This window comes from Arvicanthis niloticus, chromosome 30 (assembly GCF_011762505.2).
Source record: "Arvicanthis niloticus isolate mArvNil1 chromosome 30, mArvNil1.pat.X, whole genome shotgun sequence".
Classification (NCBI taxonomy): Eukaryota; Metazoa; Chordata; class Mammalia; order Rodentia; family Muridae; genus Arvicanthis; species Arvicanthis niloticus.
Genome location: NC_133438.1, coordinates 3,674,788 through 4,251,503, shown reverse-complemented (window position 1 = coordinate 4,251,503; position 576,716 = coordinate 3,674,788). Strand labels below are relative to the sequence as shown.

At 42.9% G+C, this 576,716-nt stretch overlaps 14 protein-coding genes and 2 pseudogenes across 22 annotated transcripts in view; 9 read left to right on the top strand and 7 right to left on the bottom strand.

Moving 5' to 3' along the window:
• Positions 1 to 2,450, top strand: part of Smim17 (small integral membrane protein 17) — a 15,818-nt gene extending 13,368 nt beyond the window's left edge. For both annotated transcript variants that reach the window (XM_076927605.1, XM_076927604.1), the window contains exon 4: positions 1 to 2,450. This exon is cut by the window's left edge and continues 451 nt beyond it. The gene's annotated coding sequence lies outside the window, so the exon portion shown is untranslated.
• Positions 2,451 to 17,706: 15,256 nt separating this feature from the next.
• On the top strand, positions 17,707 to 24,131 carry LOC143440795 (olfactory receptor 2A1/2A42-like). Of its 3 annotated transcripts, XM_076927595.1 has the most exons (3): positions 17,707 to 17,985; positions 19,224 to 19,437; positions 21,457 to 24,131. In XM_076927595.1, the coding sequence occupies exon 3, from the start codon at positions 21,458 to 21,460 to the stop codon at positions 22,421 to 22,423; it is 966 nt and encodes a 321-aa protein (XP_076783710.1). In that variant the 5' UTR covers positions 17,707 to 17,985; positions 19,224 to 19,437; position 21,457; the 3' UTR covers positions 22,424 to 24,131. The 3 variants fall into 3 exon arrangements, with proteins under 3 accessions (XP_076783710.1, XP_076783709.1, XP_076783711.1); XM_076927594.1 differs by lacking the exon at positions 19,224 to 19,437 and having other exon boundaries at positions 17,709 to 17,985; XM_076927596.1 differs by lacking the exons at positions 17,707 to 17,985; positions 19,224 to 19,437 and adding an exon at positions 18,067 to 18,200.
• A 3,418-nt stretch (positions 24,132 to 27,549) lies between these two features.
• On the bottom strand, positions 27,550 to 40,739 carry LOC143440786 (vomeronasal type-2 receptor 116-like). The gene is made up of 6 exons (XM_076927566.1): positions 40,503 to 40,739; positions 38,958 to 39,246; positions 37,784 to 38,596; positions 36,230 to 36,457; positions 30,038 to 30,161; positions 27,550 to 28,466 (listed from the first exon to the last, which is right to left on the bottom strand). Exons 1-6 carry the CDS (start codon positions 40,697 to 40,699, stop codon positions 27,550 to 27,552), a joined length of 2,568 nt encoding a protein of 855 aa, XP_076783681.1. The 5' UTR covers positions 40,700 to 40,739.
• Positions 40,740 to 53,658: 12,919 nt separating this feature from the next.
• On the top strand, positions 53,659 to 59,343 carry LOC143440798 (olfactory receptor 6Z7-like). 2 transcript variants are annotated; one of them, XM_076927601.1, is made up of 2 exons: positions 53,659 to 54,040; positions 56,115 to 59,343. In XM_076927601.1, exon 2 carries the CDS (start codon positions 56,132 to 56,134, stop codon positions 57,074 to 57,076), a length of 945 nt encoding a protein of 314 aa, XP_076783716.1. In that variant the 5' UTR covers positions 53,659 to 54,040; positions 56,115 to 56,131; the 3' UTR covers positions 57,077 to 59,343. The 2 variants fall into 2 exon arrangements, with proteins under 2 accessions (XP_076783716.1, XP_076783715.1); XM_076927600.1 differs by having other exon boundaries at positions 53,678 to 54,040; positions 56,132 to 59,343.
• A 282-nt stretch (positions 59,344 to 59,625) lies between these two features.
• Positions 59,626 to 68,967, top strand: LOC143440793 (olfactory receptor 6Z7-like). Its single transcript, XM_076927591.1, has 3 exons — positions 59,626 to 60,029; positions 65,414 to 65,484; positions 66,592 to 68,967. Exons 2-3 carry the CDS (start codon positions 65,443 to 65,445, stop codon positions 67,531 to 67,533), a joined length of 984 nt encoding a protein of 327 aa, XP_076783706.1. The 5' UTR covers positions 59,626 to 60,029; positions 65,414 to 65,442; the 3' UTR covers positions 67,534 to 68,967.
• A 1,699-nt stretch (positions 68,968 to 70,666) lies between these two features.
• LOC143440794 (olfactory receptor 6Z7) lies at positions 70,667 to 77,347 on the bottom strand. 2 transcript variants are annotated; one of them, XM_076927592.1, is made up of 3 exons: positions 77,073 to 77,347; positions 72,153 to 72,185; positions 70,667 to 72,068 (listed from the first exon to the last, which is right to left on the bottom strand). In XM_076927592.1, exons 2-3 carry the CDS (start codon positions 72,183 to 72,185, stop codon positions 71,130 to 71,132), a joined length of 972 nt encoding a protein of 323 aa, XP_076783707.1. In that variant the 5' UTR covers positions 77,073 to 77,347; the 3' UTR covers positions 70,667 to 71,129. The 2 variants fall into 2 exon arrangements, with proteins under 2 accessions (XP_076783707.1, XP_076783708.1); XM_076927593.1 differs by lacking the exon at positions 72,153 to 72,185 and having other exon boundaries at positions 77,073 to 77,346.
• Positions 77,348 to 77,832: 485 nt separating this feature from the next.
• On the bottom strand, positions 77,833 to 87,582 carry LOC143440796 (olfactory receptor 6Z7-like). Its single transcript, XM_076927597.1, has 2 exons — positions 87,304 to 87,582; positions 77,833 to 79,245 (listed from the first exon to the last, which is right to left on the bottom strand). The coding sequence occupies exon 2, from the start codon at positions 79,243 to 79,245 to the stop codon at positions 78,307 to 78,309; it is 939 nt and encodes a 312-aa protein (XP_076783712.1). The 5' UTR covers positions 87,304 to 87,582; the 3' UTR covers positions 77,833 to 78,306.
• A 678-nt stretch (positions 87,583 to 88,260) lies between these two features.
• On the bottom strand, positions 88,261 to 96,020 carry LOC143440799 (olfactory receptor 6Z7-like). The gene is made up of 2 exons (XM_076927602.1): positions 95,716 to 96,020; positions 88,261 to 90,092 (listed from the first exon to the last, which is right to left on the bottom strand). Exon 2 carries the CDS (start codon positions 90,090 to 90,092, stop codon positions 89,154 to 89,156), a length of 939 nt encoding a protein of 312 aa, XP_076783717.1. The 5' UTR covers positions 95,716 to 96,020; the 3' UTR covers positions 88,261 to 89,153.
• Positions 96,021 to 99,430: 3,410 nt separating this feature from the next.
• Positions 99,431 to 109,577, bottom strand: LOC143440797 (olfactory receptor 10A7-like). 2 transcript variants are annotated; one of them, XM_076927599.1, is made up of 3 exons: positions 107,836 to 109,577; positions 106,226 to 106,576; positions 99,431 to 101,458 (listed from the first exon to the last, which is right to left on the bottom strand). In XM_076927599.1, exon 3 carries the CDS (start codon positions 101,401 to 101,403, stop codon positions 100,450 to 100,452), a length of 954 nt encoding a protein of 317 aa, XP_076783714.1. In that variant the 5' UTR covers positions 101,404 to 101,458; positions 106,226 to 106,576; positions 107,836 to 109,577; the 3' UTR covers positions 99,431 to 100,449. The 2 variants fall into 2 exon arrangements, with proteins under 2 accessions (XP_076783714.1, XP_076783713.1); XM_076927598.1 differs by having other exon boundaries at positions 106,226 to 109,577.
• Positions 109,578 to 154,446: 44,869 nt separating this feature from the next.
• LOC143440800 (olfactory receptor 5V1-like) lies at positions 154,447 to 160,826 on the top strand. Its single transcript, XM_076927603.1, has 2 exons — positions 154,447 to 154,634; positions 159,339 to 160,826. The coding sequence occupies exon 2, from the start codon at positions 159,404 to 159,406 to the stop codon at positions 160,328 to 160,330; it is 927 nt and encodes a 308-aa protein (XP_076783718.1). The 5' UTR covers positions 154,447 to 154,634; positions 159,339 to 159,403; the 3' UTR covers positions 160,331 to 160,826.
• Positions 160,827 to 274,620: 113,794 nt separating this feature from the next.
• LOC143440803 (uncharacterized) lies at positions 274,621 to 298,999 on the bottom strand. The gene is made up of 7 exons (XM_076927607.1): positions 298,882 to 298,999; positions 293,002 to 293,078; positions 291,464 to 291,657; positions 289,848 to 289,939; positions 284,944 to 285,070; positions 284,261 to 284,392; positions 274,621 to 280,542 (listed from the first exon to the last, which is right to left on the bottom strand). Exons 3-7 carry the CDS (start codon positions 291,513 to 291,515, stop codon positions 279,209 to 279,211), a joined length of 1,737 nt encoding a protein of 578 aa, XP_076783722.1. The 5' UTR covers positions 291,516 to 291,657; positions 293,002 to 293,078; positions 298,882 to 298,999; the 3' UTR covers positions 274,621 to 279,208.
• A 7,037-nt stretch (positions 299,000 to 306,036) lies between these two features.
• Peg3 (paternally expressed 3) lies at positions 306,037 to 332,324 on the bottom strand. The gene is made up of 9 exons (XM_076927562.1): positions 332,148 to 332,324; positions 328,459 to 328,547; positions 320,592 to 320,722; positions 319,969 to 320,058; positions 319,294 to 319,377; positions 318,254 to 318,357; positions 314,850 to 314,952; positions 313,995 to 314,087; positions 306,037 to 313,873 (listed from the first exon to the last, which is right to left on the bottom strand). The coding sequence occupies exons 3-9, from the start codon at positions 320,605 to 320,607 to the stop codon at positions 309,654 to 309,656; spliced, it is 4,710 nt and encodes a 1,569-aa protein (XP_076783677.1). The 5' UTR covers positions 320,608 to 320,722; positions 328,459 to 328,547; positions 332,148 to 332,324; the 3' UTR covers positions 306,037 to 309,653.
• A 119-nt stretch (positions 332,325 to 332,443) lies between these two features.
• Positions 332,444 to 552,206, top strand: LOC143440783 (ubiquitin carboxyl-terminal hydrolase 29). 2 transcript variants are annotated; one of them, XM_076927560.1, is made up of 6 exons: positions 332,444 to 333,177; positions 341,365 to 341,503; positions 523,491 to 523,555; positions 525,921 to 526,070; positions 545,818 to 546,039; positions 546,945 to 552,206. In XM_076927560.1, the coding sequence occupies exon 6, from the start codon at positions 546,974 to 546,976 to the stop codon at positions 549,584 to 549,586; it is 2,613 nt and encodes an 870-aa protein (XP_076783675.1). In that variant the 5' UTR covers positions 332,444 to 333,177; positions 341,365 to 341,503; positions 523,491 to 523,555; positions 525,921 to 526,070; positions 545,818 to 546,039; positions 546,945 to 546,973; the 3' UTR covers positions 549,587 to 552,206. The 2 variants fall into 2 exon arrangements, with proteins under 2 accessions (XP_076783675.1, XP_076783676.1); XM_076927561.1 differs by having other exon boundaries at positions 332,625 to 333,177; positions 341,414 to 341,503.
• LOC143441069 (small nucleolar RNA SNORA40) lies at positions 374,960 to 375,122 on the top strand (annotated as a pseudogene).
• LOC143441060 (5S ribosomal RNA) lies at positions 455,066 to 455,183 on the top strand (annotated as a pseudogene).
• Positions 552,207 to 565,091: 12,885 nt separating the features above from the next.
• Aurkc (aurora kinase C) lies at positions 565,092 to 575,506 on the top strand. Of its 2 annotated transcripts, XM_076927558.1 has the most exons (8): positions 565,092 to 565,431; positions 566,372 to 566,470; positions 568,698 to 568,731; positions 568,957 to 569,148; positions 569,902 to 570,040; positions 572,058 to 572,206; positions 574,339 to 574,513; positions 574,728 to 575,506. In XM_076927558.1, exons 3-8 carry the CDS (start codon positions 568,709 to 568,711, stop codon positions 574,896 to 574,898), a joined length of 849 nt encoding a protein of 282 aa, XP_076783673.1. In that variant the 5' UTR covers positions 565,092 to 565,431; positions 566,372 to 566,470; positions 568,698 to 568,708; the 3' UTR covers positions 574,899 to 575,506. The 2 variants fall into 2 exon arrangements, with proteins under 2 accessions (XP_076783673.1, XP_076783674.1); XM_076927559.1 differs by lacking the exon at positions 568,957 to 569,148.
• The last annotated feature ends 1,210 nt before the right edge of the window (positions 575,507 to 576,716 follow it).

Sequence of the window (576,716 nt, the reverse complement as noted above, 5' to 3'; positions counted from 1 at the left end):
AACTGCTGAGCTGTGTCTATAGCTTCATGAGTTTATTTTTTTTCCCATAAAACTTTTTATTAGGAGGTTTCTGTATTACAAAAATTTATTTAAATGAATACATCATTGATTATAAAAGCACATTATTTTGCACACTATTGAGAAGTTTTATATACTGCTGAGAAAGAAAAAAATGAGAATTGATTATAAGACATTATGAATTGGAAGACATCTCTTTAGAGAAGCTAAAAAATGAGCAACTTAGGATCAATGTTGAACCATCTCTGTCTTTTATAAAACTATCATTATACAATTTATCATTTTGTCTGCATGTGTGTCAATGTACCATACATGTGCCTGGTTCCTGTGGGGGCCAGAAGAGGGTATTGGATCTCATAAAATGGGAGTTACAGATGGTTTGAGGCATCATGTGGGTTCTAGGAACTGAACCTGGATCCTTGGAAAGAGCAGCCAGTACTCTTAACTGTGGAGCTATCTTTCCAGCCATTATCATAGCATCTTCAGTGTGTGCAATCTTTCCATATAGACCCCCTTTTCTTGCTATTTTATATGAGGACACTTGCCTCTATCTTGGTGTCTTAAGTTGGTGCTATTTTTGTGAAGTTTTGGTCTCATGGTTTAACCTTACATCATTGAGAGATCTGAGTAATTTCTTATGCTTTTGAATAATTTATGTAGCTTGAGAAATATCAGGTCTTTGACAGCTGAAAAGAATTTACTGTGGCTAGAGAGACGGCTTCACGTTTTAGAGTGTGTATCACCCTTGCAATTTGCTTCCTGGCACCCATATCAGGCAGTGCACCTGTCATGCCAGCTCCAGGGCTCAGACTCCCCCTGCTGGCCTCTGGGGGCATGGCACTTATATGCACATACACACCCATATTCCCCACACATATACATATAATTAAAAAATAAATCTTAAACTTTTAAAAAAAAAGAATTCACCAGTGATCAATTCCGAGATTTGTGAGAGGGAAATCTCAGATGATGTTTGGAAAGCAGTTTGAATTATCATAAGCCATTACTATGATAATTCTATCTTGGTAGCTTATGAGTACTGTTTTACTTCTTGGATTCATTTTGATAATTTATAATAGTCTTTTATCCTTTAGAGAATTCTTCATTCTGTAGGCCTTTTGAGATTATAAGCTTAATTATGAACACTATTTTTATAATTAAACAAAAGATCCCCTGCATTTTTTCTCTATCACTGTTTTTCTTTTAACTTGCCATTGTGGCGTCCTTGTTATTTGTTTGCTTTTACTAAACACTTATCTGGCTTTTGTTACTTTTTATTCCAAGGATCTAGTGTTTGGCTTTATTTATATTTATTTATAAATTATAAAATTATAAATATTTATATTTATTATTTATTTTGTTATTTTTTAATATGTTAAATTGTAGAATATACATACTGTGCTTAGTTCTGACTACTTTTATTTCTTGTTTGCCTTTTAAGTGGCATACTTAATCTAGATTCTCTCCATATTTGCAATAGAATATTTAATAATAGAAAGCTCCTTCTGGATATAACCTTGGCCACATCTTGGCATTATATAATCTACATCCTTGCTTGTCTTGACATTTTTTTGTAGCAGTCTTAGTAAAAGCTTCAAAGTCCAGTAGTTTAGATTTTTTTTTCTAAAAATACTTTTGCATGGTGGGGGTGCTAGGGAGATGGCTCAGTGGGTAAGGGCGCTTTCTCTGCAAACATGGAGACCTGAGTGAACCCTGGGATCCACATAATGCACTGTTGGCTGTGCTGTAATCTCAGCACAGGAGGCGGGGTTGGGTGGAGGCAGGGTTGGGTGGAGGCGGTGGCCGGGGCTCACTGGTCAGCTAGTCTCAACAAAAAGGCAAGATTCTTGTTGAGTGAGAGACCCTGTCTCTAGGCAACAGGATGGGAAGCAGTGGAGGAAGACATCCCACGTCTTGCAGTGATTTCCACGAGCACATGCATGGGTGAACACATGCATACTCACATGCGTGCAACCAACCCGCCTGCACCCATGCACCCGGCCCCTACACGCAAAAGGAAACACATTTGTCTAATTTTTCTGTTCTGAGAATGTAACCTGTAATATGTTTGCTTCCAAAACGTTTTGTGAAGTTTCAACTATGGCCAAGAACGTGTCCAGACTTTATAACTGTTTGATGGATGTTTAAGATGAATATCTGTTCTTTGTGGACTAGGGAACCATGTCTGTCTGTCAGCTTGGCCTCGTCAACCATGAAGCGCAGCTTCACCTGCTACTTGGCTTTGTACTGCTGCATCTGGTCATTTAACTCATCAGTGTATTTTATAATATTTATTTTATGTATGCACTAGTTGTACAATGCAATATTAACAAATCCAGAACTATTATAACTTGCTGATTAAATGACATATGTAAAACACCAAGCACACCAGTCATATAATAGTCACTCAATAAATGCCAGTTTAAACCAGATTCTGACTTTTATTACATGAAAAATGATTGCCTTTAGCCAGTTCGATAATTTGAAATTCTCCTTGTCAAATATAAATTGGTATGAGTGTTCTTTTCTCTTTTTAAAAGTCCCTGTGGGCATGCACGGAATATATCTATTGTACCATTTTGCTTCATGGATTTTCTTTTTCATTTATTTTTAGGCATATTTATTTTGTGTGTTTGAGTGTTTTACCTGAATGTATGTATGTGTACCACATGGGTGCCTGGTGCCCACAGAGGTCAGAAAAGGGTGTTAGGTCTTTTGGAAGTGAAGATTTGGATGGTTGGGAGCCACTCTGGGTGCTGGGAACCAAACCCAGGTTCTCTACAAGAGCAGCCAGATTGCTGAGCTATCTCACCAGCATCTAGAGTTTTCTTTCTAAAAGACACACACACACACACACACACACACACACACACACACACACACACGAAAACAAAAAAACAAAAAACAAAACCAAAAAAACCCAAAAAATAAAAAACAAAAACAAAACAAAAAACCCAAAACCCCCAACACCTTTATTTATTTATTTATTTGGTTATTTATTTATTTTGTGTGTGTTTGTGTGTGTATCAGTGGGGATTTAGCTGGTGTCCCAGCTCATGAAGGAAGCTCATCAGGGGTCTTCAGGTCCAGGTCAGCCTAGTGGGCTTCCAAAATGGGTAATGGCAGCCACCATATAGTCCCAGTAGCCACCATGCAGTCCCAGCAGCCACCATGCAGTCCCAGCAGCCACCATGCAGTCCCATCAGTATTACTTTGTAGCGTGGTAACTCAAGCTGTGTGGCCCTTCTCTGTGGCTGTGTGACTCAGTGCCCCCCCTAGATGGTACTCAAGATGGAGTTGGCTGGAGGAGGTCATAAAGCACAGGAGCCTGAGAGGGGCGCAGACAGGCTCAGAGACAGGGAGAAGCAAATTCCCTCTGCTGCTAATACATTTGACAGTTTGTTTGTTTGTTTGTTTGTTTGAAAAGCGGTAAGCATTCTTAACTGATTTATCTCTTCAGCTCTTAGTTATTTTTTATTTTTGAGAGTGTCATGCATGTATACAATGTATCTTGGTTATACCCATTCCCACCCTTTCTTCCAGCTTTCTCCACCCCCACAACATATTTTCGTCATATCCCCTACTTCCTGTCTTAAAAAAAAAAAAAAACCTCACTAAATCCGATTAGCACTGCCATGTTTGTGTGTGTGTGTGGGGCGGGGGGGGGGGGGGGGGCTTCATCCCCTGAGGCATAGAAAACTTACCAGTGGCCACCCCTGCCACTAACTACCTTTAGCTCCTCAGATAGGGGCGGGACTTCAGAAGCCCCTCTCCATCTGCGTTTTTTGTTTGTTTGTTTGTGACAGGGTTTCATTACATAGCCCTACTTGGCCTAGAACCCTATGTAGATCAGGCGGACCTCAAACCCACAGAGATCCTGCCTCCTACTCCAGAGTGCTGGTATTAAAGGCACATGCCACGACATCTAGGTATTCATAGATTTTTTTTTTTTGGACAGGGTTTCTTTGTGTAGCCCTGGCTGTCCTGGAACTCACTCTGTAGACCAGACTGGCCTCGAACTCAGAAATCCGCCTGCCTCTGCCTCCCAAGTGCTGGGATTAAAGGCGTGCGCCACCACCGCCCGGCTTTCTTTTTTCTTTTCTTTTCTTTCTTTCTTTCTTCCTTCCTTCCTTCCTTCCTTCCTTCCTTCCTTCCTTCCTTCCTTCCTTCCTTCCTTCCTTCCTTCCTTTCTTTCTTTCTTTCTTTCTTTCTTTCTTTCTTTCTTTCTTTCTTTCTTTCTTTCTTTCTTTCTTTCTTTCTTTCTTTCTTTCTTTCTTTCTAAGACAGGGTTTCTTTGTGTAGCCTTGGCTGTCCTGGGACTAGCTCTGTGGATCAGGTTAGCCTTGAACTTCCAGAGATCTGCCTGCGTCTGCCTCCGGGGTGCGTGCGCCACTACTTTCCAGCAGATGCTGGAATTTTTAGCTGACTTGATTCTGTACAGGTTTTACACCGGCAACCGCAGCTGGTGAGCTCACGAGTTCAATAACCATTTCTATGTAAAAGACAACATTTGGCTTCGTCGAAGCCTCCAATCCGTGATCCTTGAGCCTTTGTGAGGGGGTTAATACAGACGTCCCAGCTGTGGCTGAGCAGTCGTGGTTGCGTATTTTCAGGCCTGGGGCAAGAAAACAGCCTCGGCATCAACCACTACCCAACCGCAAACGGAAGCTTATTTGCCCAAGGTCTAAATGTATCTTGTTTTCTCTTCCAGTATGAGATTACGAAGTGCCTTTGTCGCCACTAGATGGCAGTGTTTAATAAGGAAGCAAGCACACGATTTAAAATTAAATTTAAAGTGGTATCTGGTGACGGGTTTTAAACATTTTAAGATGAAACTCTTGAGCATAGTGGCTAAATTTTATTTTTGAAGTGCTAAAACCCCCCAGGAGCTAATATTTATTATTCTAATAGTTTGAAATATTTTAGAATATTTTTGAAGGGACTCATACGGTTCCCACAGTGAAAGAATGTCATGTCTCTCAAGGTTTGGATTCACTGCCTCACTTTCTCCTGCACGCCAGCTATCAAGTAGCTTCTGCGTTAAACAGTCTAGATTCCTCCGCAGAGGACAGGAGAGAGGGTGCAGTATTCACTGTAGAGGAGAGAATGGAAGAACTGGTCTGGTTGCCTAGCAACGCTTGCCCAGTATCCTGGAGATGAATCATCAAGAATGAGAATGAGCCCGGGAGGTGGGGGAAGGGTGTTCGCCTCAGCTCCTTGCAACTGCACAGACTAAGGACAGTGGTGCACAGGTCCCCCCTGGCTTAATCAAAAACTTGTATATTCAGTTGGTGTGTGTTTACAATTTCATGCTTGTTATTTGCACAAGTTAGGCCAGTAATTCACAAGATGCAGCTCATGGATCCCTGAGAGAAATCAAGGTGGTTTTTCTTTTTTTTTTTTTTTGGGGGGGGGTGAGGGTGCCATTTTCTACTTTGTTTTCCACATGATGCAATAATGCATGTATTTGATTTAGGAAGTGGATGTGAGACAGGATGTTGGAATGGCTGGAAGTTGTGGGGTGCGTAATTATAACCAAGCCTGAGGGACTGTGGGTCTGAGTTTGATTCTTGGGACCCACATGATGGGAGAAAGCAGACTTGCAAGCTGTCCTCTAACCTCCATGTGCATGCAAGGACACATACAACATCCATGGCAAATCAATAAATTCAAAACAGTAGATATGAGAATTCAACTGTTCTTTACTGGGGATGAAATCAGTGAGATTTGCAAGAGTATGAAATAAAGCCACATTTATTACCAAGTATTGTTTTTGAGAAGTTAGTTGAATATTCAAAGTATATGTATAATAATGATATATAATTAATAATGTATTAATACAGTATAATAAAAAATATAAATTTATTACCTTTAAGTATAACCATTTATCCATTTCAGCTTAAATATGGGACACAAACATAGATATAAATCAAATAAGGAACAGACTATTGAACATTCACAGTAACTTTTGAGACAAACCAATATGTTTAAGAATTACCATCCTAGATATAATTGTTAGAAGTTTTCCTGTGTCAAAGAATCAAGATGTTAAAAAAAGTATTACTCTTATTTGCTCTGTGTGTGTGTGTGTGTGCCTGTGTGTGTACGAGGGAGCCACTGAACTGTGTGTTCAGGGTTAATGACCTCAAAGCTTCAGGTAGACTGAGAAGCTCTGGGTACGAATGTTGTGTTGACTTCAACTGTGGGGCTGTCAGGTTCCAGAAGTTTCTAATTAAGAGGATCGTGGCATCTACCATTCTGAGACTGCAGGGAAACTTCAAGTATCCCATGCCACACATGGAGTCTCCACTTCACCGAGAGACTGCAGTCCTTCAGTTGTCCTGACTAAAAGGATAATTCTGCTTCTGGAGATGCCTGTCTTCTTTCTTTTATTTCTGCATCTCCTACACCAATCCTGACCTAACAGTGTGGATTCGTTTCTATCGTATGGGGCCACACTGAAGTCAGCAGACTTGGTGGCGAGCTCCTTAACCACGGACTCATGCTGGTGGTCCAGGATGCAGATGTTTAACACTCGTGGTAATGATGTTAGGCTGTTGTGAAGTTATGTGATTGTTTGGATGATTCTAAATGCTTTCAGAAAATGTAGTCTGGGTCTGACTCTTTTCTTTTCTTCTTTTCCCCTTTTATTGAAAATAGACTCCCCACCCCTCACATAATAAATCCTGAATGATTTCTCTTCCCTCTACTATTCCTAGTTCTTCCTCTCTTCCCTTCCCATCTGCATCTGTCTCCCTTTCAGTCTCTCATTAGAAAACAAACAGGCTTCTAAGAGGTAATAAAATAAAATAGGATAAAACAAAACCCAACACATCAGAATAGGAGAAAACAAACAGAAGGAAAAGAGTCCAAGAGAAGGCGTAAGAATCAGAGACCCATTCATTTACACACTCAGGAATCTCATTTAAAAAGTTAAACTAGAAACCATAACATTAACATCAAGTACCTGTAGGATAAACTGAGAGAAGAAATTATATATGTGTGTGTGTGTATATAAAAATTTTATTTATATATACTAATTATATGTAAACATTGTATATATATGTATATATATGAATATATGAAAAGCCCTGAAACATTATTAGACAAGGAACCTTCTTCAAAGATGTCCTTGAGTTTATTTTTTGTTAGCCCTAGGACACAGCTACACAGCTAACATGGAGAGGTCAAGCTGGTGACTACATAGAACATTTAACCCTACATTCCAACATCTTTGGTACAGGAAGGTATTCTGCACATTAACATAGGAGAAACATTAATAACCCAGCCAGAAAACTTTCCATCTCCAATGATGTCCAGCCTTCAAAATATGGTAGTATAATGGTGACACAAAGCTTGTGGGAATAACCGTCCAATATCTGATTTGAATTAAGTCTACTCCATGGGCCTTGGTGCCTGAAAGTTTGGATTCCCTAGTGTTGGTGAATTTGAGAGCAGGGAGGTAGGAATGGGAGGATGGTGGGAGCACACCCTCATAGCAACTCCCAAAATTATATGGATTAGACGTGACAGAGGAAGGCCGCCAGAGGACTAGATTCCAGAATTCAAACAAAAAATTATCTTGATACTAAAATTTGTTTTGAGAATTGTATATTGCAGAATATACAGCCTTGGTGTATCTACTCATCAAGCAAGCTGAGCAGACCTGCTCAAACTTGTGATGTCCTGGAATTCTAGCTGGATGCAGTGAAGACACGGCATCAGAGGCTTATCAATTTACTCTTTCCCCTGCCCCTCTTCTAATATCTCAGCTTGTAATCAGCTTGAAGAAATTAATGAAGAGTCAGTGCCCCTATTCCCTGGGCTTGGGGACTGAGGTGGTTAATATTGGGCTGTCTTTCTAGGGAAAAGTAGTGGTTCTGTTGGAACAGGGAGGATTAGCTAGGATTTATTGCATAGCCATAACCTATTGGTAGAAATTAGTGTAATCGTTATTAAGATGAAGTTATAATTTCTTAAATGGTACAAAATTTACTTTGATTTCAAATTTAAGGTTTTCATTGGTATGAGATTCTTATTAATATAAAAGTGAAATTAATATTGATACTCTCATGGGCATTGTGCCTGTATAACACATTTAGGAATACAAGGCCTAGACCCAGTCCTTCTTTAACATTTTTAACTTGAGATGGTTAGCCTGTGAGTTAAGGGCCTATAGCAAATTCATGACTTTGAGTTTATTGTTAGGGTGTTTTCTATATTTTCTTTAGAAATAGCTGAGAGGAGTTAACAAACAACAGTACAGATTGCCTTACATGGATAGTTGGTTTTTAAAATGTCAGAAGTTCACAGAATTGACGTTACAAACATTTTTGTAGTAATGTTCATTTTGATTAGAGACCTGTCTGCTCCTGAAAGCTTTCTGTCTTGGATTCTAAGAAGAAATTGAGCATCTTTGGAGTCACTCCAGTTGTGGTGAGACAGCCACTAGGCAAGAATTGCCTCTTTTAATCTACAGACAAATCACTGTCCAGAAAAGGACACACTTGCAGAATAGTTGACTGATTATATCTGCCAAGACAGAGTAATCAGCCCTTAATAATTTTGTATCACTAGGTCTGTCAGATGATCCTGGGCCAGAAGGCTGAAGATCAGATGCTACAACGTTTTGTAGTATAGGGACTGTCCAGGTGTTCAGCGGTCTCTATAAATTGGCTAAGTTTTAGGAGCTATGCTTAGTGCTTCCCATAATTTCAGTTAACTCAGTCATTCTGGATTTCTGATGGGGTTAAAAACTTATAGTCTCATAGCCAATCCTTGCTATTTACTTTGAGAGAAAAGATTTGAGAAGATGGTTTTCAGCTGACATTCATGTTAAAGCAAAGAAAAAAGCCAGGTTCAGAACTAAGTCTTTTATTTAGGAGAGAACACAGAGGTTCTGCTTAGTCAACAAAATGATGGACTGGGTATTAGGTCTATCTTGCACCTTACTGACATAAATTAGTATAGTTATGCTCTAACTGTATTTTGAGAGAAAAGTTTTATTTTAACAGGAAGGGTGATATGTAGGAGGAGCTAAGGTGGGAGGAGTGGAGAGAGGAGGAGTAAGGAGAGGAGGAGGAGGAGAGGAGGAAGAGCTAGATGACTCTAGCTAGCTAGAGAGAAAGAGAGAGAGAGAGAGAGAGAGAGAGAGAGAGAGAGAGAGAGAAACATGAAGGCGGATGTTCATGTGTCTCCGCCAGTCAAAGATAGTTGATACGTCTAGTTGGGTATTGGGTTACACTTCTGATTGATATTGAGCATTACCAAACTTATAAAGCCTTTGATTAACATTAAAAAATGTATAAAAGCAAAAAGGAGAAGGGGGAATGGGATAGGGGTTTTCTAGGGAGGGGAAATGGGGAAAGGGGATGGCATCTAAAATGTAAATAAAATATCCGATAAAAAAAAAAAAACACTACTCCATAAGATGGACCTATAACTGACACTGCTTGGGTGACCAAGAACCTGATATTAGATACCCTAGGAACCTAGGGTAAAACCAAATACTACAGTTCTTAAAAAAAATAATTAGTGTTAAAATGACTCCTAATGGCTTTCTGCTACACTGGTAGATCAGTGCCTTGCTCAGCCATCATCAGAAAATTTCCTCTTGCAGTGGATGGGAACAGATACAGAGACCCACAGGCAGACAATATACACAGAGACACCTCGAAACAGCCAGTTCTAAGTAGGATGTATTTATCCAATCCCTCCCCACAGGGCTCAGGAAACCCTGTGGAAGAGGAGGTAGAAAGAGGGTAAGAGCCAGAGGGAATAGAGAACAGCAAGAAAGCAACGCCCTCTAAAGGAGCAAGACCAGCACACATATGAACTCACAGTAACTGTGGCAGCACACACAGGGCCTGCTGAGGTGGGTCTGTACCAGGTGGGGGCCTAGAAAGAAGTGGACATGTGTTCTGACCCTAATTCCGAAGGTGATCTCCAATTGATAACCATTTGCAAATGAAGATCTAATTTCCTCTATGGGTCTCAGTGGGGAAACAAAGTACTCTAAGGGTAGGCTATATGCAGGTCTGACTTTTATTAACCTCCCCGTCAGACCGTTATGTTAAACACGGCGAAGGAGCTCCTGTGCTTGTCGTGTGAGGGGTCCTGTTCTGTCCGAGTGTCTCCCCTGTACCCCTAAGTTGAGAGTTGTCCAAAGAGAAAGTTGAATGTAGATTCTTGCATCTGTCTACCACAACTCTCCAGCAGTTCTTATCTGGATTTCATAATCAAGACATAGGATCCTCCCAAACTACTTTCCTCAGACTGGGGCATGGCTAAAAATAAAAACTTGAGGTTTTGTTTTATCTTACTATTAATTCATTATTAATTAATTAATTAATTAATTTTATTTTTGTTTTTGAGACACAGGTTTGTCTGTGTAGCCACTGCTTTCCTGGAATTTGCTCTGTAGACTAAGCTGGCCTTGGATTCAGAGATCTACCTGCCGCTGTCTCCTGAATGCTGGGATTAAAGGTGTGTGCACCACTGTCTAGCATATTTTTTTTTCTTTTCACTTTAACGATAAATGGAAAATGCACTTTTAATTTGATGCTGTGATTCAGTGAAGAACTAAAAAGGCAAGTTGACATGCTCTTTGTTATTATCTTTAACTACCATGTCCACAGTGTACAAATAATTCTCCCCTCTACCTTATCCAAGCCCTGAGCCAGAACTCTCATGATTATAACAGCTAATCTTTCCCCCCATTAGACCATTAATTATTTAGGACTTGTCTGCTAATTTGAGATAATGCGTGGCTTAGTCACTGTTCTATTGCTGTGAAGAGACACCATGACCAAGGCAACTCTTATATAGAAAGCATTAACTGGGGGCTTGCTTAGAGTTTCAGAGGGTTAGACAGTGGTCATCATAGCAGGAAGCATATAGGCATGGTGCTGGAGTATAGGCAGTATCTGAGAGCTTTACATCCTGATCTGCAGGCAACAAGCAGAGAGGAAAGGAGAAGGAGGAGGAGGAGGAAAAAGAGGAGGAAGAGGAGGGAGGGTGGGAGAGAGAGAGAGAGAGAGAGAGAGAGAGAGAGAGAGAGAGAGAGAGAGAGAGAGAGAGCGCGCTTGGTATGGGCTTTTTCAAAGTCTACCTCCAAGGCCACACCTCTTCCAATAAGGCCACACCTCCTAATCCTCCCCAAACAGTTCTACTCCCTGGTAACTAAGCATTCAAATGTATGAGCCTGTGAGAGCCATTCTCATTCATGTAACCCATATTGGCTTCAAACTCACCATGTAGCCAAGGATGACCTTGATCTCCTTATCCTCCTGCTTCTGTCTCCCCAAGGCTGAGATCACTGTCTGGCTCTCTGCGATGTTTTGTTTTGTCATTATTACTAGTATCACGACCAGACCTTTTGCTTTCTGTGCTACTGGGATTAGAACCCACAGCCTTGAATGCTTTTTGAGCCTTCGACCACTGAGCTTCACCCCCGGCCTCTAGCACCCCTTTCACAAAGCAGTAAGATGTTACTCTGGACAATCCTTTGCTTTAAGAATCAGGACACCACATCATAGCTGAAGACCATCCACTGACACCAAAGAAATGTTCGAAGGGAATATTAAGGCTGTGGCTGTGTTGACAAGTGGTGAGGGAGGTTGCTGGTTCTCACTGATTATATGTAAGAGGCCGGCAAGATGGCGCAGTATGTTTAAGTGCCTCTGGCCAAGTGTGGGGATCCGAGGTGGATTCCTGGCTTGGTTTAAAGAGAGAACTGATTTCCTCAAGTTGTCCTCTGACTTCCACATGTGCACTGTGTCACTCATACATACCATTGTTCAACATTCATGTTAACGACAGTGTGGGAGGCAGAAGGGAAAAGACCAAAATGTGTATATGCGTGCTATATTAAAAAAAAGTGTATGTTGAGCCAATGACTTGTTCAAACATGTTAGGGCTATTAAGAGGATGACATAAGCTGGGCAGTGGTGGCGCACACCTTTAATCCCAGCACTTGGGAGGCAGAGGCAGGTGGATTTCTGAGTTCGAGGCCAGCCTCATCTACAGAGTGAGTTCCAGGATAGCCAGGGCTACACAGAGAAACCTTGTCTGGAAAAATCAACCCCCCCCCTCCCAAAAGAGGATGACATAAACTCCATTTTAGGACCATGCTTGCCTTCAAAAGGTAAGTCATTCATTCCAGAAACTGATCATAAACACCCCTAAGTCATCAGTTCTAGGACCAGGGCTATAAAATTCCCCATCCAAAGAACAGCCTGGAGATAACCACAAGGATGGGGAAATATCTTATCTAGGATGGGCTTTTGTTCTGGGAAGCCTCATATGGTTCGGACATCTCATCCTGTTGTTAAACACTCATGACACAAGAATGCAGTCCACTGACCGCCTGAACACAAGACAGTCCAAAATTGACCCATATAACATTCTGGACACCCACCAATGAAGTTTTAGATTGACTAACCCTAGCTAAAATTCTCCTAGTTCCCTATAGAAAGGCCTGCTTACCTTTGTCTGGGGTCTTTGTCATTTTGTAAGTGGAGGATACCTGCTGCATACAGGCTTCTTGCTTTCCCAAAATCAAAACACTCTTGCCAATTGCATATGTGAGTGATACATTGTATCACTGTTTCCCCAAAGTTAGCAGTGTCTGCAAACACATCTGTTGACGGTTTAAAAAAAAAAAAAGTCCGGTGACATGGAACTGTGGAGAGCTTTCTGGTGATTTTGAAAAGGACAGTGAAAGATGGAGGACAAAAGAGGAAATAGAGAGATCTAGTGGTCTTTTGTTGTTACTTTTTAATATGTACGGTTGTTTGTATGTTGTGAAATACACATATGCTGTCAGTGATCAAGGAGGCCAGAAGAGGGCAGCAGATCCCCTGGGACAGGAATTACATTGTGCGTTGTAATGAGTGCCTTGGGAATTGAACCCAGGTCCTCTGGAAGAACACAGTGCTCTTAAATACTGAGCTAGCTCTCTAGCCTCAAGAGATCATGTTGAAACTAAGCTGCCAGATCTAATAGTCATGTGACATCAGACGTGAGCACTGTTGTGCTTGCTTTTGCTTCTAAATATCCAGATCTGGGGCCAGTGGTATGGATCCGTGGGTAAAGGTGCTTGCCCTCAATCCCTGAGTTTAATCCCCAGGAACATTGAGGAGGAAGGAGCAGCTGGGATCCCAGAAGTTGTCCTCTGACAGCACACACCCACGCTTACATGCATGCACAAACAGTAAATAATAAGATATAATTAAAAAAAAAAAAACCCTAATGTTCAGGTCCCCTTCAGGCAGCTGTGGCTGTGAGGTTGGAACACTGGAAGATGTAGTACTCTCTTCAGGACAGAGAAAGGGGGAGTTGGTCTGGTTGCTAAGCAACACTTAATAGCCCAGCTCTGGAGATGAGTCACCAGGAATAAGACAGAGCAGAGGTAGTGGGGGAGAGGCCACTCCCTACTCTCCCAGGGTGACTCTCTGGACTAGGGGAAGCTTGTAGATGCTTCATTTCATTTTGTAATGGTCACTATTTGTCATTTCACATTTGTTTGCATAAATTTATTCTTAGTTGTTGGAATGGGATTTGTTGTTTTGTTTTTCTTTTGAGACAGGGTTTCTTTGTGTAGCTCCGGATTTTCTGGAACTTGCTCTGAAAACCAGGCTGGCCTCGAACTCAGAGATCCACCTGCCTTTACCTCCTGAGTTCAGGGATTAAAGGAGTGTACCACTATCACCTGGCCAGATCATGAATTTCTCAGGGGATCCCCATATTCACAGTTATTTTCCTGAAATGTTTAGATTTCATGGCTTCTTCTCTCCTTTTTTCCTTCCTTTATTCCTCTTTTTGATTCAAGGTAGACACACTACTGTTCAAAAAGCGCCCTTGAGGAGGTCATCAGTAGTCTTTGGGAATGTAAAGAGGTTCTATAACCGAGTCCTCAGCGTGCCAGCATAGATGGGGGGAGAACTTTGACAGCTGATGGGTGCTGCAAGAAGGAGAATCAGTTTTCCTCAAGGATGTGGCCCCTGGTAGGCTGCCTGTGCCGGTGTGGATGTGGGCAGCACTCACCAGACTCAAGAGAGACGTAAAGTTGGCAAGTGGGTGCAGTGGAGGGTGTCCTGGAAAGAGTTGGCTGGGACAGAAAGGACGAATACAATTGAAGTACATAGAATAAAAAAAGTATATTTTAAAGTAGTTTCTTACATTAAATTCCTAAAGATGCCTTTTCCCCCTGAGTAGAAGATTCATTTGTGTTCCGCGGGCCTCCCGTGTCCCCTCCTCCCTCAAAAAAGGACACGGAGGCAGTGATCGGGTAGTTACTACAAACGAGGCTTTACTTGTATCAGCAAATGTGAAAGACCGTGGAAGGGCCAAAGACAGGAAGAGGCACAGCTTAAATACACCCTAGAGTGACGTGTTCACTTCTGATTGGCTGTTCACCCCATATTACGCCCCGGGATGGGCAGTGACTTTTGGCGCTCTTTTGCCTTTTTGCACCTGCGCAGTTAATTGTTTACTAGTGGAGAGGACACGATGTCTGCACCATCTTGGAATGGTGAATATATCACCGCTGACCACGGCTTCCTACACATTTGCACACCTATAAGGTTTCTAGTATTTGATTCTAAGTTGATATTACAGTTTGTGATTATTTCCCTGAGCCTAAAGTTGCATGGGAAATGCAATGAATGTCCTGGACATTCATTGTAACTGGACAGACAGAAATGAAAATATTCTAAGAGACAACTCTCTTTGAGCCATTTCTTTTCCTGAAAGTAATCCCCTCCATTCCCAAATAAAACTCAGTGGTTTGACAACTTGGTCTGTCATTAGTTCCCTACCCCGAGATGTGTAAATGTTTGTTAATGTCTCCCCAGGAGTAGTGGCAGACAATAGATGGTTAGCTTTAATTGTCAACTTGATGCAGGATAGAGTCACCTGCAGCCAGAGTTTCAATGAGGCACTGTCTACAATTGGGTTGGCCTTGGACATGCCTATAGGGAATTGTCTTGATTGAATCAAAGTTATGTAGGTAAACTACCTGATTCCACTTTTACAAGCTGTGTGTCCACCTTTCTTTCACACACACAGAAAGAAGCTGGGATGGGTTGCTAAAAGCCCACTGTGAGGGGCATCATTCCCTAGGCAGGAAGTCCGGAACTGTATAAGAATGGAGAAACTGAGCTTAAGCAAACGGCAAGTAAGTGAGCATTTCTTTCTGCTCCTGATGTTGGATGTGATGTGACCAGCTGTTTGAAATTCAAGTCTTGGCTTCTCCACAATGATGGACTATAATATGGAATTGTAAGCTGAAAATCACTGCTTTGCCCTGCTGGGAGCCTTCCAGCCTGGAGAGGTTAGTGGAAGGGTACAGAGTAGGATTCAGGTGTGACTTTACAGTCTTAGGGCCTTTGACATTCTAGCTCTCTAACTATACTGAAATGCTGATGATCACTCCTAAAAAGTCCTAAAAACTTTCTTGCTCTTTCTGAGGGTAAAATGCTGCTGGCTTAGGTGATTAACACCTGTAGCCTAACAGTGGTGTGGGGGTTGGGTGGGATTGGGGTGGGGATCTGGGGTAGGGATTAAATAGTGTGGCCTTTGTTCTATCTCAGGGACTGAGTACTGGCTCTAACTTTCAACCTGCTAGTAGAATTCACAGGAAGAAAAAGAGACACTTGGAAAAGTGATTATAGCATTTTTTTCTAAGTTGTAAAAAGTTTCCTTTGAAAGCTATCTAAGAAAAGGGGTGTGGGGGGGGGAGAGACAGAATGAATGGAAAAAAAAGGGCTAAGAGAAAATTGTACTCTACTTTCTCTTTGTCCTCAGCTCTCATACATTTTTCAGAATATATGATCACATGGTAAAAATTTCATCACATAAAAGCAAATCAAAAATTGAAATAGAAGTTTACAACAGAGAATGTTTGCATGCATAGTCATTAGGAGTAATTTATTATTACATTTATTATTTATTATTACATTATTATTTATTATCTATTATATTTTATTATTACATCCATCACCTGTCAGAGCTCCACAGGCTCATTGAAAGTTGAGAACCAGACTTTCTCCTACTCAGAGCACATTCTAAGAGGTTGTAAAACAATTAACCAAAGGGCATGAAAAAGGAACTAACGATTTCTTATAGGTGCTAGGACATAGATAAAATGTTGCCTGGGTTTATCTATACAGAACTTCACTCTGGCACTCTCTCTGGCTTTTGAAGTCAGTGCATTCATGTGCATGTACTCCCCCACCCCTGCAACATACTTAAATAAAAATAAAACAATATGTGAACCTTAGAACTAGGAGAAGGGAGACAGAGATGGAGAAACAAAGCAGGTTAGCCATATATTCAGACAGTGTAAGATTCTAGAACAGAAGAGGAAAACAAAGAACAAAAATGGAAAGTTGAACAGACAGTGTAGCTTTTTATAATATGGTTGCTTTCTAATTCTTTGTCTTTATAATAGTTTATCTACTTTGGTTGTGGGTTCTACTTGGGTTCCTCCTTTATCTACCTCTTAACGGTATCTTCTCTGGCTCAGCTCAGCTTCTCCTGGCTCAACTCTCACCAACTTTCTTCCAAGTCTGCTAGCCCAATTCACTTTCAACTGTCTCTTATCTTCACTTTTCAAAATCTCCCCTCCCCTCCCCTCTCCTCCCCTCCCCTCCCCTCCCCTCCTCTCTTCTCAACCCCTACTCAATCTTCTTTCTTCCCACATCAACCACCTCTTCTGACCCTATTCTTCTGTCTCCTGGACCCTACTTTTGCCTCCTCTTCTTCCTCCTCCTCTCTCCAATCCCTTTCTCTATCCCTAACTCTCTGCTCCTGCTGGCTTTTATATCCACTCCTGTTTCCATAAGTTCAAGAGTCAACTGTCACCAAAGAGCATAGAGTCATTTAAATGGCTAGTCACATAAAATATTCATATTACAAACTCAGGGAGACACAAAGACTGAAGTCAGAGGTGAAGAGAGAAGATGCCAAGGAAGGGATGGGAATATGTTGGCCAAGGAGAGTGTTGGACGTTGTGATAGAAAGAACAACAGAGAAATACTAGGGGAGATAAGTAGAGACCCAGAGATAAGATAGGAGATAAATTAGAGTTGAGAGACTTAAACTCTGAGGAGATGGAGAAGAAAGGAAGCAGGGATAGCACGGTGCATCTGATGGCCAGAGTTTGAGTCTCAGGACCCATATGGCGGAGGGAAAAAATTGACTTTTTGTTTTTTTAAATATATGAATTCTCTGCCTGCATGTACACCTGCATATCAGAAAAGGGCATCAGATTCCTTTATAGAAGGTCACGAGTCACCATACAGTTGCTGGGAATTGGACCCAGGACCTCTGGAAGAGCAGCAGTGCTCTTAACCACTGATCCATCTCACCAGCCCCTAGAAAGAACTGATTCTTACAAGTTGTCCTCTGGCCCCCAATACTCCTCAAAGACAAGTAAACAAAGAAATAAATAATGTGAAATCAAAAGAGAGGAAGCAAAAGAGAGATGGAGAAAATGATAGAACAGAGAGAAATTTTCCTAGGTTTTCTCTCAGGGTGATCTTCAATCTCACATCTAGAAAAGGTAGGTGGGGTCCATGGGGACTCAGGGCCAAGATCAACCCACTGAAGCCTCATTACTGATGGCCAATAATGGGTTCTTGTGGGAGTCAAGTGTGGTGACAATGTCCTGACCCAGGGAGAGAGCAAAGTGGAAAGTTGTAATTGCTTCTCTGGTCCCTCTGTGTCAGAGCTCTCTATGGATCTGGGTAGAGGGCTTTAACTCACCTTATGCTGATCACAGTCTGGATAATTTGCTATTTTTTTTTGCTTCTGAGACCAGGAGCCTCATGCATACCATGTGTCCTTGGAGGTGGGAAGGATCTATCTATCCATGATGAGAATATGTAGCCATGGAGCAAGTCTGAGTGAGGAACTGGGCACAGAATGCATGTGGTAAAGGAGGAGGTGAGGAGTTTCTGTGAGGTGAGTCTGTTGAGGTTTCACATTCTTGAGGGAGACCCACAGGGAGTCAATAAGATGTTCTGAGATTCAGAGAACCCATTGTTCAAAGCAATTGTGTGCACAGAGGGCAGAAATGTTTCTGAGTGATTTATCCTCCCTCCATCTTTCTTCTATCACAGTCTTGACCCAGTGTTTGCTAGATATGTCTGCAGGCATCTCTCATGATTGACTTCCAGGTACCTATGACTTCAGTGGGTTTATAGCCACTGGAAGACTTAGATATTTGTGTATCTCAGGTTCAGCCATGTCTGTCTTCTAAGTCCTGTGCTCATCTATCTAGGATGTGCTCATCTATCTATCTAGGATGGCTTATTAGACCATCCTAGTTTAGGGATCCCACAAAGGCCTAAGAAATGTAACACGTAAGAAGAGTCCTGCATGCCTCTCTTCCTTATACTTGGCAGGCTAATGCAGGACATCAAGTTTGAGTCTAGCCTGGGATACATAGTGAGTTTCAGGATGACCTCAGCCACACAGCAAGCTCCAGTCTCCAAAAGTCAAAGAGGAGAAAAAGGAGTAGGTCCTCGAAAGAAAACTCCCTTCTGTAAGAGGAGCATGAGTTTTCTGCCAAAGGCTTAGGAGAATTTGAAAGTTGCTTATATAACTGTGCATATGGTACTTTGCTAGAGCCAAAGTCCACATTCCCACTGAGAATAGAATCCAGAAGTCTTCTTAGATGTCCCAGTCAATCAGAGTATGTCACCCTGTGATTGACATGTATAACGGCAGTTCCATGATGCTTGGCAGGACCTTGGCTAGAACCACAAGCTCATCTTTTCCTTCCCTCAGCACACCCCAGCCATTGACCCCCTTAGCCACGTCATGCAAACCCACACTGGACTCTTACTTCTTTTTTGTGCCTATGGGCTCTTGCCTTCAATGCCATTTCCCAAGTCATGATAGACGCAATTCTGACGGCTCTGTTTGAATTAACACACTCTTCAAATAAGCTTATAAGTGATGTGCAGAGACTGTCTGCATCTTACAAATTAAGAAACGGAGATTTGGAGTCATTTTCTTTTCAGACATAGAATCAGTATAGAGCAAACTGGTTGAAGAGATTGCCCATTGCCCTGGCCTGAGGGGAATTCAGCCAGTGACCTGGGGACGAGGGAGGGTGAAAGAATGAAAGTACAAGAGACACAAAGAAGAAGCGCAAGTCTAAAAGTCCTGATCAAGCGCTTAAATTTTAATTCCAGGCGAACAGGTTATAAAGACACAGCAAAATGGGATGTTTAGGCAAGGATTATTGCTTAAGGCTATCCCACCACCATATTCTCATTGCCTAAGACCATCCCACTGATGTAACCGACTCCCAGGAAATGCCAGACGTTCTTTAAGTTCCTGGGACCTGAGACCTGCGAACGAACGTCCTTTCTTAACCTTGTCTGACTAGGCTTTCCAGAACAGCAGGTAATTTCATGAGGTTCTCTTAGAACAGCAGGTAATTTCCTGAGTTTGGCTCCTGGCAGCCCATTTCTGCCATGCTGTTCTTGTCCTTTCAACTAACGACCTTTGGATACTTCATCAGAAGACCTTGAAGTCCAGCCTGGGATGTTTCTGCGAAGGAGCCTTGGGGGGTGGGAAATTGTTGTGGTCTCCCTAAGGTAGGCCCTCCCTGGAGAGAAACAGGCCAGATTTTCCCATGAGCACTTTGCTTTCTTATTGTTTGTCTAATCTGGACCCTGCAACAGAGAGTTAGAGCTGACCCCAGAGGTTTTTTGTGCTGCTGTCTCTTACAATGTCTCTTACCTTAGCCACTGGTACTGGAGAGAGATAGTGAGGAATAAGAAAAGGGGAGAGAGGGAATGGAGGATGGTGAGAGATGAAGGGGAGGGGGAACAGGAAGCAGAGGGAGAGGATTGGGGAACAGATGAGGGAGACAGATAAGGGACCATTAGAGGCAGAGGTGGGGACAGAGACACTGAGAATTCTAAAAAAGCATAAGTAAGTGGAAGAGGGAAGGACGGGGAGGAAGGGAGAGGGGAGCAAAGGGCACAGGAGGCAGCTGGATAGAAAGGTGAGGAAAAGGCAGAGAGACAGAGAAAGTTAAAAAGAGAAAAGGGAGGGAGGTTGAAGGAAGGAAGGGGAAAAAGAAGAAAAGAAGGGTAGAAAAGAGAGGAAGGGAAATGAAAGAAAGGAAGTGGGGGTAAGCAATGTTTGTGACAGGGGTTGGCATGCATTGTGAGAAGCCAGGGGTAAATGTTGGTGGGGGGAGGGAAAGGCAACTCTAGGAGGGGAGGGAAGAGAAGAACAGGAAGGAGAGAGGGGAGGGGAGGATAGGGGAGGGGGAGAGAAGGGGAGGAGGTGTGCCTCTGACTTGTCTGTGTCATGGAACCTTTGTAGAGAAGTTTCTTTCCAGCAAAATTGAGATGGGCCTCATATGATTGGACATCTTGTGACTTAATCTTGGACACAAGCACAACCTTGGACCTTAGAAATGATGGGTACTGAGTGGAAGGATGGCTGGTGAAACAGGGAAGAGGAGAAAGGAGAGGGGCAGCAGAAGGTGGTGTCAGCAAGCTTGGTGTGTAGAGCACCCTGGGCTTATGTTGACTGTGTGTGGGGGTTACTGGTCTCCAGAGTGGGCTGGATCTTACAACCCCACACCTGCCAAGTGGCATGTCCCACCGTGTAAGTTTGGTATATTTTTGAGCTGAAGGACTGAATGAGAAATGATGATGAGTTAGGGTTAGGGTTGTGTTAGGGTTAGAGGGGCGGCTTAGAGTTGGGGGTCTTAGGGTCTTCTGAGGATTTAGACAAAAGCAGCCCAAGTGAACCTGAATGTGAATTATTGTGTCAGATGCTGACGTGGTGCTAGGGAGACACGGAGAGAAAACAGAAGGGGATGGATAAGGAAAAAGTAAGGGAGGCAGTGGGGAGAGAAGAAGAGAGAGAGGATGGAGCACAGGAAAAAAAGAGAGGAAGAGGGGATAAAGAAGGAGAAACAGAGGAGAGAGATTGGAAGGAGTGAGAGGGGGAGGGAGAGGGATGAGGATGACAAGAAGGAAGAGAGGTGGACAGAGAAGAGGGAGGGGGGATGAGAAGAAGCAGAAGAGAGACAGAGGAGGGAGGGGAGAGGAGAGGCGAGAAGGCTGGGGAGGAGAAAGAAGGGAAAATGAGAAGAGAGGGGCAGAGAGAGATTTTTTACAAAACGATACGGGAAAATGTATTTTAATCAATTAATGTATTCTCTCTCTGTTTGTCTCTCTGTCTCTGTCATTCTCTCTCTCTCTTTGTGTGTGTGTGTGTGTGTGTGTGTGACCAGAGAGGGGGATGTCAGGAGGGGAGGGGGATGAGGACATCAAAAGAAAAGTGAGGAAGGAGTGTGCTGGGAAGGGAGACAGAGGGAGAAGAAGCTGGGTCCTGCCATCCCTTATATTCCCAGTCCAGACTGGCTGCAGTGACCCTCCTATTTGTCTCTGTCTCCAGGATGAGCCCGGGAACTCTCAATGATTCAGGAACCTCGGAGTTCCTGCTGCTGGGACTGTGGGCCCCACCTTCCCTGCGCCCCCTGCTTTGGGCCTCACTACTTCTGGCTTACCTCACCACTGTGTTGGGTAATGGTGCCCTAGTGGGATTGATAGCCCTGGACAGACGACTACACAGACCCATGTATCGCCTGCTGACCCACCTGGCCCTGCTGGACACGGCCTATGTGAGCACCACGCTGCCGCAGGCGCTGGCACACATGGCTATGCACCGTGCCCGCCTCTCCCTGGTGGGTTGTGGCGCACAGCTATACGTGGGCATCTCCCTGGGCAGCTGTGAGGCCATCCTCTTGGCTGCGATGGCCCTGGACCGCTGCCTGGCAGTGTGCAGACCCCTGCATTATGCGACCCTGGTGACCGCGCCCCGCTGTGCAGCGCTGGCTGGAGCATCCTGGACACTGGGCTTTGCACTCTCTGTGCCCAATGCGGTGGCCGCACTGCGCCTGCCCTTCTGTCCTGGGAAGCCAGCGGTGGACCACTTCTTCTGCGAGCTGCCTGCAGTCCTGAGGACAGCGTGTGCGGACACCACAGCCAACTACAGGCTGGTCTACGGCCTGGGCGTGCCAATCCTCCTGGTACCCTTGGTTCTCATCCTTGCGTCCTACGCCTGGATTCTGGCTGCTGTGCGCAAGTTGCCTTCTGCTGGGAGTCGGCGCAAAGCTCTGTCCACCTGCAGCTCACACTTGGCGGTGGTGGGACTATTCTATGGCACCGTGAGTGCTATGTACCTGCGGCCCAAAGCCTCTAGTGATCTTCCCGCTAGACACCATAAACTGGTGGCAGTTTTCTACCTGGTGGTCACGCCTGTCCTCAATCCACTCATCTATAGCCTTCGAAACAATGATGTCCACATGGCAGCCCGTTATGCCCTGGCCCGGCTGCGGGGGACGCGCACTGTGTTGCACTAAGCCACTTCTGCAGGACACAGAATTTTCTCTCAGTCTGGTCTGTTCAAATTCCATGGAGGTATCTTTCTTTTTATTTTATCCTTAAGTTTTTGAGAGAAAATCTCAGTATAGCCCTAGCTAGCCTGGAACTCGTTGGATAGACCATGCTGGATTCGAACTCACAGAGATCCACTTGCCTCTGCCTCCTGAACTGGAATTAAATGGACATATCACTACATAAAGATTTCTTTGAAAAAAAATCTTAATATTATATCTTTGTTGATATAATTTCTCAGAGTGTATTTTGATCATATCTATTGGCCATACCTTCCTCCAACTCCTCCCAGATCCACCCCCACCCACTCCCCAACTTAATAAAAACACCCCTTGGATTCAGTTGTGCTCCATAGATATTCATGGGTGTGGGGCTCTTCAACTAATCATGCTTGACCAGACAAACATTCTACCTAGATGTGAGTCACATCCCCAGGCCTGTTAGAACTTTCAAATAAAGAATTAGATGATAAATACTTTTAGAGTTGCTATGGCTACTTCACTTCTGTATCTGTGGAGGGAGGGAGGGGGAAGTGGGGAGGAGAGAGGGAGAGGGAACAGATAAAGCAAGCCAGAAACTTGGGGCTGCATCCAGAAAACTGTTAGTGGACATTGGTGTCTGGATATCACAGAATATCTGTGCATCACAAAATCTTTAGTGAAGATCCTTTGGAGGGACTGGAGGAAGGGAAGGAAATGGGAAAAGCAATGTAATTATATTTTAAGTAAAAATGTTTAGGAAATTGAAAAAAATAAAAGTATTTATTTTATACATATGTGTGTGTGCCTGAGTGCATGCATGTGCAGCAGGTGCACGCAGTGTCCAAGGAGGCCAGAAGATGCTGTATCCCCTGGAACCAAGGTTACAGATGATTGTGAGTACCATGTGGGTGTTGGGACTCGAACCCAGGTCCTCGGCAAGAGTAGCCTTAAGTGCTGAACCATCTCTTCAGCCCTAACTCTTTTACTTTCTAAATTTCTTGAAAATGTAAAAATAATTTGAAGATAGCAAGGCCATGTCTTAGCAGCCCTGACATCAGGCAAAAAGCAAACTCATCTCAGAAACCCAAAGGTGGTGGGCCAGGCCTGTTATCTCAGCACTAGGGAGGCTGAGGCAGGAGGATTGAAAATTCATTGTTTACTATGGTGACTTTTTTTTCTTTTTTTATTGGATATTTTATTTACATTTCAGATGCCATCCCCTTTCCCCATTTCCCCTCCATAGAAAATCCCTATCCCATACCCCCTTCTCGTTTTTGCTTTTATACAATTTTTTTTTAAATGTCAACCAAAGGCTTTATAAGTTTGGTAATGCTCAATATCAATCAGAAGTGTAACCCAATACCCAATCTAGATATATCAACTATCTGTGACTGGTGAAGACATGTGAACATCTGCCTCCATGTCTGGCCCCCCTCTCTCTTTCTCTCTCATCACCTAGCTCCTCCTCTCCTCCTCCTCTCCTTACTCCTCCTCTCTCTACTCCTCCCACCTTAGCTCCTCCTACATATCACACTTCCTGTTAAAATAAAACTTTTCTCTCAAAATACAGTTAGAGCATAACTATACTAATTTATGTCAGTAAGGTGCAAGAGAGACCTAATACCCAGTCCATCATTTTGTTGACTAAGCAGAACCTTTGTGTTCTCTCCTAAATAAAAGACTTAGTTCTGAACCTGGCTTTTTTTTCCTTGGCTTTAGAATGAATGTCAGCTGAAAACCATCCTCTCAAATCTCTGTCATTATATACATTTTTTTAATGATAAAATTTACATAAGAAACATGAGCATGACTAGAGGGGCAGGACATATTTTCTACTAAAGTTCACTTTAGTGGTCCCACAGTTTCAGAACAGTCATACAAACATTCATGCACACAGAGGATAAAACCTGAGAGTCAAGTATCTGTTAACCAGGGGCACTTAAAATGTCTGACTATTCTTTGAGAGGACCTGAGTTCACTTGCCAGCTCCCCATGGAAGACAACAATCACTCACTTCTAGTTCTTAATATTCAAAACCTTAATCCTGTTTCTGCAGTTCCTACATGCATATTATTAAACAATCTTATACAGGAAAGTTAACAAAAATATTTGTTTAGAAAAGAATTTTGTAACCTAAATCTACCATTTATAACCTAGCTCCAGAGGAATTTATACTATAAATTCACCATCATTCACAAATCCTATATAATACAGTAGTGTTGAAAATGATGTTTTATTTCAAGATTAATGTGATAAATGCAGAGTTTTGAGGGCTAAATTTGGACAGGGCCATGCAGGAGTGACAAATGGCTTAGAATTTATGGAATATGGCCCACCAGTTAGCAAACAACTATGGGTACACCCTAGTTAAGGCAAAATTCAAAGAACTGTGTCCTGAAGGTTTCATGTTGTTATGGAGTTCTGTTCTGCTTGCTGTCATGATTTTCCTCTTAATCTAAGAATTATATGAAAACTCAAAAGGGGCTTCAAGCACCTCATTGAGTAGTATCACTGGCACTCAAAATAATAATGCTTGATCTTTTCCAGGCTGGAGTAAAGTAATGATTCAATCACCACCCTTGGGAAGAACAAAGAGGTGTAGATTGTCAGCGATAACCACCACCCTTAGAAAGCATTTGGAAAAATAGAAGTTAGTGAAGCATTATTAAGGTGTTTTTGCTACTGGCTTTGATGTAGAACATCTTAGGGAACAATATTAAGTTCAGAAAGACATAATTTGATTAGTTAAGCCAGAGTATTTTTTTACCTTTAAACTTTTTTAACAGCCCAGTAGTTATCCTACTGTTCTGCTCTCTGACAGTTCCGCATCCCATTTTTGCTCCCCATTTTAATAGTATGTCACACCCCTCCATATCCCTCCCCTGACAGGCCTTCCAAACTTCTGGTGCCTCAAGTCTCTCAAGGTTTAGGTGCCTTTTCTCTCACTGTGGACACACCAGAAAGTCCTCTGCTGTTTATATATTGGGGTGTTTTTAAGGGCACAGAACAAGGAAAATGGCAGTATTGGCTGATGTGATTTTATCTGAGGCTAACCAGTGATGATCATTTTCTTATACCCATCTTGCTCTCAGCTTTGTGATATGATTTAATAGGAATTGCTGATCAGTACACTCATATTCAGATGATTCAAAGTAAATATGACTGATCTTTAAATAAAAGTGTATGTATGTGATTCTTTTAAGATTCTTATTGAGGTTACTATTAAAGATAAATAATAAAATAATTGTTCCTTTCTTTGTAGTTGTAGACTGCTGCCTGCTAGTCAGAGAAACTGACTGAGAAAAATACCTTGCTTGTCTACACTTTGTCAAGCTATAACAAGTTGCTTACGTGTACTATGTATTTTTTGTAAAAATGTTGGGAACATAGTTTTGCTTTTTTTTCATAGTCATTTAGTAGAAGAAAACTAAAACATAATCTTATACTTCCTGAAAGAATTTTCTGGGCTATGAAAGCCATGGGAGAAAGAATAAAGTATTCAGAACATTGTTCTTTCCACCCATCAACTATATGTATGTATGTACATGTGTAAAGTTTGTCTGAGGGTATGTTGGAAATTCATTCTTTCCACCTTCCAAGTACACACACATACACACACACACACACACACAAGTGTGTATGTATGTATGTGTATGCATCTATGTATCTTAGTATTTAATCTATGTATTTATGTATCTGTATATCTATATATTTGTGCATTTATTTAAATTTGTATATATGTATATGTATGTATACATATGTATATGTATGTATACATTTATATGTATATATGTTTATGTGAAAAGTTCATATGAGTATGTGTTGGAACTTTGTTTCATTCATTGTATGTATATGTATGTACATATGCAAAGTTTGGGTGTGTGTTGGAGCTTGCTTCTTTTATCAATTGTGTGCATAAATGTATGTATACTTTGTATGAAATTATTGGAGCCTGCTTGTTGGAACTTAGTTCCATCTGTCCACCAGTACTTGTGCATACTTGTGTAAGTGCATAAGTGTATAGATGCATATATGTGCATATGTGAAATCCTTTTTGTTGGAGCATTTCTCCAGTCTTATGTGTGAAAATACATGTGTTCGTCAGTCTGTCTACCTGTATGTTTGTCTGTATGTCTGTTATGGATCTTGTCATTATTCAAACATTCTGTGTGTGTGTGTGTGTGTTTGATTTCCCCCACTTTATCTTTGCTAACTGCTGGCTGCCAGAACAATCAGGCCCAGTTGATTTCATACACTAACACCCATTAGCTGCTCTCAACACCAACTCCCTAGTGACTGCCTTCCTCATTTTATGTCAAAGCTTATCTTTGTCACAGAGTCATATAAATTTTATATATTGAAGAGATTGTTTCAACACTCTAGGCTGTCTTTGTCACTTTCTTTACTGTGTCTTTTATGGTACACTTAAAAGTTGAGGATTCTTGTGTAAAATGCATGAAGGTAAACCCAGTCATCTCTACTCATATTGCATTCTTTCTGTGTAGGTTCCTGTAATTGTGACTTCTTAGTAGAACATTAAAAAGCAGAATGCCAATGGAAAATCTTAACCATATTTTACATTTTAAAAAAGTAATGTAATTTTAGGTGTGCATGTGTGTGTGTGCGTGTGTGCGTGTGTGTGTGTGATTATGTGAATAAATAAGTTCAGGTAAATTTGGAGCCCAGAAGAGACCATCTGATCCTTTGTAGCTACTGTTACAGGAGGTTGTTAGTAGCAATTGGTGGCTTTTGATATTGAATTGGTTCATCTACAAGAGCAGAACATGATTTTAATTGTGGAGACATCAGTCCATCTCTTGTAATATTCTATCAACTTGATGATAATAATATTTTTTTACTGTTACATTCCTAGAATAATTCATCTAACTCTTAGAATGGATCAGGATTATTTTACCTCTTTATTGAAAAGAGGAAGATTGCTGTAGGACATTGTGGAAGATTATAGGAGAAAATGTAGACCTCAGTAGACACGATATTGCTAGGCAATATCATTAGAGAAAAAAATGACAGTCATTCCAAAATGGATAGTTATGATAATGTAATCTAATATTTGGTGATTATGAACCAACTATACATGTGTCAGTTATATTTTATGAACAGTGAGTAGGGGAAGATGATTTCTTCCTGATCTTTTGAAGACAATTTCTGTCTGGTCTAAACAGTATTGTGTAACATTTGGGAACAAAGATGCAGCCCAGCATCCCTGCACTAGAAGCCAATGTGGAGAAGATCTCCACAGCCACCATGATCTTGCCTTTGGTGCTGTGGTAGACAGGGAGGAAAGTGACCCAGACACTGCAGAACACCATCATGCTGAATGTTATGGACTTGGCTTCATTGAAGGCACCAGGTAGGTTTCTGGAAAAGAAAGCGAGAATGAAACTTGCAAAGGCCAGGCAGGCCAGGTATGCCAGGACACAGTAAAAGGCAGTGTTTGAACCCTTGTTGCAAACAACGATGATGTGGCCATGCTCATATTGTGCATCAGTATCAACAGAAGGAGGAGAAGCTCCTAGCCAGACTGCACATATCACAACTTGGATGAGAGTACAAATGGGAACGATGTAGTTAGATGTCCTTGAAACAAGAAAGTACTTCATTCTCGGAGAGGCTGTGACTTTGAATGCGAGTACCACAGTAATTGTTTTGGCCAATACAGTGGAAATAGCTACTGTGAATACAACTCCAAATGTGATTTGCTGTAGGATGCAGGTGGTCGAGTTCGGGTGGCCAATATAAAGCAAGGGGCAGAGGAAACAAAAGATGAGTGAGATGAGCAAGATATAGGTGAGAGAGCAATTATTGGCTTTAACTATGGGAGTAGCATGGTGCTTCACAAAGATGCCAAGAACCACAGCAGTGAAAGCAGAGAAGCACAAGGCAATTAAAGAAAGTGCCATCCCCAAGGGGTCTTCATAAGTGAGAAAAGTAAGAGCTTTGTGAATGCAGTGATTCTGCTCCGTGTTAGCATATTGGTTCTCTGGACACTGTACACACAAATCCACATCTAATGGAGAAATGAAAGTATTATTAGTGCAGCTTCAGCAATTTTACTGTCAGGATATTTTATTTAAGTATAGAAAAATTGTTGAAATATTCTGAATCTGGTTGCTGAGAATACTTTGAAGGTTGTTGCTACATAAAATAATTGATTCCATTAGTAAATGGTTTTCATTGTTATGGGGAATGAAAGAAAGAATATTTTCTATTTTGTCTATTTAATTGTTGTGATCATTTATCATGGGTGTTTAAATTTATAAGTGTGTTTACATGTAAAAATAAATTTTAATCATGAACATGAGAGTAATTGGTTTTGTATGGGTGAAGTATGAGATTGAGAATAAAAATTCAAGCTTATATGAAAATATTTTCAATGTTTGTAACTGCAAATATAAAAAAAAATCATATCTAATTTTGTCCTCTTTTGGCTGTAGTAACACCATATACTTGAGGCTCTGTCATACAAAGCAATAACCCTATCCCTGAATATCTTCTGTAATGTCCACTATTATATGTGTAAAAAATCCGATTGCCATTGCTCTGAATTACTGGATAATTGCAATAAGGGATAATATGCTGCCAAGATTTGAAGTCTTTTATATGGAAAATTGCTTTTGTTGACAGCTTGTATCAGTTAATTTGTTGGAGGGAATAGGATTTTAGGTTGGTTGTGAATAGAATGTGTTGCTCATAGAGAGTACTTGAGTTTGGTTCCCAGCAGAAATGTCAGGTGAACCCAAACAGTCCTGTTGAATTGCTTAGCTGTATATTTTATGTAGAACTGCAGGCATATCAGAACAACAACATGTAGGAGTTTGTGACCTCCTTTTTAATGGGTTCTGGAGACAAACTAACACAATCATAATTAGTGGAAATTGTTTTAACTGCATTCTAGTATTGAGAAGAATACTACTTTTTACACATCATGTGTCAACAGTGATTCTCAGTTTTCTACATTTCAAATGTCATTGAACATTTTTTAAAAACATTCTTTACTCTTATAAAGATAAAAGTTTCTGTCAAATTTTCTTAAAATAAATGGATTTGTTTTATCAAAAACTTTCTATATCATACATAATCTTCTGATTCATGCTTAACAATTTCTGATAATTTTAACAAATTATTATTTACCCTCTTCATTAGTCTTACAAAGGACTTGGATCTAGTTCCCACTAACCACCTGCCTTATTCTGTCTTTCATGTACTTCTGTACTTGATAGAGATGCACAAACTTATGTAAGGGTACATACCTCAAGACAATATTAATAAATATTTTAAAGATTCTAATCTTTTGAGAGAATTAATCACTAAAAAGATCTTCTCTAGAACATGCTAACACTGAAGTTTTCTTATCAATACTTTTGAGAATATGTTATCTAGTATAAATTTTCAAGGAGTCAATGCTGTATTTCTATTTTTTCTTAAAGAGGACATTTTAAATTATTTTATTCTTATAATAACTAAAATTAAAAAACCAATATACATTTTTAATGTTCCATTTTAGACCACTTCAGTGGTCCTATATGGGTGCAAGATGATAATCAGTTTGAAAAATTTAACCCTGAAGGAAATACTCACTTGTCTCATTAGAAATTTCATTTTCTGGGCAGGGACTACAATCAAAACAGCAAGCTGACATTCTATTCTTCCTGAATTTTCTAAATCCAGGACCACAATCAGCACTGCACACAGAGGTTGGCAACTGAAGAAAAATAGATGTATCATGCTATCAGGAGTTTTAATTACCCCCTCAAAATTATATTAGAATGTGATATTTATGAGCTTATCATATATATATATATTTATGAAATATATATATATATATATATATTTCAACAAAGCTCTCAAATTTACCTTAGTGCATTGTATGATGACAGACATTAATATATGGAAATAATTGTGGAAAAGTTGAATTTTTTCCCATCTTGAAATTCAGGAAGAAGAGGGGATATTGTTTTGTATGCAAACAGTGCAGGAATTGCAAGCTGGTTATTCTTTTTAATTCTTGTCTCCTTAATACAAAGTATAGTAAAAATTCACAGAGACTCCTAATAGAGAAATTATCTCTGTCAGTCTAGCTTGTCATCATACATGTGAAGTATATTTTAAATTGGTAATTCATGTAGGAGTGCCCAAATACTGGGAGCAGTATTGCCTGTAGGCAGTGGGACATTAGAAATCATGCAGAGTAAGCCAGTAAGCAATTTCCTGAGGTGACTACATTTCAGTTGCATTTTCCAGATCCTTGCCTTGTCTTACCATGAGTGTAACTCCTAAGGCACATTGAACTTTTCCTCAACAGTTTGCTTATAGTTCGTGTTTAATAAGAGCAACTTAACCAATTGTGTATGAAGGACATAAAAACATGGGAAACAAGACCTCAAATATTAGATAATCACAATAACCTCAAAAACATTAGAATAACAGACCTTAACAAACTAAGCAGAAACAGAAAAACAGGTGCATATGGGCACTTCTATTGCATTTGTGGTGAGGAGGTGCTGAGTTTCTGTATAGTGAGCTGGAAGGTGGAGTGTTTCCTTTAGTGAAGAGCCTGAAAATATGGTAAAAATATTGATTGCTTAAAATCAATTGGGGTATTTTTTAAATTAAAAAATCTTGGTATTAAAATGAGTCTGATGATGTGTGTCTATATGGTGTATTGGAATCTTGTGGATTTCTGCATTCTGCATTTGCATCCTTTGTTTCATGTTAGGTTTGATGTTGCCATCATAGACTGTATTATTCCCAGGCTCATGTCATTTTCTCCAGAAATATGATTAAATGTGACTCTTCTTTTTTGGTTTTTGTTTATGTTGAAACAAGGTCTCACTGTCCTATTGTCATCCCAAATGCATACTTGCCTCAGAATCCAAGAAACAAGCAGGTTAAACTGGAAACTATACAAATAAATCTTAAAATATGTAGTAAGGAATCTGAAGTTAGCTTTCCAAACTTGACTGTTTCTTGAGGGAGTTTTGGAGGGAAGAACTAAGTTCTATTTATGGGACAGAAATTGAGAGTATGACCACACTCCAGTGCCTTAGTTTGGGTTTTACTTCTGTGAACAGACACCAGTACCAAAGCAACTCTTATAAGGAGAGCATTTAATTGGGGCTGGCTTACAGCTTAACAGGTTCAATCCATTATCATCATGGAAGCTGGCAGCAGCTAGGCAGGCATGGTACAGGAGGAGCTGAGATGTCTCCATATTCATCTGAAAGCTGCTAGCAGAATACTGACTTCGGAACAGTTTAGATGGGGGTTTTAAAACCCACACCCACAGAGACATACCTACTCCCACAAGGACACACCTACTCCAACAAGAACACTCCTCCAGATAGTGCCAATTCCTGTGCTAAGCTTATACAAACCATCACATCTAGTGTTTATATATAAAAAAAGGCAAAAGAAAACTTTTAAAATTTAATTTATCCTATTTTTTTGTGGCTTGTACTCCTAGAGAGAGAAAAAATGAAAGGACTAGGAATGGGGTATGAACATGATGTATGATTTCAATTTCCAAAACAGTCAATAAAATATTATCAATAACATTATCAATAAAAATAAACTAAACTCATTTTCTGTGATATTTTTAGAGAAGATGAGCACAAACACTCAATTATTACTAAAAATTATGCATAAATTATGACAGGCTTCATTTCAATATTTGATATTTTTCTAATACCTGTTTATTCTGTCAGGCATTTGAGTGGTGTTTATACTTTATTTTGACCTCTTGTGTTCTTCTTACTTTTAAATATGATGGAGTTCTTTGAATGTCATTCAGAGTCCTCATTTATTAGTTATGACTTCTTATAATTGTGTTCATCCTGAAAATTTTTTCTTTCTCCTTTTACTACCCTTGAACTTTTACTATACCCAGTGAATACATTCACTGGATATAGTAAATGGAATGGCAGTTATGACTTTAAATATTTTAAGCACATAATTGTTATCCTCCTATAAGGAAGATAAGAATATCCATGGTGTGTCACACTACACATAACTAAAGAAGCTATGTAATAATGATGGCACGATTTAGGAAATATGTATCTCACTGAGAATTAAATAGAATAGACACCATGGGGGAAAGGGTTTGGGGACTGAATGGGAATGGAGTGGGATGAGAATAGAAGAGGAGGACAGAGGAACAGATTCTTTGCAAAGACCACTGAAGTGGGGGTGGCACCTCTGAGTCAAGCTAGAATCCTACGATATTAGAAACTCCCAGAAATTTATGGGATTACCATGGCTAAGTCTCCTAGAAAAGTGGGATACAGAGTCCATATTATCCATATCCAATAACCAGACAGGATTTCTAGTGTTGTGACTAAAACAACATTCCATCCACAAACCCTTTAACCTACAGTTAACCCTGCCTAATGATCTGTGGGAATAAAGATGTAGCAAAGAATGGAGAAAGCTAACTAATAACTGAGCTAGCTTGAAAACCTTGGATGAGAGAAACCCTACCCCTGATGCTGGTAATAATATTCTGTATATCTGCAGGCAAGTCTAGCATAACCATCGTCGGAGAGAACTCACTAAACAATTGATGGAGACAGATTCAGAGATCAATACCCAAACAATATGCAAAGTTTGGGGAATCCTGGATAAGATGGGGAATGTCAGGCCCTGGAAGGATGTCTTGGTTCTTGGGTGGGCATGGCCCTGGAACTCCAGGAGAAATGGCATTCGTTTGGCCATGCCCCCAGAATACAGGCTCCTACATGTGGTCCACATCTCTCATTAACCTGCACCTTCAGTCACATAGGACACAGGTAGTGGGCATGACTAAGAGGCCTCTGCCTCGAGATTTCCATATTCGTGAGTTATCTAAAGGCCAGGAAGTGAAGCTCAATTAAGTTCCTCCTCTTTCCCCCTCTCTATTTAGGCCAGCTCCTCCTGGCTTTTAGGGGTGGCACCATCCATACCCATCCACATTTGCCATGAACAATAAAGCTTTGAACTTTTGGACTCCACGTGTCTTCTGGGGCCTGCCGCCAGGTTTCCAGCCTTTGGAACCAAACATTCTCAAGTCTATTGGTACCCACAGTTGCTGCCCATGTGGAGGATTTCCCTGCAACTCAGCCGCCGGTCTGCCTCTGTGGCTGCATGTATGTGGGAGCTGGTGACATGGAAAGCCAGCCCAGGACCCTGCCACTGATTCCCACTCGAGTTTCTTCCCACATGGGAAAAATGAATGTCAGAGCCAGAGAGATCAATTACTTGTGATTTCTAAACAGGCCTTACGTGACTAATAGACTGTAGGTAGATCAATGACTTAACATGAAATCCTACCCATTAACTTACCTGGGACCCTAACGGCACACAGTGACTGAACCACTTACTGCAAATAATGCAGTGGACGAAACTAAATCCTCTATACACAGATAACCTTTGTGAGGCTTGGTCCTTATGTGGGGAACCTAAAAGCAGTAACAGGTTTGTGTCTGACTTTGTTGCCTGCATTTGGGAATCATTACCTCTACTGGGCTACCTCCACTACACCATAGGAAAATGTGAAACTGTGCCTAGTTGTTGTGCAACATTGTATGCCAAAGCATGTTTCTGAGGGAAGCTCTTTTCTGAAGAAGGAAGGAGTATTAGACGGGAAGGAAAGGAAGGAAGAAGAACTAGGAGTAGGAGTAGAATAGGGATTTTAAACTGGTGTCTGAATATAAAGTTAATGAATGCATAAATGCATTAACTACATTCATTTAAATATGAGCAATGTGGGTGGATCCTGCTGCTATCCACAGAGGGACTTTCTATGACACAAGGTTCTCTCCTGCAGGTTTCACATTCTTGCTTTGTCCACAACAAATTTTAAGGCAAATATGTCAAGAATTATTTCATTTCACAAGCTGATTATTTGATATTTAAATGCCTGTATTAGACAGATGTTCACATTTGCCACATTATTTTGGAAATGTACAGCTGTAACGTAATGAAATTACTGTTGATACCTAGAGTGTGTCCTTCCTTGTCTTGTTACCACAGGTTTTAATAAGATCTATTAATCGTACTACCCTGTCACTGATTTTCATTTTTCCTTGTGTTATCTTTGTCATCGTTTGAAGTTTCCGATACTTGTGCCTTGTTTTCAAGTCTTTCCATTCTCTCCTCAACTTGGAGCATTCATTTTGTGAGTCTTTTCACTGAGATAAGTATTTGTTTTATTTCCTTTTTGCAGTTTGTATTTTAGTTTGAAATCCATCTATTATTTTGTACCCTCATGGAATCTCTTTGTCATATACTTACTCTGGGTTTTACTGTAATAAAGTATTAATATTTTCACTGTATTCTCCCAGAGGTGGCTACTTTTCCCTTTGATTTTTTTTTAACAATCTTATAATCATTCTCTCATTCTTTGTTTAGAGTAACATTGAATATACGCTCACTTTAGTCTGTGACTCTAAGGTTTCGAAACATATTGCCTTCATATCTTCATGTTTTTATTTATTGGTTTCCACATTGGAATTAAGATATATGTGAATAGAACACTGGTTACATTAAAAAAAACTACATTCTATTAGTGGACATGTTTGTAAGGCTCACGTAAGGCCTGTTTAGAAATCACAAGTGATTTCAATGCTCTCCTTTTTATGGGTATGTAGCACTGTAACTAAACTTACAGCTTTTATGTTTTTTTCACTAAGAATGGCTTTCTGTATTGCATTGTGTAAAAATATCTGCTATAAATTTTGTACTGTCTGAGCAAACTGAGAGTCACTTCGTATCAATCCTGAAGACATTTAAACAACTTTTTGGGGGAGTAGTTTGAATATGACATATTAAACCAAGCACCTCCAAATTCATACCTATAATATACCTGGCATGCATCAGAGATATTTCATTTCAAATTCCCTCAAAGGCATATTTTTATTACTACCAATTCCTCCCCATATTGAGAAGGAAATTATGCACATCCTTGTTTGTTTGAATATTTTATGCAGGAAGTAGTGGGGGCTGAAACGTTTCTCTTAGTCAATACTATCTTTTACAAGGTATGAATCAGGGATCATGGCTCAGCTCTTAAGAAAAATTGCTACCAGTAAAGGGGACACAGATTTGATTTGCAGCATCTACTGAGTGGCATGGAGCTCTTGCAAATGCTTTGAGATTTGAAAAACTCTCCAGCCATTCACAAATGCCATATGTGCAGGTGTTGCACAAATATACATGCAGAAAAAACCAGCAATACCCATAATAAGAAAAATAGTAAAAACAATATATAGTCCATAACATATCTAAAATTGTCATAAAATGATATTATGCAGTTAGTTAGAGGTGTTGGGAATTTATGACTAGTTGGTAAACAGCCTTTAGAATTACATAATAAAATCAGTTATTTGATTATATTGAATTTACAATGAGCAGGAGTTTTTTTTTTGTGATTCTTTGAAGAGGTTCAACATAAGACTGGAAATCCCTTTGTGGTAGTTAGAACAGAACTAATAGAAAATTGCTCACTTTACGGAAATAATATCATTTTTTTTTCTAAAACCATTTTATGTTAGTGTTAAAGGCAAGAAACAGATTCTGACATGATATAAATCCATTGTATACATGTTAGAAATCCTCAGTGAATTACTAAAAACTCATCTAAAAAATTAAAAAGAAGAACATAGATTGGGAGGCTAGAAACTGGTCTCTCACATGACAATCAATTTCATTTCACTAGTTTAGAGGAAGGTTGGATACACACACTTGACATGATTTACTGTTGTGTAATTTAAATTAGTACAGTTAAGCCAAACACACCTGTGTGCTTCCTGTTGCCCACTCTATCATATCTTCAGATAAATGTAGCTGTTGACCATTTGGAAAATAGGGACTAAACATTCCTATTTTCACTTTAAGTCCAAGTCCCTGTGGAAAATTCCAAATGTAGAAAATGTCATAGTTTCCTTGCAGTTTGTCTCTTTGGTTCATATTCACTCTGTCCCCAACAGGATTAGTGAAGTAGGTGTTTCTCAGAGAGGAACACAGCTGAAAGACAGGCAGCATAGTATAGACGACACATTCTTCCTTATAATAACAAAATGCATTCTTATTTCATCTTAAAGGCAATTTTATTTACAGTATGCAGACGAAAAATCCCAGTGAAAGTAATAGGACAAACAAAATTATAATATTCCTGATATTTTAAATCTCTAAGAGGAGATTCCCAAATAAGCACAAATATGCATACAGACACCAAACATATATTTGCAATATAAAATATTCAAACACAACTAACTGAGAGAGAATTACATCCTTGTAGAGATATACACATAGCAGAAGTACACATAAATGTACACGTGCATGCCCATACTCATATTAGAAATTACAAATATACACAGAGACATAATTTTCATCAAAAAGTCAAAGACACAGAAACACACAAAGCAATTACCCAGCCACACACACACAAAAGCACATGCAAGAACCTTCACAAAGAAGTACGCACACACACACACACACACACACACACACACACACACACACACACAGAGTAACATTAGCACACAGACAAATTTATGCTCTCATACATAAGCACAGAGGCAAAGCAAAACAGAAATACGTAAATGAAAGAACATACACAAAACACAGGCACATGTAGTCACATGCATTGATAAATGTACACAGGAATATACACTTAGACAAAAGCAACCATCCAGATAGTAATTGGAACACAGAAAAATTAATGTTATCTGCAACAGGCAGATATGTAGACAGAAACACACACACCTTTACATATACATGTCATCTACTGCTATCTTGATGTCTCTCTCTAGATATGGGTATAAACAAAGATATACATAGACACAGAAACATACAAATATACAGCAAGAAATATACATTTATACCCATAAGCACACAAGATTGTAGAAAACTGAATTATCACGCTATTCCTGTATATAAAAGTCTCTCAGACCACTAAGTCATATCCCTAACCTACAGTGGGAAGAGCATAAGTTTAGATCTCTAGTTAAAACATTCCCCTACAGTAATTATAACATATTTGACAATTAATAAACAAGGATTCACCATTGAGTGGGTTCATGGGGGAAGGACTGAATATATTTTCAGTATTAGAACATGAGATATTTAATCTGTAAGAAAGTCACAGTGCTACATCAACAAATTTTGCCTTTGGTTTCATTCCCTCTATATTAGAGTTTTATACAAACATATAGATTTACATGAACACCAGGAAAAATGTTCATAAACCATTCTATTTTGGAATATATTTTCTAGTACGCTTGGTTTGAGCATCTAGGTGACTCAAAGGCATTGATAACATGAAATATCATATAATGCAAGAAGCACTACCTTTTTGCAGTCATAATTTTGTTCTTTCCCATTGCCAGTAGGAATATTATCAACCTTTTGAAAAGTCACTTGATGGAGGGCAAGGGCAAAAGCATACACAGCATTGTATATGTCATAACTCCCTTCAATAAAGGCCATGTCAAAAGAATGTTCAATAAACCATTCCAATGAGTGATGGGATGAATAGTTCTTCAGTGTCTTACATATAGATGCTGAGACATTACAATTAAAGTACATCCATTCCATCTTCATCAGATATTCATCTGAGTATTTGAAAGGTTTCAATGTCTGGACAAAATTTTTAAAACCAGAAATTTCACCATGGTTTTGTCCAAAAGCAAGAGTCCCCCATATGTTATCAAATGTCAAGTCTTTCTTACTAGGAGTGACATCCCACTGTGAGGTGGTGATCCATAGTCTCTGTATACCTAGAGATTCCCACATTCTAAAGGTCACAGCTAAAGTACTGTCTGTGTCACCATAAATGATGACAACATTTGTGGATGATGTCATGATTTGATTGTAATGCACTTCAGCTCTTGTCATGTCTAAATGCATATTGACTGGTATCATGCTGACAAAAGCAAAGCAGACTGTATTTTTTTCCATTTCTCTGCTCAAATAGGAAAGAAATTGGATACCTTTATCATTGTCTGAGATGGCCAACCCTACCCAGTTCCACCTGAAATAAGTTATGAAAGAGACCAGGGCAACGGCTAGAGATGTATCCTCTGACGCCATCTGATATAAATAAGAAAAATTTTCATGATCACTCAGAACAGGATGAAAGGATCCATAAGTAAAATGAAGGAACTAAAACACAGAAAGCAGGATGATGTACAATGCATTTCTAAGAATTTATAAACACATTTTCTGCAGATTATAGAAATCTCAGCTAGCTATTATTTTTCCCACATCCCTGTATCATACAAGAACAAGTAGAAGTCCCATCAAGACTTGGACTAGGGCCCATTAAAATACACACACACACACACACACACACACACACACACACACACACACTGGCTCAGGCCTAGTAAGGACATGGTGACACCAACAAGTATTTGATTTCAAAAATTTCCACCATTTACCCAATATAGTCACATACACACACACACACACACACACACACACACACACACACACACAAACACAAATATATACACACACTTACCTGCTGAAATAAGAACTTCTTTGAAATTATATGAAATGTAACTGTTGCTGACCAATTTAGTCCTGTAAGTGCCACTCCACAATTTATGTCTTTTATACAGTTATAATTAGGGAGAACTTCATGATTTTGTAATGACAAATGTATAGCTTTGAATAGGGATTTCCAATTACAATTGTATTCTGAGAATTTAAATACTAGAGACATATTTGGCAAAAGATCAGGGTTGCTGTTGATATCATTCATGGAAAAAGCCAAGGCCAGAGTATATTTTTCGTTTTCAGTATGTGGTCTGTAAAAGATTACATGGTTTATAAGGACAAGAATTTACACGTGTCATTTGCATTCAATACAAGGACAATCCTGCACTGGATTGTATTGCCCCCACTTCTTAAGGATTGAAATGACCTGTGTACCTTGGTTGGGATGATTAAAAGAAACTGGAAGCTCAAACAACCTTTAAATGTTCATGATATGTACAATTTTCATGTTCTCACAGAGAGGGTTTCTTCCCATTTTTTTTAATGTTTGCTAAGAAGTTAAATGAATCATCAAATGTCTGACGTAATGGTAAAAAATATTCACATATTTATTTGAAATTAGTGAGAAATATGTAAAATACCTGGTATGTCGGCGCCATTAAGTTTATGGTATTTTTATGAACTTGACTCTATTGGCTAAGACAGAGAAAGAATAACTGCTGAGTTCACAGCAGTCTTCTATAATAATACTTGGCTCATGAAGTTAAAATTAATTTTCATTAGGGACCACTATATATATCACATCAACACATAGTTATCCTTACCTTAAATGCTCTTTCTTTCTAAAATTCTGTTGAAATGTACTAATACTGTTTTTGTTTACCTTTTTGAAAAGAATTATAACTGTTATCTATTCAGAATTATTTCTAATCATCCGAGTGATAAAGATCAAATATGTTATCTTATTACTAATTTTTTACTAAGAGTTGAATATCTGTATTCCAGTTAGAAACTGTACATTTGTGGTGTCTTTTTATATAAATACATTTTAGAATATTCTTTATGAATACACAGAAAAAGCTGCCTTTAAAATTTCAATAGCAGAGTACAGAAATTTGTGTCTAGTACTTGTAAAAATCAAACACAAAAAAATCACACTGCACTCTGATGGACGGACCACCAGTAGATTATATGGCCATTTGCCTAAACATAGGAAGTATAAACTCATAGAAAATTTATGCAGATTCTTTCAAAAAAAAAAAAGATACCATTGGATACTCTGCTATGGAAACTGTCAAGTGGAGGGATATATGTGGTAGATAAAGGACAAGAGTTGTTTTATTGTTCAGTTTGTATCCTTCTAATTTTGAGGCTGATGGAAATAATATATCCTGGGTAAATTTTAAGTGCTAATACATTAAGCATTTAATAGAATTTGGAGGTTTTTCTTGTTTTGTGGGTTGACAAAATAGAACAAAAGACTCATAGCACTGCCTTGGTTTTCATCCTCAGTAGTCCCAGGAAACATCCATGATGTCATTTACATGGAAAATACAAAAGCACTTACTGTATGTCCAGAATATGACTGAAATATTCTTTCTCCACAGGCCATTTTACTACTTTAATAAAGAAGATACAACCTCTTTCCAGGTTTCTACTCTCATATTCATTCTGCTTCATACTCCAAAAGCACCTGGGATAAATAAAATCAGCCACAAGAAATGGAATGTCCAGGAACAATAAGGGTAAAATCAAGGTGAACATATTTTTTGTTCTCTGAGCGTGGGCAGTATGGATTGTGAAGAGCCACACAGATCAACAAATCAAACAGGTACCAATATATCTCGATGTACTATTATAATTGTGGCCAAGGGAGATTCCACATCTGTATTCATGTTTCCTTTTTTACAGGTGATTTTTCACCCCTAGGGGAATCTTATACACTCTCTCCTGAGGAGCTTCATTTGATGTCTCCTCTGCATGTGATAATCTTGGTTGATAAATATAGATCACTGTGGTGAAGCCTGATGAATGACATCACACATATTTGTTGAAATTAAGGTCCCTGGAAAGATTCCACTTTGTGAAAATTTGGTCCCAGTACTGACTTAAAATCAGTTTATGTGAATAACTTATATAATATCAATATATTATATTAGTTGATCTACCATGAGACATGCATTAATGTTTTAGAAAGGACTCAGAAAGTCTGATGCAATAGTTACACACTGGCCCTCATGACACAAAGAGTGTGCCAGGCATAAGCAGCCTCATGGTTTGAGCATTTGCTATCATGTAGAATGCAGTATTGACAATCCTACAGCAGTGATAGGTACAGAATATCTAGACAAAAAAACTGCTTACATTGTCTTGGGAATCATAAATGACAAATCCAGAAATATTTATGGGTATCTCATTCTTTAGATTAGGGAAGTTTTCTTGTATAATTTTGTTGAAGATATTTATTGACCCTTTAAGTTGGGAATTTTCACTCTCATCTATACCTATTATCCTTAGGTTTGTCCTTCTCATTGTGTCCTGAATTTCCTGGATGTTTTGTGTTAAGAACTTTTTGCATTTTGCATTTTCTTTGACAGTTGTGTCAATATTTTCTATTTTATCTTCTGCACCTGAGATTCTCTCTTCTATCTCTTGTATTCTGTTGGTGATGCTTGTGTCAATGACACCTGATTTCTTTCTTAGGTTTTCTATCTCCAGGGTAGTCTCCCTTTGTGATTTCTTGATTGTTTCTACTTCCATTTTTATGTCCTGGATGGTTTTGTTCAATTCCTTCACCTGTTTGGTTGTGTTCTCTTGTAAGTCTTTAAGGGATTTTTGTGTTTCCACTTTAAGGGTTTCTACCTGTTTACCTGTGTTCTCCTCAAATTCTTTGAGAGTGTTATTTATGTCCTTCTTGAAGTCCTCTATCATCATCATGAGAAGTGATTTTAAATCTGAATCTTGCTTTCCTAGTGATATGGGAAATTCAGGACTTCTTTGTATGGGAGAACTAGGTTCTAATGATGCCAAGTACCCTGGGTTACTGATGCTTATGTTCTTGCACTTGCCTTTTGCCATCTGTATCTCCTTGGTGCTACCTGCCCTGTCCCTGACTGGAGCCTGTCTTTCATATTTTCTTGATTTTATCAGAATTTGTGGGGTGGGTGTAACTACTGGGGTAAGCGCTGGGGGCCAAAATCTGCTCAGTGCTGAAGCTCAGACAGGATACTGCCCGAGTTAGAGCACCTGGGATCCCCGATTCCTCTGGGTTCTTGGAGATTGGGGGCAGAGCTGCCACCCAAGATCTGCTCAGTGCTCTGGCTATGGTGACTTTTATACATATGTTCACTAACTCAGGTACGTATGTACTTTGACCATATTTACCCCAGTACCTCTTCTTTCTACCCCTCCCAGACTTCTAGTCCTCTGTTTCTCTGTTCTTAAAACAAGACTAGAACTGCTTTGAGGTTTTTTTTTTCATTTAATAATATGTTGTCTATTATAATAGTCAGAAGCTGGAAAGAACCCGGATATCCTTCAACAGAGGAATGGATACTGAAAATGTGGTACATTTACACAATGGAGTACTACTCAGCTATTAAAAACAATGAATTCATGAAATTCTTAGGCAAATGAATGGAACTAGAAAATACCATCCTGAGTGAAGTACACAAAGAAATGAACATGGTATTCACTCATTGATAAAGTGGATATTAGCCCAAAATCTCACAATACCCAAGACATAACTCACAGACCACATGAAGCCCAAGAAGAAAGACCAAAGTGTGGGTGCTTTGGTCCTTCTTAGAAGGAGTAACAAAATACTCACAGGAGCAAATATGAGACAATGTGTGGAGCACAGACTGGAGGTGGGACTGTCTAGAGACTGCCCCACCTGGGGATTCATTCCAGGTACAATCACTATATGCAAACACTGTTATGGATGTCCAGAAGTGCATGCTGACAGGAGCCTGAGAGGCACTGCCAGAGCCTGACATATACAGAGGCTGATGCTCACAACCAATCATCAAACTGATCACAAAGTCCCCAGTGGAGGAGTTAGAGAGAAGACTGAAGGAGTTGAAGAGGCTTGTGGCCCCATGGGGAGAGCAACAATACCAACCAACCAGAGCTCCAAGGGTCTAAACAGCTAGCCTGGGAACACACATGGAGGGACCCAATGTCTCCAGCTATACGTATATATAGTGGAGGATGGATTTGTGAGGCATCACTGGGAGAGGAGGGTCTTGGTTTCTTGAAGGCTGGATGCCCCAGTGAGGGGGAATTTGAGGACAGGGAGGTGGGAGTGGGTGGATGGGTGGGGACACACCCTCATAGGAGGAGCGAGGATGGGATAAGGGGTTTCTGGAGTGGGGAATGGGGAAAGGGTATAACATCTGAAGTGCAGATAAAGTACCAATAATAAAAAAACCAAAACAAAAAAGAAAAACAAACAAACCAACAAACAAAAACAGATAATGAAACTGGTTATCCCAGTCGAACATTTGAGGCTTTCTGGCAGCAATTTAACATTACCCGTATTACTGGGATTCCTTATAATTGTCAAGGACAAGGGACTGTGGAAGTGGCCCATGGAACTTTAAAACAATATCTTCATAAAATAAAAAAGGGGTAGATATATCCCTGTACACCACAAATTTATTTAAATCATGGTCTTTTTATTTTAAAATTAAAAAAAATTAGATGCCAAGGAACTCTCTGCTGAGTGTCTATGACATTCTACAACTAGGCATACTTACGCCTAGGTGAAAGGGAAGGATCCACTTAATGGTATAAGGCACAATCCTGATCAGGTATTTGATATGGGAAGAGGACATGTTTGTGTTTTTTTCTGCAGGATGCTGAAGGAGTATGGTAGCTGCCAGAGTGACGGGTGAGACATGCTGATGCCAGGACAGAGAATGATGCTGACCTGTGAGCTTGCTGAGTGCCCTGACAATGGTGACTGGGAAGCTGTAATGGACATAAGTTCCTGACCCACCATTGCTTACCTATACCCCTGATGGGACAAGCTGCCTTGCCTCAAGTTCTTAGACCTTGTGGAACAGAGAATCAAAAAGAGACATTATAATGTCTCTTGTATTGTTCTTAAATGTGACCAGTTATTCGGACTCAATCATGGACTGGTCTAGAAATCAATCCAATACTGGAAATAACAGTCTTCATTTGGACGGCTGGTTCTGGACATTTTCAGAGACATATTTGGAAGTTAGCTGCAGTTAAGAAAAGGTCAGGGATCATTCTTTGATGATGTGTAGAGAACAAGAGATGTGATCATCACTTATAAGCATGTTTTATTTTGGGCATCACACACAGGGCACAGAAGTGGAGAATACTTTTGTGCTCAGTTTAGAGAGGAAAAATGTGTTGTGTAGTTTGGAGGGTAGTTCACAGAGAATTGTGTGTATGTGTGTGTCTGTAAGTGTATGAACCTGTGCAAGCAGGTAACTGAGGAGGCTGAACGAGATCATTGGATCTCCTGGAGCTGGAGTTAGTGGAAACCGAACCAGGTCTTCTGCAAAAATAGTACTCTCTCTTAACTACTGAGCCATCTCTCCAGACCCCTTATACTCTTAAAAGTACTGTTACGTATTTATTTACAATTAGTTAATTAGTTAATTACTTAATTTGTATGTGTGGTTTATATATGTGGAATTCAGGGGACAAGCTTTGAAAGCTGTTTCTTTCCTTATACCACACAAGTCCTGAAGACCATACTGTGTCTTCGGGCCACAGAGCCACGTCACTGGTCCCTTACATTCGTAATACAAACAGAAATCTGTGGATGTTTAAAAAGGACTTCAGTTTAGAATTTTAATTTGAATGCTAGATTCAAAAAATGGTATGGACAGTGTGTGTGTGTATGTGTGTGTGTGTGATTTTGGGGTTTTGGGAAAGTCTGTAAACACACTAACCTGTTTTTTGGCTTCTATAGAGAGGTGTGCCATGACTTGGTAAGATACAAGGACAGAAGGGTGGGCAGGAGAATTCTTTAGGGCATTACAGGCCAGTGAGGCTCATGTAGATTTCTTGTGTGTAGATAGAAGCAGACACAATCAGGTAGGTCAGAAGAGAAAGTTTTATAGTCTCTGGGGCAAGCAGGGGCTCCAGACTCTCTGCCTCTCTCTACAGAGACACATAAAGAGCACAGTTCTCCAAAAGGGGAGTCTTCAGGGCTCTCATTGTCCATCTAGAGCCAAAGACTAAAATCTTTGGTTTCTGAAATCCCAGTGAGCCCCAGGAGCAAGGAAATAGCATTGTTAGAACTCAGTCCAGACAGAGAATCAGAAGGTGAGGGGCAAGGGGCTATGCTGAAGGGGAGGGGAGCATGGGGCTCAGCTTGACGGTGTAGTGATCACTGGGAGCAGAATATTATTGTTTTTTCATTCTTTGATGGTGATGCCGATTGAGGCGGTAATCACAACAATGAAGATTTAGATGGTAGGAGTATGGTGCTGCAGCTGTTGCTGCTGATGCTGGTGATGAAGATGGTGATGATGATGGTGATGAGATGATGGTGATAAATATGGTACTGATGACCATGTTGATGATGGCAGTGATTATGACGATCATACTGAGGAATCCAATAAAAACACAGAACTGGAAGTCGTAATATATACACACGGGACCTGGAAGGTAAAAAATAAGTAAATAAATAAACCTGACAAAACATTATGAGGCAAAGAACTTCCAAAGATGTCACTGAGTTTGTTTTGTGTTGACCTGCTTTTAAGAGGGGTTTGCAGTAATTCTTTTAATGAAACATAGATTTTAAGTTTACATTTATCTACATGTTTGTTTGAGGGGTGTGAGTATGTGTGTGTATTGTACGTGTTTGTGTGTGTGCATGGTATGTGTATGTGTGGTGTGTGTGTGTATGATATGTGTATGTGTGGTGTGTGTATATGGTATGTGTATGTGTGGTGTGTGTGTATGGTATGTGTATGTGTGGTGTGTGTGTATGGTATGTGTATGTGTGGTGTGTGTGTATGGTATGTGTATGTGTGGTGTGTGTGTATGGTATGTGTATGTGTGGTGTGTGTGTATGGTATGTGTATGTGTGGTGTGTGTGTGAATGGTATGTGTGTGCTGTGTGTTTGTGTGTGTGTGGCTGTATGTGTGTGTTTGTGTGTCTGTGATATGTGTCTGTATGATTGTGTGGGTGGGTGTATGTGTGTGATGTGTCTGTGTGTTTGTGTGTGCATGGTATGTGTGTGTGGCATATGTGTATGTGTGTGGTGTGTGTTTGTGTGTAGCAGCATGTGTGTGTTTGTGTATATATGGTGTGTATGTATATGGTATGTGTGTGAAGTGTTTGTGTGTGAGTCTATGTGTGTGTATACAGGCAGTCAGAGAACAACTGACAGATTCCTTCCTTTTGTCATGTGGATTCCAGAGATCAAACTCAAATTATCATGCTTGTGTAGCAAGCAGAGTTACCTCCCCAGACTTCTGACGCCCTTTAAAGATTACTGTGTATGTGTTTGATTTTTGAACACGGAGCTACCCAAATAAGTAGCACTGATTTATGCAGTCCTCCAAGTGAGGGGAATCCTGTTATCACAACTTCACAGGTAAGCAAGGAGGCTTAGAGGGAGCCGTCTTGGTCTTGCTCGAATGTGGCAGGGTTTCCCATCTTTCCAAGGCACCCATTATTAATCAGATTCTCTCCTCCTTACAGCACTACTTTCTTGTGTTTTTAATTTACTAGGCGAGCCTTTCCCACCTGCTGATGTTTTTCTTTTCAAGCTGCAGTTCATGGCCTATTAGCAAATTCTACACAGCTTCCATTCAACCTCCAGCTCAACCGAGTCAGCCTGCATTGGTGAAAGGTGGCGTCAGTCTGTGCCCTTTTGTCTTTTTTTCACTGGGCATATTTTTATTTCTTATTTTTGGCCTGGGGCTGTCTTGGAAATCTTAACTCTTTAAGAGAAGAAATTCTGGGGGGCTAGAGAGATGGCTCAGAGGTCGTGAGCTCAATTCCCAGCACCCACATGGTGGCTCACTGTTAGGCGCCATAAGAACCTCGCCCTAATATGGCGATGGCCACCCGAGGGCCGAGTGATAAACAAGTCCTTATTAGGTGTGAAGGCTGTGTTTCAAGGTGGCCTGATCTTATGCAAGCATCACGAGCCTATGGAGAGATGACATGTGGCATGAGTTCATGGGCTCCTGGCAGGGTTTATAAGCTGCGCCCGGGAAGGGATCGAGGGCTCGACATCTTGACTACCAACTGCTAAGCATCCTGAGTAAACTGCTGTGAGAAGGAACCGGTTGTTCCGTGTCTTAATTCCTGCTGGTCAGGGTTGGCGCGGCACAACTCACAACCATCTGTAATGAGTTCTGGTGCTCTCTCCTGACACGAAGGTCTACATGCAGGTAGAGCACTCATATACATAAAATAAATAAATAAATAAATAAATAAATAAATCTTTTAAACAAAAGAAAAGGAATTCCTTTCTTTTTCAATGAATCCTTTCTTTCAGATTTAACTTGTTCTTTGGCAACTTCACACACGCACACGCACACGCACACATGTGCACAAGGACAAAGACAGGCTAGGTCAGTAATTCACCCACACCCACTGGTAATTTTAAGCAGGCTCTGCCCAGGGTGAGGGACTGGACTTGATTTACCTTTGGTTGAGCTCCCTCTTGGAAATGTGATGGGTGGGATTCACAAGCTACAGTTCTCACTTCATCTTCTCCTTCTGAAAGAGTTAAAAAATTTTAAACCTTCCACAGATGGAGTCAAGAGTGCAGATCAGCTTGTTCTGCGCTCTGGGTCCGAGGAAACAAGCTATCCACAAGACAAAATAAGTAAGATAAGAGTTCAGAGCTGGTGACATTCATTCTAAAGCCAAGGAAAAAGTCAGGTTCAGAAATAAGTGTTTTAGTTAGGATAGATGACAGAGGTTCTGGTTAGTCAACGGGATGATGGACTGGGTATTAGGACTATCTTGTACCTCACTAGTACAAATAGGCATAATTTATGCTCTAGGTGTATTTTGAGAGAAAAGTTTTATTTTAACAGGAAGGGTGCTATGTAGGAGGAACTAAGGTGGGAGGAGTAAAGAGAGGAAGAGAAGGAGTGAGGAGAGGAGGAGAAGGAGAGGAGAAGCTAGGTGATGAGAGAGAGAAAGAGGGGGGAGACAGGGAGGCAGATGTTCATGTATCTCCACTAGTCAAAGATAGTTGATATATCTAGGTTGGGTAGTGGGTTACACCTCTGATTGAGCATTACCACACTTATAAAGCCTTTGATTAACATTTTAAAAAAAGTGTATAAATGCAAAAAGGAAAAGGGGGCATGGGATGGGGGTTTTCTAAGGGGGGGGAATGGGGAAAGGGAATGGCATCTGAAGTGTACATAAAATATCCAATAAAAAAATGAAAAAAAAAGTTCAGAGCTGGGAGTTCAGGACAGCATGACCAAGCGCTATGGGTACCAGGAACTAAAAACTGACCATAAGATAGATTGAATAGGGTTTGAGCTGGGAGTTCAAGTTAGTGTGCCTGTGCACCCTGGACACCAGGAACTTGGTTGACCACAAGATAGATGGCTGATTACGTATAGGCTCTTAGAGAATAGCCTGTTCCTTGTACCCTGTCACAAACTGAATAATGGGCTGGGACTTTCCACAGGTGCTCTCCAATAACCCCCCTTCACTCCCCTTGGGATGTGTTTCCCCTGAGTTGTGGTTTTTGGCTTTAAATTCTCTCTGTCTCCAAAGCTCAGGGGTCAGACCCCACTGCCCCTGTGTGGGTCATGGGTCTTGACCTCAATATACTGATTAAAATATGCCTCTTGCTGATTACATCAAGTTTGGTGTCTTGCAATTAATGGGTGGCCATGAATTCCCGAGGCTTGGGTGAGGTCCTCCATTTGTGGGGGCCTTACACTTCCTCTGGTACTTCTCAGGGTTACTCCCTGGTCCTGAGGGCTGCCCAGGCGCACCCTGAGCCCATGGCCACCTTCCTGGGCAGGGCTGCCCAGGGCCAATTAGAGCCACTCACACGAGCTGGAGTTCATGCTTCTTGGTTTAGCACAAGTGCCTCAGTTGTGCCAAACCACTCAGCGCTCTTTCTAGTGATCTTCTTGATCACGTTGCTGGGCAACGTGCTCATCCTCTAGTTCACCAAGCTGGACCCAATTCTGCGCATGTCCGTGTTGGCTCTGGCGAACGTCTGCTTCCCATGTGGAGGGTGTGGAGCTCTCTGCCTGCTGTTGACCCTGCTGTGACTTGGATGTGGGATGTCTTGAAGAGAGGGGGGCGGAGCGAGGGAGGGAGAGAATTATTGCCCCAACCCGTGTGTGTGTGTGTTTTGCCCCAACCTGTGTGTGTGTGTGTGTGTGTGTGTGTGTGCGCGCACATAGTCCACATGTGGGAGTCAGATGATATTTTGAGGGAGTCAGTTTTCTCTATCCACTATATGGGTTCCTGTGTTTCAAACTGACATCACTAGGCTTGGCAGCAATCAATCACTTTTCTCCACTGAGCTACCTCATTTTCCTTAAATTTATTTTAAATTAGTGTATATTAATAAAAAGATAACAGATTTCATGATCTCACATACACACAATTGTATCCACACTTGTGAATGTATCCTCTCTTGCACCCCCTTCCTCTGCTGTTGGTTCCATTTCTCCTTCCCAAGTAGTTCCCCTTCCATTTCAACAACTTAAAAAAATTCCATGGTATTTGTTTTTCTAATTCTGATGTATTTATCTTAATCTTCAGTTCTACCCGTGTTCCTGAAAAAAAAAAAAAAAAACCAACAACATAATTTTGTTATTTTTGAAAAAATATTTATTATTACTTATTTGTTATTATTTTTACTATTTTTAGTTAGATGTAGGTGTGTCTGCATGTGAGTATGTGCAACTTGAAAAAGAAAATGGCTTATTTGGCAGGCCAAATCTATCACTGGAGGTAGATAGGGCAAGAGCTCAATGCAGGAACCTAGAGGTAGAACTGTGTACTGGCTTGTGGTAGTTTGAATATGTTTGGCCAAGGGAGTGACACTATTTGGAGGTGTGGTCTTATTGGAGGAAGTGTGTCACTGTGGGTGTGGGCTTTAAGACCCTTCTAACCATGTGGGAGCTAGTCTTCTCCTAGCAGCCTTCAGATGAAGATGTAGAATTCTCAGCTCCTTCTGTACCATGCCTGCCTGGACGCTGTCATGCTTCTGCTTTGATGGTAATGGACTGAACCTCTGAACTTGTAAACCAGCTCCAATTAAATGTTGTCCTTTATAAGAGTTGCCTTGGTCATGGTGTCTCTTCATAGAAGTAAAAACATAACTAAGACATGGCTCCTGCTCCTATCTTTCTTATACAGATCAAGCATACCTGCCTAGGGATGGTGCCACCCACAGTGGGCTGCACAGCCCTCAACCATCAGTCAAAACCATTTTACACACTCATAATCATAGACCAGCCTGATCTAGACAATTCCTTAATATACTCTCTTTTCCCAGGTGACTCTGGGTTGTGTCAAGTGACAATTAAAAGTAACCCGCATATTGGCTGCCCACATTTAATTATCAGAACCTTTATGGTAGTTCTGAGGAATCCTTTCAGATTGACAAGAAGATAATCAGCATTGGTGCAGTGATCTAGGATAGTTAGGGGTTGAAGATACCAGGAATTTTCACAGAATCAACCCATTTGTGTTATTCGGAATCACTGACATCATCTATCTTCTTTAATGCTTTTCATTCTGTAAAATGGAAACTCTGCCCATGTAACAGTTCTTATTCTACCTCCTCCCTTCTGGAAGCAACCATAATTCTATTTTGTGTGCCTAGAAACTTTATTCTTTTGGGTAACCCATACAAAAGGAATCACACAGTGTTTATCTTTTGTGACTGCTCGTTTTGCTCATGATGAGACCACAGCCCATCCTTGTAATAACATATATCAGAATTTCTTTCCTTTGATTGGTCAAATAATAATCCATTACATGAATTTACTACATCTCCTCCATCCAACTTCTGTCAATAGATTCAATGTCAAAATGGCATGGTTGAACAATTTTCTTTTTGGTCCCCTGATTTGAATTCTTTTGTGATTTAGCACTTTCTTTGATCAATGCTGTATGGCACACATTGTCTTAAGATGTACTTAAGTTATAAGTCTGTAGGGCTGGACCTAAATCTAGTAGAAGCCTACAGATAAGAGACCATCTCCCAGTACCTAATGGTCTCTGGTGACAGGAATTATGGTGGCTGTTTCTATCCAAAAAGACTCAGCTTACCAAGTGTGATTCTTACTCTCTCTTCCCAGGTGACTGTAGGTTGTGTGGGCATGAGGAATATGTCATTTTAAGACAAACTTCAGAAAAATGAACCAACCACAGAATGAGGGGTTGAGGAAGACTTGGGCTAGAATATTGGCTACAAGGCTAATATTATGGTGGTACATGCTTCTAATTCTAGCACTTGGGAGATGAACTCAGGAGGATTGGAAGTTCAAGGTCATTCTGAACAACATGTAAAGTTCAAAGCCAACTTGGGTTACATGAGTCTCTGTCTCAAGATAATCAGTTATCCTGCTTACATCAATATTAGTTTGTGAAAATATTTCTCCTGTGTGTCCTTTGTATTAAAATTAATTGAAATCTTTCTGCTTTAGTATTTGTCTTGGTCACTGTTCTATTGTTGTGAGGAGACACTATGACCACAGCAACTCTTCTAAAAGAAGACAGTTAATTGGAGCCTTGCTTACTTTTTCAAAGGTTTAGTTAATTGTCATTATGGTGGTAAGCACAGTGGTAGCAAGATGCCACTCATAGTATTGGGGAAGTAGCTGAGGCTACATCAAGAGAGAGAGAAAGAGAGAGAGATGAAGAGAGACACAGAGAGACAGAGACACACAAAGAAAGAGACAGAGAATCAGGGAGACATAGAGACATAGATAGACACACACAGAGAGACATAAAGAGACAAAGACATAGAGAATCAATGACAGACCAAAGTAAGGAAGCTATCAAAGTCCAACTTGTTGAACCAATGAATTTTACCGGGGTTACTTAGAGGTATAGAACTCACTCAAAGGCAGCTGCATCACCAAAAACCCACCCAGCATGGGTGATTGTCCATAAAATCTGGAATTCTGGAACTCACACCACAATGTGCAATTTGGCAGATGAGAGTGTCTCTTAGGCATTTTAGCTGGTGTGAGCTCCTTCTAGGTAGACTGACTTGTCAGAGAGCATCTCTAAGCAGTTTTTTTTACCATTTCATATGCTCAGACAGGGAGAAGCCTAGTATATTTGGTCAGGTTCAAGAACTTCCTGAAGCATTTGAGTTGTTTCCTTCCCAGGCTTAAGGAGCTTTCCCTGCAGGATGGACCACTTCACCTCCTGGAGAACAGTGGTTCTCAACCTTCCTAATGCTGTGACCATTAAGTGCAGTTCCTCATGTTGTGGTGATCCCAACTATAAAATTATTTTCATTGCTATTTCATAACTGTAATTTGGCCATTTTCATAAAATGTAATGTGAAGATCTGTGTTTTCTGATGCTCTTAGGTAATCCCTGTGAAAAGGCCATTTGAAACCCAAAGGGGTCACATCCCACATGTTGAGAACTACTGCCTAAGATCATCTTGTGTTTTAAGGAGCTTTCCTCAAAATTGAAAGGTTTTATTTCCAAGAAAATTGTTACACAACATTCTCCCCCCTCCCTTTCTCTTTCCCTCTCTTCTTACCCCCTCTTTTGTGTGTATTCACACATATGTGCACTCACATGCAGGTACCTGCAGTGGCCAGATGGTAGCATTCACTCTCCTGGAGCTACAGACAATTATGGGTTGCCTGCTGTGGGTGCTTGGAGCTGTACTTTGACCCTCTTCAAGAAGAGCAAACATTCTTAACATCTGAGTCATCTGTCTAGCTCCCGAGAACATCTATTTTAAATGTATAATTCAAACGGTGTCTGTACAAAGAGTGTTTTCCAACCTATGCAGGATGAAGGCAGCCATAAAGAGTTTCCCGGAAATGCCAGTTCTCTCCAAGATAACGTGGACATATTGCAATGGAGATCTACTTGGAAACTAATTGAGCAGACTAGTATAGGGGTAGGTAGGTCTGTAGTGATAGTAAAAGAACTGTTGACATTCCATAGTGGAATTGGAGTGTGTGTGGGGTGTGTCACAAAACCCATAAGTGGAGTTCCTTCTTGCCCTACCCCTCCACATTGTGGTTCAACTTGGGAGATGCCAGAGCACAGCAGAAGTGGAAGGAAAATGGATGCTGAGACTCCATGGTGCAGCTTCTATGAGATCATTATCTATGATGGGGGTGGGAGACTTTGTGGTGCTGTAGATATTTGGGGGTTACCCACACTCCTGTAAGTAGAGCCTCACTCAGTTCTTTAAGCAAACTGAATGAAATCATTAGTTTTCCAGATTGGCCTTGAGTGGTGTCATTATATTGGTTTGCTATTGGTGTTCTATCTAGGGTGAATTGGCATTTGTTCATGTCTTCCTAGAAAAAGTTAATGCAGCCTGTCTTCCTCTCTGCCACACCCAGTCTCTGCCTCTATTTTCCTATCAACCTTTACCAGGGACTTTGGGAGCTGGAACAATGTCAGATTTATTCTCAGGTTCCTGGAATGCATAGAGCCTTCTATCACACAGAAGGCAATGGATGTTTGTTTATCAACATGGTAGAAAAATCACTCCAGACTGGGCACACATCTGCCTTCTTTCTCAAGCCTAATAGCAATTTAGAAAAAAAAAACTCTTCCATCTGTTAATCCCACAGAGGTTTAGGGGCAGTCTCAGAGATCCTCAGCTATGGCTTAAGCTAGCCTCTTTGCCTGTTTCCTGTCTGTGAATACATAAGCAACTTGGCATTGTTCAGACAAGAAGCTCAGATTGTGGGTGAAGGGATGAGTGTTTAGAAGGGTTGGTTCAGAGCCAAGGACAGTTCCCACAGGCTCACAAGGCTATGCCCTGGCCACTGAGTGCTGAATCCTTTGGCTTCATTGCTGAGAAATCCACTCTGAGTGGACACACGGGTCATCTCATCACTGAGCAGAGACCCCAAGTAGAGGAGCACTTCACTTAAGCTTTTCAGGTAAGCAAAGTGGAAGCCATGATACAGGAACTGGAGGAGAAAATTGAGGATGAGAAAAGTGATACCTTAGAGTCTAGTACTCTGTGTCAGGTGCCTTGTCGAAGCTTCTTGTTTTGATCTCCATGAATTCTCCTCTCTGCCCTATGATGTAGCTATACACACAGCCCTTATTTTATGGATGGGAAAAACTGAACACCGGTAAGCCGTGTGGAAAAAAATTGCTGACTCTCATACAAATGACTAGTTTAGGACCTTGAATTTGAGCCCTGGTTCACATGTTTCTGAACCCCAGATTCTTTCTGCCAAAACAAGATTTCTCTGGAGGATAAATGCAATAAAATATGTGATTGAGAGATAGAAAATGGGGCTTGCATTTTCAACTGCCCGAGGGGCTCTGGTTAAAGCGAGAGCACATCTTCTCTTCTTGGACATGCACTTTCTTTGTAATTTGCCCACAGATTTACTGAGTCTTTTTACTGTTCTTTTCTTCCTACTTACTTACTGATTAATGTATTGATTTGTGTGTGTGTGTGTGTGTGTGTGTGTGTGTGTGTGTGTGTAACATATACCACAGCACATGTGTGAAAGTCAGAGGACAACTACTGGGAGGCCAGATCTGTCCTTACATCATGTGGGCCGCAGGGATCAAACTCATGTTGTCAAGTTTCTTGAAAAGTGCCTTTATCTGCTGAGTTTATTTTTCCATGGTTGCCTTCTAGACAGCCCCAGAATCCAGTTCAGAGGCCAGGAGAAAGAGGGATTTGCAGCATCACTTCAAACATGTGTAGAGTAAAGCATTGGTCATTAGCTTCAGACCCAGGTGAATCCTGTCTTGCTTGCTGGATTTGCTGCTTACTATCTGAGTGTCCTCAGTCAAGATCCATCCTATTCCTGGGCTTTATTTCTTCTGCAAAGTGAATGCATAACATCCCACCCACAAAATGCTTTGCAACCTGGGTTCACAAAACGTTATACCTTCCATAAATATGATATTTTATATTTAAATACATATGTCTTAATCATAGTAGGTACTGTTTATTGTTTACCATTTTTCAGAAAGTTGGCGAATGGGAGTGTTATCAGACCTCCAGTACAAGAACTCATAATTTGTCTTGGAAAAATGGAGGCTCTAGGAGGGCATGCCAGTTCTGTGATCACTGCTGTTAATATCTAGATTATATATAATCTAATATATTATAACACAGAAGCCCAGGTCTATTTGATCCTTATTATTTCATTTACAATGAAGATAATAACATCTGTTTTCCAAAGGCTATTAACTGTCATGAATTAGAGTGATTTATTCAGATTTAGCCAACAGTGAAGAGGAAACCAGGAAGCCCTTGTCTGGGGCCAAGTATTGCTTATTTCTGTATTCCCACTGTGCCTTCTTGGGGGAACCATGAGGCCTCAGTGGATGTGCAAAAAGGACTTTGCACCTGAATCAGTTGAAAATCAGAGCATTGGGGGGCAAGAATACTGCAGTATAATAAATTGGGTGTGGTTCATATGCCTGTAATTTTAGCACTCAGGAGATGGAGGTAGGATAATCAGGAATTCAAGGCTATTGTTTGGTACATAATGAGTTCAAGGCCAGCGTGAGCTACCTGTGACATTGTCTCAGAAAAGGGAGGATGTATTATAGAGATTATTTATCAAAAATATTAATAGGATGTATGAGTTATTTTAAAGAGAGAGAGGGGTGATCTTATATCAGGTATGTTTCTGAAATATTCCCCATCAGATGATTCATAAAGACTTTTATAGGTCAGATTTATAAGTGGAAGATTTAATCAGAAGTGATTTCAGGGCTGATAAAATGGTTTAGTGGGAAAAGATGCCCATAGCCAAGATTGATGAACTGAGTTTGATCCCTGGAACCTACATGGTGGAATGAGAGAACTGACTCCAGTGACAAAGGGCCTAATGATGCCACATTTGCACACAATACCCTCTGCAAAATATATAAATGTCACATTTTTTTAAAAAAGAAGCTATTTATGTAGTTGTGATCATAGTTTTTGTTTAGGGTGGGAATAGATATGAGGAGAGAGATTTCTAGAATATTTTGTAGATGTATTTTGGTTTTAGATGGAGACATCACTTGAGTTGGACAATGTGACCAGAGTCCAAGAGTTTGTCCTATTGGGCTTGTCCACAAGGCTGGGAATAAGAGATGCCCTGTTTGTCATCTTCCTGACTCTTTACCTGCTGACCCTTCTGGAGAACACACTCATTATCTACCTCATCTGCAGTCACAGCGAGCTCCACAAACCCATGTACTTCTTCCTGGGCAACCTCAGCTGCCTGGAGATGTGCTATGTGTCAGTCACCATGCCCACCCTACTCGTGGGGCTGTGGACAGGGCCCTGCCATGTTCCATTCACAGGCTGCATGACCCAGCTTTTCTTCTTCATCTCTCTCATCTGCACAGAATGCACCCTCCTGGCCTCTATGGCTTATGACCGCTATGTGGCCATCTGCCGCCCACTGCACTACCCACTGCTCATGAGACCACAGGTCTGCCTGGGCTTAGCCTTGTCTTCATGGCTGGGTGGGCTGCTGGTCTCAGTGATCAAAACAGCATGCATTGCAAGCCTGTTCTACTGTGGCCCCAATGTCCTCAACCACTTCTTCTGTGATGTCTCTCCCCTTCTTAACTTGTCCTGCACCCATGTGGCCCTCACAGAGCTGGTAGACTTCATCTCAGCCATTGTCATCCTCTGGGGTTCACTCCTTGTGGCCATGGCCTCCTATGTGGCCATTGGTAGGACAGTTCTAGGCATGCCATCAGCTGCTGCCCGCCACAAAGCCTTCTCCACCTGTGCCTCCCACTTGGTCGTAGTGGGCATCTTCTATTCAGCCACTATCTTCATCTATGCTCGACCCAGCCGCATAGAAGCCATGGACCTCAACAAGGTGTTGTCTGTCATCTACACAGTGGTCACCCCCATGTGCAACCCCATCATCTACTGTCTCAGGAACAGAGAGGTGCAATCAGCTTTCCACAGAACCATGCACTGGTCCTCAGTTTGACCAGGTACTCAAGACCAAGAGGTGAGACGTAATTTATCAACATTCTATTTTGTGTTAATATATAATTCATGATGTAAACACATGCAACTCGGTGTTTGAATATTTTCACAAAGTTGCACAACCATCGTCACTGTGTAATTCCATCACTCCCAGAGAAATACCTGTACAAATTGGAAGCCATTTTCTGTGGTATCTCTATTCCTTCTAAAAAGATTCACTAATCTACTTTCTATCTGCATAGATTTTTCCCTGTTTTTGACATTTTGTAGATATGAAATTATGTAATGTCACCTTTTAAAGCCATATATTTTCCCAGTTCATAATGCATTAAGCTTATGAATAAAGTAGCAGGTGCCAGTGATTCATGTGTTTCCGTAACCTGATCACACTGAATTGCACGAACAGACTATGTTTATGTGTCCATTCACTGACTGATAGTTCACGTTCTTTATTGTAGGTCTGTTGTCGATTGATTGTCTGTGAACACTTACTCATAACTTGAAAATGTTTTGCATTTATTTTTGTGTGTGTGTCTATATATGTGCAAGAGTATATGTACATGCACACAGGTCCCTGTAGAGGCCAGAAGCAGGCATTGGATCTCCTGGAGCTACAATTACAGGTGATTATGAACCATCTAATATGGGTGCTAGACATTGAACTCCAGTTCTCTGAGAGATCAGCAAGTGCTCATAACCACGGTGAGACCTTTCCCACCTCATAATTCATAACCTTTGAGCAGAAGCATGTTTTTTGTTTTCTTGAGGTTATACTTAGGTGTAGAATTGCTGAGCTAGCCAGATGTTAACTGAATAACTGGCTTTTTAAATAGCTGTCAAACTATTTGGCAAAATGTTCCGTACCTTACTTTTAGAACATACTTCTAATTTACTTAAGATACACATCTTTTATATAAACATTTAAAGCCATACAAACATATAACTTCTGCATATGTATGCAGAAAGTGGGCTTATATGGGGAGAAAAGACTTCAGTGAGAAGAGATGGGGACAAAAGATGGGAGTGGTGGTGGAGGTCAAACAGTGTATATAAAAATGAGGTAATAAAATCATTACTTCATTCTAATTTTTAAAAACTAACAGTCAGAAAAATCTCAAAATAAATGTTAGGACAAGTGGTGATAGTTATAAACATAGAATTAGTAGCTGAAACAACACAAATATTCAATGAATCTAAAGATGTCACTGGCCCTTGCAGAAAATGTTAAGTAGGAAATTACACCACCACTATACCATATTGGGGAACATTCAGGTGATTTCCACATCTTACCTTAAGGAGGTTTTGTTTTGTTTATTGTTTTTTTGACTAACATATGCTCATGTATTCACGATGATGTACCAAATTGTTTAAACTTGCTTGGACAATAACCTATTAGCCTGAATAAAACATTTAAAATTGATTGTAAACTTTGACCCAATATCTAATAAGACAATTAAAACAAATAGACCACAGCAGATGAAAAAAAATTATTAACCAAAGGTGGTAAAATTTTCAAAGCAAATTGGCACTATTCGTTACATGTGTGAGTGTGTATGAGTGTTGACTCAGAAGACAGCTGAAAGAATTTCTGCAAGGAAAATAATTTAGAATATCTTTTCTACCTGCAAGCATATTTATGACATTTTTGTGGTTTTAAAAAGATGTATGTATGTATGTATATATGTATGTACCTGTGTGTGTGTGTGTATGTGTGTGTGTGTATGTGTGTGTGTGTATGTGTGTGTGTTTATGTGTGTGTATGTGTGTGTGTATGTGTGTGTGTGTATGTGTGTGTGTATGTGTGTGTATGTGTATGTATGTGTGTGTTTATGTGTGTGTGTGTGTGTGTGTGTATACAGGTGCCCTCAGAAGCTGGAAGGTGGTGTCACAGCATCAGATTTCCCTGGCGCTGGAGTTACAGGTGGTTGTGAGATATCTAACATGGGTGCTGGGAACTGAAGTCAGGTACTCTGTAAGAATAGTACCATGCTATGCTCTTAACTGCTGAGTTCAAGGTTATCTTCAACTACACAATGAGTTCAAGGGTAGTCTAGGTTACACATGACTGTTTCAAAACTAATTTAAAAATGTAATTTGTGTATAAGAACATAGAATAGGTTTTAGAAATTGGTGCTTTAAATTTTTAATAGTAATTATCTCAGTGTGAAATAAGGTGTCATCTTTAATGTCTGTGTCTGCTTTCAACTTTCTGTGCTAAGCATGATTTCTTTTTTTAATAAAATAATTTCTCATATCTCACAATACTGAGCTAGTGGTGAAACATGGTTTCTTTTAATTCCTGCCTCTTTTTCTTGACTTGTACCAAGCACAAGTGTTTTTGTGATACCCTTTAGAGGCCAAGTTCATATATGTATCTTACAAAAATTTCCAAATCTCCAGATTCTCACCCTCTTCACCTGGCATGTCACTTTCAATTTATTACAAGATTTTATAAATGGCTTTTGTACATTCAGCGCCTTGCTGTGTGTTAGGAGCAACCAGAGAGTGGTGACTGGATTGCACATACCTGTTTGATGCCAGTGTCTGACATAAGTCCTTGGCTCTATTAGGAATTGCCCAAGAACTGATTTGTAACAAATTCTGCCTTTGGGTCCCCCTCACAAGCTTTAGTACTACATTATGAAAAGTTTCACTTGAGTCTTTGTGCCAAACCCACAGAGATTAACACAGCCCTCTAAGGCCCAGATCTTGGACTTAAGTTGGCCCTTCTGCTTGGAGATGGCCAGAAGAACAGAATTTTCCTGAAAGCACAGAAGTAGAGAAATGTGAGTAGCTGAGAATTCATTGCTCAAGAACTAAAGATAATTTTTCCAAACACTTGACTTTGAATTAATTGTCCAGCTACTTAAGTCTCTGACACCTTCACTTATTTCTATATGAGAAAGTGGATATTCTTAAAGAAGAAGAGAGTCCTGCTTTGCCTTAGCAGAGAGGTAAGAAAAGCCTGATCCAATGATTTCAGAGAGGGCAAAAAGATTTTCCCCCTATAGGATGTTTATAGATGCTAGAAGTGGCCTGGATGACACACAGACTTCATTGGAATGAATCTCCATAGCAACCGTAAGAATTCAAGGCTATCTGTGAAACCATGGGAGAATAGATCATCTGGATGGGGGATGGGAGAATAATGGGACAAAATGAAAGAGATGAACATGTTCAAGCTTCATAATATAATCAAAAGCAATTGCCTATATTTATCTCAATAATATACAATAACTATATACCAATAAGATATTTTAAAAAAGAAAAACAAATGGGTAACAACTTCATACTGGAGATGAATGTGTGAGCTTTGTAACTCCAGAATCTATGCAGACAGTAATGGATTAGATCCAGCTTAGTGTCAAATCTGCACTGTGCTTTTAAGTTGGCAGTATATCTCAAGCTGAGATCCATAAAATTAATGGGTCAATAATAGTATTAAAAGGACACGGAACAAAACATCTTTGCTTATATTTCTCATAAGCAAAGACACCATAAAACCTAGCTGTGTGATGTAAAGGTGAATATTATCTTGTTAAACTTTAAAAATGTCCTTGGTGTTTATATATGCATGCCATTGTAATGTATTCAGGATGGAAAACACTTTCTTATTCTTATCATAGTAAAAGTACTTACAGAGCATGCTATAGCTTGCTATTTCCAAATCACCCAATACCTGTAACACAGGCAACAGGGGAAAGTGATGACATAGTGTCTTTATGTAATATATGTCATAAGAAGTTACCATTAGAGATGGGCATGGTGGTGCATGCCTGTTATTTCATTATGTAGGAAGCAGAGGCAGAGCTCAAGATTATATTTTGATATATAATGAGTTTGAAGCCAGGAAGGACTACATTAGCTGCTGTTTCATTTTCCACCCATGCTTTAAAACATCTTTGACACTTCCCAAACTGTCCAGTACCTTTTACATTACTGTCATCATTCTTAAGAAAATCAGTCAGGGTCATAGGGCACCTTATGTTATCAGAGAGATTAGGTAATACAAAGAAGCCTTCAGAAGTTACATCAGCTGCAGGGAGTATATAAGGGAAAGGATGAGAGATAAATAACCAAGGGATAAGTGGACTAGACAAGGAAATCAATCCAACTGAGGAGGAAAAGTACTAATGGAAGAGTAACAGGAGATAGTTTCAGAACCACGGTCAGCCCCGGGAGCAGCGAGGGGCCACGGGCACAGTCCCGCTTCAGCACCAGAGACAGCTCCATGGGTTCTTGAACTCCTGTTTCAGGTATAACACATCTCTGCTGGTGACACTGGTTAGGTTTCTGGGGATTCATCCTGATTGGTGCAAAGCATGGTGACCTGAAAACACTTTTAGCACCGTCTTTGAGTCTCACTAGGCTTGTCTGGAAGAAAAAGTATTGCTTTTGTATTTATAAACAATATTTTTAAATTAAAAATGATGTGTGTGTGTGTGTGTGTGTGTGTGTGTGTGAAGGGCATAGGACAATTTGTGAGTTGGTTCTCTCTCTCTTTTTTTTTTTTTTTTTTTTTTTTTTACCAAGCGGAGGTTAGAGACCAAACTTGGGTCATTAGGCTGGGTGGCCTCTTTATTCACTCACTGGACCATCTTGCTGGCTTAACAATATTTTTCACAATTTATGGTCATCATCATCATCATGTGTTTGTATAAGCGGGAGGGCTGAAGACACACACATGTCCCAGCATACATGTGGACATTAAAAGACAACCTTCGTGAATCAGTTCTTTCCTTGCCCAAGGGCTCTAGGAATGGAACTAGGACTGCCAGGCTTTGCACACCAAGCTCCTTTACCCACTGTGCCATCTTTCCAGCCTCTAAACCGTAAGCCTTTAAGACATTTTCCCCCAATTTTTTATATAAATGATTAATATCGGTTGCATGGTTATGCATCTTTCTTTTTGCTCAGGCTTATGTTTCTGAGATTGGCCACCAAGGATTCTAGCTAGACTCATTTACTTACAAAGTAGCATTCCATTATATAAATGTGGCTTGGTTTATGTATCAGTTCTACCACTGAACATTTGCAGAATTTAGATACCTTATTCTTGGCACCAGAAAGTGTTGCTGTTAATATGACTTCTAATGCAGCAAGCACATGCTACAATTTGCAGATGATGGCTACTTCATTTCTCAATACCTATCTAGGCTCCCACCAGTCTGTAAAACTCAAATGGTAAAGTTTAATGTGTTCAAATGTTCAAATACAGCACAACTCTATGACTGTAAAAGCCAGTATCTCATTTCAACTTCAATTTCCATCTCCTTGTTTTCTAATAAGATGAGAAATTTTCCTAGCTTTAAGTTAGTTTTGGTTAAAATAGGTTAAAATAGCCATTATAGGACACTGGCTCTCAACCCATGGGTTGAGACCACTCTGGGGTTTGCATATCAGATATCTATTTATATTTTATACTACTATTCATAACAGTAGCAAAATTACAGTTATGAAGTAGCAACAACATCATTTTTATAGTTGAGGGTCATCACAACGTGAGGAACTGTATTAAAGGGTCTCAGCATTTCTCTCTCTCTCTCTCTCTCTCTCTCTCTCTCTCTCTGTCTCTCTCTCTGAATCTTCCTGTACCAATGTACCAATCAACCAATATCTTTATATATTTTATGGAGAAACCCTTTGTCAATAACACACACTGGGGGTATTTTCCCAACTTGTAATCTTTTGGTGATCATAATTTCCTTAAATCATGCAAATTTTTAAATTTTACAAGTCAGGAGTTTTATTTATTTTTAATGCTTCTCCCTTTTATTGAAAATAGACTCTTTTCTCAGAAAATGTATTTTGACTATGGCTTCCCTTCCCTTTACTACTCCAGTTCCTCCGCACCTCCTCTTCCACCTCGATTCATTCCCTTTCTGTCTCTCATAGAAAACAACAGGCTTTTAGAAGATAAAATATAACAAAATAACATATAATAGGATAAAACACAACCATTGGCCAGAATAATCCAACAAAAAGAAAACAGCCTAAGAGAGGGCTCAAGAATCTGAGATTTGTTCATTCACACACTCAGGAATCTGGTGAAACCACTAAACTGGAAGTCATATATGTGTGTGTGTGTGTGTGTGTGTGTGTGTGTGTGTGTGTGTGTGTGCAGAGGATCTGGTGTAGACCCATGCAGGCCCTATGCTTGCTGCTTCAGTCTCTGTGAGTCACAAGATCATTGACAAGACAGATGTTTTAATGTTTTATGTACACCAAAGGCCATAGAGACATGCTTCTCTACTGTTATCTAAAATTTTAGGGATGTTTGTTTTGTATAAAAGTTAAAATTTGGCAATTTCATGCATGGATACAATGCTATGAACAGGTTCACTCCAGTTGTCCTCTTTTATCTCCCTCCCACTCCTTACTTCTTCATTTTCCACAACTATTTTGTGATCACACTTTCTGTGCAGTTCTATCTTGCATAGGTAACCACAGCTGTGTTGTGTCTTGAATTGCATTATCCAGATGCGGACAGCAATTTACAGGACTCCTCTTCATCCCCCAGCCCTGACAGTCTTTCTATGTTTTGCAAATGTTATGAGTGACTTTTTTGGCCAGGGAAGCTTATCTTCTGCAATAAGTGGCAGTTAATACAGAAACTCTTAACTCCTCAAATGCTGGGGATAAATGACTATCAACTGTTCAGCCATGAACAGGAAATCCACATCACATTTATATTTTTATTTGATCAGTGATTGAGTTTTAGGTTGTGTGTGTGTGTGTGTGTGTGTGTGTGTGTGTTTTGTAGGCCTTTTCTTGTTTTTATTGTCTGGTGTGGATAACTAATTATCCAGGCACAGACTTTTCTGACCCATGTGGAGTGGTTTTCCACAATTTCAACACTCATCTGGGTTTATTTTCTTTCTTGCCATTCAAAAATAAATGAAAAGATTACATTCCTGCCCAGTGAAGTGTTCTCTGAGTCTTAAAATAGCCTCCTCCATGCCTGGACAAATATATGCATCTTTGGTCTGCATTCTTTTATATGCATTCTTTAGAATCCATTCTCTGAAGGTCTCTCAATGTGTGTGTGTGTGTCCATAAGTGTGTGCATGTGTGTATGAATGAATGTGTGGATGTGTGTGTGTGTACAAATGTATGTGCATTTGTGCATGCATGTGGAATTGATACCGAGTGACTTCCTAAGTCTCTCTCTAACGTAGTTTTGGAGACAGGACCTTTCATTGACCTGTGGGATACCAGTTTGGCTAGCTCCCTAGCCAGCAAACTACAAGGATCCACCCATTTTCTCCCCAGTGCCAGTGCTGGAGTTACAGCTGCGTGCTGGGGATCTAAACTCAGGACCTCATGCCTGTGAGACAAACACTTTAATGACAGATATTCCCCTAATGCCCACTGTCTCATTTTTACATTTGACCTTCTATTTGAGCATCTTAACCTCTCATTACCTAGAATATTAAATATCATAAGGTTGCAAACACTCACTTTCCACCACCATTTTATTACAGGCACCTGGTACAGGTAATATACTAGTCATTTGCTAGTGAATAGGCACAAACACTGTACTCTCCACAGTTGATACTAAATCCCATGGTACCAGTAGCACAGAACAGGACCTGCCATCACTTCTTTGAATATGGTATTTACTGTTCATGGACTCCAGCATCGTCCTATGTGTGCATGGTTTAATCAATGCTTATACATTTAAAATAGTAAGACACACCTCATGTTTATGTTTCAAATATTTTGTTATTTGTTATTTGTATAACTCTAAGTTATGCTCAATATCCCTAGTTTCTTTCCTTTACAAAGACTGCTGGGTGTGGAAGAGATAGCATCCTGGGTAAGATTGCTTGCTAAGTGAACATGAGGACTCAAGTTTGTATATGCAGAACTCACATTAAAAAGCCTGGTATGGCATCAGGTGCCTGTAATTCCAGCATGGAAAGGCAGAGACAGGTGGATCTTCAGAGCCCACTGGCTAGCCTAACCAGAGCTGTGAGCTTATAGTTCAGTGAGAACTGTCTGAAGGCAAAAAGTTGGAGAGTGGTAGAGAAAGGTCTCTGCATATGCACACTCATGTGCAAGCAAAACACACATGCACAGGCACACACACATGCATGCACAGACACAGAGACATACACACCTATGCATGTACACACATATGCATATATGAACACACAGAAATATAAACACACACACACACACACACACACACACACACACACACACACACATGCGCTCTATTCTGGAAGAATTTTCTTTACCTAAGCTTTATGTGTCTCAGTTACTATATTGTTCTAATAAAAGTGGGGGACTGGAGAGATGGAATAGTGCTTAAGAACTCTTGTTGCTTTTGCAGAGGACCCAGGCTTGATTTTCAACACCTACATGGCAACTCACAACCATTCCAAGCTCAAGCTCCAGCTCCAGGTAATCCAATGCATCATATTGACCTTTGTGGGCACCAGGCATGCGCACGATGCACATATGAATGTGTAAGCCAAATACTCATATACATAAAATAAATAAATCCAAATGGTTCTCCTCTGTCCAATCTGTCCCATATTCACGTGGCCCTGGCATTCTCATTTTCTGTGGCCATATAGTCATGGAGGAAATTGTCACAGAAATATTATATTATACTGGTATCTATCTATCTATCTATCTATCTATCTATCTATCTATCTGTCTATCTATCATCTTTCTTTCTTTCTTTCCTTTATAAATGATGACAGCTAAGAGAGATATACCCAGGGAAGATCATTTTAAGTCTTATCTGAAATAGAGCATACAACTTCTAAGATCTTGGGAGGGTTTTGAAGAAAGAACTCTGACCAAGAAATAATCACTTAAGGTCATTAAAAGCAAGAAAATATTCCTTATTTTATAAAATACAATCTCATCTGCTGCTATATTTAAGTATCACGAAGGGTCTGGGATGTGGATCAGTAGTACAGTTCTTCTGGAAGATGAGCAGAGCCTTGGGCTCAATTCTCAGCAACCAAACCAAACCAAACCTAAACTTTCACAAGAGCTAAGGGCTTTGTGAGGACGGATTTGACTCCGCTTAATTTCTTTTAGATTTATTTATTTTATATTATGTGTTTGATGGTTTTGCCTGCATGTGCATGCTTGCTTCTCTCAGAGGTCAGAAGAAGGTAATCAGTCACCTAGAACTGGAGTTACAGATGGATGTGAACGATGTGGGTTTCAGGAATCAAACCTAGGTCTTCTGCAAGAGCAGCCAGTGCTGTTAACTACCGAGTCATATTCTAGCTCCTTGGCTCTGTTCTTATCAATACAGTAGCTGGGGCTCACAAATATTGGATACCTTTCTTAGAATTGAAGTCTCAGTAAGTTCCTGTGCGTGTCAATTTTTCATTTCTGGTTCTGCAGTTTTCCAGTTTCTCCTTACTGCTCTGCCTGCCACAGGTCAAGCCCTTGCTAAGTCAGTTTAACTCTAAGGTTTAACCATAGATACCTTTATACTTTGGAGTGGACCAGTGTCTTTATAAACCTATTTCTCTCTTCACTTAGATGGAGAGATCTCTACAACTGGCCAATTGGTCTGTTGACCAGGATTTTATCCTGCTGGGTTTGTCTGCCACTAAAGAAGTCAGGGATGGCCTGTTTGCCATCTTCCTGACAGTCTACCTGTTGGTCCTCTTAGAGAATATGTTAGTCATCTACCTCATCTGCAGTCACCGTGAGTTGCTCCACAAACCCATGTACTTCTTCCTGGGCAACCTCAGCTGTCTGGAGATGTGCTATGTGTCAGTCACCATGCCCACCCTATTCCTAGGCCTGAGGTCCAGCCCTTACCATGTGCCTTTCTCATTCTGTATGGCTCAACTGTTTTTCTTCATCTCTCTCATTGGTACCAAGTGCACCCTGCTGGCCTCCATGGCCTATGACCGCTATGTGGCCATTTGCCGTCCGCTGCACTACTCACTGATCATGAGGCCCCAGGTCTGTTGGGGATTGGCCTTGTCTTCCTGGGTGGGTGGACTGTTGGTTTCTGTGATCAAGACCACATGCATTGCCAGTCTGTCCTATTGTGGCCCCCATGTTCTGAACCACTTCTTCTGTGATATCTCCCCACTGCTTAACTTGTCCTGCACCCATGTAGCTCTCACAGAGCTGATCGACTTTATCTCAGCCATCGTCATCTTCTGTGGGTCATTGCTCATTGCTCTGGCCTCTTATTTGGCCATCAGCAGGGTGCTGATCCAAATGCCTTCAGCAGCTGCAAGCCACAAAGCCCTTTCCACATGTGTTTCCCACCTCCTTGTAATGGGTCTTTTTTACTCTGTGGTCCTCTTTATGTATTCCAGGCCCAGTCATGTCAAATCCACAGACCTCAACAAGATGCTGTCAGTCATCTACACAGTGGCCACGCCCATGTGTAGCCCAATCATCTACTGCTTGAGAAATAGGGAGGTCCATGAAGTATTGAAGAGAACTCCCTGTCTGTGCTGAGATTCTTGAGAGAGATGATGTCCTTTCTTTCCTGATTTGAAAAACAATTCATGGCCAAATACACATAAAGTAATTCCAAATGCAGAGAGAAACATGGTAGACATTTCTAAAACATTGTATAAAGGGACTTCTTAAAGACAACATGAAAAATAGGAATATTATGGGGGCTGACAGGATGGCTCAGTGGGTAAAGACAATTGCTCTTAAGCTTGTTGAACTGAGTCTCCAGGACTCATATTATAAAAAGAGTGGACTGTTAGCCACAGGTTGACCTCTGATCTTCACATTGCACGGTGGCATATATATCTATATATCTCTATCTCTATCTCCCAATATACAGATAGACAGAAAAAATATCTTAGGGTTACCATTGTTGTGATGAAACACCATGACCAAAGCAACTTGGGGGCAGAAAGGGTTTCTTTGACTTTCACTTTCACATTATTGTTCATCATTGAAGGAAGGCAGTGTAGGAACTCAAATGGAACAGGAATCTGGAGGGAGGAGCAGATACAAAGGCCATGAGGAGTGCTGCTTGCTCATCATGGCTTATCCAACTCAGGATCACCAGCATAGGGGATGATACCACCTACAATGGGCTGGGCCCTCCCATATTGATCACTAATTAAGCTCCACACAATTGCCTGTAGCCAGATCTTATGGAAGCATAAGATTAAGGTTCACTCCTCTCAGATGACTATAGCTTGTGTCAAGGTGATATAAAACTAGCCAGCACAGAAGAAAAGAAAGAAAGAAGAATGGAAGGGAGGAAAGAAGAAAGAGAGAAAGGAAACATTCCTCAATAAAAACAAAATAAAAATAGTTGTGAACAGGTATATCAACAAAGGAATATATTTGTCCAGTAAATGCCAGAAAGATCAACATCTTGTCTATTAAATATAAACTTGAGAGAAGATTACATTTATTCTTTACACCCTAACACACATATGCTACATATATCTGTAAGTACAAATAGTTAACAAAATATACAGGTTACTGAAAAACTGTGATATTCGGAAAGGTACTATACAAATAATTATTTGAAATGATTGGAAATAAAGATTTACTTAAAGATTATTTACAATTATAATATACATATTGTGAAAGGATTAAACTGGATCTGTGGTAACCGACATGGGGGAGACTCTGAATTGAAAGTAAAAGAGAGAATTACATGAATGTGTCATTATTATAATACAACAATGGCAATGATAGCGACTGGAGTAACTATTTACACTAATATGTATCTAGAAAGGATTCTGAAAGAATATGTTACGTATTATAGTTAACTGCTGCTAGAAATATTTTTTTAATGAACAGGAGTGTGGGAAACTAGAATTTTCTATTTAATATGATTACTATTTTGCGTTAAGTTTGTATTAGCTTCATAATTGAATGAATGAATGAATTAATTAAAAGAAGAAATAAGCCATATGTGGTGTCTCATGTCTTAAATATCGGCTCTCTGGAAGCAGTTTTCTGTGAGCTCAAGACCAGGTTGGTCTACAAAGCAAGTGCCAGACTAAAGAAAAAAAAGAGGAAATAGAAATACAAGAATGACCTTGACTTAATGCCTAGTTCATCATACTGGAAGATTTTGGAAATTTTATTTTAAACAGTAGTTTGCATTGACAGTCACTCAAGAAAAATGGGTATGTTCTATGTTTATGATACTGTTAAATGGTGTTAAGAGGGAAAATGAAATATACCCCTTAGCCTTGCTGTCTCTTAAGTTGACTTAAAAGTTGCCAATTCTTAAGTCTCACATCTGAGCAATACACTGTTACCATCCCACTGTATTTCCCATAGATAACTAAATTCAGGTTCTAGTCCTCATAGGCAAGTACTTTATCAACCCCAGCTCTGTGACTGACATTTTTTTCATGAGACATAAATAACCTTTCTAATGACATCATAGTATTACATTGAGTTCTGTTCTGTACACAGACAACCTGCTGTTTGTTTCTTGGTAATTTTAGACAGGACCTCATGTATCTCAGGCTGGCCTCAAACTCACTATGTAGCTAAGGATGACCTTGAAGTATTTCTCCTGCCTCCACCTCTGAGCCCTGATATTTTGAATAGAGATGTTTTCAAATACTTTTCATTAAAAGCATAAATCCTTATGAACCTTTTTTCATAGCTGAGTGGATGCCTATATTCCATGTTATATTCTGGCTAAAGTTACTTACAATGATGTCATCCCAGAATCCATAAAGTTTGTAGTTTTTCATACATATGATCAAATATTCCCCAGAAAGTATCCAGACAATTTGATTGATATCTTTCATTGCTACTAACATTTGTTTTGAAAACGTTCTCCTTCGGTTTTAGAATTTGAATACGTACACCCTCAAAATGGTCTCTGCCATTTTGAAACTTCATTTGAAATCCTGCTGTAGGGGCTGGAGTGATGCCCCATAGTTAAGAGCAGATACTGCTCTTGCTTCAGTTTCAGTTCCTGGTCACCCACATCAGGTGACTCACCTCCATCTGTAACTCCAGCTCTACAGATCCAGCTCCCACTTCTGATCCTTGTAGGCATGCACTCATGCAACACACACGCACACACACATGCACACACGCTGTAGAGAGCTGTTGCCAGCTGATGCCTGTTATAGGAGAGTACGCCATCTTTTGTTAGGGATGCGGACTCTGCCAGCTTTCTCATGCTCCTTCAGGCAGCATTAGTTGAGCTCAGAGGAGGAAGGAAGAGCACATGATGGTGGAAGGATGGAGTGTGTTTGAGACGTAACAATGAGTAGGAATGTGGGGTTGACATAACCAAGATACACTGTATCCATGAATGTAGTTTTAGAAGAATAAATAGAAGTCGTCTTAGATTTTTAAAGTGGTATTCACAGAGGCTGGAGGGATGTATCAGTTGTTTAGAGCACTGACTGCCCCTCCAGAGGACCCATATTTTATTTCCAGAACACACATGTTGGCTCACAACTGTCTGTAACTCCAGTTCCAGAGGATTCAGTGCTACCTTCTGGCCTCTGTTGGTATCAGTCAGTTACACCTGTATACATATACATGTAGGAAAATATTCATGGACAAATAATAGCAATAATTTAAAAATTAAAAAAAGATGTTTTCAGCTGTATTAGACCAAAGATTTTCCCCAAAGCAGAATCAATCCACATGTTTATTAACTGGTAAAGGGGGGACATCACACAACATAATGTTATTTGGATACAAAAAGAGAAATACATTTATGCAGCAATGTATACAGCTTTTAAAATGTATCAGTCACAACAGCCACATATGACATAAACCCATTGTTATGAAATTTCTAGAACTGATGTTTCTATCTACAGAAGCAGAATATAGGCTCTTGGTTTCCTGGGGCTTGGAGTGGTGGCTGGTGGATATTTGGGATGATATGTAATAGTCCGAGTTTGTGTTGGGGACAAAGAAAATGTTTTGGGCTTAACAGTGGTGATGGCTGCATAATTACAAGGAAACAAAGAAGAAAACACTACATTGTGTTTAAAAGATGAAACTTATGATGTCTGAATTGTATTTTAATATAAAAAATAGATATTGGTAATTTAAGGTCCCTCCTCAAGGACTCAGTCATTGGGTCAACCTCAGGACCAGTGCATGGTTCTGTGGAGAGCTACTTGGACTTCCTTGTTCCGTAGACAGTAGATGACTGGGTTGCACATGGGGGTGACCACTGTATAGATGACAGAGAGCACTTTGTTGAGATCCATGGCTTCTATGCGTTTGGGGCGGGCATAGATGAAGATAGTGACTGAATAGAAGATGCCCACCACGACCAGGTGGGAGGCACATGTAGAGAAGGCCTTGTAGCGGGCAGTGGTAGAAGGCATGAGCAGAACTGCCCTGCCAATAGCCACATAGGAGGCCATAGTCGTGAGGAAGCAACCCCAAAGGATGACAATAGCTGAGATGAAGTCTACCAGTTCTGTGAGGGTGACATGGGTACATGACAGGTTGAGTAATGGGGAGACATCACAGAAGAAATGGTTGATGACATTGGGGCCACAGTAGGATAGGGTGGCAATGCATGTGGTCTTGACCATAGAGACTAGTAACCCACCTAGCCATGAAGTCATAGCCAAGCCCAGGCAGACCTGGGGCCTCATGAGTACTGGGTAGTGTAGTGGGCGGCAGATGGCCACATAGCGATCATAAGCCATGGATGCCAGAAGGATGCACTCTGTGCCCACAAGGACAATAAAGAAGAAGAGTTGGGTCATACAAGCTATGAAGGGAATATAGTAGAGTCCATTCCACAGCCCCATGAGCAGGCTTGGCATGGTGACTGACACATAGCACATCTCCAGGCAGCTGAGGTTGCCCAGGAAGAAGTACATGGGTTTGTGGAGCTCACTGTGACTGCAGATGAGGTAGATGATGAGTGTGTTCTCCAGAAGGGTCAGCAGGTAGAGAGTCAGGAAGACGACAAACAGGGCATTCCTCATGTCCAACCTAGTTGACAATCCCAGCAAGATGAACTGTTGAACTCTGGTCATGTTGGCCAACTCTGGGGACCTCTCCATCTGTAGAGACAAGCCAATTGTTATCATTCATTCTTCAGAAGCATTATAGTAAAAGGAATTAGAAGGATGTTCACAGTGTTTTACATGTCTAGTGGTCATCTCCAGGGATCTCTCCATCTGTAGAAAGACAAAGAAAATTGTTGACGCTCTATCCCTGGTGATACATGGTGATAAACAATTTTTTTTTGAAAGATGTTCAGAGTATGAGAGATCTTCAACACGCTTGTTAAGTCTAATATCTGTTGGAGTTCCTACAGCAGATTTTTAGGACACTATGTGAGTATGATATCTCACTCTTATTGAATCCATGACTTCATACGGAGTACTTTAGAGGTGAGAGAATCACGTGTGGTGTCCCTGAGTATATATCACAACCAAGCAAGTGAATTAATGGATGGTAGATTCCTCTTTCAAATAAAAATTAAATAATGGGCCAGATGTGGTGCTTGTTTAATTCCAGCCCTTGAGAGCCAGGGCCAAGCAGATCACTGTGAGCTGGAGGCTTGCCTGATTGGTGCAGTGAATCTCAGGCAAGCCAGTGAGACTGTGTCAATATCTATTATATATAATAGATATGCTAAATTTTAATATACACATAGATGTATATAATTGTATATGTATATTATCTATTATATACATTATACATACATATATTCATACACACATATATGTATACATCTCTATCTATCTATGTATCTATCTACCATCTATCTATCTATCTATTTATCTACGCCTGGAAGAGGACTCAGTGAATAAAGTGATTGCTGATTAAGTATAAAAACATGATTTTAAGTCTTCAGAAACCCCATGAAGCTGGATATCATGGCATATTGGTGTAGTTCCATATTTCTATAGCCAGCTGGGAGGCAGAAAAAAGAATTCCCAGAAGTCTAAGGGCCAGGGAGTCTGGCTTATACACTGATGAAAGAGAAACGCTGATTTAAACAAGGTTGACAATGAGGACTGACACTCGAGGTTGTCTTCTGACCTCCACATCCATGCCTGCACATATGTGTGTACAGAAACACACACACCAAATATATACATATATACACATGTACATATATATTATGAAGATAAAAAAATTATATCATAGTTTTACAGTTCTATGTAGTTTTTTTGGCCACGTTTTGATTTCTTTCAATAAGTGACACATGCATTAATTAAGACTACTTTAAGCCAGGTGGTTGTGGTGCACACCTTTTATCCCAGTATTTTAGAGGCAAAAGTGGGCAGATCTCTGTGAGTTCAAGGTCAGTTTGGTCTACAGAGCAAATTTCAGGACAGCCAAAGCTACCCAAAACCCCTCTGTCTTGAAATACAAAAAAATAAAAACCCAAAACCCCAAACCCCAAACCCAAAATAAAATGAAGGAAAACAAAATAAAACAATACAGTACTCTATAAACCCTAGAGCAATAACCTCTCCTTATTCCTTTGTCCTCCGCATCTTTCTCTCTCTTCTCCTTTCTCCTCTCCTCCTCCTTTTTGATTTTTTGTAGAACACTGTAAAAAAATGCCATCTTTACCCTTATTTTACAAGAAAGACACTGTAGATCATAGCACTAATATGGGGCCAGAGAGGCCACTCAGTGGTTTAAGCAGCTTGTACCAAGTCTGACAACCCTGGTTTGATCCCTGGCTCTTTTTCATGGGGGAAAGTGAGAACAGATTTCTGAAAGCTCTCTGTTGACTTCCACACACATATCATGACACAAGCACGCACGTGATACACACACACACACACACACACACACTACACATCACACACACATTCTTACACACACTCTATACTTTTTCATTAGAGATTAAAGCTCAATTAATATGACTTGCTCTAAATCATACAACCAAGATGAGAAATGGGATCAAATCTCTGGGTGATTAAGGCCCCTGTCCAGTAAGTCTCTAATTGTTATTCCCTGGTCAGTACCATTCTAAATGGCAGCTGCAGAAGCATCACATGATTAAACACCACGGCACTAGTAATAATCACAAAAATAATCTTTCTTGGGCCAAAGTCATTGTCTTCACTTCTCAAATTTTAGCCCTTTAGAGCTTCCTGAAGTTTGATAAAGATGTTTTATCACTGCATCATCACAGTGGACCTTGGGATTGAGAAGAAACATACTCAAGACACCAAGAGGGAGTGAGTGAGTGGAGCTGGGTTACAAACTGGGCTCTCACCAAAATTCTGTGTCTTGACATCTTTGGTACCTGACAGTGGGTGGGTGAAAACAGGAAATATGGTTTATGTGCACAGTGGAGTTTTATTTAGTTGTAAAAGAGAATAAAATAATGTTTCCAGAAAAAAAGGTTGTAACTGGAGATCATTCTGTTAAGTAAAATAAGTATTGAATTTCATTTCCTCTGAAACACGAAATTGATGGATAAAATATAAAGATGGATACATTAGGAGAAGTGGGGAGGAGAATCACAGTGAAGCATTTTTTTTTTTTGTTTAAAAAAAAATCACAGTGAAGGTTTTTTGAGACAGGGTTTTTCTTGTAGCCCCGGCTGTCCTGGAACTCACTCTGTAGACCAGGCTGGTCTCAAACTCTAGAAATAAAGTTTTAATAGGGTCACTCTGCATGGGTAGATAGTTCTCTTTGAAGCTCAAGATTATAATAAAATAAAATAAATTAAAATTAAATAAAATAGAAATATTATGGATATGGGATAAATAGAAGCTGTGGAGGGCAGAAGATGGGAGTAGTGAGGAGGAATATTATCAAAGGATATTATAAGCACATATGGAAACAAAATGCCAAATCCAGTGCTATCCATGTTAACTTTTAATAAGTTAATCAAACTTTAAATTTTTATATTCTTTCTTTCATTCCATAATACATTTCAGAATTTTGGTTTGGTCAAATTTCTACTTTATAGGTTTAAATATTGACTTGGCCAAAACTAGTACGAGCTCAATGATTTTTTGGCCAAATTTTCATAAGAATGATAATATTTTTATACCTTCATAGTAGAAGCTCTCTCTCTCTCTCTCTCTCTCTCTCTCTCTCTCTCTCTCTCTCTCCCTCCCTCTTTCTCTCTGTGTGTGTGTCTGTGTGTGTCTGTCTCTCTGTGTGTGTCTGTGTGTGTGTGCATACCAGTAAGCAATATCTCCAGCTTTTGAAGAATATCAGAAAAGTTCACACCACACCAGTCTTATTACCAGAGGGATAAGCCTATCTTTGTCTTAAACAGTAATCTACATCTGAACAGCAGCATGGGCTGATTCTGTCTGCATTGCTGCACACGAGCTTCCCATTAGATTGGAATTTTGGGTAGAGGTCTTTCCACAGATTTACACAGGTGCTATCAAGAGTTAGGTTCGGACTCTCTGCAGTTTGAGTTCTGTTTGTGGTTGAAAATGAACTCTTCATCTCAGGGCTGATGCCAAAATTCTGAAGAGTCTGGTAGTGACTTCACTGCAAAACACTCCCTTTCTTGTAATCCCGGTATATCGTTTCCCCCTCTTTCCTGGTTCTGCTTTCGAGTTTTATTCTCTTACCCTTCACAACGGTCCCGCTCACTTCTCATCTCTTCTACGAATGTTTTTATAGGTAACATTTCCTGACTAACAGACTGAAATGTAGCAAAGCTCCCCATAAAAATCCTACAGATATCTACCAGTCACCCAAAGTGTCTCAGCACTCCAGAGAACAAGAAGACACACCCAGTTCTATCTCAGTTTTGTAATATACAAACCACTCAGCAGCATCTGTATTGGATTAAAAATGATGTATAGCTTGATTCTGACTGCTGGCCAGAGGGAATATATATATCTATATATCTATATCTATATCTATATCTATATCTATATCTATATCTATATATATATATATATATATATATATATATATCCCTATATCCCGTGATGATTCCCCAAATCTGTGTCCTGGGCAGGCTACTAACTCTCTTCAATTACCAATTGTATGTTTTTCAAGATGAAAAAAATCATCTTTTACTCTGGTGAATATCATTTTTCTGCCCCACAAAGGAAGGAGAAACACCATGTTAAATACAAGACTTTACTATAAGGCTTGAACTCATAAATTAAACAGAGACAGGTTGAAAATCTCTTGTCTTAAATAAAATCCAGAGTTTTTCCTCAACAAGACTATTGGCTAGAAGAAGTCTTCAATAGTCATTAACTCTATTCCATTTCACATGTGCTTATGAAGAAAGACTTTGAACAAAGAGAGCAGCACACAAGAGCTGTTGAGTTATCAACACCAAAATGTTTGAAAACCTTGAGGTTGCATGTCTCCAGGAATCGCTTTAGTAACTTCAACCTATTTTCTCCTCAACTATTTCTCTTGTAATGAATAGATTCCATAAACTTTATAGCCTGCCCAAGTTCTCATCACTGGAATTCTAACTGAACCTCTGTGGAAACAAGAGGCTGAAGTCACCCAGGCATATTATCTCTCCCTTATAAGTACCTGGTCTCTAAGAAACCACCTGATACTACCATGCTATCAATCTCACTATCTCTACCCGTTGTTACATATATTTTATATGAGGTTATCAAGAGCATTAAGTGAATGCCTTTTAAGTATTTGGATCTGATATCTAATAAACTACTGTGTGTTCTATACAAGTTTATTTTTCTATGTGTAAGCAGGCACACCTGTTTTTGCATATTTGTAACTCCAGCACTCCAAGGCTGACTGAGGTGGGAAGACCACAAGTTTAAGACCATCATGATCTTGACTAAAGAAATAGTATATTTTTTTTCTGTTGATTCTTATTTTTAGGTAAGATGTCATACAGCCCAGAACTTGTTATCTGGTAGACGATAACCAGATAACCAGAGCTTTTGCTCCCCTTTCTATTTCCTGAACACTGCGATTACAAATATGTGACATCATTCCTTTATTTATGTGGCAGGGTTGAAACCAAACACTTCTTTCATGTTAGCCAAATACTTGAGCAATTAAAATATATCCTCATCCCTGTTGTTCCTTGTTTCACTCCTTTAAAGAACTTGTCTGGGTGTTCTCACCTGCTGGTTGAAGGTAGATAAATACAAATCCTTTCTTGCTGATGGTGAATGAGGAGTAGGCTCTGGTGATGGCTGGGTGGAACCAGCTGGCTCTAAGGAGGAGTTGCCAAGAAATAGAACCTTTCAGACAGAAACTGTCTTTGGTCTTGAACCAAACACACACACACACACACACACACACACACACACACACACACACACACACACACACTTGTGTTACTGTCCTGGAATATCCCCAGTTACTGAGTTGACTATATTGTGAGAGAAGGCAAAGACACAAGCTTAAACCAGCTCTCTAGACCTGAGAGGATTCCCTGGTCTCTGTGGATTAGAAAAAAAATAGGAAGAGGAAAGTTTCAGAGAAGAAGGAAAGTGAGAGCCACTGCCTAACATTGTCCTGTGACCTGCACCCACGTGGTAACACATGTGCATGCACACGAAAGACTTCCATACCACATTTTACTTGTTTTTAAAAAGCTAAATATACATATGAGTTAGCCATATTTTTATACTAAAACATGAAAAAACATATAGGCTAGAGAAATGGCTCAATGGTTAAAAGCATTCACTGTTCTTGCAGAGGACTTGAGTTCACATCTCAGCATCCATGCTGAATGGCTCATAACTGCTGGTAACTCCGGGAGGATTCTGACTCCTCTGAGTTCTGTGGGTGTCTGCACTCACACCTACCTATACAACACATAAACATCCAAGTGTATACATAGCTAAAATAATAAAAAATTATACTTAAAACACAAACTGTTTTTTACTCTTATATTTTATTTTGTAATTAAACTCTTTATTATGTATAAATATTATCGATAGGCATTTAAATGAATTCTTCCATTTTTGCTGCAAACAATGCCTCAGTAAGCTTGTCATCTTTTGCATAGTATCTGTCTATCTTGGTAGACTTCTACTGGCCCACTTGATAAATATGTATCAGTCAATTAGCAATAAAATTACTGGACTATCAAATTTGCACACATGAGTGAAATTAAGCATATATACATGCAGGCTAGCAGATGTGTATAATTCATGAACTGTCATGAATTATTCATAAACTTGATCATTTTTTTCTTTTAATCATTTTTTTTTTCTTAATGATTTTCCTGAGCTGAACTCCTAGGAAAATATTTTCTACAGGTTTTAGTTTGATTTTAACTTAAAGTAGTGGCTGGGCCATGAAAGATTTGAACCAGGGTGTGAGAGGTTCATGTATGAAAGACGGTGATCAGGGCCAATGCAGAGTCTTCCTCAGCACAGCGTGGACCTCCTTGTTCCTCAGACAGTAGATGATGGGGTTACAGAGAGGCGTGACCACCGTGTAGATGACAGACAGCACCTTATTGAGGTCCATGGATTTGATGCGGCTGGGGCGGCAATAGATGAAGAGAGCTGCTGAGTAGAAGATTCCCACCACTACCAGATGGGAGGCACAGGTGGAGAAGGCCTTGCGCCGGGCAGCGGCTGATGGCATGCGGAGTACAGCCATCCCAATGGCTGAATAGGAGGCCAGGGCTACCAGAAGTGTTCCACAGAAGATGACAATGGCTGAGATGAAGTCTACCAGCTCTGTGAGGGCCACATGGGTACAGGACAAGTTGAGCAGAGGGGAGACATCACAGAAGAACTGGTTGAGGATATTGGGGCCACAGTAGGTCAGGCTTGCAATGCATTTGGTCTTTATTGCAGAGACCAGCAGCCCACCCAGCCAAGAAGACAAGGCTAAGCCCAGGCAGATCTGTGGCCTCATGAGCAGTGGGTAATGCAGTGGGCGGCAGATGGCCACATAGCGGTCATAAGCCATGGATGCCAGGAGGGTGCATTCTGTGCAGATGAGAGAGACAAAGAAGAAGAGTTGAGTCATGCAAGTTACAAAAGAAATGTGGTAGGGCCCTGTCCACAGCCCCACGAGTAGGGTGGGCATGGTGACTGACACATAGCACATCTCCAGGCAGCTGAGGTTGCCCAGGAAGAAGTACATGGGTTTGTGGAGCTCGCTGTGACTGCAGATGAGGTAGATGATGAGTGTGTTCTCCAGAAGGGTCAGCAGGTAGAGAGTCAGGAAGATGACAAACAGGGCATCTCTTATCTCCAGCCTTGTAGGAAAACCTAACAGCACAAATTGATGGACTCTGGTCATGTTGGTCAACTCATGTGATGTCTCCATCTGTGGAGAGCAAAGTAGCATTGTTCAAAAACAAATGTGCATGCTTAAGAGAATGTTCAAACTTCCTGTAGAAATTAGTGGTGCTGACAACTGTCCAGAGAGCTAATGTATCAGCCAATCTTTGAAAGAAACTCTAAACATGGTTCCTGATTATACTGGTTACTTTTCTTGTTGCTATGATGAAGCATTACCGCCAAGGCAAATCAGGGAAGAGCAAGCTTACTTTAGCTCATGGCTTATGTCCTGTCTGCCCTACCCTGAAGCCACAGGGTAGGGCAGACAGGACATCAATGACATTCAAGGTACCTGGAGTGGGAAGCAGATAGCACCCATTCCAACGGCAAGCTTGAAACAGCTAGCAAACTGGAAGTGACCTATGGTTACGAATCCTCAAAGCCAATCCCAGTGATGGGCTTTCTCCAGCAAGGCCGCTCCACCCAAGTCTTTAGGAGTTTGAAGTGGTCAAATACCTGAGTCTGTGGGAGGTGTTTTTCATTCAAATCACTATACAGGTCCCCGAAATTTGTGAAAACACACACACACACACACACACACACACACACACACACACAAAATAAAATGCATTTTTTTAAAAAGGTGTCTGCTATACGATCATTGGATAAGGTGGTTTCCACCAAGTCTGATGAACTCAGTTCACTCTCTGAGATACATATGATCAGACGGAGCATGGATATTTTGACCTTGTAGGAATGACATCTCCAAATTAAAAAAATAGTCACATCTACCTGTTGTGATACATGAAAGAAGCAATGAATGACAAGATCTGTACTAAATAAGGAAATAGATCCAGTTTTGTGTATGCTTTACATTAGAAGTAGTCTGTCTACTGGTTTTTAAATTTCAGTCTCCATACAGAAACATATTCATATCTACAGATCCAGAATGAAACAAGACTGTGTTTTCTTCCAGAAATTCTCTTTTCTCAGTGTGATCTCAATTTCTATTGTTATATTCTATTATAGGTCATCAACACAATGATCAACATTTCTTGCATGTATGTGATATATGTGGGGGCACATGTATGTGTGGAGGTCAGAGGTCAACCTTATATTGTTCAAAAGGTGCTTACTCTTTGCATTTAAAAAAAAACTTTATTTTATGCATGTAAAGGTTTTACCTTCTCATATGAAGGTTAGTCATGTGGCATGCTAGTACCCATGGAGTCAGAAGGCAGAGTTAGATCTTCAGAACTGGAGTTACAGATGCTTATGAGCTACTGTGGGTATTGTAAATCAATCCTAGATGCTCAGGTAGAGGAGTGAGTGTTCTTAACCACTGAGCTGTCTCATACACATCCAGCCTGGAGCTGGCCACGTAGGCTGGTGTACCTGGCCAAAGAGCCTGAAGGACCTGCCTGTACTATCTTTTAAGAACAGAGAATCCCAACATTCACTGTCATGTTCAGGCTCTAGGGACTGACCTCAGATCCTAATACTTGCAGAGCAAACATTTTATTGTACAAGCCAAATCCCAAGCTCCAAAGATCAATGCTGATTCTTTTTATTTCCACTGCCTTTTTTCTGCTTCATTGCAAGCAACTAACATCCTTGTGTATAATATATTAGAGAATCAGAGCGAGTGAGAGAGAGAGAGAAAGAGAGAGCTATAACATAAAAATGTAAAATGTATATCAGAAAGTTTGAAAATCATGGAATGCAATCAATCTTTGTGATTACGATGTATAGACACATATTATTTCCTCCCTGCACCACCCACAAATATTATAGTTCATACAGAATATTATTGATGCAAACCAGGGTATAAAACATAATAATAGAAAGTCCATAATCCAAAAGTTCATAAAAGCCTAGTTACTTTCTGTAACTTCATTTCATTAGAAACACACAAGGCTTAGAGTCATTATTTTTGTTCCAAGTCACATTGCCTGGGAATGAAACCATCTGGAAGCTAACCTAACATGGCCTTGCTTCAGCACTGGGTGAATTGCATCGTCTCCCATCAACATGCCTAAGACAGGGAACCCAAGCACTCTTCCACTTCAGAAGCTTGAAGATTATAGTTAAGAAGTTCTCCTTGGTATATAGAATCCTTCAGAAAACATAAAATGGTGTCATCAGTGGGGAAATAGTATTCATGGTTCCCTCGGACCCTTCCCTCCTGGACCAACTTCAGACTGAAGACGTAAAAACCTTTCAGCCTCTAGATTTGAGCCAGAGACTTCTATGTGCTGCTTGGGGGTCACTTGGATCAATTTTCATAATGATGAAGTCTCTCTCTCTCTCTCTCTCTCTCTCTCTCTCTCTCTCTCTCTCTCAAATGGGACAAAGCTTAGATTAATTCTAGGCTAACTTGGAATGTGTTACTCAGTAAAGTGATGACAGGTTCAAGGACTGATTTAAACTTGAAAAATCCACATTAAAAAACCAACCTTGTTTTATACATAGACAGACAGACAGACAGACAGACAGACACACACAGAGTCACACTTGCACCACACAAATGCACCAAAAATTAAAGAAAAAAAGAGGCTGCCAATTCAAAAGAGAGGAGGGGTAGTGTGTGGGAGAGTTTGGAGTGTTGAAAGGTAAAGAGAAATTATGCAGTTATATTATGATCTCAAAAATAAAAAATTAATTAAAATTTTACTCATTTATTTATGGACACAAAATCGTTCCTCTTTTCTAGCCTTAATGAATAGTGTTGCAATAACCATTAAACCAACAAACCAGGCTTGGTGGTTCCTGGCTGAAACCACAGCATTGGGGAGAAGAAACAGGCAGATCCCTTGGGTTTGCTGGCTGGCTGACCTAGTTTATTTGTCAAGATATAGACCAGTGAGAGACCCTGTCTCCAAAAGCTAGACAGCTCCTGATGAATGACATCTGAGATTGTCCTCTGACCTCTGTATGCACATGCACACATATCTATAGGCACTCTCATATACATGCACACACACCTGCAACAATGAGCATTTGCACATATATGTATATACACACATATTCAGACAAAAAACACTTAGATTAATTCTAATCCCTATGCCCAGTCACTTGTCTCAATATTCTAACTGACTCTGCCTGCTCATAGGACCTATTCCTCCTACTTGCTTGCCTCGCCCAACCTTGATATAAAGGTATATTCCTAGACTTATGACATCTTGTTATACTGAATTCAGTTGATATCACTGGGTGGCCTGCTCTTTTCTGAAGGGCAACTGGGGAGGATATGATCTGGGGGACAGGGGAGGGAGAGAAGGCTGTGTTTGGGATGTATTGTATGAGAGAAACATAAAGAAGAGAAAAATAAATGATAAATGTTAACCACCAAGAACATTGCATGCTCAGTTCTTTTTGTGAGAGCTGATTGTTGTTCCATGCAGACCTCTCTGCATTTCTACAAACTCTTTACAGAGATGCAGCTCCCACCCTGTCTTTGCTGGTAAGGAATCAGCTTCAGAGGAATGAACAACTTCCTTAAAACAATGAACCATGCTGTTGGAGCCGGGAACCACACTGCACCTAAAGGCAAACCTCCCATCCCCACACCCTGGTGTCCTTTTCTCTCTTTATTTGAAGACTTTCCAGGTCTTATACTCAAACATTGATTCAGATAAACTAGTGCAAACAAAGATTTTTCTAAATTAACATTTTCTTAAATTTGATACAGACTGTGTATTTGAATATTGGAGATGAAAAGAATTTTGTAGTATTGTTTTGTAACTCACTCTTTTATTTTTAAAGGCTTATTCTTCTTTTTAATTATGTGCATATGTGAGTGTTTATGGGAGGGTATATTGTCTTGTGAGTTCAGGTGCCTAATGAGGCCAGAGACATTGGATCCCCTGGAACTGGAATTACAGGTGATTGTAAGCCACCCAGTATGGATGCTGGGACCCAAACCTGTGTCCTCTGCAAGAGCAGTGCATGCTCTTAACCCCTGAGCCATCTTTGCAGCCCATACTATCTTTTAAAATTACTGCATTTTGCTTTTTTGAGGTAGGTGCATGTGTGGATGTCAGAAGACAGCTTTTAGGAATCTGTCCTTTTTTCCATCATGTGGCTTCTAGACGTTAAACTTAGGTCATCATTCTTGGCGGCAAATGATGTTACCCATAGAGCTATCTTGCCAGCCCCTATTTGTATTTATTATTTGAGAATTTTATATATTTATACAATGTATTTTAGAAAACTAAGGGGCCAGAGGCAGTGGATGAATCTAAAGAAAGGCTATTTTCTGGACACATTTGAACTTACAGTAGCTGTAACAACATGCACGAAACCTAAGCAAACTTGAGCCAGGAAGTTCCCAACAAGAAGAGGAGAGTTTGGTGTGAAGTCTCACCCCTGGTGGAGGAGCTATTGGCAACTGAGAGCTGAGAGGATGGGGGAATCAGTTTGTATTAAGATTATAGGCCCTTGTAAGTTAACCATGCTCCAATAGAAGACCACACAGAGAAAAATGCATGGGAAAAACAAATTAGATTTTATTACTGTAACAACAACAACAACAACAACAACAACAACAACAACAAGAAGAGACCAAAAGTAACACAAAATTGGATGGGTAGGGAAGTGGGGTAAATCTGGGAGAAGTTGGGGATGGGGTGAATATGATCAAAACACATTGGATGAAATTCTCAAAGAACTTATTTTTTTTAAAATGGACTTTAGTTAGGAACAGAGAATTCTCTCAAGAACAAATACAAACAGACAAGAAATATTTTTTAAAAACGTTCAACGTCCTTAGTGATCAAGGAAATGCAAACTAGACTACTTTCAGATTTCACCATACCCCAATCAGAATGGTTAAGGCTTTTAAATATATATATATACAGCAGATGATGTCATGGCTATGAGGAAATGGAAAGTTATTCCCTATTGGTAGATGTGCAAACTTGTGCAGCTACTATGGAAATCAATATGAAGATTCTTCAAGAGCAGAAATAAGAGCTATCATACGACGCGGCCATGCTACGTGGCTCACTCACAAAGGCTCTACATCCCCTTACAGCAGTGCTTGCTCATCCAAGTTCACTGTTCCTGAATTCACAATAGCCCAGAAAAGGCTTTTAAACAGATCCTCTTGAGTCTGGGGAGCAGGAATCGTGAGGCGTACTGGGCATGCAGGGCTTGTTACTGCCCTCTTTTTCTAGTTACAGGGAACCCGTTTCTCAAGGATCCAGACTTGGAAACACTGGGGAACATTTGATCTTAAGGTTCTGGGACAAGCATAAGTGTCATAAGGTACTGAGTTCTAGAGACAGAAATGCTGAACACAGAACTTCACACAGAGTAAGAAGCGGGGGGTTCTGATATGAATCCAGCACTGGTTTCCAGGCACTAGAACTCCTATTCCAAGTAGTATTCCCTAGATATTATACAATTATCGTTTCTTTCTCTGTGAACCAAGTGGTCCAAAGTCCATCTACGTCCCATCCCAAATGATATAATTTTGAATTTTTCAAAGTCTTTCAACTGTTTTCAAATCAGTACAATGGGTACATAGTCACCTTTCCTCATGAAGTTTTTGATGAGGTTAAATTACAAAGCAAACCATATGGATGGTATCTCTCATTCATATTTTTATAAAGGTTCATGCTTGTGTCTATTATGGTTGAATGGACCTATCTGTTGCTCTAATTGTGGTTTCTTCTCCAACTGAGTACCAGCCAGGTCTGGAGTAGCTAGCTTTCTTTTCTTTCTTTCTTTCTTTCTTTCTTTCTTTCTTTCTTTCTTTCTTTCTTTCTTTCTTTCTTTCTTTCTTTCTTAACAAAAGTGAGCATCTCAAGAAATTGAGTTTAGCTTTTAGTGGTAATTTTAAACAAGGACCCTGATCTACTGAGCTTTTGGTTCCTTGAGTAGATAGTCTTCGATATTTAAAACATCACTGCTAATGTTGCAGATAGACCTTAAAGTCTATAAAGTGCCTGCTATACACGTACAAGAACCTGAATTTAGATTCCACTACCTGTGCAAAAGCTGGGCGTGGTGGCACGCACCTGTAGCCCACCCCCAGCCAATTTAACCAATTAGGTTTGGCTAGAGATCTCAAAAATCAAGGTGGAGAGGAATAGAAGACACCCAACATGGATTTAGATTTACACAAAATGTACTCGGCACACACACACACACACACACACACACACACACACACACAAACACACACAAACACACACCTTCCCAAGTTAAGTACTGGGTAAGAAAAATTGTCTATATTCTCAAGAACATGTAACATGGTCTCCTTCTCCTCCCCTCCTCATGGTCCTTCCCCTCCACTGAAAGTCTTCATACCCTACTTCTGCCAGAATCTGCCTCTGATATTTTAGCAATGACTCCACACTCTCCACTTGCATGGATCCTTTTTGTAACTACATAATCTGATTGATGATCCAGGAGTACTTACATTGCCCTATATAACTATGAGAACTACTTAAGTGTACCCCCAGAGACTTACCACAGTACCCTCAATTCAAGAGCTAGACTATGTCACAAATGGTTCAACTGATAATACAGGTGTGAGCCCTGTGCTGTCTTCCAACAGTGTTCCTGTGTAGCAAGGAGGTTCAGTGATGAATAAGAAGTGAGTCTACTCTCTAGAATTTTGATTCTCAACTTGTAGGTCACAACTCTTTTGGGGGTCACATATTAGATATCTTGCATATCAGATATTTGCATGATTCCTAACAGTCACACAATTACAGTTATGAATTAGTAATGAAGATAATTTTATGGTTGGGGGGTCACTACAACATGAAGAACTATATTAAAGGGGCACAACATTAGCAAGATTGAAAACCACTGCTATAGAGAGGTTGGGGCTACAGTGCTTTCCATTTACTTCCTTGAGCACTTTGCCTCGATTGTTGTATTTTTTTTTAAAATGAAGACATTGGAGGTTAAAGAGATGCCTCAGAGACTAAGAGCACTTACTGCTCTTGCAGATGACCTGAGTTCAGTTCCCAGCACCCATGTTGAGCAGCTCTTAAGCATCTGTAACTCTAGCTCCAAATGACCTGACACCCTCTTCTGACAGCTGCAAGTACTGCACATGCAAATATACCCAAGCATAGCCGCAGACAGACAGACGGACAGATGGAAGGACACACACACACGCACACACACACACACACACACACACACACACACACACACACACTAAATCTTTCATAGTTAAAATGGTATTGATTTGTATCCTGACTTATTTTTTCCCCATTGTTGAAGAGGGACTGTAATATGGAGATCAACACTTGGGCTCTGAGTTTCAGAGAATCTATCTATTCTAAACAAAATTTAGGCTTTCATTCATGAGAAAGCAGAAGTCTTTAACAACATATAGCTCCATCCCATTCCACTCCACTGGCATACAAGCAGTAGGAACATCAGCCAGATGGATTCTGGAGAAAGAGCAATCACTGTCTTTAGTTTTGTACCTACTAAGATGCCCAACAGGTTTGAAAACATGAATGTTTGAAAGGGAATTAAAAGGAGTAGAAGGATAATAAAGATGAGAGGGTCATTAGAGGGGACAGGGATATTACACAAATTAGAATCCATTTTATATTTGTATAAGATTGTCAAAGAAAAAATTCAAATTACAGAAGGATATGCACTGGGATACAATGCATCCAGAGCTGCATGTGTAATGACACACAGCTGTATTTAATTCTAAGTATTTGATGAGCTTTGACTCTGAGAGAGTTGGTTAATATATTGAATCTTGCCTTGTCTATTCTGGGATGTAGGAGTACTTAATCTTTCCCTAGAATGAGCCAAATTCATACAACAATAACCATTGTGTGCCAGCCCTCTTTGGGATGGTATAACATCATGGTTAACAACATTTTTGAAATCAAGACAGGATGTCTCTCTTACCCTAACTTGTCCTTAAGAGGCCACTTAGATGGGGTATGCATCATTACTAATTTAACTTCTAGATGTGATTACTGCAACTATCTCTCCATCAGTTGATCTGATGCTTAAATTTGTTTATTTTTGAAAAGCCAGTTGATACTTGTGTGTTAGAGGTGTTCACTGAGGTGCCTTGCCTCCACTCCCAGAGAACAACACTGGAGCATCTCACCTGGTGGTTGAAGGGAGCAGGCACGGATCCTTCTTCAATGATGTGATCAGGAGGGGGTTCTGATTCTCAGCTGCTGCAGAACACATGCCAAGAAACAGCAGAGTAGCAGCTCAGGAGGGACTGCTCCTGGTCCTGAAGCAGATCCTCCAACCATACCTCCAATCCTTTCTGTGGCTCTGGAGTCTCTGGAGTGCTGAGGGTGCTTCCTGCACTAATAGGAGGATGCAGGGACTTTAAAATGAAGCCCTGGACCTCAGAGACTCCCTTGACACCAGAGGAGTTGGAAAAGTGGTAGGAAGGAGGGAATTTTACTGATACTTTTTAAGAGATTTAGGTAGAAAGGCATGAAGAACATTTTCAACTATAGTCATGTACTGATTGATTTATTTAAATAAAAATTATGTATATTTGTGGCATTTGTGTAGGAGTGTGTGAATGTGAGAGCAAGTGCCTGCAGTGTCCAGAAAGGGTACCAGATGCACTGGAACTGCAGTTACAGGAAGTGGTGAGTCATCTGAAATAGGTACTGGCAACTGAACTTGGGTCCTATGCACAAGCAGTATGTGCCCTTAGTTTCTGGGGTAACTCTCCATCTCCACATTAGCTGATTTCTCCTCCAATGTGAAGAAGACAATGCATGAAGTGCAGAGAGTATTTAAGGGTGCAAAAATCTGGTCCAGCCTTCAACTGACAGATACTTGGTATAAATGAGCATGCCAACACGGAACTGTGATTACATAACATGCTTAAAAAAACCTCAGTGCTGAAGACACAAGAAGGAATGCAATGGTTCAGACAAGGGAATAAGTCTTAAGTAGCCCTGCCACAGAAGTAACCATGTGCACCATAAATACAGGCCAACAGATATAGAAGATATGAAATTGGAAGGAGACTGTTGGAAAGAAGAAAGAGACCAGCATGGGTTAGGAGGAAGACATGAAGGTCGTGAGATCTGAACATGATTAAATACTTTATACACATCAATAAAATGTCATAATGAAGTCATTTGTGTAAAAGTAATATATTTATACAGTTTTAAGACTTTATTATTACTTATTCATGTATTTCTGTGTGTTTGTGCACATGAGTGCAGTTATCTATGGAGGCCAGAAGAGGACATCAGATTTCTCTCAAGCAATGTTTACAGGATGTCGTGACTGGGTGATGGGAACTGAACTCAGGTTCTCTGCAAAAGCACCAAGTACTAATCACTAGTCTCTATCACTATCACTAAACTCACCTAATCACCGAGCCGTCATAGCTCCAGCACCCCTTTTTTGATTTTGTAAATTTAATATTGATACCCATTATAACAACACATAAAATCTGTTTCTCCTCATTTAAAAGCACATTACTTATTTCTCAATTAACTTGTTTAATCCATCCATTCTAAATATTTAGGTTGTATCTACAATGCAAATGTTAAATCGACAAAGATTCTGTACACCTACTTACATTTAAAAAAAAATTCAGTAAAAATGTCTCAGTCTTCTAGGAGTAAGAATAATGGGATGCTTAAGCCACAAACCTTGGGTTATGACTTAAGAAGGGGGTCACTGGTCACTAAGACAATCTTTGTCTTCTTTTCTTTTGGGCATTTCAGACTTAGTTATTTCTTGGTGTGCTACTATCACATATTAAATGGAAAACATTCTTTTCTATTTTGTTTTTGGTTAGAGTTTAAGGTTTATGGAGTTTTGGAGTCAAGAAATATTTGTAGTTCTTTTTTAAAATGGTGTAGGGGATCAAAGACAGGGCCTGTTCATGTTATGATAGAGGTGTTTCAAACTGAACTACATCCCTAGACCTTTGGTGTTTGGTGCAGGGACAGAGGTGGTCCAGGACCATGATCAAGGCCAGTGGAAGGTCTTCTGTAGCACAGCATGGACCTCCTTGTTCCTCAGACAGTAGATGATGGGGTTACAGAGAGGCGTGACCACCGTGTAGATGACAGACAGCACCTTGTTGAGGTCCATGGATTTGATGCGGCTGGGGCGGCAATAGATGAAGAGAGCTGCTGAGTAGAAGATTCCCACCACTACCAGATGGGAGGCACAAGTGGAGAAGGCCTTGCGCCGGGCAGCGGCTGATGGCATGCGGAGTACAGCCATCCCAATGGCTGAATAGGAGGCCAGGGCTACCAGAAGTGTTCCACAGAAGATGACAATGGCTGAGATGAAGTCTACCAGCTCTGTGAGGGCCACATGGGTACAGGACAAGTTGAGCAGAGGGGAGACATCACAGAAGAATTGGTTGAGAACATTGGGACCACAGTAAGACAGACTGGCAATGCATGTGGTTTTGGCCACTGAAACAATCAGCCCACCCAGCCATGAAGACAAGGCTAAGCCCAAGCATACTTGGGGCCTCATGAGCAGTGGGTAATGCAGTGGGCGGCAGATGGCCACATAGCGGTCATAAGCCATGGATGCCAAGAGGGTGCACTCTGTGCAGATGAGGACTATGAAGAAGAAGAGTTGTGTCATACAGAGTGTGAAGGAAATATGGTAGGGTCCCGTCCATAGACCCACGAGTAGGGTGGGCATGGTGACTGACACATAGCACATCTCCAGGCAGCTGAGGTTGCCCAGGAAGAAGTACATGGGTTTGTGGAGCTCGCTGTGACTGCAGATGAGGTAGATGATGAGTGTGTTCTCCAGAAGGGTCAGCAGGTAGAGAGTCAGGAAGACAGCAAACAGGGCATCCCTTATGTCCAACCTAGTTGACAATCCCAGCAAGATGAACTGCCGAACCCTGGTCATGTTGGCCAACTCCAAGGACCTCTCCATCTGTAGAGACACAAGCCTATTGTTAACATCTGTCTGTCAGTAGCATCATAGTGAAACAATTAGAAGGATGTTGCTGGTGCAGTTAATAATCTTAACATCTGTTGGAGGTTGACTTAGAAGGAGAGTCTTCATATTCTTGAGCTGAGTGATGCAGATGGTGATTCCAGTGTATAGGAGGGATGTGACTATCTGAATGATCAGAGGCTAAAATTTGCTCCCCGTGATATTAAGTGAAGGAAAAGATTGACATTTGCTATATAAGAGACTATAATTATCTTCATTTTGATTTTTTTTAAAAAAAGGTATTATTACCAGACGGTTTTCCCTACACATCAGTTTAGCAATATTCTTGAAATCTAGGTAAAATAGGACTGCCATCTCTGATCTTCTACAACCACACTACCCTGAATGGGCCTCGTCTCTAAAACAGAGTCCTTTTTCCTTTAAAGTGATTTTATTGTGCAGAGTTGCATTATGTTATAGCTGTCAAATGATTATGCCCATAGATAAAAAAGTTTTATTCTGAATAGTATTGTTGGGATTCTAAAAAAGTTGCTACCTCATTTAGCAGAAGTATAGAGATTCCATTGTTTGGACCCAATCTGTTTGATTACATAGACAATATTTACTTAAAATCTGTAGAATTTTGTGTTGGGTTGAAGGTTGGAGATTCTATTGGTTGTACCCCAAAATGGATGATCATACGTATACTTCATTATCATTCACTTACTGCTATTTAGGGGAAAGCTTGGAGATACAGATTTGGGGGATATTCTGATCCCCCAAATCTCCAAGATTCATGGGATATTCTGATCCCCCAAATCTCCAAGATTCATTGAGCTTTTACGTTATGTCAAAAATGTGTCATGAAGACTTTGTTGGTCTGTTCAGTGCTATCGAGTTCTCGTATGACAGTTATTTTGTAATTTTTTGAAGACTTACTTTTATGTTATTTGTGTAGATATTTACCTTCATGAATGCCTATACATAAAGTCCCCATGAAATTGACGGGATGAAATCCCCTGACTTGAAGTTATAGATGGTTGTGAGCCACCATGTGGGTACTGTCCCATGTGGACCTGTGTCCCCTAGAACAACCAGTGCTTTTAACTGCTGAGCCATCTTTCTAGCCCCCTTAGCTTAAGTATTCGTAAATGACATTAATAGTCTCCATCCCACAGAGTGAGTGTGGGGACAGCACAGCCTACGATGACACAACCAGTAAGCTGCTGTAGCTCATCCCAATTCCATTTCTGTGTTAATTGCACTGGATGAGATCAGCCCTGTAAAATCCAGGGCCAGAATATACTTCAACATCCAAGACTAAAGAGGTAGAAAATTATACAATTTGAGAGTTCTTTTTGCTTTAGACTGTCATGCATAGGTTCCACTTGGTGGAGTTAAGATCATGTGATGACTTAGGCACTTTCCCCGTGCCCCTTCCTTCTTCTCTCATCTCCCCTTATCTCCCCTTTATTTCTCTTAAACATAGGCATTTTATTGTATATCTTGTTATTATAAGCTAATACATTTACTGAACAATTCAACATAACATCTCTCTCATCAATTAGGGGCTGAATTCTTACAAGACATAGAGCCAATGAACATATATAAAGACAGAACAATTTCAGGAGAATTTAGCACGCTAATACAGAGCTCATGGACCGCATTATCTCAATATTGATGAATACTTATTGATAAATAATGAAGAGTCTAATGCAGGAGGTGAGAGGCTTCTTACTTACCATGGGAAAAGTTTGGGAAGAGCATTTTGACAAAGGATGAGCATTGGGAATGTTTGGAGAGTGTAGGGAACTGCCTTATAGAAAACCTGCTTCATCTTCCAGATTCCCTCCACTTAAGAGTTTTAGCTGGTGTCTTCTTCAAAGAAACACTCAAAAATTCTCTCAGATATTTCATCTGTTTAAAATTGCATTTGTGTGTGTTCCTGCACTACGGCTTATGAGTCGAGGCCAGAGGACGACTTGCAAGACTCAGTTATCTCTTATCATGTGGACCCTGGGAATCTAGCTCAGGTTGTCCTATTTGGAGGAAAGTGCCTTTGCTTCCAGAACCATCTCACCAGCCAAATTCAAGAATTTCTCATGGACAAAGCACCCATGTTCCTTCCGGAAGGATCTCTGCTTTGTACACCATCATGTGGCTCCACCACGAGAGAGATAAAACAAATTAAACTTGCCATTCGCTCTCAGACCAGCTGAAGTCAATGTTGTAAACATCTAGTCTCTAGATTTGGTCCTCAGTGTCCTAGATGATAGATGATTGACAACTCTTGGTCCAATTTTTCTACCTGTGAAGATAAACTATTTCATCCTCTCTTCTCTCCACTCCTCTTCCTTACCTTCCCATCCCCTTCCCTCTATCCCTCCCCTCCCTCTCCACCTCTGTCTGTAGATTTCTAGGTCTGGGCTCTTCATCTTTATTTTTTTCCCCTCTCCTCTTTCACTTTATTTCTCTTTCATATATAATTGTTCCATTTTTTGCCTTGTTATGTTAAGAAAATATACCACCCAAATACTCAAGTCAGTATTTTCCTTGTCTTTTATGCTCAGTTGAGCACTTACTTAACCAGGTTCTTAGAACTATGGTAACTATGGCTCCTGTCAACATCCTTACAAATGGGCATATGTGTCTTGGTTAACATCAGACACACTCATTACCTCACCATTTTTACCAATGATTTAGCCTCAGTCAAATCCTGTATCTTAATTGAACTGATCCTTTCTTAATAGAATCAAGATGGCCTTTTCAATGTGTCCCAGAGTCCTAGTTCCTTACTAGAAATTGTTCCACTTTCCCAACTCATCACAGAGATCACAGAGCAAGCCCAACTTGCCTCCTAAGCTCTGGATTCCAGCACAGTGGCTGGTACAACAACTGTATTGTACAAGACCAAGAGAGTTTAAAATTTTAGCAAGGAGTGGGGAGATGCTCCAAATATTTCACCCCTAGCTGAGGAGCTAACAGTAACTGATGGATGCAGAGAGAGCAAAATTCACTTTTTTTTGCACAGGTATTGGAGTGTTCATTGTTAGGTTTTCCATGCCCCAATGGATGATTCCACACAGAACATATGGGCAGCACCAATTGCAGTTAGTGGGCTACAAAATAAAGATAGGATGCTGGTTGGGAGAGATGGAGAAGATATGTTATGCAGAGACATGATGAGCTGGAGGGAGAGAGTAAGGTTGGATATGAACCCGATATATTAGTTCTTTAAAGTCTTCATAGAAGGACAGTTGCTGGGATGGCATTATGGCCCAATGGTGGCGTGCTTGCCTGGCATGTGTAAGTTCCTAAGTTCAATCCTCAGCATCACACACACACAAAAAGACAATGTGATTTCTTATTGGAAGCTGAGATATTAATCTCTGATATTATTAACTTGCCAAGAGCTAGGGTGTACAGAGAACTCTCAGTAAGTGAATGTCAAATCTCCTCTACCTTACGTTTGGCATCTCTTTTTTTTCTGTTTAGTTTCTAGTGTTTTTTTTCAAATATTTAATCTTTTGATATGAACAGATGTTTGTTATAGACACCATGAAGCAGAGATTTATAGTGTCATTAGGTCTCAATTTCAGAGATAATATATAGAACCTGTGCTTTGGTAGACAAATGGAAGTTAAGTCCAGTCCCAGATCCTTTACTAGGCTGCAGAGTCAGCAGCCAAACCAAATATAGCTATGTCCCACATACATTTTTCTAAACAATAGGGATATCATCACTTATCCTCATGAATTCATGAGGATAATGAATTCATGAGTTCAGCCATGTGAATGACAGCTATGAAGGACAGATCAATGTGAATCCTGGAAAACTATGCCTATTATTGGTTCCTGTCAGGGATGCCTCAGTGCTAAGCTTTAACTCTAGGCCACGGAGCTGTCTGTGAGCTTCCTAAGCTTGGGTCTGGGGTGTTTATTACAAGCTGAAACAGAACCCTTGCTGATTTGTCGTCTACACGGTGTGTTTCTAAAGTCAAAGGTGGAGCTTCCATCAACCCTGTGGAACCTTTTGTTCTTCTCTGAGAAGTCTTGTGCCCTCCTGAAACTCTTCTTCCATTCCTGGCCTTCTACTGATCTCTTTGTCCACCCACATTATCTTCTTCATGAATCCATTTCTGTTCTACCATCCATACCTGATTGCTTCAAATGCAGTGGTATACCATTAGAAATGCATTTGAAAAACAAAAGCCCTCATATGCATACACACAAATGGCTGTATGAGAGCTCTGAAGCACAAAGATCGAATATTCAGACAATACCCTGCCTCAAAAATGTTTACTAGCCATTGAGTTAAGTCAATAGTTGCTGGGTCCAAGAGTCACAAAGAACTCAAGAGTCACAAAGAAAGATGATGTAAGTGGGAAACATCAACCAGTAAGACCATTCTTTGTACAATGTAGTCTATTTAGAGATGAAAGGGTTTTGCCATAGGTCCTCTAGAGTTCTAGGATCAGGGACCATGAAGAACACTGCTAAGGCAAGATTTAAAACCACTACTTTTTTTCTAGTTGTGTGGTGAATCAGAAAATTTTTAGAAATTAGAATTGGAGACACAGAGAGATATTTTATCTTAAGGATATACACAAAGTATTAAGAATCAGGACCTAATTTTGACCCTGGGTATGAACAGGTGTTGTTTACATCCCTCTACTTATTATAGACGAAACTGAGGATGGCTCTCAAGAGCAGGTAGGATATCTCAAGTGATACATGTTGGTCTTTAATTCTACAAACACTTGTCAAAGAAGGACTTGGTGTATAGAAAGCCGATCCTGAGGGGCCGGGCAGATAGAAGCATGAAAGAACCTGAATTTTAGCTACAAGTGTTTGAAGAATTTGAAACAGCATGTCTCTGGGAAAGCTTCTTAGTCTGTTTACTACTTTATGCATGTTCTTGGGGGTCATCCATGTTATATAACATGAGTGGATTCTTTGGGATGGTAGACCATTTATGGAAGAGGCAGACATGCACAAACAGGGTATTTCTCCACGAATAATTTTAGTGTGCAAAAGCCACTCAATCCATCTATGTCAGATCTATTTAACCATCTGTCTGTCTTTCCATCCATCCATCCTATCTATGTATGTTTCTATGTATGTATGTATGTATGTATGTACATACATATGTATCTTCCTCATCACCTATCATCTATAAATCTTATCTATCAATCTCTACCTTTCATCCATCTGTCTATACTTCATATATCATCTATGTATTCCATAATTTATCTATTTATCTAATACATCTATCTATCTACCTATTTTTGTATCATATATTGATCATCTATCTATCTCAAAGGTATCCACACACCTATCTTCTATTACCTATATATCTATGTAGCTCATATCTATTCTCTATACTTCTATCATATGTTAAATATATATCAATACATCTATCATTTATTGTTCATATATGCATATGTCAATATCTATCTATATACTGAGATGAAACTACTATTTCTGAGGATTAAGCTGTTTGGCATCTCTAAAGTGTTTAGAATATGTAATATGGACATGATATCTTAGTTAAACTAAAAAAGATTTATTTTTGCTGTTCTTTGATTTCACCCACAGAGAATAGCACCGGGTCTTCATACCTGATAGTGGATGGTAGACAGGTATTGATCCTTTCTGAATGATTCTGACTGTGCAGGAGACTCTGATACTTACATAAATTCAGTCTTTGCTTAGAGAGGAAGATGCCAAAGAATGAAACTGTTAGATCTACTTTGAAAGGAGGTATATACACACACACACACACACACACACACACACACACACACACACACACACACACACAGAGAGAGAGAGAGAGAGAGAGAGAGAGAGAGAGAGAGAGAGAGAGAGAGAGAGAGAGCCTTTGCCTCTTCTCTTCTCCGCTTTGAGCTCTTGACGTTGCTGAATGGACTGCCCACACTGAGAGAAGGCATAGCCATGTAAACTTAAGCCAGAGCTTTGGACCTTAGAGACTTCTATGGTCTCTGTGGATTGAGAAAACAGTCGAGAAGAAAGCCTCTCACTGATGCTCTGTAGAGACTGAAGAGAATGGACAAAGGAAAGAAAGCTTCTTTGCCACTCTCAGTTCACATCAGTGGACATTGATGGTCTTTTCCTAAATTTCAAGCCCTGCTCTTGGTACTGATGTTTCTGATGACCACCAGAGAGAAAAATCTAATTGACACGAGGCTGAAAATGCTGTTTATTGGAAGCATATCTGTTACATACATCCGTAGCATCACTGTTTATAGTAGTCGGAGGTGGAAGAAATCAGACTTCCTTTGAGAGCAACACATTGGAATATTGTTTAACCTTAAAGAAGGGAAGGATTCTGATAAACCCTACCACATGGATGTACCTTGAAGGCATCGTATCAAAGACCATCAGCCTCTGGAGAGATGACTCACAGATTAAGATTCAGACGGCTGGGTCCAGTTTCCAGTACCCACATGGTGGCTCACAACCATTTGTAACTCCAGTTCTGGTGAATTTAATGCTATCTTTTGGCCTGTAAGGCACTGCATATATATGATGCAAATACATAGAGGCAAGAAAACATACACATACATTAAACAAACTTTAAGAAATCAATGCCCTAGAAATATCATCAAACTCTAAGTGAAAACATCTTTCTTTCTCTCCTTTTCTTTTCTTGATTTTTTTTAAGACAGGGTTTCTCTGTATAGTTCTTGCTATCCTGGAACTCATTTTGTAAACCAGGCTGGCCTTGAACTCACAGAGATCTACCTACTTCTGCCTCCTGAGTGCCAGGATTAAAGAGGTGCACTACCACCACCTGGCATTTTTTTTCTTTTAAAAATATGTTTTTATGTATTCTATGAAATTCTATATATGTATTCTATGCATTCTGATCACATTCACCCCATTCCCCCTCCAGCTCCTCCTGCTCTCCCCACCAACATTTTCACATACTGAGAGTCTGAAAATTATTTACATTTAACTGCATTCTCCCAAAGAGAAAAACCACAGTTTACAGCCACCAAGAAAAAAAAATCCACAAGTATATTTGTAGAATTTTTGTAACGCACTATTTACTCATCCTGTTTTCCACTACTTTTATTTCATTTTAGAATATCTTTTGTTTATTCTTTGACAATTCAGTAAGTGTATATAATATGTATACATTGCATACATCCGCCTCAGCTTTTCCCTTCCACTTCCTCCAGACATGTTCTCCTCCTACCCTTGTTTCCTCTCCCTTTTTCAAAAAAAAAAATACGTGGAGTCTAATTCATGCTGCCTGCTGAAATGTGAACTAATCATGCCACCTTGAGCTTCTGCAGCTGACTGCAGCTGCACTGAGTTCATGTGTGCAACAACCATGTCACATCACGTCACGTCATGTCACGTCACGTTCCTCCCCATCCTTCAGCTTTTACATTCTACTATGTTTCTATGAATTTCTTCTATGAAATTCACTAATTGTGAAGCCAGACCATCTTTCATCTTTTCATGTAACCTAGAATGCTTGCACAAAGCCTTCTAATCTTATTAATAGTTAATTGTTAATTAATTCTTCTTAATCATACACGTACTAGTGACAAAATGTGTGTGGACTCCTCATCTCCACAAACAGAGTCACGCTACAACAGATTATTTTTCTTGTGATAGAATATGGTCTACCCTTTAAAAGTTAAACAGAACATCATAATATTTTAAAAAATATCTATTACCTCTTTTTGTCTCTACCCAAATGGGGCTGACTTACTTCTTTGACCAATCCACATGGTGGGTGCATAACATAGTTAGTCATTTTCTGAATGAGAATGAAAGGATATTACAGAGGATTCATCTCAATAGCTTTAAAAGTCAGCTTTGACCTATATTTCAGAAGCTGTACACTTTGACTGATCAAGCTGATTTTAAACCACTAAAATAAACTCCTCTGGCCTTGTCTTTCTCTCAGGATCATTGAGAAGACAAAAAAATAGTGTATGTAGATGTCACTCAGCTCAGTGTAAGTTAAATTGTCTTTCAATGGGGTCATTTTTATTATTACACGTATGTGAATACTAAGCATAGACTTTTGAAAACTAAATTAGACAAGACATTTAGCATGTTGGCATGAAAATTAATGCTGTGTAGATTCTCAAAAATATTAGCAGATTTCCACCATGTTAGAAATATGGAGTCTATGGCCATACTACCCTGATCATGTCTGATGTTGTCTGATCTTGGGAGTTAAGCAGGGTCGAACTTGGTTAGTACTTGGATGGAAGAAATACTGGCTTCGTGTAGTACCCACTCTCAGAGATCCTCTGATGTAGTCATTATGTTTTGCACAGAGGGGCAAAAGATTAAACAATTGTTTAAATATTGTAGTACTCTTATGGTTTGAATGATAAATGTCTCTCATAGTCTTAGACATTTGCATATTCTGTCCCCTGTTGGTGATCCTGTTTGAGAAAGTTTAGGAGGTGTGGCCTTGCTGAAAGGGGTGTGACACTGGGGTTGGGCTTTGAGGTGACCTTCCCAGCTCACATTCTCCCTGCTTCCTGCTTGTGTAAGCTGCTCCCTTCCAGCCCCACTCTGCCATCATGGACGCCTAGTCCTCTGGACTCATTAGCATGAACACTGTTTCTTTGGTAAGTTGCATTGAGCATGGTGCTTTATCACAGCAACAGAAAAGTAACTATTGCAAGTGCCCATTGTGGACCACAATCTTCCCCTTACTTCTTCAGAGTTAATTTTATGCTCTGTAAACAGGAAGGACTGGAGCTCAATGGCCTCTGTGATGCCCAACGACCAAGGTCACTGTAGAGAGATAAAGAGGCAATCACTCTAAAATAGCATACTAGATGCTGGTGTTCAAAGCCAGTTCACGCTGGGTTACTGTAATGGTGCTTTGATACTAGTGCCATGTGCATGTACATTTTCATTTTAATTCAACTGAGAGATGTTTAACCCAGAGGGTTATACAATCTCCCAGAACAATAAAACATTTCAATTTGCTATGTAGTGACAGCAACGTTGCTACAATTACCACAGTCATCATTGTCATGAGTATCACTGCCACTTCCACCATCATCACCACCATCACCACCACCATCATCACCACCACCATCATCACCACCACCACCACCACCATCATCATCACCACCATCATCACCATCATCATCTCCACCATCATCACCATCATCTCCACCGTCATCACCATCATTACCATCATCACCATCATCACCACCACCACCATCATCACCATCATCACCATTGTTACCTCTCAAGTACAAGGCTAGTTGTTAGTGCTAAAATTGAGAGTCATGCCAATGGATAGGAAACTCAACCCAGACAGGCTTTAGTAGAACAGAATTTATTTGTTCCCAGAAGGGGAATAGACCATGGGTAGACCAAACTTCATGTAGGATCAGATCCAGGAATTCATCCGTCAATAGGACTTCATTGCTATCTAGCTACTACTTTTGGTTTCTTTTGTTGACTCTATTATCAACAATAACAACAAAAAAACCTCCTGTTTTTTTTGTTAAGATTTATTTTCATTTTTGTTTATGTATGTGTGTATATATTTATTTAAGGGAATGTGCGTGTAATAAAACCCAAATTAAGACAACAGAAAATAAAGAAAAAGAATCTGAAAAAGAAATATTGAGATATGGCTTTCTGATGTTGATTTATTAATGCCTCTGTTTCCTCAGTTGTCCCTCCCGGAAAGTTATAAAGTTCGATGGAACTCCAGTCTCCTTCACATTAAGGCTGAGAGTGTCAACTGCCTCTTGATTTTACCTCTCCCCACAGGGTTTGGATTGTCTTGACAATCTCTCATGCGGTTGGGTCTCCCCTCTTACACTCCAGCTGCTGTCATGAAAAGTACGCTCCTGAACCAACTCTTCAGTCTCAAAAGAAGTATGTGGACCAAAGATGCTTCAGCTGAATCATACGAACTTTGATCATCATCCATTTTCTTGAGCAAAATTAGCCCATGTCAAAAATATTGCCCAGGTGGGTCCAGCCTCCACTGCCCAACACTCAGCTTATTGAAAGTGCATGAGAATAAGTTACAGGCTTTAAGACACTGAATTTTAAGATGGCGTGTTACATGGCATTCTTGCAGAAGACGCTAGGTAAGGCACTGTAGTTGGCTGAGTGGGTTAGTTTGTCTACCTTTATTTAAAATAATCTTTGTCAGAAATGAAAAGTTGAATGTTCTGCCTTCACTTAGGTAGAGAAATGGAAGCAGTCATGGGTCTCCTAGAAGAAAGTCAAGGTGTTTAAGCTGCACTGGGAGAGTGGGCCTCAATAATTCCTTGACCCGGAAAGCTGGCAAAGGAGAGAGTTCACTCATGGAGTCTAGACCTTTAGTGTCCACAGCATACACGCCCAAAGGCAGCCTTGACCTCCTTGTTCCGCAGGCTGTAGATGAGGGGGTTGAGCATAGGGGTCACCATGGTATACGACAGGGACACCACTTGCTTGCTCTCAGGAGAGTAGCTGGCCTTGGGGCGCAAGTGAATGACTCCTGTTGTGCCATAAAACAGAATTACCACTATGAGGTGGGAGGCACAGGTGGACAGGGCCTTGTGGCGCCCAGAGGCGGATGGCATCCTAAGGACAGCAGCCAGAATCATCACATAGGATGTGGCTATGAGACAGAAGGGGACCATGATGACGAGGACGGTGGCCACGAACACATTGGCCTCGAAGACTCTGGTGTCTGCACACACCAGGCTCAGTAGAGGTGCTATGTCACAGAAGAAGTGTCGGATGCCACGTGGCCCACAGAAGGGGAAGTTAAAGAGCCAGATGGTGAAGACGAGTGCAACAGGGATTCCCGCCAACCAGCAGGTGGTGGCTAGCAGGTGGCACAGCTGTGGGCTCATGATGGCACCATAGCGCAGTGGCCTGCATATGGCCAGGAAGCGGTCCCAAGCCATGACCGTGAGGAGGAAACACTCAGATGTGACACAGGACAGCACAAGGAGAAGCTGCAGGGCACAGCTTGTTGGGGACATCCCGCGTCCAGGTTGCAGCAGGGTCACCAGCAGACGGGGTGCCACATCCAGTGAGAAGCAGATCTCCACCAGTGCCAGCTGGCGCAGGAAGAAGTACATGGGTGTGCGGAGGCCTAAGTCCAGGCTGGTGAGTAAGACGATGAGCGTGTTGCCTAACATCGTGAGCAGGAAGGCTGCCAGGAAGAGCGCTGCAAGCATTGGGCGTAGCGAGGGTACGTGTGCGAAACCCAGCAGCACGAACTCCAGTTCACGTGCGTGGCTCTGATTGGCCCAGGGTGGCGCTGCCCAGGAGGGTGGCATGGGCCCAGGATTCGAAGGCACTGTTTTAAGGACCAGGGAGGAACCCTATGCAGGGCTGAGGGAGGAGAAGATGAAGTGAGAATTGAAGCTTGTAGGTACCATCTACTATAGTCACAGGAAAGTCTATCCAAATGCAAATCAAAGCCCCTTACAGCCGAGGTCTTTTTTTTTTTTTTTAAAAAAACACCTCAGTTAAAGTGTGGGATAAATGAAGTGACCTCATGCGCTGACCTAACTCCTCTTCATTTCCCCAGTTTCTGTTCTACAGATCTCGTACAGCATATGTGCACCACCTAGGAGTCTCTGCACAGTTCCATTCTCTGTCCTCGAACCACTCTTTCCACGTCAATTTATAAGGATGGATATGTGTGCTGATTCTTGGCTACATCTCCACACACATTTCCTAGTCTCTAACAGGAAATGATACTCAACACCCACCATTTTACCCCCAACCCCCAGCATGACATCCCCAGGATTTTCGCATTTACACAGTCTTGTTCCCTCCGTGTGTTGATGTTGTTAGACTGTTCTCAATCTTCAGGTGTATATTAAAATATCCTCTTCAAGGTTGCCAAGATGGCTCAGAGAGTAAAGGAGCTTGCCACGAAGCTTGAAGACCCGAGTTCACTCCTCTATACCTACACAGTGGGAGTGAACCCTATCAGATGTTCTCTGACGTCTATGTGGCACATGCATTCACTCAGTGCCACACCCCTTCACACGTCAATAGATAACACCGTCTGAGGGGCTATAACTTGATGGCCAGAATAAAACAAGCAACCCACTTTCTACTATTTACACTTTCTGACTGCAGTTGTAATTGAACAAATACGTAGAAGGGACTCACCTCCTATTCAACAAAGTCTATTCATTCCGTAACCTGTGAGCCCCATGGGTCATCATCTTCAGCCCACGAGATTATTCTTTACTGAATACTGCCAAAATTTGTCTCTTGTGTGGGTTTTGTGAAAAATCAATTTTGAGTAAAATATATAGGATTCCCGAGGCTGGGGAGACGGCTCAGTGTGTGCAGTGCTTGCTACACATGCAGGAAGATCAATGTTTAGATTCTCATCATGTAAAAGCAGGGTGCTGCCTCTGTAAACCCCAGTGTGAGTCATGGGGGATGTGGTACAGAGGCAGGAGGATCCTAGAGCCTGTTTAACAGCCAGAGTCTGGCTGAAACTGGGGGCTGTACATTCAGTGACAGACACTGTCTGAGAAACTAAGGCACAGGCACTGGAGCGATGGTGCAGTGGATAAGAGAGCTTACTATGAGAGCCTGGGGAGCTGTGTTCAAATCTCCAGCACTCATATAAAAGTCAGCTATGGCTTTTTATAGCCCATAACTACAGTGTTGGGGGAACAGAGACAGGTACACCATGAGAGCTCTCTAGCCAACCAGTGTAGTTGAAATGGCAAGCTTCTGCCTCACTGTGTCTTTAAAGAACACAAAAGCGCTCACACATGTGCTTACTACACGTATGTACACTAAAACATTTTAAAAATTAAAATAAAAAAAAGAAAAGAGTGATCACACCAGCACTGACCTCTGGCCTCTATATTCAAACACACAGGAAACTATACCTCCATATACACATTCTACAGTAGTCTGCATGTGCATGTGCATGCATGCGTGTGTGTGTATCTCTCTCACACATGCACATGCACACATTGGAGGGGCTTGTGAACTATGTATTCAGATGCTGATTTTTGTGCCCTGAGATGTAGTTATAGTTCAGACATGGTCACTGTCATGAATATTGAAGAATCTCCTGTTGTAAAGAATGCTTCCCAATTATCTCTGATTGGTTAATGAAAAGGCTGAACAGCAAATATCTGGGCAGAGAAGAGAGAAAGGCTGGACTTCGGATCCCAGGTAGGGGTCAAAGGAAGGAGAGCTAGGAAAAAAGTTCACCGTTAGGTAGTGAGGGTCCATGAGCAAAAGGACAACACAACAGGTGGAAGAAGGAAGAGGTAGACGATGCAGATGAGGATGAAGAGGACACCATAAGGTCAGGCATAAGGAAGAATCACCAAGGGAGTTCTCCACGAGGACAGACAGCTACAGCAGAGTGAGTCAAGGTGAGACTAAATGTAAGTAACTCGGGGTGTGGCTGGGAAGTAGCTAGGTAGCACAGAGGGTTAGGGATATCTGCTCAGTTATTGTGCCTAAAGTTTGTTGAATAGAATAGTAGGTCTCAATCTCAATTATTTGGGAGCTAGCCAGGCTAGAAAACCTGCCACCTTTAACCTTCATCTTACACACACACACACACACACACACACACACACACACACACACACATACACACACACCAGAGACTGGGTCATGTTAAAATATATCCGATGACATCAGTGACTTCAAAACCCTCCTTTTTATACTCATTGCATAAAAGATGAAGCTCACTTGTTTCATCATGACATCCGCATTTTCTTTGGGAACACCTCCAAAATTCATCCAGCCATCATTCTTCCATCCATTCATTCTTTTATCCATCCATCCATCCATCCATCCATCCATCCATCCATCCATCCAATTCAGACGGCGATTCTGAGCTGATACTATAACCAGATACTGTAGCAAAAACTGATCTTGGATCCAAGTTTTAAATGGAAAAGTGAGACCATTTCCTCAGCTTCTGATGCTTGGGCAGGCAGAGGGGCACCCTCCTTCAGAAGGTGGGGAGAGCGTGCAGAAGGGTGTAGTAGAGTGACATCCTAACACATGGTTCCACACACAGGCTCGACATGTAGAACATCAGACACTCTCACAGCGGTATTTGTTGCACGTGTGTCTCTTTTCTTTACTTATACACATATCCCTAGAGCTTAATCCTTGGTTCATTGTAAGTGAAGAATCAACATCTACCAGATGGCTGAACAATTTTGCCTGGTTCATAATTCCATCTCTAGTTTTTATTTCTGTGCCTGGCACAAATACCAGTACGTTTTTGAGCATCAGAAGACAGCCAGTGTTCTCATGCTCCTTTTCCTTAGAACATATTTATAATTTCCCACACATTCCCTCTTCAGTCTTGCTGTGTACGGGTTTCTCATACTTATCTTGGAGGTAAATGCTGTTCCTATCTTCTTCACATAGGCCTGAAATTAAACCAGTCCCAGACCATGTGGTCCCTGGCTGTGCAGCTCTGTATCTAGAAGTGACATCTACCATGAATGAAACTGTGAGGTGGCCTGCTGGGTTTGAGGGCTTGGTTTGCATGTACAAAGACATGCAATTCCCAAGTTCAATTCCCAGTAGCCAGGCATGACCACCTATGCCTGGGATCCTGGGAATGGGTTGGCGACATAGACAGGCAGATTCCCAGGGCTTGCTGCCATTTGTCCTAGAAAAATGGACTGGCTCAGTGAGTTACCCTGTTTCTAGGTAATAAGGTGGGGAGAAAAAAGATACTCTATTCCAGTGGTTCTTATCCTGTGGGGCTCAATTCCTTTAGAGAAGAACAACCCTTTCACAGGGGGGATGTGTAAGACTATCTGCATATCAGATGTATACATTACAGTTCATAATAGCAGCAAAATTATAGTTATGAAGTAGCAACAAAATGATTTTATGGTCGGGGGTCACTACAACATAAGAAACTGTATTAAAGGGACATAGCGCTAGAAGGTTGAGAACCACTGGTCTACATACCACTCTGGGCTCTGCATGCTTGCACACACACACACACACACACACACACACACACACACACACTATCTCACTCATATGCATGCATGCACATTACCCCCATGGAGGAGCAGATCTGTCATAAGAATATGGCAGAAGAAAGTTAAACACACACTGATGTCTTTTCCAACTCTAAGAGGAAAACAATGTTCTAAACAGTCTCTCCAATGATATGGTTGGTTGACTGTAGATCAGAGCTCCACATTCAAGCTTCTCTATCTAACAGACTTGGTACCCAGGTCTAAAAAAAAATAAAATGAAATTTTATATTAAAAAATGTATTCTGTGCACTATTAGTGGATGCCATCTCCATGGCAACCTCCTCAGCATAGGTTACAATCACCTTTCACACAATGAACATTGTGGGCTGGTAACTGACCTTTCTTCCTGTCCCCTTGACATCTGCGATCCATTTTTAAGAATCACATTCACCTAAATAATGAGTGAATATTTTGTGTGTGTGTGTGTGAGAGAAAGAGAGAGAGAGAGAGAGAGAGAGAGAGAGAGAGAGAGAGAGAACTATCTCAATAAGAGAGTACATTCTAGGGGTTACATCCATCACTGGCTACTGCTGATGAACTGGATGGGAGGGAAGAGGATTGAGGAGATTGAGACAGCACTGCTAGGAGCCTGGCCGTAGGCACGGGATGAGCACATTGGCTCAGATTGAAAGATTCAAGGTGGTAGGAAGGGAGAAGACAGTCTGAGATTTCCCTTGCTGGGTTGTGGAGAAGGCAGTTATGTTTATAGACCAGAGCTCAGATGCAGGGCTCGGTGTGAGGGTGAATATTTGCACCTCTGAAGTATGGGAGTGTCCAGCCAGAAATGTGTCACCTAATCCGCAACAGTGAGAGAGAATTAGCTTCTCTGTGAGACTATGAATAGCTATGACAATCCCAAGGTTTGTGGCCACCATTTGGGTTGAAAAAAAAGTTCAACAAGTTTGCTGGAGCAAAAGTGTAGATATGAGCTCAGTATGTCCAGGTACAGACAAGCACTATCATGTGCTACCTGAATAAGACATTCAGTAAGCCATTCAATGTCAGCTCTGTCTATTCCCCTGTGTACTTTCTCCCAACCACATGGAATGCTTGAATCGGTACATGGGATGCCCAAATCCCCACTTACCTGGTGGAAGTGGTGTCAGTGGCAGAGCTCAGACGTGCCTGGTTCAGATATGGGATCCCTCCTTTCTCAGCCATGCGATGGATAAGTAAACAAGGACCTTTGCATCTCTCAATGTTCATTCCAGCACAAAGAAACCACGACATCATTCTTTTTGAAGACAGACAGACCTCATTTTGGCAGCGTGATGTCTGCAGTTAATGGAGGGTAGGTTGTATCTCGATAAGAAGTTGACTCTTAAGCCCGTGTTTCAGAAATGGAGGCAAGTATGTCAGCTGAAGGCTGTGTTATCTTGGTTATAACAGTCATCACACAAAGTAGTCATATGTGAAACGTTGCCCTAATGAAAATTCCCTGGAGAGCAGGGAGGGGGAGGAATGATGAAAGGGAGAAAAGAAGGAAGGAGAGGAGAGAGGAAGAGTGGGAAGGAAGGAAGGAAAGAAGGAAGGCAGGGAGAGAGGAAGGAAGAGAGGGAGGAGGGAACATAAAGGAAACTAGTTAGGAAGAGAAAGGGAATCGAATGGGAACAGAAGCGTGCAATGGGGTCTATATACATTATATACATGTATGAAGACGTCATAATGAGACATTATTTTGTATCATTTCATCAGAGATGAATGAAAGTCTTCCAAGATCTCAGAGCAATTTCCATGAATAGAAATGACAGTCTCATGTAGTTCAAGTTGACTCCAAATTCATTGTTTAGCAAAGGATGGTCTAGAACTTCTGGTCTTCCTGCCCGATTTTTTAAAATATCAAGTTGCACACCTTAAATATATGCAACTTAAAATGTCCACCCACACAGTTACATTTTGAGGGACAGAACACAGGCCTGCCTCACATGGTGGGGAGACCCTAACGAGACTGCCGTCAGCCTCTCTTGTACCTGCTGGAAGATTTGAAGATCGCACTGCAAGGCAAGTGGCAGGCAGCTTGAAAGTGATTACACAGTTTTATTCTTTTACTAAAGGAAAATGTGTTTTAGTGACTATGAGATACTGTTCAGTACTGTTAATCTAGGATGGAGAGAGCAATGGTGCTTTCTCAGGATGGTGGGGGAGTCAACTCAGGCTGATCAATGGAATGGTGCTCACTTTATAGCAATGCAGGCTAGGATGTAGGTGAGCTGGGGGAGTGCCTATCTAGCAGGCATAAGCCCTGGGTTCAGTCCCTAGTACCTGGGCATGGTTGTACACACCTGTAATCCCAGCACTTACAAGGTGGAGACAGGAAGACCAGAAGTTCTAGACTCTGCCATTTCTGTTCACGGAAATTACTCTGAGATCTTGGGAGACTTTCATTCATCTCTGAGCCATGGTTTCCACATAGATAAAGTGGGATTGATGAGACCTAAACTGCCATATTGAGAGGATAAAGTTCAATGCGAGATGCCTGGGTACCTCACAGGCATCACTCCTGCCGCTTGCTCCCATGACTGGGAATTCTATATAACAAACAAGAATAGGAAAAAAGACGGGCAAACTTGCTGTTCTTTCAGAGGAGCCAAGTGCAGTTCCCAGCACCCAAGTCAGGTGGCTCAAGGTGAACCCTCTTCTGTAGGCACACCTCCACACACATGTAAATAAAATGAATCTTAAAAATACGAAGCTCACCTGGAATCCCATCACCGCAGATCGTCCCTGTGAGTGTTTGTTACATCTTCTCACTGTGTGTGTGTGTGTGTGTGTGTGCGTGTGCGCATGTACACAGGAGTATAGGTATGTACACACAGTTATGTGACAACCAGAGGTTAACATCAGATGTCTTTTGCTGTCACACTCCATTTTACTTTTTTAAGGCAGGGTCTCTCACTGAACCTGGAGCTTGTACTTTCAGCTAGGCCGGCTGGCCAGTGAGCTCCCAGGCTCTGCCTGACCCTCCCTTTCCTTGCCTCCTACCTCTATGAGGCTTTCATTCATCTCTGAGCCTTGATTTCAACACACATAAAGGGGGAACTAAGAAGACCCCCATCTTCCATATTGAGAGGATAAAGTTCAGTGTCAGGGTGCTTGGGTACCTCCCACGCATGGTTCCTGCCTTTTGCTCAACTGAGCCATCTGCTCTGCCCTGTTGACCACTTTAAAAAATAAAATTGTAGTGGGCTTCAAAGCAGATTTTGTGTGTTTTGTGTTTTCATCCATGGGGTTATTTTCTCCTGTTACTAAAACTGGCTGGGTAATTGTCTGTCTTAGGAGTCTGGCAGACAGTATCTAGTTAATTCTAAATTACTCAGGTCATATGGGCAATCCTTCATTTTGTTGTCAATCCAGTGAAGTGAGCAAAAACCTCCACTTATTTCATGGAGCTACAGTGAGGATGAATTAAACCAATGCATTTAATCCTCTGCAGTGTGAAAAGGATTTGCTGCCAAGCTAAATGACCTGGATTGACTTCCAGGATCTACCTGATGCAAGAAACGAGACCTCAAGCTATTTCTTCGACCTTCACACATGTGCTATAGCATAGGGCACCCCACACACAAATAAATAAGTTCTTTAAAAAAGAATTCTTTGCGGTCCTAGCACACAGCCATCACTTATATAGGTGCTGTTTTATTACACAGTGAAGTTGTCTTGAGTTATATATTTTTTATATTATAAAGAGTGGGGTATGATGGTGCACACCTGTAATCCAGTCTTAAGGAGATTGAAACAGAAGGTTTATGAGTTCTAGAACTACCTTGGACTACTTGAGACCCTACTTCAAGCCCTGCTTCCCCCAAAATAATGCAAAGGACATTCGTAGACAAACTTCAGTCTTGTCTTGGTTGATTGTAGAAGTTGATTGTGCTTTAGGACAATTAAGAGAAGGAAAAGGCATAGAGGAGGTAAGAAAGACAGTGGAGGGACATGAGAAAGACAAGAAGGGAGGCTAGAATGGAGAAAGGGATGGGGAAGTTGAGGAGAGAGGAAGATGGAAAGGAAGAAACGAGGTGGAGAATGGGGGAGGAGGAATGGGAAGAATGGAAGAGGGAAGGAAGAAAGCAGAGAGGAGGGAAGAAGGGAGAGGGGGAATGCTTTATAATTGTTGAGTATCCTGTTTTCCTTGAGGTCACCATAGTTCTTGATTTTCAGATTGGAAAGTGAGAAGCTCAGTTTGGTGTGTCCTTCCCAAACACTCTGGGGATTCCCCCTCCCTGCCACTGTTCATCTGTCATAGTTCTGTTTGGGAAAATTAATTATTAGGTGATGACTGAGGCAAGAGACCGAGGCACAGGGACCTTCCAAACTTGCCAAGCAAATCGGAGACACCCCACCTCCTATCTTTTCAGTAATGTTCTTAAAAAGACTGTCCCCATCCTTGAGTAACCACACAGTCCCAAAGAGATGGAAGGCTAAGACTCACCTCCTTGCCCAACCGCAGGCAAGGCTGGCTGACAGCGAGTCCCAGGGATATCAACCTCTGACCAGGGATCTGGAGCTGTTTGTTTTCCCCAAGGAGTGTAGACTCCATGCTCATTATCCATCCTGTCTGTGCCCAGTGGAGACCAGGGGAGACAGAGTCTTTCTATTCATCCTTCCAACCATGGCTCTGGTGGGTTGAGTCATTTCTGTAAATTGGGAAAGCCAATGGAAAGAGAATTCTTGCTGTTGGCAGGAGTCTGGAAAGACAAATCCCCTCTTCCTGCCAAGTCAGGAATGTCAGCTGCACAACCTGCCTGGGTGGGGGGATTGATAGAATCCAATCAGTATTAGAATGAGTGTTTCTAACACCTGGTCCATAATTACTTGCAGTGATACGCTCACATGAGGGATGGAGTGGGCTCATGGAAGGTTGTAACAATACTGACATTGCAAATATACCTTGACAAGGGCTAGGTGGGCAGTAATAATTCATTCACTCTGCAGGAAGTAATGTAGAGACCTTTCTATATTAAAAATGAGGATTTCCCCCCAAATGTTCAATTAAGTAAAATTAGCTTTTTGCAGAGTGATATAATGGAGCAGCTCTCAGGAAAAGTGAGGAATATGAAGGGGGAAAAGAGAAGAGGCAGGAGAAAGAGGAAGAGGAAAATAGGCAGAGAGTGAGGAGGAAGTGGAGAAAGAGAAAGAGGATAGAGGAGGCATATGTGTGGAGATCAGAGGACAATGGGCAGGAGTCAGCTTTCTTCCACGTGTTGGTTCTGGGGACCAATCTAAGGTCATCAGACTTGGTGGCAAGCACCTTTACCCACGGAGCCACCTTTCTGGCCCCCAATTGGACGTTTTAGACAACTGAGATCAGAGTTCTTGGATAGACCCGTAGTTAAGTGGAGTTTAAGTGCTCTCCTTGCAACAGTAATATTGCACCCACAGGACGTTATGTACGTGAGACCTGCCAGTCACTGGAACACAAGGACCACATCACCACACTGTGGAAAACTGAAAAAGATCGAGTTCCTAGAAGCAGAAAGTGAATGTGGGCTTCCCTGGGCCCACAGTGCTGGGAAGATGACGAGCTGTGAGGAGTCACTCACACTTCAAAAATGGAAGATGTGTTCTGAGGGTTTATTGCACAGTACTACAGTTAACTGACGCTAAATGAAGTATTGCATACTTGAAATGTACTTGAAAGGTTCATGTGGGACACACACACACATATATGCATGTGGTGATATATATGTTAATTAATGCAATCGTGACAACCATTTCATAATGTGTATGTACATCAGGTTCTCAAGTTATACTCCTTAGATCAGCCAGAATCCCAGCAGGTGGCACTAATTGAACTCTGAGTTTAAAATGGAAAAAAAGGAGATTAAATAAAGAAGGCAGACTCTGCATGACTGGAGGGAGTGAGGGGGTGGAGTCGGGTGGATATGACCCTGTGACCCTGATCTACTGAGTATATGTGAGAAACTGTCAAAGAATTAATAAAAATTATTTTTTACAGGTTATGAAAATGTTTACAGGTTTTACAAGGTTTTTACTCAAGGAGTAAAAAAAGAAACTTTTATTATCTTCTGATACCTCAATAGAACTTGAAAAATAAACTCTGTGTCAGGCTCAAATATTGTACCCAGTTAAATCTAAAATTAAAGTTGCCTTTAGAACAACCTTAATAGGTTTTTGCTGTTTAAAGACTCAGAAAGGTATTTACTTTGTGATTGAATTTAATAATTGCCGTAAAAAATATGGTGGTATACACATGAAATACTGGGGTATAAAGGTAGAAAGATGAGTTATTCAAGGCCAACCTTGGCCACATAGGAAGTTTAGGGCTAGCCTGAGCTATATGAGACCTTCTCTTTAATAAAAACAAAACCAAAAATTTATTAAAAATATATTTCTTTAACAGATTTATTTATTTGTATATTTTAGTTTTGCAAGACAGGCTTTCTCTGTGTATCCCTTGCTATCCTGGAACTAGCTCTATAGACCAGGCTGGCCTCAAACTCAGAGGTCTACCTGCCTTTGCTGCCCAGTGTTGGGATAAAAGCCTGCACTATTACCACTAGATTCATTTATTCTTACAGCATGTGTATGAGAGCTCTGCCTGCATGTAGGTATGTGAACCATGCATGTGCAATGCCTGCAGAGGCCAGAAGAGGGTGCTCAAGCCCCAGGAACTGGAGTCAAAGACAGTTATGAGCTGGAAAGTGAACTCAGGTCCTCTGTAAGAGCAGCCGGTGTTCTTTACTGCCCCAGAACTTTCAATAAAGAATGAAATGATACATACTTTGGGATTTTCTGTAGCTACTCCAATTTTGCCAGTGTGGAAAGGTGCCTCCAGATTAAAAACAGAAAGGAATGAGGGCCTTCATTCAGAAGACTATTTGTGAATATTAGCAGTTGAATATTATATAATGCCTGTGCATCACAAAATAATTTTACTTTAATTTTTAAAAATATACCCATTTTTATGTGATTGTTTGTATGCCTGAGTGTACGTCTATGCATCACACATATGCAGTACACAGGAGGCTAAGAGAGGACATTGGATTCCCTGAAGCTGGAGTTATAAATGTCTGTGAGCTGCCTTGTGGGTGCTGGGAATTGAACCTGTGTCCTCTGGAAGCCAGAGCTTTTAACTACCGAGCCCTCTCTCCATCTGATAAAAGGGATGTATTATCTTGCATGAATTTCTCAATTCTCATTTTAAAGAAGAATTGGTTTTTTGTTTTGTTTTTTTTTAAAAAAACAATATTTTGTGCAACCAGGGTTTTGTGTAATGTGCCTTTAATATGCTGGCACGGCCATTTGAAAACAGTCCACATGCAACAGGTATTCAGTAAATGTATGAATGGAATCAAGAATTGTTAAGTATTTGTTTTTTGTCTGCAGTGTGGTGTGAGTTAGGAATGCAACAATAGATCAGATAGCACCGTTAAGTCTATCCAGAGACGTGAAATGCCTTTACTATGTAGTTGCCAGGTATGTCCAACCTGTGGCCCACGGGCCACATGCAGTTAAGGACAGCTACAAATGAAGGCCCCCACAAAACTATAAACCTACTTAAAACACTATGAGAGTCATGGTGCTGGCAGCTTGCTCGGTGGGTAAAGGACCAATGATGTAGGTACCTCAGTTCCAACCACTCTCCAGCACCCAGGAAAAGCCAGGCAGAAAGAAGAGGTCAATTTCCAGCACCCACAAAGAGCCAGTCAGAAAGAAGAGGTCCATTATTGGATGGCAGGAGTTTGGCTCTGCTTCTGGGTCCTGGTTCTTTTCCTTTAGCTTCAGCCCTCTCCACAGCCCCTCCCACAGAGAGGTCTCTGGCCACCAGTCACAAAGAACAGGCCTCAGGCCCTAAAGAGATTTACATACTAATGAGGTACCTGAAGGCCAGAGGGTGGAACCAATTAAGCATTCTTCCCCCGCCCCTCCCTCCTCTCTCCCTCCCCATTTAACTCAGGTCTGCCCTGGGTTTATGGGGGGAGGGGATGCGCATCCAGACTCAACCATCATCCATCATGCCAATAAACCTGTTTTGGAAACCCAAGGACCCCTCTCCCAGATCTGAGGCCTGGACCAGACCTCTCCCGGGTCTGCTGTTGTGTGGACCCCAGATTCCACCTGAGACATACTGGAAGGTCCTCTCAACCCAGAGCCACAGAGGAACAACTGAACTCAGAGCGTCAGACAACATATCCTGAGATATCCTAGAGGAGACACTGCACCCAGAACAGCAGACACCTAGCTGGACTGTTACCTTGGAGGCACCAAATCCTGAGGCATCCTAGAGGTAGCACTGTAATCAGTGCAGCTGGAAAAGATCACAGAGATATCTGGATCTAGGAAAGCGAGATAACTGGAAAGGCAGGCTTCAGTCAGAGATAGCAAGTACAGGCAGCACTAGAGTTAACCAGATGGCAAAAGGCAAGTGTAAGAACATAAGCAACAGAAACCAAAGTTACATGGCATCATCAGAACCCAGTTCCCCCATCATAGCAAGCCCTGAACACCCATTCACACCAGAAAAGCAGGATTCAGAATTAAAATCACTTCTCATGATGATGATAGAGGGCTTTAAGAAAGACATAAATAACACTTTCAAAGAACTTAAGGAGCACAATGGTAGACAGATAAAAACCCTTAAAGAGAAAACACAAAAATCCCTTAAGGAATTGCAAGAAAATGCAACCAAACAGAAAAAGGAATTAAACAAAACCATGCAGGATCTAAAAATGGAAGTAGAAACAATAAAGAAATCACAAAGGGAGAATACCCTGGAGATAGAAAACCTAAAAAAAAAAAAGATCAGGAGTCATAGACACAAGTATCACCAACAGAATACAAGAGATAAAAGAGAGAATCTCATGTGCAGAAGATACCATGGAAAACATTGACACAACTGTCAAAGAAAATGCAAAATAAAAAAAGCTACTAACCCAAAATATACAACAAATCCAAGACACAATGAGAAGGCCAAACCTAAGGTAATAGGTATAGATGAGGGGGAAGACTCCCAACTTAAAGGATCAGTAAATATCCTCAACAAAATTATAGAGGAAAACTTCCCTAACCTAAAGAAAGAAATGTCTATAAATATACAAGAAGCCTACAGAACTCCAAATAGTTTAGACCAGAAAAGAAATACTTCCCGCCACATAATAGTCAAAACATCAAATGTACAAAATAAAGAAAAAATACTAAAAGCAGTAAGGGAAAAAGGCAAAGTAACATATAAAGGCAGACCTATAAGAATTATACCAGACTTCTCACCAGAGACCATAAAAGCCAGAAGACCCTGGACTGACATCATACAGACCCTAAGAGAACACAAATATCAGCCCAGACTACTTTACCCAGCAAAACTGTCAATCATTATTGATGGAGAAACCAAAATATTCCATGACAAATCCAAATTTACACAGTATCTCAACACAAATCCAGCACTTCAAAGGATAATTGATGGAACACTCCAACACAAGGAGGGAAACTACAACCTAGAAAAAGCAAGAAAGTAATCTTACAAAAAACATAAAAGAAGGCAACTATACAAACATATCTCCACTGCCAATAACAAAAATAACAGGAAACAACACTCATTTCTCCTTAATATCTCTTAATATCAATGGACGCAATTCTCCAATAAAAAGACATAGACTATCAGACTGGATATGTAAACAGGACCCAACATTTTGCTGCATTCAGGAAAAGCACCTCTGTGAAAAAGACAGACACTACCTCAGAGTAAAAGGTTGGAAAACAATCTTCCAAGCAAATGGTCCCAAGAAACAAGCTGGAGAACAATTCTAATATCAAATAAAATCATTTTTTTCAACCAGAAGTAATCAAAAAAGATAAAGAAGGACACTTCATATTCATCAAAGGAAAAATGTACCAAGAGGAACTCGCAATTCTCAACATCTATGCCCCAAATGCAAGGGCACCCACATACATAAAAGAAACTTTACTAAAGCTTAAAGCATACATTGCACCCTACACAATAATAGTGGGAGATTTCAACACCCCACTCTTAGCTATGGACAGATCATGGAAACAGAAACTAAACCGAGACAAAATGAAACTAACAGAAGTTATGAACCAATTGGACTTAAGTGACATCTATAGAATATTTCATCCTAAAACAAAAGAATATACCTTCTTCTCAGCACCTCATGATACCTTCTCCAAAATAGACCATATAATTGGTCACAAAATAACAGAAAGATTGAAATAATCCCTAGTACCTTATCAGACCACCATGGACTAAAACTTGTCTTTGACATGGACAAAAACAACAGAAAGCCCACATACACTTGGAAACTGAACAATGCTCTATTCAATGATAACTTGGTCAACGAAGAAATAAAGAAAGAAATTAAAGACTTTTTAGATTTAAATGAAAATGAGGACACATCATATCAAAACATGTGGGACTCCATGAAAGCAGTACTAAGAGGAAAAATCATAGCTCTAAGTGCTCACAAAAAGAAAATGGAAAGAGCATACATTAACAACTTGACAGCAAACCTGAAAGCATTAGAACAAAAAGAAGCTAGTATACCCAAGAGGAGTAGACGGCAGGAAATAATCAAACTCAGGGCTGAAATCAACCAAGCTGAAACAAAAAGAACTGTATAAAATATCAACAAAACCAGGAGCTGGTTCTTTGAGAAAATCAACAAGATAGACAAACCCTTAGCCAGACTAACCAAAGGGCGCAGAGACAGTATTCAAATTAATAAAATCAGAACTGAAAAGGGAGACATAACAACAGAAACAGAGGAAATTAAAAATATCATCAGATCCTACTACAAAGGCCTATACTCAACAAAATTGGAAAATCTGGATGAGATGGACAATTTTCTAGACAGATACCAGGTACCAAAGTTAAACGAGGAGCAGATAAACCATCTAAACAGTCACATAACTCCTAAAGAAATAGAAACAGTCATTAAAAATCTTCCCACCAAAAAATGTCCGGGGCCATATGGTTTCAGTGCAGAATTCTTACAGACCTTCAAGGAAGACCTAATACCAATCCTCTTCAAGTTATTCCATCGAAGAGAAACAGAAGGAACACTACCAAATTCGTTCTATGAAGCTACCATTACACTCATACCTAAACCACAGAAAGACCCAACAAAGAAAGAGAACTTCAGACCAATCACTCTTATGAATATTGATGCAAAAATATTCAATAAAATTCTCGCAAACTGAATCCAACAACACATCAAAACAATCATCCATCATGATCAAGTAGGCTTTATCCCAGGAATGCAGGGATGGTTCAATATTCGGAAATCCATCAATGTAATGCACTACATAAATAAACTCAAAGAGAAAAACCACATGGTCATCTCACTAGATGCTGAGAAAGCATTTGACAAAATTCAACATCCCTTCATGTTAAAAGTCTTGGAAAGATCAGGAATTCAAGGCCCATACCTAAACATAGTAAAAGCAATATACAGCAAGCCAGTAGCCAACATCAAACTAAATGGAGAGAAAGTTGAAGCAATCCCACTAAGATCAGGGACTAGGCAAGGCTGCCCACTCTCACCCTACCTATTCAATATAGTAGTGGAAGTCCTAGCTAGAGTAATTAGACAACAAAAGGAAGTCAAAGGGATACAGATAGGAAAGGAAGAAGTAAAAATTTCACTATTTGCAGATGATATGATAGTATACTTAAGTGACCCTAAAACTTCCACCAGAGAACTCCTAAACCTGATAAACAACTTTAGCAAAGTGGCTGAATATAAAATCAACTCAAACAAATCAGTAGCCTTCCTCTATTCAAAGGATAAACAGGCTGAGAAAGAAATTAGGGAAATGACACCCTTCACAATAGCCACAAATAAAATAAAATAAAATAAAATAAAATAAAATAAAATAAATTATCTTGGAGTGAATCTAACAAAGCAAGTGAAAGATCTGTATGACAAGAACTTCAAGTCTCTGAAGAAAGAAATTGAAGAAGATCTCAGAAGATGGAAAGATCTCCCATGCTCCTGGATTGGCAGGATTAACTTAGTAAAAATGGCCATCTTGCCAAAAGCAATCTACAGATTCAATGCAATACCCATTAAAATTCCAAATCAATTCTTCACAGAGATAGAAACAGCAATCTACAAATTCATTTGGAATAACAAAAAACCTAGGATAGCGAGAACTATTCTCAACAATAAAAGAACTTCTGGAGGAATCACCATTCCGGACCTCAAACTGTACTACAGAGCAGTAGTGATAAAAACTGCATGGTATTGGTACAGAGACAGACAGGAAGATCAATGGAATAGAATTGAAGACCCAGAAATGAACCCGCACACCTATGGTCACTTGATCTTTGACAAGGGAGCTAAAACCATCCAGTGGAAAAAGGACAGCATTTTCAACAAGTGGTGCTGGCTCAACCGGAGGTCGACATGTAGAAGGATGCAAATTAATCCATTCTTATCCCCTTGTACAAAGCTCAACTCCAAGTGGATAAAAGACCTTCACATAAAGCCAGATACACTGAAACTAATAGAAGAGAAGTTGGGGAAGACCCTCGAATACCTAGGCACAGGGGAAAAGTTCCTGAACAGAACACCAATGGCTTATGCTCTAAAATCAAGAATTGACACATGCGAACTTGTAAAATTGCAAAGCTTCTGTAAGGCAAAGAACACCATCAACAAGACAAAATGGCAACCAACAAATTTGGAAAATATCATTACCAATCCTACATCCAACAGAGGGGTAATATCGAATATATACAAAGAACTCAAGAAATTAGATGCCAAACAACAAAATAACCCCATTAAAAATGGGGTACAGAGCTAAACAAAGAATTCTCAACTGAGGAAACACGAATGGCCGAGAAGCACCTTAAGAAATGCTCAACATCCTTAGTCATCAGGGAAATGCAAATCAAAACAACACTGAGATTCCACCTCACACTAGTCAGAATGGCTAAGATCAAAAACTCAGGTGACAGTAGATGCTGGTGAGGATGTGAAGAAAGAGGAACACTCCTGCATTGTTGGTGGGGTTGTAAGCTGGTACAACCACTTTGGAAGTCAGTGTGGCGGTTCCTCAGAAAATTGGACATAGCATTACCTGGGGATCCAGCTATACCACTCCTGGGCATATACCCAGAAAATGCCCCAACAAATAACAAAGACACATGCTCCACTATGGTCATAGCAGCCTTATTTATAATAGCCAAAAGCTGGAAAGATCCCAGATGCCCTTCAACAGAGGAATGGATACAAAAAATGTGGTACATTTACACAATGGAATATTATGCAGCTATTAAAAACAATGAATTTGAGAAATTCTTAGGTAAATGGATGGAACTAGAAAATATCATCCTGAGTGAGGTAACCCAATCACAAAAGAACACACATGGTATTTACTCACTGATAAGTGGAGATTAGCCCAAAAGTTTGAAACAGCAAAGATTCAACTACCAGACAACATGAAGCTCATGAAAAAGAAAGAACAAGTGAGGATGCCTAGGTCTTTCTTAGAAGGAGCAACTAAATACTCAAGGGAGCAAATATGGAGACAAAGTGTGGGACAGAATCTGAAGGAGAAGTTATATGGAGTCCATTCCACCTGGGTATTCATTCCATGTGCAGTCACCAAAAATAGACGCTGATATGGATGTCAGGAAGGGAAAGCTGACAGCAGCCTGATAAGGCTGTCTCCTTAGAGGTCCCCCAGAGTCTGACATACCCAGAGGCAGATACTCACAGGTAATCATTAATCTGATCAAAGGTTCCCAATGGAGAAGTTAGAGAGTAAACTGAAGGAGCCTAAAGGGTTGGGGGCCTCATGAGGAGAGTAACAATACCAAGCAGCCAGAGCTCCCCAGGGTCTAAACCACCAGCCTAGGAGCACATCTGGAGAGACACATGACTCCAGCTGTACATGTAGGGGAGGATAGCCTTGTTGGGCATAGGTGGGAGATGAGGTCAATGGCACCTTGAAGGCTGAGCACTGAGGGGGGGGAATCTGAGGGTGGGGAGGGGGATTGGAGGTGGGTAAACACCCTCATAGAAGCAGGAGGAGGGGGGATGGGATAAGGGGATCCTGGGTGGTGGTGGGAATGCGGTAAGGGGATAAAATTTGAAATATAAATATAATATCCAATAAAAGAGGGGGAAAAAAAAGAAAAGTGGTTAGAATCAACATCCTTAATAAAATGTCAGCCCTCTTTAAAAAAGAAAACTATCCTGATACTAAAATTTGTTTTGAGAATTGTATATTGCAGAATGATCAGCCTTGGTGTATCTACTCATCAAGCAAGCTGGGCAGACCTGCTCAAACCTCTGAGGTCCAGGAATTCCATCTGGATGCAGTGAAGACACAGCATCAGAGGCTTATCAATTTGCTCTTCCCCCCACTCCTCTTCTAATATCTCAACGCCCATAATCAGCTTGAAGAAGCTAATGAAGAGTCAATGCCCCTATTCCCTGGGCTTGGGGACTAAGGTGGTAAATGTTGGGCTGTCTTTCTAGGGAAAAGTAGTGGTTTTGTGGGAATAGAGAGGATTAGCTAGGGGTTAATTGCATAGCCATAACCTATTAGTAGAAATCTGTATAATTAGTATCAAGATGAAGATATAAATTCTTAAATGGCACCAATTTATTTTGATTACAAATTTTAAGGTTTTCATTGGTACGAGCTTCTTATTGATATAAGAGTGAGATGAATATTGTTACACTGATAGGCATTGTACCAGTATAACACACTTAGGAATACAAGGCTTAGGCCCAGTCCTTCTTTAACTTTTTTTTTAACTGATTTGAGATGGTCAGCCTGTGAGTTAAGGGACTACAGCAAATTCATGGGTTGGAGTTTATTGTTAGGGTGTTTTCTATGTTTTATTTAGAAATAGCTGAGTGGAGTTATCAAGCAACAGTCCAGATTTACCTTACATGGATAGTTGGTTTTCAAAACATCAGAAATCCACAGAATTGACATGACAAACATTTCTGTATTAATGTTCCTTTTGATTAGAGACCTGTCTGCTCCTGACAGCTTCCTATATTGAATTTTAAGAAGAAATTGAGCATCCTTGGAGTTACTCCAGTTGTGGTGAGACAGCCACTAGACAAGAATGGCCTTTCCTTCTACAGACAAATTACTGTCCAGAAAAGGACACACTTGCAGAATAGTTGACTGATTATATCTGCCCAGATGGAGTAATCAGCCCTTAATAATTCTGCAGCACTAGGGTCTGTCAGATGATCCTGGGCCAGAAGGCGGAAGAACAGATGCTCCAACGTTATGTAGTAGAGGGAGTGTCCAGGTGTTCAGAGGTCTCTATAAATTGGCTAAGTTTTAGAAGCTATGCTTTGTGCTTCCCACAATTATAGTTAACTCAGTCATTCTGGATTTCTGAAGGGGTTGAAAACTTATAGCGTCATAGTCAATCCTGGCTATTTACCTTGAGAGAAAAGATTTGAGTGGATGGTCTTCAGCTGACATTCATCCTAAATCCAGGTTCAGAACTAAATGTTTTAGTTAGGATAGATGACAGAGGAGCTGGTTAGTCAACAAAATGATGGACTGGGTATTAGGACTATCTTGTACCTCGTGGGTACAAATTGGCATAATTATGCTCTAATTGTATTTTGAGAGAAAAGTTTCATTTTAACAGGAAGGGTGATGTGTAGGAGGAGCTAAGGTGGGAGGAGTACTGAGAGGAAGAAAAGGAGTAAGAAGAGGAGGAGAAGGAGAGGAGAAGCTAGGTGATGAAAGAGAGAAAGAGGGGGGAGACAGGGAGGCAGATGTTCATGTATCTCCACCAGTCAAAGATAGTTGATATATCTAGGTTGGGTAGTGGGTTACACCTCTGATTGAACAATACCAAACTTATAAAGCCTATGATTAACATTTTTAAAAAACTGTATAAATGCAAAAGGGAAAAGGGGGCATGGGATAGGGGTTTTCTAAGGGGGAGAATGGGGAAAGGGGATGGCATCTGAAGTGTCAATAAAATATCTAATAAAAGTTTTTAAAAAAAGGAAACCCAAGTACTTTCTCGTGTCATTGGGGCTGTGCCGTGAGGATCCGTGGAGACACAGCAGCCATGCCTAACTTCCCCCTGGAGGAGCCCCCAGCATTCCCAGCCACATTACCTACAGTGAGAAAGGATGTTGGACTTTGGCTTCTACACACATGTATACAACACAATGCACAGACACACCAGCATGCGCATACATACAGTACATGCATGTACACATGCATACAGCATTTTAAAAACTATAATGTTAGGGCTAGAGGATGGCTCAGTGGTTAAAAGCTTTCCTCCAACTGCTTAGCAGCTCAGAGCTGTCTGTCTAGTTCCATGGGGATCTGACGCCCTCTTCTGGCCTCCATGGGCACTACATGCACATGGTACACACACATATGCATGCAAAACCACCTACTCATATGAAATAAAGTTTTACAAAAAGAAGAAAACTTCTGAGGATTTTTATGATTTTTTTTGAAACTCAAATCCCTCAAAAAGTTTCCTCCAGAAATAATTTTTTTGGGGGGAGACTCAAGGGACAAAGTCACAAGAAAATAAATACAAAGGATGAGTTTGAGCATAATGATTTTTATTCCATATTTTATGTGGTCTAAGTGTAGGTTTTATAAAGAATGACATTCTCTTACAATGTCCAACAGCATTCTGATCTCAGCTATACATATACTTTATGTATGTACTTATGAAATTTTAATAAGATTAACAAAAATAAGTCAAAATAAATCTAAATCAGACCGTATCCCTTCCTGACTTACAAATCTGCCACAGCACCCTGTCCTGTCCAGCAGGACATTAAACAGGGTTCCGGGGAGATCACCTGAAAGAGAGAGGGGCATAGCAGGCAAAGATGCAAAGAATGGCGACCTGCCTATAGGCTGATCAGATTGCAATTTTTACTTTTTCACACACAGGTTATATACACAAAAAGGCAGGATGTGGGGAAGGGGATGACACAGGAGCATAGGTGTTCAGGGGGAATACAGATATCTTCCAGAACAGTGTGTCAGCTGGGTGAAGGTTCAGGGGACAGGCCACTCTGCCTATGATTCACTTGTCCTAATCTAAGTTGGTACTATCTACCCAAGGTCACCTATCTACAAGGTCTATGACTAGAGCTTGACAACTATCTACCAAAGCTGTTGGTTTACAATAGCTTCTAGCCATCTGTTCTAGTGTTTTTCCACAGAGACCAAGACTTTGTGCTAGCAGGCATGCATGTTAGGCCTACCGCTGTCTTCAGGCCTATGGCTGATTCCAGGCCTTTAGTGAATAGACAGCGATACCCCTGACAACACCCCAAAGTGATACAAGTCAAAACATCTTTCCATGACTCCAAGGTTTTTTTCCATCTGACTAGTATTCCTTTGTTTATGGGAATTCCCCTAAATGAAATGTGCACACATGCGGAGAGGTTGATGTGTGTCTTCCTCAGTTTCCCTCTATGTCATTTATAGAGGCAGAGTCTCTCACCGAACCTGGAGTTCACTAGTTTGCCTACTCTAGCTTGATAGCTTGCTCTGAGGATGTGCTGCCGTCACTTCCCAAATGCTGGGAGTGCAAGTGGCCTGTCACATTTAGCTTTGACATGGGCTCTGTGGGAGGCCCATCTTTTCTCTCTTCTTTTAAACCATAGGTAGACAGGATGGCTGGCATATAGTAAAAAATACAAAGCTTTTATTATTTTATATGGCTTATCAGGATCAAATCTAAATAAATCAGATTCAAACTGTAAGTTTTTGAAATTGCTTTGTGTCCTGAAACTTTGCTGAAATTGTTGATTGTTTCTAGAAGTTTCCCAGTGGAGGTTCTGGGGACATCTTATGTATAATTCCGTGTCATTTGCAAATAGGATTATTTGGCTTCTTATCCCATTTGTATCTCTTTAATTTCCTTCTCTTATCTTATTGCTCTGGCCAGTGTTTCAGGGACTACATTGAAAAGAGGCTGAGAGAATGGGCAGTTCTGTTTCATTCCTGATTTTAATGGAATTGCTTGGAGTTTTCTCCACTTCAGTTGATACTGGCCATTAAGGGACTGGATCTCTCTGCTTAAATGAAATGAAAAGTAAAGTGTTAGTGAGATACTGTTGGAATCTAAGGATCCAAACCCATGGGAAGTGCTCTTTCAGAAATACCCACGGAAGAAAATTGCTGCAATCGCATGAGGTTTATTAGATGAATAGGTGGAATAACATTAGCCAGTGCACCGGGGCCCTCCACTCTCAAGCGAGAAAGAGGCACCACGAGTGACCAAAAAGGATGGTATATATACAAAGTTCACAAAGACAGTCAATTGCTTCTTAGACAATAAAAGAGATTTCAAACATCTGTTCCCAAGCCTGGTTTTCATCCAGCCTCCATCCCAATTTACAACCAGGCTCTATCCTAATTTACATATGTATCTTGCTCTTGGGAGAATTCCTTTTAAGTGACTTCTGTTTACCCAGGTATTTTATTGTCTCTATCTTGGGTCTTTTGTGCTTTTGAAATGTTTATTCAAGCCCTTGGAATGCACCCCAGGGGCAGCTAACACTTGAGTGTAAATTGAAACTCTGAACCTAAGAATCTTTCATGTTGAGACCTAAAATTTCGTTTTTACAATTTATTCTCACATTTCCTCCTTTTCTCTTATGGTCACATTCCAATCTTGGAATTATGAATCATCATCTGGGTGTACAGAGTGATATTGTTGTCTAAGCATCTAACTATATCTTTGTCATTGAATCTTTAACTATCTTTTTCTCACCCCCTGGATGGTCTCTAGTATGTACTTAGGTAAAGTAGCTGTCTCTTTATATAGATACCCTGATGGGCCTGTTGGCTTTTCTCATCTCAGTGAAGTACATATGCATCTTAAGTCCCACTCTTTAAGGCTATGTCTGGGACACAGTTTAGATTCAAATGTCTCTTATCTCTGACAATTGGGCAGTCTCTATCCCTGTGTCTCCAGGATGGGCATATCTTAGGAGTCAAGACCTGCTGCTCCTTGGCTTTGTAGAACAGCAGGTGATCTTGAGCCTGAGGGGGTTGTTCAGGTGTCTGGCTGTTCTCTCCAGTTGGCATCAGATGCAGGTGTTGGCCCGAATTATGTGAAGTCAGGCAGCATCTACTTTATCGGAGGTCAGGATGGTGGACAACACCAGGAATAGTTTCTTAGTAGCCTGAAAAATCAACTTTCGCACAAGAGGGACATTCTGGGTTTGGAATAGGGACAAGGAAAGGGACACTCTAGCCAGCGCCAGTTCCCAGGGGGTAATTTAGTTTTTTAGGGTTCTGTTTATTCTTTCTACCTGTCCTGAGCTCTGGAGACAGTATAAACAGTGGAGCTTCTAATTTGTCTCTAATTTCTCTGACACATTTTGACTTATCTTAGAAACAAAAGTAAGGCTGGTTTCTGATCTAATTATCTCAGATACTCTAAAATCTCTATTCTAGGCTGTTTTCTCTTAGGCATTTTCTTATTTACTCTAAGTCTCATAAAAGCCCTTGTTTGTTGGCATATCTTACACTGTCTTATTATTTCTCTGGCCCAAAAACCTGAGGTCTATTATACGTTTTAAATCTCTTGGCTGCTTGGTTGCACTCATATCTTAAGAGTCCATCTGTGCATTTAGCCTGGTAAGTCTTTTGTTTTCTGGGGAGTATAGTTCTCCCTTCTTGTGTGCACTATTGGCTCTTTTCCTCTAGATAGTAGCTGGCAGGATGGCTAGCAATCTGAGTTCTTTCTCTTACTCTTGTGTTTTAAGTGAGGCCATCTCTTAGGCCCACAACCAGAACAGGCTCCTGGATCAAGCCACTTGAGCTGTCCGGTTATTGTCTCAGGCCACTGAGTCTCCTCCCTTTTGGTGTCCTGGGCAATGAGTACTCACAGTTGCTGGCTTCATCAGGGTTTCCTCTCTTGGCATATAGCCCTGCAGACATGGACTGTGGCAAAAGCATACCTGCTGTCCATGCAGATGTTGGTTTTCTTGTCAGCCCCAAGTTCCAAGGTTGTTCTCTGCACCAACGAGCCCAGGGGTGGTGAGTCAGCCTAGATGACATTTGTGTCCACCACAGTAACATTGGCTTGTCTCTGACCAGCATGGAGAAAACTGCTCCCATCTGTAAAGCAGGTTACCTCGGCTCCCGGCTGGAGTCAGTAGAAGAAGCCTTTCCTCTACCCATGAGTTCTTGTCAGTTAGTTGCAGCCTGTCTGGGCCCCCATCCTGGGGAGTAAGTCTCAACCCGACAGAGGGTAGGAACAGTCTAGGATGACCATAAATGAATGGGCTACCCAACCCATCTCTTAGTCCACCATTTTTCGGGTAGTCCATAAATATATTTTGGCCCATTGGCCTGGAGGAGGACCCTGTCTATCTTAATCGCTGTCTTCACACAGAGCTAATATCTTCACCATTTGGGGTGTTTTTCAAGGCCTGGGATTTCTTGGCCCTGGCTTCTATTTGTTAGGGCCCTCTTCGACCCCGAAGCTGGCTCCTTTACTTGCAATGTGCACATTGGTCTTTTTAAAAGGTGTTTCTTATCTCTCTTTGATTGAAGTCCCTCTTTTCTGCTTTCTGTAAATTCTTTTCCTGTCACCTTTCTTTTTCTTCTTCTTTCTCTAGACTTTCTGTCTTTTCTACTCTTTTCCTCTAGACTTTCACAGCAACTTACAGTAAACCTTTTATCTTCTAGTCTTAGCAACTTACGCTAAATCTTTTATCTTCTCTATTCCTTTTTTCTAGACTTTCTCAGCAACTTATCTCTACTCCTCTCCTCTACTCCTTTCCTCCAGACTTACACTAAATCTTCTCTCACTTTCTATTACGGCCAATAATTTTAATCCTGTCTATGATCTCATCTATCTTATCTTTCTTTTTTTCTCTACTCTCTTTTCTCCCTGATATCATTTCTCTCTAGCCTCTAAAGCCTTGTCTATACTGACAGAATGTCTCTTTGAGCTAGTCTAGAAAGGCTGTGGGTAACTTATCTGATCCCTGCTTTAGCTCATGTGCCTTGGTGAAAATTAGTGGGGGTCTCAGGTAGCTCTCTCAAAATCTGTCAATGGGATCTGGTGTGGGCTTTTAGGTGTCCCTTACCTTACATGAAGATTTAAGTCACATCTGGTCAGAAGCAACCCGACGTTGACCACGGCCTGATCAGTTGATGGTGTCCCCATGCCTGAGGGAACACTTCCAGTATCTTTTTCCACACTTCAAGTCCTGAAAAGCACTTCTGAAAACCAGAACCTAAGAAAGGCTTCTATCTTATTTATTGTTTTGATCACCTGTAAAAGCAGTAAATAGTCTTCTAGAACTCTGTACAGACTTTTGTGAGGCTGTATGGCTGCTGTTCATATTACACTAGAGACCACAGCCTAGTTTAGTCGGTAAACAGTATCATGTCTACAGGTGTAATGTGAGCTCACTTTTAAAGCTTTAAGAAAGAAACCAAATCAGAATAAATAAGTCTTATCTACAGCATTTCACAAAATGTAACTTGAGTTGCATTTGGCACTTATTTGAATTTATCTATTAGGGACACACTTATGGACAATTTATTTGTATTTAACTTTTGGCAAAATAGAAACTTCGGTCATAGTTCTATAAAAAATTTTTAAAGGGTTATTTCTGATTAAAATATTATTTTAGAAGTGATACACAACAAGAACAAGAAAGTGAACATTTTTATATCTAACATAAGAGCACAAGCTCTTCATTATTTCCTCAATTTCATCTTATCTGAACTCCCATCTTTGAACCAAACCTTGATGAAAGTCTCATATAAACAACAGCTAGAAAGTCTATCAAAACAGAGGTATATATATTTTTTTGTTCTCTGACTCAGGACAGCCTGTAACTTTTCATAGCAGTCAGCCTGTCTGCAAACAGTCTTAGAGCTCTCAAGCTGGTCTCCAGCCATCAGAGCAACCTGCAATTTCTCACAGCAGGTGGCCTTGGGGTCCACAGCCTAGACACACCATAGCTCTGGGTTGTTTTATGCATGCTGGGCTAAGCAGTTGTCCCATGCTGTCCTGTTGCTATCTCCACCACTGCCTGTTAGGGGCAAGGGCCCAGCCTGCACTCAGTTTGGCAATTTTTAAGCAATATAAATTTTTTTTTTTGACCTAAAACTAGCAGGCATAAATTAGGGCCCAGCAGCTCCTGCTGAGATAGTACAAAGGCTATTGTTTAATCTTCTGCTGATTTGGGCTGAGGTGTTAATGTGGCCAGAAACTGCAGTTTTTCCTCTCAAAGAATCAAATAGATAGCGGCCCAGCATAGTGAGTAAACTTTTTAAGGTAGGCAAGTAAGATTTTATTAAACAGCAACTCTAATTATCTCTTATGACCAAGTCTTACCTCCCCAGTGCTCTTTTATCTCTCTCGGTTGTCTCAAGAAGTACCGATGAGAAGAAAAATCTCTCTCTCTCTCTCTCTCTCTCTCTCTCTCTCTCTCTCTCTCTCTCTCTCTCTCTCTCTTTTAACTTTTTAAGAGTTAACCAGGATCTTTAACACAGTCTATTCAGTCTAAAATAATGTCAGAGTCTAAAATCACAAAAAGACAACTAATATATAGACAGTTTGTCATGAAAACAGACACAATCCAGACATAGAAAAACTGTCAGTGGGAGACTAATAACCAGAAGACATGGCCAGCCTACACTGGACCTAACTTAACAGATTCAGACGACTTAGTCAGCCTATGTTGAACCAAATCTAACAGATTTCTAATATCACCAGCAAAGAATAATGCAAGCAGAATTAGACACAGACACACTGCCACGAGAGTGCAACAAATATCACCCCAGGCAGTGGTGGCCAAAGACCACCTTCAGTGCCGACACGTCTGTCCCACTGCTTCCATTACCCCTGAATTCTCTCTCGAAATTTGTAACCTGACCCTATCCCAGGGTCCTGCTCTCTGTGGCTTACTCAGTTTTTGCTCCTGCCATGAGTATAAAAACCAAGTTACACAGACAGTCTCCCCTGCCACAGGTGCACAGACATAGTACACAGTTGCCCATGCCACAGGCACAAATTCTTCACAGAAATAAAAACAAAGAACAGAAAGACAGTATCACAGACAAATGTGCTCAAGCAAATAAACCTCCGATCCCTGGAGCTGTGGGGGTCTGAGAGAGCAAGAGTGGGTCTCGGTGGGACCTCCATAAATGTTGGAATCTAAGGATCCAAAACCCATGGGAAGCGCTCTTTCAGAAATACCCACAGAAGAAAATCGCTGCAATCGCATGAGGTTTATTAGATGAATAGGTGGAATAACATTAGCCAGTGCACCGGGGCCCTCCACTCTCAAGCGAGAAAGAGGCACCGCGAGTGACCAAAAAGGATGGTATATATACAAAGTTCACAAAGACAGTCAATTGCTTCTTAGACAATAAAAGAGATTTCAAACATCTGTTCCCAAGCCTGGTTTTCATCCAGCCTCCATCCCAATTTACAACCAGGCTCTATCCTAATTTACATATGTATCTTGCTCTTGGGAGAATTCCTTTTAAGTGACTTCTGTTTACCCAGGTATTTTATTGTCTCTATCTTGGGACTTTTGTGTTTTTGAAGTGTTTATTCAAGCCCTTGGAATGCACCCCAGGGGCAGCTAACACTTGAGTGTAAATTGGGACTCTGAACCTAAGAATCTTTCATGTTGAGACCTAAAATTTCGTTTTTACAATTTATTCTCACAATACCAGAGGTAAAGTCTTTCAGCAGGAGCAATGTCATTGTTGCAGTACTGTCTTGGTTACTGTTTTATTGCTGTGAAGAAATGTTGCTATGCTAATTAAGATCAAAGTCTGACTTTACTGAAAAGCCCTGAGCTTGGTACAAAATGGCAGACCCCTTTTACCAGCAGGGCTTCTCCTTCTCTGACCTTGTCTGGGAAGCTTGAAATCCCCACACACCTTTACCTGTGGAATGCCACATAGCCTTGGTTAGATTACAGGTTTAGTTTCCTTTCTATAAGAACCTGTTCACCTAGCACCTGAGATTCTTGAAATGCCTCCACATGCTAATGAGGCATCTCAGTACCTTAGCTTCCAGCCAATGAACTTTGTCCACTCTGGATACTCCTATCTCACTTCCCCCAAACTATATAACCCTTGATTTACTAGAGAAAAGTTGACCTGTCTCCCCAAAGCTGGACCCAGAATGTCATTATTACCTTTTGTAAAAGAGATTTATTTGGTAGAACAAATCGAGGGTTGGCTGCCTGTGTTGGTGTTAATAGCCAAGACGTGTATGAATCAGGACATGATGTAAAGTAAAAATACTAATCAAGAAAAGACAATTGTTGAAGTGTCATTTACAAAATGGGGCTGCACGGGCTGACCATCTAAGCCGCCATGCTCCGTGGCCTGAACCCAAGCACTCCACAGCTGGAAGTGGCCAGAAACACGGGCCCTGGCACCCACGAGATGCCAATGTGGGAGATGGCTCTGCCAATCTTCCACACTGTCTCCACAAGGCTGGGCTGAGCCCAGACCATCCCGCCATCCACGTGGTACCCGGTAGGAATGAGACTCCAATGCTTAAAAATTGATCAAAGGCTTTATATGTTTTGTAATGCTCAATAACAAGATGCCCACACAATCAGGGGTGTAACCCAATACCCAGCCTAGATATACCAACTACCTTTGACTGCTAGAGACATGAGCACATTTTCTTCCATGTTCCCCTCTCTCTTCCTTCTCCTCTTCCTCTCCTTACTCCTCCTCTTCCACTCCTTACTCCTCCCACCTTAGCTCCCTGAGCTTGCAGGGAAAATATGGTGCTCCAGACAATGCTGTGATATCTCATTTATATGTAGAATCTAAATAACAGAAACTACAGAAGCACAGGATGGAGTAGTGTTTACAGCATACTGCCATATTGAGATTTAGTTCAAAGGATAGAAAATTTCATGTAGGCAAGGAGAATTTCTAAGACAGTGCCAGTGGATCAGTGAGTAAAGTCACTTGATGCCAAGACTGAAGTCCTGAGTTTATTCCTGGGGATACACATGGTTGAAGGAATGAACTGACTATAGTGGGCTGTCCTCTGACCTCCATGTAAGCCCTATGATACATGAATGTACCACACACACTAAACACATAAATGTAAAAAGCATTACTGAAATATATCTTAATTGTCATCATTCTAAATATGATAAATATATGTTGAATAGTTCTACTGTTCCACAGTGCCATAAATATCAAACCATCACATTGTATATCAATATATGCAATTCTTATCAACCTTATATATTTCTTTAATGAAGCAAAATGAATGATAGAATGAATAAACAAATTGGAAAGATAATTTACTGAGTTTGGCCAATGGTAAAGGACACTCTATCCCTGAATCAACTTCTCTGATCCTGAAGAGCCAAGGCTGTGTTTACATACTGACCCCTTAATCAACATTTTTGCTGCTGATTGGCTGAAGATGATCCCGTGAGCTAACATCTTTGAGCCTACTTGACTGAACCTGAACAGTAACACTCCATTGTTGAGCTATTTTTTTATCCTTATTGGCTGAGGTCACAATCTTCATCCCTAGAATTTTCATGCTTGAGAACTTGAGCTTTCTACTCAAACCACACAGACCAAGTGTAGAAGAGAAAAATATGACTTCAATAGTGGAAAATAGATTCCCAAAAGGGAACTGGTAAATGTTCCCCTAGAAAGTACATGTGTTACATTGGCAGGATGACTCAGTGGGTAAAGGCACTTGCCACCAACTTGACAACCTGAGTCAGATCTTTAGGATCTATACAGTAGAAGACAAATTGAATTTCTGACTTCCATGTGTACACTATGGCACAGTTCTCCAAATTAAAAAGAATATAACAACAAATGAATGAAAAATTATTGTACATAGAGAGTGGGGAGACTATTGATACAAAATCTATGAGCAGAAAGGAACTGGAGCTGCACTGTTCAGGAGGGGACACCAGTCGTTACCGTTGTAACATGAGGAAGAGCTCAGAGATAGGAACATGGAGATTTCTGGTTGAGTTTAGACACCTGAAAACTGTTCCCCCGAACTCACAGTTGTATTAAGTTCTGAGAAATGAAGAAAATGTCTTTCTGGTAGTTTGTAGCTGAATTCCTATTTGGGAAGAAAAGACAGTGTTCTGGTTCTATTTCTGTTGCAGTGAAAAATATTTTTAACAAACAGTAATTGAAAGGAGAAATGGCTTATTTTAGGTCACCATTTTAGGTTATGGTCCATTGTTGTTGAGAAGTCATGATATCAGGAACTTGCAACATCTGGTCACATCCACAAATGAGAAGACAGAATAAATGCATGCAATGCTTGTTTATGCACAGCTTGATTTCTCTATGTTTGCACAGTTCAGGGCTGTGGGCCTAGGAAATGTTGCTACCCATATTGAACTGGGTCTTCCCACATCAATTAACTTGAACCCCCCACAGTCATGTACACAGGCTTACCCAATGTTGACAATCCTTTATTGAGTCTTCCCAGGTGATTCTAGGTTGTGTCAAATGACAATTTGGCCATCAAACACATTTGGAAGGGAAACAAATGATGCATATTGAAATAGGATCTATGAGAATAAGAGAGATATAGTAACTTTATTAGTGTTCCTGGGGAGGGTAAACCAATGTGTGTAACATGTCAAAAGGCTTCAGTGATCATAGGAACATGGAGGATTAGCAACTGAATCCAAGCTCATATGTAAAAGATCATTACCACAATCGAGTCTAGAGACTCAGGGATGACTCAACATAAGTAGGTCAATAAATGTTATCCATCATCATAAATGTTATCCATGACATCAGAAGACTCAAAGACAGAAATCAAACCCAACAGATCTTCATATAAAAACCATGGAGAGGCTAGTGATGGAGGGAACACACTCCAACCTGATGAAGGGTACACATAGATATATAGCTGGCACATACCAATTATAGAAAATCTCAAATCATTTCCACCAAGATCAAGAACAAGGTAAGGGTGTCCTCTCTTAATTCCTAGTCAATATAGTGCTTGAAGTCTTACCACTAAGAGAAGGAGAGAAAATAAAAGGGGTGCAAATAGGAAAAGAAGTTGGTGCATCCCTATTTGCAGAGAGCAGGAAATAGGAAAGGGCCAAGGGCAGAATATTATGAAGAGTCTATCTCCAGTGACCTACTTTTTTCAGGAAAGCACCACCTTACAAAGGAGTTTCCAGAACTTCCTCAAATAGTGCCACCATCTTATGAATTTACTCCTAAGACAACTTCTGAATTTACTCATGAGCCTGTAGAGGATGGTTCATAGTCACAGCACAACACTAAACTTCAATTTCTATCCCTGACCTTTGGAAGTTCTAGGAGAACCCGTCTCCAGATGTTCTTTTGAGAATCAAGGGAACTAGTTGGTACCCTTGTAAATGTAAATGCTCAATAAATGGGATTAGTAACCAATATTGTTTGTATTCACTCACCTGTAACCTTGCGTGGTGATTTGAATGAGAATGGCCCCCAAGCTTATAAGTCTGAATACTTGGTCCCGTTGGTGGAACTTTGGGAAATTAGGTGTGACCTTGTTGAGGGAGGTGTGTCACTGAGGATGGGCTTTCAGCCTTGCCAGGCATTTTCTATACCTCTTGCTTGTGCTTTTTGAGAGATCTAGGCTGGGCTCCCTGATATGCCTTCATTCCATCATCATGGACTCTAACTTTCTGAAATCATAAGTCCAATTATGTGCTTCTTTTTAATGCTGTCTTGGTTTGGGTGTCTTATGACAGCAAGAGAAAAGTAACCTAATCACCTGAAGAGGTCATCTCAGAGCCTTTGGAAAATTTCACCAGGCCCCCTCCCTTCCTGTGTGTTTGTGGGGAGAGGCTGACCACATTCCTCAGAGAAATCTCAGGGTGGACTGACCTTTGGCCATCTGCATATATGGAAAGCCCTTTCTACCTCATTCCCTAAGTACCAATCAGTTTAAAGGTCACACTGTTTTGTCAATCATATTGTGCCTAGTTGCTGTTGCTCTATTCTGCCCTTGGAAGATGTATAAAAACATGACGAATGAGCTGCCTGGGGTCACCTCTCCTTTGGATGCAGGACGATCCCAGCATGTTGGAACAATAAACTCCTCTTGCTTTTATAATTATTTCTGGCTCTATGTGGTTCACTCAGGGGAGGAGGGGTCCCTGATAGCTAAGGCTCCTCAGAGTCTTATACACTGTCTATGTGGATATGTTTATTAGCTTCCAGTCTGGCATCTCTCATCAGATGATAATATCAATGTGGGAAGAGACTCCATCTTTCTCATGAAGTATGCCCAGTTTCTTTTTTTTAATTGGATATTTTCTTTATTTAAACTTCAAATGTTATCTACTTTCCTGGTTGCCCACCCTCCAACTCTCTATCCAATCTCCCCTCCCCCTGCTTCTATGAGGGTATACCCCTACTGACCCACCCACTCCTGTCTACTGGAGCTGGCCTTCCCCCACACTGGGGTATCAAGCCTTCACAGGACCAAGGGCCTCTCTTCCCATTGATGTCCCACAAGGCCATCCTCTGTTACATATGCGGCTGCAGCCATGGGTCCCTCCATGTGTACTCTTTGGTTGGTAGTTTAGTCCCTGGGAGCTCTGGGGGTCTGGTTGGTTGATATTGTTGTTCTTCCTATGGGGTTGCAAACCCCTTCAGCTCCTTCAGTCCTTTCTCTAAATATCTCCAGCCCACCTAGTTTCAAGTGAGAGGTCTTCATTGCTCTTGGATATAGTTATGGAAGGAATCTTGAAGGCTGGGCTACTTGGAGGCATTGAGGTAACACATGGAAGCAAAAAACTATTATTGTTCTTTTTACATATTTTTTCCTATTCATTCGCTCTCCTCTCTCTTTCTCCATCCCTCCTTCTTTCCCTCTCCCTCTCTCTCTCCCTTTCTCTCTCTCTTTCTCTCTCTGCATGTGTGTGTATTTGTTCATGTGTGTGTCATATGTGTGGAGTTACAGGTGCCCATGTGTGTGAACCTGTGTATATCCTAGTTTGCTATTGGGAATCATCTTCAACTCGTCTCCCAACTTATTCATAGAGGCAGAATATCCTACTTAGGTTGTTATTACTGTGATAAACAGCACGAGCAAAAGCAACTTGGGCGGGGAAGAGATTATTTCATTTTATTCCCCTTAATCACAGTCCATCACAGAGGGAAATCAGGGCAAGAACTCAAAGCCAGAACCTGGAGCCAGGAAGGAGTGTTACTTGCTGAGTTTCTCTTCATAGTTTGCTTAGCCTACTTTCTCACAGCACCCAGGACCACTTGTCCAGGTGTGACACTGCCCACTATGGGCTGGTCCAATAGTTAAAGAAGAAAATTCCCCAAGGCTTGCCTACAGGCTAATCTGATGGAGACATTGTCTCTTCTATATTTCAAGACAACCCTAGCTTATACCAAGTTGACAAAAATAATATCCAGTACACAGGGTCTCTCAGTCAAATCCAGTGCTCACTGACATGCTTAGTTCCCTAGCTAGATTGCTTTATGTGCTCTCCTGTTTCCCAAAAATAGAACTACAGGTAGGTCACCATGCCCACACAGCATTTATTTGGGTTCTGGGCATCAGAACTCAATTGTCATGTTTTTGGGGTATGGTACTTTGAATAGAAATGGCCCCCACAGACTCATGTATTTGAATAAGTGGCTTAGAGGGAGTGGCATTAATATAAAATGTGGCCTTGTTGGAGAAGGTGTGGCACTGTGGGGGGCAAGCTTTGAGGTCTCAGATGGTCAATCTGGGTCTAGTGTGGCACACAGTCTTCTTCTGCTGTCTGTAGATCAAGATGTAGAACTTTCATCTCTTTTTCAGCACCATGTCTGCCTTGATGTTGTCAGCCTTCCCATCATGATGATAATGGATTAAACCTCTGAAACTGCAAGCCACCCTCAATTAAATATTTTTGTATATAATAATTGTCATGGAGAGGAGGCTGGACTCTCAGGAGCTCTAACATGCATGGGACCACAGGTATTTAATATGGGGAAGCCAGCATGTTTGTGTTTTATCTGCAGCATGCTGAAGGAACATGGTGGCTGCCAGAGTGACAAGTGAGACATGCTGATGCCAGGACAAAGAATGATGCTGACCCGTGAGCTTTCTGAATGCACTGACAAAGGTGGCTGGGAAGCTATATTGGACATATGTTCCTGACCCACCTTTGCCTACCTATACCCCTGATGGGACAAGCTTTGCCTTGCCTCAAGGTTTTAGACCTTGTGGAACATATTATCAAAAAGAGAAGTTATAATGCGTCTTGTATTGTTCTTAAATGTGACCAGTTATTCGGACTCAATCATGGACTGGTCTAGAAATCAATCCAATATTGGAAATAACAGTCTTCATTTCGAAGGCTGGTTCTGGACATTTTCAGAGATATATTTGGAAGTTAGCTGCAGTTCTCTATGATGTTATGTTAGCAAGAGATAAAGTTTGCACAGGATCTGGATTTAAAACAAGTGTTAGCATATGTATTAAGGCTCTTTTAATTGTCAAGTTAAAATTACTTTTGTTTCTTCTACAGTATTTAATGTAAGTTGCATTGATTGTACACCTTCTAATTGTGTTACTGTTTGAAATCTGGCATGTCAGTTACAAAGGTCTATCAACCAGCTTTTGTTTTATTGCCCTGAGTATCACAGAACCTTGGTACTCTAAAAATAGCTTGCCAGTACTGAAAGAAATGAGTCAGGCTTCAAGCAGAATCAAGAGGGTAGTGGGCTTGATTATTGCTGGCATAACAGCTTTAATTACATTAATTGCTAGCACCACTGCTTCTGCAATTGCTTTGACACAAGAAGTTAAGACACCTACTTTTGGTAATCATTTAGCAAAAAAAAATGTTACTAATGTGTTGAATATACAAGAGAATTTAGATAGGAATTTGGAAGAACAGATTGATGCTCTTTATCCTATTCAAATTATTGGAAGGAGGTTCAGAATTTAAGAGTAAGGAGCCATCTCCAGTGTCATGCCATATAGTATTGGATTCATGTTTAGTTCTAAAATTTACAGTGGTAGTCATTATAATTAGGAATAAGTTTAAGGACATTTGCAGTGTATTTGGCATAATTCTAGCACCTCTCTGGATGTTTAAACTTTACATAGTGAGCTTATGAATTTCAAGAATGGTGTTCTGCTGAGCATTGAGGCAGTAGATAGTGCTGATAAAATTATCCATGGCCTGAGGTCAGTATTTCTATTTTGGTCAAGTTTCAAATATGGCATATATAATTTGATTATGCTAGCCCTTTTTGTCCTGGAAATATTTTTATTCCTGCCCATTCTGTTAAAGCTTGTCTTTAACAACATCAACATGTTGACAGCCAAAGTACATGCTTGAACCTTAAAATGGATCCCCAGACAGAGTTATTAAATTAACAGGCTGGCAAGCCAAGGATAGGTGAGATTCTGCACAGAGCCTTACCAACCTAAGACATAAGTGCATTCCTTTTGAGAATGTATATTCCATGATGGGCAAGAAAGGCATTCTTGTCAAAATGACCTAAGACAGGCTCAGTCTTGTTTATGAAATAAAAAATGAGGAGAGGTAAAGATCTTTTGGGGCTGCTTGGCAAGAATATGACATTGGCCAAGGACAAGGAAGTGGGCTTCAGGCAGGAATCTGACATTAGGGTAGAACAAAGAAGTAATTTCAGGCAGAAATTTAAATCTTAGGCTAGAACAAGGAAGTAGGCTTCAGATATGAAAATGACTTTGGGCTAGGACAAGGAAATTGGCTCAGATATTTTGGTCATCCTGATAAGTCCTTAGAAACAGTGATTATGGGAGTGTTTGCAGAATTTTGTTTATTGCCTTGCATGTTCTTTGACTATTTGTGTTTATTGTCTTGTTTGTTCCTTGACTATTTGCATCTATTGTATTGCTAGTTCTTCAACCAAGAATTGACGTTAATACTTCCATGTAATTAAAATGGTATAAAAGCAAAAAGGAAGAGGGGGATGGGGGTTCTAGAGAAGTAAAATGGGGAAATGGGATGGCATCTGAAATGTAAATAAATAAAATATCCAATAAAAAAGAGGCAAAAAAGAAGGAAAAAATATTTGATATAATATGTGGTGAGAATTTAAAATAAAATTGCTTCAATGTTTAGCAGATATTAAAAAAAAAGAAATTGCCCTTGATGAGGCTGGGTGGGGAAAATGTCTGGAAAGATGTATGAATATAATCAGAACACATTGTACAATAATTTCAAAAACCCAATAAAATTAAAATTAAAAATAAAAAGAGTTGCCATGGTCAGATCTCTGTGAGTTCAAGGCCAGCCTGGTCTACAGAGTGAGTTCTGGAACAGTCAAGGCTACAGAATGAATCTCTGCCTGAAAAACTCCCCAAAATTAACAATAATAAATAATAATAGTTGTCATGGTCATGGTGTTTCTTCACAGCAGTGAAATCCTAACTATGATATGGGCCAAGCTCTTTAACCACCAAGATACCTCTCCAGTCTGTAGCTCCAATTATCTATGGGACAAGCCCATCATAGATCCCTCAATTCATGGCTTACTTATTGCAATAGATGCATAACACTGACTTCACCAAACTCTGGTTAGTGCCAAACAGCAATGGCTGTTTTTCTGCTCATTTATTGTGTGACCCACCAAACTTTGGCTCTTGTTATCCATCATGTAAATAGATTCAAAGACAAAAATTAAATGATCATCTCATTAGAATCAACAACAACAACAACAAAAGGCCTTTGACAAAGTTTGGCATTCTCTACAATTTGTTTTTATGGAAGATCTTTTATTATTTTTTTTCTGAATCTCCACTGCCTATTCCTATGCTTATCTCCAATATTCTTTCTCTAAAGTTCATATATTGTCTTTTACTTGAGCTGTTCTTTCTACTTAGAATTCCTTTTTTTAGTTACATTTTTTATTTCTATTCAAACTCTTTTTTTTCTTTTTTTTTAATTATCAACTCATAATTTTTACTTTTTAACACAGGAATTATAAACATAAAATGTGAACTCATAATTTTTACTTCTTAACACAGGAATTATAAACACAAAATGCAGGATGTGGGGAAGGGGATGACACAGGAGCATAGGTGTTCACAGGGAGTACAGATATCTTTCAGAACAGGGTATCAGTTGGGGAAAGGTTCAGGGGACAGGTCACTATGACTCTGCCTATGATTCACTTGTCCTTATCTAAGTTGGTACTATCTGCCAAGGCTGCCTATTTACAAGGTCTATGACTACTCAGGCTGGTAAATTTCCACAAAAGCTGCCTGTTTACAATAGCTTATAGCCATCTTTCAGTGTTTTTCCACAGAGACCCAAGACTTTGTGTTAGCAGGCATGTATGCCAGGCCTATTGCTGATTTTAGGCCGTCAGTGTATAAGCAGGGTTGCCCCTGACATCTCCTCCCTTCTCCAAGTATAGAAGTGCCATGGTTATTCTAATCTTGCCAAGGCGGGGATAGAGGCCTGACCTCCAGTAATTAAAGGGGACCTTGTAGTGGCTCCAGTCCTCCTGTCATTTTCCAGTGAGGCATGAGGGCCATACCCATCCTGATGTCTTTTTTCCTGGAGAGGGGATACTTTTGACATCACCCCCTATGCAGTCAGGCTTGTCCCTCAGGGAACCCAGAAACGTATTCTTAACTTTTATTTATATTTCCTTGCAGTGCTTAGCCTCACAGCCTAAGCAAGAATTTAGATCGCCAGTTTGAGGGGGTTCTGGGTAGCCCCTCTCTGCTTGGTCTAGGGGTGGAAGTCCCCTCTTTTAGATGGGGTGGAGATGGGATTTGGGAATACCCATCCTGATGTCTTTTTTCCTGGAGAGGGGATACTTTTGTGAAACAACAGATAGATAATCTGATAGCAAAATCTATTCAGATACATTATCATAGGTTAGCTATGGAGGACCATGAGACTCAAGATGAGGGTGTTACTCTATCCAGGGTAGGGTTGACAATCATGGAGAGGTTGAAAACCAATTCTTGTACCAGCTCTCATCTTTCTCTTTCTCTCTCTGTCTTTTCTCAAGACCTTCTCTGGCCTTTTTCATGCTCTCTTTAATCATCCCTGTTTTGTCTATGTAAAAGCAGCATTCTTCTTTAAGGGCTGTACAGTCTAGAGCTGTACACAGTCTTTTCTATTGTAAAAGAGAAAATCAAGTCCAATAAAGTCCTTTGTAATTTTTGGAGATCACTTTAGACAGCAAAATGAAAGATTTCTTCACATTAGTGATGTCAATCTCTAACTGTTTGATGTTTTTGTCAAAGGCCCATGGAAGGTCTGAGTAGTATAAGTCCGGAGGCCAGCATCGGGATTAGAACTCCTAACAGCGGACATCACGGGTGATTTATTTTTATCTGGAAAGGAAAAAGAAGGGAATTCTCAGGGAAATTTCTCTTTCCTGGATGTCAATTGTTATTCATCTTATTTATAATTGGGCCTGGCTTTGTGGGAGTATCTATTTATTTCATTAATCTTTTTGGCGGCCATTTAGCTGTGCCTTCTGTGGTATCAAACAGGCCTATCAATTCTCGGCCCCATATGAGAACTGGGTCCTGGTCATTCCATTTAAGGGTAAGAGGGTCCTTCCACATAGCTGTGGTTTTTTTTTTTTAATCTGTTCACATGTCACCTTTTCCAGGAAGCCTCTCTCAATCATTCTTTATTGCTGTTGATGATGTGTTTTATTTTTCCTCTTCCCCCCTTCACAGTTCCTGTATCCCACTACCCCTCTTTCTAGAGTTCAAAACTTGCTTTAAGAGAAATGTCAAGTTAACAGAGGGTGGTGAAGACAGTATAGACTGTTCCCATAAACCCCTGAGCATATGACATCCGACCTATACACCTCACATTAAATATAATCAGTTACACAGTATTGATATCATACAAATTTTCTTTGATCTCACCTCAGATGCTTCTGCTCCAACATGTCATGAGATCTGTCACTTAGGTATCACATCTCAGGCTTTTGTAGGCTGTGAGAGTTCCAGAATATTTTTGGTTTGAGAGACCTTGACTAGTCTGAAGAACACTGTTCAGATATATTATGAGATGTTTCTCTAATGCAATTTACTTGGCTTGGTTCCATTATCAAAATGAGGTTGTGTTAAGTGTGCTTGGGATCTATGTTCTGGGCGAACATCAAATACAGACCACAATATTATGAACTATAGCTGCTATGCTGTGCATTAGAACCCCAGAACTTTTAAAATCTTATAACTGAAATTTTGTATCTCTTGACAGACATCACTCCAGTCACAATATCAGTATCAGAGACTTTGTTACTGTAATCTCATATTAAAAAAATTACACACATAAATAATATTGCATCAAATTTGACTTTTAGTGCCTTTCTTATTTCACTTAACATGATGTTCTCAAGGCTTGTTGGAAAGATTTTCTTCCCATTTATTTTTTTCTGTCTGTATACATTTCATGTGTGTGGGTGAGTGCATGTGAACGTGTTCATGAAAGACAGAAGTGACATTTAGTATCTTTTAAAAAAGATTTTATTTATTTATTTATTTAATTTGTGTGTATGTGTGTAGGCAGAGGTTGACATTTGTATGTCTTCCTTTATCTCTTTCCACATCAATTTTTGAGATGGTGTCTCTCACTGAACCTGTTTCAATTAGACTGACTAGCCACAAGCCCTGGAGAGCCAACTGTCAGTGTTGGAGTTCTGGATACAAGCCACTATATGTAGCGTTTACCTGAGTGTTCCTTATGCTTGTGCAACGGGCACTTCACTCATTGAGTCACCTTCCCTAGTCCCTTATTTCTCCTTGGGTCTTGTGAGCTCCAGGAGATGGAAGTGGGTTATTGTTCTAGTTTTAACTGTCAGCTTGACATAGCCTCGAGTCACCTGAGAAAGGAGTCTTGGTTGAGATGTTATACAGATCAAGTGGTGCATGGGCATGCCTGTGAGGAGAATGATTTGATTATTAATTCGTGTATCTGGGTCCAGCCTACTGTGGGTGGCACCGATCCCTGAACAGTTAGTCCTAGGCTGCACTAGAAAGCTAGTGAAGCATGAGTCTACAGTAAGACAGCAAGTGGCATTCCTCCATGGCTTCTGCTGTATTTCTCTGGCAATGAGCAGTTTCCCTGGTCAGAAGCAGTGCCTCATGGGATAACAACAAGTCCTGTCTTTCAGTTCCTACCTCGAGTCCCTGTTCACTTCCTCCGATGATGGCCTGTGACTTGGATGTGTAAGTGAAATAAATCCTTTCTTTCCCTAAGTTGGTTTTGGCTGGGGTGGTTTATCAGAAAAAAAATAAATAACAGGAGACTATAACAGTTAGAAATCAGTAAGCCAATGATTCAGAATCAAGGCATTTGGGGATCCAATTGTTCACTGCAGTGAGGGGCTACCCTGTGCATTGAAGGATGCTAAGCAGAATCTCTTCTACACATTGAATTTCACTATCCTCCATCTAATGTGGGAACCAAAAATATGTCCTCTGGCATTGCCAAGGGCAGACAGAGTCACCTCAGATTGGGAAGTATTGCTGCCAAGAAGATATCCAAGTGAGATCCTTTCAATCATGCAGCCAAGGTTTGGTTGAGTGTGTGCTGCATGAAAGGCACTGTTTAAGGCACTGAGAGGCAGAGCTGAAGGCCCCACTGGCACTATCATTTGACAGAAGGCAAGCTATGTTTTCACGGAGCCAAGACACACAAAGCTAAGCAGTGGCTGTAGTAGGCTGTGCCAAAAGTCTTTTCCTCTCTGGCAACTCCAGGATGCATTACCTCAGCACGGAGACAGACTTGCCACCCCTGAGAGAGGTCTCAGCCATCATCAGCTTCTTTGCTAATGAGTTTATCCAGTCAAAAAGTTTCTCTTTGCAATTCCCAGGCCAGCCTGGGCTTGCCTACTCTTAACAAGCATGGAGCCCTTATCTCTAGAGGCGACCTCAGATAAAATGGAAAGCCAATTACTCCAGCCCCGTGAGGAGGAGACCTCGCTGGGCATTCAGTGAGTTAGCAGAGTTCTCACCCCAGGGAAGCCACCAGAAGTTGCAACTTAATGAGACATTTCTAAGCCTTAGGAAAGTGGCTTGTTGTGTTGATCTAAACTGACTTGAGGCTCTTGGAATTTCCAACTTATCAGAGCAGGTGAGAAGCATCTCACTGGGCATTCTGGGCTTCAGAGAGCAGTTTGAAGTTTGCTGCAGTCAGCCCTGGGGAGGTTGTGCTGTGTTCTTCCAGTTATTTCACCTCTCTATAGATATTGAATAGGATAGTCATCCCAGACAGCAATGCTGACAGCATTACACTGGAGTTAGAATGATAACTTGGGGTGAGGAGAAACCAACTTTACTCAGTCCTGTGACTTTAGTTACCACTGATGTACTACTCATGACTTCTCCAAATATCTGTCTGTCTGTTTTTCTGTCTTCTCACCTATCTCTCTTCTCCAATGATCACTTCCTTCTGGCTCCTAAACCTGCTTAAAGTTAAATGGAAGTCTAGCAGACATCCCAAAGCTAATGTACCGAGGCAGAAACAGACCTTTATGTCTCCAAATGTGTTGCCTCTTCCTTCAGTTTTTTTTCTGTGTAAATAAATATCATTATCCACTCATGTACTTAGGATGAAAGCCCAGAGCTCACTTCAACCAAACCTACAGCATGATGGCTACAGGTAGAGTCATATGAGTGAGTTCAAATCCTGCATTTCCCAAATGATGACTCAGGCTTTGGACAAAAAAAAAAGTCTGTATCTCAGTATCCTCATCTAAAAAGGGGACTATGGTAAGACATACCTCACTGAATTCTTGTTAAGATGAAAGGAGATGTGTAATCATAGATGGCTAGTAAGTCATGGATAGATAGATAGATAGATAGATAGATAGATAGATAGATAGATAGATGACAGATCATATAGACAGATGTCTTAGTTAGGATTTTACTGCTGACACCATGACCAAGGTTCAGTCCAGTATCATCAAGGTGGGAACATGGCAACATCCAGGCAGGCATGGTACAGGAGGAGCTGAGAGTTCTACATCTTCATCTGAAGGCTGCTGGTAGAAGACTTACTTCCAGGCAGCTAGGGTGAAGGTCTTAAGCCTATGCCCACAGTGACACACCTACTCCAACAAGGCCACACCTTCTAATAGTGCCACTCCCCGGGCCAAGCATATGCAAACCATCACAATAGATATGGGTCACAGATAAACATTGTGTGGTCACTATTGCCATTGTGTGTTATTTCTCCCACATCAATGGGAAGACTTTCCAAATTCACTCCATATACCATATGTGGTTTTGTCCCTACATTATAATTCAAGTATGTTTTTGAAACTACCATTATAAGCAGGCTACATCCTGCTTAGAAAAGCCTTTCAAGGGCAAGTTACCATGCTGAACTTCATATCCAGCCTGCACAATTGAAGTCTTCTTTGAGGGTTCTTAGTCTCACAAACAAAAGAATTTAAGAATAAACTAAAATGGACGTTCAAATTCCATTTTATTAGAGTTTTAAAGAAAAAACCCAGGGAGGCAAGATGTAACTCTCAGCAGCTTCCTGAAGGAGAATTGTAGAAAGAAGGAAACAAAACCAAGCAAGCAAGCAACCAACCAACCAACCAAACAAACAAGACATATGGTGGACAAGCAGTTAGGAAGGAGAATTTAGAGACAAAGAAAGCCTAAAATGTTGGGAGAATCCAGAGTGCTAAGGAAAGCTAGCTTAGAAAATATACAAAAGAAAGGTTATGCTTTTCAAAGCAGGCAAACTTGTGAAACAACATGGCTTCAATCTTGTAAGCTGCTGTGCTCATGGTGGAGATTCTGGGAAAGAAAAGCACAGCATCTCATTAAAGGACTGATTATTCTGTCAATTTATTTAGCACTGTCCAAGGTGAGTTCATCTTCCTGGTAGTGTCACATGGTTTTCTAAGCATTTTTATAAGAATTCTGTAGATTCATAGTAAGTTTAAGGCATTAGTTCATGTCATAGATTGACAAAACTTAAGTAGTTACAGAATTGTTTACATGTTTTTCCATTAAAAGTAGTGTTGCTACTAGCTCCACAAGTTCATTATTAGTTTAAAGCAATAATCTTTCTCTAGTTCTTTTACTTCTGTCTATTTATGTTGCTCTGTTCATTTATGTTCAAAATGCTATGAACTTATCTGGAGACCCACAACTGCACACACAAACATATACACACAAGTGTGTCACACACACACACACCACACACACGCACACACAAAGGTGTCATACTTTCCCTCTCTCTCTTTCTCTCTCTCTCTGAGGAATGTTAGTGAGATAGACTGGCTGTCCAGCAAATTCCAGGAATCCTCCTGACTTTGCATTCTGCTGGTGTTACAGGCACACGGCTTTTATGCAGGTGCCCAAGGGTCAAACTCAGGTCTTCGGGTTCTCTTGCTTGCATGGCAAACAACCAACTGAACATTACCTGGCATTATCGGAGCACCAAAACTTTGTGATTCCATTCTTGGGATTTCCAGCTGGATCTGTGAATTCACTTGACACAAAGGGTTAACAGGAGCAAAACTGAAGAAGTAAACCGCTTTCTGTGGTGGATTGAACAGAGTTGCGGTTCTGGGAAAATTACTGAATGTGGAGAGGCTGAAGGAGGTCTGTTTGTACAGATTTTCTATTCCTTAACTGTCCACCTCTAGTGACAAGGATGGTTCTTCTGGGCTGGAGAGACGGCTTGGAGGTTAAGAGCACTTACTACTCTTGCAGAAGACCTGAATTTGGTTCTCTGCACCTACATGGCAGCTCACAACTGCTTGTAGTTCTAATTTGCAGTGATTCAGCAATAATAACATTCAACAATAATCTTTATATCATAAGTTAGCATTGTTTTCTCAGAGACAAATCATCTGTCTTGTGCCTTATTATTTTGAAGGCTTATTTTCTGACCTAGCACCTACAATAAACTTCCTACTCCCAGTTTATGATCTTTAGTAACCAGATAATGGCCTCATTCCTACCATAGAAGGAATGTTTTCCTTGATCGTAATTTGTTCCAAGCCTGCTTTCTTTTTTCTAGTGCAATTAGCCCATGACACATGAAGGATTACAGAGCTCTCTTTGCAGATTTTATTCTATAGGTGGCTTGAGATTTACATACACACATACATGAAGCTCATTCCTATTGAGTTGAATAGTAATTTCCCAGGAAAAAAGAATTGCATACCCATCAATTCAATGATTTCAATTTATTGGGAAGAATGTGTCTTTATATAAAGAGGGTGTGTTTGATCTTCTAAATAGATGAGGAGATGGCTCGGTGGTTAAATTCCTTGCCATGCAAGCATGAGTTCAGATACCAAGAAGCAGGTAAATGAGGGTGGATGTGGTGGCCTCCGAAGGTAGAGACAGGGGATTCCCCACAGCAAACTTACTAATGAGACTGGCAATTTGAACATCTATGCCTCAAATGCAAGGGTACCCACATTTGTAAAAGAAATAAAACTAAAGCTCAAGACACACACATAATAATAGTGGAAGACTTGAACACCCCACTCTCACCAATGAAAAGGTCATTGAAACAAAAACTAAACAGAGACACAGTGAAACTAATAGAAGTTTAAAAAAATTAATTTAACATATCAGAACATTTTACCTTAAAACAAAAGACTATACTTTCTTCTCAGCACCTCATGGTACCTTTTCCAAAACTGACCATATAGTCAGTCACAAAACAAGCCTCAACAGATACAAGAAGATTGAAATAATTCCATGAATCCTATTGGATCACCATGGACTAAGGCTGGTCTTCGATAACAACAAAAACAACAGAAAACACACATACCCATGGAAACTGAGCAACTCTCTACTCAATGATAACTTCATCAGGGATGAAATAAAGAAATAAATTAAAGACATTCAGAACTCAATGAAAATGAAAGCACAACATACCCAAAGTTATGAGACACAATGGAAGCAGTGTTAAGAGGAAAATTCATATCAAAAAGTGCCCTCGTGGTCTGAAGTTCTCTTTCTTTGTTGGGTCTCTGTGTGGTTTAGGTATGAGTGTAATTGTGGCGTCATAGAACTAACTGGGTAGTGTTCCTTCTGTTTCTATTTTGTGGAATAGTTTGAAGAGACTTGGTATTAGGTCTTCTTTGAAGGTCTGATATGAATACTGCACTAAAACCATCTGGTCCTGGGCTCTTTTTGGTAGGAAGATTTTTAATGACTGCTTCTATTTCTTTAGGGGTTATGGGACTGTTTAGATGGTTTATCTACTCCTGATTTAACACTGGTACCTGGTATCTGTCTAGAAAATTGTCCATTTCATCCATATTTTCCAGTTTTGTTGCATATAGGTGTTTGCAGTAGGATCTGATAATTTCTTTGAATTTCCTCGATTTCTGTTGTATATTTCCCTTTTAATTTCTGATTTTGTTAATTTGGATACTGTCACTGTGCCCTCTGGTTAGCCTATCTAAGAGTTTATCTATCTTGTTGATTTTCACAAAAAACTAGCTCTAAGTGGATCAAGGACCTCCACATAAAACCAGATACACTGAAATTAATAGAAGAGAAAATGGGAAAGAGCCTCTAACACATGGGCCCAGGGGAAAAGTTCCTGAACAGAACACCAATGGCTTATGCTCTAAGATCAACAATCAACAAATGGGACCTCATAAAATTGGAAAGCTTCTGTAAGGCAAAGGACACTGTCAATAAAACAAAATGTCAACTCATAGATTGAGAAAAGATCTTTACCAATCCTACATCCAATAGAGGGCTAATTTCCAATATATACAAAGAACTCAAGAAATTAGACTCCAGACAACCAAATAACCCTATTTTAAAAATGGGGTACAGTGTTAAACAAAGAATTCTCAACTGAGAAAACTCCGAATGGCCGAGAAGCACCCAAAGAAGTGCTCAAAATCTTTAGTCATCAGGGAAATGCAAATCAAAACAACCCTGAGACTCTACCTCACACCAGTCAGAATGGCTAAGATCAAAAACTCAGGTGGCAGCCTGTGCTGGTGAGGATGTGGAGAAAGAAGAACACTCCTCCATTGTTGGTGGGAATGCAAGACGGTGCAACTACTCTGGAAGTCAGTCTGGCAGTTCCACAGAAAACTGGACATAGCATTACCTGAGGACCCAGCTATACCAATCCTGGGCATATACCCAAAAGATGCTCCAACATATAACAAAGACACATGCTCCACTATGTTCATAGCAGCCTTATTTATAATAGCCAGAAGCTGGAAAAAAACTCAGATGCCCTTCAACAGAGGAATGGATACAGAAAATGTGGTAATTTTCACAATGGAATATTAATGAGCTATTTAAAACAATGACTTCATAAAATTTGCAGGCAAATAGATAAAACTAGAAAACATCATCCTGAGTGAGGTAACCCATTCACAAATGAACATACATGGTATGCACTCACTGATAAGTGGATATTAGTCCAAAAGCTCGAAATAACTAAGATACAATTCATAGATCACATGAAGCTCAATAAGAAGGAAGACTAAAGTGTGGATGCTTTCATCCTTCTTAAAGGGGGAACAAAATACTTTTGTGAGGAAATATGGAAACAAAGTGTGTGGCTGAGACTGAAGGAAAGGCCGTGCTGAGACTGCCCCACTGGGGATCCATCCCATATACAGACACCAAACCCAGACACTATTGCAGATACAAAGAAGTGCTTGCTGACAGGAGCCTGATATGACTGACTCCTGAGAGGGTCTGCCAGAGCCTGACAAATACAGAGGCAGATGCTTGCAGCCAACCATTGGACTGAGCATGGAGTCCCCAATGGAGGAGTTAGAGACAGGACTGAAGGAACTGAAGGGGGTTGCAACCCCATAGGAAGAATAACAATATCAACCAAACAGACCCTCCCAGAGCTCCCAGTGACTAAACCACCAACCAAAGGGTACACATGGAGTGACCCATGGCTCCAGCCACATATGTAGCAGAGGATGGCCCTGTTGGGCATCAATGGGAGGAGAAGCCCTTGGTGCTGTGAAGGCTCGATGCCCAGTGTAGGGGTATTTCAGGATGGGGAGGAAGGAGTCGGTGGGTGAATGGGGGAGCACCTTCATAGAAGCAGGGGAGAGGGATGCAATAGGGCATCTCTGGAGGGGAAACCTGGAGAGAGGATAATGCTTGAAATGTAAATAAATAAAATATCCAATAAAAAATGTGCCCTAGTAAAATAATTGGAGAGATCCTACATTACAAACTTAATAGCATTCCTGAAAACACTAGAACAGAAAGCATCAAACACACCTAAGAGGAGTAGAAATTCAGGGCAGAAACTAACCAAATAGAAACAAAGGGAACAATACAAAAAGAATCAACAAAACCAAATGCTGGTTCTCTGAGAAAATCAACAAGATAGATAAAACCCTAGCCAAACTAACTAAAGGGCATAAAGACAGTATCCAAATTAACAAAATCAGAAATGAAAAGGGAGACAAAACAGCAGAAACTGAGAAAATTCAAACAATCATCAGATCTTACTACAGAAGCCTAAAATTAACAAAACTGGAAAATCTAGATGAAATGGATGATTTTCTATACAGATACAATGTACCAAATTTAAATCAAGAGAAGGTAAACTATCTAAACAGGCCCATATTCCCTAAGAAAATAGAAGTCATTACACACCCCCTCCCTCCCCCCACCAAAAGAAAGCCCAGGGCCAGACAGCTTTAGAGAAGAATTCTTCCAGATGTTCAAAGACGAGATAATACCAACACTCCTCAAACTATTCAATAAAATAGAAACAGAAGGAACACTACCTAATTTGTTCTATGAAGCCACAATTACTCTGACGCCTAAACCACACAGAGACACAATAAGGAAAGAGAACTTCAGACCAATTTTGCTCATGAATATCGATGCAAATGTACTCAATAAAATTATAGCAAACTGAATCCAAGACTACAAAAAAAAAAAAAAAAAACCAAAACGATCAATCACCATGATCAAGTAGGCTTCATCTCAGAGATGCAGGGTTGGTTCAATACACGAAAAACCATTAACATAATCTACTATATAAACAAACTCAAAGAAAAAAAATACATGATCATTTCATTAGATTCTGAAAAAGCATTTGACAAAATACAACACCCCTTCATGTTAAAAGTATCGGAGAGATCAGGAATTCAAGGCCCATACTTAAACAAAATAAGAGCAATATACAGCAAACCAACAGCCAATATCAAGTTAATACAGAGATACTTGAAGCAATCACACTAAAATAAGAGATAAGACAAGGATGCCCACTCTTCCTGTATCTATTCAATATAGTACTCAAAGTCAGAGGAGTAAGGCAACAAAAGGATATCAAGTGGATACAAATTGGCAAAGAAGTCAAGGTATCACTATTTGCAGATGATATGATAGTATAAATAATCAACTCCAATAATTCTACTAGAGAACTTCTACAGCTGATAAACAACTTCAACGAAGTGGCCAGATATAAAATTAACTCAAACAAATCAGTAGCTTTCCTTTATACAAATAATAAATGGGTTGAGAAAAAAAGGGAAACAACACTCCCCATATTAGTCACAAATAATATAAAATACCTTGAAGTAACTCTAACCAAACAAGTGAAATATCTGTATGACAAGAACTTCAAGTCTCTCAAGAAAGAAATCGAAGAAGATCTCAGAAAACGGAGAGATCTCCCATGCTCATGGACTGGTAGGATTAACATAGCAGAAAAAAAAAATGGCCATGGTACCAAAAGATATCTACAGATTCAAAGCAATCCTCATCAAAATTCCAACACAATTCTTCAAAGACATGGAAAGAGCAATTCTCAATTTCATATGGAAAAACAAAAATCCCAGGAAAGTGAAAACAATTCTTAACAATAAAAGAACTTCTGGGGGAATCACCCATCCCTGACCTCAAGCTGTACTACACAGCAATAGTGATAAAAACCACATGGTATTGGAACAGATACAGACAGGTTGATCAGTGGAATAGAATTGAAGACCAGAAATAAACCCACATACCTATGGACACTTGATCTTTGACAAAGAAGTCAAAAATATACAATGAAAAAAAGAACACATCTTGAAAATATGGTGCTCGTCTAACTAGCTGTCTGTATGTAAAAAATGAAAATAGTTGTGTATTTGTCACCTTGAACAAATCTCAAGTACAAGTAGATCAAGGACCTCAACAAAAGCTAATAGAAGAGAAAGTGGGAGAGAGCCTTGAACTCATGGACATGGGGGATATTTCCTAAACAGAACTCCAGTGGCTCAGACTCTAAAATCAAGAATTGATAATGTGACGTTATAAAACTGAAAAGTTTCTGTAAGCTAAAATACATAGTCAATAGAACAAAACAGCAACCTACAGATTGGGGAAAAAACCTTCACTAACCTATATGATAGAAGGTTGATATCTAAAACATAAAGAACTCAAGAAACTCACCTCCAAAAAAACCAAACAACCCAATCTAACAATGGGGTATAGAACTAAACAGAATTCACAACAGAGAAATCTCGAATGGCCTAGAAGCACTTAAAGAAATGTTCAAAGTCTTTAGTCATCAGGGAAATGCAAATCAAAATGATCCTGAGATTCCGCCTTACACCAATCAGAAGGGCTAAAATCAAAACCTCAGGTGACAGCACATGTTGGCAAGAATGTGGAGAAAGAGGGACACTCCTCCATTGCTGGTGGGATTGCAAACTGGTACAACCACTCTGGAAATCAATCTGGAGGTTCCTCAGAAAGTTGAAAATAGACCTACCTGAAGACCCAGCTGTACCAATCCTGGGTATATACCCAAAAGAGGCCCTGCCAGTCCACCAGGGCACATGCTCCACTATGTTCTTAGTGGCCTTATTTATAATAGCCAGAAGCTGGAAACAACCCAGATGTTCCACAACAGATGAATGGATACAGAAAATGTGGTTCATTTACATAATAGAATACTATTCAGCTATTAAGAACAAGGACATCATGTGTTTTGCAGGCAAATGGATGGAACTAGAAAATATCCCGAGTGAGGTAACCCAGAATCAAAAGGACATGCATGGTATATAGTCAACTAATAAGTGGATATTAGCAAAAAATACAGAATACTCAAGGCACAATGCACAGAACTCAAGGTTAAGTCAAAGCGCCCAAGCAAGGATGCTTCAATCACACTTGGCTGAAAAAAAGGAAGCAGAGGGAAGAGTGAGAGAGGGAACTGGATGGGAGAGGGGAGGGGTGCGTGAAAAGGAGTGAAGCCCCAGGACTAGCAGAGTGAATGGAAATACACAACCCCAGGATGTGGGAGGTGAGCTGACTCTAGAATGTGCCAGAGACTTGGGAGGTGAGAGACTCTCAAGACTCAAAGGGAGGGATCTTAGATGAAAGGCTCCACAGTGGGGAGAGGGAACTCACAGAATCCAGCTCAGGAAGAAAGACAGCGCATCAAGTGTAGGGATGGAGTTGCCATCTGTGATGGTTTGTATATGCTAGTCCCAGGGAGTGGCACTATAAGAAGATGTGGCCCTGTTGGAGTAGGTGTGGCCTTGTTGGAGAAGGCGTGTCACTGTGGGTGTGGGGCCTTCATCCTAGCCAGTATCCCATAGCAGCCTTCAGAGGAAGAACTCTCAGCTAGTCCTGCACCATGCCTGCCTGGATGTTGCCATGCTCCTCCCTTGATGAAAACGGCCTCAACCTCTGAATCGGTGAGCCAGCCCCAGTTAAATGTTATCTTTATAAGAAGAGTTCTTGGTCATGGTGAAGAGTTCTTGGTCATGGTGTCGGTGCACAGCAATGAAAATCCTAAGACAACATCCCAGAGTCAAAAACTGTGACCCAGAATTGTTCCTGTCTAAAAGAACTGCAGAGACAAAAATGGATAAGAGACCGACGGAAAAGAGGCCTGTAGAGTTGTGGGTCCCACATTGCACTGGCCACTTGGGGAGGCACAAGGTGAGGGATTTTGACTTCATTTATCCCACAGGGCACCGGGAGGGTGATGGGCTGTAGAGAAGCTTGCAGACCACACTCCTGGGGTAGGAATTCACAGTCTGAGATGTGGGAAAGCTGGACCTGTTTGGGGGGGTCCCTGGACCTGTGATGAGGCCAAGTCCATAGGGTTCTCAGGCTCTTGGACATCCAGACGCTGTTGGGAGTCACGGAAGAGCAGAGATGGAGTGGGGTACCTGGAGCTGGGTCTAGTCCAGGGCCAGGGGAAAGGGGGAGCTCTGTCTAGTTCTAAGGTGATGATTGTCTTTGGCTTGAGGCGGCAAGCTTGGTGTCGGTGGTGGCTGGGAGCACAGAGCGGCTGTCTACAGTGGATCTGTAAGCGGAGGCCTTCTCCAAGATTCCCCAGAGCAGATCTTGATGAAAAATGCTGGTCTGTGGTTCTGAGCAGTTTATCGTCATGGCAGAAAGTAGATACGTAAAACCATACCCTGCTTCTCAGTGTGGGTCTGAGATTAAATACCTTTTTCAGGGAGGAATGTATGGGAAGGGAAGATTATTGGCAATGCCCTCCGGGCCTCTAGGTACGTCATTAGCAAGGAGATCTCTGTCTTGAGCCTATGTGACTGTGAGGTATATCTCATTTCCTATTGTCTTGGTCTGAAATGTTAGTGATGCCTCATCTATGTGTGGAAGAGCTTGAGGCCCTTGTCCTTATGTGACTGATGGCTACAAATCTAGGTACTGCAGCTATGTGGCAGGGGCTTGGTGCTGGGAGCAGGCGAAGCTCCTACCATCCTTCTGGGTCTCTGGGGCATCAATCCTTTAGCTCAACCAAAGACCAAGCTTCCTCTCATGGAATTACAGACAGGAGCCTAGCATGGCTGTCCTCCCAGAGGCCCAACAAGCAGCTTACTGAGATAGAAGCAGATACTTACACCCAACCAATGGTCTGAAGCTGGGGACCTCTGTGGTCAAATTAGGGAAAGGCTGGAAGAAGTCAAGGAGGAGGGTGACCCCAAAGGAAGACCAGCAGTCTCAACAAACTTGGACCCCAGAGATGTCTCAGACACCAAGTCATCAACCAGGCAGCATACATGAACAGGTCTGAGACCTTCAAAACATATTCAGCAGAGGACTGTCTGGTCTGGCTTCAATGAGAGAAGATGCACCTAACCCTTGAGAGACTTGAGGCCCCAGGAAACATGAGGGCCTGGCAGGGAATGGGTGTGTGGCGGGGAGGGATGTGTTTGGGGACATCCTTTTGGAGATGATGGAGGAGGAATGGGATGAGGAACTGTTGGAGAGTGAACTGGAAGGGGGATAAGGACCAGACTATAAAAAGAGATTAAAGATAAGAATAATAAATATATATATATGTTTGTAACAATTTTAGGTTTATATATTCTCATATATGTATATATGTAAACACAAATATGCACATATACATATATGCAAACACATACACATGTATATACATGTATGTTTTTATATACATATACACATACATATATGTATATATGTATATGTTTTATATATATACATACACATGCACATATATGTGTATATCTAAGATGTTTATCTTAGAGATTTTAAACACACACACACTCACACATAAACACAAATACACATACACACACACACACACACATATATATAGTGTTTATTAAAATATTCATGTGGGTATGGGTGCACATGCCAGGGTGGGTAGGACCAGAAGATTGTTATGTGTCCTCTTCTCTCAGTCTCCATGAATTCCTTTGAGGCAGGGTTTTTCCCTGAGTCTGGGTCTTAAATTTTCTCTGCTAGACCAGAAACCAATAGGCCCCAGAAATCTTTTTGTCTCTGCCCACCTCACTTCTGGGGTTACAGGCATGCACAGGATGCCTGGTTTGTTTTATGGGTGCTAGGACCTGAACTCTACCCCTCATGATTGTGCAGCAACAGCTGTCAACCAGTGAGCCATCTCTCCAAACAATAGCCTAGGATATTTGGGAAAGATATAAGAATGGCAGTTGCAGAACCACTAGCCCTGGACAACACAAGGCAGAAAGCAGTTTAAAAGTCTGCGGATGTGAGAATGGACACCTTACTTTTCCACTTACAGCATGGAGTTATGTGCAGCAGTTTAAAGAAAAGGGTATTTTATGTGTGATTACTATTTAATATATGTCTGTGTCAGTTTTAAATGCAAAGTGCCTATAAAGGCAAAATAGTAAATTCTATCACCATGTTTACTCCCATGATTATTACCAGAATATTCTAGAAAGGTTCCAGCTGGGCCAGGGCTGATCTCCTGTCTGCTGAAGAGCCTCATTCTCAGAGCTGAGAACTACCACAGGACACAGGTCCCAGAGGTGAGCTTGGGCAAACTCCCAAGAAAAGCTGAGAAACAACCCAGAGGTGCAGCTGTGGCTCAATGCCAATCTCAAGAAATTCAGCAGACCTAACCCATCCCCAAAGCTATCCTTGCTGTGGCTTTAAAAGTGGCTTCATCCTTGAGTAAGGAAGTCTCATCTTGGGTCTGTACTCAATCAGCCCCCATCATAAAAGGTACCTCCAAGCCCAGCACCAAATAGGGTTCTGCTTCACCTACTGCATGGGGAGAGTGGTCAGCAGCCCGGTAGGTATCTGTGCTACATGTTTCTAAGCAGCTGCCATTTTGTGCCTGGGATGCCTGAGACAGCAGAGATGTATACACCTTGGATTGTGGGGTGGGACATAGTAAGGCTTAACCTAGCACCTTCACCATGGCACGGACATAAAAATCACCTGCTTCATAGGGAACAAAGAAGCCATTTATTTACTCTGAACAAATCACCATCACTCAGAAACACAGATTCATAGCCATTCTTTATCTTGAAGGATGTGCTCCCCCTGTAGAAGTTACATGATCTTTATAGTCACAGGACTAAAGGGAGTCAAAAGTAGTTATACCAGATAGGTGGGTAATCTTTCCATCTGGTTCAGTTGCTAGGGGTATGTTGGGCTTAGCATAAAACCCAAAAGGTTTTGTGGGGTTGTTTACTGAGGCACCATCTCCTGTGATCTGGGCTGGCCTCAGTCAAACTCACTCTGTAGTTGATGCTTGCCTTCAAATCTTGATCCTCTTACTATCTCCTGAGTACTGGAATAGCCTGGTTTGTAGTTTGACCTAGTAAGGGAAATGTTGGCTGTAGAGGTTGACATTATAAGGACACAGAGATAGATTGTGACAACTCTGGCTCTTTATCTGCAAGATTCCATCGGTCAGTCAAGGTCAAATAGTCTGTGGGCTCTTGAATACCCACATCTTCAGAGGACTTTGGTTGCAGTAGCTATAAGAAGTTGAACCTCTCTGCCTGCTTTCTGACTGAGAAATGGGGATGAAGAAGTGGCTGCTCTTCCTCCCTGGATGGGTGGGAAGGTAAGAGGATGCTGTAGAAAGCATTCAGAGCAGAGTCAGGTTCCCAGAGCATTTAGCTGGTTCTTGTTTGCCTGATGCTGCAGCACAGTCCGCAGGGAGAGAGGCCTCAACTTAGGATGCTTTCCTCCCTCCTCTTCTCTGAACTTCAGTTTCTCATCTGTGAGACAGGAATGCCCTCCTTGTAATTCTGAGACCCAGACCTGGGAAGATAGGATAGCTGACATATAGCTGTGTATGTATATGTATTTATGCATCCATGCATACAGGTATACATATATATGCATATGTGTTTATACATGTACACACACACACACACACACACACACACACACACACACACACACACACTTATCCTACCCCAGAATCAATGCTCCTGTGACTCTTATTAGCCAATGAGAGAAATGAGGTCAAACCGAGAGGTTCTGTCCACTTAGAGCTATTGCTAATCACAGCCACAGCCATGGGGGTGGCTTTATAAAGTTGTGAAAGGTGTAGAGGGTGTGGCTGGAGATAATAAAGCCCCTGAGTAGCTTATGTGTACACCAGGTAACCTCATGTCATTATCATGGCAACTGCCTGGGAGTTGCCAATAAAGGAGCTAGGGGAGTATCTTGGTTGCTAATTTGAATGAAGCTTTGTGTTCAGTGTCCAGTATTGTATAAGATCAGGCACAGTGGTGCATACCTGCAATCTCAGTATTTGAGTACTTCCTGAAGGCAGGAAGACAAAGATTTGAAGAACACTCTAAGCTAGTGAGTTCAAGGGCAGCCTAGGTAACATGAGACCCTGTCTCAAAGAAAATATTGCAGGGCCAGCAAGATGGCTCATTGTGTGAAGGTGTTTGCTGCCAAAGCTGATGGCCAGAGTTCAAGCCCAGGAATCAGCATGTTGGAGGGGGTAAACTGACAGTTCCAGGTTGTCCTATGGCTTTCATGGGTGCACTGATGTGTGCTCACCTTACTCACAAAAATGGAAGATTAAAATTCATTGCATTGCAGATAAAGAAACAAGAAAGCAGAGCAGTTAAATGGCGAAGGGAGGGTCTAGGGACCCTGAACAATCCACCTCAGGACAATTCCCAAACTTCATTTTTTTTCTTATTATATGATCCTGTCATTAAAAGAAAAGAGATCTAACAATTCAAAACCAGCCAACCAACCAAAACAACCAAAACTCCAAAACCACAACAAAAGTATTAACAAATGCACAAGCATTCTTTAGCAGAAAGAAAAAGTTCAGATTCCCTACAAGATAAGACCATGGTGCCCTGGAGGTTTCCCTGGGGCTCCAAAAGCTTTGAGGGGTGGGGACAATGTCCTGGCTACCTTTATTACAAATGAAAAAAAAAAGCAGCAAACAGTGTGTATGATAATAACAGACCAATGAGGGTCATTCTTTTGCATACCCCGGACTCCAGGACACAATTCACATGCAAATCTCATAGCTTTTTCAAAAGGCAGTGAAGCTGCTTTGTTGATACACTATTTGTTCTGGTAGGTTTTTTTTTTTGTTTTGGGTTATTTTTGGATTTCATTCATTTAACTGTGTTTGCGAGAGGTACATGTTAAACACACACACACACACACACACACACACGCACGCACGCACGCACGCACGCACGCACGCACGCACTCGCAGAAAGTAAGTTAGTGAGAATCTTCTGGAACATCAATATGCATTTCAGTCTCTCTGAGCACTAATACACGAAGTTGGTGTCTGATGGTTCCGCTGAAATAAGTGTATTCCCTCGGTTTATACTTGTAAACCATCTCATGCCTGTTGCCTGTATCTTGAAGAGGGCAGCGTCTTCCTGGAAAGGGAGGAACGCTAGAACCTGGAGAGCCTCCTAAGGGAGAAGATGATGGTGTTTGCTTAGTACTTTTACTTCTGGGTAGGTCAGGGCAACCAGGGAGTCCTAGCCAAGCAGCTGGCATGATTCTGGATTGTCTTGAAGGAAGGGCACTGTCTGGGTCTTCTAGCCATACTTGGGGAGCAAGCCAAGAACTGGTGAGGGAGGGAGAGGCATTGGGATGAAGTTGTGGTGTTTGGCAGTCACCCTGCCCAGTGACTAGCGTGGATAGAGTCCTGGTAGCTTACTGGTGTCTTTGCACCACACCCTAAGAGTGAACAATAGAGAACTAGCTAGGTGCAGCTGTGTGCTGCTTCCAGCAGGGGGTGCTGGGGAGTAAAGAGATGAGTAAAACATGATCTCTGGTTTGGAGGGAAGAGAGCAGACCATTAGACTTCAAATTAGGTCGTCCACATAAAAGTCCATGTCTAGTAGTGTGCATGAAAGGCTGGGGATGTGGCTCAGTTGGTAGAGTGTTTGTTTGGCACGCATGAATCCCTGAGTTCAATACCCAGCACCAACTAACCTAAGTGTGACCATGTATACCTGAGATCGTAACACTAGGGAAGTGCAGCAGAAGGATCTGGTGTTCAAGGCCATCCTCAGCTACACAATGATTTTATTTTCGAGACAGGGTTTCTTTGTAGCCTTGGGTGTCCTGAAACTCTCTCTGTAGATCAAGCTGGCCTCAAACTCACAGAGATACGCCTGTATGTGCCTACTCACAAGTGCTGGGATTAAAGGCATGTACCACCACTACCCTGTTTACACAATGAATTTAAAGCCATCCTAAGTTATATGAGAGCCTGTCTCAAAGGAGAGAAAAAAAAAACGATAAATGGGTGCATGGTAAAAAAAAAAATCACTGAACTATGAAAGCAAATAAGAAATGTCTTCCTCAATTGCGCTCCACCTTATTTTTTGAGACAGGACCTCGTACTGAACTTACTACTGCCAATTTAGCTAGATGCACTTGTTATCAAGCCTTCCGTCTCTCCAGCAGAGACTAGCTTTTCCATGGGAGTGTTGAAAGCCAAACTCAGGTCCTCATGTATATGTAGCAAGTGTTTTACGGCTGAGCCATCTCCCTAACCAGATAGGTATAGGGTTTTTTTTTTTGTTGTTGTTGTTGTTTTTTTTTTTTTTACATTTTAATTAATTGGCAATATGAAAATGAGAGATTTTACAGACCGACCTGGAACTGGCAAGCCTCATTTGGTCAGAATCCTTAGTTCTCTGGTCTCAACCATTTCCTAACGCATTCCACCCAGCCAGATCTTCTTACAAGTGCAGAGTTTCTGTAGGTATTTGAATTTGGGATCTCAGTGGAAGATAAGAAACACACGTGGATTTTTAAGGAAGAAACAGGGGCATTCTCTCCAGAGGCAAGTAATTCTTTTAAAATGTTCTTATTTTTTCTTTGAAAATTTCATACATGTATAAAATGTATCTCAATGAAATTCACCCCTCATTTTCCCCTCCAGCTCTCTCCCCGAACCCCCTCATGTTTCCCTCACAACTTCATTCTCTTCTTATATAATCATTAATTTTAGCAAACTGAGTCCTATTAATGTTGCCCATATGTAAATGTGTCTGGGGCCACACACTGGGGCATGGAACACCTACCAGTGACCACACCTCAAAGAAAAGGCACTCACCACCATAACTACCATTTGTTTCTCAGGTAGAGGTGGAACCTCAGAACCCCATCCATGTGGAAATTATGCCTCACTTGATCTTGTGTATGTAACCCACAGGTGCTGTAGGTCATGTGTGTCATGTGTGCAACAGCCATGGTCAGAGGACAGCGTTTCAGAACACCCATCCCTCATACCCATAATCTGGGCTCTTACATTCTATTCTCTCTGCCCCCTCTTCCATGATGTTCCCTGGTCTCTGAGAGTGAATGGTGATATTGGTGTTCCATTTATGGCTGGGTACTCACAGCCTTTTGTCAATGCTGTCAATGGTAATATGTGTCTGCTTTAATCACTATCTACTACAGTAAGAAGCATCTGTGATCAAGGCTATAAACATACATATCTCACATCTTTTTCTTCCTTTCCTCACAGGTCCTTGCTGTGGTTGCCGATTCTCTTCATGCCCTCTCCTTGTTCCGAGTTTCTAGAGAGGCATCATGGCCAATCTCTCTGCAGTGTCTGTGTTCATTCTCCAAGGCTTCTCCACTGTCCCTGCATTACAGTTGATGAGCACGGTCGTCTTTCTTCTCATATACCTGGCTTCGGTTCTAGGGAATGTCTCTATCATGATAGCTGTGACTCTTGACCCCCATCTGAACACCCCCATGTACTTCTTCATCAAACACCTCTCCCTGGTGGATCTCTGTTCTACATCCACCACCCTGCCCCGGGCCCTGGTGGCTACCATGGCAGATACCAAAGAGATATCCCTCCCAGCCTGTGCATCTCAACTCTTTGCTTTTGTCTGCTTTGGCTCTCTGGAATGTTTTCTCATTACGTCCATGGCTTTTGACCGCTGTCTAGCCATCTATAGGCCCCTAACATATGGAGTGACCATGAGTTCTCAGACCTGTGTCTCCCTAGTAGTGGTGGCATGGGTCAGTGGGCTTCTCTTTTCTACCTTCCACATGGTCAACACTTTCTCCTTGCCGTTCTGTGGCCCCAACACGATTGATCACTTCTTCTGTGACATCCCCCCACTCATGCGTCTAGCCTGTGGTAATACCCAAGACCATGAGGCTGCAGGTTTTATAGTTAGTGGCTGTGTCATCATGTCTTGCTTTGCTCTCACCTGCCTGTCTTATGTTCTTATTGTATACACAGTGGTTCACATCCGTTCTGCAGCTGGCCGCTGGAAGGCCTTCTCCACGTGCTCCTCCCATCTGGCCACAGTGATTCTGTTTTACGGCACTGGAAGCTCTGCCTACATGCAGCCCACAGCCCACTACTCCCCACTGCAAGGGCGCATGGCTGCCATATTCTATTCTATCCTCACGCCAACTCTGAATCCACTTATCTACAGCCTGAGAAACAAGGACATGAAAGCAGCTCTGAGGAAGTTTTATCCTCAGGTGCCATGTTAGAACCTGACATTTGGACATGGGAAGGTCCAGAAACCCACTTCCTTTCCCCTTGTAACCATGAAAACCATCAGAAAGTTCACTGTTAGTCTTTAGAATACTTATTGGCCATTTGTGTTGCTTCTTAAGGGGCCAAGGGAAACTCTACGTATTAGCCCACGTGTTGACTGGTAGTTTACTTCCTTGGCTATCCACTTTCTAGTGTTGCTATTTCCTCCAAACTGAAATGTGTGGTCTGGTTGAGGAATGGAGAAGGCTTGAGTGGCCCATGGTACTCACAAGAAACTTAGAAGAATCACCAAAGACTCTCCCAAAGGTTAAGCAAACAGTAGTCTTGAGGTAGCTGCCATCGTTTTGTGCAGGAATCCACAGTAACACAGCTTTCCCAAGACACTGCCCATGCAGAAGTGAAGCTGCCCAAGTCCTTTACATTCCCCTACTTAACCCCACCACAATGCTGCTGTGCCTCACTCTAATAAACTCACTGGTCATCAAAACAGATTTGGACAGAATCACTGCTTCGGTCTGCCTTTGCCCTGACTGGGCTGAGAAGGCGCTTCTGTGCACCTTCCTAGGAAAATGATGCAATAGGTATTTGTATATATTAAAGAATAACCAGCTGCCTGCTTTTGTAAGATGGGGCTGGCGTGAATCATGTAGTGTGGTCTATTGAGTGAGGCTTCTATGAAGCATTCAAACATCTGGATTCCCTGGTAATGCCCAAACAACTCTATACCTGAGATGTTGGGGTTTTAACATTCAGAAATGTAAGGAAGGGTTTACCCCATAAGATCTACATCCTGGGACTGGAGAGATGGATCAGCGGTGAAAGGTAGTTAGTGCTATTCCAAAGTCCAGAATTTGAGCATCCTTAATCAGGTGTATCCCATCTGCCATAATTCTAAGTCTAGGGGGTCGGATGCCCATTTTTGGTCTCTACAGGAACTGCACTCAAGTGCAGAAACTCTCTCTCTCTCTCTCTCTCTCTCTCTCTCTCTCTCTCTCTCTCTCTCACACACACACACACACACACACACACACACAGTTCACATAGAAATGAATACTTGTATTTGTAAAAATAAATCTTTTTAAAAATACATTTATTAAAACACGTAGGGATAACTTTGAGAAATGTGTGACAGTATGAGATAAAAGATGCACTACTGGCTGATACAAAGGCTGAGCAACAACAACAAAAAGGTTAACATCACAGTCCAGGCACTAATACTAAATGTAAGATTGTTACTATTCAACCAGAAAAGATAGCTCTTAGCAAGTGAAACTGTTGGCTGCCAAGCCCGACAACTCAAGTTCAGTTCCCAGGCAGGCTCCACAAGGTGGAAGGAAAGAACTGACTCCTGAGCGTTTTCTTCTGTGCCTTACACATGTGCCTTCACATATGCATAAATCCACACACACATACACTGTACACACAGTGTACACACACATGCACACACACTTATGCTCAAACAATATAGTATTTTTAATTTTTTTTTTATTATCTCACTTATAAACTCATTACAACAAACCAAAAGAGTTTTCAATTAGATTTCAATGTGGAATAACAATCATGGTCATCACATCTTTTTAAAAGCAGAAAAATCACACGCACATTTACAGACAAAATTACAAAATTTGAATCAAAATTACAAAAGTTACAAAAATGCTGATGTAAAACAAATTTTAAAAACAAACAAACAAGACAATGGCCTCGCCCCAGAGCCAGATCCTGCACTATGCAATATGCAAATCTGTCATTCTGATTCAAGCAAGGGCTCAGTAAGGACCAGGAACCTTTTTACACAGGTCAACCAGGTCAACTCAAAAGTGGCTAGTGTGTGTGTATTTAAATAAAAACCCCTACAATGAAGCACTCTGATGTTTACAGGCAGTGAGATTTTGTAGGCTTGAGAAAGAAAACAAAATGACCAAATGATATAATTGAAGACTTGCTGGGAAAAAAAATTCAAAAAAAGTCTAAATCTAGCTGAGGAAAGCACATGGGGCCAAAATAAGTCGGGAGGTAGGTGGTTAATCTTTATTCTATAAAGAAAGCTGTTGAAATAAAAGGAAGATATTAAAGATAAATGATTGAAAAGAAGTGTAGAAAAACACATGTCAGCATTCTGTCTAGACTCCACCCCACAGTTACCTGGGAACAGCCAAGTGAGCCTGACTCACTATAAAAGGGGCTGCTTGCTCCTCTGCTCTCTCTTGCTCCTGCATTCTTGCTTCCCGCTCTGCCCTCTCACCCCCTCCCCTCCTCTCTCCCCATTCACCTCCCCCTCTCTCTCCAAGTGATCATGGCCAGCCTCTATTCCTCTATATTTCCCTCTCCCTCCCCCCTGCCTTTCTCTGCCTCTACTATCCTCTCAACTCCCCTTCCCATGCCCTAAATAAACTCTATTCTATACTATACTGCCCTGTGGCTGGTCCCTCAGGGGGAAGGGATGCCTCAGCATGGGCCCACAGAGACACTCCCTTCCCCCATACCTGACTACACAGCCACCAAACATAATCCTTCCTTCTTTATCTTTTTATAAAACAAAACATTTGGTGCTGAGACTCAGATTTAAAAACTCTGTAGGTTTGCATCTCTGATTACCACATGGAGAGCCAATGCTTGCTAGCCCAAACTTCAGAGAACTGGTAAGCCCCCACCCAACACTGGTCAGCATAAACATTCCCATATTCCCAAGGGAGTGTTTATGAGCTCAGAGTTACCCCTGTGCTGCCCTTGAGGATGGAGACATTCAGTCTTTTCACTGGCCCTCCTAATAGGACATTTTCCCTTGGGTGAGATTTTCCTCTCTCCTTTGAGATGGTTCCTTTCTCACTGTTGAGAAATCCCAGGCCTGGGTGAACTGCTCTGTCATCAGGGCACGGGCCCAGAGCTTAGCCTCCAGACCACTATGTGAACACCTAGTGGTCTGGTCTGGCCTGAGTCTCTCTGGTTATTAATAGTATCCTCAGGATGCTTGTAGGGGTAGTTAATAACCCTACTCTCTCAATGGGTTGACCTTCGCTGGCATGTCCCTACTTACTAGGATATCCTGGTCTAATTCATAGTACACAGCAGCAAATAGTATCTCTACATGACCACTGAACTGGCATTTTAAAAGAACTCTCCTGCTAGTGATTCGTAGTGTAGGCTTTCCTCCCCCTCTCTCATTCTCTCTCCGTTTGCTCTACTCTCATTTGCTGCAAAGCACTTCTGGCCCCATAGGTCTGACCCTACCCCCTGCCAGGGACTCTGTTGAGATGTTGCTTTCCCCGCATGCCCAGCATGCCCATCTGCTCCTTGAAGACCCCCATACTCGGGAGACCCTTCCTCAAGTCTCAGGAAATCACGACCACCCAAAGATCACAAGAAACCATACCTGGATGCAATCAGCAGAGGCTTTATTAGGGAAATTGACCAGCCAAGGTCAAACCACAAGCTCTCTCTCAAGAGCAAGGTTTGGCCTCGAGTGGCGGACTAAGGGGTCTTTTAAAGATAAAAACCGCAAACCAGGGAAGTGAGGAGGGGGTAAGGGGTTGCCAAGGATACATAAGAATAGCGCAACATTCCAGAGAAAACCACCCTGAAAGGTTAATAGCCATGGAAATTACTCAGTACAATCATTTTTCTCAAAAATGTGGTCTTACCAAGTCATTGTCCCCTATACCGTCATTACAAAATATTTCTCACTTCCTCCAGTCACAGCCCCACCTAGATGGCTTGTATTTTTTTATGGTCAGGAATGTGTCTTCCTGCTTCACCCCCACCCACAGGTGGGCCTGCTGCCTGAGGCTTGAGGAATGTAATCCAGCAAGTGTCCTCTGATTCAGGGACAATGTCCTTCACCCGGAATGTGCCCTGGGGTAGTGAAGGCCTGAAATCTTATTTTCAGTTCCAAGTTCTGGAATCTGCACGTTTCCTGCTCAGGTCTAAGGCAAAAAATCTACACATATTTCATAAAATGGCCTTTATAATTTTTCACTCTGTTTGTTCTCATTCTCTCGTTTTCTCTCTCTCTCTCTCCCCTCCCTCCCTCCCCCTCCCCCCTCTCTCCAGGACTCTGTTCCCGGGCTCAAGGCTTTTGCGCACTCCCCCCACCTTGTGCTTCAGGAGCCTTGCCCTCCGCCATGATGATGCCAAGGTGCTGCCACTAGGGGACAGGGAGGGGACTGGGTTCCAGGGATAGGAGGCAAAGGGGCCAGTGGAGGACAAGTAGCCAGGAGCCCTGGACAGTCACTAGGGCGTGCCTTGGCCTGGGATGGCAAGGGACGCTGGCTAGACACGCTGGGCAGTTGCTAGGCCAGGGTGGCAATTTGAGTGCTGGGCACCAATCGTTGTGCCTGGTGTAAGAGGACTGTTACCTGATGCCTCTGCTTTTGCGATTAGTCTCTCCTTGTCCCATGAGCCTCCTTGTTGGGCCCTATTTTGGCCCTGGCTTGGGCCTTGAAGACAAACCCGAGCCTAGCTGGAGTTTGAGACCTGTCTTAGTTACTTCAGTCCTGTAGTGACTCAACAGGACCTGTTTAGCCCTGCCTCTGCTCAGGCGTTGCTGATGTAGAGCTTTATCGCTGGCCCTGTCAATCACCCCATACCCTCTGTCACCCTTCCCTGCCCCCTATGTCATCTTACCCCAACAAAACCCCTCTTCCCTATGCTCCAAGTTTATAAACAAGAGGTTGTTACATTAAAGTTGAGTTCCTGTTTCGACAACTCCCAGCCAGGTGAGTTTCTTTGGGCCACAGCACACTCACCATCCCACTCAGCCTCAGAGAGACCTGGCTGGACCAGGACCTCTCTCCTCTAGCCTGGACCTGCCAGCAAGAAGCCAACATCCTGCCTCAGCCCTGTGCTGCCTCTGCCTTCTTAACTCTGCCTTGAGTGGAGTTACTAGGACACAGAATGCTACTTAAGGTGCTCCCCACTCCCCTGCCCACCGTGGACTCTGAAAGCACTGGGCTCAGGGCTTTTGGCTGGTAGGAGGAAGTTCGCCCTACTTGCTTAGTCACACTGCCTTCCCTCTGTCCTGCCTCCATGGGCGCCTGCTTCGCCCGTGATCAACAGCAAGTCAGGCATCCATGCACACCACAGCACAGCCCTGATCCCTTGAATCTGTCGCCACCACCATTGTGGCTCCTCACGATCTGTGCTCTTCAGGCTGCTCGTGCCTCCCATGACCCCAGCCCGGGTGTGTGCCTGGTGCCTCAACCGAACATGTGCATGCGTGTGCCTGTCTCTCGCTCTACAGACCAGCCCATTCCCACAGCTTGCTGACCCACTCAGTTCATGTCACAGGCCTGGATCTGCCTGGATATATTCATTTTCTGTCACCAGGGTCTCAAGCCACTGCTGTCAACTCAGTTGTTTCTTTACATTCTGGTCCACACCAACTCTAAGCCAAGTGTTTCTCTGCTAATGCAAAATGTGTTTTTTCTACAATATGCAACCTGTCAAAGTTACTTAACAATTAAGATGTTCATTCCTATCCTGCCTTGGGAAATGATTTTTGCTCTTGCCACTAAATTATAGTGTGCTATATTTACTATATACATTCTCAAACATATGTTGTCTAACTCAGATATAACCAATAGACACAGCTCTCAATCTTGTTGGAAGTCTGCTAATATATATTAATACTTAAGCGTATAACAGAAAAAATCTCCCAAAGCCCAACAGTAATCACCCCCTCCCAGGTCTCAGAAGATATGGACACAGCTACCAGAGATTGTGGGTATGATAACCACCGAGAAACACCACCATTTCCCTGCCCAGGCTTGATCTACATGGTGGCCAAACTGGAGAGTCAAATGCCTCATATTGCCTAAAATCAAGGTGGGTCATTTCTCATTTCACTGTATCTACTGCACGGGTGTTGGTGTGGGGACCTCTCCCTCTCTGGGATTGAACACCAGATTGATTCTGCCCAAGTTTCCATGGAGACCATAGGGACCTGGAAACTGTTTGGACTATAGATGAACTCTGTCAATATTAATTAATACATGACTCCTAGATTATAATTTATTCTTCTCCAGATTTCTGACTACATTGACAGCTAAGGTAACTGTAGTTTGACAGCTAGAAAACAGTCCTAGCTCCTTACCCTAAGATAATCCACCACTCTATTTACTCACTTTAGTTAACTAGCTAAGACTGCCAGATTTTTTACAGACTTCAAGATAAACAACACACAGTTTCAGATGTAAGTTTTCACAGATGTAACTCTTGCTTCCTTACTTAAATTCAGTTCCCAGCAACTAAATGCTTCATATTTCCTCTACTTGCTAAGCCACTGTCTTAATTTTATTATTTATTATATATTTTATTATTATTTTTATTATCCTAACATTATTAGAGTTCTTATAAATTTGTCTAACCCTAATAAACCATTTTCACTATATGATCTAACTGTATAATCACAAATTCAAATTTTAAGTTTTCTTCGGTTGTCTTTTAACTAAATTTAAAGTAGTATAAATTCAGTCTCCTAGACTGAAGGAAAAAGTCCTTCTTGTTCCTTCTGTTCCACAAAAGGCTCATTTAAAGACTATTCATGTTGTTAGCTCATGTTGTTATCTCTTTTGTAAACTTATAAACTTATACAGGAAACCCACTCAGATCTACGTCTCATGGACCAAATAGACTCCATCCAGATAAGTACATCTGCTAACCAATAGTCTAAAGTTCCCACTTAGTACCTATTCCAGAGGGTGGGATTCCTCCAGGTTTCAAATGTACATCTAAGATTTTTTTTCTCCCAAACGTACTTAAACGTATTCTCTACCTATGATATATGTCCATGCGTGTTTCAGCATCTCGTCAAATCCAGGAGCTTACTACATCAAGGACAGCTCTGGAGAAATAACTTCCAGATGTTCCAATCTTCTCTCACAGACACAGATGCTTCTGCTGGACCTGTTCCTTCTGATCTATCCATGGATGGCTTCACAGACTCTGGACAGCAAGGAAGCAGCCAACTTTCCTATGACTGAACCAACATCCCCATACCCACTTTCCTAGGTTTCCTAGATGCATGTCGCCCCAAAGTCAGCAGGACGAAGCTAGAGATCACAACAAACCTGCTCCTGTTCCATCATCACATTTCTAATTTTTTCTTTTTTAAATTAAACCCATTGGGCCTTGTTCCAAACCAGGTCTATTGGACCTGCCAAAGCCTGGCTAGATTTTTGAGACCTGTCTCTCTCACTTCTGCCCGGGAGTGACTCAGCATGGCCTGCACCAGCCCTTGCCTGCCTAGCTAACGCTGAACCGTAAAATGAACCTACTGGCCCCACCTAGTCATTATCTCCTCACACCACCCTATACATCATCTCTCCCCATTCCTAAATGCCCACCTCCTTTCCCTCGCTATATAAGCAAATGCCTAGTTTAGTAAAACAAGTTCCTGCTTGACAACACTCCTGTTCAGTGTGGTTCTTCTTGAGCCATCGATACTCACCAGCCCGCTCAGCCCCGGAGAGACCATGCGGACCCAGGCTTCTCTCCTACCAGCTTCCTCCCAAAGAGATGACCAAACCAAAACTGGGGAATGTTAGCATTTTGTCTAAGCTCCACCCCACAGTACCTGGCAATGGCCAGGTGTGCCTCACTCACTATAAAAGGAGCTACTTGCCCTCCCTGCTCTCTCTTGCACTTGCCTTCTTGCTCCATCTCTTTTTCTCTCATCCTTTTCTCTTCTCTCCTCATTCACCTCCCCCTTCTCTCTCCATGTGCTCATGGCCAGCCCCTATTCCTCTATCCCCCTCCCCTCTTTCTCTCTCTGCCTTTCTCTGTCTCTACTACCCTCTCAACTCTGCTCATGCGGAAATAAACTCTATTCTATTCTATACCATGGGGGGGGGAGGGTCAGGGGGAAGAGATGCCTCAGTATGGGCCTGAAGAGGCACCCCCTTCTCCCATACCTGACTACACATCCACCAAACATATTCTTTTGTAGGCCGCCGACCTGACTCGGCTGGTCAAAATGGCGCCGGCTTCTGGTATGATCTACAAGTAAACAAGTGCACTGTGCATGTGATCACCCATGGGCCAACTCAGTTTTGGCACCAACCCCTCCCAAGTGGGATATGCTAATGAAGCACTGCAATTCCGACCAATCGCACACCTCCATGCGCATTCCCTGACTAGGGCTGAGTGTATATAAGCAGCTCGCTCTGGGTGCTTGGGGTTCCCTGGTAAATAATGAAGCACTTCTACAATAAAGGCTGTTGAGAAAGATCCGGTTGTTCGCGTCTTCCTTGCTGGTCGAGTGGGCTCTCCAAGTGGGCTGACAAGTGGTGCCGAAACCTGGGAACCTGAGAAGAAATTCTCGTGGATCCAGAACTCTTTACCTTAGAAGAAGGTACCGGTAAGTCCCTTGGTAAGTTCCCAGGTTAAGGTGGGACAATAGAGAAAGTTCCCAGGTTAAGGTGGGACAACAGAGTAAGCCCCGTGTCTGATAATGCTAAACTTTGGTGTCGATCCACTGATTGCCACTCTCTTCATCATCCTTGCTTTCGTTTTTTACCATCATTGCGTGTTATTGCCTCAATTGTCATCTACCCAGACGAGAGTGTGTTTGTTGGGACAAAGAGCACCCACAGTTGACAGTAAGATGGGGGTAGATAACTCCGCCTGTCCACCCGTGTGTAAATCTCATGTAGGTAAGTGAGTAACATGGGGAACAAGCCCTCCAACCAATTTTTGAGTGGGCTACAAGAGCTCCTTGAGCAACGAAACCTTAAGCTACAGAGAAAAATCCTAGACAGCTTTTTGTGTGAGATAGATTGAGTGGCCCTGTGGTTTGCTGCCACAGGGTCTCTAACCATTGGCTCATGGGAGAAATTGGGTTGTGATCTTGATAGGGAGGCTGCGGAAGGATCAGTGAAACCTGGGGTGAGGCTGCTTTGGCGCTTGATACGCGCCTGCTTGGATGATAAGAGATGTGTCGAGAGTGTAAAAGCGGGACAGAAATTGCTTCAAGAGCATCAGGAGAGCATGTCAGAAGAGGATAGGGCTTTTAAGGAAAGAAAAAAGGACAAGGGACATAAAGAAAAGGGAAAAGCTAGCAAAACAAACGACAGGCTTAACCAGGAGAAAAAGGAGAAAAAAGAAGAGGGGATCACAGGAATTTACCCCTCCTTAAAAGAGCTGGAGATTTCCAATCAGTCTGGGTTAGACTCCGAATCAGGGTTAGACTCCAAGGAAGAAGGGCCCAAAGAAGAGGCCACTAAGTATAAACAAAAAAGATATGGTCCCGATCGAAGAGACATTAATAAGACAAAGACTGAAAGTGCCGACGGAGCCATCTTATAATCCTGAGTATAATAAGACAAAGGACAAACAGGAAGAGGATGAGTTAGACAAAATGGAGGAAGATCTAGAAGAGTTGTTAGCCAAAATGGAGGCAATAGCCCTTTCGAAAAAGAAAAAGGAGGAGGAGGGAAGAAAGGGCAGAAGTGGGCTTAAGCCACCGCCTTGGACGGTACCCAGTGCACCGCCTTTGGCTCCCCCTGCAGGAACGCTGCCTTTTCGGAGGTTCCGCAGCCCCCCGCCATTGAATCAGAGATCTTCTTTTTGCCCTCAGACGTGGTAGGAGGCCACAGGAGCCTTCCCTGTTTTTGAGGATGCCAATCAACAGAGATATCATGAACCTTTAGATTTTAAACAACTAAAGGCCTTGGCTGAGTCTGTCCAAGCGTATGGAATTAATACATCCTTTACTCATTGTTAGAAAGATTATCCTTACATGCCATGACTCCATCAGATTGGATGAGTACAGTTAAAGCCTGTGTTTAACCATGGGTCAATATTTGAACTGGAAGGCCCTGTACTTCGAGTACGCTCAGAATCAGGCTCGGGCCAATGAAGTCAAAGGCCAGGCCGTGTGGTCCTTTGATATGTTAATGGGACAGGGTCAATGGGCCTCAAATCAGACAGCTTATCCCTTGCCGGTCTATGGCCAAATTAATACCATGGCCGTAAAGGCATGGAAAGCCCTGCCTAATAAGGGAGAGGTCTCTGGTAATTTAACTAAGGTCATTCAGGGACCTACAGAGCCATTCTCAGACTTCGTGGCGTGTATGATGGAAACAGCAGGGAGGATTTTTGGCCACCCAGATACAGCCATGCCACTGATAGAGCAGCTCATCTATGAACAGTGTACTAAGGAATGTAGGTCCGCCACCACTCCGTGGAAGGCTAAAGGACTGCAGACATAGATGAAAGTGTGCAGGGAGATAAGAGACCCTCTGTCCAATGCAAGATTAACAGCTGCTGTTTTACACACTACAAAAGAAGTAGAGAGAACCGGAGTCTGCTTTACTTGCGGGAAAACTGGACATTTCAAAAAACAATGCCCCAAGAAGAATAACAGCACAAGACAACAAAGACAGGGCCCTGGGCTTTGTCCCAGATGTAGGAAGGGGAATCATTGGGCACATGGATGTCGCTCTGTCAAAGATATTTACAGACGCCCCCTAAGTAACAACTATGGTGGTGCTCGTCCAAAAAATGGACAGAAGGGCCAACGACCCCAGGGCCCACAAATGTATGGGCCATTCAGAGTCCGTCTCTGCGAATCCCTCAAAACCAAGGAGGGCCACTCCGGGTTCCGTGGGATTGGACCTCAGTGCCACCACCAGACTTGTGCTGACACCACAAATGAGAGTACAGCCTATAGAGTCTGACTTTTCAGGACCATTGCCCAAAGACACAGTAGGGCTACTCTTGGGACGATCGTCCTCAGCTCTAAAGAGATTACAGATCATTCTAGGAGTCATAGATGCAGACTATACTGGAAAAGTCAAAATATTGGCCTCCTCTCTGAGGGGAATTATGGCCATTTCCCCAGGGGACAGGATAGCTCAACTGTTACTACTACCCAGTTTGCACAACCACTTTCCATCCCATAATAAAGTCAGAGGTAATAGTGGGCTTGGATCCACTGGGTCCCTTTTTGCCTATCTTTCCCTGGAATTACAGGATCACCCCATGGTGACACTCTGAGTAGAGGGTCGATTCTTTTGGGGGCTTTTAGACACAGGGGCAGACCACAGCATCATATCTGCCCGTGACTGGCCTGCCAAATGGCTGACTCAGAGGTCTGTTCAAAACCTCCAGGGATTAGGCTATGAATCCTCTCCTATGGTAAGCTCTAAGGAACTGGTATGGAAAAATCAGGAAGGAAAAACAAGAAGGTTTACACCATATGTTCTGGACCTCCCAGTCACCTTGTGGGGAAGAGACATTTTAACACAATTAGACATGAAACTTACAAATGATTACTCTGTTCAATCACAACACATGATGCAGAACATGGGCTATATGCCAGGCAAAGGACTGAGAAAGAATCTGCAAGACAGCCCAGGTGTGATAACTACACATCCAAAACATGATAGGACTGGGCTAGGTTTTTCTTAGGGGACACTGAGGGAGGTATACCTATCACTTGGAAAACAGGGGACCCAGTGTGGGTCCCTCAGTGGCCGTTGCCTATAGAAAAGTTACAGGTGACAAGAGCCTTGGTTCAAGAACAATTAGAGGCAAGATATGTGGAACCATCCCAGACCCCCTGTGTGGAAAGCTTCTGCTGCGCCCTAAAGATGGTGCCTACTGCCTTAGCCCTCTTGGGGGAAAAAGTCCTTATTTGGTGAGGAGGTTGCACTTGCCAGTAGCCTGATCTCTCGTCATGAGTGTTAACCTATGGTGGAGCAGAACGTAGTATGGGCTGATGGGCAGTCCACTGGAGGCTACTTAAGCTACACTTGAGGGAGGCAAGGGGGCACACCCCTTGATCTTGTAACTGAAAGTCATTCCTGAGTAAAACTGTCGCTGGAAGGAACTGGTGTGCTAGTCTTTCTTCCCTGCTGGTTAGGGTGGTCGGCATGGCACAATTTTTGGCCTGTACGGGGAACTTCTCTGCGTGAGTTCCCGGAGTTCCAGAACCAGGGATAGACAGGGCGATCGATCGGTAAGTGGCCGGTAAGTGGGGCCCATCAACAGACAAGGTCCTCGGAAGGAGGCAGCATATGTTAAGGCCCTCGGAAGGAGGCGAATAAAAGTGAAAGTATAATGGCTGAAGGATTGCGCTCGTGCCAAGAGGGATCCTTTTCTTAGCTGTGGTTTTGGTGTGCTGCGAGCATCGCCACTAAAATGGGGACCTCGACGTTCTGCCCAGTGAAGGTAGCTCTTCATGAGCTTCTTGATAGTAAAGGCTTGAAATTTAAAGATCGAGCTTTGGCTCAATTTCTTAGCGAGGTGGAAGCGGTGGCTCCATGGTTTGCAGTGTCAGGAAACCTGTCATTAGCCTGCTGGGATAAATTAGGAAGGGATCTGGACCGAGCATGGGAGGAGGGTACTCTACAGGACAAAAAGGGAAAGACAGGGGTGCGAGGAATCTAGAGGGTTATTCGAACCTGCTTGACTAGTGAGGAGTGTGTTCCTGCCATTCAAGCGACAATGAAGGCGTTAGAGCAAGTGAAAGAGATGTGGTCAGAGACTCGATCTACCAACTCAAAACAGTCAAAAGAGAGAGAAAAGGGAGAGTTACCAGGGCTATACCCAAGCCTGAAGTCAGGGTCAGAGGATAGCTCAGAGGATGAAATAGAAGAATTAGAAGAGGCAGTACGAGGGCTGCTAGCTAAGATGGAGGATATTATAGCCAAAAGGAGGAAGAAGCCACCTAGCAAGAAGAAGGTGGAAGCAGGGTGGGACAGGGCAGACAGGATAGAACCGAGTGCGCCGCCGCCTTATGCGGAAGTCTCTAGCGCAGAAAGCTCCGGGACATGATCACAAGAGGGCGCACAAGGCTTGACAGTTCCGAAGTCATCCTGTACGTTTTGTCCCAAGACCTGGTGGGAGGCGGCAGCCGCCTTCCCTGTCTTTGAGGATGCTAATCAAGTGAGGTCTTATGAGCCCCTAGAATTTAAGATTTTCAAAAATTTGTCTGAATCTGTGCAGACATATGGTGTCAATGCCTCTTTTACTCAGGCGCAGATAGAAAGGCTTACTAACTCAGCCATGACACTGACAGACTAGATGTCTCTTGTGAAGGCCTGCCTGTCCATGGCACAATACCTTGATTGGAAGTCCTTATATACAGAATTTGCTCAACAGCAGGCTCGAGAAAATGCAGCTCAAGGTCAGGCTGCATGGAGCCTTGATATGTTAATGGGGCAGGGCCAATGGCTGAACAATCAGACAGCATATCCACCACAAGTATATGCACAGATAAATGCTATGGCAGTGAAAGCATGGAAGGCCTTACCAAATAAAGGGGAAGTATCAGGTAATCTGACAAAGATTGTTCAAGGGTCTACGGAGCCTTTCTCAGATTTTGTAGCCAGAATGATGGAGGCTGCAGGCAGAATATTTGGGGATCCTGATACCGCTATGCCCCTGATACAACAGCTCATATTTGAGCAGTGTACTAGAGAGTGCCGACAAGCAATAACTCCATGGAAGTCTAAAGGTTTGACAGCCTGGATGAAGGCATGCAGGGAATTGGGCGGTCCTCTCTCTAATACTGGCTTAGCAGCTGCAGTGGTACAGGGGATAGTGCAGCATTCTAAAAGCAAAACCAAAGCTCCTGGAGCTTGCTTTTCCTGTGGTAGGCAAGGACATTTGAAACGTCAGTGTCCTGATAAAGGAAAAGGGGCCATGACACGTCCTCCTTGGTTATGTCCTAGATGCAGGAAAGGTAATCATTGGGCAAATGAATGCAAGTCAGTGAAAGATATCAGTGGACAACCTCTTGGACAGATAAATACTTATCCTGTTTCAAAAAACGGGATGCAGGGCCCCAGGCTTCAGGGCCCTCGAATATATGGGGCCATGGAAGATCAGAGCAGTCCAGAGAGCAACTTGCCCAATATGAAACCCCGAGGAGGGCCACAGCAGGCTCTGCAGGGTTGGACCTCCACTGCACCGCCAGAATCATATTAACAACACAAATGGGAGTGCAGCTTATCCCTACAGATTTTAAGGGGCCTTTTCCTTCGGCATCAGTAGGATTATTAATTGGTAGATCATCATCAGCCCTGAAAAGATTAGTCATTCATCCAGGAGTTATCGATCCTGACTATGAAGGAGAGGTGAAAATTTTAGTCTCCTCCCCTAGGGGAGTTTCGGCAATATCTCCAGGAGACCGAATTGCACAACTTCTCATTTTGCCCAGCCTGCATGATATGTTTCCTTCTAGAGACCAAAAAAGAGGAAATCGAGGGTTTGGATCCACAGGAGTAGATTCTGTGTTCCTTAGCCTCAATATGGATCAACGCCCTTTAGTGGAGCTTCATGTAAATGGCAAGGCAATCTTACGATTGCTGGATACTGGAGCGGACCACAGCATTGTGGCCTTAAAGGATTGGCCTAAAGGCTGGCCTGTTCAATCATCCTCACAAACATTTCAAGGGTTAGGTTATGCCAACACCCCGGACATGAGTGCAAGAGAGCTCCCTTGGAAAGATCACGAAGGACATGGAGGCCGTTTTCAGCCTTATGTGTTGGAACTGCCTGTCAGCCTTTGGGGAAGAGATCTTTTGAAAGACATGAATTATCGCCTTACTAATGAAGGGTATTCCTTGCCTTCTCAAAGGATGATAAAGGACATGGGGTAGTATCCCTCTAAGGGCTTAGGAAAACATCTGCAAGGGAGAACACAGCCAATAGAAAATGTCCCAAGGAATGATAGAAAGGGCCTGGGTTTTTCCTAGGGGCCATTGAGGAAGGCATTCCCATAATCTGGAAGACAGAGGACCCAGTGTGGGTTCCTCAGTGGCCATTATCCTCTGAAAAGTTACAAGCCGCCACACAATTAGTTCAAGAGCAACTCTCTTTGGGGCATATTAAACCATCAGTATCACCTTGGAAGACACCTATTTTTGTAATTAAAAAGAGGTCTGGAAAGTGGAGATTATTACATGATCTGCGTGCTATTAATCAACAAATGCAGATCATGGGCCCTGTGCAAAGGGGATTGCCATTGTTACTGGCATTGCCTGCTTCTTGGCCTATAATAGTTATTGATATAAAGGATTGCTTTTTTTTCTATTCCATTATGTGCCCAAGATAGTGAACGTTTTGCCTTTACCGTTCCATCCTGTAATCATGAAGAGCCAGATCAGTGGTATGAATGGGTGGTTCTGCCCCAAGGGATGGCAAATAGTCCAACTATGTGTCAGTTATTTGTAGGAAAAGCCATTGAACCATTGAGAAGAGAGTTTCCAAAAATGAGGTGCATTCATTATATGGATGACATTTTGTTGGCTGCTGCGGATGAAAAGGTACTAGAATTGGCCTTTGGAAAATTAATTTTATTATTAGAGAGTAAAAGATTGTATATTGCCCCAGAGAAAGTACAGAGAGATCAGGTGGTGAATTATCTTGGAGCCAGGATACATAATATGAAAGTTGTACCACAAAAGGTTGAAATTAGGAAAGATCATTTAACAACTTTAAATGACTTTCAAAAATTATTGGGAGATATTAATTGGATACGAGGTTATGTAAATTTGCCAAATTATGAATTAAAGCCCCTATATAATATTTTAATTGGTGATTCTGCTTTGGACTCCCCCCGCCAATTAACTCCAGAAGCTAGATTGGCCCTTATTAAAGTTGAGGAAAAGTTGCAGGGTGCCTTTTTACAGAGATACAAAGAAGGGCAATTAATTATGTTGTGTATTTTGGCCACATATCAGCAACCCTCTGGGGTGTTATGGCAGGAAGGTCCATTATTATGGATTTATTCACATGTTTCTCCAAGCAAAGCCATTGAGCATTATCCAACAGCTGTTGCCACTTTGGCCATGCATGGTATTCAACAATGTGTGCAATTTTTTGGAGTTGTACCAGGAAGCTTAATTATTCCCTATTCCATTCAACAAGTTAAAGTATTATGTGCCACAATAGATGATTGGGCAATATTAAAATGTAGTTATGATGGTGATATTGATAATCATTATCCCAAATATCCCCTTTTGTCCTTTTTAAAGGAACATCCTGTTGTTTTTCCAAAGATTACAGCTAGTGCTCCCCTTAAGGGGGCATCTAACATATTTACAGATGGGTCAAAAACTGGCTGTGGAGCCTATATGGTAGAGGGTCAGAAACCAGTTTTATGTCAGTTTCAAATCACTTCTCAAATTGTTGAACTGAAAATAGTGATAGAGGTCTTTAAACAATGTAATTTCCCCTTTAATTTGCTTTCAGATTCACATTATGTGGTTAATGCAGTTAAAGTTTTGGAATTGGCTGGTCCCATTAAAAATACCTGTACAGTGTGTAATTTATTGAAACAACTACAAATGTTGATTTGGCAGAGACAACATCATTTTTATGTTTGCCATATTAGGGCTCATACAAATTTACCTGGTCCGTTGAGTGCTGGAAATGCCGTAGCAGATGCTTGGACCAGAATGGAATGTATATTTTTAAATTCTGCCTTTGATCAAGCTGTTCAATTTCATAAAGATTTCCATGTTAATGCTAAGACATTACAGCAAAAATTTCACTTGACTCGAGCTGATGCCAGACAAGTAGTTCTTAATTGTCCTCAATGTGTTATTTTTCACCACCCCCTAGGTGTGGGAGTCAATCCCAGAGGACTTTTACCTTTGAAAATCTGGCAAATGGATGTGACTCATCTTGCTGAGTTTAGAACATTGAGATATGTTCATGTTTTGGTGGATACTTGCTCTGGCATTATTTGTGCAACTCCTTTAAGCAGAGAAAAGGCACGCCATGTCATAAATCATTGCTTAGAGGCCTGGGCTGCATGGGGGAAGCCACAGCAGCTTAAAACTGATAATGGCCCAGCATATACAGCTCAGCAATTTATGAGCTTCTGTAAACAGATGGATGTATATCTTAAACATGGATTGCCCTATAATCCCCAAGGGCAAGGGTGCACATCGCACCCTTAAAGAAAGTCTGCAAAAACAAAAAGGGGGAATTGGCTATGGCCGCACCCCGAAAGAAAGATTATCCCTTGCCTTATTTACTTTAAATTTTTTGCAACTAGATGTGGACGGCTGCTCGGCAGCGGAGCGTCATGCCACCTGGAAGCCTGTAGCTCAAGGCCTTGTTAAATGGAAGGATGTGCTTACAGGCCTATGGTGTGGCCCGGATCTAGTGTTGGCCTGATCCCGAGGCTCTGTTTGCGTTTTTTCCGCAGGACCCTGAAGATCCGGTGTGGGTACCAGAACGTTTGGTCTGCCGGTGCAATGTTGCTGGTTCTCCTGCTTCTGCTGCCTCTGGTGAATCCTGTGATGACAGAATTGCGATGGGGGATCCTATCACCATTCCCAATGCTGATGCCCATAAGGCACGATGCTCAAGTATTTCCATGATTTTTTAGTAGTAATGCTAGTATGGAAGTTCCTTTTTTGCCTAAAGATGATGAGATAGGTATTAGTGAAAATAGGAGTTTCAATTTGCTAGGAACCTGGTGTTTTCAGGTAATTAAGAAAATTAGTGATAAGAGTGATTGTATATTAATGTATAATCAAACAGCTGCCACATTAACAAGTAGATACCCTTTGGCAGTTGGCTCAATTGGGATGTGAATGGAAAATGACGGACCTTTGCATTATACTAATATGTCCAGAGCTGCCAATTTATCTATACAATTATCTCAGTGTTTGCTAGGAAATTGGTCAGGGAGGTTTGATTCCCTCATGCAGGAGTTTCGTGTGTCCATCACCATGGTGAATTCGACCAGAATGGATCTATCATTGGCAGATGGCTTGATCCTGCAAGCTGTTCAACATCTGAAAGAGTATGCGGGGATAGGAGTGTTAGCAATTGCCCTAGTGGGTGTCTGTCTGCTCTGCTTGTTTTGTCTCTGTCGTATGGCTGGATCTCAAAGACAAGGGAGAGCCTTGGTGGTGCATGCCTTTCAAGCCATTGAGGCTGGTGTCTCACCTCAAGCTTGGCTGACGGCTTTGAAGCAATAACTCTCTATAACCCCTTATATTCAGGATTGGACAGCCCTTGTACCCCTGGAGACTTGTGATCTCACTGCACATGGGATGGGTGTCCTACCTGTTTGTGTAGACCTCAGCTCTTGCACCTGGTGGGTTTGACCCATTGCACCCAGTAGAGTGAGTGTTCTAGTCTTAGCCGCTTGCTTTCGATCATGAGCTCCTACGGAATGGAGCCTGCTTGATCAAGCAATGCTTGCTTTTGCAGTAAATAAAAAAGAGGGAGATGTAGAAAGCTTCTGCTGCGCCCTAAAGATGGTGCCTACTGCCTTAGCCCTCTTGGGGGAAAAAGTCCTTATTTGGTGAGGAGGTTGCACTTGCCAGTAGCCTGATCTCTCGTCATGAGTGTTAACCTATGGTGGAGCAGAACGTAGTATGGGCTGATGGGCAGTCCACTGGAGGCACCTTAAGCTGCACTCGCGGGAGGCACAGGGGCACACCCCTTGATCTTGTAACTGAAAGTCATTCCTGAGTAAAACTGTCGCTGGAAGGAACTGGTGTGCTAGTCTTTCTTCCCTGCTGGTCAGGGTGGTTGGCGTGGCACACCCCTGAAACACCCCATCTTCGTAATAAATAAGAAATCGGGGAAGTGGAGATTGTTACATGATTTGCGGGCCATCAACGCCCAGATACAGCCTATGGGCCCCATTCAACGAGGCCTTCCTCTACTTTCTAGCCTGCCAGTGGAATGGCCTGTTTTTATTATTGATATTAAAGATTGCTTTTTCCCCATACCATTGGCTCCCATCGATTGCAAGCGGTTTGTTTTTACTGTTCCTGCCATAAATAATGAACACGATGCCCGTTATCAGTGGCGGGTATTGCCACAAGGGATGGCCAACAGTCCTACTATGTGTCAACTATATGTGAGACGAGGTTTGCTGCTGGTTAGGCAGGCCTTCCCAAAAGTCAGAATTTGCCATTATATGGATGACAGACATACTGCTGGCAGCTCCTACCAGAGACCAGCTAGACTCTGCTTATGCAACACTGATTAAACAACTAGAGACAGCAAGCACACTTATATGTGGCTCCAAAGAAGGTACAGACAGAAACGGTAAGACGATTCCTAGGAACAGTAATATCTACCCAGGGACATTAAACCTCAAAAAATAGACATAAGAATAGATCATTTAAATGATTTTCAGAAGTTATTGGGAGATATCAACTGGATTAGACCCTATTTGAAGATCCCCAATCATGAGTTGGTTCCCTTATTTGATATCTTGAAGGGAGACCCCCACTTGACCTCAACCAAGAGCCTCACACCAGACGCTAGGTTGTCCTTGAGAAAGATAGAAACCACCCTAAGTGAGACACAAATTACTTGCATCCGTGATGTGCATACCATCCTTTTGTGTGTTCTACAGACACTGAGACAACCTACTGCAGTATTATGGCAGGAGATCCCCCTATTATAGATACAGCCTCATGTTTCTCCTAATAAAACCTTGGAACACTGTCCCACTGCCATTGTGCAGTTAATTTTATTGGGCCTCAAGTCATGCTTGGCACACTTCGGTGTACCTCCAATGAGAATTATCACCCCTTACACTAGCCAACAAATACAAACTTTGTGTGTTGCTATAGATGACTGGACCATTCTTAGATGTAACTTTGATGGGAATTTTGATAATCATCTTCCCAAGAGCCCTGTCCTGCAGTTTTTTGCTAATCATCCCGTTGTATTTCCAAAAATTACTACCTCATTACCTATACCTGAGGCAGTGGACATATACACGGATGGCTCCAAAACAAGGGTTGGCAGTTATGTTGTTGGTTCTGAACCCCAGTACAAATTCAGTTCACTCCTGGAACTCCACAGCTCATGGAATGCCAGATTGTTTTGGTGGTCTTCCAAACTTTCCCTGGCCCATTTAACTTGGTATCAGATTCCAGTTATGTAGTCAATGCTGTAGTTTCTTTGTAACTTGCAGGACCTATTAAGTCTAGTAGTCCTGTCTGCCACCTTCTCCAACAGATCCAGAGGCTTATTTGGCTAAGGGAAAATAAATTTTTCATCCAACACATAAGAGCCCATACTATGCTGCCAGGTCCTATGATAGAGTGTAACACTCTAGTGGATGCCGCTACCTGCATGGAATTTGTCTTCCACACAGATCCAATCACCAAAGCCTCTGCTTTTCATAAGCAGTTTCATGTGCCATCTACCACACTCAGTCATATGTTCTGCCTGCCGCGAGTGGCAGCCAGAGATATTGTCGCGCCCCCGCTAGATCAGCAAAGAAGATGCGAAAAACCAGATCTTTCTCAACAGCCTTTATTGGAAGCGCACTTTTAGATTTCTGGGAGAGACCTCGAATGCCCAGAACGGGCTGCTTATATACCTCCAGCCCTGGGTGGAGATAAGTGCATGGAGATGCGTGATTGGTCCATTTGCAGTGCTTCATTAGCATACACCTCAGCATACCCCGCCCGGGAGGGGGTGATTGGTCAGGTTCGTGGTACCCTAGTGGTACCTCATTTGCATGCCCCGTTCGGGAGGGGCTGGAGCCAAATTCCAAAGTGCACTGCACATGCGCAGTGCACTGGTAGTTACTACCAGAGCCTAAGCAGGCACCATCTTGGATTGCCGCGTCAGAGCGGCTGGCACGCACAAATGGGAGTCAAAGCAGCAGCGCTGTCAGTCGCTTTGAGTCAGCAGCGCTGCTTTACTCAGCCGACAGATCTGCGGCGCCGTCAGCCGACAGATCTGCGGCTCCGTTTAGTCAGCTGTCAGGTCGGTGGCTTACAAGATATTGTAATTAATTGTCCAGATTGTTCACAATTTCTTCATCCACCTCATACTGGCATTAACCCTAGAGGCCTGTTGCTTCTCAAACTCTGGCAAATGGATGTTAACCACATATCCCACTTTGGGACTCTTAAGTATGTTCACCTTTCTGTAGATACATGCTCGGGCATTGTCTATGCCTCTCCTCTGAGCGGAGAAGAGGTCCACAAAGTGATAAGTCACTGCCTTGTGGCCTGGGCAGCATGGGGCAAGCCCAATGTCATTAAAACAGACAATGGACCGGCCTATACATCCAGGCCCTTCGCTACATTTTGTCAAAACATGAATGTGAAACATATCACTGGTTTGCCCTACAACCTTCAGGGTCAAGGTATCGTGGAATGTGCCCAACGCACATTAAATGAACTGTTACAAAAACAAAAAGGGGGAATAGCTCACAGACACTCCCCAAAGGACCAACTCTCTTTAGCCCTCTTTACTCTAAATTTTTTGACACTTGATGTGGATGGAAGCTCAGTGGCTGACCGGCATTCACTGTCCACCCTGACCATTAAACAAGAAGTGAAATGGAAAGATGTCTTAACAGGCTCATGACATGGTCTGGATTCGGTTATTTCCAGATCTAGGGGAGCTGTTTGTGTTTTTCCACAGGACCAGGAAGATCCGATTTGGGTCCCTGAATGCCTCACCAGATGCATCAGACCATCCCAGGACTGAGACAATGTGGTGGACACGAATGAGGATCCAGACGCTGAGTCTACTGCTGTTGGTAACTCAAGGATTAGCCATCCAACTGTGGGCGATAGCCAGAACTCGGCCAGTCCTCATGCCCATTCATAGCAATTCCCCGGTTCTGCCCACCTTTTTCTCCACCTCTTGTGAGCAAGATATGCCTTGCACTATTCCCACTCAGGAGGCCCCCGCAAGTTATACAGCCACCAATTATATCTTGACAGGCACGTTATGTTTTACCTTTAATAAGAATGTCTCTCCGTACATTTTCCTAACACCCCAGTATTTAGTGAATTGGCTAGATCCAATAGATCTGGGGGGAATGAGCACCGTAGTATTACACGTAGCTCTATCACTAGTGAGCCAGGGTACGAGAGAGATGGATACTAATTCTAGCTCCCCCCTTAATATTACCACCTTGCTCATGTCTCAGTACCTAATTATACCCTCTGATAGTAATTCCACCAAAGACAATTCCACTAAACATAAAGTTCTGCCTAATTGTCCACCTTACCAAGATTTTCCCCCTGATTATTCCCCTTGCCAGAGTCCTGATTATCGGGACACTCAGATATCTTCTGGATTTGAATTTAGCCCCCCTTTGTTTAAAGCCAAATACACAAATAAGTCCAAGATTGCAACCAGGACAGGTAATATCTGGCCCTGGTATCAATGGCTACTTTCTAACAATAAGTCAGCCTTTACTTCTCTCACCCCATTTTCTAGGTTGAGAAGGGGCAATTTTTCATTGGTCAACATTAGTGCCACTAGACACCCTAATGAGAGTTTAACAGGTATCAAGATCAATAGACAATTATGAAACCATTCTTACATGGGGGCTCCCGTTTGTGTAAAACCCCCCTTCTTCTTTATTCTGGCCAATGCCTCAGGGGAAGTGCTAAATTACAATGCCTCTGGGATTGCTTGTTTAATATCTGAGTGCTGGAATGGGACAAGTACCACAGCATTGGTGTGTGGTTACCAACCTTTGTACCCATCCCAGTTGAAGCTGATCCTGAACAGTTTCCTATTCTTACCCTGTTGCGCAATAAGCATGACTTTGGTATCACAGCAGCGATAGTGGCTGCTATTGTGGTGTCTGCCGCTGTGGCCACTACTGCTGCGGTCGCTATGGCCTCTCAAGTACAGACTGTGGAGGTAGTCAACTCCGTCGTGGAACAGACAGCCGCTACACTGGCTACCCAGAGAGAAATTAACGCCCATCTTACCTCTGGGATACTGTTGGCCAACCAGCGTATTGATATAGTTCAAAACCAAGTAGAAGAATTACTTAGGGTCATTCAGGCCTCCTGTGTATACTCCATGAGAGGCCTTTGTGTTACCCCCCTACAAGCTAACTTTTCTCAGTCTCTCAATCAATCCAGGATGCTGTCAGAATACCTCTGAGGCAATTGGTCATTACAAGCAGAAAAATTGACGACCAGATTATTTGCTCAGATCGCCCAGCTGAACGGGACAAGACTGGAGCCTCTCTTTCTGGGCAACCTCACCTCCTGGATAACCAATGCCTTTTCTTTCTTCAAAGAGTAAGCGGGTGTCTTTATTTGGGGGGCCGTGGTGCTGGCTGGTTGTGTCTTTTACATGTGGCTTCTATGTAAACTAAAAAGAGATCATGCCAGACACAAAACTGTAGTCTACCAAGCCCTGGCCACCATGGAGGATGGTGAACCTCCCCATGTTTGGCTTGCAACCCTAAAGGAATTATGAGCGGGTTTCAACAGATATGAGCCCTTGACGAATGCACTCCTGACAGTTTGAGGTGTCGAGTGGGGCGCCCAACACTCTACAGAGAATGTTCCATGCGTGTGGATAGATTTCTCTGAAGTATGCCTGATTACATAAAGCTTTGATGCCAAAACACTCCTTCCCTGTCAAAAGGCATCGAGATGAGTATGAGAAGTATTACTCATTGTACGTCAACAAGAGAAGAAACCCATTACAATATCTCATTTTGCACAGGGGATCAGGCCTCTGCTTTCCCTCACTGTACAACTACACTCATAGGCAGCTATCATATACCTATTCTGTGACTCAGGGTTTACATTAAAACTAAAAAGGGGGAGATGTAGGCCACTGACCCGACTCGGCTGATCAAGATAGCGGTATAGGCCATCGACCCGACTCAGCTGGTCAAAATGGCGCCGGCTTCTGGTATGATCTACAAGTAAACAAGTGCACTGTGCATGCGATCACCCATGGGCCAACTCAGTTTTGGCACCAACCCCTCCCGAGCAGGATATGTTAATAAAGCACTACAATTCCGACCAATCGCACACCTCCACGCGCATTCCCCGACTAGGGCTGAGTGTATATAAGCAGCTCACTCTGGGTGCTTGGGGTTCCCTGGTAAATAATGAAGTGCTTCTACAATAAAGGCTGTTGAGAAAGATCCGGTTGTTCGCGTCTTCCTTGCTGGTTGAGTGGGGCACGACATTCCTTCCTTCTTTATCTTTTTATAAAACTCAACACAATGTTTAGTGACCATCCAAGAACATGTTTAGTTTCCTTTAAAATCAAATTACTACAACTGGATTCCCCATTGTATTACACAATACCAGCTTCAAGGTATGAACACATGTTACTCTGTATCGCCAGCCCCCATGCAGAACAGATCCATGTTTCCAAAATCAGTCTGAATATATTAAGAACTTCATAATAACTCTAAATCTTCAGATCCCAACAATTCCATTTTGCCAAAATTTCTCTTAAGAAAGCAATCCTAAATCAGGGTGTGTGTGGGGGGCGGGGGGAGGATATAAATACTGAAACTGTCATCCCAGTGTCACTTATAATTATAAAAACCTAGAATCAAATATCCAAATAACCACAGAGTAGCCTCACATGGAAATGTACCTACCATGCACCTAGAAAAGAGGTAACAGTGGTGACAATGGGGTGATGGTGACAGAAGTTTTGAAATGTGCAAAACTGTGTGAACAGTAATGTATGCACTTATATATGATGGCCAAGGAAATTCTAGTTTGTACCCAGCATCTACTTTAGCAGCCATTGGCCTCTGACCTAAATTCCTGAAAACCCTGGCCTCTTGCCCATCTCCTTAAAACTGTATTGTTGCTGGAATTTCCCACCCCAATAAGACCATATAAAAACACACAGTCCAATAATTATAATTATAAGCTACATGCCTAGACTATAAGACCCCTTGCTTGCTACTTGTGGTTTCTCTTGGCCATGTGGTTCTGGTCCATTATGGCTTCTTCCTCTTCCTCTGTACTCTCTCCTTCCCCTCTAGTTCCTCCTTTCCTCTCTACCTGTCCCCACTCTCAAACCTCCATCCCCAGCTCTCCCCTCCACTGCCCAATCACAGGCTCTAGCCTTTATGGACTACTTAAAATGGGGAGAAGCTTCACATGACATAACTTGAATACCTGATGTACCACTCTTCAGGGGTCAACCCCTCTTGAGGAGGCATCAGGCTAACCCACAACACTGTATAACTCTTGTGAAATGATTAACCACTTGCTCTGGCTTCTGTAAAGATGCTTATTGTCACGGGCAGGGGAAGGGAGGCAGTTCCTCCCGTAGCTGTGGAAGTTGGGCAATTCTTCAGTGTAAGTTTTGCTGAAATGTAATGTACTGTTTGCCTAAAGGAATGTCTTCTTAAACAAAGAGCGGAAATAGCCTCTGGCCACAAGCCTAGAGAGAGAGTAGCTATAGCCCTCTTTACCCTAAATTTTTTGACTCTGGATAAGCAGGGACAGTCTGCAGCTGATCATCATGCTGATCCCGATGCTACCCATAAAGGCATGGTAATGTGGAAGGACATATTGACAGGAAAATGGAGTGGCCCTGACTCAGTACTGGTGTGAGCGAGAGGGTCTGTTTGTGTGTTTCCTCAGGATCAACATCAGCCAATTTGGGTTCCAGAAAGACTTACCAGGGTTATACAGCAAGAAGACAGGAATGGAGATGCTAAGAAAGACTCTTCTACTGATGTGGATGCTACCAGTGATAAGAAGCAATGCTAGGTTTTATTATGGAAGTCTCACCTTTGAAAGCTCAGTATTTCTCTTATAAGCCATGTTAACAATCTTTCCAAAAGCCTTTCTCAGTTTCTTACAGGAAATTGATCGAGAGAATTATGACAGTCCATTGTTCATATTAACTTGACCAGAGTGGAAACCTCTCTGGCCTCCGGATTGACCAGCTGGACTCTTCAAGCAATGTCCCACATCAAGGAGTGGGTGGGAATCGGGGAGGTTGTTATGTGCCTGGTCCCCATCAGTTGCCTTGCCTTTTGGTGCATGTGTCAGATGAAAGTCCAACAGAAAACATCTCAGAACAAGTGTTTGCAGCAGTGGAGATGGACAGTCTCCTCAAGTGTGGCTTGGCATGCTAGAGAGGTAGTCAATGAGTAAGACTCCTTGGGCACGTTACCAACCTAAGACAGGGACCAAACCAAAGCTGTTTGACTCCCCATGACAGGTAAGGAGTGTTGCTGGAAAGGGGCAACCTAAGAAAGGCACTCTCTCTGCCAAAATTAATAAATGTTGGGATCCGACTTTAGTAGAAATTGGCTAGATCAACTTTGCAGCCATCTGGAACCATATACCCTGATGAAAGACTTGGTTGTCAAAAGCCTATAACAGCTGAAGCACACTCTGATAAATATATTGTTTATCCCACATAGCTTGTTTTGCTGTTTAGTGACCTCAGCTGTATGGTGCACGTGGTAAAGTGTTTTCACCTGTGTTCTCCTGTTTGTGTATATAAATACCTCAGAATTCCCTTCAATAAGAGAGACTTGAGAAAATAGAGAGATTTGATCACACCCTGGCTTGTCTCCATTCTCCACGTCGCCTGCCCCAAGAGCCCCACTCTCTCTCTCTCTTGACCAGAGCACTAAGCCCCCAAAAGCGTTGAGCCAAAGCGTTGAGGAAGAGTGCAAGTCCACAACATTTGTGGCGCCCAACGTGGGGCTCCAATCAACTGACAGAGCCTCAACGTTTGAACCCCAGTAAGCGGGATACAGTGGAAGACACCCTGAGCTGGAGAACCAGTCCGACTGACAGAGTCTCAATGTTAGAGCTCCAGTAAGCGGGATACAGTGGAAGACACCCTGAACTGGAGAACCAGTGGACTGACAGAGTCTCATCGTTAGAGCTCCAGTAAGCGGGATACAGTGGAAGACACCCTGCGCTGGAGAACCAGTGGACTGACAGAGTCTCATCGTTAGAGCTCCAGTAAGCGGGATACAGTGGAAGACACCCTGCACTGGAGAACTAGTCGACTGACGGAGCTGGCTGAATTTGGAAGTGAAACAAAGGTGATTGCATAGTAACAAAAACGGGGCAAGAAAAAAAATAAGCAGAAACAGGTGAAAAAGTTTTAAAGATGCAAGGAGTAAATTGCAGGCTGCTCTGAGTCAAGAGAGCCAAACAGATAGATAAAGGTTATAGTAACAAAAACGGGGCAAGAAATAAGTAAATAGAAACAGATGAAAAAGGATTTAAAGATGCAAGGAGTAAATTACAGGCTGCTCTGAGTCAAGAGAGCCAAACAGATAAATAAAGGTTATAGTAACGAAAATGGAGCAAGAAATAAGTGAGTAAAAACAGATGAAAAAGGCTTTAAAGACGTGAGGAATAAATAGAAGGCTGCTCTAGACAGAGAGCTAAGCAGAATGATAATGTTAATTGATTTAACTTTCAATATGGGTGTGATTCTGAGTTATATAGTTATATTTTTCTGGATAAAAACTCAATGTAAAGGTTTTTCTGGTTACTGGCTTAAGGAAAGGCTAATTTGGAAAAAAAAGGGTTTTCTATGAGTTTTCTGATGAGGTCATTAAGGTAGTAGTTATGTCTTCCAGAATTATATGGATCAGACATGACAGAGGTAGGCCTCCAGAACACTAGATTCCAGAGAATCAAACAAAATAATTATCTTGATACTAAAATTTGTTTTGAGATTTGTATATTGCAGAATACACAGCTTTGGAGAATGAATCTTATCACCTGCATGTTCACTGATGCCCTGGACTTCCAGCTGGATGCAGTTAAGACAGACGTCCGAGACTTATCAATTTACCCTTCCCCTCATTCCTCTTCTAAAAGTCAACGCCCATGTTCAGCTTGAAGAAGTTAATGAAGAGTCGGCGCCCCAATTCCCTGGACTTGGGGACTGAGGTGGTTAATATTAGGCTGTCTTTATCTGTATAATTGTTACTAAGCTGATGCAAGATTCAAGGATTTCATTGGTATAAATTTGTGGGTACAAGGCATAGACCTTTTACTTCAACAGGGGAAGTTGTGTGTTGCCTTAAAGAGTGTTGCTTTTATATCAACAGTTTAGTTATTAAGTCTCTTGTCTCTCGGGTTCATGCTGTTCAACAAACTGATGGCTTTGGTAAACCCATACAGGTCCGATATTACAGGCTGGAAGTAGGGGACTCTGAAACCTCTGTCATCAAGATTGACGAGGATTAACCCCTAACTTATGCGCTAAGACGGATAGCCAATGACGGGTAAGACAGCATATCGAGACCCTTGCCCCTAAAATAAGGGAGGCCTCACCATCTTAAGTGAGGCTGGGGTCCTTTGTTCCAACCTAGGACAGGCACGGTTTCCGTAAGTTTTCCCAGCCTTCCCTTTTGAAAAAAATTTAAAAAGGGGGACCTGTTGGGAGCCGACTTTAGTAGAAAGCGGCTAGATCAACTTTGCAGCCATCTGGAACCATATACCCTGACGAAAGATCTGGTTTTCAATAGCCTACAACAGCTGAAGCACACTCTGATATCCCACATATTTTGTGTTGCTGTTTACTGCCTCCAGCTGCAAGGTGCACGTGGTGGCCACGCCTGCAAGGCATGCAGTTCACGTGCTGTCCACGTGCTATCTATGCCATACATGCTTATAAGGTGCATGTGCTATCCACGCCTGCAAGGCATTGCGGTGCACGTGCTGTCCACGCTATAGACGCCTGTAAGGGTTACATCATATCAACACCTACAAGGCACGTGGTATCCACGCGCCTACAAGGCACATGGCAAAAGTGTATAAATACCTCAGAATTCCCTTCAATAAGAGAGACTTGATAAAAGAGAGACTTGATCACACCCTGTTTTGTCTCCATTCTTTGCGTCTCCTGTCCCTGCAGCCCCACTCTCTCTCTTGACCAGAGCACTTAGTCCCAAAGTGTTGAGGCAGAGTAAAGGTCGCAACAAATAAATAAGGGGGAATTGTGAGGAGCGGGTGAGCTCGAGTGCTGCTTCTTGGCGGTTTGCGCACCGTGCGCTTTTCCCTAACTGAGCCACAACCACAGAACTATTGCACAGACTTGCTGCCACACAGAATCAGGCTGTTGAGGTGTACCAATGAGGCATGCCCATGTGGCAGGTGCTGATTGGGACAGGCAGGGGTATAAAAAGGATGGCCGTTAAGGGGCTGGAACAGAAGGACATCCAGAGAGAGGAGAGGACAGAAGGGCATCCAGAGAGAGGAGAAGACAGAAGGGCATCCAGAGAGAGGAGAGGACAGAAGGGCATCCAGAGAGAAAGGAGAGGACAGAAGGGCATCCAGAGAGAGGAGAGGACAGAAGAGCTTCTAGAAAGAGAGGACAGAAGGGCTTCCAGAAAGAGAGGATAGAAGGGCTTCCAGAGAGAGAGAGAGAGAGAGAGAGAGAGAGAGAGAGAGAGAGAGAGAGAGAGAAGAGAGGGGTTTTGAGAAAGAGAGAATGGTTAAGAATCCTGAATAAACTGCGTTGAGAAGAACTCCGAGTTGCGTCGTTCCTGTCTGCTGGTCGGATAGAGAAGCGACAGTATTGCATCTGTGGCCTTTTCTGAAAGGAGTGTGTATCTTGAACTCCATAACATTCTTGGAAGCCCCAGTGAGAACCTGGGGGACTCAAGCCTTGAGGTCAGGATAGGCCTTGAGGTCCAGGATAAACCCTAAATGGAGACAAGTTGAAAGTGGACTTGGGGGTCTGGGGATACTTGAATTTACAAATTAAAGTTGTTAGTTGAAGAGTGGTCCTAGAAGAGGGTGTGCCACAACTCACAGGCCCTGGGAAAATTAGCTTAAACAGGAACATGTAGAAGAATTTCTCTTAATTATCTGATTGTCTAATAAAGATGACAAATAGTCAATCACTGAGCAAAAAGGAGGAAGTGTTTTTTTCCAGGCAAAATAGAAAGAAAGGGGAGAGAAGAAAGTTGGAGGAGATGGAGGACGGAGGACAGAGAAAGAGAAGTTGGAAGATGGAACAGAAGTACATGGCCTGGAGTGTGGGAAGCCATGGCAAGGCCTTATTCTTGACAACACTCACCCTTGGTTCTCCTATCTACTATTCTTTCTGCTTATCTTCCATGATTCACTTACTGTATTTTCAGTTCTCAGAACTTCAAACAAGGCCTCATAGCAACCAACCTTAGTAACCCTTCCTCCTGATCTTTAGATTTAGCCAACATCCTGCTAGATAGATATTTTTAGAACCCCTGGTAACAACAAGGCTTTGTGAAAACCTAGTTAGACCCCACAGCTGCAGCCAGCTTCCTCCACCTGAAAACTCCTTTCCCTTCCTGCCCCTCCCCATATCCTGTTTTCAGAGTATATAACCTGTGTGAACAATAAAAGTTTTGCCAGCTTGATCAGACTTCTTGACTTGCTGTGCCTCCTTATTTTCTCATGCATCTCAGTCCTCTCCACAGGGTCTAAGGGTCCCATTTGTTTGTCCAGATGGACTGGACACTGGAGGAACTGCAAGTAGCAGGGATTTCATAGCTGGGAAAGAAAGTGTAGATGCAAATCTGCCCAACATAGTCGTGCAGTTTATAATGACAGAACTTAGTTGTGTTTTCCTTACATGGAATTTCTGGTGTTGGAGATTTATGGCAACAAAATGGCACCCAACGTATCAATTAGAACTCAAGTAACCTGAGATAAAAGATCACTACCCCTCTCCTCACTGCCAATACAAGGCTGAGACGGCGATCTAGGCTGGGACTGTGTGTGGGTTGAAAGCTGACTGGGTCTGAGGGGCCTACAGAGAACTGCAGAGAGGCTTCTTCCCCAGGCCCCACGCAGACAGCTATGGCCAGGGGCTGTACTCCGACCTGGAGCTGGACTTGAGCAGTGCTATGTAGGATTTACAAGGAGGGACAGGAGACCCTTGAGCACAACTGCTTGCAGGGTAGTTTTTGGGAAGACACAGTGAACTGATCATGGCATCTACGCCCAACAGAGTCTTTCTGTGTCTGCTTCCCAGAATCTGAATTGAACAGCAGAGGGAGACAAAGGTACAAAGGGCTCCAGATCAGGTAACAAGCATTATACATTGACAATAATAAAAAGAGATACTTTTTTTTGATACTTAAAGATGAGAAACACAATAAATACCTTTTGGGTTTTAAGGGATGATATTCTGAATGGTTTGACAGAGATGGATTTAAAGAAACAGACACCCTGTCATTTACTGGTATTTCAGTATTTATTTTCTTGATCTAGTATACCATCTCAAAAGACAGAGCGCTAGATAAAATATTCCTTGCCTTAGAAAAGAGATTACAGGTAACACTAGAACTAAAGGTTCAGGATTTTATAGGATTTTATGATAAGCAACATAAAGAGGAAATTAAAGGTTGGAGACAAGAGCTGGAAGAGACGCTAGAAAAAAGAATTCAACAATTCCAGATCATACTGAACAGCAAGGAGATAGAGATAAAATTTGAAACCAAAGTCTAGAGAATAATTTACTAAAGCAAATCAGAATAAGGCAGATGTTGCAATATTAGAATTACAACATAAAGAGAAGCTAAGATTATGGAAGCAGGACTTAGAACAGAAGATACAGGAAATTAGAAGGAAAAATGTAAAACTTGGCAATGTGGCTTAGAGGAAACACTAGAATTGAAGACATAGGAAATTATAGATCAGAATAAAAGACAGAAAGATTAAAATGAAGGTGGGAGACAGGAGCTGGAGCTGGAGAAGATGCTAGAACAAAGGATACAAGAGCTCACAGATTGGACTGAGCAGCAGAGAGAAAATAATGAGGATTGGAAGCAAGACTTGGAGATAACCTTTTAAAATTAATCAATCAAAATAAAATGAATAGCAGAATATCAGAATTGCAATCTAAAGAAAAAAATTCAAATGTGGAGGCAGAACCTTGAGCAGAGAATACAGGAACTCAAGGAACAGGAAGAGTGACAAAGGGAGAAATGTGAAGCATGGACACAGACCTTAAGGGAGGAATTTAAAATCTCAATTAAGGAAAATACTCAGATAGAGACGGAAGATAAAATTGAGAAAGCCAACAAAAGGTTATTAGAAAACAATTTTAGTCTATCTGGTCAGTATACAACAAAGACCTCCAGGTGATGATCATTCACAGGGTTATGAGAAATTTGAATGGCATTGAGAAGAGGCTAGAGAGATAACACCACAAAACAGAGCCAGGAATGGATAGATTTCCATAGATCAGCTGCTTGTTGAAGGTTGCTTTGCTGAGGTAGAGGTTCAGGCTGATTATGATGAAAAAAAATCTGGCATTGTGTCTATTGTCAGCCTTAAAGGAAACCCTGGGACAAAGTCACAGAATCAGGAAAAAGACTTGAATCATTTACTCACATCATGCAAGGTTCCCTGACTTTTTGCAAAGGTTAGCCTCAGCAGTGGAAAGGAGTGTATCAGATTCAGCAGCAAGAAAGGCAATAATCAAGTCTTTAGCCTTCGAAATTTTGAATGCTAAATGCAAAGAAATAATCTCTCCAAAATCTTGGCCTGCAAGTTGGCCACGTCAAGAAGTAGACATCTAGTTGAAACTTTATCCCAAATAATGCAAAGCACCAGATGGCTTAGATGTACAGAATCTGAAGGTCAGGTAGGAAAATTAAGGCTATCTGTGGCTGATACAGCCATTAACTTATGGGAAAGACAGCTATTACAGCAATTAAAACACAAATTAATATTTCCTCAGTTTCAGTGTCTGGCCATGGAACCAGTCAGGCTACTAATAAAACATTTAAATTAATTAGGGAACGTTATCAAAGGCAGTTACAGACTGTCCATAAACAAGATATAGCAAAGGCTAACAATTTAGCTGTACCCCTAGGAGCCACTGCTGCGAAGACACCAACAGCCTTACCACTAAGGTGGTTGACTGACCAACCCATTTGGATTGATCAGTGGTCTATGACAAAAGAAAAACTACAGGCATTAGAACAGCTAGCCCAGGAGCATCAGTCGGAGAGGGCTAAGAGTCGTTAAGGCTTAACAGTTCAGATATACTTTGCATACGTAGATAATTTTTTAAAATGTCAAGATCCATAGAATGTGACATTTAATGTTATTTGATGCTGAGACATATCTGCTCTTGACAGCACCCTTTCTTTGGTTCAAAGAAGATACTGAGCATCTTCACCTGCCAGCAAGGTTGTTTATCGTGGCAAGGTAGCCACTCGGAAGAAATTGCCTGTTTCTTCTACAGACCTATACTGTCCATGAGAGGATACAAGATAAAGGAAGTTGACAGCTTAGTCCTGCCGAGACAGAATAAGCTAGTCCTTCATAATTCCTGTTTCACAAGGTCTGTTAGTTGATCCTGGGCCAGAGGGCTACAGATTGATGTTCCAACATGTTGTGGACTGATGGACTGTCCAGGTGATCAGCAGTCTCCATAAATTGTTTTTTGGAAGCTATGTTTTGTGCTCCTTATATTTTCAGGTAATATTTAAGTCATTCTTGGATTTCTGATGGGGTTGAAGACTGGATGTAGCCTCACAGCCAACCCAAGCTGTTTAGCACTGAGAAAGATGACATAAATTTGAGAGGATGGTTTTCAGATGGTATACAATCTGAAACCAGGACATAATTCAATCAAGAATTAAGCCTTTGTAAGTTAGATGGATGGCAGAGTGCTTTATATAATTGGCAAATTGTTGGACTGGATGCCATTCATACCACATACCGTGTAATTTATTTGTCATACTTCTTTTTCAATTATATCTGGGAGAATAGTTTTTATTTGTCAGAAAAGGTGATGTGTATAAGAATTTTCCCTAATTATCTGATTGGCTAATAAAGATAACAAATAACCAATCGCTGGGTGAAAATGAGAGGTGGGTTTTCTGGGCAAGACAGGAAGACAGGAGGGGGAGAGGAGGAGCTGGAGGAGACAGCGAATAGAGGAGGACAGAGGGAGAGAAGTCTGAAGGAAGATGGAGCATGGCCTGGAGGAACTGCAAGTAGCAGGGATTTCATAGCTGGGGAAGAAAGTATAGACGCACATCTGCCCAACATAGGCGTGCAATTTATAAATATACAACTGAGTTGTGTTTTCCTTACTTGGAATTATTGGGGTTGGAGATTTACTGCAACAAAGACTCTTGCCTAATTTTATAAGTCTGAACCCTCCAAGCCCTGCTGGCAGGGCACATAAAAAAGGCATGGCCCAAATTGCAGAGAAAGCAGACAACTCTTTCTATTTTCCTTTATGCGCACAAAATTGGAAAGAGTCCAAATAAGTGTTCAGATCATAGGAATATGCTTCAGAAATGAACTCATAATGACTTTTTATTATACCTATTCTGTATTTTAGTGAATCTCCCAACTATTAAGAGAAAACTTTCTCCTGGAAATAAATATTGATTAATACCGAGACACACAACTGTTAAAGGTAGAGACAAATCTTCACAGATGTTGGCAAGGATGTGGAGAAAGAACTTTCCTCCATTGTTAGTGGGATTGCAAGCTGGTACAACCACTCTGGAAATCAGTCTAGTGGTTCCTCAGAAAATTGAACCCAGCTATATAACCCTGGGCATATACCCAAATGATGCTCCAACATATAACAAGGACATATGCTCCACTATGTTCATAGCAGCCTTATTTATAATAGTCAGAAGCTGGAAAGAATCCAGATGTCCTTCAACCGAGGAATGGATACAAAAAATGTGGTACATTTACACAATGAAGTACTACTCAGCTATTAAAAACAATGACCTCATGAAATTCACAGGCAAATGGATGGAACTAGATAATATCATCCCAAGTGAGGTAACCAAAATACAAAAGAACGCAGGTGGTATGTACTCATTGATAAGTGAATTTTAGCCCCAAAGCTCGGAATACCCATGATACAATATCCATGAACCCTATGGAACTTCAGAAGAAGGAAGACCAATGTGTAGTTGCTTCAATCTTACGTAGAACCGGGAACAAAACAATCACAGGAGGTAGAGGGAGGGAAAGACATGGAAGGGAGAGAGGAGGGGGAGGAAAAAAGGGGGCAGGAACAGGTACTGGAAGGGACAGGAGAGAAGTACAGAGGGTCAGGAAATTGAATAGAAACATTCTATGAATAGAAACACTGGGGAATGGGAAACTGTGGCTTGCCACTTGAAAGTGGCAGACTCCAGGGAAGTGAGAGGCTCCCAGGACCCAACAGTGATGACTTTAGCCAAAATACCCAACAAAGGGGAGATATAATTTGGAGAGATCATCTCCAGTAGATAGGCATGGCTCCCCAGTTGAGTGATGGGGCCACCCATCCATCTCAAAAATTTTAACCCAGAAATGTTCCTGTCCAGTGGAAAGACAGGGACAAAAAGTGGAGCAGAGACTGAAGAAAGGGCCACCCAGAGACCCTAGGGATCCATTCCATCTAAAGACATTGCTGACGCCAAGAAGCACTTGCTGTCAGGAGCTTGGTATGGCTGTTCCCTAAGAGGTTTTACCAGCACCTGACTAATACAGATGCAGAACTCACAGCCAACCATAAGACTGAGCCTGGGGACCCCAATGGAAGAGCTAGGGGAAGAATTGAAGGAGCTGAAGGGGAATGAAACCCCATAGGAAGAACGATATCAACTAACTAGACCACCCCAAACTCCCAGAAACTAAACAACCAACCCAAAGAGATTATATATATGGAGGGACCTGTGGCTCCAGCTACATATGTAGCAGATTATGGCCTTATCTGATATGAGTGGGAGGGGAGGCCTTTGGTCCTGTGGAGGCTTGATGAACAGAATAGGGGGATGCTAGAGCAGTGAGGCAGGAGTGGGTGAGTAGGTGGAGGAGCACCCTCATAGAGGCAGACGGGAGGTGGGAGAGGGTGGATGGGATGGGGGTTGTGGAGGAGTAACTGGGAAGGGGAATATCATTTGAAAGATAAACGAGTAAAATGACTTTAATAAAAAGGTATGGGTGCACACCACATGCAAACTGAGCTAAGTGGAGGCCCAAGCTGTAATCTAAGAAAGTAGGGGCTATCTGGACATAGGTTTGGAGGTCACGATTGGCAGAAATGCAGATGAGGATCAGCAGTTGAAACAGAGCTGACTTTCCAATGCATTTCTCACAGGCACAGCAGGACAACCAGGGCATCTCCACCCTGCTTGAACCCTCACTTCTCTGTGTCCCCACATCTAGGTGGACAGCCAAACCCCATTCTCCCAGCCACCTGCACGGTGTCAACTGAGTCCTGGAATCAAGTGCACTTGCAGTGGGCTGCAGTCAGCACCCCTGCAGTCAGCATCCCTGAAGTCAGCATCCATGCCTCGAGCCAGCCACACGTGGGTATGGAACTGAGGCCAGGCCATTTTTTCCAATAGAGGAAAAGCCATAACAGGTCACACGTAGGAAAAGGAAGACAGCAGTGGCTCAGAAGCCACTTTTTTTTTCTACAATCAACACTACCACCCAACCCCACCCCTATGAATAAGAGAACCAGAAATCACTACAGTATCCTGAATCGAACACCAGAGGGAGACAAAGACTCAGGAAACTTGGGATCAGGTAATAGGGAGTTGAAGTAGATAATTTCAGAGAGCAATAGACACATGAAGATGACAAACACAATAAAGACCTTTTGGGTTTTACGTAGTATTCTTCTAAACAGCTCAAAAAGGATGGTACATTCTACAGGAAGCTGTACAGAGAATCTGTTATAAGAATCACCTGTCAAATAAAAAAGCCAATGGCCAATGAGCTGACGCAGGAAATATGATGTGAGACACTGTCAGAAAGAGAGGGGATTCTAGGAACTGGTGAGAGAATAGGAGATTTCTGGAAACGGATAGAGAGATGGACATAAACCAGGAGGCAGCTGACCTCAGGGAGATGCTGAGGATGCAGCGTCTCTGAAGGAGAGATAACTAATCAACTGGTAGACACAAAATAGTTTGAGAAGGTTAAATAAGTTACAAGATAGTCAGGAAATGAGCCAAAGCTTATGGCCTAGGCATTTTAATTATAAATAATTAGTCTCAGAGTTGGCATTCCAGGAGCAGGGCCTGGAAAAGGAAGTACAGATTTAATAAACATTTTTTACAGGAAATTGACAACTTGCCAAATATAATTATTACACTGTTAAGTTTCACTCTTATTCTAATGAGTGTTTCAGTCTGCTACATCTTTTCAAAGATCAGGGTCTTAGAAAAAGGATTAAAATTTTTTATACAACAGAGTGAAGGCAATGTTAAAACGTTAGAGGAAAAATTAGAGATATTTGTGAACAAAATTGAGAAGGATGCTAAAATAATAAAGCTAATGAAACAAACATAGGAAATTTTAGAGAAATTTATAATCAAAATTTAGGTGGAGATCAAGATAATAAAGATACAAGAAAATAAAAATAATGAAACTGGAGACAAGAAGAAAATTTACAAAAAAATTATGAGTAAAATTGAAGTAGATATAAGATAGAGAGAGAGAAAGGAATACCAGAACATGCAGCTCCACCTTGAAATGAGACTGCAAAAAGGCGGTCTGTATCTGTTTAAAAAAAAAATTAAATGGTTTTCCCAGCCTTGATAAGGGGACCGGAAGGAAATGAAGGAAATCCACATGGTTATCAAGAATCTGAATGGCAACCTGTAGAGGCTCAGGGTTTTTAAAGGCTTAAGAAAGCAATAACAAGCTATGGCCTTAAATGCAAAGGACACGGCTGAAGAAGAGGGGCAAACTGAAATATTTACAAAGATAACCCGTCGTTCAAACCAACATTTTACAAAGGTTTTACAAAGACCGATCACAGCTCTAAACAGGGAAATATCAGCTCCAACTAATAGAGAATTTTTAATTGAATCTTTAGCTTTTGAAAATGTTAATGGTAAATGCAAAAAAGGTTAATTAGGTTTTTAAGAACAAGATTTGCACCTCTTTATGAATGGATTAAAACAACTGCAGACAGAATAAATGCTCACAATGTCCACTGCTTCCCTATGGAACTATAACCAAACAGTTCCTAAGGATAAATTCTTCTATAATAGTAATAATTCTGGAAGAAAATTTTGAAAAATAACATGAAGCATTCATTTCCTGTTCACCAGAAAGAGGCATTTCTGAAAAGCAATTTAAAAATTCAAGGCCTGAAAAGGACAAATAGCGTGTGTGTGTGTGTGTGTGTGTGTGTGTGTGTGTTTGTGTTGGCAAGTTGCCTTGTGCAGTGGGAATGTCCCTGTGGTACAACACACACCACCACCACCACCACCACCACCACCACCACCACCACCACCACCAGGTTATGGAGATAGGTGCCCTTTTAAAATCTCACCACACACCAAGCTTCTTTGTTTTGGGAGGCTTCAGATATCATGATGTATGAGCGCTGGTAACATTTATAGTCCTGACTCATAGATTGAAATAGCTTTCCTCACCGAAGCCAAACACCCTAGAAGGAAAAAACCCCATCCCTGATTTTCTGCCTATTTTAGCTACAATATGGCAATGTGTAGGGCCACTTAAAACAGGACAAGGGATAATATCCCTCAGCCAGATGAGCCTAAAGATCAATGTGAGTCTGAGTTCCACCTGGCCCTGGGCATGGCCACTGGTGAGGTGAAACACAGGGTTTCACACCTCGACTGCGTCTCCCTGTGCTGCCACGATCGGGTGCTGGGCTATAGGGAAGCACCCAAACACTACTCAGAGGGTGGCAGAACACAGTCTAAGATGGGGAAGCTGAAGTTGGGATTCCCAGATCCCCAGACACCTAGTTGTTGCCAGGGTGCTGCACAGAGGAGTCTGAAACAAAGGATGAGGGGTCCACAGGCCAACATGAAGCTGGGACCATTGGTGGCCCAAAGGCTGAGGATGGTGACAAGCCTGAGGCCAGGGAAACTGGAGCCCTGACTTAGTTCATGGGCTAAGGCAGTGGCAGTTGTCTAGAAGTGTAGAGAGGCCTTCTATGAGAGACTTAAGCTGAGGCTTTACAGGCAAAGGCCTTCTCCATGCTCCTCATGGCAATTCTCGACGAAAGAGAGAGTTCTTGGTTCCAAACTGTTTACTGGTTGTTCATTTTGAAAAAATGGATGTGTACCCATTTCTCAGGGTAGACCACAGATTAAATACCTTTTGTGGGAAGTAATGTCTGGAAAGGGAAGCTTATTGGCTAAACACTCAGGACCTCTAGGTTCTTCATTAGCATGGAGAACTGTCATGGACCGCTCTGCCCCACACTTGGGGGCCAAAATGTCGCAGATCACTCTGTCAAAGTTGGAACCAGCACTGCCAAAAGCCTTGGGGCTAAGTTGTTAGAGCCTACACTGTCCCAAGCTGCTCCGGTCCATGGGTCGGGGTTCAGCAAGAGAGAGAGTGAGGACAGACTCAAAGAATGGAGACCAGACAGAGTATGATTCAATCCCGTTTATTATTCAGTCTTTCTTCTTCTCTCCAAGTCTCTAGTTCTAAGTTCCTAGTCCCTAGTTCCTAGTCCCTAGTGCCTCCAAGTTCCAAGTTTCTAGTTGTAATAAGTCTCAAGTCCTCTCCTAGTTCTAAGTTGCTAGTCCCTTTCCCAGTTCCAAGTTCTTGTTCCAAGTCCTTTCCAAGTTACCTTCTTCTCCTGCCTCTCACCTTTTATATGTCTCACTAAGTCACGCCTTTAAGTCACACCTTTAAGTCTCATACCTTTAAGTCTCACACACCGAAGGGAAGATCCTGGGTATCTTAAACAAGATGTTATCAGAGTGTGCTCAGCTGTTGCAGGCTGTTGTAAACAAGTCTCTTGTCAGGGTATATGGCTCAAGATGGCTGCAAGGATGATAGCCGCCTTCTTCTTGTGATACCCACAGGAAAATCACAAGAGATTTCTCTCTTTGATCTGCCCCTCCCCCTTTCCTTTTAGGACCTTCCTCAAGACCCCACCCTACATGTTGCTGTAACATCACCATCACCAAACCAATACATGCTAAACCCTTTGCTTTTCTCTGACGTGAAGACATTCCAGGTTCATGTATTAATTCTCCCTTTTCAAGGTTTTAACACACACATAGTGACTGTTCCTCAGGTTTATCTCTACGAGCCTAAAAAACTCATCTTACAACTGAGAGGAGACCTAAAGAAAACAGAGATCCTCAGAACTCTGCTGGCCTCCCAAGAGGCCGGCTCTAACCCCCAACCCACACAGGTGAGACACAGCCCCAGCCCTAATACTCCTGCCTGCGGGGACCCCAGCAAGCAACGCAGGCATGGGCTCTGTTCCCCTGGATAGAGCTCCATCTTCCTTTAGGTCTGTGCCTAAACCAGCAGCAGCTGAACAGTGTTCAGTACCCCAGCCCACAGCTCTATCTTCCTCCCAAGAGGCAGGCTGTAAAGTCACACACACAGGTGAGACACTCCACCCCCATGCCTCAATACCCCTGCCTGTAGAGACCAGAACAAGTCTAGCAGTCATGGGCTCTGCATCTCCTAGTGGGAGCTCCATCTTCCTTCCTGTCCTCACCTACACGTGGAACAGTCTCAGATCAGCACACTGCACCCCATCCCAGAGCTTCACCTGCCTCCAAAGAGGCCAGCTCTAAAGCCATCCACACAGCTCCACCTGCCTCCCTGGAGGGCTACTCCAACCAGGGACACTCAGGCCAACTAAGGCTACAGACAACTAGATAGCAAAAGGCAAATGCAAGAACATAAGCAACAGAAGCCAATGAAGTATGACGCCATCAGAATACATCTCCCCTCCTACAGCACACAAACACAGCCGAAAAGCAAGACTGCGACTTAAATCTCATCTCATGAAGATGACAGAGCAACTAAGGAGGATACAAAGAATTCCCTAAAAGAAATACAGGAAACCACAATCAAACAGGCAGAGCCTTTAAAGAGGAAACAAATTCCTTAAAGAATAAAAAAAAAAAAAAATGGTCCAGGACCTAAAAATGGAAATAGAAGCAATAAAGAAAATACAAATGGAGGCAACCTTAAAGATGGAAAACCTAGGAGAGAGAACAGGAACTACAGATGCAAGCTTCACCAACAGAACACAAGAGATAAAAGAGAGAATCTCAACTGTAGAAGATACCATAGAAGAAGAAATGGATACACTAATCAAAGAAAATGCCAAATGTAAAAAAAAAAAAAAAAATTCTTAACTCGAAACATGCAGGAAATTCTGGACACGGTGAACAGACCAAACCTAAGAATAATAGGAATAGAAAGGGGTGAAGATTCCCAGTTCAAAGGGCAAGAAAACATCTTCACAAAGTCATGGAAGAAAGTTTCCCTAACCTAAAGGGATGACTATAAATGTACAAGAAGCCTACAGAACACCAAATAGATTGGACCAAAAAGGTAAATCCCAGCACATAATAATCAAAACATTAAATGCACAGAAGAAAGAAAGACTATTAAAAGCTCAAGGGGAAAAGACCAAATAACATATAAAGGCAGACCTATCAGAATTACACCTGACTTCTCAGCAGAGACACTAAAAGCCACAAGATCCTGGGCAGATGTCATACAGACACTAAAAGAACACAGTTTTAGCCCAGGATATTATACCCAGCAAAACTCTCAATCACCATAGATGGAGAAACCAAGATATTCCATGACAAAACCAAATTAAACAGTATCTATCCAGAAATCCAGCCCTACAGAGGATACTAGGAAAAAACCTCCAACACAAGGAAAGTAACTACACCCAAGAAAACACAAGAAATTAATCATTTTACATCAAAACCAAAAGAAGAGAAACACACACACACACACACACACACACACACACACACAAAAAAAAAAAAAAAAAAAAAAACAGACATAAATGCAAGGACAACACCTGTTCCAGAGAGCGGGACTCCTTCCCGCCCCTTTGCACGCCAAAGACCTCTTCCTGCCCAAGAGAGGGCCACCAATGAATTCAAAGGTATCTTCGCACCAAAGGGAGGGCCACCAATAGAGTCAAAGAATAATGAGCTCCACCAATGAGAGAGAACCAACTCATGTTGTTACCTAAGACCTATACTCTAGAAAGATATAAAGGGTGTGTGCTTTTGTTCTCGGGGGTTGCCATTGCTCCAACTGCAGGACGATCTCCATCGCACCGGATCAATAAACCTCTTGCTTTTCCATCGGACCCCCCTGTCCATGAGTGTTTCTGTGGGAGCACATCTTCCCAGTTTGGATCTCAGGGTCCAACAACAAACACTTTGGTAATGTGGAAGGATTTTCTGACATCACGATAGAAAGGCCTGGATGTCCTTTTGACGTCCAGACCATGCTATACTTGTTCCTACAGATGCAGAATCCCATCTGGGTCCCAGATGGACTCATCTGGCATGTCAAAGCATCCATTCTACCTACCTGGCTCTCAAGAGAAGGAGAGATCACAAACATCATCATCCCACCGGGAGTGATATGGTGCCCCGACCAGCAGCATCCGCTCACTTCACAGATCACTTCCTGGCTCAGTCACACCAGCAACTGCACCTTGCCAGACCTGAGCATGAGCATGTTCCAGTCACAGCATCCACACAGATGGGACAGAAACCCTGTCACCCTCATACTTGAGGACAGTAGACATTTCACCTACTCCCGACCAGTTAGGTCCCTGTCATGTGACCATGGTACCCCATGGAGAGGACTTTGACAATCAATCACACGGGGGCAGTACCCTGAAACTCGTCCACATGCAGATGAGGCATCCCTAATGTTGGCATCAGGAACTAGCTTTACAGTTGCAGGTCACCTCTGAATCCAGCAGTGACAGTGATGTCGCCCCTAGGCAACAGGGACCTGCATCTGTTGCCATGGCAATCGCCATACATTCCCAGCATCCACTTGGCCCACCTTTACCTGCACACGGTTATGTCACAGCCCAAATAAAAAGGCAGACCCCCCTCCTGACCCTTTGCTCTCTTTCCCTCCCTGTCTTTGTGGCCCCCTTTTGTCCTTTTCCCCCACAATAATCCTCTCTCTCTTGGAACTGTACTGGTCTGGTGTGGTCTGTCTGGATGAGCCGCAGTTGTAACACCTAACATCTCAGACCCAGCCAATAGAAAGCATCTGCTCTTAGACCCCAACCCATCCCAAAATGTATATAAGGCCCTGTCCATGAGGAGTAAAAGTGCCAGGACTATTTCACCGAAGATCATCTGGGAGCATCTGTCATACAAGACCTGTAGCACTCTTGGGAATCTCTTCCGAAGCTTTCTCAGCTGGAAGCTGACTGAGCCTACCTTCGTCATGTGGCCACGACCTTGGGTCCTAGCAACCACACTGTGCTGCCTACTGAGCCCTCTGCCAGCTCTCCATAGTGTCCTGTCGCTTTGAACTGTCTCCAGAGCAGCAGCAGTGATTGAACTTCCCCTCCTTGCTCATGCTGGCCCACTGGCTGCATAGAGTCTAGCCACTCTAGAGTGGCAGCAGTCTCGGAAGAGTGACTCCTCCTCCCCTTTGGAAAGTGTGACACTTTAGATGTTCTGGCCAAGCCAGAGCTCTGTGGATCTCCACAAATAGTGTCCAGTACACAGCAGACTGGTGTGTGTGTGTGTGTGTGTGTGTGTGTGTGTGTGTGTGTGTGTATTCTTTAGGAAGAGACCTGGGATAGGGAAAGCTCCCAGGAGTCAATATGGGTGACCTTAGCAGAGATGCCTAACAATGGAGACATGGAACCTGAAGAGGCCACCTCCTATAGCCAGGCAGGACCCTCAGTGGAGGGATAAGGACATCAACCCACCCACAAAATTTTGACCTATAATTTGTCCTGTCTAAAAGAAACACAGGGATGGTACAGAGACTGAGGAAAGGCGCAACTTGACAAACACCCCAATGGGCAAGCACCAGTCCCTGACATTAATGATACTCTGTTATGCACACACAGGGACTCTTATGGAAGAGGTAGGGTAAGGGCTGAAGGCCCTGAAGGGGATATGAGGCCCCACAGGAAGACCAACAGAGTCAACAAACCTGGACCCCTGGGAGTTGTCAGTCTGAGCTACTAACCAACGAACATACCCAATCTGGAGTAGCCTATTCACACCAATGGACAGGTCATCCAGACAAAAAGTAAACAGATATACCACAGCCAGCAGACATTATGAAGCCAACAGGTATTTATAGAACATTTTACCCAAATATAAAGTGAATATACCATCTTAGCACCTTATGAATTTTCTACAAATTGTCTACCTACTTGGTCACAAAGCAAGCCTCAACAGATACAAGGAAATTGAAGTAACCCCCAGCATACTATCCGACCACTGTGGATTAAACTTGGAGTTCAACAACCACAGAAACAATAGAATGCCTACAAACTCATGGAACCAGAACAACTTTCTACCGAATGACTACTGTATCAAAGCGGAAATAAATGAAAGATTGCCTAGAATTCAATGAAAATAAGTGTACAACGTACTCAAACCTATGCAATACGCTGAAAGGAAAGAGGACACTCCCTCCCATCAAGTGCCTACAAAAGGAAATCTCATACTAGCGACTTTGTTCTCTTTAGAACAAAGAGAAGCGAGCTCACAGGAGAGGATTAGATGGCTGAGGGCTGAAATCAATAAAATAGAAACAAAGAGAACAATATAAAGGATCAATGAGATGAAGAGTTGGTTCTTTGATAGCAACAAGATAGGCAAAACCAAACTAACTAAAGTTGGACAGAGGATATCCAAATTAACAAAAAAAGAAATAAAGAAGGGAACATTGTTGGCATTTTGTCTAGGCTCCACCCCACAGTTACCTGGCAACAGCCAGGAGTGCCTGACTCACTATAAAAGGGTGCTTACCCCCTCCTCTTTCTCTTGTCTTCTTGCTCTGTCCTCTTGCTCCTTACCACCCCCCCATTCCCCTCCCCTTCTCTCTCCATGTGCTCATGGCCAGCCTCTACTCTTCTATTCTCTATTTCTCTGCCTTTCTCTGTCTCTACCCTCTCAATCCCCCTCCCCATGCCCAGAATAAACTCTATTCTATACTATACTGTCATGTGACTGGTCCCTTTGGGTGACGGGATGCCTCAGCATGGGCCCAGAGAGGCATTTCCTTCCCCCACACCTGACTACACACCTAACAAATATATTTTTTTTATTATTCCTTCCTGCCGCGGGCACACTTTCATCCTGTTCCTCTCTTGCTTTTGCCCCAGTGTCTTCCACTTCAGCTCTTACCCCCTCATCTCTTGACAGCTAAACACTGCCATTTGGCGTTTCCTGTCAGAGCTCTCTCACACCACCTGGGTAGAGTTGCTGGAAGACAGAACACTATGCTACTGGGCCAAGGCTTCTGGCCATCCACAGTGCACAGTCCTATGCTCCCTTGGGCACACATGCTGTCTGGCCTATTGTGGCTCTACATGGCCTGCGCTTCCTTCTCTCTTTATCTTTTTTATAAAATACAACAATTGGTGCTGAGACTTGGATTCAGAACTCCCAGCTCCCACATCCCCTGCTATCACATGGAGAGCCATCGCTTGCTAGCCCAAAGTTTGGAGAACTTGTAAGCCCCTTCTCCCCACTGGTCAGTGTAAACGTCCCCCTGGTCCAAGGGGAGTGTTTCCTCTCACCTCTGAAGTGGTTACTTTCTTGCTGCTACAGAAACCTAGGGCCTGGGTGAAATGCTGTTCCACTGTCACCCAGGGCACTGGCCCAGAGCTTAGCCCCCAAGTTCACCACATGACAACCTGGTGGTCTGCCCTGGCTGACATTCTCTAGTTATTACTTTTATCCTCAGGACACTGGTAGAGGTAATGAATAATTCTACTTTCACCCAACGGCTTGGTCTTCTATGCCTTTTCCCTATTTACTGGGACATCCCAGTATAATTCAGAGAACCCAGCAAGCAGTATCTCTTCATGGCTATCTAACTGGCACTTTAAAAACAACTCTCACTATGTTTTCTCCTCATTCTCTTGCCACTTGCACTACTCCCAGTTTGCCTCATGAAAAGCAGCTTTTGCCCCACCCTGCTTGTTTGCAGCAGCCACCCATGCCCAGAGTGGCTGCTGTCTCCACTGCCATCTCTGGCCACCTGGGGGACAGCAAGGGCAGCGGGCCGGGGAGGGGAGGGAAGGAAGCCAGAGTCTCAGCCCTGGCCAGGACTGCCGCGGGCACACTTTCATCCTGTTCCTCTCTTGCTTTTGCCCCAGTGTCTTCCACTTCAGCTCTTACCCCCTCATCTCTTGACAGCTAAACACTGCCATTCGGCGTTTCCTGTCAGAGCTCTCTCACACCACCTGGGTAGAGTTGCTGGAAGACAGAACACTATGCTACTGGGCCAAGGCTTCTGGCCATCCACAGTGCACAGTCCTATGCTCCCTTGGGCACACATGCTGTCTGGCCTATTGTGGCTCTACATGGCCTGCGCTCATCTGTCTCCAGCTCTGGTCAGAGTGTATGCCTGCTGCCTCGGCAGCGCACCGACATGCCCCCGTCTCCTGCTCCCCTTTCTGTGCATGCCCTGCTTGCCTAAGGAGAGTTGAACTAGCCCAGGTCAGAAACAGAACATTCTCAGTTCTTTCCCAGGATATCAGTACTGCTTGCCCACAGTCCACAGCCCAGAGCCAGGGCTGCTTGGCACTCCTAGCCCCCATTCTGGCCCATTTCCATGGTTTACAACCCTGCCAGCTAAGTCTGTGGTGCCTGGACAGATTTGTTTTCTGCTCCTGCACCAGAGCTCATGCCACCACTGTCAGCTTTCTGGTTTCTGTCTATTCTGGTCCACATTAACTGTCTAGTGTAAGACAAGCATACATTAGACAATTTGTCTCTATGTGTCTCTTCACGTGTCTTTCTGTGCTAATGTAACCTGTCAAAGTTACTTAATTAAGGTTTCTGTTCTATCCTGCCTTGGTAAATAACGATTTTTGCTAAGGCCATTAAGTTATAGTGTGGTCTATTGTCTAACTCAGATTATGCTTAATAGATACAGTTCTCAATCTTGCCAGAAGTCTGCTAATATATTAATATTCAAGCGTATGACAGGCAGACTCCCAAAGCCTGATAGCTACCCCCAAGGTCTCTAAGAAGATATACACACACAGTGATCAGAGTCTACCTGGATTGCAGTATGAAAACCACTAAGAAACGCCACCATTGCCCTGCCCACTGCCAGTGTGTGGTCTACACTATGGACAGAAGAGGGTATCCTGAGAGTCAAATGTCTCATATTGCCTACGTCAGTGCCTGGGTCATTTCTCATTTCACACATATCTATTCCACAGAGAAAAAGCTTTTCATTTTCTAGCTTGCCGGCCAGCCTGACTCACCCAAGTCGCCATGGAGAAAACAGTGACCTGGGAATTGTTTCGGTAGCGGCCCATAGATGAAACTATCATTTTAATGCTGAAAGTGCCAGGTGGCATCCAAGGCATTAGGTTTGCCATGTGGAATACTCAACTGACCAGACCTATGACGCTGATGCCTGATGAGCCACTTCCTGATTTCAGCTGGAGGAGCGCTGCGTTTGACCTACGTTCCTGGTCGTCCCTCAGTCATTTTTGCCATCTGGAAAGGAAACCTGCTGGTCTTTGTACTGCGTGCTGTTGGTAAAGATCTGTGGAGCTCTTGCTTAGATAGAGCAGCCAAAGAGTTACAGGTCTCTGAGGGGAAGCCAGAGCAAGGCGGGGTGCCAGGCCTCTTCTGCGGCTCCCACTGCCCCTGTGTCAGTAGTGGCAGGTGGCAAGACACAGTGGGCAGCTAGGGGCCAAGGTCACAGCCACTGAGCAGGAAGTGGTTGTGGTCAAGCTCATGTACCCTGAGCTAAAAAAAAAAGAAAACATATATAATCTTTCTGAGAATTCTCATTGGATCATGGGAAGGTTCTGAGGAATCCGTTTATTTTCTACAGAAAAGACCCTGGTACTATCCAAAGATGGGTTTGGTCCAAAATATCCTGCAGCCAGACTTTTGGCTACTTTGTGGGTTCTTTTTTTTTCCTACGGTTCTCTATCCCTTTTCTTCCGCCATTTCAATCCCCTAATACTAGACAGGAGAGAATGAAGGGTACTGGGGAAAGAGGGCAATTGTATCACTAGATTACTTCTTGCTGATTAGAGGTGTCGAGTTCTTGGAGCAAGTTTGATCTTTGCCATCAGGACATGTAATTTCTTCTTATTGTTTCCACTTTGTGCATGACTACTTAACAAGCCGAGACCAACAGCAAGTAACCACCAACCACCAACCACCAACCATCAAACCACCAACCACCAACCCAACATGCCTCTCAGGGCCCTACCATTTATATAACCTCTGAAGAATCCCCAGAATTCCAAATGTCACACGCTCACAGAAACAATCTGCAGCTAGCAAAATCATGCCCCTGCTAGAACAGGAGGCAAATTATAGTCAGCTGCTGGGGACTGTAGTGTGTAATTATAAAACTCAATCCATACTAAGTCTGGCTATGCACCGGCAACAGCGGTCTCCCTGCCTCCACAGCTATCCCCAAGTATCGGTCTGCCCAGTTTTCCAGCGTTTCGCTGTTGTTGAACTGCTCGTGTCTTCTGAGGCCACCTGCCCCACTAGCTCTAATCCCCTAGCCCCGTATCATGAAAAATCCAGAGGCTTGTGATTTATCAGCCAGATTTATAATAGTAAATCTTCAACCCCCAAAATGCCTACACAATGAACTCAAAACTCAACTGATATAGATACAAGCTGCACACCTAGATTGGACAAATGTTGAGCCTTATCCTGGGCCCAGAGGAGTGGCTTGAGTCTGGCTTGGATTTTTACAACCTGTCCTAGTCAGTTCCATTGCAGAGTGACTCAGCATGGCTCACATGAGCTGGCCAAACCCTTGCCTGCCCAGCAACTGCTGAGGTAGAATAATTTCATAGGCCCACCAGACCACCCTGTACCATATGCTCTTTATTTTTTTTTTCCCCACAAGACGCGGGAAACCGCGCACCAAGAGACGTTGCGCCCTCTGCGGGCGGAAGCCTTAAGGGCCGAGCCACCGGCGGTTCGCTCCATATGCTCTTTAAAAGTGAGAGACTGATGCAATAAAGGGAGTTCCTGCTTCGACAAGACTCCTGGCTCAGTGTTGTTCTTCTTGGGCCTCATAGGAAGCACTAACATAGCTTCCGATATGAGACAAACTGCAGAGCCAGCTGCGTGCCTACACAGTCCCATTTTTCAACATGCTAGAACATCAGCCTGTGGCCATTTGGCTCAGGATCATCTGACAGACCTTTGTAATGCAGAATTATGAAGGATTGGTTACATTGTCTTGGCAGAGATTATCAGTCGACTATTCCTCATAGTATGTCCTTTTTCTGAACAATAATTTTGTCTGTAGATGAACAAGCAATTTTTGCCTAGTGGCTGTGTTGCCACGATGTACAACCTCACCTGGCAGTATAGATGCTCAGTTTCTTCTTCGCATCCAAGAATGGTGTGATGTCAGGAGTAGATGTGTATCAACAATTGATTAAATAACATCAAATGTCACGTTCCGTGGATTTCTGACAATTTTTGAAAACTATCTATGTAAAGTGATCTGGACTATTGTCCTTTAACTACTCTCAGCTATTTCTAATTAAAATATCTTAAAAATATGAGGACAATCTAAAGCAGCCCAATATCTCACACCTGGGATTAAAATGAAAACATATTCTTATAATACTTCTGTGTTTTTCAAAGAAACCAAAAATTTTCACTACAATACGTAAACTCATAGGCTCCCACAGAGACTGTCTCCTGGTGTCCCAGGTTCACCCAGCATGCCTATCCCCCCACCCCCCCAACTACTACTATCTTGCCTATTCTGGCCTCCCCTGAGCCACCTCTGTCCACACCTCTAGCAGAGGTCCCTCTCCTGACTATGCTAACAGCAACCCTTTCATTCCTCAACCACTCTATACCTAACCTGATGCAAGACTACTGGCTCTGTCTTGATCCTAAACCTCATCACAACATATGAATGGCCTATAACCTGTCCCTGCCACCCCTGCCACACACCGCAGCTGATGTGAGCTCCTGGTCCCAGCCCAAATTAACCCTAAGTGATAAACAAGGGCAAGGACTACATACTGTATCAAACATACCAGCTTACGTGGCTTCTCCCTGTATGGATAACTGTGTAACCATTATTTGGATTTGTACACAGCATCAGCAACTATTTCTTCCTGCTCGCCCTGATGCTTGGTGGGCATCACCCAATGGTAGCTGGTTTTTCATATCACTCATGGGACACAGCTGCATTTCTGTATTCTCATCTATATTCTTCTGCAGATTTATATTTTTGATGTAGACACAGGCCGACTACATGTAGCCATGACACTTGACCACTGTTTAACAAAACGAGTGGTCCCCATATTAATATAATTCTTATTCAGTGTAGGATGGCAAGGGTATCAGCAGTGGCAGTAGCCCTAGTTCTGAAAGTCCAGGGGTACAGGATCTCAAGCAAGATTTGGGGATTTTAGGGAACATTAGGTAGACAAGCTGGCAGAGGTAGTTTTGCAGAATAGGGGAGGCTTCAATTTGCTCTTCATGAAACAGGGAGGATTCTGTGTAGTCATAGAGGAAACCTGTTTCTTTGCTAAGCAATCTGGTAGAAACAGGGAGAAGCAAGCTATGGTAAGAAACAAGCTTGACACTAAACACCCAGAGTAACAGGAGAGAAACAACTGGTACCAGTCGCTATTCAACTGATCCCCTGCTTAACAACTCTCGTTTGGCTGCTGCAGGCCTGCTGCTCCGCCTTCTGATATCTTTCACAATGGGGGCATCACAGAATTTGTAGAAAATGCCACAAAACCACAAACAAACAAACAACAGCAGCAGCAGTAAAGCTGTCCTCTGTTGGCCTTAACTGCATTATAGCAACTGGAAATACACATTTCCTATCAAGATTTTGACACCCACACATAAGGGAAGAATGAGAAAGTTTGTAACCACAAGCCATTTTGATACTGTAACGCAGTTAGGTTTCTATTCTTTGCAAAATTTAAGCTTCTGCTTCCCAGAATTGGGCTGTGCCCCACCTTATGACCACAAACTGTTCTCTAACAGATGTTCCAGGAGGATTTCGTTAATTGTCTCACTTCTGTAACCACATCTACTCACAAAATCCTCCACCTTTTGTTTTTCTCTTGTTTTCTTTTGTTATAAAAGGAGCCTAAAAAACTGGCTCAAAGATGCTTGAACCTGTTTTCAGAGATGTTGGTATGGGGAACTGGTTTTACGGTTGTAGGTCGCTTCTGAACCCAGTGATGACAGTGATGTCACCCATAGCAATCACCTGATGTTGCCCTGGCAATCACCATACATCCCCAAGCGTCCATCTGGTTTCCCTGGTTTCCCGCTCACATTTACCTGAGAGCAGTTACATCACAGCCTAAATAAAAGGCAGAACCCCTTGACCTTTGCTCCCTTTATCTCAATTACCCCCTTTCGGCCCCTCCCCCCACAATAAACCTCTCTCACACGGAACTGCAATGGCCTGGTGTGGTCTGTTCATATGAAGGCTGTGATTCTATCACAACAGGAGACACTGCTTAGAATTTCCCCTAATTGTTTGACTGGCTAATAAAGATGACAAGAAGCCAATAGCTGGGTGAAGATAAGGAGGTGGGTTTTCCAGGTCTGAGAGAGAAAGAGGACACGAGAGAAAGAAAAAGGGAAGACGCCCAGAATCCTGTCCAGATGTCCAGGCTGGGAAGTTGACAGACTCAGTGGTGCCCTCTGCCACCAGAAGAATTCCAACATAGAATAGATGATGAGAATAGGACAACAGAGTTTGAGCCCAGAGGCTGTGTCATCTGGTTGATTTTAAATATTAAGATTGTTGGGTGTTTTCCATTTGCAGTGATTCAAGTGGGCAAGTGAGAGGGTGCAGCCATGTGGTGGCCGTCAGCAGAAACTGCTGTAGGCGTAGATTTCTGGTGAAACATGAATGGTAGCTCCAGGCACTCTCAGGAGGGGTACCTGCCCAGTGGCTCAGTAAAGCCAGCTAGAGGAATGGACAGAAGTCATGGTCTCAGGTCATTGCACTGGGCAAGGAACTGAGACTGAAGTACCTTGGTGGAGCTAGCCTTGAGGGCTGGGAGAGACCAACGTTGCAAGCATCTAGCAGTGAGTTGGCCCCTTAGTATTTTATGTTGTATGTCCCTTGAGGGTGAGGGGTGAGGGTGTGAATTTCTTTACGATCCTTTCTGTTTGCCTTTGTCTGGTCACCCTAGCAAGCTACTTGCTTTTGCTTTTGGTTTCAGCTCATCTGGGTGCCCCACATAGGAGTTGGTCACCCAAGTGGTGGTACCACAGATCAGCTCCTGAACACCTTTTCCCTCCCGCAGACACTGTGTAGGCTTACGGCCTCAGAATAGTGACCCAAGGAAGTCCCCTGTTGAGTACAGAACTTTCAAAACCAACTCATCACCTGTCATTTCTGTTTGTTCGATTTGCCCTCATCAGTATGGGCTCCCTCTGCTTTACCATCATGGAACCTCAGATTACGGCACTAAAAACCCTTCCTGTGAAACATGGTCCCAAGATAAAAACTCATGACTTACACCAATTTTGGGAAGAGGCCAATATTTGGCCCTATGGATAGATATCTCTGGAAAGCATGTGGGCCTCTGAACTCTGGTATCTGCTCCCCAATGTCCTGTCCTTATAGAGGATCACCTCGTCCCCAGGCCTCAGCACCCTCACCTCTACCATAGGCCTTTGTTGTTTCTCCTCAGGACATAACTGCACCAATATGAGTGACCTCAAGAGATGTTCACTCGGCCACAGACCTAGGGGCAATGAAAGAGTCAGGAGAGGACCAGGACTGGGAGAGGTAATGTACATTTTTCTTCAGCTTGTGAGGGCTCTAGGCTTTGGTGCCCCTGCCCCCCATTCTTTTGCCTGTGGCTGTTATTAACTTCCTGGCCTACTCTGTTCTTTTCTCGTCCAACATGAGTTTGGGTTTGCCCTTTATGGACTTATTTACTACAACACAATGACTGGAAGGCACCTAATCCATGGAGGAAATTCTCTACTTTATCACCAATGTCTCCTCCATAGGCCCTTGTATCCAAGTACACATTATGACCATGGGGGACTTTCATGGTAATCTAACCTATGACACCATGTTAGGCATGGAACTTCATGTTCCCCTTACCGATTACATTCCCCAAAGGATTCCCCAAAAGCATATCATGTCCACTGATGCCTCACTGTCTACCCTCATAAGACTTCCCATCAGTTGGGAGCACTGCCAGCCTGCACTAGGTGTAAGATTTGCCGAGGACTGCCAGATATTGTTATATAACCTCACACTTGGCATGAGAAGGTTCACATCATCCAAGATTACTCTATATTTTCATGTCCATTATGAGCAATTGGGATCTATGTGGCTCCTCCAATTGTTTTGACCTATGTCCCCCTACCCTCCTAAAAGGTGGCCATCTCTTTAATAGGACCTATTTACATATAAACTGGTCAGCTAAAATGTGGAATGGGGATGAGTGTGACCACTGGCAGCCAGGTTGGCTGGAAAGCAACCCCAGTCTGTGTCTGACCCACATCCCTTTTTTTCCTCTAACCACCAATGCTTCCATTATTGGAGGCAGCCTTAACTGCACTAATGAAAAATAACTGATGACTGCCTGCTGGATGAGGTCTTCAACAACAGCCATCCTAATGAGGGAACCAGCTGCCATTTGTGTGACTGTGGTAAATACCACTCATTTTCATGCCATCACTCTGCTGGCCCAGACTCACAACCCCTACATTGGGGAAAGAGAGATTTTGGTATTACTGTTACCATCATTGTGGCCATCATTGCAGGAACTGACAGGGCAACAACAGCTGCAGTTGCCTTAACCCAGATAGCCATGACAGCATAAACAGTCAATATAGTAGTCTCTAAATCAGCTGAGGTGTTGCAGGCACAGGAGGTACTAAATCAACATCTTTATCAAGCCAACAACAGACTGACCCACTGGCAGAAGATCTGGCCCTTGTTAGGGACATGTCTCTATTGGCCTGTTACCCCCAGATTCACTCAATCTACCTAAGCCCTTATCAGGTACATACTGCCACTGAAGCTCAACTACAGTTAGCCCAATATCTTGAAGGGAAATAGTCAGACAAATTCCTTACAACTATTCTGTGCTGTTAAGGAAAAGTGTAGCTGACCTCAATGCAACCAGAGTATCTGTGCTCTCCCTGGATGCCAGGTTCTTGGGAAAAGTGTGGGACAATATTAAGATGTTGTTTGGTCCTTCATGGATAGCCACTTATGCTATGACGAAAGGAATTGTTATAATAATAAATATTTTGATTAAGTGTCTGTCATAGCATGTTTACAGACTGTATTCCATAAATAAAGTGACCCTCCAGGTGCTGATGGCTCTTGAAAATCCTGATCGCAGCCCCTTTAAGGAAGTGTTCAAAGCCTGGATGGCAGAGATCCATGAGTCTACCATGTAGGTTGTTCCTTATCTCCCCCTTGCCTGACATGCCTCTGGAGTGATGTCTCTTTGAGGGCTAGTAGTTGATGATGGGAAAGATCCTGGAAGACAGGACAACCTAAGACAGGCACAGCCAGTATACTGGGAATCCTATGAGGTGGAGTCAACAATGTAGAGGCAATGGCACTCCATCTCCCACTAGGCTGTTAAAATCTAAAAAAAAAGGTGGGGAGAGGTGGAAATGTAGGAAGAATAACAGGCCTCATTGATGAAGTGGTACCCACTTCTGCATAAACATAGATAACAGCAAGTGGGGACACACAGTCTCGAAGGCAATTTCCACATGAGGGACAAACCAAAGCCTGCCTGAGAGCCTGGAGACTGATGATGCAGACAGTGACAGCCATTCAGGAACTGCCACTTGAAGGACACGCTTGCTTAGAACCAATGGGACATGGGTGGAGGGTATAAATGGCACTCCCCAGGAATTAATAAGTGAGCTTGCTGCTGCATTCTCACCTGCTCCTGGAGTCTGAGCTATTGATTCTGTGCCACCTCATCCCTAACCTCCAGGGAAGAGTATGGTTGGGCAGCAGACATTCCAGGGTACAAAGCAACACAGAACAATTTCCCTTATGTACACAGATGCAAGAATACTCAATAAAATACTTGCAAAATGAATTCAAGAACAAATGAAAATGTTCATTCACTAAATAGGCTTCATCTCAGAGATGTAGGGATGGTTCAACATACATAAATCAATAGATGTGACACCTGCACCTGGAGCAGTCCTAAGGCATTAGCTCTAAACCCAATCCCCCCAAATCTAGACAAAGCTGGACTCCCAGGAGCTCTAACCCACCCAGGAGTGTAGGTGAGTAGACCGTGCCCCACCAACAGGGAGTAATTTGGGACCCTTGGGGACCTAGGAACTCCCTCAAGGCCAGTGCCACCAGGTACTTCCAGTCTGTGCCTATGCTCTGAGTAGTCATAGGGCACAAGTCCCCCAAACATAAAGGAGGCTGGACTCCCAGGAGCTTTAACACACCCAGGAATATAGAATAATAAAATCATAGGATTTTAGGCGCTTGGGCACACCAGGATTTCAGGATCATAGAAGAAGCCTGACTCTCAGGAGCTATCACGACCAGGATCAATGGATCACAGAGATAGCTGGACTCTGAGATGTTCTGACACAACCAAGATAACAAGAAAGACAGGCTCCAGTTAGAGACAGTGAGTGCAGGTAGCACTAAAAATAACCAGATGGCAAAAGGCTAGTACAAAAACATAAACATTAGCAACCAAGGGTACTTGGTATCATCAAAACCTAGTTCTCCCACCATAGCAAAGTCCTGAATGCCCCATCACACCGAAAAATCAAGATTCAGATTTAAAATCACTTCTAATGATGATGATAGAGGACTTTAAGATGGACATAAATAACACTCTCAAAGAAATAGAGGAGAACACAGGTAAACCTGTAGAAGCCCTTAAAGAGGAAACACAAAAACACAAAATTACAAGAAAACACAACCAAACAGGTGAAGGAATTGAACAAAACCATCCAGGACATAAAAATGGAAGTAGAAACAATAAAGAAATCACAAAAGGAGACTACCCTGGAGATAGAAAACCTAGGAAAGAAATCAGGAGTCATAGATGCAAGCATCACCAACAGAATACAAGAGATAAAAGAGAGAATCTCAGGTGCAGAAGATACCATAGAAAATATTGACACAAATCTGAAAGAAAATGCAAAGTGCAAAAAGCTCCTAACCCAAAACATCCAGGAAATCCAGGACACAATGAGAAGACCAAACCTAAGGATAATAGGTATAGATGAGAGTGAAGATTCTCAACCTAAAGGGCCAATAAATATCTTCAACAAAATTACAGAAGAAAACCTCCCTAACCTAAAGAAAGAGATGCCCATAAACATACAAGAAGCCTAGAGAATGCCAAATAGACTAGACCAGAAAAGAAATACCTCCTGTCACATAATAATCAAAACAACCAAATGCACAAAACAAAGAAAGAATATTAAAAGCAGTAAGGAAAAAAGGCCAAGTAACATATAAAGGCAGACCTATTAGAATTACATCAGAATACTCACCAGATACTATAAAAGCCACAAGATCAAAGACAGATGTCATACAGACCCTAAGAGAACAAAAATGCCAGCCCAAGCTACTACACCCAGCAAAACTCTCAATCACTATTGATGGAGAAACCAAGATATGACAAAACCAAATTTACAAAATAGATTTCCACAAACCCAGAACTACAAATGATAATAGAAGGAAAAAACCAATACAAGGAGGGAAATTATACCCTAGAAAGAACAAAAAAGTAATCTTCTTCCAAAAAAATCCAAAAGATTATAGCCACACAAACATAATCTCACCACTAATAACAAAAATAACAGGAAGCAACAATCTCCTTTCCTTAATATCTCTTAACATCAATGGACTCAATTCCCCAATAAAAAGATATAGACTAATGGAGTGGATACATAAACAGGACCCAGCATTTTTCTGCATACAGGAAACACACCTCAGTGACAAAGATAGTCACTACCTTAGAGTAAAAGGCTGGAAAACAATTTTTCAAGCAAATGGTCCTAAAAAACAAGCTGAAGTAGCCATTCTAATATCGAATAAAATCAACTTTCAACTTAAAGCTATCAAAAGGGATAAGGAAGGACATTTCACACTTGTCAAAGGAAAAGTCAACCAAGATGAACTCTCAATTTTGAACATCTATGTGCCAAATGCAAAGGCACCCACTTTCATAAAAGAAACTTTACTAAAGCTCAAAGCACACATTGCACCTCACACAATAATAGTGGGAGACTTCAACACCCCACTCTCAGCAATGGACAGATCATGGAAACAGAAACTAAACAGAGATACAATGAAACTAAGAGAAGTTATAAACCAAATGGATTTAGCAGATATTTATAGAACATTTCATCCAAAAAAGTAATAATATACCTTCTTCTCAGCACCTCATGGTACCTTCTCCAAAATAGACCACATAATGGGTAACAAAACAGGCCTCAACAGATACAGGAAAACTGAAATAATCCCGTGCATCCTGTCAGGTCACCATGGCCTAAGGCTCATCCTCAATAATGACAAAGACAATGAGATGCCCACATTCACGTAGAAACTGAACAACGCTCTACTCTACTCTACTCTACTCAATGATAATGTGGTCAGGGAAGAAATAAGGAAAGAAATTAAAGACTTTTTAGAACTTAATGAAAATGAAGACACATCATACCAAAACCTATGGGACACAATGAAAGCAGTGCTAAGAGGAAAACTCATAGCTCTAAGTCCCTACAAAAAGAAACTGGAGAGAGCATACACTAGCAGCTTGATAGCACACCTGACAGCTCTAGAACAAAAAGAAGCAAACACATCAAAAAGAAGTAGACAGCAGGAAATAACCAAACTCAAGGCTGAAATCAATCAAGCAGAAAGAAGAGAACTATGCAAAGAATCAATAAAACCAGGAGCTGGTTCTTTGAGAAAATCAACAAGACAAATAAACCCTTAGCCATACTAATCAGAGGGCTCAGAGACAGTATCCAAATTAATAAAATCTGAACTGAAAGAGGTGACATAACAACAGATACTGAGGAAATTCAAAAAATCATCAGATCCTACTACACAAGCCTATACTCAACAAAACTGGAAAATCTGGATAAAATGTACAATTTCCTAGACAGATACCAGGTACAAAAGTTAAATCAAGATCAGACAAACCATTTAAATAGTCCTATAACCCCAAAGAAATAGCAGCAGTCATTAAAAATCTCCCTATCAAAAAAGCTCAGGACCAGATGGTTTTAGTGTAGAATTCTATCATACCTTCCAAAAAGAATTAATACCAATTCTCTATAAAGTATTTCACAAATAAAAACAGAAAAAACACTACCACCCTGTTTGGGGGAATGGAGAAAGGGGATAACATCTGAAATGTAGATAAATAAATTTTTTGATTATCCAATAATCAAAAATAGGAAAGAAAAAGAAAAACAAACATACAAAAAACAAAAACAAACAAACAAACAAAATCCCCAGATAATGGAACTGGCTATCGAAGTCAAACATTTGAGACTTTTTGGGAACAATTTAACATTACCCATATTACTGGGAGTCCTTATAATTATCAAGGACAAGAGACTGTAAAGGGAGCCCATGGAACTTTAAAACAATATCTTCATGAACTAAAAAGGGGGAAGATATATCCCTGTACAGCGCAAATTTATCCAAATCATGTTCTTTTTATTTTAAATTTTAAATTTTTTTTTTTTAAAAATTGGATGCCAAGGAACTTTCTGCTGAGTGTCTATGGCACTCTACAACTAGACATACTTATGCCTAGGTGAAAGGGAAGGATCAGCTTACTGGCATAAGGCATGATCTCAATCAGGTATTTAATATGGGGAAGAAGGAATCTTTGTGTTTTTCCTGCAGGATGCTGAAGGAAATGTTTTTCATGGTGGCTGCCAGAGCAATGGATGAGACATGCTGATGCCAGGACAAAGAATGATGCTGACCTGTGAGCTTGCTGAGTGCCCTGACAAGGGTGACTGGGAAGCTGTATTGAACATAAGTTCCCGACCCACCACTGCTTACCTATACCCCAGATGGGAGAAGCTGCCTTGCCTCAAGGTTGTAGACCTTGTGGAACAGATTATCAAAAAGAGAAGTTATAATGCCTCATTATAACTTCAATAAATCAATAAATGTAATCCAACATATAAACAAAGTGATTGAAAATAAAAACCACATAATCATCTCATTAGATGCAGAAAATGCCTTTGAGAAAAATATAACAGCCCTTCATGATTAAAAAAAAAGCCTTCAAAGAGAGTAGAAAATACAAGGAACACATCTAAACATAATAAACGCAATTGACAGCAAGCCAATAGCCACATCAATTTAAATGGAGAAAAACTTAAATCAATTACATTAAAATCAAGTTCAAGACAAGGCTGTCCACTGTCTCCCTAGCTACTCAAGATGATACTTGAAGTTCTAGCTAGAGCAATAAGACAACTGAAAGAGGTCAAGTGGATACAATTTGGAAAGGAAGAAGTAAAGTATCATTATTTGCAGAGGATATGATAGCATATATAAATGACCCAAACATTCCAACAGGAAAACTCCATAGCTGATAACCACTATTAGAAAAGTAGCCGGATACAAAATTAACTCACAAAAACAAGTAGTCCTCTTATATAAAAATGACAAGCAAAATTAAAACGAAATCAGGGAAATAAGACCTTTCACAGTAGCCTAATATAACATAAAGTATCTTGGGGCATCTCTAACCAAGCAAGTGAAAGATTTTTATGATAAAGACTTAAGGAGAAGGGAAATGGAGGAGACAGGAGATGGAAAGATAGATCTCTCGTGCTATGAGGATGGGTAGGATTTACACATTAAATGGCCATCTTACCAAAAGTAATAAAAAGATTCAACACAATATCCATCAAAACTCCAGCGAAATTTCTTACAGGTTTTAAAGGACAATTTTCTACTTCATACAGAAACAAACAAACAAACAAACAAAAACACGATATCTAAAACTATATTGAACAATAATAGAACGTCTGGAGGCATCGCAATCCCAAATTTCAAACTGTACTACAGAGCTATAGTAATACAAACTGCGTGATACCGGCACAGAAGCACACATATTGATCAATGGAATTGAAATAAAAACCCAGACATAAACCCACACACCTATGGACACCTGATTTTCTATAACATAGCAAGAATACACACTGGAAAAAAAATCATCTTCAACAAAGAGCTCTGGTCAAACTGGATGTCTGCAAGTGGAAGAATGCATATAGATCCACTCCTATTACCCTGTACAAAACTCAACTCCAGATGGATAAAAGATCTTAACATAAAAGCAGATACACTGAACAAGAGACAAGAAAGTGGAGAACAACTTTGACCTCATTGTCACTGGGGAAAAAAAAAACTTTGTAAACAGAACACTTGTAGAGAGCTTGTAAACAAGAAATAACATCAGGACCCAACAGGATGTTACAGCAATGACCAAGTAAGCTGGATGTAGCAGATAATAGTTGGATGTTACAGTTATGAGCAGTCAGCTCATGTCAGCTGTGTATAGAAGATAAGCATAAAGTAATAACCCATGATGTAATGCTAGAGTGTGATAGGCTAGAGGGTGACAACACCTTGTGGCAAATAAAAGCAGAGGCTTACAGGAGGCAGACAACGCCACTTGATGCTGTGACAGTAAAGCTCATCGTGTCATCTCTCACTCTCAAACAAGAGGACAACCGACCAAGCTGCACTAGCTGCATCGAGACAGAGCATCCAAAGGAAGGAGCCGATGCTGCCTGCTGGCCTCTCTGCGGCTTGCTTCTGAGTCAGGTACCACATGTGTGTGTTGTGGACTGATGCTTGTCATTGCAGTGAATAAACCTTCAGATCAAACAGTATCTGGACTCAGTCTCTCCTTCCCAGCCTTAAGCCAGATGCTTAACTCGAGACAACTCCAGACAATACTGTCAGCATAGGCACTTGTTGGGGTGCTTTGTGTGAAGGTGTGTCTCTGTATATTCAATTGTTAATTCTGTACCAGCAGAAAGCTAAATGCTGGCAGGATCTTGGAATTGTTTTTTCTATGACCCACCACTGGACTCATATTTTATAAATATTCCTCCTTCCTCACTAGCCTGAAGGCAATCTAGAATTTTATCTGACTGGCTATAATAAAAAGCTAATAGCCAACAGATCAGCAGGAAGTGGAGAATGGAACTTCTAAGAGAGAGAGGGGAAGAAGATGGGGGGGAGGGAGATAATACAGACAGACAGAGACAGAGAGACTGAGACTGGGAGAAGAAATGAAATGCAGGAGATTCACCAATGAACACATGAACCAGACAGAAGCAGAGAGGGAGAGTCATGTGCTGGAACATAGTGCCAGGATTAGTTAGACTAAACCAGATAGCTGGCTGGGAGCCTGCACTAGCTAAAAGGTCTAAGCCTTGAAATATTAAAAATTTCTGTGTCATTTTTATATGAGTGGCAGGTCCAAAATTCCCACTATGTGGGGCAAGTGGACTGTGCCACCAGACAGAAGAACTGGTAAGGTTGAAGTGGGCCTCAAAACCCCAGAGAATCTCAGAACTGAGAAGGACAGGTGTGTGGTGGATAGCCCTAGCCTCTTGTTGTCATGGTAATTCCACTCCTGGGAGGGGCTGCGAAGGAGGAGTGAATCTTGTAAACCTTCTGTCCAATCAAATTTGTTAAATAAAGGCTACAGCCAGTGATTGGGCAGTGGAAGAGGAGTGGGAGGAGCCAGAGGCAGGGAAAGAGGATAAGAGGAAGAGAGCCATTAGAGTTGGCAGAGTTGGCGGTTGGTGGAAGGAAAGAGGAGGAAGAAGACCTTGACCTAGGAAACTGCAAGTTGTTAAGAGCTCTCATAGCTGGGGAATAGTGTAGTTTAATCTAGATTAAATGTAGATTGTATTCCCAATCTAGGCATGCAGCATTCATTTGATATTTATTGACTTGTGTCTTTTCTTCTATGGACTCCCTATGGGCAAGAGATTTACCGCAACAAATTGGCGCCCAACTTATTATTTAGAACTCAACTAACTTGAGATGAAAGTGTATTGAAAGCTGAATAGGTCTGAGGACCTACAAAGAACAAAAAGTTACAAAGTACAAAAACTTCCCCAACTGCCAAGGTCAGGAGCAGCACTCAGCTTACAGCTGGGCTTGCTCACTGCCCTGTGAAAACTGAAAGAAGGGTCTTCCCAAAATTCAACAGTGAAACAAAAGTTATTGTAGCCAGACCAGTAGGTCAATTAAATTAAAAAATTAAAAACATTAAATTAAAAAAATGGATAGACACAGATAAGTAGATGTAAAAGGTTTTAATGTTGCGAGGAGTAAATTGCAGGCTGCTCTGAGTCAAGAGAGCCAAACAGATAAATAGGTTATAGTAACGAATTGTAAGGAGGGACTGCTGATCCTAGAACACAACTGCCTGTGAGGTAGTTTTCAGGTAGAAACAGTGAATTGAGGGCTCCAGACCAGATAATTTTTTAATATAAAAAAAGAAACATATTTTGATACTTAAAGATGACAAAAACAATGGATATCTTTTGGGCTTTATATGATGATATTTCAAATGGTTTGACAGAAATCAACTTAGGGGAACACTTTATTATTTATCAGTATTGCTATATTTATTTTTTTGATATTCTATGTCTTCTCAAAAGACAGAGCTCTAGATAAAAAATTCTTTGCCTTAGAAAAGATGATCGAACAGAGCATACAACAAATCACAGATCAGATGGAGAAACAGATAGAAAATAATGAGGAATGGAAACAATTACAATATAAAGAAACATATGAAGCATGTATACAAACCTTAAGGGAGGAATTTAAATTTTCAGCTGAGGAAAATACTGAGGTTAAGACAGAAGTAAATAGAGAAAATCAACCAAGAGTTATTAGAAAACACACCTTGGTCTATCGGGTTACTATACAACAAAGACCTCCAAACGTTGTTTACCCACAGGGTTATGAAGAATTTGAATGGCAACCTGTGGATGTGTTAGATCTGAGAAAATTTAAGGAAAGTGTCACTAATTTTGGTATGCACTCACCATTTGTTAAACAAATTCTGACTTCTTGGGCTATTAAAAATAGAATAATCCCCCAAGACTGGAAAGATATGGCAAGATCTATATTAGAACCTGCCGCAAATTTACAATGGGTTGCATGGTGGAGAGATGAGGCGAGGGAGATAGCACGACAAAATAGAACCAGAGGAAGAGAGATTTCCACAGATCAACTGCTTGGTGAAGGTCGTTTTGCTGAACTAGAGGTGCAGGCTGTATATGGTGAAGAAACTCTGGCATTGTGTAGATTGTCAGCTTTAAATGCCTGGGACAAAGTTGCAGAATCCGGGAAGAGACTTGAACCATTTACTCAAGTCATACAAGGTCCAAAAGAAACCTTCCCTGACTTTTTACAAAGGCTAACCTCAGCTGTCGAAAGGAGTATATCAAATTCAGTAGCAAGAAAGGCAATAATTGAGTCTTTAGCCTTTGAAAATGCAACTGCTGAATGCAAGGAAGTAATCAGACCACTGAGGGCAAGGTCAGCATCAATAGATGAATGGATTAGATACACAGCTGATGTTGGATCTCACTCAGCTGATATGTCAGTAATAGGAAAAGCCACAACTAGTAACCTAGAGTTGACCCAGGATTTCAAATGTTTTAATTGTGGTAAATGGGGTCATCTCAGAAATGACAACAGGACAAATAAAAATAATACTAAATGGGGGCCTAAGCTTTCTGGAATTTGTCAAAGATGTGGCAAAGGCCAACATCTGATTAAGGATTGTAGAGCAACAACAGACAAATGGGGAAATACCCTGCCAAAAAACTTTCAGGGGGGGGCTCTTGCAGGCCCCAATGCCAGACAAAGGGAGTTCTCTTTCCCAGGAAAATTAAATGTCACTGCTTCAAAAACAAATGTTGTAAGACCAGATAAGGCTGAGGAAGGTTTTATAGACAATTCAGAAGGCCTCACAGGGAGTCAAAAGCAAATATTTTGGCAAACTTCTATAGAAGATCAAAGACCAAAACTAAGAATACTAGTGAATAATATTGAGATTGAGGGGACGGTTGACACTGGAGCAGATTTCACTGTTATTTCTCCAAATTCTTGGCCTGAAAGTTGGCCACTTCATGAAGTAGACATTCAGTTTCAAGGACTTGGAACTTTATCCAAAATAAAACAAAGCACCAGATGGCTTAAATGTATAGGACCAGAAGGTCAGCTAGGAAAATTGAGGCCATACGTGGTTGATATAGCCATTAACTTATGGGGAAGAGATCTATTACAACAGTGGAAAACCCAGATTAATATCCCCTCAGTGTCAATGTTTAATCATGAAATTCATCAGGCTCCTAATAAAAATTTAAAATTTGTTAAGAAACGTTATTTAAGGCAGTCTCACACTGTCCAAGCTGTTCATAAACAACATATGGTAGAGGCCAACAATTTAGCTCTACCCCAAAGAGCCATTGCTACCAAGACACCAACAACATTATCACTAAAGTGGTTGTCTAATGAACCCATTTGGATTGAGCAGTGATCTATGACAAAAGAAAAATTACAGGTATTAGAACAGCTGGTCCAGGAACAACTGGAGGCTCAGCATATTGAAGAGTCTACCAGTCCTTGGAATTCTCCAGTATTTGTCATTAAAAAGAAATCTGGCAAATGGAGGATGTTGACAGATCTCAGAGCAATTAATAAGATTATTCAGCCTATGGGTTCTTTGCAGCCTGGTATCCCATTGCCTTCCTTGTTGCCTGAGGATTGGCCCATTATAGTGATTGATCTGAAAGATTGTTTCTTCACAATTCCTCTACATGAATGTGATAGGGAAAGGTTTGCTTTCTCAGTACCTACCTTTAATAAAGGTTGCCCAGTAAAGAGATATCATTGGAAAGTCTTACCACAAGGAATGGTAAATAGTCCTACCTTGTGTCAATACTTTGTACAACAGCCATTGGAGATAATTCGCAAAAGGTTTCCCAAATCCATTATTTACCATTATATGGATGATATTTTGTTGGCTGATTCAGATATTAATATCGTGGAAAAAATGTTTAATGAAGTAAAGAAAATCTTGCCTTGCTGGGGATTGCAAATAGCCCCCGAAAAAATACAAAGAGGAGATTCTATTAATTATCTAGGGTATAAGATAAGTCTACAAATGGTTAAGCCACAAAAGGTACAAATTATAAGAAACCAGTTAAGAACCCTAAATAATTTTCAGAAGCTACTTGGAGATATAAACTGGCTGCGACCAGCAATTGGCTTGACCACTCAAGAACTAAGTAATTTATTTCAAAACTTACAAGGCGATAAAGATTTAAATAGTCCTAGGAAATTGACTCCTGATGCTGAGAAGGAGTTAGCCTTGGTAGAAAGAAAACTGCAGGATACACATCTAGATCATATTGATCCAAAAATGGCCTGCATCTTAGTTATTTTACCTTCTACTCACTCTCCTACTGGAATTCTTATGCAGAGAGAAGATTATATCCTAGAGTGGATATTTTTAGCTCATAAACAGAGTAAAAAGTTAAAAACCTACGTTGAGAAGGTTTCTGAATTAATACTGAAAGGAAAAATGAGACTTAGACAATTAGTTGGAATGGACCCGGCTGAAATTGTTGTACCTTTTACTAATGCAGAAATTACCTCATTATGGGCACAAGATGAACATTGGCAAAGAGCATGTAGTAACTTTTTGGGAGAGATTAACAACAAATATCCTAAAAGCAAGCGGCTTCAGGTCATAAAAAGAACTAATTGGATTATCCCTCGTATTTTAAAAGGAACTCCGATATCTGGAGCCCCTACATTTTACACTGATGCTAGTAAATCAGGAAAGGCAGGATATAAATCAGAAGACATAAGTAAGGTGGCTGAGAGTCCTTATAAGTCAGTTCAAAAATCTGAATTATATTCAATAATCATGGTATTGTCATATTTTCAAGAATCCCTTAATATAGTAACTGACTCTCAATATGCCGAAAGGGTTGTTTTACACATAGAGATTACTGAACTTGTTCAAGATAATTCTGAATTGACCTCATTATTTATTCATCTACAACAAATTATTAGAAATAGAAGTAACCCAATATATATAACACACATAAGATCCCATACACGTCTGCCAGGCCCTCTAGCACAAGGTAATAATGATATCGACCAGCTATTAATAGGAAGCGTGCTAGAGGCTTCAGAATTTCATAAAAAACATCATGTTAACAGTAAAGGTTTAAAGAAAGAGTTCTCTATTACTTGGCAACAAGCCAAGGAAATTGTGAGGCAGTGCCCTACTTGCTCATTATATAACCAAACTCCATTGCCTACAGGAACTAACCCTAAGGGTACCCAAAGAAATGACATTTGGCAAATGGATGTCTTTCATTTTACAGAGTTTGGTAAACTGAAATATGTGCACCATACTATAGACACATATTCAGGATTTCAATGGGCAACTGCCTTGGCATCAGAAAAGGCTGATTCTGTAATTACACATTTGTTAGAAGTCATGGCCATTATGGGAATACCCATACAAATTAAAACAGACAATGATCCAGCATATATCTCTAATAAGATGGAGAAGTTTTTTTATATATTATAATATAAAACATGTTACAGGCATATCACATAATCCTATGGGACAAGCAGTTGTGGAGAGATCTAATTGAACTCTAAAGGAGATGCTTAATAGGCAAAAGGGATCAATAAGAACCCCCAAAGATAGATTACACAGTGCTTTATTAACTCTAAATTTTTAAAATGCTAATGAACAAAACACCACAGCTACTGAGAGACATTGGATGGTGGAAAAAACTACTGAACTAAATCAACCTGTTTATATTAAGGTTATTATGACGTCAGAATGGAAAGTGGGAAATGCATTACGCTGGGGGAGAGGTTATGTTTATGTTTCCACAGGAAAAGAAAAGCTGTGGGTTCCTTCCAAGTTGACAAAGATCAGAAATGACAAAGGGAGACCCCCTGAAGCACTAGTCGACACAGAAAAAAAGGGAGACTAACTCAATCAACCAAATGGGTGATGTATATATGGTGTTATGTCTCTTATATGGACTTAACTAGCTGTGACTAAAATGTCAATACAAAGCCAAGAACATTTAATTGGGTAATAATTTCTCATGACTTAATACATGCCATCCTTTATGAGGGCATGTATGTAAGTTATATATAGTTTGATTAAGTAATCAAACTAACCTGAAGAGTGCAGTGGCCTTTCTTTATTGATCTTCATTGACAAAGCTGTTTGCCCTACATGTTCCACGTGAATGTTTTTATAAAACTACCTGTTGCTTTTAAGTTTTATATGTTACAGGATGAAAGAAGAGAAACTCAGCCCTAGCATGATTTATACTCGAGGATTCTGAGTCTCTAGGACCTCCTATTCCAGCTTCCTGCTTGATTCTACTGCAACTGCATCGAAGCTGCTTCTTTTAAGGACTTGCTTCCGGAACTTTTCCAGAACAGCTAGCTTGCCTGTCCAGCCTTTCTGACTGTAACAGTCATGGTGTCAGCTAAGCTATGAACTTTCTCAGTACACAGTGACTTCAAGACAAATGATGCCAGCTAGTTCTCCTTTGACTAAGCCAATTTTCCTATTTCCCTTTGGGCCCCCAGATGGGAATTCTTCACCCCAACTGAGCTGGAAGTAGACAAATGGAGATCATCGCCCCAGTTCCTTACGTTGGGGTGGATGGTTCTGGTTACTTTGTAAATTATACATGTGTTGTTATTTAAGGAATACCTTACAAATGTAGCTTCAGACAGGAAGGCAAATTTAGGGTTTTCATTGTTTTTTTTTTTTTTAAATTATAGATATATCTTACATTGGTAAGAAATCTTTATGATAGTGACAAGGTTGAAATTATAATCTCTTACATTGATATGGAATTTATTTTATACAAATTTAGGATTTTCACTGGCGTGAGTTTCTTATTAATACAAAAGTGGGATTAATATATTACTCTCATGTAGGCATTGTGCCTGTATATCTTATTTAGAAATACAAGGCTTAGACCCAGTCCTTTTTAATCAAAAAAAAAATAAAACCACCTGATTTGAGATGGTTGGCTTGTGAATCAGAGGCCTATGGTAATTGCATGGCTCATTGCTTACTATTAGGGTGTTTTCTAGATTTTAATTGGAAATAGTGGAAAGGAATTAACAGACAACTGTTCAAATTGCCTTACATAGTTGATTTTCAGATTGTCTTACATAGTTGATTTTCAAAAATGTCAGAAATCCATAGAATTGACATTACAAACATTCTTATATAAACATTTATTTTATTGGAGACCTATCTGATCCTGACAGCTTCCCAGTTTTGGATTCTAAGAAGAAATTGAGCATCTTTGGAGTTACTCCAGTTGTGGTATGACAGCCACTAGGCAAGAATTGCCTCTTTTCATCTACAGATGAAATACTGTGCAAAAAAGAAACACACTTGCGGAATAGTCGACTGATTATATCTGCCAAGACAGAGTAATTAGCCCTTAGTAATTCTGCATTACTAGGTATGTCAGATGATCCTGGGCCAGAAGGCTGAAGACCAGATGCTCCAAGGTTTTGAAATAAGGAACTGTCCAGATGTTCAGTGGTCTATTTAAATTGGCTGAGTTTTAGAAGCCATGCTTTGTGCTTCCCATATCTTTAATTAACTAGTCATCCTGGATTTCCAACCCAGGCTATTTACTTTGAGAGGATGGTTTTCAGATGCTATTAATACATTCTGAAAACAGGACATAAGCCAGGTTCAGAACTAAGGTTTTTTTTAATTGAGAGAGATGGCAAGGTTCTATTTAGTTAACAAAAATGATGGACTGGGTATTAGGTTTATCTTGTTCTTTAACAATCACAACATGGTAATATAGTTAGAGTTCAATTAATATGTGAAAAGAAAAAAAATTTTATTGGACAAAAAGGGGGAAATGTGGTGAATAGCCCTAGCCTCTTGTTGTCACAGTAATTCCACTCCTGGGAGGGGCTGCGAAGGAGGAGTGAATCTTGTAAACCTTCTGTCCAATCAAATTTGTTAAATAAAGGCTACAGCCAGTGATTGGGCAGTGGAAGAGGAGTGGGAGGAGCCAGAGGCAGGGAAAGAGGATAAGAGGAAGAGAGCCATTGGAGTTGGGAGAGTTGGCGGTTGGTAGAAGGAAAGAGGAGGAAGAAGACCTTGACCTAGGAAACTGCAAGTTGTTAAGAGCTCTCATAGCTGGGGACTAGTGTAGTTTAATGGTAAATCTGCCCAATCTAGGCAAGCAGCATTCATTTGATATTTATTGACTTGTGTCTTTTCTTCTATGGACTCCCTATGGGCAAGAGATTTACCGCAACACAGGTGTGGAACCAGCTCCCTGCCAATCTCTACCTGTCCTGGAACTCATAACCATGACACCACTCTGAGAGGACCATGACAATCTGTCTTACAACATAAAAAGTTGGAGTTCTCCAAGCTAATGTGGTATCTAGATAGGCACTGCACATTTAGCCAATGGACTTCCCTTCCTGGATATTCCTTCCCACAAAAGGTAAGTAATCCCTGGTTGACCCTTACAAAGAAGTATGTATTCACATCCATCATGAATAAAACCGTTTGGACAAGCACAGCTCATCTCCTTCACCAAGAATCACTGCAGGGGGAGGTCTTTGTTGTAAAGAGCTGTGTCTAAATCTCCTGGAGAAGGTCTTGTCTCCTCCACTTGGAACCAAATGGAATTCCACTCTGTCACTGGCTCAGCCATTCCCTTCCTGGCTGGCATGTAGGGGAAGGGAAGACCCATGGACCACCAGTCTCAACTCCCTGTGGTCCCCAGTGGGTGAACAGGAGATTAAGAACCACAGCATCCATCCCAGGTCTCTCTGTTTCTCACCTAGAAGAACCCCTATCATGGACTGTGTTCTGCATACCCTGAGGGGCTTGTTGTTAGTGCTCTGGAACCCCAGCCACCCCAGCGGTGAAGCAGACATGCAGCCCGCCATCACTATAGGTTCTAAGATCAACAATTAATAAGTGAGACCTTGTAGGGGTGGGAGCTGATACGTCAATAAAGACAGCAGAAGCCAATCACTGGATAAAGATATAGAGATGAGATGTCTGGGTCGCAGGAGGAAGAAGAGGAGATAGAAAAGGGGGTTCTTGGCCAGGCTTTAGTGAGAGGACCACAGATACCATGTAGGCCTGGGGGCTATGAGAACCAGTAGCAGCCTGGCCCACCAAAGAATTCTGATAGATATAAGATATAAGATGAATTTAGGACAATAGATTTGGTGCCCAGTGATTGTGTTATCTGGCTAGTTTCAAAATATTAAGGCTGTCTGGTGTTTTCCATCTGCAACAACTCAGGTGGGCAAGGAGAAAGCAGGATAGCAGGGCAGTCAATTGGTCGGTCTGTGGAACTCGAGCAGTAGATCCAGGTATTCTCAGGAGGGATAGTTGTTGGGCAGCTCTGCAGAGCTAGCCAGAGGAGCCAGCAGCGGCATAATCCTGGAGCTAAGTCGTGAGCGGCTGTGGCACTGGGCAAGAGACCAGGCAAGGAACAATTGGGTTTTTTAAAATTACATGTAGCAAAACCTCATGAAACTGAAAAACTTCTCTAAGGCAAAAGACACTGTCTGAAGCAGAAACATTGGGCTACCTCTATGTAAACTCAAGGGGCCATGCAGCCACAAAAGCATCTCCTGCAGGAGGACCTAACTAAGGACTGTCTGAGAAACAAAGGATTGCTGGTGCAAACAATGCCAGCCAATCGGGAACTGCTGTTTAGAAGAGATGCTTTCTTGGGACCAATGGGGCACTGGAGGAGGGTATTAAAGGAGCTTGCAGAAGTGTTCGGATGAGCTTGCTGCAGAGTTTCTCACCTGCTCCTGACATCTGTGTCGTTGACTCTGTTCCACCTCACCTCCAAACCCCAAGTGCAGGCAGGGCCAGGTGGCGAGTAGTCCAGGGCACAGGCAACAACTGTCACTCACACAAAGTGTCAGGAAAAGATTTTTACCAATTGTACATTCAATATATCAAAATATATAAAGAAATCAGGAAACTAGATATCAAGAAAACAAATAACCCAACTAAACCTTGGGCACAGATCTCAACAGAAAATTTGAAAAAGAGGAAACTCAGATGGCTGAGAAGCAGTTAAAGAAATGCTCAACACACTTAGCCATCAGGGACATGCAAATCAAAACCGCTTTGAGATTTCTTGTTATACCTGTCAGAATGGCAAAGATCACCAGAGCAAGTTGACAGCTCATGCTAGTGAGGATGTGGAGTACGGGGAGCACGCCTACACTGCCAGTCGGAAGTGCAAACTTGCACAACTACTATGGAAGCCAGTGCTGCAGTTCTTCAGGAAGCTGAGAACTATTCTCAGTCAAGATCCAGCTGGACCACTTGTAATGGTTTGAATATGCTTGGCCTGTCAAAAGTGGCACTATTAGGAGGTGTGGTCTTGTTGGAGTAGGTACAGCTGTGGGGCTGGGTTTTGAGGCTCACCCCCTGCTCAGTGTGGACCAAAGCCTCCTACTGGCTGCCTTTGGATCAAGATGTTCAACTCTCGGCTCCTCTAGCACCAAGTCTGCATGCACGCTGCCATGCTTCCCACCATGGTGATAATTAACTGAACTTCTGAAACTGGAAGCCAGCTTCAGTTGAACGTTTTACTGTATAAGAGTTACCTTGGTCACTGTGTCTCTTCACAGTGATGGAAACCCTAACTAAGGCACCACTCCTAGGCATATCCTCAAAGGATGCTTCATCCTACCACAGAGACACTTTTTCTACTCATAATAGCCAGAAATTGGAAAGAACCTGGACGTCCCTCAACAGATGAATGGATAAAGAAAATGTTGTACATTGCACAATGTCATATTACTCAGCCATTTAAAAAAATTGTATCATGAAATTTGCAGGCAAAATGGATGGAGCTAGAAAAATTCATCCTGAATGAGGTAACCCAATCCTCAAAAGACAAATATGGTGTGTACTCACTTATATGTGGACGTTAGCTGTTCAGTCAATGAAACCAAACTATAACCCATAGAAACATGGAGTTTAGTTAAGGAGGAAGGGACTAGAAGGAATAGAGCTTGTCAGGCCATGGAAATGGGATAGCTAGGTGTGGACTGGAGAGGAGGGTCTGGAATGAGAGGGTCAAATGGGACGTGGGGAAAGAGAGGAGGTTGTGGGTGGGGACAGAGGGAGAGACAGCTAAAATCAAGGGACATTCAAGGGGTAGTGTGGAAACAAATGCAGTGAAAACTTCCTAAAATATACACACATATGAAGACAATCTAAGTGAAATCACCAAATAATAGGAAAACAGAGTCCAACCTGGCCATTTCTTGTCGCCACGCGAAACTCGAGGACTAGGATTGAATTACATCTAATTCAGTTGTGGGCCAAAGGGAATCCGCAAGCAACCCAGGCTGCTGCCAAGAGTATGGGCTGCTCTCCACAGACTGACAGCAAGGCCTTGTGTCTCAAGACAATCTGTTGAACGTGGAGATGTTGAGACAGTGCCAACATAAAGCCTTCACACCTACATTCCAGGATCTTTGGTACAGGAAGATACTCTGCATATTGCCAAGAGAGAAATGCAAATACCAACCTATCCACAAACTATTCCTCCATCATGGCACCACCTGTAAGACATGCCAGGGGCAATGGTAGCAAAATGGTTGTGGAAGTAACTAACCAGTATGTGATCTGACTTAAGGCCCTTTCCATGAGACGGAACCAATGAGTGACACTGCTTGGGTGCCAAGAACCTGAGACTAGAAAGTCAGGGACCAAGGGTAAAGCCAAGTATGACTGGTCTAAAAGAGGGAAAAACAATGTAGTGATGAAGTGACTCAGAATGACAGTCTGCTATACTCATAGAGCAGTGCCTTGCCCAGCCATCATCAGAGAAACTTCCTGCAGCAGCCAAGAGGAACTGATACAGAGACACACAGCCAGCCATTACAGGGGAGAGACCTTGAAACACTCAGCCCTAAATAGGATGTCTCCATCAATCCCCTCCCATCAGAGCTCAGGGACCCCTCCAGAAAGAGTGTAAGAGCCAGAAGGGAAGGAGGACACCAAAATAAGACTCTCTGCATCAACATGAGCAAAGCTCGTATGAACTCTCAGGGTCTGAAGCAGAAATCGTGGGGTCTGCACAAGGCTATATGAGGTTTTCTGTGCTTATATTATGGCTTCCAGTTTAATGTTTTCATGGAATTCCTGAGTGTGGGAATGAGTGGGTTTCTGACTCTTGTGCCTTCTCTTGGGATCTTTTGCTTCTGTTGTCTTGTCCTCTCCTACGTTGATGTGATAGTTTTTGTTTTATCTTATTATATTTTACTTTGTTTTGTTTTTCTTAAAGGTGAATGAATGAATGAATGAATGAATGAACGAATGATTGTAAACCTAGCCACTAGGGTTAACAACTGAACTATCATTTATAGCTGCTGAGAGAGGGAAAATCAGTTTTCTCCAATGGGGTGATGCTGGCTCTGTCAATCACTTCAGGGTAGTCCACATGTTGAGGAGCTGCTGACCAGTATACAATAGACTCCGTAGGTGGTGTGTGTGTGTGTGTACACGCGTACGCGCGCGTGTGCATGTGTGTGCGTGTGTGTGTGCGTGTGCGTGCGTGTGTGTGTGTGTGTGTGTGTGTGTGTGTACACGCACACGTGCGCGTGTGCATGTGTGTGCATGTGTGTGTGCGTGTGCGTGCGTGTGTGTGTGTGCGTGTGTGTGTGCGTGTGTGTGTGTTTCTATTTGCATGGTTTTATTTTGCTTTCTTGGTTTTGGAGGGTTTGTTATTCTATTGGTAATTTGTTTGTTTGAGAACGGAACTTAAAAGTTGTGTGGGTAAGGCTTCATGCCTATTTTTATTGTAACACTGTGACGTGTTCAGGTGATAGCCTCAAGAGGCCCTCTCTCTTTTAAATGGAAATGGCAGAGGAGTGGATCTGGGAGTGATGGTAGATTGAGAGAAATGAAATGCGGAGAACTGGAAGGAGGGGAAACCAAGCCAGGAACAAAACCTTCAGGCTTTTTTGTGGGATGGCCAACTATTGACTGGTTTAATTGGAGGCCCATGACAGAAGAAGAAGCCTGTAACTGACACTGCCTGGTTGACTAGGAATTAGAAGCATATGTTAGAACCAAACATAACCAGAAAAATCCAGCCTCCCTAATGATATTCCATTCTATTCATAGTTTGGTGCCGATTCCAATTGTCATTAGAAAGTCTGCCTCCAGCAGGTAGTGAGAGTAGTTGAAGAGACCCACACTTAAAAGTTAGTAGGCGAGAACCCAAGGTTTCAGTCTCTATTGTTTTCCTCACCTGGGATCTTGGGTTACCCCAGAGAAGAGGAGGCAGAGGAGGGAGAAGAAGATGAGGAAAAAGAAGAGGAGGAAGAGGAGGAGGAACTGTGGAAACCAGAGGTATGGACACCAGGGGTGTCGAAACACAAGATGAGCACAGTCAACAGATTTAACTGAGCTGAATTCATGGGGTTTCCCAGATAATGAAGCACAATCTTGGAGTCTGCTTGGGTCTACACTAGGTACTCTGTGTATATGTTATGGTTGTTGGCTGGTGTTTTATTGGGGTGGGGTGAGGACTACTGACAGTGTGAGTGAAGATGTCTTGGACTTTTTTTGCCTGCTCTTAGGACTCTTGCCTTCCTACTGGTTGCCCTCTCTAGGCCTTGGTGTGAGCATCTGTACCTATTCTAATGCTGTCTCTAATGTTAATGTCTCTGGTAGGCCTAACCTTTTCTGGGGGAGATGTCAGACAGTAGTTTTTGGAGAGAGGTGAATTGTGGAGGAACTGGGAGGGATAGAGGCAAGGATAGCCACAGTTAGGGTTGTATTGTATTGGATAAGAATGAATAAAAATGCTGGGCAGTGTTGGCGCACGCCTTTAATCCCAGCACTTGGGAGGCAGAGGCAGGTGGATTTCTGAGTTCGAGGCCAGCCTGGTCTACAGAGTGAGTTCCAGGACAGCCCGGGCTATACAGAGAAACCCTATCTTGAAAAAAAAAAAAAAGAATGAGTAAAAATCAAAAAGAATGGAAAGTGGCAAAATAGAGCAGATAAAGTTTAGATATTAAGAGATTTGAGCATCATTTATGCAGTTGCAAGAGTGGCTTCCATACGAGAAATTTTGAAAATCTAGAGAGTGTGCCAATCTTTTGCCATTAGCTGAACTGTAATTAGATCAAGTGTTTTGTAGTAACAGAGGTTTTAGGAAAATCTGATTCCTAGGAAGAAGAGAGTCACATGCTCTCAAGAGGGTGTAAAGGAGACACAAAGAATACAGCTATGAGAAGGTGAAGTAAGGGCTGAAGTATACGTTCAGGAGGATGTAAAGAATCTGTGGGGCTTCTACAAGGGAGCTGAGAGGGAACAGTGTAGAGAAGTAAAGGACCTCCACCCTCCACCCCAGGGAAGATTCCCATATCAAAGAAGCCCAGCAGGGCATTGAGAATTTGTGGTGTACAACAGACAATTTGTAGCATGAGAGCAACATTTAGCCCAGGTTCAAATGGAGATCTATCAGGAAGCTCTGAGGAGGAGGCAAGGAAAGGGTCGCTTGCCCAGCAGGGCAGAAGGAAGCTGCAGAACTGCAGCTCCTAGAAGGAAGTAAAAGAAACTTCCAGGAAGGAGCTGAGGAAAAGGTGTCATAGATATAAGTATTGTGATGTCTAGAATTTGTATCTGGAGCAGCCCCAAGGAGATTAAGAGACTTGTTGGAGAGAAATGTCACAAGTCACAATGGAGAATCATCTCTGATCTTGTTAAATGGGCAAGGATGCAGGGAATCAGGTAAACCAGTGTGGCTTTTGTAATAATAGTAGGTCAAGCAAGTTCTGGATTGACATTTAACACTAGAGGAGGAACAACAGAGTCAACTAAACTTGGACTTCTAGGGGGTCTCAGGGACTGAACCACCAACCAAAGAACACACATGGACTGGAACGAGACACCTGGCACATATGTAGCTGGCATGTAGCTCAGTCTCCATGTGGGTCCCCCAACAACTGGAGGGCTGGAGGGAAGGCCCTCTCTAAAGCTGTAGCCTGACTGTGGTATCTGTCCCCAGAAAGGGCTGTCTTGTCTGGCCTCAGTGGGAGAGGATGAACCTAATCTGACAGAGACTTGATGCACCCGAGTGGGAGAATACCCTGGGAGGCCCAACCTCTAGGAGAAGGGGAAGAGGGTGGGAGAGGGTCTCTGTGAGGTGGTGGGACTAGGGGGGCAGCATTTGGAATAGGAAGGAAGGAAGGAAGGAAGGAAGGAAGGAAGGAAGGAAGGTAGGTAGGTAAGTAGATACAGATAGATAGATTGATTTTTAAAAAAAGATGGGCAAGGGATGGCTCTTCCCAGTTCGAAAGCAGACCACTCTTAATTTCACTACATCCTCAAACCCAAGACAACTGAGGCAGGTTCTGGCATCAGCAGGGCTATGGATTTTGTAGGTTTTGGATTCCTGGGTTTGCTAAACTAGCCCAGTCCCACTATGAAGTCACCAGGGTCATGGAGAGATCTTTCGTTTGGACTGAAACTCAAGAAGAGGCTTTTAAAGCCATCAAAAGGGCCTTATTGGAGCCCCCCTCCCTTCCTGCTCTGGCTCTTCTAGATATGAACAAGCCCTTTCATCTCTTTGTGGATGAAAATCTGGGTTTGTTAAGGGGATCCTGACCGAACAACTAGGCCCCTGGAAGCATCCTGTTGCCTCCCTATCAAAGAAACCAGACTTGGACGCAGCTGAATGGCCTAATTACATACGAATCATTGTGACTACAACACTTCTAGTCAAGGACACAGATGAATTGGCAATGGGACAGCTGACAACCATCACCACTCCCCACTCTGTCAAACTGATGCTCCAAATCCCTCCCTGTTGGTAGATGATGGATGCAAGGTTAACTCACTACCAGGTCTTGCTTCTTAACTCCCCACAGATAGCCTTCCTCCCCAGCTCTGCTCTCAACCTTGCCTAATCCAGACCTGGAGGTCCTTCATGATATTCTGAGATACTACAATAGGTACAAGGGACCAGACCAGACCTGACAGATATTCCTAGAAAGGACCCTGATGTGACCTACTACACGGATAACAGTAGCTTCATCTAGGGTGGAACAAGGTATGTGGGGACAGTGGTGGTGACCCCAGAGGTAATGACCTGGGCTTCTGCCCTGACACCAGGAACATCAGCCCAGAAAGCCTAACTGATTTCCCTGACTGAGGCCCTTAAATTGAGCCAAGCAAAGACTTCAAACAGCGGGTACACTTTTGCAACTGCCCATGTGCCTAATGGCATCTACTGAGACAGAGAGGCTCTTGACTACAGAAGGAAAGACTATCAAGAATAAAGAGACTTTAAACCTCTTATAAGCCCTGTTGGGTACCCAAAAGACTGTCGTTCATTCATTGCCCTGGGCACCAAAAGGGAAACTCCTCTGAGGCCCAAGGAAATAGACTGGCAACTAAGGAGGCATCCCTGAGTCCTACCTCTACACTCATAGACCTGCCTACACCAACCCTGCCTGCCTAGTCCCCTTATGGTGACCAGGACAACAAAGACTTCCAGAGCCTGTCCAACACTCGACTCAAAGACAGATGGAGATTCATTCATCACAGATGGACATACCATCCTGCCAAAAGAACTTGGACAAGCCTTGGTGCACCAGATCAATGAAAGCACCCACTTAGGTGAAGGAAGATAAAAGGACTGCTGGGTTGCTCCAACTACAAGACATTTGGACTAAAACAGATCATCAAATACTATATTATTAGGTGTCTCTCCTGTCAGGTCACTAACTCCAGGACAGGAAACAACCAACTGCCACCAAATTAAAGACAAAGAGGCACTGCTCTTGGAGTCTACTGGGACATGGACTTCACAGAGCAAAACCAGGCCAGTATGGTAACAAATATCTCTTAGTTTTGTGGATACCTTCTCAGGATGGACTTCCTCCCCTCCCCTCCCCCCCCCCCAAAAAAGGAAAGGTGCTCAGTCATCAAGAACCTCCCAGAGGAACTTATTCCCAGGTATTAGTTGCCCACAACCTTGGGCTCTGATTTAAGAAACCAGTGTTCATCTCTCAGATAACACAAGGCCTTGTTAAGGTTCTAATTGGAAGTTACATTGTGCATACTATCACCCGAGGACCCTTAAGGAGACCTTAATTAAAGTAACCCATGAAACTGATGAGGACTGGACAGTCCACCTGCCCTTTGCAACGTTTCACATTCAGAACATCTCCTACACCTATGGTCTTACCCCCTATGAAATTATGTTTGGGAGGTCGCTGACTTTTTTCCTAAACCAGAGGCTAAAGTTCTTAATGTCTGAATATAAATAAGTTCCTTAAATCACTTCAGGCCCTCCAGACCATCCAGGACATTGTCTTTCCCATCCTCCAGGACACCTACCAACTTCCACCTGCAAAGCCACACGGCCACAAGCCAGGAGATCTGGTCTGGGTCTGGAGGCATCACAAGTAGACTCTGGGCCCATGTTAGAAAGAACCCATCCTAACCATCCCAACTGCTGTGCAGGTCGACAGGATCAGAGCCTGGATACATCATTCACACATCAAGCCAGTTCCAGACAGATAGTCAGATGACCCAGACCAGAGATGATGGACCAAACTCCACCCAGAAGATCCAAGAAAGGTAAGTTTCCAGATCATCAAGACTTTTTGGCTTTTTGACCTCAATTCTACTAGTTGTTTTACCCTGGGGCACTCTGACACGATCAAACCCTTATGGCCTCCAGTCTTGTTTATGGCATCTCTCAGATGCTCAAACTGGAAAGAAAACCCAAGAGCTGCCCCTCAGGAGTCCACCCCAACCTTTACAGTAGACCTGGCAGTCTTATGTATGACCCACTATTGGGAAAGACTTGGGTAGTATCACCAAACTGGGTCACTATAAGCCCAGTGGCCTTTGGGATCACTACCTACTATCTCTGCCCCACAGGAAGACATCAAGATGCTATGTAACGACAATGGACAGTTCCACTGTGCTTACTGCATTTGTGAGTCTTGGACTTCGAGTGACTGGAAAACAGATAGACCAGACCCTAACTTGACAGTTTCCTTGAGTTGAACCTAGTCTTGCGGTTCCAACCGATGTAATCCCTTCACCCTTCAGGTTAAGAGCTGGAATCCTATGCTCCTATACCCTGGAAATCAGGACAGACATGAGGTTCTCGGGCATACATGTCAGGGTAGGATCCAGAGACCTTCCTTACTATACAGTGTCTTGAGGACCCCCACTCGCCAAGCCTCCTGATGGGGCCACTAGCTGAGGATGCTAGACCTACTGTCAGGCCTCCTCCCACACACGTTCCCACGCCAAGCCCAGAGGACTCTAGTAGACTACCATTTGAGCCCACCCTGATGTCAATTCCTAGGAGGACTTAAATGTTCTCTAGCCTGACCTAGAACTAGGGTCAGGAGTGGGTGTTATTTAAGGGAACTATTTTAGCTGTGAAAATGGCTTGGGGTCCATTGCTGCTATTCCTAGTAGTATGGTGGCCTTGGATACAAGCAGAGCCAACAATCCACCTCGAGGCTGGGAGGAGTGTCACTAAGGAGAGTGTAGACCGCAGTGACCGTGTCTAGCAGTAATGGACTGGAAGAGGACCCTATTTCCAGGCCAGCCTAGATGATCAACCACAAGTCTGTGTCCTGGTCCATGTGGAACCCTGGCTATTATATTTTCAGGGAGAGACTAGCTGCCAACACCTATGGGCCCCCTCCTTATCCCCGAGAGACAAACAGATAGCACCCACAGTATGCCTACCTTAATAGGGCTAGGTTAATGGCCATAGGAACCTCTGCATTGCTCCTGGTACAAAGTAACTACTAATACCTTAATTCAATAATAGACAGGGGGCTGGCCCAAATACAAATGGCCACCTCTTATTTAGAACATCAGGTAGACTCCCTGGCAGAAACAGGCCTCCAAAACTGAAGAGGCTTAGAACTACCATTGCTTAAGGAAGGGGGCCTCTGTACGAGAGTCCTGTTGTTTCTACGCTAATCATTCAGGGGTCATTAGAAACCCATTCAAGAACTTAAAAATAGTCTCATAGAGAGGGAAAAAGAAAGGACTAGATCATATTCATGGTTCCAAGGACTGTTTAATTGGTCCCCTGGTTAACCACCCTGCTATCAGGGGACCACTGCTGATTTCACTGCTGTTGTTGCGTTTTCACCCTTGCATCATAAATGCTCTAGTCAGGTTTGTGCAGGACAGGAGAGCCCAAATCAAGGATTTGATTTGGGACACAACTCCAGGGGGAATGAAAGGACCAAGATAATTCCACTTTATCTTAAAGTCCTCCACTAGCCTTCTGTCCTACTTATCTTGTAAACAACTTACTGGACCTCCCCCCCCCCAGGTAAACCACAGAGCTAACCAGGGCCAATCAGTTCCTTGCTGACACAGACACAGCCAATCCCTGTAAAGCAAGTTGTCCCTAGTGCCCACTATTTCCTGTTTGTGTTTGGGGGGGGGGCTATTTTTTGTTTTATTTTGTTTTTGTTTGTTTGTCTTGCTTTAAAAGGCCTGTGTGGTGCTTGCTTGGGGCCATGGCTCTACCTCCTGAGTCTGGCCACATCCCTGATAAATTAGCTTTGGAAATCCATAGTAAATAAACTGTTCCTGATTGACCTGACTGCACAGTTCTCAGCCTCTGTGCACACCAGACTTATAGAAACTTTTTTAAAAATAAAAAAGGGGGGGGGGAAGAAACCGCAAAACCTTAACAATTACTAAATAACTTGTACTTAATGAGCAACAACTTTACAATGCAGAAGAGAAATTATGATGACAAGTTTCGCAAAGCAATACTTCTCCAATACTTGTCTCTAATCCCAGAGCAAGACAGAAATGGTTAAAGGAAAATTACCCCCAAGGAAGCACCCCAAACCTCTGACACTAAATACAGTGTTGTTTGCTCTCATGTGACATGGAGTGGGAGCTCACAATTAGAAGGTGGCAGTGTACACTACAGCACAATACTGTCTTCAGAACGTGTATGGCATAGATTTAATAAGGTGAGTTCATTTCCTGCACTGACCACTTACAACCTTGGTCAAAACACTGACAACCTGGAGCTTCGAGTTTGATTTATCTGTAGAACACAATGAATTACCAGCATCAGATACTCTGGCAGCATTCCTTGCTTGGTTAAACAAGACAGTTTCTGTGGGAACACTCTACAAATTAAGAACAAAGTCTACCATTTGTGGGACATAAAACTATGCCAGGAAGTTTGGTAAGATAGAGCAGGTCAGGACCCAGAGACTCACTGGGCACACACCTGAGGCTTAGGTGACTCCCGGCTCCCTGCCAGACTCATGACCTGGAACACATGCCCTACTTCTCACATAAAAGAAATGTGTCCTATGGTCACATAGGTTCAAAACCGAGTTCTCCATGCTAATGCGGTACCTAGAAGCCTGGACAGCTTAGTCAATAAGCTTCCCTTCCCAGACATTCCTCCATGCAAAAAGTATTTCATCTCAGACCCACCCGGAGGAGTGGGGTTTGGTTTTACGCATCCATTTTCCACCATGACAATAACTGTTTAGAACCATGGGCTGTCTCTTTTCATCAAGATCCACCATGTGGAGCCATGAAGAAGGGCTTCACCTCCATAGCCACAGTCTAATCTCCCATAGAAAGCCTCTCTGTGCTCCCAGCCACAACTGCCACCAAGCATGTCTCCACCAAGCTAAGGACCATCACCCCGCTGGACAAGCCAGAACTCCCCTTTTCCCCCAACTCCCCCCCCCCAAGTCTCAGGCTAGACTCCATTCTGCTTTTCCTAGACTTTCAGCAGCGCCTGGATGTCCAAGAATCTGAGATCCCCACAGCCCCAGCCTCATCTCAGGCCGGGGGACTCCCAAGCCAGGTCCAGCTTTCCCACATCTCAGACTGAGCTTTCCCACCCCCAGAACGGTGTCTCAGTGCTTCCCTACAGCCCAGCACCCACCCCAGAAGTGGTATGGGATAAGCACAGTCAAATTTCCTGTGTTCTGCCTCCCCAAGCAGCCATGCCCTGTGGTAGAGTGGACTCGGGCCTGCAGCCCTACAACCACTGTCTGGACAGCCTTCTGGGCTTGGTGCACAATGAAGGACTCCCTTTACCAGCATGGCTGTCTGTTCTCTGACCTTAACCCACACATGCCTCTACCTGCAGAATGTCACATAGCCTTGGTTAGACTGCAGGTTCAACTTCCTTTCTCCTGGTAAGAACCTGTTCAGGTATCACCTGAAACTCCTGGAATGGTTCCCCATGCTAATGAAATATCTCAGAACCTTAAGCCTTCAGCCAATGACCTTTTACCTGAATACTTGTGGCAAGAGCTCTCATTGGACGGAGAAGAGGTAGGTGGAGCTAGTAGTTGGGAGGAGGAGAGAAGAAGGAAAAAGGAAGAGAAGGAGAGGCACGATGGCAGGAGATGTTACCCTCGTGTCTCTAGCAGTTATTCATATCAAGGTTAGATAATTTGAGTTAACAATTCTAATTGTGTGGGCAGCCTGTGTATTGAGTATTTGCTAATATATAAATCCATTGGATAATCTTTAAGCATTAAGAGTCTTATTTCTACCAGGTATTGGAATTGTTTTATCTACCTCATGGGGGTGGCAGAGTTGGCCCAGGAGCCATGCTTAGAGCCGTAGACCCCACGGAGCTGACCGGTGGAGGCAGCAGCCACACAACATCTTGTGGGTCCTGGTTTGGCACCACAGGCCAGCCAGGGGCACCGTTAGTGCGGGAACTTAGAGGAGGAAATGGCAGCCAGACTGGAAGCAGCCAGGCGTGCCACTTTTTCTAACACCTCCCACAACAGATAATCCTATTCCCAGAACCATATAACCCTTTAATCACCCCAAGTCAAGTTAGTCTGTTGCTCCACAGCTGGTCCCAGTGTGTTGTTATTACTGCACGTATTCACACGGCTTCACAGCCTCTCCCCCATGGTCTCTGCTCCACTTGCCCTCATGCAGCTATACTGGCCGAGGATTCCTGAGGGCAAGCAGGGTTACAAGTTTTTATAAAGAATACCACGTTTTTATAAAGGGTACCATGAAAATACATCACTAACATCAGCTCTGAGAAGTAACTGACACAGGTAAGATCCCAGAAGTCCTTCTGTACTGCTGACCTATGCCGTGTGCAGAGACATTTCATGCTAACAGTCTTGTGGAAACCCAGGCTATAGACTGCCGGTGTGGAATCCAACCATCAAAAGTAAGCTTTTCACCAGTCTACCACAACCAAGGGTCTCCATCTCACGAACACTGCCAAATAAAAAAGATGGCAAGATCTCTGAACTTCTTTCCTATGTAACAGAAACATTCTTTGTATGCTTTTTGCCTATGAGACACATAAAGCATTTGAGACTCCTTCTTTACTTCTGAGTAACCATTTCACTGTTTTTCACCCCCACCACACCAAATTTTCAAGTTTACAAGGTCTAGTGGTAGAGGGCCTTCTCAAACTCAGATCACTCAAAAGGTCTCTCTACAGCAGCAGTTCCCAACCTGTGGGTCCCAACCCGTTGTGTGTGTGTGTGTGTGTGTGTGTGTGTGTGTGTAGGAGGTGACAAATGACCCTTTCATGAGGGTCACCTAAGACCATCAGAAAATACATGTAATTACATTAAGATTCGTTAACAGTAGCAACTTTACAGCTATAAAGTAGCAATGGAAAGAATGTTATGGCTGGGGTCACCACGACATGAAGTGTATTAAAGGGTCACAGCATTAGGAAGGTTTAGAGCCACTGCTCTACAGGATAAAGCCCGGACCTGTTAGGACAAGCGTGTTCTCTGTTTTCTCAACAGCAGCTGTCCCATGCCTGCACTTGTCTCTCTTAAGGCTGCAGCTGGTGGTGCTGAACGAGGCATGAGGGTTGGCTGCAGCACTTCCTGCAGGGATGGCACTGGTGAGGCCTGATCTTGGACGTGATCAATGAGACAGGCGCTTTCTCCTGTGTAGCAGTGTCTCTGCACTCAGTGGATGGCATTCCTCATGTCGTACAACTCAGGGGAAAGGGACTTGGCTGCTTTGTGGGCTTTGAGCTGCTGAGATGCATGGCTTGGCCACATGGGCACTGCAGGCTGTGTTCCCGTCCCCTTGCCCCTGCTGCCTACTTAGTCCAACTTAGTCAAGGGAATTCTTATCTTTACTGCCCATCAAAGACTTCTCACTGTTGGGAACATGTCACAGGCGAAAGCAAAGCAAAGCAAAACGTCTTACATATTACCATTTAACTTCAAACCCCATTTTTACCAAAGCTAGCCAACCCCCTCTCTCAGCAGCAATAGTCCCCCAAAACATAAAGCCTGTTCCAAACAACAGAAAGAAGAAATGAATTTGACTGGCTGGGTAAAACCACTTACATTCAATGTCAGTTGACAATGATGGGTCTCTGGAGAAAGTCCCTAATCCCTGAATCCTGATTGGTGAGAATTATAACTGTAATTTGGGCCATGTGTTTGTGGTTTTTTTTATGCCTATAAACCATGGCAGCCAGAAGAAACAAGGCTCCTGAGTCCTCATCTGGCCGTCCTGATCAATCAGCGACTCCACTTATGTAGTGTGAATAATGAAAGGTTTTGCTGTTTCATGAGTCCACTGGTGTACTCTCCCCCTTCCTCGTGGTGTAACAACAGGTGTCTGTTGAGGCCTGGCATGAGAGACATGTGGTATCAATACACTGTGCATATCTAAAGGGGCTCTTTCTGGTGTAGAATAGCTCACGTCTCCTGAGAACTGCTTGGCTGCTCAAGATTCTTTTGCAAAGTTTACATGTGACATGGTCCCCTGGCTTGGTGTGTCCTCCAGGAGAAGATCGTTACTGGAAGTCATTTCTTGGAGGGCTGACAAGATCAAAGCTGTCCACAAGGCTTGCTTCCCTGCACAAAGGTCCCAGGGTAGCTCAGTGGTATAGCACTCACCAAAACCCTGCTGCTCCTGATTGCCCTGGGGCAATTCCATGTGTCGTCAGAGCAGACTCCAACACAAACGTGTCAGTTGTCCGCCACCAGCACGTCCCCCATTGCTGTCCTGTGGCTAGTTCTCTGCAGGGGAGCTCTGTCCTGGGACTAGTTCTTCAGGTCTCCTCTCAGGACCTAGGAATAACATGAAGGTCGCTCTACTTATTTTGTTCAGAAAGTCAAATTATTATAGTAATAAAGAGACAAAAGTAAGAGGTAGACATGATCCTATGGAGGTTTAGATCTGGAAATGAACCTGGGGAGGGGGAGATCAGAAAAAGGATGGAAGAGGGGAAAGGCAAGGGGAGGAAGAGAGGGGGAGAGTGTGTGTATGAGTGCATATTAGGACTTTATGTTGAGGAATATACCAGCAAAATAAAAGTGAAGAGGGAACCAGAGGAAATGCTGAGACAAACTTGTTAGCATTCAGTGATGCTTAGAAAAGCTCAAGGCTGTGAGCATAAAAGGTTCCACTACCCAGACAGCTTGAGAGATGCTGTACAGCGCGGGCCATGCGAGTTGCATTCCCGTGGTGCTCTTCACAGTCTTTGGGATGTTTTACTCTCAAAGGAAGGGACCAGCTGTGGCACTTATGAGAAATGGTTTGAGATCACCAGTCACCATGGTTCTGGCCAATCATTGAGAAGAATCTGAATGAAGATACTGACCATATCTCGCTCAGAAAATAAAGCAAAAAGATTCTAGCTCTTTTTTTCTTTAAAGCCGTCTATCATGTGATTTGATCTACACTGTGTATCTACCAACTGATTTCATTTAATTCAACATCAATTACTTCATGTGATGGTATGCTTGCCCCAGGCAGTGGCACTATGAGGAGGTGTGGCCTAACTGGAATAGGTCTGGCCTTGTTGGAGTATATGTCACTGTAGGCATGGGATATAAGACCCTTGTCCTAGCTGCCTGGAAGCCAGTCTTCTGTTTACCTTCAAAACATAATGTTGAACTCTCAGCTCCTCCTGTGCCATGCCTGCCTGGATGCTGCCATGTTCCCACCTTGATGATAATGGACTGAACCTATGAACCTGTAAGCCAGCCCCAATTAAATGTTATAAGAGTTGCCTTGGCCATGGTGTCTGTTCACAGCAGTAAAACCCTAACTAAGACATTTCACAAAAGGCAGCATGACCAAGCAGATGATCACCAGAAGTCTGGAAAAATGAACTGTAAAGACTGCAGGAAGGGCCTGAGCACTGAGCAGATGCTGGGTGAACAACTCTTCCCCCAATCGCACAGAACCCAGAGGAAGCAGATCTCTCAGAAGCTCTAACCCTGGAAGTATCTTAGGTAAAGAGTCAGCAACACCCACCCCAAACAGGGAGTAATTGGGACCTACTAGGACACAGGAAGTCACTCCTGGCTCAGAGCACTGGTTCCTTTCTGTCTGCACCTGAGCTCTGAGCAGACCTTGAGCCCCAGATTAGTAACACCCATTAGAGCCCCATTAGTAACACCCACCCCACATAGTTCTGATACAACCAAGATAATAAAAAAGACAGGCTCCAATCAGATACAAGGCAGGTAGCACTAAAGAGATCCAGATGGCAAAAGCACAAGAACATAAGCATCAGCAACCCAGGGTACTTGGTATCGTTATTTTGAGAGCAAGGACGTGGGAATGAGAGGATGGTGGGAGCACACCCTCATAGCAACTCCCAGAATTATATGGATTACACATGACAGAGGCAGGCCGCCAGAAGACTAGATTCCAGAATTTACACAAAAAATTACCTTGATACTAAAATTTGTTTTGAGAATTGTATATTGCAGAATACACAGCCTCAGATCTACTCATCAAGCAAGTTGAGCAGACCTGCTCGAACCTCTGCTCTGATGTCCTGGAATTCCAGCTGGATGCAGTGAAGACACAGTGTCAGAGGCTTATCAATTTCCCCCAACCCCTCTTTTAATATCTCAACACCCATAATCAGCTTGAAGATGTTAATGAAGAGTCAGCGCCGCTATTCCCTGGGCTTGGGAACTGAGGTGGTTAATATTGGGCTGTCTTTCTAGGGAAAAGTAGTGGTTTTGTTGGAACGGGGAGGAATAGCTAGGATTTATTGCATAACCATAACCTATTGGTAGAAATATGTTTAATTGTTATTAAAATGAAGTTATAATTTCTTAAATAGTACAAAATTTACTTTAATTTCAAATTTAAGGTTGTCAATGGTATGAGTTTCTTATTGATATAAAAGTAAGATTAATATTGTTACTCTCATAGGCATTGTGTCTGTATAACACATTTAGGAATACAAGGCTTAGACTCAGTCCTTCTTTAACTCTTTTAACTGATTTGAGATGGTTAGCCTGTGAGTTAAGGGCCTATAGCAAATTCATGGCTCTGAGTTTATTGTTAGGGTGTTTTCTATATTTCATTTAGAAATAGCTGAGAGGAGTTAACAGACAACAGTCCAGATTGCCTTACATGGATAGTTCATTTTCAAAACGTCAGAAGTCCACAGAATTGACGTTACAAACATTTCTGTATTAATGTTCATTTTGATTAGAGACCTGTCTGCTCCTGACAGCTTCCTGACTTGGATTCTAAGACGAAATTGAGCATCTTTGAAGTTACTCCAGTTGTGGTGAAACAGCCACTAGGCAAGATGTGCCTCTTGTCATCTACAGACAAATTACAGTCCAGAAAAGGACACACTTGCAGAATAGTCGACTGATTATATCTGCCAAGACAGAGTAATCAGCCCTTAATAATTCTGCATCACTAGGTCTGTCAGATGATCCTGGGCCAGAAGGCTGAAGATCGAATGCTCCAATGTTTTGTAGTATAGGGACTCTCCAGGTGTTCAGAGGTCTCTATAAATTGGCTAAGTTTTAGAAGCTATGCTTTGTGCTTCCCACAATTATAGTTAACTCAGTCATTCTGAATTTCTGACAGGGTTGAAGACTTATAGTCTCATAGCCAATTCCGGCTATTTACTTTGAGAGAAAAGATTTGAGAGGATGGTTTTCAGCTGACATTCATTCTAAAGCCAAGAAAAAAGCCAGGTTCAGAATTAACTGTTTTAGTTAGGAGAGATGACAGAGGTTCTGGTTAGTCAACAAAATGATGGGCTGGGTATTAGGTCTATCTTACTGACCTAATAACTATACCTTACTGACAGAAATTGGTATAGTTATGCTCTAATTGTATTTTGAGAGAAAAGTTTTATTGTAACAGGAAAGGTGATATGTAGGAGGAGCTAAGGTGGGAGGAGTAAGGAGAGGAAGAGGAGGACTAAAGAGAGGAGGAGGAGCTAGGAGGAGAGAGAGAAAGAGAGAAAGAGAGAGAGAGAGAGAGAGAGAGAGAGAGAGAGAGAGAGAAGAGAACAGAACAGAACATGGAGGTGGATGTTCACGTGTCTCCACCAGTGAAAGATAGGGTATTCGTTACACTTCTGATTGTATGGGCATCTTGTTATTGAGCATTACTAAACTTATAGAGCCTTTGAATAGCATTAAAAATAAGAATTGTATAAAAGCAAAAAGGAGCCCTCTCCTGGATCTGAGTCCTGGACCAGACCTCTGCCCAGTCTGCTGTTGTGTGGACCCCAGATTCAGCCTGAGACTTCCTGGAGGCTCCACGGATCCCACAACCAGCCTAGCACTCCTCTTCCGCCCCTCTCCCGGATCTGAGGCCTAGACAAGACCTCTGTCCAGTCTGCTGTTGTGTGGACCCCGGATTCCACCTGAGACATACTGGAAGGTCCACTCAACCCAGAGCCACAGAGGAACAACTGAACTCAGAGCATCAGACAACATATCCTGAGATATCCTAGAGGAGACACTTCACCCAGAACAGCAGACTCCTAGCTGGACTGCTACCTGGGAGGCACCATATCCTGAGGCAACCTAGAGGTACCACTGTACTCAGTGTAGCTGGAAAAGATCACAGAGACATCTGGACCCCGAGGAGATGAGACACAAGCGAGATAACTGGAAAGACAGGCTTCAGTCAGAGACAGCAAGTACAGGCAACACTAGAGTTAACCAGATGGCAAAAGGCAAGAGCAAGAACGTAAGCAACAGAAACCAAAGTTACATGGCATCATCAGAACCCAGTTCCCCCATCAGAGCAAGCCCTGAACACCCCATCACACCAGAAAAGCAGGATTCAGAATTAAAATTACTTCTCATGATGATGATAGAGGACTTTAAGAAAGACATAAATAACAGTATGAAAGAACATAAGGAGAACACTGGTAGACAGATAGAAACCCTTAAAGAGGAAACACAAAAAGTCCCTTAAGGAATTGCAAGAAAACACAACCAAACGGGAGAAGGAATTAAACAAAAGCATCAAGGATCTAAAAATGGAAGTAGAAACAATAAAGAAATCACAAAGGGAGAATACCCTGGAGATAGAAAACCTAAAAAAAAAAAAAAAAAAAAAAAAAAAAAAAGATCAGGAGTCATAGACACAAGTATCACCAACAGAATACAAGAGATGGAAGAGAGAATCTCATGTGCAGAAGATACCATGGAAAACATTGACACAACTGTCAAAGAAAATGCAAAATACAAAAAGCTACTAACCCAAAATATACAAGAAATCCAAGACACGATGAGAAGGCCAAACCTAAGGATAATAGGAATAGATGAGGGGGAAGACTCTCAACTTAAAGGACCAGTAAATATCCTCAACAAAATTATAGAGGAAAACTTCCCTAACCTAAAGACAGAGATGTCCATAAATATACAAGAAGCCTACAGAACTCCAAATAGTTTAGACCAGGAAAGAAATACTTCCTGCTACATAATAGTCAAAACATCAAATGTACAAAACAAAGAAAAAATACTAAAAGCAGTAAGGGAAAAAGGCAAAATAACATATAAAGGCAGACCTATAAGAATTACACCAGACTTCTCACCGGAGACCATAAAAGCCAGAAGATCCTGGACCGACATCATACAGACCCTAAGAGAATACAAATGCCAGCCCAGACTACTATACCCAGCAAAACTGTCAATCATTATTGATGGAGAAACCAAAATATTCCATGACAAATCCAAATTTACACAGTATCTCAACACAAACCCAGCACTTCAAAGGATAATTGGTGGAAAACTCCAACACAAGGAGGGAAACTACAACCTAGAAAAAACAGGAAAGTAATCTTACAAAAACTGTAAAAGAAGGTAGCTACACAAACATATCTCCACTGCCAATAACAAAAATAACAGGAAACAACACCCATTTTTCCTTAATATCTCTTAATATCAATAGACTCAATTCTCCAATAAAAAGACATAGACTATCAGACTGGATATGTAAGCAGGACCCAACATTTTGCTGCATTCAGGAAATGCACCTTTGTGGAAAAGACAGACACTACCTCAGAGTAAAAGGTTGGAAAACAATCTTCCAAGCAAATGGTCCCAAGAAACAAGCGGGAGTAGTGATTCTAATATCAAATAAAATAATTTTTCAACCAGAAGTAATCAAAAAAGATAAAGAAGAACACTTCATATTCATCAAAGGAAAAATGTACCAAGAGGAACTCGCAATTCTCAACATCTATGCCCCAAATGCAAGGGCACCCACATACATAAAAGAAATTTTACTAAAGCTTAAAGCACACATTGCACCCTACACAATAATAGTAGGAGATTTCAACACCCCACTCTCAGCTATGGACAGATCATGGAAACAGAAACTAAACCGAGACACAATGAAACTAACAGAAGTTATGAACCAATTGAACTTAACTGACATCTATAGAACATTTAATCCTAAAACAAAAGAATATACCTTCTTCTCAGCACCTCATGGTACCTTCTCCAAAATAGACCATATAATTGGTCACAAAACAGGCCTCAACAGATACAAAAAGATTGAAATAATCCCTTGTACCTTATCAGACAACCATGGACTAAGACTTGTCTTTGACATGGACAAAAACAATGGAAAGCCCACATACACTTGGAAATGGAACAATGCTCTACTCAATGATAACTTGGTCAAGGAAGAAACAAAGAAAGAAATTAAAGACTTTTTGGAATTTATTGAAAATGAGGACACATCATATCAAAATTTGTGGGACTCACTGAAAGCAGTACTAAGAGGAAAACTCATAGCTCTAAGTGCTCACAAAAAGAAAATGGAAAGAGCATACATCAACAACTTGACAGCACACCTGAAAGCATTAGAACAAAAAGAAGCTAATATACCCAAGAGGAGTAGACGGCAGGAAATAATCAAACTCAGGGCTGAAATCAACCACGTTGAAACAAAAAGAACTATACAAAATATCAACAAAACCAGGAGCTGGTTCTTTGAGAAAATCAACAAGATAGACAAACCCTTAGCCAGACTAACCAAAGGGCACAGAGACAGTATTCAAATTAATAAAATCAGAACTGAAAAGGGAGACATAACAACAGAAACAGAGGAAATTAAAAAAATCGTCAGATCTACTACAAAGGCCTATACTCAACAAAATTGGAAAATCTGGATGAAATGGACAATTTTCTAGACAGATACCAGGTACCAAAGTTAAACGAGGAGCAGATAAACCATCTAAACAGTCGCATAACTCCTAAAGAATAGACACAGTCATTAAAAATCTTCCCACCAAAAAATGTCCGGGGCCAGATGGTTTCAGCGGAGAATTCTTTCAGACATTCAAGGAAGACCTAATACCAATCCTCTTCAAGCTATTCCATCAAATAGAAACAGAAGGAACACTACCCAATTCACTCTATGAAGCTACCATTACACTCATACCTAAACCACAGAAAGACCCAACAAAGAAAGAGAACTACAGACCAATCTCTCTTATGAATATTGATGCAAAAATACTCAATAAAATTCTCGCAAACCAAATCCAACAACACATCAAAACAATTATCCATCAAGATCAAGTAGGCTTTATCCCAGGAAGGCAGGGATGGTTCAATATTTGGAAATCCATCAATGCAATCCACTACATAAATAAACTCAAAAAAAAAAAAACAAAAAAAAAAAAACACATGGTCATCTCACTAGATGCTGAGAAAGCACTTGACAAAATTCAACATCCCTTCATGTTAAAAGTCTTGGAAAGATCAGGAATTCAAGGCCCATACCTAAACACAGTAAAAGCAATATACAGCAAACCAGTAGCCAACATCAAACTAAATGGAGAGAAACTTGAAGCAATCCCACTAAGATCAGGGACTAGGCAAGGCTGCCCACTCTCACCTTACATATTCAATATAGTACCGGAAGTCCTAGCCAGAGCCATTAGACAACAAAAGGAAGTCAAAGGGATACAGATAGGAAAGGAAGAAGTCAAAATTTCACTATTTGCAGATGATATGATAGTATACTTAAGTGACCCTAAAACTTCCACCAGAGAACTCCTAAACCTGATAAACAAGTTTAGCAAAGTGGCTGGATATAAAATCAACTCAAACAAATCAGTAGCCTTCCTCTATTCAAAGGATAAACAGGCTGAGAAAGAAATTAGGGAAATGACACCCTTCACAATAGCCACAAATAAAATAAAATATCTTGGAGTGAATCTAACCAAGCAAGTGAAATATCTGTATGACAAGAACTTCAAGTCTCTGAAGAAAGAAATCAAAGAAGATCTCAGAAGATGGAAAGATCTCCCATGCTCCTGGATTGGCAGGATTAACTTAGTAAAAATGGCCATCCTGCCAAAAAGCAATCTACAGATTCAACGCAATACCCATCAAAATTCCAAATCAATTCTTCATAGAGATAGAAAGAGCAATTTACAAATTCATTTGGAATAACAAAAAACCTAGGATAGCGAGAACTATTCTCAACAATAAAAGAACCTCTGGGGGAATCACCATTCCGGACCTCAAACTGTACTACAGAGCAGTAGTGATAAAAACTGCATGGTATTGGTACAGAGACAGACAGGATGATCAATGGAATAGAATTGAAGACCCAGAAATGAACCTGCATACCTATGGTCACTTGATCTTTGACAAGGGAGCTAAAACCATCCAGTGGAAAAAGGACAGCATTTTCAACAAGTGGTGCTGGCTCAACTGGAGGTCAACATGTAGAAGAATGCAAATTAACCCATTCTTATCCCCTTGTACAAAGCTCAACTCCAAGTGGATAAAGAACCTTCACATAAAGCCAGATACACTGAAACTAATAGAAGAGAAGTTGGGGAGACTCTCCAATACCTAGGCACAGGGGAAAAGTTCCTGAACAGAACACCAATGGCTTATGCTCTAAGATTAAGAATTGAAAAAACGGGACCTCATCAAATTGCAAAGCTTCTGTAAGACAAAGGACACTCTCAACAAGACAAAATGGCAACCAACAGATTGGGAAAAGATCATTACCAATCCTACATGCGATAGAGGGCTAATATCGAATATTTACAAAGAACTCAAGAAATTAGACGCCAAACAACAAAATAACCCCATTAAAAATGGGGTACAGAGCTAAACAAAGAATTCTTAACTGAGGAAACACGAATGGCGGAGAAGCACCTTAAGAAATGCTCAACATCCTTAGTCATCAGGGAAATGCAAATCAAAACAACACTGAGATACCACCTGACACCAGTCAGAATGGCTAAGATCAAAAATTCAGGTGATAGTAGATGCTGGCGAGGATGTGAAGAAAGAGGAACACTCCTGCATTGTTGGTGGGGTTGCAAGCTGGTACAACCACTCTGGAAGCCAGTCTGGCGGTTCCTCAGAAAATTGGACATAGCACTACCTGAGGACCCAGCTATACCACTTCTGGGTATATACCCAGAAAATGCCCCAACATATAACAAAGACATATGCTCCACTATGTTCATAGCAGCCTTATTTATAAGAGCCAGAAGCTGGAAAGAACCCAGATGCTCTTCAACAGAGGAATGGATACAAAAAATGTGGTACATTTACACAATGGAATATTACTCAGGTATTAAAAATAATGAATTTGAGAAATTCTTAGGTAAATGGATGGAACTAGAAAATATCATCCTGAGTGAGGTAACCCAATCACAAAAGAACACACATGGTATTTACTCACTGATAAGCGGAGATTAGCCCAAAAGTTTGAAACAACAAAGATTCAACTAACAGACCACATGAAGCTCATGAAGAAGGAAGAACAAGTGTGGATGCCTAGGTCTTTCTTAGAAGGAGTAACTAAATACCCAAGGGAGCAAATATGGAGACAAAGTGTGGGACAGAATCCGAAGGAGAGGTTGTATGGAGACCATTCCACCTGGGTATTCATTCCATGTGCAGTCACCAAAAATAGATGCTGATATGGATGACAGGAAGGGAAAGCTGACAGCAGCCTGATAAGGCTGTCTCCTTAGAGGTCCCCCAGAGTCTGACATACCCAGAGGCAGATACTCACAGCTAACCATTAATCTAATCAAAGGTTCCCAATGGAGAATTTAGAGAGTAAACTGAAGGAGCCTAAAGGGTTGGTGGCCCCATGAGGAGAGCAACAATACCAACCAGCCAGAGCTCCCCAGGGTCTAAACCACCAGCCTAGAAGCACATATGGAGAGACACATGACACCAGCTGTATATGTAGGGGAGGATGGCCTTGTTGGGCATAGGTGGGAGATGAGGTCTTTGGTACCTTGAAGGCTGAGCACTGAGTGCGGTGGGGGGAGAATCTGAGAGTGGGGAGGGGGCTTGGGGGTAGGTGGGTAAACACCCTCATAGAAGCAGGAGGAGGGGGGATGGGATAAGGGCTTCCTGGGAGGTGGGGGGAATGCGGTAAGGGGATAAAATTTGAAATGTAAATATTATATCCAATAAAAGAGGGGAAAAAAGGAAAGCGGTTAGAACCAACATCCTTAATAAAATGTCAGCCCTCTTTTAAAAAAACCTATCTTGATACTAAAATTTGTTTTGAGAATTGTATATTGCAGAATGATCAGCCTTGGTGTATCTACTCAACAAGCAAGCTGGGCAGACCTGCTCAAACCTCTGAGGTCCAGGAATTCCATCTGAAGGCAGTGAAGACACAGCATCAGAGGCTTATCAATTTGCTCTTCCCCCTACTCCTCTTCTAATATCTCAACGCCGATAATCAGCTTGAAGAAGCTAATGAAGAGTCAGCGTCCCTATTCCCTAGGCTTGGGGACTAAGGTGGTAAATGTTGGACTGTCTTTCTAGGGAAAAATAGTGGTTTTGTGGGAATAGAGAGGATTAGCTAGGGTTATTGCATAGCCATAATCTATTAGTAGAAATCTGTATAATTATTATCAAGATGAAGATATAATTCTTAAACGGCACCAGTTTACTTTGATTACAAATTTTAAGGTTTTCATTGGTACGAGCTTCTTATTGATATAAAAGTGAGATGAATATTGTTACTCTCATAGACATTGTACCAGTATAACACATTTAGGAATACAAGGCTTAGACCCAGTCCTTCTTTAACTTTTTTTAAACTGATTTGAGATGGTCTGCCTGTGAGTTAAGGGACTATAGCAAATTGGAGTTTATTGTTAGGGTGTTTTCTATGTTTTATTTAGAAATAGCTGAGTAGAGTTAACAGACAACAGTCCAGATTACCTTACATAAATAGGTGGTTTTCAAAACATCAGAAATCCACAGAATTGATATTACAAACATTTCTGAATTAATGTTCATTTTGATTAGAGATCTGTCTGCTCCTGACAGCTTCCTATATTGAATTCTAAGAAGAAATTGAGCATCTTTGGAGTTACTCCAGTTGTGGTGAAACAGCCACTAGACAAGAATTGCCTCTTTCCTTCTACAGACAAATTACTGTCCAGGAAAGGACACAATTGCAGAATAGTCGACTGATTATATCTGCCTAGACAGAGTAATCAGCCCTTAATAATTCTGCAGCACTAAGGTCTGTCAGATGATCCTGGGCCAGAAGGCGGAAGAACAGATGCTCCAACGTTTTGTAGTAGAGGGAGTGTCCAGGTGTTCAGAGGTCTCTATAAATTTGCTAAGTTTTAGAAGCTATGCTTTGTGCTTCCCACAATTATAGTTAACTCAGTCATTCTGGATTTCTGAAGGGGTTGAAAACTTTTAGTCTCATAGCCAATCCTGGCTATTTACCTTGAGATAAAAGATTTGAGTGGATGGTCGTCAGCTGACATTCATCCTAAAGCCAGGTTCAGAACTAAATGTTTTAGTTAGGATAGATGACAGAGGTTCTGGTTAAGTCAACAAAATGATGGACTAAGTATTAGGACTATCCTGTACCTCACTGGTACAAATTGGCATAATTATGCTCTAATTGTATTTTGAGAGAAAAGTTTTACTTTAACAGGAAGAGTGATATGTAGGAGGAGCTAAGTGGGAAGGAGTACTGAGAGGAAGAGATGGAGTAAGGAGAGAAGATGAAGGAGAGGAGAAGCTAGGTGATGAGAGAGAAAGAGAGAGGGGGCATGGAGGCAGATGTTCATGTGTCTCCACCAGTCAAAGATAGTTGATATATCTAGGTTGGGTAGTGGGTTACACCTCTGATTGAGCAATACCAAACTTATAAAGCCTTTAATACTTTTTAAAAAATAAATGTATAAGTGCAAAAAGGAAAAGGGGGCATGGGATAGGGGTTTTCTAAGGGGGGAATGGGGAAAAGGGATGGCATCTGAAGTGTAAATAAAATATCCAATAAAAAAATAAAAGCAAAAAGGAGAAGGGGGGTGGAATAGAGGTTTTCTAGGGAGGGGAAATGGGAAAAGGGGATGGCATCTGAAATGTAAATAAAATATCCAATTTAAAAAAAAAAACTGCAGGAGCTGACCCCATGGGAACACGAATGGAGAGGATGGCAGTTAGGTATACTAAGCCGTAAAAAGGAGTGGCAAGATTAGAAAGAGTCCTGGGCAAAGATACAGACTGAGAAAATCCATGGTTGGGGGAAGTCAGAGCACAAAGCTTTAGTTAGATGTCTATGGAGATGAGGCTGGGAAAGGACCTCTGAGGCAGAATGTGAAGCAATGGAATGGTCTGCTCTGTATTCGTCTGTATTCGGGCTTTACAAAAGCAATTTTCTAGGTGGAAAAGAAGCCAAGGAGGTCAGGCATGGGAATGTGATGAAGGAAGAATCCCAACTAAGACCCTTGGTATGTGAGCAGTGGAAGAGTGGAGACGTCAGAGCCAGAGTCCAGCTTAGAGAAAGCAGGGATCCAGCTTATGAAGCCATGACAAAAGCAGGGATCCAGCTTGTTTACGGAGCCGTGACAGAGGGGATGAGCCCATCCCAATGTTGTAATTAGATCCATGAGAAAACGGTCTTTGGAGCCAAGCCAGACCTTACACTCCTCTTTCCTGTACCTGCAGCACATCCATTATTCCCAGCATTCTCTGCCAGTTCTAGTATCACAGAATACCTCAAACTGACCTCACTGTTCCATCAGAGCACTGTCCAATGCCATGAGCCTGATGGTCATGACGTACACCGGCTTTGAGCTCACAACTTTCCTGTCTCAGCCTCCTAAGTTAGAGATGTGTCACCATGCTCAGTCCAGATGGGTCTTTCTAGATTAGAACTGTTGCCCAAGAGGACTCCCTGCCGTAATGACAGTGTCCTATTGTTTTTGCTAACACAACAGCCACAAAGCCCTGTGTGGCCATCAGACCCTTAAAGGGCATGCCCAGAGAACTGAATGTTAAAGTTCTATATAGCTCGAGCTCAGTGTGACTAATGACACTCAAGCCGCACAGCACAGTTCTAAAATGTCAACACTACTACCTCATTCCCCTGCTCACAGTTGGTAGGGGGGCGAGGGGGGGGGGAGAGGACTGAAGGAAAGGGGCAGGGAAGGAAAGAGAGTAGAAGAGGGGTCAGGAGGGGATGCCCACAAATCTTAGAAGCGGAACAAAGAAAAGTGAGAAAGAGCATTACACTAAGGCTTGGCGCTGATTTTGGTTGAAGAAAAGCTAATAGCTCCAGCTACAGAGAACTGCATAATGATTGGGGGTGGGGGGGGTTTGCAAGTCTAGAGGAAATGGATCCTACCCTGCCTGATACAGAATGGTGGAGGAGATCAAGCTGAAAAAAGAGATGCACTGTAGAAAGGACAGAGGGCAAGGACTATGCAGAGACAGACTGAGCTTCCAGGGAGAGCAGCGCAAGGCTCTCTCGACCAGGATGGGATCTGATGGATGCTGTCTGACTAGCATCCCCTGGGCCTCCTCCTGACCAGCTGGTGATGGGTGCTGCCTCCTAAGACTCCCATCCCATTAGCCTCTGCCCTGCTACTCACTTCTCCACAGTACTGCATCGCCGTCTTCCCCTGTTGCTTATGGTGCCTCTTCTTGCAGGTGTGAAATCAGGCCACGTTTAGAAAACTGATACCTAGAAGAAGGAAGACTCATCACTTGGCAGTTCAGCAACTCCCCAAAGTCTAGGTTCTGAAGACACTGGGGTTACAAAAAAGGTGCACAGACTCTCACGGGGGTGAAATGAAGCCTATTTCCAGCCTATAAACAGTTCTTCTCCATGACTTTATACCCAACACGCCCTTCCCACTGCAGACACCTCCCTATAAATGGAGAGACCCCTTTTATTGTCCCAAGTGTGGAGGAGAGAGGTGACTCTGGCATCTTAGCTACTGAGGCAGGGAGGCTGCTCAAGCAAACAGCCTGACTATAAAAGAATTATTTGGGGATGGGAAACTGGAGTGATGGCTCAGTGATTGACAGCACGGAGTACGCTTGCAGAGGACATGAGTTCAATTCCCAGCACACTCACTGGCAGCTCACAGCCGGCTGTAACACCAGTTTCAGGGGCTCTGGTGCCTCTGACTTCTGTGGGCACCAGCACTCATGTGCACACACACATACCCTATACATATACACAATTTTTTAAAAAAAAAAGATAGAAGAGCGAAATATCTATCCCCATCACACCAGTAGTGACAAGGCTGGTGACCATTACAGCTTAAGAACTGAAAAGAAGGAACCCACACATCAGCCTAGACAGTCTGACAGGGTCAAAACCAACACCACAGTTCTTTTTCTTCCTGTAGTAAACCCCATTCCTCCCCCTCCTGCTCCTCCCTATCCTTAGTTCCTGTCTCCAATCTCAACCATCTGTGTGCCTCCTTCCATTCAGATATACAACTCAATAGAACAAGGGTTCTCATTTAGTTTGGATCCTGACTTCACTGACAGAGTAATGAATGGCATTACATCGTTGTCGTGTGTGGTGGTTTGAACAGGAATGACCCCCACAGGTTCATGTGTTTGAAGGCTTGGTCATAGGGAGTGACACCATTAGGAGATAAGGCCTTTTCGGTGGAAGTGTGTCATTGTGGGGCTGGGCTTTGAGGTTTCCTATGGTCAAGCTACATCCAATGAGGTACACAGTCTCCTACTGCCTTCAGATCAAGATATAGAATTCTAGGCTCCTCCAGCCTGCACGCTGCCATGATTCCTGCCATGCTGATAATGGACTGAACCTCTGAACCTGTAAGTCATCACTAATTAAATGTTTTCCTTTGTAAGAGTTGCCTTGGTCATGGTGTCTCTTCACAGCAATGAAACTCTAAGTAAGATAACATATATAGGTGATATTTACAGCAGTATTAAGTGTTTATTTAGTGTTTTTCTGAAGACCACAGTGCTGGCTCGTTTTGTGTCCACTTGACCCAAGCTAAAATCATCTGAGAGGAAAGAATCTCGAGGAAAACAATGTCTCCTTAAGATTGGGCTGTAGGAAACCTTGTGGGGCATTTCCTTAACTAGTGACTGATGGGGGAGGCCCAGCCCATGATAGGTAGTGCTGTCCCTGGGCTAGTGGTCTTGGGCTCTATAAGAAAACAGGCTGAGCAAGCCATGAGGAGAAAACCAATAAGCAGCATCCTCCATGACCTCTGCATCAGCTCCTGCCCCCTGGTTCCCGCCCTGCTTGAGTTCTCTTCTGACTTCCTTCAATGGTGGACTACGATATGGAAGAGCCAAGTTAACCCTTTGCTCCCCAGGTTGCTTTCATCATAGGGTTTTATCACAACAATAAACCCTCACTAAGACAATCCGTTTCTAACTTACGTACATGTGTTTTACATGGAAGCTTTATGTCAGTGTTATCAAAAGAGATCGACACCACTTAGGAAAAAAAAATAGAGACCATATAACAACAGATCCAACAGAAGTAAGGTTATTTGTTGTGTCAAATCTTACCTTTAAAGAGGTAATCAAATTTCTCATGGCTCAGATTCCCATCTATAATAAGGTAACAATTACAACAGCAACAGGAAGCATGGATCTCCCTCATGGGACTAGTATAAAGGTTAGAGGAGTCTAATGTGTAAAGGTTTTAAACCTGTGCCAGACATATATATCAAGTGTGTAATACATTAGTCATCTCATTAACAATTACTCTGAAATTAAGATACTGGTTTTGTTTTGTTTTAGAAGAGTATTCATTCTCATTTTGAAGCTGGGAGGGGGCATGGCTGGGAGGTTTGGCAGGAATGAAGGGGGTAGAGGGGGTAAAATATAATCAAAATATGCTGTACACATGTATGAAATGTTCTAAGAAAAATAAATTTAAAAATAAATGAATGGCTTCTTAAAGACCTGGACAACGGTGACATCAGTACACATGCTAACATGGGAGGGGAGAATCTCATGGGGCTCAAACCTTAGACAAAGAGCTACAGGCAACCAAGGAATGCTGAGAGAAGGAGAAACAGTCTTCCCCAGGGAAGAGCATACCGATTTGTTATACCAATTGGTTAGCCCTGAAACTATATACATATAACTAATAGTGTACAGACTGAGTAGCTTACAGTCATATATATAATATATATGTATGTATATTAAGAATATACGCACATACACATGTAACAGTGATTAGAGACATAAAGACCATGAATTTGAGAGACAGCCATGGGGGTACATGGTTTGAAGGAGCAGAGTGAATATGATGTTATATTGTAATTAAAAAAAAAAAAACAGACATAATGGAAAAATAAATGAGTTTGCTGGCAAAATACCTCAGCAATTAAGAATACTTGTGGATCTTGCAGAGGATCTGGGTTGAATTCCCAGCACCTGCATGACAGCTCACAACTATGTGTGATTCCAGTTTCAGGGAATCCAATGCCCTCCTCCTCCGGCTTCCACGAGCACTAAATAAATGCACATGGCGCACATACAGACTTGCAGGCAAAACACTCACACATAAAATAAAAGTAAAATTTACAAGACAAGTGAATAAAATGAAGTTGTGCCTGTGGCCCAAGTGAGGATCACTGAGATGGTGAACCTCCTTTACAAAGAAATTGAGAACGGACCTATGCTCATAACTGGGCTCTACGGAGACCAGGTTCTGGTGAGTTCTCTAACATCAAGTTAACGTACACATTCTTCTACATTGAGGCAGCTCAACTCCTCCTCCTTCAATCCCCGAGCTTAAAGGTTGCCAGAGAATACCCCTAAGGGATTTAAAAAACAAAACAAAACAAAAACAAAATAACAGGAAAAGAGCTCAAGTCTTTCCCTGAGACAATGCCTCTCACTGCAGGAGGCTGAGACAGCTGAGGCTGGATGGCCAGACTCACACCCCAGGGGTGGGTGTGGCCTCCCGCGGCTGCCCAGGTCTTTGTGCCTTCATTCTTTTATAAAAGGGGGCAAAAGGGGGGGGGGGAGGGGACTGGAGGGATGACTCAGCAGAGCACTGACTGCTCTTCCAGAGGTCCTGAGTTCAATTCCCAACAACCACAAAGTGGCTCACAACCATCTGTAATGGGATATGACGCACTCTTCTGGTGTGTGTCTGAAGATAGGAACAGTGTACTCACATACATAAAATAAAAGCAGAAAAAGTCCAGACTTTTTAAATCTTGTTCTGACTTAAAATGGGATGTTAAACAATTCAGGGCAGGGAGAAGAGAAGAAAAGCATTCAATATGAGTGCAAGTCAGAAAAGTAAAGACAAAAGTATTAGACAAGTGGGGGTGGGGATTAACATGTTTGTAGACAGACTTAAAGGACATGAGGATGTGATAAACAGGGAAGATCCAGGAATCAGAAAAGATCCAGGAGCCGCGACAATAGACAGCTTAACTCACCTGGGGCCCAGAAGATGGTAGAGCAACATCCTTGAATTCTGCTTCTGCTGCCCACAGGTTTCCCTGTATCCTGAAAGCCCAGAGTCCTAAGCCTAGAGGAGAAATATAGCCACCACACTGAGTCCTCTCTGGCCACAGCCACAGCCTGTCACTCTCATATCACCCTGTCCTACTGTGAAGGCAGCAGTATCCTTGGCAAAGAAAATGATCACAGAGACCACTTCTGTTCTCAGCAAAGTCAAGCTCCAATCATTTCCCATTTCTAAACCTCTCAGTGGGCTTCTCACGGGTTTCTAAGTCAAGTGGAAGTTCTATCAGTGCTCTCTTATCTGTCAATCAAATTCACCAGGGAGGGGCCTTCAGAGAGCTTGATGCTCTCACAGGAGGATCTGGGTTCCGTTCCCAGCACCCACATGGCAGCTTACTCATGTGTGTGCAAACACACATGTACACATAAACACACTAAAATTAAAACTCAGGTAGCTTCAACTTCTATACAGCAACTCAGAAGTGACAATGTCTACACTCTAAGGGCTCGTGAAGGTTAAGTGTTACTGACATACAATGCAGTAGGTAGTTGGTCTTGTTTGGTTTTTTTGTTTTTGAAAGTCAGCCTTTATGGACCCCTTCCTACATTGCATCCACTAGTCTACAAGACAAGACCACCTAACCCCAAAAGCCTGAACTTACAGTCATCTTTTCTGAAGATCATTCCAGATGATCTTTTCAGTAATTTCCTGTTTCTTTCTCAGACTCTATGCAAATTTCCCCCATTCCCTTCTAACTTCAACTCTGCCCTCTGTACTTGGGTGAAGCTTTTAACTTCTAGGACAATACCCACAATGTCCACATGAAGCAGTGTAACACCGTGTATAGAACCATGGCAGGTGGACTAGTTTTTAAAAAGAGAGATGTGTGGATAAAGGAAAGGGGTGGATCTGGGAGGAGTTGGGGACACAGGAGAATATGAGCAAAATCCATTGTATGAAATTCTCTGAGAACAAATTAAAAAATCGAAAAGAGAGCAAAAAAAAATAATAATAATACAAACCAGGAAGTGTAGCCTCTGTAAGTCTAGAACCTGATGGCCAGGTAAAAATTGTAGAACTGCTGTATGGTAACACCTGTAATCTCAGCACTCATAAAGTAAAGCAGGAGGGTTGTGGTGAGTTCAAGGCCAGCTTTGGCCACGTAACAAAATCCTTTTTTGAAAAATTGTGGAATCTAGAAAGAAGGACTGCAGCCCCTCATGAGACAAGAACTCCACAGGAAGACCAACAGAGTTAACTAACCTGAACTCTTGGGGTGCTCAAGAACTGAATCACCAATCACCAACCAAAGAACATAGATGGCCTGAACATATGTAACAGATGTGTAGCGTGGTTTTCATGTGGGTCCTTTTGGGGAGTGAGTGTCATCCCAAAAGCTGTTGCCTGTATGTCAGATACGTTCTTCTAGCTGGGCTGCCTTGCCTAGCCTCACAAGAGACTTGAAGTGCCAGGGTGGGTTGGGGGGGGGATACCCAGGAGGGACCCCACCCACTCAGAGAAGAAGGGGAGGGGTGGAGGAAGGATTACGGAAGGGGGTAATCAGGAGGAGGGCTGTGACCGGGATGTAAAGTGTAAGCAAAAAAAAAAAAAAAAATTTTTTTTAATTGTGGAATCATAAGCATAGGCTAATTACTCGATCTTGTGTCTACAAAACAAAGGCAGTAGTGCCTCTTGCAAAGCTATTACTTAACAGGGTTAAATGAGTTAATAAAACAAACTGCCTACAGTAACATATTGTTTGTATTATTTCTTTCTCCCCTCCCCTCACTTTTTACCAGTTATTTCAGAATTTCCTACAATATATTGGGATCACATTGATCCCTCTTCTCCAATTTCTCCCAGACCCAACCCCTTTCCCTACCCATCTAATTTTGTTTTGTTTTTAAATCAATCAAGTCTGGTATGTGCTGCCCAGATACTCTTGGGTGTGTGGACATTTATTTAGCGGAACACGGAGGATTATCACCATCATGGAGAGAGAAGGCCCAACAAGTGGCTTAAGAAGTTTGTGTCGTCTCTGTGTCAGGTAAGGCATACCTGAATCTAGCCACACACTCTTTCCTGTCCGTGCCCCAGCCCTCCTAGAAATAGCTATGATTCCAGATTTCCCCCCTCTTGGTATATATGTGATGTAATATATATTTTTCTCTTGGTATAAATGTAGTATGTACTTAATAGATTTTGTCTGTGGTTAGCATCAATTTTATTCCAAGGACTAGGGGTTTTGTTTCCTTTCTTTTGAAAGTCCCTCCTTAGCTCTAACCTAATAACCTGAATTCCTGTGAGACTAATAGCTATTGGAAAAGGCTGAACCTTCAAGTCTCTGTCTCCTGTATTTTAGATCCTCTTGCACTGGACATTTAGCCATTCACTTCAAAGTTCATTCTTGGGGCTGGAGAGATGGCTTAGCGGTGAAGAGCACTGTTTGCTCATCCAGAGGTCTTGAGTTCAATTCCCAGGAACCACATGGTGGCTCATAACTATCTAAGTGTCATCTGATGCCCTCTCTGGCGTGTAGGTGTACATGCAGAAGGGGCATTCATATACATAAATAAATCTAAAGAAAAAAGTTCGTCCTTGCCCTAAAATATAAAGCAAAGAAAAAAATCATTATATTTAAACGTAACATAATCAAGTCTAACTTCTCTGGTGGTGTTGATTTTAAAATAAAGTAGCACTGCCTTTTAATAACTTATGTATATATGTGGGTATGGCACATTAGTGCAGGCGCCCCACAAGACCAGAGCCATCAATTCTCCCTGGAACTGGAAGTACAGAAGGTTGTAAGCTGCCTGGTATGGATGCTGTAATCAAACTCAGGTCCTATGTAAGAGCAATACACATTTTTAACGTCTTAAAGGAGGAGGTATAAACGAGAAGGAGGGACAGTGAGAGGCAGGGTAGGGCTGAGACAGAGGAGGAACAGGGTTGAGGCTGTTCTGGGGGGTGGAGGCATTCCAAGATACAGACCAAGTTCTTGGGCTTGGGGAGGCTGTGGAGCAGAGGCAGGCTGGGGAAGGGAAATGGCGATCCCTGGGTACACAAGGCAATGATGGGACAGGAAGGCCACCTAGCCACGACTCTTCAACATCAGCCTCCAACCATAGGCCCTTCCTTACAGGTCTGTCCAACTCTTCATGCACCATGCAGCCATTTTTCCACAGCAAGCTCACCAAATTCCCCATGGCACAACCCATTACAGGACCCTATGCCAACTATTTTTGTCGCCTCCCTAAGCCCCATGTCCCCAACTGCCCCAGCAGGCCCACAGTTCCCATTATGGAATCTCAATCTTCCCTGACACTCGAACACTCACCTAGCTCTCTGAAGGTTCTCAGCTGACTGAATCTCCAGAAATTTCTTGCTCAAAATTCCAGGGAGAGCGCATGCTCAGCGAGGGGTTCACACATGCGCACTTGGGCAACTTTCCGCTCAGCCCGGGTAAATAGCAGTTCACGGGAGTGGGTGGGGCCTGGTGAGGCCTTCCACTCAGTGAGAAGGGTCACGTGGTGGTGGTGGTGGTGGTGGTTGGGGGTGGGAGTGGGGGTGGGGTCGATGGGGAACGTGACAAGGACAGAGTTGGTGTCCCAGTGGCACCAGTACAAGCAGCTCTCTATGGCCTTCAAGTTAATGCCTCAACTTATTAAAGTGTTACTACATAATTTCAAGATTTTGAAAATTAAAAGTTAACAGTGAAGCCATTTTTCTATCACCGGTGCCCAAAATTTAACACCACCACGCAGTTACCCAGGTGACCATTTGAATGGCTTTGAAATGATCTTCCAGGATATCCCTTCCCTTACAGGAAACGGGGAGAAATTTTTCAACAAAATTTGCTTTTAATTGATTTTTAAAATCAGGCAATGGAACAATATATCATTGTCCCCTGCTAGCTTTTACTGTCTGGTGCACTCTTTGAATCGTACGATCTACCAGGCTGCTTTTCAGAGAATAAAAAAATACTGCTTTTGTTGGAATTGCTCACTGTTCACTTAGGCCTGTGTGGATGGGTGATTTTTGGCCAGAGAGAGGGCCAAAATTGGATTTTTGGATGATGCTAACCTGGCATTTTCTGAAACACGCATCCTGTGACCTACTATGATAATGGATCACAGCCTGGATCAAACAGTTCACTGGGGTGGGAGATGGCTTTCTGGGAAAGCAGCTTGTAAAGTGGCTGGATGATCCTGAACCCACATGGTGGAAGAAGAGAACTGACTCCCTCAAATTGTTCTGACTCCACATATGTGCTCTTATATAAACATACTATAAACTAAGTAGTCTATTTTTAAAAAAATAAATAGCCACCTGCTTCTAATCACTCATTTCTCCACATTTAAACTCTTTTTTCTTTCTTTCTCTCTTTTTCTCTGTCTGTCTCTTTCTTTCTTTCTTTCTTTCTTTCTTTCTTTCTTTCTTTCTTTCTTTCTCTTCCCCTCCTCCTCTTTGCAGGCTTCTCCTCTTCCCTCACTATTGTTTCTAAGGCTTTTTAAATAATTATTTATGTGTTTATTTATTTTATATTCATTGGTGGTTTTGCCTGCATGTATACGTATCTATGTGAGGGCATCAGATCTCATGGAACTGGAGGTACAGACAGTTATGAGCTGCCATGTGGGTTCCTGGAATTAAACCTAAATCTTCTGGAAGAGTAGCCAGTGCTCTTAACTGCTGAGCCATCTCTCCAGCACCCTTTTTTAATCATAATTTTAAATAGGTTGCTCTGGAGCCTAGACTGACTTCAGACTCATTCTGTACAATATGGTTTCTCTTTCCCACAATTTGTACAGTTTGGCTTGTCTCTCTTCCAAGCTACGCTAGAGGGTATGGATTTGAGATGTGCTCTTTCTGCTTGCTTGCCTCATGAATAAACTTTCTTTTTTCAAAACTCATTGTTTAATGATAGCATACTGTGTGATAGGGAAAACAAACCTGTCTCAGTAACATATTAATTTGTGTATGTGTACTCACAGATATACACACTCATTATTTATGTGCACATATATTTATGAACATGTATGTGATGCATGTATATGCACACTGAACAAATTAATATAATTTATAATGCACTACCTGGTAGATATTTGTATTCATGACTTAAGATATAAATATTAAATGTTTTGTTTGAGATATGCTTTATATTTATTGAGAAATTTATTACTATCAACAATTAAATAATAGAAATACACTGCAAATATGTTTACATTATTGTCTTTGCTTGCTTCTGTTATGCTTTTTTTTTTTTTTTTTACATTTCTTCCTTTATTCTATTCTTGTTTATATTTTGGGTGTGTATGCATGAATGGTTGTGAGGTGCTATGGTGCATTTGTGCAGTTCAAAGAACAAGTTGTGGGTTTTAGTTCTCTCCTTCCACCATGTGAGTTCCAGGAACCGAACTCATGTCCTTAGGCTTAGCGGCAAGTGCTTTTACCCGCTGAGCCATCTCGTTGGCCCAGTTCTCTTTTCTCTTCTTTTCTTGTCTGTGTTTTATTTTTATTATTTATTCTTCTCACATACAATACATCCCAACTGCAGCCTCCTCTCCCTCCACTCCTCTCATTTCTCCTCCACCTCCCATCTCCCCCAGATGCATTTCTCTCTTTCCCTTCAGAAAAGACCAAGCCTCCCAGGAATATCAACCAAGCGTAGAATAACAAAATGCAGTAAGACTAGGCACAAACCCTCCTATCAAGGCTGAAAGAGGCAACTCAACAGAAGAAAAAGGGCCCCAAGAGCAGGCAAAAGAGTCAGAGACCCCAACCACATCTACCGTTAGGAGTCTCACAAACACCAATTCCTTTTTTTCCTTCCTTTCTTCCTGTTAATGTTTTTTACTTTTTCTAAAACTTATTTATTTACATACATGACTGTTTTGCCTGCACACATGTCTGGGTACAACATGCATATGGACCATTTGCTCCCGGTTGTCACTGCGAGTTAGATTTGGTGATGTGGTTATGACTCACTTTACTTACTCGGGGTTCTTCTGCTGTTCAGCTAAGCTGTGTTCGCTACAGTCAGTGTTGAATGCACACATAGCCTTGACCTTCAGAAATTCAACTCTTGTGAGAAAACACTGTAGGTAAATCCCTTGGATTGGAATCTCTGTGATGAAGGGTTGACTTCCTGGCAAAGATTTCTTCTCTTTTATTTCTCCTCTTTTTTAAAAAAAGACGTTTTGAGACAGGATCTCAGTTTGCACTCCAGGTTAGTTTAAAATTCATAGTGTAACCCAAGCTAGCTTGGAATTTACAATGATTCTCTGATGGAACCTCTCTAGTGCTTAGAATTAAAGGTGTGAGTCACCCTGTGTGGCTCTCTGGTCAAGATTTCAGAAACTCCCCCACCCCCAGCAACAAATTTACAGTTTCCAGCTTAGGTGAGCTATCATTCAAACTGTTATTTTGAGCGGCCTGGAATTTTCTAAAAAGCAACTATGGAATATGATATTTGGGATCATTCTAGCTCACACATTTCTCTTTTTGTGAACAAGATAGACTGTTTTACAGCTTTTTATGGGCCATTTTAAAATTAATATATCATTTAGTTTTGTTGTGTGGTGTATGCACATATGTATGCTAGCATATGCACATGGTTGTGTGTGTGTGTGTGTGTGTGTGTGTGTGTGTGTGTGTGTCTGCTTGCTGGTATGGGTGTGTATGATAGCTAGAACTTTACATTGGGTGTATCCCTCAGTGGCTTCTCCCGTTCATTTATTTAGTCTGAAGTTGACTATTTTGGTTAGATTGGCTGTTCAGTGAGCTCCCAGAATCTTCCTGTCCCTGCCTGTCAGTTTTGAGGTAACTAGCACATTGCCTGGCTTTTTATATAGGTTCTGGGGATAAGAATTTAGGTCCTGACTATTTGCATCTATTGTATTACTAGACCCTCAACCTAGAACTGACCTTAATACATGCATGTAATCAAAATGGTATAAAGCATAAAGGAGGAGGGGGATTGGAATAGGGGGTTCTAGGAAGGGGAAATGGGGAAAGGGGATGACATATGTATTGTAAATAAATAAAATATCCAATAAAAAAGAAACATAATAACTTAATTAAATATACTTTTTTCAAAAAAAAATAGGTCCTGTGTCATTGCCCTAGCCTCATTTGTCTTGTTTCTATTGTTTCTTTTTTTAATTGTTTGATAGGGTCTCATTATATAGCTTTGGCTGTCCTGGAACTTCTATGTAGACCGGCTGTGTTCTGACTCACAGAGATCCACCTGGCTCTCTGCCTTCTGAGTGCTGGGGTTAAAGCTATAATACCACAATACCCAGTTCCCCCAATCCTTTTTAAATTTATTCATGTTTGTTTATTTTATGGGTAAAGGTATTTTGCCTGCATGTATGTCTGTGTACCTCACACATACATTACACAAGGAGGAGAAAAGAGGATGTTAGATCCCCTGGAACTGGAGTTACAGACCTTTGTGAGCTACTACATGGGTGCTGGGAATCAAACCTGGGTCCTCTCGAAGAATAACTAGCATTCTCAAATGATGATCCATCTCTCCCACTCCCCATTAGTGTTAACTAAAGCAATTTATCAAGGAGTCAGGGTATGAGTGCAGATTATACTGTAACACATATGGTAGTTATTCATGATGCTTATGATGGTGGTAATGGTGTCATGGTTAGCGTGGCTTGCTGCATGTCGTCTGCTGTCCATCAGTGGTTGTGCTAATACAAGTTTGTTAGGTGAATTCTTTGCTCACAAGGAACCTGCTTTCTGCACAATGAAACTCAGGCTAAGAGAAATGGCTCAAAACCACAGACAGATAAGGTTTAAGAAGGACTTCAACAAGTATCTATTCCAGCTTGATTATGCACTAATTTTAAATGGAGAGGGAAACCTTGACTGGGAGAGCAGTGAGGGTTGTCTTCCCATGCTACATTTAGCAGAGAAGGAAGCAGAGAACTAAAGGAGCCAAGGTCCCTGTTCTGACATCTGAGATTATTTTATACTCATAAAATGTAAAGCCTCACTGACTTTATGGGTATGAGAGAACAGATTCTAAGGTTTATGTGGAGAGGCCGAAGACCCACAGGAGCCAAGACTCTAAGTCTGGAGGACCGTGTTGCAGTTATCATAACAGCCATGTGGTGCTGGCAGAGTGGATAAGTAGGTCAAGGACACAGGACAGAGAACACGGAAGCAGACCCACTCCTACAGCCAAAAGAACTCTAACACAGGCACAAGCAAGGCACAGGTGGAGAGTGACACCCAAAAAGTGAGACTGAAAAAAAACTGGACATGAACAAGACAAATAAAAACAAACAAACACAACACACAGCACACACACATATACATGCGCACGCCCGTCTGCAAACCCTATACCCTTCCCCCAAAATATGTTGAATGAATCACACACCTACATAATATGCAAAGATAGCATGGGAAAAGTAAATCTAGATAGCTTAGAGTTTGCCATGAGTTTTTAGATACACACACACACACACACACACACACACACACACACACAATGTGATGGATTGTATATAGCCAGGGAGTAGCACTATTAGAAGGTGTGGTCCTGTTGGAGTAGGTGTGTCACTGTGGGTGTGGGCTATAAGACCCTCATCCTAGCTGCCTGGAAGGCAGTATTCTACTAACAGCCTTCAGATGAAGATGTAGAACTCTCAGCTCCTCCTGCACCATTCCTGCCTGGGTGCTGTCGTGCTCCTGCCTTGATGATACTGGACTAAACCTCTGAATCTGTAAGCCAGCCCCAATTAAATGTCCTTATAAGTCTTGCCTTAGTCATGGTGTCTGTTTGCAGCAGTGAAACTCTAACACCACACACACACACACACACACACACACACACACACACACACACACTTACTTGAAGAGTCAAATCTAGTGTATGACTCCACAAAGCACTTACCTGGCATACTTCATTCACTAGACAGCAATTCTGCTATTTAAACTCTCTACGGTTTCATCAACATAAGGGCAATTCTTATTTAACATATAATTCAATGCAAATAAACATGTCAAGATTTTGCATATCTCATTTTATTTATTTATTCATTTTGGTCTAGGAGGATAAACTAGGGAACAATCTTGTTTGTTTGGTGTCTTTGTCTGTTTGTTTTTGTTTGTTTTAGAGACAAGATCTGACAAAGACCACTCCCACAGTGACACACTTCCTCCAACAAGGTCACACCTACTCCAACAAGATCATACTTCCCAGTAGTGTCCTTCCCTGGGCAAAGCATATTCAAACCACCACAATGCCACATCCCCATCCTTGTGCCTCAGTCCTCGTACATCCCTTGGGACCCATCTCTGGATGTGATGGTTACTTTCGATTGACATATTGTCGAACAATATGGAAAGGAGTTTGGTTTTTTTAGTTTGTCAACCATAAAGTTTATTTCTTTGAAAGTGAGACAGGAATCAAAGCTTTATCTTACACTGGTGAGGGTTTAATAAGATTTTCTAAAATTCATACATTTTTAATTAAAATAGAATTATTTCACGTCCTACTCTCCTTTCCTTCTTCCTGCTTCTTCCATTTTCCTTCTCACTCTCAAATCGATAACCTCTTTTCCTTTGATTACTATTGTTATATACATGTGTGTGTTTGTGTATGTGTGCACGTATGCACAAATATATACAACCTGCTATATCTATTGCTGTTTGTGTGTATATGGTTTTAGGGTTGGCCACTTTGTATTGGATAACCAATTAGGGTTTCATCCCTGGGAGAGGGTAATTATCCCTCTCCTGGCAGTCATTAGTTGCCTATGGTTTTTGTTTTGTTGTTGTTTGTTTGTTTTTAACTGTACATTATGTATGTGTCTATGTAGGGGTTTATGTATGCGCCCTCAGAGGCCAGAAGAGGTGGTAGTGCCTGATGTGAGTGCTGCTGGCAACTAGACCAGGGTCCTGTGGAAGAGCAGCCATGGTCTAAACCACTGAGCCGCCTCTCCAGCCTTTGCCTGTAGTTCTTTGTCTAGGAGATGGGACCCCATGAAACCTAACCCCTAGAAGGGAGTCTTAGTGGGGAATTCTCTAGACTAGGTCAACCTGTGAGATGAGCAAGTGAGTGCGAGTTTGTGTGTGCATGCGTGTGTGTGTGTGTGTGTGTGTGTTTGTGTGTGTGTGTGTGTGTGTGACATTGTTTTCTTGCCTGTAGAACTTAGGAGAGGGCACTGGATCCTCGGGAGCTGGAGTTATAGGACCTTGTAAGTTGCCCGACGTGGAGTTGAGACCCTAGTTTTTGTCTTCTGCGAGAGCTCTGCACTACTGAGCCCTTATCTTCCCAGCCCCAGAGGGTTCTGAATTGGTTTAACTGAGGTGGGAAGACGCACCCTTAATATGAGAGGTACCATGTCTTAAACTGAGCTATGAACTGAATGAAAAAGAGAAGGTGAGCCTGGCACTGGCGTGCACTAATTAACTCATTTCTCTCTCCTCTTGACTATGGATGGATGGGACTGGTTGCTCCAGGTTCTGGCCGCTTTGACTCTCCATAGTGATGGACTGTAACTGGCTGTTGTGAGCCAAATGTTCCCTCTTCTCTCAAAAGATGCTTTTGCCAAAGAATTTCCAGTAACAGGAAAAGGAATTAAGACACTGGCCCTCCTGGGGAAAGCTTTACCCACTCCCTCAGTGTGAGCCCCAGCTTCCTGGATTCCTTCAGGCCTGTCTTACTAGAATGTCCACATGAGCCCCACAGCCCAGAGATTCCCCTGGAATTGATTTAGCTGTACTGTTGCCCGTGGACACTGTTGTCTGAGATGATCTTCCAGTCCTTCAGCCCAGCTTTACTGGTGTGTCTACCAGGTCTTACTGGTTTCAGTAACCCCTGGTAACTCCACAACATAGGTCCTTTGTTACATGCCTCAATTACTACAGTGTCCCTGATCACAGCCCAAGGCTTTGGACTGTCCCTTTAACCAAGTCCTCACCATGGTGAGTGGCTTGCTCTGAGTAACTGTGACACCCAGATGCCATGATGGAAATGGGCAAGCATATGAAATGGCCTTAGGTGAGCCCAGAAAATGGCCCCTCCCACCTGACTCCCACAGTTCAAGGGATAGGAACATGCCTGAGCCCAGGAAGCTCGCTCCAGGCTCCTGGGCCTCGTGCATCAGATGGGTCAGAGAAGCTCCTTTTCGTGGTGGCAGATCAGGAGACTCATGACTGTTCAAAGTGCTGAGAGCAAGGCACTTTGAGTGCTCAACAAGAAATGGGCCACTTGTCCCGAACTGATCTCTATAGGCTAAGGGAGAATTGTGGAGGAGGGGAGTGGAAAAAAATGTAAGCCCTAGAAGATGAGGACGGTGCTGTGAAGTGCTGTCTTGTGGGCACGACATGACTGTAAGAACTCACAGCAACGTGGTCATCTATGCAAGACCTGCAAGAGGGAAAAGCAGTTAAACTACTAAGCATGGCTGGAGGAGGGGCTCCTGAGGTGCTGTTGGCAGTTGATGGCTACTGGAGGAGGTAGAGTCACTTTTCTTTAGGGGTACTGTTGATATTCAATATTCAATATATTGTGGAATATTTAGGACAACTGCAAGATTGCCTATGCCCCAGAGGATGGCTCCAAACCCAGGGCCATATAGGCATTGCTAATTAGACTCATTGGCTTAAAAAAAAAAATTTACTTGGGAGAGAGATGCATTGGGGGTGCATGTAAAGGGGGATTTCCAGGGGGAACTGGAGGAAAGAGTAGATATGATCAAAGCACATTGTACACATGTATGACATTTTCAAAGCATCAATGAAAGCTATTACTAAAAAATACTAATAGAGAGAACAAACACGAAAAATTAGACAAAAAAAATCTATTTTTATTTTTCTTGTGCATGCATTATAATTCATATATAGCTGGGTGTGGTAGTACATGCCTTTAATCCCAGTACTTAGGAGGCCGAGATGGGAGGATCTCTGAGTTCAAGGACAGCCTGGTTTACATTCCAAGGCAGCCAGGACTACATAGAGAGATCCTGTCTCATAAAAAAGAAGAAAGAGAGAAAGAAAGAAAGAAAAAAAGAAAGAAAGAAAGAAAGAAAAGAAAAAACATATGTTACTGTGTAACATATGTTTCATTGTTGAATATTTGTAGTGTATACATTTTTATTGAGATGAATGTCAGAACAACTATTTTTATATACCTTTTGACTATGGTTTGAATAATATCCAGACATGTATTACAAATTAAAGAATACACATGCTTATTACATTTACTTATTGTGGGTATATGCATATGCTTGTGTGCAAGCCAGGGTGCCCATCCAGAGGTCAGAAGACAGCCCGCCAGACTCTATTCTCTCCTTCTATCGTGTGAAACCCTGGCATTGAACTCATGTTGTCAGGTTTACTAATAAGCACCTTTACTGGCATAGTTATATTGCCAGCCTATGAATACAATATTTTTATCATGAAAAACAAAACAAAGGAAAACCAACCCACCCACCCCCCCAAAAAAAAAAAAACTTCATGCTTTGAAATAGAATGTGTTTAAGACAGAGAAAGTTAGCGCTGGCAATGCATCAATCAAATACTCTTCAACTGCTCTGTCACTGTGCATGCTACTGCAGAGAGATGGGTCCTGTCTCTCTAGCATCTCTTGTAGATACCATCTTCAAAAGATTACAAAAGTGCTATGTTCTCCTTGCAGTTACTCAAGGATAAGAAAGGAGGAACCATTTCTCTGTCCACTTCCCAGTTGCAGCAGCCTTGCTGAGATGTTCTATTGGAACATATCTGGGAGAGAGATATTCTCTTCCTTCTTAGTTTGAAAAGCATCCTCGCACTGTGTAGCCATCTTTCCTCATTACGGAGAATGCTCCAGTCTATTGAAAGAAGGACGATGCAGAGAAATACACAGAGCTTCAGAGGTGTCTTGGCTGTATCAAGTTCTTGATTCCAGTTAGGGTTGACCACTCTCATGAACCCTTTGTGCAAGGAACCCTCCCAACTCACATGTCCACAATTCCTTTTGCTGCTTTGCTTTTCAATTCAGCTAGTGTGAGCTGGATTCTTGTTTGCAACCAAAGGGATCCCAGGAAACAAGTACCTGTTTTCTCTTATAAGGGGAAGCTACCCACATAGTCAGTCCCATTCACATACAAATATTTTACAGTCATAAAACAACCACTGTAAAAATAACAGGCCACGTGGAGTCACCTCCCCACATAACACTTCTTGGTTCCACTCCTGTGATCATTTCAAGAGTTAGTAGCCACATCGCCAGATAGTTCCAGCCAGAGTTCTGAAACTTCATCTGTTGCTTCTCTACTCTCATCTTAAGATATCTGTGTGCCCTCTAATCTTCACAGAGCAAAGGGTGGAAAGAAATTGTCCCAAATAAGAATATTAAGACAAGCCAGAGAGTCTGGGAGCATCACTCTACCCCTGCTCCCAACTTCATTGGCTGCATTTGGAACACACAGGTCACAGGCTTGGCTAGTATCATGGGGCGAGTCACCATATATCTGTCTTCTGATAAGTCCTCCAAGCATGGCTGAGGGTCTGGTAAAGATGGCAGTAGATGATTCTGGTCTTAACACCTGCCGCCCTGTTACTTGCCAGAGCTTTGTGAACTGTGGGTGATGAGGTTCCGCGATCTGAACAAAAGCAGTTGAGAGTGTAGTCACTGGCACTTTAAAGTGAGAGCAGGTTAGAACTTACGTCTAATACAGGTAAGTGCCGTTCGTGGAACTTGTCCTTTTTAATTAATTTGGAGTTTTTCCATTTTCCTGCACATGTGTATATACTCAGGTGTGCATGTGTGTCTACATATGTATATGCACATATATGTGGGAGAGAGTACAAATGGAGGCCCAACATTGATGTCAGGAATCATCCTCTGTTACTCCCTCCACCTTGCTCATTGAAGCAAGGCCTCTCAGTCAAGTCCAGAACTCTCTGATGTAGCTAGTCTCCTGAGCTAGTTTGCTCTGGAGATGCCATCTCCTTCTTCGGAGCCTTGAATTACACCCACCTGTACATGGGTTCTGGAGACTCGAACTTGGGTCTTCATACTTTCCTGGCAAGGGCTTTAACCACTGAACCATCTCCGCGGCTCCAAAACTTGTCTTCTAATATGCAGAGACATGGTCACGTGCACAAACACACACATGGGTGGTCTGTATTGTATGGCCGTGCCATATATCATCAACAACACTGAGAGAGGTGGCACAAGAGTTCCAGCGAAGCCACCTTAGAGTCAGCCTTCCTTTGTTTCTTTTCTGAAACACTTCCTCCATAATTCATTACCGTTCCTCAGCCATTAAGAGGTGGCTATCCAACTTTCCACTGGCCAGACAGTCTTGTCAGCTGCATGAGATGCTGGCTCTCTCTTCCTGTACCTTGATACTGCCGTTGTAAGCCCCAAAGCAACCACTGGATAGACAATCCATAAATAAGTCTATGTGGTGTGTACCCAAACTCTTTCCAGCAGGCTGTGGCTGGATTCACCTAGGTCTGTACACTCCATGATTTACTGAGCTCTGTCTCAGCTCCTGCTTTCTGCTGTCAGGAGACAACAGAAACACAAGATCATATATATATATTACAAAAAAATAAGGCACCTTTTATGCAAATATATAATAAAATCTTATCTATTTGAAAGAGTGCAATATAAAAACAGCAATGCAGTCCTTGCTTTAAGTGCAAAATTGTAAATAACCCATCCTTACAAAGCAGCTCAGCTGGGCATGGTGGCTCACACCTGTCATCCCAGCTTTGGAAAAGCTGGGGCAGGAAGAACGTCACAAGTCTGAGGCTAGTCTAGGCTGCATAGTGAGACTCTGCCTCAAAAAAAAAAAAAAAATAGGTACATAATGTTTCTTATCTCATATGACTGGTAGGATTGATTAACTGATGAAGATTCCAGCACCATATTTGATAGGTAGAAAGACATCAATAAACACTCAAATGCATCAGTGATAACTGTCAGTAACCTACTGATCATTCTGCCCGAGGCACAATGGAGGTAGGAGTCCTGTAAGTTAAAAAGAAGAATACAAAATAAAATAAAGGGTAGGAGAAGAGAGGGGGTAGCTACTCTTAAAGAAAAGCCGTGGTTTTCCCAACGGAGAATTCAGTACGCGACAGTTCTCATCTCATAGGACTCCAATGAGAATCAGCTCTGCTGATGCACGCAGAGTCCAGCACCACACTTGAGAAGTAGATGCTCACAGTTATCTATGATGTCATTAGTAACCCATTAAGCATTCTGCCCTAAGCATCGTGGAGCTGGGAGTCTCAGTCCATTCTAGCCCATTTGGCATTCAAAGTTTGCCAACCAATGTTTTTTCCTCAAGGATCACAGAGAAAATATCTTCAGCTTCATGAGATGCAGGGCTTCTGTTCCAATAACTTGATGATGACTTTGTATGGCTCCAAACAACCATTTGACAGAAAATTCATAAATGAGTCTGTATAGTACGTACCAAAACCTTCCAAGTAGCTGTGGCTAGATCCACCTAATTCTGTACACTCCATGATTTACTGACCTCTGTCCCAGCTCCTGCTTTCTGTTGTGAGGAGCTGTTTAAACAAAAATGCAAACACATACACACACACACACACACACACACCACATAAACACACAAATACACATTTTAGAGACACATTTTATGCTAACATATAATAAATCTTATCTATTTGGAAGAGTGCAATATAAAATAGCAATGTAGTCTTCTTTAGGTGCAAAATTGTAAGTAACCCATCCTTACAAAGCAGCTCAGCTGGGCATGGTGGCTCACACCTGTCATCCCAGCTCCGAAAAAGCTGAGGCAGGAAGAACGTCACAAGTTTGAGGCTAGTCTAGGCTACACAGTGAGACTCTGCCTCAAAAATAAAATATGAAATGAAATGAAATAAAATGAAAATTAGGTACATAATACTTCTTATTGCATGTGATTGATAGGATTGATTAACTGATATAGTTGCTGTAAAGATTCCGGCACCATATTTGATAGGCAGAAAGACATCAATAAACACTCAAATGCATCAGTGATGCTGTTAGTAACCTACTGATCCTTCTGCCTGAGGCACAATGGAGGTAGGAGTCCTTTGGGGAGAATAAGAATAGGAATGACCAAAGAAGACAAAGGAGGAGGAAGAGGAGGAGGAGGAGGAGGAAGAGGAGAACACTCTTAAAGAAAAGCCTTGGTTTTCTCAACAGAAAATTAGGTACATAACAGTTCTTATCTGATAGGACTCTGGTGAAACTTAGCTCTGCTAATTCACATAAAGAATTCAGCACCATACTTGATAGGTAGACAGCGATCAACAAATGCTCACAGTTATCCATGACGTTATTAGTAACCCACCAAACACAAAGGGGCAGGAGTCCTGCGGGTGGGGCACTGACCAATCAGAGTTTTGAAAGTGCTCCAAACATCACAGACTCCAGCACATTCACAAACCTTACAAAATGCTACATTCCGCTGGGGGGAGGGGGGGGGAGTTGTGTCCTGTTTTCCTCGGGGTCATCCCATGAAAGAGTTATTGGTCATTAAGATCAGTTCTGAAGAGAATCTTCCATGGTGTTGAACATGTTAGCTGTTGACGATGCCCCGCAGCGAGGTTCACTGGCCACTGAGGACGGGAATGTCAATGCTTCATCCAAATGTTGCATTTAAATGTTTACCTCATGTTGATATTTAAACGGCCATACCTCTTTAGTGGTTACTGTAGTGGCTGGCAGAGAAAAACTAGCTGAATTCCTCAAATATGAAAGCCAGCCAGATCTTTTTTAGTTATTGGAAGGCAAGGGAGTCTGTTTAGTACATTGTACGATGTTTGATGTCACCCTTTGCCTCTATCCACAGATGCAGTTGATAGTAGTACCTGTCTGCTGGACTAGTAACAACAACAACAAAATGTTTGTTTATATTGCACAAATGCTCCAAGTAGGGGAAAGGTTTAAAAAAAAAAAAAAAACAGTCGTTTCTAGAAAACTACCGGCTTACTGAAAAAACCACTACTAAGAAATGAAGGAACTGTTCATGTATATCGTTTCTCTTATTTTGACTTTGTCCCAAAGACCCAAATGTGAGTTCTGGCAAAAGGTCTTTTTATACCTCTGTGGGCTTCTTTTTAATATGCTTTTTCTGGTGAATCAGCAGGGTAGCCAGTTTTTTAAAGGTCCTCCCGCACTGGGCACATGGGTCTGGCCTATCTCCAGAGTGGATTTTCAAGTGATTATTCAAAGTAGTTTTGTCAGTGAAACCTTTGTCACACTTAGTGCACACGAAAGGTTTCTCCCCTGCGTGCAGCCTCTCATGCCTCTGAATGCTTGACTTACACCTAAAAGTCTTTCCACATCCCTTGCATCGATACCTGGAGTTTGCCTCATGTCTCTTCTGGTGCTTGAGAAGGGCTATTTTGCAAGCGAAGACTTTCCCACATTCTGGGCAGTCCACTCGGGCCCCGGGCACATGGATCTGCTTGTGTTCCGTCAAGTACGAGCTGTTTCGGAAGTGCTTCCCGCACTTATCACACTTGTAGGGCTTCACCTTTAAATGTAGCCGCTGATGCTCTGAAAGATGTGAGTTAACCCTGAAGGTTTTCCCACACACCTGACAGCAGTACGGCTTCTCTCCGGTATGGATCCTCTTGTGCTCCCTCAGGGACGAGCTGCGGCCGAAGCACTTGTTACACTCTCCACACTTGTAGGGTTTCTCCCCGGTGTGAATCCGTTGGTGACGGGTGAGCTTTGTGCTCTGCTTGAAGGTTTTTCCACACTCGTCACATTTGAAGGGCTTCTCCCCTGAGTGGATCCTGCAGTGATTGTTGAGAGTGGAGCTGCTGTTGAAGGCTTTGCCACACTCCTTACACTTGTAGGGTCTCACGCCTGTGTGAATTCGGTAGTGTGTGAGGAAGTACGAGAGGTGGCGGAAAGATTTGCCGCACGTGTCACACTTGTGGGGTTTCTCTCCCGTGTGGATTCGCTCATGCTCCACAAGGTGGAGGGTCTGGTTGAAGGTTTTCCCGCATTCCTTGCATTTAAAGTGGTTTTTACCTTGTCGGGCAGGCTTGCGCTTTGGATTTGCGGAACTGCTTGTGCTCTGTGGTTTTCCTGGAACATCTTTCCCCGACGTCGACTTTTCTGGAAGAGCGCTCCGCGGTGCTGTAGTTGCTGATGTTTGACTCGAAGATGTGCCCGGGGTCGCAGATTCATGCTCCTTATTGCCAGGAGTGGCAGTTTTGTCTGCTTCTGTAGTCGAAGTTGAGCCACATTTCTCCTTAATCTGAGATGGCCTGTCATCACTTTTTGAGGTCTTTTCTGCTCTCAAATTCTGGGAACCACCCCCTTGATCTGCCTTCTTCCGCTTCTCCAGTGATGTTGTCTTAGAATTATCTGGCTTCCGGACTTCTGCCTTTGTGGAATTATTCCCTGTCTTCTTCCCTGAAGGAGATTTAGAGGTTTAAAATGTTTTTTAAGGTGTGTGTGTGTGTGTGCATGGACACACACAAGCATGCCATGCTTGTGTCTTTATTTAAGTATATGCATGTGAGCGCAGGTGTCTGTGCAAGCCACAAGAGGGCACCAGGTGTCTCTGACCTAGAGTTACAGGCAGTTGACCTGCCTGACATCGGTCCTGGGAACTGATTCCTGGTCCTTACAAGAACAGTAAACACTCTTAACCACTGGCCATTTCTCCAGCTCCATGAAGGAGATTTAGAACAGAAACATGTTTCATGTCTGGATTTGTTTTAATGGGAAACACCAATAATCAGAGTATAACATGTACAAAAAGTATAAAATATAAAATATTTGCTTGTTTGGTGCTCACAGACCAAACATATCCTGTGGCCTTCAGGTTAAGATCGGAAGCAGGTAAGCAATCATTTCCACCCCAGCCCTCTCTCATTTTCTTCCTCTTTATGTTCTTGGAGCATGTATGGAACAGGGGAGGTACAGGCTGTGCCAGAGTTTGCATGTGTTTCACCATATGGGTTCTAGGTCCCAACCAATGCAGTTTGTCGGGCTTGGTGGCATGTGTCCTTACTTGCTGAACCCTCTCCCTGCCCATCCTTGGCTTGTAGCTATAAACTGGTTTCGTCTTCTCTTAGCCATCTTAAATGCAGCTACAATATGTGCTCTTTAGGACCTGGTCTTCTGTGCTTAATGTTCTTTGTGTGAGATTCACCCACATTATTTTGTATCATGGCTCTCTGTCATTTACATCCTTTATATTTCTTTATACAAACATTCCAAATACATATTTCACTATTTTCTCACTGATTGGCATTTGGCTAGACCTCAGTTTGAGGCACTCTGAATACAGTGCACATTTCTACCATGTCTATATCTAGGGATTGTAGTTGTTGAGATACTCATATTTGCACAACCCTAGTGGATACTGTCTAACGGTTATTTTCTCCTAAGTACATCTACCAACAAGTATTTCTACCAGAAATCTATGGGAGTTCTTTATGTTCTGTTTCTGTTATTAACTTAATGTTGGTATCATTCCTGAACAATCCCTAGTATAATGACACTTGAAAGTAGCGCCCCAGAAAGGTCATTTATATCATGAAAAAGAACCCCTCGTGAATAAGATCATTGTTTTAATAAAAGGCCATAGATCTTTCTAGATCTATTTATATCAGGTAAGCACATACAGAAGAATCTGATGTCTACGATCCAAAAGAAGACTCTCTCTAGGGCTCGGTCATGCTTACACCCCAAACCTGGACTTCCAGATTTCAGAACAACAAAGATAAGCATAAGTCACCTGGACCTTCTTTGTCGTAGCAGCCAACAAGACCTGAGACAAGATCCACTACATCATTGCTACTTCACATGTCTCTAATAGTAGACAGGTGCTAGGATCATTTGTCTTAAACATGATACACAAGGCAGATTAATAAATTTTTTTTAAAGGACAGGAAACTATTATGTTAAGAAAAACAAAGCACACTTGGAAGGACCAAAACTGCATATTTTCTCTCATATGGAGATCCTATATTTCAATCTTCCTGCACGCATGCACACATGTGTGGGAGTCGGTGGGTGTAGGTCATGAGACTGGAAAGGAGACTGCCAGATGGGGGAGGACTATAAGGGAGGACTATAAACATCTGACTGTAAATTCAGAAGGAGAGCTACTGGGAGGAGCGTGGGGAAACAGATTGGGTAGGACAACTGACAAGAAGCATGTCATAAAATGTCATAATGAAGCCTGTTACTCTGTATGCAAATTCAAAAACAAATGAAAAGACTAGAATAAGAAAAATAGAAGCTAGACTAAACAAGAGTATTGGTGGTTTGTTTTGCTTTGTTTTGAGACAGGATCTCACTGTGTAGTTCTGGCTGTCCCGGAACTCACTCTGTAGACCAGGCTGGATTCCAGCTCATTGAGATCATGTGCCTGCCTCTGCCTCTGCCTCCCTAGTGCTGGGATTAAAGGCATGCACCAGGATTGTTACTTGTAAAATCATTTATTGAGTGTGGATATGGGCATGTGTACACCACTACACACTTGTGCAGGTCAGAGGAAAATGTGTTAGTCATCCCAGATGTAATCAAGCTGACAACCAAGAATAGCCATCACAATCCACCCCTTGTCAATTTGTCATAAATCATATCTCGTGTCCAAATAAAATAATAACCAGGTCATAAATGTGCCTAACAGAACATCAACTTGTTGATAGTTCTTTTCTTCCACCATGTGGGTCCCAAGGATTGAATTCACGTCATCAGTCTTGGAAGCAAGGACCTTTACCCACAATGCCATCTCACTGTCCCAAGGTTGTTACTTTTAATGAGCACTGCTTTTTTACAATTTGGAATTCTTCTTAAATGCATATATTAGCTGAGTGTGACATTTTGTGTCTATAATCCCAGCGCTTAGGAGCTGAGGCAGGAGGATTCCAAGAACAAGTTCAGGCTAGGCTATATAGCAAGACTGTGTTTCATCCTCACCCCAGTTGCATATATTATCTTAATGAAAACCATCTACATGCATTCTTGAGGTTCAGAAGTGGTGGGTAATGATTATGTTATTCAGAAAAGCACTGTAAGTCAACATAGGGTTGTGAATTAGCAATGATATTTTTAAAAGATTAAGATCGGGTAGGAACCAGTCTGCTAAAAAGCACTGCTATTAACATCTTTTAAATAATTAAGACACTGATATATAGACACAAAAAGAAAAATTAGAGGCTGGGGTAATGGCTCAATGGGTAAGAACACTTGAACTGCAAGCATGAAGAACTGAGTTCAAATCTCCAGCACCCACTAAAAACCCAGGCATAGCTACATGCCTGTAACCTCATCATTAAGGGACAGACACAGAAGGATTCTGAGAACTTGCTAGCTGGGCAGGCTAGCCAGAAAGGTTAGCTTCCAGCTCAGTGAGAGGCTCTGTCTTAATAAAATAAAATGGCAGAAGACACCTGATGTCTTGTTATGGCCTCTAAGTGTACTCACACCTTCATGAGAACACAACACACACACTGACATGTGCACACACATGCACACACTTAAAAAATAAAAAAGCAAAGTATTCTGGGTGGAGTAATAATTGAAATGCAGTGGAGAATCACCATTTGAGGAGAAGACATCTAGTATAAAAGTCTAGAGTCAGGCTGTCATTGTCACCCGCAATCCCAGAAGACAAGGGAAAAGGGGAAAGTGTGGTACCAAACTGGAGAGTGCAAACATGTCTGGGGATGGCAGGATGGCAAAGTTTGCCTCAAGTGAATCAAGTTCTGCAGTCACCCGTCATCTTCCTAGTAGAATAGAGGTCAGGAAGCATAGCTGTGGTAGTTTGAATATGCTTGGCCTAGGGAGTGGCACTATTAGGAGGGGTGACCTTGTCGCAGTAGGTGTGGCCTTGTTGGTGGAAGTGTGTTACTGTCAGGGTAGACAATGAGACTTTCACCCTAATACATGGGAACCAATCTTCTATCGGCTTTCAGATGAAGATGTAAAACTCTCAGCTCCTCCTGTACCATAAGCTGCCATGCTCCTGCCTTGATGATACCAGATTGAACCTCTGAACCTGTAAGCTAGCCCCAATTAAACATTGTCCTTATAAGAGTTGCCTTGGTCATGGTGTCTCCTCACAGCAGTAAACTAAGACAATAGTTTAGTTAGCAATGTCCCTCCAACTCACCTGCAGAGGTGTCACTTCTGCTGACTCCTGCCTCACTTTGCTGGGTGTCTCCAGGAACATCGTTCTCTTTGGCAAAAAGGTCAACTCCTTGCTCCAACCTGGTAATCAACTTTGGCTTGAAAATATAGTATTCTGTCCCACAGAAAAACAAGATGAAGAAGAAGAAAGACTTTTGCATGCCTCCCAGAACCACTTTTCAAAACAAATGTTTGTGTAGAAAGGAGTTAAGAGATTTCACAGACAACCAGCTGGAACATAGAGCCAGTCACCCCCTCAACTTGTCCTGCCCCCCATTATCATGCTAATAGTCCAAGAGACTGAGCTCATGACCACATCATCCAATGAGCCCATCTTTCAACTCACTGACCATCAGGATTGGCTTAACTGGCCTCCTGTGACTTAAGCCAGACCTGCCAGTGAAGACGAGGAGTAGGGAGCGAAAAGAAGGGCCACACATTCCCAACACATTCCAGCTTCTACTCTGCATATGATTTAAACACTGAGCTTCTGAAGAGGAGGACTTTTGAAGAGCATCAGTTTTTGGATGTCATCAACAGCATCCAATTTGCAGTGTCTGAATTTAGTCTTATGGTAGAGTTCATCCCTATGGACCACAGCCTCTCAGAATAGAGACCCGCAGGCTCTCCCATGGCCAGTACCAACTGCAAGGAAGTCATCCTTACCTACAGAGAGCAGGTTCTCATAGTTCTCCAGCATCACATCCTTGTACAGGTCCTTCTGAGCAGGCTCCAGTAGCTGCCACTCTTTCTGGCTGAAGTACACAGCTACATCTTTGAAGATCACTGGTTCCTATAACACCAAAGTCCCACTATCGCTCATACGAGGCCTTGTCTTTCCCTTGGCCCAGGAGAGTAGATGCAAAGAGGTGGGAGTCTGGGCTGTATTCAGAATTCTACACCGTTGCAGACTTCGGCGATAGCCCTGGTACCTCCTCACTTTGCACTAGGTCCATACCACTTGTGTATGTGTATGGTTTTGTGGTATGTGTATGTGTGTGTGTGTGTGTATGTGTGTGTGTTAGTGTATATGGGTATGTCTATGTGATTTATGTAATGTGTGCAGGAGCTTGTGAAGGTCAGAAGAGGATCTCAGATCCCCTAGAACTGGAGTCATAGGCCATCGTGAGTTGCCTAATATAGGTGTAGGGAACCAAATTCAGGTCTTCTGAAAGAGAAGCAAGTGGTCTTAACTGCTGACCATCTCTCTGGCCGTCAGTGTGCTCATTTTTTTTTTTTTTTTTTTAGTTATTAACTTGACAAGGCCTAGAATGAGGAGCTGTCTAGATCAGGTTCGTCTGTGAGGGGCAGGGAGGGGGGCGGGTATCATAATTGAGTTTATTAAGATGGGAAGATGCACTTTGCATGTGCGTGCACCATTTCATAGTCTTGGCTTTGGACAGTATGAGTAGAGAGAAATCTAGCTAAGTGCCAAGCAAGCAGGCAATGTAGGTACACTCCTTTCTCTGCCTTGACGGTGGATGGGATGTTTCAAGTCTCTGCCTTGACTTCCTCATGCTGATGGTCTGTGACTTGGAACTATAAGCCAAATAAGCCTTCCCCTTCAGTTGCCTCTTGTCATGGTATTTTATCACAGCAATAGAAACAAAAATAGGGGTGTGTGACTATGCATTTTCTTCCCATTCTGAACCCAGGTTTGCCTAACAGGATATTGGAAACCTATGACATAAGCTTTTAAAAATGTTCAATAATCAGGGACTGGAGAGATGGCTCACTGATAAAGAGTGGATATTGTAAAGCACCCTTACTTACTGAGCCATCCCTCTGGCCCCAAAGGACCAAAGAGAAGAACCTTCGTTTCCTACACCCCACTTCCATTGGTTCAGATCATGGACTGAACCGGGGTGAACCCTCCCCAGTTCCCTAAGGAAGAACAAGAACAAAGGTCCCTGGTTCAGCCAGCCTCGAATGCTCACACACAAACTAACATGGAAGGACAGCAATGCCATTCTATCAAACACCTCACATGGCCACAGCCAAATGAATGTCCTTCTAGAGCACACAGTGTAGGGCAGGGAAGAGGGGCATGAACATGGCCTCAGGGGCATCCCAATGTGGCATGATGCTAGAACATCGTGCTCAGGAGACCTTTCCACATGCTTGAAAGAGTAGACAACAGTTGGAGCTCCAGTGGCGAGGAGAAGGCAGAGGAGAGGAGAGCAGAGTGGAGCAGAGCAGGTCCCTCAGGGGATGGACAGCGAAGAAAACAGCTTCAAGAGGAAAGAACACAGAGAGAAGGGGAGAAGGTCAGCACTGTGGTTGTTAGAGTGAGTACTCTGTGAGGCATGTGGAGTCAGGGCCAGGGCCTTGGGCTTGAATCTCCCTGACCACCAAAGAGCTGGAGGTCTTTGAGTGAGTAACTCGCCATGCCTCTGTCTCCACCTCCGTGAGATGGGAAGAGTGACTAACAGTACAGTTCAGTCTCCAGCATTGAAAACAATGGTCATTCTTAGGAAACACAGACTGAAGTATTTAGAGGTGAAGACTACAGTGTGTACTCTATGCTCAATGGCTTTGAAAGTAAGTATGCAGATGGCAAGGCGATAGGAGAACTGTCAGCAAATTCCAGACATTGGGTGACCTTTGTGCACTTCTTACACTTCCCTGTGAGTTTTAAATTATTGTTTCTGTGTGTGTGTATGTGTGTGTGGTGTATATGTATGTCTGTGTATCTGTATAGTATGTCTGTGTATCTGTGTAGTATGTCTGTGTGGTGTATATGTATGATGGATATGGATATGCATATGTGCTGTATACATATGTAGGTATGTATATCTGTGTAGTGTATGTGTATGCATGCACAGTGACTATGTGTGTATATGTATATAGTGAGTATTCGTATGTGTTTATTATGTATGTGTCCAATGTGTATGCATATGTATAAGTATATGTATATGTGTATGTATATGTTTGAGTGTAGTCTGTATATGTGTATATGTATGTATATGTGTCTGTGTATGTGTAGTATGTGTATTCATATATGTATGTGTAATATGTGTATGTATGTATGTCTGGGTATGTGTATATACATGTGTATGTATGTGTATATGGGTATGGGTATGTGTATACTATTTGTGTGTATGTGTATAATGTGTATGTATATGTGTATATGTGTGTAATCTCTGTGTGTGTGGTGTATGTGTATATGTATGCATATAATGGGTATGTCTCTGTGACTGTGTATGTGTACAGTGTGTATGTGGGCATATATGGTGTATATGTGTGAGTGTATATATATGTAGGTGTATATATGTATGTGTATACATATGTGGGTATATATATGTATGTATGTATATATGCATGTGTGTACATGTGTGTATGTCTCTGTATGTGCATTGTGTGTATATGTGTATGTTGTTGCTGTTAATAGGAAAGGCGGTCCGGTCCTCCAGTTGCTGAACAGAAGCCCACGTGAGCCTGCAGGTACTTCAGACTTGCTGATGGCTGCCCATCTCTCCCCATCTCTCCTCTGGAACTCTCATTTGTCACAGTGCCCCTCCAGGATTCTGTCCCAGCAGTTTAAGCAACCCTGAGGTCAACGCAGTCTCAAGACCAGTTCTCACTGGTCAGGACTGAGTCACACGCCCAGCCTTGAATCAATCACTATGGCCCTGAGTAAGCCTGGAAGTGGGGTGAGGTTAAGACCAACCTCTCCCTACATCACCCCATCCAAGGCCCAGGGAACACTGCAGAAGAGGGAGGTGGAAAGAGTGTAAGAGCTGGAGGATGAGGAGGAGGGTTGTGAAGGGCTGTCTTCTGGACATGGCATGGCCGGTGCACTCATGAACTCACAGCGGTTGTGGATACCTGCACAAGAGTAGGCCCATCAACATCCCATAATTATAGCAGGGAGGGGGATCACGAGGCCCCAGCTGTCCCTTAGGAGCTATCGGTGATTAATGTTTGCCAGGGGAGGGGAATGTCGTTTTTTCTGCAGTGGTGTGACCACCTCTAAATTTCCCACAGTCCAGTAAATAACCCCAAACACACGCTAATGCAAACAACCCTAATTCCATTCGCGAGTCGAAACAGAAAGACATAAAAATAAAAGGGGCTGGGGGTGGTTCTAGTCGGCAAGCAGGACTAGGGGAGGGCCAGGAAGGACAGTGGGCGTGTGTGGATGGATACGTGCTCACAGTGCTCTCTCTATATGCGTGAAACTGTCACGGAAAAATGATGTCAAATGATTGGACAACATAACTGAAGTCGCGAACTTAAAAGAATTTTTAAAAAGATATCAGCTTCACCCAAAGTGGTTGGAAGACAAGGCGTTCCTAAAGAAAAAAAAAATCGGAAGTGACAGAATAAAAAGGAGGCGTGGATTCCAGGTGGACTGCTGCAGGCCACGGTTGACTGCTTCAGAAGAGCCATTCGCTAATTCACCCCACACACTCATCCACTCATTCTCCATCCACCCCCTCTGCCCATACATATGAAGCGCTTGCTAAAATCCAGACCAGGCTGTGGCTCAGGCCAGGCCCGCCTGCACCTGTGGTGGCCTCTCCTTCATCTGTAAAGAAAGGGGCAAACTTCCTATTGAGGCCGAGTCTGTCTGTGAACATCTAACCAAGTGCCCAGAATGTCTCCAGGTCCCCAGCTTCAAGGAGAATGGTGGGCATCATCCTTGCTCCCCTAGAGAAGTTCACAGATCTCAGGCTGCCAGTGGAAAGAGGCTATGAGTACAGTGGAAGCAAATCAACTGGATGTGCCCTCTTCACTCCCAGGATAGTAGTCCTGCATTCCTTCTGTAAAATTACCTTCTCCTCCCCTGCTCCCGGCATGTGGGCTCACGCTGTTAATCTTCCTTCTTCCTCTGAGATCTAAAGGAAGGGGCATCTGCTTCCCTACTCTGCCTCTTGGGTCTGAACCATTCTCAGAGGCTCTGCTAGCCTGCTGTCTAGCCGCAGCGTTAATAAATGTTTTTACCCTCAAAGGACAATCTGCTTTGGTATTCCCCTGGAAAACAGCATTCCCTCCCACCAAGACCTTTCAGTCTCCTCCATCCTATCTGGGCACAGGGGATATGTCAGACAGTCAACAGAAGACAAGGTCCCTACCATTGCAGATGGAGAAAAGCAGATGAGTAGTGAACAAGTTAAAAATATAATATACTGTCAGATGGCAATAACTGCTACAAAGAAAATGAACCGAGGACTGGAGGGATGAGTAGGTGGTAAAGAGCACTTGCTGCTCATGCAGAGGATCAGAGTTCAGTTCCCAGCACTCAAGTCTGGCAGCTCACAACCACCTGGAACGCAAGCTCTAGGCGTCTGGCGCCCTCTTCTGGCTCCCAGGGCACTGCATTCACACGCACATATATATATACACACACATAATGAAAACAAAATAGATCTTGAGGGAAGAGAAGGAAGAAAATTATGAGGTTGGTATCATCCTACCAGAGATGGGAATTAGGAAGTGGGGGAGCCTGTCTTAGGAAAAGGACCACCCAATGGTACTTTTTGGATGTACAAATGTACAAGCAGGACAGAAAGGTGGGAATGTCCTTGCCTTCTCCAGACCAAGCTAGCTTCGGGTCAACGGCTTACCTTGTACCAGGTTGGCAACGATGTGGTTGGAATTCTCCGCTTCCTTTCAGAGAGCTGGTTTGGTGTCTGATCAGGATTCGGTGAAGGTGAGGCTGGTTGAGGGGGAAGAAGTCATGAGGTCACTCTGGCTTTTAAGAGTAGGAAAACCCATTCATAAGAAATGCTCAATGGGGAACAAATGCCAACGTGTACTAAGCACTGTACTACATTCCAGGCAGGTATTTGATTGTTCAGAACAACTCTAGCAAAAGTAAACCAAGGGGCCGGATTGATGGCTCAGCAATTAAGAGCACTGACTACTCTTCCAGAGGTCCTGAGTTCAATTCCCAGCAACCACACTGTGGCTTACAACCATCTGTAATAGGATCTGATGCCCTCTTCTGGTGTGTCTGAAGACAGCTACAGTGTACTCATATATATTAGATAGATAGATAGATAGATAGATAGATAGATAGATAGATAGATGAATGATAGATAGATAGATGATAGATAGATAGATAGATAGATGATAGATAGATAGATGATAGATAGATGATAGATAGATAGATAGATAGATGATAGATGATAGATGATAGATAGATAGATAGATAGATAGATAGATAGATAGATAGATGATAGATGATAGATAGATAGATAGATGATAGATAGATAGATGATAGATGATAGATAGATAGATAGATAGATGATAGATAGATAGATAGATGATAGATAGATAGATAGATGATAGATAGATAGATAGATGATAGATAGATGATAGATGATAGATAGATAGATAGATAGATAGATAGATGATAGATAGATAGATGATAGATGATAGATAGATAGATAGATAGATGATAGATAGATAGATAGATGATAGATAGATAGATAGATGATAGATAGATAGATAGATAGATAGATAGATAGATAGATAGATAGATAGATTTTTAAAATAAAAATAAACCAAGCCCCCTTAGTGGTACCCATGGTAGGCTACCACATGTGGAAAAGTATGCCTAAACATATAGTAATAGATACAGAAATACTTGATTATGAATGTGGCACTTTCTGTACAGCACAAGAAACTGGAACTCACACTTCCAGGGAAAGACTCGGTTACTAAGGAAGGAGAGGTAATACTACTTTTAATTGTGAAATCTTCTGTACATTAGACATTATTGTGCCAGGCCAACAGGATGTCTTATCGGATAAAAGGCATCAGCTTCTAGGACTGAGGACCTGAGTTTGATCCCTGGGACTCATGTGGAAAGGGCTGAACTGAATTCAGAAAGTCATCCCCTGACCCCACATGGTGGGGTGAGGGTAGATAAATAAATAAAAAAAAGTGATCCCAACATTTGACTCTAAAGTGTTCTACCACCTTAGAGTGCCTGAAGAATTACTCAGAGAACATCCATTCACCTAAACCTATAAATTGCCTTGGTCATGGTGTTATATCACAGCAACAGACAACTAACCAAAATAGTACCAGCTTAGGAGAATTCTGAGAGCAGGTACTTAGGGGTGAGCAGGGAGAGCGAGTGGGAGGCATCTCACGTCTAAACTCTTTCCATCAGCCGGGTCTAGGAGATCCCCACGACACAAATCTGCCTTTTCGTAAAGCATATGTCTCTTACCTTCATTAACTGGGGCTTTAGTCTTCACCTCTGAGACACCCTTTCTCTTCATGGTGAGAGAATGAAATACTGTATGAGTTTTAAGTAGAACTATTAGGTGAGGGTTATGGAGCCAGACCGTCTGCGTTTAAATTCTTAGCTCTGTAGCTCAGTGGTCTCAGGCAGGAGATGTAATGTCTTCAGGCTCCATGTCCCTAATAGGATAACAATGTCAGCAAAGCCTCCCTCTTAGAAGGTCAACAAGATGATTATTGAACAGTATCTGGTATACTCCATGCTTGGCAAGGGTAGAGCCATCTGGAGCCCAGATGGAGTCCTTCTTTTTAAACTGTTTTTTTTTTATTTTATTTTTATTTTATTTACTTTACACCCCAACCACAGTTTCCCTTCTGTCCTCTCCTCCTACCTCTCCACTCCTCCCACTCCAACCCCACCATCCACGCTTCCTCCATTTCTCTTCAGAAAAGGGCAGGCCTCCATGAATATCAACCTGTTGTGGCATATTAAGTTGTGGCAAGACCAGGTAGCTCCTCTTCTATTAAGGCTGGACAAGGCAGCCCAGTAGGGGGAGAGGGTTCCAAAGGCAGGCAACGGAGTCAGAGACAGCCCCTGCTTCCACTGTTAGGGGTTCCACAAGAAGATCAATAAAGTATTTTTAATATTTTTTGGAGGGGTGCCTCAGCACTCATGGAGTCAGGGTTGTCTTTTCATCTTGTACATTCTAGAAATCAAACTTAGGCCATCGGGCTTGGCAGCAAATGACTCTACCCACCAAGCCATCCCGATGGCCCCGTGAAAGTCCTTTTAAAGAAAAGGTGGAAGAGAACTGTGAGGTGGCCCCACGGGGCAGGGGGAAGCTCCTGCCACCAAGCCTGAGGACATAAGCTTCATACCAGGATCCCACATGGCGGGACAGAACTGACATCTGCAAGATGTACTCCCTGACCTCTTTATACATGCGGCATGAGCACACTTATAAAATCAGGGCTGGAGAGATGGCTTAGCAGTTACAGTAAGTACTAGTCATCCAGAGGGCCTGAATTCAGTCCCTGTAATTCACGTACTGACTCATAACTGCCTGTAAGAGCAGCTCCAGAGGATCTGATGCCCTCTTCTGGTCTCCACAGGCACTGCACTGCATGCAGGCATATATACACACAAACTAAGCAAACAGCACATTTTAAAAGCATGAATTCATTCAGGGCTGATGGCCGAGACAGGCATTTCTGAAGCCTCATGAGAAATTCCTTCTTGACCCATATTCCCCACTCCACCAGGCTCTGCGTACAACTTGCATCTGTGCACATATTTGTGCAATGAGCCCTACCTTCAGGATATTGACACGCTCTGACAGAACATGTTTCTACAACAGCTTCTCCACCAGTGAGCTGATGGCAATCACTCCGTCAGGTCTCAAAACCAATGAGCTTTGTATCCAGGCAGCAGCATCCATCTGATTTTTCCCTCTTCTTAATCCCCACGCCTGTGTGTGTGTGTGTGTGTGTGTGCGTGTGTGTTCATATACATGCAGTACCTACCAAGGGTGCTGGATGTCCTGGAGCTGGAGATATCGGCATTTGTGATAATCCTATTTGTGGGTACAGGGAACCATCCTCTGCAAGAGAAGAAAGACTCTTCACTGCTGAGTCATCTCTCAGGCCCCCAACCTCTCCGTTTTCTGCTAATAAAACCTTTTCCTTTGCCTCAGCCTTGAACATGCCCATAATTTACCTCAGCACATTGCCTTCTCAAAGAAATACCATTATTCCTTAGGGATTCTCTCTCAGATCGCTTCTGAGGTTGATCGTTACGAAAGTAAAAGCACCGGAGAAAGGAATCACCACTGTAAATCACATCCTACTTTGAGTGCCTGGAATGCAGCCAGCGCTCAGTAGAGACAGCTCTTAGTCAACATCCAGAATCCCATGTTTTTTAAAAATCCTGTTCCAAAGTGAGGAGTTTGAAAGCCCAGGTCCAAGTTTCAGTTCCTTCCCCAGGACTCCCCAGCCTCACTTAGGGATTTTAAGCCCAGCGTGTTGGGTTAATGGTGTCAAGAGAGTCAGAAACTTAATCTGGCCTCCCGGGAGGGATGATGAGATTCTGGTGGAGCCTCGCATCATACAATACTCTTTTTTTTTTTTTTTTTTGTAATTTTTATTTATTTATTTTGTGTGGAAGGTAGGTGTGCATGTGCCACTGAGTGTGATACAGGTCAGAGGACAATTTGAAGTTGATTCTCTTCTTTCACCATGTGGCTCTCAGGGGACTGAAGCCATGTTATCGGCCTCTTTCCCCTCTGAGCTATGTATCCTGCTAGCTCATGCAAAGAGAGGGAGAGAGACTACACACCCACACCCACCAGGAGGCAATGCAGCTAAGCAGACCTTGCTGATGCCTGACCATAGTTTTTTTTAACTTTTAGACTTCAGACTTCTTAGTAAAATGCTTATTTCCTCTTAAGTGTTTCTTTTTTCTTCTCCTCCTTTTCTTTTTGCATATGTGTGTGTTTGTGTCTCTCTGTGTGTCTGCATGTGTGTGTCTGTGTGTGTCGGTATGTGTGTCTGTGTATTTGTATGTGTGTCTGTGTGTATGCGTTTGTCTGTATGTGTGTGTCTGTGTGGATCTGTGTATGTCTTGTATGTGTGTCTGTGTGTGTCCATTTCTATAGGTGTGCCTGTGTGTGTTTGTGTATGTGTGTATGTTTGTCTATATGTGTATCTATGTGTGTCTCTGTGTCTCTCTGTGTATCTGCATGTGTGTCTGCATATGTGTGTCTGTGTGGGTGTCTGTGTATGTCTGCATGTGTGTCTGTGTGTTTTCATGTATGTCTGCGTGTATGTGTGTGTGTCTGCATTGTGTCTTCATGTATGTCTGCATGTGTGTCTGTATGTCTGTGTGTCTGTGTGTCTGTATGTGTCTGTGTGTGTGGTGCATGTGGAGGGACTGCAAGTGCCTATGTGTGTGCAGGATCCCCAGGCTGACATCAGGGGTCTTCCTTGACTGTGCTGCCCCTTATATACTGAGGCAAGGACTTCCCCATCAGTGTTTTAGCTAGTCAGGCTATCCAGCTTGCTCTATATGTTCTGACTCCTCTTCCCGAGCACTGGGGTTACAGGTAGGGCCTCCCCACCCCACCTGGCTTCCATGTGGATTCAGAGGCTCTGAACTCTAATCCTCATGAGTACACAGCAAGTGATTTACCTGCTTAGTTATTTCCCCTGTAACTCTCTGATCCCTCTTCCTACACAGCATTCCCACAACAATAACTTTTTTTCTTTTCTTTAGGACAGAATCTCCTGTATCTTGGCTTGGCCTTGAACTAGATGGACAGCCAAAGATCATCTAGAATTTTTGATTCTCTTGCCTTCGCCAACCTCAAGCTGGGAATACAAGACATGCTCCACCATAGCCAGTTTATTCAGTACTAGGGATAAAACCCAGGAGCTTCCTGGATGCTAGGCAAGTGCTTTCCCAAGTGAGTTACATCCAGGCTCCATATGTGACAACAGTAAAGAAAAACGTTTATGCACCTGGACCTGGAGCAAATGACTACTCTTCCTGGGTTCCACAAACTCTGAAATGGGGATTCTATAGGACTCACGGTGGTCAGTAAAACCACTGTGCTGTGAGTTCCCATCTCTCCAAGTATTACAGCAAGCCTGGGACAAAAGGGCAAGGTGTCACTGTTTCTGGGGATGAAGGGAGGGTGATTCCAGCTGACCATTCTTACCTGTGAGACCTTAGGGACCACATGGCCAGATTTGGTAAATAAAAATACACAGGATATAGTAAAATTAACTTTCAGATACACAAAGAATAATTTCCAATTACAGGAACATCTCGGATACTACCTGGGCATGCCTATCCAAAAGAATGATCTTGTGTGTGTGCATTTGTGTGTGTGTGTGTGTGTGTTCATGTGTGGGAGGGTGCATTAAATCCATGTGCATGTGTATGCTTGGGCATGTAGAAGCCAGAGGTTTACCTCAAGCATCATTCCTCAGGAGCCAGTTGACCTTGTTATTTGAAAGAGGGTCTCTCAACGCAATCTAGAATCCACTTACTGAGCTAGACTTGCTGGCCAAAAAGTCTCTGGGACCCCACTAGCTGCTCTTCTCCATTATTGAGATTACATGCCTGGTGTTTTATGTGGGTAGAACTCAGGTTCTCAAACTTACATGGCAGGCACTTTACATGAATGTGTCACGCCCCAGCCCCCAAAGAAGTACTTTTCAAATATATTTAATAACTAGCTCTAAAATACATGTGCCTTCATATAATACTTGATAACTACTTTAAAAATATTTGAAATCAAATTTAAATGAGTGTCCTGTATTTTAACTGATAATTTGAATTCCAGGCTGGTTGTTTAGCCTTTTTATATTTTTCTCTCAAAGACAAAACAAAGGGACAAACAAAAGAAGAATGAAAACGGATTGAGAAAGTCAGGGAGGGAGCGCTGGTGGGGTAAAAGTGCTTGCCATGTAAGCTTGCTAACCTGTGTTTGAATTCCACAAGGCAGGTACAAGGGTGGGGCTGGTCCAGTCAGTTTTCCCAGCATTCCAAGAGATGAAAAACAGGGTCAGGAAAACCCCAAGAAGCCCACAAGGCAGCTAGCCTAGGACACACAGCTCAGCAGCAAGCAAAAGAGACTGTCTCAAAAACAAGATTCCAATCTCCACAGGAGTGCCATAGAATGTGCATGCCCTCACATGTGCGCACACATGCCCACACACGTGTACTTGTGTGTGTGTGTGTGTGTGCATACACGTGCACACAATCAAACACAGATAACTATTTTCAAAATTATTAAAGGTGAGGATTCAAGGATTGAGAAGATGGCTCTGTAGTAAAATACACCTACTACTCTTGCAGAGGTCCCGAGTATGGTTCCCAGACTCCACAGCGGACAGCTCACGACTTCCTGTAACTGCAATTCTAAGAGGATCTGACATTCATGAACACTGAGCTAGACTTGCTGGCCGAAAACACATACATATACACAACATTTAACAGTAAAAATGAATGCGTTTTAAAAATAGGAATATCTAATGTTTCATGAACGTCAAGTAACTGAACAGTGCTCAAGACGGAGTACATGCTCTCGTGCACTGGTTTCGATTTTAGTGCTATTAGAGCCTCGAGATTTCTTCCTTCACGCTGGCCTCAGTTTCCCTCACACCATGTCCCTATCACCAAGGTGTGCAACTGAGCCACACATGGACACACTCTTCCCCCAGTACTCCTTCCCTGCGGCTGTGACCTCCAGGAAGAAGCAAACTACTCTTGACACATCGATGGGCCACACTGCTCAATGTTTCTGCCCAGAATAAGCGTAAGGGCTCAGTACCCACAACCTGTGGTTAGGCAACCGAGGCTGGGCCTTGGGGATTTGTCAGACAGACAATGTTCCGCAACAAGTGACAATCCCCTTTATAGATTGCCACGCACTTTGCTACTCACAAAAGCATACATTGTGGTTTTTACAATTATGTACTTTTAAGAATGTGTAGCCATCACGCAAGCCTGGGCTTGCCAGCAGCCATCATGGATTAGGGAGAGGTCCACAGGCCCCTCTCCTTCCCTGCTGAACTATTGGCAACTGACAGATTCTGGGGGGGAAACGGTCGTTGCCCTCAGTTGTGTACCAAATAATGAGCCCAAGGGGCTCCAGTAGACTGTTTTAAACCTGCACACAGTTGGCCCTGGTTAAAATCAGTGAGTCACAAAACAAAAAAGGCATAAATGTGGAAAAGGGGGGGTAGGGTGCAGGGGTGGGGAGACATAAGAAGGTGGGAGTGAGGATAAACAAACACACTATATTCATGTGAGAAATTATCGAGGAATAAATACAATCAACAACAACAATAATAGCAAAAACCACAGCAATGATGGAATTGGCAAACATACCCTCTGCTTTGCAGGGTTTTGTTTTTGTTTTTAAAGACACCGAGACCCATGGCAGATTCTCACACATACGTACTGATAGAGCCTCGAACAAAAATCCAGCCACAATTTACGTGTTGGGAACACATTTTCAGAGAAAGACGGAGGACACCCTAGCACACAGACACAGACCCATCTGCATGGCTAGGTGCAGAGGAAACTGAGGAGTTGCCTACTCAGGCTGGCACCTATCCACAAAAGCCAAAGACCTTACCAAGCATACATGGGTGTGGACAGATACACATGACGTCTACAGAAGAACATTTTAGAACTCCCAGTCACCTATCACCCAGAAGACCTCTTTCTGGTTGATTTTAATGCTGACTTTAGGTTAACTTGGGGTCCAACGGTACCCACCCCCATGAATGTGTTGCTTCCTGCCCTCACCTATGACTGGGCACTAATGTATACTTACTTGCTACAGATGATCAAAACCTTTCCCAAGCACCCTTCTCATCCAGAAATCTTCATACATGCCCTGTGCAGAGCCCCAAATACCATCTGAACTCCTCCATTGTTTCATACATAGCCTAACCCCCTTGGGGGTCCCTCCAAAGTCATCCCTGTAAGGTCTATCAAATCAAATGACTAACTGTTCCTCTGGCTCTCAGCTGATGTACCTAAAGTCTGGAAAGCCTCCTCCCATTTCCATTACACTAATATGTCTCCAGGGCTTCTAGATCCTTCTTTGTAATGCCTGACTGACTGTGTGTCCTGAAGAGTGCACCACAATGTCCTCCTCTGAGCCAACTTAGCTTCCTCCATTTCTTATTTTCTCTCCTCTCCTACTGGTGTCTAAAGACATCTAGAGACTTGGTTGCTCTGTGGCTCACAAGCGCAATTCCCAATCTGGATCCCTGCTTTACCCTGCAGCGGGCTCTACAGTCTGCCCTGTTCCCCAAGGCCAAGCAGGTACATTCTAGGAAAAAGCAAACACACCTCTATCTGGTCCCTTCCACAGCACAGTAGCCATCCTGATGCCTCAGTCCTAGAACAGGACATTTTGACTGAATGGGGCTGTGGGGCTGTCTTCTGGGCTTGGGTCGAAATTATCCAGGGTTTCATACTTCACAGGTAGGGGAGAAATGATTTGCCTGGTGCAACCTTGCCTTGGGTACCCACAAGCTTAGCTAATAGCCATCCAGAGAGCATACCAATGTGCCAGTGACCAAACTCATCGATCACACAGACCAGATCCTATATGCACAAACTATTACCCTTACCTACATATAAGCAAACACATAGGAACACTCAAATACACATAAACGCACCTAATGGAAAAGACTCAATTGCATACAAAGCAGTGAGATGCAACTCGAGAACTATATACAAACCCAGACCATGTAAATTCCCACAGTTGAGTTGAGCCCCGATTCTTTCAATCATCTCAACACATTCCCCACCATACCACAGTTATAAATACAACCTAAAATCTTTACAGCCACCCTCTGCCAGGCATTCTATGAACTCACAATCTGGGACCAGCTATGTGGCTCAGCTGGTGAAGGTGATTGCTGCCAAGCCTTACAACCCGACTTCCATGGCTGGGACCCACGCTGTGGGAGAAAACCGACTCTTGCGAGTTGTCCAAAGACCTACATACACATACAAACACACAAAATTAATTAATTAATTAGCTAATTAATTAATTAAAAATTCACACTCACAATGTTACTACATTACATTAGTATTCCCACAGAATGAGACACGTAGTCAGGCTCAACTACAGACACATTACCCAACATACAAATACAAGCTCACACAGTCAGATTTGGCCACATTGGCACAGCCGGGCAGTTAGGCAAAACTCACAACTACAGCTCAGCTGTATTTAAAAACAAAAACAAAAAGAAACTCACCAGATACGGTTACAAAGTAGAACACAAGCTCACACACACCCACACAAGAGAATTTGAGTCTACAAGTGTTCAGACAACCCAGCTAGCGCCAACTACAACCACACAAGCGAGACAAACTAAGCCACCCATAAACTGTGGAAGAAAGCAGACACATTGCGGTGTCCAAACCCTCCAAATAGGAGTTACACAAATCTCCATAACGTGGCAGAAGTATCTGAGAGCTGTGCCACACTCTTCCCCCGCACACCCACTGCCCAGATCACTGTCCTCTACAGAGCTGTGAAAAGGTGGGGACCTACCCAGCATGCAGACACTCAGCCCTCTCAGTCCTCTCCCGAGTACTTGCCTCTCATCCTCGCGCTCGGTTATCCAGCCGCACTCGCCTCCAGGCACCGCAGCCTGCGGTCACCCGGAGTGGAATGCCGCGGGTTGACTTTCAAACCCAAGTCCCCAGCGCGAGGGCACCGCCCACAGGACTACATGTCCCAGAAGCTCGCGCGCCGTCCAGCCTGAGGTTTCCAGTGTATAAAGATCCCAGCGCCCTTATACAGCGCGCCGGGCCCTGTGGGAAATGTAGTCTCCAGCAAGATATGAGCGCTACAAGCGCTCCTCAGATGCTCTGCCCCTCTGTGGCTCCACTTCTAGTTCTTTTGAGCTATTGCGTCTCCTGGTGGAAATTTTTCCTTCGGTAGCAAAATTTCTAAATTGATAGAGGCCGATGGTAGAAAAGGAAACGATTTTAAGACTAAGTAATGACACACTGGGGAAAAGTGGCTTGGTTTGGGACAGGGTTTTACTATGTAGACCTCAACCTCAGGATCCCCTTGCCCTAAGCTTCCCAATAGCTGGGATTACTGGGCCGAATCACCAACACTCTTCTGTTTCAACTTCTTTGCTTCTGGACCTACTTTACCATTAAGGTCACAGCATAGATTTGGGGCGTATTTCTCAGCTGTTAGAAAGACTTCTCAGCTTCTACAAGTGGTATCCCCTCACTGCCGATCTGGGCTAAGCTTCCCACTATTGTACAGGGATTATAGGGTGTGGAGGATGTATGTCAGGGGGAGGAAAATGTGTCCACTATCCCTGCAGATGTGTCATTAATGCTTCTTTATATTCACACCCTCTGTCGTGGGGTATGCCGTTTCTCTCCTGAAGGTGGAATACAAACTTGCTTATCCCAGGAAGTTTGCTTTCGCCAACAGAATGAAGTGAGTAGCACTGACTCCAAGTGTCAACATCTTGTTCACTGATTCTCCTGGTGTGGAGGTCTGAATGAAAATGGCCCCCATAGGTTCACAGGAGTGACACTATTAGGAGGTGTGGCCTCATGGGAGTATGTGGCCTTGTTGGAGGAACAGCATCATTCTAGCCAGGCTTTGAGGTTTCAGAAGCTCAAGCCAGGCCTAGTGGCTCATAGTCTCTTCTTGCTGTCTGCAGATCCAGATGTGGAACTCTCAGCTACCTCTCAGTGCCATGTCTGTCTGCATGCTGCTATGTGTCCCACCGTAGTGACAATGGACTAAACCTCTGAACTGGAAGCCAGCCTCAGTGAAATTTTTTCCTTTATAAGAGTTGCCATGGTCATGGTGTCTCTTCACAGAAACCCTAACTAAGACAGGAGGTCAATCTGAGGACCCATAGCTGTGGAAGCAGAGAAAAAAGTTCCAGAATTTGTCCTCTGACTTCCACAAGGACACACATCTACACACACAATAAACAAACAAACGAATAAAAAAAAAAAACTCTCACCCTCATTGTGATGGTTAATGTTGCCAACTTAACAATATCTAGAACCACCTGGAACATGGGCTGCCTGTCTGGGTTGGGGGTGGTTATCTTGATTATGTTAGCTGTGGTAAGACCCCTCATAGCTGTGAGTGGAACCATTCCCAGGTCAGGGCTTTCAGGACTGTATAAAAGGGAGAGAGTGAACTGTGTGCATTCATCACTGTATACTTATTGTGGTGGTGATACAGCCAGCTGCTTTGGGATCCTGCTGCTTTGGATCCCCACCCCCATGATCCCATGATGCTCCCATGATGCTCCCATAATGCTCCCATGATGCTCCCATGGTGCTCCCATGATGCTCCCATGGTGCTCCCATGATGCTCCCATGGTGCTCCCATGATGCTCTCATGGTGCTCCCATGGTACTTGAGTTTTGAGATAAAATAAACACTTTTTCTCTTAAGTTGCTTTGGTCAAAGTTTTTTTTTATCACAGCAACAGGAAAGGGAATTAAGATTGAAATGCTATACCTAGGGCCTAGGTTAGCTCACAGCCAGTCAGCATCAGGCATAAAAGCAGGCCGGGTTGGCCTGGTCAGTCAAATGTAAGCAGTGTCACCTAACCAACCTTGAACATATCCCAGGGCTGTGAACAAGAAGCACTTGCGTGCCATTGGAAATTTTTGTTGTTGTTTTGAGACAGGGTCTCTCTATGTAGTCCAGAGATGCGCCTGCCTGTTGAGTGCTGAAATGAAAGGTGTATACTACCATGCCCAGCTAGGGAGATGTATGACATAATGACATAATGTATACAGGAGCCTGTGGAGGCTAGAAGATGTGTTGAGTCACCCAGAACTGGAGTTAGGGGGTAGTGAGTCATCCCGTGCCTTCTTATCATGACTGTAGTTAACCACTACATGAAATGTGAAGGTAAACAGTAAGCCCATGGTTATTAGTGTGAGGCTGGCATATGCTGAGGGGGAGGAAGGATGTTGCAGAAGTCTCTGCTCCACTGAGGATGCAACATTGCCCTCTCTGGAGTAAAAGTGCCTTTAATGTGACTAACCATTGTGACATCAGATGTCTGACTGGAGGCAGGCAGAGTACCAGTCTTGGCTTCTTTCTTGCTTTTCTGGGGAGGAAACTAGTTTGCTTGCTGTTCCTGATAACATATTGTAATTGTTCTCCACTTTACAACATCCCCACACTTGAATTAGTGTTAGTTTACTTTCAACATTCAGTAATTCTTGGAAAGCTTGTTGTTCTTGGTCAGCTAGTGGATTATTCATTCACTGTGGTTAGGGATGAGAGTCTCTGGGGCTTGTGTATTAAAGATGTGGTCCCCTGCCTGGTTCAATTGTGAACTGACAGAACTTTTAAGAAGGGCCTGATTTCTAGTTCTTAAGTCACTACGGTATACCCTTGAAGAGAATTGTGGGACTCTAGTTTCTTAGTCACACTTTTGCTTCCTCATTTGCAAACAGAGTGGTTTACTCTGCAAGTACACTCTCTCCCATCCTTGGCCACCCTTGCCAGCATCTCTAAGTGATGGAAGCACTTGATCTTGGACAGCAATCTCGTTTGTTTTTAATTGCCTCTGGCATTTCATTACGGCAATGGAAGAGCAGGCCTTTCAGCCAGACTCTAGTGAAAAATAGGGAACAAGGAGCCAAGGTTCCCCAGGCCATGTGGCCTTATCTCTTCAATATCTCCAGCCCTTATCTATATGATATCTATATATCACTTAAGGTAGTGGTTTGAATATGCTTGACTCATAGGAAGTGGCACTGTTAGGAGGTGTGGTCTTTATGGAATGGGTGTGGCCTTTTGGAGGAATTGGGTCACTGTGTAAGTGGGCTTTGAAGACTCCTATGCTCTAACTCTGCCCAGTATGGAATAAGACCCTCCTCCTGGCTGCCTTTGGATCAAGATGTAGAACTCTCAGCTCCTTCTCCAGCACCATGTCTGTCTGCATGCTGGTATTCTTCCTGCCACAAGGATAATGGACTGTACTTCTGAAACTATAATCCAGCCCCAATTAAATTTTCTCCTTTATAAGAGTTGCCTTGGTCAAAATGGGGGTGGGGGTGAGGCAGGAGACAGTATCAGGTACTGGAGGGGACGGGAAAGAGGTACAGAGGGTTAGGAAACTGAATAAAAATATGTAGCAGTGGAGGATGAGGAACTGGGGAAAGCCACTGGAGGGTCCCAGATGCCAGGGAAATGAGAGGCTCCCAGGACCCAATGGGGATGACTTTAGCTGAAATGTGCAGCAAAGGGGAGACAGAACCTGTAGAGATAACCTCCAATAGATAGGCATGGCCCCCAGCCAAGGGATGGGGCCACTCACCCATCTCAAAGTTTTTAACCCAGAAATGTTCCTGTCCAAAGGAAGAAAAGGGATAAAAACTGGAGCTGAGACTAAGGAAGGGCCAACTGGGGACTGCCCCACCTGGGGATCCATCCCGTCTACAGACACCAAACCCAACACTGTTACTGTTGCCATGAGGCGCTTGCTGACAGGAACCTGGTGTGGCTGCTCCTTGTGAGTCTCTTCCAGCAACTGACCAATGCAGATGTGGGTGCTTGGAGCCAACTATCAGACTGAGCTCAGAGACCCCGATGGGGGAGCTGTCAGAAGGACCGGAGGAGTGGAGGGGGATTGCAATCCCACAGAAAGAACAACATAGGTTGGCCAGACCACCCAGTGCTCCCAGGGACTAGACCACCAACCAAAGAGTGTACAGGGAGGGATCCAAGGCTCCAAATTCATATGTAGCAGAGGACAGCCTTGCCTGACATCAATGGGAGGGAAGGCCCTTGGTTCTGTGAAGGTTTGATGCCCCAGCATAGGGAACTCTGGTGGCTGAGCAGAAAAAAAAAATTGCGTGATTTGGCCATCACTTTTAAGTTATAGAATCAGAGATGCAGTAGCCGTGGATTCAGATCATATTTCCACTGTGGTCTACAACAGGAATCCAATTAGCTACTGAGCTTAAAATATCTGGTCATTATTGTTAGGTTTCAAACCCTGAGACAAATGGCTGAGATGCTTATTTAACATATTAAAGTAGATGCTGCCAGATTCTCCCAGCATCCCTCAGTCTCTACCTGTTACAGGGACCTCCTGACTGGCATACCCCATTCCCCCAACCCTAAACCTCTTCAGCCCAAGGTCTGGGATGCTCTTCCCCCAACCACCCTTTCCTATATAATCCAACCATTTTGGTTACCTGATTCATTCTCTCTCTCTCTCTCTCTCTCTCTCTCTCTCTCTCTCTCTCTCTCTCTCTCTCTTTCCCTCCCTCCCTCCCTGTCTCCCTCCCTCCCTCCCTCCTTCCTCCCCCCTCTTTCTCCCTCCTGGTTGGTACTCTTGGTCTTCCACTTTCCCTTCTCTCTTCCTCTCCCCCCTCTCCCCATATAGCCCAGGGTCATGTCCCCTCTGGACTCTTCCAGATGTCCCTGTCTCTGGCTATGCTCTCCCACACATTGGTAATAAGCTTTCTCTTCCACCATACCTAGGAACAGACCTCTCTCTCTCTCTCTCTCTCTCTCTCTCTCTCTCTCTCTCTCTCTCTCTCTCTCCTTTCATTCTTTCTTTCTTTTAATTAATTTGGTACCAAAATCTAGGACTGGTCATGTTCCATGTTTTTTTCCCTTTATATTCTTTTTTTTTTTTCATTCAATTATGAAACTACAAGAATACTTAATAATTACCTCTCAAAGGGTATGGGCAGGGGTAATTACCCTATTTGTGTAATACTTGGCATTCAAACATGAGGATATGGGTTTAATACTCAGAAATCACATAAAAAGCCAGGTGTGGTGGCATGCACTTGTAATCCCAGCACTTGGTTGTTGGTTGGGGGAGGAAGAGGAACCCTCCTGGCTGTTGTACCCTGACCCCTACCCTAAACTTCTCCAGCTCAGGGGCTGGACTGTCCTTTCCCCAGCTGCCCTTCTCTATATAACGAAACCACTTTGGTTACCTGGCCCTTTGGGCCTCCTGGCTGGTGTACTTGGTCCTCCACTCTCACTTCTCCCTTCTGTTCCCCCTTTGCTCAAATGGTCTCCTTGTGTGCTATCATGGCTCAGGTGTGTAAATACACACACAGACACACACACACACACACACACACAAATTACCTCTCACACATTAGTTAGGATAACTAGATGAACTGTTACGTTTCCCGTGGTGAATCTGGGTTAAAGTATAATGAGCTAAAAATAAACACTTTAATCTTCTGCAGAAGTTTGGAATAAATGCCTCATTGTGATGCTAAGCCCTAATATTACTATGCTTGTGTGAAGGATTCATTTTATGGAACCTCATATTTTTAATTAATAATATCCTATCAACTAACCAAAATACATTTATGATTATAATAAAATCTGAAACCACTGCTAAGTGGTTATGATTTAGTAGGATTAACTATAATTTAGTCTTAGAGGAGTAGTTAAAGATAGGACTCAGGTAGAATCCACAGATCCCACAAAAATAATTGCTGGAGTACACAATCTTAATAAGAATAACAGTACAAAGTGAAGAAATGACTTCATGGGCAAAGCACTTATAAGAAAGTCATTAGAATCTGAGTTTATATCTCAGAGCCCACATAAAGCCTGCAGCTGTTGCAAGCTTCTGTAATCTCAACACTCTTATAGAAATCTTGGAGGCTGGGAAAAGAGAGTCTCCAGAAATTTGCAAGCCATCCATCCTGGGGTACATAGTGGTGAACTGAAAAAGGCCTTCTTTCAAGTAATGGGAAGGTGGGGGCTGACACCTGAGACTGTCACTTGACCTTCACACACACATCGGGACATGAGTGTGTATGTCTATACTCACACAAATATCCATTCACACATGTACATACACACAAAGGTCTATTTTTTAAATTAAGACTAAGATTTGAAAATCAAAAATTTGTAGGGCTAAGAGGCCACTAACGTTTTGAATGTATATCTTTATCAACAGTGACAAGTCCCTGCAAAGTTAGCAACTCCAAACACATAAACAGGACAAAAGAGGAGACTGAGAATTATCTTATTTTTAACTTTATTTTTATTGTTGACACTATTACAAGATAGAACAACTATAACCATATTAACAAACCAAAAGCCTGTGCACAGAAACAAGACAAAGAAAAGAAATCGAGATGTTAACACAGTCTTTGGGTAATGAAAATATGGGTGAGTTTCTCTTCTACATCTCCACATCTTCAAGGCTACTAGGATGGTCACATACTGCATATATAAGCAATAAGGGCAGCCTACTAGAACACTATGATAAAGACCCCTCAAAGAAACTGAGAAAACACACTTCACTGTAATCCCGCCGCAGCTGCCCCACTATTCCACACTTTTCCACATTTCTTCCTGCTGTTGACACTACGTACTTATCATGGACAACCTCACAATCGCACCCATGGTGCACAGATCCAGGTGTTACCAGAAGTTTGTTGGAAATACAGGTTTTCTCTACTTCACTTCACTTTCCCAGTTTTCTTTGAGTATGCCTTTTATTTGTGATGCAGAGTACATACATAAAGTTTGTTACCCAAACACTGAAGATTATTCAAGAAATTTTGAACAAATATTTAACCATGAACCCCCCCCAAAAAAACACTATTTTTAATTGTTTCCCACATTTCTTTTTGTTTTAGACATTACGCAAATCTATTTAACACTGTTTTAATCACAAATTTGTGCAATGACGTGAAATGAAGGACACAGATGAAGATCTTAACAGTTGTTGGGTATGGGGAATGTGGGTAGATTTTTCTTTTCAATTTTACCATATTTTCCAATTTTCATCAGGTACATAGTATGCTTATGATGGTGACATTACATACTAAACTTTATTATCAGGCAATGATTACAAGGAGCGTAAGGAAAACTTCAAAGTATTTTTACCATAATTACACAGGAATTACTAGAACAACTACCTTGAATACACGTTTTGACACAGTTGTACTATATAAACCTGTGCACAGCAACAAGAATGAACAAGATATTAAAGAGTATGTCTATCTTTGGATGGTGGGGACATGGATTATCTTTCCTCCACTTTTCTGTTATTTCCCAAGTGTTTCATAATGAGCTCCAATTATGTTCACGATGGAAATATGATCCTTAACTTTTGAATAACACTACCATAAAGAACATTCTAGAAATTTAAGAAAATAATGCTCAACTATAAGCCTACAACAACACAATAGCTTTTGACTATAAGCGTACATTTTAAAACAGTTATAAGTGTAGTACAAATATAATTTTGTGTCCTGTTCTCTCCACCTCATACTCTGTGAATATCTGTTTCACAACTCTTCGTGGTTATCACTTTTCAACAACTGCATAAGAATCCAGGGGCACTTTGACTAAATTATTCTTTCATATTCTGGCATTTCAATCGTTCCTGGTCTACTCACTTGGTTACCGTTAGAATGGACACTCAACTCTGACTTCTTGATGAGTCACTTTCTGAAAAGGGTCTAGTGGGGGTGACACTGTCACTGATACGAAGCCCCCACATTTACCCAGATGGCTATACCACTGATTTCTATTTCAAGGGTGCCTCGCCAATGAATCACCGCCCCTCCGTTTCCCTGGATGTCAGTTCCAACCTGGGGCTCTCTTTATGCAGCTAGCCTTCACCTACACGATGCCATCAAAAAGGCCTTTCTTCCAATTACCCAGGACACTTCTTTCCAATTTGTTTTTACCACCCTGACCTTCCAATCCCTGCTGCTGGTGTCTGTCTCATCTCCTTCCTAGACCTGCTGTCATCTCGGAACTCCCTTCTTTGGTTCACTCATTTCTATTTCTTGCTCTTAGGTCTCCGACCTCCGAAGACTTTGGCATTCACTGAGGCTTCGACACACTCCCTCGTGAGTCCTGGATCTACAGATCTAGACGACTAAGAGCCAGACCGGTTTCCCCAGCAGGTAAACTGTTCACGTTCTCAGATGATCTGTACATATCTTGCGATCTTTCGGCTACAGATCCGCTTTATTTTTTTTAGTTTTTTTTAATTTTTAAATTTTTTTTTCCCCAGCCAACTGAAGGCCAAAAAATTGTCTTTATATAGCCATGAGGGGAGGGGAAGTAAAGGAGCACAAGCAGTCCATGGTAGGACGCAGAAAATCTCAAGCTGGGAAGTCAGTTCGTGACATCTGGTTACATCAAGACAGATGGGACACTAAATGGAAAGCTCAGAAATACTAAGGAGACTCAATGAGAAAGAACAATGGTAACGAAAAAAAACTTAAGGCTGCTGGGGAACCTGAGTCATGTTAAGCTAGGATTAACTATAAAGAAAGCTTTGTGTGTGTGTGTGTGTGTGTGTGTGTGTGTGTGTGTGTGTGTGTGTTTGCTTTTTTCAAAATGCAATAGACTTGGGGTTGACAGACACATAAAGAACAGGGGGATTAAGTTTGGAGATACAAAGCTCTAAGGACACTAGCTCCTGGGCACCCAGGGAGCACACTGACTTGTGGCAAGCACAATACAACAAACACCACACAGGTGACTCAAGCGACGCTGCCACTTGTCACTTAAGGCAGGAAGCACACAGCAGTTAATGAAAGGTTGCTTCCTTATTTACAATGTAAGAGCCTCTCCTGTGGTTCCCAACCTTTCATTAGGCACTACTGTGATCTAGTGATGGTTGTCACCCACTCTTTAAAGGCAAAGACATTAAGATTTACAGGGAAAAGCTTCAGGTTTCATGAATTCACTATCAAGCACACGATGAGTTGGTTAGAAAACAAAAACCCAAACCTTAAAGAAAACCTCAAATGTAACTCTTTTTTTTTTTTTTTTGCATGAAAAACCACTATACGGTATATAAATGTAGGGATGGGTTGATTTAGGTCACAGAGACAAATCCATATATTGTAAAGGGTTACACAATCAGTCTCAAGGGGGGCTGGGGGCACACCAAATGGCTGTGGAAGCTAAAATGTCTGTTTTCACACAGCCAGGATTCAAAGACACATGATCTTTCACACCCGCACTTTCACAGGACTATCTAAGAGGTAGGGGACGGGACAGTCCATTACTGGGAAGGAGACCAATGGGCTTCAAAGGATGCACAGTAAAGCTTCCGCAGGATGGACAACATTTACAAATATATGCTAAATTGTTGCTCTCTTCCTCCTCAGGAAAAAAAAAAATCAGAGTACCAGGCTAGGTACCTCTGTAGTAAACTGTAAATTCTATAGCACACTAAATACATGTATCACTGATTTTGCTGTGATTTGCTCAGTTATATACATGGCAGGAATCATTATGTATAGGGTATGAAAGGGGTATCATTTACAGGCGACTGGGGCAACCTCTGTGGTCTTGAATAGTCACTAGGTACTCCCTCAATCTCGTTAGATAAAATGGAAGATGTATGTTCCAGCTTCCCCCTGATACTCCATAGGGAACAGCTAAGACTGAAAGAGTCTCTGTGCTCAATCTCTTCTCTTTTTTCAGTCTGAGTGAAGTCTGTGATGTGAAGTCCAGTATGGAGACAGTGAGGTGAATTTCCTATTAACATTATGGGTTGGTTTAGGCTCTCTCTGTGATTTATTAAGGGTCTGGTTCTGGGAGGAAGGTTTGGCTTCGGGTTTTTTTTTTTGTTGTTGTTTTTTTTCCTCAGCCTGGATACTCAACCAGTGTGAGAATTCTGGTGTCTGGCAAGGGAGAGGCGGTCGTTGAAGAGTTGCCCGCACACGTCGCATTTGAAGTACTTGTCATCGGCCTGCTCCGCACCACCCGCGCTGGTGCTGGCCTGTTCGATGTAACCCGAGCATTCTCCGGGAGCATTGGCAGGTTCGAAGATGATCACGCTGGCGTGGCTTTTCAGATGCTCACCAAAGGCCGCGCTGGAAGCAAAGGTTTCTGCACATTCATGGCAGTTGTAGTACGGTTCTTCAACCTCAATCTCTTGATCTTCTCCTTCCTCTTCTGGGTCTCCAATGTCTGCACCGTTGGGCTCATCCGCATCTCCCTCTGGCTCTTCAACATCTTCCTCTGGCTCATCCGCTCTCTCTTCTGGGTCTTCGATTCCAGCTCCATCTGGCTCATCAGCATCACCATTTGGCTGTTCAGCTTCTCCATTGGGCTGCTCAGCTTCTCCATCTGGCTCAGCGGCTTCTCCATCTGGCCCTTCAGCCTCTCCATTAGGCTCCGCAGCCTCCACCTCAGGCTCTGCAGCCTCCACCTCAGGCTCCGCAGCCTCCACTTCCGGTTCAGCAGCTTCTGCATTTGATCCCTGGATTTGCAGCGCTTCTTGTGGAATGAGGACATTGGCTTCGACCTCTTGGGCAGTGGCAGCTACTATTTCTGACCCCCCTTCTCGTTCAGGATGAAACACCATGCGCTCAGTGATGACGGTGTCGTCATGGAAGGACTGCCCACAATCCTTGCATTCATACAGTGGGATGTGCTTCCTGAGGGGCTCGGTGAGAAAGGAGGCATGGGTGTAGGAGGGCCCATATTCATAGGGCTCGTCCTTATGAACTTTGGTGTGGTGGTCTCCGAGCTGTTTGGCAGTGAAGAAGCATTCCCCACAGATTGTGCATTCGAAAAGCTTCTCTTCCGTTTCACTTCCCTGGTACTCGGTGAGGGCTAGGCCTTGAATGAAAATCTCGTCTGACAGTTCACCCTGTTCCATGATTTCATTATCTCTGTGCTGTCTCATGTGCTCATTTAGGGCAGAACTGTGAATGAAGCCTTGTCCACACTGACGGCATCGAATTGCTGACCCAGAAACGGCAGGATTTCTCTCTACAGTACAATTCTTCCTTGGTCTCACGGGCAACAGCGCGATAAAACCATCATCACCACCGGCCTTTACGGAATACAGCTGGTCTTGTTCATGTACTTTCTGGTGCTCGAAAAGTAATGAGCTGTGAATGAAAGACTCCCCACATTTTGGACATTCATACAGTTTCTCTCCAGAGTATTTTTTCTCAAACTCGCTGACAGAGTGGACATGAACTTCAGAATGTGTGTATTCACTACTGTCAACCAGAGCCTTTCTGCTATGGACATCTTGGTGGCTTGTGAGGTCATTGAGATCAGCAAAGCCCAGCCCACAGTCCTGGCATTCGTAGATTGCATCACCAGCGTCATCTTTCTTAGGCTCTTCAGAAACTGAGGCCTGAACGGTAGCATCTTCAGCTTTCTCCTGGTCATGGGACTCTTCAACATGGGGCTCATCACCATGAGACTCTTCACCGTGGGGTTCTTCACTGCGCATCTCCTGATCAACAGGTTCCTTGTTGTGGGGCTCCTGGCCATGGGGCTCCTGGTCATGGGGCTTATCGCCATGGGGCTCCTGGCCATGGGGCTCCTGGTCATGGGGCTTATCGCCATGGGGCTCCTGGTCATGGGGCTTGTCGCCATGGGGCTCTTCACTGCGCATGTCCTGATCAAGGGGTTCTTTGTCCTGGGGCTCGTCGCCATGGGGCTCCTGGCCACTGGGCTCCTTACCGTATGGCTCTGTGTCATGAACTTTTTGACCATGAGGTTTTTTATCATGGGGCTCCTCGGCATTAAATTTCTCTTGAGTATAGATTTTCTGTACACTGAGGTCGCTGCGGGTAGTAGTAGAGCGCTGTCCGAAGGCTCTGAATTTACGCACTTGCTCTTGAATGAAACGTTCTTGGGCATAGCTGGTCTGCGGGTCGCTGGGGGCAAGGCTGCGGATGACAGAGCGCTCATAATGTCGGCTTCCAGAAGGTCTCTCTCTATCATGAATCTTCTGGTGCTCAATGAGGTCAGACCTACGAGCAAAGGCCTCCCCGCATTCCTGACACTCAAAGAACTTTGCCCTACGGTGACCAGCAAGCAATTCACCAAAAGGTAGGGAGTGGATAACAGAGGTCTCGTTCCTGGGCTCAATGTACTTCTTTTTGGCACGAGCTTTCTGGTGTTCACGAACACTTGAGCTGGGAACTGAAAATGTGGCATCCTGCTTTGATTCATGGGACTCTCCAGAAAAACTAGGAGGCTCGGCACGGGATACACTCGGTGTGTGGTAGCTGTTGCTGCTACTTCCTTCAAAACCGTCTTCTCTGGCAGGAATCTTTCTTCGCTTATTAATAATATCCGGGAGATAAATGGAGGATTCTCCCTCCTCATCACATGGAATCTGATCAATTGCCCTGTGACGTTTCAGGGGTCGAGGAGCAGGCAAGCTGTGGATGATGGAGTCCTTGTATTCCTTTCCTTCATAGGCGCTCCCTGCGGAGTAGGCTCTGGGGTAGTTAATGCCGCTTGAGCTCTGGGTGCTAGACTCCGCCACTGGCTTTGGTTTACTGAACCCCAGTGCACCATGACTCTGCAGAGCGTCTGCGGAGCCCAAGCTGTGAGTAACAGGCCTCTCGTACGATGTGCCCGGGGAGCAGCTTTCCATGGTGGGGAATTTCAGCTTGTCATTAGGGTTAACACTGATGGTGAACGGCTTGTCGTCATCGTCATCTTTGTTTCCAGGTGGTCTTGTTATAGTATGACTCTTCTGAGATTCGACAAAGGGTTTCTCGAATCCTCTGCCCTCAAAGAAATTCCTTCGGGAACGATTTTTCTGATGCTCGCTGGGGTCTGAGCTTCCCATCAACGCATCTCTGGCATTGTTAAAGTCGAACAGCTTCTCTCTGTAACTTTTCTGGCGCCGTTTGAAAGACTGACTAGGGACAAAGGTCTCCTCGCACATCCTGCTCTTATTTTCAAATGGGTTTCCTCGAGTATGGATTTTCTGATGCTCCCTCAGGGATGACAGATGAAGAAAGCTCTCCCCGCACACTTTACACTCATAGATCTTGTCTTTCCTGTACATCTTCCGAAACTCATTGAAGTTGGGGCAGGTCAGAAAGGGTTCCCCGTGCTCCCGTTCACGCTCCCGTTCACGTTCGCGCTCACGCTGCTCCCGTGCACGTGCACGTAGGCGATCGCGTTCGCGCTCACGCTCGTTATCTCTGTCATCTGAGTTGCCTCTGCCATGGGTTTTCTGGTGCTCAATCAGGGCAGAACTGTGCAGAAAGGTCTCCTTGCACACCTTGCACTCATAGAACTTATCTTTGCCATACATCTTCTGTAGCTCACTAAAGGTCGGGCTAGGCATGACGGTCTCCTCATCCTCCTCATCTCTACATTCTGCAAGATACTCCCTAGCATGGATTTGGCGGTGCTCTGTCAGGGCGGCACTTCTACTGAAGGTTTCTCCACACTCCTTACACTCAAAGCGTTTCCCCCCACCCTGACCTTTTTGCACCTCATTGACAGCCACGCTGTGAATAAAGGATTCTCCGTATTCGTAGAGGTTCTCCCTAGTGTGCATGATCTGGTGCTCAACAAACTCAGAGATGACACTGAACTGCCTCCCACACTCATCACACACATAGGGGTTTGCCCCAAAATCGATTGACTGCGACTCAGAGGAGGAAGGGCCGTTCAGGTTGCCCATGCTCATAGCCTGTCTCATCTCACTACCACACTCAAAAGGCCTCTTCCTCACACAGCTTTTATGCTCGTGACCTGAACCCCTCTCATCAGAATCAAAGTGGTAACGCCTCTTCCTCTCTAGAGCTCTGCTTCTGGAAGGCAAGTCTGCGTTGAGCCGGAAGCCTCCCCTAAATGCGCTCCCTTCATAACCTCTCTCCTGGATCACCGACTCTCTTCTGCTTGAGGAACTATCATTCCAGTTGTCATGAGGCCTGGGGAACCTCGGAGGAGGACGCTCATTCAGCTCCCTTGCTCTTCCAGATCTGGGGTTGCGTGATACATCCTTGATGAATTTTTCCATTATCACTCCATGAGAAGACTCGTCCTCGCAGATCCCACGCCTGTGGGACGGCTTTTTGGCTTCAGGCATGGGTTTCAGACCTGGAAAGAAACCCCCATATGTAATTCTTCCCTAGCCTCTAAGCTCAGGATGGCATTTTCCTGTGGTGTTTATGAATGTGAAATGTGGAGTTTCTCCATGTGGGGTCGGCTTGTCACTCACCTCGACTGGTGCTTGGGTAGGCGGTTCTCTTGGGCCTTGATGAATGGCCTTGTGTCATGTGAGAGTGTCGGTCATCTTCGGCGAGCTGGACTCCTGGTTATAAGAACAAAAATTGCCGTTTAAAACAAAGACTGAGACTCATCACCATCAACTGATTTGTTACCCCACGCACAGTAAATACAAATTGGCTCATATTCAAATCTTAGAATGTCTTTCATTTTCTTCATGTTCATTTTCTAACCTGATATAATCGACATTTTGATTCCCTTAATCATACCTACAAAATGGTATGAAGACTTCATATGTGCATGAATTCAGAGTACCTTCTTGTAGTCTACCTCCTGTTCACTCCTTTGAGAGACTCCATTCTTTTTTGAGGGTCTCACTATGTAGGTAGCCCAGACTGGCCTCAACTGGTGATCATCCTGTTTTAGCAAGGAGCACTGGGGTCTCAGGCATGAGCCACTATGCTCGTACCTCTACTTCTCAATGATCTTTCTCAACCTACCTACCATCCAACACTATATATCCCTTGGCGTTATGAGTTTTTGCAGCAACTGCCTACTACCACTTCTAGGCTCTCTGCTTCTGGAGGAGCCCACATGTGGACCTGAGGTCATATAGGAAAGCTCTATGACAAAAGCCATCAGCCCCAATCCATACAATATGTTCTTCAACCAAAGCCAGATGGATTTCTTTAAAACTTAAACCTCATTTCCCCACAGAGGAGCAAGTTCACCAAAAGCACTTCTAAGTCCAAATATACTAGCATGGACTCAGACAACTTGAAACAAGTAAGTTGACAAAAGGCCCCACTGGTGGGATTGAAAGTGGTCAAGGGAAGTAGGCCCTTACCCAGAGAGAGCAGCTTTCTGTAGTTCTCCAGGTTGTCCTGAATTGGATTCTGAGGCTTCTTGTCCTCTTTGAGTTCCACAACATTCTGGTATGACTCGGCATCCTAAAACATCAAACACAGGCCTCTCAATGGAATCTGTCCCCGTGGATGTTCAAAGAGAGAATACTGTTGGCGACATGGGAGCTACGTATATGAAGTTATATAGGAAGTGCTCACGGTATTTGGGGTTCTGAGCGATCCAAAGCAAGTGTTACTAGGGGCCTACATCGTACCTACCTTGTGCTACACTCTGAGGCAGATCCCAAAGACGCATGACACATATTCCTTGCCCTCATGCAGCTTATAATTTGGTTGGAGAGAAAAGACTCATGAAACAATTAGAGAACAATAAACAGTAAATTGGGATACAGATAATAAATGCTACATGGGTTTCTTGGAGGGACAGTTCAGGGTGGGCCCGAACAGTGAGCAAAGGTTTTACAGAAGGCCTCTTGTGGGGCCTGAAGTGGTAGGTGAAATTACGGTTATGTGTGGAGGGGGCCTGGTGGGAAAGCCCATGCAGGCTAAACAATCAGCATGCATGCTGTACTCACGGGAGCAGCAAGAAAATGTGCTCCGGCAGGCATCTGTTAGACCCTGTGGTTTTAAGTTCCCTTCCTGGTTCTCCATTGCACACTGTGGCTACAGTGCAGTTTCCAGTGCGTATGGTTTCCAAATAACTCAACACACCAGAAGCTCTCAACTACGGAAGAGCTACCTTCTATCTTAATAGATATTTCTCTCAAAAAGAAGTACAAAATTTCCTGTAATACCCGAGTCTTCTCTGCAGAATCCTAAAGGACATTTGCTTGCTGCCAGAAGGCAGTACTAGAGTTTGACCGTCTTGCTGAGCTACAGTGTCAGGGTTGATGGCACTGAGGCCTGAAGGGATACTGGAGCATGGAGAGGGTGCCGTGGGAGTCTATAGGCTTTGGAGCTGGGGAGAACTGTAGGGTCAGAAGCAGACCACGCCATTTATAAGCTGTGAGACCTTAGATACGGAAATCTTTCAGAGCCTCGGATTCTTCATTGTAAAATGGTGAGAACTTGCAATATTGTGACACAGTGGGTGAAGATTCTGTAGTGTGATTATTGTTTGAATTTAAGAAAAATTGGGCAGAGGAAGCATTAATGTTTTGATATTAAATTTATTATTATTATATATTTGGAAAGGGACTTGAATTTTAATGGGAACATGGGAAACACAGAAAAACAAACAAACAAAAAAACCAAGCATCTGAGTTGAAGAAGAAAACTTCATTTATGCAAATTCCCATGTCCAGTCATTGGGCAACAAACAACAAGTAACAACAAAAATTAGGGCAAAGAAATGAAGCAAAGCTTCACTTTCTCAGTTAATGCTGAAAATTAGGACAAAAAAAAAAAAAAAAAATAAAAACAACAACAACAAAAAACCTCCAAGAAAATTCAGGAAGAGTTGCAACCTTCACAAAACTACCACCTCAGATTTTTAAGTGCATTGTTGTTGGTTGTCTCTCCTCTTTCTATATGGTAAATCCCTTCTAGGTAAGTGTTCTGTGCTACTCAGATTTGTGGGGAGCCTTGGCATTTACTTACAATAAGACAGTGCCAGAGGGTACCCAGATGTCCCTAAGATAACACAGGAAACCAGAGCTCACAGTGTGGAGACTGGTAGAGAGCAAAGGACTTAAGAGTTTGGGAGTGTAAGAGGCAAAAGTGTCACCATTCCTGGGGTACACAGATCCCAAGGGCAATGGCAGATGTATTATTTCTAATATTTATTTATTTACTTATTTAATGTCTAATTTGCATAAAGTCTGAACAACATTGCTTCTATAAAACAAAATTGTGCATTTGTATAAAGATAAGTGAATTTAAGTAGCTTTAAAGCAGTAGCTGGCTCTATGTTTACCATCAATTGTGATACCTAAATATACATGAGCTGCAAACAAGTTTGAGTGGCAGGGGTGGCCTGAGAGTCATGCCATCATGACACAGTTCAGGTTTTCACACCGTGAGCTATACACTCGAACCATTCATTATGGGATTTGCATGTGATTAAAGAGATAGCAAGAGAACTTTCTGTTTTGCACAGCCTCAGGATGTAATCTGTACCATCTAGTGCCCCCATTTCTACTCTGAGTCAGTAGGGATCAGCAGCATCTAGACGTTTGCATTATGCAGACATGGTCCTTGGTCAGCAATTTATGACACGTTGTAAAGGAAGAGACTGTGAGCAACAAAACTAGGTGAAGTCCCTGTCACCAGTCCAGCCGTGTGCCTTAGCCATCTCCCTGGCTCTTCTTTGGTTTTCTAGATGTCTGGCTTCTACTTAGAAAGCTTTTGCCTGTGTTCACCCCAAAGGCTGGGATCCTCTCAAACCTCAGGCCTGGGCCACCCCTCCCCAACCCTCAGAGGTCAAGTGTTGCCCCGAAGGCATTTTCCTTTGATCCAAATCGAGACTCCATGCTGTAATTTTTGCTAGTGTTCTGTTTCTTTGAGAATGTTCAGAACATTCATCAGACATACAGAGTGTTTATATGAATATTTACATGGGCCACTGATAACAGCATCTCAGAGCAGGAGTCCTGTCTATCTTGGCCACAGCTATGTTTCCCAGGACATAGATGCTTAAATGCAAAAGAAATGAAGGCTCTGCCTCTGGCTCCAAACCTCTCGTCTAAGGTCTGCTGGCAATAACGTTCTCCTCCTTCTCTTCCTCCCTCAAAAGCCAGTACAAATCCATTGTCCTCTCCCCTTCTACCAGCCACCCTACCACATATTGCCCCTTAACCAAGGACTGCTGTGATTGCTACCATAGTGTGCCTATCACAGGCCAGACAACATAACAGGAACTCACAGCACACACAGGTGTGTGGATCTCACTGACTCCTCACAATGGCACCAGGAGACAATTGCCACATCCATTTTTACTGATGAGGAAACTGAGGTTCAGCTTGGTTGAGTTGCACAATCCCACACAGCACTAGGTGGCAGAGCCAAGTTTTGTACCCCATTCTCATCAGCTCCAGAGCCTTTGTTCTCCCTGCCCAGTCAGCTTTCTAGACTTACAACTTTTCTGCTTCTGACTTAATGGGGGCCAGTAAAATGTCTAGAATCCCTCTGCCACTCACCCTAACAAGTGATACACACACTGAGGGGCAAGCACTCCTTTGGTTGTGTGGATCAGTTTAAACAGGCAATTGTGACCTTGGTCACTGGTCACCTTTGGGGATGGCCCTTGCCTTCTTTTTAGAGTGAGCAGGGGCTCTCGTCATAAATGGACATCTAAGGACAGGTGAATGCATCCTCAGGGAAAGACAGGCACCTTTGTTGTGAGATGAAGGTAGGTTTTCTGGAAAGAGAGGAAACCTGGGCATACCTGGGATCGAGACTCATAATCCATGGAACGTCTGTCATCATCTCTTTCCAGTCCAAAATGTGGTCTTGACATCACAGGAAGAGAAAGATCCCGTTGAGGCAGCCCTAGGAAGGAGGAAAGGCATCAGGGGGCTCCAAGACCTAGTCCAACAAAGCAGGGTTCAGAAATCCCCTGTCAATCTCAGAAGCTACCTTGGAAATGAGTGTGGAAAAAAAAATGTGTCCATTTTCTCTGCTTTCTATAGAAAGACCCTGCAATATCCAAGAGTCCCTGCTTCATCTTTCCTTCCTAATCCTACAGTCAGAGTCATGCCACAAGTTGTGTGGGTCCAGGTATGTTGTCTGTATTCTTGTTCTCAGACACTGACTCTCTTTGGTGTCCTCAACCAACACCAGAGATAAAGCCCCGAAGACTTAAAGTCCATTGTAGGTGCCTATTGTAATATAAAAACACCTTGATTAATCTACTCTCCTCAGGTACCAAAGGTACCATAAACTAATGGTGAATGTGACAGACTTGAAAATCTTTTCCTGATTACAATTTTAGGATGCCCTGCTGATAAATACAGTATCTCTCAAGTCCAGGAGGATCAACAGATAGGTTCTGGTGGCATGAATACCAATAATGCATTGAGATGGTTCTTACTGGGAGTCTAATTCTCTTTCAGTCAATAAAAAGACTTAAGTAAGGCACTCTGGTGTAGTGTCTCCCCACACTTGCATGAAGCCATTATGGGTAACATGTATTTGTTTTTCATGATCATGCCTCTGTCTATAGTATTTTTTTCATTTTTATAACAGCCACAGTATGTTTTATTTAAAACAATATATATCTGCTTAGGAAAAATGTTGCATAAACAACAGCATTGGCTGAAATATGCTTGTGGCACAAAACGGCTCTGCTGAGAGGAAATTCAGATGCTAGAGCCTGAGACTAAACATTTTAGCAACAGAAATACAACCCAAATTGAGCATTGGGGCCTCCCAAGGCCCCTATGCACATAGCCTCTGCCCTGAGCTACAGGCCAGCAGACAACTTACTGCTTCTGGGATTCCTGATGTATGGCCAGCGGTCTCGAGGCTCCACATCTCTGCTCCTGCCCCTGCGTTCCAGGTCTCGCTCACCTAGGCAGGTACGGTTTGTGAGTGGTTAGATGTGCTTTGACATATCTGTTTCCTTTGTGTGTGCACACATGTCTCCCTTAATGAGATGGATCCAAAATAGAAGGTTCTAGACTCCCAGTCTAGGTAGCTACCATGCAAGCTTTTCCCAAGTAGGGCTTGCTTCACAGCAAGGACCCAAGCTAAGTCTGTAAGCTAGCTCCACTTCAGACCTCCCAATGGTTTTCTCAGCTGCTAAGTTCTCAAGTCCAAATTCAGGATAGGGACCACAGACCTTCTATGTCTAGCACAGGCCAGTTGACTTTAAACTGCACAGCATTCTACTGTAAAGAGTAAGCATAACACATGTCCAACCTACAAAGAATTCTGCTAGCATGGCCTGAAATAGATACTAAATAGTATAAACATTTTCTTGTTTAAAAACCCCTGTATGTCATTCCATTGTAGGTGCCTGTGTTAATATAAAAATGTCTCAGTTAATCTACTCTGCCTGGGACTATATGATTCTGAACACTCTGGGGCTATCGTTTTAATGGAGGCCTTGGTGCCTCTGCACCTCTTTATAATGTGGCATCGGTGGGGTGTGGTACTCACTGCTGAAAGAATGCGATGGTCGAGGGGGTGGGGTTTCTCTCCCACTTCGGCTCATGTCGTCGTCACTGTTCATGTCACTGTTGGTGTCGTCTGAGAGGACACCAGACAGGAACTTAGTGTTTTGGTGTAGGTGGCCTATGTTCTCACACACAACAACCTCTCCCTAGCAGCCTCAATGGCCAGGTCTTTCATGCTTCATCTCAGCCCTCTTTAGTGGGTTCAGTTTACTCCTGCTACTTAAAGACTGCATAGGGAACATGGCTGTAACCATCTCTTCTCTACCCCCACACAAAAACGGCCAACAGGCCACTTCCTGAGGTACCATACCATGATGGTAATGGGAGGTTCTCTCCCTAATGACTTCCTTCCATAGGATAGCCACTTGTCTTCTGCTGACCCAGTGGTAGTAGTTAGCTGGGGATTGTTTTCCAAGAGTCATTTGGCCACTTGAATATGGAGACATTAGGAGGCCAAATCTACTGGGAGGCCATAGATGTGCCTAGGTTGGCCCTACTTCCTTGTCCCACGAAAGAGAATAACTAGACCAGTCATTGGCAGTCCCAAGACATGATGCTAACAAATACTGTCTAAGCCAACTAACATAGTCTTCTGTAGTGCCTCACCTTCGTGATGGTACATCTTGTAACTCGCCAGTGGAGTGGTGAGTTTTTCACAGTTGTCTGTTTTGCTCACACCCAAGGGCTTGAGCCTTTCAGGGATGGTCAGCTGATCTCCCCTTGCTGGGAGGGTCTGCCTGCAACCAATCAAGGCAGAATTTTTAGAGTCTGAGCAGGGTTTTCTGAGGCCCAACAAATTCCACATATGTTAAGTTTCAAAACATCTGATGAAAGAATTCAGACCAGCTGGGTCGTCTCCCAGGATGGCATCTAGTCATGGCACTCTCCAGCTCACACAGAATGTCTCCGGTTTGTTGGTAGACAAGTGATTTGGAGTCAGCACTTCTCAAATTAAAAGGTCTTATTTGGAGGAACTGACACACAAGTCAACAGAAAGACTGTGGCAGGCAGCCTGTGAGAGCACTCATGGACCTGGATATTAAAAGGAGCTTATGCGCATGTCACAGAAGTTGAAGGGTGGTCTGCCCAGTGCTTTGGAATGAGAATTTACCCAGAAGTACATTTAAGGAGTGAGTTCTCATGCTAACTGGTTGTGTTACAGTGGGCAGTTCCTCTACTCTCTTGGACTCTGACATCTGTGAAATGAGAACAGTACCTATAGTACTGTTATATTGACCTTATACTGAATAAGCTAAGATTCCTAAGAAGTTTGACTTGCCAATGCAAAGCACAAGGGACACGCTCAAGGGCCCAGCCAAGACTAAGACTGAATATTAGTAACATCAGAGATGGACCTGACCCTGCCAGTTCTACCCTTAATGTACTTATTGCAGCACAATGTACAATCTGCAAATAAATGGCTGTCCGAACAGAAATGCCAGCCGTGCTCAAGTATGAGCACTGCAATGACGAACTATTACGGTTTCTCTTTGTTAACATCTTTAGGACTGTGAGGCTGTACCACATCCCCATTGACTGTGTGTGTCATCTCAACTTAAAGGTAGTAAACCCAGCCTCTCATTTACACTAGTAAGTTTCAAGTGCCAAGAAGGTACAAGTGGTTGGTGGCTCCCAGCTAGAGTGATAGAGAATTCTGTTTTCTATCAGCTCACCTAAGTGTACAGAGAGGCCAAGACCTTTCCTTCATAGTACATCACCTTCTACGGGGTATGAGTCCCAAACCTTGGTCCTTTTGAAGTTGGAGTCAATATCACTTCCTTAGGTACCTTCCAAGATATGTCCAAATATGTATCATGATTATTCTTAACTAATTTGGCTTATTTGCTTATGTCCCAGCAGTAAATTGGTAACCCAAGTGATGGAGAGTTTTTGTGTTCTCTGTGTTTAATCCCTAATCCCTTGCTACCTGATACAAAGCCAGATAGTGACATACAAGTGGCATATTGAATTTAGTGTATGAAAAGCCACTTATGGAGCTATGTGTAAATGTTATCAGCAATGCTGATGAGACCAACGTAGCTCATCATGAGAAGCATGCTAACTTCTGTGCTAAAAAAATGGCATTGCTTTTCATAGGAAATTCAAGACTGGTAAACATACATGATCTTTGTTTAATATGCTCAAGATTATTTAACCAGGCCAATAAGCTAGCATTTGATAAACAAGAGCAAGGATGAACAAAAGACTTATGTTTATGTCTATGTGTGTGTTTGTTGTATGTGTTCTTGGTAATAGACAAGATATAATCTAACCAACAGTGAATTATTATGTAGCTTTCAAAGAACAAGGCAACTCTAAGTAAATGGGTGTAAGATGGTCTCTAATACACCAGACTATCTCAGAAAGGCCACCAATACAAATGTCTGAGTTTATGGGTTCCAGATGTAATTGTAGGGAGGGGTGGGGGAGTTGATAAGATAAAAAGTCAATGTATCCATGTATAAAACTTCCAAAAAAATAAGTGAAAGATATTTTTCTTTTTAAAAAGGTACCAGATCAGAGAAACACCTGAAAATGATTGGATATAAGAGAATTCTGAAGTACCCATACATAAACGCTACCACAGTTCCCCAGGGGAAGGGCTCATTTGTCTTTCCCATTATTGTATTTCTATACAAATTTGTCTTACTCAAAAAATGCAAAAATATTTAATAAGCACAGTCTAGCAAAATCTTAAAAATTACCCATGTCCATGAAAGGCTACCCTACCAATTCAGGGATGTTGCTTTTTTAGGGTTAACTTTATACACAATGAATTAAAAGGAAGACTGGGAGCCTATAGGCATCATTCCATGTTTTAAAGAGCTTGCAAACTTCCACTGCCTTTTTGTTTTGTAAAGTCTTAGCAAAAACCAAGACTAGGAGATTTTTTTCACACAATAAAGATCTACCTCAAATAGATACAAGGAAATAGATTATTAGAAACCACGATGTTCCTCCAGAAGGAACAAACACCATTCCATATTATCTAGGAGCCCTGACTATGCAGCTAAAGGAAAAGAAAGGTGTAAATGCTGTATTATTTGGGATATATTATATTGTATTATTTTGAACTAAAAAAAAAAACTTACCTGTAAATATAGCAATAGAAAAATCCCATTAACAGCAAAAATAATTAAGTTCCCATAGATATGCTTTACAAGAGACCTACAAATCTAAACAAATATTTAAAAATGTATACAGAGGCACAAGACGTATCCTAAATAAATTAAAAACACACACTTTCACACATTCACATATATATTTCTCTCTGTCTCTGTCTCTCTGTCTCTCTCTCTCCTTCCCCCTCTAACTGTCTTGCATGTCCACGTGCACGGAAAGATGGGGACTATTTGCCTGTAATATTATCCTGATGTTTGAAAACATGTTCTGTTCAACACAAGGAAGTCCAGATATGCACTTACGTGGCAGTACATTCACATATGGGGGCTTAATCTACTATTAGAGGAAGAATTTTTAAATGAGAAAAAAACCTGATTATTTAAATGCAAAATCTTCTTAGAACTAAATAAAAGGTTAATTGCAAGAAAAGAGACAAGAGTGGACAGCCATCACTTTATAGTGTTGTTTCTGCTACTCAACCACTTGTTCAAAGATTAGACAGCTTTTTTACCTTAGCATAAGCCAATACTAAGTCAAATCTCCTTTAAAAAATTATATATTTCAATTACACCTTCCCAAAAGTCAAGCCACTAAAGCCCAGTGACAAATATAATCTGCCCTAACTGAGCTAAATCAGTGCACTCAGAAGAGAACTTGCTTCCTGAGGCCATTAATAACCAGAAGTGAGAACAAAGCCTTTTACTGTGTGGTAACCTAACCAGTGAGTCATATTCTTAATATTACAGGTATAATATATTCAAGTACTACAAAATACTATAGAAACCACAAGCCATACCTGCTGTTCTAAAGCTTTTATTTGTATTTATTTTAGATTTTCATAATATTATTACATATGCATGTGTGTAGTGTGGGCGTTACATGTTCATGCATGTGTTTACAGAGGCCAGAGGATGACTTTGTATGTCTTCCTCCAATACTTTCCACTTTACTGTTTAAGACAGTCTTTCGCTGAATCTGGCCATTTTGTTTTGGCAAGCTCTATGGCAACTGAGCCCTAAGGACCCACCCTTCCCAGTATCTCACTACTATGGTTAGATATAGGCTACCACACCCAGTTTTTACATGGGTTCTGGGGATCTGAACCCATAATCTTTAACTTGCCAGCAAGCTATGCCCCAACCCCTACTAAACATTTTTAAACCTAGACATGTGTTGTTCTTACTAAAAATATACTGATTTATGGGTAAAGACAAAACAACCCCCCCCCCCCAATTTTTTTTAAAGTCACTGCTGCTGCCCAGGAAAGTCATAGATGAAGAGCTCAAATTTGAAATGTCTGATAAATGATCTGATTTCACATGAAAACAACAAGTGTGTAGTGACTTCAATATATGGAAATATATATATATGAAAATGTTAGAATATATTCATGGCGACAGCTCATGAAAAGGAGAAACCAAAACAAAACAAAAAACAACTAACCAAAACCCAGATTGATTAAAAAAAAGAAAAGAAAACTTTTCTAAATTCTATTAAGGATGTTATTTTAAATTCATAGTTAATCTTTGGGTCTGGTTATTTAGGTGTGTAATTTTTTAAAAAATGCAATTTTTTATAATAAAGTTCAAAATAAAAAACGTTTTAAAAATTAGAAATAAATCTAGTGTTGTTATTTTTCCATACATAGTCTATTCTGGCCAGCCCTCCCACAGCTCTGCTGGGGTCCCCATGACAAGGTCTTCTTCCTCACTAACTTTTTTACCTCCCAAAGCCTCCCTGTGGCCCCTGCTGGTATTTGGTATTTACATTTGCTTGTCCAGTGTGTGTTCAAGGATGCTCCCTACCAGGCACTGGATCCCTCACTAGACTCTTACTTCATCCTCTATACAGACCAAAAGTGAACTCTGGCCCCATGGAAAACCTATTTCTTTTATTTATTGACTCTCCCATACTCCTGCCTTATACTCTTCTCTTCTGCCTTTTCTTTATGCAGGAACCTTAGCAGGAGTTGGATATTGGCCGTGAGAACCTGGGTGGCTCACATGACTCTGAGCTAGGGATGCTAGAGAGAGGAGCAAAATAACGTGGCTTACAATGAACCTGCCCTTCGCATCCTGGGCAGAGGGATGCTGACAGGTGTCTGGCTGTCTTTTGAAGAGTCTGTTTATACACATGGAGACATGGAATAGCCTTTTGTAAGGAGACTAAGTTTCACTTATGAGTCAGAACATAGGAGACCCATAGGTCAGCAGCACTGTGTATCAGACGATGGTATGGCCACTGTGGTCTTCATGGCAGAGTTGATGCTGATCTTTGAATATTTTATGATACTTTACTTTTATCTCTCTTCAAAACGAGAGGAAGAGAGTGGGCAGGTAAGTTAGCATAGTGTATAATAAGGATAGAGATCATTAGGTGTCTTTTACCCCAAATGGGTGTGGGTGGGATTTTTTCCCCTCAGAATAACCATGGGTGAGCATTCTGATGAGCAGGCACACTAGGGGCTAAACAGTCTAGGACTGTGTGTGATGAGAGAGATCATGTGACCTCCTGGTCTTTGGTCTCAGGCTCCCACATCCCCATCAGAGGAGAGAGAAACTCCACCCCATCTCCTCCTACCCAATTTCCACTTACTTACTTTGTGCCCTCATCATGGCACACCTATGTTAAGCCCACTAACTCATTCTACCTACCTCCTTTAAAGGGGGCTGGAATTGAGAACTTTAAAGTCAGGAACCGAGGAGGTTACTCTTGTCATCTCTCAGGTGTGCAGTCTCTCCTCTCTTCTTGTTTGTTCCAGTCTCCTGCCTCTTTCTGCAGACCGGCATTCTCTACTTCAGTATGTTCATGGAGTCCAGTGTTGTCCCAGTCCCATGCCTAACCTCACCTCCAAGTATAAGTGCCCTAACACTGACAGGGTCATCAGTCTGTGTCCCTTAACCCAAAATCTGACTCTAAAAAGTACGTACTGCAGCCTGCTTTCTCATAGTAGTTGGTCTCAAACTCACATATGCTGAAGGGTCACCTGGGATACTTATAACAAAGGCAGATGCCTTTATTGTGGGGCAACTTAAAAAGTGGATGCTTCCCTAGGACACCGGCATTTTAACTGGGACTCTAGGAACTTGACTCTTGTCTTACCTCCCTAACTTTAAGTGTGTGACCTAGTCCACTCAAGGACAATTAAGGAATATACATGGGACAATGGGAGTTTTTAGGGGGGTAGTGATCTTACATAGGAATGTGAGCAAGGAATGAATGCCCTGTGCCCTTTAACACTCATGTCAAGGCCTCTAATCTCTGGTCTAGTAGCTCTTTCAGGTCATCTTTATAACACCCTGGGCTTCTTCTACTCAGTATAAACTCAGCACTTACCACACTCCAGCCAAATCTCTTTATTGTTGTCCATTCTTGAGGGATTTCCCCAAAAGTTCAGAAAGAGAGGAAATAATAGCTAAGAGTTCAGTTTCATGATCAGCACTAAGACAAGGCTACTTTAAAGACACAAAATGCCTTCCAGACCAGCATGACATGTTTGATCTTATCTGAATGACCGGCTGATCTTATTATTTTAGGGGATAGAGGGATGGGCGTTTAAGCCACAATGCATGGCTAATCTAACCATCTTCAGGCAAGAGATCTTCTCTAATTAGACTTAGCCTGGATGGAGATGGTGGAGAACAGGGGCAATGGATAAGGAGTCTGGTCTTCTGATTGCCATAGCAATGACATCACTATGACCAGGTGGTTGCACTAGGCTGTCTTAGAGGCCAGTGCTATCAAGGGTCTTCTGCACCTTTTAGTTCTGATTTTATACTCACCCATCAACCTCCTCATTATGCTTTCATTTCCCATGTAGGTTTGCCTACAGGGAGAAGACTTTGCTGATCACACACTTTCCAGTATCTGGGTCCCTGCTACAGTCCTCTCCCACCATAAATTTCTGAACCAGATTGGAGGGAATAGGAGTGTTTGTTCCCGCATCAGTATAGTTCTAAGTGAAGTCCCTGAGCTTTGTAAAATGTGGGTCTACACACATGAATCCTTCAGGAAAGGGAGATCTTTAGGTCTTTGTAGGCTTGAAGACCATACTGGATCCCTGGGGCCGTCATAGGGGCCAGGAGAACACCAACCCAGCTCCAGGGGCCCGCTCAGCCCCTCCCCAGGCAGCGTTCCCCAACAAGCATAGGCAGCTAGTTTGCTAAGCACATTTCCTTACGTTCCAGGTAACAGGAGTTCTCATTCAGTAGGGATTATACCACTCACTTCTGGAGTGCCAGAGTCTGGCATGAGTCTGTCCCAAATAGGCTGAGTATCAACACTTGCGGATGGATTGAACAAATGGACAACCTTTGGATATTCTGCTCACTTCTCCTCATCATGTGATTCATCATGTCTGGTCTGAATCAGTCAGCAAACTAGTAAAAAAGGGAGCAAGTTCTGTGAGGTCTCCCTTCTTGGCAATACTCCAACATGCCCCCTTCACGTCTTCCAGTGCTGGCACTCCAAGCCAAGCCACCTCTCACCCAAACTCAAGGTGGTCTCCCCACACCAGGTGTGCCTACCCTACCCTGTGCACCTTACAACCAGATGATTTCTACAAATGTACACGTGGTCTTCATGTCATTTTTGTGGTGCAAACACCTCAGTAGCTTCCCATGTACTTCCAGTTAAGCCCAAATACTTACCATTGATTTTATGGCCTATCACGATCAAGCCCTCAAACTTACCTTTTCTCTCCCCAGTCAGTTGTAATCCATCTCTTCTCTTGTTCTAGGCATCCTGGGTTTTCAGCTGCTCTCTCTGCATCCCTCAGGAATATCTTTGAGCCCTCTGATCAATTTATTCTCCCCATGAAACACACCATTTATAATACTTCAGAGCTCAGCTTTAAGATTCCCAAGTACCTCAGGGAGGCACCTCTCCCAGATGACGTTATTTTCTCCATGTAAATGTGTACTCTCAGGGACATAAACCATACAATCATATTTTACACATTTTTAATTCTCCCTTAATACTCTATGAAAATACTTCTTTTCTTAGTTGAGATGGTATCCCTAGTACATGGTACAAAGCATATACTAGGTTGGTGGCAGGTGAATAGAATTTCTTTTTCTTAGTTGCCCAATAAAAGGCAAACAGGAAGCCTGAAGGAGTACCTGAGTGTCGGGGGAAGATAGGAGACTGGAAAGGATGGAGTAAGGCTATGGGGGAAATTCTAGCAGATTCATTTTGCACCAGACAGGTAGGTATGTGTGTTCTCAGAAAGTACAAATGGCATTCTTGTAATTGTGTAGCATATATGTACATCAGGAAAATGTCAGTGTAAGGAAGAGAAGAGGAAATTTCAAAGATGGGTGTGGTGCTCTGAGGTGTGAGTGTCACTCACCTGGACCAGCCACCTAGCTGTTGGAGGACCTAGTTAGTCTTCCTCTTGCCAGTTGTCTCCAGGAAGGATAGAAGATCAAGAAGGTAGAGCTGTGGAGAAAAGAGGAAACATGAAGCACCCAATTTATTTCACAATTATAGTGTTCTTTTGGTGGGAAGCAACCACTTCTTTTTTTTTTTTTTCTACAAAGGCAGACATCAAATGTGTCCAAGACACCTCCCAGGAAATGTCCCAGGCAATCAATTATTTCCAAGACACATGCTGTACCCTGGACTCTAATTATAGCCTGTTCCTATATGAAGGGCACTGAAGGAATTCCTGAGTTATTTTGGTAACTTCATGGAGATTCTGGATTAAGTAATGAACCCAAGAACCTAATTGGTTACTAATTAACCATATGACATCACCCATCCTACCATCCTACTCTAATTTTCATCCAAGGTGAAAATTAGAGGGAAACAAATGGCTAGGGAGGGACTTAAAATACTTTGATAGTCAAAATAGCCTTCAAGTGGTTTTAACAATCATCACCCTTTTTTCAGGATCCTGAGCTGGACAGTTGGGTGTGATTTACTATTGCCTCTGATATCTGCTGTGCCTAAAATAAAACCTCTAAGGTCCCAGTCCTTAGCCTACCAACATGAAATAGGGTTCTGTAATTGTCACTAATAAAAAAAGCCAGCCTCTTCTTCAGACCTGCTGCCTGCATCCACAGTGAAATGTCAGGCACCCCCTTGTGGCCAACAAAGATGGCGCCAGCAACGATGGATGAGGCTGTGAAGGCAATGTCAATCAGACATAGAATTCTTCCCTGAAGCCAGGCCCTGTTGTCATTCAAAATGATACCTGCACAGTGAATACCAGATGCCCCCTTGTGGCCAACAAAGATGGCGCCAGGGTTAGGAGGGCACTGCAGTCAGTACCAGAGAGCCCCTCCTTCAGGCCCGCCTCCTGCAGCAAGCCCAGATGTCATTCAAAACGACACTCGCAGAATTAACTCCAGGCGCCCCCTTGTGACAACAGAGATAGAGCCAGGGTGGGCGGACTTCTGTGGACCAGTCACTCAGAAAGAGCTCCTCCCTTGGACCCGCCCCCTGCAGCCAACCCAGCTGTCATTCAAGACTGCTCATGCGCCATCAATGGCAGGACCATAAAGAATAATGGCACGGTGAACAGGGCTATATGGTCCCTTGGACCAGTCTTTTCTTCTCTCTGGCCTGCCTCTACTGGCCACTCCAGCTACTACTCAAGGTAGCAGCTCAAAAAAATACTAGCCAACACCCCCCCAACTGTGCCAAGTAAAGATGGCGCCAAGGTGGTCAGAATTCTGTAGTCCGGATCAGAGCTCCGCCCTCTGGCCCTCCTTCTGCAGCAAAACCGGCTGTCATTCAAGATGGCTACTGCACCATAAACGTCAGCAAAGATGGCACCAGGTGGGCGGAGCTCCGCGCTCAACTGGAATGCGGGAGACCACACCCCTCTGACTTGCTTCTTTCAGCCGTCCGGCAGTCACTCAATATATGACACCCTTACTTCAGACACTGCCTCCACATGGCCAACAATGGTGACGCTAAGGATAGACTGGTGTGTAGCACCATCAGTCAGAATGATAACCCCTTCCTGGAGCTTTCCCCTTGACAGACAGCTTAGCACTCAGGACCATACATCCTCTCTTTCTAGCCTGCCTTTCGCAGCCAGCCAGTTCAGCTGCCAATCAAAACAGCACCGATCACTTTAGACAACGCCATTTGTGCCAAACAGATGACGCCAAGGTGGGTGGAACTGTGTTCCAGTCAATCATTACAAGGAAACTCCTCCCTCAGATCTACTCCCCCCTCCCGCCCCCACCAGCATGACTGTCATTCAAGATGGCGTCTGCACCATAAAGATTAGCCGCCAGCTCTTGCTAGCAAAGATGGCGCCAAATTGGGCGGGGCTCTGTGAGCACTCAAGACCAGAGAGCCCCGCCCCCTGACCCGCCTCCTGCTGCAAACAAGTCCAGCTGTCACTCAAGATGACACCCGCTGAGAACTTCACAGGCCCATAAAGCTCTGTGGCCACGTCAATCAAGACCAGAGCCCCTCCCTCAGGCCCACCCCCTGAAGCCACATGGGCTGTCATTCAAGATTGTGCCTAACCGTATCAGCAGTCAATCTTTATAGCCCCGCCCTGCCACTCCCTTCTGCACCAGCAGCCAGCAAAGATGGCGCCAGGGTAGGCGGGGCTTTGTGGTGACTCAGGATTATAAAGCCCCGCCTTCTAGCCCGCCTCTTTGCAGCAAGCCCATCCAGCTGTCATTCAAGAAACCTGCAGAACATCGAGGCCCCGCCCTTGGCTAGCAAAGATGGCGCCAGGTTGGGCGTAGCTGTGCGGCCCCGTCATTCAAAATAATAGCCCCTCCCTAAGCCCCACCTCATGCAGCCAGTTGGGCTGTCACTCACGATGCCACCTATACAGTTACTGTCTGTGGCGCGGGTATAACCAGCAAAGGTGAACAAGATCCTGTTGTCTCTGTCAGTCACTCAGGACAACAGCCCCTCCCTGCAGGCGACTGAGCAACACTTTTTAACTGTTCACAAACCCCACGAGAATGGTGCATTTGAGCCTGCCGCTCCATCCTTTAAATGGAAGGCCGCGAGGTGGCAGCATTTGTGCGGCAAACTAAGTACTGTGCCTAGCTCCAACCGATGCCGGAGGGTCTAGGCCACTCGGCCAGTCAGAGAAGACAACAATTGGGGTACATCTTTACAGCCGACCAGCAAAGGAGGGGCTAGAGGAGATGGAACCCCATATGCTCAAGCCATTTCGGCCTTTCAGTCGCTTTAGCGCAAGCTCAAACTGCGCCTGCGCGGCAAATCAGCTGTCATCTCAAGATGGCGCCAGGTGGGCTGGGCCTGCTGAGTCCGCCAACGCCTCATGTGGGCCGACGTCACTAGGTCTTAGCTCCGCCCCTACCGTAAGCAGCCAATCAGTATAAGCCTGCGCAGCAAGCCTGTCTCCACCCTCCAAGATGGCGCCAACTGGGTGGAGCCGAAAAGTATCTCACAGTCTCCACTTTGGTCCCGCCCCTAAGCTGCCCTCAGCCCCGCCCACCGCCACTGCGGCAAAACAAGACCCGCCCCCAAGACCAGTGCCGCGCTCGTAGCGGTAGATGGCTAGATTGCGAAGACCCTGCCAGCCAGACGACCTGGCGATCGGGTTAACCGCATACCCCTTAGACTCTGCTGAGCAAAGAAAATGAAACCACAGAAGAAGTGGCTCAGAGACGGCACTCTGATGTCCACTGTGGTGGTCTTGTGAAAGGATTCCTGCATCATCTGTGTGGCCTTTGGCCGCGCAGGCGAGACAGGGAACCTGGATTCTCCCAGGATTCTGGATGGTTTGCTCCTAAAACCCTAAGACCCTAAGATCGCAGGACCCTGAGGCTCCGCTTCGAGGCCTCGACCTACAGAATACCCCTTTTAATCCCTATCACCTAAAGTGGCATCCCTGCGGCAACACGGCCGCTCCATGGTAATTCCCCCTTCCCAAAGGCGCAGTCTGCAGCCTTGTCAATCACCCCTGGCGAGTCGTGAAATGGTCTGCCGCCCCTGGCCGCGCGGCAACGCACCCCGGACACCATCTGAACTCTGCAGACGGTATCCAAGAGGGTGCATGCCGCAGAGCAGGCAGGTGGCCGGCTGACTCACCTCCCGGGAGCACCGCACTCTGCGCACACACTCCGACCAGAGTCGGTAGTCTAGTGCACCCACACTGAACCGGGCGCCCGGCGGCGCCACCAGCCCAGGGTGGACATGTCTCCGCTTCTCCTCCGATGCTCGTCCTCCCGCGACTCCTGACTCCCCAGCGTCTGCAGCAAGGGCTGCGGGACGCCTCCTTGTCAGGGTCCTCTGCAGAGGCGGAGCTTTCTCTCTGACCAATCCAAGATCCCGTTTCCCGCTTTGGGCCTTCACCACGCCTCCCACACCCTGCCAATCAGACTGCTGTTGTCAAGGTAACAGCTTGGCGCCAAGGCACCGAGTTGACGTCAACGCAGTCAGTGTTAGGGGCCCCCAAGCAGAGTCTGGAAAAGGGGGATGGGATGTGGGTGTGAAGGGATGCAGCCCCCCCCAAAAGAAATCGGGATGAATCAGAATACCTACTAATGATGCCCCAATGCAAAACCTGAGAAGAGAGAGAGGGAAAAAGGACAAGCATATATTTGTCTAAAATCGGGAAAAAGGAAAAACCGAGGCAGAAACCCATACGTTGAGGTCTAACCACGAACGATAAAGGTGGAAGAAAGGACTTTTCTGCCTGCATCACCCAAGCACTAATTTCCTTAATAAACGAAGAGCTATTGGAAGCCAACAAGGGAAAGACAAAAGCAAACCAAAAAAGGGGGCAAAAAAGACTGCACGTCACAGGACAATACAAATGGCTGGAAGAATCATGACCTGACTGTCTGCATAGCGAAACGCCAACCTGAGATACCGGGTGAAGGCGGTTTATGGCAGCGCACTGAATCGCATGTGGTCATCCACCATTGCGTGAATCCTCTGCATAGAATAGCAAGAAATTGCAAGGGGAGAAAGCGGGTAGATTACCAAGCCTGCCTCTGAGAGAAGACATTCCTATGTCACCAGGAAAAATAACGGGGAAATCGCTGCCATAAAGGACCTGGATCGTCATAGATCCAATGAAATAAAACCCGTTGCTGAAGTTCGTAGAAACGAAATGGTAAGTGGTTTTTAAATTTTTTATCTTCTCATTTGTTTCTTTGTTAAAAATATACAAATGTGGGCAAACCTTCTGGAACGATGTACAAAAAAATTTTTTTTAACTGGTTACCTCTAGGAAAAGGAATGGGGGAGGGGAGGACAGACTACAGAAAGATGATTTTGGCTTTATTCTCTGTGCCCATGAATTTCCTTGGCAGATAAATGGTATTTCTTCCCTGGCAGTAAAATCAATGAATTATTAAAAGTTTGTTAATGTACTATTGATGAAACCATTTCACAGCCAAGAAATTTAAGGAAATCAGCGCAGGTGTGTAAAAGACTAATTACGGGGGTATTTACGGAGCATCCTTTCTTATGACTAAAATGCACTCTGCAGAACGGAATTAAATTCCAGCAAATCCACAAATTGTATTTTTTTGTGTGGCTGCTAAAACTCCGCGTCGTATATTTTTATTAGGCACATAAAATGCAGTGTTTTAATTTTTAAGGAAAAATGCAAGACCATGGTCCGTGGATTAAAAGGCGATTTTATCTAAGCGCATAGGTAATCTGGTACCTCGGATTCAGTTTTATATTTATACTCAAAGAGTTATCTGTGCTTGCTTGTTAGATAGTGAAGTGGTGGGTTTATGGATAGGATATGTAGTTTTAATTCCCCAGACCTAAGATAGGGTTTCTCACCTCGCAGCGGAGATACATAAGCATAAAACATGAATGAAAGCAGCACACAGTGTAAGTGAATGCCACACTATGCTTAGGTCTTTGAATCTGACTATTCATTCGGCTCCCCGGGAGAGCTGTTAAACAATGCCCATGCCTAGGACCCCCACAGAGATTGATTTTGGAGCCCCCAGGGAATCCTAATATCTTGTTAAAGTCTTTTTGGGGGTGTTAATTTAACATACTCAACGGGACTGGACCCCCTCTATTTGCAAAACTAGTTTATCTCCCGGGTCCTGGATCATCAGCTTTCTGGGAAGTCAGTAGACCGGAAGAGCTCCTGCAGAGATACAATCTCTCCTTTGCCTCCGTATTCTCCATGCTTACTATCTCTCCAAACTGTACACAGTCTTTTTTCACCTACTCCACAGCCTCACTACATGTCTTTGGCGCATATACGTGTCATGAAGACTTCTCTTCCATTTCCCTGAAATTGTATGACAATTTCACCAACTCCCTCCATGCTTAATCTGGCTGAACATCTGAAATGGAATGGTAACAACAACCTCTCTATTGTCTCTTGGCTGGGCTAACACTGCATGGTCCTCTGCATGCGTGGCCTCTTCCCCCATCTTAGCTCACTTTTCCTTGACTCACTCTCCAAACAGCTGGATGTTCTCATGGAAGAATGTGACCACCGTTCTTACACAACCTCTCCCTAGGTAGCCACCTATTTCCTAACCTAGTCACAAGGTTTAAATGCCTCGTCACACGCCAGTAAATCCTAAATTCCAATCCCATGCTACAGAATGCTTCATACAATCCCAATCTCACATGTTCAGCAATCCTCGTGAAAGCTGATGCTCTCTTCATGTATTTAACAGGCAACTCAAAAGCCCTTAAAACAGCATGTTACACGGCTGGAATGGTTGTAGTTTATTTGGTACAGCGCTTGCCTACCACACAGGAGACACTGGGCTCAACCCCGAGTATCATACACCTTTTTTTTTTTTTAAACTTTAATCCTCATGTGTAAAAACGTTATCAGTTGTCATAGGCAAAAATCTCACAGTTTTGTATTTCTTACATCTCAGGATATCCCACTCACTATATCCAAACACACCCCGACTTTGTCCTATAGATTTCCACCCAGTTTTCCTACAGAAGTTCCTAGACTCTTCCTTCTGGTACCCCCCACACTGCACTGAGCTAATTTTTGAAGGCACACGGAGATTTTTCAAAGCAAAAAAAAAAAAAAAAAAAAAAAAAAAAAAAAAAAAAAAAAAAAAAAAAGGCTTCCCCCCTCACCCCTAGTCTGAGTTACCTTCTGATCCTATACTAATCACTGTCAACAAAATGCAAATTGCCGTGGTGCCTTTGGGTCTTGAAACAGCATCAGACATTGGTACTATAAAATCCAACAATCTTTTCCTTAGGAGTTCTGGCTTTTATGCCTGAAGAAAACAGTCCTTAAGAAAGTTAATGGATATTCTAACATTCTAATAAATACTAGGATTTAGGGATTTAAAAAAAAATTGTATTGTTGTATTTTTAATGGTAGAGATGTCTCTCTCTCTAACACACACACACACACACTTTATGTTTCTGTACAGGTGTCTTCCTGAACTTTCTGGTCTGTTCCACTAGCCTATTTGCCCACCTTTGTGTATTAATACCCACCATGTTCATTAATATCGCTTTATGATGCCTGACTTTTGAAGGGCCCCTCCTCTCTTTGGTTTTCTGAATGTTCCCCAATGTTCCTCACCTTGTTGCTTCCAAATGAATTTTCAAATGGGTTTGTCAAGTTTGATGAAATATCCTCCTGAGATTTGTGTTCATGTTTTATTAAGGCTGGAAAGTGATTTAGCTAAGGCAGCAGCAAATGTCATATTATCAAACACCTTCATCTCCAACCACGGTCTGTGCCGCCTTCTCTTCATATCCTACAGATATGAACAAGATAATATGATTTTTTTTCCTATAAAAGTCCTACTTGCCTTTAGAAAATATTTTTCCTATTCATTGTTGTCACTGATCTCTCCTTGGTTATTTTGAAAAAAAAAATTCAGATTTATAGAAGTTGTCAAGATAATACAAAGATTCGTATTACAGTTTTGCCTGGATGAGAACATCTCAACAGAACCTTGGCACAGGACACGGTAAAAAAAGGAAATCAATAGCACAAAACTCCAAGACTACAGACCGTGCTTGGATTTTACCCATCTTTCTATTAATGTCTGTATCACAAACAGGACCCCCAACACTACACATATACAAAACAGGACCCCCACCACACATACACACACACATACACACACTCACACACACAACACAGTTCATTTGGTACAGTGCTCGCCTAGCATGCATGAGATACTGGATTCAATCTCCAGTATCAAACACCATTTTTTTCTTTCTCCTCATGTTCAAAAACAGCATCAATTGCTATAGGTAAAACACAGGACCCGCAGCACCGTACACACACACACACACACACACAGACACACACAGACACACAACACAGTTCATTTCGTACAGTGCTCGCCTAGCATGCATGAGATACTGGATTCAATCTCCAGTATCAAACACCATTTTTTTCTTTCTCCTCATGTTCAAAAACAGCATCAATTGCTATAGGTAAAACACAGGACCCGCAGCACCGTACACACACACACACACACACACACACACAGACACACACAGACACACAACACAGTTCATTTCGTACAGTGCTCGCCTAGCATGCATGAGATACTGGATTCAATCTCCAGTATCAAACACCATTTTTTTCTTTCTCCTCATGTTCAAAAACAGCATCAATTGCTATAGGTAAAACACAGGACCCGCAGCACCGTACACACACACACACACACACACACACAGACACACACAGACACACAACACAGTTCATTTCGTACAGTGCTCGCCTAGCATGCATGAGATACTGGATTCAATCTCCAGTATCAAACACCATTTTTTTCTTTCTCCTCATGTTCAAAAACAGCATCAGTTGCTATAGGTAAAACACAGGACCCGCAGCACCGTACACACACACACACACACACACACACACAGACACACAACACAGTTCATTTCGTACAGTGCTCGCCTAGCATGCATGAGATACTGGATTCAATCTCCAGTATCAAACACCATTTTTTTCTTTCTCCTCATGTTCAAAAACAGCATCAATTGCTATAGGTAAAACACAGGACCCGCAGCACCGTACACACACACACACACACACACACACACACACAGACACACAACACAGTTCATTTCGTACAGTGCTCGCCTAGCATGCATGAGATACTGGATTCAATCTCCAGTATCAAACACCATTTTTTTCTTTCTCCTCATGTTCAAAAACAGCATCAATTGCTATAGGTAAAACACAGGACCCGCAGCACCGTACACACACACACTCACAGACACACACACACACACAAATCCTAGGACCCCCAGCACTACACACAAACCACAGGACACCCAGTAACGCACACACACACACACACACACACACAAATCATAGGATCCCCAGCACCACACACAAAACACAGGACACCCAGTAACACACACACACACACACATACACACAAATCATAGGATCCCCAGCACCACACACAAAACACAGGACACCTAGTAACACACACACATACACACAAATCATAGGATCCCCAGCACCATACACAAAACACTGGATACCCAGCACCATAAACAAAACACAGGACATCCAGTAACACACACACCCCCCACATGACCACCAGCACCACCACCAAACAACCCACACATATGTACATACATACATACATACATACATGCACACATACATACATAAACACACACACACAAGACCCCAACACCACACACATACACACACAACAAACACAGGACCCCCAACACCCCCCCCACAACACAGAACCCCCCAACACCACACACACAAATACCAAACAGGATGCCCCACCACCACCAAACAGCTCACCATATATACACCTACACACACACACACACACACACACACACACACTCAGGCTCTCAGATTTTCTGAGCATTCATTATTTCCCATAAACTTGGCTGTTTTGGTGTGTACAAAGGAAAATGTTGCATAGGATATTTCTCAGTTTGGGTTTCTATGTTTTTCTCATGACCTGACCTGTGTTATACATTTTTTTTGAAGGGAATATTAGCCATTGCTGTCTGCGTGTTGGTGTTTGAGCCGGTGAACTGACTGGCGTTTTTTGTTAACTGATTATCTTTCTATAGACTTTCCTGGGATTTTTAAAATGTTAACATCTTCACTATTATTGGCTTTTTTGTTTTGTTTTGTTTTAATCTTTTATTAACAATTGTATCTCTGTGGTGAGACAAAATAAGTCTGATCCTAAACCTGAGAGAAAGGACAGTCATATTTACCATTGAGTATAAATGTCCGCTCTGGACATTTTGGCAGAACCTCTTTATTGGAGGCTATAAAAATCCTAGCTTTAAAAAAATGTTACCATTCATAAATTTAATTTTATGGCTTTTCTGTATTTGTTGAGATTTGATGATTTCCTATCTACTAAGGATGTGAATCACCGCAGTTTCTGAGATTAAAATGTATTTACATTCCTCAGCCCTCTTAACTGCGCTTATGAGGTTCTGGTTTATACACACGTGCAGATGGATACCAGTTTTTGTGTCTCATTTCACACTTTTATTATTATTATATTGTTCTTGTCTGGCTTGGATATCAAAGTTATACAAGCCGTATAAAATACTTTACAGTTTATAATCTTTTCTTTCCAATGGGAATTATGCTTTTTATTGATATAGTTCTTGGGTTTTTTTTTTTTTTTTTTTTTTTTTCTTTTCAGCTTTGCCAAAGACTTCATGTCTTTGTTTTTTTTGTAAAAGTGGCTTTTAATTCTACCGACTACATTCCTCTTTCTTTGTCATTTAATTTGCTCTTCATTTCTTTCCTAGTTATTTGAGCTCCTTTTCCTAGCTTCTTGAGTTGCATATTTATCTCATTTATTTTTATTTTCTCTTAATTTTTAACATATGCATCCAAGGCTATAAATTCTCCTCCAAGTGCCACTTGAACCAGACCCCACATACCTCGTCGTGGTTCAGATCTACACTTCGTTTCCATTAGTGGCATAAAGGAATGCGTTTACGATTTTGAATCCTACGTTTAAAAAGAAAGAAAGAAAGAAAGAAAGAAAGAAAGAAAGAAAGAAAGAAAGAAAGAAGAGAGCTGTCTTTTGAATGTAGATTTTTGAAAATCCACTGCATTGCAGTCAAATACAACCAGTCTGTGTGGTTTCCATTTCCATAAAGCGTCCTTTCTCTTAGGGTTTGATTGATTTCGAATCGTTCAAGGTGTTAGATAAGAAACAGTATTCTCTAATTGCTAAGAATTAATTTCCATTTATATTCATAAGACCAAGCTTGCTAATTATGTTTATATTTCTACTGTTCTAATTTTTTGCCTGCTTCATCCATTCACTCTAAATAGCTCCAATTAGTACGAACTAATACGCCTGTGCTTTTTACCCATCGCTTCTTGTATTCTTTGCTTTAAGTAGTTCAAAGTCACATTGTTAGGTGTGAACAAGTCCAGAGTCCTTCTGTTAAATGACACTAGGGAGCAGACTCATTTACACTTGTAATGACTGACATATTTATTTAATATGCATCTTCTTTTTCATTTTCTCCTTTCCAGCTTCCTGTTGGGTTGGCTGAGTTTACCTTATTGCTTTTTATTTTCTTCTGTTTGTTTTTTCTATTCTTTTATTTGATTTCTGTTAATTTTTTAAATTCTTAATTTATTTAAAAAAATATTTAAAAATACTAAATATATTAAAGCAGAGATTCTGGCACACCTTAACAATGCATTGAATTTCCCATCTCTACCATCATTTAGTTACACCTTTTTTGTTTATTTTTTTCCAGTTAGGTTTGGCTTTTTGTTTGTTTTGAGACAAGGTCTCACTGTGTAGCGCCGGCTGTGTTAGAACTCACTATGTAGACCAGGCTAACCTTAACCTCTCAGACTTCAAATCTGCCCCTCTCTGCCTCCTGAGCACTGGGATTAAAAGCATGCACCACAGCACCCAGCTAGCTTTAACCTCCAACCACCCCAAAATCCATAGTAGAAAATATTAATCATATGGTCTGATGGATTGCCAAGGCATTCATTCTTAAGTCCCCCTCCTTTTTTACAGGTTCATAATCCCCACCCCATTTCAACACCTTTAAAAGATATTTTTGAGTATCTACAGAGTCAGGTAAGGGGTTTAAAGATGCTGCTTGTAAGTTTTCTCTTTGTCCTGACAATATTATTCCTTTGCCATCTAACACTGCAGATGAGACCTTCCTGTCAGGCACAACATCTCTTTCTAAGGCTGCTGGTTTTTTTCCCCACAGTCTTTTGTATAAGAATATGGTTGGAATATCAGCAACCAGTTGGGATGTGATATCTCTCTTCTATTCAGTAGAATTCTTAGCCAGTGACATCCCTCTACTCTCACCTCATTTCCATTTTTCTCTGCCTCTTAGAGCATGATAATAGTTTTCCCTTTTGTTTATAAAAGCAATTTGTTGCTTTTTACAGTTCTACTTTTTAGATTTTTTTATTTTTTATTTTTTTTACTGCGAATGGGTGTTTTGCCTACCTATACATATTTGCCTCGTGTTCACGAGGTGCCTTAGAGAGCCTGGGACAGGGTGTTGTATTCCTCCTGAAGCTGCAGTGATGGATGCTTGTAAGCCTCCTTATTGGTTCTGGGATCCAAATCTATGTCCTTTGCAAGGACACTGAAAATTACTGATTACAGAAATTTGAGAATATACAAACAAATGGCAATTTTCTTGTGTCCATAGATTGGAAAATTAATATCGGCACTATTCAATATCGACAAGCACCATTAACTTCCGTGCCATCTCTCTAGCCTCAACTTTAAGATTCTTGAAAGATACAGTATCCATAAAATGTTCATCTATAAGATATATATATATATACATATATATATATTTCCAGTAATTCCAGTAGAAACTTTAAAACTGAAAAAAATATCTATTGTCATTAAATATCTTTACTATTAACATATCTTAAATACTATTGTAAAATTACCTCTATCATCCCAAATTTATACTAAAATAGACTTTACCTCAGAGTCACAACCCACAGATTTATATCAATCAAAAGTATTTCTGTTTCGGATTGGGAGATGGCTCAGTCGGCAGAGTACTTGCCCTATAAGTGTGAAAACCTGAGTTTGATCCCCTGCACCAACATAATAAAGAGATGCTTATAGGACACATTTGCAATCCTAGTGCTGGAGAGACAGAGACAGAAGCATCCCTGGGGCTTATTGGACAGCAAGTCTAATGAGAGACCTTGTCTCAAAATATAAAATGGAGAAAGACTGAGGAAGACAAGGGACAATGACCCCTAGTCTTCACCTGCACACACACACGTACACATGAACACGTATACACAGTATTGTCTTTGTTGCTTATAACAATTGTTGCTTCCAAGTGTACAGTGCCGTTTTCCTGAGGCTATATGACCTGTGATACCATAACAGGCTGAAGGCTCCAGCAAATAAGAATTCCAGCTGTTCCCTATCAAGTCTGACACCGAAGACATTTCCAGTGATGTAAAACGATGCTACCAGGTAATCTTTTGTCTCAAAAGTCAATTTTTTTTTTCACTAACGTGTTATCTTAGCTTGTGGCGGCTTCATTACTACTGTCTTAAATTAGTAAGTGTACGTTTAAAATTGTTTGATTTCTTGCCTTTTAAGGTAGGTAAGAATCAATGGATCACAATTGCTTGTATTTACGCCATGGTGTGCGTCACTTATAACCTATCAACTTCCATATCGCTTTCTATAACGGATGAATTTATTTACATCTCTCTAACAAGACTTCTCTCTACACCCATGTCCATACATTGGTTTTATACCAGCCATTCTAGAAGGTATGAGGTGACATCTCATCCTGGCTTTAGTTTGCCTTTCTGCTGCGATTATTAGTGCTGAGCGTACTTTCATGTACCTGATGGCATCTTCTGATAAATGTCTGTTGGAGTCCTTTGTCGTCATTGTCACTTTAAAATTCCTTGGGTGGGGAAGAGAGATGGAATACTAACTACTCAGCTGTGAAGAAACAGAAGTCACAAGTCCTGCAGAAAAAAAAATGGGTGGATTTGGGAAAATATAAAAGAAGTGACTCAAACTCAGGAAGAACAAAATACAGTATCTTGGTCTCCATATGTAGATCCCAGCCTATGATGTATACATGTGTATGTATATATGTGTGTGTAATATTTATATACATATGTATATATTACATATATTAATTGTCATACACACAGAGATATAAGTGTGAATATTTAAAAAAGAGACTAAGTAAGGGTTATAGCAAGTGATAAGGAGGGGCAGAAGGCAGGTAAAGGACATGTGATTCATCAAGAGGCGTGTAAAGATGACTGCTTTTATAGTTTCTAATCTGTTGTAGTTTTCTTTGTGTGTGTGAGTGTGTGTGTGTGTGAGTGTGTGTGTGTGAGTGTGTGTGTGTGTGTGTGTGTGTGTGTGTGTGTGTGTGTGTGGTAGGGTAAGTACATAAATGCATAAGCGACGGTGATAGCATAAAACCACAGCAACGTTCCCGGGCCTCGTCTCAACCTCTGTAACTGCACAGAAGTCCTCTGGGATGAGTGACATTTGGGACTTGGCTCATGTCTGGGTGTCCTCCTTAAAAAGCTATGTGACGTCTTTGTTAGACAGCTAATTAGAAGAAAGTTATTTTATTTTTAAAAAATATTTTTATCGTTGCTTTTGAGTTACTTATGTATTTAGGAATCCAACTCCTTGCTGGGTATGTGGCTTCCATGTATTTTCTCTCATTTTATACATGGTCTATGCACCGTACATCTCCCCTGTTCTGCGGAAGTTTCAAACTGGTTTTCTATAATCCAATTTACTTACTTACTTACTTACCTACATATTTTTTTGTGAGTTAGGTATCAAATATTTTTTTAACATCTGAAAGACAAGTAGTCTTATTTGGAGTCTAAATGGTCTTGAGTCCATTTTTAGTTAATTTTTGCCTGTAGTATATTTGTAAAAAAAAAAAAATTATTAGAATTTCAATTTCTACATTGTGTCTATAGACCATATTGAATAGTGCTGATATTAATTTTCCAATCTATGGACACAAGAAAATTGCCATTTGTTTGTATATTCTCAAATTTCTGTAATCAGTAAGTTTCAGTGTCTGTTATACCCATCTTTTACCTGCTTCAATTTATTCTGAAATACTCTTAAAAGATGGCATTGTAAATCGGGTTTTCTTTGTTTTTGTAAGTGTGTGTGTGTGTGTGTGTGTGTGCCCACATCTTAGTGTATAAAGGTCAGAGAACAGCTTTTGGGAGTTGGTTCTCTTCTTTCACTATGTGGGACCAGGGTGTTGAACTAAATAGTTCAGGCTATTATACAATAGTCAGGCTACAATAGTCAGGCTTGGTTGTAACCACCTTGACCAACTGAGCCATCTTGTAGGCCCTCTTTTCTTGATTTTTTTTCCCCAGAAACTTCACTTTTGTTGTAAAAGGTACTTATTTCTCTATGTTGATTTTGTACCCTCCAACTTTACCTTTACTAAACCAATCTATTAATTCTGTCAAGTTAGTTTTATGTCTTTGGGGCTTTCTGTATAAAAGAACTTGCCAACTACAGACAGATCATCTTATTTCTTTTTATCTTCTAATGTCTTGTTTTTCCTGATGCAGTTGTTCTGGGTAGGAATTCAGGATCCTGCTGACAAGAAGTGGTACAAGAATGCATTTCTGTCTTGCGAGGCATGGTCGGTCGAGAGTCAAGCATTTAATCTCAGCATATGGGAGGCAGAGGCAGGAGGATCTCTGTGAGTTTTAGGGTCAGTCTGATTTACACTTGGAGCTCCAGGACAGCCAAAGCTACACAGAAAGATCTTGTCTCCTACCCCACCTACCTCACCCCAAAAGTGTTTTTTTTTTTTTGTCTTGATTTTTAGAGGAAAAAACTCTCATTATTTTGTTTTACCATCACTATGTTACTGTGAGTTTGCTAAACATAGCCCTTGTGATGCCGAGGTTCGCTCTTCCCACACTTAAATCACTGGCTTTTTATTCTGAAAGTATGTTAAACTTGGCTAAATCCTCTTTGTCCATCTACAGATCTTTGGGGTGACCATGTTCCATTGAAGTGTTTGTCACAGTGTTTGACTTGTGGTTGGTTGTTAAACCATCCTTCCCTCAGGACCATACAGCAGTCCCTTCCCCTTGACACACTATGTGATCCTTTAATGAGCTAAATTTGATTTCCTGGTGTTTGGCAGAAGATTTTTGTGCCTGTGTTCATCAGGAATAGGACCTGGGTTTTCTGGTAGTGTCCTGGCCTAGCTTTGGTGTTAGTGTAATGCTACCCTTGGGAAATAAGTATAAGAACATTCTTTCTCTCCAGGACCTTTGAATGTGATGTGATAAGATTGCTTTGTCTTCGAATAGTTGGTTAATTTACAACTAAGGTCTTCACGTCCTGGGCTTCTCTCTTGGGATTGAATCATAGATTCAATCTCCTTCATAACTACTTGGTTAGATTTTCTAGTTCTTTTTTTTTTTTTTTTTACAAGATTCAGTTTTTATTATTTTTAAGGTGTACATGTGTGCACATACATGAAAGAGCTTACACCGCTTGTCAGATTCAAGGAGGCCCGGAAAAGGTGATGGATCCCTGCAGCTGGAGTTACAGACAGTCGTGATCTGCCTACATGGTTGCTTGGATCCTGTGTAGCAAGTGGCCTTACCCACTGAGCCATCTCTCCAGCCCCACTGTATTTACTTCTAAATCAAACTGCAGGCACCCTCTATTTATGATGGCACTGTGTACAAGCAAATCCTTTCACTGTAAAGTAAAAATATCTCAAGTTCAAAAATAACTCTAGAGGCTGAGAGACGGCTTATCCGTTAACAGCACTCATTGCTCTTGCAGATGAGTGAGGTTCAAATCTTAGCACATCATCCCTTTCTGGTTTCAAGGCATCTAATGACCTCTTGTGCACTCTTTGGATACCAGGCACATACATGGCCCACATAGATGCAGGCAAAACACTCATACATATTAAATTAAGTTTTAAAAATTTCACATACCAAACATAGCTTAACAATACAGAACACAGTGAAATATGCTTTTATCTGGTGATGTACCTTAGTTGGTACAGTAGTGGTCTAGCCTTTACAAAGCCCTAGGTCTGACCTCTAGCACTATACAAAGCTACCTGTGGTAATGCACACCCATAATCACAACAATTGGGAGGTAGAAACAGAAGGCTCAGAAGTTCATGATCATCCTTAGCTACATAGTGAGTTTGAATCCAGCTTGGGCTACATGAGACCCTGTCCCGAAGGGGGAAAAAAAATAAATTAAAATTTTAAAAAAGAAGATATCTGTTGTTTAGCCTCATGATCATGTAGCTCATTGGGAGTGATGGCTTCCTGCCCAGATTCCCTAGAGAGCATCATAATACATATTGCTACCCTGAGGGAAAAAAAATAAAAATTCAAAATATAATTTCCAATGAATGCAAATTGCACTCTCTGGGTCGTAGAGTCAGAAATAAACTGTAAGGCGAGCTATCGTAAGGAAGCATTGATATCAATAGGCAGGGTCCATATAAGCTCAAGTGGATTTAGCTGTCCTTCGATTACTATTTGGGCACCTACTACCGATAAGGGCAAATGCTAGGCCGCGTGCATGGTTCCTCGTGCATGAAATTAAAGTGGTTCCCGTGTGAATTCATTTATTTAGTTAAGTATGCCTTTAGAGATTTTAGTCTGTAGCTTGGAAGTCACATCCAGTAGGTAAGCTGACAGATAAACTTGTAAAGATTACGCTAAATGCTTTGGAGGAGGAGACTCAAACATACAAACATAGGGGAAGATTGTTTCTATGGTGGACACGGAGTGATCAGAAAAAAAGGCTTCTTTGAGAAAAAAAGAAGCAGCTAAGACTAAATTTTAAGAAGAGCCAGGTGTGGGAACATTCCAGATGGATACAATTGCACTGTACAAAACCATAAAGGCTAGAAAAATAAATAAAAGAGAGAAGGAAAGAAGGGAAAGCAGGCAGGGAGACAAACCACTAGAATGTCTGAAGGACAAACGTGGAGCATAAAGCGGGATGGATGCGATTGCGTGGGTGTGGAACTCCTCGGGAGTCAGGGCCAACATCAAGACTTTCCATTTAATTACAAACATAAAGAGCTGGGGAGATGGCTCAGTGGTTCGAGCACTTGCTAGTTACTTAAGCAGGAAAGCCAGTTTGGATTCCCAGAACTAGCATAAATGCTGGGCGAGTATGGCGGCATATCTGCAAGTCTAGCCTGGGAAAACAGAGATGGGGGTCCTCAAAGGCAACTCAAAGGCATGACTAGCCTTATCAGAGAACTCTGGCTTTGCTTGCCCAGGCTTAATGAATAACGTAGCAGAGTGATGGAGGAAAAACTGTGGCTATTAGTCTTGGGCCTACACACACACACACACACACACACACACACACACACACACACATACACACACACACACACACATACACACACACACACACACACACACATACACACACACACACATACACACACACACACACACGCGCGCGGAAAAATTAAAATATAGAGAAAAAAAAAGAGCAAAAGCTATTAAAATGCAATCCTAAAATCCTAAATATGGTAAGGAGTGTCTAAATACTTTTAAATAAGGCCCGACACCATGCATTATGAGATGATTGTGCTGTTCTACGGAGAGCTAGGAGATTAGAGATACGACGGACAGGGAGCAGAGAGGACCTGTCATGAGGCAGTTTCCTAGATAAAGAACAGCAGAGCTCAGAGCACAGAAACAGCAGAGACAGGGAGAAACGAACAATCTCAAGCCTTTCTTTCAAGGCTACATAAATAAATCTTGCTAATGATTTGTGTATGTGTGGCAAAGAGAAAAGGCATCAGACATTGCCCCTGCAATCATGTTTGGGGAGATTGGGTTGACAGAAGTTTTATTTAGTGGATATCTGAGATGCAAGACACAGGCAAGGCCTGAAAGTAAGCAGTCTCTGGGATATGTAACGGCTGAATTGCTTATTCTAAAGTAAGTGGAGACGTTAAGTGGGGACTCCGGAGGTCTCGCCAGAGCTCTGGAAGTCCTCAGGACTAGCTCGTTGCTTGAATAGTCAGATTACAATAAACACTAATTTACAAAATAAATAAACAAGCTCTTGGGACTGTGTTGGGGTGTGTGTGTGTGTGTGTGTGTGTGTGTGTGTTTGATATGTAAATTCAGATCTACATTACAGTCCTCAATGATGAAAATACAACCAAGCGTTCTTAAAGGAAATTTTAAATTTAGGGTTTTTTTTTTTCCACCTGTTTAAGGAGTTATACAATCTAAAGCTAAAACATCCACATGAAAGGCAACTGACGTTTTCATACTGCTGCTAGATCCAACTATTCAAAGAACAGCCAGGTGGGCCTAGCAAGATGGCTATCCAGAGAAAGGCACTTGCGGCCAGGTTGGAAGATCTCGGTTTCATCCAGTGACCCACAAGCTAGAGAGAGAGAACTGAGTCCTGCAAGTTGTTCTCTGGCCTTCACATGTGTGCACACATGCACACTCTCATGCATGCAATATGCACACACACATACAAACGCACAAAGAAGTACCATGAGACATCGGCTAAAGAACTATTAAGAGAATGGAATCAGACTCCTTTCAGCTATTTACAAACTAGAGACTTTGGAGAGCCACAAAGACTCCCCACTAGGTGTGACTGGCACTCCAATCCCACTCATGTCCTGGAAACTTCCGGAATTTCCATCCATATTCAGTGCTTTTAGGATATGGTCAAAACTAGACGTATGGCTTCCACAGCCACAACATGTCTGTCACTGAGGAGAAAGAGAAAATGCATTCCTATCTGGCAGTACCATAGGACAAAGCTAAAGAAAATGGGGAAAGACAACAGGGAGACAAACATTAAAATGGCTCAGCAGGGGTTCCATCTCCAGGATCTACATGGCAAAAGGAGAGAACCCACACCTATGATCCCCTGACCTCTACACATGTGCTCCTCCCACAATGGAGAAATACATGCAAAATCTTTAGGTAAAACATGAATCAGAAAGCATAAATATAGATTTGAAAATTTCGGTTGAGGAGAATCTGCCTCAGTAAAGGGACTGTAATTGAGGAAGACGCCCAATGTCACCCTTGGGCCTTCACATACTTGCACACTCACATATATATTAAGCACATGTATGTGCATGCGTTGATACAACACACAGACATATACACACACACACACACACACACACACACACGCAATAACCTAGCACTCTAGAATCCATGAGATAAAAATAAGTACTTATTAAAAACTTAAGTGTGAGATATGAATCAAGTAATCTATGTATTTTCTGTTCATCTTCACAATATTTCTGAGTCAGATATCCTCACTAATTATTTTTAATTTTTATTTTGAATTGTGTGTGTGCGTGTGTGTGTGTGGTGTGTGTGTGTGTGTGTGTATCATATGTACAGAGGCCAGAAGTGTGGATTGGATCCCCTAGATCTGGAGTTATAGGTGGTTGTGAGCTGCCCAACACGGATGCCGGCAACAAAACTCAGGTCCTCTACAAAAGCAGCAAGTGTTCTTAATCTTGGAGCCACCTCTACAGCGCCCTCATCTATATCTCAATATAAGGAAATGGAATCTTGCTCAAAGCTGAGTTACTAGTCACTCCAGAGGTCAGACTCTTCAACCACAATGATGCATAATTCTATGCCAATAAGCTGGAAAACCCATAAAGAACTGCACTCATTTTTACGGGACCAGAAATTGAAATCTCAGTTTGATTGGCAGTTCCCTTCACGTACCCAAGAACTATTAGTCTACACAAGCTTCTCAAGTGTCTTTTAAAAAGACAGAAGGCATACTGCATCTGCTACTTTCCCTGTTGCTGAGATAAAACACCCTGATAAAATCAACTTAAGAAAGGGTTTATTTCAGCTCACAGTTCCAGGGTAGGTCCATCAAGGCAGAGAAACTGGAGCTTGCAAGAGCTTAGTCCTTCAAGAGGAGCGGAAAGAACTGGTGGCAGCTGGTCACATTGTATCATTGTATCTGTAGTTAAGAAGCAGAGAGGTTAGGAGAGATGGTTCAGCAATTAACACTGTTCCTCCAGAGGACAGAGGTGCAATGCCCAGCACCCATATGGTGGATCACAACAGCTCCAGGGGATCCAATACTCTCTTCTGGCCTCCTGGGGCACCAGGCATGCATGTGATACGTAGACATACATGAGGCAAAACACCCATATACGTAATAAAATAAAAAAAAGTCCTGATATACATTATAGCATGAAGTTGGAAAACAATTTTCTAAGCAAAAGAAGCCAGTCTTAAAAATCCCATCTATCAGATGATTTCATTACACAGATGTCAAGAGTAGGAGAATTTATAAAGTAAATTTAATAGTGGCCCAAGGCTAGGGAAAGCAAGGATCATAGGTCAGAGTGTCTTTAAATTGATTGCAGTAATAGCTGGGTGACTCTTGGTGTATGCTTGGTGCTACCAAATCATACAATTGCAATGGGTGAATCTTAGGTATGTGAATCATGGTTTAATAAAGCTGATATTAAAAATACACATATGGCTACATTCATCCACCCAGCAGCCTTAATGAAACTGAAACCCATATGCTTGTTTTAAAGATAAGAAGCCTGTAACTCATAGAGGATATTACTTACTCAAGTTCAGAACCTAATAAGTTGATAAAAGACAGATTCAAATCTGGTTCAGTCTCTACTGCTTACTGTGTTCTAAAACATTCCCACACCCTTGAGCATCAGAAATGCCCACCCTTAAGAAAGCATGACTAACAGGCTCATGAAGGCAATCTTCAGGAACCAATTAATTCTTATACTACAATTAGGCATATCTTTAAAAAAGAAAAAGAAAAAAAGAAAAGAAAAAGACTGTGTGTCTTTTCTTCAGAAAGGGAGAGAAGGGGGAGAGAGAGATTGAGAAGAGAGAGGGAGGGAAGGAGAGAGAGAGATCTTAGCAACATAGCACAGGCACTTGAAACCCCGAATATACCTTATTTTGAAGTAAATGTGTATGTGTGTGTGTGAGACAAAGAGGGACAGAGGGGGGGGCAGGGGAGATGTTCTGGGACTGGACTTACAGGCAGTTGTGAGCTGTTTGGGTGTTGAATGCTGACAACTAAACTCTGGTTCCCTGCAAGAGCAATAAACAGTCATAACCACTGAGCCATCTTTCCAGCCCCACAGGTAGACACTTCAGACCTACAGTAAGAGGAGAACACTGTTCATTTAAGAACTCAGCAAACGGCATTTAATCTTAAATGGGTCTTCCTGAATGAATGCCCTGGAGGATAGTAAAAATAATAACTATCACTTATTAAAATTTTATAATGTGTGAGGCCCCCCCGACTCTTTACACACGGTGTATTTAATTACTGTAAGAACTCTATGACATAACTGCTCTTTTTATCCAGCTTTTATAGGAGAGGTGAGCCTTGAAAGGTTAGTGTCTTTTATTCTTTCTTTTCTTTCTTTCTTTTTTTTTTTTTTTTTTAATCCCCCTCCAGCTTACAAGTTAGTGCGGATGGCAGGTCTCGGAATGAATTCCAAATCTGCCAGGTGCCTGAACTCTTCAATAACCACTGGGTACATTTCTAGGCTATTAAATTTGAAAGCCGTAATGAAATGTATCATTCTGGAAAGGTAGATCCTAAGAACTTGGCAATGTCAAAGGAATGCCTTCATCAAAATGTGCTCCAAGCCCTTGTCAGTTTATAGACAACTTCTTCCACCCTCCCAAGGATTAATTCACATGCATTATACATCTTAAGAGCAGCAAAAGGAAAGGGAGAGAGGGAGGGAGAAAGAGGAGGAAGAGAGAGGGGGAGAGAGAGAGAGATTAGCAACATAGCACAGGCACTTGAAACCCCGAATATACCTTATTTTGAAGTATTAAAGCTAATAACTGATAAACAGCAGGCACGCTTCTAAGCACTTTATAGCTGTTTGTTTACCAAACCCTCATGACACCAGTCTACAGTAGGTACAACTAGTAAATCCCATTTTACAGAGGCCAGGTACAGAAAGGCTTGGGCAATGGGTTCAAAATCACATGGCTCAATGGTTAAGTAATTGGCGACCATTAAATCCCAGATTGTAGGGCTGTAGAGATGGCTTTGTGATTAAGAGCACTGGCTGCTTTTCCAGAAAACCTGGGTTCAATTCCCAGCACCCACACATCAGCTCGAAACCCACCTGGTAGCTTCAGGTTCCGGGAATCTACCACCACCTCCCACCCTTTGAAGTCACTGGTACTTAGTGTACACGCATTTGCACACGGGCGCTCGCACACACAGACACACAGACACACACACACACACACACACAATTGTAAAATAATTCTTAAGAAAGAAGGCACTGTATGTGCCATGAAGTCTGAAATTTTGTTTTTTACAGAAAGAGTTGGCTGGCCCCATCCTTAGGATTTAAATTTAAAACTCTAATTTAAATGTCAGGGGAGTGTTTTAATAAGTATCTCCCCACCCCTCAAAAGGGAGGAAAAGGCATGACTCGAAATGGTGACTTTAGTAGGAGCAGAAACTTCCTTCCAACTTTCAAGGAACAGATAATTCATCCGTCCCACAAAGCATGCCAAGGCCTAGAAACCAGTGGAGTTCTTCCCAGTTCGTTTTAATTAACTGGTTCACAGCGGTTTACGATCCCCGAGTGATTTTAATTGGAAGGAACTCAGCATAATGAAAATAACAACAGCTGACGGTTGCGCAATGTCCTCTCTGCTGCCAGGTGCTGCGCGCTCAGTCAGACATTTCTAGCTAATCCCCCTGACAGCCCAGGAAGGTAGCCTGCCATTGTTACCCACTTCTGCGGATGAAGCCCGCGTCTCAAACAGGTTAAGAAAAAGGGGAGAAGTTGGGACTCTAACCCATGTCTCCACCTCCACAGACTGTGTACCCTCTTAATGCCATAGCATTTGATTATAATCAAATAAATCTGCATGTATCAAGCACACCCCTCATTTCCAGAGTTGAACAGCCGTTGTTGGAAAAATATTAAGTACCAAAATTATGAAAATAATCTTGGGGGGGAGGGAGGATTAAATTTCTATCAACTGCAAGTGAGCAAATAATTTTGTGTTACAAATTGACCTGGATTGTTTTTTTTTTGTTTTGTTTTGTTTTGTTTTTTTTTTAAAAAAAGGGCTTATTAACAAAATTTAATACCACCAGTTTTTTTTTTTTTTTTTTCCTTCCCAAACACAGGATCATAGTTTGGGGTATATATCTGTTGGTAAAATGTTTGCCCAGCATGTTCAAAGCCCCGGGTTAGATCTTCAGTGCTACATACAACCAAACATACTCGTGCAGGCTTGTGATTCCAGCACAGCAAAAATGGTGAAGGCTAAGTAAGGGTCTTGCTTGCCTACCTAGGACATGGAGAGGCCACCCTGGCCTGGAGACCCCGTCTAAACGGGTAAAGTAAATGAGAATGCTCAATAGTAATAGAGTTTGCTGCCAAGCCTAACAACCTGAGTTTGATCCCCTGGTCCCCACACAGTAGAAGAAACAACCCCTGAAAGTTGTCCTTCTGCTTTGTTTACACATTGTGGTAGGCATGTACCCACACACATGCACACACAAAAATTAACAAAAAGGCAATACTTTGAAAGAGTCCCTTCTAAGAATAGAGATAGTGAACTCAGAAGTAAAACTATCCCACAGCTAGATTAATATAACCACTCAAACACTTGCTCCCTTCCAAACTTTATATATCACTTCTATACAGTTAAAATCGCCATTTTTGAAACCATGGAGCCTTGGTGAGATTTTACCTTTTGCATTTGTTTGTTTGTTTGTTTGTTTGCCTGTTTTTTGAGACAGGGTCTTCTTATATAGCCCTGGCTGGCCTGGAAGTCTCTATGTAAACCAAGCTGACCTCAAACTAGTAGTCTTCTGCCTTGTCTACCAAGTGCTGGGATGAAGAGAATTTTCTATCACATCCGCCCTGTTTGGTTTTTGGTTTTGTTTGGTTTTGTGAGTTCATGAAGAGATAGATGGGTGGATGGATACATAGATAGAAGTAAGCATGAAACAGAGAGCAAATGGTTTCAGCCAGATGGCTGAATCTATGCAATCACTTTCTCTTCAATAACTCGTTTAATCCAGAAACCGGTGTTCTCTGAGAACACAAGAGTTGCTTTACTAATAAGGGAGAGGGCCTGGATCTAAAGCCAAGCCAGGTAGAGAACTAAGTGAACATCCTCAACAGTCTTCCCATCAGTAAATTAAAAAACAACAAGCATGTTCAATGGAGGGTAAAGAGAAAGTAGCCAAAGAAGCCAAACTTAAGGGGTTTGGGAGTAGGATGCGAGTCAGGGTGGCCAGACCTTTTTTCCAGTCACACTCAAAATTCTCCACAACTCACCTGACTCTCCAGCGGTGCAGTTCTGAACTTCTAAAACCATTTAAGGGGGATATCAAACTCCTGATAAACCTGCAACTCTGACAAACATCCAGGGCTGATTAGTTAAAAGAAGGGATGACAAATAGCGAAGATTACATTTTTATGAGATGTTGGGAATGGAAAACCTAAAGACAGACTGATGGTTGCTTCCCTGGGGCTGGGAGCCACAACCCACACAAATGAGCTGGTAGAAAGGAGGACACCCCCCTCCCCCGTGAGGGGTGGGTGGAGGTGTTCTGAAAGCAAATGCTAGTGATGGCCCACAGCTGATCCAGAAAGAGATCGGGAGCAAGGAACAAAAAGAGATCGGGAGCAAGGAACTACCACATTATACATTTCCTTAAAACAACAACATGGAGTTGCATGTTTGGTGCAGTTTTGACTTCCGTGAATCAAATCTCAATAAAGCTTTAAAGGTCAGTTACCTTGGCAAAGAATTCTCAGACCCCTTGCTAAGCCTCTTACAGGTTTTCTCCTCCTCTGGCTGATTCTAATTAGGAACGCCAAGTTCTGAGAGAGAACACAGCAGCTATAGTGCAAAGGCACGTGGGTGGGGGGACGGTAAGAGAAGGTCCTGGGCTTTTACTGTTCTTTACTCTTTGGTTCTAGGATCTTTTAACCCTTAGGGAATCTGGGTTGTGCTGTCATCAACTAAATCCTGGCCTCCCAATGGGCTGCTAAGGGCAGCCCCCTGAGACATTTCCCTGCTCAAAAGCCTATGAGCTGAAGTTACTCAGTTACTCTGCTATGGGCCCAGCCACTCTGGGCATGCATCTAGCCCCAGGTTTCCCATCTAGTCTTTGCACATGCCCATTGCTATAGGCTGCCCACCGATTCCTCTGAAGATGATGGGCAGTGCAACGATGGCCTCTGTTTATTATACCTGAGGATCTGAGGGAATCGGTGTTCAATAATGGGTTTTCTCTGTTTTCTTTCTCTTTCTTTCTTTCTTTCTTTCTTTCTTTCTTTCTTTCTTTCTATATATATATACTTTTTGAGACAGGGTTTCTCTGTGTAGTCCTAGCTGTGCTAAAACTCACTTTGAAGATTAGGCTAGCCTCAAACTCAAAGATCCGCCTGTCTCTGCCTTCTGAGAGGGATTAAAGGTGTGCACCACCATCACCTGGCTACATAGTCAATTTTAAATGAAATGCGTTAGTAACTTAATTTTTATCTCATGCTATTATTATTTGTTCAACACATTAGTACTTCATGTTGCATTTTGTACAGAGTAATAATGTTAGCGTTTCATCTGTAGTTCCTGGGATTAATGGTGAGTACCACCACCATCTAGCTTCTTTAAAAGACAAAATCTGATGTAGTCCAGGCTAACCTCAAACTAGCTATGATAGCCAAGATGACTTTGAACCTCTGATCATCTAGCCTGCCCATCCTGAGTCCTGGGGTCCAACGTAGGAGGATTTCATTCACGCTCGACAAGCACTCTGTCAACTGAACTGTATTCCTAACCCACTCAATAACTATTCCTGCAGTGACTAAGCCCTGAGAGAGTTGTGTCCTCAACCTGTGAGAGTCAGTGGTTCTCAACCTGTGGGTGTTGACACCTTCGGCGAGCCTCTATTTCCAAAAATGTTTACATTACGACTCATAACAGTAGCAAAATTACAGTTACAAAGTGGCAATGAAAATAATTTTATGGTTGGGGGTCACTAGAACATAAGTAACTGTATCAAAGGGTGGCAGCATCAGGAAGGTTGAGAACTGCTGGTCTACTGCTCTACTGTTTGGTGAATGGCCCTATAGAGGAGTTGATAAAACAAATGTTGCCTTTGTTACAAAGCAGCGTAGTGTGAGAGATCTAGGGCTTCCAGATTTAGCAAATTACAAGAGAAACATGGAATAGCCCAGCTAAATTTGAATTTTAAATAAACAATTACACACACATACCCAAGAATGATGTCCAATTTGGATATACTGGCTGTCCTGTATTTTGTCTGGCACCCTAATGCAACTATTAAGCCTGAGAAGATGGCTTTTATACTCTTAGAAAAAGAACTGGAGGAGGAAAGAAACTGTATTGCAAGAGAATGTATAAACATGCACCTCCAAACAATCGCACTGTTCCGAGGGAGATCAGAAACTGTGCCTGACCGAAAACAAACAAACAAACAAACAAAATCCCAGAAATTTATAAACTTGGGCTGTGTGGTATTTACATCCTGTTTTAAAATTTTTTTTTCTTTTAATTGTGTGTGTGTGTGTGTGTGAGAGAGAGAGAGAGAGAGAGAGAGAGACAGAGACAGAGACAGAGACAGAGATGGGGGTGGGAGGGAGAGGGAGGGAGAGAGACAGAGAGAGACAGAGACAGAGACAGAGATGGGGGTGGGAGGGAGAGGGAGGGAGAGAGACAGAGAGAGACAGAGACGGGGGTGGGGGTGGGAGGGAGAGGGACAGAGACGGGGGTGGGGGTGGGGGGAGAGGGAGGGAGAAAGACAGAGAGAGACAGAGACAGAGACGGGGTGGGGGTGGGGGGAGAGGGAGGGAGAGAGAGAGACAGACAGACAGACAGACAGACACAGAGACAGAGACAGAGGGGGGGTGGAGGGAGGGAGAGGGAGAATGTGCAATGAATGAGGTGTCCCTCGGAGGCCAGCGAGGTCTGATCAGGTAGTTTTGAACTGCCCAATGTGGATCCCTGGAATCCAGCTGAGTCCTCTGAAACAGTAGGAAGCTGAATTCCCTTGAGCACCCAGCCATCTCTCCAGCTCTTATTTATGTCACCTTAATTGAGAGCTCCCATACAGAAACATGGTTAATTTCTAGTCTCACACCTTCATTAAACATTGAATGTTACATTTTCTTGAGGCTGGTCAGATTCCTTCCCCACCTCTTACCACCTCCCAGCCTGTCTCAAGAGCTGGAAAATTTCAATCCCTTCCTTTCCCACTCCAGCTGCAGTTTCCATGGTAATAAAGTGAACCTGACTCTGTGGCTAACAACAGCTAACAGCTCTTGAAAGGGACTAAACCAGAACAATTGGAGACAACCTAAATTGGTGGGGGAAGGGAGGGCTCCCTGAATCCCCGACTAACTCACTGTTAGCTTATGCAAGGATTTTGTTGCTCTCTCCAGAACTGGAGAAAGGTGGCTACTCTTTGTAGACCTCATAAAGTCACAGATTCTCATTCCAGAAGCTTCTACCAACCACAGTGGCTGGCGTTAACTTCACTCATGCTTACCATTTATCAATCCATTTTACCAATGAGGATTAGGACGTGGGGTTTTGCATGCTAGGCCATGCTGGGTCCACAGGATGCGATTGTTATTAAAACAGATGCGGTCTAGTCTCTTATTTCTTATGGCACAAAGGGAGCTATTATATATGGGATATATACAGAGGTCTGGGGCATGTACAAATGAGTTAAAATGAAGCCAAACACTGCATTGCATGGAAATGAGCCGGTTGGGACTGGGGTGAGACCAATACCAAATGAATAATAAGAACACTCACATACACTGAGCAATGCTTGCTATGTCAGACATGGTTTTAGGCAAGGAGACTGTACCAGTGAACAAAATATATTTACCATCTGTCTCATAGAATTTAAGGGGAAATGGGGGGGGGGGAGAGAGAGGAAAATACATAAATGACCTGGGATCTAAAGCAAGATTTTTAACTTCAATTTGGCTTCAATAAAAAGAAAAATTTACTGACTGAAGTAAATGAAAATTCCAGACATATAGTCAGTGTAATTAATGGTTATAAATATGATCTGGCTGGGCCCTGCAAGATGGCTCTGTAGGTAAAGGGCCCTGGCCATTCAACTCTGATGACCAGAATTCAATCTCCGAACACATTTTTAAAAATCGTGTGTAGTGATGTACATCTGTAATCCTAGTGTTCCTTTTGGCAAGATGAGGAGCAGAGATAAGAGACTCTCCTGGAAGCTTGCTGACCAGCTAACATGAAGTATGCAGCATGCGGCACAGGAGAAAAGAAGCAAAGGAGGATCTGCCTCAAAAAATGAGGCAGAAAGGATAGACCAGAAAAAAAGTTGTTCTCCAGTCTCTACAAAGGCAGTGAGCACATGCCCACACTCACACACATATACCCCTCTCTGTCTCCATTTCAGTCTCTCATTTCTTGTCTCCTCCTCCCCTTCCCCCCTCTCTCTTTCTCTCGCTCTCTCTCTCTCTCACACACACACACACACACACACAGAGTTTCTGTTATTGAAGTCTTCTGTCCAGGACTCCTTCCTTTCCTTCTGGGTCATGTGACAAAAATCATCTTTCCCAAGAAGAAAATGTCCATTGACCTGGTCACTCCATTTTTTTTTTTAAGATTTTTTTTTAATTTTATGAATATGACTATTTGCCTGCATATGTGTATGCAGACTCTTGAGTTAGAAGCTAGCCTGGTCTACAGAGCAAGTTCCAGGACAGCCAGAGCTACACTGAGAAACCTTGGAGAGAGAGAGAGAGAGAGAGAGAGAGAGAGAGAGAGAGAGAGAGAGAGAATGAGAATGAATGTGGAAGGCTCTGATTCCTTTTCCTGAAGGGATCCAATATAAAAAAATAGTTTTGATGACCTCAACACTAAGGTTCTTAACATCTAATTGGGAGGATGTCTGGGCCATTTGTGTTCTTAACACACATGTATGCAGTGGCTTCAGAGGCCAGAAGGTGTGAGTCCCCTGGAACTAGAGTTGCAGATAGTTGTAAGCTGCCATGTGGGTGCTGGGAACTGAACCCAGGTCCTCTGTGAAAACAAGTGCTCTTAACCACTGAGCCATCTCTAGCCCCTGGTTACTCCATTCTTAAGCCATGCCCACTCTGACTAGCTCAGAGACCCTATCTTAAAAACAAACAGACAAACAAATCATGACCCCTGAGTCCTGTAAGAACAGGCTATGAACCCATTTTGACCTACGGGTCATAGTTTGCCAATTCTTTGCCTCATCAGAAACACAGATAAAATGATTGGCACAATGTTTTGTTATGAGTTGTTCTTGCTTTTCTGGGATCACCAATCCATTCACAAATTGTATATTCTTTCCTAGCTAGAGGGATGAATGGATGGGTAGATAACTTGTGGTTACAACATTATAAACTCAAAGTCTCATTTCTTGCCGTGTTAGTCTTTGCTCTATGGACATTCCTTCTTGCTCCATGTCAGCTAGATTACCAGTCTGGGCCATTTGTGTTCTTAAGAATTTGTCATTTGGACAAGACTTAGAGGAGAGAATTGTGAAATAGTAAACTGATCAGGGTCACATCTTTGTCTAAAGGTCTTAGACAGGTTTTTCTAGTATAGTAAGGTTATAGTTTTTACTTATTTGTGTCCATTACCAGGGATTGAACCTAGGACCTCCTACATACTGGTCACACATTCTTCTACCAAGCCATTTCCCCCAGTGGTCCTTGAAAGGTTTTATGAATTGAAGGTCATCCTCCCAATTAGATGTTAAGAACCTTAGTGTCAAGGTCATCAAAACTAATTTTTTTTAATATTGAATCCCTTCAGGAAAAAGAATCAGAGTCTCCCATTTGGTCTCTCTCTCTCTCTCTCTCTCTCTCTCTCTCTCTCTCTCTCTCTCTCTTTCTCTTTCCCTCTCTTTCTTTCTCTCTCTCTCTTTCTCTCCCTCTACCCCTCTCTCTTGCTTTTATGAACCAGGGTTTCTCAGTGTAGCTCTTGCTGTCTTGAAACTCGTTCTGTAGATCAGACTAGATTCTAACTCGTTCTGTAGACCAGACTAGATTCTAGCTCAAGAGTTCTACCTAGCTCTGCCTCCAGAGTGCTGGGATTAAAGGCATATGTAGGCTGCCCAGGTGGCTTCTGAACCCACCTTGAAACCCACTCTCATCTGACCACCTAAGTATTATTTTCACTAGCTCCTGGGGCCTCCACACGGATGAATCTGATATCTTAATTTCTGGTAAAACACAATTGATCGCATCACTCCTCCCCTTAAATAAACTATCAAGTTGGTGCAGGCAAGATAGCCCAGTGGGTAGCAGCACCTGTGATCCTCTTAACCTCAGCTTCCCCAGAAGCTGGGACCCTAGGCCTGTGACACAGACTTACTTTACTATTTTTGATGCCAGCCTCCCCCCCCTCCAGCTCCCATAATGTGTGTCAACCAGTTTTTTTAACTTTGAGACAGGGTCTCTTACTGAATCTGGATCTCACTCATTCAATTAGACTAACTGGCAGGTGAACCGCAAGAATCTTCCCGTCTCTGCTCTAGCTCTGAGATCTAGTACAGCTTTGTCACCATAGCTGACTTTTTTATGTGGACGTTGGGGGCTTAAATTCAGGTCCTCATCTAAAGCAAGCGGGTAAAGCCAGCCTTTTACCATCCAAGCTATCTCCTCAGCCCTTCCTCTGACTTTTGAACCATTTAGAACTTCCATGGAGTCCCACAAGGAACAAACAAAAACAAAAAATCTACTTTCTGAACTTAATGTCTTTCCTGCTAGAGAGGGGATACTTTACCTCCTTCCAGAAGTAAAGAGGCCATCAGACTCTGACTTGCAGAAGACTTAATATCTACACATTCTTAACTATAGTTCATCTTAGGGACCCAGGGCAGGAACATAGACATTGCCCCTGCCACACCTGATATGTCCCATCTGTCACCAGGTTCCCTGGTGCTGTCTCCTAAAATAATTTGTTCCTCATCCCTCACCTCACTGTTTCCAACATGGTGAAGGCCACCACACCCTCAGCTTGGACTCCTGCCATGTGTCCTCTCCCCTGGCATTTGTACCCTTAATCCATCCCCTGTGAACTTTCTGAAATAAAAATCCGTGTTAGATCCTGTAAAGGTCTCCGAGGTGCCTTATCTGGAAGCCCAGTTTGTCACAACACCCCAGGAGAGACTAGGAGGGTTTTTAAGCACAGAAGGACATTTGACTTAAAAAAATAGTTTTACCTGAATACTTCTGGGAGCTACATTCTTATCAGCTCATGAAACACTTTAAAAACAAACAAACAAACAAACAAACAAACAAAACAAAAACCCACCACTTTGTGTATGTGTTTGTGTATTTGTACTTTGATGCAAATAGTTACGAGGTCATAATCGTGAACGTTGAAAACAATTAACTTGAGTTTATTTCCTTAAAAATTTGTTACATTTTTGTTTATTTTGTGTGAGTGGTGAAGGGAGGACGTGCATACTGTGGCCTGTGCGTGGAAGTCAGAGGACCATGTGCCAGAGTTGGCTTTTTTCTTCTACCCTGTGGCTTCTGGTCATTGGGCTCCTTTACCCACTGAGCAATCTCGCCATCCCAGTGAAAATATTTATATTGCTTGGGGTATAGTTTGGAATCTAGTTCAGTGGGTATGACTTGGGGCCGTTTTTCTGACCACTGTAAGATGGAGAGCCTTTGTGTTACAAAGTGACTGGAGATCAGCAGCTTCCCGAAATGGGAGAACATTTGATAAGAACAAGGAACTAGGGTTTGATTCAGAAAAATCAGTAGGGGGGTGGGGGGTGGGTGGGTGGGGGTCTCTTGCTGACTGGCAACTTTGCATCTCTGGAATACTTATGAAACTATGTGGACAGCTCTTGTAAGCAGAACTATTTTCCCTTACCCTCCACACACCCAGCTCTGCATATTAGGTAGTAAGGGAGACATGTCTCAGTCCCAACCTGGCATTTAGCTCAGAAATGAAGGGACCATACTGAAGTGAGGATGTTAGCTGGAAGGCTCTTGTGGAGTCTCAGTTCCTTGTGGATCATTTGAGACATCTCCTTGGGGATCATATACCTCAGCCTCAAGATTCTTCCCCCACGTCTCCACATTTCTTTAACGTTGTTAAAGTTCATTTTAATTGTATTAATGTATTTGTATCTACCCTTTGACCATTTCATACATGTATACAACAGATCTTGATCACATCCTTCTTCTACTTCTGGCTCCCGCTCTCCCTCGATGTCCTCTTGTCACACACACACACACACACACACACACACACACACACACACAATCTCCCTCCCACTTTCATGTCCTTTTTTAAAAAATTAATATACTGAGTTCAATTATTGCTACCCACATTCTTATGGGTTTGGAACAGACACCGGGGCATGGGCAAGCTACCAATACCATACCCTCAAAGAGAATTGACTGTCTCGTTCCCAGCAGTCACCTATTGCCAGTGGGTTCTCAGCGAGGGCTGGGGTCTTGGGAATACCCTTCTTTGTTGGAATTGTGAGTGGTTTGGTGTGGGTCAGGTCTTGGCCTGGTATCCACAGCTGTTGTGAGTTCGTAAGTGTAATATAATAGCCATGCCATGTCCAGAAGACAGCACTTCACAGTCCTCCCTGCCTTCTGGCTCTTACGTTCTTTCCACCTCTTCTCAGTGATTTTCTCTTGACCTTTGTGGGAGGACGTAGATAGAGTAGTCTGACTTAGGGCTCTACCCCATATCTCCATTTGCCTAAGAAGGCTGACCACCAACCTCTCACGTTAAGTCTGTGTCTGTCCTTGTGGCTAACATGTCTCCCGGGCATCTGATGTCACTTTATTTCCTATATGTTCTCCTTGTCTATCACAGTATAACCTGGCCATTACACACACACACACACACACAAATATATATAAGCACATACACTCAAATACACACACAAACACACATGTACTCACATTCACACACTCACACATATATACATTATGTATACATATTACACACACACATACACACACACACACACACACACATATATATATATATATATATATATATATATATATATATATACACACACATGCATACACACACATACACAGTCATGCAGACATATACATCCTTCCTGGACCTCTGTGTGCCGATGGTCATGGCTCTGTGTCAATTTCTGACATCACCTCTGAAGACCTGGCTGCATTGTCACAGTTTTTCTTTGCTTGGCTCCAGTCAGGTCTACTTTGCTGCCATTCCATTAAAAGCCCTGTTGTCAAGGTCAACAGCCACCTCCATGTTGTCACCCCCACTGTGTTTCTTCTCATCAATCACTGAAGTTTCTAGAGCTAGTTACCTTGCCTAACTTTTATTTTATTTCTTCTACTTTTTTTTTTCTTTGCCTTTCGTTGGTTTGTTTGGGTTGGTTGGTTGGTTTGGTTTGGCTTTAGTTTGGTTTTGGGTTTTGAGAGAATCTGTCAAGTCACTTCCAGGTCACACCAAATTCTCCTGGGCCAGAAGCATGTTTGACTCCAAACTGAAGGGCTCTAGTGTTCCTTAGAAAATTACCCATAATTGTAGGCTATGAGGGATTGATGGCTCCAGATTCACCTGTACCAGCTCATCCTCACAGATCTGTTCATTCATATGTGTGTATGTATGTATGTACATATATTATATACATATATACACATGCATATAATAAATACATATAATCTTAAATTAAAAAAATAAGTAAACGAAAGTTAAAATTGCTCATATCCACACCCTTGACCCATTCTCATGCAAATTTCCCAACACGTGGTGAAATAATGATCATTCCCACTTGTAAGTAATGTACAGCCTTGTCTCAGTCCACTGACAGTGTATTAGGGCCACAGTTACCTGAAAAACAATATGTCAAGAATAAGAAAATTCCCGTGAACTAAGGAAAAGCTATATTGGTTCATAGCCAGGGAAGGAAGTAGCTATCAGAATCAGATACAACCCTGTTCAGCTGATCAATGACGGCTCGCCTCAGTGGACACGCTTCTGCAAGCCAAACAATTGCTTTGCTTTGGAGAGCCGGGCCCATCAAAGATGGACTCAGTCTGATAAACACGCCTCTGCATGCCAACCAATCCAGTGGGGTCTCACTCCAGAGACCACACTTCTGCAGATGACGTTAATGTCAGTCCTTTTCTGTCTTTGAAAGCTGGACAGCACCTGTCCTCTGCTGTCCCCAGACCCTCCATAGAACAGTTCCATGCTTCAGAGAGACTCCTGATTAACCTAGCTCTCTCTTGTGGGAAGAAGTAAATCGAGTACTGTCTTTTTGTAATTTCAGATATCTAGCTGGATTCATTGGTTTGAGCCATCACGACAGGGTAGTAGCAGATGTAGTGACTTAAACAGCAGAAAATGTTATCGTTTTTCTGGAGGCTAAAAGTTCCAAGATCCAGGTGCTGATGTGAGTCTGGAAGGCAGATGCTAAAGTTTCCAGGTGTTTGTGCCTCTTTATAATGAATTGCATGGAGACAGGTGGATGATTACTGGGAAGAGGAAAGCTTTTTAGGCGAGAGGTCGAGGGGAGGGGAAAGGTGCTCCAAGTCTGCCTTATGGCTTGGTTCCCAGAGGGCAAGAATGGAGAGGAGAGGAGTGAGGTCTGCAGTGGCTTTTCATGAGTCATTAGCATACGACCCAGCCCACTGGGTTCCTTTAACTCAGGCTTTTCAGAGCGTGCTGATGGCCTGAAACCCAGGTGAAGTAAAGCTGCCAGTCTTCCCACTGTCAGGGCCTTTTGTATGTTATTTCTTTCCTTCTTTTGAAAATGTTTTGGGAGTTTCATAAGTGAGAACTGTATTTACACTTCCCCCCTCCCCCTCCCCACATCCCATTCCTCCTGGGCCATCTCCCCATTCCCTATCAAATTTATGACCTTTTAATTCATCGTTTTGTGCATGTGTACGCAACACACACACACACACACACACACACACACACACACACGTCCTGTTAAGCCCTTTTGGTGCTGCTCATATGTATACGCATTTAGGGCTGACTGCTTGGGGGTGGATGATCTCTCAGGGGCCTTGTCCCTGGAGAAGACTGCTTCTCCTTGTCTCTGTAGTCATTAAGAGCTTGCCTGCAGCTCTGCCTATAGAGGTGGGGCCTTGTGAGGTTTTCCCCATCATCGTCATGTCAACTGGTGGCATCAACTATGCTGGTCTTGTTCAGGCCAGGATGTCCTTGAGAGTTCATAGGTGAAGTTTCCATGTCATATACAGAAAGCACTGTCTCAGAGCTCATGTCCTGGTCTTCTGGTTCTTGCAGTGTTCCTGACAGGTAGAGATTTCTTTGTTAATCTCTACTCTCCAAACCCCCACCCCCACAATCGGTTGGCCCGTCCACAGTTCCCTCTCATGACTTTCAGGTGCCTCTTCTTGTCAGATCACATGCTCCTCTGTGCATGTCTGAGTCACGCTCTTTTCTTCTTCTAAGGATGTTAGTCATAGTAGCTTAGCGTTCACCCTGATCTCCATTATTCAAAAAGAGACCCTAGTTCTAACTATAGTCACATTCTGAGTGGATGAGGAATTCAGTGTATGAATGTGGTGAGCCATTAGTCATCTCACCGTGCTCCCACAAAGTAAATACAATATATGTTAAGGTTTGGAGATAAAAGTTCCCTGCAAAATTATGGATGGATGTATGGCTTGGTACCCAGTTGATGGCTATAGAGGGATGACTGCTCATGAATATTGTCTTGGTTTCCTTTTCCACTGCTGTGGTAAAATACACTAACAAGAGGAACTTAAAGGAGAAGGGGTTTGTTTGATTCATAGTTCCAGTTCCAGTCCAAGCCAAGTACTGTGGCGCACACCTTTAATCTCAGCACTTGAGAAGCAGAGGCAGGTGGATCTCTGTGAGTTCAAGGCCAGCCTGGTCTACACGGTGAGTTCCAGGACAGCCAAAGCTATATAGTGAGAACTTGTTTTTTTGAAAACCAACCAACCAAACAAACAAACAAAAAACCAACCAAGTTACAGCCCATCATTTTGGGAGGGCAAGGAGGTAGGAAGTCAAGAACAGAGAGCTGCGAATTATCCCTTACTTTCTGTGGTCAGCTAACTTCTCCTTTTTCATTCATCTCAGACACAGCCCAGGCAGTGGTGCCTTCCATAGTCAGCATGTGTCTTCCCATCTCAATGAACCCAACTGAGAAAATCCCTAGGGCTGAAGAGATGACCTGGTGGCTAAGAACATGTATTTCTCTTGCACAGTACCTAAGTCTAGTTCCTCGCACCAACGTTGGGTAGTTCATAACCATCCATAACTCTAGCTTCTGGGGTATCCAACTCCTCAGGCATGTATGTGTGCATGCAAACACTCATTCATGTACACACGTGCGTGCATGCATGTATACACACACACACACACACACACACACACACACACACACACCTATAAACACAGTTTTGTTTTGTTTTAAGAAAAGAGGCTGCAGAAATGGTTCTGTAGTTAAGAGAGTATTCTGCTCCTCTAAAAGATCTGAGGTCAGTTTCTAACAACCATGTCAGTCTCACAACCACCTGTAATTTCGGCTTCAGTGAGCTCGAACCTCTTCATGCACCTGTATTCATAGAGTCAAACAACCTCTACACACATACACACATACTTAAAAATAATAAAACCTTTTGAAATGTAAGAAATAACAACAACAAAAAACCCCTAGTGGCTTAAAATAATTAACCCTATTACCTCCTGCCACTTCCTCTTAAACACTATTTTTATTTGTTCTTTAAGAATTTCATACATAGATATTCTGAATGTATTCACACACGCGTGCGCACACACACACATACACACATACACCCTGTCCCAATAATTTTTTTTGAAGCAGGGTCTTACTCTGTATCCCTTGCTGGTCTAAAATAGGATATATAGACCAGGCTGGCCTTGAACTCACAGAGATCCACCTGCCTCTGCCTCTCAAGGGCTGGGTTTAAATGTGAGTGCCACCATACTTGCTTGGAATTCATGTCGTTTCTGTAATTCAGGAAGTCAGCAATGATTTGGCCTGTTAATTCTGGCTCAGGGTTCCTTAGGTTTATAAAGAGTTTGGCCATTTTTTGTTTTTGCCTGCAGTCTTGGGGAGAGTGGAAAGAGCCACATCCCAGATGGCTCACCATAGAGCTGGTGATTAGATACTGGAAGTCTAGGTTCCTCACACCAGTCACTATGCTAGGAGGTGAGGATCACTGAGACGGGTCACTAGTGAGGTTAGAAATGGCAAAGATACGGACCTGTTGATTCTTCTTCCAAGGCCTATAAAATAGAACCCAGTCCTGGAGGATCATAAGCAAAGAGTCTAGTTGAGCTTTCCTGGCCTCCCATGGGACTGTGAAATGATAATTAACATTAAAAACATTTATCTGAGAAAAGGTCTCACTATATAGCCCTGGCTGTTTTTAAACTTGCTATGTAAAGATATGTGCCATGGTACCCGGCTATGAGCTTTTTTTCCTCCATGAGACAGGGTTTCTTTGTATAGCCTTGGCTGTCCTAGATCTATCTCTGTAGACCAGGCTGGCCTCGAACACAGAGACCCACTGATGTCTACCTCCTGAGTGCTAAAATTAAAGACTTGCATCACTGCCTTGGGGCTTGAACTTTTTTTAAGATACAAAATTTATGGGAATTTGTTAGGTATCAATGGACTGATTGTCAGAATGGACCATGGAATCTAAATTAGATGAAGAAGGATGAAGACAGGTATAGGAGAATGGATGTATAAATTGGGGGCTACCCTTAGGACAGGGGCTATCTATGAAAGCAAGCTCTGTTTGATATTATGATTTCTAACATAACACAGTTTCTAATGAGATGAGGTTCAGAATATTAATAGATGGATGATAGGTGATAGCTACTCAGATGATAGATACATAGATTGATGGTGACTAGAAGATAGATGATGAAGAGATAGATGGAAGATAAATTGATAAATAGCTGGCAAGATCATTGCTGAATGTTAAATTATAGATACAAAGATGATAAGTGGTGGATAGATGATAGTCAGGGTGGATAGATGGGAGATAAATAATAGATGAATAGACAGTAGTTAGATTGATATATGATGATAGATATCTATGATAGATAGATAGATAGATAGATAGATAGATAGATAGATAGAACAAAAGTAACTCTAAGCCTTAAAAGAGTTACCCCAGGGCTGAGTTTGGCCGTCCTTACCCAGCATGCACAAGGCCCTGGCTCAACCTGAAGCACTGCACAAAGCTGTTGTACAGGGTGCCCCTATAATCACTAAGGAGGTTACAACAGGAGGATTCAGAATTTCAGGTCATCCTGATCTATGTGTAGAAAGCTCACAGCTAGTCTGGGTGACATGAGAGCCTGTTTCTAAGATACAGAAATAAACTCTACAGGTCAGTATGGTTTTTGTTTGTTTGTTTTGTTTGTCAACTTGACACAAGCTAGAGACATCTTTGAATAAGTCATCCTTGAGGAAGAGGAACACCAGTTGAGAAAAAGTCCACATCAGATTGGCTTGTAGGCAAGTCTGTGAAGGCATTTTCTTGATTTGGTGATTGATGCAGAAGGACCCAGCCCATTGTATATGGTGCCACCTCTGGGCAGGCAATCCTTGGTTAAATAATAAAGCAGACACAGGAGCAAGACAGTAAGCTGTGTTCCTTCATTCTGATTCATTCTGTGTTCTGATTCAGTTCCTGCCTCTGGGTTCTGGCTTTCTGTTCCCCCCTTGCCTTCCCTTCATAATGAACTATAATCTATAAACTGAGATAAACTCAGTCCTCGGCCATGGTCTTTATCACAACAATAGAAATCAAATTAGAATATAAATAAATAAGCAAGATGTGTTTAAAAAGAAAAACAAACAAACAACAACCCCCCTCCTAAAAACAAACAGACAAAACCACTCAGGCTTGGATAACTATTCAGAGGGTAAAATGCTTGCCTTGGAAGCATGTGGACCAGAGTTTGATCCTCAGCACCACATAAAGCTGATGGACAGGACAGTGGTGGAAGCTCGTAATATCAGTTCTGGATTCATGGAAACAGCAATATCCCAGGGGCTCCCTGGCCAACCACCCTAGCCAGATTGGTGAGTTCCAGGTAAAAGGGAGGAAACCCTGTCTAAAAAAACCAAAATAATGTGCATGTCCCTTAAGGAATCATATCCCAGGTTGACTTCTATCTCTACACATACATACAAAAACATGTATGTGTGTACACACATGTCTCAGGAGGCAGAGGCAGAAGAATCTCTGTAAGTTCGAGGCCAGCTTTGTCTACAGAGCAAGTTCCAGGACAGGCAGGGCTACAGAGAAACCCCAACTAGAAAAACCAAAAACCACACACACACACACACACACACACACACACACACACAAAAGCCGAAACCCAAAGCAAAACAAAACCAACAACGACATATCCATGATATGCAATTCTAGAGATGGTGTCTCTAAATAATGTCTGATCATAGTAGAAGTCATGTTTATGAGGTAATGTATGGGGGGGTGGGAACAGTAAAACCATGTGGAATATGAAAATGCCATTAAGACAGTGTGGTTTCTACCTCCTTTCTGTGACCCCACACTTAAAACAAAATTCTACATGTTACCAGGCATTCACTTGAGAACCGGTGAAAAACATAGTTAATATTCTCGAATTTTCATTTTTTTTATGAATAGATAGATCTTCATGGAAAGAATGGGTGAAAAGACTCCAGTTTACCTGCTTGTGGATGCTTTTTTCTTTCTTTCATCTTTGATATCTCCCACCCTGTGATTTCCAATACAGCTACAAAGAGTACATGCTCCTTTTATTGTGAAAAGACTTTAAAGAAAATTCTTTAAAAGACAGGACTGGAAGGGGGTGGGGTGGAACACCCCAGATGACGTAGGCGCCTAAAGCCAGAGCAACTGTGGAAGCTTAAGTCTGGGCTGGGTTACCTCAGCTCTTCTTGCCTCTAGCTCTCTCCACCCCCGAGCTGTCATCGGATCCAAGGACACATCTGCTGCCTCAGCACATGGAGAAAACTCATGCCTCACCCTCCTCTAGCTCTGGGATAAGCTTGCCCAGCCACTGCCAACTATTTCTATCTAAACATGGTCTCTGTTTGAGCAGCAAAGGCTGTCTGTCATTCAGCCACCTGGTACAAGACATGGGAAGTGGGGAGACTCTAATAATTCCATCAGAAACCTAAGTTTTCATTCACGTAATTTTAACGCTTATTTCATGCATGTGTGGTGTGCATGTGTGTGTGTGTGTGTATGCACTTGCTTGCACATGTGTGAGTGCACATACACAGACATGCATGGAGGCCCGGGGTTAGACAGAGTCTCTTAATCAAAGACTGAGCTCACTTATATGGCTAGACCTTCTAGCCAGCTTGCTCTGGGGTTTGTAGTCTCCACCTTCAGAGGCTGGAATTACAGTCGGGCTCCCTCGGCCGCCCAGCATTTATGTGGGTTTCTGGGGATCCCAGCTGTAGTCCTCATACTTTCATGGCAAGCACTTGAATGGCTGAGCCATCTTGCCAGTCCTAAATCTTTACATTTTTGACAATCTCATGTCACCCATTATTTACTCTTGTCTCTCCCACTCATGGTGACAGCCTCCTCCACCCCTCCCCCTTGTCCTTTCTTCCTCTCCTCCTCTTCCTCCTTCTTTCTCCTCTTCTTCCTCTTACCCCTCCTCCTTCTTTCTCCTCCTCCTCTTCTTTTTCTTTCCAACAAGTCCCCTCCAACTTTCATGACTTTGCTTTTTTGTTTGTGCAGGTAGCCACATCTGCTGTGTGTCCATGATTGCATGCCATGTCCAGAAGACGGTGTTTCATGTCGCACCTTCCCATCCTGCCATCAGCCCTACGTCCTACACAGTAACTCAGCTGTTCCCTGTACAGGTCTCTCCCATGCCCCTTCATCTCCATGTCTCCATGGCTGTACCTGTGTTCCTGGTCACCCTGTGTCTCCCTCACTCCCCGACCCGAGTGGCCTCTGATGAACTCAGCACTTGCAGCCGCAGGGATCTTCTCAAGAGGAAAATTGGAGGGCATCACCTCTTTGCTTGAAACTGGCCAGTGCCCATTAGGCTGAAGACCACGCCTCTCAGCATTCGCCTGACCGTCCAGTAGGGCCATCAACCTCCTCTGTTACTGGTTCCCTGACATCAGTTTGTTTCATCTTCCTGAGCCCTAGTGAGTGGAATGGATATCCTAAGAGTTCCTGCCTCAATCAAAGTGCTTGCTTCAGAATCATGAGAGCATGGGTTCAATCCCCAGCAGTATGTTGATAACACACAAACAAACAGACCAACAGAAGCCAATGGGGGTGCTGTGCACTTGAAACCCCAGTGCTGCCGAAATGGAGCAGTAGGATCTTTGGCCAAGTAGCCTAACCTACTTGTTGAGTTCCAGGCCAGTGAGAGACCCTGTGCTTTTTCTTTGTTTTCATTTTAAGGTGAATAGTGACTGAGTATCGCATCTGAGTTTGCCCTTCGGCTCCCATGTACATGTACACACAAAGGTACCCTCAGTTCTACTGCCCCTACATACAGACACACAGAGAGATTGTATCTTGAAGGAGATAGCCTGGACAGAGTCTTAGCAGAGGAATCTTCCAAGGATTGTTTTGTAAGCATAGTTCAAAGTTTCCCGAATTCCAGGCACTATGCTTGGGCAACAGTCATTTGAAAAAAACAAGTTCTCAGTTGTCTGTATTCAGCACTTCCACTGTGGACACAGACCCAAAAGAAATGAAAACAGGGCCTTGAAGATGTTCTTACGCTTGCATCCATAAAACATTATGTATGCCAATCTAGAGGCAAAAAGAGACCCAAGTGTTTATCAATACACGAACAAATAAACAAACTGTGGCATTGTGCCCATTAAGTGGGATACTGTTCAGTCACAAAAAGGGAGGAAATTTTGATATATGCTCTATGTGTGAAACTCCAGGACATTAAGCTAAGTAGGAAAGGAGCAAACACCAAAATCACAAATGCTGTGTGGTTCCAGTTATTTCTGGCAGTCAAGTCCCTGGATGTATAAATAGGGATGCTGGTTCCAGGTGTTCCTCCAGCAGCTGTCACCTTCTTTATCTCCTCCCCGACCCCCTCTCCCCTCCCCTCTTTCTCCTCTCCTTCTTTTCTTTTAACTTATTTATTTATTTATTTATTTATTCATTTATTTATTTATTATTATTAGTGTGTGTGTGTGTTGGCTCATGTATAGAAGTGAGAGGACAACTTTCAAGAGTTGCTTCTTTCCTTCTACCATGTAAGTTCTACCAGGGATTGAACTCAGGTCCTCAGGCTTGCTAGCAAGCTCCTATACCATCTGAGCCATCTCGCTGGCCCTGCAGCAATCCTAATTGGTTGGTGATGCTGCATTGTTGTTCCAGATTGCAATTTTCTAATGATTAATGGCCTCAGATGACTTTTCATGGATTTGTTGGCCATTTTATATCTTTGGAGAAAACAGAAATTTAATCTCTTTTCCATTTTTGAGAGATAAAACCAGGGGGTTTTTTTTGTTTGTTTTTTTTTTTTTGTTTTTTTTTTTTAAGATTTATTTTATTGTGAGTGTTCGGATTGCATCTATGTCTATGTACCACATGTGTGCCTGGTGTTCATGCAGGCTGGGAGAGGGTGATGGATGCCCTGGAACCAGGGTTACTGGTGGTTGTTAGTCTCCATGTGGGTGCTGGGGACTGATCCTCAGTCCTCTGGAAGAGAAGCCACTGCCAAGCCATCTCTCCTTCCACATGACTTTTGTCCTTCAAATTGTTCAGTTCTTGGAGTTTCCTTATATATTTAAACCTCAGTGCTTTATGTTGTTTTATAGATTGCCATTTTAAAATGTTGTGCATTCATTTGTCATGTATGACTGTGTACGGTGCATGCTGGAGCTCGCTGTGGTACATGTGTGGAGGACAGAGAACAATTTTTGGGATGTGTTTCTCTCCTTCCATCATGTGAGTAGAACTCAGGTTGGGAAAGCACCTACCAGCGATCTCACTGCCCCCCCACCCCCAAATTGCCTTTGTAGCTGTCAACCATCCCATTCTCTGGCCATAGAAGTTTTAAGATTGATGTGATTCTACTTGTCTGTTTTCACATTTCTTCCCTGTGTTTTCATTGGCATGTGTGTGAGTGTGATATCACCTAACTCCATTTTTTTTTTTAATTTTATTTTTTTTGCAGCACTGGGGATTGAACCCAGGGCCTTGTGTTTGCTAGGTGAGTGTTCTACCAACTGTGCTACAGCCTCAGATCCCTATTCACTTTTTAAATTTTCTTGCCTTGATTGCCAGTATCTGGTCCTTACTCTATCACTTCCAGGTAAAGAGCCTGACTCTTCTATGGTGATGTATAGGCATTGAGATAGGGTCTCACCAAGTCACCCATGCTGGCCTGGAACTCACAGTCCTCCTACCTCAGTCCCCAGAGTGCTGGGACTTCAGAGCTGTATGACTACCCCCAGGTGGCACAGGCATGATTCTGTGTGTTCCCTGACACCTGAATGTAAGCTAGGCCTGGCCCCAGGCCTGCAGAAGATTGTTCAGTGACTGAGTATGCCATTGCTAGTGTTTGACAAGGTTTGATTGAGAGTTTACACCTGATCATTCCTGGGCAGTGTGCCTCAAGATTCTCCCATTGGACAGTGTAAAGGGAAGGATGAGGGTTTCAGGAAAGGAGCCACCTGCCATCCCATAATATGGCACTCAAGTGATGCGTTAAAACTGTTGATGTCTCCTGAGAGTTTTGCAATGGAGCAGGGACTAGGGAGTTTTTGTGTTCTTTCTTCATGAGATGGGACCTTCAGAGGTCATGACACAGAGGTGTCATGAACCTGAGGCAGTTAAGGAATGCTGAGGGCCATCAGAAGGAGGTGCAGGAGATCTTGGCTTTATTTCCACCCTTTCTGCTGCAGCAGGAGGCAAGTTCTGAGATTCCAGAAGACAGTGAGAGCAGAATCTGCACCCTCAGCTATCAATATCTTCATGAACATAAAAACATAACCAGGTCCACACCTTCCCTTTGCAGGATATTGTCAAACATTCTTGGTTTTATCAGACTTTCATGGAGTTCCAGAAACCTCTGGACTGGTCCGTGGACTTTTGTGTAAAATTCTGTATTAGCAAAAACCTACTACCCCCACATCTGGCATATCTGTTCACCTTCCTCATTCCACCTGGTGACGTCTCACCCCATAACCACCCCACTCTCACCCCTGCCCTGTGTTCAGCAAGATTGCTGGGTCAGAGTGGGAAGACTCTAGCTCATCATGATGTTTCCATGGCAACCTTTCCTATCCATGGACTTGATCTCAATTCTTGCTTATAGATTTACAGCTTGCCCACACTGTGTTTGGAGTTCGATTGTATCTTCGCCCCTCAAGCTCCTAGAAAAACCCAGGGCTGGTGAGATGGCTCAGCTGGGTAAGGGTGTTGGTGGCCAAGCATGACAACTTGAGTTTGGTCCCTGGGACTGGACATTCTTTCTATCATGGGAAGGAGAGGGCTGACCCCTGCAAGTTGTCTTTTGACCTCCACAAGTGCCCATCCCCCTTCATGCAAAATAAAAAAGATAATGTAATTTAAGAAGAAAAATCCACTGTCAAGGTCCTTATATCTATTGGGACAGTCCTCAATAAAACTTTTCTTACACAGTCTGTCTCTAATAATTCAATGTGGTTTTTTTTTTTTCTTTAACAGTATTAGAATTTATTTCTTTTCCTTCTCCTCCCTAGCCAGACAGCAGCATTCCCTAAACCCTCTTGGTATAGAAATATGGTTCTTGGGTGGCAGGCCCAAGGACTCACCTCCCCCTCCCCTTCTGCTGGGGTCAGGGAAATGAGCCTTCTTCCTGGCCCTTGCTGGGGCCTCAAGCCGGCAGCTGGAGGGATTAAGGAAAAGAGGCTCCTGGCGTCCCTGAGTCTGGAGTGGCTGCCCAGGATGTCCCAGGAGAGGCGAGTGGGCCAGAGGGCTGGAGGCTCCCAAATCAATCAGAGGTCTGAAGGTCACTGAATGTCGACCTTTGAATCCGGATCCCGGTAGCCCTGAGGCTTGCACATACTCTGAGGGGGTGGAGCTGTAAAGGCAGATGTTTGAATCCAATTCTTTTGGAAGAGAGGGGTCCTGTTCCTAACAGTCCTTTGCCTTACAAAAAGCTCCCCTTTTCTGTCATCTCAGCAGCACTGCAGACTGGGGGCTGAGAAAAGCTTCTAGCAGCCCCTACCCCACTCCCCATTTAGCTGCCTTTCTGAAAGCATCTAGCTGCCTCAGGTACAAATATTGCAAGGAGTGAAAATTGCCCACAATTGCCTGGGAGGCTTAACCATTTTAATACAGCAGATAATGAGGGACATATGGAGGACCAACAAAATGGCTTAGCAGGAAACACTCTTGCCCTCAAGCCTGATTGCCTGAATTCAAGCCCCAGGACCTGCCTGTGGAGCTTGGAGGATAGAAGTCAGGACAAAAGTTACAGGTTCAGAAGTCAGTTTTCCTCCACCGTGACAGTTCTGGGGAGTCTCCTCTTCTTAGCCTGGGCCACAATGGGGGTGATGTTGTACATGATAGACAATCTACAGTAAGATCATTTATACTGTACATTCTGATATGTTGATACTAAGGTGTAAGTCAGTTGGTAAGAGTGCTCACCACTCCAGGAAGTTCTCATACACTGTCTGAGGCAACAGGCAGCTGCCTAGCCAAGCCAATTTTGTCTACGCCTGGGGCCTTCCAACAGCACCTTGCTAGGCAAGATTTCTTAGCTCCCTGAGATCCCGTGAGCACTCTATGCTCACGGGTATTGTTCTATAGCTCCTATGTGTGTGCATGTATGCACATGTGTGTGTGTGTGTGTGTGTGTGTATGTACATGTGTGTGGGTGGGTGCTGGTTGATGCACAAAGACAAAAAAGAAACGGTTGCAAAAGTAAATCTTCATTCACAACTCATAACTTACTGTTCAGTGTGAGTTTTGATAATTATGAGAAGGGACATGCTCAATGATGATGGTATTGATAACGAGGCTAGTTCCAAGAATTATAAGTTGATCATTTGAATGCAGAGATAATGAGAAAACTCAAATATGTTGCGTCTGCACTCTAATTTTTATGTAATCAGTGATTCTCAACCTGTGGGTCAAGACACCTTTAGGGTCATGCATTGGATATCCTACCTATCAGACACTTATATTACAATTTATAACAGTACCAAGATTACAGTTATGAAGTAGCAATGAATTTTATGGTTGGGGATCACCACAGCATGAGGAACTGTATTAAAGGGTCGCAGCATCAGGAAGGCTGAGAACCACTGTGATATATATAATTCCATTCCTTTGTATTGCTAAACATTATATTACATTGCTTTACTGATTGTGTGTGTGTGTGTGTGTGTGTGTGTGTGTGTGTGCATACATGTGCCTGGGTCATGTACAGAAGACAGCTTGGTGAAGTTGGTTGTCCCCTCCCACCAGCTCATCAGGCATGGTGGCAAGCATGGTTACCCATCCCATCGAACCATCTTCGTATCTCTCTTTCTTGCCTTTGTCTTTGTTGCTGTTGTGGTGGTGGTGGTATCGTTTTTTTTCTCCAAGACAATGCCTGGCTATGCAGTTTACACTGTGCTAGTGTAACCCGGGCTGGTGTCCTGAATCCTCGGTCTTTCTGCCACTCCTTGCCAAATGCCAAGACTTAGAGTGTTTGACATCACAGCAAGCTTCGACTTTCTTTCAAATCAATGAATAAAGATTTAGATGCTGTATTGGCAGGTTTCAGTCAAGTGACGTAGCCAGGCCACAGAATTTGGGAACTAGTTGCCAGGCCTAGTTTCTCTATGAATTCTTTCCTTGCTTGCTTTCTTAGGACTCAGGCTATAGACCTTCCATGTGAGTTCAGATACTCACCCAAAGGACTTCAAGTCAATATATCACACAGATACTTGCACGTCAAGTTTTTTTTTTTTTTTTTTCTGCAGCACTGTTCACATTGTGGGGACCATCCTAGGTGTCCACGAACAGGTATGGATACAGAAAATGGGAACTATCTATCTATCATATTTGTATGTGAATTATTTTCCATAAAAAATAGTTATGTTAATTGCCACAAAGTGGGTGCATTTTAGAAACAGAATTCTTGAAGTTTAGGTTTTTAATTATTATACAAAACATTAGGTTTCATCATGGATTTTCAAACAAAATTTGCTTTTGTTCATCTTCCTTTCCAGCTCTTCTCCCATCCCCCATCTTCTCTTGTATCCTTCCCCTCTCAGTCACCCCCTTTCTCCTTTTATGTCACAAGCATCCTGTTGCCTTGACACCCCCCCCCCCCACCGTCCTGGTCTCTGATCTAATCCTATAGTCCATAGCTACACTCAGACACGCACTCTCATCCATGTACACAGATTACCGCCACAAACCTGTATCCACATGCAGGAATAATGGGAGATAAATCAGGCTCAGAAAGACTTGTATGTTTTCTCTTGCATGAAGTTCCTAGATTTTTACATAGATATGTAGCATAAAAGTAGAAATGAAGCTATGGGGGACAGAGGAAACTAATCCACTGAGGTGAGAAAGGATAGTCTACACAGCATCCAATATATTCGTTTATGAAAAACAAATGAATAAAAAAAGAAAATGTAAAAAGAAAATGGCCTCCAAAGACCACTAAACACTTGAGAGCATGGGGCCATGCCAGCATGCATTTCCTTAAAAGTCTTTTTATCTCCTAGGCCTTCCCTGCCTGAGCGCCATTACCTCTATGAATCTATTTAAATGTGAATTTTAAAATTACATATACTTATTCATGTATCTGTGTGCTGTGCATATGTGCATGCATGCAGGAGTGAGTGAGTGAGTGTGTGTGTGTGTGTGTCCATGTGCGTGTGCACACTCCACAGCATGCTTGAAGAAGTCAGAAGACACTGCACGAGTCAGTTCTTTCCGTCCACCATATAGATCTTCAGGGATCAGATTCGGGTCCTCAGGCTTCTCCAGCTTGGTGAGAATCTCCTTTCTTTCCTCCCTTAACTGCCTTGCTTTTCTGTTTCCATGTTTATAAGCTTTTTCTGCTTGTTGGTGCACATGTGTTTCCCTATGGTACGGAAAGAGGCAGTTTGTAAAATTCCAAGCAATGTGCCCAGGAAAGAGATATTATATGAAAAAGTGAAAGAAACAAGGACAAACCATCTCAAAATGTACCACGTTGGCCTGTCAGCTGTTTCAGGCTGAAACTCCCAGAGGAACTTTAGCCACAGGAAGGTTCATTCAGCCTGCCTCTCCCAGGAGCGACAGGCCATAAAGATCCTTTCACACATGAAGGCTAGGACAGAGCCTTGATGACCTCAGGCGGGTGACTGGGCTGCCCTGAACCTGTGTAAACACCCTGAAGTAGACCTTATCTCCCCCAGCCTGATGGCCCCATATATCTCCTAGTGACATCCTGGAGTTAACTCCCCTAGTCAGAGACCCATCTGTCTTGTCATTCCTTCTCAAACATATTACTCTTTGTCTAAAATGTGTAGAGGCGCCCTGCTTCTCACATCAGATGCTGGTGAAAACCCCCATGTATGTATAAAATTAATACAGGTTTAATATTTTTCACCTCAAATTTAGCTCTTGTGTTAGTTGGGTCCCTTAATTGAGCCAAACAACTAAGTTAAGAGAAGATACACTCTGTCTCTGTTTTTCTCTCTCTGTCTGCCTCTCCTTTTCTCTCTATTTCTGTCTGTCTGTTTTACACACACACACACACACACACACCAGTGATGCAGTTGTGTTGTGTAGACGTATATTCCCCCAACTAAGGACTTTACTGGGTTGACTTACAGAAACATAAGTTGGGGATTATTTGCAGGAGGGTTGTATGATACGGCCCCTAATAGCAGTATCAGCATGAAGTCTCACCCCAGCAATGGTGACAGTTTTCCTGTAGCTGCACAGACAATACCCTGTCAATTTTTTCGCTCTCTGTACCTCTCCCAAGGCACTCAGACCATGTGAACCTGGGGAAGAATGTCCTGCCAAGGAAGTGGGGCAGGGAAGAGTGGCTGGTCCCTCTCTGAGGGACCACTCAACAGGCCCTTGTGTTGTTGAAGGTCTCTTGTAATAGTCGAGGATACTCTAATTAAGATGGTAGAGTAAGGATTCCCATTTCACTTCTCTTAGTTGCAAGGAAACCATTTCAGATAGGTTCATCTGCCAGGATAACAAGATGGACTATGCTCATCACAATGCTACTTAAAAAAAAATGGTCACGTAGCCCAGGCTGACCTCAAACTCACAATGGAGCCAAGGAAACAGAACTCCTGTTCTTCTTGCCTCAACCTTCTCAGTGCTGGGATTTCAGACAAGCACTGCTCACTCCCATGTTCATGTGGCTCTGGGAATTGAAACCAGAGCTTCCTGTGTACTGGGTAAGCTTTCTACCAATGGATCCACATCCCCACCCTGTATTGTCCTTTGCTTTTTTTCTCAGTTGAACTCAGCTAGGATCCCCTCAGCTCACAGCAGGGTGATCCCTGGGAGGTCCAGCTTCACAGTCTGTGATGGCTAGTGCAAACGTGAAGAACTGTCTAGATCAGATAGGCCTCTGGATGTGTCTGTGGACAATTGCCTTGATTCTGTCATTGGTATGAGAACACTCAGTCTAACAGTAGGTGAGACCACGCCTCCCTTGTGTTTGGGTCCTGGGCTGTATAGGAGGGAAGAAAGTGAATACCAGCCAGCAGGCATTAACTCATCCCTCTCTTCATCACATGAATATCATGTGACCAGCTGTTTTAAGTTCCTGCCTCATTGGCTTCTTATTATGATGGATTGTCACCTGGAGTAGTGAGCTAAACTAAATGCTTTCTTGCCTAAATTACTTTTGTCAGGGTATTTTATCATAGCAAAAAAAAAAAAAAAAAAAAAAGCTAAAGTAAAACATAACCCTGTTAAAATCCAGAGCAGACTGCTGCTCCCACCACAAACCTCACAGAAGCCGCACCCCTCTGGGAGATACTGACAGGTCTCTATCGAGAGCACCCTCTGAGAAGCTAACAGATTTCCAGATGCCTGCCTAACATTTCCAGATTTCTAGCCAGGGAAGTAAGTTTACAACAAAGAAGGTATGGGTGTTGACACATCCTGTTTCCTACTCTCACTTTTACCTCCTGATGGGGGAATCAGGGAGCATGGTTGTGAACCACCAACCTATTCCTCCAAAAAGACCCACATCTCTGCCAAAAGGGCCTAATTCCTCTTCAGAATGTTCACTATGCTGTCCCTTAATGGCACTGGGGCTGGAATCCCCTGTGTTCCCACCATACTGTTGTTTATCTTTCTGTCTGCCTGTGTCATTAATACCTCTCCCAACAAACGTCTTAGCCCCTAATAATCATTGTCAGTGTCCCCTTGAGAACTTTCACACCTCAGCAAGAAACATAGGTAGGACTCTGGTGACCTTGGCTGGATCATGTGTGGATCGTGCTCGTCGCATTCCTAGATTCAGCTAAGGACTCAGCTCCGCAGAGCTTTAGGAAATTGAGAGCCAGGGAAGAAACTACCTCAGAGGAAAGCCACTAAGCATTTGGCAGGAGAAGAGGACATATGGTGTGGGATCCGTTGTAGCTATTCTAAGGAAGGCCTGCTGGGGTATTCAGATGGTGAGATACTCCTATCGGCTCAACCCAGCCCCATCACCGTGTTTTCCCTCTTCTCTCTGATATTTTTGGTGGCACGGCAAATATTTTCTGCCTGCCTCTTTCTATGAAACACTCAGCAAAAGTGGGAGGTGAATCACAGCTTGTACTTATTTGGGCTTTCCAAACGCGTGGCGCGGTCCTCGCGTGGAAAATCCCATCCTGGAAGATCTTTACATGTTTAGCATCATGTTCATTTTTACCCATGAAGACACTAAGGACTAGAGAGGACCCATAACGTGCCTTGGGCACACAGTTAGTTGCCTTCAGGGCTGGAATTGGAGGGGAAGGTAGGTCACTGCACAGATTCCAACCTCAGCTAACACCTGCTGTATTATGTCTCTGAAATTGGATTCGTTTCAACAGTTTTCTCATGCAACCCGACATCATGAGGTAGTCATGTCCCCTCATATATGGTGTCTCAAATGGCAACCATCTGTGCATTAAAATCAATTTGTTCAGTACATAGGACACGCTTCGCAAGAATGTATGTCTCTCCCAACTGGTGGTCATGTAGGACTCTACATGGTAAAATAAATGACCCTAACAGATTTCACTGCAAGACTCACCTGGCCGATGAAGGTTTTCAGTTAATACACATGGCCACTGCATGAAACAGCAGAGGCCCCAGCTTGGCCTGTAGGACTAAGGATGACAGAGTGCTCAAACCAGTTTCAGCGAGGGTGTGTGTTGGGGGGGAGAATTTCTTGGCTCCAGGAACTGGCTGTCAGGGACGAGAGGGGTGTAGCTGTCTTGGGGTGATGGAATGTAGCCAGCAACTGCTTCTTCTCCATTTGAGCCTGTACATTGGCAGAGCACTGTCACGCAAAGCTTCCCCATAAGAGCATGGGGATAGATGACCACTCTCAGGTCATCTATCTGTGTGAGAAAGGCCAGCTTCCTTTACACCTAGAATACCCTTAGCTGGGCTGCTGTGGGTCATGCATTCCCAAGCCATTGCTAGCCACACACAGTATTTATTATACTAAGCTGATTGGTGTTGAGGATACAGGTGGGAGAAATATGGTCCTGGCAAATCAGGAAGATGGCTATTTTCTCTAAGGAGTAAACACCGTAAAGGGAACGCAAACATCAAGTGCCTTCTAAATGTCCGTGCTTATGCCCCAAGTCAAAAGCAGCCCCCAGTTTCTCAAATGCAGAAGCTTCTCCTTCCATGAACAGTAGTGAATGCAGAGAATGACAACTGCCCAAGATGCAGAAAATAAGAGAACTCGGTCCCAGTCTTAGGTGACTTCTCCCCCCCCCTCTCTAAGGCTCAGTGAACATTTCAGGAGAGGGAGGAAGGAAGCACATCTGAACTGAGAGATAAGGATAAATGGCTGTGAAATGCCATTCTCCAAATTCCACACAACCATTGCAATCATTAACTCACAGCAACTGTGAATTCCTGAGCTCGACCCCCACAAGACCAGCTCTGTCAACCATCAGTCATGGAAGGGGGAAAGCCTTACTTTTTGTGTTGAAACTACTGACTATTGATAGACTCTGGGATGGGAACAGGAATCACCATTTTTAGTTGTGTCTCCTCTGCTGAACCCACCAGACTCCAACACATAGCTCCAAACCTACAGTCTCACAAGCAGCCCTGGTTAATCTCAGTGGGTCACAAAACAACATAAATAGATATGAACATGAGAGATTTGTAGGGAGGGGACAGGGTAGATAGGGTTGATAAAAAAAAAAAAAAGGTTGGGGTTATGAGTACCTAGAAGGCACTACATACATGTTCAAAAGTGCTTTATTTTCCTAACAGTAAAATCTACCTTTGGTGTAAAATATTATTCTTGTTGGGTCTGGTAGGGGAGGGGAGGATGGATTAGGAACTCCCCCAAGGAACAGCTAAGGTTGTTGAGGTCCCAAATGGAGCATCAGATTGCTAAAAAGGGTAATGGTGTGAGTGAGTATTTTTCTTTTAAGGGTAGACACGTACAGAAGTCTAAGGGTCAGAGACAGAGACGTGTATATAAGCTATAGTGATGGTTGTGAGACAGGACTCCAGAGGAAGCCACAAAGAGTTATGCGTGCACCTTGAACTTGACCCTGGGGGTCTTGGTACATTTTAGGTGGGTATACTAATATAAAGTGTTCACTTAAAAACAATATTACATCTATTTATTTATTTTGTGTATATTGTCTAGGTATATGAGTATACCAGGCACTTATGAAGGTCAGAAGGCAGCTCATGGGAGTCACTTCTCTCCTTCCACCATGTGGGTACCAGGGACTGAACTCAAGTCATCAGGCTTGGCAGCAAGTATCTTTACCTTTAGCCATCTCATTGGCTACTGGTGTTTTAAAGACCCACAAAATCACCTTGTGCTTTTGAAGACAACCTCAATCTCCCCACCTCTGCATGTAGCTTCTCTTCCCAGCTCCTGTAATGCTCATTAGATCCTCAGAAGTCACTATGACTGATTTGGGGATGAGATATGACCTAGTCTGAGCCAATGAAGAGTATTCCTGAGAGTATTTCCTTGGATGTGCTGAGGACAATTCCTGGTAGTGAATCAGATCCTAGAGAAAAACAATGAAAGATCTCTGCTGAACTTTTTGAGGAGTTCATATGCAGCTATATCTGTAGCAAACTGCCTCTGGGCTTCTCAGTTGTGTTTCAGTAATCTCTCTCTGTCTCTCTGTCTCTGTCTCTCTCTCTCAGTCTCTGTGTCTTTGTGTCTGTGTGTCTGTCTCTCTTTGTTTCTCTCTCTCTCTCAGTCTCTCTGTCTCTCTGTCTCTCTCTGTCTCTGTCTGTCTGTCTCTCTCTCTCTCTCTCTCTCTCTCTCTCTCTCTTTGTGTGTGTGTCTCTCTCTGTGTGTGTGTGTGTGTTGTGTGTTTACTTTAGCAATTAGAGTTCCCATGTCATGGAAGAAATGGCTCCAGAAGATGGAAGGTTAGGCTTGTGTTTTAGAAGTATGTCTTTCCTGGGATTGAAGGAAGGGGGAGGAGAAGGTTAAGAAAAATAGCAGTGAGATGCAGAACTCGGGGTAGAGTCAACTAGCCATGTAATGGGGGAGATATGTCACTGTTAAAAAGTTGTAGCATAGATGCATTTAATTAGGAGACTTGGGGGATGGTGAAATGGCTCAGTGGGTAAAGGCGCTTGTTGCCAAGACTGACAACTTGAATTCAGTCCCCCCACAGGACCTACATAGTAGAAGGTAACAACTTGATTTTTGCAAGTTGTCCTCTATCTACCACAACTGCACTGTGGTTCTCTCTCTCTCTCTCTCTCTCTCTCTCTCTCTCTCTCTCTCTCTCTCTGTTCACCCTCTCTCTCTCTCTCTCTCACACACACACACAGAGAGAGAGAGAGAGAGAGAGAGAGAGAGAGAGAGAGAGAGAGAGAGAGAGGTAATAAATGAAAGATTAGAAAACAGGAAAGAAGTTGGAGATACATATGTGAGTTTCCAAACACATATATCTGTTTTCATAAAAGCATGATCTCTGGATATGGAGAACGAAGAAGAGGAAAGAGCCAGGGATGGTTTGAATGTTTCCCATCTGAGATGCTCAAGGGTCCAAGAAGGGATTTTATTTGTAATGTCTATTTCATGTATCAGTGAAAGAAAAATAAACTCCAATTGGATTAAACAAACCAAGGGGGATTATATCTCTTCAATACAAGATCCACAAATGATACTGTCAAGATGTGATCTTTATGTCTCAGTCTCTGGGAACTGTTAACTTCCAAACTGGCCTAATCCTCTCCAAGAGGCAAAGATGGCTACTGGTGTCATTGAGAATGGGTGCTGCCAGCTAAATCATCCCTGGGAAACAGTGACTCTAGTACAGTATAATCCCACAAATGTTCCAGATCCTTTGATGAGTCAATTCCTGAGATAGTGATTGGCCAGGCCTGGAACAGACTACATTCCTTGATTGGAAAATGACTTCCTTACCACTTAATCTGTAGGACTTGAGAGTGGAGATGATTTGACTCCCAAGGTAAAATATAAAAATGTTAGACTAAGGTTAGGAAGAAAAACACATTAGAGAACGTCCAGTCATTGATGGCTTACCTCAACACGTATAAATTCATTTTGGAATAATGTGGGGTATTGTCTTGTGTTGCTTCTTTGACAGGGTCTTTTACTATGTAATACATGGTAGCCTCAAAATCATGATATTCCTACATGGCCCTACTTAATAATGGGGTTGTGCGTATGTACCACCATGCATAGCTTGAGGAGTGAATTTTGTAGGAAACCTACAAGATTGTGTGAAGGTTGGTGAGAAGTGACTTCAGAGAGTTCAGTAGCACCCACTATAAGCTGGCAACCAGGGCTTAGAGGCTTGGATTTGTCCATTTATCAGGGGGTACAGTTAGGAAGTACATCTTAGAATAGATGACATTGAATTGTAGCCAAGCAGGATGAGCAGGGGTGAGACTTCATCTGAGCATAGAATGATTTGAAGGACAGAATTTTCTTGTGGTGAACAAAGGACAGATGGTGTGAAGGACATTGGAAAGACAGGAGGTATGAATCTTGTAAGGCCGGTGAAATGCTCATTGGGTATTAGTGTAAGGATCCAGAGCAATGACTTATGCAGGATTGAGTAGGGTTTGGTGTCAATGAAATTAAGTTGTAAGCACCCCAAATGGGAGAAAAGAAAGGAAGAGATGATCTTGCTCTTACTCCATGCTCTGAGGCAGAGTGGTTGGAGCAACCCAACAAGATAGAACTGATCACCCTTAGTTTATGGTCTAGAACTGTGCACTGGGAGCAGTGAGGTGGCTCAGGTAAGAAAGACTTTGCTGTGCAAACTTGACTTGAGTTCCATCCCCAGATTCAAAGTAAAAGTGGAGGGTGGAAACAGACTGCATAGAATTGGCCTCACACTATCATGTATGGACTGTAATGCACACCACACGCACACACACACACACACACACACACACACACACACAAACACCCATGCGTACACACATGCATGCATGCATAGTAGTAATATTAATAAAAAGCAAAAAGAACCCTAAGGCTGAAGAAAAGAAAACAAACAAACAAACAAACAAACAGAGAGTCTGAGCTAGGATAGGCCTGACTATGAAGACCTTCTGAAGGCCAAATCTCAGAGATGCTAAATTTAGTTCTTCATCTCATGGATTCTATATAATCTGTCACCAGATCAGATCCCTGTCTGCTCACTCTGTAAAGAAAAAAATGGAGGCCCCTTGCAGATCTGATCACCTGGCTTATGTATTACCTGGGCCTGGAATCCACAAGAGGAAGGGGTTAAGCCTTCTAGCCCATTTGTCGCTGGAAACTCAGTTTGAATCCCACCCTGGAATTTTCCTCCGAGCTACGAAGCCAGGCGAGCTGCCAAGTCATATATACATTGCTGGGTAGCCAGGCAACTCCGTGCTTTTTCTGGGAAGGAACACAATGTGGTCACTGTTTCTGCCGTCGCCAGGTTCCAGATGGGAGAAAGACTTTAATCCCCAGCTTCAAGGCTGTTTGGCAAATTTTACTCTGGAGCCCCTGCCTGGGCCGGTGTTCATTTGCTGTGACCCTCTGGTGCTGCCATTTTGTGACATTCTGTTTCTGGCGTTTAAAATTCAATCCTTGCAAACCATGGCGGTGGCTCTGTCAGTGAAGCTTGCTGCACGACAGAAGCATTCAAGTTCGGATCTCTAGTCTCCATGTAGAAACCAGAGCACTGAAGTGCATGTCTGTAATCCCAGCCCTGGGAGGCAGACAGCCTAAATGATGAGCTCTGGGTTCAATAAGAGACCCTGTCTCAAAAAAAAAAAAAAATGTTGGAGATGGAGATGTCTGATAACGACCTCTGACCCACACACACATGCACCATTGTATCCTTACACGTCGATTTCGGTGACACAGAAGTTAGAAGACCTTATGTTACTGTGAAAGGGACACAACGGGGCTGGAAGGTGGCTCAGTATTTGTCTTATAAGATCAAGGACCAAATCCCAATGTCGGGCGGGTGTGACAGCCCAACTGTACATTCAGACTCAGAAAGTGGAGAAAAAGGATCCCAGAGCAAGCTAGCTAGTAACTCTAGCCATGTTGGTGAGCTCTGGGTTTGACTGGGAGACCCTGTCTAGATGATTAAAGGGGAAAATGAATGGATGAATACTGACAGCAGCCTCAGATTCCACAAGCGTGCACAGCCACAAATATGTGCCTTAACGTGTGCGTCCACACATATACAAGCATGGAGACACACACACACACACATACACACGGTTTTGAAGGATGTATAAATCAAAGTTATTACAATACAGCTTAACTTTTATTGATCCCCTAAACTTAGAAGGCAGCAAAGGCTGGAGTCCTGAGGGTGGCATAAGATCTCATACACCGAGAAAAGGAGGACTAAGGGTGACAACCCAGGTGTTGATCAAGAGATGATTAAATAAATAAGATATCATCTACATGTACAAGGGGCTATTACTCAGTCTTACAAAGGATGGCAATTTTGACACATGCTACCAAATAGATGGAACTTGAAGACATTTTGCTTTGTGCAATAAGCAAGACACAAAAGGACACATGTTGTGTGGTTCCATTTTCATAAGGTCCCCTCCCCCGAAATCCTTAGGTACACCAGGATAAAAAGTAAGATGGTGGCTGCTGGTGGTTGGCTAGTGGAGAGTTATTGTTTAGTAGATTCACAGCTTTTTGTAGGAGACAGAGTCTCATACTGCCCAGTGGGATCCTGAACTCTTGATCTTCTTGCCTTTACCTCCCCAGTGCTGAGACAATAGGCATGAGTCACCTTGCCTGGTTTATGTGATAATGGACACAGAATCCAGGATTTCCTGTGTGAGCCCTGAAATCACTCTACCAGTTAAGTTACATCCCCAACCCAGAGTTTCAGTTTTGCAAAAAAACAAGTGCCCCAGAGATGAATGTTGATGATGTTTGCACACTGCACAGACACGCTGGACACCACTGAGCTCTGTGCAAAGAATGGTAAAAAAAATAAAAATAAAAATAGAAAATGGGGGATTTGAGGCTGACAAGATGGATTTGGCTGCCAATGAAGATGCTTGACACCAAGCACGATGACCTGAGTCCCTTCCCTGGAGTTTACATGGTGAAAAGAGAGCAAATGTGCCCTTAACTACTACTGAACCCGGCCCTCCAGTCTCAACAAGGTCCACTTTGACAGTCAACCTTCGCCACAGCCCACCAAGGCAGTGAACACAGCCTTTGGTCTCAAACCCTTCTGATTCTTTTTCTCATCTCCCCTCTTATATCACCTCACATTTCCACACATCTGCTTTGTGTCGTTACATTCAGTTTTAATTTCCAGAATTTTATATACTTGAAACTATATAGAGTGCTTTCTCAACCCTCCCCAGTCTCTTTTGTTTTATATAGTTATTTTTAGGTAATTAAATTTTGTTCCCAAAGTCAGTCACCCATTCATCTCTGTGACTACATAGTGCTCCTTTGTGTAGGTCCATCATAATGTATTTATTCCCCTATCGGTCTGTAGACTTTTGGGTTATTGCTGAGGCTTGCTATTATGTTCAAAGCTGACATGAATATTCATGTACAAGTGTGTGTAGAGATCTTTCCATCTTTCTTGGGTAAATATCTGAGTCTAAAGCGTCTGGAACTTGTGGTGTGTGTGCGTGTGTACTGACATCCCTTTTTATGGTTCGGGGACGCCAGTTTGGTTTGGAGGGCAGTGTGTTGAATAATATTTTAATATAAGCATCGTATGAATTGCACATTCATTTGCTGTTTACCTGAAATTCAAATTTAACTGGGTGTCCTGTGTTTTTGTTTGCTAAGTCTGGCGAATTGATCCCTCCTTGCTTTTCTGAAGTGTGTGCTTCAATAACAACTGTGCAGAGGTCTTTACCGACTCCATGGTCTAGCTTACACTTCTTTATTTTTTTTTTTATATCTATTTATTTATGAGGGTGTGTGTGGACATATGCCTCAGAGTATGCATGGAGGTAAAGGACAAATCCCTCTCTCCTTCCCACTATTTGGATCCCAGAGATCCAACTGGGGTCATCAGGCTCAGTGGCAAGCATTTACTTGTTAAATCATCTCATCAGCATCATTCCATACATAAGCTTCAACCTCGCCCCTTACTCTACCTCATTAACCAAAGTCTTTAGGACAAAGCTGCTTCTCACAGTCCTGTGTAATTTATTGAGTCCTTTTACTCATTTCCTGCCCTTCTGCCCTCTGGGCCCCCAGTACAATGTCAGGAATTTTGATAGCTTGCTCAGTGTTTACCCCCAAGATTTAGATCAGCTCCGGTTGCATTAGTAGACCCTCGCAGGCTATTCTGGAGGATTAGAAAAAAAAAAAAAAAGACAGAAAATTTAAATTCTCCACTTTCTCTGGCTACAATGAATCCCACAGCTTTTGCTGAGAGTTTTAAACCAAGGACAAATAGCACAGCCAAGACCAAGATCCTATGTGTGCACGTGTGTGCAGGCAGCTGCATCCAAGGACGTGATTAGCCGTTAAGCCCCCTCTGGATCGATGCACCCCTTGCTCAGCACATTCTCTTCCCAGCAAAGAGGCTGGAGCCCCAACGGTGTTGTGTAACTCCCACCACACCCCAAGGGAGACAGAGCCTCTGATCAGTGCAATTTATAGAGGAAGGATTTGAAGCCCGGGGCTGTTAGGGAACAAATCAAGGTTAGACAAGAGGTTGGCTTTGTGCTGGGGAATGGATAGTAACCAGGACTGTAATTAGCAATCAAGACAGAAGTCTGTAGAGGGGTGGGGAGATAGAAGCAGTGAGCTGACTATAAGATCTCATCTAGCCTAAGATTCTTTATTGGACAATGCTATAAGGCATCTGTGAAGAGAACTACTTGGGCTAAAGTTGATGCACAATGGTGGTTGTTGGGCTGTGCTCATGACTGAGCTATGACTGAGGCATCCTTCATGAGAAAAAAAAGAGGCAGTGATCCTGCATACCCTTTATAGAATGCCCAAGTACTGTTTTAAGAAAATATTTTACTGTAACTTTCAAATTATCTGTGTACATGTGTCTGTGTGGAGGTTTATACAGGTACCCATGGGAACTGGGAGTGTTGGATCCACTAGAGTTGGAGTTTAGGCTGCTGTGAGCTACCTAGTATAGGCAATGGGAACTGAACGCAAGTCCTGCAAGAGTGACACACACTGTTAGCCACTGAGCCATTTCTCTAGCCCCAGAATGCTTAAGTTCTTGTCAAAAAACTCTTAGTTTAGATTTGTCTCATCATGTGCTCGATAAAACCCTACCACAGGATAGGAGTCAATAAGGGCCTTCTTTTTCCTCTATAGCTGAGGATGGGCCTTGGTTTACCTCATTTAAGGTGATATTATCTTCCTAATGAGCACAGTGTGATGGCTGTACTTCCAGGTATCACACCACAGTCCAGGAAGCAAGAAGAGGGGGAAAGTTGCCTGTACTGAAAATGTGCTTTCTTCTCAATAATAGATGTCAAGATTACACACAGACACACACACAGACACACACACACAGACACACACACACAGACACACACAGACACACACACACACACACACACACACACACACACACACACACACACACACACACACACACACAATGTCTCCTTGACTCAACTGGCTCCCCTGCCCTACTCATGTAGCTGTGACTGTGCATACTACTATCTTGGCCAAAATTAAGATTTGTAAGAATTTTTAAGAGAAGAGAATAACTACACAATGGGAATCCAAAGTAACAAGTTGAATAAGCAACTTGAGCACTGAACGAGAGCAGTGAGTTCAGTGTAACATGCGGAAGAGAGAACAAAAATTCTAAATATTAGGGGATGAGGAAGGACTGGATACACTACGGTGGACAGGAGTTACAGGACAGGATGTAAAGTTGGTTGTTTTTCTAGTTCTAACTCTATCGTGGATTTTCCATTTGGGGAGGTGGGTGGGTAAGTGCATAAGAATTTATTTTCTAATGAAAGTGTCAGATCCAGTGTGAGATCCACAGCTTCAGAATGGCTGTCGAAACTCAGTGCAGAAGTTCACTGAGAAGGATTGACTTTGAGTCTGGTTAATTTCGGTGTATAATGTTTTTTTTTTTTTCTAAGTTTTTAACAACATTAATTTAATTATTAAAATGTATGTCTGGTGCTAGAAGGATGGCTCAGTCATTAAGAACACTTATTACTCTTCCAGAAGACCCAGGCTCAACTCCCAGCACTCAACATGGAGGCACATAACTAACTATAATTCCAACTTTAGGGGATCCAATGCCTTTTTCTGTGCTCCCCAGATACCACTCACACACGGTGCAGACATAGAGACAGGCAAAACATCCATACCCAGAAAAATTGTATCTTATTAGTGTGTGTGTGTGTGTGTGTGTGTAAAGTATATGTGTTTATTTGGACACACAACAGTCATAACATACATGTGAAGGTCAGAGAACAATTTTAGGGAGGTGGTTCCCTACTTCCACTCTGGGCAACAGGGATCCACTTTTAACTACGGAGGCATCTCTCCAGTCCCATGTTGCTTTGTCAAGCTAACAGCAATGTCTTGGTGATTGTCCTATGTGGGTCCTTCACAAAGCAGACATCACACAGTGTCAGCTGCATAAGGGGTTGCCTTTAGGAACCACACCTGGTGGCTCATGTCTGGATCATAGAGGTTGAGGCCAGACAACCAGGAATTAGAAAACCAAGTTAAATCTCAAACAAACAAACAAACAACAAAAATAAAGATGCAAAGCAAGACGGTTCATCTGGTAAAAGTGCTTGCTGCCAAGCCTGATGCTTGAGTTGGATCCCTAGAACTCATCTGAATCAACCTTCCCCTGACGCCCATGGTGTCTTTTGATACTGTGAGCATCCTACCAGGCACAGCGCACTGGCTTTAGCTATTTCCCCAGGGCATAGCATAACCATCCCATCACAAAGTAGAGTGGCTATGCTGACCAAAGAAGACCTGTCTGGAAATCATGCCAGAACAATACACCTGATAACTAGATTTTGATAAGGGCGATGAGCACGTGGATGCCCTTGCCATGGAAGAGGAAGAGGAAGAGGGTCATAAGTCTCTCCCCTGAAATTCCAGTTGCCACTCTCCCCTGTCTTGGAAGCCACTAGAGTACAAAGATGTGAAAGGCTGCTCTTCAATAGTGCAGCTTTTGTGACTTGTCACTCATCCTAGGTGTGACCTTCAGGTAGGGTAGCCTTGTAGACGTTCAAGGTCATTTCAACTACATAGTGTCTTCAAATGAGTTTGACTAGCTTTAGTTACATGTGACCCAGTCTCTAAAAAAAATTAAAAATATTAATAATGATGATGGTGGTGGTAGTGATGATGATGATGATGAAGATGGCAGCCCAGGGAGATGACTCAGTGACTCAAGCACGTGCCACAGGGGTGAGGACCAGAGTGGAGGAGCTCCAGATCCCATATAAGTTTTGAGTAGGCTGCCCACCTATAACTCTAGCACCCCAAAGATGGTGGTGGGATCTCCAGAACAAACTGGTTGACTTAAAGAACTCCAAGTCCAATTGAGAGAGAGAAAGAGAGAGAGAGAGAGAGAGAGAGAGAGAGTCCACCTTAATGAATACAGTAGAGATTGATGGAAGAAGACTCCAGATGCCAACCTCTAGCTTCTACATGTATGCATGTGCACACCTGCATGCAGAATAAAATAACATAGGTACATTAGGTTCCCAGGCTAGACTCTGTCGGGTCTCTTTCTCCTTCATCCGTCTGAAGAACAAGCATTTCATTATGTGTCTACAACACAGTACCAAAGGGGTTACCGTATACATTGGACTTCTCCCCAATACCTAACATAGACATCCCACACACATATCCTATCAATCACAAAATGTGGGCTCTGAGAAAACCAAGTCCTGGACATCACACATCTCCCAAGTGGAGGGGAATGAACTCCAGTTAAGGGTGGGTGGATTGGAAAGTTGGCCCCAAACAAGACAAAATAGCTTGATTTTTAACACATGGCCCAGTTTCCAGAGACACACTCAAGCTCATCAACCCACCAAGGGATTTTTTTTTTCCACTAGGCAGAAAAGCCAGGTTGATTCCAAGAAATATATACATTGCCTCACAATTAGGCAACGGGAGAGCGTCCTTGGAGCCTCGGGGCCATGTGGTCAGTGTTTGGGAGCCATCCACTTCCTGACGGTAAATAGATTTACGCACACCATCTGTTGTGTGGTTATTTCCCAGGACCTGTTTTCTTTCTCTAATTTTCAGTTCTGACAACCTTGTTTTCTTTTTCTTGACTTAAAAAAAAAAGTGACATAAACCAGTATTTGAGGTTTTATTTTTTTTTAATTCTCATGTGCTAGGCCTGATGATTTGAAGTTAACTTATACACCCCGCTTTAGTTCCATAAAAGGAAAAAAGAAAAAGTTCTTTCCCCCTCCCTACTGTTGTTTAGTCACAAAGAATGCCTTTCAAAATAGTATTTGGTTTTGTCTTTTAACTGATAGACATTTACCTTTTAAAAAACAAAACAAAACAAAACAAAACTGTTTTTCTGTTTTTTCTTGTTGTTTTAAAAGTTTTATGTATCTGTTTATGTGTGAGAGAGGAGGGTGTGCTGAGGCTGTGAGTGTCAGAGGACAATTCATGGACTTGAGTCCCCCCTTCCACCTTGATGTGGGTTCTGGGGATCAAACTCAGGTTGTTGGGCTTGTGTGGCAAACCTTTACCTGCAGAGTCATCTTTGTAGCCCACTTTTTTCTTTTAGATAGATGGATGGATAGATAGATAGATAGATAGATAGGTGAGAGGTAGATGGATGAGAGGTAGATGATTGATAGGTAGATTATAGCTAATACGTTTATAGATAGACATGGGAAAAAATGCCATGCACAGAATGCGTAAAATGTGATAGTTTATACTTGCATTTCTGCTGACTTCCAAATGTCGGTAGTTCTTTTTCTTTGAGACCTCAACAAATCCCTTTGGACCAACTCTTGTTTATTCCAAGATTTGCTGCTAGGGTTTGTACCTTATCGCTGCCACTTGGCACTTAGAGCAAGATTCTAGAAAGCAAGGAAACTGAGGGAGTCCCTTTGTTTGTAGCTGAGTTCTAAGGTATGGACTGACAAATTCAAATAAGCATGACAACTCAACCTTGGGGTGCTATTCAAAGCTGTTTAATAAGACCTGAAACATTTGTTTGTTTTTGTTCATTACTGTATGTTCTGGGACAGGGAGAGGTTAAAGGTGCTTTCCACATAGGCCAGGTGATGTGAGTTCAATCACACACACACACACACACACACACACACACATTTTGTTTCCTTTACACCTACTACAATACTCTCAGTGACCCTTCACTTTTCACTCTGCCTTTGATGCTGATGGAGTTTCCTTCACAGTCATAGTTTCCTTTAGGTCTGCACCCCTGTTGCTATCTAGAGACTGGTCTGGTCTTGCTTCCAGTCACTCTGAGGACACCTGTGGTATTGTTACTTTGTACCAGCTCAGAAGTACCAGAAGCAGGCATCTTTCTGTCTCCTTGATGGATGCCATCAATCACCCTTTATTACCTGTCTACTGGATTCCAGGCCAGTCCTCTTTACATTTCTCGAGGGTTGTGATCTCTTGTCTGTGGAGTCCTCCCTTCCCACAGTGCCATGGCCTGGAAAGGTCTTTGTTATGCATCAGATGACAATGGGATCGGCATGTATTAGCTGCTGTACCTCAGTGCCCAGCTGCAACTCCTTGTAGAATATTTTTTGAGGGAGGGGGAAATCTCACACCATACTTTTCAATTGGCTGAGAGACAAATCTCCACATGAATAAAGTTTTAAAACGTCTCAATTTTTTAATTTAGTAAATTAATTGTTTAATTTATAATAATAATAATAATAATAATAATAATAAAGTAATTAATTTGATAAAACTATAACAGGTTTTGAGAGATTCATGCATTTGGGTTCCATAGTTTCATTTGTTTAATGAACATTTATGGGCCCTTCCCTGTGCACCCAATGCCATTCTGAGTGTTTGGATGAAAACTGTTCGAGAAGGATGGGAGTTTCAGCAGTAACATGCTTGCCTTGACAAAAAGGGGACCCAGCTTTGATTGCAGAACCCACCACAAAAGCTGATGTTGGGGTGCATGCTTATAGCCACAGAGCTGGGGAAGCAGAGACAAGCAAATCTCTGGGGTTTATTGGTCATCCAGTAGTTAATACCAGCAAGCGCAAGGCCAGTGAGAGGCCCTGACTCTTAAAACAAAGTGGATGGTTCCTAAATCCAAGGTTGAACTCTGTCTTCTGAATACACATGAGCGTATACACATGCAGCTGCACACACATGAACACACATACACAAAAGAAATTATGCTAGAACAATAGTTCTCATCCCTACAGAGCAGTGAGAAAATAGACCAATACAGGTAAATATATATAATAAGAATGATGTACATAAAGTAAGGTAGTGAGAGGGAGCGGAGAGCATAATTTAAAGAAATATAGAATGGAACACAACAATGCATGGTATCATTAATTCATAAGGTGAGGGTGTGTAATGAGACAATGGTGAACTATACTGAGCCTGATGGGCTGGGGAGTGGTTGAAAGAAGCAGGAGATATGCTCAATAGTGCATGCGCGTGCGCGCGCGCGCGCACACACACACACACACACACAACCACATATGGCTCAGGGTGGAAATCAAGTGAGAGAATACATGAGGAAGTTAGAGAGAGTCTTGAGTTCTCAAGTGTGATCATTAAACCAGAGCCGTGGACTGCTGAGGTGCTTGCTACCAAGCCTCATAACCTGGATTCGAACCCTGAGACCTGCAGGTTGGAAGGATAGACCTGTCCTCTGACCGCCGTAGAATCACTGTGACACATGTGTACACACATGCACAGGCACGCATGGATACGGCAGGCACACAGGCTCGCAGGCGCACGAAATGGTTCTTAAAAAGAAATTGGTTTGGTTAGATTTAAGAACTGAGAAGTAGGTGATAGCAGATGATGGGAGAGCCTGGAGAGCTCAGGAGAGAATGGGTGGTAGGTTGGGAAAGCAGAAGTAGAAAAAGATGCTTTGGGAGATTTCGCCTCTAATGATGCAAAGAGAGGAGCAGTCGCTCAGAGGCACTAAGAGTGAGGAAAATCTTTAGTTTCCATTTAATGTTTCTTCTTAAAAACCACTTATTTTATCTTGCATTATATGTACTTGTGTATATGACTATGTGTGTATGTGTGTACGTGAGTGGAGCTGCCTGAGGAGGCCAGAAAGGGCCGTTGGATACTGGATAACAAAATGTGGGGTTACACACAACTGTGAGCTGCCCTACCTGAGCGCTGAGGGACAATGTTTCTTTGAGTTTTATAGGTGGTCGTGAGCCATCTGTCCAACACCGAAATTATTATTATTTTTAATGATGAAAACTTCATGATCCATATTACAGACATCACATATATTTCAAAACAAGACACAGGGAAACCCACAATATAGTCTTCTGCCTAAGGCACTCCGCTGTTTACTCTTAGCTCGTCACCTTTACAAATTTTATTCTCTGAGAGTTTCATACACACATGCAGTGAAATACGATCATATCCACCCCCCACTTCTCCCTCTAACTTCCCTCCCCCCCATCCCCCTCCCAACCTCTTACACTCTTTCAAAAACATTTCGTGCTGACCATATGTGCGAGGGTGTGAGGCAATCCCCTGGACCATGAGAAACTCCCAAAAAAGACATTTTTTTTTTCCTTCCTCCCAGCAGCTGTCAACTGCCGATAGCTCTTTCATTAAGGGTGGGGCCTTGTGAGCTCCTCCCCACTTCATGCTAAACCTTTTCCTGGCTTCCATGTTGGGTAGGTGTTACGCAGGTGAGCACGTGAGCACAAAGCTATTTTTTAAGTTTTCATGCAAGTATATATTATATTTTGAGCATATTCTGTCTATACTCCCACCCTCCAGTTCCTTCCATCACATACCATGAGGGCCCCCTTTCCTATTTCATATAATACATGTTTTCCTGATTATATATATATATATATATCAATGAAGCAGAAGTGATAGAGGGCATTCAACATTTGTCTTTCTGAGGTTGGCTTAACTCGTTTAATATGATTATCTCCCGTTGTGTCTATTTTCCCATGTTCTTCTTTTGTGGCTGACAAAAGAGTTGGCTGTCAAGATGGCTCAGAGGGTAAAGGCACTTGTCAACAAGCCTCGTGGCTTAAGCTCAGTCGCTGAGACCTACATCAGAAGACTGTCCTCTGACCTCCACACATGTGCCATGACACACACATATAAGCACATACACAACAGATAATTTTAAATGTCCATTTGTATACACACCACGTTTCCCCCTTTATCCATGGCCCTATTGTTAGACACTTTAGTTGGTTCCATGCTTTGAGATCATGAACAGTGCTACAATAAACATGCATGGCAGATACCTCAGTGATAAGTTGACCTGGAGTATCTTTCAATTGAGATGGGAGACATCACAGCATTCTAAATGCTGGTGGGATAAGGGGAAGAAATAGGACATACAATGGCCCATCCAGAAAAGAAAGGATGATAGAGTGACACGCTCATACAGGGAACTAGAGAGATGGCTCAATGGTTGAGAGCACTTGATGATTTTGCAGAGGACCTCAGTTAGGCTCCCAGCACCCATACTAGGGTTCATAACTGTTCATAGAGCCAGTACCAGGGGATCTGATACCATCTTCTCAAATGTTTGTGCAACTGCACACAGTCATATGTGAACTCCTGGACAACACACACCTGACTTCTCAGTGAAGACTCAAAGCACCTGAAGTACTGGAGCAGGTGTTTTGCAGACTATAGGAAACTATAGATAACAGCCCAGACTACAGTATCCAGCAAAACTTTCAATCGTCATAAAGGGAGAAAACAAGACATGTCACGAAAAAGTCAAATTTAGCCATATCTATCCACAAATCCAGCCCTAAGAATGTACTAGAATGAAAACTCCAACCCAAGAAAGTTAACTAGACCCATGAAAACACAGGAAATAAGTAATCTCACACCAGCAAAACCAACAGGAGGGTAGGAGGGACACACACACACAAATAAAGAATCTCCAATCAAGTGGTGTGCCTGACTGCTGGAAGCAGCTGGAAACTGGGTTTACCAAATGGACAATTTGCCAAATTACGCACTTGCTGTACACTAATGGCCGTTAAATCTTTACAGTCATCCAGCCCAGTCATACCACATGGGATGATGTTCACGGATGTCAAGGCTAATTTTTTCCCTCTGATGTTTTGGTTTTGGTTTCTACAAATTGATTTTGGTTTTGCTTCAGCAGGTTCATCTCAGGCTTGGAACTGATTCACATACTCAGTTCAGCGGCACCTCAGGTTTGGGTGTGACTCCTGTCATGGGGGCATTCCTTAGAGTCTTCAAACTTGCTTACAGATGTTTGTGTGTGACAGATCATGACTTCAGAGAAATTCAAAGACAAAAAGAAGCTGATGGTAGAATTGTGCTGACTTACACCTTCCATGACTTCCAGGATCTACAGAATACATCTGCGGGGGTCACATTTGCTTTCTATTGCTGATATAAACAACATGGCCTAAAGTAACTTGGGAGACAAAATTCATTTGGCTTTACAGCTCCCAGGACACACTCCATCACTGAGAGATGTCAGGGCAGGAACTCAAGGAAAGAGCCTAGAGCTGAAGCAGAGGAATGCTGTTTTCTGGCTTTCTCCCCATGGCTTGTTCAGCCTGGTTTCTTATACAACCTAGGACCACTTGTCCAGGGATGGCAACACCCACATCATGATTCTGAGTCCTCTTACATCAACAATCAATCAAGAGAGTGTTTTACGGTTTTGCCTACAGGCTAATCTAATGAATTTTCTCAGTTGAGATTTGTTCTTCCAAAATAACTCTGGCTTGCCTTGGGTTCAACAACAATAACAACAACAACCAGGAGAGCGAGAATACTAAAAATATTTATTTTTAAGATCTAAAAAGCCCCTGGAACACACCAAACTATTATTTATACATGTGTAGCCTCAGACAATGTAAACCTGAACACCAAAATCAAACTCAACTGGAGAGCCAATCCCAGTGACAGAGTTCCCCAAACTTTGTTGCAAACGGAATCATAATAAATGTTTGGCAAGGGTTAAATAATGCATATTTATTTTGTTGTAGTAATCACCCAAATGAACCTGGTGCTTTTGAGCCACTTAGTGAATTAGCAGTCAACAAAAGTGCTCACTTGGCAAAGTGGTTTTCAGTGGACTGATTCTGCATTGGTATTGTGGGAGTGGCTGATGACCAGAGGGTATTGGTTTTATAATGGTTTTATCTTTGCTTGGGACAAGGTATCTTGTAGCCTAGGCTGGCCTGAAACAAGCTTATAGCTAAGGATGCCCTTGAGCTCTTGATTCTCCTCCCTCCACCTCTGGAGTGTTGTTGGATCAGGGTGAGCAACACGATATCTAGTGGATGGGGTGCTGGGTATTGAAGTCAGAGCTTCTTGTATGGATGCCAGCCAAGTACCCCCATGTGTGTGTGTGTGTGTGTGTGTGTGTGTGTCTGTGTGTATTGTGTGTGCATGTGTGTAAGAGAGAGAGAGAGACAGAGAGACAGAGAGAGAGAGAGACAGAGACAGAGACCGAGACCTATGTCACAGCAAGGGAAAAGCAGACATTCCCATGGCTTCTAAGGAAGAATGGAATTTGAATTCAATTTGTTTAGAAAGTTGATGAGCATTGAAACAGAGCATTTGGATTCTTAAGAAGGTCCAGTTGCCAGATCCTCTGACAGTAGATCACCACCATGGAATGTGCCCCAGGCTCCAAAAGCAAGCTGGGAGCCCAACAATACCCCAGCACAATGACATGAGGCAAATGAATGGTGTGCTCAAATGTGCAGCCCACCATGCTTCACATTAGATACCTCCTCTGACTGCCAGCAAAGAGACTTAAACACCATCTGTTTGCACACCAACAACTTGCATGGTCTCCACCCACCCTCTTTAGTTATTTCCTCAGTGTGTAATTTTATTGTTCTGACAACTCTCTCGCTCTCTCTTCCTTTATTTTGTGAAGAAAAAAATAGAAATTTTATTATTCCCAGCCTACTTTTGGAAAGTTTCGTGATAATTTATATGCCTTCATTTACTATTTTTTTTTTAAAAAAAGTGTCATTTTCTGCTTCTTCTGCTTTTGAAATGAAACGTTGTCCACCTTTTAAAAATAAAACAATGTGTACGTGTTGTGCCTGTGTGTGGGTATCTACATGTGAATGCAGGCATCCTCAGAGACCAGAAGGCTTCAGTCCACTAGAGCTGGAGGTTGTAAGCACCCACTATGGATGCTGGGAACTGAACTGTGGTCATCTGCATGAACAGTGTGAGCTCTTAACTACTGAGCATCTCTCCGGTCCCTCAGAATATCTTTCCCCTTTTACAGGATAATATCTTGTCCTGTTTCCTAGTTTTCCAAATGCATGGACAGAGAAAAGACAGCTTATACATTGGAGCTTGCAAATGTGTGGCTTGCTTTTTATTAACTTGTTTTATTTCATCTTTACTTGATGACTCTGCTAAAATCAGTGTGCATTTACTCTGGATTAAAATCAACAGTTTGGGGCTGGGGGATGTAGTCTCACGTAGTCCAGGCTGGCCTCAAACTTGCTCTGAAGCTGAAAACGGACCTTGAACTCCTGATCTTCCTGCCTCACGTCACCAGGGCTGAGACAGCCATGTGCCACCAGCATATGATTTGTGTAGCACTGGGAATTAAACTCTGGCCTTTGGGAGAGCTATACAGGCGCTCTACCAGCCGAGCCACATTCCCATACTGAGACTGCTTTAAAAAAAAATCCAATAAACAACTTCAATCTCTGTTCCGCTTAGAGTCTATAGTTCCTTGTTAAAGAGGGGTCCTCCTACAAGGTTGCTATCTCCTTTTGTGTTTATTTATCTCCACGTATATTCCCTTGACTTCTCAGTTTATTATAACCAGTAAGGCATTTAGAGATATATTAAGAGACCAGAGCAAACTCCCAGGACCAAACTGTGTGTGTGCTGGGAGACCCCAGTGGATTGCACTAACTGATTCCAAATGAAGCAGTAAAAGAACAGGCCAGAAAAAATTAGCTCAGCCTTTTTTATTCGAAGCCAGTTGGCTTCGTGTGTGAATACCTTTATTCCAAACTCTTCTTCTTGTGAGCCAGGGTCTCATGTAGCTCAGGCTGGCCAAGGATGACTCTAACCTTCTGATCCTGCAGCCTCTACCTCCAGGATGCTGGAATCACGGATGCACACCAGTATACTCAGTTTATCTGGTGCTGGAGTTCACACCCAGAGCTTTGCGAATGCTAGGCCGGTGACCCACCAGCTGAGCTACATCCCCCAGCCCTAAACTGTTGATTTTAATCCAGAGCAAATGCACATTGATTTTAGCGGAATCATCAGATAAAGACTTGTAAAGACATGACATATCCAGGCCACCTAGCTCCTACCTTGGTACATCCCTCACTCAGCAAACTCCCACAAACAACCCCCATATTTCCCCACCAATTTTGGTGAATTCTTTGCCTTCATTTTGTTGCTGTGAGAAAAACAAAAATAACCACTGTCGGTCTCAACTTAATTTATTTTTAAAGCATTTTTTTCCCTTTTTCTTTTCCAGCTCATTTTTGAAACAGGGCCTCATTCTGTGTCCCAGGTTAGCCTGGAAGAATTCATGGCAATTCTCCTGCCTCAGCTTCCCTAGTGCTGGGGTTATAAGTATGAGCTACTGTGATCAGCTTTTATTTTTTTTAAAAAAAAAAGTTATTAGTGTGTGTCTGTTGTACATAATGATTATTAGCTTATTTATCTTGTATTTTTGTGCATGTATAGTGTGCTTGTGTGTGTGTGCGTGTTTACATGCACGTGTATGTGAATGTGTGTGTGTGGGGGGGTGCTCATGCATGTATGCGTATCTGCATATAGAAGCCCAAGGTTGGTGCCAGGAATCACCCTTTATCACTCTCCTACCTTATCCATTGAGGCAGGGTCTCTCAATCAAACCTAGAGCTCACTAGGATGGCTAGTCTGTCTGACCAGCTTCTCTGAGGATCAACCTTCCAAGGCTGGAATTACGGCTCATCCGCCATGTCCATACAGCCTCGCCATGGCTTCTGGGGAAGGTTGGTCTGCAAGTTTCCAGAGCAAGGGCTTTAACCACTGAGCTGTCTCCACATCCCTTTTCTTTTCAAAAGAATCTTCTTGAGCCCAAAGCAATGGGGACTTTTAAGTCCAGTTTTCCTTTACAAATGTCATGCTGTTTGTAGGGTGGGGATGGATGGAGGGGTGGGGTGCGTTTGGCAGGAGTAAGACAGGGCCCCTGTGCTTCTGTGACCCTCAAGATTCAGACAAAGGCCTCTGAGAAGAGAGGAATTGACAGATAAGAGGAGCTAAGGACTGGGAGTGGCCAAGCCTTGACTTTGCAGGTGTGGGGCTCCCCAGGCAGGCTCCTGGCCACAGCTGCAGCAACTCCCAGGCAGAAGGCTGGGTCACTGAAGGGGCAAGCCAGGGGAGGAGAGAGACTTGTGATAACAGGCTTCTGGCACATCCTTCTTCAGCTCTCCCACCCTCCCCTAGGGCCCCATCCTCATCCTCAGAAAGAAGGCAGTGTGCACAGTTCTCCCACACATTCCTCCTTCCTGACTGAGGTACTGGTCCCCAGTGTGTTTGTGGTAGAATGAGGTCTTCCAAGAGAAACAGCCTCCATCTTCATCAGATCAGCTCGAAGGAGACTGGGTGCCACAAGGCCTGTGGATTGCTGCCATCCCCTCAGATGAAGGGACTGAGACTTAAGCCTCTCCTCCTAGACATCTTTATAGAACTCTTCCCCAATTGAACCTTAACTTAGGCCCTATGCTACATAGGTTGGTGGGGGGGTGGGGGGGGAGTTCACTGAAGCAGAGCTCCAGCTCTGTGGCTATGGGAAGCCATCATCCATGCTAGGTAAAGGCTTTGCAGTGTGACTGTCTTGGGGCCACCACACTCCTATAGTCACCCCTCATCTGTGCTCTAAGTAAACCCAAAAAACTCATTGGTTCCCCATGTTGAGCTTTGGTGGGCATTCTTTATGCCTGCTTGCTCCAAGCCCTTGTCCCTCCACCTCCATTCCCTCCTGCTCCTGGTCCTGCTGTCTGTCTGCATGCCCGACCCGAGCCAGTGCTGAGAGGTCAGCTGTTCTAAATCCATCTGCGGGACTTTTTCTTCCTTCTCCTCACCCATCTGCCAACACTTGAAACACCCGAGTACACCCCCCCAGCCACCATTGCTCATCTTTTGTGTTTTGAGCAATGGTAGAGCATAGCAATAGCCTCTGCTGCAAAAGAAGCTTCTTTGAAGAGGGGTGCGGGCCAACTCATCCATGGATGTAAGGATACGTACTTAGAATGCAGTTGGGAATGTCTTCGGGGGGAGTTCTGAATCCCAAGGTGTCCACCCTAAACACATGTATGTATGGGCAACAGTAATGGAATACATGTGTGCGTGTGTATGTGTGTGTGTGTGTGCGTGTGCGTGTGTACGTGTGTGTACGCGTGTACGTTTGTGTGTGTGTGTGTGTGTGTGACAATAACTGTAGAAGACAAGGTCATGTATTTGAGAGGGATTGGTTCAGGAGACAGGGTGGAATTGGAGAAGCAGAGGGAAGTAGAAATCATGGTTTGCATGAGGATTTCATAAGAAATTCATGTCCCATACCAGTTAGGGAATGCCTTTGATTTTATTACTTAGAAGGTGGAGAAAGAAGAATCAGAAGTTTAAGGTCACCCGCAGTCAGTGCTCTAGGTATGCACACTTGTAACTGTGTGTCTATCAGTATGTATGTGTGCAGATATGTGATGTTTATCCGTGTGTGTGTGTGTGTGTGTGTGTGTGTCTTTCTTTGTAGCCTCTTTTAGTTATTTCTCCTTCTCCATGTGTCTTGTCTCCCAATCTGAAATGGCTCCCCCTCCACCTAACCTCTAAACAGGAGCCTTTCTTTAAGATTCTTCCCTTCCCCCTCCACATCCTGTCTTCGGTTGGTTTCATTTGTTCTTATGGCTTTTATGGCATCCATCTGCCCCCACCCCCACTCGGCGCGGCCTGACTCCCTGCGGTAGATTGAATGCAGGTGTCCTGCTCAATTCATAGCTGAGCTGGCCCTATGTGCAGGAGTTAGGAAGTGGGGAGGTGATGAGGGTAGTGGGCCAGTGAATGGGTGCGTGCCCTTGTAAAGGAGACTCTGGAGGGCTCCCTGCGTGCTCCGTCAGTCACCCACATGTGGGAACACAGAAGGAGCCGTCTATGAAGCAAGGGGAAGTCCTGACCAGATATTGAATCTTCTGGCTCTTTGATCTCGGACTTCACACACTCTAAAACTCTGAAAGTACTGGTGATGTGGCCCAGTGGGAAAAGGCACTTGGCCCTGACTTTGATTCCTGGACCGCATATGGTAGAAGGAGAGAACTGATTTCTACGAGCTGTCCGAGCTGTCCTCTGACTTCCACATGAGCCATGCTTACCTGCCCCCCGGGCCCCACACACATACAGACACACATAAGTGTAATAGAAGTTTTTAATAGAAATTCTATAAAGGAGAGACTCTTTTTTTTTCCCTCCAGCATTTCTAAAGATAGACTTATTTGTTTGAGACAAGACCTTGTGTAGCCCAAGCTAGTCTGATGCTCCTTGTGTAGCTGAGGATGACAGGATCCCTACCCTCCTGCCAGTGTGCTGGGATGAAAGACCTGCACCACCACATGTTAAGTTTCAAACCCTGACAAGCTGCTGCAGGGTCTATTTAACACATCAAAGTGGACCTGGCCTCCAGCTTCTCCCTGCATCCCTCACCACCTATCTGTAACAGGGTTCTCATGGCTGGCATACCCCTTCCATCTGGACTTCTCCTGCCCAGAGGCTAGGCTGCCCTTCCCCTGGAGGCTCTCCAGACATTCTGATTGCCCACCTCTCTCTTTTGCACCTTCTGCACCTTTGGCCTCCTGGCTGCTGGACTTGGTTCTCCTCTCTTCCTTGCCCTCCCCACGTGCTTCAGGATCATGACCACTCTGGACTCTCCCAGATGTCCTTGCCTCTGGCTATGTGTTCCCACATATGTACAACAAACTTTCTCCTCAACTATACCTAGGAGCAGTCATGTCCCTTCTTTTCCTTTGTATTTTTTTTTTCATTCATATCCAGTTAATGAAGCTTTGGAGATGGCTTTGTGCAGGCTAAATAAGCCCTCTACTAACTGAGCCACACATGCAGCTCAGATGATTTCTTTTAGACTTGCTGGCTTCTTTGTTAAATTTAAAAGACCGTTTACCATGATTATAGAACTGCTTGGCTATCTTGTCTTGTGGAGGAGCCAGGAAAAAAAGGCATCCTCTACGTGCTGCACACACTGTGTCCCCAGCTCAGACACCCTGGTTGATATGTCTGGGTCTTGAGTGTTGGTTATTGAAAGCAAGAACTGGACCAAGATGGAATTCAAAGGAAGCTTCTAGTGGAGCTTGTTTGGGGGGGGGGGGGCGAGCAAAGCATCTCAGAACACTAGCTGTTAGGATGTCAGTTTCATCAAGTTGCCAAGTAAAACCCCACAGCAACTGCCCACCATGGAATTTTTCCTGATTAATGACCTACAAATGCCCGGCTGGCGTCCAAGCTCTATATACATTGACATCCAACTCAGGAAGGGAAACTCTTTTCCCAGAAACAGCACAACATGGCCACTATTCTTCAGACGTCCGCTTTTAAAACCATAAAAATATTTCATACTAGCCGTCTGTTTGTGGACCATATCCCTGGGTCGTGGACATAACTGGGTTTTCTCTGGTGTTCTGGGAGGAGGTGGACCGTCCTCATCTGGAGATGACTTGAGTGCCTGTTCCCAGTGCCCTTGCAACCCATGCTCCACATTCTTCCTGTTCAGTGTTGGCACAGAGCAGTAACCTGCTTGCAGATCTGTGGCTTGAAGTACATTATATAAACATTGAAATAATAAGTCAAACAAGCAAGTACATTTTCACTCTTGTGCCTCTGTAGCCAGCTTTATAAATCTCTAAATGTGTGCATTCAGAGGAGCTGTGCTTTCTCCCCCAATAACTGCCTTGTGTAACAGTAAACATCATTCTGCAAACATGGCTGCCTGGCAGAATCTATAGCCTTCAAACCTCAGACCAGACTGTCCCTCCTAATAAGTAAAAGCTTGGAGTGTTAACTGCTTACAGAGCCTCCAAAAGCACTGGAATTCAAGGTTGGGGATGTAGATCAGTTGGAGGGCTTGCTTTGAATGCACAAAGTCCTGGGTGTGATCCCCCAACACCACATAAACTAGGTGTGGTGGCACATGCCTGTAATGCCTGAAATTGGGAGGCAGGAGGATCAAAAGTTCAGAGTCATCTTCAGCTGCACATCGTGTCAAAAAAAAAAAAAAAAAAATCAAAACAACAAAAACAACAAAAAAACCCCTAAACTAAACAAACAAGAAAACAGCAGCGGCAGCAACAACAACAACAAAAAGGGACGTGATGCTTTTAAAGAAAATTGGGAAACTGTTCAAATTTTCCAAGCAAGGCTACGGCATGGTCCGGTGTTCCCTAATGAATGCAGAGCCTCTGATCACAACTAACTACAGCCCTGGGAGGGTGACTGGGTGGTTAAAATGCTTGTCATGCAAGCTTGAGAACCAAAGTTCAGATAAATGGAATTCCAGCCTTGAAATTGCAAGCAAGAGCTCCCTGAAGCAAACCGACTAGCTAGACTAGCCGTGTTGGCGAGCTCTGGGTTTGCTTGCCAGACCCTGCCTCAGTGAGAACGTTGACAGAGCAATGGACGACTGCTGACATCAACCCCAGGCATCCTAATGTACAAATGCGCCCACATATGTGTGCCAACATAAAAGCAGCAAAACCACGTGCCTACACACATGCAAACCTCACACTCATGAATGGGAAAGGGGAGGGGGGTGAAGGTAGCTATAAACCAACGATAGTTTGACAAAGGAGGCTCATGAAGGAATGGTTGAGGGTCAGATTGGAGCATCTATCTGTTTGTGGATCATTGTTTCCAATGGTGGGAACACTGATAAGATGGAGCTGGGTAGAAGTAGAAAGAAGTCCACAAATAAACCTTTATTGGACTACAATTCTGACCACTCCCGATATACTCTCTGTCATTGCTTTCATGCAACAGTGACAGAGTTCAATAACTGAGTTCCAACCACACAGCCCACAAAAACTAAAATATTCACTATGTTGCTCTTCACAAAAAGCCATTTCAGGCTGCAGAGTCGAACAGTTCGGAAACCTGCACAGACCTAGTTTCCAGGGAAATGCCAGAGTCCAATATAGCTGCTACCCCAAATTCCTCTAAAGAGAAAACATAGAAACACTCATTTTTGAAACTCACATAGCCTAAACTTTGACTATCTTTAATTTATCATAGCCAGAAAACTATAAACAGTTACAGCATGCAACATGATGTTCAAATCACGTATATTATTTGTGTAAGGATCCTTTCAGACAGACAAGCTTATCTATCCATTATGTATCTATCATTTTTCTTATAGAACCTTCAACAATTTTTTGTTGTTGCTGTTTTTTTTTGTTTTGTTTTGAGATAGGGTTGTTTTTCTTTTTTCTTTTGTTCCCTTTGTAGCCATGGCTGTTCTGAAACTCAGCTCTGTAGACTAGACTGGCTTTGATCTCAGAGAGCTGTCAGCCTCTATCTCTGAGTATTAGGATTAAAGGTGTTCACCAATTTTCATGCATTACTATAACTCATTACTGACTATCACAACCACGGTATACAGTAGCACCTCAGAACTTACTTTTCATGCAGAATGGAGACTCCATACCTTTCCATCAAAGAGAACAAATAAATGTATTGTACAACACCACATTTGTCTCAATTAAAAATGGGTTAATTACTTCAGCCGTGTGATTTTTTTTCCCATCAAAGAAATACATATGAACATTTATTCATGCCTTAAAGGGCATTGAAGAACAAAAAAAAAAAAAAAAAAAAAAAAAAAAAAGATTTCACCAGAGTCTATCTTAGTAAGCCAGTGAATTTTAGAGTCTAACTTACAGGAACAAGGATGACCTGTACAGCTACATCACTGAAAAGCCCACCCAACATAGTCTATTATCCGTGAAACCTGCATCCTGGGAGCTCCCTGCATGATTTGCAGGCAGTGCCACTGAAGAATTCCCCTCTTTCTCAACAATCATTTCCTGCTTTACATAAACACGGGACAGGGCCTTGTGGTGCTTCTAACTTCCTGTGCTTTTTGAGTCTTGTAAGTTGCAAGATTCCTGAGCCTTGGAAGTTTCCTTAGCTCCCCCAGTCTAAATAGGAGAGAATGTTTAGATTCAGAGGTAATTTCCACAGTACTCTTCCTCTTCAAACCTCTTCCTCCTTCCAAGGGAAACCTTAAGCCTGCTGATCGATCGATCCCCATCCCAGCTTCCTTCCAGCCCTTGATGTTTTAGTATGCACATAGGCTAGAAAGAGGTTGGGGATGGGGAAAGATGAGAGCATCGGATGCAGGATTGAGTGGGAGAGAGACAAGGATGAAATGACCAAGGGACCACATGGAGAGAGGCTGTCCAGTGACAGTAGAGACCCGAGAACTTCACACTTAGTCCTTTCATGTCTGATGAGAGTTAGCAGGAAATCACTGTTAACTCAGAGAGTAGGAACCCATAGATAGAAGTGGGGCCTAGTGGAGCACACCTGGAAAGCTCACTAAAGCTAAGGGGGTAGATGGGGACTCAAAACTTGTTCCTGATTTAAATGGAGCACCACATGTTGCAAAACCATCTTCTGGTTGACAGAAGATGAACATCTCTCAACCTAGTTGTTCACCCGCATACACCCTTCAATCATTCATGGTCCTCACTTAATTTCTAACTCTGTCGGCAGAAGAATGAACTTGTCTCAGTTACACTTTTTTCATGGGGGATTTTTTTTCAATCATAGAGATTTTTTTTTTCAATCAGTGACTTGTTGTTAGAAGACTTGAAATCCTTGCATGACATCAAGAGGGAGTCAGAAAAATATGGGGAGGGTGTAGTGACACCCCCTCACTCGTCATCTCCTGATCCCTTACTTGGCCCCTGCTTTGGACAGGAACTGGTACCTGCTGTGCAGAGGCATCTTATCTATTTTCATGGAATCTGACGCTGGTGTGGGCACAGGAGGAAGCAGTGACAGAAAGCATATAAGATTGGGATTTTTCCAGATTGTATAAGTAAACATGTATAGGCAAAAAAAGAAGAGGAAGAGGAGGAGGAGGAGGAGGAAGAGGAGGAGGAGGGGGAGGAAGAGAAGGAGGAAGAGGAGGAGGAGGAGGAGGAGGAAGAGGAAGAAGAAGAAGAAGAAGAAGAAGAAGAAGAAGAAGAAGAAGAAGAAGAAGAAGAAGAAGAAGAAAAGAAGAGGAGAAGGGGGAGGAAGAAAAGGAGGAAGAAGAGGAGGAGAAAAAAGGAACAAACAAAAACCCAACCAAAACAACAACGAAAAACAAAACAAAAACCAACCAAACAAACAAACAACCCACCAAGTAACTGTCACACCTACCTGGTTATGGAAAGAGGGTAGAAACCAGCCGAATGACAGAGAAGCTTATTCTTCAGCGACTAGCAGAAATCCAGAGTAGACATTAGATGCCTACAGATTGCCATGTCATGAGCTTCCCTCATCCAGCAAACTGAGCCTTGTAAACTTTCAAAATAATCATTAGGAGGTCCAGCTGGTTGTGTGGGTGCACACAGGTAGGACACACTGCAGAGGTATAAGCTGGAGGAATGTGAGTTTGAGGCCATCTTGGGCTACAACTATAAAGACTGGAGAGATGACTCCATAAAGAGCTGGTTATGCAAGTGTGAGGACCAGGGTAAGGATCCCCAAATCCCACATGAAAACTGGATGGACATGGTGGCCTACCTGCAATTCCAGACAGGAGACCCTGGGGGCAAGCTGGTTCTCATATCCCGTATCCCTGAAGAAAACTCAATTTTCCTCCCTCAGAGACTGTCATTGCCAATAGTTCCTCAGCTAGGGGTGGGATTTCAAGATGCTAAGTTTTAGGTTTCGGGTATCTTACCACAACTTCTAAAAATTGAAATACTCCACCTATGAAAGTGTTTCAGTATGGAGAGTTTGTCAGCCTTCTTGGATGGGTGGGGGCAGCTTTTTCTGTGCCTCAGGAAAGGAATGAGAATGTTTACTGAGACTGTCTAAACATCTGTAAATGGGCTCAGGGACCATTGAGGCTTCTCACCCTCAAATGTAAGATCTATGGGTCACACACCACCCGATGACCATTCTGTGGGATACAGTCACCCCAGATTTACCTTACTTTTTGAACGATGTCTCAATTAAATGATTTTGCTTTTTGATAATTTTAATTTTTTTATTGTATGAATACAATAACGTGTGTGTTTAGCACACACGTGCTATGGTGTACATGTGGATGGCAGAGGACAACACGTAGCAACCCCCCTTTTTTTTTTCTTATGAAATTTGGGCCCTAGGGATCAAACTCAGATTGTCAGACTTGAAGGCAAGCACCCTAAATCCACTGAGCCGGGCTAGCAACCCAAGCTTTTATAAAAAGGTCCTTACATTTTCCATTTATGAAAAAACATCAAGCCAGTTACCTGACAAGCACCTATTATTATTTTTAATTGTTAAAAGATTGATTTGTTTCATTTTATGGGTATGAGTGCTTCACCTGCTTGCGTGTATGCATACTTCACAGGTCCCTAACAGCTTTGGAGGCCAGGAGTTATATATGGTTTTGAGCCACCAAATGGGTTATAAGAACTGAACCTGGGTCCTTGGAAAGATCAGACAGTGCCCTGAAAGGCTGAGCCATCTCTCCAGTCCCCAATCTTTTAAATTCTGCGAGATAAAAAAACAATGAAGCAGTCTTTAAGCCCTAGGTTTGGATAGTTTAATTCGTCACTTTGTTTTGTAAATATTTCCCCAAGTATCTTAAAGAATTATTTATAAATACTCGTTTGAGTCAAACATACTCACAGGACAATCTACTTCAGTAAGTAAAATGTCTCTATGAAACTATTCTCTCTCTCTCTCTCTCTCTCTCTCTCTCTCTCTCTCTCTCTCTGTGTGTGTGTGTGTGTGTGTGTGTGTGTGTGTGTGTGTGTGTGTGTTTCAAGAATAAATAATCTTTTTGTCTGGCCTAGTGAACTTTTATTTAAATAACTTATTTTCTGTGTATATGCAGATATCTGTGTTCTACAAGGCCTTTCTGTTGTTGGAGGGCTCTCAAGATATTTACCCAATTTGAGAACTGGTGGGGGTGAAAACTATTTGCCAAAAATATAAAACAAAACACCCAGTGATATGCAAACTTTGGTGTTTGGAAAGATTAGGCTGGGGACATTGAGTGACTCAGCAGTTAAAAATGCTGATGATACACTGAAGTTGGGTCCCTAGGACCCACATGGTTTAAGAAGAGGACTGGCTCCCACAAGTTGTCTTCAGATTTTGACTTGTATGAGATGGCAAGGCACACAAAGAGAAGTGTGCACAAAAGTAAATAAATAAAATGTAATAAAGATTAGTGTGGTTCTCAATGAAGGCTATTCCTTATCATCGCTCATCACCCTGGCTATGTGTTCTTTGTAAATATTATTGAAAGTCGCACTTGTGGAAAAAACAAACCCAGAGAAGGGCTAGTCTTTGTCAAGATCACCAAATGTAGTACTGCTAATCTCAGCAGGTCCCAACCAAAACTCAAAGTCCCTATCACAATCAGCAAGTCCATCTAAACAAGGAAGGGCTGGCTTCCTTCCATAAGCCTCAGTGACTTTCTCGGGTTTGGCTTTTTTTTTTTTTTTTTTTTTTTTGGTTTCCATGTTTCTCAAGTGTTTAATTTCCTATTTGGATGGATCTTGGTTCTTATCGGTTAAAAGAAAATGTCTTCTGCAGTTGTTTTCATTTCCTATGCCTTTATCTTTTCGATTCTAATAATTCTTAACTCTTATCTGTTTTGTCCCATAGTGTTTTCATTCATTCCCTTATTTTGAAGAACTATATTTGATGCTGAAAATATTCTTGAACTGTGGTTCTTTTTGGTATATGAATTGCTTTTTAAACATTAGGATTCCTACCCACTCCTTGGCTCATTTAATGTTGAGGGCATTTGGGTGCCATAGTGGTAGTCGTAGAACAACTTTCTGGAGTCAGGTCTCTCCTTCCACTAATGTAAGTCCCAGGGATTAAACAAAGGTCCTCAGGCTTTGTGGCCGTCATCTTTACTAGCTGTGCTTAGCGTATTTGAGTACTGATGTGATTGGCTATTCTTGTTTTAATAAGAGAGGAGGATAGAGAGCCAGGACTGTGGCTCAGTGGGTAAGTGCTTCTCTTGTATACATGCAACCTTGGGGTCAGTCTCAACATGTCATAAAACTGGATGTGGTGATGCACACCAATTATCCCTGCACTACATTCAGATAGGAGGACCTATCCCCAAGGAAGATAAAGCTGGGCTGCTTTTCAGTAATCGTGTGTCTGTATGTAGGAAAGGATGCACTCTAAAATAATATTTAAGGGGTAGTGTGTTAGTAACTCAATCACAAAATTGCAGATGATCATTATCAAATGAAATATAATTGCATATAGCTGGCATCAAAAGAAGGCTTGCTTATGCAGACATCACTACAACCTTTTTTTTTTCCATCGTTATTGTTGCTCTTCTCCTGGCTTTTTTACCTTGTATGTTGAACCTCAGAACACATTCCCACAGTTCTCAGTTTATGCTGTAATGACATGTGTACAGGAAGAATTTGCAAAATGGGTGGGAGGGGGGGGATTGTGGCTTGTATTGGGAGAGGACATGGTGGTGAAGGCCAAGCAACAACCTCAGGTGTCCTTCTGAAGGCTACACCCACTTTCTCTTTTGAGAGACATAGTCTCTTTCACTGATCTGGAACTGGTCAGGTAGACTAGGATGGCTAGCCAGCGAGCCCCAGGCATACTTCTGTCTCCACCTCCTCAGCTCTTGGATTACAAGCGCAAACCTTCACTCTCTGCTTTTTAAGTGAGTTCTGGGAATATGAACTTATGTCTTGATGATTGTGTGGTCGGTACTTCGCCCTCTTTTTTTCATTTTATTCAGTCTAGAACCTAAGCCCAAATAGGATGGGTGTTTTCACATTCAGAGTAGGTCTTCCCACCTCAACTAAACCTCTTTACAAATACCCACAGGGATATATCCAGAGGTGGGTCTTCTAGGAAACTCCAAATCTAGTCAAGTTGATAATGAAAATTAACCATTAGGAGACACACGTTTCAACCATAGCAAGGGAGAGGCTGTGTTTCTTCCTCTGTAGTTCCCTTCACCCTGACTAGAGGAACACGTTCTCCTTTAGAATGGTGTAAGCAGGTTCCAACCTCAGGACAAGAACACTTTGACATAGCTCTTTTTTTCCAAATTGAAACATTCCATTCCAAAGGGAAGCCCATTAACACCCAGGAAGTCCTCAAGAGAGGCTCATTAAGACTAAGGAAGCAAACAACTCACAAGTCTCAGGAAGTCCCTAAACTTACAGGATGCTGAAGCTCTACTACTCTCAACTCCCCAAGATTTTATAAACAGTAAGGGTTGCTGAGGAGAGGAGATTTGCCAACTTGTTCAGCTGCCCATATATCCTGCAGCTCTGTGGGATGCAAACCACGCTGGGCAACCTTCCTAATGCTGCAACCCTTTAACACAGCTCCTCATGCTGTGGTGACTCTCACCCATAAAATTACTTCCATTGCTGCCTTATAACTGTAATTTTGTGATTGTTATGAATCGAAATGTAAGCATCTATGTTTTCAGATGGTCTTAGGGGACCCATATGGAAGGGTTGTTCAACTCCCAAAAGTGTCGTGACCCACAGGTTGAGAATTGCTGGCCTAGAGGATTACTGAAGAGATGCTAGTCATTAGTCTACACTGAGATCTCAAGAGTTATCTTTGATGAAAGAATGTCACGACAACTCTTTCTGTGGAGAGTGATGGCAAAAAGGCAAAAAGCAAAGTTTCCTTTTTTATGTCCTTTTTATTTGGACTGACACCAGAAAGAACCATCCAGATTAAGGGTGAGTTCCCATTTCAAATAATCCAACCAAGGAAGTCCTTTCCAGGAGTGCTCAGCAGTTCAGGTCTTAGTGGATTTCAGATGCAGTCAAGTTCAAAACCAAGATTAGCCATCACAGGTGGCATCCTAATTTAGCCTGCCAATAGTTTCTTGTCTGAGGTGAGCAGACATTTGCTCATGTCCACCTAGGAATAGTGTCAAACAACACACACTTGCTGGGTTGCCCCTTGGAAGGTTGTTTCTCTGTGCCATGCCCATTCCCATCATTCAGACCTCTGCTGTCACCATAGAAAGATCTCTGACTATCTGAAACAACCCTCTCTTATTTCACTCTTATCTTTACCCTTCCTTATTTTTTACATGTATTTCTCTGTGGGGTGTGTTCATGTGTTATGTTGACTATGTGTGAGGGTCAGAAGACAACTCTCATGAATGGATTCTCTCCTTCTACCATGTGGGGCCTGGGGATAGAACTCAGATAGGTTTGTCAGCATGCAACTTTACCTACTGAACTCTGGTTGGTTGGTTGGTTGGTTGGTTGGTTGTTGGTTGGTTGGTTGTTGGTTGGTTGGTTGGGTGTTGGTTGGTTGGTTGGTTGGTTGGTTGTTGGTTGTTGGTTGGTTGTTGGTTGGTTTATGTGTGCTAAGATTCATCATCCCTATACCACTGTCTGTGTTCATTTACAGTCCACTTCTCTTGTTACAAGGTATGATCTAAAGGGACAAAAGCTTCTATTGCTACTTTTAGACAAGCTCCTCTTTCTAACATAATGCCTGGTGTGTGGCAGGCATTCAGTGAACCCTCTGTACAACAAATAATGAATGAGATGAGAATCCTTCTTGAATGAACTTTGCATCTGTCCCATACTCTCAGAGCTGGGGCTCTGCCTATTTGCGACTGTTTCTGTAATTCTAGTTCCTATACATCAGTGGTTCTCAAAATTAACCATTTGGAGACACCATTAACCATAACCTAATTAACCATTAGGAGGTCGAACAACCCTTTCACAGGGGTTGCCTAAGAACCCCAGAAAACAGATATTTACATTACAATTCATAGAAGTAACAAAATTACAGCAACAGAAATAATTTTATGATTGGGTGTCACCACAACATGAGGAACTGTATTTTAAAAAAAACGAAGCATTAGGAATGAAGGTTGAGAACCACTGTCTTACACGGAGTCTTGGAAATGGAAGGGGCCCAGTCAATTTTCCTCATTTGTGTTCATGTATCAATGGGGGGGTAGATAGCCCTTGTGACAGTGAAGTTCAGGGGAGATTTGTGGTTTCTGATAGCTAAACAGGGACTCAAAACAGAGCTGAGGATTCAGTGGGTAAAAAGCTTGACTCCGCACCTGATGATCTGAGTTCAATCCCCAGACTCCACATGAAAGGCAAGATCTGACCTCCACAGGTTGTCTGCTGACCCTCCACACACATCACAGAACACACTCACAAGCACACAATAATGTTGGAAATAATGTAATAAAAATACTTTCCTAAAAACCAACATTTGTTTTATTTTGCAATAACCCTATCCAACAGTCTTTTTTATTCCTTTCCCAAATACGATTACTGTGCATGTGTATTGACAAGAGAGACTGCTGAGCCCATCCCCCTGCCAGGACACTTGGCCCTGAGTCTCTCAAGAGCTCTCATCCTCAATCATTGCAGGGACTTGTTGCCGTGGAAACTGCAGCCAGCGTTTCCATGGAGAAAGAGCTGCAGAGACTGGAATTTTCCAGGTTCTAAAGGTGAATGTATATTCGCTTGAAAACAGCTCTGCGTGTTTTCCCCCAGGCTGGCCTTCATGGTAGCCACTGGCCACTCATGGATAGCCACCACTTGAATGCTGGCTGCTCTGAACATAGTGTGTCTCTCTCAGAACACCCATATTAAAGGTTGAGGTGTTACTACAAAACTTGGTTTTGAAATGGTTGTCATAATTTTCATATTGATCAAGTCTGTGTGTGGTTTCTGTTTTTTTTTAATTAAAATTTTTTTAAATATATAAAATTAATTCATTTTGTGTATGCAGAAGGATTTTTGTCTGCATGCAACTTTACCTACTAAATGTACATGTGGAGGTCAGAGGACAAGTTATAGGAGCTGGTTCTTTCCTACCTTGTGGGCCTTGGGGTTTGAACTCATGTCAAAAGGTTTGGCAGCAAGTAACTTTACTCACTGAGACATTTCTTCAGTCCCTGTTGTTTTTAATTGCAAGGATTGCACTGATGGCATAATTTTGTAGTTGACATGTTCTTCCTGTTGGATTGCAGTAGTCTAAAATTTGTGTAAGTGAATGATTTTTGGTGGTACAACTTTGGGGGTTTGTTAGATATTTGTTTGCTTACTGTCTTTTTTTTTTTTTTTTTTTTTTTTTTTTTTAAGAAAAGGTCTCCTGTGCCCTAGTCTGGCTTAAATTTTTCTATACAGCCTATGATAATTTTGAACTTTTGAGCTTCCTGCCCCCACTTTCAGAATGCTGTTATTACATGATTACGGGTGCACCCCCACCACACCTGGTGATAGTGGGTATTTAACTCGGGGCTTTGTGGACGCTGGGCAAGAACTCTATCAACTGAGCTATAACCCCAGCTGTCTTTGAACTTCTTTTTAAAGGGTTAACCAAGCTGGGTGTCTATAATCCCAGTCCCTGGGAGGTAGAGGAAGGAGGATCAGGAGTTCAAGATTATCCTTGGCTATACAGGAATTTCCAGGCCAGCTTAAAGTAATGAGACCCTAAATAACCCCCTTACCCCCCAAATAACAACAGCAATAATAGTAGACTTAATAAATATGATAGCCAATGAGTTTCCAAATAAAAATTTCAGTAGTGCATTAGGTGGAGTCCAGAGAATGATCTACAAAATACTTTCTATTTTTGTCTGACTGAACTTATTAAATATATAGCAAGCCAAAATTAAAGAATAAATATTGAGTTAATGAGAGACAGAGAAAAAAACAAAGCACCATCAAGCCGGGCCCTTAGAAGAGCCAACAGATAACTGACTGGGAAGTTCCATTGAGGCAGTGAGCTGGTATTCCCTGAAGGGAACAAGGATAGAGATGACGTCATCAAATCAGGTATTCGCAAGCATCCATCAGAAACCGACTGGGGATGCAGAGGCTGTCATTTCCTGATTGAGCTTTCTCTCTCTCCATGGCTGAGCTCCCTATGTCTGAACCTCTGGTTTATTTTTTTCCACTGTAGCCACTTCAACATCATAGGATTAACCAATAGTCACCCCGCTGGCGATGCTTCACCTTTTAGCAGTCTGCAAGGGCACAGTGTTTTTACTTTTTGCCTGTTTTGTTCCCTTTCCTCCCTTTCACAGAGGTGGGGGCCAGCGCAGCCTCAGACAAGGGGCCTTGGAAGACATTTTGAGCCAAACATGCTTCAGTCTGAAACAGGAGGGGCCAACTCCAATCCCAGAGCCAGCTTCACAGTGCGCTCAAACAACACACGGCATTTATCAATATAACATACATTACAGAGACAAATGACATTCTTCAGTGGGGACATCTGATCCCCTTTCTGTATTCAGTTTTCAAAAGAGCCATCTTGCTCTGGCTTTAAAATGCTGTGTCACACTGCAGCATGCGCAGACACTCTGCCTGCGCATGCGTTCTGTGTATTGGCTTTTGATTTTCCACCCTCATTCACAGTCTTACAATGTCTCCCTGCAGATATGTAAGCCTTCCTGAGTTACTTGTTAACCTTGTGCTGGAAACAGAATGGTCAATCAAGAGTATGTGAAAGCCCGGATGCTCCTTGTAAAATGCTTCCCGGAAAGATTATGCCTACCCCCTACCGAGTCACACTCTGGTCCAAAGGGGTCTGACTTCCTTTCACCTCTGTCAACTCTGTCAATTGTGTTTTCCTCTGATAAGACAATGACAGTTTGTTACTGGGGGTGTTTTGTTTTGTATAAAAGCCTGGCCTTGGAAAGTCTGGACAAGTAGAGTCTGCCACTGTACTGGCTAGCTTTGATTGTTAACTTGACACAAACTAAAAGCCTTGGAAGAGAGTCTCAGTAAGGGACTGTTTAATATTGAGTTGGCTTGTGTTTGTGGAGGGTTGCTTAATTAAGTTAATTAATGTGGGAAGACCCAGCCACTGTGGGTGACACATTCCCTAGGCAGGGAATTGTATTCACGTGAAGAAACTGAGCCGAGCAAGCTCAGTCCACACACAAGAAAACATGCATGTGCCCACTGTTCTCTGTCCTGGAATGTGGGTGAGCTGTGAACAACTGCTTTAAGCTCTTGCCATCTTGGCTTGCTCATCATGATGGATTGTGATTCGAACTGTGAGATGCAATAAACCCTTTCCTTCTTAAGTTGCTTTTGTCAGAGTATTTTATCACAGTGACAGGAAAAGAAACCAAGACAACTCCCGAAACACGTTCCTTTCCTCTTTATTCTCACCTCCCTCCCCTCTCCATCTGACTACTATTCTAGTTCTGTGACTGCCAGTTTAACCACTCCAGGTACCTCATGTAAGTGAATGCATGCAGAATGTATCTTTTTGTGTGCTTGACTGGCTGCTTTCCCTTTGCAGTAATGTTTCCAGGGCTCACCCCTTTTGTTCCAATGTGTGAATAGATCTGTATTCCATTTGTCTCCCTCTTCCTCATTTCCCTTTCTGAGGCTACACTAAAATACCCTGACTAAAGCAACTTAGAGTAAGGGTTTGTTAAGCTCACAATTCCAGGTTACACTTCCTCACTGTGGGGAAGTTGAGGCAGGAACTGAAATCAGTTAATCACATCACACCTGTAGTCAAGGGCCGGAAGCACTGAAGCAACACATAATACTTAGCTCCGTGACTCCTTTCCATTCATCCCAGGACCTGGCTCGCTAAATGGTGCTGCCCACATTTAGAGTGGTTCTTCTACCTCAATTAATCCAAATGAGAAAATCCCTCACCAGGTCAACCTGATCTAGGGAGTCCCTCACTGAGACTCTTAACTGTGTCAAGTTGATACATAAAGTAACCATCTCACCGTTCACCCATCGATACTTGGTTTGCTTCCTTTGGGCTTCAATTGTTAGACTGTATGTAGATTATAGGGACTGGAGAGAATACCCCTTTATGTTCGTTAATTTGTGGATTGCTTTGAATAAGGTATTTCCCTCCTCATGGTCACCCGCATATTCTCCTATAGCATTATATGCTGCTAGACTCAAAAAAGTGCTTGGACAAAAAAACCAACCAACTAACCCACCAACCAAACAACAACAAAACCCAAAAGACAAAAAATGCTGCTCACTGTTCCTGCTTTCAGAAACTCTAGTCTTCAGTAAGACCCCTGATTCCATTTAGGGAAGGGGTTGGGCTAGGTCTGAATTGTGACTGGGCTGATCAGGAATGTGCAAGTTTCTAATTGGAAACTTGTGCTCTTCAAAAAGGAGTCTTTGAACTTTGTTTCCTGGCCCCCGTCAACAGATTGTACTTAGTTCATGGACTCACCGTGGTTCATTTAGCTTGGCGCTCGGCAATAAACCAAGCAATACATACATCTCTTCCCCTGCAGGAAGCGGTTGGGTTTCTTGGAATTATCTCAATTGGCCTCTGTTGGGAAGACAAGTATTTCCAAACCATAAAAGCAGTCAGGACTACCAGCTACATCTTTCCAAGTCTGTTTTCCTTAGCTTTTCAATTCGTTTTCTCTTTTGGGGCTGGGGGTGAGTGGGTAGGGGTGAAATGCTGGCTGCCTTATTTTCTGATCTTCTCATCCCAAATCAGATGCTATTGCATGCTCGCTCACACCCTTCAGATTCCTACACACACTCACTTTTAGACTCCAGGCAATGCTTCACAAACTCAGATTACATCCCAAGCTGAAACCACAGCTAGGGAGATGAGAAGAGTTTTATTTCCTTGTGTTTTCTGTCGGTCTCGTAAATCTGTGCACATACAGTCAAGGCAATTGTTTGCACTTCCTACAGGCAGTACGTGCAAGACTCAAAATACAGTATGGCTAAATCCCAAAGGAAGGCTCCAGAGGCAGTTCCTCTCTACCCAGATAACAGCCCGCCCATCATTCTCCATACTTGTATAGCAAAAAGAACTGTTGGCGTGATTTAAGCAAAGAGGTCGGCTGTAATTGCCTCTGGGATCTGTTGCTCCTTAGGGGTAGGAATTACTTATATTCATGAGCATATACATATGTAAATGAGCATTTACATATCGTGTATGTGTATGTTTGTGTGTGGGGCGGGAGGGGAAGCATACCAATAACCACTGGTTCTCTAAAATTCACAGCCTGGTCAGGATGTTTCTGTGTGCAGGAAGTAACATTTAAGGCAGAGATTCAGAACTGGTCGTAAACTCTGAGAATTGAGGGACTGTGGGGTGCTTGGTCCTAAATGAGGCATCTATTCCCCCCGCCCCACATACCTCAAAGCCTAAGTTATATTGTACAGGAGAAGCTGGGAAGATTCTAAAAGCCAGAGAATAAGGAGGAGTGCCATGAGAAGTTGCTTTGTGGACATAACATGGCTGCCACAGTGACGAACACATAGTGGCTGTGACCACCTCACAGACTAAAATCTCACAGGCAAGAAAGATGGAGTCAAGAGTGTAAGGGGGGTGAGAGTAGATAACAAGGGTGAATGGGACCATAGCACATTACCTAAGTGTGGAACTGTCAGAAATAAATAATGAGAAAAAGCATCAGTCTGTTAGAAAGGCAGGTTCCTGACTGAACACAGTAGTGCACATCTTTAATTCTAGCACTTGGAAGGCAGAAGCAGAGGCAGCTGGATTTCTGAGTTCAAGGCCAGCCTGGTCAACATAGGAAGTTCCAGGCCAGCCAGCCATGGCTGGGGGGGGCGGGGCACAGGGAGAGGGACAGGGAAGAGACTCAAATAGAAACAGAAAAACAAAGACAGAGACAGACACAGGGAGAGACAGATACAGAGACAAAGAGGGAGGGAGGGAGGAATAGATAGACAGACAGACTGCTGATTCTTGGGCTCCATAAGGACTTTTCATCAGAAACTCTTAGAGTAGTGGCTCTCAACCTCTGGGTTGTGACCCCACAGGGGTCCCCTATCAGACACTCGCACACTAGATATTTACATTAAAATTTATAACAGTAGCAAAATTACAGTTATGAAGTAACAGTGAAAACGATTTTATGGGTGGGGGTCACTACAACATGAGGAACTGTATTAAAGTGTGGCTACATGAGGAAGGTTGACAAACACTGGATTCGAGGCTGTCTTGTACACACTGTGTGATTGCAGTACTGCGTTCTCTAATTCCTTCTTCAGCTCCAGGAACATCACACCCTTCCCTCATAACTGTCCTTGAGTATGGGTGTTGTTTTCCCCTGACAAGAAACTGACAACAAGATGCAGGGACCTATTCCAGACGAGACTGAGGTTGAGGGGGACAGTGGGCTTGAGCCTACCATGATACCACCCCCACATCTGCATCAAAACATCTCAACATTAGAAACTCTCTGTCCTTCTCGTTTACCTGATGTGGGTGATGAATGCAAGCTCAGGCTGTTGTCATGGAAACCTCAGCTCAGGAGAGATGAAGGGGGGGCTTGAGGGAAGAGCTTCTGAGCATGGAATTTTCCAAGCTCTGAGAAATAAATAAATAAATAAATAAATGCAGTTCATAAAACAGGCCAGCTCGGCATATACCCCGCCCCCAATTTTAATAAAATGTTCCTGTTGTAAAAAAGATTGTTATGGAGTCTGGGGAAAACACTGATCATTTTGTTTTCTGCATGATTTCATTTTTTCCCCCTATGGATCTCAAGAGAAATAACTGACAGCTGTGAATGAGAATGGAAAGAGGAATCTTCTAGAAGGTGGGAGGGGCAAGGAAGTCAAGCTGAGTGGTCATATAAGTTGTGGCCCTTGATGGCAGTAAGAGCAGAGGTGCTGAGGGTTGGAGGGCTACACTGGTTGTCTTAGTATCACTTCTGTTGCTGAAATAAGACACTCTGACAAAAGCTACATAGACTTGACTCACAGTTCAAGATTACAATCCATCACTTGAGGAGGTAAAGGCATCAGGAATCTAAAGCAGCTTCTCACATCACATCCACACTCAAGAGCAGAGAGACCTGAGTTCATGCTGGAGCTAAGCTAGCTTTCTCTACTTTTGTATGGTATAGGACCCCAAACCAGAGAATGGTACCACTGAGGCTTAAGTCCTCTCACATTAACATAAACAAGAAACTCCTCACAAACAACACCTCACTGGCCAACCAGACCTAGACAGCCTCTCTAAAGGCTGGAGACTCCCTGCCCAGATGATCCTAGGTTTTGTCAAGTTGACGGAACAAACCATCATAGCACTGTCTATCTGTGTCCGCAGAATGACATCATTATTTCCTCTGAAGTCCAGTGGGAATTACTGGGAGCACATGTCACCATCTCGGGTCACAGGCTGTGTGACTTGTCAACAGTGAAAATGGATTTCTCATAGGCTGCAAGGCCAAACTGAAGGCGCCAGAACACTCAATCTCTGGTGATGGGTGTCATGTTCTCTCGGTGTCTGTAGATGCTGGATAGGGCAAGGCAGCTCTCTGGAAACATTTTTGTTGATTTCAAATTATTTTCTTAAATTCATTTATTTGTGTGTGCGTGTCTGTGTGTACACGCACATGTGAGAAGGTCAGAGAACTTCTTGAGGGAGTCAGTTGTCTCGTTCCACCATGTAGGTTCTGGAGATCGAACACAGGTCATCAGGTTCGGGCAGCAAGCATCTTTAAACACTGAACCATCTCTCTGGTCCCATTCCTTTTTAAACTGGCAAATTACATGATACATATTTTTGAGGTGTAACATGATTTTTTAAATAGATATAGATTAAATGAGATGATCAAATTAAGCTAATTACTTATTGCCTCATATATTTATCGTGTGTGTGTGTGTGTGTGAGTGTGGGTAGAACACTTGAAATCTACCCTACCTTTTAGTGTGTCATGTGCACAATTTGGGTATGTGTGTTTGATGCATGTGTGTGGGCACACACGCAGCGGCACATGTCGGAAGATCGGAAGACAGTTTTTTTTTCCCCCCAGGGACTGAATTCATATTGTCCAACTTACTCAGCAAGAGCAGCTAGACTTACTGAGCATAAGGATGTACAGAGTAGCACTAACAGTGTTATGGTGATTGCATGTTGGTGTGATGATGTATTTAAAACCTTGTTTTAAATAAAATCGTTATTAAAACTAATTCCACTCATCTCTTTTAATACCAAATTAAAATAGCAGTTAGCTAAAGCCCACAGAAACTAGAGATGCCTAGCAGAAAATTCACAAGGCTGAGATATGGGCCACTCAATGGAGTGTTTGATTAGCATTCATGAAACCCAGGGTTTGGTCCCCAGCCCCAATAGACTGTGTGTGATGGTACATGCCTATAATCCCAGCACTTAGGATTTGGAGGCAGGTGGATCAGCAATTCAAGCTCATTTACAGGTATGCATCAGGTTCGACGCCAGCCTGAGTTACATGTGACCCTTGTTTCAAAAGAAAAACAAAAAAGAAATTAAAAATAACATACATAGGCTCCCATTATAGTCCTACCAGACACGGCTACTCTTAGATTTGTCGAGCGACATCTGGTAATGCAGGGAAGAGTTGAGCCTAACCTAAATAAATAGAAAAGGAATTTTGGTGGTCGAAGCCTCTCTGACAGGAGACTCTCAGTCTTTCAGAAATAGTTTCAATGTCAACATCTGGTCCAGGTGCCAGATAAAACTTTGCTTCAACAACCCACCTCGGAATTTTTTTCCCTGATTAATGAGCTAAGTCATGGACTGAAATCCAAGCAATATATACATGCCGCCACCCAGCTCAGGAAAAGACTGGCTTTCTCGGAAAGAGTACAACCCAGCCAGTGTTCTGTGTGTCTCTCTTTCCAGGCCATAAAAACATTTTTTTAAAAATTTCTATTTATTATTAGTATTAGGGTGGTGTGTGTGCGCGCGCGCGCGCGTGTGCACAAATGGTATGTGTAGAGGTCAGAAGACAACTTTTGGAAGTTGGTTCTCTCTTTCCACCTTGTTGAGTCTCTCTCAGAGAACCCCATGCTTCTTTAACCCCCCAAACACACACATACACACACACACACACACACACAATGCACACACACACATACACACACACTGAGTCCACCTATAAGAACTCATTACAAAACTTTCAGTCACATGAGCATACACAGAGAAGCCAGAAGACAGTGCCAAAATAGTTTTAGAAATGACAATCTAGCCTTGTCCAAGCTTTAGAAAATTACCCCTTGCTAAGAGGGAAGCAAAGGGACAGTGCATAATGGCTAATGGCGCCATGGAGTCTCTCTTTTTGTTTCTGCCACTGGGTTGACTCCTGGCTCTCTACCTCCTATTTCTCTCTCAGAGTGCTGGAATTACAGATGTGTGTTATCGCATTCAACTTTATTACATGGATTCTGCATCTTGAACTCAGGTTATCAGGCTTGTGCAGCAAGCACTTTTACCACAATGAGCCATTCTGCCAGCCCCACCTCCCCAACCATAAAACTATTAAGCCCTGGAACCCAACTCTTAGCCACTGAGCCATCTCTTCAGCTGCAGCCTTTGGTTTTTGAGACAAGATCTCATTTACATAGCTCAAGCTGGCCTTGAATGTAAAAGATCCTACTGGTCTACCTCCAGTCTGCCTCCTGCCATGCCCACCTACAATCTAACTTACATTTTCAAGATTTTAATTTATTTATGTTGATCTGTGTATATGTATCCATGTGGGTATTTGTGGACATGTCCATGTGGATACCACCTGCAGAGCCTGGGAGAGGGGATTGGATCCTTTGGAGCCACAGTTACAGGCATCTTGTGAGTTGCCTGACATGGATGCTGGGAACCAAATCCCAGTCCTCATGATTGAAAAGCATGTACTCCTTAATCCCCGAACCGCTTCTCCAGTATCCTGTGTATCTTTTTCATTACAACCCTTGTGTCTTAATGTCTTTTCTAGTTACTTGATAAGTTACAAGGCAAGCTGGACATGGTGGCACTATCTTGAGTCTCAGCACTTAAGAGGCAGAAGCAAGCAGATCTCTGTGAGTTTGAGGCCAACTTCATGGAGAGTTCCAGACCAGCAAAGGCTAGTATGGAAACCCATTTCAAAAACCAAGCACAATACAACAAAAACAACAAAATCATGACAAAGCCGACTTAATAGGAAATGGGTTTATATTGCTTCACAGTTTGAGGATACAGTCTATCATGGTAGGCACTGGGAGCTGGTCTTCTGAGTTTGAATGCTGAGAATGTGGGCTCAGGTTCTCATGCTTGTGTATCAACCAATTCGCTAACTAAGCCATCTCCCCAGCTTCACAACAAATCTCTTAAAAAGCCAAACAATATCAATTGTGTGTGTTTGTGTTTGCATGTATACACACATCTATACATGTTTATAGTCAATATTTACTGGCCATCTAAGAATGCCATAACAAGGTATCACAGATAATAGCTTAAATGATGAAAAGTTTTTCATAGACCTGGAGGTTGGCATCTGAGGCCAGGCAGAAGTGGCGCTGGTCCCTTCTGAGGCCCCTCTCCTCAGCTGGCTGCCCTCTCCCTGTGTCCTTACATGGACTTTCCTCTGTGCTTGTCTGTGTCTAAATTTCTTCTTTTCTTATGAAACCACCAGTCTTATTGGGTCAGGGCCCAGCCTAATGACTTCGTTTGATTTTAATTACCTCCTTCAAGATCTTTGCATACAGGCATAGTCTGAGGCAGGGCAGTTCAGAAAATCAACGTGTGATTTTGGTGGGAGTGGGGAAAGGGTAGGGCTGGAGAGGGTAGGGGTGGGCACAACGCAATCCACAAGGGCTCTGTGTTTTTGGCGGAGCCCAGAACGATCTTGGAATGCTTGCTGTTTCTCTGTAAGAAATTTGGTCAGCAGCTTTTTTTTTTTTCCTGATGAAAGTAAAGGATATGAAATGGTGGGGTTGTGTAGCAGTAGAGACCTCCTAAGAAGACGATGGAGCCTTGGCTTGGCTCTGGGAAGGAAAAATGTTCTTCTGACATTTCACTGATCCAGTGGAAAATGGAACGCCCAACCTCTGTTCAGCTCTGTCTCTGTGTGCCTCATTAATTCCCTAGAAAGAACTTCTGGAAGGCAAATTACTAGGTCAAAGGGGATGAAAGGGTCTCATGATTTGCTTGGATTAGTAGATTTTTATTCCTTGTCAAGAGGCTCAGCCTTAATCCCTATTTATTTGTTGTTTAATTTCCACATAGCCATTTTTAAGGAATAAGCAAATGAACATTTTGTTATTTAAAAAAATGACACCAGACATTAATTCTTAGTTGATTAACTTGTATTTTCACCCACAAGAACATTTCTGTATTGTTGCTTGAAGATTTTGTTAGGTATGGTACAATAGTACACTCCTATAATCCCAGCATTCAGAAGGAGGATCAGAAATTCAAGGTTATCCTTGGTTTCACAGTAAGTTCCAGGCTAGATCGAACTGCATGAGAGAAATCCTTTATCAAACAAAACAAAGCACCTTTGGGGGGTGCAGAAATGATGAGACCTGGATGCTGAAGGGTTTCTGTGTCTGGATAGTGTAACCAGCTCATAGAAATGATTTTTTTTCAATTCTATTTTTAATTTTTCTTTGTTTTTGATAATTTTGTGCATGTATCCAACTAAATATGATCATGTCTGCACATACACCCCCATTTCCACCCCTCAAACTTCCCAGGTATTCTCCCAAACACACACTTCCTGACATTAAGGCTTTTTTTTAAAAAAAATTATTATGAAATTACCTATTAAGTTAGTGTTGTTCACGGATGTGTGATGTAGGAACGCGCATGGGAAACCAACTGTGGTCACATCTTCAAAAAAGCACAATTCTCCTTCCTATAGCAATGGCCTGTTGCTCACGGTAAGGGGTGGATCTTGAGACCTTCTATCTCACAGATATTGGGATTTTGGCTGTCTTGATTCTATGCAGGTCTTGTGTAGATTAAGCCCAGTTGCTGAGTTCATGTTGAGTTCACAATACATCACTTCACAGCATTCCTCCTCAACCTATCGCTTCAACATTCCTTCTGTTGCTGGGATCAAATATCCTAAACGATACGATTTATGGAGAAAGAGATTAAAATTCCAGATCGTAGCTCATCATTGTGGGGGCATCACAGTGGCAAGAGCTTAAGTCAGCCAGATGCATCCCGTTTGCAGTCAAGAGCAGAAAGAAGCGACTGTGTGCATGCTTACATGCTGGTTTGGGACTTGGCCCTGGAGTGTGCTAGGTCAGGCAGACAAAGCACAACTGAAATGATATTGGGGATGAGCGTTCTCTATTTATAAATTTGCATATGAAAGACATGACACTCTCCTAGGAGTTTTGTTTGTATCTCTAGGGAGATGGAAGCCCCCTGCCTCCCTGAGGATCTATAAACATAATGGTTGCTCAGGGGATATAGAGAGACATTTTTCTGCAGTGGTTGCTAGTAGGTTGCTAAATTCCTGTAAATAATTCTCCACCCATGCTTGGGTAAGTAATACTAGTTAAATTTATTGCATCACACACACACACACACACGTATGCATGCACATACATGTACACAGGCATGTACTCACACACATACATGTGGACATGAGAGTAGAAGGGAGGAGAGTTGAGAAAAGACAGTAGAAATGAGAGGAGGGAAGGTGAGCAATAAGGTGACTGCTACTGAAATGTAGTGTATGAAAATGCCATATCAAAGTCTATGCTTGTATATAGTATATGCTAATTAAAATAGATGCTAGGTTAACAGACCCAGGAGAGGGCTAATATGCCCAGGAGAGAATAAAGCAGCCGTAGGTCATACTAGATGGAAAGATGACGTCTTTGGAATAAGGACACCCTCAGATAAGCCTTGTTCACACAGGTCTCCTTTCTCCCCCTCTTCCAATATCTGGTTTGTTTTTTTTTTTTTAAATAAAGATGTGTGTGGCATGCACATGTAAATGTATTTGTGTCTGCATTATGTGTGTACCCGTGGTTGTGCATACACACATATGCACATGTGTATGAAAGCCAGAGGTTGACATTGAACACATTCTAACACTGTTTTCCATCTAAGATACTGGATTTTTCACTGAAACTGATTCATGTAGTCTGGTTAGACAGCCTCCTCCAGGGATTCTCTTGATCCTGAGTACTGGGATTACAGGCAAGCTATTGTGCCCACCAGCATTTATGTGAGGTCTGGGGATCCGAACTCTGGTCCTCATGCTTACAAGACAAATGCCTTACCTTCTGAGGTATCTTAGCCAGCCCTGTTCTCAGTCTTTGATGCATTTCTCAGTCTGCAAGGACCTGATTTAGTAGGTACCAAGCAGCATCTGTGACTGCATCTATTACACACCCTGAGGCCGATTCCCATTGGTTCTGTTAACTTCCTAGGATTCTGACAGTTTTATCAAGGCCCCCTGGGATCCGTCAGCAAGTCAAGATGGTGAACCACCCTGCCTCAGTCCCAGGCAAGCCAAGATAGTGGGCCATCATGCTTCAGTCCCAAGCAAGCCAAAATGCTGGGACCCCTGCCTCAGTCTTGGACAAGCTAGGATGATGGGCCACCCTGCCTCTGTCTCAGGCAAGCCAAGTGGTAGGCCATTCTGCTAGGTGATACGGAGGGCCTGCCCTACTCTGTAGTAGAGATTCCTGAAGGAAGCTGACCTTCTACAGACAGGAGCACAGTGATTGTTTACCACTCTGTTCTCAGCTTTGCTCTACTTGGCTGAACTTTTCTCCTGATGGACATCACATTCACTCCTTCTCGTGTAGGGACACACTCGGATTCTCTCCAGCTGGACCATTTCTGGCTATTTCCAGACATGTTGCCACACAACCTCTGTGTCGGGTCAGGGCTTGACGATTGTACTTGTGTGAACTTGTTTACTGTCTCCACACTGCTTGAGGCGTAACCTCTGGAAGCTTCCTGTCTGCTCCTGAAAAATCACTGCCTATTGGGCATCTGAACTCATTTTTATTAGAAGAGTTTTAGATTTATTTACTTATTTATATATTTATTTGAATGTGTGTATGTGTGTGGTCTCGGCATGCTGTGTAAATGCCAGCGGACAATTTGCAAGAGTCAGTTTCTTCCTTCCACTGACCTGGTCCAGAGGATCAGGCCATCAGGCTGGGTGGCAGACAAGTCCCTTTATCCACTGAGCCATCTCACTGGCTTTTCTATTTCTGTCAGGCCCCAGGCCCTTCTGCAGTTACCACAGCCTAGCATTGTCTGCTTACTCCAAGGAAGTAGAATGAGAATTTCTGTAATCAGGAAGTATGGGGCTGGGTGTGGTAGCCCAGGCCTGTAAGCCTAGCACCCAAGAGGCTGAGCAGAAGGATTGCCAACAGTTTGAGCCAGCATTGGCATGTAATACGTTCTAAGCAAGCCAGTGCTACAAAGTGAGACCTTGTCTCAAACACAGGCTTGTGTGAACACACACACACACCACACACACACACACACACACACACACACACACACAATCAAAACTCAAACTAAAAAGTGAAAGAATATGGAAAAATACATTGTATGAAAAGAAAAATTTAAAAAATAAAAACAAAAAGAAGAAAAGTATGAACAGCCAAAATAAAAATACAAAAATAATGAAAGCATGCCTGTCATCTGAGTATTAGAGAGTTGAAGGCCAGCCTCAGGTATGCAGTGGTTTTAAGCCATCCTGGACAATGTAAGACTCCATCTTAGAAAACCAGAATTAAAAACTAAAAAATCTCTGTGGTGTAAAGCACCTTCCAAAAATCATGATAGAAAGCAGATAATATTCTGTTCAGACTTAAAGCATGGACATTCACACGTACATGCAGATGCAGACTCACTCATGGAATACGGAACAGGAACAGAGCCAGGGAGGTGCTCCAGAGCGTGTAGTCTCTTTCCACCAAGCCTGATGAGCTAAATCTAATGCTTGAGACCCACATGGTGGAAGGAGAGACTTAATTTCCCCAAGTTTTCTTTTGTCCTCCATGCATAGGTACACACACACACAAATAAATATAATATTTTAATTTAAATATTTAAAATATTTATGTGCATGTACATGTTCATGTGTGAGCATAGGCAAATGTGTACCGTGTGTGTGGTGTGTGTGTGTGTGTGTGTGTGTGTGTAGGTCAGAGGGCAATATCAGTTGTTATTAGATGTGACCTTCACATACCACCTTATTATTTTTGCTTGTATATGTATGTGTGCATACAGAGGCCAGATGCGGACGCTACGAATCTTTGATAGTTCTCCACTGTAGACATTGAGGCAGTGTCTCTCATTTTAATCCATAGCTTGCTGTTTAGGATAGCCTAGGTAACCAGCTTGCCTTGGAGATCCCCTGTCTTTGCATCCTCATTGCTGAGATTGCAGGCAGGCTCACCACGCCCACCTGGCATCTACATGGGTGCTAGAAACCCAAGCAAGCTTGCTCCTCACATCTGTGGGGCAAGTACTCTACCCACCAAGTCATCTCTCTATCTGTCTATTTTAGCTTTTGAATCAGGCTCTCTGACAAAACCTCAAACTCACCAACTGGACTCTATTGCCTAGCAAGCAAACTTCAGTCATTTTCTGGTTCTCTTACTCCCTAGTTTTGGACTACAGGCACAAACCACCATGCCTGGATTTTACATGGATGCTGGTGCCTGAACACACTAACACAAGAAGAATTTTCCCAACTGAGCCATCTTCCTAGTTCCCTTAGGAACATTGTTGACAGCCAAGACTAGAAGCAGAGGGTTTCACTAGCATCTAATGAGTAGAGCATCTAATGGATGCTGATAAACATCTTGGATTATAGAGCACAGCCCTCCCCAAATGACAAAGAACAGACAGACCAAATGCCAATGGTGTCAAACCTGAGGCACTTGATTGATAGCATATCGATTCTATTCCTGGATGTACATACCCCGAGGGACCCCCCCCCCCCAATTTCCATGATAACTCACACATACCAATGCTCATAACAATACTTATTCATTCATTCAAGACCCACGGATTAAATATCTCCCATGTGTTTGGCACTGTCCATATTCCTTATACAAAAGGGGATGGAGGGCAGTTAATGTCTATTGACAAAACAATGGGTAAATCTCGCTGTTGATGGGAATATATACAAGTAAGCCCATCATAAGTCAAAGATACAAGGGATACAGTTAACTCAGTGGGTACATCACTTAGCAACACACCATGCTGTGCAATACCAACTGCTTTCTGTGATGATTGAGGAACTGTGGGTTGATCTCCTACCCAGCACCACAGGAGAATGTGGTTGGGCATATTGCTAGCTGTTGGGAGATTTCCTTCCCTGGGGAGATGGAAGCTCCATCTACTCCCTCCTCATGAGGCCAGATGTCAAACCAAACTACAATTCCACCAAAGTTTCTCAGGCTCACCTATAGAATGTGGGTCACCCCAAAAGCAGCCACACTGGAAAGCTTCCACTTAACTTAGCAGATAGCTTCCCTGTAACCACATACATACAGCCCCTTTCTAACTAATCGAATACCAAAGTGTGTGTATACACACACACACACACACACACACACACACACACACACATACACTATGAGACTTCGTGCAGTAAGGACAGAATTGCACACTAAAATCTGGCAGGAGTGGGTGGAGTGTTCTGCGAGGAACAATGACTCCCCTCAGCGTCTTTCTCTGAAGAAAGGTGACAGTCCACAGGCCCACATCTGTTGCTGATAGGAACAAGTGATCTGATAAAGATGGCAGTTATTTTGCTCGGAGGGTAGAACCCAGGAAAGATAGAAATTCAAAGCTTGAAGCACAATTTCTACTGCGATTCCATTTTGTACTTTTGCAAAATTGTTTTGTGTTAAATAGTGTAAACAGGCTATTATAAGTTGAGATCAATGTATAAATTTATAGTTGACCACAATATAGCAGATTAAAGACCAAGAATTGTAGGTGACCATATAAACAGTTCTCAGGCCATCAATGGAGAGAGCTGAACTGACTAGGGGCAGACCCTGGCTGCCAGCCTCCTGCCCAGCTTTTGACACCTTTGAGTGGAATTATCTTCTTCCTTCAAGAGAGTCCATCTTTGTATTGTTGCTTTGATTTTCTGTAACAAATCAGTCCTCAAAAAAAGCCTAGATTAATGCAGCTGTAGCTGGGACAAATGCTGATGCATGCTGGGTGTGGTAGCTCATGCCTGTCATCATAACCTTCTTCGAGCTGAGACGGGAAGACTGTGGGTTCAAGGTCAGCTTTTGATGTACACTGAGACTCTATCTAAAAGTAAATCAGAGAGTGACAACATTTATCCATCCTGTAAAGGGGAGAAACATCTCACAGGACATCTGTTGACTGGAGCTTTTTCTTTGTTTATTAGTTTGTTTGTAAATAAGGTCTCTCACATAGCCCAGGCTAGCCTTGAACTGATAACGGCCTTAAACTCCTATTCTCCTGCCTCCATTCTCTGAGTGCTAAGATTGCACATGTGTATGATCACATTCAGTTTATGGTACTGGGGGATTGAACCCAGGGCCTCCTGAATGCTAGGCAAGAACTCTACCAGCTCTCTACAGCCCCACTCTTTCTTTCAAAAAAATATTATGCACCAAAGGTTACTTTCCTGGCATTCGGAAGACCACCCACCCACTTCCCAAACCCTCCATCCCCTCCCCTGCGCCTCCCAACATCCAAAAATCTCTCTCCAATATATCAGAGCCTGGAAAATTCCAGTCCAGAGGCTTCTTCTGTAGTCCCTCCCTTTCCTCTGGACCAGCTTCTGTTTCCATAGCAACAGCCTGAGCCCTTTTCAGTTCCCTGGACCAGGTAATTGTTCTGAGAGAGAGAGAAAGAAAATCAGAGCAGCTATGTGGGTGTGGGGAAGGTTCCAACTAGTAACTATAGCCCAGGCCTGTGCAAAATGTCTTAGGCTCTTCACGGACATTTTTGAATGACAGCTTTGCAAGAGATAACACATAGATCCTCCCTAGGACCAACTGAGTCTAACTAGACCCCACAAGAATACATGCAGCTCGTGTGTGACATCAGCTGCTCCTCATGTTCCTTACTCAGATAGCAGATGTTTAATGCTCATCTGGGAAGATGTGTTGATTCAGCTTTTGTCGTTTGCAGTTAGACATCTCTCGATACTCTTGGACAGTCCGTGCCCTTGTCTCCCCAATGATGCCTCTCGTCCATGCTGGCATCTCATGTTGTATTCCAAAACCCATCTCCTTGCTGGTCTCTGTCTCTCTGCATTTCAAGCCTTTGAGTTTTCCTCACACAAGATCCAGATAGGACATATGTAAAGAAATACCTGCCCTGCTTATAAGAATATCAACAGATTTCCATTTCTTTTTGTTCAGATAGTTTCCTGTTTTGTTTTTGTTTTGAGGCAAGGTCTCCTACAGTCTAGGCTGAACTCAAGTTTGTAAGTGGCAAAGGCTAACCTTGAACTTCCCCGTCGGCTTGCTTGTACCTTCAGAGAGCTGAGATTACCCACATGTGACTCCATGCCTGCTTTATGTGGTGCTGAGGATTGAACCCAAGGCTGCATGCATGTTGACAAGCACTCTACCAACTGAGCTACATCTTCAGCCCTTGAAACTTAACAGTTTTTCTTTTTAAATTTTATTCTTAACTGTGTGTATGTGTGGGCCTGTGTGCATGAGTATGTGTGTGCATGAGTGTCTGTGACTTTGGAGTCCAGACATATTGGATCCCCTAGGAGCTGCAATTACAAGTCAACATAGGTCCTCTCCAAGAGTAGTATGTACTTAAAATTATTTATTTTTATTTTACGTGTATAAATGCTTTTGCCTACATGAATGTTTGTGTACTGTGTTCAGTACCCAGGGAAGACAGAAAAGGGTATCAAATCTAGCCTCCAAGTTCCAGCCCTGATTGAGTTCCTGTCCTGAGTTCCTCCAACGATGGAAGTGTAAGCCAAATAAAGCCTTTCCTCCCCAACTTGCTTTTTGGTCATGGTGTGTCATTGTAGCAATAAAAACTCTAAGACAAATTGATATCAGCATAGTGTAGTATTGCTATGACAGACCTGACTGTTTTGGGGACGATTGTGGAAGGACTCTGGAACTTTTGGTTAGAAGATCCATTGAGTGTTGAGACCTCAGCGGGATATTCTGTAGGATCTTGGAAGATAAGGATGTTGAGAGCAGTGCAGAAGATGGAGGCCTGGCTTGTGGGTGCTGGGAACCAAGCCTAGGTCTTCTGGAAGAACAGCTAGTGTTCTTAACAACTGAGCCACCATTCCAGCCTGAGACTTAGGTCTTGACTGTGACCTGGGAACTTCATCCTCAGGATTCTTTCTTGGATCCTCTTAGAGGCAAGCACTGAGTTAAAACGGAGAGTGCTGGAGGAATCTAAGTCCATGCACAATAGAGATGTGTGCACACTTGTGCTATTACTGCACTGTTCACAATAACCAGGTCATGGATTCAAACCAGATACCTATCATCAGATCAGTGGATCAAAAGTATGTTTTACATATCCACACTGGAGCTTTTTCATGTCACAAAGAAGGATATAATTATGCCATTTCAGGAAAGTGAATGGGACTGGACATATTACAGAGAATACATTAGACTCGGGGCCAGTAAGATGGCTCACCAGGTAAAGGCACTTGCTGCCAAGCCCAATGACCCATATCTGATTCCTGAGATGTATATGGTGGGAAGACAGAACTGACACTCACAAGTTATCCTCTGACCTCCACCATCTCCACACCAGGACATTTGTGTCTCCCTGACACGATAAATAAAATAAATGTAATTTTAAGTGGGACATGCCTTTAATCCCAGCACTCAGGAGGCAGAAGTTGGTGGATCTTTGAGTTCAGGGTTAGCCTGGTCTACAGTGTGAGTTCTAGGACAGCCAGGGTTATGCAGAGAGACCCTGTCTCAGAAAATGAAAACTAAAGCAAAACGAAGTAATTTTAAAATACTTTAAAATAAGCTCAATTCAGAAAGGTAAATATGACAAGTTTCTTTTATACATGGAATACACACACACACACACACACACACACACACACACACACACAAGGAAAATAATAGGGGAAGGGATGGAATCAGCCAGAGAAGGAAGTGGAATAAACTGTGTTGATAGTGTGAATATGAACCATGCATAAGACACACAGGTGAAAATATTATAATAAAACACATTAGTTTGTCAAGTAGTTTGTCACAAAGTGTGGAAGGGGGCTTTTCTTGAAGCTGTACGTGTACAATGTAACTTTATTTAACCAATATTACCGATTGTCAAAGGCACATGGGAGGGAGATGGTTCAGTGCTTGGTGCCAAGTCTGGCAAACCAAGTTCAATTTCTGGAATCCCCTTAGTGGTCTGAGAGAATTGACTCCTGAAAGTTGTCCTCTGACCCCTCCACATGTGTATCTACACACACACACACACACACACACACACACACACACACACACAGAGAGAGAGAGAGAGAGAGACAGAGAGACAGAGAGACAGAGAGAGAGACAGAGAGAGACAGAGAGAGAGACAGAGAGACAGAGAGAGACAGAGAGACAGAGAGAGACAGAGAGACAGAGAGAGACAGAGAGACAGAGAGAGACAGAGAGACAGAGAGAGACAGAGAGAGAGACAGAGAGAGACAGAGAGAGAGAGAGAGTGAGAGAGAGAGAGAGAGAGAGAGAGAGAGAGAGAGAGAATCCAGACACAGCTTCACGGGGCTGCAGCTCCGTGCTGGCAGGGTTACATGGCAGTGGGGACAGAGAAGCTCACTAGCCAAACAGTCTAGCTGAATCAATGAACCTCATGATTATTGGGAAACGCCGTCTCAAAGATATATAGATAAATAAATAAATAAATAAGCAAATAAGTAAATAAGGTGAAAACACACTCTCACACACACACTCTCGCACACTCATTCTCACACACACACACATTTGTGCACACAATCACACACACTCACTCTCTCACACGTACATTCATGAACATCTATAGGCATATGAACACACATTCACACTTAACACACATAGACCATACATGCTCACACAGTTGTTTACATGTAAAGAGAGTGATGGCATAAGGAGATTTATGTCTAATTGTCATTGACCTCTCTTTTGAATTTCCAATTATCCTAGGACATAGACCAGTAAGCATATCTGAAAACATAATCATAAATTTATGTGTGCTTTTGGCTAAACTGTGTGGCCTTGTTGTTTGATCAAGTGCCAGGCTAGATGTCATTGTGAACATTCTGTAAATGGCATTAATATCCATACTAAAGTTGACTTGAAGTAAGAGTCATCCTCTGTGGTGTACTTAAACACAGAAATCCTACCTGAATTCAACCCTTTCTGCTTACCCTTCACACTCACTGGCCCCCATAATCCCATGAGCCTGTTCCTTAATATGAAAATCAACCCTCTCACCCTCTCTGTCTGTCTCACTCTGTATTTCTCTTCTTCCTCTTCCTACTCCTCCTAATTCTCTTCTTCTTCTTCTCTGACCTCTACAGACATATTACAGTACATGTACACACACACACACAGAGACATGTGCACACGCACACGCACATACACAGACACACACGTGCACACGCACATACACACACACGTGCACACATATGCACACGCATGCACACATGCACAAATATATAAATAGATAAATGGAAAAAGAATGTTTTAAATGAGAACACTATTCCTGCATGATTTTACAGTCTAAAGACATAAAGTTCTTAGAGGATAAGAGACAGCTGTTACTGAGGTGATTTCATGCTATGGTGCATGTTAAATAAGAGCTAGGTTAAAAATTTACAGATGCACCCAGGTCAGGCAAACATAACCCAGGTACTAACTCATTCGCTCGCTTACATCAATCTGCAGAACACCTGCTGTGCATTAGGCACCGTGTCTGCTGTGGGTTCCAGTCGTTTCCTCTGTAGTTCTGAGTGAAAAAGAATGAAAGTACAGAGCCTATGGAAACAGATTCGCAGTCATCCGAGAAAGATTCTAGTGTGACCCCATCACCCAGACATTCCAGTTGCAGATTTATGACCTGGATGAACTCTTGCACAGACAGCAAGGAAGGGGAGTTAAGAATGTCTGCTGCAACGTTCATTCATTTCATCAATATACACATACATGTATACTAGCAGATATGTAATAGATAATATAGAATATATTACTTATATCATATATGTGTTATGTATTATATATTATAAATTATATATGCAGGTATAATATAGTATACTAGCATATCTATATCTATACCCATACCTACACACACACACACATACACACACGTGCACCACACACACACACATACACACATACACACACACGCACGCACCACACGCACACACACATACACACACACGCACACACGCAGAAACTGCACACTATGTCTGTTCTGGGCATGGGTGATGTGTGGCATGACTTATAATAAAAACAAGATAGGCAAGGGGAAAGGGGGTACTCAAAGTGTGCCAGGTATGTTCATGGGACAGGTAGAATGAGCAGTTTGAAACGAGGAAGAAGCAGAAAGCTGCAAAAGTGGCTCAGCAGTCAAGAACACTTGCTAACCTTGTAGAGAACTAGAATTATCGTCTTAGAATTCATGAGGCGGCACACAACCTTATATAACTCCTGCTGCCCTCCAAGTACAGCTGCATACATGTGGCATATACTTATGTTCATTTACACATTAAACAACAACAAAAAATAATTCTTGAAGCTCAAGAAAGAAAATTGGGTGGGGCAGTGGTGGCTCACGCCTTTAATCCCAGCACTTGGGAGGCAGAGGCAGGTGGATTTCTGAGTTCGAGGCCAGCCTGGTCTACAGAGTGAGTTCCAGGACACAGTCAGGGCTACACAGAGAAACACTGTCTCAAAAAACCAAAAACAAAACAAAAACAACCTCCCCAAAAAAGAAACAAAAGAAAGAAAGAAAGAAAGGAAGGAAGGAAGGAAGGAAGGAAGGAAGGAAGGAAGGAAGGAAGGAAGGAATTTGGAGCCAGTTACAGAAAGACCAAAAGTTTCTTCTTGCAACCTATTTTGAGTTCTTTATTGTCCTCATTTCTTCTGAAGTTATAGCTATCTTTTGGCGGGCTTTTCCTTCAGTTTTTATAATAGGGAGTATCAATAAATTAAAATTTGCTATATCACCCATTGTAAGTGTACAGCTCTGTGGTCATCAACACAGTTATAATGTCCAACATTATATTCTGTCGCCATATATTCTTAATCTATCTCTAAAGCTTTTTATCTTTACCATCCAAGACTCTGCCACCACTGGGTTATACCTTCCCAGTCTTCTGGACCCACAGCCCAGGACAACCATCATCCTAATCCATCCAGGGGGTTGATCACTCTAGGTACCTCACACAAGTCGAAGTAGAGTACTTGTCCTTCTCTGACAGGCTTGTTTCCGTTGGCGTGGTGTCTTAAAGGTTCTTCCATGGAGTAGCATCTATCAGAGTTTCCCAACTTAAAAAAAATTATGACATTTTATTTGTTTATCGTGTGTGTGCATATGGAGCAAAGAACAACTTTTGGAAAGTAACTGCCCTCCATTTGCCATATGGGTCTTAGGCACTGAACTCAGTCCCTCAAGCCAACACCTTTATCTACCCTCTGATCCATCTCACGCACACAGTTTCCCTCCTTTTAAAAAATTGTTTCTTTTATTTTTGAAACTATAACATAATTAGATTATTTTCCCCTTTTCACCCCTCTCTCCGTGCTCTCTCTCAAATGCATGGCCTCAGTTTTCAGTAAGTGTTGTTACATGCACATAGGCACGCACATGTACATTCTTAAATATAGCCTGCTCCGTTTGCACACTGTTATTGTGTTATGTTTGCAGGGCTGACCATTATGTATTGGATAATCCATCAGTGTGTTCCTCCCTGGGGAAGACTGTTTCTCCTACTCTCCACATTCCTTAGTTGTCTGCAGTAAGGCTGAACACTGTTCCATTGTGTGGATAGTTCTTGTTTATTCATCCATCCACTGGGTCGATATTTCAAACAGTGTTGCCATGACCTGGGGATGTAAATATCTATTGATTCTCTGCTTTCGGGTCTTTTCAGAAATGTCACAGCTAGGTTATATGGTAACTTTTGATTTCATTTACAAAATGCTTTCTTTGTCTTCAACCTTCAGCTAGTGTGACTAGTTTCAACCAGAGCTCCCCAGATGAAGTAGCCCAAGAGTGTGTGACTCCTCCACAAAGCACAACCATGAGAAGTCTGGGAAGGGGTCTCCCTTTTTTCCTCAATAAACTTCTGGGAGGCCCTTGCTCTTTGTCAGCTTGGCATTTTGATCTCACTATAAATCTAAGGCCTGGAGATTTTCAGCCTCCCTGGGCCTCTTCCTGTCTTCTCTCAGCTCCTTCCATTTTCTGCAGCTGCTCTGGTTTCCATGCCAACAGCCTGAGCCTACCTAAGCCCCTGATGCACCAGGTATTAGTTCTGGAGGGAAACCCCCCACCCTAACAAAGCAAGACTGTCTGGGGAGGGTCAAGAGGGATAAATGCATAGGGTATATAGGTGAGAAACAGGACTAGGGGATTCTCATCTGTAGCTCCTCCTTCTCCCCCATCCTAGTGGAAACACATTTTTCTGTGGATATACATGTGAGTATGATTGCAAAACACACACACACACACACACACACACACACACACACACACACACACACACAAATACATACAAATGTATGTGAGAACCTATAAATTTAATCCCAGCTTTGATTGATTTTGTCATAAAGATCTAGGTTGGGGTGGCAAGATGGCTCAGTGGGTTAGGAAGCTTGCTGCTAAGCCTGGCAACCTGAGTTTGATTTCCAAAATTCACATGGTGGAAGGAGAGAATCAGCTCTCACAAGCTGTCCTCCAATCTTCACATGTGCACCAGTGTGTGTGCAAGCATGCACACCTGTGCGTGCACACACACACACACATTTAAAAATAATAAATAAAATTTTAAACTGTGTAGGAGCTTGATATTTAATGTTAAATACATATATTTAGCTACTATTATTAAGAAAAATTAGCAGTACGATTAGCAATAGAAGCCAGTAAGATGGTTCTATGGATAAAGCTGCTTGCTGTTGAACCTGATGACCTAAGCTCCATCACTGACCTATATGTTAGGAGAGAACTGATTCTTAAAGGCTGTCCTCTACCCCACACATGGGTTGGCACTTGGTACACATGTGTGTACAAGCATGCTTGTGCATGTGCACACACACACACACACACACACACACATGCACATATACACTAAACTTAATTTTAAAAATTGAAATTTAATTTTAAAAAGTTTTTAAGATCTAGGACTGAAGAGATGGCCCAGTGTTTACGAGCAGGTACTTCCCTTACAGAGCACCCAAGTTTAGTTCCCAGCACCCATATCAGGAACTCCAGCTCCAAGGGCTCCGAACTTCTCTTCTGAACTGGAGGTCACCTGTAACACACACACACACACACACACACACACACACACACAGAGAGAGAGAGAGAGAGAGAGAGAGAGAGAGAGAGAGAGACATGCCCATGCACACAATCAAAAATAACTTTAAAGAAAAAGATCTATACCAGTCTACATTCAAAGAGTATCTGAAACTCTTCCCAAGGCCAGAGAATCGTGGTGGAAACAAGCTTTGTTACCCCCAAGGCTATAACACCTGAGACAGGCCTTTACTTCTTCAACCTTTAGGTACTGAGGACTTTCCTTGGGAAAGCATCAAGATGGAGTGATGATGGGAAGCTACAAAAACCAGGCTGTCAAAGATTGTTGCCTTCTTGATGTCTTATTCTCCTGGGGGATTGTGGGAAGTGAGTAGTGTAACAGCCAATCACATCTAGAGAAGAGTGTTGATTGAAGCACTTGATGCTCTTTCTGAGGACCTGGCTTCAATTCCCAGCATGGTTGGCTCATAACTGTAACTCCATTTGTAGGCAATGTGATGGCTCTTCTGGCTTCCACAATCACCAGGCATGCACGTGTTCATTCGTGTATACAAAATAACCAGACACATTAATAAAAAAAATAAAAGAAAAGTACTGATGATAACAGTGATGATGATGACTGAGAATAACAACAACAACAATGACAACAACAACAATAAACGATAATGGCTGTAAACTAAAGATCCCAAAGAGGGCAACAACACATGAGTTGAAAGTATACAAAACAAGGCTGAGCCACCAATTAGAAAGTTGATCTTTCAGAGTTAGAAGGCGGCAGATCTGTAGATTATTTTCTTCTGGTTTCCATCATTTTAGTCATTCACTGCTGACTGCCATGTCTGACCTTTTGACTAGCAAAACCTTTAAAATGTGTTTTCATCAGGCCGCTAGCTCCTACCAATCCAAAAACTGAGAATGTCACCAGATAGCATCTGGAACTTATAACAGAGGTTTCCCTGCTTTGCCATAACCTGCCTACCTGTGGTCCCCACTAAGGTATTTGGTAAATGGATTGATTTATGACTTCCTTTGTTCTGTAACTAATAAAATCACGTGTAACCACTTTAATGGTGAAGCTTGTCTTTCAGGGCCATGGTCATTCATATTTGGCACAAGAATAAACTATCTCTTGTTCCCTTTGAAGGGAGAGCCGTGTCTTTGTGTTGACAGGATAATAAGAAAGGGAGTGAATGGGAAGGGTTATTTTAGCTGGAAGGTGAGGGGGGTTGAGGAGGCTGATAGGGGGGTCATAAATTTTGAGAAGAACAAAGATGAGGGGGACAAAGCCCAAGGAAAGAGCAGTCCAGATGGAACCAGGGTGGGCAAGAGCTGGGAGGTGGGACTCAGTTAGATATCAAGCAGAGGCCTGAAACACAGAGTGAGCAGGAAGGAACTTACAACGTAGGGAAGGTTGGGCTCTCAGAGGTCTTGAAATTCATGGAGACACTTCGGGTGGTTTTGGGGTGTTTGTGTGTGTGTGTTTATGTGTGAGAGAGAGATGAAGAGAGAGACACAGAGACACATAGAGACAGAGACAGAGAGACAGAGAGATAGAGACAGACAGAGACAGACAGAGACAGAGAGAGAGAGAGCCACATGGTCATAGGTAGGCTCATGTCACAGACATTATGTGAACACCAAAGAATGAATCCAGGGGTCAGTTCTCTCCTGTCATCTGCTGAAGCATCTGTTTCTGCAGACCTTGCATACTCCAGGCTAGCTTGCCCAAGAGTTTCTTAGACAATTCTGATGTCTCAACCTCCTCTTTCGACACAGGAATGCCGAGATTCTAGATAAGCACTGCCCCATCTGTTTACCCAGAGTCCAAGGACTGAACTGAAGTCTTCAGGTTTGCAAGACGAAGTACGTTTTACCAACTGAGCTATCTCCTCTGCTCCTGGGTACTATCAGTTAACTACTGTAGATATTAACAGAGATTGTGTCACAGGGTAGGATTAACTGCATACCTTGTGTGCTGTGTCTTAATGACCGGAAGAAGTTAGCATTGATTGACAGGCTTTGGGAGGGAGAGAGGTCAGCCCAGAACCATCAAGAGAATAGTCCCGAGAGAATAATCACAGTCTCCCTGTGAAGTTGGTATGGGTTTTTGTTGACCAGGATATAGAGAGATTTGAAGGAGGGAAACAGAAGTATATCTCATATTTCTTTATATAGGTGTATTTAATTCTCAAAAATAAAAAAAGATTTGAGGAAAGAGAGAGAGAGGAAGAAAGAGAGAGAGGCAGAGGAAGGAAGGAAGGAAGGAAGGAAGGAAGGAAGGAAGGAAGGAAGGAAGATGCCAGGTGGCCTTGTTAGTTCACTGTAATTTCAGCCTCAGAAGGGAAAAGCAGAGACAGGATGCTCAGAGCAAACTGGCTAATGTGACCAGCCATATCATTGAGTTCCAGGTTTGGTTGAAATAGATCTGCTTTAGTGAGTAAGGTGGAAGATTTGTGGCCTCCATCTTGGGCCTTACCATGCGCACACAGGTGCTACCACATACATGCCAAGTAAAGTATACACGCCGTAAGGGTTTGAGTGAGAATAGACCCCAAAGGCTCCTATATTTGAATGTTTGGTTCCTAGTTCACGGACTATTTATGAAGGATTAAGAAGTGTGGCCTTGTTGGAGGTGTGTGACTGGGGGCTTTGTGGTTTCAAAAGCCTGCGGTAGGTCCAGTCTCTTTCTTCCTGCTGCCGGACATTAAGATGTACGCTCCGTATCTGCCTTCCCCACGTTCCCCAACATGACTGTCATGGACTCACCCTCTGAAGCTGTAAGCACACCCCCAGTTAAGTGCTTTCTTTTCCAAGTTGCCTTGGTCACGGTGTCTCTTCACAGCGATAGAACAGTAACTAAGACACACACATATGGAAAATTAGAAAAAAAAATTAAAATGTGCACAGAGAAGTAAGGTATATTACGTTCCAAACTTGAACTTATCATATCTTCCTCCACAACCTCTACATTATAGCGAGGTGGATCTTGAAACGCATATAAACCAAGTGAGGGGAATCACCTGTTTATATCCCACTCACTTCCCATGGTGCCTTCTGATTCCTCCTACCATGAGGCATCTCTCTCTCTCTCTCTCTCTCCTTCTCTCTCCATGTGTGTCCATCTCTGTCTTTTGCTGTCTATCCCTATTTTTCTGTCTCTGTCTGCCTCTCTGTCTCTCTGTTTCTTTCTGTCTCTCGATGTCTCTGTCTCTCTCAGTTTCTGTCTCTGTCTTTTTCTCTCTCTTTCTCTGACTCTGTCTCTGGCTGTCTCTTTGTCTCTCTGTGTCTGTCTCTCTGTGTGTCTGTCTCTCTCTGTCTCTCTCTGTCTCTGTCTCTCTCTGTCTCTCTCTCTCTCTCTCTCTCTCTCTCTCTCTCTCTCTCTCCCTGCAGCCGATGGGCCCCTCCCCATTTATGCTTGTCTCTCTTCTGTAGACAAATCGTACTGTATCTACCCCAGGACCTTGGCAGTTCCCCAGGCCTCAGCATGCAGTGTGAATGCTGAGTGAATAATTAGGGCACTGTGCCATTTAGAGAACATGGCAAGTGCTAAGAAGTATGTACATATTTAACACAACTTAAGAACTCCATCAGCTGTTCTTTCTCCAGCTGTGAGACCTGCGTTTCATCTACAACAGCAGTACCTCCTCCACCCAACCCCACCCCCAGATGCCAGGGAGTTCCGCTTTCCTCCCTTTCTTCCTTCAGAGGTTTCATTACTACCTGACATGACGTTGGAGAATATTTTACTGCCCTTTTTTTCTCACACAACACTCGATGCTAACATTTCTGACGTGAGATTGTGGGGTGTAGGGGGGTTTTCCCCACATGCCACACCCTACAGCTGAGTTCAGTTCTGACACTGAATCTGAGGAGAAAGTGTAAGATCCTACAGGCTAATGACTCATCCCTCAAGATGTTGCTAAGATGCCAGTCACAAAGATTGATTGGTGACAGGACATACACTTGGATTCCCTGCAATCCCCTCTTTGAATTTAGCTCATCTGTCACAAAACTTACAGGTCACTTAACTTACACCTACTGACTCATGAATGATGGATGACACAGATGATTCTCCTCGTTTTCCTCCTCTCCCTCTCTCTCTCTCTCTCCTCCTCTTCTTCCTCCTGCTTTTTCTCCCATGAAACATAAAAAGCTATCCAAGGTGCTCTGACTGGCATAGTGTTTGTACTTCTGGACTCAAATATAATCCCAATTTCATGCATATCCTATACATGTGTATATGCAGATTTCAAAGATCAGGAAAATGTATAGCTATATAAAAACAGTAATTACCTCTAGACTGAATAGGGATAAATATCATTACACTAGCCAAGTAGTGATGATGCACTCCTTTAATTCCAGCACTCAGTAGGCAGAGGCAGGAGAATCTCTGTGAGTTCTAGGCCAGCCTGGACTACAGAGTTCCAGGATAGCCAGGGCAACACAGCAAAACCCTGTCTTGAAAAACCAAACAAAAAACAAGAACAAACAAAACCAACCAACCAACTGAACAAACAAACATCTTGATAAAGTCTTAACACTCTTTATTCCTTTCAACCTAGAAATCCTAAACCCTTCCTTATACTTCCTAAAGCATAGAGCCAGGTTAGTGTAATATAGTAAATGTTAAAAATCCTGTCCTTTCATCCCAGAAGAAGGCTGTTATTTTTTTTGAGACTCAATAGACAGTCTTCCCTTGATACCTACAGAATCCAGGTCCAAGACACTGAGGGGAAGTCTTCATATACAATGATGTAGGGGCTTGGGGAGATGACTCAGTGGGTAAGAGCACCTGCTGTGCAAGCATGAGGACTTGACTTCAAATCCAAGCACCCACAAAAAATGTTGGGTGTGGTCATGTGAGTACCTGTAAGCCCAGTGTCCTAGAAAGGAGAGTCAAGAAAATGACAGGGGCTTGGTGGATACCAGACTAGTCCCAAGTTGAATGAGAGACCTTGTCTCAAGGGAAGGATGCAAAGGGTGATAGAACAGGTCGTGCAATGTCTCACTCTGGCATTTGTGTGAGTTCGTACACCCACAGACATACACCCTACAAGTGAAAACAGAAGAATAAAGTGAAAAGAATGTGTTTGGGGCAGAGGACAGAGAGGGGACATTTGGAGTGGATATGATTGTAATGGTTGTATACTTATATAAAATTATCAAAGAATAAATAAAACATATCCTGAAGGTAAAATAGGATGGATGACACATTATTTTGCATGTACCCGGGGTACTCCTCGTGTCTTCTAGAAGTCACATCTGCATCACTTACCATAGATAATGTAGCATTAATGATGCATAATAATAAAGTACTCCATCTCGCTTGGGAGATACTGACAAGGGGGAAGCATATGTGTTTCGTACAGATTATTTTTCAAATATTTCCAACCCATGCTTGGTTAAGTGTTGGTAAACTTAACTTAATGGTGGACTGACTGTATATTTAAATGTTTCTTTTACAAATGAAGAAAGTCCCACTACTCAGTTCCCTGAAAGAATCTCAGAATACCTCCTGATGCTTCTTCCACTCTCATTCTGACTGCCTGACCATCTAAAGCCCCAGTTCTTGATCCCCTCCACTGCCTGTGTCCTTCTCTCAACTGGATTCAAGAATCCACTGTTTTGGTACTCCCCATTTGTTGGTGTAGAAGAGAGACATGAATTTCTCACAAGAAGATTTGAAGAATGGCTGCACTGGCTTTAGCCTTTCATACCTTATTCTTTTCTAGTTTTCATGAGTGTGTCGTGTCCAGAATCTGCGTGTTTTCATGTGTGTGTGGTATCTGTGTATCTGCGTGGAGTGTGTGTGTGTGTGTGTGTGTGTGTGTGTCTGCCCATGCACATGTGCAGCACATAGTGGCAGATATCTGGAGTCATCCTTCATCGATCTTCTATCTTATTCATTAAGGCGGAGTCTGTCAATCAAACCCAGAACTCCCCCATTGGCTAGTCTTGCTAGACAGGTCACTCTGGACATCCTGTCTCTACCTTCCGAGGCCGGAAAGTACAGGTGGGCCACCTGATCAGCCTGTATTTAAGTGGTGGGTATGAGCTCTGCACCCCAAGGTTATGCAGCAAGATCTCAACTACTGAGTCCTATCCCTAGACCCTATATCCTATTTACTGAAGTGCCTCTCTTACTAGTCTAGAGCTAGCTTACCCTTTTTGTTAGATGGATGGCTAGCAAGCTTGTGGGAGCTGCCTGCCTCTACCTTCAGCCCTAGACACAGGCACTCTCATTGACATGCCCTGCTTTCTCCAAGGATGCTGGGGATCTGACTACAAGCCTGTGGCCAGCAGTATACCCACTCATCTGCCTCCCTAGTCCATGTTTGAGTTTTATATCAATATGTGAACTAGTATTCTTAGCATTTTCAAGGTCTAGAATTTCAACAAGGGAAGAATTCAAAGTAACAAGGAGAGTGTGGAGGTTCTGAGGCCCACTTTACTTGCAAATGCATGAAATTCACTTTGAAAGAGAGGGGTAAAGGAGAGAGGGATGGAAGGGATTAGGGAAGGAGGAAGGAAGAAAGAGGAACAAAGGAGAGATGGGAGCGAGCAAAGTTAGGAATGAAGGAAGGCATATCTCATATATTTCTGTGAGTACATTTGCACATACACTCACCCCTCCAAACACACACACACACACACACACACACACACAGAGAGAGAGAGAGAGAGAGAGAGAGAGAGAGAGAGAGAGAGGCCAAGATAGAGACACAGAGAGAGAGAGAGACACAGAGAGAATAAGTATGTAAAAACTTTTAAGTCACAAATATTAATCACATCTTCATTATTATACATATACATCACTTATTTAAATTAGTCCTTTTTTTTTTTTTTACTTTAACACAGCATAGCACAGAATTTAGAAAATGAGTTCTGGGGTTCCCAGTTGCAACTGGGTAAATTTCTAATATCTGTAGAAAATCAACGACAAGATTTATAACCATAGAAAAATTGAAAGTCTTTTAAAGCTGGGTCAAGAGACAGAATTGACAAAACAGGTGGGCGCTGTTGAGACTGCTTCTGGTTCTCAGTATCTCCAGAACACCGGCCAGGAATCATGGTTTCTGAGAAATTCTTTCCCTGTATCATCGAGGTGACAGCTTGGGCTCCACTCTGCCGTTCAACTCATTAACCAGAGAAAATTCAAGAACATGCCAATTTCCCTGGCCCTTGGGGAAGTCTTAGAGCTTTGTACAAAGGGCTGTGAGATTCCAGGAGAAACTTATCTCCCACGTGAACCGCCCTTTCACTGAAAGTCTGGGCCCTGCTCTCCTGGCAGGGTCTAAAGCGTGGAGCCCACGGAACATGATGTTTTCCATGGCTCGGAGCCCACAGGTGGTCCTTTTGTAGCTCAGCAGAGACTCTTTGTAAATGCTCTTGGTTGGGCTCAGAACAGGTCACAAGAAGTCATGGTATGATTAAAGCAAGGAGCTGGTACAATGGTGAGATGGATAAAGAGCTTGCAGCCAAGCCTGATAACCTGAGCTTGATCCTGGGATCTACATAATGAAAGGAGAGAACCAACTCCTACAGGTTATCCTCTGCATGTGCATACACAGTCACATGTATGTGCATATGAACATGCACATATATGATAAATAAATAAAATGTAATAATTAAAAAAATCAAGGGCTAGAGAGATGGCTCAGTGGTTGAGAGCACTTGCTGCTCTGCCAGGAAACCTGAGTTCAATTTCCGGTACCTACATCAAGAAGCTGATAACTGTCTGTAACTCCAACTCCAGGGGATCCAACAGACTTGTGGACCCTAGGTACCTGCACATATACTCACACAGGAAAGTGAACAGACACATAAATTTTTTAAAAATATGGTTCAGTAAAGATTCTGTGTAAAGCGCTCTTTTGGTCATGCATAGGGCTGAGGACCAGGTCACAGAAAGCCACAGTATGCCCAAACTATAGAATCAAAGCAGGGAGCTGGTGTGGTAGGGTGATGGGTAAAGGGGTTTCTGTCAAGCCTGTAAAAGCCTCCAAAAAAAATTTCAGAAGAAGAAGAGGAGGATGGGGAGGAGAAGGAGAAAGAGGAGGAAGAAGAGAAAGAAGAGGAAGAAAATGAGGAAGATGAGGAGGAAGAGGGGGAGGAAGAGGAGGAAGAAGAGAAAGAAGAGGAAGAAAATGAGGAAGATGAGGAGGAAGAGGGGGAGGAAGAGGAGGAGGAAGAAGAGGATGAAGAAGAAGAAGAAGAAGAAGAAGAAGAAGAAGAAGAAGAAGAAGAAGAAGAAGAAGAAGAAGCAGCTCTCAAAGTGAGGTAACCACAGAAGCACAAGCACACCTGTTTACAGAAGCACTGTTCACAATAGCAGAGAACGGAGTCACCCCAGGTGCCCGTCAGCAGAGGAATAAAGAAAGCACAGGATATATACATGGAGTTTTACTCAGCAATAGAATGAATAAAATCCTGTCATTTGTAGCTAAGCGAATGAAACCAGAAGTGATCGCCGTAAATGAAATAAGCCAAACTAGAAAATAAAACTGTACGTTTTATTTTCTCCTATGTGGAAGCTAAGGGGAGAAGAGGTGGAAGAGAATATCAGAGACATAGAAAGGGAATGAAAGACAGGGATCTGGGTGTGACCCCCCAAAACCCACAAAACACTGGGGTTCTTACCTTAAGATCTTTGATGATTTGTGAAACAGGGTTTTGTACAGGGAGAGAGACACAAACTTCACTCATTTACATGTAGCTACCCAATTTCCCCAGCAACATTTGTAAAGGATTCTATCTTTACTCCAAAGTATTTTGGGGGGCATATTTGTCCAAAAGAAGTCATGTGGCTATTTCTGTGTAGATTTATTTCTGGGTCTTCTATTTCTATTCCGTTCATCTACACGTCTGTTTGGGGCCAGTGCCATGTTGTTTTGGTTGCTACAGTTTGTACGAAAGTGTCTTTCTTTGTTTCCCTTTTCTTTCCTTTCCTTTTCTTTTCTTTTTTCTTTTCTCTTCTCTTCTCTTCTTTCTTTCTTTCTTTCTTTCTTTCTTTCTTTCTTTCTTTCTTTTGTTGTTGTGGTGGTGGTGGTGGTGGTGGTGGTGTGGTTTTGTTTGTTGGTTTGTTTTGAGTCAGGATCTTAGTATGTAGGCTTGACTGGCCTTGAACCCACAAAAATCCACCTGCCTCTGCCCCTCTGCCCCTCTGCCCCTCTGCCCCTCTGCCCCTCTGCCCCTCTGCCCCTCTGCCCCTCTGCCCCTCTGCCCCTCTGCCCCTCTGCCCCTCTGCCCCTCTGCCCCTCTGCCCCTCTGCCCCTCTGCCCCTTCTCTGCCTCTCTGCCTCTCTTCTGCCCCTCTGCCCCTCTGCCCCTCTGCCCCTCTGCCTCTCTGCCCCTCTGCCCCTCTGCCCCTTCTCTGCCTCTCTGCCTCTCTTCTGCCCCTCTGCCCCTCTGCCCCTCTGCCCCTCTGCCTCTCTGCCCCTCTGCCCCTCTGCCCCTCTGCCCCTCTGCCCCTCTGCCCCTCTGCCCCTCTGCCCCTTCTCTGCCTCTCTGCCTCTCTTCTGCCCCTCTGCCCCTCTGCCCCTCTGCCCCTCTGCCCCTCTGCCCCTCTGCCCCTCTGCCCCTCTGCCCCTCTGCCCCTCTGCCCCTCTGCCCCTCTGCCCCTCTGCCCCTCTGCCCCTCTGCCCCTCTGCCCCTCTGCCCCTCTGCCTCTCTGCCTCTGCCTCATAACCATGATCACTGGGGAGCAAAGGGTTTATTTCTGCTTATATGTACTGATCACAGTCTAACATAAAGGTAAGTTGGAGCAAGAACTCAAGGTAGAAATGTAGAGACGAAAACTGAAGAAGAGGCCCGAGAGGGATGCTGCTTACTGGCTTGCTCCCTGGTTTGTTCAGTTTGTTTTCTTAAACAACTTGGGAACACGTACCCAGGATTGGCACTGCCTACCATGAGCTGGACCCTCCCGTACCAGCCATCGATCAAGAAAGTGCACCACAGGTGTGCCACCTGCCAATCTGGTGGAGCCATTTTCTCAAATGAGTCTCTTTATGTCCACTTGACATAAAACTAGCCATCGCAGTGTGACACCACACCTACCTAAAAAATATCTTTATGAAACATATAATGGCTATACATTAATAAAAATTTTATGTTGGAAAAGCAACAGAGGGAGCAAATATGAGCAAAGATATAACATGTGTGAATACCATGATGGAACCATTTACTTTGTATAATCAATACATATTAGTATATTTTATCTTTGGATGTACGTACATGTGTATGTGTGCCTGTGTGTTCCTGTGTATGAAACAGAAGGATTACTGTGGCTTGCTGGCTGCCATTCTGGCTTCAGGTTCAGTGAAATGCTGTCTCTCAAAGGAATCAGGCGGGCAACAGGGCAAGACTTCTGGCCTCCATATGTGCATGACACTACTACTACTACTACCACACACACACACACACACACACACACACACACACGCACACACACACACACACACACACACACACACACACACACACACGGAGACTGGTATACTGACTATCCCAGGTTGAAATCCCTTGAGGAAATGTGTGTAAAATGTTTGAACATGAATATAGAGGGTAGGACTGGGTGCCACAAAGAGCCATTTGGCGTTCTCCCACACGCAGCAACAGTCGGTTCTTTAGGAAGGGCCATCCTTCACACACCACAGCTGGGAGGGAGCCTTGATGACCACAGGCCGGTGACTGGGCTGCCCTGAACCTGTGTAAACACCCTGAAGTAGACCTTATCTCCCCCCCAGCCTGATGGCCCCATATATCTCCTAGCGACAGCCTGGAGTTTACTCCCCTAGTCAGAGACCCATCTGTCTTGTCATTTCTCCTCAAACATACTGCTCTTTGTCTAAAATGTGTAGAGGCGCCCTGCTTTGGACTTCACTCTCTGGAGAAAATTGTCATGAATGTGTAACTTTACTGGCACTTGTGGGTTTTTGTCCTGTTAATTAGGCTTGTGTTGCCTGGGGTTCCTAGACTCAGACAAATAACCCACACAGTGACTAACGATGGGATATGTTGGAGATTATTTATTTCTTGCCTTCTGTGTATTTTACCAATATTTTTTCCTTCCTTCTTTCCTCCCCCACCCTTCCTTCTTTGCTTCCTGAAAGGTCCTCAGGTAGCCCAGGCTGGCTTCAAACTCATTATATAGACAGAAAATGACCCTGAACTTCTGAATCTTCCCGTTTCTACATGCTAAATTCTAGGTTCGCAAGCTTTGGCCACCACACCCATTTTGCGTTATGCAGTGCTAGGAATTAAATTTAGCAATTCATTCATGCTAGGATACATTCTCCCAGCTGACCAATCCCCACAATCTTTAGAATTATTTTTATTTATTATTTGAGAATTTCATACACACAATTAATTTTGGTCAAATCCATCCCCCAATCTCCTGTTTTATCTGGCGTTACTATTGCTGTGATGAAACACCCTGACCAAAAGCCACTAAAGAAGGAACGGGTTTGTTTGGCTTATATACATTTCAAACCACAGACTGTCCATTGAAGGACGCCAAGGAAAGAGCTCACACAGGGCAGGAGCATGGAGGAAGGAGCTGACGCAGAGGCCATGAAGTGGTGCTGGTCACTGGTTTGCTCAGCCTGCTTTCTTTCAGAACCAAGGACCACCAGCCCATGGTTGTCCTACCCACAATGTGTTGGGCCTCTCCCATCAATCACTAATTAAAAACAAACAAACAAACAACAAACATCCTATTGCCTTGCCTGCCTACAGCCCAATCTTACGGAGGCATTTTCTCAATGGAGGTTCTCTCCTCTCAGATGACTTTGGGTTGTGTCAATTGACGTAAGACTGACCAGAACATCTCTTTGCTTCAATTCCCCTCCCTACATCCCACATCCCCAGGTTTATATTCTTTTCTTAAAAGATAAGCCACCCAGTCCAATTAGTGTGGCTGATATATGGGTGGGAGGCATGCCCTGGAGCACGGTCAACCTTCCCTGGACCAAACCCCTAAAAAAACCTAACTCTGCCTCTCCTACCAGCCACCTTGGCTTTGGAGTAGGGTTCTTAAGCGCCTCCAGATTCATGCTGGAATAATCACACATTTAAAAAGTAAGTCTACACGCATAGAGAAATACATAACTTAAGATACTTGAAAAGAAGGGTCATAGTCAAAGGGCTGAGCTTCCAAGACTAACAGATAAATGGCGATTTGAGTCAGTAACAAAAGGTTTAACAGCTAAATGGAAAGATCAGCGTCAGGTAGGAGGCAGAGCTGGCAGAGAAGGCGATTAGAGCCTCATCTTATCTGTGGTTCAGAACAGGTTTCAAATCCAGATTATATATGCTACATTGTCCGCCTTAGCAGAGGGGCCAAGATGAACTAGCAACAGCACATAGCTGGTAGCCAGACAGGGGTGCTGCGCGCCTTTAATCCTGACACTTGGACGTAAAGACAGGAAGACCCGGGTTGGAGGCCAGCCTGGTCTACAGAGTAAGTTCCAGGACAGCCAGGTCTACTTGAGAATGCTTTAACCTGTGGATTTGGGGGACACACAGTTTTAACCTGTAGTGTTCTTTACTAAGTCTTTACTAATTCTTCGTATTTTCATATATGTACAGGTAGCCAGAATTATTTCCTTTATTTGTTAGTGTCAGGTTTTGAGTTTCACTCATTAAAATTCACAAAGCTGGAAGGAGTGGGTTAATGTACTATGTCAGAATCAAAACTGCAGTGCCCCTGATTTCTGCTCTGCAAACTGAAAACCTCCATGACATGGATGGAAGATAGAGACAGAGGCTGCAAATATTATAATTATAATTACAATTATTATTACTACTACTACAACTCTTATTTAAATGGCTTCCATGTTGGAGCTTTTTCAAAGCAAGGCAAGTTCACCTGTAGTCCCTGAGTATATTCAAGCCCCCAAACCTCCAGCTTCTGCAATCTCTTTCCTCCCTGGCCTCTGGTGTTTCCATGGCAGCAATGAAGGGGCCAGCTGCGGTTTCCTTGGCAACGGCAGACCGAGCTGCCTTCTTCCTGATTGTGAGAGGTTTGCAGGGGGGCCCAGGCAGAGTCAGACAAGATTAAACAACAAAAGGTCAGGTTTGTTTCTTTACTGCAATTAAGTTGCATAGTTGGAAGTTGGTAGAACATCATAAATCACAGTGTGGGTTCTATCACAAAAAAAATGATCAGTGTTTAAGGAGGTTTGTGTGCTAGTTACTGATTTATTATGCAGCCTATGCGTATAATGAGTTATCACACTGTATCCCATAGATATGTTCATAATGAAAAATAATGAAAAAATAATTTCATTTAAAAACGTTGCTGTATGCAGTGCTGGTACACACCTATAGTCCCAGAACTAAGGAGACAGAGGCAGGGGGGTGTAAAGTTGGAGGGTCTTGCTACAGAATGAATTTAAGGCTACTCAAAGATACATAATGAGGCCCTTAATCATGAGACAGGGAGAGGGAGAGGGAAAGAGGGAGGGAAAGAGGGAGGGAGGATGCTGTATTGTCTCTTCATTATTAAACATTTCAAATCATCTACAAACAACGATCATGATCAAGCATGATCTATGATAATCTTTTGTTTATTAGTCGACCCATAAACTATTGGCTTTACCTCAATCATAACGGTGGGCTGTCTCCTGGGACATAGCATCATGGTGGTGGTAATGTTAACCTATCTTCTCATGACTGGTACAGAATCACATTGAGTCGGTTCAGAAAAAAAGGATAGGGGGACCAGAACAGCCAAAGGAGCTTTAGGGGCTCTCAGCAAGAGACGATGGTGGAAGTAGTGGTGTTTAAACTCCAAAGTTCTAGTAACCGGATGCAGTCACCAACCACATGGATCCCAGCAGTTGGAGGTTCTGACTCAGCGTGGGCAACATAGGGAAATACTTTAACAGTGAGCAAATGAAATCGTGGAGTGGCCAGATAGCTCAGTAGTACCATCCATCTTGAGTGAAGATAAACACCAGACTTCCTATAGGACACTGTAAATTGCCAGAGGGCAGACACAGACTTGGCCATTAGTTTCTAGCAGCTTAGAGGATACTGGGAGAAGCAAACTCATCAGATGGTCACACAAAAACAAAAAGAGAAAAAATATCTACTAAATTTTTTTTTTTCTGGGATATGTAGCCATTAGACCAGGGGCTGGTCCCAAATACATCAGAAAACCTTGATTAGGGTAATAAACCAGAGACAGAAACAATGGGCGTATCTGAGGTGGCGGAGTTATCAGCTTAGATGAAAATCTTTGTATTTTATTTATTTATTATTTCATATTTACCCATGTATTTATGTCTGAGTGTGTGTGTGTGTGTGTGTGTGTGTTATATAGGAGACTGAACCCAGGACCTCTTATATTATCAATTCTACCACTAAGTGTTCCCCCAGCCCTTTTTATGTTCTTTGTTTTGAGACAGTGTCTCACTGTTTCCCAAGCTGGTCATGAACTCACTCTGAATCCCTGACAAGTCTTGAATTCACCATCCTTCTCCCTTGACTTGTCTAGAACCTAAGATTACACACTTAAACCACTAGGCCCGGAGGGACATTTACATTTCATTTAATTATTATTTTATCTTAGCGTATGTGTTTGTGGGGGTATGAGTGTGGAGTGTGTGTGTGTGTATATGTGTGTCTGAACTTCTGCATGCAGACACATGTGTTCACATGTACATGCCGAGCCCAGTGGGAAAAAATATGTGTTATTTTTCTCACTTACTTTCCACCTTATTCTTCTTAAAAATTTATTTCTATTGTTTTAATTTTATACAATTTGGGTAAGTGTCTCTCTAAGTGCACATGCCCAGGAATCCTCAAAGAGGATTTACAGGTAGTGGTGAGCCTTCTGATAGGGCTTCTCATATGGTCAATCCCCCAGTTCCTCTCCAAGAGCAGTCTGCGAGTCTGTGTTGAACCATCTTATCTTTCCAGCTTGCCAGTTTCTGTTGTTAAAACAAGCTCTCTCCCTGAACCCGGAGATAACCGATCCAGCTAGTCTGGCTGATCAGAGAGCTTTGGGAACTTGCCTGTCTCTTCACGTCAAACCTGGATCTACAGACATAGGACACTGTGTCTCCTTTTCATGTTGATGCAGGGATACAAACTCAGGTCTTCAGGCTTGTCAACAAACACTTTGAGAAAGGAACAATCTCCCCAGCTCAACTGTAGAAACAAGTTTCACATTTGGAATTAGCCTGTGGTTGCTAATGTACCACAGCTGCAGCCGCCGCTGCCATCAACACCGTGATAATTACCATATTATTAAAATATAGATAATATTCACTATGCTCACTCCATACCAGGAACTGCATAAGTGCTTTCTGAATATCCAGAGTACCTCTGAGTGGCAGGCATAATGAAGGCTTCAAGAGGATGAGAGAGGTGGGAGAGGTTGAGAGGGAGAAAGAGAGAGAGTGGGGGAGAGAGAGAGAGAGGCTAATCCACTTTCTACGTGCCCCCCGGATGGAACGTTATAACACAGTAGCCTAGTTCTTAGCTATAGCTTCCACATGTGGAAAAAAAAAACAAAACCTATGACCTGATTGATTAACTGAGCAAAGGAACCATGGACACACATAAGTGTAGTAAGCAACCCAGCAGTCATTGGGTAGTTGGAATGTATTACAAGGAAAAAAAAAAAAAAAACCTTTTAAGTCCTATAGTCAGTCTATGGCCATACCACCCTGAACGTGCCCAATCTCATCTGATCTCGGAGCTAAGCAGGGTTAGGCTTGGTTAGTACTTGGATGAGAGACCACCTCAGAATACCGGGTGCTGTAGGCTTTAAAAAAAGAAAAAGCCCTATCATCAACAAAAGTATTAGCCTTTTAAATTAAGGATCTGGAAGCACTCAGTGTAGGTACCTTACTTTGTTTTACCTTTTTACAGAGCTGGGGATGGAGCCAGGAGCCTTGAGAATGTTAGGCAAACGCTCTACCATTAGACCCAGGCCTCCGACCCCTCAATGGGGGAAATTATAGTCAAATCTTTATTGCTGAGCCATACCTCCAGCCCTGACATCTTTTTCTTAACAGTTACTCTTTCCCTAGATATAAAGTTTAAAATTAGCCGGGTGGTGGTGGCGCACGCCTTTAATCCCAGCATTTGGGAGGCAGAGGCAGGCGGATTTCTGAGTTCAAGGCCAGCCTGGTCTACAAGGTGAGTTCAGGACAGCCAGGGCTACACAGAGAAACCCTGTCTCGAAAAACCAAAATAAATAAATAGTAAATAAGTAAATAAATAAACAATAAATAAATAAAAAGTTTAAAATTCTTGCTCACGAGTTTGCTTCCATCAAAGCAAAAAAAGATAAAAGCATATGATAATGTTGAGAGTATATATATATATATATATATATATATATATATATATATATATTATTTTTCAAGTTTTAAGGTTATTTTTTTAACTGCTCAAATGTTCTGTGGGAAAATTAGCAATTAAAAATTACACAAAGACACGCCTGTAGGAGTTTACATTTTTCCCTTGCCTCAGACTTTGATGTGGTTTAGAATACACTGGACTTTATTTACATTCTTGGGGCTTTGTCCCTCTATTATGGTGAGATTTTTTAAAATTAAATAATATCTCATCAAATATTTTATTTTATTTTTCTAAAAAGGAACTGTAATCAACATGTTGTATAATACAGCTCTGAACTTTATTCATCTTGTCTGAAACAGTGTACCCTTTGACCAATGGCTCTGAAACCTCCACTCAGGTGTGCACAATTTATCTTGATGGGTGACATTGTGGTGCCCTCTCATGTTTGCCTCACCCTGACCCCAGCTCTGTTTTTGAAGATGTGATCTATGAGCTGTAGTGGGATAGTTGAGAACAAACAGCTGAGGGGTGCGGGGGTGGGGGAACTGAGGGGGAAAATCCAATTACAGAAAAGGTTAATTGTCAAGCTCTTGGGGGACAAAAAAGTTTTTCAGAGACATCAGGTAAGCCATCTTGGCTATATGGCAGAGGTCAGGTGATAAGGTCTTGGCAATTAGAGAAACAGATAGAGACAGGTTGTCATTAATCTTGGGGACCAATGATCAGTAATGTCCTTTCATACTTTGTGTTGCAATCACTGACAGAGGTCAAGTTGTGGTGGAAGTTGGGTGCAAAAGAAGCTACATGATCTGCTTCATTGCAGGTCTGAAGCTCACTCTGTGAGTGACAGAATATTGATGGGATCTGAGTGACCCTAGTCATCCGGATGTCACAGTTACCCAGGGAAAGGATCGAAGGGGGGACTGACAATAGACCAGAATACTGATACTACCAAAGACCAACTGGTAAACCAATTAGTTTATTGGAATTACAGGAGTAGGGCTGAGTCAACAGCAGCTGCATCACTGAAGCTACCAAAGCTAGAATCATGGAGTTTTGTAGCATGGCTCGTAGGCTGCTTAGCCGGTTAAAAACTTTTCCAGGCAGCTTAGCTGCCCTGATTATTACCTTAACAGTACTTCCTTTTTTAAAAAATAAGAAGAGCAGTGTTAAGTGTTGAGGCATCTCTACAGCCCTCTCAGCAGTTCTTAATCTTTATATAACCTCAAGGAGATGTTATATAAATATAGGACCTCATGAATCTTATAAGTTTCAGGGACTCCCTGAGATTTGTGGGTTGTTTCCTTCCCAAGTCTTAATACACCTCTTTTAGAATTTCATGCATCTTAAGTTTCCAGGGAAATTTCTGCAGTTCCAACAATGGAAAGGATGAGTGAAATTTTAGTATAGACTTCTGAATTCAGTGAACTTGACAGAATAATGGTTCAGTCAGTGGTAGGCCTCCTGTCCAAGAGTATGCACCTCAAAGCCCAGGTTTGTATAGACTATCCCACCAGGCTTGAGTATGTTCACTCTAATGTGGTGCCTCTGTCAAGCTTCCTCCAGAAAGGCTCTCCTAATGAGACAAGGCTAAGCTTTATTCATCTTCCCCTTTAAATAAGAAACGGGGTGGTGGTGGTGGTGGTGGTGGTAGATTTCCTTAAAGGAATCAACCAGGGAGGCCAACATTCTGCAGACTCTCATTTCTAGAACTAGCTTCGTAGATAAAGTTGGAGATAAGTCTTTGTTTATTAGTGTACATATTTGTGTGTGTGCATGCCTGTGTGGAGTATGGGCATGTATACAATACCCAAGGGACCTAGAAGAAAAGTATCAGATTCTTTGGAGCTAGAATTACAGATGGTTTTGAGTTGCCTAACATGGATGCTGGGAACCTGACTTCGGTCCTCTGTAAGGATAGTAAGTGTTCTTAACCACTGAACCATTTCTTCAGCCCCAAACCATTTTCTGAGTGAGTGGCAGACCAGCCTAGGCTGCCAAAATGTTCTGTTATTGTTAGCAGGGCTAATCGCAATTTGTAGCATTACACAATGGTTAAGACAACACAAGACAAAGTACCCTGAGCCATCCAGGTGATGAGGCCGCTGTGACAAAAGGCCAGATTAACAAGGGAAGAATACATACATGTTTTTGATATAAAAATTTCATGTTACAAGAGCTTCCAAATGGAAATGGAGACCTAAAGACACAGGAAAATTTAAGGCAGGTATGATGAAGTAGGTAAGATAAGCACAGAGACACATGACGTTTTAATTACATTTTTATTTATTTCATATGTTTGTGTGTGTTGGGGGGTGTGTGTGTGACATGGCATGTGAAGGTCACAGGACAACTTTTGGGACTCTATTCCACCAAATGGGTCCCAGGGATCAAACTCAGGTAGTTGGCCTTGGCGGCAAGCACCTTTACCTGCAGACCTATGTCACTGGTCCTAGCTATTTTGTTTTGTCTTTATTTTACAATGATCCAGCGGGCATTGTGGTACACAGTCATAATCTTATCTCTCAGGAGGCCTCAAAATAAAGAGGCACGAAGACAAACCAACAGAAGCATGATGTAATAGTCACAAACAGAGGCCTGTAGCAAGGCCTGCCTGCTTGTTCAATATTCTGTGACTAGCTTCAGAGATAAGTGTGAGTCTCATGATCTGCTTTACGGGAAAAGGATTAAGAGACAAATGAGAAAGGCCTCCAACTTGTAGTTTTCTGAATGTTTCAAAATACAGTTTATAGCATATGAGGTGTCGCATCTCAGATTGTATGTGGGCTTAGTGATATTACCTTCCTAGTTGGTCTGATTCTCTGTCTGTCTCTCTCTCTCTCTCTCTCTCTCTCTCTCTCTCTCTCTCTCTCTGTGTGTGTGTGCGCGTGCGCGCCTTTCTCTGTCTCTCCGTGTATGTGTCTGTCTCTCTGCCTGTCTTTCTCTCTGTCTCTGTATCTCTCTCCGTGTGTATCTTTTTTTTTTTCATTTTTTATTGGATATTTTATTTACACTTCAGATGCCATCCCCTTTCCCCATTTCCGTGTGTATCTTTATGTCTCTCTCTCTCTGCCTTTCTGTCTCTGTGTATGGGTGTGTCTGTCTATCTCTCTAGTCTGCCTCTGTAATTGTCTCTGTCTTTATGTCTCTGTCTCTACCTCTCTCTCTCTGCCTTTCTGTCTGCCTCTTTGTCTCTATGTGTGTGTGCATGTCTTTCTCTGTCTGCTTCTGTCTCTTTCTGTCTCTGTCTCTATGTATGTGTGTCTGTCTCTCTCTGTGTGTCTGCCTCTGTCTCTGTCTTTCTCCCTCTGTCTTTCTCTCTCTGTCTTTCTCTCTGTCTCTCTGTGTCTTTGTCTTTCTCTGTCTCTGTCTCACTCTCTCTGTTTCTCTCTTTTTCTTTCTACCTCTCTCTGTCTCTTTCTGTGTATGTGTGTCTGTCTTTCTCTGCCTGTTTCTGTCTCCATCTCTGTCTCTCTGTCTCTGTGTGTCTTTCTGTCTGTTTCTCTCTGTGTCTGTCTGCCCCTGTCATTATCTCTGTCTCTACCTTTCTCTGTCTCTATATGTGTCTGTCTGTCTCTACCTCTCTCTGTCCCTGTCTGCCTCTCTTTGTCTCTCTCTCTCTCTCTCTGCCTCTATTACTGTTTCTGTCTTTCTGTCTGTCTCTGTCTGCCTCTCACTGTCTCTATGTGTATGTGTATACCTGTCTGACTGTCTCTGTCTCTTTGTCTCTCTGTCTCTCTTGATCTCTCTCTGTCTCTCTTGGTCTCTCTCTGTCTCTGTCTCTCTTGGTCTCTCTCTGTCTCTGTCTCTTTCTGTCTCTCCCTCACTCCTGTCCTCCTTCCCTCCAAGCCCCTCCTGGAGGACCCTGTGTAGCAGCCACTAAATACAGATGATGAGAAACAGTGGGCTTTTTTAGTCTGAGAAAAATAATAACTTGTGGCCGTTAATCACAGGAATGAGACAGACAGGTTTTCCTTTTAAAAAGAACGAGGTCTTTACAAAGCGGCTGTAGTGTTTCAGCTAAGAAACGGGGCAGACCTTCTCTGGTTACAGGGTAATTTATGGAGTGGGGCCTTTGGGGTGAAGAGCATGACTATGTGTGGGCTGAAGACCTGGGCAAGCCCAGCCATGTCCTGGGACGTGAGGAGATGAGGAATGGGTAGTGGTTTTCTTTCTTGAGACCAGGGTCGTATTTAAAAGTTCTTGGATGGACACAGGCATTTTAGAAAGAGGGAAAGCCAAACATAACTGGAGAAAATTCCAGAAAGGGAAGAATAACAAACTCACACCACACAGAACTGGCCTCAGTATTGAGCAGCTCACTCTTCCTGGACCCTAGATTACCTTTTGAAAGAAGACTATAGCTTGTCTTGATCTAGGTACTGGGGAGATGGAAGCAAGAAGATCCAGAGTTCAAGGTCATCCTCTGTTACGCAGTACATGCTACATACTATGTAGTAGTCTACGCTGTGTAAGACATTGTCTCAGGAAGTGAGGGAGGAAGGAGGGGAAAAGAGGGAAGAACTAAGTAAAAGAGAAGAGAGTATGAAAGCAGGAAAGGGAGAGAGGGAGGGAGGCTGAGTAGGTAGCTCTGTTGGTAAAGTTGTTGGCAAGCACCTTGAAAGCTGAGGACCTGAGTTTGATCCCCAGAAGCCACATGGAAAGGTCAGGTATGGCAGCACATACTTATTCACACACACACACACACACACACACACACACACACACACACACACACCACATAGACCCACACAATAACACACATCACACACACACATCATACATACTCTCACACTCACCACTCATGCTCTCACATATACATACTCTAACACACGTGTCACACACATGCTCATACACATTTACACACACAAGTACAAGTACGCAGGAAAGTACATATACATGTGAAAAGGAAGAAGGGAGGAAAGGAAAGAAGGAATGATTTAACTTAAAAGGCATACTGGTTCCACCCCCCCACCTCCTCCTGGCAGCTGCCGAGATTTTTAACACCCCTTGCCGGTTGTTTTTCATTCACATTTTAAGAAAATTATCCTTGAGCTTTTTTATGAATCTGCTTTTAAGTTCTTTCATTGATGAGGCTAAGAACCACGAGGAATCCTTTGATTTCTCAGTTACGATAGAGAATTCCATCTGGGGAAGTGTGAATGCCTAGCTTAAATAGGACTAAAAGTGGGGTTTTGGGAGCTAGGGAATGGCTTCTTTCATAAAGTGCTTGCTGGCCAAGCACAAGGCCTGAGTTTGATCCCCGGCACCTGTATTAAAGCCAAGTGTTGTAGCAGGGAGGTAGAGGCAGGCTGATCCCTGGCTCCATGAGGGAGCCAGTCTCAACAATCAAGATGTCATTGGGAAGGCTCCACAGGACTTGCTGTTAAGCCCAAAGACATGAATTTGGTACCTTGGTCCCAAATGCCAACGGGAGAAAACTGACTTCCGAAAAGCTTTCCTTTGATTTCAACATGTGCCTTGCAGGGTCCCTCCTCCCAACCTCTCTGTCTCTGTCTCTATCTCTCTCTGTCTCTCTCTCTGTCTCTCTCTGTCTCTCTGTCTCTCTCTCTGTCTCTCTCTGTCTCTCTCTCTGTCTCTCTCTCTGTCTCTCTCTCTGTCTCTCTCTCTGTCTCTCTCTCTCCCTCTCCCTCTCTCTCCCCCCCCACACAGAGACAGTAAGTAAATGTAATTTTTTTTCAAAGATAGATAGGAGATACCACCATTATCCTTTTTACTCCACATACACAAGCATGCATTTTGTCCCCAGCTCTGATTGAAAACAGTTTAAAGTTTAAAATTGCACGTGATACGTAAAGTTTGCCATGATAAGGAAACTATGCAGACAGAAGAGGAGCTGTTGCTGGGAGGTCTGCAGTCCCACCCTCCCCAACCCCCACCAGAGCTAGGCTGACGTCAATAGATGTTTGTTCCCACTTAGGAACATTTACCTGCCTGGGAGACACTCATTGGTCTAGCTTAGGCGGTTGCCTAGGAAACAGCAGCACTATTGGGAAAGTGGAGGGGGTCTGCAAGGGAGCCGGAAGGGCCTCCGAGGCTGGAATTTTCCAGGCATTGAGCTGCTACTGATGTTTACTTTGTAATCAATGAATACCTCCAGTAATTCTATTGACCCTTCCTCAGTGAGGAAGAATCTCAAAAGAGATGAGCATGAAACATTCAGCCCAGTCTCAGATTCCTTTGTGAACCATGTTTTACCCACAAGTCCCTTTTGGATTATCACCTACCTGTGCGGTTTATCACATAGATTGGGGGCGGGGGGTGGGGGACAGGGGAGGTTGTTTGTTGGGTGTTAAGTCTTTTAGAAATTCGTTTTATTTTTAATTATATTTGTTTATTGTCCTAGTTTGGTTTCTGTTGCTGTGATGAATACCCCGATTAAAAAAAAAAAAACTTAGGGAGGAAATGTAGGGAGCTTATCTCAGCTTTTATAGGTTTCAGTTTATCATGGAGGAAGGTCAAGACAGGAACGCGAGCAGTTAGTTATATCCACAGTTAAGGGCAGAGAGAAATGAATGTATCCATTCTGCCGGCTGCTTTCATCCAGCGTCCTCTCCATCCTTACACAGTTCAGGGTCTTCTGCCAAGGGATTGCTTTCTTTGAGTGAAAAGAAAGAAAATCCTGCCTTCTCAGGATGTTTTTATGCCACCGAAATTTGAGTCAAATTGTTAATTTGCTAATTGCTTAACAGTTGATCCACTTAGCTGTAAGTCTAGCTGTGGGACAAAACATACTTAAAGGAAGGGAGATGGGAGATGGTTTAATCAGTAAACTGCTTGTCCTACAAACAGGAAGACCTCAGATTCATCCCCAGTACTCACATCACCACCACCACCACCATCATCATCATCATCATTTTAAAGCTACATGTGGTGGCATATGCTTGCAATCTCAGTGCCCTCCTATGTGCAGCAGTCCCTAGAACCCAGCACTAAAACCAAAACAGAACCCTTACTGATAAAGTCTGCCATTGCTTTAGATACATGAACAACCCTAGGGCTTGCCCAAGGCCTGGGAGAGTTGGAATGGTGTTTGCATTAATTTCCCTTTAATCCAAATGCCCAGGACAGTGTCTGGTGAACAATTTGTGTCTGTTGACTGACTTAATGAGTAAAAGATGACCATTGGTCATGTGACCATCTCTGGAGATTACAGGAGGTCAGTGTAAGCATTTCCCTGATAGTCCATTCTGCAATATGACTTTGCGTTAAACAATAACAAAGACAAAAAAAAAAAAAACTTTATGTAGATGAGTGTTTGGTCTGTATGCATTTTTATGTACCGTATGCAAATAGTGCCCTCACAGGCAAGAAGAGGGTGTCAAACTCTATAAGACTATAGCTATAGATGGCTGTAAGCTGCCACATTGGTGTTGGGAACTGAACTTGGATCCTCTGGAAGTGCAGCAAGTGCTTTTAACTGCTGAGTCATTTCTCCAGCTTCTACTGTGTGTGTGTGTGTGTGTGTGTGTGGTGTATGTTCACAAGCACACGACTGTGTAGTATGTGGAAGCCAGAAGTCAAGCATAAAAGCTGTTCCTCAGTGTGCCTTCTCTGTCTTGTTTGCTCAGACAAAGTTTCTTCATTGATCTGGAACTCCCCAGTTTAAGTAGACTGGTCGGCCAGTGGGCCCCAGAGACTGCCTGCCAGAGGATTATAAGTATGTGCCAAAGTCCCTGGCTTTTTACTCAGGTATTAGGTGTTGTCTTCAGCAATAAAGTCTTGCTGTCCATATGTAGAGAGCAACCTATCGTCTTGGCAACAGCCTGGGTTGTTTGGGGACTTCCTCTGATCAGCAGCTACATTAGATGTAACCCAGTCCTGATACCGGAAGCTTCATTTGGTGACAAGAGATAGCTGGTTGAGGCTCTGTGTTCCCCATTATTTAGTGATTTCATTTACATCACATTTATATTTGTATATATTCTAGGAAGATTCTACTGTTTTAGGTTTTCATGCTAACCCTTAAATGTCCCTTAATTTTATCTGTCTTTCCCAGGATTCCTCGCTTTCCTCTCTCCTCCCCTCTTGGTCCTCCCATTCCATTGCTTCCTCATCTATCCACAATTATCAATTCTATTTCCCTCTCCTAATAAGATCTATATGTGGCCCCTAGTCCCTTACTCTATACCTAACCTCTGTGTTTTATGGATTGTGGCTTGGTTATCACTGACTTGACCTGGAATTACAGGTCAAATAAACCTTATCTTCTCAAATTTACTTTTTTAAAAGTAATTTATTTTTATGTGTATTGGTATGTTGCCTGCCTATATGTCTTTGTGGGGGTGTCAGAGCCCTGGAACTGGAGTTACAGACAGGTGTGAGCTGTCGTGTGGGTGCTGGGAATTGAACCCAGGTCCTGTGGAAGAGCAGCCAGTACTCTTAACCACTGAGCCATCTCTCCTGCCAAATTTACTTTAAAAAAAAAAATAAGATTAACTTTTTTTTTCATGTTTGTGTCTGTGTGAGTTTGTGTGCACTACATTTGTGCAGGCATCCTCAGAAGTCTGAGGGCATCAGATTTTCTGGCGTTATAGGTTGTTGTGAGCTGCCTGGCATGGATTTGGGGAACCAAATCTGGTCCTCTGCAGGAGAAACAAGTGTATTAACCACTAAGCCACCTTTCCAGACCCTAAAGTTGTTTTTTTTGGGGGGGGAGTGAGGGGTCAAGATATTTTATCACAGCAATAGAAGTGAAACTGTAATGTCCTTTCCCAAGTTCATATCATGTGTGGTTTTGTGCATACATGTGTATATGTATATATGTACATATTCATAAACTACATTCCATATAAGAAAAAAATGTGGTATTTGTCTGAGTCTAGTTTATTTTTGCTTAACACGACAATCTCCAGTTTTGTCTATTTTCTCCAATCCACTCACTTAATTTTTCACACGTGTTTGTATGTACGTTATAGGTGCATGTATGAAGAATGTATGTGATGCACGTGTGGGTGGATGCACAGGTGTGCACAAGTGTATGTGTACATATACATATGTGCACACTGGCAAAGGACAGAGAGTAACAAGTACTCTTATTTACTCAGCTATCTCTGAAGCTGTATTATTCTTTTGGCATAGGGGCTCCTATAGTTTGTAGGTACCCTACAAACTCAGTATGTAGCTAAGGACGACCTTGAACTCTCAATCCTCTTGCCCCTCCCGCTCATGTTCTGGGACTACTAGCATGCTCCACCATATCTAATTTGTGCAGCATTGGGGTTCAAACCCAGGGCTTTGTACATGATCTCTAAGCACTCTCCCAACTGAACTGCATCCCTGTTCCAATTTTTCTAGAGTCTGAGGCTCAGATCCAACTGTGTCACTCTACAGGGATTCTGTCAGGAGGAAACACAGAAGGTGTGTTAGGAGCACAGATGGCAGACAAGAGCCTTGAGAGTCTGGTCCTCCCCATCCTTGGCCAGGTTGGTTTGATAACAGTAGCTTAATCACAGGTCTCCCCTTAGGGCTTTTTGGTTGCTTAGCAACCTAAACAAGCAACCTGTTACCACAGAAACTTCTGCTAGAATGAGGAAATAAAGACAACTGAACATCAGCCAGTCTCAGAGAATAGAATATTCTAGAACTTTGTATTAGACCAGGTATGTATTTACAGAGTTAGCCTGGAATCCACCACTTAATTTCTCATTTAAAATTTGTGAATAAATAAAAAAAAATGAATCCTTGAGATGTTCCCATGCCTCTGATAGTTCTCTAGCTGAAATTCAAGGACTGGACTTGTTCTGCTTTTAAAGACAGTATGACACTGGGCATTGGTGGTGCACACCCTTAGTTCCAGCACTTGGGAGGCAGAGAGGCAGAGGGGCAGAGGGGCAGAGGGGCAGAGGGGCAGAGGGGCAGAGGGGCAGAGGGGCAGAGGGGCAGAGGGGCAGGCAGGGGGCAGAGGGGCAGAGGGGCAGAGAGGGGCAGAGAGGGGCAGAGAGGGGCAGAGAGGGGCAGAGAAGGGCAGGCAGAGGCAGGTGAATCTCTGAATTTGTGGCCAGCCTGGTCTGCAAAGTGAGTTCTAGGAAGCCAAGGCTACACAGAGAAACCCCGTCTCAAGCAAACAAGCAAACAGACAACAAAGCTAGGGTGCGGTGTGGCCCATATTGGCCTTGACATACTATGCACTTGTGGATGACCTTGACCTGATCCTCATGTCTCTACTTCATGAATGTTGGGGTCCCAGGCATGCACCACCAGTTTTTCAAAACTACATGTAGGCATGCACGGAGAGAGGTATCTTGTTTAGGTGGATTCCCACTGTGGGTGGCAATATTCCCTATGGTTGGGTTCTGGAATGTACAAGAAGGAGAAAATGAGGGCCAGCAAGATGGATTAGTGGGTAAAGCAGCTTGCCACTAAGCCTGAAGGCCTGTGTTCAGTCCCTGGAACACAATGGTAGGAGTGTAGGATTGATACTACAGAGTTGTCCCCAGACTTCCACACTCTCCAGCTTGCTCTCTTTTTTCTCACACACACACATACACACATACACACACATACACACACATACACACACATACACACACATACACATGTACACATACACACATATATACATATACACATACACGCATACACACATACACACATACACACACATACACATATACACATACATACACACACATACACGTACACAATTGACAACGAATTTTACAGGTGAAAAGAAAATGAATACAAGCATTTGCCTCTGTACTTCCAGACTCTGGACACAGTGGGAGCAGTTGCTCTAAGCTCATACCATATAGAGTCCCCCACCATGATGGACTATACTCTTGAACTGTGAGCCAAAAGTAAACTTTCCCCCTTAAGTTATTTGTTCCAAGTATTTTGTCACAGCAGTGGGAAAAGAAAAGAATACATTGGTTTTTCTTGAAAATTTCAGAAATAGTTCATTGCTTTGATATCCTCAGTGGGCAAGGCTTGTAAAAGTTACAACCTTCTGAGTGTCCTAAGCTTGAGAACTTTCAGTGGCTTCTTGGGTTCAAATGAACCTATTTCCAAGAAGGGAATTTTCAGTTTGGAGGGAAGCACTACCATACATGGCATCACAGACTTACTTTCAGTGCCCCTTCTCAATAATGAATATGAAATAGGAGTAATCTATCAATGTGGGCAAGCAACATGTATTAACGAGCTTGGAGACATTGAGACTGGACTCCTACCCTGAACTCTAGAAGGGAAAGCACCATAATTGTCTCTCCTTAAGACTTAAAATTCCACAGGAACAGGTGGAGGTGTCAGGGCTTTGTTGAGGCACTTAAGGGGCTACCTATTACTTACAGTCAAAGGATGAGAGTCTAAGTTCTGCCTCTGGCCCTGAATGGAGACACAGTCTACACTGCCCTAAATTCTATAGTCTAGTATCCCCTACCTCAAGAGTTAGTTCAACCGGGTGTAGTGGTACATACCTCTATCTCCAGCACTCAGGAGGCAGAAGCAGGAGGACCTGTGAGTTGAGGCCAGCTAGGGGGATATAAAGAGATCCTGTCAAAACATAAAAGAGGTTAATCCAACTGAGACCTGTCACTCACCCCTCTCCCCCAGGATTCAAGTGAAAGGCATGCTAAAGAAAAGGAGGAATAATGGTCTCCCAAAGGCCCTCCCTTGGTGAAACTGTGGACAGCTCTTCATTGCTAACTCTGCTTGCTTTTTTGAGTTCTAGCACAGAAATTGTAGCTTTCCCTGCTTTTAGCCTCTTCTTCGTATGATGACCCAAACACTAAACGTGCTTGCCCTGACACTCTGGACTTTCTCATTACTTCCCTTAGTCAGCCCCAACCCACCCACCATGCCTGAAGATGCATACAGACCTCCATTTTTGTTTTTGTTTTTGTTTTTTTTTGTTTTTGTTTTTGTTTTTCAAGACAGGGTTTCTCTGTGTAGCCTTGGCTGTCCCGGAACTCACTCGGTAGACCAGGCTGGCCTCGAACCCAGAAATCCGCCTGCCTCTGCCTCCCAAGTGCTGGGATTAAAGGCGTGCGCCACCACTGCCCGGCCCAGACCTCCCTTGTTGATCTGTTGGCTTCCTTGTACCCTAACTTAAAAGGCCTTGCTTTCTCTCTTCCTCTTCCCCATCTTCCTCGTCACAGCAGCTGCTGAGAATTTCACCCAGCTCTGCCCCACAGTTTCTCAGTTTTCTTTTGAGCCATTCTTTTATCAATGAAACTGAAAACCCACAAAAGGAAACCCTGATTCTCCAGTAACATTGTCACCTCAGATGAGATGTGAGGTGACAAGATGAAATTTCTCGACTTAGTCAGAAAACCACTTTCGGAGGTTGATATGATCTAGGTGTTATTGTTATTGATTACACTTGACTTATTAGTTGTGCATTTGTGTGTATACACATGCGTGCTGGTTCTTTGTATGTTTCCAATTTTTAAATTTACTGTTATCATGTGTTATGTATATGTGACCTTGCACCCATGTGGTGGACAGAGGATGACCTTATGGGATCAGCTCTCTCCTTCCACCATTGCGTGAGTTCCATGGAGCAAACTCACATCACCAGGCATTTACAGCAAGTGCCTTTACTAACTGAGCCGTCTCATTTCTTCTTGCAAATCTATTTTTTAATGGCAGATAATTGTACATATTTATGTTTTGACATATAGATGTATCATCAAGTCAAATTAATTAACACAGGCATCACCTCAGATGGTATATTATCTGTTTTATTGCCAAGAGGATGAGCTTTCACTAATCTTTCCATATGTATGTTTTGACTTCTGAAAGTCCTTATTCAAAGACCCCAAATGCTGTTAGGACCACTGACAGGTGGTGGAAGACTGGAGCCCATTCTGTCCCCCCTTCTTCTGTCCCCTCCCTTCCTATGCCCATAACCACTATCTCTGAGGGAGATTTAGCAACTCTGTGCCCTTAGCAACAGAGGCAGGCCCAGACCATCACCATGGAAACTGCATCAGGACCGCATAAAGGTGGGAGGAGTTGGGAACTGGAATTTTCCACTCTTTGGATTCAGTTCTAAACCATGACTGGCACACAGTGGTCCTTCATGAAATGTTTATTGAGAAAATGAATGCCTGAAATCTAATGCAGACAGCGGGGTGTAGAGGGGAAGACACATCCAACCACTTTTGTCTTTAAAGACTTTTTAAAATTTATGTATATGAATGTTTTGCTTGTATGTATGTATATGTAATATGTGCATGCCTGGACCCCCAGAATCCAGACAAGGTATTGGATACCCCAGAACTAGAGCTACAGACCATTGTGAACCACCATGTGTGTGCTCTGGAAGAGCAAGTGCTTTGAACTACTGAGCCAGTTCTTCAACTCTTACCCAATCCCTTTATTCCCTGTGATGGACCAAGTTCCTTTGATGGCACAGTTTGCTGAACATAGAAATCAAGAATAAGTTTATTCATTGAGCTTTCTATGATTTTAATCTCAGTACATTAAAAATCACAATGAATAAGTAAGAACTGTGGATATGACTCAGATGGTAGGATACTGATCTGGCATGCCTGACAGCCCGTGTTTGAGCCCCAGCATCACATAAGCTGGGTGTGGTGGTGCACACCTGTAATCTCAGCACTCAGGAGGCAGAGGGACTACAGAAATTCAAGGTTGGTTTCTGGTTTGGATTTTTTTGTGTGTGTTGTTGTTTTCAAGACAGGGCTTCTCTGTGTAGCCTTCGCTGTCCTGGAACTCATTCTGTAGGCCAGGCTAGCCTTGAACTTAGAGATCCACCTGCCTCTGCCTCCTGAGTGCTAGGATTAAAGGTGTGTGCCACCACTGCTCAGCTAAATTTATAATTGTTATCAGATACATAGCAAGTTCAAGGGGCCCAGTTCCAAAAATGATGGAATTTGAAAATGAGACTTTTAGGGGATGATTAAATCACGAGAGGAAGGCCTTCATCGATAGGCTCAATATTCTTATGAAAGATGTCTCCAAGAAGTAATCTGTATCTCTGCCATGGGAGAACACAGCAGGAGGTAGTCTGCAATCTAAAGTAATCCTCAGCAGATAATGATTCTGTTGCTGCTCTGATCTCAGATGTGCAGCCCTTCAGGAGAGTGAAAATTTTGCTTCTATCATGAAAGATGTTTATTAAATTGATTTATGAAAGGTACTATGCAGCAGCATGCATGTGAAGGCCAGTGGGCAAATTTTGAAAATCAGTTCTTTCCTACCACATTGGTCCCAGGGATAAACCTCTGTTGAGGTTTGATCTGTTGTTCATCTCCCATTTACCTTTCTCATGCATTAATCCCAACTCCTAGCAAATTATAGATCCAAATATGACTTTCTTGAAGTGTAAGGTATAGGCAGTCATCTGTGTACACACATGAGGGCAGCTTTAGGGTCTACTTTGTCTGAAATGAAAATGATCAATGAGAAACTGTGAGTTCCAGGAAAAGTCAGGGCTACACAGAGAAACCCTGTCTCAAAAAGAAGGGTTGGGGTGGGGGAGAAACAGGATTTTCATCTACAAAATCCATCTACTTACTTATTCTTCTATCTAACCACCCACTCTTCCTTTCATCCCTCCATTATATGGCTGGCAACCTTCCATTATTGCACACATGCATATACACATTCATGAAACCATCCAACTTCCATTTAAACATATATCCATACAACCAGTGAGTTATTCATTCAACTATCTATGCAATCATCCAGTTGTCCACTCATCCATCTATCCATCCATGCAACTATCTACCTTCCGTTCATCCTTCCCATTCATCACATATGCACCCATCTATCAATGCATCCATGCATCCATGCATCCATGCATCCATCCATCCATCCATCCATCCATCAATGCATTCATCCATCCGTCAATGCACCCATCAATGTACCCATAAATGCATGCATGCATGCATGCGTGCATGCACGCATCCATCCATCCATCCATCCATCCATCCATCCACCCACCCAATCACCCAACTAGTTATGCATCCATTCACTTATCTGCCCATCTACCCATAATTCTACCCACCTATCCACTCATCCATTTATGCAACCATCTACCCATCCATCTACCTATCCACCCCTTTGTCCTCACATCCAATTCCCTCTGCAGTGTGATAAAGAGCCCTCCTTGCATCCTAATTCTCAAAAATTGTAACTATTGCCTGATAAAACAAAATGGACTTACAGATGTGCTTAGGTCAAACTTTTGAGGTAGAGATATTATCCTAGGTTGTATGTATCATAAGTATAATATCACAAAAAATCTTATAAGAGAAAAGCAAAGAGCTGAGATTCAGCTCAATGAGGAGGCACTCAATAACCATTCATGAGTCCCCAGGTTTGATCCTAGGAGGGGTAAAGGGGAAAGGAGAGTCAGAGGAATGGAAGAATGGAGAGAAAAAGACAGTTTTAAGGACATTGCTCCACTGGCTTTGAAAGCAGAAAAAGAGACATGAACCAAGAGATACAGGTGGCCATGGATTTTCTTCTCAGAGGCTGCCAGAGAAGCCAATCCTGCTGACACTTGACCCCACGAACTACAAGACAATAGCTTTCTGTTGTTTTAAATTACTCCATTCTGTGGTCATTTGTAATAACATAATAGGAAAACTATTCACTCATTTACTCGTCCATCTAGTTATCAGCCATGCAACCATCCAGCCACCCTGCAGCCCCACATATGTCCATTCATTGTCTATCTTTGTATGAACATTCTGTGCTTCATCCACGATCCTTCTATCCAGTCATTCATTCATATTTCTTTCATTCATCCATCACCCATCCATCCATGCATACATACATCCTCCATTCATAATCCTTCCACCGTCCATCCATCCACCATCTATCCAGGATCATCCATCCACCTATCCATGTATCCTTCTGTGTATCCTTCTGTCCATCCTCTATGATTCTTCCATCTATCAATCCATCACCCACCCATCTATAATTCTTCATTCTATCCATTCTCCATATATAATTCCTCCATCTGCCCTTTATCTATAGTCCTTACCTGTCAATTATCCATCTATCCATCCATCCATCCATCCATCCATCCATCCATCCATCATCCATCCATCATCCATCCATTTATAATTCCTCTATACATCTGTATAGACAGCTATCAAGCCAACAAAGACATGAAATGTTTCTCCAAGAAAGTGTGAGTACTTTAACTATGTATTAATTTTTATGTAGTACATTGAAGAACCACACACTTTTCCTGTACTAGGCTAGATAGTATATTTAGCTTCGTGGACCATATGTTCTGATTTACAACTCCACTTTGCCATTGTAGCAAAAGAAGAAAAAAGCAGTGGCAGACAAAACATAAATGAAGGGTGTGTCTGTGTCGCAATAAAATCAGCTTTTACAAAAACAGAGTGGGCCATCTTGCACAAGACTCCTAACCATCTGGACCTGGATGAGCCTCTAATTCCCTTCCTGACCAAATCCCATCTGTTTTCTGTCCTTTCTCCTCCTGAATGCAGCCTTCCTCACAACTCCATAGGAGTAGTGGCAGCCATTAACTGTAAGCTCTGTCTCTGTCTCTCTCTCTCTGTGTGTGTGTGTGTTTGTGTGTGCACATGAGTGTGTCTGTACTGGCAGGCATGTGGAGATAAGAAGACAAGTTTAGGAGTTGGTCCTCTCCACCCTCTTATTTCTACCATGCTGCACACTCCATTGCATCCCAGGGTAGGTGGCCACACTCTATCATAACCCAGGTCAAGTGTCCCATATGCTTTCAGCCAATTCTTCTGTCTCCACCTCCCTTCTCACTGTCTGGCTTTTTTACACAAGTACCATGGGTGGAACTCTGGGAGCCATCTTGCCAACCTGATCGTGGGGTCTGAGCTTTTTGTATTCCTTTTGGGTTAGGGGATAAGAGATGCAGTCTTTAGGCTGACCTTAAACTAGCTACATAGCCAAGGGTACCTTTCTACTCCTAGACCCCCAGCCTCTACCTTGAAGTATGCACCATCTCCCACAGGTTTTTTTTTTTAAGTTTTTAATGAAAAGAGCTTTTGAACATGCACTAAAAGTTAAAAGAATTTCTCACTAAACACTCATTTACCAATTCTCCAGTCTACTGCCACTAACATTTTTCTTCATATTTTTTTTCTTCTTAGTTTTAATTAAATTTCAGTTATGGTACAACTAAGATTGTCTCAGCTCTAGGAGGGCAGAGAGCAGACTCCTTTTCAGTACATAATGTTATTCTCCATGTCTGGGGAAGTGTCTGGCTTACATAAGGGGTTCGGTCGATATTTCTGATTGAATGCGGGGGTGAGACACTGGCCTTAGGAGATACTTGGGATTTCTCTCACGTCCGCGGTGTCTGCTGAAACCAATATTCGGTTTCCGCAGAGACACTGACGATGACGCATTTTGACGTGTGTGAAATGCGCACACGATTGACCTGTGCGGGGGAGTTTTGACGTCTTTTGCCACGTTCCTCTCATGGGGTTCTCATCTTCTCGAGGACAGGTCTAGGAGCTCAGGCGGTTGCCATGGAAACCTCCGATGGAATCAGGGATGCGAGGGGCTGGGGGAAGATGCAGAGAGAGCTGCAGGAAATGGAATTTTCCAGGCTCTGCAGTAAGATGGTGGCTTCAAAAACCAAAGCTTGCCTCAAGTCCTGGAACTCACCTCTATCTGTTCTGACCACTGGACTTTCTCGGTGACCATTAACTTCCACAGCCTAGCATTTTAGGAGTCTGAAATTCTAGGTTCCTCATTTCCCCCAATTACTTCTTTGAAAAAAAAAATGCAAAGCGCAAACTGTATCTCACCCAGCTCTCGTGCCTCAGACCAGTGTTTTCTTCTCTCTCTCTCTCTCTCTCTCTCTCTCTCTCTCTCTCTCTCTCTCTCTCTCTCTCTCTGTGTGTGTGTGTGTGTGTGTTCGCACACACGAGCATAGGTAGGTAGATACATACATGTGAGTGTAGGTTCCCATGGAGACTAGAAGAGGGTATACCATCTGGAGCTGGAGTTACAGGCAGGTGTGAACAATCTGATAAGGAGTTCTGGGGATTGAACTCTGGTCTTTTACAAGAACAGCAAGTGTTCTTAACCACTGAGCCATCTCTCTAGCCCCTACTTTTTCTTTCTTTTCTTTTCCTTTTTTTTTTTTTTTTTTTTTTTTTTTTTTTTTTGAGGTAGTCTCATACTGTAGCTTAGGCCTACCCCACTCTCTTTACAATCCTTCTGCCTCAGCCTCTCAAATGCTGGGATTATAGGTGTGATCCACCACACCTATTTGGCTTCCATTCGGATATCTACATGTATATTTTATTGGGTATTATAACATTGCCAATTTGTATATCATGGTGCACCTTTATTTGTGAGAAACACATGGCAAGTGTCCCAGTAGATGCCTAAAACCACAGATAGCATTGATACATATCAATAACACAGAAGTTGATCTAGTAACCAAACTGGCTGCTATTGGTAGCCTATAGAGCAAAACCAGAGATCATTAACATCTCAGATGAAACAGAATGGGGTGGTGCAAGAGTTACATTATTCTACTGATAACCATTGGAGTTACCGATCTTGGAGTTACAGATAATCATTTGTACCTTAAAAAAAAAAGTGTATGTGCTCTTTATTTCTAGAATTTTTCATTTAATGTTCTTGGACAATATATGGTTACAGGTAACTGAAACTTTAAAATAAAGGGTGATGGAATATAAAAGAAAGCCATACGTTATCCTCACTTACATGGTCAGTACATGGCAGATCTAGGGCTCAAACCCCCGGCAGTGAGACTCTTAGTTAGTCTGTAGCCTTAAGCCAAGAGTTACTCATCCTCTGATGTCCATTCGGAGGCAGTACACCTGAGACAGGAGCATATGATCTTAGACAAGACTTAATCATTATCTGACTCCATTTTTTTTCTTGCTATTTTTCTTGTGTGATTTTTTTTCCTGAGGAAACACAAGAAAACACCTGTTCACCCCCAGACAGGGAGCCAATAACAGACCATAGCAAAGATTTCACACAAATATATGTCCATAAACCAATGATTTTTTTTAAGGTTAAGATACCTAGGGTTACCTGGATGATTCAAAGGCAACTGGATCAAGGAAAGGTGCACCAGGATGGTTGTCAGCTCTTAAAGGATGTGTTTTTGGAGCTTCCTGTGCAGTCTCTACGGAAGAGACTCTTGGCCAGTCTCCATCTCTGCTGAGGAAGCCTTTCTTCCTAGTAATCATTACTGTTTATGTAACACTAGGAACAGGCTTTGTGGGTCTTGTAATTTCCCGAGCAATCTATTCACAATATACAAAGTTACCCACTTAACCAACCATCTATACAGCAGTACCTCACACATCTAACTTTTTTTATAGTTTACTTATTTTTACTTTATGTGCATTGGTGTTGTGCCTGTTGGCATGTCTGTATGGTGGTCTTGGAGTTACAGACAGTTGTGAGCTACCATGTAGGTCCTGGGAATTGAACTTGGACCCTCTAGAAGGGCAGTCAGTGCTCTTAATTACTGAGTTGTCTGCCCAGCCCCTCTATTTTTGTTTGTTTGCTTATTTATTTTGAGATGGTTTTCTCTATGTAGTCATGGCTGTCCTAGAACACACTTTGTAGACAAGACATTCTTTAAACTCAGAGATCTGCCTGCCTCTGCCTTTCAAGAGCACCACCATGCCTGGCCACACAGTTATTTATTATACCACCCATCCATCTATTTATCCATGTGCCTATTCTTCTGTCTCTCTGTTAACCCTTCCATCCACATTTCTAGTCATCCATCCATATCAGATTTCCACCCATCCATACATTTACTAATCAGCTCATCAATCATCTATCCATTAACACATCTATCCACCCATGCATCCATCCACTCATGCATTCACCCACTCATCCATTCATCCATCCTTCCACTTATCCAAGAAAGGAAATACATCTTGAAACATATTGTGAATAACTTCCTTATACATTTCTGTGTTGATCCTTTATATGTGGTTAATCTAAAAGCCTTTGCACAACCTCTGCCCAGTTCCCTCTCTGACTTTACCTCCATACCTTTTCTTTTTCACTCACTCCCCATCAGACAGCTCTGCTCCCTTGTGTTCTTCTGACACAACAATTATGCTCTAGGTCACATGCTTCCAAGTCAGGCTCCTTCTACCTAAATTGGCCACTTCCCAACTAACCCAAAGGCCCTTCCCTCCTCACTCCATTCAGGTACTCTGTAACAGCACCATCTCCAGGAAGACCCCCTTAACACAGCTCCTTCCAAAGGACCCTCTCCTCCTCTCTGCATCTCATCTGCTTCCATTAGAATTGGCCCCCATCAGATGGTGTAGGCTAAAGTGACTGACATGAGTCCCAGCATCGAAAGAGCTATCAGGGAGAGTTAGCCTTGTCTTCCAGTTTATCAACTACTTTTAAACTTTTAACTGACTCTCCATTCATAGTGGGACTTTAGTAAGTATATTCAGAGTGAACACATATCAACAGTTCCTTTTGGTTCCACCTTTTGTGGACAGGAGCTCACTATATAGCAATGACTGGCCTCAAACTCATCATTGCTCTGCCTTGTCCTCTTAAGTATGGAAGACCAAGTATGTATGACCTTGTCCAATAAACACACACACACACACACACACACACGTGTGTGAGTGTATATATGTATATATGCACATAATATATATAAACATACATATAACTGGACATGTGTGTCAACGTGTTCATAATATATATTATACATAATATATAAATATATGTATATATGAATCTTATTCTTAGAATTAATGTATTGTTCACATAATAGTAGAAACTTGGTATTTTTATTTCTCCATTGGTTTTACTTCTGGATAGAAAACAGAACCTGTAAACGGGCAAATAGATCAATGAGCCTACACAGGCCTATGTATCTAAGTATATAGACTGGAATCTGCATGTGAGCATGTACTGGATAAATGAATGGTGAAATACAAACTACAGTGAATCGTAACTATACTCTGAATCAGTACAAGCTTAGACTTTGCCCCTCTCCTCCTGCAAAGACTGGTACAAGTGACGCAGTTCAATGTGAGCAAAATACAAAATGCAGAACTGAAGCAGAGCCTAGGCAGCCAGCCTCATCCGCTCCAGTGGCATGACTCTGACGTCCACCTGAGTCTGATCCACTCCCAGCTCAGGAGCCCACACAGTCTGCAGCAACAGGGGCTGGCTCAGGCTGTTGCCAGGGAAACCACAGCAAGAGGAGATGAGGGATTGGAGAAGGGACAGAGTGCCCCTTAAGGATAGGGATGTTCTCTCCCCCCAAACCAGATTCTACACACACACACACACACACACACCCTGAACACAGTAGGCCTTCAGCACATGTCAGAGAGCCAGTGTCTGTGTTCTGACATCATTTTGGAGTGGGCAGAGCTTCCTTCCATCACAGTGAAATTTGTTCTTTGACACTCGGTTCTGCAGATGCTTCCATCTTGAACCTTGGGGCTTAAGATGGCACAATGACCTCACCCCTCTCTACAGTGAACCTGTTGTGAGGAGAGAGATTGGGCATGGTGAAGGTGGGGTGCTGACTGTTCCCACAGGACTCCTGTGCTGTCTGCAACACCACATCAATGCCTGGGACACACCCCACACCCCCCAACAGAGCCACAAAGAGGCAAGAGCTCTTCCCAGCCAGATGACAGTCACCTCCACCCAGGGAGTCAGCCTAGTGCAGCTGAACTCTGAGTATGTAGAGGACATGGGCAGTGGGCTGAGGCAGCTCCAGGCTCGGGGAACAGCATGCATGAAGCATGACAAACCTCCTGTTTGACAGGAACATGGTGAAACCTCTGGCTTCTGAAATCAAGTGAGCAAGGGAGCAATGGAGTGGAGGAACAGACAGACAGACAGCCACCAGGACAGCCATGTTTCTCTTGTAGTCCTTGGATTTAATGGTCTGCCATCATAGTCATGTCATTCTCGACTATTTTTTTTTCTTTTTCTTGCTCTTCTTAAAATTTAATTTTGTTCATTTATTTTGTGTGTGGGGGTAATGGTAGGTACATGAGCCCCTCTGCACCTATAAAGGTCAGAGGACAATTTGTAGGAGTCACTTCTTCCTTTCTGCCAAGTAGACCCAGGGATTGAACTCCGGTCCTCAGATTGAGCCTTCTTTCAGGCTCTGACAGTCATAGCTTTGGTTTGTGTTTTGCACGTAAAATCCAGTGACTGCTGTTTCATCACTTCTAGCCTATGTGCTTCTTGGAGCCACTTCCAGGCCACTCATTCAGGTTCTAGGCTATCATGGATTTTGGCTATAGTCCGATCCTCCCTTGAAATGAACCTGCTTTAGCGAAAGCCTCTGGGATCCCATAGGGACGGATCAGAAAGTCTGGGAAGCCACACATTCCTCTGGGCTTTCAACCAGAAATACGGCTGTAAAGGGGGACATGATCAGATCTCCATACATGGTTTGTTTCTTCAAAGCAGACCAAACTCCATCTGGTCTGACGTGATATCTATGACAGACTTTCCTCCTGGGCATAGGTTGCAGGACTTCAGGATACTGGAGAGGTGTGGTTGCCTCCGGAGTCTCAGAGGTCAATAGGTGGTGTTGACTCTGTTTCTGGTTCTTCTCAGTCAGCAGGAAACTGATGAGATCAGCTCATTCCTACCATTGACGTTTCCACAAGAAGTTTCTCTCCACGTCCTCACTAAGTATCACCTCTGCCCTTCTCTTGGTCCCAGCCTCCCTACCCTGCCACACAGCCTTTGTGGCACAGAGTTCTCTGCCTCTCCTCCCTCCTTTCCCTCCAGTGTCTTTGTATTAGTTTGTTGTGTCATCATCTCTGTGACAAGAAACAATGGGAAGAAGGAATAGTTTGTGCCCACAGTTTACCGATGGAGTCCATTATGGTGGGGAAATCATAAAGACAGTTACCTGAGGTCACTGGTCACATTGTATCCACCATCAGGAAGCAGTGGTAGTGGTCCACTCACTTTCTCCTTTTCATTAATTTCAGGACCCCAGCCCTTGGAATGATGTCTCATGATGGATCTCACTACTTCCTTTAACACAATCTAGAAAGTTCCTTCACAGACAAATCTAGAGAGGTTTGTGTACTAGGTGATTTTATAACAACGTGTCAAGTGGACAATCTAAATTAATTGTCAGTCTCCTTTACAAGAAGCAAAATGATTTTACTCATTCATTCATCTGTGAAAGGCACATACCACCACATGTGTGTGGAGATCAGGGAACACGTTTTAGAAGTTAGTTCTCTTCTTCCACCATGTGGGTCCTTAGAATCAAACTCAGAGGGTCAGGCTGATGGCAAATGGCTTCCCATATTGAGCTATCCCGATGACACCCGAAAACAGATATAAAGATAAAATCATGGAAATTTATGGAAGACACAGCCAACCCACCTAGGGGATCATGGTCGTCCTGCTCTGCCTACCTACTCTTCACCTTTCACATTCACTTGATTTCAGAAGCCAGAGGTTTCACCATGTTCCTGTCAAACAGGAGGTTTGTCATGCTTCATGCATGCTGTTCCCCGAGCCTGGAGCTGCCTCAGCCCACTGCCCATGTCCTCTACATACTCAGAGTTCAGCTGCACTAGGCTGACTCCCTGGGTGGAGGTGACTGTCATCTGGCTGGGAAGAGCTCTTGCCTCTTTGTGGCTCTGTTGGGGGGTGTGGGGTGTGTCCCAGGCATTGATGTGGTGTTGCAGACAGCACAGGAGTCCTGTGGGAACAGTCAGCACCCCACCTTCACCATGCCCAATCTCTCTCCTCACAACAGGTTCACTGTAGAGAGGGGTGAGGTCATTGTGCCATCTTAAGCCCCAAGGTTCAAGATGGAAGCATCTGCAGAACCGAGTGTCAAAGAACAAATTTCACTGTGATGGAAGGAAGCTCTGCCCACTCCAAAATGATGTCAGAACACAGACACTGGCTCTCTGACATGTGCTGAAGGCCTACTGTGTTCAGGGTGTGTGTGTGTGTGTGTGTGTGTGTAGAATCTGGTTTGGGGGGAGAGAACATCCCTATCCTTAAGGGGCACTCTGTCCCTTCTCCAATCCCTCATCTCCTCTTGCTGCGGTTTCCCTGGCAACAGCCTGAGCCAGCCCCTGTTGCTGCAGACTGTGTGGGCTCCTGAGCTGGGAGTGGATCAGACTCAGGTGGACGTCAGAGTCATGCCACTGGAGCGGATGAGGCTGGCTGCCTAGGCTCTGCTTCAGTTCTGCATTTTGTATTTTGCTCACATTGAACTGCGTCACTTGTACCAGTCTTTGCAGGAGGAGAAATGTGTTATGCCGAAGCCTCCACTGATTAGAAAGCTGTTGAAAGCCTTAGCAGCACAGCAGCACGTGTCCTCACTGTTCTCTTAGGGTTTATTTACACATGTGCAGACAAGTAGGCAGATGTCCAGACCTATTGGTGTTCATGGATATCTTTTATGTCTTCCTTGACTTTTGTTAAAACATACAAGCAATAATAATAATCAAACACAAACCCTATTCATATGATTAGGTAGATCATGTATTTACCCCTACTTGGCAAGGTGGCCAAGTGGGTTAGGTACTTTCCACCATCAATGATGTCTTCAATGTGTTCCCTAGAATACACATGGGGAAGGAAAGCACCCATTTCTGTAAGTTGTTCTCTGTTCTCTGCTCATAGGGTGGTACATGAGATTCTCTGTCGCTGTCTCTGTCTCTCCCTCTGTCTGTCTGTCTATCTTTCTCTCTCTCTGTCTCTCCCTTTGTCTGTCTGTCTATCTTTCTCTCTCTCTGTCTCTCCCTTTGTCTGTCTGTCTATCTTTTTTCTCTCTGTCTCTGTCTCTCTGTCTCTGTCTCTCTGTCTCTGTCTCTCTCTGTCTCTCTCTCTCACACACACATACACACACACACAATTAATGTAAAAATTTAAATATCTGTTGACTCTAAATGTACTTAATGAGTGGAGAATCATTTAAAAGTAGTTGATAAACTGGAAGACAAGGCTAAATCTCCCTGATAGCTCTTTTGATGCTGGGACTCATGTCAGTCACTTTAGCCTACACCATCTGATGGGGGCCAATTCTAATGGAAGCAGATGAGATGCAGAGAGGAGGAGAGGCTCCTTTGGAAGGAGCTGTGTTAAGGGGGTCTTCCTGGAGATGGTGCTGTTACAGAGTACCTGAATGGAGTGAGGAGGGAAGGGCCTTTGGGTTAGTAGGGAAATGGCCAATTTAGGTAGAAGGAGCCTGACTCGGAAGCATGTGAAGCTATAGAATAATTGTTGTGTCAGAAGAACACAAGGGAGCAGAGCTGTCTGATGGGGAGTGAGTGAAAAAGAAAGGATGCATACATGAATGACTGGGTGAATGGTGGGTGAATAAACACATGAATGGATGTGTAGAGTGATGCATGGATGTTAGGTAGATCCATGAATTAATAAGTGGATAGGTGAGGGCTGGAGAGATGGCTCAGTGGTTAAGAGCACCAACTGTTCTTCCAGAGGTCTTGAGTTCAATTCCCAGCAACCACATGGTGGCTCACAACCACCTCATCTCTGTAATGAGATCTGATGCCCTCTTCTGGTGTGTCTGAAGACAGTGACAGTGTACTCATATACATAAAATAAATAAGTAAATATAAAGAAAGAAAGAGTTAGCTTTTAAAGCACTTTAGATTTAAAAAAATAAGTGGATAGGTGAATGAATGAATGGATGGATGGATGTGTAGATGGGGTACTGGATAAATGGATGAATTAATAGATGAATGGGAGATTCACTGATTTATTCATTAATTAACATTAATTAAGAGATGCATGAAATAAGAATGGGTTAATGAATGACTAGGCGGAATATTTAATGGAAGAATGAAAAAGTGGATGCAAAGTCTGAGGAACGTATGAATTGACCATTGAAAGAGAAACGTGTTGATGAAAGTATGTTTGGATTTTTAGGTGGGACTGTGCGTGGTTTGCTTGTTTGTTTGTTTTATAAATACATAATTGGTTGTATGGCTATTTATCAGAAATATACTTTTTATTTCTTCTCCAAGGATCACTTTCAACTGTAGAGTTTCCCTGATTTTGATCCCTGCATCATCCAGCTGGGAAGGTCATGATGGAGATACGTGCACATAGACATTTTCCGGGGGCGAAGAATTGGTATATAAATGATAATGGGAAGGTGTATAACACACAATCAGCACAATATATAGAAATTTCAAGAGCAGAATGGAGAAGAAACATAAAGGGAATTTGCACAGTCTTACTCCCTAGTTGAAGAGGAGTGGCTCGTAGCTGCAGGGAGATAAACGCAGAGATAGTCATACGGGGAAGATATGCCATCAGCTGACGATGTGTTTTGGAGATGGACTTTACTCTGTTTACTGATTTTAACATTAGATCTGAGGTGTCACATTCTGCACAAATGAAAAACATCACCAGGTGTGTAAATATATTACTACTGACCAAACACCCAACCGCAGGCTCCTGCCGCCTTTCCAAACAGCACTCCGGTAGCATAGCTGATCCGTATTTTCTGCCTCGATGACCGTACAAGCTTTTGACACTTCTTCAGCATCAAAATAAAAATCCAAGTATTTGACTTCACCTACTCCTCCTCTTCTTCTTCTTCCTCTTTATCCTCTTCTTCTTCCTCCTCCTCCTCCTCCTTCTCCTCTTCCTCCTCTCCCTTTTCCTCCTTCATCTTTCCTTGTTTTCCTGAAGCTTGCAATAACCCCCCTTCCTGAACTGGGAAGATAGTCCAATGGTTAATCACTTACTGAGACAACATGAGGACCAAAGTTCAGATCCCCAGAACCCATGAAAACAACAGATGGTCATGGTTGCCTCCCTGAAATTCTAGCATCAGACAGTTTCAGGGGATCCTCAGAGGGAACTGACTAGCAGAACTAGCTGCATCAGCAAGCTCTGAGTTTGATTGAGAGCCCCTGCCCCTGCCTCAATGAACAAGGTGAGAGAGCAGATGATTCTTCACAAAGATCAACCTAAAGCTTGCATATACATGCACACATGTGGAGCCACACATACTCAAACATAGATGTACACACATGAATGAATGCATACTACACATGTTTTAAAAAAATGCTACTCCTTACCATGGACCAAAGCAATGGGTGTTGCCTGGCTTGTCTCTGAAAGATTTAAGGGAGACTAGCTAAGCAATAAGACTTGTCTTGAAGCTAATTGCTTCAAATTCATAACACAAGGTGTGTGTGTGTGTGTGTGTGTGTGTGTGTGTGTGTGTGTGTGTGCACCCACATGCTTGCATTTCTTTCCCATCTACTATGTAGCAAAAGGGGCTAAGCTTAGCAGTAAGTATGCAACAGTAATGGTCCTGGGATGTTTACAGATTCAGCTAGCACTGATAAGGGTATTTTAGTTCCATTCCGTTATTTCGGTGGCTTAGAAAGACTTAAGGGCTGGGACCAGCTCAGCATTCAAAGTGAAACTAGCTTGTGGTGAAAATGATAGAGTTTCAGGTAAAGAGAGGAAGAAAGGATCATTGGGGAGAATATGGTACTATGTGTGCTTCAGCTTCTCATAGTAAGGATTTCGTCTGTGGGAGAGCCTGTGAACACAGGCCTCAAGGATCACGTGAATTCAGGCTATGTCCTGGACTACCCTAGCCTAGTGGATGTCACATTGTGCTGTGTGTGTGTGTGTGTGTGTGTGTGTGTGTGTGTGTGCTGAAATGTGAAAAAATAATAAAGAATTAATTTTTTAAAAATGAAAACTAATACAAAATGAAAACTGTTACATGATGTATTTCCTACACTACAGTTATCTTCCTTGATCTAGGATGGTTTCTATATCATTTTTATTACAATTATTTTTATTTTTTTTTATTTTGTGTGTGTGTGTGTGTGTGTGTGTGTGTGCACTCACATGCCATAGTACCAGTGTGAACAGAGGGCAGCTTATAGGAGTCAGTTCTATCCTTCCACCATGTAAGTCCCGGGATCAAACTCAGACAGCAAGCGCTTTTGTCTACCGAGCCATGTTGCCAGCACCCAGCGAGTTTCATTAGGGCTGCTTACAGGAGCAGAGAGGTCGATTCCAGGAGCATAGTTAACTTGCCAGAAGCTACACCACTAACTTAGGATGCTTTCAATCATTCAGAAACATTGGCAATGTCTGAAGACATTTGGGGTGATTACAAAGGGAAAGGTGATATGTTCCAGGTACTCCTAATGAGCAGAAGCCAGAGATATCACTCAGCATGCTATAGTGCCCAGGACAACCAGTTAGTTGCCTTTACTACGAAGAATTATGAAGGTCCAAATGCCAGCCACGCTGAGACTGAGCAAAGCCACGCTGTACAAGAGGAATTTCTTCCACAAGCATATCAGAAAGCAAGTTTGGCGTCGTGGTGTGGAAATGTGAAATGTGCTCACACTAGCGCCAGCTGAGCCCCTCACAAACACATAGGCCAGGAATGCATTGTGTCAGACAAGGGAGAGAAAAGGCAGCCAGCCCCAGGAAATTAAAGAAAAGCTGGCTATCGGTTGCATCTAGGGACACGGTGTGCCGAGCAGACAGCTGCGGTTTCAATGCTTTGCTGGCCATGGTGAGCTGGTTCCAAGAAGCTGCTGACCCCCTGAGTCCTGTGGAAATACAGTTACTTCCTGGACCTCAGGTGAACCTTTAGCTCTCACCTCCCTTAGGATTCCACCCACAATGAGTCCTGGGAGCCAAGCTTGAATTTTGCAACTGGATCCTGTCTTGACATTCATATTGTGTTCTTAGATACTCTAGACTGTGTGTCAAAAAATTTCTCCCTCTGGTACCTCGGTCTTTCTTTCAAACCTTGACCAATGCGAGCTGGGAAGGTGGCTCTGTTGGTAAAGCACTTGCTCTGTAAACACCAGGACCTAAATTCAGCCCTCAGAGCCCATGTAAACAAACAAACAAACAAACAACCCACCCAACTTCTAATCCCAGCACTGGGAAGACAGACAGGAGGAATCCAGGGCCTCACTGTCCAGCCAATCAGGCCTAATTAATGATCTGTAGGTGTACAGGAACTCCTATCTCAAAGATAGTAAACGGCATTCCTGAGGATGACACACAAGGTTTTCCTTTACTTCCTTCCCCTCAACACGTGCACGCACACATGCGTGCGCACACACACCAGACAAATGAATTTTGGGAGGTATGTTATTGAGGAACAACTATTCAGTGATATTTTTTTAAAGTACAAGAGAGACTCCATTCTGAACCATCTCAGTGGGCATAGACATTGGAATTGTGCAGTCAGGAGACACACTGAGCCCAATATGGCTCATACATATGAGAGATTTAGAGCCAAGGACCAGAGTGTGGGGCAATCAGTGAACAGAAAGAGAAATCATCAGGTAGAGGGGACATCCCCCATTGTCACTTGGGGATGGCAGAAGGGTACCTGATTTGAGACTGATCATATCTCAAGACTACCAGGCATTTAAATTATAGCTCTGTTGTGACCAGATGCCTCTGGTTATGCTTTAATACCCTGGGGCTGGCTGCCCTTTCATCTCTTAAGAAACAGACCCAACAGGTTCTTACTGAAACCCAATTGGAGACTGGGGGGTGGGAGGATGAATGTAAGTTGGTAGGGTTCCTGCCTAGTATGAACAAAGCCCTAGGTTCCATCCCCAATGCTGCATACGCCAAGCGTGGTGGTACATAGCTATAATCCCAGTACCTGGGAAAAGGGGGAGATGGTACGGAAATTTAAATTCATACTCAACTGCATAGTTAGTTTGAAGTCCACCTGAGATATACACGATCTTATTAAAAAGGGGGGAAGGGATGGGGAGATTGCTCATGACTGACCCATGCAAAGTGTCTGGTGAATGTGGGCCACTGCCTCTGTGAATAAAACAAGAGTGACTGCAGATATTTCCAACATCAACCCCATGTCTCCACATGCACATCCATGCTCCCCCACACATGCAACACACATAGGAAAGGGAAAAGAGAGCAACTGAATTTTATAAGGACGTATACACATTGGTACAGGACAAGGTTCAGGACTCTAAGCAGACTTTGGCCAACTGAAGACTACTTCTCAATATAGAAGGGCAGCGTTGGGAGTAAGAGATGTCCTCATTGTCCACCAGCTCCCAGATTTCATGTCCCTGTACTGTTGCCTTCCCCTGAGTACGGAAGGCAGGGCTTCTAACCTGTGGAGAGCAACAAAGGAGACAGGAGGTCATTTTATGACTATGTGGCAATAATAAGACCCTGTCAAGCCAGCAATACATTCTAGATTCTCTTTGCTGGCTTGACGAAGGAGCTGTACTGGGAATGCTTGGCTGGCCACGGAATGCAGGTGGTCCTCAGAACATAAGGCAAACTTCCAACAGGAGTCGAGGAAGGGGCCTCCACTTCCCACAGCTGCAAGGAAATAGAATCTGCCAGCAACCCCAGGCAGCCTGGCCAGAGATCCTTCCCCAGTTGAGAACCCAGACATACTGCCCCCTAGATTCTAGCCTTGTGAGAGCTGGAGCAAAGGACCCAGCTGAGCCACACCCCCACTTTTGGCCCACTGGAAACCTATTGCTTGAAGCCACTAAGTTGGGGTTGGGGGAAGAATTATTTGCTAGCTAGTAATTTAAAATGAGTTAATTGAATCTTTAAGAGACAGTTCAAAGGACCTGAGTTCTCTCCCCAGTACCCATGTCCAGTGGTTCATTTACGCACATAATGCTAGTCTCAGGTGACTGCACACCCTCTTTCTGGACTCGGAAGGGACACCTGCACTCAGACATGCACACACACAAATACCAAACTACACCATACTATGCTACACACAGACACCACACCACATACATATACACAGACATACCACACCATCACACACACACACACACACATACACACACATCACCACCATCACCACACAATTTAAAATAAAAAATAAATACACGTTTTAAAAATCAATACATGTTCCACAAGAAATTCTGGAGTTTATATCACATCCTAGAGACAGTGGGGATCACAGGATTTTTCTCTGTGCGAAGAGACAAATTTGCTTAGATGTAGGGTATTGGGAATACACATAGCTGAGTATGAACAGGTACGTGAGTGTGTGTGCATATTGGTTTGTGCATGTGCAGACAGTAAGACAGCCTACTTGTCTGGTAACTGAGTTCCATCCCCAAACCCCCGTTGTTTGTTGTTTGTTGTTGTTGTTTACTGGGCCTTGCAGTGTAGCCCAAGCTAGCCAAGAGTTCCTGGCTCAAGCAATACTCCTGCTTCAATTTCAAACTGCATGTAGCTTTTGACCTTTTATTACATTTTTAATTAGGTTTTTGTGTGTGTGTGTGTGTGTGTGTTCATGCATGTGTACGTGTGTGTTGGTGCATGTGTACACCTGTACTTGCAGATACAGATGAAGAAAAGTGGGGTCTACCCCCATTATCTTGCATTTCTTGCACAAGGGGTATCTCTGGAAGTCAGAACAAAGAGCATTTCTGAGCCACTGGTTGTGTGCTGGGCTCTAATGGGTACCCTCCAAGCCACTGCATTAGAAAATCGAAACACAAAGATTTTTTTTAGCTCCTGAAAAATTGGAGAATAATTACATGAAATGGTCTCCATGGAAACAATCAGCAAAACAACCTTAATGGACCATGTTCTATGTCTGAAAAGGGCATCTTTTGAATACTTTGTTTCCTGTGCCATTTCTTGCCATTAAATGGCTATGTGCATACACAATGGATCCCCCAACAGGCATTAAGCACAGAATGGGAAATGTTCTGGCCTGGTCTGAGCCATTATCTCCTGGGTGCACGGATGGCCTGAGCTTTGAGTGGCTTCTACTTAGTAGAAGTAATTTCAGGCAGAAAAAGACTGCTATTTTGAAGTTGTTTGTCTCCTGAACCATCCATATTTCACTATATGTGCTGTTCATGGGAGCCCAAGGTCTCTTTGTCCCCACAGCCGACCCTCTTTGCTCATTTCATTATATTTTGTCCTATTGCAGTCTTTAAGTGTTTTTAGCTTTCAGTCTGAGCAACTCTCATCTGCCAATCATCAGGCAAGTTGGAATTACCAAAAAAAAAAAATCTGATAGTAGAAAACATGAAATTTTCCTTTATGTTAACCCTTTTAGACTCGGCAGCACCATCACTAGCTAGCCCTTATGAGGTTGGGTATGGTTCTATTGGTAGTTGTTTGTCTAGCATGTATAAGGACTGGGTTCGAGCCCCAGCACTGGTATGAACTGGGTGTGTTGGTACATGCTTCTCCATACCAGCACTTGGGGTGTTAGGATAAAAGGATCAGAAGTTCAAGGTCACCCTCAGTTATACCCTGCTTCCTCTCTAGCGTCTCCATGCACACAACACCAGCTCCTCACTCGCATCCTTCCTTCTGGCCCTCCATCTCTCTCCTCAGAACTCCACCACTAGTCAGATGGCCAATGGCGTCAGAGACTACACAGAAATGGGGGAAAAAAAATCTCCCCTCCAACAAGTGGCTCTGATGAATTCATTCTTGCCTCTCTTCGTCATAAATTGAGATATCTGGGAAATAGCTGGCAGTTCCCTTTTAAAAAATGTTTTCTTTGCAGATCTACTTCACATATGTTTTCAGTGGTTTTTCATTTGTTTGTTTGTTTGTTTCTAAATAAGCAGAATGATGTGGTTCACATGTATAATGCCAGCACTTGAGAGAGACAGGAGGATCTGTGAGTCTGAGGCCACGTCTGGCTGCATAGTTTTGTCTAGAGTACTGGGATCTCTGGTGTGTATGCCCATGCCCTGTTTATGCAATGCTGGGAGACTTGGGGGATTCTCCCATCCAGCACTGAGACTATAAGCACATGCTATGTTGTCTGACTTTTTTTTTTTTTTTAATGTGAGTTCTGGGGGTCAAATTCAGGTCTTTGTCTGCATGACAAGCACTTCACTGAGCTATCTCTTCATCCCAGAAATCTTTTTTCTACGGGAGTTTGGAGAAACCTCTTACAATGTTATGAGTTGATTGGGTCCCCTTAATGCCCATATATGGAAGCTTTACAACATCCCCTGACTCAGAATGTGACTGTTTGGAGGAAATACGACTGATGCAGATGTAATTAAGTTAAGATGGAGCATAGTTGAATACAATTGAAGTCCTTATAAAAATGGCAAATCAGATACTGGGCACGGGGGCTCACATTAGTAATCTCAGCACCTGGGCAGTGGAGGCAGGAGGATCAGAAGTTCAATGTAGGATGCTAAGTTACTTAATCAGTTTAAGGGCAGCCTGAACTATGTGAGAACCTTTCTGAAAATAACATAATTAAAAGTGGGGCTGGGGTGGAATTTAGACACAGACAGGATTTAGACACAGGATTTAGACACACAAAAGAAAAGAGGACAGAAAGACATCCTGCAGGACGAGCAGAGAGATCTCAGAAAGAAGTAACCTAACGCTGACAATGGAGATCAGCAGCCCTAGGCTAGCTAACTCTCAGGCCCGTGGTTTTTCATACATCTGCAAAGACTCCAATTAGAAATAAAGAAATAAACAAAAGGTATTCAGAACTAAAAGTATAATAGAACAATGCTCTACCCCCTTTCTTAGACTGACTCTCCTATTCTAGCTGCCAGATTTCCTGGGGTGGGAGAGGATGGCGGTAGCTCCAACCTGTTGTGAGGAGAAGGATGGGGAAGCCACTTCAGGTTGTTACCATGGAAACTGCAGGAGTGTGGGAGGAAGGACCAGAGAAAGAAAAGACATAGAAGCCCACCTTGTCCAAGCTCTGAGATACTCCTGGGCTTAATGGTCTCAAACCTCATCTTAGTATATGGTAATTGTTCAATAAATATTTATGGGGCAAATTAATGGCATTGTGCAGTGTATGTTTAATGGTTCCCAACACATAAAATCACGGCACCTGAGGTTATAGGTTTTCCTGAGTGATAGAATTAGGCTTTATTTGTAAAAATGCATGAAAATCATTTATAAAAATCTGGTTTTAAGGTTTCATTAAAGATGCATGTGTGTGTGTGTGTGTGTGCACGCGCGTGCGCACGCTCATGTTCACGAATACACGCTTGAGCATGCTAAAGCATACGCATGGAAGACAGGACAGCTTGCTGAAGTCAGCCCTTTTCCTCCACCATGTAGATCCTGGGTTTCACACTAATGTGATCATGGGAGTAAGTGTATTACCTGCTAAACCATCTTGCCAGCCCATGCTCTGCTTTTGTGCATGGATTCTGGGGTCCAAAGCCCAGTCTTTACAATTAAATAATAAGTGCTTTTTCTCAAAGTCACAACCCAGCTATTTGGTTTTGTTAAGATGGGATCTCTCACTGGCATTGAACTGACCTAGTAGACTGGACTGACAGGACAGTGGTCCTCAAGGATGCTTCTGATTCTGCCTCCCCGGTGCTAAGATCGCTCGTATATACTGCCACATTCAACTTTTTTTTTTTTTAAAAAAAAACATGGGTTTTGAGGATTGAACATGTTACTGACTGCACTATCACCCAGATCATTCATTAACACACACACACACACACACACACACACGAGGTTAAAGGCCAATCATAATGGCACGAGCCTGTTGTTCCAGAGCTCAAAAGGCTCCGGCAGGAAGATCATGAGTTTGAGACAATTCTGGCCTACTTGCTTCTAGCACAGGCTGTGCATAGTGAGGCCCTCTATCTGTTTTTTTTTTTTTTTTTTTTTTTTCTTTTTTTGTTTTTCCTTTTGGTGAACATTTGCTATTAAAATTAGGCCCAGTGATACCTGTGATCCTAGCACTCCAAAGGCAGAGGCAAGAGGGTCACAAGTTCAAAGCTATATATCCAATACAAGGTTACCCTGGACTATGTGAGATCCTGGGGCTTTGTTTGTTTGTTTTAACAGATACTAAAAAGCTCCAAACTGCGAACCATGCAGCCACTGGCATTGCTGGAGACCCTAGCAGACAAATCTCTCTGCTTCTATTAACTCCTTTCGCTGATTCTACTTTGGCTATGTTGGCGTCCGTGTCTGAACCTGCCTGCTTTACCTATTTGAACTGTTGCTTGGTCTCCAGGTGGCCCCCTCAGTCCCTCAAGAATGTCTTAGGTGGGGTTCACTTCTGTGCTATCAGGACCTGAAGAGTCCTGCCTTATTACCGACATTCACAATACGTGATTCAAGCGAATAAGGAAAGAATCAACGCTAATTTCAAGTACACCCGTGTCCTTTGACTCTGCAATATTCCTTCCAGAATGCATCCTGCAGGCACATCAAACTAAATACCTGGTACAATATGCATGAGCGTGCTTCTCTGGTTCTTCTGAAACCCCAGGGAAAGGGATGAAGATGACTTCATTGTTCATGGAAGGCGGTTTGTTCATTAAATCCCCATGTCCTCACTGTGGAGGATTTTGCCATAATAAAAAGAAAATGAGCAAATTTTAAACCTATCAGGGGACAATGCCCAAGATGAATTGTTGCGTGAAGAAAGACAGGTGACAAGCAATATAGGCAGCTGTTTTGCATAATGTATATGAGAATATAATTGTGCAAAATAGGATACATCTAACAACGTATGCATAATAGATTATACATAATGACCTGTGTGTGATTATGCATAACAGTCTGTTCATAATGTGTGTGAATAATTTTTACATAAATGCATATGTAAAATTTATCTCGGGGGCAATACACATAACATCAGAGATATGGAAACCACCACAGGAAGGGAGATATGAAACTCCAAAGCTCAGAGGTGAGAAAGAGATCCCTTCTTCTGACTTTTCAGCACTCTTCTGCAATCCTGAAAGTTTACAAAGGGTATCATCTAGCTATTGATGACTGCTTGTTTAAGACAGTCAGAATTTGGCTTCAGAGAAGTCAACAACCAGTGATAAAATGTCTTAAGATTTTAATTCACAGTGAGCAAAATCTAAACGGTGAACATCAAGGACCAGTCACAAAATGAAAATTTAAAATACCAGTTACAAGCCAGGTGATGGTCCACACCTTTAATTGTAGCACTCAGAGAGGCAGAGATGGGGGTGGGGGGGGGAGAGGCGGGATCTCAGAATTCAAGACCAGCCTGCTTTACAGAACGAGTTTCAAGACAGCCAGGGTTACACAGAGAAATCTATCTTGAAAAATAAATAAATAAATAAATAAATAAATAAATAACAAAAGATAATAAAATCAGGCTTACATTGCCATCTACAAATACATAAGGCCAGAAGTAGGGAGATAACTCGTTGAGTGAAGTCCTTGCTGTCAAAGCCTGGTGACCTAAGTTTGATTCCTGTGATTCACATAAAGAGGAAACGAGAGGACTGGACTCTCTGAAGTTGTTCTTTGACCTTCACACATGCACCATGCCCATACATGCACACAAAAAAAGGAAGGAAGGAAGGAAGGAAGGAAGGAAGGAAGGAAGGAAGAAGGGAAGAAAGTAAAAACGTAACCACCAGTATAACTGTAATACAAGACACAAAAGATGTCTACAAAGAAAAAAATGAATGATAGAAATTCACTAAGGCCAGTGAGGTGGCTCCAAGGTGAGGGTTTCCTGCTCGAGCCTGGTGAGACAGAGAGTCAGTTCTGTAAGCTATGTTCTGACTACCATACACCTGCCATAACATGTACATGTCTCCCCAGCACACAATAAACAACTGTAATTCAAAAAATTAAATTCAAAAACTTAAAAAAAAATGAATTCATTAGATCAAAAATGGAGGAATACAATGGATATCAACCACTGGCCTACGTACATACATAGGCACATGCAGGCACACATGAACAAAAATAAACACACGCCCAAAGGTGTACATGTACACACAGGCACACACATACAAGTGCACACACACACGTGTGCAATGTGGTCTTTATCATCCTACTCCATGTTGATTTAAGAAATGGAAGACTCAGAGGAGTGGCGGTGGCACAGATCTTTAAGCCCAGCATAGGGAGGGCAGAGACAGATGGATCTTTGTGAGTTCAAGGCCAGCCTGATCTACAGAATGAGTTCCAGGACAGCCAGGGCTACACAGAGAACCTCTGTCTCAAAAAACTAAAAGAAGAAAAAAGGGGGCGGGGGACTGTAACACTCAGAATACTCAGACAGTAAGATGGCTCAAGATAGAGACGCTTCCTGCCAAGCTTGAAGACCTATGTTCTGAACCTGGAACCACATAGTGATAAAAGGAAAGAATCAACTCCTCAAGCCATCCTCTGACCTCCATACTAGTGCTGTTGTGGTGTATAAACACATTCAGGCACACACACATACACACACCTCAAATTTAATTAAAATTTTAATTAAATTTTCTAAAGACGAAATATGACCTTCAGACCCAGCACATCCTGATGAGAACATATTCTGTTTCAGAAGAAAATCCATTTAACGACACAGCTGCTCAAAACTTTGTGGGGTCCCCCCTCCCTTTCTCCCAGGGTATGAGTGGGCATGCATTTTACATTACAATTATTGCTATTTCCGATGACATTCCCATCATGGCTTTGACATTTAAATGACAAATGTCGTGTCTCAAAACCCAGCATGAAAAGACACATCTCTACCGAATTGCTAACAGCAATTTTCATTTACCAATTCCCAGCCCGAGCCTTGTCTTCGCACGGCCACGTAATTCCTATAATTTGGAAGATGACTCACTATGCCTGAGTCGTGACACTGAGAGAGGCATACCTCTCCTGGGGGGCCTTCGGACGCAGTCCGGCTCGCTCTTTGAAACAAAGCATCTCCCAGAAAGTAATTATTTTGCCTCATGTTTTTATTCTTTTGCAAGTCACAGGATTGACCTTTCTTACCAAGGGATTGCTCACTTTTCAAAAGACTGCCGTTAACACTTCAAAGTTATAAACTACAAAATGCAGGGCTGGCGAGATGGCTCGGTGGCTCGGTGGTTAAAGTACTCGGCGCCAAACCCGGCAACCTGAGTTCCATGCTACAAGTTGTCCTCCGGCCTCCATAAGCATGCCATGTCGCGCTCCTGTTCTCTTTCTCTCCCTCCTCGCTCCTCTCTCTCATATGTAAAAAAATAAATAAATAAATAAAAATATCCACACAACTCACAAGAGGATAAAGGAGTCGCTCCGTTAGCAGAGAATTCTCGCAAACAATAAGCAAAGCCCTAACCTTGCTTCCTAGTACTGCATAAATCAGGCAGCTCTGTCAAGTGTACATTCGTGAGCCCAGCCCTTTGGAAGCGGAAAGAAAAGGGTAAGTTCGAGGACATCCTCAGCATGAGGCCATCTTGTGTGTGTGCGTGTGCGTGCGTGTGTGTGCGTGTGCGTGAGAGAGAGAGAGGGGGAGGGAGAAAGAGAGAGATGGGGGAGAGAGGAAGAGAGAGAGAGACAGAGACAGAGATAGATATGAAGCGAGGGAGGGAGAGAGCATTTCTCTGTATAGCCTTGGCTGTCCTGGAACTCAGTCATAGAGATCCACCTGCCTCTGCCTCTCTAGTGCTAGGAAAGGGTCTGTCTTTAAAAAAAATAACAAGAAAAAGAAGAAAATAAATTGTCACAAGAAGCACACAAAAACCGTCAGAGAATACTGCGTAAGACCACAAGGGAAATGGGGCTCGCAGGGTGAATATCTATACTGCCCAGTCGAAGATCAGCCCAGTCAACAGATTCAGGTAGAGTGGACATCAAGTCCACCCACTAACACATCAATATTTGTGTTTAAAGGCATTTTGGGAGTAGGTGTTCCAACCAAGAAAGTGAAACCAGAATACAGATGAGCTACCAGCCCATCCATATTCTCCAAAAGCATTGTTTACAATAGCCAAGATGTACATGAAAAACAAACCACCCCCAAAATACACTGAGCAGTCTGTCAGCTGTTTCAGACTGAAACTTCCCAAGGAACTGTGGCTGCAGAAAGGGCCATTCATTCTGCCTCTCCAAGGAGCAGCAGCAGGCCATAAAGATCCTTTGGGGAAGGCTGTCCTTCACACACCACAGCTGGGAGGGAGCCTTGATGACCACAGGCCGGTGACTGGGCTGCCCTGAACCTGTGTAAACACCCTGAAGTAGACCTTATCTCCCCCCAGTGATGGCCCCATATATCTCCTAGCGACAGCCTGGAGTTTACTCCCCTAGTCAGAGACCCATCTGTCTTGTCATTTCTCCTCAAACATACTGCTCTTTGTATGAAAAATATAGAGGCCTGCTTTAGATACCACCCTCTTGTACATGTAAAATTAATGAAACTTGTAGTTTCCTCCCCTTCTTGGGCACAGCCAACACAGGTTTGGGAGAATTAAGCAGGAAGAATTTTTTGCACTTTTTTCTTTATTTTTTTAATTTTATTTACTTACTTAGTAGTGTGCGAACATTCCCCATACAGAAGTCAGTAGACAACATTTAGAAGCCATTTCACTGGTCCTTAGAAAGTTTCTTCACTTCTGTCCTGTACAGTCTGGTTTCCTCAGAAAGTATGGGCACTAGTAGTCACATAGACACACAGACACACACACAGACACACACACAGACACACACACAGACACACACACACACATGCACACCACACAAAATAAATGTAATTTATTTATTAAATAAATAAACTGAATGGTTTCCAGTTTCTCCACTCTTTCTAGTTTCCAAAGTCTCTCTAGGACATTCTGTGCTTTGACACTAGGGAGACTAAGTTGCCTTGATTTCTCCAGAACATTCCTGATCTTGGTGTTAAAAGCCCTGTATCGATGGGCGGTGGTGGCGCACACCTTCAATCCCAGCACTTGGCCGATTTCTGAGTTCGAGGCCAGCCTGGTCTACAGAGTGAGTTCCAGGACAGCCAGGGCTACATAGAGAAACCCTGTCTCAAAAAAACTAAAATAATAATAACAACAACAACAACAACAACAATAATAATAATAACCATCCACCTTATTTAATCTTAACCAGGTTGTGCTCACCCCTCACCCTGGACCCATTGCCACACAGAGGTTCAAGGCATTGCTTAAACACATCCCACAAGTTCTTGTTTCATTGTGTAAACTCTCCATGACAGAAGCATCACCTACTAGGGACATTCTGCCTTCATTAAATGTCAGTGCTGCCAAACAGTCAGGAAGGCCATGGTGTCATTACAGCTGGTATGTCTCTAGGCACTAGGAGTTGGAATTTTCAACCTCCATGTCATCTCACAGGACTGTCATCTGATGCATGCTATGCTATTGACTGGAACTTCTCAACACTTAGGACTGTAACTGGACAATGAGAGGGGCAACACATGTGGTGGCAAGAATTTGTTTAGAATGTCTTACTACTTTTTAATTTTTCATGTGTCTGCCTGTATATGTGTTAGGACAAGCGTGCAACAGTTCACATTTGGGGGGTAGAGGGCAACATGTGGATTCTCTCCTTTATTTATTTATTTATTTATTTATTTATTTATTTTTCATGTGCATTGGTGCTTTGCTACGTTTACTTGCGTGAGGATGCCAGATTCTCTGGAACTGGAGTTACAGACAGTTTTGAGCTGCCACGTGGGCACTGGGAATTGAACCTAGGTCTTCTGGAAGAACAGGCAGTGTTCTTAACTGCGGAGTCATCTCTCCAGCCCTGGGTTCTCTCCTTCTGCCATGTGGGTTCTGGGGATCCATCTTGGTGGCAAATGCCTTAACCCACTGAGCCACTGTAGTGGCCCCAATCTATGAATTTGGCAAAAGCCTGAATGTGTTATACGCCTCTAAAATTCAAATATTAAAAAAATATGTGGCAGTGCATGCCTTTAATCTCTGCACTTGAGAGGCACGTGGATCTTTGTGAGTTCAAGACAAGCTATGTCTATGTGGAGAATTGCAGGTGAGCCAGTGCAACCCTATCTCAAAAATAAGATCAAATTTGGCCACTCTGTAGATCTGTATACACATGTCACCTATGGTATACATGTAAGACTGTGCGTGCATGCATGTGCGTGTGTGCGTGGATGCATGCGTGTGTGTTTATGACCCATTGAGCCTTTTCTCCAGCTCTCAAAACCACCTTAATTCAAATAACATCATATTTGAGGTTGTAGGAGAATTTGGGGGGGAGGATCACCATTCAACTGCCAGAGGTATTTCTTCTCCTTTCTTTTTCTATCAAAGATCACTACATTCCATAGACTCTACTCCCATACTCTTTAAATCCACTCCCTAATTAACACCCTAATCAACCAGGACATCAAACCAACTGCCGGGGAATGCAACAGTGCTCCATTTGAAGGTCTCCCCATTCCATTGAAGCCCCATGGTCACCTACACAGTTAAAGGAGCATTTAACTCACAAACCAGACAGTGTTGCTTCTCCAGATCATGGAGACATAGAGTTCTTCAATGAACTCTAAGAACAGGCAGTGAGTAGCCAGTGGGATTGTTCAGTGACGCACTTGTCACTGACACTGACACCCTAAGCTCTACCTTTGGGATACGTGAGGTGGAAGGAAAGAGCAGAGGCCTAAGGGTTGTCCTCTGGCTTTCATACACACAGAGAGACACACGTGTGAGCATTCACCCACCCAAATTAACAAACATAATAAAAGAAGAATTTTAACTGGTGGTGAAGTTCAAACTCCCCAGTGATTTACCTACAGGAAGTAACATGAAAATACATAGAAAGGTCACATGTACATTTTTCTGTCTGGTCAGCTTTATCTAAGGTACAGAAAGAGAAAGACTGGAACCCACCAACGCACAAGATCTCAAATCGGAAAGTGGTCGAGCACAGTATGTTGTTGAGTCTGTGGTTCCAGTCTGAGAGTTTGTCTAGAAGTCAGGGCAAGACTGAGGTGACAGAACAGTGAGTTAAGACTGCCAGTGGCTTCCACCAAGGCTCCCAGTATTTTCATTGTTGTGTAACAGAAACACAATATAAACTCATCAGGAAATTGATGCGTGAAGTTACTGACAATCTGCAAATGGAATATTCTTTGGCCGTAAATAACTTAATTTTTTAAATGTTATGCATAAAGTGTTTTGTTTACATGCATGTCTATGCATCATGCATGTGCCTGTTGCCCAAGGAGTCCAGAGGAGAGTTTCAGATCCCTTTTATCCCAGTCCTCTGGAGGTAGAAGCAGGCAGATCTCTGAGTTGAAGGCTAGCCTGGTCTACAGACAGAGTTCCAGAATAGCCAGGGCTACACAGAAAAACTCTTTCTTGGAAAACCAAAAGTAAATAAATAATATAAAAGATAAAATCTTTTTTAAAAAAGTAAATAGAAGCTCAAGAAATGGCTCAGCAAGTTAAGGTTCCTGGTACCAAGCCTAACATGAGTTCAATTCCTGGAACCAACATAGTAGAAGGAAAGAACCAACTCCCATAAGTTGTCCTCCAACCTACAGAGCACAGCAGACGTGCAAGCAAAGGTACAGGGGCACATGTGTGCATGTACACACACACACACACAAAATAGTTTTTATTTAATAAAATTATTAAATAAGCTCATTGAATAAAAATAAGATAATTTTTAAAAATAGAAGAAAAATTAAATAAAAACAATGATTTAGTTATATGACTAGACAGACAGATAGACGGACACAGTGGATGGATGGATGATGTCGTTGCAGGTCTTGAGATGGAGAGTCACCTCCTTTGAAAAGAATCCTGTGACCTGATCAGCTTTAAACGGTAGAAGAAAAACTAGTTAGAAGCAGCAAGCACTGGTGTCACTTGCCAAACAGATGGTTAGCATTAAGTACGATTTTCTCATATTTTGGAAGGGGCTGCCTCCCACATGTCTGCAAGAAAGCAATGTTCTGCCTCCATCTCTTGGATGTACATCCTGCTCGGGATCCAACACCACCCCTAGCTTGCCCCATGGAATTCTGGAGACCCGAGGGTTCACGTGGCCATGCAGCTTCGTGTGAACGTTCTGAACGCTTGCTTCCTCTGGCTTGGAAATGTTCCCTCTGTCTGTTCATGTACAGGGCCAGGATGAGGGAGAGTGAGAAGTAGCTTCCAACAGGGTGCAAAATTTTAAAAGGTGAAGTGCAAACATGTTAGCAACACAGACAAATAATAGCTAAATCCAAGATTTTGTAAATGTCATTTCTAATGTCAATTTTTTAAACTCTTCAGGGAAATAACCAGAAGTGAAATAGTAATATTTTGGTAGTTTGTTTTTGCTTTTTTTCTTTTTTCAGACAAGGTCTCTTTTATCCCAGGCTGGTCTTGAACCACTGATTCTCCTGCCTCCACGGGTGCTGGATTTACATTCAACACCAAACCTGGTCCACATGGTACTGAGGCTCCCACCCAGGGCTTCAAGCACGGTAGCCAAGGACTTCCCTATTCTCTGAATTAATCTCGGCCCAAATATCAAAATTTAACTAATGCTAGGATCCACAGTAGGGTGAGGTAAGCCAGGTAACATTTGTCAAGGGCAGTATCTGCCCTATTTCTAGGGAAAATTTTGTTGTGCTCTTTGTGGGTTTTCCGTGTTGTTTTTAACTTCCCGTGGTGGGGTGCCTTCGTGTTTGCTTCCTTGTGGGCACAGTGGAGGCCACAGTTTGTCTTCTTCCATTGATTCTCTGAGACCTTATTTTCTGAGATAGGGTCTCATACCAAACCTATTGCAGCAGTCCGGCCAGTGAATCCCTTGGGTCTGCAGATCTCCGCCTCCCAGTCCTTGGGTTACAGGCATAGGCTTCCCCGAGAACTTTGTTAATGGGTGCCGAGGATTCAGACTGAAGTTCTTACTGTACCTGCACAGCAAGAGTTTCACCCACTGAGTTAGCCCCTAGTCCTGCGTTGTTTTAAGTTGCTTTGAAATACTGTATTTGTGGCATAGGCCTACCCTGCAGCTACTTAACAGGCTAAGACAGGAGGATTGCAAGCTCAAGATTTCCTTGGGGTTAGGGGGTGACAAGATGGATGAGTGGGTTAAGAGGCCTGCTGCCAAGCCAGCTGCCTGAGTTCATTCCCAGAGACCCACACGGTAGGAGAAAATCAGCTTCCAAAAATTGTCTTCTGACCCCGGCCAAATGATTCTGTGGCACACACACACAGAGATAGAGAGAGAGAGAGAGAGAGAGAGAGAGAGAGAGAGAGAGAGAGAGAGAGAGAGAGAGATTAATAATAATAAATAATAAATTTAAAAGACAATCACCAGGCAGTGGTGGCGCACGCCTTTAATCCCAGCACTTGGGAGGCAGAGACAGTCAAATTTCTGAGTTCAAAGCTAGCCTGGTCTACAGAGAAAGTTCCAGGACAGCCAGGACTGAAAACCTGTAGCAAAAAAAAAAAAAAAAAAAAAAAACCAAAAACCAAAAAACAAAAAACAAAAAACAAAAAACAAATACATACATACATACATACATACATACATACATACATGATTTACATGGACCACAGAGTAAGTTCAAGGACAACCTGGGCAACTAAGTAAGAGCCTCTCTCAAAATGAAAGTGAAAATAGAATTGGAGATGTGACTCAGTGGTAAAGTATTTGTCTAGCACGCCCAAGAGCCTAGTACCCTCAGTACCACGTAAAAATATTTCATTAGAGCAACAAGTGTGGTAGACTGTTTGCCTGCCTATCTTGTGTGAGTGCTTGGGTTCCACACCCCCATCTTGTCCTCTGCATGAAAATTCATCACTGATTAATGAACAACAGGATAAAATAAAAAACTACTTCTCTTTCATTGTCCAGCTCCCCACATCTGGACACTTACAGATGCTGCATATGCCGGTCGGCCTCCTTGCTGCTGACAACAGTCCGAGATGCCTCATCTGATGGGGCCCTGTTTTCTCACCTCCTTCCCATTCTCTTCCCAGAGGTTTCCTAGATGCCATTGCTGGGAGGTCCCAGCATCTGGGTCAGCATTTGAGATAACACAGTTTCCCATAACAGCATCAATTTCTAGCCAGTTCTCCCCCATTCCATCCAAAAAGAACTTACTATATGCACCACAGTGCTTCCAACAACTCTCTAATAGTTGCTAAACATTTTATTTTTTGATGTTTTTATGTAGATAACATGCAAGATGTGTGTATTTTATGTATATGTGTGTGCGTGTTTGTATGCAAGCCAGTATTCATGTATGTAAGTGCCAGGGCCATGTATGCATCATAAGTGTGGAGGTCTGAGAAAAGCTTGAGGTGTCAGTCTTTGCCTCTGCCTTGTTTGAGATGGAATATCTTTGTTGCTCGTTACTGTGAATGCCAAGCTTGCTGACCCTCAAGCCTGGCATCTTCCAGTCTCTGGTTTCCCTTTCACTATGGGAGTGCTGGGATTACAGCCAGGCATCACCTCCAAAGGCAAATCCTTTACCCACAGAGCCATGTTCCCAGCCTACTAGGTACCAAAATGCTTCCACCAACCCCATGATACTTCCTGTTAGTTTCTTTAATTTTTCTTAAAAGTGAGGATGCATTTATTGTATAAATGCATTCATTATACTAATTCCCTGCGTAAATGGATTCTACAATAACACTTTGATAATGTGGTTTGATTATGATGACCTCACATTACCATTTCCTGTCCCCTTTCTCTCTAGTCTCCTTCCTCTTCCATTATAACAGAGCACAGTGGCGTAATCAGCACTTGGAAGGCAGAGGAAGGAGAATCAAGAGTTCAAAGTCAACCTCAACTATATGGGGAATTCACTGTTTCAAAAAAGAGGGGATAGGGAGAGGAAGGAAGGAAGGAAGGAAGGAAGGAAGGAAGGGGCGGGCAGGGGCCTGGGAGATGGTTCAAGGAGTCAAGGTGCTTACCACTCAATAAAAGCCTGAATTCAGATTCCCAGAACCCACATTAAAAAAAACATAAAAATCCAGGTGTGGTCATGTGTGTATCAGTGAAAGCAGAGATAAGAAAATGACTAGCGCTCGATGGCTGCTGGCCTAGCTCTAGGTTCAATGGAAGATCCTGTCATAGGAAATGTGATGGCTAACCATAGAGAACGTCCCACATCCTCTGGCTTCCTCGTGTGTGCATGGGTGTGCACGTGCACACATGACCTCGAATACTTGTGTATACTTTTTATAATATTTTTATTTTTGAATTTATAATATAACTACATCATTTCTTCCCTCTCCTCCCTTTGACCTTTCCCATGAAGTCCCCGCCCCCATCAAATTCATGATCTCTTTTTTTTTTTTTATTGCTGCTCTATTGTATATGTGTGTATGTATTCCTAGATACGTAAATACAACTTGCTCAGTCTATATACGCTACCATTTTATATATTGTCTCAGGGCTGACAACTTGTTATTGGACAACTAGGCTCCTGTTCTCAACATTCTGCAGATACACACAGTTCTTTGTCTAGCTCTGAGGCCCTGCAAGCTTTGCCTCCTCCGTGTTAGCATGTTCATTGACATCATCATTGTTCAGGTCTTAATTAGGCAGCCATGTTGTTGAGACTTCATGGGTGTAGCCTCTGACATTTCTAGAAGGCAAAATCTCACAGAAATGTTCCTGCTTTTCTGGAACATAATCTTTCCTTCCCCCCTTTTCCACTGTGATCACTGAACTTAAGTTGAGGACCTGATACAGACCATTTTAAAAAGCAAATAGTCCCCAGACTACTTTCATATGCATGCATGTGCGTGCAAGCCTGTGTGTGTGTGTGTGTGAGAGAGAGAGAGAGAGAGAGAGAGAGAGAGAGAGAGAGAGAGACAGAGAAGAGATAATGCATTTAATACATATATACTAGGCTCTATATATGAAAGAAAATACACAGTATTTGTCTTTGTGAGTCTGGTTTATTCTTAAGCAATATGACAACCTCCAATTCTCTATTTTCTCTCTTTAAAAAGATTTATTTTAATTTAGTACATATAGACATTTTGCCTGCATACATGTCTATGAACCACATGCATGCCTGGTGCCAGAGGTCAGAAGAGAGTGTTGGGTTCCCTAGAATTTGAATTACAGATGGTTGTGAGCCACTATGTAGATGCTGGGAGCCAAACCAAGGTCCAATGAGTGTCCTTAACCACTTAACCTGAGCCATTTCTCCAGCCCCATCCATCCATTTTATTACAAATAACATAATGTCCTTTTTCTTTACTTTTGCAACAGAAGAGAGCTTCAATTGCATCTTCAGCAGGTGATGCCATCTGGTCCAGGGGGCTCTCTTGTCTTGCACTGTGGACATTCAGCACTGGAGAATTCTTTGCTTTGTGAGTGAGTGTATGGGATTTGTGGGAGGAAGATTCTTTCTTAGGCTAGTTAGAATTTTCAGTCCCTACTCACCACATACCAGTAAAATCTTTATTTTTATTATGTGAGTGTGTGTGTGTGTGTGTGTGTGTGTGTGTGTGTGTATGCCCGCGTGCATGTGCATACACAAGCATGTGTTTATATCCACATGCATTTAAAACAGGGGACAAACATGAATCAGTTCTCTCTTTCCCCCATGTGGGTCTTACGTATAGAAGTCATCATCAGGCTTGGGAACAAGCCCCTTTACCTACAGAGCCATCTCTTTAGCCCACAGTTTTCTCTTGTGTGGCAAACTAAACCTGTCTTCAGATATTGCCAGATGTCTGCACTCCTGTTGGAGATCAAGTTCAAGCCCATACCTGTTCTTGTTGCTTTGTTTGTATTTTGCCTCTTCTAGCTCTTGCCTTTCTCTAAAGTGGACCGCAGTGGCTCCCCATGAACATTTGCAATATCGAAACTTTAAACCGGTCTAATCTAAAGCTTTAGACTTAACAGATACACCATAGTAAAATTGTATATTGAAGTCCAATTGTTGAGGCTGGAGAGATAGATAGCTCAGTGGTTAAAACACTGGCTGCTTTTCCAGAGGACCAAAGTTCATTTCCCAGGACCACCAATAACTACCTGTAACTCCAGTCCCAGGGGACCTAATTCCCTCTTCTAACTTCTGCAGGCACCAGGTACTCATCTGGTGCCCAGACATACATACAGGCAAAATACTCATAGACATAAATAAAATCTTACACACACACACACACACACACACACACACACACACAATGCTGGGGCTGGGAATGGGGATCAGTTGGCAGATGGCTTGCATAGCATGAAGCCCACAAATCCATACAGTCACTCACACAGCAAGCCCTGGAACCAGTCTTTGTAAAACCAGGCATGGTGCCGTAGGCCTGTAAGCACTTGGGCGGTAGAAACAGAAGATTTATCCTTGGCTACATAGTGAGTTCCAGGACACCCTGGAAGAAAAAAGCCTTCATTGTCTTGAGAGAGAGAGAGAAAGAGAGAGAGAGAGAGAGAGAGAGAGAGAGAGAGAGAGAGAGAGAGAGGGGCAGGGCTAGAGACAAGGCTCATGAGGTAAGAGCACCTACTGCCCTTGTAGAAGACTCAGAATCAGTTCCCAATATTCACAATCAGGAGGCTCACAACTGGCTGAACTCCAGCTCCAGGGGATCTGACTCCTCGGGCTTCCACAGGCACTGAACTAGTATATACACACATACACATACACACATACACACATACATACATACACACATACATATATACATATGTCATACACACATAATACATAAATACACACAAATAAAATATTTAAAGTAGTAAGAAAAAGACAGAGGGTCAACAAAATGACTCAGTAATTAAAGGCACCTGCATGCTACCCTAACAACCTGAGTTCCCGGAACTCATGAGGAAAGGCTAAATGTGGTAGCTCTTGTGTAATCCCAGAATTCCAATATGAGGTGGGAAAAACACCTGGAGGGGCTGCCTGCAGCCCAGCGAATGACAAGAGAGGCCCAGCCTCAGGACTGTGGAAGCAGAATCCTGACTCCTGAAAGTTGCCCTCTGACATCTCTGAAGCACTGTGGGATATGTTTGCTCATCCTCACAGAAATAAAATAAATCTTAAAAGAAAGGAAAGGAGAAAGAAAAAGAAAATCAGAACGTTTGCTCAATCTCAAACACATCCCTGAACTTCAAAGACCATCCGACTGAGGGGGGAAAAATCCAAAAAACTAAAAAACGAAAACCACATGAACTGATTGGCTTATCAGCTTGATTGCCAGTCAAGATGATTGACAGACTTATCATCTCTTTGGCCCTGCTATCTGTGGCTTCCACCCACTCGAGGCAAACTTCATAGGCATCCCCCCCACCACCACATGTGACTGTTTTATTGTAAAATACCTAACTTTGAACTTTGAAAAATAAACACTTAAGGATTTATCAGCAGTGTCTTTGGGGGTCCATCATCAGAAGGAGTCTTCACTCAAAATCTCAAGATAAAAACTCTTTATTCTAACAGCAGCCTGCAAGGAGTGTGGGTCTCACATCCTGTCTCCATGAGTATCCGAGCTCTTATTCCGAGACATATTGATAAACCATTCGCGTTCCAGACAAGACCACTAACTAACCTCAGTCTGGAAGAATGAGAGTGTGTGTGTGTGTGTGTGTGTGTGTGTGTGTGTGTGTGTGTGTGTGTGTGTCTGGGGGGAAGCTGGAGGGGAACGGGAGAAAGAAAAAACATCTTTCTCCTGTTTCTCTTCCACTAGCTACAAGAGGGACGTGCTATCTGACCTCAAATAGCTCTCAGACAGGGTGCAGAAGCCACTCAACAGGAAACACAGCCGTGAGACTGGAGAAGTCTGAGTCCCCTCATTCATCAGCCCAAAGTTCCATAACAAAATGGCACAGAGTGGCCATACTTGAACAACGGAAGCTTTTTTTTTTTTTTTTCCATCATGGTGCAGCAGAAAGTCAACACTAGAGGTGCCTGCAGACTTTGGTTCCTGGTGAAGACTTTCTTCCAGGCTTACTCACTTTCTGGAAGGAGGAAAATAAAGGGAAGAAGGGGAGAAAGGAGAGAAGGAAAGGAATCCAGAAGAGTCAAGAATCGATCTGGGGAAGAGGGGCTGGAGAGATGGCAACTTAGTAGCCTCTTACAGAGGACCTAGGCTCAGTTCCCAGCACCCACATCAGGCAGTTCATAACCACCTGTAACTCCTGGCTCAGGGGATTTAAACGCCTCTTCTATACTCCAAGGGTACTGTACACATGCACATTCTGACACAGACGCACACAGACACACACAGAGAAAGACAGACAGCCAGACAGAGAGATTTAAAGTAAATAAATCTTTAAAAAGTATTGACTTGGTATCTTTTCCTGACCTTAGAAGAAAAGCCCCAGCAGGCTCCACCCTCTGACCTCCTTAAAAATTTGATTTGCCTCCTCAAAAGAACTCTCTCCACAGACGTCACTTTGGGCTCCAACCCTCCATATCCAAACTTTGAGGACGAGGACAAAACGCACTGACAATCTCCGGCAGCATGGAGCCTTCCTTAGGCTGCCCAAGCTTTCTGCCACCAGAGAACATGGGATGGTAGACTAAAGCCATCCCACAGACACAGGGCCGGTCACACCACTAAACTAGAGTCTGCCTCCCTACTCACACACACTCACACTCCCTCTCTCCCTCTGAAATCCACAGCTCTGTGTTAAATGACCGACACACAACCTGCAGAAGACCTGGGGAGGAGGCGCCATCCCTAGCCCTATCTGAACAGAGGAAGGGAGACCCCCAACAGCTGGGTTGAATCGCTTGCCAACGTCAGAGAACAAGACTTACTGAAGAATTTCTCCCTCTTGCTGACTGAGTGACTGGTGACTAAGGCCATCTGGGAGGGGCTGCTGGCAGAGCCGTCCTTATAGACTGCAGGAATCTAGATTTAAATATATACGTATATGTGTGTGTGTTTGTGTGTGTATATGTACGTGTATGTGTATTTGTGTATATGCATATTTGCATGTGTGTGTGCGTGTATCTGTGTATGTGAGTACACGTGTGTCTACATGGATATATATGTGTGTATATGTGTGTATGTACTCATGTACATATATGTATACATGTATCTGTATGTGTACATGTGTGAGTTTGCATATGTATTTACATGCGTGTATGTGTGTATTTATGTATGTGTATATGTGTATATGTGCCTGTATGTGTGTGGATGTATACATGCATACATATATGTGTATGTATACATACGCATGTGGATATATGAGTATAAGCCTGGATTTACATCTATCTACATATATGTATATGCATACGTATATGTATCTGTACATGTGCTTGTTTATGTTTGGGTGTATGTGTATGTATACGTATGTGTGTATGTGTACGTGTACACATGTGCATATGTGTATGTGTATGTTTGTGCATCAGTATATGTGTATATATATATGTAGATATATGTATGTGTATATGTGTTGTGTGACACTATTCCTGGGGAGCTGTGACAAACGTCTGCTCACCCCAGATAGGGAGCCAAGGGCAGAACAAAGTAGGGACACCACCAAAGTCCCATTTAGTGAATCAGTGACTTGTATTGGAGCTACTCACAGGAGTGTGTGTGAAGGCTTAGCTATAGCAGCAGAAACATCTCAGAAATCGCTTCATCATCTAAGCCCAGCCCAGGATGAGGACAGCTCCCCAAAGCTGGGAGCCTGGAGCTCACTGTGCAGCCTGAGAGCAGCTCAGCAGATCAGACAGTGTCCTTTCTGGGTGGCTCCACTAGTCTCTGCTTCTTCAGGCAGCTCAGCTGGCCTGAGAGTGTCTCTCTTCAGTCCTTACTGCTTATACATGCTTGGGGAGGGAGGGGTCTAGTGAATCCTAGTCGTTTTCAGTGACTTCTTGACGCCTTTTTGTTGTTTCCTCCCTGGGATGAACAAGCTTCCCCACAAGATAAAATGTTTTCCTCCCCCTTAGAACTTTTGATGTCTTAAGGTATTTCCCTCCAAGATGGAAGGTTTTAACCTTGGAGGGAACTCCTACTCAATACTGTGTGTATATATGTGTGTGTTTGTGTGTGTGTGTGTGTGTGTGTGTATGTGTGTGTGTAATATGTGGAGAAAATAGTACTGGCTGAGGAGAGCTGACAGGCAGGAAGGGTAACCAGAGAGTGAGCACAAGCCAAGTACAAAGACATATATATGTATTAAAATGCTGTAATGAAACCCATCGCTTTGTTGTTCGCAAACTTAAAAATAACAATAAAAAAGAAGGCCCCGGGAGCCATTCTTGATACCAGAATCCTGTGGACCTTGGATTTTGTGTTTATTTGCTTCCGTCGTGTCTCAGTAAAATACGTCCTGTCCCTCTAATTGTAGCTGAAGCCCCAGGGTTCTCTGCCCACAGAACGTCACTGGTACTCCATCTTTGACTTCAGGCAAACCTGTGCCTGTGCCCTAAACCCACCATGGTGGGTGGGATCCTTTGCTGCAGGAAAGCTGGCAGGCAGCTGAACTGTCTCAGGCAATCTTCTCCCCACCACCCAACTCTTGCCCCTCCTTTCAGTCAAAGGGGCTTCTCAGAATTTGCTCCATGAAGGTGGGAGCTGCTGCTTTCACGGGTGAACAACTTTACCCATGACCGTGATGATCGATCAACAGCTTTCCTGTCACCAACAGGTCTGCAGCTGCTGCCGCTGGGCAGGGCGGTCGGCTCTGTCCCCTGCTGCTTGCCTGCCAGCAGAGGCCCCAGGCAGGTCAGAAGCATACCGCAGCGGCCAACACAGCTGTTGAGGGGGGATTAGCTGTAGGGAAAACTGATCCAGTGACAAATGGTTTAGGTATGTCCGCCCCTGGGAAACGTGATCTCCACGGTTTGCACTATAGAAACTTGTTTGTTTCAAAAGATGAGGAACATGTTTGTTGTCTGTGTCTCCAGAGAAATCACAACGTTGACAGCTCTGGATATACCCAAAGAGACAGAGTACAAAAAAACCAATTACACGTAGGCTGCTCTCATAATCAACAAATGCTGGTTTGGGAATTGCTGTGTGAAGATTCCTCTCGGCAGCCTGCTCAGAATGTACGTCTGGTGACTTCTGAGCTGTCACAGTCATCACCCACAATTACTATGTAATAAAAACACTTCCCCAAAGGAAGATAGATCCACAAGCACTACTCCTCACGGGAGGAAGCCCGCAGCCGCAGGAGCCCAAGATGTAATCACAAGTTTATCAATATTTCATTTTCTTTGCACGAAGCTGATAAGCATTCATAGCCCCAGGTGTGATGGGAATGTAGCGAGATTTACATCTTTCAACTTTCTTTCTAGAAGACAGTGAGGGGTTTGTAATAAGGGAATATGGCCCAACAAGATGGCTCCGAGGTAAAAATGCTTGCCATGTGAACCTATGACCTGAGTTTGATCCCTGGGTTCCACAGTGGAAGGAGAGAACTGATTCCTCAAAATTTGGAGGCCCTTTGTGGCCTTCCACTGGAATGTGGTCGACCTACCAGAGTTAGGCTCTTAGAGAAAACTGGCTCCTCCTCTCCCAGCAACTACCAATTGCCAATAGCTTTTCAGCTAAGGATGAGACTACCTCTCCTCTCCAAGAAGAGTTGGGCAGTGCAAAATGAACTTGATGGACTTAAAAAAAGAAGAAGAAACAAAAAGACACAAAGTTGGGTGGACCGGGAGGGAGGCTGGATCTGGGAGGAGATAGGGGAGAATGTGGTGTGATCAAAACATGTTGTGCAAAATCTCCCCCACCCCCAAAGAATAGGAAAAATATATATTAAAGACAAAACGAAAGTGCTCTCTGATCTCTCCATGCATGCCATGGAGCATGTGCATCCATAGACAGACAGACGGACAGACAGACGGACAGGCAGGCAGGCAGGCAGGCAGACAGACAGACAGACACACACAGTACATAAACATACAAAAACAGAATCAATAAATAAAAGGCAGAATAGGTCTGGAAAAGTAGCCCAGCAGTAAAAGCACTGCCACCAAGCCTGGAGGGCTGAATTATATCTCCAGGGCTTTTATGGTGAGTAGAAAGAGAGAATTATCTCCAAAAAAGAACCCTCTGACCACCGTACATTCACCACGGTGACTCGGTAGTTGAGAGCATTGGCTGCTCTTCCAGAGAATCCAGGTCCACTTTCCCAGCACCAGCTACTTGTCACTTCAGTCCAATGGACCTGACACCCTCTCCCAGCCTCCGTGAGCACCAGACACACGTGTGGTACACAGAGACACATGCAGACAAAACACCCATCCACATGTAAAATGAAAAAAAATAATTTTAATTTGAAAAAGTAGAATAAGGTGGTTGTATGGTTTAGAAAGATGTCTTTGGTCTTGAACTGTGGGGTGAAAGATATTGCCATTGAAGTCTTGAGGACAGATTATAGAAAATAGTCAAATGCATCTTCCGTATAGATGATGATCAATTGTGTATCTCAATACTACTAATCTAAACCATCATGCACATTGATTTAGTTCTCTCTGTCTCTCTGTCTGTCTGTCTCTCTCCCTGTCTCTCTCTCTCTTTGTGTGTGTGCATGCGTGTGTGCATGTGGGCGCGTGTGCATGTGTGAGCATGTGTATGTGTGCGCGTGCACGCGCGCGCGTTTATGTGTGTGTGTGTGTGTGTGTGTACAGAGATAAATAGGGTCATTGAACCTGAAGCCTGTCACTTTGGCCAGGCTTGACTAGCCAGCATGCCTCAAGGATGGGACCCAATTTCATTCACAAATGTTGTAACATCCATTCCTTAAAGATAAAGCTCTTTCATAGCGTTGGTGTTTGAACCCAGGCAGTTCACGTTCAAAAAGTAGTCGCCTCTACCAACATCTATTGCAGTTTGTATCAACAAAAACCAGACACTACGGCTACACTCTTAGCATCTGTCTACTGCTCATTCATCAGCCTCTGATCTAGTTCTGGCAACCTTCGCAGCCAAGAGCTGCACTGGGTGTTTAGAATTCAAAGAAATGGGGTGGGGGGAGCTGGGGCAATAGCTGACTCAGTAGGTAAAGTGCCTGCTGTCCAAGTATGAGGACCTGAGCCTGGATCCTCAAGACTTACATAAAAGCCTGGTCCTACACATGCAAGTCAAACAGTCTACTGCTGGGGTCATCGGTCATCTCTCCAGCCCTGAAACAACTAGTTTTTTTTTTTTTTAATCCATGCCTCAGTTTCCCAATCTGGAAAAAGGACATAACAGTGGCTCCAGCTTTCCTGGAGCTGGAGTTCCAGGCTGTTCTGAACCACTGACATGGATGTTGGGAACTGTACTGGGGTCCTCTGTGAGAGCAACACCTTTACCCACAGAGCCAGCTCTCCAGCTCCGTTTTTAACTTGATATAGGAAATAATAAATTTCAAGTAGTGACTCATGCCTGGTAATTTCTGAACTCAGGACACTGAAGCAAGAAAGATGCTTCAAGGCTCCAAGGCAGTTTGGATTATACAGCTCAGGACAGTCAGGCTGCAAAGTGAGATCATATCTCAAAAAAAAAAAAAGTTAAATAAATAAAGAAATAGGTATCAGTCAGTTGGTGGTGGCACACACCTTCAGTCTCAGCACTTGGAAGGCATGCGCAGTGGATCTCTAAGTTCGAGGTCAGCCTTGTCTACAGAGGAAGTTTCAGGGCAGCCAGGACTACAGAGAAACCCTGTCTAGACACAACAAAACAAAACAAAAGAACAGGTTTCACCACATTTCCATATATGGGTCATTGTATGCGGCTCATGATCCTCAACACGGTCCCTGGTCCCTTCTCGCCGCTCCTGGCTGTCTCCTTCCTCCCTCCATTGTCCAGTGTGTTCTCATGTCATAAATATGATGAGACTTAGGTTCCACATCTGAGACAGAATATATAATTCTTGTCTTTCTGAGTGGGGTTTATTTCTTTAACATAATGATCTCCATCTATTTTCCCTGCAAATGACACAATTTTATGTGGCTTTATGCCTGAATAATGCACCACTGTGTGTGGGGGGGTTCGGGGATACAAGGGTTGCGGGGGTGCAGGGGGTGCGCGGGGGTGTGTGTGTGTGCAGGCACACACTGCGTGTTACACTCTCTTTATCCTTTCATCTGTTGATGGGCATCTAAATTAGTCTTGTAATTTGGCTATTTGTGAATAATGTTGCTATAAACATGGATGACCAGCCCTCTCATTGTGCCTTAATCACATCTATCATGACTCTGTCTCAGGGCTGCCAAGATGGTTCAGCAGATAAAGTTCCTTGCCGACAAGTTTGATGACCCAAGTTCAGTGACCCAGACCCATATGTTAGGAGAGAACCAACTCCTGTAAGTCGGCTTCTGACCCCCACATTTACACTGTGTCATTCACGAAGCAACGCGCACACAGATACATAAATAAATAAATGTATGTTTGTTTGTTTTAAAGACCCTGTCTCCAGGGTTGGAGACACAGAATGTCTGGAATCCACCAGTGAGGGAGGCCCTGGGCTCTGTCTCCTGCATAGCAAAAATAAAAGGATGGCTGTTTATAGCTTCACATGACAACGATGGTGGTCATGCCTGTCATTCCAGCCCTTGGGAACTTGAAGTCAGAGAATTGCTGTGATGTCAAGGCCACACCAGTCTACATAACAAGATCCTGTCTTGAGAATAAATATGGGCCAAAAAGATAGGCACTTGCCACTAAGCCTGTCGACCTGAGCTTGATCCCCGGTACCCACATTGTGGAAAAAAAAGAATTGACTCCCTCAAATTGTCCTCTAACTTTCAAATGTTCACCAAGACACATATGGGCCCCAACGTTTTCATATACACAAATAGATAAATGTGGACTTTTTCAACTAATTAAATGAATAAACATCCCCTTTCCAAAAGCATTCAGAGGCACAGGCATTGAGTCTTCAGTATGTGAGATTTTGAAACACTAAACTGGGCCTTAGTAGCCCCAAAGTCAGAGGAAGGCTGAGAAGCTGGACACAGAGCCTGTAGTTTGATAAAGGCAGGATTTTAAGGCAAGGCCTTAGCAGCTTGGATTTCACCCTGAGTGTGGAAGGAAGCCCCAGTTGACAGCAAGCTGTTCAGACTTAAGTCGAAGCAAAGTGACTCTGGCTGCCGTTGACACTGAGTGGCACTGAGACCCACGGAGGCTGTATGGCGTCCCAAGCCCCTATACACAGCAGACAGCTGGAATCAGAATGGCAGAGGAGTCGGGCTGGGGGAACAGAGGCTTACACTCAAGTCCGTGAGTGTGGGAACCTTTACTACGGTCTCCCCAAGAAAACAAGACACAACATACAAGAGAGTACATCCCGTGGCTGTCCCCCTCTCCTCTCCCACGGAAAAGGGATAGAATCTTCAGCCATAAAGTTCTTTGCTTTTCTGTGTCTGCAGATCCAGTTTGTAGACTCAAGAGTGATCGCGGGCGCCCTCTACTGGCAGCTTGCTCCACAGTGTAACCCACTGGAAGCCATCAGCCCACTGCGGCTCCTTAGCGCCAATCCTACCTTTCCTCCCACACCCCGCCCTTCCTTTTTTCCTTCCATCAAGGCTGCCTATATTGAAGGCTTACTATGTGCCACTGAGTAAGCTAGCCTCCATATGCACACAGAAATTCACTTGTAAGTGTAATCAAGGGAGAGGGACCATATACAAAGAAACAAAACCAGGGGTTTAGGCACTGTTCAGTAATTTAAGGAAAATGAGAACAGAACATGACTGGAATGACGAAGCAGGCATGGGAAGCTCTAAGAACACAGCCTTTTATTCTTTAAAAATATGGTGTGTGTGTGTGCGTGTGTGTGTGTTCACACATAACATACATGTGGAACTCAAGGGACAACTTGCAGGAGTAGTTCTCGTCCACTCTGTGGGGTCTGGGGGTTGACCTCTGGCTGTTAGGCTTGGTGGCAAGTGCCTTTATGTACTGAGCCTTCTTGCTGGCCCCAGGCACATGTTACTGAGGTGTGACGCGGGATCCACATATTTAGCAAGCAGCAACTTCCATGGTGATTCTGGGTGATGACAGGTTAGAGCCTACCGTAACCAGCCAGGCTGCAGCCGTGTGCTAGACATCTTTATGTGGGTGTGTCCAAGGCCTGACAGACCTCGAGCCTTTTCTACATAATAGATGAGGAGTTCTGAGGGGCTGGCCAACGGACCCTTATTTCAGTACTCCCAAACCTTTGCAGAATCTCCACTGTGAATTCTACACACATACATGCACATACACCCCCCCCACATATACACATATACACACACATACCATACAGACAGACACACATACACACACAACACACACATATACATACACCCCCCCACACACCACACACACCACACACACCACACCACACACATGACACCACACACACACATAAACACACACCACACACACATACACACATACACACACACACCACACACACAAACTATACCACACACACAATACCACACACCACACACACATACACGTACACACCCACATACACACACATACACCACACACATATACACACACACACCACACACATACATACATACATACATACACCACACACACAACACCACACACACATACACCACACACGCATACACCACACACCACACACACATACACACCTCCACCACACACACACTTTATACCACACACACATACACACACACCACACACACACACTACACCACACACACCACACACACAAACTATACCACACACACAATACCACACACCACACACACACACACGCACACACCTGTGTGCCTATAAGCCTGAGTCCAGAGCCTATAATACTCCAGGTTCTGCCCCTCTCCCTGGTCTTGTGGCAGCCACCTTCTCTTCTGTCTGCTATGGTTTCCATAGAAACAGATATGGCCAGATGAGAGATCAGAAGGAGACAGAGCCTGACACTCCAGCCCTTAGACTTTTATGTAATTAAAATGCATCACCAGACAAGGCTTCTGCAGAAAAGCAGAGAGAGTGCAGGTCTGTGTGGGTCTCTGTCACCCGGGGCAGAAATCTCAAGCTGCCCCAAAGAACCGGCAACAGAAATGCTATTTGTTCTTCTTTTTATTCATTCATGATTAAGCCATTTATCTGCCCCCCACATTCAAAGATTATGAGTGATTAACAAAAGTAAGTCCATTCTTGTTACTGAGATAGGATTTTGCTGTATAGCCAAGTCTGACCTCCAATGCATGATAATCTTCCTACTCTGGCTTTCCGTGTTCTAGGATTACAGTAATGTGCCACACTATACCTGGTGTAGATAGTTATATTAGTGTATATTATAAATATGTATATATTTAATGCAAGCATATGGGAGTCAGAAGACAGCTTGTTTGAGTCAGTACTCTCCTTCTACCACGTGGGTTATAGCGATCAGACTCAATCCGTCAGCTTTGGTGGCATACTCTTTTATAGGCTAAGCCCTCACTCTGGCCTGGCTAAATTAATATATTAATTTTGCATCTATTCTTTGCTGGTGGCATTATCACAGGAACACAGTATAGACGAAAGGAAATCCCAAAATGCCTCGGTAAAGATGCTTGCTTCTCAGACGAGGTGATCACACAAAACCACACGAGAGAATCAATAATACTGTGATAACAGCCATGAAACCGGGTTCAATCCTAACACTACATAAACCATGAACGGTAGCATGCACCCGTGATCCGGACACCAGCCAAGTAGAAGCAGAGTGACCGGGAGCTCACAGCCATCCTCAGCTATATAGCATGTCTGAAGCCAGCCTGAGCTACTTGAGACACGTTTCAAAAGAAAAGAAAAAAGAAAGAAAGCAAAAATGAGGAGAGGGGACAAGATGGCTCGATTGATGAAGGCACTTGCCACCAAGCCTGCTAGCCTGAGTAAGATCTCAGGACCCACACGGTGGAAGGAGAAGACTAACGCATAGACGCTCTCTTGTGTCTTCCATGTCTGTGCCGTGGCATTTGCAAGCATGCATACGCACAGATATTGAAGATGTCTTTATGGACATGCTGGGTTTTCCAAATTGTATAACGTGTGTGCGCTTCTCAGGGCGTCATGGACATCTGAGCTGAAAATGTCTGCTTTGCTCTTCCATATGTCTGAGAACACGGGGCAAGCTCTTCACCCAGTAAGCTACAGCAGACAGGATTTCTCTTCCTGCTTCACAGGGACTCTGGGTGTAGACAAAGATGCCTCCTTCTGCTTGACTTCTGAATTCTGGATCTCTGCTTCCTGCACTGTATGCAGCCACCTCTCCTTGATGCTGTGTCCTTCACACACCTTCTCTCTTTCCCAGCCCATTCTACCTGTCAAGCCATAGATTCCATCTCCACAGATGCAACAAGATTTACATCAAAAATATGCAGAAGCTTAGTATAGTGGTATACACCTTCCCGCACGTGAGACGCAGAAACAAGCAGATTTCTGTGAGTTCAAAGAAAGCCTGGTCTATATAACAAGTTCAAGACCAGTTAGGACTACACAGTGAGACCCTGTCTCAAAACACAATTAGAAAAAAAAAAATTACTTCCTGAATGAAAGGACATAGGTATTTTTGAAGGGTCAGAGCTTCCTACAACAGTATAATTATTACTATGTAGAACTTATGGTATTAGGATGGTACTAGGTACTAGAATTAATCTAAAGTTGACTAAAATATATATGTGAGGTTGAATTGCTGTCTTGGTAAGTCAAGGCATTTGTTTCCAAGCCTGATGAACTAAGTTCATTCCCCAGGTCTCAAATGGCGGAAAGAGAGAGTCCTGAACATCATCCTCTGGCCACCACAAGAGTGCCATTATGCATGTGCACCCTGCAACAGACACCATACATACACACCAAATAAATAACTGTAAGAAATACATATGCATAATAGATGCAAACTCTGCCATTTTATACAAAGGGCTTGAGTATGTGTGGATTTTAGCATACTCAGGAGTCTTAGAACAGATCCACCATGGATACTGAGTCATGACAGTACACATAAAATACTTACTGTGTGTACTGGACATTGGAACGGGCAGGTAGAGCCAGAGAAAATCTTCATCCTGGTGCCATTACTTTATCTTCCAGTGAGCAGAAAGTAATGAGAGAAAGGGTGATAGAGACAGAGAGACACACAGAGACACAGAGACAGAGAGACAGTGAGACAGACAGAAAGACAGAGACAGAGAGACACATGGCATACAGGGAGACAGAGACAGAGAGAAACAGAGACAGACAGAAAGATAGAGATAGAGAGACACAAAAACACAGAGATAGACAGAGACAGAGAGACACACAACACACAGAGACAAAAACAGAAATACACAACACAAAAAGAGACCAACAGCCGGGCAGTGGTGGCACACGCCTTTAATCCCAGCACTTGGGAGGCAGAGGCAGGCGGATTTCTGAGTTTGAGGCCAGCCTGGTCTACACAGTTCCAGGACAGCCAGGGCTACACAGAGAAACCCTGTCTCAAAAAAACAAAGAGAGAGAGAGAGAGAGAGAGAGAGAGAGAGAGAGAGAGAGAGAGAGAGAGAGAGAGACCAACAGAAGGACATAGACAGAGAGACAGAAACACAGAAACAGACAGAAAGGCAGACAGACAGAGAGAGATAGAGAGACATACAACACAGGGAGACAGAGAGACACAGGACACACAGAGAGACAGAGACATATGACACACGGAGAGCTAGAGAGAGACAGACACAAAGAGACAGATACACAATACACAGAAAGACAGAGACACACAACATATAGAGAGACAGACAGAGACAGAGACACACAACACACAAAGGGACAGAGACACATGACAAACAGACAGAGACAGATGGAGACAGAGGGGGGCTTCAGGACAATTTTTGTAGTAAAATAAACAACTCAGGACAGTAGAGGGGAGGTAAATATGGGATGTACATTTTGCCTTCCCTGGTCTGGAGATCTACCTGGGAATCTGCATTTGCAGTTGTAGAGAACTGTCAATCTTCTCACTCTGTGAAGGGTGATCTTGGCTGTCAGTCTGACTGGATCTGTAGTCAAGTGAGAGGTAAGATGCTAGGCACACTGTGAGAGCTTGTCTTGAGCAGGCCACTTGGCTTAGGAAGGTCCATCACCTTCCAGTGATGGCCAGCTATGAGGAGGTCCCAGGGAAAAGCTTGGCTTTCTGCCCCATTGCCTTCAGGTCTTGTTGAGTTTATCTCCCTTGTTGGCAAGTTCATCTAGCCTGTCTTTTAGTCCATCTGTCCAACCACTGCTGTCACTACATTCAATCCTTCATAGCTATCAGAACCCAGCTCCTCTGTCTTCCCAACATGGACTGAAGACCAGTGGCTCTCCAGGAACTGTCCAGGCCAGGATTAGACTTGCGAGCATCCAGCCTCGTGGACTGTAAATCTACTGGATACTCAGCCTCTCCAGTGTGCAGATGGCCACTATAGAAACCCAGGTTTTATTGTGCAAACTAACAGGATACAGTCTCTTCTCATAAATTTTGTTTTGTTTTGTTTTATTTTTTTAAGACAGGGTTTCTTTGTGCAAGAGCCCTGGCTACCCTAGTCTTGCTTTGTAGACCAGGCTGGTCCCGAACTCATAGAGATCCACTTGCCTCTGCCTCTTAAGGGCTGGGATTAAAGGTGTGTGTCAGCATGCCTGGCCTAGTACATTTCTCTCTCTCAGCTCTCTTCCCCTACTGATGGCTGATTAATTCACCCCTCCCATTCTGGTATCTATGCAGTCTGAAAAACATTATTTTACAAACTCTGCCCATTCTGTGACAGGTATGGGGTTAAGCAATTTGCAAGTGGCACCTATTATAATCCTTATCACAATCCAGAAATACATATTCTCCATCTCTAGACGGAAAAACTAGGGACCATTGATCCTTGATCTTGCGGTTTTGTCTAATATTCCATACACCAAAAATGCTACTGGGAATTCTAACCTACAATATAATCTGGAAAGTTCTATCTCCTGTGTCAGCCTCACTCCTATCAGCTTCAGTTTCCATAGCAACAGGCAGAATCTGCCTGCGTCAATAAGAGCAGAGGATGCTTCTGAGCATCCAAAGCAGACTAATGAATGCCAGAGCAGCTAAGCTGGGGGAAACTGCGGGTCTGATGCACCCCTACCTGGGACTCTGATCTGAAACAGATATAGCAATACTATAAATACAGATATGTATGTGATTACAGATGCAGGTACATAGATGTGTGTATACATATGTCTGTATACTTTCAATCATAATCCATGTATACATAGATTTACCATATATGACCATCTGGTCATGTTACCTTCTCTGGAAAATACTGTATTGGGATAAGACACAGTGACAGGTCAGAGGTCCTTCAAGTCATGATTCGGGATTTTATAAAGAGGAAGAAAACAGTTGCATGTATAGGAATTCTGCTGGGAAGTCCAGACTTCCCTGCAAATCTACATCTCAGCTATTCTCCTGGACAATGTCAGAGCTCAGCTCTGACCACAACAGATCCTGCTGTCTCCCAGGACCCAAAGTCAGCAAGTCAAGTGGAGTCCTGGGATTGCGGGATGGAGTAGAGTTTGCACGAATGATAGGAAAGAAAAAAAAAAAGACTCTTTGTCTCGATGTCTCACTCCCCAGGTGATCGAGAGGGAAGTTTTCTTTGTTGGTAGCTGGCTTTCAAGACTATGCTTTCATCCCAGCAATATATATGTGTGTATATATATATACACACACACACATATATATACACATACATATACATACATGTGTGTATATATATGTATATATGTGTGTATTTGTATATGTTTATACACACATATGTATGTATGTATGTATATATGTATGTATACACACATACACACACATGCTGGGGAGGTAGCTCCATGGATAAATTGTTTACCACACAAATATGAGGACCTGGGTTCCAATCCCCAGAATCTACATAAATCTGGGCACAGTAGCATGTGCGCTTCCACTGTGAGACTGGAGGCAGAAACAGAAGAATCTGCAGGAGCTCGTGGGCCAGCAACCTCTGTAGCCCAAGCGCTACACATTCAGTAGAAATGGTACTTAGAATTTTGATCTTTTTTTTTTTCCTGATTGTTAATATGTACCATGAGACTCTGGCAATGCAAGGCTGTGGCAATGAATTGAAGTTCCTAGTCACCAGCCACTCATACAATTAAGAGAGGGAGCAACAGAGCATATACTACACCAGTGTGTGTGTGTGTGTGTGTGTGTGTGTGTGAGAGAGAGAGAGAGAGAGAGAGAGAGAGAGAGAGAGAGAGAGGAGGCACGAGTGTGCATTGAGAAAAGAGCCTAGGTTCTGTGCATGCTGAGATGTTCTACCACTGAGCTATCCGTCCCCAGACCACCAACACTTCTTTTTATATATTGTATTTTGTATCTTTACAAGCTAGCTTGTCCATACGTACAGAAGGCATTCAACACCGTATTATAAAACAGGCTTTATGAAGGAGGAGCTGTACAGAGCTGCGGAACACTAAGTGATCCGAGCGTGTGGACTAGGATGAGATAGAGTCAGTAGGGTAGGTGTATTAAATCCAGTTCCTCATAGTGGAGGTGTGGTATATACATGTGTCTATACAGGTGAAGAAGCCAGAGGTGGATGGGTACTGCACACTCTTCCTGTCTCTCTCTGCCGCATATGTTGCTGGGGTTACAGACAAGTGGGGCTACCTTTAGCTTTTTACATGGGTCCTAGGAACTAAACTCAAGTACTCTTGCCCATGAAGACCTCTCTCTCTCTCTCTCTCTCTCTCTCTCTCTCTCTCTCTCTCTCTCTCCCTCTATCTCTATCTCTCTTTCTCTCTCTGCTTTGGTTTTTCAAGACAGAGTTTCTCTGTGTAGTGCTGGTTATCCTGGAACTCCCTCTATAGCCTAGGCTGGCCTTGAACTCAGAGATCTGCCTCCCAGAGGCAGAGATTAAGTGTGTGCGCCACCACCACCCCCATCTGGCTCTCTCCAGACTCTTAAATACACATTCTCAATGTAAAATGTTTGCAGTACTGGGGTTTATAGAGATGTCACTCTATCATAGGTTGGAAAGCCAATTATATGGGGAATGGACACAGACAAGGTCTGGGGACATGGCTCACAGGGTAGGAGCACTTACCTTGGGCACCTGAAAATCTTGATCCCTGGAGCCCAAAGCAAAAGTGAGGGATGAGCTATTTCTGAGAGATGTCTCCTGACGTCCACATGTACATTGCAGTCACCATGCACTTGCATACGCAGGAATAATAATACATAAACTTTCCTTGTAACTACCAACAAGCCTTCACTAGTGTTCACAGAATCTTCACTATGACACAGAGATGCAGAAAGCAAATGACTAAGAGATAAGAAAGCCACTCTAGAAACATGGGGACACAAATGGACACTGTGAGTGTGGGCTTGCATATTCAGTAGTCCCACTATCTTTTTAAGGTAGAAAGAGGGCTGGGAAGGTGGCTCAGCCATTAAGTCACTTGCCATGAAAGCATAAGAACCAGAATTTGGATACTCAGTACACATGTAAATGCTGGGTGGATATGGCAGCTCACTTGTAATTCCAGATCCCCAGAGCAAGGAGCTAGCGGGGAGAGTCATATCTGTATACTCTTGATCTGAGAGACCCTGCCTCATTGAGCAAGGTGACAGAGTAATGGAGGTTTAAATTCAACATCAACCTCAGGCCTACACACACACATACCACACAAACACGCCACACACAAACATGCACATCACACACATACCACACCACACACCACACACACACTCCACACATACACACCATACACACCACACACATACCACATACACACATCGCACACATGCACACCACACATACACATACCACATACATGGACACCATGCATACACACACCACACACCACACACACATACCGTATGCACACCACACACACGACACACACACATACACACACACTACACATACACCACACATACACTGTACATGACACACACACCATACACACCACACACATACACACAGACCACATACTTATACACACACACCACACACATGCACACCACACATACACATGCAACACACACATACACACAGAGTTTGAGGCCAGCTTGATCTACAGGGCAAGTTCTGCGACAGCCAGGGCCACACAGAAAAATCCTGTCTCAAATACTCCACACCCGTGAAAAAGAGAGAGAGAGAGAGAGAGAGAGAGAGAGAGAGAGAGAGAACGGAAGAGAGGAACGAATGGAAAGAGGGAGGGAGGGAGGGAGGGAGGGAGGGAGGGAAGGAAGATGGAAGAGAGAAAAAGAGAAAAAGGGAGGGAGAGTAGAAAGAAATGAATTCCTTAGCTGTAACAAGTTATATTTAACTGAATAATGGTTATATTGATGCAAAATGTAACCATTTAAACATATCATTAAAACTTTTTAAAAATTGCACACCTGAGCCAGGTGGTGGTGGCCCACACCTCTACTCCCAGCAGTCAGGGTAGGGGGCTTGGGCAATGGCAGGAGAATATCATTGAGGTTGTGACTGGCCTGGTCTACAAAGAGAGCTTCAAGACACGATACTCTTACCCTGCTTGGGCCTGGGATTCAATAGCATACTGGAAACTGTAAAACTGAAGTCCCTAGGGGAAAAGCTGCCAGACGGGTTACAGCCTCGCCCCTGGAGTGTTGGAATGCTGCAGACACACAGCCACAATTATTTTGGACCATCTTAGTTCTCATAATAGCCACCCATTGCCCACCTCCTCATCTGTCCTGTATTCCTTTCAACTGTTGGGTAAGGCCTTGGGAATGTGTTAACTAGCAGAGCTTCCACCAGACCCAAGGCTGTGAATGCTATTTTGATAAAGGCTGAAATCTATAGCAGGCGTTTCCCTGGCTTGTCATAATCTACCTGCCTGGCGTTCCCATCGAAGAATTGGGTAAATGCCTGGATTTATGATTTTTCACTTGCCGTGTGGCACACACACACACACACACACACACACACACACACACGTATACATTTATTACTTGGCATTAGTCATGAACTTCTATGTCTGTATGTCTATACTCTATACCACATCCATAGACCCATCACTGATCTTCCTCTGGACCCAGTATTTGCAACCACATCATAATGCCTGAAATATTTCAATCTCTGAATCTCTCCCTGCCCTCTCCTCACCCTTCTTGACCACCCACTCCTTCCGCCCTACAAGTGGTTTCCATGGTGACCTTCTCTGGTTGCTAACAGGGTTGAGTACCCAGCAGGGGAGAGAGGAAGGCTTCTTGTGAAGGCAGAGTGGATTGAGTGTGGGTGGTGAGGTTCAAAAAGGGTTACATTCTGCAGTGGGACACAAAGGAGTGGAGAGGGATGACGTATTGGGGTGGGAAGGGAGAGATGGGGTGCATATGTCTGAGGTACATTGTCTGCTTGCATGAGATTGTTAAAGAATAGATAAAAGATATTCTATTTAAAAAAATAATAATAGCCACAACAATAAGTCCTTCAATCTTCTTCTGCCGCCTCCTTATTAGTCCACCCAAGCCCTTGGTGCTTTCTAAAGACCTCCAGGTCATTTTGGAATTAGAGGGGGGTAAAAATCTAGCGGTGCAAGCGCTGACTCAAATGAGACTGATGGGCTCTTGGTGGGCAGCTGCTGCAGGTGCGGGAGAAAGCCTCATTATTCTGTCTCCTTTTTCACCATTCAGTACATTTCGTCCTTCCTCTTTTTGTGTGGCTGATGGAGGACCTCCTTTATGCACCAAGGAGGTTATTAGGCACTTGAATGCAATTTCAAAACCTCTTTGCTATAAGAAATGAAACACCGCTCGGCAAAAGGAGTCCAATAGCTCTCCCGGAGAATCAAAAGCATGCGAGCTCTATTGATTCCTGTTTCAAAAGACATCGGCTCTTTTGTAGTTCCCCATATTTTTCTGTTTTTTTTTTTCTTTTCTTCTTCTTCTTCTTCTTCTTCTTCTTCTTCTTCTTCTTCTTCTTCTTCTTCTTCTTCTGTTTGGAAGACTTATCAATTATTGAGAGTGGGGTACTGAAGTCCCCCTATTGCTATTGTACTAGGGTTTGTCTATGACTTTGCATCTAATGGCATTTGTTTGATAAAACTGGGTATTTGGGATCTATGCATTTAGAATGTTAATGGCCTCCTGATAGATTGTTCCCTTAATCAGTCTGAAGTGACCTTCTTTATCTTTTCTCTCTAGTTTTGACATTGGGCTCCTGTTTTAGTGCAACCCAAGAGTCCCTAACCACCTGGAAGAACTAACAGGTAATTAATGAAACCAAAGGCCCAGTCAGAGCTTAATGACACACAGAATGCTACTTCCACAGTCAACATTCAGCAGGGGCAATGGCAGGTGTAGGCTGTCTGGATCTGTGCATTCAGAAACCAATTGCCATTGACTCTGGGATGCTGCAATTGTTCAGCACCACGCAAAGATCTGAAGACGGTTGCTTTCCAATACAACTTTTGGTAACTGGGGGCAGCTCTCCATCAGTCTCAGGATAGGAAGCAGATGGTACACGAAAAAGAACCAAGGAACATCTGTTCCATTTCCCCAATCATGAAAACAGTTCAAACTGTGTTATTATCTACAACTTATGGGCTGCATCACAGATTACTTTTGTAAAAGTGCCAGCCATTGTGTCTCAAAAATATTATGGTCCCGAGTAGACAGGGGCAGCTAGAGAACAGATTCAGTGGCAAGTTAGCTTAATGTGTTTCTCTTCAGAGGGAACTGATGTAATGCTGAGTAGGACAGACCCAGGTTGGAGAATCAGGAGGACAGAGCTGGGAAGACTTAGTGGGTAAAGGAAGTGTGAGGATCTCAGTTAAGATGGCCAGTACCTATATAAAGTCAAAAGTAGTTTTACGAATCTATAAATCCCAATGCTCCTATAACAAGTGAGACTGGGGTAGAGACAAAGAAGTTTTAGGAAGTTGTCAGCTACCCTGACACAGGTAGCAGTAAACAAAAGACCTCACCCCAAACAAGGTAGAAGGCGAGGACCAGCACCCAAGGTTGTCCTCTGCCTAACACATATGAACACACACAGAGTACTTTATTTGTTTATTTTTATTCTATGTGTATACATATTTGCCTGTATATGTGCATTGCCTGAGGAAGCTAAAAAAAAGGGCATGAGACTCCCTGGAACTGGAGTTACAGACAGTTGTGAGCTGCCCTGTGGGTGCTGGGTATTAAACCCAGGTGTTCTGGAAGGGTCGTCAATGTTCTTAACTATTGAGCCATTTTGCCAGCTCCACAAAGATTTTGTTTTTGAAGAACTAAAAATTTGGTGGGCATGGTAGTGCACACCTTTAAGACCAGCACTCAGGAGCTGGAGGCAAATGGTTATCTGTGAGCTCAAGGTCAGCCTCGTCTATGTGCAGTGTTTATGGGCAGCCAGGGCTACAGAGTGAGACTCTATCTCCAAAAAATCTTCATAAGCTAGGAGGTAGTGGCACACACCTTTAATCCCAGCACTTGGGAGGCAGAGGCAGACAGATTTCTGTGAGTTTGAGGCCAGCCTGGTCTACAGAGCAAGTTCCCGGACAGCCAGGGGTACACAGAGAAACCCTGTCTTGGGAAGAAAAATAAACCTTCATGATAGAGAGATACTTGCCCAGCTTATATAAAGGCTTGGGTTTAATTCTCAGCATAAAATAAACAGGTTACAGTGGCATTCAGCCACAAGCCTAGCGCTCCAGACTTGGCGCAAGTTCAAAGTCATCCTTGGCTACATAATAAGCCTGAAGAAAGCCTAGAATACACCAGACCCTGTTTCAAAATAAACAAACAAATAAACAAATAAATAAATAAACCCAAGCATGATGTTCCATGCCTTTAGTCTCAAAAGGCAGAGATACACAGATCTCAATCAATCAATCATCAATCAATCAATCATCAATCGATCAATCAATCAGAAAAGATTGATGGGCTTTCCATTAAGAGCACTGGCTGCTCTTCCAGAGGGCCTGAGTTTGGGTTCTAAATGCCCGTATGTGTTACTGACTGCAACCCCAGCTCCAGGGGAAACTGAAGCTCTCTTCTGGCCTCTGCAGGCACCCACATGCACATACCCACACACTACACACATGCAGACACACAGACGCATACATTTTTTTTAAAAAGACATTTCTTCTTTTTTTTTTTTTTTGTTTTTTGAGACAGAGTTTCAGTCAGGCAGTAGTGGTGCATGCCTTTAATCCCAGTACTTGGGAGGCAGAGGCAGGCGGATTTCCAATATATATTTAGTAAAAGTAGACTTTACTAAAGTCTTAGGTCTGACCTCAGGCCACCAGGCTTTCCAGACAAGTGACTTTATGTGCTGAGGCCTCTCAAAGAGACAGCCAGACATTGACATCATTTGGGGGGGGGGGGTGTTATTTGTTTGTTTGTTTAAGAAAGAGTCCCACTATGCAGACTTGGCTGGCTTGAAATTTGTTACGTAGATCAGGCTGGCCCTGAGTTCACAGAATTCACTTTCATCAGCCTGTCAGGCTTGATGCTGACATTTTTTGAGGAATACAGAGCAATCTGTAGAATGTCCGTCAACCTAGGTCTGTCTGATGATTCCTGATTCTCAAAGATTTTCATCTTCGTGCATGTGTGTCTTTGTCTCTTTCTCAGTTCGTCCTCCTGTAAATTCGTGCCATTCCAAGAGGTGGTGGCTCACTTCTTTAACCCCAGAACTTGAGAGGCAAACATATCTCTGAGTTCCAGCCCAGTCTGGTCTACAAAGCAAGTTCCAGAACAGCCAGGAAAAACCTCATCTCAAAGGTAAGCAAGTAAGCAAGTAAATAAATAAGTAACAAATAAATAAATAATAAGCTTGTGGCATCTTCTTTGACCCAGCATTGGAGCTACTGGCCTTGACACTTGTCTAAAGTGTTCCCTGCTTTGTTCAAGTTACTATTTTCCCTCATTGTCAGTTACCTTCGTAAATATTATTTCTCTTTTTACTTTTGCACAACAAGATTTATTTCCCTATTTTTCTCCATTGGATGGCCTCACACCCATGAGATTACGGGTGGGACATATTGTAATCAAGAGGCTATTAAAAGGATGGAGGCATCAGAAGGCAAAACTCAGAGCCATGGTAGCCTGAGTTCAGTCTGAGCTTGAATAAAGGTGGAAGGATAACTCACTCGGTAAAGTTATCTTAATCGCTCCTGCAGAGACCAGGCCCCAAGGGTGATTCCCAAGACCTATATAGGGGACTCACAGTTGCCTGTAACTCCAACACCAGGGAATTTAATGCCTTCTTCTGCCTTCCTTGGTCATCTGCCCTCTTGTGCACAAATACCTATCCCCCCCCCCCAACACACAATTAAATGTTTAAATAAAGTTGTTTAAAAAGAAGGCCCAAAGTAGGGAAGGGTAGCATACGCATGCATTCTTATTTTACTTTTTAAAAATCTTACATTTGTGTATGTGAACGGACAGGTACATGCTATAGGCCACAGGACAACTCGCAGGAGTCAGTTTTTTCCTTCCATTATTCAGGTCCTGGTGGTGGGACTTACATCCTCAAACTTGGCTGAAGGCTCCTTTATCCCCTGAGCCACCTCACTGGCCCCACAGATACAGGTTTAGTAACCATTGATTACTCTTTCCTTAGTTATTGCATAAGAGATGACACGTGATGGCTTTCTGGTCCCACGTCCCCGGCTTTATCTCTGTTCAGAATCCTTCCCTAAGTCTCTGCTGTCTTTTATCCCACCTTAATTGATTCTATGCTGATTTTGTGGATTTTAACTTAATTAAGGGCTTGTTTATACTTTACTACTTTCAGAATTTATCTTCTCCAGAACTGTTCACATTCTGATTCTGGATCTTTTCAAGGTTCTTGACACTTGAAAAAAAAGAAAATCCCCTTCTACTTTCCAGACACAATGAGACATTCTAGTCTCCGGTTTCCCTGCCCTGCCCTGCGATCAACTAATTATCCACAGAGTCCCAGGTCCCCTGTGAATAGAACAATATGTCAGAATTATGCTCTGAGTCTTCAGTGTACCTTTTTATTTCCCATGTTTTGAGGAATACCGAAGACTGTAGGGTTTTTACCAGAAGAATGAGATGATTTGTTACTTTTTACATTTTTAAAAATTATTACATTCCGTTTCTTTATTTTGTGTGCATTTATGTGTGTGGAGGGCTGAGGACAACCTGTGGGAGTTCATTCTATCTTTCCACGCTGTGGCTCCCGGGGATTGAACTGAAGTTATCAGCCTCGGCTGCTCACGTCTGTACCTGTTGACCTACTTCCCTGCAAGCGCCTCATGGCTGACTCACTTCACCGTGACTCACTTCACCGTGACTCACTTCACCGTGAGCTTCCTCACCTGTTGACTCACTTCCTTGCCAAGCGCCTTTACTGTTGACCCATTTCACTGGCCCCACAGTTTTAACTTGTTTTTGAGACTGTCTCAGGTAGTCCAGACTGCCCTTGAGTCCAGACTTTAGCTAAGGAAGATTTTAATCTCCCAAACTTCCTGCTTCCTTCACCGGAGTGCTGGGACATGTTTACGTTTTTAAAGAGACCGTCACTCAGGTCACCCATATGGAAAAACTTAAGTGTTGAGAAAAGTTTCCAAAGATACAACTTTCTCAAATCCTTTTTTTTTTTTTTTTTTTTTTTTTTTTTTTGACAACTTGGGTGAATTTAAAGAACATCCTACAGCTAGGTAAACTAAGCCAGATACACTGACATAATGTCACTTACTGGTGGGACCTAAAAACATGGACTCATTGGAGAAAACAAATGGTAGTTACCACAGCCTGGGTTTGGGGGTTATGGGGGTTGAGGAGATTGCTCAAAAACTCAAATCTTCAATTAGCAGCATGAGCAGATGGCTCCGTGCTCACATGGTTGAGATGTACAGGCCTAGAGAGGGCTGGGAACATAGGAAGAATCTCCCCTGGGGTTTTGTCCTGAGCAACTTTGTGAATCACGGTGACATAATGGGACAGCTTGGGGTACAGGAAGAATAAATTTAAAAAGTCCAGAGAGACTCCAGGGCTAAAGGCACCTATCACCAAGCCTGACAAACTGAGTTCAGTACCAGGGACAGACATGGTGGCAAGAGAGAGTTCACTCCTAAAACCTGTCCTCTGACCCCCCAAATGAGGGCCGCAGCGCGTTAATTTAAAACCCGTGACAATGGGGGCTGGAGAGATGGCTCAGTGGTTAAAAACACTGACTGCTCTTCTGAGAGGATCTAGGGTTCAGTTCCTTGCACATGGCAAGTTACAGCTGTCCGTAACTCCAATATCTGACACCCTCACACAAAAACACATGTAGTCAAAACACCGGTGTACATAAAATTAAAACACGTCAATTATTTTATTTAAAACTACGTGGTAATAATAAATGTAATTCTAAAATGATTTTAAAGATACTAAGCCCACCTGAGAGACAAATGGCAGCCTTACACTGGAGCAGTGGGAAAGAGAGAAAAACATGTTCGTCGTTAGCGACTCACACTGTGCAAACACAGAGCCTGGGCTTTCAGAGAGAAGGCAGCCAGAGTGTTTACCATTTCCCTGGCAGCCAGAGAGCTCAGCTCTCAAATCAGCAACGGAATTTTCCACTGAGCTAAAGCCCAGGCTTCATTCCGAGAATTATATACCTCCCTGTGTAATTAAGGACGGGGAAAGGTCTCGCTTAGACACAAAACAATGTGGACAGTCTTCTGAGACGTCTGTTTAAAGTCACATCTGTCTAAAGAGCCATCTGGTTTGCAAATTTCCCCTTGATTGTATCCTTCATTTTCATCCAAATTTTGAGAGCTGACAACATTGAATTTTATAATTGGCAGGCTTTATTGCTTCAGGGTGGGAGGGTTGGGAGGGTGAGACAGGGTGAGGGTCTCACTTGGAGCCAAGATTGGCCTGGTATGATGTGGCCCAGGCTGCCTTTGAACTCTTAAGATCCTCTTACCTCAGCCTTGCAAGGTTGGAGTTTCCAGGTGTGAGCCACCATGCCTGGCAATTTAATTCTTAAGTGTTTATCAGTGTCTGGTACAAAACTCAGTGTTTGATGGGATAGTTTATGGAGTTCACTTCTTTGATACAGTTTTAAAAAAAGAAAAGAAAAGAAAAAGCGTTTTGTATTATAATTCTATGTTCTTTGTATTTGTTGACCATCATCACACCGCTACTAGGCTTAGGAGTTTGAGATGTTGTTTTTGTTGTTGTCCTTGTCTTGAAAGCAAAGTATCACTGTGGAGATGGAGCTAGCCTCAGACTCTGAGATCTGCCCCCGATGCCTCCTGAGTGCAGCTTGTACCACCATGCCCACTATTGGGGATTTTTTAAATGCATGGTGTTTACATAGCCCATGCTTGCTTACAACATCAAATCCAGAACAAAATCTGGCAAAAAAAAAAAAAAAAAAAAAAAAAAAAAAAGGCAGAGGCAGAGGCAGAGGCAGGCAGATCTCTGAGTTCCTGGCCAGCCTGGTCTACAAAGGGAATTCCAAGACAGCCAGAGCGACACTGAGAAACCCAGTCTCAAAGACAAAACAAAACAAACAAAACAAAAACCCTTCCCCAGATCTGTTCACACTGCCTGCAAATCTTTTTTTTTTTTTTTTCCCTGATGTGCTCCTATAGTTATCTATTTTGTGGCTTCTTTCTTCTTCCAACAACCCTGTATCTTCACAGGAATCTCCTGGTGTCTAGTATTCCACACCAACATGCACCCCTGATCTCTGTCTCGCTGTCTTCTCACCATTAGAACATAAAGTCTTGGAAGATGGGGTTTGAAATCCGTAGTATTTGGCAGGATTGCCCACATTGGAGAAACTCAATGAACTCTTTATTATTATTATTGTTATTATTATTATTATTATTATTATTATTATTATTATTACTATTATTATTAGGTTTGGTTTCCTAAGTACTGGGAGTTGAGCACAGGACCTGTGCTGGATAGAAAGCGCTGCAGCCACAAGCTGCATTCTAGATTTGTTTCCACTTTTGAGGTAAGGTCTCATGTAGCTTGATTTTTTGTTTGTTTGGCTGTTTGGTTAGGTTTCTGTTTTGTTTTGAGTCAAGGTCTTACCACTTAATCCTAGCTAACCTTGAACCCACTGTGTAAAGCAGACGAACTTTGAACTCAAAGAGACCTGCTTACCTCTGCTTTCTTATTACTAGGAATAAATGGGTGTGCCACCACACCTAGCTATGGGGATAAGCTGGTCTGGAATTCCACAGTTAGCTAAGGATGGCCTTAAAATTTTTTCCTTCCAACTCTTAAGTGAAGTTGAACTATAAGAACCATATATATTTACAGTACACAACATGGATGCTCTGATATACATGTCAATCAAACTGTTGACAAAACCACTTCGCCATGATGAGAACATTTAAAATCTCTCCTAGCAATTTCCAAGTAACATTATTATTAAATTGAATTGTTACACAGTCCGAATGAACATGCAAAAGAAGAAACAGAAGCCAAGAAACCTCCACCCAATGACACGCAGGCCAGTGTGAGATGGAGCCAGGGTGTAAACTCAAATCCCCACTCCTTTGCTCTCCAGCCCTGTTGCTGTGATGGCCTCGTGACACTTGACCGGTCAACTCAGTCTGCTCCCCGGTGGCCACCTTCTCGAAGCCCATCTATCCTTGTCCTTGTAGGGTAAATGGTTTGAAAAATCTCAGCAGAGCAAAGGCTGCGGCGGCGGCAGCTTAAGCCGGATTCCCTAGTCATGCTCGAACTGTTTTAGTCAATAGCCTACGAGCGCCACCTGTTGGCCGCTGGCCGCAATTACTGATGAACGTCCTTGAAGCCATAGAATGTTCCAGTAATTCGACGAATGCAGAATTTTACCCTTATAGCCCCAGCACTGAGGAGGGGTCTATGTAGCAAGTTCTATGGAAGCCTATGCGACACTAGAACCTCTCTAAGAAGTTAAAAGAGCTGGGGATGTCATTTAAAAGATTCCATGCCTTGAAAGCGCAAAGCCCTGGGTTTAATTCCTAACAAGACATAATTCAACCTTCGTGAAGACATGATAGATAGATAGGTAGGTAGGTAGGTAGGTAGGTAGGTAGGTAGGTAGGTAGGTAGATAGATAGATAGATAGATAGATAGATAGATAGATAGATACAGAGAGAGACAGGGAGAGACAGAGACACACAGAGAGACACAGAAAGAAACAGAGATGAGAGAGAGAGGAGAAAAGGGAGGAAGGGGAGAGAGAAGAGAGGGAGAAGAAAGAGGGAAAAGGTAGGGGAGAAGAGAGAGAGAAGGGGAAGAAGATGGGGGAGGAGACAGACAGAGACAGAGATCCAAGGTCATCTTCAGCTGCAGTGAGTTTGAGGGCAGCCCAGCCCAGACTACGTGAGACCCAGTCTCAAAACAAAACATCAAAACAAAGGAAGTTCCCTGGATACAGTATACAGCCACACCCATACCTTTCCTTCCCAGGCCTAAACGTAAGCAGTGCTTGTTTTGTTTTGTTTTGGTTTGGTTTGGTTTTTTGAGACAGGGTTTCTCTGTGTAGCCCTGGCTGTCCTGGAACTCACTCTGTAGACCAGGCTGGCCTCGAACTCAGAAACCCACCTATCTCTACCTCCCAAATACTGGAATTTAAGGCCACCACCGCAGAGGTATTAGGCATAAACAATATCAGCCAGTCCACCAAAGGTCCCAATGACAAACCACTGTGATACAGCACATCACTGAAGTTGACTGGGCTTGCCTGCAGAGCATAGGTTAGGCGCTGCCTACAGGAATGTGGATGCTGAGATGAAGGGCCCTAGGTGCTTCAGCCCCTCCCTTAGGTCACATATACTCTGCAGAGAGTCTTGTGACCCTTCCCACCCGGCCTTGAGAAAAAAAAAAAAACTGTCAATGGGAAGCCTTCAGTCACCTTCTGAGGAACTAAGAGCAAGGACCTCCACACAGGATTTGGGCAGCTGGGCGAGTGCAGACACAATATAAGAGGACTCTGGCCAGTGTGGTGAGCGTAGCTCTGGCAGGCCTTGACTGTCTCTTCCATTCCCTCTGCCTTGCTAAAAACCCTCAGACTGCATTCCTAAAGCTAGCCTCCAAGGTCTATTTCCTTATTTGGCCACTTGTTCCTCCCTAGTCTGACTACCAAGGTCCAGCTATCAAAGTATTAAAGTCCAGCAATCAAAAGTCCCGGTTCACCTAATAAACATGCCCAATTAAAATTAAACACCTCATCCTAGCACAGGGTTTCCCCCTTTACCTTTATAAACCGCCATTCTCCTATGTGCCTGTCTCCTCCAGAGGCAATCCTTCGTCCTTGTCCCCTCTGGGACAAATATCCCTGTAACCTCTCCATTGTTCCCACCCCCTTCTTCCTCATCCTCTATCTCCTATTCCCTGCTCCTTTGTGTTTACAACTTGGTCTTTGGGGTCCTGAGATGGTGCTTTTTCTTTCACTATCCGTTCCTTAACGGTCTGGTTACTCAATGCCTCTTGGGAGACGTCTTAACCTGCCCCCCAAATTCAGCTTGAGACATCTCTGCTAACACCTGCTGGCCTGGCCCAGCTCCTTGGCCCCAGAAGTAGCCACAGATTCTCATTTTAAATACATTCCAGGTTCTTCAGACAGATGTGCTGAGATGAGGACTTGAGGAGAAATATCCTTTGTTAATGTCAGCCACTCACAGTGGCAGAGACTTGGGTAGGGATCCAGGAATAACCCGTAGATGTGAGTTTCTTCATTTAGAAGGCTGTGGCTGTCTGGTAATGGTGGTACATGCTTTTAATCCCAACACTCAGGGGCAGGTGGATTTCTCGACATTTGAGGCCACCTGATCTATGTAACAGTGACTTCCAGGGCTACACACTGAGACCCCACCTGGCCTCAAGTACCAGGCACACATACATACATGCAGGCAAATACTCACACACATAAAATAAAAAGAAATAAGTTTCGTTTTGCTTTTAAGAATCAACTAAGCAGGGCTCGTAGGGGCTCCCAGAGACTGAAGTGACAGTCAAGCAGCCTACATGGGTCTGCACTAGGCTCTCTGCAGAGATGTATGGTTGTGTAGCTGGGTGTTCTTGTGGAACTCCTAAAGATGAGAGTCAGGGGTGACTCTGACTCTTCTGTCTGCTCTTGGGACCCTTTTCCTCCCACTGGGTTGCTTAGTCCAGCTTCTTCCAGCCCTGATGTGAGGCTTTGTGCCTAATCTTACTGCAACTTGGTATGCCGTGTTCCCTCTTTTTTTTTTTTTTTTTTTTTTTTTTTTTTTTTTAATTTGAAGCTAAACGGGAGGAGTGGATCTGGGAGGAGAAGCTGCAGGCAGGTTACAATGTCTGAGAGAAGAATAAAAGAAAAAAAAGGAATTTTTTTTTTTTTTTTTTTTTTTTTTTTTTAAAAGAAGGGGTATCCAAGCTTAGAGGGAGAAGGGTTTAAGAGGTTAATGCAGGTATGTAAATCAGGAAGCTAATCTTGTTGTCCCACCCTCCCTTGAGGCTGCTACAGTTGTGGTGGGGAGGATATAAGGCAGTGGCTGCCTCTGGGATGCTAATATTTCTGTTGCAGGTGAACCAGTGAACTCTGTCAGGTGGATGTTTGAAGGTCCCTCCCAACCTGTCCCCTCCCCCCCCCCTTAGGACAGATAGCTCGTAATTTACTGGCTGGGCGGGGGTGATACGCCTTTGATCCCAGCACTCCTGAGATAGAAGCAAGAGGATCTCTGAGTTCCAGGCCAGCCTGGTCTACATAGTGAGTTCCAGGACAGCCAGGACTATATTGAGGAACCTTGTTTCAAAAAAAGAGTGTAAAAAAGCACTTACTGCCCTTGTGGAGAATCCAGGGTCTATTCCAAGTACCCACAGGATTCCAGGGGATCCTATGCCCTCCTCTACACTCCGAGGACACTGCACCTAAGTGGTTGGCAGAACAAGCAGGCACAACACCTATACAAATAAAATAAATAAATCTTTAAAAACATATAAGGGGATTTCTGAGACAATAGATTTAATCAGATAAACCTGTCAAAATATGTTTCGTTTTAAGTTAGAAAGACGGGAGAGAGAAAAAATACAAGAATCAAAATACAGCTTGTGGATACAGCATACTTGAACAACCCAAGTCTACTTAGCTTTCACTTGCACTTTTACGATTCTGCAACGTGTCTACATACACACACATGTGGAAATTCACCGAAGAGAAGAAAGCCCACTACGTAGGGAGTGGAGCTAAGCCTATGCAGACATGTGTCTTTTCTAAGTCACTGGTGTCTCCAAATGCCTCCAAATAACAGCATTCCTTACAGCTTGGTCTTAACTGAGCCTGTGAATCTTGCAGTTGCAGCCTGCTGCCACCAGATGGTGGTAGACAGCAAACAAAAAAAAAGCCTTTTTTTTTTTTTTTTTCTTTTTGCAAGTGCCTATGTATCTGCGACCTGCGTGCATGCATACATGTGGTGTGTGTGGGGTGTGTGTGTGTGTGTGTGTGTGTGTGTGTGTGTGTGTGTACATGTAGGGTATGTTTCTCTTTTATGGCTTGTTTCATTTTGAGGCAGGGTCTTATGTGGCACAGACTAACCTTGAATTTAAGTAATAGGCATGCTTCTGGGTGCCTGCCCAGTCTTATGTGTTGCTAGGTAGCGAGCACAGGGCTTCCTGCAGGTTAGGCACCTGGGTTATGTCCCCAGATCTATCTGTTTGCTTACTAGTTGACAAGTCAAAAAATGAATCTAGAGCTGGGCAATGGTGGAATGTGCGAGCCTTTGGCAGGTCAGGTGGATCTCTGAGTTCCAGGACAGCCTGCTCTACCCAGCGAGTTCCAGGAAAAGGAGGGCTACAGGGAGGACTGTTGTTTTGAAAAACAAAACAACCGGCTGGGTGGTGGCACACGCCTTTAATCCCAGCACTTGGGAGGCAGAGGCAGGCGGATTTTTCAAGGGCAGCCTGGTCTACAGAGTGAGTTCAGGACAGCCAGGACTACACAGAGAAACCCTGTCTCAAAAAAAAAAAAAAAAAACAATCTAGGATGCAAGAGAGCTGGGTCAGTGGTTAAGAACAACACGCTGCTCTTACAGATGTTCCAGGTTCAGTTTCTAGTTATCCATGTGGCAGCCCACAGTCATCCATAACTCCAGTCCCGGGAGTTCCAGTGCCCTCTTCCTATGGTGCACATACATTCGTGCAGGCAAAATACTCATACACATAAAATAAATGGACCTAAGAAAATTCAATGAATAGATATTTTAGTGCACATGTTTTGATCCATGGATACATGTTAGAATTGCTACATTCAGCTGTTTGCATAAGCATCGTCCGTCCCATGTACCTATTTGTGTGTGAAAACACTTAAAATATGCTTTCTTAGAGGTTTGCTCGTGCACTTTTTTATCTTTTATTTTTACATGAATATCAACTTCTGCTGCTGTTTTGTTTTGGTGATGGTTGCAGATATTGTTTGAGACAGGGTCTTACTATCATGTAGGCTCAGCTTGGACTACTATGTGTGCTAGACTGGCCTTAGCCTCACAGAGATCATCTTGTGTCTGCCCCTCTAGTGCTGGGATTAAAGGCTATGTCCTGTGGTTGTTTCTGTGGTGCTGGGAATGCCTCCCAGGACCATACGCATGCTAAGCAGGTGCTCTACCAGTGAGCTGCGTTTTTACCTGCATTTCTTGACTTTGCATAAAAGAACTTTTTAGATAGGCAAATGCTGAGTGAGGTTGTTCCAGTCAGAGATGGAGAGCTTTCACCTCCATTATTATCTTGGGCTACGGTGACCAGCACTGTAGCATTCAGCCATTATTGGTGAATCTGGTGTGAACAAACCAACTCTGCTGTCAATTATTATACATCAGAGGATCATGTATAACACACAGTACGTGTTTTATTTTCACTCCTGTCAGTGCATGCCACATGTGTGGGTTTCATGAGAAGGCCATCAACCCCCCCCAGGACCTGGAGTTACAGGTGGTTGTGAGCTACCTGATGTGGGTCCTGGCAAGTAAACTCAGATCCTCTGGAAGGGCAGCTCTTAGCCACTGAGCCTGGCACAGTATAGACACCAGGTACACATATGCTTCTTGGGGATTGCACTCAGGGTGTCGGATTTGTCAGCGAGAACACTGACACACGGAGCCGTGTCACTGGCCTCAGCAAGTCTAAGGGCTTATCCTACAGAATATTTGCAAGGATGTAAAAGGACCATTGTCTTAGTTATTTTCTTTCTTCTTCTTCTTCTTCTTCTTCTTCTTCTTCTTCTTCTTCTTCTTCTTCTTCTTCTTCTTCTTCTTCTTCTTCTTTTTTTTAAAGATTTACTTATTTTTATTTAGATGAGTACACTGTAGCTCTCTTCACACACATCGGATCCCATTACAGATGGTTGTGAGCCACCATGTGGGTGCTGGGAATTGAACTCAGGACCTCTGGAAGAACAGCCAGTCTTCTCAAACACTGAGCCATCTCTCTAGCCCTGTCTTAGTTATTTTCTATTGCTGAGGTGAAATACCATGACAGACAGAGTCAACTTATAGAAGGAAGGGTATATCGATTTGCCTGATACCTTTACAGTTCCCAAGGGATGGGAACTGGTGATGGTAGAGCAGATGGAGTAGGCAGCAGATGGCTGGAACAGCAGCCGAGAGCTCACAGCCAAAAGAGCCCACTGAAAATAGCACATGACTTTTGAACCCCAAAGCCCATCCTCATTGGTATATTCACTCCCGCAAGACCATGCCTTCCAAGCCTCCCCAAACAGAGCTACCTACTGGAACCCAAGTACTCAAATTCAGGGGACTAATGGAGAACACCCCACTCAAAGTACTACAAGTATTAGAGTAATCTGTAACATCTATGAAAAACAAAGGCTCAGGGGACATTTTGGGAGAAGGGGCAGAAAGACCGAGAGAGCGTAGGATCAGGGAGTTTGCTGTGACGTTGTGTTTGCTAGCGTCAGAAGCTAGAAATATGAGATGAAGAACACCAATGGACATGCCCCAGTGGGCAGGGGTTCCCGTCTGCTGCTGAGGGAAGATTCTCTGATGGTGGCTGAGCAAGACGCTGATCTATGGGTATAGCAGAATGTCATTAGGAAGCATTTTATCACGACATTTGTTTTCCTTGTTTTTAAGAACAGTAATATTTGGTTTTACCCTAGGTCCCTGGGTTATCTCAGTCTCTGGTTCTTGGTCAACCAAGTAGTATTGGGGGTATATAGCTTCCATTTTATGCAGTGGGCCTTAAGTCAAATCAGTCATTGGTTGGTCACTCCCCCAAACCTTGTGCCATCATTGTCCTAGCCTATTTTTCAGACACGATGGATGGATTTTAGGTCAAAGGATTTGTGGTTGGGTTGCACTCTCTTTCGGTAGTGTGCAGTGTACCTTCCTGGGGCAAAGACACCAGGGGTGAAGGCTCTGGGTAGGCACCAGCTTGACCTCTCCATGTTCAGTGAGCTGTGTAGGTGGTGTTGTCAGTCCGTTTGTCCTATAATGTTTTGGCAACAGCCCAGTTGTTTGGGGATTCCCATGGGACTCCTTTGGGTCACAACTCAATTAGATGTAACCCAATCCCAGAACTCACGCTGCGTTGAGTGATCAGACATGGCCAGTCAGGGCTCTTCTCCCTTCTTCTTCCTCCCATCTCCCACCTCATCCATTTCTATTTTATTTCCCCTTCCTAATGAGATTTACCTGTTCTAGCTAGTCCCTTACTCTATACCTGCCCTCTGTGGTTCTATGGGGTGTGGCTTGGTTATCATTGGCTTAATGGCTAATATTCACATATAAGCAAATACATACCATGTTTGTTTTTCTGGGTCTGTGCTACCTCACACAGAATGATATTTCTAGTTCCATACATTTGCAAGCAAATTTCATGATGTCCTTTTAGAGACATTGTTTTAGCTATCTGAGTAATATTCAGCTGTGTAATACCACATTTTCTTTATGCATTCCTCAGTTGTGTGACATCTAGAGTGTTTATATTTTCTGGCTATCACAAATAAAGCTGTTGTGAACATGGTTGAGCACATGTCCTTACGTTATGGTGGGTATGGTGGGTATGGTGGAGCATCTCTTGGGTATATGCCCAGGAGCGGTATAACTGGATCTTAAGGTGGACGGATTCCCATTTTCCTGAGGAACCGCCACACTGACTTCCACAGTGGCTGTTCACATTTGCACTCCACCGATAGTGAAGGAGTGCTCCCCTGGCTCCACGCCCTTGCCAACATGACTTGTGTTACTAATCTTAGACATTCTGATGGGCGCAAGATAGCATCTCAAAGTTGTTTTGATTTGCATTTCCCTTATGGCTAAGGATGTTGAACATTTCTTTAAATCTTTTTCAACCATTTGAGATTCCTCTTTTGAAAATTCTGTTTAGAATGGTACCCCACTTTTTAAATTGGGCTGTTGGGTGCTTTGGGTTTTGGGGTTTTTTTATACTGTTTGTTTTTCTTATCTATTTTGAATATTAGCACTCTATTGGATTTGTATTTAGTGAAAGTCTTTTCCCACTCTGTAGGCTGCCTCTTTTCTTATCACTCAATCTTGTCTCTTCCTCCGGAATGATGTTGGGATTAAAGGTGTAGGTCACCACACCCAACTTAGATTTATTTTAATTTTATGTAATTATGTGAGCATCAAAAGGAATCAGATTCCCGAGACAATTGTGAAGTACCTCTAATCCTGTGAAATAGGTGCTGGGACCCCAACATTGGGGTCTTCTGGGGCGTCCTCTGGAAGAGCAACAAATGCTCTTAAACAGGGAGCCTTCTCTCTAGACTCTTTTTTTTGGTTTTGTTTTGCTTTGGTTTTTGGAGAAAGGATATCTCTGTGTGGTCCTGGCTGTCCTGAAACTCTCTCTATAACAAATAGGCCTTGAACTCATAGAACTCCGCCTGCCTTTGCCTCCCAAGTGCTGGGATTAAAGGCGTGTGCCACCACTTGCTCCCCTCCTCTTTCCTAGGAGAGGATGACGTCAAGAAGTGGGTGTGGCTTTTCTTAGGACCATTTACGTTAAAACTACATTTTGGGCTTGACCCTTTTGTTACCAGCCTGCAGCAGGACCGGCAGCAGCCCTCTACAGCTGTGATATTCCGGTGTAGGAGGAAACCGTTGTTTGACTCATGTTGCGTCACTAAAGGTACATACAGGGTATCAGAAGGCCTAGTGAGAGCAAATTCTCGGTGAAAGCTGTTCAGCGGTGGCAATCAATCCCCGCACCCGGGGGTGGGGGTACAACGTCAGGGGGATCTCTGAGTTTGAGGTCAGTCTGGACTGCACAGTGAGTTCCAGAACAGCCAGGGCAGTTACAAAGAAAAATTTGTGTCTCGAAAAACAAACCAACAAAAAGAAATGGTCAAGCAAAATTAAAAGTTGAGGGAGGCTGCCCTGTAGTTCGCTCCTTTGGAGACTTCTGACCCAGCATGCTCTAAGCTTTAAGCCCTTGACTTGGTTCCCAGCACCGCACAAACTGAGCATGATGGAACATTCTGCAACCCTGGTACCCCAAAGGTGGTGGGTCAAGAAGAGCGGGAGTTTGGGGTTATCCTTAGCTACATAGTGAATCTAAGGTTATGCTGGGCTATATGAAATCCTGTCTCAAACAACGTGGGTTTTTTGTTGTTGTTTTGTTTTGTTTTTAGTATATATTTGTAAAAAGCAATAGGGTTCATTATAACATTTTATAGAGGCTTGTAATGAACTTTGATCATTTTTACCATTTATCATTTTTATTGTTTTGAGAATCTCATACGTCTGTATATAACATAGTTCAGTCAACTCCAACCCTGTTTCCCTCTCCTCCTCTCCTTCCCTCTCCTCCCGTCCCTCCCCATCCTTCCCACTACTCCCCCCCCCCCCCCCATTTTCATGTGCTCTTTAAAAAAACAAACCTGGGGCTGGAGTTAAGACCACTGACTTGTTACAGAGGTCCTGACTTCAGTTCCCAGCAACCACATAAATGGTGGCTCACAACCATCTGTAATGCGATCCGATGCCCTCTTCTGGTGTGTCTGAAGATAGCAACAGTGTACTCATAATAAATAAAATAAAATCTTTAAACAAACAAACAAACTTTTATCTGTATCTGCTCTCCCAATAAGGTCTTCCCTCTCCCTTGGGGGTCTTTCTTCTACTTCAAAGCACCTTTTAAAAATGTGAAGTCTATCTATGAAAGAGAATATGAAATACTTGTCATTTGGAATCTGGCTGGATTTGCTTAAAATGATTTCGGTTCCAAATTTTCCTGCTAATATAATTTTGTTCTTCTTTTTGGCTGGATCAAACTCTGTTGCGTCCACAGACATTCATATTCATTTATATCTACAGCTGTTTTAGTTATCTGTTCACCTGTAGGTGGGCATCTAGACTGACTCTACAAGTCAGTAGTTTTCTGTAGTTCTGTGAAAATCATAGGTGTGCCGGGCAGTGGTGGTGCACGCCTTTAATCCCAGCACTTGGGAGGAAGAGGCAGGTGGATTTCTGAAATCAAGGCCAGCCTGGTCTACAGAGTGAGTTCCAGGACAGTGAGTTCTCTGTGTTTCTACACAGAGAAACCCTGTCTCGAAAAACAAACAAACAAAAAAGTCATAGGTGATCAGGCCTTATGTTCCCTGACATTGATTCCTTCAGATAAGCATCCAGGAGGTATAGCAGGGTCACACTGTAGCTCTGTTTTGAAGTTTTCTTTGTAATATTTATTACATGTTATTTAGTTAAGATTATTTTCATTTTTATCTTATTTTATCTATTTACCTATTGGGTTTTGTAGCTGTTGTTTCCATTTTATATGTGTGTGTGTATTTGGTTTGGTTTTTGGTTTCTGAGACAGGATTTCTCTGTGTAGCTCTGGCTGTACTGAACTTGCTCTGTAGACCAGGCTGGCCTCACTCAGAGATCCTGCTTTTGCTTCTGGAGCGCTGAGATTAAAGGGTTCCAGACTGTATCACCAGCTACCTCTGTGCTTCTGATTGGTATTTTCCTATTGACTATAGAGGTTAAACCCCTTTTATGTATTTAATAGTAACTTGTGTTTCTGTTTGTAACTGTTAAATGCATTTGTCTACTCAGTGATTGGATACTCTGTTCTGTTTTGGGTTTTGTTGTTGGTTGGTTGTTCTTAAGGTCTTTATATATGCTGGATGTTGTTGCTCTTGACAGGAATGGCTGGCTGTCACCTCCCATTCCATCTGTGTGTTCCATCTGATCATTGTTCTTTCTGCTGTTTTGGAAGCTTCTGAATTTGAAGCAATTTGACTTGGTCAGTTCTGAGTCATTAGAATTGTATTCTGAATGTTTTGGAGGCATGATCAGGGTTCTGTGTTTGTACTCCAACTTGAAACTCCTGGCTATGGAGGAGAGGATAACCTTAATTTAAAACTCTGTTCTTCCTGCCTCCACTTGTTAGGAACTGAAATGACAGGTGTGTACTATTAAGGCCCATTTATGAGGTGCTGAAGATCAAACCAAGGGCTTTGTGCATGGTAAAGAAGCACTCTGCTGACTGAACCCAAAGCACCTGAGGTGTTTGTTTTTGAAACTGGCTTTCACTAGCTGGCCTGGACTTGTTTATAAATATCTGTGTGCATCTGCCTCTGCAGTACCAACATTAAGGACATGAGCCACCATGCTAAGCCTAGGAGTCCTTCCTTCCTACCTACTTCTTTCTTTCCTTCCTTCCTTCCTTCCTTCCTTCCTTCCTTCCTTTCTTTCTTTCTTTCTTTCTTTCTTTCTTTCTTTCTTTCTTTCTTTCTTTCGCTTTTTGAGACAAGGCTGGGCTTCTCTATGTAACAACCCTGGCTGTCCTGGAATTCCATCTGTAGATCAGGCTAGCACAGGCTAGCACTCAGCCTTGAACTCATAGAGATCCTCCTGCCTCTGCCACCTGAGTGCTGGAATTAAAAGCATGCGCCACCACACCTGGCTTGAGGGTTTGATTTTTTCTTTTATTCTTTTTTAAACAGGAGTTCTCTATGTAGGTGTGGCTGTCCTGTAACGCATTCTCAGGTCCACCCTACCCCAACATGTGACCACCTCCAAAGAAAGAAAAGAAGAAAACAAGCAAACAAACAAACAAAACCAACAAGACAAGTCCAATTTGTGTTGTTCTTACACTCACTGAGCATGGTCAAACTTCCAGTGGCCAGTCCTTAAAGAAAACTGAATCCTTCCCCACCCACAATGGAGACCATGCTGGCCTTGAACCTAACAGATTCCACATGCATCTCTCTCACACCCACCTGGCTTTGAATTTTGGCTCCTTCCTGCCTCACCTTCCTTGATTACAGGCCTGCGTCATGTACTGCTAGGTCCAGATAGAGTTTTTCACTTGATTTTGAAATTTATTTTAATTTGATTAAGTTTTTGCGTATGTGTATAGGCGTTTTTGTCCTCAGGATTCTGTGTTTGCCCTTCACTTTATAATTTGGAATGTTTATTGTACATTATAAACACGTAACTTTGGTTTTTGAATACCAGGTTTCTCTGTGTAGCCTAGGCTGGCTTCAACTCAGATCCCCCTGCCTCTATCTGAGTACTGGCATTAAAGGCATACACTACCACAGCAGACAGGAAAATGTAACTTTTCATTTATATTTTAAAGGTTTATGTACAGTCATGATTTGCCTGCATATATATATATATATGAGGGTGTTGGGTCCTCTGGAACAGGTGTTACAGACAGTTGTGAGCTTCTGTATGGGGGATGGAACTGAACCCAGGTCTTCTGAAAAAAGCAGCCAGTGCTGTCAACCACAGAGCCATCTCTCCAGCACAGAAAAAAGTAACTTTTAACAAGAGCTGTCAATTAAGTTTCAGACCACCTTGAGTCTCTGTGTCTGACATGGACTTTGGACTTCTTACATTTATTTAGTGTGTGTGTGTGTGTGTGTGTGTGTGTGTGTCCAAAGCACATGGCTGTTGCAATCAGAGGACAACTTTCAGGAGTTGGTTGTCTCCCTGTATCACAGGAGTCCCAGGGGTGGCCCTCAGGTCCTCAGATTTGATGGCAAGTACCTTTACCTGTTGAGCCATCTTGCTAGCTTGAACTTTTAGACAGTGTTGGAACTGTTAAAGGCTACAAACACTTTTGAAACTAGACTGAATGCATTTTGTGTTGTTAGGTGTCTATGAACATATGGGCACAAAGGGAAGGAAAACGTAAGGATCAACTGGGAGACAAGTCTGGCATTCATGAGGAACTGCTTAGATAAATTAGCCTCAGAGTAAGCCCATGGTGATCTAGCACAGGTACCACATCTATCTTAAGTGTGGGTGGCACCATCCCATGAACAGTGTCCTGAACTGAAGAAAAAGGAGATGTATTTACTATTCACTTTTTTTTCTGTCTTAGAGTCCTACTTATAATGTGTTGTGGGCCGGGCGGTGGTGGCGCACGCCTTTAATCCCAGCACTTGGGAGGCAGAGGCAGGCGGATTTCTGAGTTCGAGGCCAGCCTGGTCTATAGAGTGAGTTCCAGGACAGCCAGGGCTACACAGAGAAACCCTGTCTTGAAAAACCTAAATAAATAAATAAATAAATAAATAAATAAATAAATAAATAAATAATGTGTTGTGGGCAAGTTCTTGGCTGTTCATGTCTGTTTGGGGTTCTAAATGCCTCCTGAGCTTGGATGGGAGTATCTGTCCTTAGGTTTGAGAGTCAGCCTGCAGTTCATAACAAAAGGAGGAAAAAGAAAGCTGAAGTTAATAAGACACTGAAGGCTTTGGTATTCTAATAGTTGCCTGAAATCCCAGCACTAAGATGGCAGAAATAGGAGGATTGCCTCCAGTTCATGGTCAGGGTCAGTCAGTCTGGTGAGTTCTTGCCTAGCCAGGGATACATACCAAGACTCTGCCTCAATAAGACAAAGAAAAGAGCTAGTAAGATAGGACTGAGAGAAAAAGGCTCATGCCTTTAATTCCAACACTCAGACAGGCAGATCTGAGTTTGACACCAGCCTCAAGGTAAAGTGAGTTCTAGGACAGCGAGAGCTGCACAGATAAACCTTGTCTTGAAAAACGTGTGTGTGTGTGTGTGTGTGTATAATATGTATATATTATGCATATGTATATATTGTGTATATATTATGTGTATGATATATAATAATATGTATTTGTATTATATATGTATATACATACACACACATGTGTATTATATTAGAATAGAAGAAGCTTATCACAGAGGCCAGCCTGGTCTATAGAGTGAGTTTCAGGACAGCCAGAACTACAACAGAAAAACCCTGTCTCGAAAAACAAACAAAAGCAAAAAAGAACATCTAAGCATCTTTGAGAGTTCCAAGGGCATGGAATGGCATCTCCTTCGAGAAGCCCATTTTGCCTTTTATGTGTCAGAAGGGAAGATGTCAGGCCGAGTCTTCTAAGAAGTATACTTCCTTTTAGTCCCAATTATTCTGTATTTGATCATGTCCACTGTAGAGTTTGTTTGTTTGTTTTTGTTTTGTGGATTCATTGTATATAGCTCTCTTTAAGTTCTTATAGGAGACTGAGCTTTGTCTCAGGCCCCTTTAATCCCAGCACACTTGGTGCAGAGGCAGGCAGATCTCTGAGTTTGAAGTCAGCCTACCTGGTCTACATAGTTCTATGCCTGGCAGGAGGAAAAAAAGATTTTTTGGGAAAGTCCTATTTCTTGGTGTCTCTTGTCTCAATACTCTGAAAAACAAAATGAAGGAACTCAAGTGTCTCTTTGGAATATCTCAGCCATGCAGTGGTGATAATATTTTAGCAGGGACTGGATGTAGTGGTAGCACGTGTTTCTTTTTTTTAATCCCAGCTGTGGAGGGTGGTGCTTTGGGCATCCATTGGAGGGAACTGGTACGCCTTCTCTCCATTTAAAGGTTTGATTAATTGCAACCCTCGAGCCAAAGCAGAGATGTTCTGGTCCTTTCATTTGTACACTATGCTAATGTTAAGAGTCTGTTTTTGCAACTGGTCATAGCCGTGCACTTGGGAGGCAGAGGCAGGAGGATTTCTATGTACCCCGGCTGTCCTGGAACTTGCTGTGACCAGGCTGGCCTCAAACTCACAGAGATGGGCTCGACTACCTCTCAAGGGCTAGGATTCCAGGTGACTTACTTTGGAGTTTTTTTTTTTTTTAAATTAATTAATTAATTTGTATATGCTTAGATCTTACACATTATAGCATGAGTGTGTAGGGGAGAGAACGGTCTACAGGAGTTGGTCTCTCATTCCATCTGTGGGTACAAGGGATCAAACTCAGGTTGTCAGGCTTGGCAGCAAGCCCTTTTGACAGACTGATTCCCTTCCCTCTTTCCTTTCTCTTTCTCTGATATCTTCTCTCACCCAACCCTGCATCCCCATCTTATCGAATACCCAACTCTTGCCTCACATTCGCCTGTCTCTTGGTTTAGCATCTCAAGTGGAATTATAGTGATATAGACACAAAGCTCATGAGTGTGTGAGTGTGTGTGAGTGTGTGTGTGTGTGATCCTAGAGATTGAATGAATGTGGGCCCTTTTGCATGTGTGTGCCTTAACTGGGAGCTTTATCTTCACTCCTTGATTATTACCATTGTAACCACTGCAGGACTTGGCTCTGCATCTGGAATCTGCACTCAGAAAGGCCAGCACTAACGACGACGACGACTCACCTCGTACCTGACCTGACGACGACTCAGCCTCCTGTCGTAACTGTCTCATTTGCGTGAGAGACTAGAGGTTGACCAGAACTCCCATTGTCTCTGCCTCACCAGTGACGAGCAGAGGCACCGGAGCCCAACCGCACAGCATTTACTTCATTTTACTTCTGGTACTTGGTGTTATCATTTCTATTGTTATGATAAAGCATGCTGACTGACAAGCAAACAAACTTAGGGAGAGAAAGGTCTGCTTTAGTCCACAGTCCCACAATCCATCACTTTGGAGAAGCCATGGTGTAGAGAACTTGAAACAGTTGGTCATGTGACAGCCACAGCTAACACATAGAGGATGAATGCAGGCATACCAGCTTGATGCTCAGCCATCTGTCTCTACTCTTAAAGTAGTTTGGTACTCCAGACCAGGGAGTAGTGACACATCCTTTCAAGCTGGGTCTTTTCACAGTAATTAAATAAGACAATCTCCCCCCTCCACCCACCCCCCACCAGCCTGATCTAGACAAAAATGCATCAAGACTCTATTTCCAGGTGATCATAGGTTGTGGCAAGTTGACAAACAGAACTGTCACAATTAAATATTGCAACAGGGGAGAAAAAACTAACTCTGTTTTCCAGTGAATGGGCACAAACATCTTCAAAACAGGCTTTAAGGCTAGGAGGATGGTTCAATGGTGAAGAGCACATTTCTAGCCCCTCACACTGGGTACTTAATAACTGCCTGTAATTCTAGTTCTAGGGGAGCTGATGCTCTCTCCTGGATTCTGAGGGTACTGCACACAGGTGCACAAATGCACACACATACACATAATTGATTTTTAGTAAAAGGATATAAATAGCTCCAATTATTATGAATTGTAATCAACAAACAAAAATTTAAATGTTAATTTTTTTTCCATAGTATGTTTTTCCCCCCATGGTGTTTTACTTGAGGCATAAAGAGAAGACTAAAGGCTGACTGTGGTCAGTTAAGAGTTTAACCAACCCCCCAGGACATTACAATAGATACATTTTGAGTTACATTGCCTGAGTGTGTTGTGCTTTTGTGTTTTGTTTTTAGATTGCACGTGTTTTATTTGTGAAGAGAGAATGGCTCACCTAAAGATCCACGGTTTGGTCCAGATCCGCAGCACAAACAGGAGCAAGCATACCAGGGCATCTCAGTGGAAAGAAGCCGTCATCGAGATAGTAGAAAGAAAGCAGAAAGTTAATCTGGTGGTTTCTTTCAAGTTGGAAGAAAGGAGAAGGGTTTTTCCACTGGGTGATAACGTCACAGGTGTGGCGGTCAGTGGTGAGCTGGGACTGTATCATGTGGACTTAACTCTGAGAGATGACACATCCTTACTCATTGACAAGCTATCCTCTGAAGATGTTGAACGTCTGAAGTCAGTCCTGGATTCTGCTCCATATGAATCTGAGCAACCCATGGAGCCTGAGACTAGTCAGGATGCTCTCGAAAGCAGTGATTCATTTTGCAGTGAGCACCAGGAGGCAGCCTGTGGATCCCTGAATATCACTTCAGAAAGTGGGACACTACTCTCCCGGAAGATACCGCTCTGTATGTCAAACATCACAGGCAGTCATGCTGACAAAAAGAGAGGAGAAAAACAAGGCAGAAAGAGGAAGACAGAACCATCAACATCCAGTGCAGAACCGAGCAAGGACGTTCCCAAAGAAAATACTCCTGAACAAAAGAAGAAATCCAGGCGATATTATTCCAGGAACAAAGGAGGCAAGGCAGAGAAACCTGTGACTTTGAGAGAACAAGAGAAGCGCAACAACTGGAAACTTGAACCTGCTTTCAGTTCCAAATCCTATGGCAAGTCTCACCTAGATGGCACTATTCTTCCAATCGCGACATGCTCTGATGACAGAGATGTATCAATATTTGGCCTGGAGATCATAACACATAACGGAGTCCAATCTCTTTCTGATCCTTACCTAAATCAACTAAAACGTGAAGGCTTCCCCAATTTGGGAAATACTTGCTACATGAATTCCATTTTACAATCTGTCTTCGGGATTCCAACCTTCGCAAAGGACTTACTCACTCAAGGTATCCCTTGGGAGAAAGTTTCCTATGATGACCTTATCATGCCCTTAAGCCAGCTTCTTGTCTTGAAAGACATTCGGGACATAGAGATCAAGGGAGAGTTACTCACCAGTGTGAAGAAGTCCATCTCCACCGTCGCAGACACATTCTCGGGCAATGAACAGAACGATGCCCATGAGTTTTTAAGTCTGTGTTTGGACCAGCTGAAACTGAACATGGAAAAAGTGAATGCCATGTGGGCTAGTGAGAGGAGAAACATGTGTGCTGGGACTGCCACCAAAAGGTTTGTTTGTCCCGTTGGTGCCAATTTTGAATTTGAGCTGCACAGCTCCATCATCTGTGAAGGCTGTGGTGAGGCTACTCTGAAAACCGAAGTGAGTAACTACCTCTCCATTGACCTGCACCACGGGACAAAAGCACACCCTCTATCAATTCAGAAGTCTTTTGATCTTTTCTTTACACCGGAAAAAATTGAGCATAATTGTGATAAGTGCAAGAACAAGAATTCTGTTCTCAAGTACACACTGAGGAGACTCCCCAGGGTCCTCATTGTTCATCTGAAACGCTACCAAGTTACCACTGACTTGTTGCCGGTGAAGAGTGAGCAGCCAGTTGAGATTTCTAAGTATTTAAATATATCTTCCCATTGCCATGAAAACAGGAAGCTACCATTTCCCTTGATCAATACACCTCCAAGTGTCTCTCAGGGTATGATACCCGACATCTTCAGCCAGTCAATGCTATCTAAGAAGATGACTTCAGAATCCTGTGACCCCATGATTCTCCAGGTTGGATCCAGTGTGGATGCTGAAATACAAAGCTTCCAGATAATGTATGAGGATGATGATGCAAGTGAGGACGATGAAGAGCAGCAGAGCAGCCTGGCAAGTAGTTCTATGCTAGAGCCAGAACTAGTGAAGACAGAAAACAGGTTACTCAGACAAAAGACATCACCAGCATCTGACTCAATGATGGCTGAAGGATACAGCTTCCTTCCTATGCTCTGTGAGCCTATGAGCATCCAAGATCCAGGTCTTTCAGAGATGGGTCTTCAAGAAGTTCCAGAGAATCCAGAATTTAAGAACTATGAGAAAATTAACATATATGGAAAGTCAGATGGTCGCACTGAGTTGTCAAAACTCTACCAGAGTCACGGGAGCCGAATCAAGGGTCCGTTTCTACCGACATCACTTGCAAGTGTTAGTTCTCCAGAAGACCCAGAGAAGGACCTGAGTAGGTCTTCAGAATTGGAGGAAGATGACCCACATTCCTTTGCACTGGGTTCTGATGATTCAAAAGATGTGGAGATGGGAGATGATCTTCAGAATTACAGGCTCGTCAGTGTTGTCAGCCATTTTGGGAGCTCCCCAAATTCAGGCCATTACGTAAGTGATGTGTATGACTTTCAAAGGCAAGCCTGGCTCCTTTACAGTGATGTCCAAGTGTTCGAGAGTTCAGATCCCTCCATCCAGGAGAACAGGCTAAACAGCGGATACATTTTCTTTTACATGCATAATGAGATTTTTGAGGAACTGTTGAAGAAGGCATCAGAGTGCAGAGTCCTTAGCACATCTAAAGATGAAAAGAGGGACATTGATTACTTCTCAACACTGCTTAACGGCCTTACATACATCCTGGAAGAATTCTAAATCCTGCCCATAACGAAGAAGAGTCACATAGCTCAAGATGAAAACTCGGCAAAGAAAAAACAAAACAACGAATGGATATATTTCAACAGAAACACAGGCCTTGCTGATGCAGGCCATGCACCATTCTTTCCTTCAAGGCTAAATGGTGCTTTTCCTGTTTTGTGGTGGTTTTAATTTATTCACAGATATTAATAAAACTCGTCATTTTGAGACTACCATTTGTTCACATAATAGGAGATCTGGAGAGATGATGCAGTAGTTGAGAGTGCCAACTGCTCTTATAGAGGACCCAAGCTTGATTTCCCAATACCTATGTTAGGTGTGAGTGCATGGGTCCTTGGAGACTGGAGACATAAGATAGCCTGGAACAGGAATCACAAGTGATAGTAAGCTGCCTGACTTGGGTTCTGAGAACTGAACTTAGGTCTTCTGCAAGGACAGTTTCCACTTTTAAACACTAAGCCATCTCTTGGCTTTCATTCTAATTTTAGTGTGTGTGCTATCCATATGAGCAAAGCATGATGCTTTTTAAATGTTGTTCTGAACCAGTACAACACAGCAAGGAACCAAATATAAGTTCAAATGCTGAGGTTCAATGTCAGAAACAACATTAGTAGTTACTTAAAAGTTTGAGAAACATTTATTTAGTGTGTGGAGTGTCCTATTAAATTTTAGTGTATATAAAAATCGCTCATGTCATCCAGAGGCTCCTCGTTGGGTTTTTCCTCCTAAATTCATATACACTGTTCTTTGGTCAATTTATTAAAACCATTGTTTTCCATATGTGTTTGTGATTCATCGATGAGATTATATAGCTGCCCACCACTTGGTTTTGTGCTTCTCAGAATTACAGGGTACATTAAAGTTACGCAGGAAATTAAATAGATAGTATTTGCAAGTTGAAAAGCACTCTAAGGACTCTGGGTGAAAACACCTGCCATCAATCCCCATGACCCAAGTCCAGTGAGTTGGCCTCTGACATCTATCTGACATCTATCACATGAGCACCCATAATAAATGAATGGATAAAATCTAATTTTCTAAAGGTTTACTCATTTACTGTGTATATAGTATTCTGCCTTCTTATAGGCCTACACACCAGAAGATAGCACCAGATCTTATTAAAGATGGTTATGAGCCACCATGAGGCTGTTGGGAATTGAGCTCAGTACTTCTGGAAGAACAGCCAGTGCTCTTAACTGCTGAGCCATCTCTCCAGTCCTTAAAATTTAATTTTTTGAGATCTCACTATGTAGTTCTGACTGGCTTGGAACTATATAGATCAGGCTACCCCTAAACTTAAGAGATTTTTACTGCCTGTGGGGTGCTGGTATTGAAGGTCTGCACCACCAAGCTTAACACAATGAAAATTTTAAAGCACTTTAAAGTGCCAAATATACTTGTTAAGATTTAAGTCAGGATTGACATGAGAAAATGGGGTGGTTCAAGGTAGAGGACAAGGGCTACATTGTCCTGCAGGTGAAAGCTTCATTAGAAAATAGTATTACTAACAGCATGGTGGGGTTCTAAAGAGAGAACTTTCAACCCATAAGACAAAGCAAGGTTCCCCTTAATTTCTAAAGAAGCCTCATGTTATAAAGCAGTTAAAAAGTAGTGCTTTATCATGTTTCCCCCTGATTCAGGGCTGTGAGGGGAAGGCAACAATAGGCTGGTGTTACTGTCAGTGTGTAGCCGGATCTGAGACACCAACACCACATTTAATAGTGTTTCAAACATGAAAAAAATAGTACAGAGCCACTTCCAAGGGTCTAGGGAGATAGTTCAATAGATAAGAGTCATGCACAAGCATGGGGACTTGAGTTCAAATCTCTAGCCCCCACTTAAGCTGGTCATGGCCATCTATGCCTGTGACTGTAGCACTGGACAGCAAAGGCAGATTCCAGAGCTCCCTAGCCAACCAGCAGCCACAATGGTAAGAGTATGGCTCAGTGACACTGTATTTAAAGATGGAAAGAGAGAGAAGAAAGCACTAGGTGTCTTCTGGTCTTCACATGTGCATGCGCCTGTGTGCAAACAATCGTACAAGTGTTATTTTCCCAATTCCTCTATGAGCCTGGAAAAACGGTTAAGATTGCCTTCTACTCTTTCAGAGGCCCCAGGTTCAATTCCCAGTATCCACGTGGGTTCACACCATCTGTAACTTCAGTTCCAGAGGATCAAATGACCTCTTCTGGCTTTGTAGTATGCAGAAAAAAACACCTACATGTATTGAAAACATTGCTTAACTTTACCTTCAAAGGGGTATCATATGTTCATAGCCTTATAGTAGCTTCTATTATAAGGAAACAGTTGTCTGAGTCCAAACAGCTCAAGAACAACTCCATCTTGCAGGCAGGGTCATACATACTAAGCTCATATTCCCAGGTCCAGGAACCTACTCCTAACCTGTTTGGTGAAAACTCCCTTGCTCAACCCCTTGTGTCAAAGTATGGTAGAGTAATGCTACAACCTACCTTGTGCCCCTCAGTTTGTGGTCTTGTCCTTTAAATGAATATGTTGTACAATTTCTCTCCTGGTCGCAGTTCAGCTTCCGAGTCTGTTGTTTGGCTGTGATTGATCAGTAGTGGCTTAATTACAATAAATGTTTTCATCTGCATTGATCTGGTGTTGGAGTCATTGGATTTATGTTGTGTTTAAGCGTACTCCACAACACATCAAATATTTGCATTACAATACATAACAGGGGCAAAATTACTTATGAAGTAGCAACAGAAATAATTTTATGGTTGGGGGTCACCACAACACGAGGAACTGTATTAAAGGGTTGTATCACTAAGAAATGTTGAGAATCACTGCTCTAGAACATGCTTACAATTAAAACATAATAATTCCTTTTTAGCATTTAAAAGATTTTTCTAAGTGTCAGGGAGCTGAGGACATAACTCCTTTGGTAGAGCGCTTACGTAACATAGAGGATGTTCTGGGTTCTATCCTCACCACATAAGCCAGGTGTAATGGTGACATAAACCTATAATCACAGCATTTAGGAGATGGGGGGTGGTGGTGGTGGTACAGAGTTCAAGGTTTTATAGTGAGTTTGAGGCCAGTCAGGAATATAGACTCCACCTCAAAAAAATGGGGTGAGGGGTGAGGGGGGATGGCTCAGCGGGTCAAGGTGTTTTCTACCAAAGCTAAGAATCTGAGTTCCATCCCAAAGGAAAGCAGAGAACTGATTCCCACAAGTAGTCCTGCCTTCTGATCTCCATGTGCTACCCTCCATAAATAAAAATGTAATTCAAAATAAAAACAGGCTAGGTGTAGTAGTAGCACACACCCCTAATCCCAACATTCAGTGGGCAGAGGCAGGTGGGTCTCTGAGTCCAAGGCCAGTCTGGTCTGCAGAGTACTAGGACAGACAGGGATATATGTATGTATGTGTATATATATATATATACACACACACACACAAACATACACACACATACTTGTTTATATGTATGTATATTTAAGCAAAGTCAATCTATACAATATAACTCATAAATTAACCATGATTTTAATAAACTTAGAGCCAACTACTGTACTTGAAATTGACATTAAGAACTTCTTGAACACTGTTATGTCTAAACACTTATGTGTATGTATATATGTATGTGATATATGTATATATAGACCAGAACTTGATGTTGGGTATCTTCACCCCTCTCTACCCACCTTAACTCTTCAGAGACAAGGTCTCTCATCAAACCTAGAATGACTTGAATCAGCTAGACTGGTTGACCAGCAAACTACAAGATCTTCTTGTCTCCCTTTCCCCAGTTGGTGAATCACAGGAAACACACTGCTATACCCAACTTTTTCTATGGATCAGTTACATATATGGAAATATATCCTAGGCCCTCATATTTGGTTATAAGCACTTTACCCTTCCTTCCTTAGTCTACTAAACACCTAAACTTGGCCGAATGGCATGTGGAGTAGCTTAGTCAGATGTTGCAGCTCATACCCATAATCTCAGTTTTCGGGAGGCAGATTCTAGGCTAACGCAGGTTAACATGAAACTCTCCTCTCTACCATCATTCCTACAAAGGACTATTTCGAGATGTTATCTTCTGGCTACCTTACCTTCCAGAGTCCCGTGTGACCTTGGCTTTGCCAGGAAGATCCATTTATAGGAGACTTGGCAAATCAGAAGTGGCCAAAATCCTGCAACAGATTAGATTAAAAAACCAAAACCAGGCACTGGAGAGATGGCTCAGAGGTTAAGAGCACTGGTTGCTGTTCCAGAGGTCCTGAGTTCAATTTCCAGCAACGACAAGGTGGCCCACAACCATCTGTAATGGGATCTGATGTTCTCTTCTGGTGTGTCTGAAGACAGTGACAGGGTAACCATATACATAAAATAAATAAAATTAAAAAAAAAAACAAAACCAAACAAAACAGAAAAACAAAATCTGGAAACTAATTGGTTGGAGCTACCATTATAGATTGCTTTTCTTACTTCACCAGTTGAGACAAACTATTATCTCTCGAAAAATCAAGCAAGGTGGGGAGGTGCAGAGACTTAAAAGGCAGAAAAAGATGCTCACCCATTCCCTTCTTTCCAACCATTTAAATAAAAACAAGGACTTCTACTTATGTCAGTGTGTCTTCGTATATTCCTCATGTGTGTAGGTGCTTTCAAGGCTAGAAGAGAACATCAGATCACTTCGACCTGGGATTCAAACCACTCATCATGGATACTAGGGATCAAGCCCAGGTCCTCTGGAAGAGGGTAATGGTCTGAACCATGGAGTCATCTGCTTAGCGCTCTCACACCTTTTAAAAGGTGTGTGTGTGTGTGTGTGTGTGTGTGTATACCAGTCCATATGTGGAGGTTAGAGGACAACTTGTGGGAGTCAGTTCTCTCCTACATGTGGATCTCAGGAATCAAATTCAAGTTGCTGGCTCCCACAGCAAGTACATTTACCCTCTGAGCCATCTCACTGTAAGCTGGTCTCGAACTCCTGATGCTCCTGTCTCCAGCTCTCAAGTTCTGAGATTACAGGCATGTGTCATCACTCCTAGCTTCTTTTCACAATGTTTAAGACTTCTAGTGGGTTGGTTTGAGGATGTACCTTGGTATTAGGGTAAGTGAATCCCATATGTAAGGTTCCAAGTTCCATCTCCAGTATTGTGTTACACACACACACACACACACACACACACACACGGTGTTACTTACAGTATCAACTTGGAATTCCAACTTTTTAAATTTAATAGCAGGAACAAATTCTCAATAAAATATACAACCAACCTGCTTAACATATTGTTAAGCAATATAATGTTACATTTTCTGATGTGAACTATCAAAGAAATGGCTATCACTGGTCATTAGTCACTAGACTAAAACTCCATGAAAACAAACAAAAACTTCATAAAGGCTTTGGACACATTTGGTTTATTGGTATCTCTTCAGTCATATTTGTCAAAAGGCACTGTACAAATATTTGCTGAGTGGCAGGCATGGTGTCATGTATCCGAAGCCCCAGATACTAAGGAGGCTGAGGCAAGAGGATCACCTGAGCTCAGAAGTTCAAATCCAGACTGGATAATATAAGATTCCATTTCAAAAACATCAAACCAGAGGCTGAAGAGATGGCATAAGAGGTAATAGCATTGTATGCTCTTCCAGTGGACCTGGGTTCAATTCCCAGCATCCACATGGCCATCCACAGACGGAGATCTGATACCTTCTGCTGGCTTCCATGTGTACCAGATACACATGTGACACAGACATACATGCAGGCAAAACACAAACACACACACACACACACGTGCGCACACACACATAAAATACATAAATATATTTTTTTTAAAAAAATAGCAAAACAGGAGGCTGAAGAGATAGCTTAGCATTTAGAAGCCCTTGCTGCTCTCCCAGAGGAACAAAGTCAATTCATACCACCCAATTTAGGCAGCTCACAACCACTTGTAACTTACTGGGACCTGATGTCATCTCCTGGCTTCTACAGGTAACTGCACACACATGGCACACATATATACACATACAAAAAGACAAAAATCAAGGTGTTCTTTCCTGCTGAAGGAGTTCCCACATTTGTTACACTCAGAGACTCTCTCTTCTGATGCACATGGAGGTTTGACTTCACTTTCCCACATCTATTACAGTCATAGCATTTTTCCCCAGTATGGATTTTTTCATGTTGAGTAAGGTTTTTTTCTTCTGGACAAAAGCCCTGTCACAGAGGTGACACTTGTAAGCCTTCATGCCAGCATGGATTCTCTCATGAGTGATGGCATTTGCTTTCTGGGCAAAAGCCTTCTCACACAGCCCACATTTGTAAGGTTCCTCTCCTGTGAGTGTTCTCTAGTGTTTCACAAGAGCAGACTTGCAAATGAAAGACTTCGCACAGTCTTTGCATCAGTATGGCTTCTGCTCCTTCTGAGTGTTTTTATGTTGGCTAAAGGTTGAGTTCCATTTGAAGAACTTGCCACATACATTGCACTCGTAGGCTTTCTCCTCCTTGTGGATTCTCTTATGATTACTGCAAGATGACACCCAGAAGAAGGCTTTTCCACAAGCTTTACATTTATAGGGTTTCTCTTTAGTATGGGTTTTCTGATGCTGAACCAGATTGGTCTAGCCTCAGTGAGGGAATGGCTGATCAGCTATGTGCCACCAAGCAGGCGGGCTACCAGGGACAACTGCCACTAGTACTAATCAAGAAATTTTTTGACAGAAGCTAAGCAAATGCCCTTTTCTGTACTCACATGAACATGAAAATAAAACAAATTAAGACTAGAGAGATGGCTCAGCAGATAATAACACTCGCTGGTCTTCAGAGGATCCCAGATTGGTTCCAAGCACCCACTTCAGTTGCCCACAACTGCCTACGAGCTCAGATCCAGGGGATCTGATGCCCCTCTTATAGCTTTCACATGCACCAGAATATACATGACATACACACACACACGCGCGCGCACACACACACACACACACTAATTTTTAGAAAAATTATCTTTAATCTGCTGTACTCAGTAGTGAACAAGAGACACAGTTTTAAGTAAGGCAGAAGGGTAGAATGAGCCTTGACTTCCAAGGTTGTCCTCTGACCTCCACCTGGCATACCATGATTCAAATAAACCCATAGTCACACACACGGATATACACGTCAGGCAGGCAGACAGGCAGGCATGCACGCACGCGTGCAAATACACACACACACACACACACACACACACACACACACACGGAAAACAATAAAACAACAGCAAAACCTGGCACCCCATTCCTCTCCTGCTTCATCCTAATCCTGGCTTACATAGGATACCCCAACAGGGAAAAGTGGCCCAGAAGCCAATCTGCTCACCCTTGAGAAGGTGGTTGTGTGTTTCAGACTTCAGGCAGTCAGCCCTGCCACCCATAGAGGCCAGGTTGCTGTAGTTCTCCAATATCACATCCTTATACAGGTTTCTCTGCTCAACGTTCAGCCCCTGCCACTCCTCTGGGGTGAAGCTCACAGTGAAGTCCTCCAAGGTCACTCTCCCCTGTAACAGCAAAGTCCCCGTCTGTAGAAAGATGCCGCTTCACCACAAGAAAACCCACAGAATCAACAGCCTGGGCTGACTAAGATTGAACCAACAATCATGGAGCCTACACGGGTCTGACTCAGGCCCTCGGCATATATGTTATGGTTGTGTAGCTTGGTGTTCTTATGGGAAGCCTAGCAGTGGGAATGGGGCTATCCCTGACTCTTTTGCCTGCTCTGGGACCCATTTCCTCCTCTGGGTTGCCTCGTCCAGCCTTGATATGAGGGGAGGTGCCTAGTCTTGTTGCATCTTCTTATACCATGTCGGGTTGATATCCCTGGGAGGCCTGCCTTTTCTGAAGGGAAACAGAGGAGGAGTGGATATAGGGGAGGGAGTGGGAGGAGAGAAAGGAGGGGAAAGTGTGGTTGGGATGTAATCTATGAGACAAGAATGAATGAATGAATGAATGAATAGAAATGTGCTAAAATTGAATACACACACACACACACACACACACACACACACACACGGGGGCGGGGGGGGTGTAGCTAATGCCATAAACTCAGTATTAAGAAGGCTGAGGGAGGGTACTATAAGTTAGAAGCCAAACACTGTAGATATTACGCTCCAGTACAGTCTGAGCTACAGCATGAGACCCTGACTCAAATGATAATAAAGCTGGGATTATTACACCTGTAATCCCAGCATTTGTGAGGTGGACGCAAATGGATCTCTGAGTTCTAGGTCAGCCTGGTCTACACAGCGAGTCCCAGGACAGCCAGGGCTACACAGTGAAACTAGGGTGAGACTAAATGGCAAGTAACATGTGGCTGGGAAGTAGCAGACTAGCAAAGTCAGGTTAGAATAGATGAGTATCTGTCCAGTCATCCTGCTTAAAGGTTGTTAATAAATTTAATATGTCTCTGTGTCAATTACTTGGGATCTAGTCCAGGAATAGAAAAAGCTACTATTCCCCAATCACACAGAACCCAGAGGAAGCAGGGCTCCCAGGAACTCTAACCCAGGCAGTATCTTAGGTAAGTAGACAGCAACAGCTGCCCCAAACAGGAAGTAACTGGGACCCACAAGGACCCAGGAAGTCACGAGCACTGGTTCCTTTCAGTCTGGGCCTGAACACTGAGCACATCCCGCGCGGCAGTTCTGCCCCCAATCACACAGAACCCAGAGGAAGCAGGGCTCCCAGGAACTCTAACCCGGGCAGTATCTTAGGTAAGCAGACAGCAATGTTCACCCAAAACAGGGAGTACCGGGACCCATAAGGGCCCAGGAAGTCGCTCCTGGCCCAGAGCACTGGTTCCCTTTGGTCTGGGCCAGAGCACTGAGCAGATCTTGGGCAGCAGCTCTGCCCCCCAATCTTTAAGAACCCAGAGGAAATGGGGCTCCCAGAGCTCTAACCTGGGCAGTATCCTGTCTGCGCTTGAGCATTGAACAGATTTTGAGCCCCAGCACTTACCCCAGTAGTTACACCCACCCCACAAAGTTCTGATACAACCAAGATAATAGGAAAGACAGGCTCCAGTCAGGGACAGGGCAGGTAGCACTAAGGAGATATAGATGGCAATAGGCAAGCACAAGAACATAAGCATCAGTAACCCAGGGTACTTGGCATCATTAGAACCTAGTTCTCCCATACAAGAAAGTTCTGATTTTCCCATATCACTAGGAAAGCAAGATTCAGATTTAAAATCACTTCTAATGATGATGATAGAGGACTTTAAGAAGAACATAAATAACACTCTCAAAGAATGTGAGGAGAACACAAGTAAACAGGTGGAAGCCTTTAAAGTGGAAACACAAAAATCCCTGAAAGAATTACAAGAGAACACGACCAAACAGGTGAAGGAATTGAACAAAACCATCCAGGGCATAAAAATGGAAGTAGAAACAATCAAGAAATCACAAAGGGAGACTACCCTGGAGATAGAAAACCTAGGAAAGAAATCAGGAGTCATAGATGCAAGCATCACCAACAGAATACAAGAGATAGAAGAGAGAATCTCAGGTGCAGAAGATAGCATAGAAAATATCAACACAACTGTCAAAGAAAATGCAAAATGCAAAAAGTTCTTAACAGGAAATATCCAGGAAATCCAGGACACAATGAGGAGACCAAACCTAAGAATAATAGGTATAGATGAGAGTGAAGATTCCCAACTTAAAGGGCCAATAAATATCTTCAACAAAATTATAGAAGAAAACTTCCCTAATCTAAAAAAAGAGATGCCAGTAAACATACAAAAAGCCTATAGAATGCCAAATAGACTAGACCAGAAAAGAAATACCTCCCTTCACATAATAATCAAAACACCAAGTACGAAAAACAAACAAAGAATATTAAATGCAGTAAGGGGAAAAGGCCAAGTAACATATAAAGGCAGACCTATCAGAATTACACTAGACTTCTCACCAGATACTATAAAAGCTAGAAGATGCTGGACAGATGCCATACAGACCCTAAGAAAACACAAATGCCAGCCCAGGATACTATACCCAGCAAACCTCTCAATTACCATAGATGGAGAAACCAAGATATTCCACGACAAAACCAAATTTACACAATATCTTTCTACAAACCCAGCATTACAAAGGATAATAGCAGGAAAATTCCAATACAAGGAGGGAAATTATACCCTAGAAAGAGCAAGAAAGTAATCCTCTTCCAACAAATCCAAAAGAAGATAGTCACACAAAGATAACTTCACCTCTAATAACAAAAATAACAGGAAGCAACAATGACTGTTCCTTAATATCTCTTAACATCAATTGACTCAGTTCCCCAATTAAAAGACATAGGCTAATGGACTGGATACATAAATGGGACCCAGCATTTTGCTGCATACAGGAAACCCACCTCAGTACAAAGACAGACTCTACCTTAGAGTAAAAGGCTGAAAAACAATTTTTCAAGCAAATGGTCCTAAGAAACAAGCTGGAGTAGTCATTCTAAAATCTCCAGCCCGAGAACACAAAGGCGGGGACTCATGACTCCACCTATATAGGTAGTTGAGGGTGGCCTTGCCAGGCATCAGTGGAAGTGGACAGCCTTGGTACCTGAAAGTTTGGATTCCCTAGTGTTGGAGAATTGCATGAGCAGGGAGGCAGGAATGAGAGGATGTTGGGAGCACACCCTCATAGTAATTGGAGGTGGAGAATAGAGTAAGGGGTTAGGCATCAGTGGAAGTGGAGGGCCTAGGTGCCCAAAAGTTTGGATTCCCTGATGTTGGGAAATTTGAGAGCAGGAAGGAGGATGGTGGGAGCACACCCTCATAGAAACTCCCAGAATTATATGGATTAGACATGACAGAGGCAGGCTGCCAGAAGACTAGATTCCAGAATTCAAACAAACAATTCTCTTGATACTAAAATTTGTTTTGAGAATTTTTATATTGCAGAATACATAGCCTTGGTGTATCTTCTCATCAGGCAAGCTGAGCACACCTGCTTGAACCTCTGATGTCCTGGAATTCCAGCTGGATGCAATGAAGACACAGAGTCAGAGGCTTATCAATTTACTCTTCCCCCAACCCCTCTTCTAATATCTCAACACCTATAATCAGCTTGAAGAAATTAATGAAGAGTCGGGGGCCCTATTCCCTGGGCTTGGGGACTAAGGTGGTTAATATTGGGCTGTCTTTCTAGGGAAAAGTAGTGGTTTTGGTGGAACAGGGAGGATTAGCTAGGATTTATTGCCTAGCCATAACCTACTGGTAGAAATATGTATAATTGTTATTAAGATGAAGTTATAATTTCTTAAATGATACAACATTTACTTTGATTTCAAATTTAAGGTTTTCATTGGTACAAGCTTCTTATTAATATAAACGTGAGATTAATATTGTTACTATCATAGGCATTACACCTGTATAACACATTTAGGAATACAAGGCTTAGACCCAGTCCTTCTTTAACATTTAGCTGATTTGAGATGGTCAGCCTGTGAGTTAAGGGACTATAGCAAATTCATGGCTTTGAGTTTATTGTTAGGGTGTTTTCTATATATTTTTTAGAAATAGCTGAGAGGAGTTAACAGACAACAGTCCAGATTGCCTTACATAAATAGGTGGTTTTTCAAAACATCAGAAATCCACAGAATTGATGTTACAAAAATTTCTGTATTAATGTTCATTTTGATTAGAGACCTGTCTGCTCCTGACAGCTTCCTGTCTTGGATTCTAAGAAGAAACTGAGCATCTTTGGAGTTACTCCAGTTGTGGTGAGACAGCCACTAGGCAAGAATTGCCTCTTTCCATCTACAGACAAATTACTGTCCATAAAAGGACACACTTGCAGAATAGTCAACTAATTATATCTGCCTAGACAGAGTAATCAGCCCTTAATAATTCTGCATCACTAGGTCTGTTAGATGATCCTGGGCCAGAAGGCTGAAGATTGGATGCTCCAATGTTCTGTAGTATAGGGACTGTCCAAGTGTTCAGCAGTCTCTATAAATTGGCTATGTTTTAGAAGCTATGCTTTGTGCTTCCCATAATTTCAGTTAACTCAGCCATTCTGGATTTCTGATGTGGTTGAAAACTTAGAGTCTCATAGCCAATCCTGGCTATTTACTTTGAGAGAAAAGATTTGAGAGGATGGTTTTCAGCTGACATTCATTCTAAAGCCAAGAAAAAAAAAAGCCAGGTTCAGAACTAAGTCTTTTATTTAGGAGAGATGAGAGAGGTTCTGCTTAGTCAACAAAATGATGGACTGGGTATTAGGTCTATCTTGTACCTTACTGACATAAATTGATATAGTTATGCTCTAACTGTATTTTGAGAGAAATGTTTTATTTTAACAGGAAGGGTGATATGTAGGAGGAGCTAAGGTGGGAGGAGTATGGAGAGGAAGAGAAGGAGTAAGGAGAGGAGGAGCTAGGTGATGAGAGAGAAAGAGAGAGGGGGGCCAGACATGGAGGCAGATGTTCACATGTCTCTGCCAGTCAAAGATAGTTGATATATCTAGGTTGGGTATTAGGTTACACTTCTGATTGATATTGAGCATTACCAAACTTATAAAGCCTTTGGTTAACATTTAAAAAATGTATAAAAGCAAAAAGGAGAGGGGGTATGGGATAGGGGTTTTCTAGGGAGGGGAAATGGTATGGCATCTGAAACGTAAATAAAATGTCCAATAAAAAATAAATTAAAAAAAGAAAAAGCTACTATCATTAAGTTTATTTCCTACACAGAGTCTCAGGTAGCCCAGAATAGCATTGAACTCACTACATAGCTGACGACAGTCTTCACTATCTGTCCCTCCCATCTCTACCCAACAAGTGCTGGAAATAAGAGAGTGCATCGCCATTCCAGCTGATTCCCAAGGGTTTCTTTTGTTTATTTTTCCCTCAGATTTATTTCATCTTTATTGTGTATGAATGCTGAGGTTACAGTCAGATACTGAGCTCCCTAAAACTGGAGTTATAGATTGCCAGTGGCCAGCCCTGGCATGGTGGGGAAGTCTTCTTTTTCTCTCTTCTTCTTGGTTCTTCTTGAGGCATCGGAGGGGGAAGGCGTGGATAAGATTTGGTCTTATGAGATATCTAGGGTTGCTGTATAATAAAAGTTTACTGATCTACATTACTATGCTACTGTAGCTGACCTGCCTTCTGTGATCCTTAGCACCTCATCCCCAAAACAGCAAAGGATTAAGTAAATAGCCTTTGTACTATCTCAGCAGGAACTGCTGGACTCTAACTTATGCCTGCCAGTCTGAGGTGGCAGGAAGAAAAAACACTTAGAGAAGTTATTATAGAGTTTATTACTAAGTGTAAAAAGTTTCTCATGAAAGATATCTAAGGGGAAAGTGGAGAGGTTCTAAGTGGGGAAAAGGAAAAAAATCTAATAAGGGAAAAGTTCTAAGGGAAAAAATTCTAGGCAGGGGAGAAGGAAAGGAAGGGACAAATCTCTCTTTGTCTTTGTCTTCAGTACTTATGCATCTTTCAGAATACATGATCACATGTTACAAAGTTCATCACAAGTTCACACCAAAAATCAAATCATAAATTGAAATAGAAGTTTACAACAGAGAATGTTTACATGCATATCCACTAGGAGTAATTATCTGGCTAAACATCCATAACCTATCTAGTTACACAGGTTCACTGAAGGTTTAAAACTATAACTAAAAAAATTAGTGAAGTTTTGTATAGATAAACCTGGGCAATATTTTTATCTTCTGTCCTAGAACCTATAATAAATCGTGAGTTCCCTATTTATGACCTTTGGTTAATTGTTTTACAACCTCTTGGAATGTGCTCTGAGTAGGAGAAAGTCTAGTTACTATCTAAGAGCAATGAACTGCTGACACTTGGGAAACTGGCAGAGTTCTCATTGTAGTTTTGACTATCAGAAAGGGACCTAATAGCAGTCCCATTATAAAAGAGCTTAATAATCATTGATATAATTTTAGGAATTCTTATAGGATCATCATTAAGACTTAAGAAGTCATCTATTTGTCTATATATCATCACCACAAGACAGTACATCTTTGTGGATCTGCAGAGATCTGCTCCAAAGGGGTGTGCTATTGCTTAGTGAGTGTTATATATGTTTAATAATAATAGGAAAAGCATATTAATAGCAGGAATATTTCCTAAAATAAGCCCCTTACAGCCTTGCTGAATAAGGGCTCACTTGTCGCATATTATATAATAATTGTATAATAATTATATAATAATCCAAGGCAAGGCATTTCAGGATGATCACCTGCTAATTATTAGCTTGTCCCATTATGGCTCCTGACAATGGATGGTTGTGAGCCACCATGTGGGTGCTGAGAATTGAATCCAAGTCCTCTGTAAGAGAAACAAGTGCTCTTAATCTCTGAGCCATCTCTCCAGCCCCAACCAATTTCAAGTTTTAATAAAACTTATCAGTGGGGCTGGGAATATAACTTGGCAGTAAAAAGCTATTTGCCAGACACTAAATTCAAGGTCCTGTACAAAAAAATAAAAAATAAAATAAAAATCTCACCTGGGAGTCATTCAAGATAACCCTGGTTAGGAAGATTTGCTTGGAGCTGAAAAAGAACTGCAAAGATTAGAATTTCTTTGGAACATGCCATACAATGCAGATGGTTTCCCAAACTAGGGCTCTGTAGTTGTTTCTATGGTGGTTTAAATAGGGTGGGGCCCCCATAGATGTATGTGTTTGAATGCTTGGCCATAGGGAAATGGCACTATTGGGAGGTGTTGCCTTACTAGTGTGGGTGTGACCTTGTTAGAGGGAGTGTGTCACTGTGGAGGCAAGGCTTTGAGTTCATATATATGTTCAAGCATGTAGCCTATGCTGGCATGGGGTTTATGGTATTTCTCTGGCATCACTCTCCTGAATGCTGGGATTACAAGCAACCTCATAGGGTTAACAATTACCAAACATATACACCCAGGCTTAGCTCCATTCCTAGTGTTCAGACACAGGCTAAATTGCCTACATGACACAGTTACTTTTCTATGTTAGAAACGTATCAGACTGACCCTGAGGCCTCTACACCCCTTATCCTTGCAGGCTTCACAGGTCAGGAGTCCGTGCCACACAAGACCTAGGTCAGTAAGGGTGATGGAACAAATATGTTGAGATGAGGCTTCCAGCATCCTCCTCATGAAGAATATTAAGCAACATTTTCTGTTGTCAGCTTAGAAGATGATCTTCGTAGGAAGTATCTGAAAGGGACACATCGTGAGGTCAGCTGAGTGCTAGGATCCACACTGTTGCACTAACCCTAAGATGAATGAGCAAACCCCTCTGCCTCCCAATCTTTATTTCACTGGATGAAGAATGGCAGTGTTACTCCTATTCGTGGGCCCTTCCCCACAAACTCCATCTTCTAGATGTCCCCGCATTTGAGAGAAACTGGGACTTTTAGCGTCGTAAACACTGGGCGAGACTCATCCGACACAGTGAGAAAACCTATGAAAGCCACATTACGCAGACGATGCTGCGCGGTGTTCACTTCCGGGTCACTGCCGGGCACACCATTGCCTCAGCACTTTGGTTCCCAAGGGACTTGGGAGCTAAGGGTCATTTTGCAGGTTTGTAGCGGGGATTTGAAAAGGACCGGAAGATAAAATTCTCTCCGGAAGTCCATACGAACCTGTGTGGCGTGTTCCTCCGGCGGGGCCGCGACCTCTAAGCCCTCATCCTTCAGCTTCCAGCAGCCAAAGGCATCTTTGCCATCTCCCTGGGAGATACCGCGGTCTCCAGGCAGCCAGTTTCCGTGTCACCAAGCCAAGTCTGGACAGGGGTGGGGAGGTTGAGCTGAGGTCTGCAAGGCGCTCCATCCACCCCACTCCGCCCCCGAAAAGTCCGACTATGGCGGCCGGGAAGGACCACGTCCAGGTGAGTGGACTGTGAGCTTTGAGCTTGTAAATCCCTGTTTGTCCAAGGGTCCAGGGAGCCGAGACAGCCCCCTGGATTGAGCTCTACCGTTGTCATCTTGGGGAGCACAGTGGGGCCACCAAATTTGTCAGTGGTCCTAGATGCTTCCCAAAGATGCGCAGTTTGAACTGTAGTTTCTGGAAAGATGCTGCACCTGACAGCAGATTGATTAGAACGCTAATGACTGTGGAGGGATTGGGACGTTGCAGGTCAAGAAGCTGGTTACTAATTATCTTGGGCTATTTTTAGACCCCTTACAACTAACTTGTCCATCACAGTGTCTAACCTAACGCCATTGTGAAACATGGACGAAACATTTTGGACGTGTCAACGTAGCCGCCCACTAGCTTCCACCAACCTGAAAGCTAAAAGAATATCTTCAGATAGCATCTGAGGCCTGTAGCAGAGGTTTCTCCACTGGCCTCTAAGCTGTCTGCCCGATGCATTCGTGAGCTGTCGCTAGCGAGGTAGACACACTTAGTATAACAAAAGTTATATTTCATTATAATAAAGGTTATCACACAAGTTTCACACTCTAGATTCCTAACAATGGTCCTAAGCCTGTCTCCCCAAGGCTGCTCACTTGCACAACAAAAGTCTCTGCTGATTCAAGGATCAGGATACTGGGGGAGACTGTTCAGCCACATGGCAGATCAAGGTGGTATATCTCCAGATGTTCAGAGCAGAAGAGCACAGTGGGCACCATGGGGTTCTAGGACTGTGTCTGGCCATCTTGAGTGAGTGATGTCACTGGGTTCTGGTTATGAGGTGCAGTTTTGGCTGTAGTGGGGTTCCTGACTCAACTATTTTTACATACCTAAAAGGCATTTTTTAAAAACTATGCTCATTACATGAGTGTATTTGAAAAGTATCTTGATGTTTGTCCTTCTTTGTTCTGTAGCTTAAAACTTTTGGAACATGGCGTTTGGGCTGACGTAAATCTGAGTTCCAGGGTCATGGTCCTGCTTTGAGCTAAGAGCTGTGTTTTTGGATTGTCACGGTAAGTTGTTGGGAGGGTAAAAGATGCTTCCTCCCAGGAAGCCCATCACACTAATAACTCCTACTCTGCTTGCAAGGATCTAACCAGACTGACCAGGCCTCAGGGAAGGCTAAGGCATTCCAGGCAGAAAAAAAATACTTGGAAGACTATAAGGCCTTTTAAGGAGGCCCATATGAAGTTAATGTAGCATTCTCCAGATATTTTCAGCCTCCAATCACCTATAGCCAGTGAAGGGACCCGATTCTGAGAGCCACAGCCGGTGTTATTTATTCTTGGCCATCTGTGGTCCTTGTTTTGTTTGTTTTTTAAAGATTTATTTATTATGTCGACACTGTTCTGCCTGCTATTACACCTGCAGGCCACAAGAGGGAGTTATCTGGTTTTGTTTTTTTTTTTTTTTTTTTGAAGTATCATAGCATCAGAGACAAGGGCTGTCAGAATCCAGCAGGGAAAAAGGTAAAGGTGAATGTCTCATTGTGGAATTTCCCTGGGAGTCTCGAAGGCATGCCTAAGAGAGGTCTGGGCCACTTGCGAAGCTGGTCAGGACCTTGTCTCAAGTAGTTTCTAGTAACTTTCTTGTTGTTCTTGTATTCAGACAAGTTTTTACTCTGTGGCCCAGGCTGCCTTCAAATTCCAAATTCTGTAATTCAAATCCCCGAATGCTGGGTTTAAGTGTAAGCCAGCACAAGGAACTCAAACACATTTCTTGTGAAGCCAGCTATAAACTTTGTCTAGCCGCGTCAGAAAGGTATTTTTTTAAGAGGTGATTAAGTAGATTTGGCAACAAAAAAGAGTGGAAAGGCTACACAAATTCACTATTTTTTTTTAATATTTATTTATTTCATGTATGTGAGTACACTGTAGTTGTCTTCAGACACACTAGAAGAAGGCATTGGACCCATTGCAGATGGTTGTGAGCCACCATGTGGTTGCTGGGAATTGAACTCAGGACCTTTGGAAGATCAGCCAGTGCCCTTGACCACTGAGCCATCTCTCTAGCCCACTAATGTTTTTAAGAAATAGAAATAAAAATCTTTTTTTTGTTGTTGCTGAGGTTTTTGTTTTTGCTTTTTCTTTGTTTGTTTGTTTGTTTGTTTGTTTTTGAGACACCGAGCACCCCTCCTGCCGACCTCAGCGAATGATATTTACCTTGCTTGAGATCTTAGGCTTTCAGTGTCCTCCTTCTGGTTCTACCCCCACCATCCTATGGGGCAAGCAGCCTGAGAGAAGCTGTAGCTTCTTCCGCAAGCCTATTGGGCAAGGCTATGACTTCAGAAAGATAACCAATGGTTACCTGCTGGGATCTACTAGTCTCTGCCAAGCGCGATCTGGAAACAGCTTGAGTGCAGCTGTGCTCTTTAGTGCATGGGCTACAGGTGTCCTGGGGTGGGTGGGACATTCTGGGCTGTTGGGGAAGCCGCAGTCCGAGCGAGCGTTTCCCCGCCTACCCTTTTCCAGGATCTAAGCAGCTAGCAGGACTTCAGCTTGCCCTCCCGCACCTCTTTAGAGTTTAGGGAAGAGGGTCACCGCCGGTCGGGCTGGGCTTCATACAAGTAAGTTATGGGAACCGGGACCTACCCCAAGGTGGTGGCCCATATGTGATAACCCTGCAAGCAGGAGGAAGAGTCAGCAGGATGGGGACAGTTAGAGGCCACTGTGGTCCGAAGTCGGGAGGGGGTGTGGTGGTGGTGGCGGTGCATGGGCAGTGAAGGGCAGCCTTCTCTCTCTGCCCCATCCTCCTCCTTCCCTCCCTTCTCTCTCTCTCTCTCTCTCTCTCTCTCTCTCTCTCTCTCTCTCTCTCTCTCTCCCTCCCTACCTCCCTCCCTCCTTCCCTCCTTCCTTTTCTCCCTCTCTTCCATACTCCCTCTCCCCTTTCTCTTCACCCCTCCCCCTCCTTTTCTTGGGCTCTCTCTCCCTCTCTCCCACACTCCCTCTCCCCTCTCTCTCTCCTTTTCTTGGGCTCTCTCTATTTCTCCCTCTCCCGCAGTCCTTCTTTTTCTCCTGCTTTTTTCCTTTCCATGTCCTCCCCTACAACTTCCTTGACTCCCTTTCTCCCCCCCCCCCCCCCCCCCCCCCCGATAGAGCCGGTCTCTTGTGGACTCAGTGGGCCTCAAAGTTGCTATGGAGTGGAGGATGACTTTGAACTCCTGCCTCCTGTGTCTACCTCCCACAGACTGGGGTTGCTATTTAGTACCACCATGACCATTTTCTCTCTCTCTTTCCTTAGCCACTGTCCAGATGGAGCCCAGCACCTCAACCAGGTGAGTGTGTTGCCAGGGTTTCTTGAAGAAAGAAAATGGGACTCAGGTGAAGAGCAAACTGGGCGGCAATAGGAATGTTGGCTAATGGATTCAGAATGCTATTTTCCGTATGGAATATCACTGCTGGGGTTCTGAGCTCAGTGAATGAGGAAGGGGAACAGTTGGGGACCCCTGACTCTTCCTAGTCTCTGAGATGAGGTAGGTCATCTCTTCCGTTCTGTTTAGGAAGCATTTCACCATCAATGACTTTGAAATCGGGCGTCCTCTGGGCAGGGGGAACTTTGGGCGTGTGTACCTGGCTCGGCTCAAGGAAAATCATTTCATCGTGGCCCTGAAGGTCCTCTTCAAGTCTCAGATAGAGAAGGAGGGATTGGAGCACCAACTTCGAAGGGAAGTGGAGATCCAGATGCACCTACAGTAAGCGTGCTCTGTGGTCTGTGTGGAACTCAGAGCTGGTGTTTTCCAGACCCTGCTTCCCTCTTACTGCCCTGATCTCTGAACTCAGTTTCTTCACGGCTCCCAAATAAGCATTTTGTTTTCACCTTGAAGACTTTTCTCTGTAGCTCATTCCAGTTAGACAGTGGAACAATTCTCTCCTGATGTTGGGCACACCAGTTTCAAGTGCATACACATGTGCAGGTCAGAGGTCACCCTCCAGTGTTGCTCCTCAGCTCATCTTTGTTTTGTTTTGTTTTTTTTTTAAATGTCATTCCTTTGTCCTGAGCACCTGGGAAACAGAGGCATGTAGGTCACTGGGTTTAAGGCCAGTCTGATGGTACCTAGTGAGTTCAGGCCAACCAGGGCTACACAGTGAAACTCTGCCTCTTTGGTTATTTGGAGACAGGGTTTCTCTGTATAGCCCTGGCTGTCCAGGAATTTGCTCTGTAGATCTGGCGTGCTGCTCCTGAACTCTCAGATTTGTCTGCATTTGCCCTTGGAAGGCTGAGATTGGAGTCTTGCACTACGCAGCATTCTTGTTTTTTAAGTTATGGGGTGTGGTGGCACATGGGCTACAGGTGAGTCACAGTGGAGGACAACTTTCAGGAATTAGTTCTTCCCTTCCACATACAGATTCTGGGAGTGGAATTCGGGTTGGCACGCTTGGCAATAAATTCATCTGCTTGCTGTGCTATCTTGCCTGCCTTGACCCTTCCCTCCTTCCTCCTTCAGACACCCGAATATCCTTCGCCTGTACAACTACTTCCACGATGACAGTCGGGTTTACTTAATTCTGGAGTATGCTCCAAGGGGTGAGCTCTATAAGGAGCTTCAGAGAAAACAGAAGTTGGACCAGCAGCAAACAGCCACGGTGAGGGCAGTTCTGGGACCAGGGATTTAGCATGCAATGATAACAGTTACTGGTTGCAGTTGCCAATATCCCCTTCCCAACTCTTCCTAATTTATTCTTTTGTGTAGTAGTGTGTGGTGCGGGTCAGGGGAGCATACAGGCCATAGTGTGCACATATAGAAGTCATGAGACAACTTGGGGAGGAGTCTGTTTTCTCCTTTCATCTTTATGTGGCTTACAGGGATGAAACTCAGGTCACGGGGCTTACACAGTAAGCTCTCTGTGCAAGAGACAGCTTGCTGGCCTTTATCTTTTTTGATCTGAGTTGGAGGAGATCTTGCTAGATAGCTCAGGCTAGCCCAGACTCTCCAGGATGATCTGAAATGTGTGAAATCCTGGAGCCTCATAAGTGCTAAGATTGCAGATATGCCACCGTGCCTGGCTCGAGGTGCTGTATTTTTCTTCCTGAGTCACTATTTTCTAAATAGTTCAGAATTACTTGGAACTCATGTATAGTCCAGGTTGACCTTCAAATTGCAGCCTCCTAAATCCTAGGATGACAGGCATGTGCCACCACCTAGCTTTGGGTTGTTTGTTTCCATGAGGGTTTTTTGTTTATTTGTTTGTTTTGGTTTTTGTTTTTAGGTGTTCTTAGATGCAACTTGTTGGTCTAGTTCTTGTCTAGTGTGTTTATGGCCTTGGGTTGATCACCAGTGTAGCCCCAGAATATTAGTATAGGTTCATTTTTTGTTTTTGTTTGTTTTGTTTTGTTTTGTTTTAAGACAGGGTTTCACTTCTTGTCTGACCCGGAACAATATTTGTAGACCAGGCTGGCCTCAAATTCAGAGAGATTCTCTTGCCTCTGCTTCCTGAGTGCTGGCTACCACACCGTACCATACCTGGAATCTATCATATCAAGCATCAGAGTCTAACTGGGGCTGGAAAGACAGCTCACTGGGTAAGTATGAGTACACCAGCATCATGGGACCCATATCGTCAAAGGAAAGAAGAAACCCAGAAGGTTGTCCTTGGACCTATGTGTGCACTTATTCACATATATAGGCACAGAAAACCAATAAATAAATGCAATAAAAGTGGTATATAAAAAGTCCAACTCTGTTAGATAGAAAATGAAACCATAAACATATATTGGAAAGCTAACTGGCCATATGTTGCTGGCCTATAACTCCAGCACTCTGGAGGCTGAGGCAGAAGGCTCGGGAGTTCAAGGTCAGCTTGGTCTACATATCAAATTTTAGGCCATAGGGTTACATAATGAAACCTTATCTCATAAAAGGGGGGGGGGAGGGAAAGGTGCCTAGAAATTGTAGGGCACTTTAAGGAAAGCCCTAGCAGCCATTATCCCAGCAGCAGCAGCAGCAGTTGGCATCGCTGGACATCAAAAATCTCTGACTTCTATAGCCTTCTCTCTGATCCTTCTGGGGAATGTTCTGATTGGCTCAGCACAGCTTCTGTGTCTGGCTACTTGTTCTGCTAAGTCTATGGGGAGGACCTGGCCAGTGTAGTGTCTATTCCAAATTATAACCATGGTGCTATTTAAAGATTTGGGGGAATCAGGAGGGTATGGAGGTGCATGCATTTAATCCTGCACTGGAGGAGTCAGAGGTAGGCAGATCTCATGAGTTTAAGGTTGACCTGGGCTAGACAGTGAGACCGTGTTTTCAAAAGAACAAAGAGCCAGGTGGTGGTGACTCAGGCCTTTACTCCCAGCACTCAGGAGGATCTCTATAAGTTCAAGGCCTGCTGGTCTATAGAGAGAGTTCCAGGATAGTCAGAGCGACACTGAGAAACCGTGACTCAAACCAAGGAAAACAAAGTGGACGGACAATAAGGTGCCACACTAAAGATTGTGTGCCTTGCTTGCTTCGCATATGCCTGTGTATACACACAAAGAAATAACAGAATTATAGTTGAAAAAATGAGATTCCATGGCAATCATGAAATTCCTAATAAAAGTTCTACCTCACAGGGAAACTGTGAGCGCCTTCCTTACACCAGATTGCTTTTGTTCACACAGATAATAGACCAGTTGTCAGATGCCCTGATCTACTGCCATGGGAACAAGGTGATTCACAGGGACATCAAGCCAGAGAATCTTCTGCTGGGCCTTGGGGGAGAGGTGAAGATCGCAGACTTCGGGTGGTCTGTGCATACCCCCTCTCTCAGGTAGGCTGGATGGGATGGGGGTAGGACCCTCACACTAGTGAGGCCTTTCCCAAGTGAATTCATCTCACATGTAAGACCCAGATACAAAATGGGTCTTAAGATGAACAAGCACCTTTTCCAAACAGACACTTTTAAAATGCACTTGAGGACTGGAAGTTGGGTGGGTGGGTGATGAACTCAGTAGATGAGAGCAATTCCTTCCTAAGCAGGGAAACCTGACTTTAGCTGGAAAGAACCTGGAAAAATCTGGCCATGGCTATGGATTCCTTGAAGCCCTGCCTTAGGATGGAGACAGGCGGATCCTAGAAGCTGGGCAGCCAGACTGGCAGAAACGACTGGGTTACGTTCAGTGAGAGACCTTGCCTTAAAGGAATACAGTGGAGAGAGAGAGCTTCATAAAGACACCGAGTGTTCTTCTAAGATTCCATGTAAAATTAGCAAGCATCCCAGGAAGGAACCTCTCCATGTCGATGAGTTACATTTTCTTGGTTCCTCTTGAGACACACATCATCATTATGTACATAAGTCTTCCTCACTCGTTGATTCTGCAGACCACCAGGCTGGCTTTAAACTTACAGCAATCCTGTGGTGACATGCTACAGGTGATACGCTACACCTGGCTGAATAATTTTAAAACATGGGATTAGTCTATCTTCCCTTACAGTATTTACTTTCTCTGAGTTAGTTTAGTTTTTTTTTAATTTTTATCATATGTGTGTGTGTGTGTGTATGGATGTAAAGTATATGGATATATATTTTATCATATATATGTGTATGTGTGTATATATATGGATGTAAAGTATATGGATATATATTTTATCATATATATGTGTATATATGTGTGTGTATGTATGTGTATATATATGGATGTAAAATATATGGATATGTACACATACACGCACACACACACACACACACACACACACACACACACACATATATATATATATATGTTTTGCCTGCATGTAGGACTTGTGCACCATTTTTCAAGCCTTGTTCTCTTGGGAGCCAGAAGAGGGCATCAGAACCTCTACAAGTGAAGTTATAGATGGTTATAAGCAGCCACATGGATGCTGCGAAATCCATCCAGGGCCTGTTAGAAGAGCAGCTGTCGTGTTTTATAAAAAGATAAGGAGAGAAGGAACATGTTTGGTGGATGTGCTGTCAGGTGTGGGGGAAGGAGGTGCCTCTGTGGGCCCATGCAGAGGCATCCCTTTCCCCGAAGGGACAAACCATAAGAAGATATAGAATAGAGTTTATTCAGGGCATGGGGGGGGGGAGATGAGGGAAGAGAGAGAGAGAGAGAGAGAGAGAGAGAGAGAGAGAGAGAGAGAGAGAGAAACAGAGGGAGGGGGAGGGGCAGGAAGGGGGTAAGCAGCCTCTTTTATAGTGAGTCAGGCATACCTGGCTGTTGCTAGGTAACTGTGGAGGGAGCCTAGACTAAATGCCAACAGCAGCCGGTGCTCTTAACTACTGAGTCATCTCTCCAGCCCTGCCTTGTCTGACTGGCTCTCATGTCATAGCATAGCCCTGCTTGGCCTGGGGTTCATTCTAGCCGCAAACATATAACACTCTTTCTTTTGCAACCCTCCCAAATGCCAGAATTAAGACATGTGAGCTCCTACTATATCCATCTGCTTTTCCTGAATATTAAAATCTGTGTTTATTCTCATGTGTGAGTGCAGGCACATGTTCTCTTTCTTTCTCTCTCTCTCTCTCTCCCTCTCTCCGTGTGTGTGTGTGTGTGTGTGTGTGTGTGTATGTGTGTATTTGAGACAGGGTCTTTTATTTGCTGCTTCGTAGTTGGCTAGCTGGTCTAAAGGGTATCTGTGATTCTTCTCTGCCTCCCATCTCACTGTAGGAGTTCTAGAGCTATGAACATATAGGCTTTGTGTGGGTTCTGGGGATAGAACTCAGGTCCTCAGGGATTCCCTCTGACTGACTCACCATCTATACTCCCTCTGATGCTTAATCTGTATTAACAGTTGGTGTTTGTTAATAGTCCTCCCCGCTCAAGGCATGCCCAGGAGGGGACTCTTCAGGATGACTCCCATTTCCTTGGAAGCTGAACAAAGTGGATTTCCCCTTCTTCTGAGCCCATGCACAGCGCTCTCTTCTGTGTCCTGCTCTAGGAGAAAGACGATGTGTGGGACTCTGGACTACTTGCCCCCAGAAATAATAGAGGGGAGAACGTACAATGAGATGGTTGATCTGTGGTGCGTTGGGGTGCTCTGCTATGAGCTGCTGGTGGGAACACCACCCTTCGAGAGCAGCACCTCCAGTGAGACATACAGACGCATCTGCCAGGTACAGCGGACACACACATACACACACACACACACGGGACATTCACCAGGAAGCCAGGCAGGGATGGCTCCTGGGTGGGCCTTTGGGGACTGAAGTGTGTACAAAAGATTATCTGCTAATAGCCAAAAGGGTGCCTTGAAGAGACTTACAGAACAGGGAGAAGACTACCCAAAGAGAATAACTTGATTCTGTTCTTCTTCCCCTGGCTCATTAGGTGGATTTTAAGTTTCCTTCATCAATGCCTGCAGGGGCCCAGGACTTGATCTCCAAGCTTCTTAGATACCATCCCTCAGAGCGGCTGAGCCTGGCCCAGGTCCTGAAGCACCCCTGGGTCAGGGAACACTCTCAGGGGATACTGCCTCCCTGTGTTCAGATGGCTTCCTGAGCCCTGTCTGTCTCTATTCCTGTGTGTTTCTTCAGGGAGCTCTCCAGGTTCTGTTTGTTACTGTATGTGGTTTCCTTGATTTCTCTTTTATGAAGTGATGATAATTAAAACTGATTTAGCGTCAGTCTTCTTGCTTGAGTGAGTTAGTGAGTGGATTGGATCGAAACTTTTGTCCTACGTGAGTGACGTGGTAGAGGCCAGGGGCCCACATCAGGTGGCTTCCTCTATTGTTCTCTATCTCATGTTTCTGAGAGGATGGGTTTCTGAACTGAACATGAAACTTACCAAGTTGGCTCGACTGGCTGGTACTGACGCACAGTGATCCTCCTATGTCCAGCTCCTCAGTGCTAAGATCACAGGTGCCCTTCAGTGTGCCCAGCTTGTCCCAGGGTGTCGGGGAACAAACACGGTCTCCATGCTTCTGCACATGGACAGAGGCACACCCATGTTCACACACACATAAAATAACCAATAAATAAAAGGAGGTGTATAAGGAAAGATGACATATGTGTAGAACTGAGGGATCCTCTGTAGAGCGCTCAGTTTATCATCTTTACATCTGCCCTGATTTTTGGCAAAGGTTTGACACACAAACACTCTCTCTCTCTCTCTCTCTTTCTCTCTCTCTCTCTCTCTCTCTCTCTCTCTCTCTCTCTCTCTCTCTCTCTCTCTCTGCCCTGGCCCTCGGGGAATTCGATGAGCACCTAGGGGGAGGGAGGGAACAAATGAAAGGACAAGAGACACAAAGGAGAAGCACAAGTCTGAGTGTCTGATCAAGTGCTCAAACTTTATTGTTCAGGCCGGGAAGGTCATCTAACAGTCAGGGTCCAGGGCCATCCCGTAATTGCAAAGTTCTCCACGCCCACAAGCATTCCTTAGCCCAAACCATTTATCTAAATATTCTGTCACAAGCCGGGCGGTGGTGGTGCACACCTTTAATCCCAGCACTTGAGAGGCAGAGGCAGGTGGATTTCTGAGTTTGAGGCCAGCCTGGTCTACAGAGTCAGTTCCAGGACAGCCAGGGCTACACAGAGAACCCTGTCTCGAAAAACAAAACAAAACAAAAAAAAGAAAATTTTTTTTTTCTCACAAGCAAGAGGACAATAAAACATTTCTTGGCTCAAGTTGCTTATCTGGCTAATATTTTCTCTTCAGGCAGGAAAGCAATAAAGCATTCCTTAACTCAGGCTGTTTATCTAACTGGCATTTTCCTTCAGGCAGGAGGGCAATAAGTCTTGGCTCTCAGCAACACTCCAGTCTACATTTTTCACAGAAAGACTGTCAGTCTCACCCAGTCCCAGAATTTCCCCTTCCCCCCCTCCCCTTCTGTGTGCCTTGTTACTTGATGGCACTTGTTACTGAAGGCAGGCCTGGTGACCCATGCCTATAATCTGAAGTATTCGGGGCCCAGGCAGGATAAGTTCAGTTCAAGGCCAACCCTGCCAACTTAGCGAGATTGTCTGGAATTAAAACAATTTTAAATAATAATAACAATAGGTATGTCTAAGCCATGACACTAGGTCTGTGACCTTATTTTAGACAAAGACTAAGAAAACCTCTTCACTTTGGGGAGGGAGTAATTGGTTTGTAAGCAGAGAAAGAACTATATTACCCAGAAAGTATAGCACAAGAGTCTTGTGCTCGACAAATGAAATGCTAGTGTTTGCAGCCATACTGTCTCCATGCCCTGATGTCATCCTTGTGTTACTGTTCAGTCTATGCCCACTGTGGGAATCTTAGTTGCGTCCCTGTGTGGCCTGGAAAGAGGAGGTGGGGGCACATGCAAAGACTAGACACCACAGTGAGCATGACTCCATG

Coding starts and splice junctions, on each gene's coding strand:
- LOC143440795 (XM_076927595.1), top strand. CDS start 21,458: ATGAGCCCGGGAACTCTCAATGATTCAGGAACCTCGGAGTTCCTGCTG.
- LOC143440786 (XM_076927566.1), bottom strand. CDS start 40,699: ATGTTCACCTTGATTTTACCCTTATTGTTCCTGGACATTCCATTTCTT. Junction 39,247..40,502: donor AGTCATATTCTGGACATACA/GTAAGTGCTTTT, acceptor AATCTTTTACAG/ACCACATACTGAAAACGAAA. Junction 28,467..30,037: donor TGAAATTTCTAATGAGACAA/GTGAGTATTTCC, acceptor TTTCTCCATTAG/ATGTGGATTTGTGTGTACAG.
- LOC143440798 (XM_076927601.1), top strand. CDS start 56,132: ATGGAGACATCACTTGAGTTGGACAATGTGACCAGAGTCCAAGAGTTT.
- LOC143440793 (XM_076927591.1), top strand. CDS start 65,443: ATGGCAACTCACAACCATTCCAAGCTCAAGCTCCAGCTCCAG. Junction 65,485..66,591: donor AGCTCAAGCTCCAGCTCCAG/GTAATCCAATGC, acceptor CTCTTCACTTAG/ATGGAGAGATCTCTACAACT.
- LOC143440794 (XM_076927592.1), bottom strand. CDS start 72,185: ATGGAGAGATCCCTGGAGATGACCACTAGACAT. Junction 72,069..72,152: donor TGGAGATGACCACTAGACAT/GTAAAACACTGT, acceptor TTGTCTCTACAG/ATGGAGAGGTCCCCAGAGTT.
- LOC143440796 (XM_076927597.1), bottom strand. CDS start 79,245: ATGGAGACATCACATGAGTTGACCAACATGACCAGAGTCCATCAATTT.
- LOC143440799 (XM_076927602.1), bottom strand. CDS start 90,092: ATGGAGAGGTCCTTGGAGTTGGCCAACATGACCAGGGTTCGGCAGTTC.
- LOC143440797 (XM_076927598.1), bottom strand. CDS start 101,403: ATGCCACCCTCCTGGGCAGCGCCACCCTGGGCCAATCAGAGCCACGCA.
- LOC143440800 (XM_076927603.1), top strand. CDS start 159,404: ATGGCCAATCTCTCTGCAGTGTCTGTGTTCATTCTCCAAGGCTTCTCC.
- LOC143440803 (XM_076927607.1), bottom strand. CDS start 291,515: ATGAAGAGAAAGGGTGTCTCAGAGGTGAAGACTAAAGCCCCAGTTAAT. Junction 289,940..291,463: donor TAAAGCCCCAGTTAATGAAG/GTAAGAGACATA, acceptor CCCCTCAACCAG/CCTCACCTTCACCGAATCCT. Junction 284,393..284,943: donor TGAGAACCTGCTCTCTGTAG/GTAAGGATGACT, acceptor TCTGTGGGACAG/AATACTATATTTTCAAGCCA.
- Peg3 (XM_076927562.1), bottom strand. Junction 318,358..319,293: donor CATCAGGAATCCCAGAAGCA/GTAAGTTGTCTG, acceptor CCTCCTTCCTAG/GGCTGCCTCAACGGGATCTT. Junction 313,874..313,994: donor CTACCCAAGCACCAGTCGAG/GTGAGTGACAAG, acceptor GTTTCTTTCCAG/GTCTGAAACCCATGCCTGAA.
- LOC143440783 (XM_076927560.1), top strand. CDS start 546,974: ATGGCTCACCTAAAGATCCACGGTTTGGTCCAGATCCGCAGCACAAAC.
- Aurkc (XM_076927558.1), top strand. CDS start 568,709: ATGGAGCCCAGCACCTCAACCAG. Junction 569,149..569,901: donor GAGATCCAGATGCACCTACA/GTAAGCGTGCTC, acceptor TTCCTCCTTCAG/ACACCCGAATATCCTTCGCC. Junction 574,514..574,727: donor CATACAGACGCATCTGCCAG/GTACAGCGGACA, acceptor CTGGCTCATTAG/GTGGATTTTAAGTTTCCTTC.